Here is a 576,716-nt window from a genome sequence, read left to right as displayed (position 1 = left end):
TAACCAGCAGGTGGAAGGGACAATTTGGTCTGTGTAAACGTAGCATCATAATGAAGTCGCAGTGTCTGGCACCTCTGTGAGCTCCAGACTTATGATTTCTCTGTGGAGAGAATATTCACAACTGAACTTTGTAGCTGTTTTGAAAATTGTGGTTTTCTGTTCTTGCCTTTTGGCATAATGGCCTACAGCTCTGTCCAGGTTTCTGGTAAGGGCATGGATTTGTTTTTTATGGCTGTGTAGTGTTTTGTGGTGTGTATGTACCACATTTCCTTTCTCTGATCCACTGCTGATGGGCACCAAGGCTGATTCCATGTCTTCACCATTGTGAGTAGTACTGCCGTGAACATGCGAGTGCATGTGTGTTTTGAATGGAAGGATTTTCCTTTGGGTAGATCCTTAGGAGTGTGATTCCAGTGCTGGATGGTAGTTCTCTCTTAATTTCTTTGAGAAATGTCCACACTGCTCTCCAGGGTGTCTGAACTAGTTTGCATTTCCCCCTACAGTGGACCTGCATTTCTTTGCTCCTCTGCCCCACCAGCCTCTGTTGTTGTGGACTGTGTGTCAAAATTGCCATTCTGACCAATGTGAGATGGTATCTCAGTATGTTTCTGTTTGCATTTCTCTGATAATTAGTGAGATCCAGCATGTTTTCATTCTCATTGGTTACTGGTACACCTTCTTTTAAGTGTGTGTTCATGTCCCTTGCCCATTTATAAGTTGGATTTTTTTTCCTGGTTTTATTTGTTTAAGGTCTTTACAATAAATCCTGGATATTAGACGTTTTTCAGATGCATAGTTGGGGAATATGTTCCCTCATTCTATAGGCTGTGTGTTGGCTCTGTGGTTGTTTCTTGTGCAGCAGCTCTTTTGTGTATTAGGTCCCACTTATCAGTAATTGCTTTTGTTGCCATTGCTTTTCGGGACTTGACATATAAATGCTTTGCCAAAGCCTCTGTCGAGAAGGGTATTTGCTAGATTCTCGTGCAGGATTTTTTTATAGTTTCAGGTCTTGGATTTTTATGTGATTATGTATTTATTTACAGACCAAGTCTCACTGTGTCATACAGGCTGGAATGCAATGGAGCAATCTTGGCTCACTGCACCCTCCACCTTCCAGGTTCAAGTGATTCTTCTGCCTCAGTCTCCCGAGTAGGTGGGAGCACAGGCATGCACCACCATGCCCAGCTAAGTTTTGCTTTTTTAGTAGAGACAGGGTTTCACCATGTCGGCCAGGCTGGTCTCGAACTCCCCGACCTCAAGTCATCTGCTCGCTTTGGCCTCCCAGAGTGCTTGGATTCAAGGCATGAGCCACTGCGCCCAGCCCAGGATTTTGCATTTCAATCTTTGATTCAATTTGAGTTGCTTTCTGTACATGGTGAGACACGGGCCCAGTGTTATTTCTTCTGCATCTAGGTAGCCACTGATCCCAACACCACTTAGTGGTAGGGAGTCCTTTCTCCATTGCTTATTTTTGTTGATGTTTTTTCAAGTATGATGATTTCAGGTGTGCAGGTTTTATCTGGGTCTTCTAATCTGTTCCACTGTTCTGTGGAAGCGGGCGCTCAGCTTTTTAGTGAAAATGCCAACCCATTACATTGTCTGTGGGTGTTTTCTTAAGAGTGCTTCCTTTGTTTCAATTTTTTAAAAACACATTTAGCAGCCTATGTGCATGGATTTCTTTTTAAAAATACATGTGCACCTTATGTTTTCTTGTAGGAGTTTTGTGGTTTCAGAATTTTTAGGCCTTTAACGTATTTTGCATTGATTTTTGTGTTGCATGACACAAGGGTCCTAGTTTAGTGTTTTGTTTGTGAATATTCAGTCTACTCAAAATCATTTATTGAACAAGCTCTCTTTTGCCCATTGTGTCTCTTTGGTGTTCTTTTGAAAAATGTGTTCACTATATGTAAATTGGGGTTTATTTGGTTTACTCATACTGTCCACTTTCTTAGTTTATGCCAATAAATGATTGTTCCGATAATTATAAAAGTTTGTGTTTTTCATTCATTATTTTAGGTTTTAAGTTTGTATTTTTTAACTAATTTCTACATTTATTATAGACTAAAGGGTACAAAAGCAGATTAGTTACTGCCTTTGGTATATTGCATGACACTGAGACTGGGGTCCCAGAGACCTTATCACGCAGGGAGTGGTTGTACCTATCGGGTAGATCTTTAGCCCATACCTCATTCCTTCTTCCTTTTTCATCTGATAGTCATCATTCTTCATGAGTGTCTGTTGTTTTTGCTTTTATGGTAGGGTGTATTCAATGTTAGCTCCACCTTAGAAGTGAGAACATGTGGCATTTGGTGTTCTGTGTGTTCCTTATTTGCCTTCAGATAATGGCCTCCAGCTCCTTTCATGTTGCTGCCAAGGATGTGATTTCTTTTTTTCTTTTTCTTTTTTTTTTTTTTAACGGCTGCCTAGTTTTTCATGGTATATATGTACCAAATTTTCCTTTTCTGATCCACTGTTCATGGGTGCCTGTGTTGATTTCACATATTTACCATTGTTAATAGTACCGCCAAGACCATTTGTGTGCATGTTTGTTTTGGACAAAAGAATTTATTTTCCTTTGTGTATACCCCAGTGGTGGGCTTGCTGTGTCAGATGGTAGTTGTGGTTTAAGTTCTTGGAGCAATCTCCAACGTGCTTTCCGTGGTGTCTGAACTACTTTGCATTTTCACCAAAAGTGGACCTGTGTCCCCCTTCTCTGCTGCCTCGCCAGTGTCATTTTTATTTTCTTAACTGTGTAATCGCTATTCTGACCAGTGTGCGATATATCTCATTGTGCTTTTGATTTGTATTTCTCCGATAATTAGGTTCAACATATTTTCAAATTTTTGGTTGCTTGTATATCATCTTTCAAGAAGTGTGTGCTTATATCCATTGCCTATTAATTATTTGGGGAGTTTTGCTAATTGATTTGTGTGAGGTCTTTAAGGTAGATTCTGGACATTAGAACCTTGGTCAGGTGCATACTTTGGGAACATTTTCTCTCATCCTGTATGTCATCTGTCTACTCTGTTGGTAATTTCTTGTGTTGTGTGGTGGCTCTTTAGTGTATTAGGTCCCACATGTCGATTATTGCTTTTGTTGCAGTGTCATATGGGGTCTTAGGCATATAAATGCCTTGTCAAAGCTGATGTCGAAGGGTATTTCCTAGGGTCTCTTGTAGGCTTTTTGTACTTTGAGGTCTTCCATTTATATCCTTTATTCATCTGAGTGAACTTTGGTACATGGTGAGAAGTAGAGGCTCGCCATATGCAGAAGATATGGGGAGTTCTTTTCCCATTACTTATTGTGTATTTCATCCAGAATCAGGTGGTATGAAGTGTGTGAGTTCATTATGCCAGTTCTCTGTTCTCTTCCACTCATCCATGTGGAAGCAGGTCCCTAGAGTTTGAGTGAAATTTCAAATTAGAGTGTGATGCATCCATTGTAATTTGGATTTCTCAGAATTTGGAAATACAGGGCATTTCCTAGTCTCACATGAACTTCAGCATTGTTTCTTTCTATGTCCTTAAGAACAATTTGTTCTATAGTAAAAGTATACAATTAAAGAGTAGAGTGGGACATTTTGATCTATGCATATATACCTTGTGTAATGATGAAAGCAAGGCATTGACTGTCTCTGTTACCTTGTGTAGTTATTATTTATTAGTTCTCTGTGGTTGCAATATTCAGAGTCCTTCTTTTCAGCCTTTTTTGGAAAATATGGTGGGATACTGTTAAGTCTAGACACCCTGCTGTGGAGTAGAACAGCTGAATTTATTCATCTCAGTGTAACGTTGTATCCACTTCCCAGTTCCTGCTCCGACTCCTCATCCCACAGCCTCCCTTCACCACTGTGGAACTTTCTATATCTAGGAGATAAAGTCGTTTAGAGAGAAAGCTGATCTCATTCTCACATGCGTGAAATCATGCCGTGTTTGGCTTTCTCTGCCTGACTCGTTTCATTGAAGGTCATGTCCTCCAGGTTTCTGCATGTTGCTGCAGATGACATGGTTTCATGAATTTCTGTGGCCGAAGAGGATTCCATTGTGTACTGCAGTTTCTTTATCCCTTCATCTGTGCATGAACAGGTAGGTTGATTGGATACCTTTGCTATTGTGAATAGTGCTTCAGTCGCCATAGGAAGGCCGGTATCTCTTCAACATAACAGATTCCATGTACTTTCTGTGTATAACTGACGGTGGGATTGCTAGGTGAATGGGTAGTTTTAATGTCAAATGTTTAAGGCACCTTCAACTGCTTTGCTTTGTGTGTAAAATAATGTACATTCCCAGAAAAAGTATATGAAAGTGTCTTTTTCTGCATTTCTACGTTGACCTCTGCCTGTGAACGTATGGGTTGTGTTGGTTTGTTTTGTTTTGTTTGGTTTTGGTTTTGGTTTTTTTTGGTAAGTTTCATTCTAATTAAAGTGAGAGGTATTTGAGTGTGGTTTGTACTTAGACATTTGTGTGAGGATTAGTGAAGTTGAGCAGCTTCTCTTTGACCTGTCATTGAATTTCGTGTTTTCCTTTCAGATGTGCCTGTTTAGGTTCTTTGCCCAGTTTTAGCTTGGGTATTAGGTTTTATTCATTTTCCCAGTTAGAGTAGTGTTAGTTTCTCATACGTTAGATTAACAACCACTTTCACAGATGTGATTCTGCTGAACTTTCTTTCAGTCTGTAGGATGCCTTCTTTTTAATAGTTCATTGTTTCTCTTCCCCATGTGGTAGCTCTAAAATGATGTATAGTCTCATGTGTTTGTATTCACATTTGTTAGCAGTGATTTTAGTGTTCCATCCAAAAAGAACAAAAAATAAGAAAAAGTATTGCCAAATCAATTACATGGTCAAAGATTTCTTGCCATAGATAATTTTTGCTTTTGTTTTCTTTCCTTTTTGTAAACTGCGTGCAGATATACAAGTTTTGCTGAGATACAGACTCCCACTTTTCTTATAGGAGCTTTGCGGCTCCAGGATTGGGTTTAGGTGTTTATTTGGTGTTGATTTAGAGGTATGATATTGCAGACCCTGAAATGTTGACTTCTTTGTCTTGTTTTTGTCTAATAGGGCACAATGGGGTTTGTGTTCAAATTAAGCTCTGGGACATCCTTTTGATACTGGGTTCAAATGATTCTCTCCTTCCTTGATGTCCACTTAGGGGAGAAGTGTCAGAAAGTCTGGGAAGATCCATAGTGGAAAAAGTTTATCTGTATTTTGTGGAGACTGATGGCCAGCTCTCTTCAGCCCAGGACTTCTGCAGAACGCCAGCCCTTCTGCTTGCTTAAATACCTCCCATCTCCAGCCCGTCAGTAAATATTTCAGTGATTCATTAAATATTCAAACCTTAAGAAAGCAGAGTAACCCAGTGGAAGTTGAATTTAACTAGAATTTAAGTTTGAGAGTAGCTGGTCAGTAGAACAAGTGTGGTAGATTGGGTGACATATTATGCTTTTTAAGGGTTTTTGGTTTTTTTTGTTTTCCTTAAACAGAGTTAACAATAATCAATTTGAATAAAAAGGGAAAACATGAAATGTTTGGCATGTGTAATGTGAACGCTGTTCTATGACTTGTTCAGCCATAGCCTCAATTTGACATACTAGACTATGAATCCTAAAGACTGTTATACAGTTACTGCACTGGCTGAACTTTTCTCATCCCAACAACTATAGAACATTTTGAATAGTGTTTTAAAATTTTGTTTTAATGAAAGTTAAGAAAAAAACCTTTACTTATACACTAAAGAAAATAAACATAAAATGATCTACCCCCGACTCGCAGAAGTCCCATGGCCTGATCCTGGCCAACAGGAGCAGCTTGTGTTGAGGAGCAGGGGCCAGATGCAGCTGAGCTGCCAGCCACCTAGATATGGTTCCCTGGTGTCACGGTCTGGGTAAAGGATGGTGCAGAGCCGGTGTTCTGGGCAGCACCCTGGTGGGGTCCCAGCCACTGCAGGATGTTGCCGGCCTACTGGGATTCAGGCTCCAGCTGGCAGGACAGCTTGTAGCTGCAGGAGAGAGAGCCAGCTGTGAGGCCACCATGAGCCACGCATCAGGTCCCCACTCAGTGACTGCCCAGCTGGAATTCTGGGTCCCCAGCGGTTCCCATGCAACAGGGCTTGATGCTGGTCATGGAGTCATGGCCATAGGCTCTCTGCAACTGGCCACAGGGGAGTCTCCTCTAGGCCACGTGGGGTGGCTGACACCTGTAATGTCAGTACTTTGGGAGGCTGAGTGGGGTGGAATGTTTGAGGCCAGGAATTTCAGACCAGCCTGGATAACATCGTGAAACCCCATCTGTACCAGAAAAACAGCAGAACAGCAGGACATGGTGTCTGTACATGCTGTACCATGTCCTGGGACATGGTGTACAGCGGTAGTCCCAGCTGCTTGAGAGGCTGAGGAAGGGCTTGAGCCCAGGAGGCAGACATTGCATTGAGCAAAGATGGTGACACTACAGTGCAGCCTGAGCAACAGAGCCAAACCTTGTTAAAATAAAATGGAGAGCCTTCTCCCACCCTCTGCCCGTCTGCTAGGCCCTCACCTCTCCTTGTCACTAAGCTGCTCCATTCTTGGGAAATAGGTGACAAATTTATCCAAAGGCTGAAGCCTGTGATTCATGGCAGCCACTTGGAGCAGCTGCATTTCCTGCAGAACTCGGACCTCCTAGAGACAGAAGGCAGGATGCTGACAGGGCCTGGGGGGAAGATGCTGAGGGGGGGCTTTGGTAGGCAGGGAGAAGGGGCTGGTCCCTAGGGCAGTTTTCTGAAGGGGCCCTATGTAGTCCCCAGCCTGCTCTCAGAGTTGGATATAAACATCCCCTCCTGCAGGAATTGGTCTTTGATCCAGTGCCTTTCCCAATTTCTACATGAGGATAGATCTCTTCCTGCTGTGTGTGTCAAACCCTCCCAGTAACTTTCTAAGATGTAGAGGACGGAGCCAGGGAATGTCCTGCCCAGGGTAGACTGTGAGGTCCACATCCCCACCCTCCTCCAATGTGAATGTCCCAGCTGCTCACCTTCCTCCTCTTGTTGCTGTTGCCCTGGAAGGCAGACAGAGCCCATCAGAAAGGTCCCTGGCCCACAACCAGCCCCACCCCACCCCTTCCCATGCTGTACTACTGCCAAGGCCACCAGGGTCAAGGGATATGCACATGACAGGACTTGGATCTGCCACAGACTCCATGCTCTAGAGCAGGGGGCATGGGAGCTGAGGCTCAGGGACACTCTGCCCCAACCCTGTCTGATGACAGGGAAACTGAGGTCTCTTATAGAAAGAAAGCCCACAGTGACCCTGGAACTGTCTGCCCTTGGAGAGGCTCAATTTCACTCTCCTATTACGGGACTACCCTGGGGAGTCGCTGAGTCCAGTTCAGCCCACACCTCAGCAGCTTTGCAGTCAGGCAGCTCTGCAGCTTCACCACTCAGGAATAGGGACTGGTGGCTGCCATGGAGCCTCCATCACTAAGAAGTGATGAGATGGGCCTGACACCCCCACCCACAGGAGCGGCTGTGAGGCTCTCAGGAGAGGAGGTTTGCCAAGGGCTGAGGTCTAAGGGCTCAGTCCAGGCCCCTCTCCTCCCAAGCCTCAGGATCCTGGTTCCCAGCCAACCTGCCCCAGGCTCACTCACATTCAGATCATCTGGGATGGCCGTATCCAACCTGTGTAATACAGTCAGAAAATCCCCGAGGAAGGCAACCACACCCTGTGCCAAGGAGGGTTGGGGAAGTGGTGATGAGTATTGGCCCTCAGGTGCCTGCCCAATGTCCTGTCCCATGAAATCCCATCAGCCCCTGTCTCCCAGAACCCCCCTCCCTAGGTCTCCCAGATGGAGCAGCCAAAGACCCTCAGCTGCCTTTCCCAATTCTCTGCCTCCTCTATCCCAGCTGACCTCCAAGTCTAGCAAGCACTCCTAGTTATTAGAATTGTTAAAATCCCACTCTATGGTGGGATTTTAACAATTCACAAGGGCCTGTGGTCCCAGCCTTACCCTTCCCCACATCCACTCTGAGTCCAGCTTTCCCAGACCCTTGCTCTGGTCTCTCAAATGGAGGTTTTCCAGGCCCAGTGTCCACAGGAGGACAGGGCTGGGTGGAAGCCCCCACTGTCTTGATATGGAGGCCTCCAGCTGGCGGGGAAGGGAGCCCTGTCCTCTGATCGCCTGCGGCCCCTCCATGAAAAAGGCTCGCTCACCTTCTTCTGCCTCCGCAGCCTCATCTGGGCTCTCTGGGGGTTCCTCTCCTGGGTGGCCACCTTAAAGCTCCCCGCCTGCCAGGTGTCAGTGATGGAGACAGTGAGGCTCTCCTCCCTTCCCCCAGTTACACCCCAGCCACCCCGCACTTGGATCCCCAGGGACTGGCATGAGTCACCTGGCACAGTGCTCATACCACTGGCCCAGCTCCACACTCCTGTGTGTGTCACCCAGTCATGCAGCCGGGCCTCCCTGAGACTGTTTCCTCTTCTGTAAAGAGCGATGAAAACCACAGCTACCTCACAGGGCTTCCTGAGTACTGTTTCCTGTAGCTGTTGCCATTGTTTTCATCCTCATCCCTCTGAGGAAGAACCAGACATGAGCGCCCTCAAATTGCTTTCTTTTCTTGAACCTCATTTCCATCCTGTGAGGGCTGCACTACAGGCTCAGCATCCCTTCATTTTCCAGAAGAGCAAACAGAGGCCCAGAGTGGGGAGTGACTCCCCAGGGCCCCAAAAGAGAGGGCGCCTCCTGCCTGTCCTGGAGGCTGTGTCTCGGCTGCCTTCACCCCATATCCTAGCACCACCACCCATCAGGGTCGTGTTCGCTGGAGTCTCTGAGTGTCTAGGTCTCCAACCAGGCACAGTCGTGATGGGAAAGGGACAGGGCGTTTTAGGAGACCTGGTTAAGTGGCACCTGCCTATCTGAGCCCCACTGGAGTCTGTGACACACAAACTTGATTTGAGCCATGCCAAAGATTTTGCATTGCCATTGATTCCTCAGGGGAGTTCCATGCACAGAACACTCTCTTCCTCTACTCAAGATGTGGCCTCCTGTGGCTCCATCTCTGACTGACATGGCAGAGTTTTCCAGAATCCTGGGTGGGGTGACATGTTGCCTTCTCATTTGCATGGAAGATTCTGAGATCTGGTCAGGGAGGATCCCCTAGGAATGCCTGAATCCCCCAGATACTTGTCATGAGCATGTGTCACTGCTAACTGGTGAGAATCCTGTGACATGACCGTTTTCGGGTGTCTGCAAAGGGCAGAGCAGGGAGTCCCGGCAAACACATATGTCTGTCCCAAGCATGCCCATTGGTACCCATAGCTGGGCGGTCCACTGGACTCCCTGGCACATGATCTTCCTCTGTTTTCGTTCCCCCTCTCCCACAGTGTGGGCAGAGGTCCCCTGCCCATGGAGGTGCACTGCAGACAGAAGCAGCAGCAGAGGCCTGGCTTCCTGAGGAATTGCTGGCCAGTTTGAGGAAGGAAGAAAGTCCCACCTACCATGACCACCCCCCAGCCTGGAGGAAGCTCCATGCCAGCAGCATGGACCAGCATGGGAGCCAGAGCCCTGCTAATGCTGCAACTCATCACCCCCACTCCGCAGCCCAGCAGCCATTGCCACATCCCATTTCCAGGGCCTCCTGCCCCTGTGCCCCCACGTGCCCATGGACCCACACACCTCTCTTCCTGTTGGCCCAAGGTAGGCATGGAGGGAATTTTTCAAGTCCACTTTTAGTAGGTAAGTCAAAACAAAACAAAATAACCACTGCACACCAGGTCCAATGCCCTTCCAAACTCACTCTTTTCTCTGACCCTTACACACTTGTGCTGCATCTCCCAGACTCCACTGTACCTTGATCAGCAGGTCCCTCTTCACTGCAGTGTCTTTTTCGCAGAGTTCTTTTAGATATTTTGTGCTTTTGCTATGGACAGAGGAAAGAAAGAAGGGTAAATTTGGGAATAACTGGGCAGATTTGTGAGTTCCAATCCAATCCGTTTTGTTTGAAAACCCAGAGAATCCGAACTTCCTGAGTGAGTGTTTCCAGTGGGGTCCTCTGATGACAAGGGCTCCAGAGGAACAGGGTGGGAGTTTTCATGCTCCTCGCCTGGGCCCCGTCTCCACTTCACATGAGCCACTGTTTGTTTACAGTTAGCTTTTATTTGGACACAGTTCCACTGCTGGGTGCAAACACCTGACACCCTCCAGTTGGCTCTAGTCTGTTCCTGATGGTTAAAAATCCTTAGTCCCGAGTTGGAAATCCTTGCCTAGAAGTCCAGGGCAGCTTAGTGACCACACCCACCAGTCCATCCCTGCCTTGTGTCCCTGGACTCCAAGAACCTTTCAGAGTCGTTGAGGGCACGTGGGGAGACATACAGGTCCCTAGGTCAACCCTGGTGCTCCCATGGAGAGTCCTCCTCACCTGGACACTGCTGCCCATGTCTTATGTAGCCGATATATTGGTTTGCTGCACAGTGCGGAGACGATGGCATGCACAGTGGAGAAGTTGTTGAGGCTTAGGCACTCCTGAAGAGGGAAGAGTGAGCTATGAGGTCCATGGGTGGAGTCTGGCCCACTTCAGCCTCAGCTCCCTCTGCTGAGATCTCCCCTCCTGGACGAAGCAGAGGCCTGGGAACCCTTCGGAGGGCACACCTGTGGCCGAGTGAATGTCACTCATCTAGGAGGATTTTAGTTCAACCCAAGGAAGAACCCAGGTCAGAAGTGAGCAGCTACCACTGGGCCATGGGAGTCAAGGTCAGTGAACCTCTGGCAACAACCTCCTAGCGGATGTGCAGGGCTCAGACCAGAGATACAGATGCCAATCCTGAAAGCCGATGGAGGAGACAGTTCCCCGTTTTTAAAGAGGGAATCCTCAGGCCCAACCATGGCTTACCCTAGCCACCTTGATCCAGTGCTCCACCACCCTGGCCCTGTCGCAGGCCCTCATGCTGTGGTCCCCGAGGCAGGAGGTGGTGACACAGTTGGTGAGCCTGTTGAAGTGTGCGATGGTGGCACGAACTGTGGATGCCACGTGCTCATTCCCCTTCTTCTGTTGTTGACCCCAGATGGAGCCCAAGCATTCGTAGAGCACCACCTTCTTGAACAGCTCCTTTTGGGGAGGAGGAGAGTGTCATGGATACAGCACACCCCAGCTCAGGGTCACCTATAGTCCCAGGCAGGGACTGAGCTCACAGTCATCCATGGTCTCTGGCAGGAACCGAGCTGGAGCTCAGAAAGCTTTAAAATGGGCTCCAGATGTGTGGGAGTCCCTGGGTTTGATTTTCTGCCCACCGAGGGCCCTGAATGCATCATGGCCCAGAACCCAACAAGAGTGGGAAGAGAGAGTGACATTTTCTCCCAGGCCATCCGCCCTCCAAGGAGTAGAAGGTGGCTCAGGCCTGCCCGTCCTGAGACCTTGTCTTCCTCCCATCCCAATCAGCCCTCTTCTCCTTCTCTCCATACTGGTGCACTTTCCTTGTGGCAGCTGCAACTATGGGCTCTATTTGGGTGTCTGCCATAGAATCTAGTATGCATCAGGTACCTAATAAGTGCTGAGGGTAGTGAGGCTCCTGAGCAGCTGGGTGAGTGACCCATGGCCCTGCCTGCCCCTCAGTGATCACCTGCCCTGTCCTGCTTTCTGTCCATCCCCTGTCATTCAGTCTGCACAGTCACTCTGTGTAGCTGGCATGGGCGATGTCCCATCTCTGCTGTCCACATGCAGACAGGGAAGGCTTGTGGGTGAGGAAACTCATCCAGATCCCATGGTTGGTAAGAAGTGGGGCTGAAATTGGACCCAGGGCATTGGCCGCTTCTCAGAGAGAGGCTGGTCTGAGACAGGTGGTGCCAGAGGCACAGCCTGCAAAGCCCAGCTGCTCACCACATCCATGAGGGTCAGCTGCTCTGCCAGCAGCCTGGGAGGGAAGGTCGTGATGTCAGGCAGCTCCTCACGAGGTGGGTTCTTCACAGCCCCGGAACAGGGGGACTCTGGGGCTGACTGTATCTCCAGCACTGTTCCTGGAGGGGGCCTTTCTTTTGGTGCTGGCCCTGGTGCTGAATGTAGATATCTGGGTGCATTCAGGCTTGCATGTGACTCTGGCTCCAGAGCAGGCCCCAGGTCCGCCAGCAGTGGTGGTGCTGGCTCCAGGGCCAGCATTGTTAATGCGTGTTGCCCAGGAAGTGGAGCAGGATCTGGAAAAGGAGAAAAGGTCACCACACCAGTCACTTTTCACTGGGCTTTCCAAGCACAGAAATGACCGGATGGAATTTAAGGGAATTGTAGCCCCAAAACACCACCCCCGGAAAGTCTTCCAGACTGCAAGCCACCTCACCATCTGGCTTGGCCTCGTTGGGCTCCGGAAGCACCAACTGGCCTAGGACAAGTTCCTGGTGGTCCTCCACGCCCAGTCCAGGCCAGGCGAAGTTCCTGAAGGCCAGCTTTATCCGGAAAGATGACCGTTGCGGGGGCTGATAGCAAACTGAAGTGTTTTCAAGGGGCCAGGTGAACAAAATGGAGGTGATGGTGCTGGTGATGGAGTAGACAACTGAGTCAGAGTCCTGGCCTTCTCCCACACAACCCTCCAGGGCACCCTTGTGTGGTTCTGGGTCCCTGGCCTGTTGCTGCCTGTGTAGAGGACAGCCCCACCCTACCACAAGCCATCAGTGCTGTCCTGGAAGGGGCAGACCTGGCCATGCACCATGGCTGTACAGACCCTTTTGCGCCCCGGCGTCCCACTGACATTCTCTTCCCAAGACCCTGGAGCACAGCACTGTGCACCTGGGCACTCAAGACTGCAGCTCCAGGCTGATTTGTGAGCAGCTTGCTCATCAAGCTCCAGCTCTGGCTCCCCTGTTCCTGGGGTTAGGAGGGTAGGGGCAGGTGTTGGGTGGAGGAGGACAGGGAGATCTGGGAAGCCATGGTGCTGTGGTGGGTCTCTCAGTGGCCAGCTGTGACCCCAGTCTCCCCTCTCCTTTGCAGGGAACCTAAGTCTCCATTTACAGAACTCACTATATGCCTCTTACAGGGGAAGTCCCCAGATGTCAGCCTTCTTGTGGGAATTATAAGAAGTATGAGCCCCAGGGCTCTTTTAGTGTCTCCCCAGCCAGAGTCCACATCTTTTCCCCCATGTTTTGTGGGTGAAAACGCCTTTCAGAATCCTAAATTCACCCAGTTTATACTTGTTGCTGGGCTCCATCATTCTAGTCAGAATCTGGGAGGATGCCACCATCTGTAGAAGAGGCCATGAGGGTTTCACCTCTAACATTGTGTAGATACGACCTGTTTATTCTGTCTCCTGTGAGTGCCTGACTCAGTAGAGTCGATACTGAGGGATTGTCATCGGCTTTGTTTATGAAATTATGCCAAACCACAAGAAGAGCGATGCAAAAAATGAGGTGTTTTGTATGTATGTGTTGAATGAGTGAACCCCAACCGTTGGTGAACCCCATTGAGCCTCTCCGGATGTCTGAGTGGGCCTGTGTCTCTCTTTTCAGCACCAAGTGTCCTTTCTTCCGTCTGTGTCAAGGAGAGAGACCAGCCAGAAAGAATCTCAGACGTCCTTACCAGTTCCATCATAGACTTGCTGTTCTATGTGCTTTTCCAAACATCGAGGGATATGGGCCATTGAGACAGAGTGCTGAGAGCTACTTCAGTGAGGGGGAAGAGAAAAGTAATAAACATGAATCACAGCACCTCCAGCAGATACCCAGAGTTTTAGGCTCTAGGCACCCCTTTTTTTTTGCCGTGTCTTAGATCATGCAGTCCCTACAAGAACCCTGTGAGGTTCATCTTCTCACTGCTCCCTGTTCCAGAGGAGCCAGCCGAGTCTCTGAGAGCTGCATCTTCAAGGCACATGGAGGTGCCAGTAGGGGACAGAGGCACCTCCATGCCTTGGAGGGGATGGGCACTCACCTTCTAACCAGTAGTTCCAAAAAGTGTGGCACGGTGATAAAGTCCCAGGAAGGGCCCAGGCAGGTGGCATAGGAGGAGATGGGTTTAGTTAGCAAGGCTGGAACCAGGGAGTCCAACAGCTTCTCCCTTGTGCTGGGCTGGAAAGTTGGCGTCCTGCAGATCTGATTTTCATACTAGGGGGAAAAGGAGGGACATGGGAGTCAGTGGTAACACTGTGAACCACCAGAGGATCGGGATCTGGAACTCACACCAAGAAGCATCAACCCTTCAGGGACTTGTGCATGTAGAGAACCTGGGTGCCCATAGTGAAAAGGGTTCTAGGCTTTCAAAGTAAAATTGCATGTGAGGATGGAGAGTGATAAATGATTCTTGCTTTCAAGGTGTTGTCACGGTGTTTGTTAGCTGTGGGGCAATGGCACCCTGTGAATCAGCAGCCTGCATGAAGAGCATCATCCCTGCAATCCTCACAAATCACCCTCATGGTAGAGAAGAGACACGGGCTTTTGGATTTCACATGGCTGCTGAACAGCACCTGGGTCAGAAGGGAGCACCTTTCACAGGGAGGACTGCATGAAATTCCCTCTAGGCCACCTGAGGCTCCACCTCTGATATGGAGGGGAAGGGTCTGGAGAGGCCTGGTCCCCTCTTCTTTTTAGCAGCAAGGCACAGGACAAGACGCTGTAGTAGAAGAACCTTTTGACTTAAAGGGATAGGATTGTTTTTGTTCTTTCAACATGAACGTGAGTCTGGAGAAACAGCTATGGCCATCCCAGCCCTGGGCAAGGGGAAAATGCTGGAAAACTCCAGGGTGGGAGGGAGCACATCCCAAGGCCCAGGATCTGCCCGGCGACTCGGGGAAGAGAAAACGCAGGCAGGTATTGAAGCCGTGAAAGGTTACGCAAATGTACGTTTGAAACTGGAAATGAAATAAGGTGATTTTCTCTGCCACACGAACAACAGATTGGCAAAACGTTAAAGCATGTTAGTATTCAGGGGAGGCCGTGTTTAGAGAAGCAGCTACCTTCAGAGGCTGCTGGTGACTGTGTGACCAGCTGGAACTCTTTTGGACAGTCAATTGGCTAGAGATGTTGAAACTTGATGACTGCACATCCTTTCACCCAGATATCCCATTCCCGGGTGTCTGTCTTCCGCAGGGGATTTGTGTATTTTATGGGTTGAATTGTGTCCCCTCCCCCAAATGTAAATGTTTCTATTCTCAACCCCAGAGACTCAGAATGTGACTGTGTCTGGACACAGAGTTCTCCAAGAGGTAATTCAGGTGAAGTGAGTTCATTAGGGTGGCCCCTAATTTAATATGCCTGGGGTTTTTACAAGGAGAGGTGATGAGTGCACAGAGACGTTGAAGAGAAGACCCTGTGCTGACCGAGATAGAAATCAGCCATCTCCAAGGCAAGGAGAGAGGCCCAGAGAAACCACCCCAGACTGACAGCTTGACATTGGAGTTCCAGTCTCCAGAATTGTGAGGAACCAGATTTCTGTGGTTAAGCCCTTCAGTCAGCGTGGCATGTTATGGCAGCCCTGGCAAACTGCTCCAGCCTATTAGGACACACATAGGATTATGCTCCCTGCAGAACAGCTTCCTAGAAAGGGAATTTTATCATGACATGCTCCACCAGCATTGAGAGGCTGACCCGCTGTGGAACATGGCCTCCCTTAAGGAATATTACAGTGAGATGTGAGGGTACAGCTCCTGCCCGATTGGCCTGCAGGGATGAGTTCTGTGAGATGACACTTTAAAGACAAATGCATGGAGTAGCTTCACCTTCTGTTGCTGTGGTCAACGCCCCCCCACCCTTGTTTTTGTAAAAGTTCTGTATTTTAAGTTCTGGAGGAGGTCTGGCAGGGCAGCAGAGCTGCCTGTTGCCCGAGATATACCCTTAGGGTGGGGAGTTAAAATGATAACAGTATGAGTATGTTGCTGTTGTTACCATTATACTCAATTCTTGTGGCAACATGCTGAGATACTTCTGGCATAGCATAAAGTGAAAACAGAAGGATTTTCTCTGATCTTTCTCTGATAGGTGAGAGGGACTTTGCCTGTAACCCAAGTTGTCACTGGGGACTGATGGCAGCTAGATTGCTTTGGGATAGGACAGTGGGTCACTAAAGTGGGAAAGCCCTAGGACAGAGCTTAGGGAGTCCCCATATTTGTATTGGAGTCCTGGGCCCACCCTGGTTTTCTGGAGTCCCTGTGTGTGGAGACCCTTCTGTGCCCTGTCTCACCCCAGACCAGCACTGGCCGTTGTTGGTGGCATGGTGCACCTGTCCTTTAACAAAGTTGGAGAAATGGAATCCATCCAGCAGCTCCTGCTTGATCCACTGTGTGGAGCTCTACAAAGAGAGTGCCCGAGAGCCGGGCCAAGAGGTATCAGTGGCCTGTCTGGTTCACCCCACAATGGGATACCCCCATTAGAACTTCTCCTTGTCCACCCCCCTTCCCCAACAATATTTGCCACATAGGAGCATCTGCATAGACCTCCAGCCGGAGAAGGTTGAGTTCTCTGGCAGATGACAGCTTGAGGTCTTGGGATTCAGATCTGAGTAGACAAAGTGTGTCCTCAACGCTCACCTTCCCATCCTGCCAGGCATGGTCTGGGCTGTGAACCTGACATACCTACCAGGCTCCAAACACCTGACAACCAACCTGCTCCTGTCCAGGGAGGGCCCCTCATCTCCTGTTTCCCCCATACACATGGGGAGGGGCTCGGCGCTGCCCTGACGGGCAGAGCTGAGGCCTGGCCTGGACGTGCCTGCCCTGGGCCCTGTGTTACCTGTGGGTGCCTTCTGGCAAAGGGCCAGAGGCGTCGAGGGTGAGGGTTGAACCAATGTCTATATTCTTCAGAAAGACTCCCATTTTGGCCTCTCCTGCGACGAGGAGATCGGCAGCATGTCGGGACACAGCAGGAGAACATGTTGTTCTCCGGAGTGTCACCCACCAAATGAGCTGGAAATGGGGCTGTGTGTATAATATGGGTGCCTAGTTACCAGAATTCTAAGTTCTATTGGGGATCTGTCAGCAAGGAAGTGAGGTCACATCTTGTAGGTTCCATCCTGTAAGCTCCTCCTTTCCATGAGACCTACTCACAGGTCCCTCTGGGTTTCTGATCGCTCACCCTCCCCCGTCAACTCCTTACCTTTCACCATTAAGCAAAAGTGTGCCTCTTCAGCACCTTGGGAAGAGAAGACCGGAATATAACCATTCTCCCAGGTTTGAGGAGCCAGTGCTGGGTCAAGAGCAGCCTTTTATCATAGCAGTTGTGAGACCCTAGAGAACTCCTTTGGTGTTTTGGGGCCTCCTCAGCTTGAACAATGGGGATTATGCTAGCATCTCCTTCCTAGGGAACTCATGAGGTGTGTTTGAGATAAATCTTAAAAACTCATGGTGTGGTGTTCCCTGTAGATTTTGCACACCCTGCAAGATGGAAGAACTACAAGAAGGGGTGAGAAGTAGCATGGAATACAACTCCAGTGGGCCTGGGGTCCACAGTGTGATCTCAGGAAAAACCAATTATGCTCTGGGCCTCGTCTTTCATTCTCCACCAGTAGAGGTTGAGATTAAATGAAATTCAGACATCCTCCTCTTCTGACATTGCACCTTCCAGTGCGTTCCCATTTTATTTAGAACCAGACCCTGTGCCTCATCTCAGCCTTGGGTGGGTAGTATCCACAAAGACAGCACTGAGGGGTTAGTGGCTCCCTTCTGAATGATGGAATAGGACACAGATGGTGAAATAGCACTTCTGAGCTAGTTCAGGCTGTTACAGCCAAGATCTGTAGCCTGGGGAGCTCATCAAGAAGAGAATTGTGTTTCTCCCAGTTCTGGAGGCTGGAAGTTGGAGATCAGGGTACCAGCCTGGTCAGGCCTTAGTGAGTACACTTCTGTCCCATTCACTGAGCTTTTACAGGTGCTGTCCTTTCCTTGGAGGATGACTCAACTTTAGGAGCATGGGTAGACCTCCATTCAAAGCCCAGCTCCCACTTGTAGCTTGGTGATCGTGAGGAAGTCATAGAACATCCCTGTGCCTGTTTTCTCCTCTGAGAAATGGTGTTAGTGAGAATTGCTTCCCTTTTTAATCACAGAAAATAAAGCATGCAAAGAAGTTAACTCGGTGCCATTGGGCAGAGAGTGAGAGGCCAGCAAACCAGAGAGATCAGCTTGCCCACAGCAGTGGCGAGGAGTGCGGAGAGTGGGTGAGGCTGGGGCAGGAAGCAGGCCAGCCTGCCAGAGCCCAGGAAAAGGTGAAGGGCAAGAGTGAGCTCCTCACCCTGAATTCTCAGGGGACACAGGCATGCAGGGGCTGTGGGGAGCACAATCATCAGGACTGCCCTCATTCCCCTGGTTCCCTCCATATCTGATGTGGTCCCAGGGCCCCTTCTCCCTGTGTTTCCTCTCTGCCCTGTTTTCTTCCTGGCTGCCCTCCCAGGACTCATTTTGGGCCCTGGTCAGGTGGAGTCTTGAGGTAACTATAGGCTCCTCTGAGGTTCAACCTACCGTTTGTTGAGACCTCTGAGCTTAGAAACCACCTCCAGCCTATACCCAAGAGAGGGCTGGAGGGAGCTGACAGTGCAATGGCGGTTTTCCCTGGGGCAGCCACTCCAGGGCCTACTGGCAGGTATCTGCTGAACTCAAGCTTTCTTTTGGGTCTCTGGGGTTCTGAGGTGTGATTTTCCCTCTTAAGATAGGCTGAGCCCCCAGTGGGTGCCTTAGCCTCAGAAATGGGTCCCCCTGAGCTGGGAGCTGTGCTCTACCCTCAGTGTGCTAGGACACCTCACACCTGGCCCTGCCCATTCTGGCTTCTGAAGCCCACAGAGAGGGTCTGTAGAAATTGCTAGATACGAAAGGGCTACAAATAAGTCATCGGAGGTGTATTTACATAACAAATGTTGTTTAGTCATTACTATACATCTACCTCAGCAAAGGCAATATTTAAAAATGTTAATACCCTGAGTCACCCTACAGAGAGTTGTATTTATTTGATGGCGCAGGAGACAGTCATGTTTTGTTTTGTTTTGTTTTTTCTTTTTTGAAATGGGATCTTGTGTTGCCCAGGCTGTAGCAGAGTTGCATGATCATAAGCAGCCTTGACCTCCCAGGCTCAAGGAATCCTCCCTTCTCAGCCTCCCAAGTGGCTGGGACTATGGGCATGTACCACCATGCCATGCTAATTTTTGTGTTTTGTAGAGACAGGGTCTCACTGTTCCACCCAGGCTTGTCTTCAAGTCCTAGCCTCAAGCTGTCCTACTGCCTCGGCCTCCCACTATCCTGAGTTGACAGACATAAGCCACCGTGCCTGGCCATGTTTCTTTTAAGAGCTCCCTTAGTATTTCTTTTTTTTTTTTTGAGACAGAGTCTCGCTCTATGGCCCAGGCTGGAGTGCAGTGGCCGGATCTCAGCTCACTGCAAGCTCCGCCTCCCAGGTTTACGCCATTCTCCTGCCTCAGCCTCCCGAGTAGCTGGGACTACAGGTGTAGTCCCAGTTAGTTTTTTGCCCGGTTAGTTTTTTGTATTTTTTAGTAGAGACGGGGTTTCACCATGTTAGCCAGGATGGTCTTGATCTCCTGACCTCGTGATCCGCCCGTCTCGGCCTCCCAAAGTGCTGGGATTACAGGCTTGAGCCACCGCACCCGGCCACTCTTAGTATTTCTAATGGGCATCCAAGCAAAGAAGGCTTTGCTTGCAGAAGGCTGTGGAACCCTCCTGAGGGTGCATTTTCTTCACAGCCAGCAGATTGTTCCCTGAAGTGTCTGCTTAGCAGTGCACAGGCTATTTATATCCAGGGCTTTGGGGAGCTGTTGGGTTTGGGGACTGGCTGGGGCGTGAGTGTTGGCTCTGGGATCTGTCACAGAGATCACAAGGTGCAAAGAACTGGTCTCACTTCATACTGACTTACCCATTTTGTGATTCTGTTTATATTTTTTCATCTCCCTGGACTGTAAGACTTGCTAGGACAGGGACCATGTCTTCTTACTCCCTGGTGCCTGACTCGCAGGAGCTCTTGAGAAATATTGAGTGCATGAATGACACTTTTGGTTTCTGTGATATGTGCAGGGACGGAGGTGTTAATGGGACATGGAGGAGGCACCCCTGTCCCAGCTTAGGGGATAGGGAGTCCAGGAAGGCTTCCAGGAGGAGGCGATACCTTGGTTGAAGCTTAAAGCCTGAGTTGCAGCTAACCAGCTGGAGCATTTGGGGAGGGGCATCTGGCAGAAGGTGCCACGTGAGCAATAGTATGGAAGTGAGCACTTAGTACCACCTTTGGGGACCAGGGCTGAGGGTCAGTGGTCCAGGCAGGGCTGGAGATGCTGGTTCATGCTTCTTGTCCTGAGAGTCCCAGGTGCCTGTGAGAGTGGCAGAGTGGCACAGCCTGCCCTCCGCTCCCATTGCTCTAGTGGTTGTTGAGGGGCCTTTGAGTTACCCCCTCTTCTCCCCACTTTGCCCACATGCTCAGAATTATATTTATTTTTTATGAAACAGAGTCTGGGTCTGTTTCCCCAGCTGGAGTGCAGTGGCATGATCTCGGCTCACCGCAACCTCCACCTCCCAGGTTCAAGTGATTCTCTTCCCTCAGCCTCCTGAGTAGCTGGGATTACAGGCATGTACCACCATGCCTGGCTAATTTTTGTATTTTTAGTAGAGACAGGGTTTCACCATATTGGTCAGGCTGGTCTCAAACTCCTGACCTCAGGTGATCCACCAGCGTTGTCTTCCCAAAGTGCTGGGATTACAAGCATGAGCCACTGTGCCCGACCAGAGAGTTATTTTTAAAGCCACCCTGCAGGGCCCTCAGGCACCATCTCCAGGATCTCATTCAGGCCTCCCACCTTACGCCTAAGAAGGAGGGGTGCTGGTCACCACTCACCTCCCTTTACAGATATCCACATGAGGCTGGAAACTTGCCCAACATCACACATACAGTGAGTAGCCGAGGATTCGACCCCAAGTCAGTGACTCCACATACTGGGCTCTCAGCCTCACTCAGCTGCCCCCTGACACGCTGTTCTTTATGCTAATTTGCTCATTCCAAAATGAGCTCCCTATCATTGGAGGAGGGCAAGGAAATGTTGGAGCACCCCTTAGAATGGATGCTGCGGAGGGATAAAAGCCTCCTGACCACCTGGACCTTTGTGGACCCGCATCTCCTGAAAGATCCCCTTTAGGTGTGATTGGTGCAGTCTCGTCAGGCACCCCAGGTCTGCTAACTCCCAATGAGGTGTTTCTTTTGGTCCTCAAGTTCAGAGAAGCTGAGTAATCCCTTCTCACGGGTTTCCTAGCACCTTGATTTTCAGATGACCCAGTTCTGGGCGGGACTGGAGGCAGGGCTTTAAGGCCATCAGAGAGGCCTAGTTTGAGTTCCAGCAGTGCCCTTGCCTGGCTGTGTGACCCTGGGAAAAATTGCATAAACTCCTTGAGCCTCAGTTTATACACCTTTAAAATGGAGTAATAATGCTCTTTTGAGGATTAAATAAGAATTCTATAAAAGCACCTGGCATATAAAGTATGTTCAAGTAAGGAACTTAAAGTTGCAAGGGAAAAAACCTCATTAAAAAGGGGGCAAATGACATGAACAGATACTTCTCAAAAGAAGACATACATGCAGCCAACAACCATATGAAAAAAAGCTCAGCATCACTGATCATTAGATAAATGGAAATCAAACCACAGTGAGCTACCATCTCACATCAGTCAGAATGGCCAAGGGTGCAGAGAAAAGGGAATGTTTACACACTTTTGGTGGGAGTGTAAATTAGTTCAGTCATTGTGGAAGACAGCAACAGTTCCTCAAAGACCTAAAGACAGAAATACCATTCAATCCAGCAATCCCATTACTGGGTATATACCCAAAGGAGTAGAAATCATTATGTCATAAAGACACATGCAACTGGGCATGCTGACTCATGTCTGTAATCCCAGCACTTTGGGAGGACGAGGCGGGCGGATCCTGAGGTCAGGAGTTCGAGACCAGCCTGACCAACATGGTGAAACCCCTTCTCTACTAAAAACACAAAAATTAACTGGGCGTGGTGGCATGCACCAGTAATTTCAGCTACTCAGGAGACTGAGGCAGGAGAATCACTTGAACCTGGCAGGCAGAGACGTTCCATTGAGCTGAGATCGCACCATTGCACTCCAGCCTGGGTGACAGAGAGAGACTGTCTCAAAAAAAAAAAAAAAAAAAAAAACATGCACGCCAGTGTTCACTGCAGCACTGTTCACAATAGCAAAGGCATGGAATCAACTTAAAAATGCCCATCAAATGGTAGACTGGATAAAGAAAATGTGGTACATATGCACCATGGAATACTATGCAGCCACAAAAAAGAATGAGATCATATCCTTTCCAGGAACATGAATGGAGATGGAAGCCATTATCCTTAGCAAACTGATGCAAAACAGAAAAACAAATACCACGTGTTTTCACTTACAAGTGGGAGCTAAATAATGAAAACACATGGACACAATGGGGAGCAAGACACTGGGGCCTCTCGGAGGATGGAAGGTGGGAGGAGCAGAAAAAATAGCTTGGCTAATAGGCTTAGTACCTGGATGATGAAATAATCTGTACAACAAACCCACGTGACATGTTTACCTGTATAAAAAACTTGCACATGTACCCTTGAACTTAAATTTTTTTTTTCTTTAAAAGGAACGTGTTCAAATAGTCTCTTACTTTATCATTTGGTTCAAAGTAGCCTCCAGCTTCTGCTGTGAGACAAGGTGTTCATTAGAACAAGGGCCCATTAGAACAAGAGCCACCTTTGAGTAACCTAGGGCAGATTATATGAAAAGAAAAAATCTGTGCCTCGGTTTCCCCATTCTAAAATGGAATAATTTGGGGACTTAATCATCAGGGTTGTTGTGGTTATATACAGTTTCTGGAGCATAGTGAGTGCCCAAAAAAAGTGAATAATGAGCTTCACCACCATAAAGTTCCTGCACACAGGCCACAGTGATCCCAGACCATCACTGCCTCAGGACCACCCCAGACTCCCTGGCATCTATCAGCCTTCAAAGTGGATCAAGCCCAAGCCCACGTCTGAGAGCCTGGAATGGGGAAAGAGTGAGCTGAATTCCAGCTCTTCCTTCCAGGGCTGCCTGGCCCTCTTCCCCTGTCCACAGTCTGGTCTGTGCCCCGGGATGGGTTCGGAGGAGTGTGCAGCCTCTTCTCTTCCTGCATGGAGACAATGCCCTTTTCTGCAGTGTTCAAGGGTAATAACCTTTTGCCCTCCTTGCTAATTACCAGCCTTTTCAACTTCATCTCCTGGCCTTAGGCTGTCAGCCTGTCATTAACTCCTGGGGAGATATTCTAACAGGTAGCTGGGATATCAGACTTCTGGGGCGATATAGCCAGTACTGGGTAGCAAAGGTGGGAGAGGTCCTCACTTGTTGGGGCCCGTCCCTTAGGCTGAGAACTACGTGCACACTTAACATCAGCAGCTCCAGATTCATTCCCAAGGTAAGAGGTTTACAGCCAGCTTCCTGGCTGTGTGACCTCAGGAGAGGAGCTTAACCTCTCTGAGTTTTGAGATCCACAGCTGTAAGTGGACAACCTTCTCCACTCTGCAGCGTTTGGACTTGAGACAGTGTGTGAAAACTGTCATGATGGCAACAGGAAATGGGTCCTGCAAACTGAGTACATTAAGGCAAATTTAATAAATGGGCTATTGACTGGTGGTGGGAGGGAGGGCCTGGTACAGCTCTCAGATGGATGCATGGATGTGCCAGCATGATAGGAAGAGGTGGCAGGAAGGGGATCTGAGGAGGAGAAGGAGGTGGCACCCCGGTGCATCAACATTGCACTGCAGGGTGAGGCCAAGGCTATCTGGGAATGCAGATCCTCTTGGAATTCCCATGCTTTGTCCTCGCCCACAGCAGGGGTGGCTCATCTTCCTCCTACACCTCTAGCACCCAGCATGGATGCACAACAGGAGAGACACAGGTCCTAGTACTGCGTGGGCCCAGTGGCCCTGATAACATCTGCTGCAGGGGCCCCCCTCTATGCCTTTTGTGTCCGGGAGGAAGCACAGCTCACCAGGCTCCCTGTTCTCCTCAGATCCCCTTCCTTCCACTGCTTCCCACTCCCAGGCCTCTGCATCATTCACCTTGCTGACCCCTGCCCCCTCCCCAGCCCCAAGCATGGACTGCACCAGGAGAAGCCCAAGCCCTGCCTCTCCTGCTCCTGCAGCTGCTTCAGCAGCCCCTTCCCCTCTTCACAGTCAACCCCACATGGGGATCCCCTCTGAACGAGGAAGACAGAGGCCCTTCACATTCCTGGGCCTCAACCACAGCTGCAACAAGAGCTGACTTTGCCTTCCCCGTCTTTCTCAGCACCAGCAGGATGGAATCCCCATCCCCAAAGTGCGTGGATTTTCCTGTCTTCTCCAGACAGAGCCCCACATTGCCCCTGACTCTAGTGGTCCTCTCTGCCGTGGTCTGTGGATGGCTGTATCTGGAACCAGTTCCAGCCCTGCAGCCAGCACATCTGCTAAACTGGCTCCCCAGCCAACAACTGACTTGGAAGTCACCCCCATGGATACCAGTCCCCCTTCTCAGCTTTTCCTCCTGGGGCCTCCTGCTGGCTCTGGTGAAAGCGTCTTTCCATCTACCCAGGCCCTTTTGATGTCCCACAGTGACAGCACAGCCCCAGCCAAGGACACCACCAGCCTGGCTGACCTGAGGTTCTCTGGCTTCACTCCAACATTGAAACTTCGTGTTACACCAGCAGCCACAGTCCAGGCCACATCTGGGATCCCAGATATGCAGCAGCATGGAGTCTCCACCTATAGAAGCTCTCTCCGGTTTCTAGGCCTGGCATCTCCAGCTCCAGCCCCGGTCTCAAACTCTGCTTCAGCCAGCCAGGTCAGGGCACCACAGCACACTCAGCCATAGGGGGTTCAATACCCACCACTTCCACCTTGGGCACCCCTGACAGTACCCAGCTGTCTTTTGCTGCTCCCCTGGCTGTATCCTATCCTGACCCATCCACTGCCTCTGCCTGTGAGCTGCTGCTCACAAACCCCTCCCTCAGCCAATATCCTCCCCAGCATTAGGCGGTTCTGCTCAGCATTTGGCAGCAGGAGTCCAGCTCCCTCAAGCTTGGTGGTTTCAGCGGCACTCATGGGCTTTGGGAACAGAGAGGCGGCCCCAGCTCTGGGTTTCAGAAATGAATCCCTCAGCAGCAAAGCGGCAATGAGAAGGGCCCCGAGCACCACAGACAGCAGTGAGACATGGGGGCCTGAACCCCAGGGGCCACCCAGGCAGAGCACCCCCATAATGACTGAGGACCCAGTGTGAGGAGCAACTCTGTGTTGGGAGGCACTGTTTCAATCACATCACCCCTGGGGGATCAGTTAAGTAGACACCCCCAGTTACAAGTTGGGGACCCAGTGCCACTGCAAACAAGGCTGGCTTGAGGTGCAAGTCTGGGCTGGCCTCTGGCCCTAGCAACCCCACTACCCACAGGGGCACAGTGAGTAAGAACCTGGCCTTTTGGGTCCCCTGGTCTCCTGTCCAGGGTTCTGCTGAATGCGGGTCTGCTAGGCCATCCTCCAGTTCATCCTACAGGATAATTTCCCCATGTCAGACTTGAGCTATGAATTTTAACTATAAATTATTTGCCTAGACCAAGGTCCAGAAGAGTTTTCTCCATGTTTCCTTATAGTATTTTTGGAGTTTTTGGGTCTTATGTGCAAATCTTTGGTCTATCCTGAGGTAACTTTTGTATTTGGTGGAGCACAGGGGCCCAGTCTAACTCTTCTGTATGTGGTTATCCAACCTTCCCCCTACTGTTGAACAGGGTGGCCTTTCCCCGATGTGTGTTTCTGTCGGCTCTGTTGAAGATCAGTTGACTGTGCATTTGTGGCTGTCTTTCTGAGTTCTGCCCTTCTTACTTTGCAGAGTTCAGCTTCCTGGACTGTTCTTACAGGTTGTTGAGTGACTGCAGGTTTTCCAGGTGCAAGCTGTCAGTGGCTTACAATTCAAGGGTCTGGAAAACAGTGGCCCCCTTCCCACAGCACCACTAGACAGTGCCCCAGTGGGGACTCTGTGTGGTGATTCCAAGCCCACATTTCCCCTCCACTCTGCCCTAGTAGAGTTTCTTTGTGAAGGCTCTGCCCTTGCAGCAGGCTTCTACCTGGATACTCAGGCTTTCCCGTACATTCCCTGAAATCTAGGTGGAGGCTCTAGCTATACCTGGGACCCTTTGATCAGAGACAGGAGCCAGAGCGGCCAGCATGCGGGGAGCAGTGTGCCAAGGCTGCACAGGCCAGTGGGGCCCTTGGCCTGGTCCAGGAGACATTTCATTATTTCTAGGGCTGCTTCTGAAATATGCCCAGAGTATACTAGTCTCCTTACTCATAAATGAGAGCTAAGCTTTGAGGATGCAAAGGCATAAGAATGACACCATGGGCTTTGGGGACTTAGGGGGAAAGGATGGAAACAGGGTGAGGAATAAAAGACTACAAATTGGTTTCAGTATACTGCTTAGGAGATGGGTGCACCAAAATCTCACAAAAACTTATGTAACCAAATACCACCTGCTCCCCCAAAACCCTTGAAAATAAAAAATGTTTTTTAAAAAAAGATAAAACTGCCCTCAAGGAAAACTAGTTTTGCAGGACACTGCCAGCCTGGAAAAAGGGAAATACCGAACTTCTATCCTTTCAGTCTCACCAAAGGGGAAAACTGAGAGGCACACCTGGAGGTCACAGCACATGGCCTTGGACTCCTAGAAGAGTTATCACAGGACTTGAAAACACTTTCCTCCCTCCACATCACACCACCCCATCCTCGGGACCCCTGTATGTTACAGGGAGTGCAACAGAAGGAACTGCCAGTCTCAGATCTTGTGACAAGTCTCTAGTGAACCCCCCCCCAAACAATAAGGAAGACGAAAACATGGCCGGGTGCAGTGGCTCACGCTTGTAATCCCAGCACTTTGGGAGGCCGAGGTGGACAGATCACCTGAAGTCAGGAGTTCAAGACCAGCCTGGCCAACATGGTGAAACCCCGTCTCTACTAAAAATGCAAACAAATTATGGGCGTGGTGGGGGGTGCCTACAGTCCTAACCACTAGACAGGAGAATCACCTGAACCTGGAAGGCACAGGTTGCAGTGAGCGGAGATCATGCCACTGCACTCCAGCCCGGGCAACAGAGAGAGACTCTGTCTAAGAAAAAGCTAGTGGTTTCACCACCATGTGACCTTGGCCATCCCTTTTCTTTCTACATCAGTTTCCTGCATAAAATGGATAAGATGAGGATAATAACACTGCAGGATTTGGAATGGTGCTTGGTATTAAGCAGAGACTTGGCGTGGGTTTTTTGTTGTTTGTTTTTAAGACAGCCTCACTCTTGTCCCAGGCTGGAGTGCAGTAGTGCGATCTCCGCTTACTACAACCTCTGCCTCCCAGTTTCAAGTGACTCTCCTGCCTCAGCCTCCCAAGTAGCTGGGATTACAGGCATGTGCCACCACACCAAGCTAATTTTTATATTTTTAATATAGCCACTCCTTATTCCCTTGTTTTGAGACAGAGTCTCGCTCTGTCGCCCAGGCTGGAGTGCAGTAGTGCGATCTTGGCTCCCTGCAGCCTCCACCTCTCTGGTTCAAGGAATTCTCATCCCTCAGCCTCCCAAGTAGCTGGGACCACAGGTACATGCCACCACTCCCGGCTAATTTTTTTCTTTCTTTTTTTTTTGAGATGTAGTTTTGCTGCTGTTGTCCAGTCTGGAGTGCAGTGTTGCAATCCTGGCTCACTGAAACGTGTGTCTCCTGGGTTCAAGTGATTCTCCTGCCTCAGCCTCCCAAATAGCTGGGGTTACAGGCGTATGCCACCACACCCAGCTAATTTTGTATTTTTAATAGAGATGGGGTTTCACTGTGTTGGCCAGGCTGGTCTCGAACTCCTGTCCTCAGGTGATCCACCCACCTCAGCCTCGCAAAGTGCTGGGATTACAGGCATGTGCCACCATGTCCAGCCTCCTTATCCTCTTTTGCCTTTTAAAAAAAAATGCTTTTGGGCCAGGCACAGTGGCTCACACCTGTAATCCCAGCACTTTGGGAGACTGAGTTGGGAGGATCACTTGAGTTCAGAAATTGGAGGCCAGACTGGGCAACATAGCAAGATACCATCTCTTTAAAAAAAAAAAAAAAAAAAACTGTAACAAAGGTTGAAGTAAGCACTCCCCAAGCACTCCACACTTGGAAGTGTGTCTGGGGCAACTATTCTCAACCTTGGCCCAAATAAACTGTATTAATTTTGCCTCAATTTCTTTCTTTAGGTCAACAGTCCCTATAACAATACACCAGAGGCATAGGTATAAAAAGATGGCCTTACCTTTTTCATTAGTGTGAAAAATAAATACTGTGTTTGCAAAGTGAAAAAAAAATCTAAACAATGCAGGGAACTAGCCCCAGGCTAGGGGACGTGAAAGCTGTGCTCAGCCTTTTGCTGCTTTAAACACTGTTGTGCTGTGTAAATAAGTTCAGGTTAACTTGGAAGAGAAATTTGCACAGGTGGATCAGCTGGTTAAATGGCACAAGCATTTTCTATCTAGAGTTGTACCAGTTGACGCCGCCACCAACCTACAAGAGAGCCTGGGTCCCCACGCAGTCACTGGCATTCGGAGCCTTCTCCTTTTTTGCTCTTTGCCAGCCACCATGTTGCTGGGTGATGTGACATTTCCCAGAACTCCGTTTCCTGCGTGTTTCTGGTTAGGGTGAGCCACAAGAGATTCCCATGCGAGATTTGGCAGAAGTGAAACGTATGTTATTTTCTTAGCTCCCTCTCCAGTCACGGCCACAGGCAGAGGCCAGGCCTACAACTGTTCTGCCTTTCCTTGGATCTGCCTTCAGCTATGCCGACTCCTGGGCCACATGTGTGACAAAAGGTCCCAGCTTTTCAGGAAACCCTTGTCACCCATGGCAACAAGATAGGACCACTCGGGGTGTCTCATACTTGTAATCCTAGCTATTTGGGGGGCTGAGGTAGGAGGATCACTTGAGGCCAGGAGTTTAAGACCAGCCTGGCCAACATAGTAAGACCCTGTTTCTACTGAAAATACAAAATTAGCTGGGCGTGGTGGCACATGTCTGTAATCCCAGCACTTTGGGAGGCTGAGGCAGGTGGATCATCTGAGGTCATGAGTTCAAGACCAGCATGACCAACATGGTGAAGCCCTGACTCCACTAAAAATACGAAATTAGCTGGGTGTGGTGGCAACACCTGCAGTTCCAGCTACTTGGGAGGCTGAGGCAGGAGAATTGCTTGAACCCAGCAGAAGTTTCAGTGAGTTGAGATTGCGCCAGTGCACTCTGACCTGGGCAATGGAGCGAGACTTCATCTCTAAATGAATAAATAGTCAGGCACACTGGTGGGCACCTGCAGTTCCAGCTACTCTAGGAGGCAGAAGCGGGAGGATTGTTTTAGCCTGGGGTGTCAAGGCTGCAGTGAGCCATGATCCCAACACTGCACTCCAGCCTGGGTGACAGAGTGAGACCCTGTATCTAAAAAAAAAGAAAAAATTACAGTTTTTCCTTTCTTTTTTTTTTTTCTTTTGAGACAGAGTTTTGCTCTTGTTACCCAGGCTGGAGTGCAATGGCATCATCTCGGCTCACTGCAAATTCCGCCTCCCAACTTCAAGCAATTCTCCTGCCTCAGCCTCCCAAGTAGCTGGGATTACAGGCACAAGCCACCACGCCCGGCTAATTTTGTATTTTCAGTAGAGACAGGGTTTCACCATGTTGGTCAGGCTAGTCTCAAACTCCTGACCTCAAGTGATCCACCTGCAAAAGCCTCCCAAAGTGCTGGGATTGCAGGAATGAGACACTGTGCCTGTCCGAAAATGCCAGTTTTTCTTTTTTTTGTATAGAGACAGTTTCGCTCCTCAGCCAGCCTGGAGTGCAATGGTGCGGTCTCGGCTCACTGCAACCTCCGCCTCCTGGGTTCAAGCAATTCTCCCACCTCAGTCTTCCAAATAGCTGGGATTACAGTTATGTGCCACCATGCCCGAGTAATTTTTGTATTTTTAGTAGAGACGGAGTTTGGTCACGTATATATGTGTGTATACACGTATGCGTATATTTGTGTGTATATGTACATATGTGTGTATACGTATACATATGTATGTATATACGTATATGCATATATGTGTGTGTATATATACATATACGTATAAATGTGTGTGTATATATATAGAGGGAGAGAGGGCATGCGAGAAAGAAACAGACACTGAGACTGGGTGTCGCTCTGTCTCCCAGGGTGGAGTACAGTGGCGCAATCATGGCTCACCTCCTGGGCTCAATCGATCCTCATTTCTCAGCCTCCTGAGTAGCAGGGATTGCAGGCATGCACCACCATACCTGGCTAATTTTTGTGTATTTTGTAGAGATGGGGTTTCACAATGTTGCCCAGGCTGGTCTCGACCTCCTGGGCTCAAGCAATCCTCCCAACTCACCCTTCTCTTTTAAATTTTGAAGCCTTCAAAATCACCTTTGGGGAAAGACACAGACCAGAGGCTGCTTCTGTGATTCTTTTTTTTTTTTTTTTTTTTCCTCCTGGGCATTGTCCTTAACCTTGGCAAAGTAAACTCCCAAATTGATTGAGTAAACTCCCAAATTGATTGAGACCTGTCTCAGATGCTTTTTGGTTTACACTACTACAAGCGATTTTACTTCAGAAAAGGTTTTTTTGTTTGTGGCTGGTAACATAGAAATACCATTGATTTTTGCATATATTCCTTGATTCCAGTTGATGCAGCTTTGATGACTGGAGGAACACCAGGGTTTTTGTTTTGTACTGATAGGATTAATGACACCGACACACATGGAGTGGTTTTTTGTTTGTTTTTAGTTTATTTTTTTGAGACAGAGTTTTCACTCTTATTACCCAGGCTGGAGTGCAGTGGCATGATCTCGGCTCACTGCAACCTCCGCCTCCTGGTTGCAAGCAATTATTCTGCCTCAGCCTCCTGAGTAGTTGGGATTACAGGCATGTGCCGCCACACCTGGCTAATATTTGTGTTTTTAGTAGAGATGGAGTTTCACCATGTTGGTCAGGCTGGTGGAGTGGTTTTAAGGAGCAAAAGGTGTAATAGGCAAGAAAGAAAAATAAATACAGGAGACAGAGAGGAGAGAGAGAGAAAAAAAAAGAGAAAGAAAAAAGAAGAGAGAAAAAGACAGCTTCTCTGTACAGGGACAGAGGGAGGGGAATTTGAATAAATAGAATCCCTGTGTGAGTTGGAAAAGTGGTTGCTTTTATTGGGATGCTGGAGGAGAAGGTGTTTGATTTGCATAAGGCCCAGGGGATTGGTTTGATCAGGTGTGTTATTTACCTAGCCAGCAAAAAACCTGGCCCTTTTACTTTAGCCCTTTAATATGCAAATGCAGATTGCCACGTTTTGAACACATGGTGTTATTTGGAGGTGGTCATGACACTTGATACACCTGGTGACAAGGAGATGACAAGGTGACAGGATATTGAGTGAACCCAATTTTTAATGGCTGGTATTTGCATATTAAAGCTTGCTGGCCAGGCCCTTTAAGCTGCCCTTTTTTTAAAATTATTATTAGAAAAGAGATGGTTTGGGGGTTGTTTTTTATTATAGGAAAATTTTTACCAAGAACCTTTACCTTTATTATTTGCCTAAAAGTTATTTTTAATAACTTCTGTATTACAATGACCTTGCTCAGTTCACCTAAGTTTCTCGAGTATCTACAAATAATGACTGTAAGAGTTAAAGAAAGAGGAACAAAACACGAAAAGTGGCTCAACAGTCAAAGACAGATTTATTTTGGAGAATAAACCTGAGAGGGGCTTCTGGCTGATTTCGGTCGGGGCGTGCTCTTTTACAAACTAAGAGTATTTATTGGTTTTTTAGGGTGAGAGGGTTTATCACTAGCTTGGAATGTTTCTGTCTGAGGGAGAAGTTTATGGTGTGGTTGGAATGTCTCTGGTCCCCGGGGAGGTTATCTTGGGGCTAATGTCTCTCTGGCCAGAGGGGAGGTTATCTCGGGGCTGGCATGTCTCCAGTCAGGGAGGGGTTTAGAATGTTTCTGGTCGGAGAGATTATTTGCGGTTTATGGTCATGCTGACCTTAGCCGTTAGGCTGATGCCCTTTGGATTTAGGCAGATTTTGATCAAGGTGAACTTTAAAATGACTGTGCTTGTCCAAGATGGCGATGCTCCTGCTCTGTCAATGAAAGTTTCATGTCCTCCTTTCCAATCTTTATGGCTTTTGTTTTTCTCACCTTATTACATTGGCTAAGACTTCCCCTATACTACTGAAAGGAAATAATGAAATAATTCTTAGCTTGGTTTCCATCTCAAAAGGGAGGCTTTTTATGTTGTGCCTTTAAGCATGACACTTACCGTAGGTTTTTGTAGCCGCAGTTTATCAGATTAAGAAAGTTTCCCTTCATTCCTAGTTGCTGAGAGTTTTTATTGTAACTGAATGTTGGCGAATTTTATCAAATGCTTTTCTGCATCTACTGAGGTGGTGAGTGACTTTTCTTCTTTATTCTGTGAGTGTGGTGAATTGTGTTGCTTGATTTTCTTTTTTCTTTTCTTTGTTTGTTTTGTGACAGGGTCTGGCCCTGTCATCCAGGCTGGGGGGCAGTGGCGTCATCTTGGCTCCCTGCAGCCTCCACCTCCTAGGCTCAAGTGATCCGCCCACCTCAGACTCCTGAATAGCTGGGACTACAGGTGTGTGCCACTATGCCCAGCTAATTTTTGCATTTTCTGGTAGAGACAAAATTTTGCCATGTTGGCCTGGCTCATCTCGAACTCCTGGGTTCAAGTGTTCCACAGGCTTCAGCCTCCAAAAGTGCTGGGATTACAGATGTGAGCCTTGATTTTCTAATATTCAGTCAATCTCGCATTCCTGGAACACACCAAAATTGATGGTGATTAGTTTTTTTTTTTTTTTTTGCTTTCTGTGTCCCTGGATTTGGTTAATTCATGTTTTGTTTAAGAGTTATCCATCTCTAGTCCAGGTGCAGTGGCTCATGCCTGTAATCCCAACACTTTGGGAGGCCTGAGGTCAGGAGTTTGAGACATGGTGAAACCCTGCCTCTACTAAAAATACAAAAATTAGCCAGGGGTGGTGGCAGGCCCCTGTAATCCTAGCTGTTCGGGAGGCTGAAGCACAAGAATCACTTGAACCCAGGAGGCAGAGGTTGCAGTTAGCCGAGATCGAGCCACTGCACTCCAGCCTGGGCGACAGAGTGAGACTTTGTCTCAAAAAAAAAAAAAGTTATGCAACTGTTTATGAATCAAATAGACTTTTCCTTCTTGACATTTTTTTCGCCAGACTTTGCTTTCAAGGTTATGCTTACTTAGAGAACTAGGGAAGAAGTCTCATCCCAGAATCCATGATTGGGGTAAGGCAAGGAGGCTTGAAATGTGCTCAAGGCCATGCTTCTCTCTCCTTTCCCAGGACACTGGAGCTTTGGCAGAGAGCACAGTTCTCCCACTTACATTCATACCCAGACACCCTCCAAGACCCATACACACAAGCCCCCACCACCTAGAGGGAATGCATCTGCTTCCAGAGCCTGCAGAGCATTGTTGATAACCTACAATATCAACTTCTTTAGCCACATTTCCAAGTAAGAGAAGACAAGCAACCTCCTATTGGCAAAATCTGGGTTCTCCTCTTCTGATTTGTCAGTAGAAGACTTCTCCAACAGGCCTTGAGGAGTTAGGAGGACACAGAGTCACTCTCAGGACATTGGTGGTGCTGCTCATGAATTACTCGCAGAGTTTACTTGACTTGGACAGTGGCTGGAGTGAATGGCGGCGTTGGTTGTCAAGCAGGAAGAGAGCTGCTGCTGTTCTATCCTCTGGCAGAAGGGTGACCGAAAAAAAGGAAAGAAAAAGCAGGATATGAATGAGAAACAGAGTTCTTGGCCTTGTAGCTAAAGGCCACCTAATGTAACATGAAATAGTGTACAATATGGCCCTATCTCTATACTGTGATACAATCGTAGCATTCCCTCAGTCCTTCTGCTGTGTTTGAAGTCCAGCTAAATTGACACTATCTTTACATCTTCCAAATCCATGGGTCCACATATGCCGCTGCTGCGTCCATCTGCTGTAGGGGATTCGTGCTTGATGGAAAGCCAACTTTTATTGAGAGGACAGGAATCAGTTCTAGGAAAAGCATTCTATTCTATTTAGTATTCCTATGTCAAAATATAATCATTTATAGAAGATTGGAGAAAAGTTATCCTATCAATGAAAACCACCACTAATCATACGCTGTGTTTCTCCCAGTCCTCATTTTCTGTGCTGTGTGTGTCCACTGGGTTGGTGGCTGTGCAGGCCACACATGCCAGTCAGCAGTGAGACTGTTCATGATGGAGGAGAGGCCAGGTGAGTGCAGAGGGTCTTGAACCAGGTGCACAAGCAAGTTGCAACAGATGAAGGAAACCAGGTTAGTACTCAAGTGATACTTTGAGTTCCTTTTTTTTTAAACAGAGTCTCACTCTGTTGCCCAGGCTGGAGTGCAATGGTGCAATCTCGGCTCACTGCAACCTCAGCCTCCCAGGATCAAGAGATCAAGAGATTCTCCTGCCTCAGTCTCCTGAGTAGCTGGGATTACAAGCGTACACCACCAAGCCCAGATAATTTTTGTATTTTTAGTAGAAAAAGTGTTTCACCATGTTGGTCAGGCTGGTCTGGAACTCCTGACCTCGTGATCCACCCACCTTGGCCTCCCAAAGTGCTGGAACTGGAGGCATGAGCCACCGCGCCCAGCCAAGTTCCTTTTTTTTGGAGGGAGTTTTGCTGTTGTTGGCCAGGCTGGAGTGCAATGGCGTGATCTCTGCTCACTGCAACTTCTGCCTCCTGGGTTCAAGCAATTCTTATCTCAGCCACCCGAGTAGCTGAGATTACAGGTGCCTGCCACCACACCTGGATAATTTTGCTACTTTAGTAGAGAGGTGATTTCACCATGTTGTTCAGGCTGGTCTCTAACTCCTGACCTCAGGTGATCTACCCACCTCGACCTCCCAAAATGCTGGGATTACAGGTGTGAGCCACCGTGCCTGGCCAATACTTTGAGTTCTTATCTGTAACTCCCCCTGGGGGTTTTAGCTCACAGAATTTGAGCATTTCTGGGTTTGTGGTGATGATATTAACAAATATGCCAAAATATGTCAACAATTTTGTATGTTCTGGGCTTCACATGTGGGCCACTATTTTCTGCATGGCCCCTGACAAACTCCTGGAATTTCCAACCTGACCAGGAACATCAGGGTGCATTTGTGATTTTCACACTTATGTCTGTGGCAAAAGTTGTGTAAAAATGAACATATAGCCGGGCACGATGGCTTATGCCTGTAATCCCGGCACTTTGGGAAGCCGAGGCGGGTGTATCACGAGATCAGGAGATAGCGACCATCCTGGCTAACACAGTGAAATCCTGTCTCTACTAAAAAATACAAAAAATTAGCCAGGCGTGGTCACGGGCACCTGTAGTCCCAGCTACTGGGGAGCCTGAGGCAGGGGAATGGAGTGAACCTGGGAGGCGAAGCTTGCAGTGAGCCAAGATCATGCCCCTGCACTCCAGCCTGGGTGACAGGGCAAGACTCTGTCTCAAAAAAAAAGAAAGAAAGCTCATTGTTTTCTGTGTTCTGTTATTTCACCAGGAGAAGCACATCCTCACTTGTCTCTTACAACTTTATTTCAAGGACGCTTTCTCTGATTAGTTCTCAAAGTGTCTGAGTGTTGTCAGAGCCCTGCTGGGGTTTTTTTTTATTATTATTTTATTTTATTTATGTATTTATTTGTTTGTTTTCAGATGGAGTTTTGCTCTCGTTGCCCAGGCTGGAGTACAATGACATAGTCTCAGCTCACTGTAACCTCCAGCTCCTGGGTTCAACCATTCTCCTGCCTCAGCCTCCCTAGTAGCTGGGATTATAGGCATCCGCCACCATGCCCAGCTAATTTTTTTTTTTTTTTTGTATTTAGTAGAGATGGGTTTCCCCATGTATGTCAGGGTGGTCTCGAACTCCTGACCTCAGGTGATCCACCCACTTTGGCCTCCCAAAGTGTTGGGAGCCACCTCACCAGGCCAGAGAGCCCCAATGTTTTGTGTTTTGTTGAGCCCCTAATATTCACAGGATTGTCTATGGAGTGAGAAGTTCTCCCTCTGTTTTGCAAGCCTCTGAAATCACAGAGAGTGCATCCATGTTTGTGAAGTGAAACCTGAGCATACTGCTCACACAGAGACCTGGGGGACTGTGTGTTGAATGATGATGCCAAGTCCTGGGGCATTAAGTACCCGGACCCTGAGTACACTGAAGTTGGACCTGTGACCAGTAAGGAGTGCCATGTCCTGTCCCAGGCCCTGTCTGGGGATTGCTCACAACTGGGTGAGCCCCACTGGCTTCCAGCTGGCAGAGTCAGAGTTGTCCCCTGTGCTCAGAATGTGACCCAATGGCCTGGTGCTCTCAAGGCCTGGCAGGGTCCTGTGTGTGTTCCCAACAGCTGCTCCCTGCACAATGCTGCTGGGCCTGCACTCAGAGCAGCCCCTCCCTCAGCCTCCTCTGTCCTGAGGTCCCCTCTCAGGCTCCTGAATCACTGAACAAGCAGGGTCTGAGGGATCCAGGAGGGGGAGAGTGAATTTGCATGAACAGCCCCTTCTTTTCCCTGGGGGCAGGAGGGAAATTAGACAAGCCTGGGACAGCCCAGCCCCATTGTGAGCGTCAGGGGCTGTGTCCACCACGGCCTGGATTCCTCTCCTCCTCATGTCCCTTTCTCTCTGCACAGGTAGGGACAGGCCTCAGAGACCCAGGGCAGCCCCCAGTCTGTTTTCATCTCTTCTGGATCTGGCCCTGAGAATCTTTACCCTAGTCCTTGACCCAGCCCAGCAACTGTCTGTGTCTGCAGGTTCCCTCTCCAGCCTGTGCTGACTCGGTTGCCCTCCCTCTCTGCAACCCCAGGAGCATCTGCCAGACTCCCCGTACCCTGAGCAGTGGCTTCAGTGTTGGTGACTGTGGGACACGCTGGAGATGGCAGAAGCCAGGGATCCCTCCCCAGCATCTCCTGAGCTACCTCTCACATTCAAATAAACACAAAGGCTCCAGCGTCCCCAGCTGTTTCTTTGGAACCAAAGATGCCCCTGAAAACGCAGGGATTCTTCACATCTCTGGGCCCCAGCTTGAGGACAAGGCTATTACTGTATGCCTGGACCAGTGATGCTTCTCACGCGACACAGGCAGGCGGGGAAGTAGGACAAAACCTGCTGGCTCCCCAGATGCTGGCCCGTCTCTTACTTTGTTGATGTTAGAATGTATCTACACCACTGATACCGCTTTACAAATTCAGAATTTTTTTCCAGTTTATTTTTGTTTGTTTGCCAAGTATGAAGACTCAAATGACCAAAACACTTTTCAAACCAACACAACTACAAACAGACATAATCTTAGAGGAATGTCTGCTGTTAATTACCTGTGGATCTAGAATTCACATCCAGAGGGTAGCCTACAGTAAGGAATTGTGTCCAGTCCGCAAGTGAACAGATCTGTCATCCTCCCCACAGGAGCTCCCTCGTGCCCCGGAGACTCCACGTCAGCCCCAAGGAGACACCCTGCTCTCCCTCCAGGGACTGCAGCAGGGACGGTACCAGGCCTTGTCCAGAACATTCTGGGAAGTGCAGTGCTCAAGATTAGAATTCAGTTGTGAGGAAACTGTCACTGTGGGGGTTAAAATGACAGCTTCTTATCATCCTTTAGTTCACATAGGCAAAAAGAGTCCAGGGGTTTGAGAAGGTCACTCCTTGATTCTGATGCTTGTCCCAGTGGAGTTTTACAAAAGACAATAAGATTTTCACTCTTAGAAATCCTTAAGAACAGACTTCCATCTCTTATCAAAGCAGGATGATGCTTTTTTTTTGAGGCGGAGTCTCCCGCTGTCACCCAGGTTGGAGTGCAGTGGTGTAATCACTGGAACCTCTGCCTCCTGGGTTCAAGTGATTCTCCTGCCTCAACCTCCCTGAGTAGCTGGGACCACAGGTGTGTGCCACCACACCTGGCTAATTTTTTTTGTATTTTTAGTAGAGATGAGGTTTCACCATGTTGGCCAGGCTGATCTTGAACTCTTGACCTCAGCTGATCTGCCTGCCTTGGCCTCCCAAAGTGCTGGGATTGCAGGCGTGAGCCACCGCGCCTGGTGGCATATCTTAAAAATTCAATTTATTATTAAAATATATAAAGGAGAAAAACACTTTTTACATTCATGGTAAAATCAATTATACATTAAAATGAATCACAGTGGAAAATATTGGTAATTCAATAACCTTGCCAGTGATCTCTTGTTCAGTTAAATTAGAGCTCGTCTGAAAACAGTTGGTGGTTCACATTAAAATCAGGAGGAAGGTGATACTGTATGTAGATGATTCTTTTCATGTCATAGATTTCTTCTGTGCTTGCTTAATTAGTAGTTGAAATTATAGTAATTGTACTTTTTGTTATTTCCATTTCAAATCAAATAGAATGTTTTATTTTTTTATTTTTTTGAGACAGAGTCTTGCTCTGTCACCCAGGCTGGAGTGCAGTGGTGCGATCTCGGCTCACTGCAAGCTCCGCCTTCCGGGTTCACGCCATTCTCCTGCCTCAGCCTCCTAAGTAGCTGGGACTACAGGCGCCCACCACCATGCCCAGCTAATTTTTTGTATTTTTAGTCATTGTTGAAGTCCAAGTGAACAAGACATGACAAATGACTACTCATCTGTCAGAGTGGCAGGGCCACTGAAGAGGTGACAGTCATTCATCCACTCTGAAACAACTCTTCAGGGCCCCTAACATAGAATGTCTGGCCTTTACATGCTTTGATAAACAGGATTTATTCCTGTTAAAGCAGAGGCTTCGTTCATCTCCAAAACTCATAGAGGATCCTCAGACTGGGGCCAGAGACCCTCCGGGTGCTGTGGTTTCAGGACCTGGAGGTGATACCTCCCAATCACACAGACATTGCCAGTTCAGAGGGAGGAGCCCCTTTGAAAGAGAGGTGAGCAGAGTCTGGGGCATTTGTGCAGATGTTGATGAAGTCCCCAGACAACTCACAGGCTCCCAGGGAACCCTAACTGGGGAAGAAAAGATGAGGATAAATGGAGCCCCCATGGGTGAGAAGAGAGGAAAGCCAGTGTCTCCCCACCACCCAGGTCCTCAGTGTCCTTCCTCTGTGTGCCCGGCCCTGTCCTGTGTGTGGAGGGTGAGGAGGAGGAGAGAAGGAAGGGCTGGCAGTTTTATAAGAACTGGAGCTCCTCCTATGGGTAGATGAAATAGTTTAATGAGATTGGTTTTGGATTGTCCAGTTTCTCGAGAGGCTGGAATCAGATTCCTAATATAAACTCTTGATTGCTGTGGTGAAAATTTGTGTGTATTCATCCCCTGAGAAGGTTCCCTAACCCTTACTATGTCTTCTGTGTGAAGAGTGCAACTCTAAGCACTCAGGGTACTGTTTCCCAGTGAATCTTAATGAAATGTTTGGAGAATATTTCTTTCCTCCATTTAGCCTAACCAGAAATGTCGGCTTTAGAGGTAGAACAGGTTACTCAGAGTCACCCGAGCAATCACTGCTGCATAAGCTGCTGACTTAAGGTCTAAGTGATGGAAAAGTTTACCTTTCCACCTAGTTGCCTCTAACAAATATATCTTAATATTAAATAAACACATTAGGTTATAGAATGTATATGTGCATTGCTTGTTTATACTTAATCTTTCTAGGTGGCTTCATAAATCAATTAACAGACACATTTTCCATGTGCAGATGGTGTGGAAAGTTCCAGTGTGTTCCGGTTAAACCTGGGGGTCAGACCAAGTCAGGAGGCTGCCCCTGAGGAGATAGGAAAGGTCCCCCGTCCCTTAATGAATTGGCCTTGGCCAGACTTTCAACCGTGGTGAGGGAGGAAGGAGGGGGCATTCATAGTTCCTTCTCCTCCACTCTCAGGAAACCCTAACCCAGGAAATAATTCTAAAGAGATCTAGGGAGGAGGAACTGAGAGGATAAGTTAACTCAGGAAGACTCTAGGACTTTCCATGGGTGACATTAATAACTGAGACGCATCATTGCTGGCCAGGGGACTGGAAAACACATCATCTTACGTCCCTGCATTCCTGCTCCAAATGTCTGAAATCCCAGGAACCCACAGCCTGTCCTCTCTCCGGAGCTCTCAGGGGGCACTGCTGCTCTGTAGGAGATAGAAACTGTCCCTTTATTATCCCATTACATCATTTTTGCTGCACACATAGTCCTTCATAGTGGGTCCTAGTCATTTCTCCCTGTTTGCCTTCATCTCCTTTCTCCCTTTTCTGCAAGTCTGTTTCCATCTAGCACTTCTCTTCCCTGTGAGGCCAGTTGTCCCCAGGTCCAACCTCAGGGCTGCAGTTCAAAGGTTGTCTCCTTCCCCTTCCCCTTCCCCTTCCCCTTCCCCTTTGACAGGGTCTCGCATTCAGGCTGGAGTGCAGTGATACGACCACAGCTCACTGCAGCCTTGATCTGCTGGACTCAAGGACCCTCCCACCTCAGCTCTGCAAGTTGTTGGGCCCACAGGTACATGCAACCCACCTGTTTGTTTTTATTTTTATTTGTGCAAATGGGGTCTCATTTTGTCGCCCAGGCTGGTTTAAGCTCCTGGCCTCAGGCCATCTTCCCACCGTGGCCTCCCCGCTCTACATTTTCCTCTGAGCACTGGCCTCACAGCTTCCTACAAGTTTGGTAAGTTTTGTTTCCATTTTCATTTATCTCAAAGAATTTTCAAACATCACTTGTAATTTCTGCTTTGATTCATTGATTGTTAGGAGTGTGTTTAATTTTTATATATTCCTGAATTCAGATTTCCTTTGTTATTGATTTCTACCTTCACTCTGTTGCAGAGAAGATACTTTGATTTTAGTGCTTTTAAATTAGTGAGATTTGTTTCATGGCCTAATACATGGTATAGTCCAGAGAACATTCCATTTGTGCTTGAGAAGAATGTGTATTCTGTGACTCTGTTGTAAATGTTGTCAGGTCTAGCTGATTTACAGTTTTTCAAGTCCTCTACTTCTTTATTGATCTTCTGTTTCATTGTTCTAGCTAGTATTAACCATATAGTATTGCAGCTATTATTGCGAAGCTTTCTGTTTCTTCAGTTACATAAGTCGTGACTTCCTGTACTTGGGGGCTCTATAGTTAGATGCACATGTACTAACTGTTAAATCTTCTTGATGAAGTAACTTATTTATCAATATATAATGTCCTTCTTTGTCTCTTGTAATAACTTTCATTGACCAACCCATCTCTTCCTTCGTTCCTTGCCTCGTTCCCTCTTTCCTTCTACCCTCTCTCCATCCTTCCCTCATTTAAACTGTTGGCTGGACACAGTGGCTTATATCTATCATTCCAGAATTTGGGAGGCCAAGGCGGGTGAAGTACATGAACCCAGAAGTTTGAGACCAGTCTAGGCAACATGGCGACACCCAGTCTCTACAACACAGCACAACAAAACAAAACCTAAAATTAGCCGGGCACCTATAGGCCCAGTTGTACAGCTACTCAGGGAGCTCAGGCTAGTGGATCTATTGAGCCCTGGAGGTCAAGGCTGCAGTGAGCCATGATCACACCACTGCACTCCAGCCTGGGTGACAGAAGGAGACCCTATCTCAAAAAAAAAAAGAACATAAATAAACAGATAAACTGTTGGTTGGGAGCCGTGTATGCACCAGGCACTAAGCTGGGGATGAGATGGGGTGAAAAGTATGGAGACTTGGCAAAAGGCTGCATCTCTGGGAGGCCACAGCTTTTCCTTAGTCAAAGAGGGTCCTGGGAGGGGTAGGTACGATCCCTTGAAGCTGGGTCCTCCAGAGCTCCAGGACCCAAGGTGGAGCTCAGGGTATGAAAAGGCAGCCAGGGGACAGCATCAGGCCTGGTGGGGGCTGGGGCTGGGAGTGGGTGGGACATAGGGAAAGGGCTGTGCTAGCCTCACCCATGAGCGGCATGAACACCCAGTGCAGCCCCGAAATAGGCTACCCCTCTCCCTGGCCACATCTCTCATTTTTCTCCTGTCCCACATCCCAGGTGGCAGGCTTGGTTGCTTCTTGCTTTATTTTTTTACGTTGCCACCTGAGTTCTGGTTTAGGTCAATGTTAGGATTAATCTTAGCCTGGGGATTCCCGGGGTCAGCCAGCTGCAGGCAGGGCCACCAGAGCTAGGAAGGTGAATCCCCTACTCCCATCCCTTGGCCTGACCCCCACACTACTTTCACCTCAGACCTCACTGCCCCTCCAGGCTTCCCTGACCACCCCCTTCACCCAGGAATCTGCTGGTTTCCTGAATGGCTGGCCCTCAGGATCCCTGACCCAGCTTCTCCTTGACCAGAGGGAAGGCTGGGCCCAGGGAGGGAAAGGCACTTGCCCAGGATCACACAGTGTGTCAGCTGCAGGTCTGGGCAAGAACCCAGGAGATAACAGCAATGACTGGGGTTAGGTGAGGATCCCCATGGGCCTAGTGCTCCCTAGGCATTCTCATTTAATCCCCAAAACCACCTGTGGGGAGAGACTGTTATCACCCCCCTGTACAGATGAGGAAACTGAGGCCCATTGAAGGGAATCAAATTGCCCAAGGTCAAGGGCTGCTGAGGGCTGAGCTTGGGCAGGACACTTTTTCTGTCTGACCCTGGGGTTGGGGCTTCCACAGCAGAGGCTCCACTTGGAAGAACACGCTCTGGGCTCCTGCAGGCCTTTGCCAGCTGCCTTTCCTCCTCCTAGCCATTTAGGGGAGGGGTGGCCATCAGGCTCTGTAGCCCTGACTCTGCCTGATTCTGCTCTGAGGCCTCTTTTCTGCATCCCTGAAATGGGGTCAGAGCTGGGGAATGGTGAAGGGAGGTCACCCCACCTGAGCATATCTGGTGCCTGGCAGAGGGCAGTGCTCCATACAGGCGCCCTCCATACAAGTATGTTCCATACAGGTGTGCGCTATACAGGTGTGCTCCGATGTGAGCTTGGGCAGGCCCCTTCCTCTCCCGATCTCCCCATTTCTCAGATGGGAGACCCAGGGCTGAAAGTCAGGGCACCCCTGGGCTGAAAGTCAGGGCACCCCTGAGCTGGCTCTGCCTGACTCATTGGGATTTAACTGCTCTGGGCCTCAGTTATCCTACCTGTGAAATGGGACCATGATCCTGGCCGTGGTCCCCACAGAATCCCTGAGTGGCTCAGCCAGATAAAACGTGTCCCATATTTTATAAATGTTCAGGGAAAATAAGGCCACTCAATAGCGTTTCAACACAGGACACAGCTGCCTTTAGGAACTGCAGATCTAGCCAGATCTGAGGCGTTCAGGGCCTTCATTCTCAGCCTTGCTCCCTCTGGTCCCTGTTCCTGCCCCTCTGCAGGTCTCTGGGGCTTCGGACACGTCAGCCTGCTGGCCTAGCCCAGTGTGCGTTTTCACAGCCCTTGTCTACCATCCACCCCTGAGAACTGTGCACCCTGCAGGGCCCTGCTCTGGACCTGCCTCCCTGCATCCTCTGCTCATTCAGTCTTCTCTACTCGGGGTCACTGCCTGTGTCCCATTCAGGGCCCAGATCCCCTCCCTCCCTTGTCCCCTGTCCCAATGAAGACCTGGCCCAGTGCAGGGCCCAGCCATGTGGCAGAACAGAAGGAATTTCTGGCTGGTGACCAGGGTGGCAGGGCGGGTGGCATGGCAGACAGGTTCTAGGGTCTCTGAGATGATCCTTCAGGGTGCTTTTGTGGGGGCCTGTGTGCACCTGCCATGTCCCTGTTGAGAGAAGGAGCGCTAAGGTCACTCCTGTGCCTTTGCTCACACCCATCTTCCAGCATGACTTCCTCCCTCTGCCCTCCAGCCCTGGTTCCAGCTCCCAGGCCTGTTTGAGGTTGCCACTGCCACCAGGCCACCTTTGCTGATGTGGAATCCCCAGTATCCCCTGCCCCTCATTTTCTTCACAGAGGGTCTCACCTGGAGCCTGAGCTCTGGGCTGGGCAGGGACAAGTACTCCCAAGAGACCCCAGTGCCACAGCCCCCTTCTCCCATGGTGCACGAGCAGGCACACTTCAGGTCTCGCCGGGGCTTTGCGAGGCTGATCCTACCTTGCCTGGGACATCAGGAGCTGAGGGTCTATATAGGTCAGGCCCCAGGAGGCCTCAGGGGGCTTGTGGAAGGATGGGAGGGGGTGTGCATGGACAGATACATGGATGGACAGACTGATGGAAAAACGGATGAGTAACTATCCAGTCTGAAGTCCTGTCCATGGAGGAGGGACCCAGGAAGGCCTCTTGGGGACAACTGTGCTTCCAGGTTCCTTGTCACTACCCAAGGGTCCCAGGGCAGCAATCAGAAGGGTCCCCATTTCCCTTTCACTCCCTGTAACTGGCCCAGCACCCCTGAAATGTCCAAGGTCTGGAGGCAGCAGGTGGGATGTGTTCTATAGGGACCCACTTCCAGCTTTTGCCAATCCTGCCTACCCCTGGGTCCCTCTGAGCTCCAAGTGTCTGGTGGTGCCCTACAGTTGGCCGTAGCTCTACACCCAGCATCTTGAAAAGTTCCTGGTGATCCCTGAGGAGGCGTCAGGGGCTGCATGAACAGAAGGTTCTGGAGCAGAAGATGTCACTTCTGATCCTTGACTGACTGTGATCTTGAGACCCTGTCTAGCTTAGGTCTGGGCACAGGGCTTGGGCACCTCAGTGCTGGGATACAGGCCCATTTTCCAGCTGTGCTGGGGTAGGCTTCATTAACCGAACCCTCCCCTACCCCTATGTCCCCACCGCAACCAACTTCCCCTCTAAAAACCATTTGTCAATTTTGTTTTGGGTTTGTTTTTTTTTTTTTTTTTTTGAGACGGAGTCTCGCTCTGTGGCCCAGGCTGGAGTGCAGTGGCATGATCTCAGCTCACTGCAAGCTCTGCCTCCTGGGTTCATGCCATTCTGCTGTTTCAACCTCCCGAGTAGCTGGGACTACAAGTGCCCGCCACCACTACCGGGTAATTTTTTGTATTTTTAGTAGAGACGGGAATTTCATCATTAGCCAGGATGGTCTCGATCTCCTGACCATGTGATTCACCCGCCTTGGCCTCCCAATGTTCTGGGATTACAGGCGTGAGCCACTGAGCCCGGCCAGCAATTTCTAATAAACATATGCTTATGCATATCAAGCAAACCCTAGTCCTAGGTTTTTACCCAAGTGGAATGAGAACTTACGTTTAAACAAAAATTTGTTTGAAAATATTTATACTGGTTTTATTCACCATTGACAAGAAGCAGAAACATTTGGTTTGACCCATGACACACATACACACACACCACACACACACAGACCACACACACCACACACCACACATATACCACACACACCACACACACCACACACACCCACACATACCACACACCACACCACACACACACCACACACACCCACACCACACACCCCACATACACGCCACACACACCACATGCCACACACCACTAACAACCACACACCCACCACACACCACACACACACCACACCCACACCACACATACCACACACACCATGTCACACACACCACACAACCACACACACCACACACACCACCACAAACCACACACACCACAGCCACACCACACACATCACACACCACACAACCACACACACCACACAACCACACACCACACACACACCACACACACCACTTACACCACATACACACCACACACACCACACACACACCACACACAAACCACACACACACCACACCACACACTACACCCCCCCACACACACCACACACACTACACTCTCTACGCCACCTTACATGCACTAGCTAATAATTCATACATACCATATTAATGCATCAATACACACCACACACACCACTTACACCACAGACACACACACACCCACCACACACACCCCACATACCACACACCACACACACGCCACATATCACACACGCCACACACCACACACACACCCCACACAACCACGCACCACACACACACTACACCCCCCACACACCACACATGCACCACACACACACCACACACACCACATACACCACTTACACCACATACACCACAGACACCACACCACAGACACCACACACACCACACACCACACACACACCACACACCACACACACGCCACACATCACACACTACTAATAACTACAATACCACACCCCAATAATAACCACACACCACACCTAATTCCATTACCGCTCACACCACACCCCACACACACCACACATGCACCACACACCACACACGCACCTCACACACACCACACACACCACACACGCACCACATACCCCCCACCGCACACACCGCACACCTCACACACACACCACACACCACACACACATACACATCACACACCACACAGACCACACACACACCACAGACACCACACACACCACACACACCCCACATACCACACACACGCCACACATCATTAATAATAATTCCCCAATAACCTCACACACCACACACGCACCACACACACACTACACCCCACACACACCACACATGCACCACACACCACACACGCACCACACACGCACCTCACACACACACACCACACACACTCCACATACCCCCACCCACACACCGAGACACCACACAATACACCACACACATACACATCACACACCACACAGACCACACACACCCACACACACCACCAGACACCACACACCACACACACCCCACATACCACACACACGCCACACATCACACACACCCCACACAACCACACACCACACACGACCACACACACACTACACCCCACACACACACCACACATGCACCACACACCACACACGCACCACACGCACCACACACACCACACACGCACCACATACCCCCCACCGCACACACCGCACACCACACACACACCACACACATACACATCACACACCACACAGACCACACACACCCACACACCACAGACACCACACACACCACACACCACACCCCACATACACACCACACACAGACACCACACTCACCACACACACCACACACCCCACATACACACCACACACACGCACCACACACCACATACGCACCGCACCACACACCACCACACAACCACACAACACACACCACACAACCACACACACACCACAGACACACCACACACCCCATATACACACCACACACACGCCACACACCACACAACCATACACACACCACACACCACACACACACTACACCCACACACCACACACAGACACCACACTCAGCACACACAATACACACCACACACACACACCACACGCACCACACACACCACACGCACCACACACACTACACACAACCACACACCACACACACCCCACACACCACACCACATGCACCACACACACCACACACGCACCACACACCCCACACACACCACACAGACCCCACACACCCACACCACACACACACAGACACACCACACCCACCCACACACCACACCCCACATGCACACCACACACCACACGCATGCCACACACCCCACACCACACACGCACCACACACCACACACACTACACACCACACACCACAGCACATGCACACCACACACGCACCACACACCACACACCACACATGCCACACACACACCACACACCGCATACACATCACACCACACACCATACACATCACACACCACACCACACACGCCACACATGCGCCACACACACCACACACACACAAATATACACACCACACAATAATTCACACAATAATAAACAATTCACACACAATAATCAAGTATATCACCATACACAATAACACACACTGCACCATACACCACACACCACCCACACCAATACACCACACACACACCACACACAATACCACACACACACACCACCCACACCACACACACACCAAACATAATAATAATAACACACGTGGACAACCCAATTATCATTCAACTGGTGAATGGCTAAACACATTATGAGACCTTCATAAATAGAATCAGAATCAACAATAATAGGGAACAAACTATTGATCCATAAGGGAACTGGAATGAATTGCAACATTGTTACACTGAACTCAGGAAGCCAGACTCAGAAGGTTACATACTTAGACTCCTACTCAGCATTAAAAAGGAACAAACAACGTTGCAACTTGTACTTGGAGGAAAACCCAGAAAACTATGCTGAGTGGGAGAAAGCCAGTCCCCAGAAGTCACATATTATATGATTCCATGTGCAGAACATTCTTGAAATGACAAAATTATACAAGTGGAGACCAAATTAGTAGTTGCCAGGGGCTAAAGAGGGGTTTGGGACAGTGGGACGTGGGTGTTTCTGTGAAAGGGCAGCATGAGGGCTGTTTGGGAGGGAACTTTCCATTCTGGCTGTATCAGTGTCAATATCCTGGCTGTGATCGTTACTGTAGCTGCAAGGTGCTACCCTTGCTACCCTTGTGGGAACTGGCCGGAGTACCAAGGATCCCTCTGTATTATTCCTCACAACCGCATGAGAAGCTACAATTATCCCAAAATAAAAAGTTTAATTAAAAAAACGGTCACATCCTTTATGTTTGCACTTCTATGATACTCTGTAAAAAGCAAAAGTATAGGGTCAGAACGAGATCAGTGGTTGCCGTGGTTGGGGTACAGAAAGGCTTTGACTATAAGAGGAACATAAGGGCTGAGAGCAGCGGCTCACCCCTGTAATCCCAGCACTGTGGGAGGCTGAGGCAGGTGGGTCACTTGGGGCCAGGAATTTGAGACCAGCCTGGCCAACGTGGCGAAACCCTGTCTCTACTAAAAATAACAAAAATTATCCGTGTGTGGTGACACACCTGTAATTCTAACTACTCAAGGGTTTGGGGCAAGAGAATCACTTGAACTCAGGAGGCAGAGGTTGCAGTGAGCCGAGATTGCACCTCTGCACACCAGCCTGGGTGACAGAGTGAGACTGTGTCTCTAAAAAAGGGGTGCTTAGAGAAATTTGAGGGTGGTGGTGGAAATATTCTGTATTTCAATCGTGATAGTTACTATGAGTCAATGGTTTTTAAAAAATTATACTAGGTTTTATTAGCTACATCAAAAAGTAAACTTTACTGTAAATTAAAATAGAAATGTTTCAAATATTTAAATGTTTTAAAATGTTTATTATGTCATTACAGTTGTCAAAAACATACTTATCTTCAATGTTTACTGTCCCCTCCCATGGATGTAACAGTTTATTTTACCTCCCCCTAATGTTCGACATTTAGGCTGTTTCCACTTTTCCCTCCATGAACATATTTACTTTTTTTTTTTTTTTTTTGGAGACAGTCTCTGTCGCTCAGGCTGTAGTGCAGTGGCACAATCTTGGCTCACTGCAACTTCTGCCTCCCAGGTTCAAGTAATTCTCTTACCTCAGCCTCCCACACATTAAGAATTTTTAGCTGAAGTTTTATCTCCCCAAGACTTTCTAGAAGTGGAGTGACTTGATTAAAAGGAATGTACATTTTTATGATTTTTCATACATGTTTTTGAAATCCAGTCTCCCTCGGGCAGCCCCCGAGAATGCCCACTACTCCCCATCAGCCTCTGGTGCCCCCAATTCAGCTTCACCCACCCATTTCACAGCAATCTAGGCGCCTGGGTGGCTTAAACCTGTGCCTCCTCCAGGCTGCTCACCTCCCCCGGACCTGGCTACCCCCACTCTCTGCCCTGGGCCTCCCTCCTCTAATCTGGTCTACACCAGCCTCTCACCAGAAGCACACAAATCTGATGATCAGTCTTCTACCCAAATCTCTCCACAGACTCCTCCTGGATCTGAGGATAAAGGCAGGCCACAAGGACCATGTGGTCTGTCAGCCTCTCCCTTCGTGTCCTCCAGGAGCTCCCCTCCACAGCCCTTGGTCTCCTCTCCACTGGCACTGCTGCCTTTGAGGGGGTGCCCATCACAAGCCAGTGCTCCTTGATCAGTGAGACCAGTATTGGCATCCCCCCACTGCAGAGGGGGGACCCCCCTCCCCCTCCCCCTTTATTGCTCCAAAACTGGGCCATGATCTGTCCTCCTGACTGAACAGTCCCCCTCTGTTTGGTCCACCCTCCCTGTGTCCCCCAGCCTGGCCCCCAGTAAGCCTTTATGAGCAAGTCAGTGAGTGGATGGCCTTGGGGGAGACCAAGCCAAGCCCTTGCTGCCGCCTTGGGATGCTTTGCAGACCACCACTTCCCTTGGGCATTTTGTTTAAAACACGGGATGCACTGACATGCCCACAGTGTTCTCTTCACTGTTTATCAAAAAAACCCATGGTTGTCCTTGCTCCTCCCTCTCCTGTTCCTCCTTCAACTGAATCTGTCCTCATATCAGTCAAACTGCCTGGGTCACCATAACACCCGCCCTGGGGTGTCCCTAGTTCTGGATTCGCACCCCTGCCCACCCATCCAAGTGTTTGGTCTCGTTGATTCCCTGTAAACAGCCTCCAGGACTCCCCAGATGAGTCCCCCAGGAATGAGTTCTCTGGGTCTGGGCCTGGTACCTGTCTAGCCTGCTCTTAGACCACCTTAGCCCCAGGACTCATTTGCTCCAGCCCTGTGGGCCACCTGGAGCTTCTTGAGACTCTGTGCCTGGGAGTCCCCTGCCAGGTGTCCCCTACACCTGTCACTCATCCCCTGTGTAGACCCTTTGGGCTTTCCCTGTCCCAGTCTCTGTCCTGCAAGCATCACACTGCATGTGGCTGTCACCTCACATGACACCCTCCCTTTGTGGACTTGAGTTGGGGTAAGTCTGGTTCCTCCAGGACCTCAGCCCTGGCACAAAGCCTGACCCTGATGGGGACTCCTTGCCTGGAAGTACCTGCAGGACACTGAGACCCCGGTCCCAGCCTGGCACCCACTGGTCTTAACCCTCCCCCGATGGGGGCACTGCTGGAGTTGCACAGGGTCAGCTTTCCTCATGGAAGCCCTCACCACGGCCACTGCAGGGGTGGGCATCAGGCTGCAAGGCCCTCACCAATCAGGAACCCTCACTTTGCAGAAGGGGAAACTGAGGCCACAGAGGTGCACACGCCAGCTCCATCAGCTCAGGGGACAGGGACAGGGAAGAGCTGGAGTTGAACTAACTAAAGCCCTGTGACTTTCTCAATCACTAGTGCTGCTGAGCTGACACTATCTTTATTATCCGGTTCCTTTCAGAGTTGATATTTGGAATAAAGTACAAGGCCTTCCCTTTATTTCTGTGAAATTACATCTTGATCTAGTTATCCCAATCCATTGCATTTGGTGCGATTGTCCACAGTACTCATGAACTCTGCCAGCTCTGTGATATGAGCTGAGTGACTTGGGCGGGTGGCCTCACCTCTCTGGCCTCTATCCCCATTTGTACAATGGGGATCACAGCAGGACCTGCCTATGAGGCCACTGAGATGGAGGTGCTGTCCCTGAAGTGATTATCACCTGGGGGTATAAAGTTCACCAGTAATGAACAGGCCATTGTGACCTAGAAGGTTGTAAATGAACCCGGATGCTCAGTGCTTTATCTGCGGACTTCCCCCCACACACAGAGAGAAGGGACTGGGGTCACACAGGGAGAGGGACTGCACTGTGTCCCCCCACAAGCCCTCCCCAGGGCCTTTCCCTCAGAGGCACCTGCACCCTGTGTGGGCTTAGGTTTCCTAGGGATCAGTCCTAGGAGGTGACCCTGGTTGAGGTCTAGTGACCCAGGGATCCCAGGGAAGGCCCCCACATCATCATCTGGAGCCCACTACCTGGTGCTTGGGGAGGTGGCCCCTGCCCAGTGGGGGAAAGGGCGTGGAGGCGGCACATATGCGGAGGGAGGAGGAGAGGGAGAAAGAAGAAGCCTGGGCGCCCTGTGGTGACAGCGGCCGCCATCCTCTGTGGCCCATCTCCATTCCTGCCCTACCTAGAGGACTGGGGAGAGGTCAGTGAGATGCTGGCCTTGGTGCCAAATTTAAGAGGGGCCAGAAATCTCAGGAATCAAGATAAATGAGATTTTAATATGACATTTAAAAATAAAAATTAGGCCAGGCACAGGCTAATTATGCACTCATGCCTGTAATCCCAGCACTTTGGGAGGCCGGGGCAGGCGGATCACTTGAGGTCAGAAGTTCAAGATCAACCTGGCCAACATGGCGAAATGCCATCTCTACAAATAAGAAAATTAGCCGGGCTTTGTGATGTGCACCTGTAATCCCAGCTACTTGGGAGGCTGAGGTAGGAGAATCGCTTGAACTTGGGAGGTGGAGGTTGCAGTGAGCTGAGTTCATGGCAGTACACTCCAGCCTGGGTGACAAGAGTGAGACCCCACGTCAAAAAAAAAAAAAAAAATTCAAGTTCATGATGGGCAAAACAGTAACTGTTTAGTGAAAACTAGTGTCTGCCCAGGCCCCTCTAGGGATTGATGTTCCTCCTCACCCCTCTGGCTTGTCTCCTCCACAGGCCTCCACATCCCATAAAATCTCTCGCCCCTTACCTGCCCCACAGGCTCTCGAGGCCTCAAGGGAGAGACCACTTCCCTCCCAGGCTTCCAGCTCCAGCTGGGAGGAGCCAGGTGGGGCCTGTTTATGGGGGAGGCTTGCCTCATTTTACTTCTCCCAGTACCTGCACCCCAGCTGTGCCATGTGGAGACCCCCTTCCCACAGAGCCTGAGGTCCCTTCAAGACCCCTTGGCCAGAGCCTATGGCTTCCCATCACCTTTAGTTGGGGCACAGCTCTTTTTGGTGTGTGAGACACCGGCCTACACTCTAGGTCTTCCATCTCAGAGTCGAACCCAAGCTCTTCTCAAGGGCTGGTCTGACCAGGCGTGAGCCTCCAACTCTTTTGAAATATTTCGGATGGGAAAGGCGGGGGGGCTTTGTTGGCTCCCCTACTCTGGGGCAGTGGTAGGGAAGAGCGGAGGGTCTCCTGGTATGCCTGGACCCCGCAGCAGTGAGCTGCTGGATCTCCCAGGGGTGGCTGCTGCCTCTCAGGCCACTGTCCCCTGCTATGGCAGATGCTCCCTGAGATGCCAGTGACCAAAGGCTGGCCCTTCCTGGGTCCTCTGCACCTGCCCTCTCAGCCCCTGACATGACTTCACCCACAGCCTCCTGCTGGCTTCTCAGGCCCCTGGTCAGGCAGCTTCGGGGGATGACAGGGAACTTGCAAGTTCTTTTTTCAAACCCACCCAGTTGCTCTGCAAAATCCTTCCTGAGCCCTGAGGCCAACCAGCATGGGAGGGGGTATGGCCGGTCCACCCTCAGTGCCCTTACCTGTCGTGCAGCGGCCCACGGTGTCATCAGCAAGGCTCTGATCCCCTCACTGGTGTAGAAGCTGCAGAGGAGCAGCTCCAGGAACTCGTCTTGGCCTCTGCCTGCAGGAGGATGCAGGAGAGGGTCTGGCATCTCCTCCCCATGAGGAAGGCAAGAACAGGAAAAGCACTGATGATGATCCTGACACCCAGCAGTCACTGAGAGCCTCCTGTGTGCCAGGCATTGTCTCCAAACCTCACATTTAGACAACCCTCCAGCGAGGCGATGTCTGCCTCCACAGGTGAGGAAACGGAGGCGCAGTGTCTTGTCTCTCACCCCAGGTCACACAGGATCACAGTCTACATCCTGGCCTCAAAACTGGGGCAGCACAAAGACTCAGAGCTTGCGGTGGTTGGGGGGTGTTCCCACACTGGGCCCCTCATTGTGAGGATGGGCTGGTCACCGACCCCCAGATTCCCTGCCGTGGCTGTGGTCATGTCCCCTTGCTGGGGGGGCCCTCTTGCTTTCCCTAGGTCCTGAGAGTCTCATTAGAGGCTCGGGTATTTCTCCAAGTGTGGTCCCTGAACCAGACCCCAGGTGGTCTGTGGAAATGCATGTTCCCAGGCCCTGTGCCAGCCCTATCATTCTTAGGTTTGCACAGAGGTCCCTTTCTGTGCGACCAGGAGAGTGGCTTTCCCAGAGAGAGCTTTCTCTGTGAAATTGCGGCCTCCCCAGCCTCCCCCAATCCTCCTGTGTCCACTGTGACCACAATCCTTGCCATCATTTTCTGTGTCATCCCCAAAGGTCACAGCAGGGGAACTTTGGCCCCAAGTTGAGAATTGCCTGGCTCAAAAGAGTGCTGAGGTGGGAAACCCAGCTCTTGCCTCAGTGTCTCGCTGCATGAATGAATCAGGGAATTCCTGCAGCAGGGGGACGGGGTGGCACCTCCCCTGAGACTGCAGGCACAAGGGTCAAAAGAGGGCTAGGGTGTGAGGGGGTGAGAAGAGACCCCTTCAGCTTGTTAGGAATGCCCTGTGTCGGCCTGCTGAGAAGTATGTGTCCCTGGACACACAAGCCATCAGCCTGCTCCTGAAGGTGGTCCACTCACCCATGGGCAGGGTGTGCCTGAAGGCCACCAAGGCCCTCACCACACTGCCAGAGGCCCCTGAGGGCTGGAAGGTCCTGCAGGCCCACACGCATATCTTCCGTGTCCTGGAGAAGGACTCTGACAGCAAGGCTTGCGAGGGTGAGGCCTTACAGCAGGCGACCCAGATCACCATCGATGTCATTGAGTGGAAACCCTGAGCCCCTCCTCGGGTCAGATCTGATCAGCCACCTCCGCACCTGAATCAATGCGCTCAGTCTCTTTATTTCAAGTTGGAATGGCACTTTCCGTTCCTGGAGCACAGTCACGTCTCTTCTCGCTCTCTTGCCAAAGGCAAAATGTCAGGCCCAGAAGCACCAGGTCCTGGATGGTACAGGCCGAACCCAGTGCCGGGGGATGTATGGGAGGTGCACTTGGAGTTTTGCTTGCTGCTGGGGCCGAGTTCCCCTCAGAATGTAGAGAGCAGAATTGAGATCTCCAGGGGCAAAGCTGGAGGCAGGAACTTGGGCTGGCGGAAAGGAAGGAATCCAGCTGTACCAGGCACCACCCAGGTTTCAGAAGCTCCAGTGATTGACCCATGGGGTGTGGCTGGGTGTGGCTCTCCTCAGCCAGGTTTGCCTGCTCCCATCCTGGGTGGCAGGAAGGAAGGTAAAAGGTGAAACCAGATGCAGTTTCTTTTGACTGAGGATGAACTCTATCCTAACAGGCTCCCCCAGGGATGAGAGCTCGGGAGAGGGAGAGGTTCTGGTTTCCTCCTTAAGATCTTCCCAGCAAATAGCTGCATTCTCCAGTCACCCAAGCACGCCCCCAGGCTGGCCTGAAGCCCAGCCACCTCGAAGACACATTCCTGGTGCTGTCCAGGAGGGGAGCCTAGGAATCACAACGAAAGTCTCCATCACTTCTTTACGCCAAGCCTGGGAAAATGCCTGACTGCGGAGTTTGAGCCTCCCTCAGATGTCCCTGCAGCACGTGCTGGCCTTCCCTTTGGGTCAGCACCCTGGTCACCTCCTGGAATGGCTTCACCCTGGATGAAGAAGAGACAATCCCTTTTCAGTGAGAACTGTGACGTCATCCCACTAAGCAGCCTCCACACCAGCATCTCCTGGGCTCCCGCCTCTGCAGTCCAGGCTGAGGAGAAATTAGAGATGCGGGAACTCATAAGCCAGGGACAGAGGTGCCTCTGTTACAAGGGGAGGGCCAGGAACACAGACTATGTTGGGACCTAGAAGTCCTGAGCACCACACCCTTGCCTCCATTCTCCAAGGCCCATTTACCACACCATTATCAGCTTCTGGGATTTAACAAGCTGCTGCTGGGAGAGGTATGGGAGCCAGCCTAGAAGAGGCAACTGGTCGTTCAACTGTAGCCCAAAGGCACAAACTGCCACCCCAGACAACCAAGGCTGGACAAGCGCAGTGGGACAGCCAGTGGCTATAATCTCACACTATGGAGGGAGCCTGCTGTGTTGAGACCCCAGCTCTACACGGACTCTTTACCTATGGAGCCTAGGGCAAGTTGATTAACTGCTCAGTGCCTCAGTTTTCCTAGCTCTAAAGTGAGGATAGTAATTGTGCCTATCATAAATGGGTATGATTTTGACAGTGCCAGGTATATCATACTGAAAACAAGTGCCTCGTATATTGTGAGTACCCAAGAAGCCAGTTTACAGTCCCTCAGAGGAGACACATCAGCAGGCATCTCAGGGGGCCTGGAGCCCTTCATCCTGCAGGTGCCTGGGGCCCTATTCCCAGGAGAAGCTGCTCCCTCACTCCACAGCAGTCTACAGAGCACCCCCTGACCAGAGGTACACCTGTTTGTGCAGGTGTCAGGAGGGAGCCCTGGGCCTCTCTGGGCTTTGATCTTCCCTGGCAGGACTGTAGAGGGCCCAGAACACCGCCTTCTCCTAGCCAGGCCCTTCCCTCCCTTTCCCAAACTCATGGCCTCCCCACCACTCTCTGCCTCAGACTCAGGACTAATCTCACTATGTCCTTCATACCTGTTTGCATCAGGGGCTGCAAGAAGCTCAGCTCACCTCCCCCTCGAGGCCCTGAATACTCCTTTTCTGATCCCGTCTGCTGAAACCTTTTTTCCAAGCCCTCTGGAGGCCCCAGGGCCTCATCCTCTCCCTGGAACATTCTTCCCTTTCTTGCTTAGACTGAAACCTAGCTCTCCAGAGACCTGCTTCCCCACCCTGGGCATCCTCCTATGTGGGACTGCTTTTCTCCCTGCCTGCCCCTCATGCCCTCACTGGAATCGAACAGGTCCTTACAGACTATCTCCTGTGTCCGTTCTGAGGAGGCCTCTGGTTCGGAATCCCTGCACAGGTCTGTGGTCCTGGCCCTCTCCCCTCCCCAGCACCACACCACCAGATTGCTCTTGTAGGGCACAACGTGGTCTCCATGTGACTGAGCCCAACCGCCAGTCCTCAGGCCTCATCTTTCTTTGGCCATGAGCATTTCCCCAGTGGAGCCTCACCACCTCCCCTCCCTGAAACACTTCCAGGAAACGAGGCCACTTCTCTGCAATTCCGGTTCAGTAACGTGCTATTGTGCTCTTTAAGAAACTGATCCACATCATGGTGTGTTTAAGCCTTTAGGGAAGTGGGAGAACTGGGGACTGCTGTGTGAGCCCCTCTATGCCATACCAAGTCAGACCAGTGAGGGAAACTAGACCGCTATGCTGCAGGGCTACCTCCCCCTCCAGAATGCTTTTCACATCTTCCAAGATCCCCTCATTGGAGACCTTCCATGACCCGGACTCATCTTAGGCCTCCCTGTTCTCTCCATGTGCTACTGGGGTGCCTGCAGATCAGATAATGAGCGGTGCTGTCACTGAACTGACTGCCCACGGGGACTCATGGTCTTTGGTGCATTCCAGGCTCCACCACAGTCTCTGCATCCACAGACAACTGTGGTCCTGGCTGCTCTCTGCCATCAGGTTTCCCTTCCGTTTTTACTTATTGCCTAAAGAACTTCATACAAAATTCTATTTAACAGCAGTTTATCTCAGACTCCCATATAGAACACATCAACTATTTTAATTTTTTTCTTCTTTCCAATCACTGTCTAAAAGCACACTTTAGACCAGTGTGGTTGACTGTATCTAATTTTTAACCTATTAGATGGACAATTTTTTTTTGAGACAGAGTCTTGCTCTGGGTGATTCTCTTTGACTCTCTCTGTTCTCATTCCATGAGAACAACCACATGATCTATGGAAGCATAATCCTTCAATTGCACTCATACAACCTGTAACTTTTCACTCCCTGAACCAAGAGCTTCTCCATCCGAGTTTCAGCAAGACCAATTTCTGAGCCATGGAGCCATGGGTAACACCAGCCTCACTAAGCTCACACGCCCAGCTGTGGAAGCACGTTTCATTTTATGGTTAAGTCTACTTTGCCACTACAGGCAGTGTAGCATGTTAGTTTATAGACTAGCTTTTGGTGTTAAAGAGATCCAGCTCTTGGTGTGTCTCATGAGTAATTTACTTAGCTGAGACTCACATTCCTCATCTGTATAATGACTATAACAAAACTAATTCTGTCTCAAAGTGATTGTGACACTTCAAGGAGGCAAGACAGAGAAGTGTCCATATAATATCTGATACGTAATTTATATCTGTTATTATGTTCATTCTTATAACTTAAGCACCTGCTTATTAACTACAGTCATATGTGGCAGAATGACATTTTGGTCAATGACAGACTACATGTATGACAGTGCTCCCATAAGATTATAACAAAGCTGAAAATTTCCCTTTGCCTAGTAAAGTCGTAGCTGTTGGAATGTCGGCGCAGTGTGTTACTTACGTGTGTGTGGTGAGGCGGTGTAAACAAACCTACTGTACTGCATCATTAGAGTCAAACAACATTTCTTTTTGGTAAAGATTTTAAGTAATATGTTATACAAATGAAAGACTAATCAAAGTGATGGTTTTTAGAAAGAGATAAAACAGAGTCGACGAGGATTTGGAGAAATGGCTACTCATGTATGCTATTAGAGGAGCATGAATTGGTGTCATCATTTTGGAAAAAGTTTCACATTATCTATGACAATGAAAGATATGACCCCTTCTAATAGTCTACTCGGCAGACATGAGTGCTTGTGTTATTCCAAAACCACTGACAAAAATACGCAAAGCACCATTACTTGAGACAGCCACAATTATATTAAAAATAACCCTGGCCAGGCACAGTGGTTCATGCCTATAATCTGAGCACTTTGGGAGGCTGAGGCGGGCAGATTGCCTGAGGTCAGGAGTTCATGACCAGCCTGGCCAACATGGTGAAATGCTGTCTCTACCAAAAATACAAAAAATTAGCCAGGCATGTTGGTGGATGCCTGTAGTCCCAACTGCTCAGGAGGCTGAGGCAGGAGAATGGTGTGATCCTGGGAGGCGGAGTTTGCAGTGAGCTGAGATCGCGCCACTGCACTCCAGCCTGGCCGACAGAGCAAGACTCCGGCTCAAAAAAAAAAAAAGGTCTAGAACTTAAGTGATGAATATCATCTTCAAAGCCAAAACCAAAGCCAAAATTTTGAAGACAGGAAATAGTGTGATACTATCTTTTGTGGGAAGGAACTCTTGGCTTCCCCAAAAATTAGAGAACTGGGGAGAAAGAAACCTCATCTCAAAATCTGTGATTAGGTTGGGAAATGGAGGCTGGAAATGTGCTCAAGGTCAAACATTCCTCCTCCCTTCAAAAGAGACTGGAGTTTTACCAGTGAGCCCAGAGTGAATATTCACTCCGCCATCCACCCCGGGAGATCCCTTTAAACCAGGAGTGCACAGCGAGGACAGAAACATGAATGTGCACTAACAAGTCCTGAAAGTTCAGAGGTGATTCTCCATTTCCCCTTGGCACACAGCAGAACTGTTTCTCTAGGTTCCAGGAAATGCCTATGAGAGAGCTGTGTCCCCCAGATTCCCTTCATCACAGATGACACCCAGTGCTTAAGCCTACACCCCTTGTGCACAATCCCTAGGAGTGCTGACTAATCCAAACCAAAGGCTCTCATGTTCCACAGGCAGAAAAGAGCAGGTGGACTGCAAAAAGAATCTCTCATGAACGTGGCACCCCCATAGCCCATAGAGACAGTTCTTACCATGATGCCAAGAAACTCTGAGAACAACAAGCCAGACCTCACACGTATTTCCATTTTCTTTCTGATTTCATACCCCCTCCTTCAGCCCCTCCTCCCAATCAGCAGGGATAACCTGAGGCTCCTGGGAACCTTTTCCCATTGGGTTTTTCCTGGCACGTAGTTCCCTACCTGGATGAGTCTCCTCGTCACTTATACTCTCCAGCGTCAAGTCTTTAGAAAGAAAAACACCAGGATAAGTCATTAGAGTGACTCGCCCGCTCCTCCTACTTTAGCTGAAGCTGATTGATGGGCTATTCTCCCACCCTCCGCTGCTTCATACATGATCCCCTCATCTTTCTTCTGGATTGACAAACCTTCCTACAGCTTCTCGGGCGAGAGTTCTATACTGGCAGAATCACTTTCATGAGAACCCCAAGCCTCTTTCCCAGCAGGAAGCCAGAATCAGGTTTCTATACACTGAAGCTAGCAAGTTTTTCCCTCAGGAAGTGAGTTATTTCATGGTACATACCGTTTTCATTCCAAGCTGTTCCCTGCAATTATATAAAAGAAAACATTATGAGAATCAGATTCTGCTGTGCACTTCACACAGATCTGTTATTCTCTGGACAATGATAAAAAACCAGAAGGTGGTACAGTGATTGAGCCATAGGTCAAAGTCCCCAAAGACTAGCACAGAGGATAGCTATAGAAAAACAATACCTTAATTCACAGAATTTACCTTTAATTTTATATACAAATGCACAATGCTTAATCCAAGGAGGAAAACTGATGTGGAAAATGCCTCAGCATTCCAGTTGATAATGGATGCTGTCATTTAAAAGCACTCTAGTGTACCACATATAAGGTGGGAAGACACTCCTACTGAATTCCAGCCCCACAAAGAGAATAGGGTACATTGTACATAATGTGCATTGCCAGATTTTCATATCAAAATTAACTGAGAAGTGAAGGAATCAGGAAAGCAACATTGCTGTAGAAGACCAAAAAAGGGAATCTTACATGGACATCATCATCATCATCACAGTCATCATCACAATCAGCAGCAGCATCATCTTCTTCATCTTTGTATCGTGGTTTGCATCTTAAAAACAGGCGGTCCTCAGGCCAAGCTGGAAGGACACAGAGGAAAGATCAGTTCATTGGTGGTTGGTGACTGTGAGTCACTCAGGGAGCTTTGCCGGATGTGGTGTATGGAGGTGGTTGATTAACAAGCATGGACTGAGTTGATGCTGGGCTATTCCCCTGAGTGGAACAGGGCAGATAAGGGGAGCAGGAAAGACATGAGACATGGAGATCTTCGCCTTGCACTAGAGGCATCGGGCAGCAACAGAGAAGAGTCAACCCAAAATGAAACTAAAATGCACACTAAGGGTCAATGGAAGAGTGCCTTCTCTCTCAAATGTTTTGAAACTCTTCAAAACAAACAGCATTTTCTTAACATATTCAAGACCCTGTCAGTACACTAGGATCCATTTACACTGGTACTACATTTAGCATCTGTTTAAAAAAATTGTTACTTGATTAAAAGCCTATTGTATTAATGAAATGGACTCAATTTTACCCAAATTACTCTATTCTATTAAGCACACACTCTTTTTCATGAAATAATTTAAAAAATTAACTATTAATATGCTACAATTAAAACTAGTCATATTTCCTCTTTGTAAGTCTTCTTCTGGAACCAGGGGTGGGCACAAAACCTATTGGGCCCCTGTGATCAGGGGCTTCAGCAGCTCTGTGTCACTCTCCCTGAGGAGAGTCCCTAAAGATCAGGCTTCATTCAAACAGGCCAACCTCACACAGCCTGCGAAACCTACATCAGTGAAGCTGAGAGTCGTGACTCTCAATACTTTCTGCCATGAGGATAAGTTTCCAGGTTCAAATATACATTGGTTACTGAAATGAGGAAATGTATACCAATAGAAATGGATAAATTCAGGAAAAAATGTCCATGCATACAGGGGTGATTTTTTTGGTTAACTAGCTTACAAAAAAAAAAAAAAATTATTCGATGCCACTTTGTTCAGATATACAAAATAGTGGTATAAAAAATCACAAATTTGGCCAGGTGCGGTGGCTCCTGCCTGTTTTTCCAGCACTTTGGGAGGCCAAGGTAGGCAGATCACGGGGTCAAGAGATTGAGATCATTCTAGCCAACATGGTAAATCCATGTCTCTACTAAAAAAAATTAGCTGGAGGGCCGGGCGCGGTGGCTCAAGCCTGTAATCCCAGCACTTTGGGAGGCCGAGACGGGCGGATCACGAGGTCAGGAGATCGACACCATCCTGGCGAACACGGTGAAACCCCGTCTCTACTAAAAAATACAAAAAACTAGCCGGGCGAGGTGGCGGGCGCCTGTGGGTCCCAGCTACTCGGGAGGCTGAGGCAGGAGAATGGCGTAAGCCCGGGAGGCGGAGCTTGCAGTGAGCCAAGATCGCGCCACTGCACTCCAGCCTGGGCGACAGAGCGAGACTCCGTCTCAAAAAAAAAAAAAAAATTAGCTGGGGTTGATGGTACATGCCTGTAGTCCCAGCTACTAGGGAGGCTAAGGCAGAAGAATCAGATGAACCTACAAGGCGGAGGTTGCGGTGAGTAGAGATCACGTTACTGCACCCTGTCTAATGACAGAGCAAGACTCCGCCCAAAAAATATTTAAAAATCACAAATTTTTATTAGTCATGTTAAATCTACCTTATGAGCTGTCAACATAAAGATTCTAGAAAGTAAAGAAGGTGCAAAGCAGTTGAAAGGCATCCCCGTATTCATGGATAGGAAGACTAAACCTGACTAACACACAATACTACACAAATGATCTACGGACTCACAACAACTGCTATGAAACTGGTAACAGCCATCTGTGCAGAAATGGAAAAGATAATCCTAAGACTTTAAATAATTTATATATGCCTCAAATAACCATGGTAACTGAAAAAGAATAGTGTTAGAGGATGCACATTCATGAGAGTGAAATCTACAAAAAAAAAAAAAAAAAAAAAAGATCAGATTCTGTGCTCCTAGCTTGGGGGCACCCATAAGTATCACAGATATAGAATAGAGAGCCCAGAATTAAATGCATACATAGAGTCAGCTGATCCTCAACAAAGGTACCAAGAATACACAATGGGGAAAGGAAAGCCTCTTCCACAAATGATGGTAAAACTGCATATTCTCATTCAAATGAAGAAATGGAATGCTGACAGTGTGCTCGAGGTTGTGCTTCTCCCTCCATTTCCAAGACACTGGAGCTTTTATAGTGAGCCCAGAGTGAGTTTTCATTCTGTCCTCTGCTCCCAGGGAGATGTCTTGATACCAGAAGTAAACAGCAAGGACAGACAAATGAATGTGCTGCCATGAAACCCAACAGTTCATAAGGTGAGGCTCCACTTCTCCTATGCATCTGGGCACACCGCAGAAGAATTCTGTCTCCAGGATTAAGTAACTGCCTGTGACAGAACTGTGTTCCAAACCAAAGGCTCTGACATATTGCAGTGGCAGAGGCAGAAAAGAGCAGGTGTTCTCAGAAAAATCACCTTTAAATAATAAGATGTGATCGAAATCACAGGATACTCAAAAACGTAGTACTTCTCACCCTGATGACATTGAACTCTGAAAATAACAAACTCCGCTTATATTTATTTTTTCTCTTTCTACACTCTCCCTCAGCCTCCTAAGCAGCAGGTATAACATGAAGGTTGCTGGAAATGCTGTTTTATTAGATCCCACCTGAAGTCTTGTTGACTACCTGGAAAGGCATCCTCTTCCCTGCTGAGAGTCTCCAGAATCCACTCTTTAGAACCACCAACATCACGATAAGTCAGTGAGAGGTGCACTCACTTCTCCTACTCCAGGTGAAGACACACTGGCTCACACAAAATCTCCTGGTTGGTGCTCTGGGTTCACACACACTTCTACAGCCCCTCTGCTCATAGCTATACACTTGCAAAATCATTTGCTCTCACCACACCCCCAATATTTTTTAACAGGAACCCAGATTAAGGTTTCTACTTATTAAAGCCAGCAAATTTGTTTCTCAGAATGTGACTTAGTTGAAGGTACGTACCCTGGACACGTGATGGTAAAATCTGCAATGAGAAAGAAGAAGATGCTATGAGGATCAGATCAATTCTGCTGCACCCCTTACACAGACCTGTTAGTCTCTTGATGACTTCAGAAAACTAGTTGTGAAACAGTGGTTGAATCAAAGGTCAAAGACCAAACATTCTAGCATAAAGGACACGTGTGGAAAAGACAAGAGCTTTTCCCACAGAATTTATCTTTGAGGTTGATGTAGATTGCTAAATGCACAAGGCCTAATCCAACGAGAAAAACTGGTGTGGAGGAAACTGCCTCTGCATCAGTTGATGATGGATGCGGTCCTTCAAAAACATCCTAGTGTGTCATGTATTAGATGAAAAGAAACTCCCACTGACATCCATCCTCACAAAGAGAATTGTGTATGTTGTACATAATGTGCCTTGTCATATTTCTATATCAAAATTAATTGAGAAGGAAAGAAATAAGGTGAAAAAAATAATGTATACACTGGCCCATTTTTAAGACAAATTGCCTTGAACCAGTTTAGGTCAGCAAAGGACAGAAGAAATACTAGGTTCCTTCTTAGATGAGCAATGCCTGCTTGTTGGGCGCCTCCTCCTCTCCACTTAGTTGCCCTCACTTGAATCAAAGAAAATTAGTCTAAGATGAAAATTTACTAGCCTGCAAAGTACCTTACTTTGTCTGTTCTTATCACCCTACCCAGCTACTTGAAGAGCCCCTGAGCTGACTAGGATGATAATGCATTGTGGGCTGCAAAACAATGCAGTAAGAGAATCCTGGAAAAACACCTAAATCCCCCAACAACAATCAGTAGGCCACACCCAGGAAAACTGTAACCCCACAGTACTCAGCCTATGAGGAACCAGGGGAGGGACCTGCACACTAGGGGATAAATTGCTCCTTGAAACGCTGCTGGGGGTGTCTGCTCCTCAGACACCGGATCTTGCAACACTGTCATTAAAAGTCTCACTTTTGGCCAGGCGCAGTGCACCGGGTCTTGCAACACTGTCACTAAAAGTCTCACTTTTGGCCAGGCGCAGTGCAACGGTCTTTGGCAACACTGTCATTGTGTCTCACTTTTGGCCATGCCAAGGCCGGGCGGCTCATGCTTGTAATCCCAGCACTTCAGGAGGCCGAGGCGGGTAGATTACCTGAGGTCAGGAGTTCGAGATCAGCCTGTCCAACATAGTGAAACCCCGTCTCTACTAAGAATACAAAAATCAAGCTGGGCATGGGGACATGGGGACACATGTTGCGATTCCAGCTACTCGGGAGGCTGAGGCAGGAGAACTGATTGAAACCAGGAGATGGTGGTTGCACTGAGTTGAGATTGCACCACTGCACTCCAGCCTGGCCAGCTGAGCGAGACTCTGTCTCAAAAAAAAAAAAAAAAGGAAAGAAAATCTCACTTTGCTGTTTTTCAGCTCCATGAGTCTGTTCTCAATTTGCACCTCGGTGAGTTTGTTTCTCACATCAGAAAACCAACATTTCCTTAGAAGACAAAGAAAGGTGGTCTTACCTGGACATCATCCTCCTCCTCCTCATCATCACAATCATAATCTTCACTTGGTGGTGGTGTCACTAAACTCAGGTTGTACCCAGAAGAACCTGGAAGGACACAGAGAAAAGATCAGTGCCCTGGTTGTTTATGACTGTGAGTCACTCCGAGCTTTGCTGGATGTGGTGTATGGAGCTAGTTAACAAGCATGGACTGAGTTGATGCTGGGCTATTCCCCTGAGTGGAAGAGGGATGGCAGAGGAGGGGAGCAGCAAAGACATGAGACATGGAGGTGTTGGCCTTGTACTAGAGGCATCATGCAGCAACACAAAACAGTCAACCCAAAATGGAACAAAAACACACACTAAGGGTTAATGGAAGAGTGCCTTCCTCCTTCTGAAATGTCTTGAAACTCTTCTAACAAACAACATTTTCTTAACATATTCAAGACCATATCAGTACACTAGGATCCAACTATGCTGCTACTACATTTAGCATCTCTTTTAAAGGATTTATTACTTAATTAAAAGCTTACTTTATTGGTAAAATGGATTCAATTGTACCCAAATTATTCTATTAGTCACACATTCTTTTCATAAAGATAATTTAAAAGCTAAATTTTAAAATGCTACAATTAAAAATAGTCATGATTGGTCAAGGCCGGGTGGCTCAAGCCTGTGTAATCCCAGCACTTTGGGAGGCCTGGTGCTGGCGGGATCACGAGGTCAGGAGATCGAGACCATCCTGGCTAACACGGTGAAACCCCGCCTCTACTAAAAATACAAAACTAGCCGGGCGAGGTGGTGAGTGCCTGTAGTCCCAGCTACTCTGGAGGCTGAGGCAGGAGAATGGCGAACCCAGGAGGCAGAGCTTGCAGTGAGCTGAGATCCGGCCACTGCACTCCAGCCTGGCGACAGAGCGCAGACCGCCTCCCCAAAAAAAAAATAGTCATGATTGGCCAGGTGCGGTGGCTCACGCCTGTAATCCCAGCACTTTCGGGGGCCAAGGCAGGTGGATCACGAAGTCAGGAGATCGAGACTATCCTGGCTAACATGGTGAAACCCCATCTCTACTGAAAATACAAAAAATTAGCTGGGCATGGTGGCGGGCACTTATAGTCCCAACTACTTGTGAGGCTAAGGCAGGAGAATGGCTTGAACCTGGGAGACAGAGCTTGCAGTGAGCCGAGATCGCACCACTGCACTCCAGCCTGGGCGACAGAGTGAGACTCCGTCTCGAAGAAATAAATAAATAAAACAAAACAATAGTCATGATTTCCTCTTTGTAAGTCTTCTTCTGGAACCACGGTGTGTGCGAAAAGCCTACTGGCTCCTGTAATCAGGGGCTTCAGCAGCTCTGTGTCACTCTCCCTGAGGAGATGCTGGAAGTATCAGGCTTCATTCAAATGGGCCAAGCTCACCGACCCTGTTCTACCTACAATGAAGCTGAGAGACATGACTCTGAACACTTTTCTGCCATGAGGATAAGTTTCCAGGTTTAAATATACATTAATTACTGAAATGAGGAAATGTATACCAATAGAAATGAACACATTCTTGGAAAAGTGTCCGTGAGTACAGGGGTGATTTTTTGGTTAACCAGCTTACATAAATTTTTTTTATTTGATGCCTATTCATTCAGACATACAAAATATTCGTATAACAAATCACAAATTTGGCCAGGCACGGTGGCTCATGCCTGTTATTACAGCACATGGGAGGCCGAGGTAGGAAGATCACGAGGTCAAGAGATTGGACCACCCGGGCCACCATGGTAAAACCACGTTTCTACCAAAAATAAAAATTTTAAAATTAGCTGGGCATGGTGGCACAGGCCTGTACTCTCAGCTACTTGGAAGGCTAAGGCGGGAGAATCACTTGAACCTGGGATGGGGAGGTTGCTGTGAGCGGGAGCCCATCACTGCACCCCAGTGTGGTGACAGAGTGAAACTCCATCTCAAAAAGAAAAAACCACAAATTTATATTAGTCATGTTACATCTAACTTATTAGCTGTCAACGTAAAGATTCCAGAAAGTAAAGAGGGTACAAATAAGTTGAAAGGCATCCTGTATTGATGGATAGGAAGACTAAACATGACTAACATGCAATACCACACAAATGATCTACAGATTAAAAATAACTGCTGTCAAATTGGTAATAGCCATGTGTGCAGCAATGGAAGACATTCCTAAGACTTTAGTGAATTTTTATGTGCCTCAAATAACCATGGTAACATTGAAAAAGAATAGTGTTGCAGGATGCACATTCATGAGATTGAAATCTACAATAAAAAAAAGAGAGAAACTGAGACAGCATGCTTCTAGCGTGGGGGCACCCCTAAGTATCACAGGTATGGAGAGCCCAGAATTAAATGCACACATACAGAGTCAGCTGATCTTCAAGAAAGGTGCCAAGAATACACAATGGGGAAAGGAAAGCCTCTTCCACAAATGATAGTAAAACTGCATATTCTCATTCAAATGAAGAAATGGAATGCTGACAGTGTGCTCAAGGTTGTGCTTCTCTCTCCATTTCCAAGATACTGGAGCTTTTGCAATGAGCCCAGAGTGAATTTACATTCTGTCCTCCGCGCCCACGGAGATGTCTTGCTACCAGAGGTAAACAGCAAGGACAGACAAATGAATGTGCTGCCATGAAACCTAACAGTTCATAAGGTAAGGATCCATTTCTCCTATGCATCTGGGCACACCAGAGAAGAATTCTGTCTCCAGGATTAACTAACTGCCTGTGACAGAACTGTGTCCCAAACCAAAGGCTCTGACATTTTGCAGTGACAGAGGCAGAAAAAAGCAAGCGTTCTCAGAAAAATCATCTTTAAACAATAAAGCAAGAAGAGGTGATTGAAAACACAGGATACTCAAAGGCCCATAAACATAGTACTTCTCACCATGATGACATTAAACTCTGAAAAGAACAAACTCGGCGTATATTTACTTTTTCTCTTTCTAAACCCTCAGTTTCCCAAGCAGCAGGTATAACCGGAAGGTTCCTGGAAATGCTGTTTTATTAGATCCCACCTGAAAGTCTTGTTACCTACCTGGAAAGGCATCCTCTTCCCTGCTGAGATTCTCCAGAATCCACTCTTTAGACCCACCAACATCAGCATAAGTCAGTGAGAGGTGCACTCACTTCTCCTACTCCAGGTGAAGACACACTGGCTCACACAAAATCTCCTGGTTGGTCCTCTGGGTTCACACACACTTCTACAGCCCCTCTGCTCATAGCTATACGCTTACAAAATCATTTGCTCTCACCACACCCCCAATATTTTTTAACAGGAACCCAGATTAAGGTTTCTACATATTAAAGCCAGCAAATTTGTTTGTCAGAAAGTGACTTAGTTGAAGGTACGTACCCTGGACACGTGATGGTAAAATCTGCAACGAGACAAAAGAAGATGCTATGAGGATCAGATCAATTCTGCTGCACCCCTTACACAGACCTGTTAGTCTGTTGTTGACTTCAGAAAACTAGTTGTGAAACAGTGGTTGAATCAAGCGTCAAAGACCAAACATTCTAGCAGAGAGGACACCTGTGAAAAAGACAAGAGCTTTTCCCACAGAATTTATGTTTGATTGATTTAGATTGGTAAATGCACAAGGCCTAATCCAAGGAGAAAAACTGGTGTGGAGGAAAATGCCTCTGCATTACAGCTGATGATGGATGCTGTCATTTAAAAACATCCCAGTATGTCATGTATTAGATGAAAAGAAACTCAGACTGACCTCCATCCTCACAAAGAGAATTGTGTATGTTGTACATAATGTGCCTTGTCATATTTTTATATCAAAATTAATTGAGAATGAAAGAAATCGTGAAGGAAATAATGTATACCATGGTCATTTTTTTTTTTTTTTTTTTTTGAGACGGAGTCTTGCTCTGTCACCCAGGCTGCAGTGTAGTGGCATAATCTCGGCTCACTGCAAGCCTTTTTTTTTTTTTTTTTATTTTAGTAGAGACAGGGTTTTGACGTGTTGCCCAGGGTGGTCTCGAACTCCCGAGCGCAGGCAATCCATCCACCTTGGCCTCCTAAAGTGCTGGGATTACAGGCATGAGCCACTACACCCAGCCTGTTTCTTAACCAATGACCTAGAGGCGCTCTTAGATCCCTACCACTGGCCCTGTTGCTGCCACGTGGGTGCCCAGCCTTTACTCAGTTTCTTTTTTTTTTTTTTGAGATGGACCCTCGCTCTGTCTCCCAGGCTGGAGTGCAGTGGCGCGATCTCGGCTCACTGCAAGCTCCACCTCCTGGGTTCTCACCATTCTCCTGCCTCAGCCTACTGAGTAGCTGGGACTACAGGCGCCCGCCACCACGCCTGGCTAATTTTTGTAGTTTTAGTAGAGATGGGGTTTCACCATGTTAGCCAGGATGGTCTCGATCTCCTGACCTCATGATCTGCCCGCCTCGGCCTCCCAAAGTGCTGGGTTTACAGGCGTGAGCCACCGTGCCTGGCCACAGTGGTCCATTTTTAAGACAAAGTACCTTGAACCGGTTTAGTTCAGCAAAGTACAGAAGAAATAGGATATACTAGGCTCCTGTTTGGAGAGGCAATGCCTGCATGTTCAGGGCCCACCTCCTCCCTACTTAGTTGCCCTCGCTTCAACCAAAGAAGATTAGTCTAAGATGAAAGTTTACTAGCCTACAAATTGCTCACTTTGTCTGTTCTTATCAGCCTGCCCAGCTACTTAGTTCATAAGTCAAATACTTGAAGAACCCTGAGCTTACTAGGATGGCAATGCATTGTGGGCTGCAACACAATGCAGTAAGACAACCCTAGAAAAATGTCTGAAGCCCCTCCACAACAATCAATAGGCAACACCCGGGAAGATTGTGACTCCACAGTACTCAGTCTATGAGGAAGCAGGGGAGGGACCTGCACACTAGGGGATAAATTGCTTATTGAAACTGTGCTGGGCGGGTCTGCCCATCAGACACCGGATCTGGCAACACTGTCACTAAAGGTCTCACTTTCGGCCAGCCATGGAGGCTCATGCCTGTAATTCCAGCACTTCTGGAGGCTAAGGTGGGCTGATTACCTAAGGCTAGGAGTTTGAGACCAGCCTGGCTAACATGGTGAAACACCGTCTCTACTAAGAATGCAAAAATTAGCTGGCATGGGGACACATGTCTGTAATCCCAGCTACTCAGAAGGTTGAGGCAGAAGAATTTATTGAGGCCAGAAGTTTGCACTCAGCCAACATTGCACCACTGCACTCCAGCCTGGCTAACTGAGCGAGATTCTATCTTAAAAAAAAAAAGAAAGAAAAAAAAGAGAGAGAGACGAAAAAGAGAGAGAGAGAGAGAGAGAGAGGAGAAGAAAAGAAAAGAAAGAAAATCTTACTTTTGCTGTTTTTCAGCTCCCTGAGTCTATTCTTTGGGTTTGGACTGGTGAGTTTGTTTCTCACATCAGAAAACCAACATTTCCTTAAAAGACAAAGAAAGATGATCTTACCTGGGCATCATCATCATCATCACAATCACTATCTTCACTTCGTGGAAGGGCTACTAAACTCAGGTTGTCCTCAGGAGAAGCTAGAAGGACACAGAGGAAAGATCAGTGCCCTGGGTGTTTGTGACTGTGAGTCACTCAGGGAGCTTTGCTGGATGTGGTGTATGCAAGTGGTTGATTAACAAGCATGGCCTGAGTTGATGCTGGGCTATTCTGCTGAGTAGAAGAGGGATGGCAGAGGAGGGGAGCAGCAAAAACATGAGACATGGAGGCCTTGGCCTTGTACTAGAGGCATCATGCAGAAATACAAAGAGTCAAGCCAAAATGCAACTAAAATGCACACTAATGGTCAGTGGAAGAGTGCCTTCTTCCCTCTCAAATGTTTTGAAACTCTTCTAAACAAACAGTATTTTCTTAACATATTCAAGACCATGCCAGTACAGTGGGATCCACTTATGATGGTATTATATTTAACATCTGTTTTAAAGGATTTATTACATAATTAAAAGCCTATTTTATTGATAAAATGGATTCAATTTTACCCAAATTATTCTATTAATCACACATTCTTTTTCATAAAGATCATTTTTAAAAATAAATATTAAAATGCTACAATTAAAAATAGTCATGATTTCCTCTTTGTAAGTCTTCTGGAACCAGGGTGTGTGCACAAAACCTATTGGGCCCCTGTGATCAGGGGCTTCAGCAGCTCTGTGTCACTCTCCCTGAGGAGAGTCCCTAAAGATCAGGCTTTATTCAAACAGGCCAAGTTCACAGACCCTGCTCTACCTACACCAGTGAACCTGAGAGATGTGACTGAATACTTTCTGCCATGAGGATAAGTTTCCAGGTTCAAATATACATTAATTAGTGAAATGAGGAAATGTATACCAACAGAAATGAACACATTCATGAAAAAATGTCCATGAGTACGGGGTGATTTTTGGTTAACTAGCTTACATAAATTTTTTTTATTTGATGCTTATTCATTCAGACATACAAAATATTGGTATAACAAATCACAAATTTGGCCAGGTGCGGTGGCTCATGCCTGTTATTGCAGCACCTTGGGAGGCCGAGGTGGGAAGATCATGAGGTCAAGAGATCGAGACCATCCTGGCCAATATGGTAAAACAACACCTCTGCTAAAAAAAAAAAAAAAAAATTAGCTGGGCACAGTGCCACATGCCATTAGTCTCAGCTACTTGGAGGGTAAGGTAGGAGAATCACTTGAACCTGGGAGAGAGAGGTGGCTGTGAGCAGGCAGCACATCACTGCACCCGCAGTATGGTGACAGAGTGAGATTCCATCTCAAAAAAAAAAAAAAAAAAATCACAAACTTATATTAGTCATGCTAAATCTAACTTATTAGCTGTCAACATAAAGATTCTAGAAAGTAAAGAAGATACAAAGAAGTTGAAAGGCATCCCATATTCATGGATAGGAAGACTAAACATGACTAACCACAATACTACACAAATCATCTACAGACTAACAACTGCTATCAAACTTGTAACAGCCATCTGTGCAGATATGGAAAAGATAATCCTAAGACTTTAATGAATTTTTATGTGCCTCAAATAACCATGGTAACGTTGAAAAAGAATACTGTTAGAGGACACACATTCATGAGATTGAAATCTACAGAAAAGGAAAAAACAGAGAAATTCAGACAGCATACTTCTAGCATGGGGGCACCCATAAGTATCATAGATATAGAATCGAGAGCCCAGAATTAAATGCACACACACAGAGTTAGCTGATCTTCAACAGAGGTGCCAAGAATACACAATGGAGAAAGGAAAACCTCTTCTACAAATGATGGTAAGAACCGCATATTCTTATTCAAATGAAGAAATGGAATGCTGACAGTGTGCTCAAGGTTATGCTTCTCCCTCCATTTCCAAGACACTGGAGCTTTTGCAGTGACCCCAGAGTGATTTTCATTCTGTCCTCCATGCCCAGGGAGATGTCTTGATACCAGAGGTAAACAGCAAGGACAGACAAATGAACATGCTGCCATGAAACCTAACAGTTCATAAGGTGAGGATCCATTTCTCTTATGCATCTGGGCACACCGCAGAAGAATTGTCTCCAAGATTAAGTAACTGCCTGTGACAGAACTGCGTCCCAAACCAAAGGTTCTGACATTTTGCAGTGGCAGAGGCAGAAAAGAGCAGGTGTTCTCAGGAAGATCATCTTTAAATAATAAAAAAGAGGTGATTGAAAACACAGGATACTCAAAAGCCCATAAACATAGTACTTCTCACCATGATGACATTAAACTCTGAAAATAACAAACTCAGCTTATATTTACTTTTTCTTTTTCTCTTTCTAAACCCTCCCTCAGCCTCCGAAGCAGCAGGTATAACCTGAAGGTTGTTGGAAATGCTGTTTTATTAGATCCCATCTGAAGTCTTGTTGCCTACGTGGAAAGGCATCCTCTTCCCTGCTGAGATTCTCCAGAATCCACTCTTTTTTTTTTTGAGATGAAGTCTCACTCTGTCACCCAGGCTGGAGTGCAGTGGTGCGATCTCAGCTCACTGCAAGCTCTGCCTCCCATGTTTACGCCATTCTCCTGCCTCAGCCTCCCAAGTGGCTGGGACTATAGGCACCTGCCACCACGCCCGGCTAATTTTTGTATATTTAGTAGAGATGGGGTTTCACCGTGCTAGCCAGGATGGTCTCGATCTCCTGACCTCGTGATCTGCCCACCTCGGCCTCCCAAAGTGCTGGGATTACAGGCGTGAGCCACCACACCAGGCCCAGAATCCACTCTTTAGAACCACCAACATCAGGATAAGTCAGTGAGAGCTGCACTCACTTCTCCGACTCCAGGTGAAGACACACTGGCTCACACAAAATCTCCTGTTGGTCCTCTGGGTTCACACACATTTCTACAGCCCCTCTGCTCATAGCTATACACTTGCAAAATCATTTGCTCTCACCACACCCCCAATTTTTTAAACAGGAACCCAGATTAAGGTTTCTATATACTAAAGCCATCAAATTTGTTTCTCAGAAAGTGAGTTAGTTGAAGGTACGTACCCCGGACACGTGATGGTAAAATCTGCAACAAGACAAAAGAAGATGCCATGAGGATCAGATCAATTCTGCTGCACCCCTTTACACAGACCTGTTAGTCTCTTGATGACTTCACAAAACTAGTTGTGAAACAGTTGTTGAGTCAAAGTCAAAAACAAAACATTCTAGCTGAGAAGATACATGTGGAAAAGACAAGAGCTTTTCCCACAGAATTTATGTTTGATGTTGATTTAGATTGGTAAATGCACAAGGTCTAATCCAAGGAGAAAAACTGGTGTGGAGGAAAATGCCTCTGCATTACAGCTGATGATGGATGCTGTCCTTCAAAAACATCCTAGTGTGTCATGTATTAGATGAAAAGAAACTCAGACTGAACTCTACCCTCACAAAGAGAATTGTGTATGTTGTACATAATGTGCCTTGTCACATTTTTATATCAAAATTAATTGAGAAGGAAAGAAATCAGGTGAAGGAAATATGTATACAGTGATCTATTTTTAACACAAAGTACATTGAACCAGTTGAGGTCAGCAAAGTACAGAAGAAATACGATATGCCAGGCTCCTGCTTGGATGGGCAATGCCTGCTTGTTTGGTGCCCCCCTCTCCTCCCCACTTAGTTACCCTCACTTCAACCAAAGAAGTTTAGTCTAAGATGAAGGTTTACTAGGCTGAAAAATAGCTCATTTTGTCTGTTCTTATCAGCCTGCCCAGCTCCTTAGGTCGTAAGTCAAATACTTGAAGAGACCCTGAGCTGACTAGGTTGGCAGTGCATTGTGGGCTTCAACAAAATGCAGTAAGACAACCCTAGAAAAATACCTAAAGCCCCTCCCCAACTATCAATAGGCAACACCTGGGAAGACTGACCCCACAGTACTCAGCCTATGAGGAACCAGGGGAGCGACCTGCACACTAGGGGATAAATTGCTTGTGGAAACTGTGCTGGGTGTGTCTGCCCATCAGACACCAGCTCTTGCAACACTGTCATTGAAAATCTCACTTTCGGCCAGGCAGGGTGGCTCACGCCTATAATCCCAGCACTTCAGGGGGCCGAGGTGCATGTATTACCTGAGGTCAGGAGTTTGAGACCACCCTGGCCAACATGGTGAAACTTTGTCTCTGCTAAGAATACAAAAATTAGCTGGGCATGGAGACACATGCCTGTAATCCCAGCTACTTGGGAAGCTGAGGCAGGAGAATTGATTGAGGCCAGGAGATGGAGGTTGCAGTGAGCCAAGATCGCACCACTGCACTCCAGCTTGGCTAACTGAGTGAGAAGAAAGAAAAGCAGAAAGCAAGCAAGCAAGAAAGAGAGAGAGAGAGAGAAGAAAGGAAAAGGAAAAGGAAGGGAAAAATCTCACTTTTGCTGTTTTTCAGCTCCCTGAGTCTATTCTTTGGGTTTTGACTGCTGAGTTTATTTCTCACATCAGAAAACCAACATTTCCTTAGATGACAAAGGTGGTCTTACCTGGGCATCATCATCATCATCATCATCATCATCATCATCATCATCATCAATCTTCATTTCGTGATAGGCTCACAAAACTCAGGTTGTCCTCAGGAGAAGCTGGAAGGACACAGAGGAAAGATCCGTGCACTGGTGGTTTGTGACTGAGTTACTCAGGGAGCTTTGCTGGATGTGGTGTATGGAGGTGGTTGATTAACAAGCATGGACTGAGTTGATGCTGGGCTATTCCCCTGAGTGGAAGAGGGATGGTAGAGGAGGGGAGCAGGAAAGACATGAGACATGAAGGCCTTGGCCTTGTACTAGAGGCATCAGGCAGCAACACAAAAGAGTCAACCCGAAATGGAACTAAAGCACACACTAAGGGTCAATGGAAGAATGCCTTCCTCCCTCTCAAATGTTTTGAAACTCTTCGAAACAAACAGCATTTTCTTAATGTATTCAAGACCCTGTCAGTACAGTAGGATCCAATTATGCTGGTACTACATTTAGCATCTGTTTTAAAGGATTTATTACTTGATTAAAAGCCTATTTTATTAGTAAAATGGACTCAATTTCACCCAAATTACTCTATTGTATTAACCACACATTCTTTTTCATAGAGAACATTTTTAAAATTAAGTATTAAAATGTTACAATTAAAAACAGTCATGATTTCCTCTTTGTAAGTCTTCTTCTGGAACCATGGTGTGTGCACACACCCAAAAGGGCCCCTGTGATCGGGGCTTCAGCAGCTCCTGTGTCACTCTCCCTGAGGAGATTCCTTAAGGATCAGGCTTCATTCAAACAGGATAAACTCACAGACCCTGCTGTACGTACACCAGTGAAACTGAGAAACGTGACTCTGAACACTTTCTGGCATGAGGATAAGCTTCCAGGTTCAAATATACATGATCTACTGAAATGAGGAAAATGTATAACAATAGAAATGTACACATTCATGAAAAAATGTCCATGAGTACAGGTGTGATTTTTCCATTAACTCGCTTACATAAAATTTTTTTATTTGATCCCTATTCAGACTTACAAAATATTGGTATAAAAAAATCACAAATTTGGCCAGGTGTGGACGCTCATGCCTATAATGCCAGCACTTTGGGAGGCCGAGGTGGGCAGATCACTAGGTCAGGAGATCGAGACAACCCTGGCCAACGTTATAAAACCATGTCTCTAATAAAAATTTAAAAATTAGCTGGGCATGGTGCCTCATCCCTATAGTCCCAGCTACTGAGCAGGCTAAGGCAAGAGAATCACTTGAACCCGGGGCCACAGGTTGCAGTGAGCGGACAGCATGTTACTGCACCCCAATGTGGTGACAGAGTGAGACTCTGTCTCAAAAAAATAATAATGAACAATAAATCACAAATTTATGTCAGTCATGTTAAACCTAACTTATCAGCTGTCAACATAAAGATTCTAGAAAGTAAATAAGGTACAAATAAGTTGAAAGGCATCTCATATTCATGGATAGGAAGACCAAACCTGACTAACACACAATACTACACAAATCATCTACAGACTCAAAACAATTACTATCAAACTGGTAACAGCCATCTGTGCAGAAATGGAAAAGATAATCCTAAGACTTTAATGGATTTTTATGTGCCTCAAATAACCATGGTAACATTGAAAAAGAATAGTGTTGGAGGAAGCACATTCATGAGATTGAAATCTACAAAAAACAGAGAAATTTAGACAGCCTGCTTCTAGCATGTGGGCACCCATAAGTATCACAGATATAGAATAGAGAGCTCAGAATTACATGCACACACAGAGTCAGCTGATCTTCAACAGAAGTGCCAAGAATACACAACGGGGAAAGGAAAGCCTCTTCCACAACTGATGGTAAAACTGCACATTCTCATTCAAATGAAGAAATGGAATGCCTACAGTGTGCTCAAGGTTGTGCTTTTCCCTTCATTTCCAAGACACTGGAGCTTTTATAGTGAGCCCAGAGTGAGTTTACATTCTGTCCTCTGTGCCTAGGGAGATGTCTATCAAGACATACCAGAGGTAAACAGCAAGGACAGACAAATGAATGTGCTGCCATGAAACCTAACAGTTCATAAGGTGAGGATCCATTTCTCCTATGCATCTGGGCAGACCGTGAAAGAATACTGTCTCCAGGATTAAGTAACTGCCTGTGACAGAACTGTGTCCCAAACCAAAAGCTCTGACATTTTGCAGTGGCTGGGGCAGAAAAGAGCAGGTGTTCTCAGAAAGATCATCTTTAAATAATAAAGAAGAGGTGATCGAAAACATGGGATACTCAATAGTCCATAAACATAGTACTTCTAACCATGTTGACGTTAAACTCTGAAAAGAATAAACTCTGCTTATATTTGCTTTTTCATTTTCTCTTTCTACACCCTCCTCAGCCTCCCAAGCAACAGGTATAACCTAAAGTTCCTGGAAATGCTGTTTTGTCAGATCCCACCTGAAGTCTTGTTGCCTGCCTGGAAAGGCATCCTCTTCCCTGCTGACATTCTCCAGAATCCACTCTTTAGAACCACCAACATCAGGATAAGTCAGTGAGAGCTGCACTCACTTCTCCTACTCCAGGTGAAGACACACTGGCTCACACAAAATCTCCTGGTTGGTCCTCTGGGTTCACACACATTTCTACAGCCCCTCTGCTCACAGCTATACACTTGCAAAATCATTTGCTCTCACCAAACCCCCAATATTAAGGTCTGGTGAGAGCAAATATAGAAACCCAGACTAAGGTTTCTATATGTTAAAGCCAGGAAGTTTGTTTCTCAGAAAGTGACTTAGTTGAAGGTACGTACCCTGGACACGTGATGGTAAAATCTGCAACAAGACAAAAGAAGATGCTATGAGGATCAGATCAATTCTGCTGTACCCCTTACACAGATCTGTTAGTCTCTTAATGACTTCAGAAAACTAGTTGTGAAACAGTGGTTGAGTCAAGGGTCAAAGACCAAACATTCTAGCGCAGAGGACACCTGTGGAAAAAACAAGAGCTTTTCCCACAGAATTTATGTTTGATTGATTTAGATTGGTAAATGCACAAGGCCTAATCCAAGGAGAAAAACTACTGTGGAGGAAAATGCCTCTGCATTACAGCTGATGATGGATGTTGCCCTTCAAAAACACCCTAGCATGTCATGTATTACATGAGAAGACACTCCCACTGAACTCCATCCCAACAAGGACTATTGTGTATGTTGTACTTTATGTTCATCATCATATTCTTATATCAAAGTTAATTGAGAATGAAAGAAATCAGGTGAAGGAAATAAAGTATACAGTGGTCCATATTTAAAACAAAGTGCCTTGAACCTGTTTAGGTCAGCAAAGCACAGAAGAAATAGGATACGCCAGGCTCTGGCTTGGATAGGCAAGGCCTGCTTGTTGGGCCCCACTCCTCCCCACTTAGTTCCCATCACTTGAACAAAGTTTAGTCAAAGTTGAAATTTTACTAGCCTGCAAAATAGCTCGCTTTGTCTGTTCTTATCAGCCTGCCCAGCTACTTAGGTCATAAGTCAAACACTTGAAGAGCCCCTGAGCTGACTAGGATGGCAATACATTGTGGGCTGCAACAAAATGCAGTAAGACAACCCTAAATAAAAAATACCTAAAGCTCCTAACCAATAATCAATATGCAACATCTGGGAAGATTATGACCCCATGGTACTCAGCCTATGAGGAACAAGGAGACAGTCCTGCACACTAGGGGATAAATTGCTTGTTGAAATTGTTCTGGGTGTGTCTGCCCATCAGACACCCGATCTTGCAAGGCCGTCATTAAAATTCTCACTTTCTCTGTTCTGCAGGCCTCTGAGTTCATTTTTCGGGTGTGAATGGGTGAGTTTGTTTCTCACATCAGGAAAGCAACATTTCCTTAGAAGACAAGGAAAGACGGTCTTACCTGGGCATCATCATTGTCTTCCTCACTTGGTGGTAGAGATTTTAAACTCAGGCTGTCCTCAGGGGAACCTAAAAGGACACAGAGTTAATGTCAGTGCCCTGGTGGTTGGAGACTGTGAGTCCCTCAGGGAGCTTTGCTGGATGCGGCATATGGAGTGTGGGACTGAAGATTCTGAGACCATCTCAGAGAAACAACTATGTTCAAGTAGTGAGCATGAGGGAGTCTCACCAGATACCTCGCATCTTCGTCAGTGCCTGGACCTAATAAGACTCTTGCATTCCCAAGTCCCAGAAGATATTAACCAATCAAAAATCAAGGCTTCGATGTTTGCTGTGACATAGACAAGACAAACTGGTCTTCTGGAAAGTAACCATTAAACACCAGAGCAAAAAAAAAAAAAGGTTACAAACACAGCACACAAAGCCCATGGACACAAATCGTCTCACCTCTATCTTATTAAAATACAAAAGGAGCAAATCAGACTTCTACACATATTTCCTTTGATTCTGACTTCCTCACCCTTTTCCTAGGTTCCAAAATAACAGGTGTCACCCAACTGCTCCCAGAGATCCTCCTAGAGTATCATTCTCCACCTGCAGGTCTGCCTCACTGTGCTGCCCTCATGGACGGTGTCCATTGGCCAATCTTTAGAGACAAAAACTCCACAAGAAGTTATTCCAGAGAGCAACTCGCCCACCCTCCTACTCCAGGTGAGGCCACACTGGGTTACACGAGATCACTCTGCCCTTCCCTCGGTGTTGTCAGACTCTCCCTGGGCTCTGGGGAGTCAGAGGTCTCTAGAAAGGCATTGCTCACACTTGCCAGCCTTCAAGTGAGAAACAGGAACTGAAGGAACCACATTTCAGCTTTTTCCTTCGACTGGCCCATTATAGGTCTCACCTCCAATCTCACAGCCCTGAGATTCCCACTCTGATGTGCACGCTTTGAGTTAGAGGAGTTCAACAATCGGTCCCTCAGCCAGGCTCACAGCAGATGTGAAAGAGCATTCTGCGGGGAAGGAAATCTCTCCGCTGCATGAACAGAAAGCTGCTGGGCCATTGCACGGTGGCTGTTGTGATGAGGTTCTGATTTTTTTTTTTTTTTTTTTCCAAGATGGAGTTTCACTTTTGCTGCCCAGGCCGGAGTAAAATGGCATGACCTTGGTTCACTGCAACCTCTGCCTCCTGGATTCAGGCAATTCTCCTGCCTCAGTCTCCTAGTAGCTGGGATTACAAGCGTGCGCCACCACACCTGGCTAATTTTTGCATTTTTAGTAGAAACGGGGTTTCACCATGTTGGCCAGGCTGGTCTCGAACTCCTAACCTCAGGTGATCCACCCTCCCTGGCCTCCCAAAGTGCTGAAATTACAGGTGTGAGCCACCACGTCTGGCCCTGAACTTTTAATTGTAAATATTTAAATGTATTTATGAGGAGGCACATGTATGACTGAGAACATTAGACGGCACAGGAGATCCAGACATGAGGAAGACATGACTCCCCTCCCCTAGTGTTTTCTAGCGAAACAGTTTGCAGCTCTGCTCCTACCATACATTTATGGTTACTTTCTGGGCATCTACACAAGGGCCAATCACTGTGTGGGGCTGGGGATATGACAACAATGAGGACAACATCTAGGTCCAGAGGGATTCCAGCAGGGGGTGCGCATGGACACAGGGGAAGAGCGTGGCCCTGCACACCCTGTCTAGACAGGATCAGAGCAGCAGGAGCCAAGGGGCCGGGGCACGTCACTGTCCTCAGGAGCTCAACCTCATCTCCAGGGACCCTGACTCAGAAGCTGGGGCAGGCTCCAGGATTGGTGTAGGGCTCAACAGGCTGGACAGGCTGAGAAGGGAACAGTTCCACACGTGCGCTAGATCCCAGCCCAGGGCTGACCTAGAACTCATCCCGGGGATGTGTTCACTACAGTGCCCATGGGGCCTAACATGTTCTCCCCAGGACTGAGCTCTGGGGTAAGGACTAATGAGGAAGACACAGTCACTGCCCTGGCAGGAAACACCCATAGCCAGGGTTCCTCTATCCACCCTGTGGGAAGACACAACACAGATAGAGTTTGACACTGAGATTCCAAACCTTCTATAAAATAAGTGGAAACTGATGTGTTCTGGATTCCACAGAAGAGCTGCAAGGATGAGCTGGACTCTGGAATCAGTCCCCATCCCTTTGCTGAGCTCCTGGTGCACTGGAACTCATGTCCTTCCCCACCTCCCCTGCTACTCAGGAGTGCTGCAGCTACAGGCCCAGTGCTAGGGGGTCTGTCTAGTTGAAACACATGTCAGCCAGGCATGGTGGCTCATGCCTGTAATCCCGGCACTTTGGGAGGCTGAGGTGTGTGGGTCATCTGATGTCAGGAATTTGAGACCATCCTGGCCAACATGGAGAAACCCCGACTATACTACAAATATAAAAACTAGCTGGGTGTGGTGGTGCATGCCTCTAATTCCAGCTACTCAGCAGGCTGAGGCGGGAGAATCACCTGAACCTGGGAGGTGGAAGTTGCAGAGAGCTGAGATCGTGCCACTGCACTCCAGCCGGGGTGACAGACTCCATCTCAAAACAAACAAACAAACAAAACAAAACAAAACAACACACACACATTTCTGGGCCAGACAACCCTTGGTCAACAGTGTCTCCTCAAGGGCCATTCCTCAAGTGACTCCCAGAAGAGGTGAAAAAGAAAAACTCATCTGTCCCAGCCCCAGGAAGATCAGGCCTGGGGCCTGTCTGTGTCTGTCCTGACCCTGAAGTCCATCCCTGCTGACTTGTGTCCTGTCTGCTCTGTGTCATAGAAGTGGGGACCTGATTCCTGTTCTGCTCCCTCACCAATTTCTGCTGGTGTCACTGCCATCATCACACAAAGAGATGGAGAAGACAAGAGAAAGCAATGAAACTCCATTCTTGAGGCATTTAGGATGATGTCCACACCATGCTCTCGGCAGACAGGAGGCCAGGTCCTGCTCACTCCTACTCAGAAGGGGGCTCAGAGATATGAGTACTAATCCTGTGATATTTCTCCTCTGCTCTTCCCTTTCTTTTTTCCTTTTTTCTTTTTTTTTTTCTTTTTTTTTTTTTTTTTTTTTTTTGAGATGGAGTCTCGCTCAGTCACCCAGGCTGGAGTGCAGTGGGTCGATCTCGGCTCATTTAAACTCATGACCTCAGGCGATCTGCTGCCTCAGCCTCCCAAAGTGCTGGGATTACAGGCATGAGCCACCATGCCCAGCCATGGATTGGAGCATTTCTAAGGCCTGAGGCAGTCCTGTTACTAAATACAATGCAATATCTTCCTGATCCTTCCCTGCTTTGACCAAGTGTTGAGGAATGAGCCCAGCACTGACAGATGTTGACCTGCACTGTTCTATGTGAACCCTTACACTTCTCAGAATCTGTGAGCTGATCAGAAGCCTGTGGGCTTTCTATGTGTATTTCACAGTAATGTCCATGCAAACGTCTGTTGTTCCGTGTACCTTTTGCTACCCAGGGTTTTGTGACCACTGGGGCCCCATTTGATGATGGGCAAAGTTTGGCGGCTTATAGGCCACACAGTTCCAGGGGCACACATAGGTGCTGGAGCTCCCTGGTGTGAGGTCCTGTCACCAAGCCTGAGTGATGACACAGTTGAGTAATACAGACCATCAACACTGGGGACCCATTTCTAAATCACTACCTCCTCCATTCAGGAGGTCAGAATCTAATTCACCTTTCTGCACTCTCTCTCTCCATCTAAGGAGTAGGGATATTAAACTGACCTTCTGCAGTACAGCTGTGGTGGGAGGGAGGAAAGAGGTCATTTATGTAAAGTGTATGGTGGTGCTGAAGTTTTGCTTCCTTTTTATTAGAAGACATGACTCGGGAGGCTGAGGTGAAAGGACCACCACAGGCCAGGAATTCAAGAAAAGTGACACTTGTACTGTGCTGGGCATGGGGGCCACATTTTGGGGGGAAAACACACATTTACAAACACACTCACACTCACTACGCATGGATTCACCCCTAGCTACCTCCCAACCCTCCTGCACACAAACCCACACCATCTAGATGATACGGCTGTTTCCAGGGTCTCCAGTGGATGATCACAGTTCTTCACTGAGCCATCTGTTCCTCACACTGCACTCCAGGTCCTCACTCTTACCAGGAGCCGGAAGCCAGGCAGGCTCTCCAGACAAAAACAGGCAAGAGAGTCCCCCGCGACCCATCACTCAGATTTGTCATCAGCAAGGGAGTGGTCTTAGAATACGAATAGTGTTAGAGAGGAGAACAACACACACTAGGGTCTGTCGGGATGGGGAAGGGAGAGCATCTGCATACACAGATAATGCATGCAGGGGGTGCGCATGGACACAGGGGAAGAGCGTGGCCCCAGGGGAAGAGTGCAGCAAACCACCATGGCACACTTTTACCCATGTAATAAACCTGTACATCTGGCACATGTATCTCAGAACTTATAAAAAAAGAAGCTAAAAAAAAAAGAAAGAAAGAAAGAAAGAAAGACAGAAATAGCCAGAGTAGGCAAATCTACTGCAATAGAAAGTAGACGAGTGGCTTCCTAGGGCCAGAGGTGTAGGGAGGTTGGGGAAAAGAGAGGAGTAACTACTAAGGGATATGAGGTTTATTTGAGGGGGAATGAAAAGGTTCTAAAATGAGATTGTAACAATGGTTGCACAACCCTGGAAATATAGTAAAAACACTGAATCACCCACTTGAAATGAGTGAATTGTTTTGCATGTTAACTATGTCTCAATAAAGCTTTTTTTAATTATAAAAAATAATACTTACAGTAGGAATTTTGGGCTGTATAGTTCATCTGCAATATAAGAAAAGAAAACGCCATGAGGATCCAATCATGCTGGGTCCCGTTTGCACAGGTCTTTTATTCACTTGGTGACATTAGGAAACCACATGTCAAACAGTAATCAAGTCACTGGCCCCCAAGTAAAGCATAGAGAATGTTTGTGGAAAAGGCAATGGATTTCTCCAAGTTGGCTGGCAAAGACAAAATTATTTTTCAAGAAGAAAAAGTTGCTACTAAGAAATATGCTCACTACCAGACAGTTTGTAGGTGATGCTGTCATTTTTCACTGTCATCGTCAATCAGGCCTCAATTGGTCATAAACTCAAATGGCTGGTCGCTACAGTCCATGATCAACTGAGGCTTGACTGACCATGGCAATCAAAAATGATATTCGCTTGATATTCCCCCCAACCTAGAATATTATCTTACTCATCTGTTATGTACATGGTGAGATTTTTATATCTTCATTTCATTAATAAGGGAAGAAGCCCCAGAAAAAAACAAACAAAAACAAAAGAACATTTTTCTTCCAGGTGAAGAAGTGCATCTTACCATTTCAGGTAACATCTCCTCCACAACATCAAGGTCACATTTCGCCAGGTCTGGAACAGGAGCTAGCAGAACATAGAGTGACAGTCAGTGCATTGGTGCTGGTGAGATATCCCACAAGAAGCCTTGGGGGATGTGGGGACTGGGGCTGGAGTGTATACAGGTGGGTGGTGGACAAGCATGAACTGAGTTGCTGCTGGACCATTCTCCTTGGTGTGGAAGGAAGGCAGAGGAGAGGAGCAGAAAGAAAGAGCCTGGCTTTCTAGCTAGGGCAACCTAACCAATGTGAAATATTCGTGTTTAAAAAAATGATGAATACAGAAAGGCACTGTATGGTTCAGTGAGACCGTGTCATCACACCTCCTGCCCATTTGAAGGTCCAGGCCAATCCCCTCATTTTTCAAAATGTTACAAGACCATTTAATTCTCTGGGTTTACATATCCTGCTACTACATTTATCATCTATCCTGTTTTACTTTTTAAATTGGGTGAAACATACATATTGTTTTAGTTATTTAGTGTACATTTCAGTGAAATTGAATTCAGTGAGCTACATTCATGATGCGGTGTCAATAATGAGAAAAATCTAGATTCATAATCTAAACTTAAAAAACAATGATTGAGGCCAGGCGCGGTGGCTCAAGCCTGTAATCCCAGTACTTTGGGAGCCCGAGGCAGGCGGATCATGAGGTCAGGAGATCGAGACCATCCTGGCTAACATGATGAAACCCTGTCTCTACTGAAAAAATACAAAAAACTAGCCGGGCGAGGTGACGGGCGCCTGTAGTCCCAGCTACTCCGGAGGGTGAGGCAGGAGAATGGCGTAAACCCAGGAGGCGGAGCTTGCAGTGAGCTGAGATCCGGCCACTGCACTCCAACCTGGGCAGCAGAGCGAGACTCCATCTCAAAAAAAAAAAAAAAAAACAATGATTGCAGAAATCAATGGAATAGAAAACAGGAAATCATCTGAGAAAATCAACAAAACAAAAAGCCAGTTCTTTGGAAACATCAGTAACATTGATAAACCTCTACCTTGGCTACCCACAGATGAAAGAAAGATGTTACAATGTACTAATAGTATCAATTGAAGAGGAGTTAAATCAAACAATAATAAAGGAATATTCTGAACACATCTATGCCCACAATTGTGATCCATTAGATGAAATGAGCTAACTCCTTTTTATCTGTTTTAGAAGACCAAAAGTCTTCTCGGGAAAAATAGATCATCTGAATAGGCCTATATTTATTTTAAAAATTGAATCAATAATTAATAATCTTTTGAAAAAAGGAAACAAAAAAGTATATTCATATGGTTTCATTGGAAAAAAAATTCTACCAAAATCCTTTTTTTTTTTTTTTTTTTTTCCAACACAGTCTTGCTCTGTCACCAACCTGGAGTGTCAGTGGTGATCTTGGCTCACACTGCAACCTCTGACTCCCTGTCTGCTGCATTCTCCTGTCTCAGCCTCCCAAGTAGCTGGGATTACACGCCCCGTTGTTTTTGCATTTTTTTTTTTTTTTTTTTTTTTTTGAGACGAGTTCGCTTGTCACCCAGGCTGGAGTGCAGTGGCTGCATTATCTCGCTCACTGCAAGTCTCCTTCCCCGGGTTCACGCCATTCTCCTGCCTCAGCCTCCTGAGTAGCTGGGACTACAGGCGCCACTGCCTGCTAATTTTTTTTTTTAGGCTTTTAGTAGAGACGGGTTTCACTGGTCTCATCTCTCTGACCTTGTGATCCTCAGCCTCCCAAAGTGCTGGGATTACAGGCGCAGCCACCGGCCAGTTTTTGCATTTTTAGTAGAGCCGGGTCTCACCATGTTGCCAGAATGGTCTTGATCTCCTGACCTCATGATCTGCCTGTCTCAGCTTCCCAAAGTGCTGATTACAGGCATGAGCCACCGTGCCCAGCCTCCTCCCCAAAAATTTTACAAAGAAAAACTCATCTTTATCATATAAGCAAGTAATCACAACTTAAGTATTCTTTAGTTACATTTTTTAAAATTATGTTTCCACACTTCTTTACACTGTTGTGGACTGTAAACTAGTTCAACCATTGTGGAAAACAGTGTAGCGATTCCCTCAAGGATCTAGAACTAGAAATACCATTTGACCCAGCCATCCCATTACTGGGTATATACCCAAAGATTATAAATCATGCCAAGCATAAAGATATTACGCACACGATAAGTTTACTGCTAATTCATTCAATACAATAGCAAAGACTTGAATCAACCCAAATGTCCATCAGTGACAGACTAGGATTAAGAAAAAATGTAGCACATATACACCTACAAATACTATGCAGCCAAAAAGATGAATGTGTGTCCTTTGTAGGAACATGGATACAGCTGGAAACCATTATTCTCAGCAAACTATCACAAGAACAGAAAACCAATCAATCGCATGTTCTCACCATAGGTGGGAATTGAACAATGAGATCACTTGGACACAGGAAGGGGAACATCACACACTGGGGCCTATTGTGGGGAGGGGACAAAGGGGAGGGATAGCGTTAGGAGATATACCTAATGTAAATGATGAGTTAATGGGTACAGCACACCAACATGGCACATGTAAATATATGTAACAAACCTGAACGTTGTGCACATGTACCCTAGAACTTAAAGTATAATAATAAAAATAAATAAATAAAAATTATGTTTCCAAACAAGACACAGCAAGGTTTTTAACAGCTATATTCATAATTGCCCAAACTGAAGGCAAATACCTAAACATTTGAGGTGTCCTTTACTATTAAAAGTGAACCGAGCCTGGGCAACATGGTGAAACCCCATCTCAACAACAACAAAAAAAAATAGAAAAACTAGCTTGACATGATGCCTTAGTGCCAGTTACTTGGGAGCCTGAGGTGGGGGGAACACCTGAACCTGAGGAGGTCAGGGTTGCAGTGAGCTGTGATTGCACCAATGCACTCTTGGATGATAAAGTGAGGCCTTGTCTCAAAAAAAAATAAAACAATCATTTTGAATTTTGAATTTAAGAAATCTCTGGCCGGGCATGGTGGCTCATGCGTGTAATCGCAGCACTTTGGATGGCTGAGGCAGGAGGATCACGAGGTCTGGAAGTAGAGACCATCCTGGCTAACATGGTGAAACCCGCCAGTACTAAAAATACAAAAAATTAGCCAGGTGAGGTGACACACACCTGTAGTCCTAGCTACTCAGGAGGCTGAGGCAGGAGAATCGCTTGAACCCAGGAGGCAGAGGTGGCAGTGAGCCAAGATCACGCCACTGCACTCCAGCCTGGGCAACAGAGTGAGACTCCATCTAAAACAAACAAACAAATCCAAATATTTGGGACTGAATTAGCCCAATTATGAGCTACCTAAAAGGATGGGAGAAAAGAAACAATCTGGTCCTTACCTGTTCCTTCATTTAGGTACCAAACCAGCTGGATAAGCAAGGCTGGAGAATGGGATGGGGACTCCAAAACTGGGGTATTTGAATTTTCATTGAGAAAAGGAAGAGACTAGACCAAAAAAGCCTCAGTGTCTAAGACAAGAGGCAGAGCCAACCTTTGTTCCCCATGCCCAGACCTGGGAAAGCTGGCTATGGGCAGGAGGGAGCTGGCAGCTGAGGATGTCTCTGGGGATGAGGGTATGGGAAGGGGGTTAGGGTGCCCACAGGTGTGCCAGAGAGTAAACGACACCCATGGCTTTTTTACCTGTGGGCATCTTTTGGTTGCTGATGTGCTGCAGGTCGTGGCCCCCCGTGGCTCCCACATCCAGCTTGCCAGGCTCTACAGTAGTGGATTCTGATTTTGTAGCAGCCACAACCTCATAAAAATCAGATTCATAACTGGATGCTACCTTCCCGCTGTGCCAGCCACAGTTGGAACTGACTTTGGGGCACACACAAGAGGTCAATATATTCCCCATGGGATATCTACACGCCTCTCCACTCCTGCCTGAGCCTTTGATGAAACTGAAACGGTGCTGCCCGAGCAGCCACACTACTGAGGCTGGCACAGCACTTGTAGAAGCAGCCTGACTCCAGGTAGATTTGGGGCCTCAGCCCTTACTTTGTCACTACCTCCCAAAGTAGCTGTTCTATGAGGTCGGGGATCTGCTGTTTTACTTCAAAAAGAAACACACGACAAGTGCTGAGAGGCACAAAAACTGCTGGGACACAGCACAGTCGGAGCTCCTCCTCCTCCTACTCCTAGCTACCGACTGAGGGCTGCTGGCCCTGGCTGATGCCTATAACCCACAAAGCTTCCTATGTCACCTGTTACAAAGAAACAGCCAGGCCAGGCTAGTGACTCACAACGTCCAGCCCCACAGCCCCACCCAAGGCCTCACAATGCCCATCCCTGCTGCTGCCCACCTTGTGGCCACCCTGCCCCTCTGTGCTGACTGCACTACTCAGGCTTTTATTCACCCTGGGCTGCCTGAGCTTTCTGGTCCTGAGAAAAGTGCAGGGGGGTTGTTATTGGAAGTCACACTTGGCAAGAAACTCAATGTAAAACCCTGGTACAGCCGGGAGCGGTGGCTCACGCCTGTAATCCTAGTACTTTGGGAGGCTGTGGGGGGGAGTGGATCACTGAGGTCAGGAGTTCGAGAACAGCCTGGCCAACATGGTGAAACCCCATCTCTACTAAAAATATAAAACATTAGCTCTATGTGGAACCCCATCTCTACTAAAAATACAAAATGTTAGCTCTGCGTGGTGGCAGGCATCTGTACTCCCAGGTACTCGGGAAGCTGAGGCAGGAGAATTGCTTGAATCCAGGAAGCAGAGGTTGCACAGTGAGCCAAGATCACGCCCTTGCACTCCAGCCTGGGTGGCAAGGGTGAAACTGAGAAAGGAAAGAAAGAAGAAAGAAAGAAAGAGAGAAACAGAGAGAGAGAGAGAGAGAGAGAGAAAAGAAAGAAAGAAAGAAAAGAAAAGAAAAGAAAAGAAAGAAAGAAAGAAAGAAAGAAAAAGAAAGAAAGAAAAGAAAGAAAAGAAAGAAAGAAAAAAGAAAGAAAGAAAGAAAGAGAGGAGAAGAAAGAAAGAGAGAGAAAGGAGGGAGTGGGAGGAAAAAAGAAAGAAAGAAAGACAGAAAGAAAGAAAGAAAGAAAGAAAGAAAGGAGAGAGAGGGAGGAGGGAGGGAGGGAGGAAGGGAGGGAAGGAGGGAGGAAGGAAGGAAGGAAGGAAGGAAGGAAACCCCAGTTACTAAAGTCATTTCCACCAGCATTTCTGTTTTTCTGAGTCTGACAGCTTTCATTTGCTCACCAAATGTAGTTATATACAAATTTTTGACTGCTTTTCTAACTATATGCTTCTCTCCTGTCTTATAAGTGTTAGTTCTTGTCTGCAACTTGATCATAGCTACCCCCAGGGCCCTGGTCCCACTCTCAATAGAGAGTCATGGCTGTGTATCCTGAATGAAAGCCTGGGACACATCACACTTTCCCCTCCTGGTCTATAAAATAGGGACTGAACACATCCTTCTCAGCTCTGTAATGCTACGACCTACCAACTCCCTTTTCTCCCTCTGTTTCTTCTTTCCATGGCAAGGGTATTCAGATATTTCTTTTATTTACTTATTTATTTATTCTTTGAGATGGAATGTCACTCTGTTGACCAGGTTTGAGTGCAGTGGAACGATCTCGGCTCACTGCAACCTCCACCTCCCAGGTTCAAGCGATTCTCCAGCCTCAGCCTCCCGAGTAGCTGGGACTACAGGCACACACCACCACATCTGGCTAATATTTGTATTTTTAGTAGAGATGAGGGTTTCACCATGTTGGTCAGGCTGGTCTTGAACTCCTTACCTGAGGTGATCCACCCGCCTCGGCCTCCCAAAGTGCTGGGATTACAGGCGTGAGCCATCACACCTGGCCTCAGATATTTCTTTCACTAACAAATCATAAAGCATTATCTTCTTATACAAAATTGAGAACCCCACAGTGGGGTACCATTGTCCTCATAGGATAAAGATGAACAGTCAACATCTGGCAAGCATTATGTGCCTGACAGTGTTCCAACTGTGGCATACTCATTTAACCCTCAGAAACAGTCCCATTGTACACATTTTACAGCATAAATCTAGATAGAAAAATCAAGTAACTTCCCCAAGGTCCCACAACTGCTCAATGTGGGGCCAAAATGTAATCCTGGAGAATCTTGATCCCCACAAGATGATCGCGATTATCAGAAGGTAAAGGTAGAAGTCAAGCATGGAGGGGGAGTGACATTGTAGATTAGTATATTTTAAGAAAAATGGCCAGGCATGGTGGCTCACAGCTGTAATCTTAGCACATTGGGAGGCCCAGGCAGGTGGATCACCTGAGGTCAGGAGTTTGAGACCAGCCGGGGCAAATTGGCAAAATTCCATCTCTACTAAAAAATACAAAATTAGCTGGGCATGGTGGCACATGCCTGTAATCCCAGCTACTCAGGAGGCTGAGGCAGGAGAATCACTTGAACCCAGGAGGCAGAGGTTGCAGTGAGCTCAGCTCACATCACTGCACTCCAGCCTGGGCAACAGAGTGAGACTCCATCTCAAAAAAAAAAAAAACAAAAAAACAACAAAAAACACACACAATGTTTTTTATGTGGATTTTAAAATTCCTCCCCTTCATTCAACATTAAGTCCCTGTTAAGGGTAAGGCACTGCATGGGCCTGAAACTGTCCCAGCACTCAGTGACTTCAGGCAGATGAGCAAACAAAGGCTTAGAGAGTTCAGTTGTCTAAGGCCACATCTGGCACCCCATGTTGGATACCCACCCCCGATAATTTAACGTGGGTCCTTTTCTATTTTCTGTAAGTGTCAGCCAGTCTGAAAAATAAAGAAAAAGAGTACAAAAGAGAGAAATTTTAAAGCTAGGTGTCGGGAGGAGACATCACATGTGGGCAGGTTCTGTGATGACTCCCAAGTTGCAAAACCAGCAAGTTTTTCTTAGTGATTTTCAAAAGGGGAGGGAGTGTATGAGTAGGGTGTGGGTCACAGAGATCACATGCTTCACAAGGTAATAAAATATTACAAGGCAAATGGAGGCAGGGCGAGATCACAGGATGGGGGGCGGGAACTAAAATTGCTAATGAAGTTTTGGGCACGCATTCTCATTGATAACATCTTATCAGGAAACAAAGGGTTTGAGAGCAGACAACCTGTCTGACCAAAATTTGTTAGGTGGGAATTTCCTCGTCCTAATAGGCCTGGAAGTGCTACGGGAGACGGGGTCTTATTTCATCCCTTACCTGCAACCATAACAGACAGACATCCCCAGAGCGGCCATTTCAGAGGCCTCCCCTTAGGAACACATTCTTTCTCAGGAATGTTGGTTACTGAGAAAAAGAATTCAGCGATATTTCTCCCATTTGCTTTTGAAAGAACAGAAATTTGGCTCTGTTCCACCTGGCTCTCAGGCAGCCAGACCTAATGGTTATCTCCCTTGTTCCCTGAACATCGCTGTTATCCTGTTCTTTTTTCAAGGTGCCCAGATTTCATATTGTTTAAACAATTTGTGCGGTTAACACAATCATCACAGGATCCTGAGGCGACATACATCCTCCCATTACGAAGATGACAGGATTAAGATATTAAAGACAGGCATAGGAAATCACAAGAGTATTGACTGGGGAAGTGATAAACGTCCATGAAATCTTCACAATTTATGTTCAGAGATAGCAGTAAAGACAGGCGTAAGAAATTATAAAAGTATTAACTTGGGGAACTAATAAATGTCCATGAAATCTTCGCAATTTATGTTCTTCTGCCGCGGCTTCAGCCCGTCCCTCTGTTTGGGGTCCCTGACTTCCCGCAACAACCAACCTCTCTGCATTCCTTTCTTATACCCGGAGGAGAGAGGAAGGAGGGAAAGGAGCTGTGGGTGGCTGAATTAGGCCCAGGGATGGCTGTGTCCCAGTCCCGGGACCTGTCCATGTGCTGTGTTGTGTGGCCACAGGGACTTTACAGATGTGAGGATGTGAAGGTGCCTGAGGTGGAAGATGATCCTGGGTTATCTGGGTGGGTCCAAGGTGGGGTCTTTTCTTTCTTTTCTTTTTTTTTTTTGAGACAGAGTCTCGCTCTGTCACCCAGGCTGGAGTGCAGTGGCACAATCTTGGTTCACTGCAAGCTCTGTCTCCTGGGTTCATGCCATTGTCCTGCCTCAGCCTCCCAAGTAGCTGTGACTACAGGTATCTACCACCATGCCTGGCTGATTTTTTGTAGTTTTAGTAGAGACAGGGTTTCACCGTGTTAGCCAGAATGGTCTCGATCTCCTGACCTTGTGATCCACCCGCCTCGGCCTCCCAAAGTGCTGGGATTACAGGCGTGAGCCACCAGGCCTGGCCAAGGTGGGGTCTTTATAAGGGAAAGAAGGAGGCAGGGGGGTCAGAGTGAGAGCAGGAGTGGTGGGGGGAGGGAGAGAAAGGGAGAGAAGGACAGAGGGTGAGAGAAGGTGGTGGGGAGAGAGAGAGAGAGAAGAGTGGGAGAGAGATTTGAAGATGCTGGCTCTGGCTCTGGCCAGGAGCCCAGGGCATCCTCTAGAAGATGCAAAAGTCCTGGAAACGGATTCTCCTCAGAGTCCCCAGAAGGAGCCTGGCCCAGCTGGCACCTTGATTTTAGCACTCTACAATTCATTTTGGACGTCTGACTCCAGACCAGGGAATCAATGTGTGATGTTTTAAGCCTCTAAATTAGGGGTCATTTGTGACAGCAGCCACAGGAAAGTCAAACAGGAGCCATGGGAGAGACTCCCTAGGATGCCCCGAGGGTCCCTCCCTGGCCCCACCCACAGAAACACAGGCCTGACCACTGCTGGTGCCCCCACCCCTCTAACACCCTGCTCAGCAGGAACCATGCAGGAGGGGCTGGGTGTGACTGGGCCATGTTCTCTCCCCTCACACCTTCTTCTCAGAGAGCAGCTGGAGCCCCAGACCCAGGGAGCCTCCCAGAGAAATTCCCAACACAGGACCTGGTTTTCCACCTGAGGCTCAGGATCCAATGGAGAAGTGTTTCCCAAAAATGATGCTTCCTCCAAAGATGGCCAGTGACTTTCTGTGCCAAGCATCTGAGAAAATCTCCATGTCCTAGGACTGCCAGGCAGTCACCTGTGCGTATGTCAGAGCCCAAATCCCATCAACAGTGAGGCCTTGGGTAAAACACATCCCCACTTTTAATTATGCAGAGATGCCTGGCCTCAGCACTGAAAACACCAACTTCCCTCGAGAAAAGACTTGTTTAATCTCTTAGAAATGATGGAGCACACCAGCCTGAACAACATAGTGAAACCCCATCTCTAATAAAAATACAAAAATTAGCCAGGCATTGTGGCACATACCTGTAATCCCAGCTACTCAGGAGGCTGAAGCAGGAGAATTGGTTGAACGTGGGAGGCAGAGGTTATGGTGAGCCAAGATACTGCCACTGCACTCCAGCCTGGGAGACAGAGCGACACTCCATCTAAAAAAAAAAAAACAAGAAAGATAGAAATGATGGAGCACCTATTAACCCTTCTTGCACTGGTTCCTGGGGAGCTCTGAGCCTATCTTTGCAAGTATCCTGATCCTCTTGCAGGCCTTTTATGTGTGTTTCCTTCCTGGCTTCCTCCTATTTTTCTCACACATCTGAACCTGCTGTCAGGTGAAAAATCAAAGTGGGCCCAAAGTTTAAGAGCTCACGAATTTGATGGTGTTGGATTGTACTGGACAGTCCAACTCTCAGGGGTGGGGAGTTGGGCAGAGAAGAAGGAGAGCATTCCAGGGGCCAGGGCCAGAAGCAGAGGGGCTCCAGCTCCAGAGTAGGATTTGCAGGCTGAGGAAAGAGAGGCCATGGATGGGTAGAGGGTCCAGACCAGGATGGGGACAGAGGGCATATCTGGAGGCTCAGCCAGAAATACCTCCCTCCAGAAAGTAGGCAGTAAGTTGGGGGTTGAGCTGCAAGAAGGAAGGGGAGGAGGGAGAGAATGGAGGGACCGGTGTTCAGTGAGCCGACTGCTCCTATCCTGGCCTATTTCCCCAGGGGACACGCCTAGGAGATTGTGATCCTCCCCTCCAGGCTACTTTCCCACTGGTGCCAGGATTCCCCCAACGCCACACTGAGAACCCAGGAGAAGCATCAAATTATATGAGAGATAAGAAAAGAAGAGAGGGAGCAGGATTTCTGGTTGACGAAGGATATTTATTGAGGGTTTACTGGGTACAGGGAGAAGGGCTGGATGGCTTGGGATACAGAGAGATCCCTCCCCTGGGATTCTGCAGCTCCAGGCCCCTGTGGGTGGGGTGAGGGTTGGGAACCTACGAACATTGTGCAGGGGCCACTGTCGTCTCCACGGTGCTCCCTTCACGCGTGACCTGGCAGCTGTAGCTTCTGCGGGACCTCCACTGCTCGGGAGTCAGGCTCAGGTAGCTGCTGGCCGCGTACTTGTTGTTGCTTTGTTTGGAGGGCGTGGTCATCTCCATGCCCTGGGTGATGGGGGTACCATCTGCCTTCCAGGTCACCGTCAAGATTCCCGGATAGAAGTCACTCATGAGACACACCAGCGTGGCCTTGTTGGCTTGGAGCTCCTCAGAGGACGGCGGGAACAGAGTGACCGAGGGGGTGGCCTTAGGCTGACCTGCGTGGACAGAGGAGGGAGAGAGAGACGGCAGAGGGAGAGTGGGGTGTTGTGGAGCGCCTCTCTCTGTCTAAAGTCTCTGGGAGGGTTCATGGTGTGGCCGTCTGGTCCACCCAGGGCCTCTGCTTCCCTCTAAAGTAGAGCGTTTCTACCTTAGAAGCTGGTCTAGCAGTTTGTGATTAGTTTTATGATGTAAATATAAGATTTTTTGTTTGTTTGTTTGTTTGTTTGTTTGTTGAGACAGGGTCTCGCTCCGACACCCAGACTGGAGTGAAGTGGTGCCATCACAGCTCACTGCAGCCTTGATCTCCTGGGCTCAAGTGATCCTCACACTTCAGCCTCCTGAGTAGCTGGGACCACAGGCATGTGCTACCATGCCCAGGTAATTTTCGTTTGGTATTTTTTTTGTAGAAATGGGGTCTCACCATGTTGCCCAACTTGGTCTCGAGCTCCTGGACCTCCTAAAGTGCTGGGATTACAGGCATGAGCTACCATGCCCAGCAAGACTATTTTAATTTTCTTTTCTTTTCTTTTTTTGAGATCAAGTCTTGCTCTGTCGCCAGGCTGGAGTGCAGAGGTGCAATCTCGGCTCACTGCAACCTCTGCAAAAACCTCTGCCTCCCGGGTTCAAGCGATAGTCCTGCCTCAGCCTCCAAGTAGCTGGGACTACAGGCGCACACCACCACACCCAGCTAATTTTTATATTTTTAGTAGAGACATGGTTTCACCAGGTTGGTCATGATGGTCTTGAACTCCTGACCTCGTGATCCACCCGCCTCGGCCTCCCAAAGTGCTGGAATTACAGGCGTATGCCACCACGCCCAGCCCTTATTTTTTATTTAAAAACAACAACAACTTTTTTTTGAGATGGAGTCTTGCTCAGTCACCCAGGCTGGAGTGCAGTGCCACCATCCTGGCTCACTGCAACCTCCACCTCCTGGGTTCAAGCAATTCTCCTGCTTAACCACAAACTTGGTGGCTTAAATCAAGCAGAAATTGACTCTTACAGATCTGCAGGTCAGAGGTCTGAAATGGGCCTCCCTGGGTTGAGGTCAGAGTGTCAGTAGGGCTGCGGTCTTACATGGCGGCCGTAAGAGACAGGCCATTTCCTTGCCTTTTCCAGATTCTACAGGCTGCCCACATTCCTCGGTCCATGGCCCCTTCCTCCTTCCTCAAAAGGCCAGCAGTGGCTGGTTGACTCACTCTCATGTTGCATGGCTGTGACACCAACTCCCCGCCCCACTCGGGGTAACACTAGGGCCCACCTAGATAATCCGGGATCATCTCTCTATCTTAAACTCAGCAACTTAGCTGCTGTGATGCCACCTACACCCCTAACGCCCCCTTGTCGTAGAATAGAACATGTTCATAGGTTCTGGGGATTAAGATGTGGATATTTCAGGGGGGCATCATTCTGCCCACCACAGTGGGTTTGTATCAGCCATATTCTTTTGATGGTCAGGGTATCTCACTTTTAGCCAGTGGGAACCCCTTCTTCTGGCCTCAGAGTTTGTTAGGGATGGTGCCCACCACATTTCTTGGATGGCGCCTTCGCTTTCTGGTACAACAGATAACAGAGGTTCCAGGCTCATCTCGCCCACACCTGGAGTCAGGCGCAGGTGCATGGGGTGCCTACGTGATGGAAATGCAATTGTTTCTTGGATTGTTTTAAAGACTGGGGATGGTAAGTTCACATATTTCAAAAAAAAATCATGAATTTCAAATAATTTTCCAATTTAAAATTGATCTTACAGAATTTTTATTTAACTCTTATCTTGTCCTCATGTATCTCTTCATTTACACTTAAATTCTTGGTTCTGACCAACAATAACATTGTTCTTTTTTGTTTTACCTGACTATATATATACATATATATATATGAAATAATTGTTTATATGAAATACTTTTGAAATAAAAATAATATTAGTCTTAACAGTAAAGCTTCTGAATAAAATTAAAATTTCTTTGCAGCTCTATCCTTAAATGTAGAGGAGAATGTGCCCCTATCTTACTTCTTTCCAGCTATCTACCTCAGAGAAAGGCTCATATATAGACCCAAAGGCACCTGTGTAAGAACATTCACTGCAATTGCACTTGCGCTTCTGAGCACAGGGTTAAGTAGATCTGAGTTCTGACATCTCATGCAGCAATTCCAAACACTGACAAGGTCTACACACTGCTGATGAGGAAAAGCTCCACACGCACCACCAGGTGAAGAAGGCAAAAGCCATAAATGGATTTACTAATGTGTTCCTGACAAATACAACTCTGCCCCAAGCTGAGCTCAACAACCTTTCTGGGTAGGGGTTAGATATGCAACCTGCTCCATTAATTTTCCATCACAATTTAGAATGAACTGCTAACGAGTGCCAAGTTTAACATTAAAAATCCTTTACGGGCCAGGCACGGTGGCTCACGCCTGTAATCCCAACACTTTGGGAGGCTGAGGCAGTTGAATCACTTGAGGCCAGGAGTTCGAGACCAGCCTGGGCAACGTGGCAAGACCCTGTCTCTACAAAAAATACAAAAATATTAGCCAGATGTTGTGGTGCACGTCTGTAGTCCCAGCTACTCAGGAGGCTGAGGCAGGATAATTGGTTGAACGTGGGAGGCGGAGGTTGCAGTGAGCCGAGATCACACCACTGCACTCCAGCCTGGGCAACAGAATGAGACTGTCTCAAAAAAAAAAAAAAAAAAAAAAAAAAATCCTTTGTGTATCGAGAGTAACTGACAAACGTATTCAAGTCAAGGATACTCATTTACCCACTGACAGGGATGGAGATGAATTTTAATTTAGAATGCACCTAAAATCACAAAAAGATGTTTGGGGTAAGAAAATATTGAGAACCCACAACATGTAGCTTTTCTCAAGTTATAACACTGCCATCATTATTAATAACAATCTTATTACTTAACATGGAATCTATGACATCTTTTCTTCTAGAGAATTATTAAGGTATTTATTATTAAGTTAACATGGCCAGTGAAATTATGCTACTGGAGCACTTCCTCAGACCCCTGCAGTTGATAATCTTTACTGAATGAATACAATGCATTTTAAAATTGTTACTAATGTCTGAAATTGACAGTGCTCCTCTACTCAAATTCATGAGCCCCCCCGCCTCATAAAATAAGATTCACCGGGAAAAAGACAGTCTGAAGGCTTTTCTGAAAATATGCTGAATTTGGAATCAGAAAACCTGGGTTTGAAGCTCAACTGTGCCATTTGTTATCAACGCGACCTTGAGCAATTAGCTTCTCCCTGAACCTGAATTTCTTTCTAAAATAAGATGACAAGTATTACGGAGCCATTTCCAAGAATCTCTAAATAAAAAAAAAAAGCTTGCTCTCTGAGAATAAAAACTTTAAATCAATACATAACACAAAGGGCCGAGAAATGCCAAAGGTTTCTGGTCTGGGCAGCTTTGGCAGTGGTTTCATGAACTATATTCTCAAATCCAGCGGAGGTGTGCCCACCAGCTACAACAGGAAACGTGAAAATATGGGAAGATGACTTGTCCCGAGGCCACCCATGGTCAGGGATTTCAAGTACTGGACATCCAGTGTAAGCCGCCCCTGTGAAGCATGACTCGGTCCCAAGTAACCATCTGACTCATCCACGTGGGTCTGTGCTCGCTACACCACCTTCTGATGGTCACTTTGCTTCCCGCAAGGGCGACCCACGAGAGAGAGTTCCAGCCACACAGACGCTGGGCACGGAGGCTCCTACAGGAGCCAGTGTTCAATGCAATGTAGCAAACTGGACATTCTAGCTATGGTGTAGCTTTTCAGGTAAATCTACTGTGTAAGTGAGTTAGCGCACTGTTGGGAGGGGGAGGCTCTCACTTAGTAGCATCCTCAAAAGGGTCTTTAATCTTAAAATAAGAACCAGAGGCCTAGAGGAAGAGAATAATTTAGTCAGGCGGACTTGGCTGATTATGTGAGTTTCACAATAAGAGACAGGTGCTTAGTACAGTGATATAATAAAATCTAGTTTCTGGGTCTGGAAGGCTAAAAGCCACTCCCTGCACCACAGTCAAGATACTAGTATCTAAGGAGAAAACCAGTTGTCCTCAAATACATAAAATACACCTCTCAATATCTCCACATGGATGAAGCTGGAGTAATTTTTTGTCCTTTTTAAAATTTCTACCTATTACCAAGCATAATTATAAAAACTAAAAAGAGTTAATACATATAAAACTATAAAATACTATCTACAAATCTTAGTGGGGTTTTCTTAAACTCTAAGTAAATGACCAGCTACTGTAAAAACATGAAATAAATGACCATCTCCTGTAATAAACACAAAATAAATGACAAATTACAATTTATGTTTTGAATTCGTACCCTAACGAAAAAGAAGAACACTACTGCTGTCTTACACATAGAAATACTCCTATCAATAATGAGGAATACTTTCTTTCTAAAGGCTATTTGTGCTTCCAACGTGGACTTTCAGTTCAAAATTAGGCTATGAGCACAGGAGAATGAAGACACAGAAAACTCTACAAGCTAAATGGAGAGGAATATTTCTTTTTTTTTTTTTTTTTGAGACGGAGTCTCCCTCTGTCACCCAGGCTGGAGTGCAGTGGCACCATCTGGGCTCATTGCAAGCTCCGCCTCCCGTGTTCACACCATTCTCCTGCCTCAACCTCCTGAGTAGCTGGGACTACAGGTGCCCGCCACCACGCCTGGCTAATTTTTTTGCTTTTTTAGTGGAGACGAGGTTTCACCGTGTTAGCCAGGATGGTCTCGATCTCCTGACCTCGTGATCCACCTGCTTCAGCCTCCCAAAGTGCTGGGATTACAGGCGTGAGCCGCTGCGCCCGGTCTGTTTTCTACTTATCTTAGTGGCTTTGGCTTTAGTTGTGTAATGTAGCCACTTACATAGTAATAGTCACTCCTTGGGCTGTGTTAGGATTCTGTTACATTGAGATTATCAGGTAAAAGATCTTGCAAAATTCTTTAGTAGCCCACCTATTTGATTTGGAGGTTGGGGGTTGGGGAATTTCTAGATCCTATAAGAAAGTTAATTGCATGTTAAAATGCCTCAGCATAATGACTTAAATGGCTGATATGACTTCACAGTGTTGGTAAAACGGATTAGAGTCAAAAGGTTTTTGACAGGAGTTTCTATTTCAGCTTCATTATAGAGCAAGCCATGTAACCACCAGTTTTTGGTATTCTTGAAAGAGATGCTCAGATTTGTATTTTTAGTATCTGAATGAGAAGCATACATTTTAATTTGCCTTTAGTCTATCACTAGTGATTTTTTTTTTATTTCCAGCAAATTATTTGCAGTCACTATTCTTTGTGCTTCCTTATTTTAGTTACTTTGCCTTTTCCAGTTTTAAACAGAAGAGCATCAGAACGAAATATCCAGCTAATTTAAATGAAACACTGGGTTTGCAGCTTCCTGCTATTACAGGAGAGTCTCAGAAAATGGAACATTCTGCCCAGGGGAGATTTTGCTTCTCTGAGATGGCAAGAGGCAAATATTTTGTTATGTTGACACATTATTCAGTTAACCAACCAATGAGTGCAAATCCTGGAAAAGCTGACTATTTGTCCAGATGGTATAGCTGCTTTAGTTTACCGAAATGTTGCTGGGCTAATGTAGCTGATAATGGGCCCTATTGGGAGTAGTAGACTGTGACCCACAGACTCCCTGTGCAGGCCCAGTTAAAACAGGAGCATTTAGATGTGCAGGCCAGTTGTTTTATGTCACGTTGGAAAAGAAATGCTTTTATTTAAGTAAGGTCTAATTCATAAGCAAAGGCCCACAAAGGGTCAACATCTTAAGCCCTGGAGTGATTCAGACGACTTTTACTGTAGGCTGTATTACTCTGTTACTCTTTTTTTTTTTTTTTTGAGACAGAGTCTTGCTCTGTCGCCCAGGCTGGGGTGCAGTGGCCGGATCTCAGCTCACTGCAAGCTCCGCCTCCCGGGTTTAGACCATTCTCCTGCCTCAGCCTCCCGAGTAGCTGGGACTACAGGCGCCCGCCACCTCGCCCGGCTAGTTTTTTGTATTTTTTAGTAGAGACGGGGTTTCACCGTGTTAGCCAGGATGGTCTCGATCTCCTGACCTCGTGATCCGCCCGTCTCGGCCTCCCAAAGTGCTGGGATTACAGGCTTGAGCCACCGCGCCCGGCCTGTTACTCTTTTTTTAAAAACAGAATGAAATTCAGATGACTTGAAATCACACATAGTTGAAAGAGGTTGAGTAACGTGAACTTCATCTTTCCCCTGGAGTCTCATTTCTGTTTACTGGACATTGCGAATGTTGGATCACCTATTGCAAAGCTTGTCCTTTCAAAGTATTCATACAATATGATAGGAAGGGCTGAAATGACATTTTAAAGATTCTTTATAATTTTCTAGGAGGACTGACAGTCCTTAAAGGACATTTATGATACCGTTTATGACATTAACTCAGTACATAGTTGTAGAGCCATTTCTATGAGCCAGGCACGGGGATACTATGACAAACCAAGCCACAGCCCCTTCCTTCATGGAGCTTATAGACTAGTGTGAAATGCACAGAGTCGAGCCAAGAAGCATGTTTGCTTTAAAGTGTAATTGCTCGAAGTTTTTATTTAACTACAAACAAATAGCGTATAGATGACTCTTAATTATTCTATATGCATAGAATATAGAATAATAAAGAATGAATATAGAATATAGGATAATGCATAGAACACATGATGTTTGGTAAGTGTTACAATAATTTGTTAGTGATTACCTTTGAAGATCTAGCTAAACATAGTCTCCATAGTGATATCGTAGTTTGCATCTTTCTGTTTGTGTAGCCACCGCAAGTGGCCTAGTTTTCTTCTTTAGTGGACACGGAATTTATTCAGTAATTTTCTAGCTTCAATCACTAAGTGATTGGTGCATAACTTGAAATATTCCTCTCCAGGCCGGGCGCGGTGGCTCATGCCTGTAATCCCAGCACTTTGGGAGGCCAAGGCGGGCGGATCACAAGGTAATTTCTCAATTTTAAAATGTCATGAGAAATATGCTGGCTGTCGCTCTGCCTTAAAAGAAAGCATTACCAAAGAATACCACTGAAAAACAAAGGCATTCATACAAGGAAGTGAACACATAAGTACGTTCTTAAGAGGGACACTAAAAAAGCAAAAGTCACATTACGTTCCAAATACCAAAGAAAAAAAAAACTGAACAGAAGTTCCTAACTTTAGTAATATTATATTCTACTCCCCCCCAAAAAAACTGCCCATGAGTTGAGATTTATCAATTGTATATATAGAAACCCTACATATTTAGGACTCCCTGCCTTTGGGTGGGTCGGGGGAGGGCGGGCACTAGGAAAGGCAAGAGAAAAAGGAATTAAGCCTTTTTCTACCACATTTATAGAAATGGACAGTTTTTTTCGGTGAAATTTAGGTTTGATATAGGAGTTCTTGTTCTCTAAATAAGTTTCCCACTTGCCGGAAATTTTAAGCAACACTGATTTTTTCAATTAGCTTCAGATCTGCTGCACTCTGGAATAGGGGTGTTAAACTCACGACATCGCAGACAGGTTTGCACTTTTCCCTGATTTTCACTACTTGGCATTGCCTATCAAAGAGTAGCACGCCCTGCAAGACCAACAAGAGGCCTGGGCTAAGGAGGAAAAGGAGGCCAAAAATATCCAGCAAGCAAGTCTTCATTTGCACAATTTAGCTTTTCACAACAAATAACAAGGGGACTGGTATTCTCTGTATCATAGGGCTCATAGATGGACTTGTAAAAAAATCATATGATGATCACTTAGCATTAGGTAACATTTAAGCAATCTTGGGCGCCTAACGCTTGAAGGACTGATGATTTCAAATGGACAGTAACTTTGGTTTAGATTCCAGTATTTTACAGAATTGCATGGTTTCAAATTCATCATAAAGAAAATGCCTCATTTGAGCATCAATTCCAAGAGCTATTTAGCATCAAGGAACCGCATTAGCTGCACAACTCATGACGGTGTTAATTAGGAAAAAGGAGCTAGAGAAAAAAAAAAATCCATCGCTGAAGCCTTGATACACTATTTAAAACTCACCATTAACCTGACGAACTACTTTTTCTGGGGAAGTGCTAATGATATGAACCAGCAAAAAAATTTACTAGTTCCTTAATAATAAATCATTTGAGAGAAAACTGCAACTTGGTATGGACCTCACCAAGCCCCTCGCCAATTCAATGGGGCCCTCCTTTGATAATTTAACAACAAATTCCTGTCCGGAATCACCCATTCAAGTGTCTTTTTAAGTGACTCCCGTTTCAATTTTTTAATAAAGTGCCACCAGTAGATCTGCAAGTTGAGGAAAGCAGCTCAGGGGACACACTTGACACCAAAAAGAATATTGAGTGGGTCAAAATCCTGCCTGGGCACAAAATAGAAGAGCCTCAAAAGGTGAGTAGACTTAGTGACTTCAAGAAGAGCAAGCGCTGAAAACAGCAGTTTACCTCGGACAATAACCAGCAAGCCTGCAGTCCCCAGGTAAGCGGCCCAGAGGGAGCTGAGAGATGGAGTTGGAAAGGGGGACCGCAGAGCCCGGGAAGAAGGAGCCACCAGAATGGAGCCCAAAGGAGTGACAGGCAAGGAGTCGACGGGGACCACACCAACGCAACAGGTAGAACCACGGGATGGAAGAGCACAGGACAGGGCAGGCCGGGAGGGAGCCACAGGGATGGAGCCACAGGGATGGAGCTGGTTCAGCCAAGTCATAACCAGCCCCTGGCAGGGGCGCTGGCTGCGCGCAGGGTGCCGCGCTGGGCACTTTGGAGTGCTCTCTCCCGGAGTCCCCCCACCGGCTCTCCGATGCCCCATTTCAGAGACTGGAACGACAAGGCTGGCCCCGCATCGCCCGCCCCGCAGTGCCACCCTCACCAGGACAGCGACGGCTCAGCGCCCGAACCTCGCAGACTCAGGGGGTCGCTGGCAGCCGCGTGGGGGCAGCGGCGTGGGGGTCGGCGCGGGCCAGAGCAGCTGGTGCCTGGGCTCGGGCAGGACGGTCCTCTTGCTGGCGCGGGCGCCGGGGTCGCCTTGCTCTTCTCCATGGCTATCAGGTAACTGGCATCGGCCAGCACAGCCTCCAGGTCCGCCATGTTGGCGAGCTTTGGCGGCGGCGGCGGTTACTCCGGACCCGGACCCGGATGGGATGCGCGCCCGCCGCCGCCGCCGCCCCCCGCCGCGCCCCAACCTGGGGGAGCCGCCCCAGGGCAGCCCCCACTCCGCGCGCCCCACCAGCGCCCTGCAAGCTCCGCAGGCAGTAGCCCGCAGGGCTCGCCGCACGCCTCCCGGCTCCGCCCCGTGGCGCATGGTCCGCTGCTCTTTCCGCAAGGATCTACTCGGAGCGCGTCCCTGACTGTCCCTGCCCCTCAGTGCACAGTCCTAGCGGCCAGTCTCGTCCCGCGCCTCCCGAAAAAATCTCTACTGTCGCCCTCCCCTCGGGGTGGCCAGGAGGGACCCCTCTTCCTCCCCCACCTCCCCGTTGACCTCCGCCACGTTCGGTGCCCCGACTTCCCTACCCCAGCTCCATGTGCTCATATGCCCGTCCTCTCATCCAGAAAAGCCCTGGGCCCGATACTACCCAAGGGGCATTGGGGAGGCCTCTGCTCCCTGGACATAGTAGTTCTCAAACTGGACAGTGTCAATCAGCATCCTCTGGGAGGTCTGGGGTGGCCCCGGAAACGCATGTCCCCGCAGGTGATGATGAAGCCCCTGCTCTGTCTGGTCCCAGCTACCCATGAACAGCGCCCAGCGGGCCGGGCCCTCAACGTCGCTCCTGACCCTGAACATACCCCCAACCCCACCGTGAGAATTCAGTGAAGAGTAAAAGCTGGAGAAAGTTGCCTGTCTCAGGCTAAGGAGAGCCAAGTGGGTTGAGGGCTTCCCCACTAGGAACAGAGATGACCTTAGGGAGCCCCGTGATGGAAGAGCTCTCAACTTCAGAAGGTCACCACTCCCGGCGAGGTGGTGGCTCACGCCTGTAATCCCAGCACTTTGGGAGGCCGAAGCGGTCGGATCATTAGGTCAGGAGATCCAGACCATCCTGGCTAACACGGTGAAACCCTGTCTCTACTAAAAATACAAAAAATTAGCCAGGCGCGGTGGCGGGCGCCTACAGTCCCAGCTACTCTGGAAGCTGAGGCAGGAGAATGGCGTGAACCCGGGAGCCGGAGCTTGTAGTGAGCCGCGATCACACCACTGCACTCTAGCCTGGACGACAGAGCAAGACTCCGACTCAAAAAAAAAAAAAAAAATGCTATATTTCCAAAAATATATATATTTTTTCTGCACCAGTACCCTTGTATAATAAAAGTATCTACTTTTCGTTCATTTGTTTCAATGCACTACACTTCATCTACAATTTCATTAGGTGTATACAGCAAATAGGCAAGCATGGCTTTTACATCTTTAATGATTTTTTTCTATACAGGGAGGTTTAAAAAAAATACTTGAACAGTTTGCTCAGTAATGTGACATGTGACACATAATGCATGTACCTTGTTCTCATTTTTTTTTTTGAGACAGAGTCTGGCTCTGTGGCCCAGTCTGGAGTGCACTGGTGTGATCTCGGCTCACTGCAAGCTCCATCTCCCCAGTTCTCGCCATTCTCCTGCCTCAGCCTCCCAAGTAGCTGGGACTACAGGCACCCGCCATCACGCCTGGCTAATTTTTTGTATTTTTAGTAGAGACAGGGTTTCATCATGTTAGCCAGGATGGTCTTGATCTCCTGACCTCGTGATCCGCCCGCCTTGGCTTCCCAAAGTGCTGGGATTACAGGCGTGAGCCATTGCGCCCGGCCTCTCATATTTTTTTAGAAGGTATAAAATAAAGATTCAGTAATTTTAACTCAGATATTTATCTTTTTAAAAATAGTATGTTGGCCGGGCGCAGTGGCTCAAGCCTGTAATCCCAGCACTTTGGGAGGCCGAGACGGGCGGATCACGAGGTCAGGAGATCGAGACCATGCTGGCTAACACGGTGAAACCCCGTCTCTACTAAAAAAATACAAAAAAGTAGCCGGGCGTGGTGGCGGGCGCCTGTAGTCCCAGCTACTCGGGAGGCAGAGGCAGGAGAATGGCGTGAACCTGAGAGGCGGAGCTTGCAGTGAGCCGAGATCGGGCCACTGCACTCCAGCCTGGGTGACACAGCGCGAGACTGTCTCAAAAAAAAAAAAAAAAAAAAAATAGTATTACAGTTTTGTTACTTGCACTACTTTTCAAAACTCCTTAAGTTTTTCTCTCATAGCACACTTTCTTCTAATACTTCAAATTTTGCCAGGCAATATAAAAAAGGCTGCAATTTCTACCCTTTGAGGGCACTGTAGTGACTAAACAGCCTATCGAATTTGAATACTTTTTGAAATCACTTCACCAGTGATATCTCTCACGGAAGGTTCATACATGATGCAACACCACACAGTACATTCAGAGACAGCTTTGACTTCGCTATGAGAAGAAAAAGATTCCTAGAAGTCTCTCACAGTAACTGCCTGTCATTTAGCCAAGGGCCATCTGTCTCCCCTTCTTAAGAGAGGCCTTCCTACCATTCGCTTATGGTGGGATCTTAAAAGATGATTGGTGCTGTGGGATGAATTGGGGTTTATTCCTTTACTACTATTCAGTGCGGGTTCATCCAAACAAGAAAAAAAAAAGCTGAGTTGGAGGACAATTCCTTTGTCTTTTGTTTGGTTAGACGGTAAGACACACGGACAAGTGCCTCAGCTCGCTGCACCAAGGACAGGCAAGCAAAGGCGATGACCAGTTAACTGATCAGCAGGCAGGCATGGTCAGGTCATCATTGGGTGAAGAGTTCAGAGGTCAGAAGGTCATAGGTTACTTGCCAGTGGCAGCTCGGACTGCAGTCACAATCCTTTGGTAAGGACGGACACACATATCGTGCCTTCGAACTTTAGTAGCCACTGTACTTAATACATCACTAGGTTCAATAGGATACTCAAGGATTAATGTAGCTGCTACCAATGTGTAGGGGTACTCATAGGGTGTATAGATTAAACCAGCTTCGGGCCCTCGAGGAACTATTGCAGTTGGGTGAGGAATTCCGTTTGGCATGACAGTGGTCTGTATTTGTCTGATCAAAGGCATTAGGGTAGGGTCAGCTGGTGTAGGAGTAGGCAGAGCAGCTGGTGGGAGAACCGGAGCAGGCCCAGTAATGATCCTTGGAGCAGCCTGGGCTGTTGCTGCAAGAGAAAAGGCAAGGGCTGGTGATTTAATGTTGGCATCTCTGTAGGTGCCATTCAGAATCACAAGCTCCATCAGCTGCATCTTCTTTAGACTGTCTTCTCTTTCAGCTGCAGGTACCAATAATTTCTTCACTTCTTCAACTGCTCTCTTCAATTTGATTTCTGCTCTGTTCTGAGCATTTTCCACAGTGATTAGTACATGTAAATCTTTATTTAGGTGCTCCCAATTGGGCTTGCCTCTATTTTGCTCCTCCTTTGTTTGTTTGTTTGTTTGTTTGTTTCAGATGGAGTCTCCCTCTGTCGCCCAGGCTGGAATGCAGTGGCACAATCTCGGCTCACTGCAACCTCCAACTCCCGGGTTCGAGCAGTTCTCTGCCTCAGCCTCCCGAGTAGCTGGGATTACAGACGCCCGCCACCATGCCCAGCTAATTTTCGTATTTTTAGTAGAGACGGGGTTTCACCATCTGGGCCAGGCTGGTCTTGAACTCCTGACCTCGTGATCCACCCGCCTTGACCTCCCAAAGTGCTGGGATTATAGGCGTGAGCCACCGCGCCCAGCCGCTCCTCGTTTTTTATATCCCCCATTGAACCTTTGCCTCAGACTATGATTTTACATCCGGTTTCTGCTTCAAGCTATTTGACCGTAAGTCCTCTAGGTCCAAGGATTCTTCCAACAAAATTAAAATCTGCGTATTCTTCTACAGGCACATAGTTTCTCTTGTAACTGCACAATAGGTCCCACAGCATCAGGCAATTCTACACTCCTTTTCTCTGTACTGCCATTCAATGTGTCATTGTCCATGTCTTTCCGTACTCTGCTCATTTCTTCACAACTTGAGGCAACAGCAGCAGCTTTTTAGCATATGGAAATATTCCAGGTTTTTCCCTCCAATTCCCCTTGTGGAGACACGCCACAAAATGGAACAGAGGGGAGAAGCAAGTGTCTTGCTCCAGCTCTGCTGCCAACTTGTCTCCAGACATAGGCAAGTCACAAACGCTCCAGATCTCAGTCTCTGCTCAAGGTAGTTGAAGACCCCACAGAAGGTGGGCAGGTTGCTCATAAGCTTCTTGTCGTTCTTCAGCTGCATCAGGTAATCTGAGGTGGGCTGCGGCCTCTCCATGGTTTCCATTTCCACGGCCACATTCCAGGCTCTGCAGGTCACTCCGTCCCCCGCCGCCGGAGAGGAGGGAGGGGCGGGGGCAAGCCCCTGCCGCATCCCACTCCGCCCCTGCTCCCGCGCCGAGTCCCCGGGGGCTGCTGGCACCGCGCGCTCGCCCTCCTCACTTTCCGCCCGGGCCCGACGCGCTCCCGGCCGCCACCGCGCTAGGCCGCCCAGCTCTGCGCCTCCCTCACGAGGCCTGCAGGCGGGCGCGAGGCGGGTCTCGGCTGACTCAGTGCATGCGCAGGCCGCGGGCCGCTGGCTCAGGACGAGAAGGAGCTGGGGCCGCCTCTCGCTCGGTTGGTCGCGCCAGCTCAGCACCGCCGCCGCCTGTGCTGGGGGATCTCTCTGGGCTGGTCCCGCCGCGGCGCCGCTGCAGCTGCTGCCGCGCTCTGACTGCGCTCCTCTTCTTCCTCACTCACTTGGCGACGGAGTTGGCGGCGGCAGGGGCTTCCACTTTTAATTTTTTGTGGATACACGGTACATGTATACATTTATGGGGCATATGAGCTATTTTGATAGAGGTATGCAATGCATAATAATCACATTGGGGTAAATTGGGTATCCATTCCCTCCAGCAATTATCCTTTGTGTTTCAAACAATCCAATGATAATATTTTAGTTATTTTTAAATGTACAATTAAATTATTATTGACTATAGCCACCTTGTTGTGCTACCAAATACTACATTTTACTCATTCTATTTTTTTGTATCCTTAACCATCATGTCTTTCTCTCCTAACCTCACCCTGCCACCTACCCTTCCTAGTCGCTGGTAACCATCCTTCTACTCTCTATCTCCATAAATTCAATTGTTTTAATTTTTAGCTCCCACAAATAAGTGAGAACAGCCCCATGCTCAAGTTTTAGCCGCATAATAATTATGTTAAACACCTTATAGTACCAAGCGCTTCACAGACGCTAACAGGTTAATCTTCACAACAACCTCTAAAGGAAGTACTGCTAGTATCTCCACTTTTCTGGATGAAAACACAGCGTCCTTAAGTTACTTGCTCAGTTGCCCAGCCCATAAATTACAGATTTGGGATCCGAACCCAGTCAGCCCAGTTGCAGAGTTCTTGCTCTCCGCAGGGTCACAGCTCCCTCAAGGAGAGGTGAAATAACATAGCTCCGGACGCATGTGGGCTATTCACGGCAGCATGGTGCACAGCAGCAGTGACTGGAAGCAACGCAAGTGTCCATCAAACCGGAACTGGGAGGTGGGTGGATCACAAGGTCAGGAGTTCGAGACCAGCCTGGCCAAGATGGTGAAACCCGTCTCTGCTAAAAATACAAAAATTACCCAGGTGTGGTGGCAGGCGCCTGTAATCCCAGCTACTTGGGAAGCTGAAGCAGGAGAATCACTTGAACCTGGGGGTCGAAAGTTGCAGTGAGCCAAGATCACGCCACTAGAACCAAGATCAGAACAAGACTCCGTCTCAAAACAACAACAACAACAAAATGAGACCGGATTAATAACTTGCATTATACCTATGCGTGAGACACTGCACACCAGCTAAGATGAATGATCTAAATCTACTATATGTGGCAATATACAGCTGACCCTTCAAACATGGGTTTGAACTGTGTGGGTCCACTTATTCCTGGATTTTCTTCCATCTCTGCCTCCCCTGAGACAGCAACACCAAAGCCTCCTCTTTTCCTCCTCCTCTGCCTCCTCAATATAGAGATGACCAGAAGGAAGAGCTTGATGATGATCCACGTCCACTTAACGAATAGTAAATACATATTCTCCTCCTTCAGATTTTCTTAATAACGTTTGCTTTTCTCCAGCTTACTTTATTGCAAGAATACAATATAGAATACCTACAACATACAAAATACGTGTTGTTCCACTGTTCATGGTGTTGGCAAGTCTTCCGTTCCATGGAAGTGAAGTTTTGGGGGGAGTCAAAAGTTACAGGGGGATTTTTGACTGCATGAAGGAGTCAGTGCCCCTCCCTCCCTCTTTGTTCAAGAGTCAACTGTAAGTCTTGGAAACATAATGTTTTTGTTTTTGAGACAGTCTCACTCTGTTGCCCAGGCTGGGGTGCAGTGGCATGATCTCAGCTCACTGCAACCTCCACCTCCTGGGTTCAAGGAACTCTCCTGCCTCAGCCTCCTGAGTAGCTGGGATTACAGGCGCCTACCACCACGCCTGGCTAATTTTTGTATTTTTAGTACAGACAGGGTTCCACCAAGTTGGGCAGGCTGGTCTCAAACTCCTGACCTCAAGTGATCCACCTGCCTCAGCCTCCCAAAGTGCTGGGATTACATGTGTGAGTCACCTGGCCCGGCCTTGGAAACATAATGTTGAAGAGAAAATTGCAATTTACTAAATGATACATAGAATTTAACATTTATGGAAGGTGTGGAAACAATACTATATATTGTTTGTGGTTAGGCACATGTACTTAAAGTAAAAAAAAAAAAAGGTACAAAAATTAAAGTAGGAGGAGAAAAGGGAATGGTGTCAGGGAAGTACCCAGCAGGCTTCCACTGTATATGCAACATTTTGTTTCTAATCAAAAGATGTCTGAAATAAGAAATTTACAAATGTGCTTTGAAAAGTACAGGCTGGGCCCTATGACTTACACCTGTGATCCCAGCACTTTGGGAGGCCGAGGTGGGCAGACTGCTTGAGGCCAGGAGTTCCAGACCAGCCATTAATAACATGGTGAAACCCCTTCTCTACTAAAAATACAAAAAATTAGCCAGGCAGGGTGGCGCACACCTATAAAGCCAGCTACACAGGAGGCTGAGGCACGAGAATTGCTTGAATCCAGGAGGTAGAGGCTGCAGTGAGCTGAGATCACACCACTGCACTCTGGCCTGGGTAACAGAGCACGACTCTGTGTCAAAAGAAAGGAAAGTTGCAAAAGACGGGACCACATTGCACACTGAGACTGCTGTGATCCCAGGTCCCCCTTACAAGGAATGGGGGCACCAGGGAAATCCTGCCCCATCCTCAGCATGCCCCCGCCTGGATAGCACAGGTGGTTGGCGTCTCTCACTCACCAAAGGGAGCAGCTTCTAGCCTTCTCCCTCTTTCCCCAACTCCTCATACTAGACAGAGGGAATGTTCCCCAGGGCCAATTGTGCCAGGTGACTCCCTTCCTCAGAATTCTCCCATGGCTCCCCAGTGCCCTCAGAAGCAAGCCCACACTCCTTTCCAGGACCAACATTTACCTCCACAACCTGGGCCCTGCTGCTTTGTCAGCCTCACCTGCTACCATTCTTGTTCCCACACCCTGCAGAAGCCACGTCAGATGCATGCAGAGCCACCTCCACTCCCTCTCGCCCAGTAGTTTTTCTCACCTTGATAATTTTGCATATGTGACCCCCTTTTCTGGAAAAGGCCCTCACTTCCTGCCGGCCTTGTCAGTCAGATGCCTGGAGTCTTCACCACCATGCACAGTGCATCCTAGGAGAAGTCCGACAGGCCATGCCAGGAGATTGGCATCGGCCACCACTCGATGAAAGAAGAGCGGACCATTTCCCAAGGCCCCATCACACTTTCCCGGAGTTCCCAGACTTATTGTGGTTGTTGTTGTTCGCTGACAACTCACATGTACAATCAGTGGTAAAATTCAGCTTCTTTCATTCAATACCAAATGAATGTCACGAAAATAGCTTCGTAAGACAAAAGGACAAAATGACACTTTTCTTCCCACTAAGTCCAAAAATGTCTCCTCTGGCTAACCAAAAGGGTACCTGTTCCATCTGCTCTTTCTGTCCTGCCTCCTCCTCTTTCCACCAGCATGGCCTTGAGCAAATCATCTCCCCCTTTCTGAGCCTCCGGGGCTCCCGTAGAAAATGGGAGTAAGCCACAGGTGGTGATAGGTTGGAGCGTGAGGAAATCAGCCAGCAATCACTTAATAAATGCCTCCTGTCAGCCTGTCATGGTACGCGGTGGCGGTGACGCAATAGCAAACAAGATGTGCTTCACTGAGCTTTCATTCTAACAGGGAAACCAACATTAAAGAAAAATTGAAGGCTGGGTGCCGTGGCTCACACCTATAATCCCAGCGCTTTGGGAGACCGAGATGGAAAGATTGCTTGAGCTGAGCCCAGGAGTTTGAGACCAGCCTGCGCAACAGAGCGAGACCCCACCTCTACAAAAAATAAAAATAAACCATTACCCAGGCATGATGGTGCACACCTGTAGTCCCAGCTACATGGGGGGTTCAACCAGGAGGATCAGTTGAGCTCAGGAGATCAGGACTCAGTGAGCTCTGATGGCACCACTGCACTCCAGCCTGGGCAAGAGTGAAACCCTGTCTCTAGAAAGAAGAATACAGTTTGCCTCCTGAATATATAATAATGATGAATATAAAGTATACCTGGAAGAAAAGGAGGATTTGACCAATATGTGGACCAATCTTTTGGACAGAAACTGCTATCTCAGGAAATGGCAGCGTGAGCCACCTTGTTGATGTTTCCTCATTCCTGGATTAATGGAGAGAAAGAAAATGTATGCCCAATCCACTCAATGTTGCCTTCTTTAGTGAAAAAAAGAATAACTTTATGAAGAAGCAGCATTAACTATAAACTGGTCTTGGTAAATGAACATATCACCCACTTATTTTAATGAAAGAAAGATGCAGAAAGGTGAACAATTTAAATAAATACAAAACCCAAAGGCAATGGTAGCCAGGTGCAATGGCTCACACCTATAATCCCAGCACTTTGGGAGGCTGAGGCAGGAGGATCATGTGAGCCCAGGAGTTCAAGATCAGCCTGGGCAACATAGCAAGACCTATCTTGGCAAAGCAATGGTTCTTAAACTGGGTTTACAGTTGGGAGGGGCTTGTTAAGTGAAGATCGCTGGACACCCCTCCCTCCTAAATTGTGATTCAGTAGGTCTAGGGTAGGACCAAGAACTTGCATTTCTTTTTATTTATTTATTGAGACACGTTCTCACTCTTTTGCCCAGGCTGGAGGTCAATGGCGAGATCATAGTGCACTGTAGCCTTGAACTCCTAGGCTCAAGTTATCCTCCCACCTCTGCCTCTTGAGTAGCTAGGACTACAGGTGTGCACCACCATGCCCAGCTAAGTTTTTATTTTTTATGGAGATGGGGTCTTACCATGTTGTCCAGGTTGGTCTCGAATTCCTGGCCTCAGGCGATCCTCCCACCTCAGTTTCCCAAAGTGTTGGGATTATAGGTCTGAGCCACAGCTCCTGATCAGAACTTACATTTTCAGCAAGATCCCAGGTGATGCCAGTGATGCTGGTTTGTGGCTTACACGCTGAGAACCACAGCTTCAGAGCAGCTGGGAATACCTTTGGGGACTCACTAATATTAACCCTGCTTCGCTGAGTCTCTTTTCTCACAAGAGGAGTCAGGAAGCACTTGACAGCCTCTTAGGGGCAGAAGGGTCTGGTTTTCAGCTTCGTGCTGGGAGGAGCTTCGGGCAGCCTGTGAGCTCCTTCCCATCCACATCCCCAGCCAGCTGCTTCATCACGTGGGAGGTGATGGTCAACCTGCCCAGCACCTCGGTCCCACCTTGATAGAAATCAATTCCGTTGCTGTAGAAGAAGACGGGTGGGGTGGAATCCACGTCCCAGGGGATTCTGAGGCAGGCATCCCATCCTGAGCAGGCATGGTTCTCCCCACTGGATGAGGTCTTATCTGAGAGAGAGAAAGTGCTCCTCTCCATTTTTTTTTTAAACCCTCCCCACCACTCTGCTCACCTGGGTTGTCTCTGCTTTGAAGACTCACCCCTAGTGGTTTTCTTATTTCACCCAGGGGGCACCAAAAAAGCAAGAAAGTTTTGTTCCCCCCATCCCAAGGTCCTGAGACTCACTCCACGGAATGATCCTGCTTGCCAGAAAAACTTGAAACACCCCAGAGGTCAGAGATGGCCAAGGAAGTGCAGAAACCCCCCTCCCGGGGCTGATGACTGCGCTTTCAGCCTCCCGAGAGCAGTGACCACATCTCCACTTCTACTTTCCAAGGCCTCCTCACGGGTGGGGGATTTTTTAGAGTCATTGCCAGTCAGGAGTGAGAGGAACAGAACACAGCACCCTTCCAGGACTCACGATGATGAAAAGAGAAACTTCCTGGAAATTAAAATAAAAAATACAGAAAAGCACAAAGCAAATGGTAACAATTGCCTAAATGACCCATACAACAAACTCACCATTTTTAATAACCTGGCATGTTTTCCAGTCTTTTTTCTACATGCATACTTAAAAAAATTATGTAACTCATATATCAGAATCATTAGCGTTTTGTTTAGAAAAGAAAAATTGGACAGCAGCTGTGTTAGATCTTCCTGAAAAAAGAAACAAACATTATGTTTATTTGTGTCTGTTGCCAGTTAAGCTAAAGGAAAGGTCAGCAAACCATGGCTTATAGGACAAATCTGGCTGAATACTTCATTTTATACAACCCACAAGCTGAAAATAGTTCTCACACTTTTAAATGGGGGGAAAAAAAAATCAAAGGAAGAAACTCACGTGTTCTCACTTATACGTGGGAGCTTAAAAAGTGGATCTCACGGAGGTAGAGAGTAGATTGGTGATTACCAAAGGCTGGGAAGGGAAGGTGGGGAGGGAAGGATGAAAGAGAAGTTGGATAATGGTACAGAAATACAGTTAGATAGAAGAAATAAGTTCTGTATTCAGGCCAGGCATGGTGGCTCATGCCTGTAATCCCAGCACTTTGGGAGGCAGAGGCAGGTGGATTGCTTGAGCTCAGGAGTTTGAGACCAGCCTGGGCAACATGGCAAAACCCTGTCTCTACAAAAAATACAAAAATTAGCCAGGTGTGGTGGCACGTGCCTATAATCCCAGCTACTCAAGAGGCTGAGGTGGGCGGATTGCTTGGGCCCAGGAGGCGGAGGTTGCAGTGAGCTGAGATTACACTACTGCACTCCAGCCTGGGCGACACAGTGAGACCCTGCCTCAAAAAAAAAAAAAAACGGTTCTTGTATTCAATAGTACAGCAAGGAAATTATAGTTAACAATAATGTCTTACAGATTTCAAAATATCCAGAAGAGAAAAATTGCGTTGGGTAATGTCCCCAACACAAAGAAAAGATAAAAGATAAATGTTTGAGGGGATGGGTATCCTGATTACCCTGACTTGATCATTATACATTGCGTATGTGTATCAAAATATCACATCTACCCCCCAAAATATCAATAAATAAATTTTAAAACGTAAAAAGGTAACAAAAATATTTGTGTAATACATGACAATGAAATTCAAATTTCAGTGGACATAAAGTTTTACAGAGGTACAGCCTCACCCATTCATTTACCTACGGCTGCTTCTATGTGATGCCAGCAGGGTTGAGTAGTTGCCAGAGACCATATTGCCCCCCACAATGTGTACTATTTACTACCTAGTTCTTTGCAGAAAAAGTTTGCCAGCACCTACTCAAAGTCTGGTCGGTGGTAATTGTTTGTTATCAATCTGCGATGAGATAAACACAGAAATTGAGAGTAAGACTTTAGAAACTTTTGACTGGGCATGGTGGACTCACCCCTGTAATCGCAGCACTTTGGGAGGGTGAGGCAGGAAGATCTCTTGAGTCCAGGGGTTCAAGACCAGCCTGGGCAACATAGTGAGACCTCTGCCATCTCTTAAAAAAAAAAAAAAAGAAGAAGACTTTTAATAATTTGACAGTCTGTTTTAATTGTTGATTAAAAAATTTAAAATTGGGGATGATTGTTGTATTTTTCATTTTGCATTTCTGGTCTTTCACTTTTATTATATTCTACTAACTTTTCAGTCCATAAGGGATCAAAAAAGGTAAAACACAAAAACTGATCCCTCACTACAGATAATGTGTGTTTTAAAAACATTCTTTTTTTTTTTTTTTTTTTTTGAGATGGAGTCTTGCTCTGTCGCCCAGTCTGGAGTGCAGTGGCGCCATCTAAGCTCACTGCAAGCTCCACCTCCCGGGTTCATGCCTTCTCCTGCCTCAGCCTCCCAAGTAGCTGGGACTACAGGCGCCTGCCACCATGCCCAGCTAATTTTTTGTATTTTTAGTAGAGACAGAGTTTCACCGTATTAGCCAGGATGGTCTTGATCTCCTTGTGATCCGCCCGCCTCGGCCTCCCAAAGTGCTGGGATTACAGGCGTGAGCCACTGCACCCGGCCAGAAACATTCTTATAAATACCAAATATTGTTCTGTAACTTGCCTGTTGTTGTTGTTGTTGTTGTTATTGTTTTGTTTTTTTACCTCCAGCAATATTTCTGAGACGTGCCCATGTTGAATACGTAAGGTCTTGTGTATCCCTTTTGTCTGTTGCATGATAATATTATTGCATGCTGATTATTTACTCATTCTCCTTCTGAGGGACACGTAGGTTATTTCCAGTTTTTTGCTAGTGCAGACGACGCTGCTCTGAGCATCCTGAGCCTATCTCCTGTACAGATGTGGGAGAGATTTTCCAGGGTAAACACCCAGTGAAGAAATAGCTGGGCCTCCAGATTTCTGCATCTTCAACATTATTAGAATCTGTCAAATTCTAATTTTTGCAAAGTGATGGCACCAGTTTACATCACTGCAGAAGCACTTTAGAGTTTTTGTTCCTCAATGCTTGCAAACATTTAGTATTGGCTGATGTCTGAGTTTGGGTTTAAAATTCTTAGCTTTGAGCAAGCTTCAGACCTTTTTAGGCATTGAGGAGGAGGCAAGAAGTTTTACCTTTGCCCCCTCCCTCCCTCCTGCTGTATCTCCAATTTCCTCCAGTTTCACCTGCCTGCCCCCTGTGAACTGACCTGGCCTGGGGCTGCACCTGGACCCTGATTTTCATAAAGCCTCTCTCCCGGTTCTCATGCACACCCCACGGCTCAGCATCTTGGGTTCTCTCAGCTCCATTAACCAGGGGCTGCCCTAGGAGGGAGCAGGAGTTCCTGGCAAGTGACAAGGTAGGCTTGACAGGCAGGCTCCTTTGCTTTGTGTCTCTAGTACATGGAGCAGCGGGCAGTGCAGGAGAGAGTCCCCAATCACTATCCAATGAATGAATGAAGAGCGAAAAGGCAACTAGGCTGTCATTTATTGAGCAACTACTTCGTGTCAGGTCGGTGACCAGGTGTCTGAGAATTACCAATGGGGAAAAAACCCCATGGCCCTTGGTTAGATGAGGAAACAGAGTCTCAGAGAGGTAAGGTCATTTGCCTGCCGTCACAGGGTCAATGAGTAGGAGATCTGGGACTTGACTCTAGCCCTGCCTGACTTCAGGGGCCTCTGGCTCCACTGCCTGGCTTGGGGCTGTTTCCACTGCCTCTGTTAGGGCTGCCCTGTGGCTTCCTCCCCGTTTCTGCCAGGCTCCAGCCCACTTCCCAGGGCCTAGTCTGGCTGCTGAGTCCAGCTCTCCAACACCAGGAACTAGTTCCCCTGAAACCCAAAGCACCTACAGATGGTCAGGCAGGCCCTCCGCAGCTGCTTAGAGACAGTGGTCTGTCCACCTTCATAAGCCCACCTGCTCCAGCTGCCCGTCCCTCCACCCCATCATGCTAGGGGGTGACGCTGGGGCCTGGCTGAGTGGCTGCATCTGGGGACATGAGAGTGAGGAGAGGAAGAAGAGAAGGTGGAGGTTGGAGAAAAGTGGGGGTGCAGAGCAGGAGAAACTAGAGGACCAGAAGAAAGAGCAAGAAAAGGGCAAAGAAGAAGAGGGAAGCAGAGCAAGGGCGGCAGGAGGAAGATGGGAGCGCTCAAGTTTATAGGAGGCCATTGGTTTGGACTGAGGTCCTGCCCTAGGTCCCACCGACCAAACCAAAATGGAGTGACTCGTGCTGACGTGCCACACCAGGAAGCCCAAACCAAGCTGTTTGCCCAGCCTTCCAGTTTCAGCTGGCAGGAGAACGAAGTTCCCTAGGATTTAACCTTTACAAGGAAAGTAACTTTGAAAGGACCATTCTGCTTTTTTGTTCTCTGTATATTCTTCCTTCTGCCTGTTGCTGTCTGTAAAGAAATCTCTTCTGTTCAACTCATCTGGACACATATTCTATTTTACAGAATGAGGTGTTGCCTAATTCTAGAATGGCAAATAGAAGTCAATTAAGGGCTGGGCGCAGTGGTTCACGCCTGTAATCCCAGCACTTTGGGAGGCCGAGTCAGGTGGATCACCTGGGGTCAGGAGTTCGAGACCAGCCTGACCAATATGTTGAAACCCCCTTTCTACTAAAAATACAAAAATAAAAATAGCCAGGAGGTGGAGGAGGTTTCAGTGAGCTGAGATCGTGCCACTGCACTCCAGCTTGGGCGACAGAGCGAAATTTCATCTCAAAAAAACACAAAAAGGTCAATTAAGGTCTTTAAACTAAATGTGTTGTAATTTTGTGACAGGAATGAGTGAGTGAATTGGTGAATGAACATGCAGAAGGGGTTTCCATCCAGGCAATCTGGCAAACTCCTACTCCTTCTACAAAATCCAAGCCTCCTCCTCCAGGGAGCCTTCCCTGCCCCCACCCCGACCCCCACAGGCACCTCTGAGCGCTTCTCACACTGCGCTCATTTACCCAGGGCCTTGCTGTGTGGCTCCGCCCTAAACTTCATAAGCGTCATCTTCTGGACTCTTCACTGCAATCCTCTGAGCGGCACTATTATTGCTCCCATTTTAGAGGAAACTGAAGCACTGAGCGGTTGCTCTGTCACATGTCTGAGTGGCGGGCTTTGCTCCGCGGCTTCTAGTGACATCATGGGTGAGAAAGCGCTTCGGAATCTTGGAATCACCTTCCTAAGACAAAGAATGATTCCTGGATTTAATTTTTTTCTCCCCCTCCCAACAAGTTTTGGAAAGCAAGGCTGCAGAAAGACACGGGGCTCTGGAGGCGGCCCGGGGACAAGACTGTCTGGGCTCCGGGTTCTCTGAGTCTCAGTTTCCCTACCGAGGGTGGCGAAGCTCGAAGGCCTCGCCCACGCCTGTGACTGACGGCGCTTACCTCCAATCAGGGCCTGTGCAGCTAGGGCCGCCCGGCCGCGAACCCCTAGGATGAAGCTTTGCTGACACCTGGTGGCTGCAGGGGAAGTGGAACCTTGAGAACCGATAAAAAGGGTCCGCCCGGTCCTGCGGAGACCGGAGAGGAGGGAACTGTAAACTCAGAGGGGAGGTGAGTAGGGAGGACGCGCAGAGCACTCCCCACGCGAGAGAGAAAGAGAGGGAGGAAGAGGGAGGACGGACAAGGCACTCTCCAGGAAGTCCCCAGGAGGGCTGGAAGTCGGAGGTCAAGGCGTTGGCAGAGTCGGGTTCCCCTGGGGGCTGCAAGTGAGAATCTGCTCCGTGTTTCTCTCCTACCTTCTGCTGGGTGGCCGACAATCTGTGGCACTCCTTGCCTTGCAGAAACATCACCCCAGCATCATCTTCACATGGCATTCTCCCTGTGTGCGTGGCTGTCTCCACGTTTCCCGTTTTCATAGACACCAGTCACATTCCAATAGGGGCCCACGCTACTCCAGTATGATCCACTCTTAATATAACTAATTACATTTGGCCGGGCATGGTAGCTCACACCTACAGTCACAGCACTTTGGGAGGTGGAGACTGGAGAATTGCTTGAGGCCAAGAGTTCGAGACCATCCTGGGCAACACAGTGAGACACCCCGCCCACCCCACCCCCCCCCCCCCCCGCCAAATCTCTACATAAAAAATAAAAAAGTTAGCAGGTGTGGTCATGCACGCCTGTGGTTTCAGCTTCTCCAGAGGCTGAGGCAACAGGATCACTTGAAAACCCAGTAGTTGGAGGCTGCAGTGAGCTATGATTGTGCCATCACACTCCAGCCTGGACAGCAGAGTGAGACCCTATCATTTAAAACAAAACTGCACTTGCAATGACCCAGTTTCCAAATAAGGTCACATTCTCTAAAGTACTAAGGATTAGGATTTCAGCATATGAATTTGGGGGGGTTCTCGTTCAATCCATAATAATCACCATTGCTCTACTCTCAAACTATTACAATCACCCCAGAGTGAGAGCTTCTAAGGACAGGGAATCTGTCTTACTACTTTGTATCCCTACTCTGCCCAGTTCCAGGAGTGAAATAGGCACTCAATAAGTTTTGGATGAAGAATCAATAAAGAAATGGACGAAAGTAACATTTATTTAGCATGTATTAGTTTCCATCTTTATGATAATCATTTTAACCACTTTAACAAGGGTTTCCATGTGCCCCCACATCTCTGCATTCCAGCCACCACCGTGCCTTTGTGGAGTTCCTCAGAGCTACCAGGCTCCTCCCACCACAGGGCCTTTGCACATGCCACTCTCATCTGGGACACTCTTCTTTAGCTTCTTTACCCCTGTAATTTCTACTCTTCCTTGAGATCTCAGCTGGAGTCTTTTCCTCAAGGAAGTAGCTTAGACTTGTGTGGATTCTGTTTTTTTAACTTTTATTTTAGGTTCAGGGGTACTCGTGCAGGTTTGTTATAAACTTGTGTCATGGGGGTTTGTTGTAGATTATTTCATCACCCAGGTACTAAGTCAAGTATCCAAATAGGCACGCAGTAGGTAATGGTTGAAGAATGAATGAAGAAATAGATGATAGTAACATTTATTGAGCACTTACTGGTTTCTTTTTTTTTTCTTTTATTATTTATTTATTTATTTATTTATTTATTTATTTATTTATTTTTGAGATGGAGTCTCACTCTGTTGCCTGGGCTGGAGTGCAGTGGCACAATCTCAACTCACTGCAAGCTCCACCTCCTGGGTTCAAGCAATTCTCCTGCCTCAGCCTCCCTAGTAGCTGGGATTACAGGTGTCCGCCACCACACCCGGCAATTTTTTGTATTTTTAGTAGAGATGAGGTTTCACCGTTTTAGCCAGGATGGCCTCGATCTCCTGACCTCATGATCAGCCCGCCTCAGCCTCTCAAAGTGCTGCAATTACAGGCGTGAGCCACCTTGCCTGACTTTTTTTTTTTTTTTTTTTACTTAAGTTCTGGGATACATGTGCAGAACATGCAAGTTTGTTACATAGGTATACATGTACCACAGTGGTTTGCTGCACTCATCAACCCTTCATCTATGTTTTAAGCCCTGCATGTATTTGGTGTTTGTCCTACTGCTCTCCCTCCCCTTGCTCCACACCCCTGACAAACCCCAATGTGTGATGTTCCCCTCCCTGTGTCCATGTGATCTCATTGTTCGACTCCCACTTATGAGTGAGAACATGCGGTGTTTGTTTTTCTGTTCCTGTGTCAGTTTGCTGAGAATGACGGTTTCCAGCTTCATCCATGTCCCCGCAAAGGACATGAACTCATTCTTTTTTATGGCTGCATAGTATTCCATGATGTATATGGAGCACTTACTGGTTTCTACCTTTATGATAATCACTTTAACCACTTTAGTTCATTCAACAAGGTTTTCCACTTTTCCAAATGTGAGGGGATGCTTCTAAATGGAGTCCTAAAGGGGCGAGAATTTCTAAAACATTCCTGAAGAATCATGTTATAGGGCAGTGGTCCCCAAATGTTTTGGCAGCAGGGATCGATTTTGTGGAAGACACTTTTTCATGGGCTGTGGGCAGCGGACATTAGATTCTCATTAGAGCATGCAACCCAGATCCTTTGCATGTACAGTTCACAATAGGGTTTGCACTCCTGTGAGAATCTAATGCCACCGCTGGTCTGACAGGAGGCGGAGCTCAGGCTGCAATGCCCACCTCCTGCTGTGCAACCCCCATTCCCGGCCACGGGAGGCCCAGGGTTTGAGGGCCCCTGTTTTAGGGACCTCAACACTGACTACAAAGCAGTAGTCATGAACATAAAGTGGCAAGAGTGCAGGGATACACAGACTACAGGAACAGAAAAGACAGCCCATAAAATCACCCCATCTGTGGGGAAGGGGATGGATCAGCAAGGTGACTGCACCACAGTGCAGCAAACGGACTCCTTCCCGAATGATTTTAGGACATCGGATGTCCAAAGTGGAAAAAAAAAGAAAAGGAAACTGAATCTCTACCATACACTACATGCAAGAATCAGCTCCAGAAGGATTAAGAACGCAAATGTGAAGAGCAAAAGTTTTAAAAGTTTAGGGAAAAAAATATATTGGGGAATTTCTTTGTAACCAGGGATTAGAAAGAATTTCTTCAAGGTTGGCCAGGCGTAGTGGCTCACTCCTGTAATCCCAGCACTTTGGGAGGCCAAAACAGGCGGATCACAAGTTCAGGGGTTCAAGACCAGCCTGGCCAACATGGTGAAACCCCTACTAAAAATACAAAATTTAGGCGGGCATGGTGGTTCATGCCTGTAATCCAGCTACTCGGGAGGCTGAAGCAGGAGAACTGCTGAACCCGGGAGGCGGAGGTTGCAGTGAGCCAAGGTTGTACCACTGCACTCCAGCCTGGGCAACAGAGCAAGACTCTGTCTTGGGAAAAAAAAAAGAAAGAAAGAAGAAAGAATTTCTTCAAGGAGATGTGAAAGGCATAAACCCTAAAGGAAAATATTGCTGTTTGACTATATTAAAATTTAAAATGGCATCAAGAGATACCAAAAACAAAGTGGCAAGAGGCTGCACCCAGGAAGCAGATATTTGCACTGCATATTAACCAACAAAAGCTGAGTCTAAAGACAGAAGGCCTGCAGCATCTCGTTTCAGCCTTGTCGCAATCCCATTAGGAAGGTACTGTTTCTCTCCCATCTTCCTGAGTAGAAGCATCAAAGCTCTGAAGGCAAAAGGACTTGCCTGAGCCTCTATCCCTGGCCAATGCCCGAGAACAGCAGTATAAACCCAGCCTTCATTCCCAGATCATTGCATCACCTTGAGCCTGGCTACAGCCAAGATCCTCACAGCTCAGTAGTCTCTTCCTCATTGAAGTAGCTTAGATGTTGTGTAGATTCTTAAATTACTAACAGTTGCCCGCAGCCATATGATGAATGAATGAACATACTCACAAACTTGGCATTCTGACCTCTCCCTGGGCTGGAGTGGGGAATTCAGGGTTCTTGGCTTCTCTTGCAAATCAAAAAAGACTCCCAGACTTAAGTGGATAACGTGATAATGTGAGAATGGCGGGCAGTGAACACGTTTTTAAGGGCTGGGGCACCCATCACATGCCCCTGAGAATGACTGTGCTCAGCAACCAGCATGTAACAGGGGGCTCAGGAGCTCAACCAAGCCAGCCACTCAGAGGCAAGGGAATTTCAAGTCAGATGAAGAAACAAAGGCTCGGAGAGGTTGGGCACTGTGTCCAAGGTCACACAGCTAAGCAGCTGCAGAACAGTACGATTCAGTAAGGGTTCTGTTGCCCTACCCCTAGCCCAGATACATGCTGATTCTCATTTCTGTCTCGCTCACACACACACACACACACACACACACACACACACACCCCAGCTGCTGGGGGGATCAAAGACCCACAGCAGACAAGTTGCAAGTCACACTTTATTCACTCTCTGGTTGGTCTGGAGGGTTCCTGGGCAGCAGGTCTGGGTCCTGGGAAGGAGGCATGGTGTGGAGGGTACTAGTTGGAGGGGTGGAAGGCGCCACGTTGGTGCCACTGCATGTCGCGGATGCGGCGCACAGACTGCACCTGGGGGTGAGGGGCCCCAAAATCGCTGCTGTCCTTGTAGTCTCCCTTCTCCAGCAGGTACTGCAGTCCGCGGTAGCCAGGGTACTGGTAGCCAACCCACCTGCAGGACCAGAGGTGAGGGGAGGGTGAAGCGGGGGAACAGGAAGAGAAACAAGAGAGAAGCGAGGGGAGAGAGCATCCATAAGCCACTAGGAAGGGTGAAGCCTCCCAACCATTGCCACTTCCCAGAAGTAAGCAGGACACCCTTTCCACCCCACCCTTCCAGCACTGAGCCTCTGCTTTCTTCCTTCTCTTCACAGGGAGCTCACTGCCTCCTGAAGCAAATTTTGACTGAAGGCCTGGTACTGGGGTCAGAGCAAGGGGGTGGTATCTTAAGCTCACTGAAGTTTAGGATAAGTCAGACCTTTGAACCATCTCTATCCACTCCTATCCCACCTCCAAGCTCAGCTGAAAGACCAAAGAAGAGTTGGGGGAGGTTCCAGGGGCTACTTAATGAAAGTGCTGGTCTTCTCTCCAGAAAATGGCACACAGGCCTGGCCTGCAAGGACCTGCCTGGCCAGTCTCTATGGACATCTCCAGCTCTACTTCGCATTCTTATGCTCCCACATCTCTGCATTCCAGCCAGTGGCCTTTGTAGAGTTTCTCAGACCTACCAGGCTCCCCCCACATGCACCACAGGGCCTTTGCACATGCTGCTCTCATTGTCTGGGACGCTCTTCCTTGGCCTCTTTACCCCCCACAATTCCTACTGTTTCTTGAGATCTCAGCTTAAGAATCTTTTCTTCAAGGAAGTAGCTTAGACTTACGTGGATTCTTAAATTATTAACAGTTGCCCCTTCTAGACTGTTGGCTACACAGGGCAGAAGCCAGATCTCTTTAATCTCCTTCACCCTGGGCACCTAACACAATGCCTGGCATATGACAGCACTGACAAATTGAATGAATGAATGAATGAAGGGAATGAGGGAATGAAGGGAAACAGGAGCACAGAACTTTGCACACCACTTTAGGAGTTTGACAAACCCCAAGAAGCCAGTATATTTGGCTAAACTGGTTCTGTTGGGGGGAAAGAGCCTTAATTTGTAGCACTTGCTGATTTCTATGCTGTAAATGCACCCACTGTGACTGGTTTCAAGCTACCAGTGATTAGTCAACCAGTTCACACAAATTCTGAAAATGTAAGAGTCGGTTCCAGGCTGGGCGCGGTGGCTCACGCCTGTAATCCCAGCACTTTGGGAGGCCAAGGAGGGCAGATCATGAGGTCAGGAGTTTGAGACTAACCTGGCCAACACAGTGAAACCCCGTCTCTACTAAAAATGCAAAAAATTAGCTGAGCTTGGTAGTGGGCACCTGTAATCCCAGCTATTTGGGAGGTTGAGGCAGGAGAATTGCTTGAACCTGGGAGGCGGAGGCTGCAGTGAGCCGAGATTGTTCCACTGCATTCCAGCCCGGGCAACAGTGCGAGACCCCATCTCAATTTAAAAAAAAAAAAAAAGCTGATATAAGCTATTTCCAACACACCGCTGCCCAAAGCTCATCTGTGGACCCCCCATGGAATCCAAATTTTTTACCATGAGAAATCCCTCATTGCTGATGGCCAGGGTCGATGTGCCCAGGAACTTCAATTCCGTGGAAAATGACACCTCCTGTTCCCAAACTTAGGGACACATGCGGTCAAAGGCAGCACGGGCTGGTCCTCCTGCTTCTCACAGCTTTCAGACTACTCAACTCATTCCTTCCCTCCTGCCTCAACCTAATCCTCCCTCTGCCTCAACTTGCCCCTCTGACATACATGTCTTGCTCACTGGGGCTGAGGTAAAGGCCAAGGTTTCTCCACTCCAAAGGCCGTTTCCCCAAAGGCAGCTCTAGGGAGAAATTCAGGGGCTGTAAGCCACCTGTGGGCAGAGAATTCCCATTTACTTTCCAGTGGGAAGCCAGAGGTCAGCAGAGTACACTGATGTGTGCAAGATCACCAGTGTATACGGGGCAGAGCGGGACTTAGGACCCCAGAGTCTCAGTTCCTGGGGCAGGGTGAGCCAGGGCTGGCAATGCACTTACGTGCCACTCTGCACCCGCACAGATGACACCTTCTCCTGGTAGCCGTGGGCGTGGAAGCTGGGTACGTCGTCATCTATGATTTCCATCTTCTTCCCGGTGAAGTTGGGGTTTTCATAGAGGATGATCTTGTGCTCTTGGCTGTCCTATTGGCAGAGGATGTGGGGAAGTGAGTATGGGTGATGGGGCCCAGGGTTGGCCTTACCACCCCATGCTCATGCCCCAGAGTTGGGATCCGCATGTCCTACACATCACTCTCTGCCCAGTGCACCTACCACGTGTCTATGACAACTGCTGTTGGATCGCAGCCATTTGTTAAGTTTCTACTGGGCCATTTTCATGTAACAGACACTCTGCAACACTTTGGGGAATATTTGATTCTGAAATGTCATTTTTTCCTCCTATGCCTCAAGTTTCTCTTTTATAAATGGCAGCTATGATCTACCACCCACTCACAAGTGCGCACCCACACATGCACACACAGGCACACACACAGTGGCACACTCACAGGCATACACACACAGGCACATACATACACACACACATGCACACCCACACATGTGCGCACACACAGGCACACACACGTGCACACACACGTGCACACACATGCACACATACGCACACACAGGCAGACACAAACACACATGCACAGGCTAATTGTGCCTCTAATAGGCACCTGAGATATTTTGATTTTTCTTCATTTCTACATCTCTTCCCATCCTCCTGTTCCTGTAACATTTTCCTTAATTATCTAATCCTTTAAACATTTTCAGTTTAAGATAAGATTTTCAGATAAGAAAACCCTTATCCCTTAGACATAAAATCCTTTTATGCCATTTGGCAGATGAGAAAAATGAGGCACAGAGAAGTCAAATGACGTGCTCAAGGTCACAGAGCTGGGAGCAGCACAGCCAACATGGGAACCTGGGTCTGTGGGGTGTGAAGTCCAGTGTTCTCCAACCTTCCAGTAGGTCCTGGGAAGAGCTAGACTGGGCTTGGAGGGTTTGGGAGTGTAACTGAGCAGTGATGGCCCTGTCCCCTCCCCGACAGTTTACACACTCACACACTAGTAAGAATCAGGATCTCAGAAGCACTGAAAACTCACACTGGCATGAGTCTTGAAGAAGAGCTAAACCACCTTCTCCTCCAGTCCTGAACTCAGAATTTCTTGTATTTCTGATGGCTATTGATTATTGAGCAACGACTCTGTGATGGGAGTTGCCCAACCCTGCGGGGTGGGGGGCACCAACCACGTAAAATAGAATGTGAATAGTGCCCTCTGGGGCATTTCATAGTCTTGTGATTGGAGACCCCTGGAGTTGCGCAGCGTGACAACCCTCAAGCTAATAAGCACATTGGAATCTCAGGACAGTAGATACCAATATGCCCATTTTACAGATGAAGAAACTGAGGCTCAGGGAAGTAAAATGACTTTTGCAAGGTCACCCAGTGAGGAGGTTCCTCACCAATCAGAAGGGGCACAATGCTAGAGGGGCAGGCTCCTTCCTGGTCTCAGGACCTCCGGCTCCAAGGTGGCAGAGACAGAAGGTAGGATGATGGGCAGAAAGAGGAAACAGAATGATGGCAGGGGGCTCACCACTTTGATGGGCCTCAGGGAGCTGAGGGAGTCCGTCCTCCGGCTGCTGGTCCACGAGTCCCAGCGGGGGTACTCGCCCTTCTCAAACACAAACTGCTCGCCCTTGCAGTTGGCCTGTTCATAGCCCACCCAGCTGCCATGGAGACAGAGAGAAAGGGGGCAGGTCAGTTCCACTCCAAGCTTCCTATGGCAGGATCCTGGCTACTCACGTTGACCCCTGGGGTTCACTCTTGCCCAACCCGGCAAGATGTAGTAGCCCCACCCGAACCTTAGCACGGCAAATCCAAGCGCACAGTCCCCTCAGTTATCCAGAACTCAGTGCTATGCTGCCTTTAACCACCTGGAACACAGTTAAGAAATAAGAAGGCAGTCTAAATAACGGCCCTCAACAAATACCAATATATAGATGCCATGCACTAAAGCCAATAGTATGCTGGTAAGTTAACAGCCAACTCTCAAAAAACAAAACAAAAATTAACACTCTTGATTTGCAGCGTTTGCCAATTTCCATGGTGTAAATGCTCCCACTGTGGCAGATTTCAAGCTATGGCACGGCTGCAAGTGGAGCTAGGGAGAGACATGCACAGTCAGCCTTCACCACTGAGAACTGACCCCAGAACCCCTCGGTTGTGCCCAAACCCCTCTCTTTGGATCTGTTTCTTCTCTTGTCCCTGTTGTTAGACTCTGCCCAAACTCTGTTTTTGTAGATCCACATTAGAAGAAAAATAGTACATTAAGGAGGGAGGGATGGCCTTCAGGTCGGGCATGGGTAATAGAGGAAGGCAAAAAATAGGAGGAAAAAACCCACAAATCTCAAAATGATTAGCATTCTGGGGCCAACCAGTGCAGAGGCAAACATTTCAGCATGTGCAATAATGGCTGTTCAGAGGAATAATCTAAGTTATTAATGGAAGAGGAGATCATGTTTATTATCCTCTTTTGGAAGAGTAGTCTTGATCCAGCAATTCTACTTTAGGCAATGGGTCCTTAGAAAACAGTTGTCAAGGGGCCAGGCGCCATGGCTCATGCCTGTAATCCCAGCACTTTGGGAGGCCGAGGCGGGCAGATCACCTGAGGTCAGGAACTCGAGACCAGCCTGGCCAACATGGTGAAACTCTGTCTCTACTAAAAATACAAAAAATTAGCTAGGCACGGTGGTGCATGCTTGTAATCCCAGTTACTCGGTTGTCTGAGGCAGGAGAATTGCTTGAACCAGGGAGGTAGAGGTTGCAGTGACTTGAAATCGTGCCATTGAATTCCAGCCTGGGTGACAAGAGCTACAACTCCATCTCAACAAAACAAAACAAACAAACAAACAAAAACAGTTGTCAAGGGATCACAGATATCTGAATAAGGATGTTCATTGTGGCATTGTTTATAATATCCAGTAACTGAAAAACTTAAACATCCTACAATCAGGGCCTGGATATGGCATATTCAATCATGGACTGTTACAAAGCCATGGTAAGTAAGGACATAAGATGTGGGTTATCAAATGTAATTGGTGTAACTATCACCAGGTAAGCTTGTTAAATGCAGATTCCAGGCTCCAGAGCTAAGTTTGATTTAGTGGGACTGAAGTGGGGCCCGAGAACCTCCATTTTAAAGCATCTCCCTTCTGTGAATCTGATGTGAATTTTCCTCAAACGACTTTGAAAAGCACCAACATAAAATGCTATTTAATGACATGGAGAGAGTTCATGCTACCTTGTAAAGTTTCCAAAGTGAGTAATAAAACATCATGTTTAGTATGATCCAAGTTTGATTTGATTATACACACACACACAGAGAGAGAGAGAGAGAGCGAGAGAGAGAGACAGAGAGAGAGAGAGAGAAACAGAGAGAGAAAGAGAGAAGGAAATCTAAATTCATACCAAAATCTTAATAATGGTTACTTCTGAGTAGTGAACAGAAGTCATACGGTTTTTTGCCTTAAACCATCTCTTCTTAGTTTTAAACAATAAATGATAGTTAATAAAAATATTAAATGTTATATTTTTTAAAAAAGAAAGCAGAAGAGTGTAAAATCTCTTTGGGAAATTTTTTTTCATCAAAATATTTGAAAAGGCAGCTGAAAATCAGATGTGATGCTTAAACAGTCAAATCTCAGTTATCCAGAAAGGGATTCTCTTGGATACAACAGATTCCCTGAGCATGTCAGATGACCAAGGCTTGGCATAGCCACTGCTTTAGCTGTGTTCTGCACATCTTCAGGTTCTGACCCATGTAGGGCCGTGGAACTCTGCAGAATTCCCTGAGAACCTTGAGGTGTGGTATGGCTCACCTTAGGATCTCCAGCCGTATCTGACTTACTGACCACCAATGGACATTTCTACATCCTGAGGCTTTGACAGAGAAGGAGTGATGAGAGAAGCTGTGGTTTGTGTCCCAGACACTCTGCAGGCTCACATAGGACTATGCTCAGCTACATGACATAAGGTGAGTCAACCATTCAGCTCCCCTTCTCTCTTGGATACAGACCTGGCCCCCAAGTGTGCCAAAAAATCTGTAAAGACCCAGTATTATCAGGATTTGGGAAGGGAGGAGTGGATGCAGAGCTGGGACATCCAGCCTTAAACCTCCCAGGATTGAGGACACTCCTGGAGCCAGAGATTGGCAGTTCTAAAAGCTTCATGAGTCACTATGTCCATCTTCCTGCCTTGACCTCTGTATCAGGCTTTCTACATGACCCTTTCCCTTCATCCCCAGAGCACATGGTCATCCTTATCCTACAGAGGAGGAAACTGAGGCTCAGAGGGGGAAAGTCCTGGTCCAACACCACACAGCCTAGAAGTGGTGGAGCCTGGATTTGAACCCAGCTCTACCTGACTGCAAAGCATGAATTATCTCCATACGCTGCCAGACCCCAAAACTTGGTCCCCAGATTGTAGACAGGAGAACAGCAAGGGTAGATTCCCCCAGTCCACAACCTGATCACCTCACCCAAAGTCCCTGACCAGGAGAGGCCACCAGGTACTTACGGTCCAGCCTGCACTAGGACAGAGCCTGCCTTCTCCACGCCAGTCTCCTTCAGGTTGGGGCAGGGCCCATTGAGCTCATGCGAGTGGCCTTGAAAGTTTTCCTGCTCAAAGATGATGATCTGCAACGGGAAGCAAGACTCAGACCCTCATCATGATGAAGAGGAGTGACAGTTGGCTGGCAGACGTGGGGAGGGAGCTCAGAGAACCCAAAGGATGCTGAAGGGTTCACCTCCAGAGTGACAAATCAAACATAAAAATCAAACAGCCCTGGCTCTGGCTATAAGCAGCTGTGGGACCTTGAGCCTGCATTTGTCCTCTCTAAGCATCAGTCTCCCCATCTGTAAAATGGGAAATAAAGACAGAACCCAGGCCGGGGGTGCCAGTAGCTCCACCTGTAATCCCAACATTTTAGGAGGCTGGTGGAGATTGCTTGGGCCCAGAATTCCAGACCAATATGGCAGATGGCAAGACCCCACTTCTAATTTTTGGAGGCAGGTCATCTGCTCGCCCAGGCTGGGTGCCCGTGGCGGATCTCAGCTCACTGCCATCCGCCTCCAGGTTCACGCCATTCTCGCCTCAGCCCCACTTCTAATTTTTTTAAAAAGAAAAAGAAACAAAGACAGAAACTGCCTTGTGATATTGTTTGTTAGAAGGATTCAGGGGAGCATAATTTGCACACCATATTTGCTGTGCTTGTGGGAGACATAATTATGTTAATTAAGAGATATGGTACAGATTCCAATAAGTGGCAGAGCTGAAATTGGAGCCCAGGCTTGTCTGATGCAGCTGAAATGGAAGCAACACTTTGCGAACCCTAACAGGTGCATGTAGCACCTGGGATCTGGATAAGTGCAGTTTCTGAGGGAACAGGTCTGGGGTGCAGCCCTGGATTCTGCATTTCCAATCATCTCCCAGGTGATGCTGGTGCCACTGGCTTATGGACCAAATTAGGAGTACTGACGTGCTAGACCATGCGTTTGAGCTTCTCCTCCTCCCATTAGAGCTGCACCGGTACCTTCATATACACCCCTTACCTCCATTTCACCCATAAAACTACACACACCTGGGCCCTTTCTCCAAGCCTCCACAGAATTTCCAGGTGTCCCTATGAGCTCCCCCTTGAAATACTTCTTAAGAGGACTTCACTCCCCTTGTCTCACCTGGTATTATCAGCCCAAGGGAGGGGGCTCACGAGATCCCCATCAGGGAAACTGAAGCTCTGCAAAGTGAAGAGACCCACCCAACATCTCCCACATCCAAATTAACTATGAGGCTAGCTGCCACCTTTCATGGTTCCAGTGAGAATTTTGGAGGCAGAGCTTTTTCAGCCACATTTCCCCAGCAAACTGCCCCTGGATGAAAAGATGGGCTCAGGTCAGCACACTCCCAGTCGGGGAAGCTACAGAATCGACATGGTCAGCACAGGCTGGATAAACATAGCCCTGACTCCCAGGCCTGGGATTAGCCACACAAAGAAAGGAAAAGGGGTGCCCCACAGGGCTTAGAGGTGAATTCCATGGGCTCAATCCAGCCTTTACAATCAGTGACCCAGCCCTTTACGGTCATTGACTCGGCCAGAGATAGGGTCAGGAGACAAGGGCTCCATTGTGTCCTCTGTTACATCCAGTTGTGCAAACCTAAAAAGCAATTCAATACTCTGGGCCTCAGTTCTCTCATCTGTAAAATGGGGAATTAAGAATATGGAAGTTCGGGGCTAGTTTATTATTACCCCGGCCTGGGAGACAAGGGCTTGTGGGCGGTTACCACATAGTATTTGTGCTGCTTGTGGGAGACATAATTACGTTAATTAAAAGACATGCTACAGAGCCCACGTGAATAAGTGGAAGAGCTGAAACTGAAGCCCAGGCTTGTCTGATGCAGCTGAAATTGAAGCAGCACTTTGCGGACTCTAACCTGTGCACGTAACACTGGGATCTTGATCAAATGCAGTTTCTGAGGGAGCAGGCCTGGGGTGCCCACCTGAATAGGGTTAGGCAGGTGAGGAAGGGTAGTTTCTCCATGCATCTGAAAGCCCAGAAGCTCAGAGGACCCAGGAGCTCACTAGCATTGTTATTATTAATCGATAGAGTGGAGGGCAACATTTTACAAATTGTCTAATCCTTTAAAACTGCACTGTCCCACACAGCAGCCATTAGTAACATATGGCTACTGAGCACGCATAATTAGTCCATACTATTACTTATACTGTGCTCTAAGTGTAAAATACACATCATATGTTGAAAATTCAGAATGGAAAAAATAATGTAAAATATCTGCCTAATAATTCTTATATTGATTATACATTAACATGCTCATCTTTTGTATATATTGGGTTTCATAAAATATAATATGAAAATTAATTTCACCTGTTTCTTTTTACTTTTAATGATGTGGCTACTAGAAAATTTTGCATTACCTATATGGTTCACATCATAGGTCTAGTGGACAGTGCTGCTTGCTTTTTTCCAAACTCACCCAGCTCATTCCCACCTTGGAGTCTTTGTGCCTGATGTTCCTTTTGTCTGGATGATCTCATCAACCCTCACCCCCATTTTTAATTTTTCTGTGGAGATGGGATCTCACTATGTTGCCCAGGCTGGCCTCAAACTTTTTGGCTCAAGCAATCCTCCCGTCTCGGCCTCGCAAAGGCACCCCCAATTTTTACATAGCCGCTTCCTCACTCGATTCAGGTGTGTGCTCAAAGTCACCTCCTCAGAGAGGCCCTCCTGGAACACCTGAGCTAACACAACCACTGCGACTCTCAGGAGCCCCTTCCCCTAGTTTACTTTTATTTGTAGCACTTCTCACTACTGGAAATCATATATTCATTTATTTATTGTCTGTCCTTCTTCTGGAAAGTAAGCCCCATAAGGGACAGATCGGGGTGAGCAAGTGAAGGGCTGCATCTGGTCAGGCTTCCCTGACCCAGGAGGCACCGAGTCAGACCAACGGGCCATTCCTGAAGGAACCTGTGCCTGGGGTTACCAAAGCAGAGAGGCACAGGAGGGCAGCTAGGTGGGTGCTCCTCGATAGAGGTTTGAGGGCAGACTCGGTGTGACAAGCCTCTGACATTGTGATAAGATCCTGCTGCCCTTGGTCGGGCAGGTGGATGAGAAATCAAAGAAGGGATTATTTGGTGGTGTTAGGTGGATGCGCACCCCGGGCCGGGTGTTAGGTTGAGCCTGGTTTCTTTGGCTCTCACGACTTCCCTATGCAATAAATCTGACTCCTCCTTTTACAGAAATGGAACGGAGGCTCAGAGGTATCAAATAATTGGCCCGGGTCACACAGCAGGTGCAGAGCCAGGACTCACACCCACCTTCCATCTACTAATCCCACCTCTGACTGAGAATGAGGGTCTACTCCAGTTTCAGGGAGCCCTGTGGACAGTAGGGTGTGGGAAAACAAGTAAGGGAGAGAAACTGAAGTCTCCAAAGCTGGAGGCTGGTACTGGGAATCCCAGCATGCCAGCTATGGGCTGGGGAGGGACTCTCAGAATCAGCCCCAAGTGTGTGGGTAGGGGAGACTGAGTCCCAGAGAGGGGCAGGGCTGGAGAGGGGGTACCTGTGAAGAAAGATGCCAAGCCCATTTTACAGAAGGGCAACTAAGTCTGGGAGAGGAGCATTGCATGCCCCCTCCTCCGAGAGGTACCTACCTTGGGGTTGAGGGACTGTGGCTTGCCCGCCTGGGTCTGGTGGTCTGAGGCCATGGTGGACTGTCCCGTGCAGGAATGACCTGGAAGACATGGGAAGCAGCAGTGAGGACCTGGAGGGGCCACTGACTTTTTCACTCTGTGGGGACTTGGGACCACTCCTCTCTGGCCCCAAATATTCTTCTTTTCCCCCTGGTTTCAGGCTGTCCCAGAGCTGTGCGGTCCATAAGCAGCTACTTGAACTTCTGTCCTTAGCTTCATTTATATCTATCCAGGCCAGCGCCAGGAGGAGGGAAAAATGAATTCTACTCAAAAAAAGAGTGGGGCAGTGATAAACTGAGCTTAAATGAGGTCCCAAGTGGGTCCCCAACACTCAACCCCAGACAATGGATACCATGCAGAATATAGAACAGTCAATCCCAGAACTTCTGCCTTTATGCAGAAATTTCCTAAATAAAATTGTGTGGAACAAACAAAGCCTATGCATTGGCTGTATTTTGTGGTGTGGTGGTACCCAGTTTAGGAACCCACAAAGTTCCCTGTCCCCCTGCTCTTTCTCCCACCCTCTCTCTGGGACTCCTCTCCCCATCCCGGTACCTAGACTTCTCTTCTCTGCCACTGGTTTTACGCCCCCATTAGTGAAATCATCTGATACAGAACCCATGTTACAAGAAAGGGAAGAAATGGGTGCAATGGTAGAAACCCAGGCACTGTGGCAGGCAGCAGGATAGACCTGCCTTAGCTATTGAGAACATCAGAAAAGTCTGGAAAATTGTCAGCCTCTTCCCGCTTCCTGCAGGAGGGGTGGTCAAAGCAGCCTGTGTCTCCTCAGGGGTAAGAGAGGAAGCCTGGCCTTCCTCTTCAGAGATAACGCCCAGCTTCCAGAAGCCGCCTCCACACGAAAGGCCAAGACTGGATGTTTCCCAGGAGGAAGAAATTAAGTTAAGCACCTTGGGAGCCAAACCTACTGCTCTCCGGCAAGAAACCAGCCCACTCGGCTTGTCAGAGTGCCTGAGGTCCCGCCCTATTGCTTCCGGGTCCTGAGTGTTCACAGACTGAGGAAGCTCAGTTGGTCCAGTTCAGGAGCAGTCTCTGCTGCCTACCAGAATTGAGACTCTGGGCAGGTCACATCCTCTCCCTATGCCTCAACTTCCTGTTCTATAAAATGGGGGCAGTAATGATGTCTAATAATACCTGTGAACAGGTTGTGAGGATTCAATTATGTAATGTATAAAACCGGAAGCACTTGGCCGTGGTCCCAGAACACACTCAGCATGCAGCGAATGGCAGTATTGTGGCATTATTAGAGTCATTTCTACCATGCTTTAGTGGCATTGAAATAACCTGTTGCTGGGAGCTGTCACATACCTGAGGCTGCATCCTACCCCTAGCACTCTCAGAGACTGGGCACAGAGTGGGTGGCCCAGAATTGCAGATGTAGAGGAAAACTGACTCACCCACCTAGAAACAAGGCTGAACTGTCACTGGTTTGATTCTTGCAAAACCCTGAGTTACATTCTCCTCCTCAGCGACTGACAAAACAAGGATGCTGATAGTCTGTTTTATATTAATAATAAAGAACATTGCTGCAATACCCACTGTGTGCCAGGCACTGTGCTGGATGACCCACCTACCTTCTCTTGAATCCTCACAATAAAGAAGCCTTTTGGACCCCCTTCCCGTTTACCAGAAAAGAAAACTGAGGTTAACAGCATTGAAGTCTCTGCCCAAAGTCACTTGTCAGAATCCAGGTGCTCCCATGCTTTCCGGCAGGGGTGAGGATGACAGAAAGAAGGGAAGACAAGCAAAGGAGGCAATCTTACCAGTGACACCAGCCCCTGCGAGTGCTGTGAAGCTCAGCCAGCGGGAGGTGGCATTTATACCTTCCCCAGAAGTGCCGGTGCCAAGATGAGTGACTGCTGTGTTCCTGCGAAAAGCAGGGTGAGAATGCTGGATTAAGCTCTCACCAAAGCCCGGGTCAGCAAATGCCCACAGACATTGTGTCTCTGCACAATAATGTCATTAGCTTTCAGATTCGCTTCAGGCTGTCAGGGCTGGGCTAGGCAAGGAGATGCCCGCTTTGCATGCATCAGTCAGCCCCGCTGCCCAGCTTGGGGCACACTGGGTTCACTGGTGCGCTCAGTCAGGCCCTGAGGCATGGCAGACACAGAGGAACATCTCCGTGGACCTGGGGAAGAACAAGTAAAGAAGGGTGGTTTGGCAGAGCCTGGGCTTCATTCATCTTCCCATTTATTCATTCAACAAATATTTGCGTCATGCACAAGCTTGTAATCCCAGCATCTTTGGGAGGCCGACGGGCGGATCACGAGGTCAGGAGATCGAGACCATCCTGGCTAACACGATGAAACCCCGCCTCTACTAAAAAAAAGATACAAAAACTAGCCGGGCGTGGTGGCGGCGCCTGTAGTCCCAGCTACTCCGAGGCTGAGGCAGGAGAATGGCTGCGGAACCCAGGAGAGTGAGCTTGCAGTGAGCCTGTAGATCGGCCACTGCAATCCAGCCTGGCGATGAGCCAGACCGGCCTCGCTAAAAAAAAAAAAAAAAAAAAAAAAAAAAAAAACAAATATTTGCCGGCATCCATTTGGTGACAAGCTCTGTTCTAGGGAGAGGTCAGGAAGAGGATTCCACCCATTCAGGTATTTCAGAAAAGCTCCTGGGGGGTGGCGCATCCCTCAGGGATGGAGAAGAGGAAGAATAGGGTGAGGGGACAGGTCCAAGTAGAAAGGGTCCATATACAAGGAACCAGCATAGTGTATTTCAAGAAGACCTGAAAACAGGTTAACAAAGCTAAAGCATATGCCGTGTGACAAATAGAGCCTGTGCCAGGTGGACAAGGTGGGCAGAGCCTGATGTTGCAGGGTCAGGGAGGACAATTATGGAGAGTGCATTTTATTCTCAAGGCCCCTGGCTGTTTCTCTTTCTCTCTTTCTTTCTTTTTGAGACGGAATCTCTCTCTGTCACCCAGGCTGGGGTGCAGTGGTGAGATCTTGGCTCACTGCAACCTCTGCCTCCCAGGTTCAAGTGATTATCCTGTCTCACCCTCCCTAGTAACTGGGAGTACAGGTGTGTGCAACCAGGTCCATTGATTTTTCTTTTTTTTTTTTTTGTATTTTAGTAGAGACAGGGTTTTGGCTTGTTGCCCAGGGTGGTCTCGAACTCCTGAGCTCAGGCAATCCATCCACCTTGGCCTCCTAAAGTGCTGGGATTACAGGCATGAGCCACTACACCCAGCCTCCTGTTTCTAACCACTGACCTAGAGGAGGCTTTAGATCCCTACCACTGGCCCTGTTGCTGCCATTAATGGGTGCCCATTTTACTGTTTTTTTTGAGATGGACTCTCGCTTCAGCCGCGATAGGTGTTAGTGCAGGATGATTCGGTTCACTGTAGCTCCTCGCCTGAAACCAGGTTATTTCTCCTGCCCGCTTCTCTTCTCGGTGCAGCTGGGACTACAGGCACCCGCCACCACGCCGTACTAATTTTGTATTTTAGCAGAGACGGGTTTCACTGTGTTAGCCAGATGGTCTCATCTCCTGACCTCATGATCCTCACCGCCTCCCCAAAGTGCTGGAATTATAGGCGCGAGCCAGGCGCCTGGCCTTTACTCATGTTTCTTTAGTGCACACACCTTACTTGCAGCCCAGGCTGTGTCTTGATCCAATCTGAGACTTGGAGACTGGGCTGGCATACCTGTTTCCCCTGTTTCTCGCTTCCACGCATTACGTGCATGCACACATGCACACACACTACGCACACATGCCCTAGCCCCCTAACTGAGCTGTTCCTTTTGCAGCACTCATCACCACCCAACATTCTGTTACTCATTTATTTTCTGCCTTTCCAATGAGGAGATAAACACCACAAAAGCAAAGAAGTTGTCCCCCTGGTTTACCATGGTATCGCCAGAGCCCAGTGCCTGACACATAGTAGATACTTGTTTTAAAATCCCAGGGCTGGCCAGGCACAGTGGCTCACGCGTGTAATCCCAGCACTTTGGGAGGCCGAGTCGGATGGATCACCTGAGGTCGGGAGTTCGAGACCAGCCTGAGCAGTGTGGAGAAACCCCGTCTCTACTAAACATACAAAATTAGCAGGCCATGGTGGTACATGCCTGTAATTCCAGCTAGTTGGGAGGCTGAGGCAGGAGAATCACTTGAACCTAGGAGGCAGAGGTTGCGGTAAGCTGAGATCACGCCGTTGCACTCCAACCTGAGCAACAAGAGCGAAACTCTGTCTCAAAAAATATAAATAACTAAAAATAAAAATAAAAATAAAAAATCCCAGGGCTGCTATAATAAAGTGTCACAAACTGAGTGGCTTAAAAACAACAGAAATTGGGAATATAAAATGGTGTTGCCACTATGGAAAACAGTGTGGCTGTCTCAAAAAAAAAAAAAAATCCAACATAGAATTACCATATGAGCCAGCCATTGCAGTTCTGCGCATGTGCCCAAAAGAATTGAAAGCGGGGAATTAAAGAGATATTTACGCACCCATGTTCATAGCAGCATTATTCACAATAGCCGAAAGATGGAAGCCACCCAAATGTCCATCAACGGATGAATGGATAAACACTATGTGGTCTATCCATACAATGGAATATTATTCAGCCTTAAAAAGAAAGGAAATTCTGACTCCAACATGATGAGGCTTGAAAATGTTATGCAAAGTGAAATAAACCAGACACAAAAGGACAAATATTATATGATTCCACTTATATAAGTTACCTAGGGTAGGCAAATTCATGGAGACTGGAAGCAGAATAGAGGTTACCAGGGGCTCAGAGGATGGGGGAATGGGGAGTTGTTGTTTAATGGGTACAGGGTTTCTGTTTAGGATGATGAAAAAGCTGGGGATGGATAGTGGTGATGGTCCCATAACAATGCTACTGAACTGTACTCTTAAAAATGGCTGAAATGGCCGGGCGCGGTGGCTCAAGCCTGTAATCCCAGCACTTTGGGAGGCCGAGGCGGGCGGATCACGAGGTCAGGAGATCGAGACCATCCTACACATGGTGAAACCCCGGCTCCTACTAAAATACAAAAACTGAAGCCGGGCGCGGGTGGGCGGGCCAGTCCTTGTGCTACTCGGAGGCTGAGGCAGGGCAAATGGCCTGAACCTGGGAGGCGGAGGCTTGCAGTGAGCCGCAGACGCGCCACCGCACTCCAGCCTGGGTGACACAGCCGGTGACTGGGCCTCCCCAAAAAAAAATGGCTGAAATGGTTAATTTTATGTTATGCAACATTTTACCATAAAAATGTCCAAAACCCCCCCAGAAGTTTATTGTGTAATTCTGGAGGCTGGAAGTCTGACATCAAGGTGTCAGCAGGGTCATGCCTGCTCCAGGGGTCCTCGGTGAGGGTCCTTCCTTGTCTCTCCCAGTCTTTTGTGTTTGCTGGTAATCGTTGGTGTTCCTTGGATGAGAGTTGTATCACTTTAATTACGTGGCCATCTTCTCCCTGTATCTTCACGTCATCTTCCCTTAGTGCGTGGCTGATTCTGTGTCTGAATTTATGCTTTTATAAGGATACCAGTCATGTTGGTTTAGGTGACTTCATTAGGTAACTTCACCCTGATGACTTCGTTTTAAATTGATTCCTTCTGCAAAGACCCTATTTCCACATAGAAGGTCACATTCTGAGGTACTGGGGGTTAGGACTGTGGAATATCTTTTATGGACACAGTTCAGCCCATAATAGACCTCAGTCAACATTTGTTGAATAAATGCATGAATTCAAGACCTGGCTGTGTCCTTATAAATAAGAAAGAATTCCTAACATTTAGATAGTATGAGAGCTTGACACGAGTCAGGTACTGTCCATACTCATCCTTTTTTAATCCTCCCAACATATTCAAGAGGGAAGTATTGTATTTATTGATCATTCCATTTTATAAAAGAGAAAATTGAGGCTCAGAGAGACTAAGCCACTTGCCCAAATTCGCACAGCCAGTGAGTAGCAGGACTAGGCTTTATGGATTGAGCCCTGAAACTGTCTGGTTTCATTAATTCAGTCCTCACAATCATCTTTGCAGTAGGTATTATTAATGTCCACTAATACAGATTAGGAAGCCAAGGCTCATAGAGCTTAAGTAACTTGTCCGAGGTCACACAGCCAGGAAGTGGTAGGACCAGCGCTTGATCTTAGATCAGTCTGATTTCAAGATAAACGCTCTTAACTTTTAAACTATAAAGCTTCCTACTGAACTCTGGGAACTTAGTGAAGTTTTTCTCCTCCAGGCCTCAATTTCCCCATCAGAAATAAGGTCCTTGGTGCCGAGACCAGCTTGGTCGGGGCGCTGGAGGAATTGAAGACACACACACAGAGAAATATAGAGGTGTGAAGTGGGAAATCAGGGGTCTCACAGCCTTCAGAGCTGAGAGCCTCAAACAGAGATTTACCCACGTATTTATTAACAGCAAGCCAGAGATAAGCATTGTTTCTATAGATTAACTAAAAGTATTCCTTATGGGAAACAAAGGAATGGGCCGAAATAAAGGGCTGGGTTGGGCTAGTTATATGCAGCAGGAGCGTGTCCTTAAGGCACAGATTGCTCATGCTATTGTTTGTGGTTTAAGAACCACTTTAAGTGGTTTTCTGCCCTGGGTGGGCCAGGTGTTCCTTGCCCTCATTCCAGTAAACCCACAACCTTCCAGTGTGGGCACCATGGCCATCACGAACATGTCACAGTGCTACAGAGCTTTTGTTTATGGCAAGTTTTGGGACCAGTTTATGGCCAGATTTTGGGGGGCCTGTCCCCAACACTTGGTCCCTGCACCATGTATTAGGTTAGTACAGAAGTAATCGCGGGTTTTTGGCATTACTTTTGATGGCAAAAACCGCGATTACTTTTGCACCAATCTATTATTCTCATCGAGAAAGCCATTGGGGTTCCCGTTGGCTGATAGAAGTGGTAAAACGTGCTAGGGAGATGTTTGATTATTATTCCTATTTCTACAGATAGGCAAAGTGAGGCTCAGAGAGGAGACTTTCTTGCCCAAAGGCTCACAGCCACACAGTGGTAGAGCTGGGAGTTGAACTGAGATTTGAATTCAGAGATTTGTAGACTCCAAAACCCTCAGCCTATCCTACTTCTCTTACTTCAGTTTCCTTCTCCTTCACACTTGCAAAGAATTAAATATTTTGACCCATGGACATTACAGTATTTGTAATTATACCCTTTATAAAATAAGCCAATCATATGAAGCCCTCAGTAGCGGCTCGTACAAATATTATAGAAAGCGCTCAGTAACTATAGCTTTTATGCTATTCATTATTACTACATCTGTGCGGATGGCAATGCTTTAAAAGACTTTTAAATTTCTTTTCACTCCCTCACTCAAAGTAGGTGCCAAAAGACTGTCAGCATCGTGCCTGTTTCTTTCTACCCATTCAATATTCATTTCTACTTCCGGCAAATGTGTCACCTATGAACTCAGTGGGGAGTGATACAGATAGGGTCCCCACCATGGTGCAACTTACAGCCCATAGGTTCTTGCGATCTCAAAATGCTTTGTCTTTTTAAAAATTTGAGATAGGTTTGGCCAGGCGCGGTGGCTCACGCCTGTAATCCCAGTACTTTGGAAGGCCGAGGTGGGTGGATCACAAGGTCAGGAGATCGAGATCATCCTGGCTAACACAGTGAAACCCTGTCTCTGTTAAAAATACAAAAAATTAGCCAGGCATGGTGGTGGCGCCTGTAGTCCCAGCTGCTGGGGAGGCTGAGGGAGGAGAATGGCATGAACCCGGGAGGCAGAGCTTGCAGTGAGCCGAGATCGCGCCACTGCTCTCCAGCCTGGGCGACACAGTGAGACTCTGTCTCAAAAAAAAAAAATTTTTTTTGAGATAGGGTCTTGCTCTGCTGCCCAGCCTGGAGCACAGTGGTGCTATCACAGGTCATTGCAGCCTCCAACTGCTGGGCTCAAGTGATCCTCCTGTCTCAGCCTCCTGAGTAGCTCAGACTACAGGCATACACATCTGTGCCCAGCCAATTAAAAAAAAATTAGGGATAGGGTCTTGCTGTGTTGTCCAGGTAGGTTGTGAACTCCAAGCCTCAAGCAATTTTTCTGCCTTGGCCTTCCAAAGTACTAGAGTTTCAGTCATAGGCCACTGCCCCTGGCCAATCTTTGCTTTTGATGTGAGACCTGGGCAATTTGCTCACCTAGCCAATGAGCTAGGTCGTGGAGAGCTGAGCCAAGGCTCAGTCATCTTTGTGCCCCCAGTGCCTACATAGGATCTAGCACATAGTAGGTGTTCAGGAAATATGTATTGACTGGTTGAATTAATTAATGATAAAGAGCGGGGGTGTCTTCATTTGGGCTCTACCAGAAGCAGACTCTAAGACAACAACAAGTTCAGGTGTATATAATTTATTTGGAAAGTGATCCCAGAGAGCATCAGGAAGTAGGGAGTGGGGAAGTGAGCCAGAGAAAGGAAGGCAGGCAATTCAGGGTGTATTAGTGAGCAGGTTACCACTGGGTCTTCTTAAAATTAGGAGGTGTCATGTGACTCATTCTGGTCAGTGGATTCTGAACAAAGATGACTGGTGTAATTTCCAGGTGAAATCATCTTATTACAGAAGCCACACTTTGCAGTGCTCTCTTCTCTTCTGCTGTCCTGAGATGGCAACATGGCAAAATGGCAGAGCTTACACCAGCGTGGGTCTCTGAGTGACTCTGTAGAGAAAAGCCCCCTGCTGACCAGCACTAGACTTCTTTCATGAGTGAGAAATAAGTTTCATTGTTTTCAACCACCAAGAATTGGGGGCTGTTTGTTACTGCAGCATAGCCTGACAGACACATAGAGAGAAAGGACTGAAACCTTCCTCTCCACTTCATCTTCTTGCTCCCATGAGGAGAATAGGTCTTGGTGTTCCCCTTGGACAAACAATATTTAACTTTTAGATACAAAAGAGTCAGACCTGGAAGGAGGCTCTGAGATCATCAAAAGGTGTTCTCATAGCCTATCAGAAACAACACTCCCTTCTTACGACCATTTTTTGTAACAGCCCTTTTACTCTCTTGAAATAAAATTGATAATGTAACCCATCTACATGCATGCTTTAAATAAATGAATAATAAAATGTCCTAACTCTAACTGTATTATAAAATAATAAGGCTAGAATGTGTAACAATATGTATTTCAGTATGTAAAGGCTTCAAACAGAGGATATAAGAAAGCAGTTAGGCAATTACTCCTATTTATAATGCATACATTTGGACAGGAAGTTAATATTAAACTTAATATGTGTTAGACATTTTCATACACTTATGTAGCATTGTCATGGGTGACATTAATTTCCAAAATGGTGAAGAATGCTTGGTAAAGTTCTCACCTGAGCCCTGGGGAGTTGGGGAATTGATACCCCAGCTACTGTCAGTCATTGGAAGAAGGTTGCTCCTAGTAGATATTCATTCCCCCAAGATTATAGCTGCCTCCCACCTCTCCAGGCACAGGAGAGAGTTTCCAGGCACACAGACACGTGGATACTGGCTGGTGGAAGTGGTCCTCACACAGCAACATTGTAAGGTCTACAGGGTAGGAAAAGCACAGCCAGCATCTGCTACAATCCAGGCAGCAGATCAAAGATGTCCGGGGGAAAGGCAAGGGAAAGAGGAAGCTGGCAACAGGGAATGGCGAGAAGGTCCCCCCAAGAGAGTCAAGACTTGGGAATGCATTTGCTGAGGTCCCCTAATGGTGGATCCCTAGGGGGGTGACCACAGAGCCAGCTGCCCAGCTCCCGAGAGCTCTCAGGCTCCAGTTCCTCTCTCCATGATCCCTGTTCCCTGTCTGGGTCCTGGCTCCCTGCCCCCACCATGAAGCCTCTTTGTAGGGCTTTCGCTTGGATTCTGAGTGTGGCCATGTAGCCTAGTTTTCTAATTTCCCTGTTTCCACAGGTGTCTTTAGAATAAACCTCCATTATTGAGTAACTGCAAAGTCTCTCTGCTCCATACAACTATAGAGCCTGTCTCCAGCATCTTCTGTCTGGAACGGAGCTCTGGAAGCCTGTCTGTTGCCCTACTTATCATCGAAAAAATGATCATGAGAAGAGGATAGTGAACATGTACAGAGCACGTCATTGGTTTTACCCATCGTTCTAAGCCCTTTCTGCAAAGTAAACTCAGGTTACTATCTGCTACAACCTTATGAGATAGGTAGCATTATTATCTCCATGTTACAGATGAGGCAAAGGAAGCACAGACAGGTTAGGTGACTTGCCCAAAGGCACACAGTGAGTGGTGGAACCTGGAGAGGAAACCAGGTGGTGTAAATCAAGGGCCTAACTCAGTCACTCTTCCTCTGATCACTTGACTCTACTGCCTGCAATCACTGAGCAACACTGCCTCTCAATTAAGCTGGTAAAGTGATCTCTTGGCACTAAACCTCATTCTCTTGTAATTGAGGGATATTCTTGCTTCACTGTCACTCTAAGGTTCTGCCCTGCAGAAGACAAAATATGAGGGCCAGGCGGGGTGGCTAACGCCTGTAATCCCAGCACTTTGGAAGGCCGAGGTGGGTGGATCACGAGGTCAGGAGTTCGAGACCAGCCTGGCCAACATGGTGAAAGCCCATCTCTACTGAAAATACCAAAAAAATTAGCTGGGCATGGTGGAGTGCACCTGTAGTCCCAGCTACTTGGAAGGCTGAGGCAGGAGAATCACTTGAACCCAGGAGGCGGAGGTTGCAGTGAGCTGAGATCGCACCACTGCACTCCAGCCTGGGCGAGAAATCAAGACTCTGTCTCAAAAAAAAAAAAAAAAAGGCCATTTTGTCTAGGTTGGGGCTAAGAGCAGGGTCTTGGAGTTAGACAGGCCTGGGGTCAAATCTCAGTTCTGCCCCTCCCTGGCTGTGTGACCTCAGCAGTTGGCTTCCCCACTGAGCCTCTTGGAGCTGACGACTGCATAGGACAATGTATGGGAGTACGTGTGAAGAACAAGAGCTTCCTGGCACAGATGGTTATTATGGGTGTGAGGCTTTGGATAGAGTCACTTGGACATCAGTGACTGCCTGGGGCTGCCATGAATCTGGCAGTGCAGCTGAACCCCACCTCTGGAATCAACCCTACTCCAGACCCCGGGGCTGCATTTGGCCTGGCAGTGGGCATGGTGAGTGAGGTCACTGACTCACACTTGAGGCAGCCTCCCTGTAAGCCTTCCTGTTACCCAAGAGCCAGTCATGGGTCCTGTTGGTGTTAACTGAGATCAGGCATGGACAGCTTGTGGCCTGGTGCCTAGACTATAGTAGATGCTCAATAAACGAAGTCACCAGCAGTGGCATTAGGTCGGCCGACCACAGCATCAACAGCTGATGAATACAGAGAAACAGGCTTTGGAGACGGACCTGAATGTGAGTCCTGGTCCCATCACTTAAGAGCTGTGGCACTTGGGGCAATTTGCTTCAGCTCTCTGGGCCTCAGTTTCTCTCGCTGCATATGAGGATCACTATTGCCTGTCTGTAGAGTCAAGATGAAACTCTAAAGCACTTAATAATGTGCTTGGAGTTTGGCCACAGCTCTATAGTGGCAGCTATTACTACCGTTGTTTCTGCTGTAACTGCTGATGTTATTTTCAACTCTATCTCCCTGGTAACTTCCTGTGCTTTATGGATACATCAGAGTGTATGGCACTCAGGAATGGATTTTCTGGGGTCAATACTCAGGATTCAGGTCTCAGTTCTACCACTTCTTATCTGTGCGGCTCTAGGAAGGTGATGTTGCCTTCCTGAGCCCATTTCTTCATCTGTGAAATAGAATTAATAACCACACCTCCCTCCCAATGACATTCTTAGGGTTTAATGAGATGATGTAAGCATTGATTTATAAAGCATGACAGGCTGGGTGCAGTGGCTCATCACGCCTGTAATCCCAGCACTTTGGGAGGCCGAGATGGGTGGATCATGAGGTCAGGAGTTGAGACCAGCCTGGCCAACACGGTGAAACTCCATCTCTACTAAAAATACAAAAATTAGCCTGATGTGGTGGCACACACCTGTAATCCTAGTTACTCAGGAGACTGAGGCAGGAGAATCACTTTAACCTGGGAGGTAGAGGTTGCCATGAGCCGAGACAGAGCCATTGCACTCCAGCCTGGGTGACAGGGTGAGTCTCTGCTTTAAAAAAAAAAAAAAAAAAAAAAAAAAAAAGCATAACAGACTGGATGGCACCTGGTTCATACCTGTAATCCCAACACTTTGGGAGGCTGAGGCAGGAAGAGTGCTTGAGGCCAAGAGTTTGAGACAAGCCTGGGCAATACAGCAAGACCCTCACCTCTACAAAAAATAGATTTTAAAAATTAGCTGGGCATGGTGGTGTAAGGCCTGTAATCCCAGTGCTTTAGGAGGCTGAGGTAGGAGGATTGCTTGAGACCAGGAATTGGAGGCTGCAGTGAGCTATGATCACACCCCTGCACTCCAGCCTGGGCAACAGAGCAAGACCCCATCTCAAAAGATAAAAAAAGAATAAAGCATGACAAGACCTCTCCTTGCAGAAGGGAGGAAGGGGTAGGTCCAGAGGGGAGGAAGGGGTAGGCAATAGGGGTGCTGCATCTCCACACTGGGGATGCCAAGCCCCTGCCTTCCATCTGTCTCATTGCTGGGCACCCCTGCTCCATCTGATCCTGATGCCCAGCCCAGGTCTCCCATACACTCGGAAAAAGCCAAGATGATTTCTCACCTTGTTTGTAAAATATGCAGGTTAAAGTAATTGAAAATTACTCTATCCTTTTCGACGCCTTCCTGAGGCCCCCATAGGCCTCCCACACACCAGCTGCATCACCCACTGGGAGGCTGCAGGTGGCTGAGACAGGCTCCGGGCACAGCAGGGGAACAAAGTCAGGGAAATGATGCAGAGTTGGCTCGTGGAGGTTGGATGGGTGAGGGGTGGTCCCGGGGCCTGCCTGCAGGAAGTCTGCTGTCAGTTGGCTATCAGACAGAAGGCCCCTCCTCTTCCTACCTGGGGGCAGAAGAGACTCCATTATGACCGAGCATGGTGGCTCACGCCTGTAATTCCAGCACTCTGGGGGGCCGAGGTGGGTGGGTCACCGGAGGTCAGGAGTTTGAGACCAGCCTGACAAATACGGTGAAACCCCGTCTCTACTAAAAATACAAAAATTAGCCAGGCGTGGTGGTGTGCACCTGTAGTCCCAGCTAGTTGGGACGCTGAGACAGGAGAATTGCTTGAGCCCAGGAGATGGAGGTTGCAGTAAGCTGAGACTGTGCCACTGCCTGGGTGACAGAGTGAGGCTCTGTCTCTAAATAAATAAATACATACATAATGACTTCATTTATGCCTGGCACTGCCCCAGTGTCTGTTCAGCTCTCCAGCAACTCCCACTGCCCAGATGAATCCACAGGGGCCCAGAGCAGTGGTCAGTGGGGGGAGGTGGGATGGGCACTCAGTACCCTAGGCACGGCTGCACAAGGCCTCTGGGCAAGGGGACAGAGATACTGAGGCATGAGAGAGAGAGGCTCAGGTGGACCACACCAGCACAGCTCACCGGGCTCTCTGCAGTAGCCTCCCAACCGGTCTCTCTGCATCCCTCCTTGGCCACTAAGTGTATTATTTGCACCCTAGCCAGAGTGATCCTATTAAATCCCAATGCAGAGCATGGCTCACTTTGCTCAAATGCTCCGTGGCTCCCACCTCCCTCAGAGAACAAGCAAAGTCCACTATGGTCTGCAAAGCCCTAAATGACCTAATCCTGTTCTCTCTCACCCCTACCCCCAGTCTTTTACTCCATTCCAGACCTGCTGTTTCCTGTTAGGCCAGCACACTCCTGCCTAGGGCCTTTGCACCTGTTATTTCCCTGCCTGGAATGTTCTGGTGGTTCACTGAGGTCTCGGTTCCTCTGCAGAGTTCTCTGGCCATCACCCCCATCATTTCCACATTTTTATCCAACTTTATTGTTCTTGGTATTTACCACCTCCCAACAATATAGCCCTAATCGACCTGTTTATTTACTTTCTGTCTCTCCCATAGAAGGTGAAAACCTGGAGGGTAGGACATTGTGCTGTGTCCTTAGGCCTTGAACAGGGCATGGCATTTGCTGAATACACTGAACAGGGCATGGCATTTGCTGAATACATTAGTGACAACAGAAACTGACCCACAGAGAGGTGGAAGGGGAAATAATGGATAGATGAATGGAAGGAAGGAGAGAAGGAAGGAAGGAGGGAAGGAAGGAAGGAAGGAAGGAAGGAGAGAGGGAGGGAGGGAGGGAGGGAGGGAAGGAAAGGGAAGGGAAGGGAAGGAGGGAGGAAGGAGGGAGGGAGGAAGGAAGGAGGATCAGATGGACAGATTGATGGACAAGTAGATTGAAAGAAAAATTGATGGATATGTGAATAAAAGGATAGAAAGATGGGTGAGTGGAAGGATGGATGGATGGATGGATGGATGGAATGGTGGATGGATGGATGGAATGGAATGGGTGGATGGATAGCCAGTGGTGGATGGATGGATGGATGGATGGATGGATGGTGGATGGACGGATGACGGACAGGCTGAGCAAGTGGGGCGGGCGGACGGACGGACGGGAGCAGATGAATGGATGGGCACACGGGTGGGTGGGGTGGATGGATGGATGGGCGGGTGGATGGATGGATGGATGGGTGGATGGATGGATGGATGGGTGAGTAGATGAATGGATGGCACACGGGTGGGTGGGTGGATGGGTGGATGGCATGGATGGATAGACGAGTGGATGGATGGATGGATGGATGGATGGATGGATGGATGGATGGATGGAATGGATGGGTGGAATGGGTGGTGGTGGATGGATGGAATGGATGGATAGTGGATGGGTGGATGGATGGATGGATGGATGGATGGATGGATGGATGGTGGATGAATGGATGGAATGGTGGTGGATGGTGGATGGATGGAGTGGCAGACCGGACAGCCCAGGTGGAAACACCAGCAGACAAACACAAGATCAGGGCAGTAGGGGCACATGGTTCTGCCTGAAAGGATTAGAGCCTAGGATATGGGCAAAGTTCACAGCCCCTTCCTGGGAGTCTCAGAACTCTCAAGCCCCAGCCTCCTTCAGCAGGCCTCTCCCACAGGTCCTGCCCCAGGCCTGGCTCTCTCAGGAAGTGATGCCGAGGAACATGGCAGGCGGGGGACCAACCCCAGGCTTTATTGAGCAGATTCCAGGGAAGGGTGGACAGGTCGGCCCTCGCCCCAGCCCTGGAGCCTCCTCTTCTTGCCCTTGCAGCCCCCGCAGCGTGGGTCTGGGTCTTTGAGGTCTGGGTGCCTTTCAGCTGCTGAGGAAGCAGCCCCGCTTGTGCCACTTCTGGTCGCGGATGCGGCGCACAGACTGCAGCTGCGGCTGGCTGGCGTTCCACTCATTCCAGTGGCGGTACTCGCCCCGCTCAAACACGTACTGGCGCCCACGGTAGCCGGGAAACTCATAGCCAACCCACCTGCCGGGAGACCAAGGTTGAGATGTGGACGGTCTGCTTCCAGTCACCCTGCCTCCAGCCAGCATCTGACCGTGCACTGCCTGCCTACATTCCCCCTAAGCTCCCCAGAGCCCTTGGGACGAATCCAAACTCCTTACCCTGCTCACAGGACCCTTCCCAAGGCATCTCGAGTCTTATCTCTCAACATCCCATTCACCACTCGACACGGCAGCCTCTCTTATTCTACTTTCCCAGAACCTGCTGTGTGTGGGGGGGGGGGGGGGGAGGGGGGGCTTTGTATGCATGATTCCTTCTGCCTGGAACGTTCTTCCTCACCTCATCCTTCTCCTTCCCCCTTTTTTCCACTTGCATCCCTTACAGCTCAATTTAGATGTCTCCAGACTCCTGCAGGCTGAATCGAGTACCTCACTGGGACTCCCAGAGCCCCTTGTGCATCCCAATCACAATCCTGATCACAATACATTGCGAATACCTGTTACTTTGTCTGTCTATCAGACTATGTAATCTTTTTTTTTTTTTTTTTAGCTGGAGTTTCGCTCTTGTTGCCCAGGCTGGAGTACAGTGGCGTGATCTCAGCTCACCACAACCTCCACCTCCCGGGTTCAAGCGATGCTCCTGCCTCAGCCTCTTGAGTAGCTGGGATTACAGGCATGCACCACCATGCCCGGCTATTTTTGTATTTTTAGTAGAGACAGGGTCTCTCCATGTTGGTCAGGCTGCTCATGAACTCCCGACCTGAGGTGATCCTGGCCCCAGACTATGTAATTTTCTTGAGGGCAGAGGATATGTGTCATTCTTGCTGTTCTCTGTATCTGCATACCAGCATATAGTACATGTTCAGTAAAAATTATTGAATAAATTATTATCAGGGATGGGTGGTGTCCCTCAAGGTCCAACCCCAGATTCCAAGCCCACAAGTGAGATGTAACCACCTACAAAAAGCAGGTGATCCTAAGACTGCATTAATGGTGATATTAAGCCTAGAAAGAGGGAGGTGACAAGCCTGCTCTCCTCTGTACAACTTGTGTCACACCTCAATAGCTGCACACATCCTGGGCCCCTTGGTAAGAAGCGCAAGAGTTATGAGGGGGAAGAATATTTCAAGAATCAGTTCAAGGGCATGGGGGTGTTTAGAAAAGGAGGAAGGGGCCAGACACAGTGGCTCACGCCTGTAATCCCAGCACTTTGGGAGGCTGAGGCGGGCGGATCACGAGGTCAGGAGATCGAGACCATCCTGGCTAACACGGTGAAACCCCGTCTCTACTAAAACTACAAAAAATTAGCCAGGCCTGGTGGCGGGCGCCTGTAATCCCAGCTACTGGGGAGGCTGAGGCAGGAGAATGGCGTGAACCCGTGAGGCGGAGCTTGCAGTGAGCTGAGATTGCGCCACTGCACTCCAGCCTGGGAGACAGTGAGAATCCATCTCAAAAAAAAAAAAAAAAAAAAAAAAAAAGGAGGACTCAGATGGGAACAGGTGGAGAGAACAGATTTCACTTGATTTAAGTCAAGGCTGCCTAGAAATCTCAATGGGTCAGGAGTGCAGGGAACATCAATCATGCAAGAAAGTATGGGCACTGATTCTGTTTGGAGCCAGAGGCGTGGCTGACCAGAAGATGGGGCAAGGGTGAGGGCTGGGTCCCTTACGTCCCATTGATGGCGCGGACACTCGCCACACGGTCCTGGAAGCCATGAGCCCAAAGGCTGGGCACGTCATCATCCACTATCTCCATCTTGCGGCCACTGAAAGCTGGGTTCTCAAACAGATGAAGCTTGTGATCTGGGCTATCCTGAGGGCAATATCGTGGGGTGAGCGGCTGCTCCCGTATCCAGAACAGAGGTCAAGGAGGCTCCAGATGCCGGAAAGAATCAACAAGTCACCACAAAATAACACCCACCCCCAAACCCGCTGCAGCAGGGAAGGGACTCAGGAGATGCCTCCACCCCCAAATTCACTATAGGAGGGACAGGGAGAATCCTCCAAAGCTGGTTGATTTAGGAATCTAGAGCCATAGATTATAAAACTGAAAAGGAATTTTCAGATCTTGCTCAATCCCATCATTCAAATGATAGAGAAACTGAGGCCTGGAGAGGGTGGACGGAGATCAAAAGTATCAACATATGAGCTTTCTCTCTTTCCTAACCAGATGCCAGTTTCATCTTCCCGGTTTGCCCTCTTCCATTGCCCTCTAAGGAGGACTCAGTTACGTGACAAAGAGAAAGGGTTGGTGCAGCTACTGGATGTGAGTGAAGCAGGGGAGGAAGAAGGGCGGTGTTTAAAGTGTCACTGTGGGCCAGGCATGGTGGCTCATGCCTGTAATCCCAGTACTTTGGGAGGCCAAGGCGGGCAGATCACTTGAAGCCAGGAGTTCAAGACCAGCTTGGCCAACATGGCGAAATGCCATCTCTACTAAAAATGCAAAAATTAGCCCAGCATGGTGGCAGGAGCCTTCAGTCCCAGCTACTCAGGAGGCTGAGGCAGGAAAATCACTTGAACTCAATCACTTGAGGCAGAGGTTGCAGTGAGCAGAGATCATGCCACTGCACTCCAGCCTGGGTGACGGAGCAAGACTGCAACTCAAAATGAAATAAAAATACATAAATAAAAAATGTTTAGAGAGAGAGAGAGAGAGATTGCACTCCAGCCTGGACGACAGAGCAGGAGTCTGTCTCAATAAATAAATAAATAAATAAATAAATAAATAAATAGTGTCACTGTGACTGTGTCCCTTTCAGGTGCTAGAGAAACACAAGTAGAGAACTTAAAGTATTTTGAAGCTACTTTCTGAAGTTATTTCCTGGACTGCATTTCTTTGATAACAATACTGATTTGCGACTGGACCACGTGGCTCATCGTTTTAATAGGGTTACAAAGAAAAGTCCCAGTGCTATGCTGGTTTAATTCAAGATGTGAGTCCTGGTGTCTCAACTCCCAACCCAATGTCCATTCAATATCCCACTTCTTGTCCCACACAATTGTTCAGATCAGAAATATGAGGGCCCTTCCCAGGCCAGGTCCATCTGGGCCAAGCCCTCAGCCCAGCTCGTGCAATGAGCTTGCCTGAAAAGCTCTCGGTGCACCCTGCTTCCAGGAACACCCAGAAGTGGGCAGGAACCATACTCACAATGTTCAGAGGCCGGAGGGACAGGAGGCTGTCACTATTACGGCTGTTGGACCAGGCATCCCAGCGAGGATAATCCCCCTTCTCCAGAACAAACTGCTCCCCGCGGAAGGCCCTAGACTCAAATCCCAGCCACCTGAGGGAGGAAGAGGCCTGCCTGGGTCACCTTTGCTGCAGCTGAGGAAGCATTCGAGTTTAGTGAGAGAAGGATCCAAGAGCTGCTGACCTTGAACCTTGCACCCTCCCTCCAACCCTACTGCTAATTCCTGGATCTGTAATTAAAGGAGCTGCTAGGACATACCAGGAACTGTCTGAGACTCTGGGCCGGAAAACCATCCTAGCGAATGTTACTGAGAATCTAGCCTCCGTGCAAGGTACTCAGAAAAGTCTTTAGCACAATGCCTGGCACACAATAAGTACCCATAGGTGACAGCGACTTCTTCCTCTTCCTTTTCTTCTTCTTTGTATTATATTGTTTTTAATATGTATTTATTTGCATCATTCCATTCATTTTCGTAAAAACTCTCTCTGAGGTATGTACCATTGTTATCCCCATTCCACAGATGAGCAAACGGAGGCCTGGTGTGTGAAGCAACTTGCCGAAGATCACCCAGGTGGTTAGTGCCAGAGCCTGGACTTGCAATCCAAAGGCGGGAATTCAGGGCCCAGGTGGGATACCTGCCTGCCTTGTGGACATGGATGGGACACTTACCCACTTTGGCCTCAGTTTCCCCATCTATAAAGTGGGAATAAGAATGACACCTCTCTCACGGGGTCATGAGGATTCAATGACATAATGCATGTTAAATTTTAGGCGTTACAATGATTATTAGAATGATAAATATTAAATCCCACGTTCCAGTCACGGAGCTAGGTGCTAGGTCGTCCTTGCTGTTTTTCTTCCAACCTCAGGTATCCTGGGATTTGCTGCGGATATCTAGGATTCTACAGAATTCTTCAACTCTCATTTTACAGATGGGGAAAATGAGGCCAGAGAAGGCAGGGGAGTTGTCAAAAGCCCCACAACAGATCTAGAGCTCAGACTGGGGCCTCTACACTCCCAGAAGGCTCAGGGTTGTGGCGAGGGACTGGGGGTCTAGGTACTCACGGCCCGGACTCCACTTGGATGGAGCCCACCTTCTCCAGCAGGCTGTCGGTCAGGCTGGGGCACTCGGCCGAAAGCTCGCAGCGTTTGCCTTGGAAGTTCTCTAGTTCGTACACGATCACCTAGAAGAGCAGCGTCCTAAGCATCCCACCTCTGCTGGGCTCCAGGCTCCAGCCTCTGCCCCTCCTTGGGGCATTAGAGGGAGGTACCATCTGCTTTATCCTCTTTGCATCTCTCCAGCCTGGAGCCAGCACCGAAGCGGGCCTGCACTGCCCTCTAATGGCCATGGAGGGAAACGCGTTCAGGAACTTAAGTGAGATCAATTAAACTAGAGATTGTAACTCTGATGTCCAGCAGGAGCCAGGTAGGGAGCCCAGCGGACTGAAATAACCCGAGAGGTTGGTGGGGAAATGAAGCTGCTTCTGGTAATGAGGGAATGAGGTCCCAGTTCCAATTTTTTCAAGAGAAAAAATCAGAAATCTGTATTTTCCTTAACGTGAAATTTCCCCCTTTAAAAAATGAAACACCTGTTTGCAATCTCTGGGAAGACCTCTGCCCGCCCCAAGCCTAGGCGGAGAGGGGCTGCAAAGGCAGACCAAGGTTTTGCCTCTCTCACCCGCCTGGAAACACAAGCTGACTTTGTAGAAGATCCCCAGGGAACATCTGTTCTAGTCATTTTACAGAAGGGATCAAAGAAGCTCAGAAAGGGTAAGATACTTGCCTCGGGCTGCACAGCAAGTTAAGAGGAGGCACTGGGATTCGACCCATCCTTAGACTGTGTCTGGAATAGTTTCCCAAAAAGCCCCCGGAGATGGTTTGGAAAGGGCAGAGCCAACACATTCAAACCTTCTCTCAGATTTCTAGGGCGCCTCCCTCTGCTAGCTGGCTTCACTCATTTCTTTTAGCCTTTACACCAACTCTGGCTATGATGTCTGGGCACCATCCACATTTCAAAGATGGGGCTGTTGAGGTCCAGAGAACCTCCAAAACCTGTGCCCTTTTCCCCAGAGAGGGCAAGACACCAGGCTGAGGTCACACAGGCGAGTCAGAGCTCAGAGCCGTGTTTCCAGAAACTCCCGAGCCTCTCTGATCCATTGACACAGGCAGGATGTGGGTGACCATTTCCGTTTTGCGGATGAGGGAGGATGCAGCAAAGTCATGAAGCAAGTTTCTAACAGGAGGGTGGCAGTCAGAGGACCCACCCGGGTCGTTTTGTCTTGGCCTGGGTGGTTCGAAGGATGGCTCTTCCTTTCTGCAGAGGTGCTGCTTGGCTGGGAAGATGACCCTGAGGCCCAGGAGCAGCCCTCTCACCCGCTCCCTGCCCAGTACCTTGTAGCTGCCCCCAAGGCCTCCATGGCTCTTGCCAGCTGCAGCCTGCTCGGGTGCTCCATGCTGTTCCTCCATCTCCCCAGGAATACCTCTGGCTTCAAATCAAAGGAAAATGGGTCATTGGATCTACCTGGGAGAAGCCAGGTGTTGCTGTGACTGGAGTCCAGGATGAGCTACAGAGCCTTGCTGCCCACAGGGCATGGCCATAACTTAGGATCGACATTCAGTCATTCATTCAGCAAACGTCCATTGAGCACCTACCATGGGCCACGTGGACTGAGACAGTGGGATCAGGAACTCCATTGTACAGAGGGGAACTCTGAGGCTCAGCAAAGTGAGGCCACTTCCTCAAGCACACAGAGGAAGTGGCGTGGGTCGGGCCTGGCTCCAAAGCCCGTGCCCTTTTCCCCTGATCCAGATGCTCCCCGAAACCCAGGTTTCCCAGAGCTCTCTGCAGATGTCCCATCCCCAGACCCTGGCTGAAGGGTGGGCTTCAGGGGGTTTCCTCTACAGGGGTCTCTCCCATCTCCATACTCCAGGAACTCTTTTGTTCACTGGTTACTTTGTTCACCAAAGATTCCATGAGCACCTACACAGTGCCAGGCTCTGGGCTGGGTGACCAGGAGGCACAGGAGACCCCAAATGTCGGGAGATGGACAGACAGACCTCTAGAGAAAGCGCTTGTAAGACCAGCTCCTTGGATACTTGATCTGGGTCAGTCTCCCTGCGTTCGGTTACTCATTCCTTAAGCATTTATTGAATACGACTGTGTACCAGCCACTTCAAGACCCAGACACCGACAGTTCTCCTTCATTGCTATAGGGATGGTGACACGCAATACAGGCCCCTGCTGCAGTCACATGGAAGCATGCTTATCATTGTTGCACCCATGGACACACACAGGACTGTTCTGTTTGTCAGCACACACACACATACGTGCACACACTCACAAAAGTTTCTAGGGTCACTATCAGTCGTATTTCACCCGTGGGCTCACAGGACAGTTTCTCTCTCTCTCTCTCTCTCTCTCACACACACACACACACACACACACACACACCCCTGCCCATTTCAGACATCCACAGTGGTACACAAGGCACCTACATCTACACCCCACATCCAACTGTTACCCACCCACGGCCACCCCAGCACGGCCACCCCAGCATGTCCAGCTGCACAGCCCATATACTCTGGACACGGGCCTAACCATGCACAGCCTGCGGGCTGTCTGTTCTGTCTGTCCCAGCCTCAGCAGGAAACAGGGCTTGGTCCAACTCACAGGGGACTCTCGGGGGACTTGGCAGGTACCACGTGTGCCCACTCCCCTCCCTCGGAGGGGCTGTTTTGGAAGGTCCCCTGCCCTAAGCACATGTCCAGGGGCTTGGACCCTGGCTACTGCAGACAAGGGTCCCCTGTTCCACCCCCAGCTGCGCTGTCAGGGTCCTCTCACTGGGACCTGACCCTTAAGGGAGACCCTGGTTTTTTTTGCAGGCGGTCAGCCATGCACGTCCCACAGAGACCACCAAAGGTCCAGGCCTGCCAGGGTGGCTTTTCTCTCCCCACCCCCAGCCCATCCCAGAATGAACCTGTTGCTGTAGCCTCGGGAAGTACAGAGGATCCACGGCCGTCTGCAGACTCGCCTGCTTTTGCAAGGGGGCATGCTATTTATGAGTACTTTCTGACAGCCCAGCACATCCCAGCCTGCTGAGGCAGCACCCTGTCCACCCAATTTCATCCAGGCCATTTCACTCCAATAGCGGGTCCACGGAGGCCCCCAGTGCCTGTCTCCTCAGCCACAGCCTCTGATGACTTCCTGGGGGCAGACGGACCTCACTGGCTTTGTGGGAAGTCCAGCAGCACTGGGCGAGGGGCAGGGTGTGCAGCTCTCCAGTGTCTCCCCACAACCATCAGCTCCCTTTCTTTGGTTTCTTGGGGTCACCATTTCCTATTGGGGTACATGAAACCTTTGGAAAGATTCTAGTTCTCAAAGTGAGGGACCTGAGACACTCTCCATTTTCCATGTGCCATGTGGCCTAAATTTTAAGTCAGATCACCCTAAACATACTCTCCAACTTGGGCACAGATCCACCCACCCGTTTCCATAGGATACTGTCACAGAACTGACAGACTGACTTTCTTCCTGCAGAAGACATTCAGGAGTAATAGCTACCATTTACTGAACACCTACTACATGCAAGGCATTGTGTCAGCTTCATAAGCAATGTGTGGAACTCTCACCCAGCCAACTTTAGGGGAGGAATTGTGATTCCATTTTATCCATGGAGAAAGGTTCAGAGAGGTGAACTCATTTACTCAGAATCACACAGCAGAGAGAAGGGGCTGGCCTGCTCCACGGCCTGGGCGCTTAGCCTCAATAGAAATAAAAGTGACCATCACAGTCAACTTCTTTATCACCAAAGAAAAGGTAGATCCAGGCATTTAAAATTTTTTTTAAGAGATAGGATCTTGCTACATTGCCCAGGCTGGACTCAAACTCCTGGGCTCAAGCAATCCTTTCTCCTCAGTGTCCTGAGTAACTGGAACTACAGGCACGTGCCACTGCACCCAGCTTCCAGGAATTTTCTTTTTTTTTTTTTTTCGAGACAGAGTCTCGCTCTGTCACCCTGGCTGGAGTGCAGTGGCGCAATCGCGGCTCACTGCAAGCTCTACCTCCCAGGTTCACACCATTCTCTTGCCTCAGCCTCCTGAGTAGCTGGGACTACAGGTGCCCACCACCACGCCCGGCTAATTTTTTGTATTTTTAGTAGAGATGGGGTTTCACCGTATTAGCCAGGATGGTCTCGATCTCCTGACCTTGTGATCCACCCACCTCAGCCTCCCAAAGTGCTGGGATTACAGGCATGAGCCACCATGCCCAGCTGCTTCCAGGAATTTAAGTGTCTAACAAAGTATAATTTTGCCTGTAATCAATATCTAATAAGTGATTATTTTATGAATAAAATTATACTGGAGCAAAGGAGTGAGTTAACAAGGTTTTCTTTTGTTGTTGTTGGTATTTGTTTTTGGCTAAAATCCTCAAGTCAGCATAAAACCCAGTTATAGGCCGGGCGCGGTGGCTCACACAAGTAATCCCAGAACTTTGGGAGGCCGAGGCAGGCGGATCGCGAAGTCAGGAGATCGAGACCATCCTGGCTAACACAGTAAAACCCGTCTCTGCCAAAAATACAAAAAATGAGCCGGGCGTGGTGGGGTGGCGCCTGTAGTCCCAGCTACACGGGGGGCTGAGGCAGGAGAATGGCGTGAATTCGGGAGGCGGAGCTTGCAGTGAGCTGAGATCACACCATTGCGCTCCAGCCTGGGTGACAGAGAAAGACTGTATCTCAAAAACAAAAACAAAAACAAAACAAAACCCAGTTACCCTGTACCTTCTAGAGGGAGATGGTGGTGAGATGCTGTGGATGACAGCCGGACTCTGAGTCACACAGATCCGTGTGACCTTGAACGAGTTCCTGAAGGTCTCAGAGCTACTGTCTCCTCACCCATAAATGGAGAACCTTCTCTCTACTTGGGCCATTTTGGGAGGTCATATAAGCAAAGCACTGCGCACAGTATCTGTTATTTTTGACTTTTATTCCCAGCATCCTGCCTACTCTGGACAGTCCAAGCCAAGGGGCTACTTCCTGCTGAAGGTGACAGAAAGCAGTTGGTTTGGACCCTGAGTTGGGATGTAGTTGCCACCAGCTGGGATAGAAGGAGGAAGGCAGAGGTGGGGATGGTGTGGCTCCCCCTCCCATCACATCTTTCAGGATCTTGCGGACCTACTGCACGCTCATCACTTTGATGTACCACATCTCCCCAATCCAGACTTTTCAACCTTGACACTACTGCCATTTGGGGTTGGGTCATTCTTTGTGGTGGGGTTGGGGTGGGAGCTGTCCTGTGCATTGTAGGTTGCTGAGCAGCACCCCTGGCCTCTACTCACTTCCTGGAGCATCTTCTCTCCTCCTCGTGATAACCAATAATGCCTCCTGTCATTGCCAGACGTGCTCTGGAGGGCACAACCCACCCAGTTGAGAACCACCGCCTTAAACTCTTACCTGCAAATGTCCCAATCACCACTCCCATTGTATAGCTAAGGAGAACCAATGCTTAAAAGCAAATCCCACAGCCAGGAGGTGGCAGAAGGAGGACTCAATCCCTGTCAGTCTGAATGGAAATTTTGCCTTGTTTCCATGGCCTCCAATTCTGCATGGACACCCTCTCCCAGGACCCCAGCTCTGTCCTCTTGCTGGCCGGCCCACAGCTCAGCACAGGACAGACTGACTCAGCCAGCCCCAGTCAGGGCCTGCATGCATGGGAGACTCTATTCATTCACACATGGACGCACCGACTTCTCCAATGCAGCTTGCACCAAAGCTTTATTTGCTATTTTCATAGTCTGAATGCAACATCTTTGTACATGCAAAGGTCATCTTGTTTTATTGCAGTTGACCAGATTTCCAACTGCTCTTCTGTGCATATGAAACCTCTTTACAGTTACAAAATATAAAAGCACTTGTAGACATCCAATACTCTGTGAGGTCTGGTAAGCCCCATTTTTTTTTTTTTTTACATTAAAAATATAAGGTTTTCTAGATGAATTCTCAGTCCCATGGGTAGAGATTCTTTCTGGGATTGGATAAAGTGCCTCTTGTCTGCCTTCCGTTCAGAACTCCTAGAGCTTGTGAATTCGTAAGGCAATTGCAAGAACACCGCAGGCGGGAAGCTTAACTTTCCTACACAAAGAACTCAAGTTCCTTTTCTATCGCGACTCAAAGATCTGAGGAAGGACCCAGAAGAAAGGTTAGGAAAATATATACTATACTTATGTGTGTGTGTGTTTGTGTGTATATATATGTATTTCCACGCCCTACCCCATCTTACAAAGCGTTTTGAGGATCACGATCATCTGGGAAGTGCATGACTTTAGGATATTGTTGTGATTTAGGAAACAGCACAGTACAAAATTATCTTCCATAACACAATATATTACTTTTGTGACCCCCCTATTTACAGGATCTATAAGGCTATGTGGAATGAGATTATTAAAAATCTCAAATTCAGCTGGGCATGGTGGCTCATGCCTGTAATCCCAGGACTTTGGGAGGCTGAGGTGGGAGGATCGCTTGAGACCAAGTTAGAGACCAGCTTGGGCAATATAGCAAGATCCTGTTTCTACAAAAAGAAGATTTAAAAAATCAGCTGGGCGTGGTGGTGTGCGCCTGTCATCTGGGCTACTCTGGAGGCAGAGGTGGGAGGATTGCTTGAGCCCAGGAGTTGGAGGCTGCAGTGAGCTATGATTGTGCTACTGTATTCCAGCCTGGCCAACAGAGCAAGACCCTGTCTCAAGAAAAGAAGAAAAAAAGTTCAAATTCTTTAGAAAACAGCATAATTTGTAGCCGGTGTGATGCCAACAGGGATTGTCAAGGAAGTGCTAGTCCAAGTCATGGAAGTTGATGTTATGGCACAGGTGGGAGAGCAACCACTGAAGGAGATTCTGGGAAGGCCAAAGGGGAGGGCGGGCTGAGAGGTGTCGATTTTAAGGGTTAACTTGCCAGAAACCTCAGGCCGACTTCCCAGAGCAGAGGGCCTAGCTTTCTGCCCTTCCCCCTGCGGGAGCCAATTTAGTCAAAAGAAAGAAAACTCTGGATTGGGGGGTGCAAAAGGAGACACAGGCTGGCAAATACCTGGCACATTCATGCCTACCAGCTTTTTACGTGGCTTTAGACTTCTTGAGCCTGCCCAGAATTCCAACTGGGTGAGTCCTAGCAGCCTCTCAGCACACAGCAAGGGTCCCCTACTCGCTAAGGGGACCGAGCCCAAAGCAGATCCCCTTCTAGATGTGCAGGGGGTCCTACCCTCCAGGCCCTTGGAATCATGATGCCATGGAACTTCGGATTTGTGTTTTAACACATGGTGAGGGGGAAGGCACATTCAGAGACCACAGAATGTCTCCCCATCACTTACTCTGGTTTAAATGTCTACACTGGGGAGGGGGGATTTTTACAGTTTGTAATTATGACTAGTTCCAGGAGCCATCTGAGGACATATTATAAAGAAAAATATTAAAGCATAGATCGACAAAGCAGCTATCAGCACCAGGTCGGAGCAGCTAAGGTCTTTTTTAGGAAAATCACGCTAAGGGTCTTTCTAAATCCCTTGCCCAGCCTGTAAAGTTGACAACCACAGGCTCATGCCTATTTCAATTCTGGCTTCTTGGCGATACCCTTAAGTTGGCCTCCCTTCCAGGGAGGCACAAAGGAAAACACAAGTGTCTGAAACCACGTGATTTGGCTCGTCCCCCTGGAAAACACCACCATCCGATTGTCCTTTCCCTGAATCCTGAGGCTACCACTCAAAATCCCAACATCCTAAAGACCACGAGGTTTCTCTTTCACCAGAGTGTCTCTGGTGGCATGGAGTAATCCTCCACAATACTGATTTCTGAGGCCTCATCATGGATTTTCAAAGGCCAAAGGCCTCTGTTTCATTAGGCAAAAGGCCATGAAGAAGGGTATCTACTGAAGAGGAAAAAGACACGGGCTTCTCAAAAGACCAGCTGTCAAAATGCTGATGTGCAAAGGGGTGGTGGAGGTGAGGAGGAAGAGAAATGAGGAGGGGTGAGAGATTGTACATATGGAGGATTTTCCATTCTGCATGAGACTCTCATTGAGGACAGCCAAAGTCCCCGGGGAGGAGGGTTGGATGAGGAGTGGATGACTCCATTGCACACGGATTATTAAGGCATGTTAAGTGAGATTAAAAAGAAGACGGATTTCCAAAGGGGTCTCCAAGCAAAGTCTAGAAACTAGCGTACAACACCCCCTTGCTTAGCCTCAAAGGCAGTGCACTCCATTTAGAATAGGGAGAAGTAAATTACCCACTTGCCAGCTATCTGCAAAGGCTGCCAATCATCAGTTACTTCTAACTTCATTGCACTGCTCATAAGCAGGGTTCAGAGGTCATGGCGGAGCCCGCACGAAAGAGAGTCATTCTTGACTCACTGTGATTGTCTATCCTGCGGTGCTGGAGGAGACAAGGTTACAGAAAAATAAAAGGAGGTGAGGAAGATCTTCAGGGCTTGCCCTAGTCACTTTCAAGGAGGGTGAACTTTGTATATCCTAATTAATACACAATTAAATAGATTATTTTCCCAATTAAGGTGTGAGAGATTAGGGAAAAAAATCTCCAGTCAATCTCATTTTCAAGTGTGTTTCCTTCCTGTCTGATATCCTTGAGCTGAGACATGACTAATTAAGAATTGAGAGTTTTGCATGAGGAGCATCAATATATGTAAGAGCAGTTCCTTTCCTACTGCTTGAGATGGTATAAAGGGGTTCTTTCCACCTGAAGGAAACACAGACATCAGCCAAGACAAGAAGTCAGCATCAAAAGACTAGGAATGTGTTTTAGGCCAGATGCAGTAGTTCATGTCTGTAATCCCAGCACTTTGGGAGGCTGAGGGGGGAGAATTGCTTGAGCCCAGAAGTTTGATTTTGAGACCAGCCTGGGCAACATGGTGAGATCCTTGTCTCTACAGAAAAATTAAAAAATTAGCTGGTCATGGTAGCATATACCTGTAGCCCCAGCTACCTGAGAGGTTGAGGCAGAAGAATCACTTGAGCCCAGGTGTTAGAGGCTTCAGTGAGCGATGATCGTGCCACTCCACTCCAACTTGAGCAACACAGCAAGACCGTGTATCAGAAAAACAAAACAAAACACAACAGTAGGTATTTTTTAAAGGGGATCCTATTGACTTAGAAAGCCATAAGATCCAAATTATTATAACACAGAAACTGGATCTTTAAAAAAGAATTCAAATGAAGCAGTTGCAGGAATTAATCCCCAAATGGCCACAGATGACTAGATGACTAATTCAGGGAATGATGAGAAAACAAACTATCATCAAGCAGGGCCAAACGCCCAAACCCAGATGCATGAGGCTCCCAGGTGTAAAAGGCTGGGTGGTGGCATGGTCCAGCAATTGCTCATCAGTAACCAAAGCTCATCGAACAGGACACAAGGTGGGCTCCTGCCTCACAGCCCTGCAGTTGCTGTCCCTGGTGCTGAACGACAACCGCCTCACTAGGGCCTAGGTGTTTGTCCTGACCTAGAGAAACAGAGGATTTCTATCCATGCCCATCCACCCATTAAGAGAGAGAAGAGGGGTAAAGGGAGATGAAGGAGGAAGCTGAGATGGAGACACAAATGAACTCCTGAGAGGTAGCCAGGGAAAAGGGAAGCATGTTTTGATAGCATTTGCAAATAATGGATTCATCGAGAAAGACTTTAACCTCTTAGGAAACTGTGGGGAGGGAGTAGAGGGCACACATGCCCCCCACTTCCGTATCTAGCCAGAGTGCTGTGCATGGATCTACTAGGAAACGCCACCCCATGCCACAGGCTCTCTATGAATTGCCCAAGCATCTCATGATGGGGATCTCCCAGGCAAGGTTGGCACGTAGACTATGGCAAGTCCAGGCATGGCAGGTGGCCAGCCAAGCACATCTGGGGTATCTGCTAGAGCCTTAGGACTCAGAAGTGGAAGAGTCTGGTGTTGGGCATTTCCAAAAACAAAGACAAGGTAGAGAGTGTCTGGAGCCCCCAGAGGTCTTGGGGATTCCCCGGAATGAGCTGATCGCTAGCAAGAAAAAAAGGAGGCAGGGCCAGCTTTATGATTTGTCACCTAGCACCCAGCATTTCTGTCCAGAGTCCTTGGCTGGGGAGCTCCCCTCCAGAGAAGGGCTTTCAGCAAGACCCACATTTGGACCGAAACAAGCACTTGGTCAGGTGGAGTTCGATGAGGGAAAGTGAGGTGAGCAAAAGAAAAAGTACCCTTCATTCATGCATCTGCTCTGAGGCCAGTTTGGAACAACTCCTCCATGCCAGCAACCCAGGTCATGTTCAAAGAAGACTCTGGAGAAAAAGATTCCTAGGGCGGGTCTGATGATTCAGTGGCAAAGGCACCACCACTTGGGCTGCAGTTTATGAACCCTTAAGGCCAAGGGGCAAAGGTCACCCTACAGAAACCAGAGCTCAGATGAAAAGAAGCCAGGGAAATATATACAAGAGTGACAATTATAACTTCTAAACAGCTTGGATAGGGATAAGATAACCTGAGGTGACTGGATACTTCAGAACAAATTATTCACACATCTTTCCTCCTGTCCTTTAACGTAAACACATACATACATATCAAGTTTCAAAGAAAATTAGCTGAATTATTGCTTTATCGCCTTCTAAAGCCAACAAAAATGACATACAGTAACACAGGCCAGTGATGCACACAGCCCCACTAGAAAGAGAAATACACACAATCAGGGAGGATACGTTTAAAAATTGGAACTGCTGATTCCTCGAGGGGAAGAAGGAACTCACCAAAAAAAAAGAATAAAACCCCTCAACTCGGCGGTAATGCCTTGCATCGAGACTACAGCAGGAAATGAACAGTGTGATCTTCCTTGGAAATGTCCTTCCCAAAAAAGACCTGCCCTGGGTCGGCTGAGGAGGTGCTTTCACAAACTCAGGTGTTTTTCAGAACCTGGGGAGGCAATTCCAGCCTCGTGCTGATGTTCTTGGGGCTGATGAAGGTGTCTAAAGTAGGTAGAAATGCACATTTTTACATAAAAAGCAAAACCACCCACGTAGACATTTCTGGGCAGCCTGGCTCCTCTCCCGGCCTGAAGTGCTGCCTGGGGAGATGAGCGAGTGCTCCTGGAGGTTGGGTCTTCCCGTCTGGATCCAGGGAGAGCCTGGCGAGGACGGGGGCACTGGATAGCATTCTCAATCCAACGGGAAGGGCCCAGGCACGTAAGCATTGTGCAGGAAGAAACGGCAGCAGCTCGGCCCCGTCTGCGGGTTCTGACGGTTAAGGCTTCTGTTCAGTAGACGTAGCAGGGTTCCCTGCCTGGAGAGGAAGGGACAGTCCTGGTGTCAGCGGTGGGAACGTTGGGCTCTATTTCTCTCTACCATCAGGCCTTAAAACCTCGCCTGATATTCTCCAATAAAGAGACCCCTAGAAGCCTAAGGTCCGAAAATAGATTTTTTTGTGTGTCAGGGGGAAAGGGGAGGTGAGGAGGGTGGCAGTCACGGAATACCATGAAACCAACATGAAATTTAGGGTCAGATCAGGGTTCCAGTCTCAATTCTGAGCCTCAGTTTCCTCGAAGGGGTTGTTGCTGGAGGCTTAAATGAGATATTACATGTACTGCACCAAACACAAAATAAACACAAGTCCCGATCCCTTATCCAAATCCCTTGAGCATAGTTTTATTTGGGAATTTATAATTTTTAGACTTTCTTATACACACACATGTGCATCATACATATATAATCATGTAACATATACACATATATGTATATATACACACATGTAACACCAGCATAATCAAGCAGATAATATGCCTGCAGTGTATTATGAACATTCATATAAAGTGGGGAAAAGAGAGTCGAAGTAGAATTATATTCACTCAGGTCACGTTTCACCACTGCGTTAGGAAAAGCTTTGTTTGCAGAGCTTTCTGGAATTTTGTGGATAAGGGATGGTGCGTCTCTTGTGCTCATCACATCAATGCTGACTTCGATGGTGCATGTACCATCAGGCAGCGCTTGGTCAAGCACCACAGGTGCATTCTCAGTGGGCCCTGAGGACAGCCTGGCGGTGTGGACACTGCTAACCCATTTTACAGATGAGGAAACTGAAGTTCATGATGTTCAGTCATTTGCAACTTACACCAGGGCCTATCTAATCGTGATTTTTTAAATGTATATTTTTTCAAATTGATTTTTAACTACATAGGCTGTACATGAAACATTCCCCTCATAAAAACTGTAACCATTTCTGGCCAGGCGTGGTGGCTCACGCCTATAATCCCAGCACTTTGGGAGGCCGAGGCGAACGGATCACCTGAGGTCAGGAGTTCGAGACCAGCCTGTCCAACATGGTGAAACTCCATCTCTACAAAAAATATAAAAATTAGCTGGGCATGGTGGCAGGCGCCTGTAATGCCAGCTAATTGGGAAGCTGAGGCAGGAGAATCGCTTGAACCCGGGAGGCGGAGGTTGCAGTGAGCTGAGATCCGAGATTGCATCACTGCACTCCAGCCTGGGCGACAAGGGTGGAACTCCATCTCAAAAAAAAAAAAAAAGGCCGGGCGCGGTGGCTCAAGCCTATAATCCCAGAACTTTGGGAGGCCGAGACGGGCGGATCATGAGGTCAGGAGATCGAGACCATCCTGGCTAACACGGTGAAACCCCGTCTCTACTAAAAAATACAAAAACTAGCCAGGCGAGGTGGCAGGCACCTGTAGTCCCAGCTACTCGGGAGGCTGAGGCAGGAGAACGGCATAAACCCAGGAGGCGGAGCTTGCAGTGAGCTGAGATCCGACCACTGCACTCCAGCCTGGGCGAACGAGCGAGACTCCGTCTCAAAAAAAAAAAAAGTAACCATTTCTAATTAAGCTAACCTCTGATGTCCCGCCCTTTTGTTTTATTAACAAAAGGTGATGCAACTAGAAGGGCCAGCCAAACACATGAGCCCAGAGCCCCGGTCACCTGCCTCTTGGCCTGGTGCCTTTCACCCACTCCAGGCAGCTCAGCTTTGTTTCCTCCCTAAATGGAAACAGACATCACCATCCTCTTTACAGGAACTCTGAACACTCCCCACCCCTCACTTCTCCCCTTGCACAGCCTCTTTCCTTGGGTACAACAGTCCCGGTCTCTAAGGCTTGGCCACCCTGAGTTCCCCATTCCTGTGACTGCAGGGTTCTTCCCAGGTTCCCTGGCAGAGCCCCTTCATACCTGGTCAAACTTGGTTCTCATGAAGACTTTGCCTCTTCTTGGATTTCAATTCCTTTAGCCACTGGGGAGAGGGTTCATCCGACCTGAAACCACAAAGCCAGTAAGAGACTACCTGAAACCAGACTGTGGGCTCCTCGCGGACAGGACTGAGTGGTACCCGACTGTCTATCCCTGGGCCCAGGTGGGGCTGTGGCAAGCACTCGGAGGTGGCAAAGATGCCCATATTAACGGGACTGATAAGCGAGCAGTAGAAATTAACCAGTGACCAACAATAGGGAATATTAAATAAATCAGGGGTCCCCAACCCCCTGGGCCACAGACCGATACTGGTCCACAGCCTGTTAGGAACGGGGGCCACACAGCAGGAGATGAGTGGTGGGAGAGTGAGTGAAGCGTCATCTGTATTCACAGCCTCTCCCCATCACTCACGTTCCACCTGATCTCCACCTCCTGTCAGATCAGCGGCAGCATTAGATTCTCATAGGAGCATGAAGCCTATTGTGAACTGCACATGCGCGGGATCTAGGTTGCGGGCTCCTTATGAGAATCTAATGCCTGATGATCTGTCACTGTCTCCTGTCACCCCCGGATGGTACCGTCTAGTTGCAGGAAAACAAGCTCAGGGTTCTCACTGATTCTACATTACTGCGAACTGTAGAATTACTTCATTATAATAACAATGTAGTAATAATAGAAATAAAGTACACAGTGAATGTAATGTGTTTGAATCATTACAAAACCACCCCCTGTACCCCGGTCTGTGGAGAAATTGTCTTCCACAAAACTGGTCCATGGTGCCAGAAAGGTTGGGGACCGCTGAAATAAATCACAGTATATCCGTTCTATGAGATAATCTGCAGGTATAAAAATGTATCTTGGTTGGGCACAGTGGCTCACGCCTGTAACTCCAACACTTAGGGAGGCAGAGGCAGGAGGATAGCTTGAGCCCAGGAGTTTGAGATCAGCCTGGGCAACACAGTGAGACCCCATTCTCCACAAAATGCAAACAAACAAACAAAAAATTCATCTTATATAAAATTATTTCCATCCATCCATTTGTCATGCAAAGAGCTATTCATCTTTCCATCTCTCTATCCAGGTAAGTGTCTCTGATGGTTAGTTTTATGCATCAATTTAAACCTAATGTGTACCCAGATATTTGGTCAGACGTTATTCTAGATGTTTATGCAAAGACATTTTTTCTTAGATGAGGTTAACATTTAAATCAGTAGGCACTGAGTAGCGCAGACCACCCTCCGTGATATGAAAGGGCCTCATCTATTCAGTTAAAGGCCTGAATAGAAAAAGACTGGCCTCACCAGGTGCGGTGGCTCACGTCTGTAATCCCAGCACTTTGGGAGGCCGAGGTGGGCAGATCACGAGGTCAGAAGATCGAGACCATCCTGGCTAACAGGGTGAAACCCTGTCTCTACTAAAAATACAAAAAAAAAATTAGCCGGGCATGGTGGCAGGTGCCTGTAGCCCCAGCTACTTGGGAGGCAGAGGCAGGAGAATGGCGGGAACCTGGGAGGTGGAGCTTGTAGTAAGCCCAGATAGCACCACTGTACTCCAGCCTGAGCAACAGAGTGAGACTCCGTCTCAAAAGAAAAGAAAAGAAAAAGACTGGCCTTCCAGGAAGAAGAGGGAAGCCTTCTGGACTTGGACTCTTCCTTGCACCCCCAGCCTGCTGGTCTACTCTGCAGATTTTGGACTTGCCTTCCTCCACAATCACATGAGCCAATTCCTTAAAACCAATCTCTATACATACATACAAGCATCTACACATGTATGCATATATACGTACATGTATATACAGCTGACCCTTGAACAACACAGTTTGAACTGTGTGGGTCCACTTGGATTTTCTTCTGCCTCTGCCACCGCTGAGGCAGCAAGACCAATCCCTCTTCCTCCGCCTCCCCCTCAGCCTGCTCAATGGGAAAACAATGAGGAGGAAGGATGAAGACCTTTATGATGATCCACTTCCACTTAATGAACAGGAAATACATTTTCTCTTCCTTATATGTTCTTAATAACATCTTTTCTCTAGCTTACTTTATTGTAAGAATATATAAAATATAACATACAAAATATATGTGGTTATGGGTGAGGCTTCTGGTCAACACTAGGTTATTAGTAGTTAGGTTTTAGAAAGTTAAAAGCTACATGCAGATTTTTGACTAGGTAGGAGGTCAGTACCCCTAATCTCTGCCTTGTTCAGGGGTCAACTGTATTATTTACACACACACACACAAACACATACACACGCACACGACTGGCTCTGTTTCTCTAGAGAACTCTGGACAATACAATGCCCATAAGACAAACAGAGATGCCTTTTGTTTATCGAATGTCAATTGTTTTGGGGAGGTGAGATTTGTTTAAGCTTTTTTTTTTTTTTTGATGGAGTCTTGCTCTGTCACCCAGGCTGGAGTGCAGTGGCGCGATCTCGGCTCACTGCAAGCTCTGCCTCCCGGGTTCACGCCATTCTCCTGCCTCAGCCTCCCGAGTAGCTGGGACTACAGGCACCTGCCACCACGCCCGGCCAATTTTTTGTATTTTTAGTAGAGATGGGGTTTCACTGTGTTAGGCAGGATGGTCTCGATCTCCTGACATTGTGATCTGCCTGACTCGGCCTCCCAAAGTGCTGGGATTACAGGTGTGAGCCACCGCGCCCAGCCTGTTTAAACATTTTAAAATGGAAGAACACATACAGAAAGGTACTCAAATCAAAATGTGCATAGCTCAATGAATTTTCTCAAAGTGAATACATTTGAGTAGCCACCATCTACATGGTACTATTTTTGAGTTTTATTTATTTATTTTTTTACCTTCTTCTTAGCAGTTTTCTGTTTTCTCAGAATTTCTTATAATTAGAACACATCATTTTAATAAAAAACAATAAAGTCAGGCCAGGCACGGTAGCTCATGCCTGTAATCCTAGCACTTTGGGAGGCAGAGGATCGCCCAGGAATTCGAGACCGGCCTGGGCAACATGGCGAAATCCTGTCTCTACAAAAAAATACAAAAATTAGCCAGGCGTGGTGGCACACAACTATGGTCCCAGCCACTCATGGAGGCTGAGGCAGGGGATTCACCTGAGGCTGGAGAGGTGGAGGCTATAATCACGCCACTGCACTCCAGCCTGGGCAACAGAGTGAGACCCTCTCTCAAAAACAAAAAATAAAACAAAATAAAAAACAATAAAGTCATCATTGTTTAAAACTTTATTCAAGAAAAAAAAATCACGTTTATGAAGATTGTAAGCAGGCTCGGGAAAATATTCATATAGAACACGGAGCAGGGGAATCAAACTCTAAAAACGTTGTGCTCTCAGCTATGTTACAAAGAAAAAGAAAATGGAAGGATAGATGCCCAGGTATCAACAGTAGTGGTCTTTGCACGGTGGGATCGTGGATGATTTTCTTTTCCCCTTTGTATTATTTTCATATTTTCTACAGTGAAGATCTACTGCTTTTATAATCAAACACACATGCACACAGGACGTGACTGATTCTGTTCTCAGAGAAAGCTCCTGAGACCCATGGCCCTAGAAGGGTCAGAAAAGATGCTGGCCTGGTTGGCGGTACGGTCGGGGTCTGCACCTAAGGGGACGAGAGATGAGGTGACTCTGGAGTCTAGGGGCAGGCCTTCAACTGCTATGCCTGCCAGTCTAGGAATGAGGAATAAGAGGGCCCCCTGGGCAGATGAGGGTCTAGGGTACTCTAGACCTCAGCCAAGCTTTGCCTAATAGTGGAGACACAAGCCCAGGCCTCCAGAGATGCCTCTGAGACCCTGGTCTGGGGGTTCCTCCAGCCACAGAGAAATGCTAGAGCCCTCCACAGACTTTGGAGCCAGAATTCTGGCATTACCAGAGCAGGGAGGCACTGTCTCAGCTATGGCCCTGTCTCTCTCTAATGTCTCGCCTTCAGGTTCCCACAGCCCACTCCATGCTACGTATCGTGCACTGCCTGAGGGTCCCAGGTCCATCTGGCCTCCAGGCCTTTGCATGTGCAGCGGCTCTAGCCTGGGATCCCCTCTCACTGCCCATGGTCCAGCTAAGACCCAATTGTCCACCATGATTCAGTTCAAGTATCTCCTTCTCTTGGAAGCTTCTTTTTTTTTATTAGAGAGGCAGGGATTCACTGCATTGCCCAGACTGGAGTGCAGTGGCACGATCATAGCCTCCATCTCCTGGGCTCAAGGGATCCTCCCACTTCAGCCTCTGGAGTAGTTGGGACCACAGGCATGTGCCACCACAGCCAGCTAATTGTTTTTCTTTTCTTTATTTCTTTTTTTATTTTTCGAGACAAGGTCTCATTCTGTGGTCCAGGCTGGAGTGCAATGGTGCAATCATAGCTCACTACCGCCTCCCACTCCTGGCCTCAAGAGATACTCTCACCTCTGTCTTCCAAAGTGCTGGGATTATAGACGTGAGCCACTGCACCGAGCTGGAAGTCTTTTTGCCGCCCATCCTCAAGTGTGCATGACGAGCCCTTCCTCAGCCTCCCTCCATCACAGGGGTCAGAGAAAGGGCCAGAGAGTAAATATTCCTGACTCTGTGGGCCGTGGGGTGTCTGCGCTACTTCTTAACTCTGCAGCGGTAGCACTAAAGCAGTTATAGACAGTACATAAATGAATGCATGTGGCTGTGTTCCAACAAAGCTTACTTACAAAAACAGATGGGGGTTGGATTTGGCCTGTGGGCCATAGCTTACCCACCCTCGTTCTGATCCAGCCAGCACTTACTATCATTACAACTCAGCATCAGGAACGATCTCTAACTTTCATGGGTTACCAGTGCTCATAAGATTTCCACTCTGCCTCACTGAGTACTTCTACATCCCAGGGCTCAGGCAAAGGGCTTTAGACACACTCTTGTTTCATCCTCATGACCACCTCGGAAGGTTAGGAGGTTAGAAAACCCATTTTACAGATGAAGAAACTGAGGTTCAGGAGGTCAAGTGCCTTTTCCCAGGTCACGCAGCTCTTAAGCAGCAAAGCTGGAGTTAAACCCTGGCTGTGTGACCTTCGATCCCCTGTTCTTAACTTGCACCTCCAGATGCTGAAACACCCCAGTCTGAGAGCCTCTTGGGGGGCAGAAGCTGCTTCGTGCTCATTTCTACACAGAGCAGGCCGAGCCCAGGATCGGGACAGCTGTTTCACGAAGGGAGTGAAACTGATCTCATTCAACCTGGCCGTGCCCTTTGATCCACCTTCCCAGGTCCCCCAGATCACTGAAGATAAAGATACTTCCCCGAAGGGTAAGAGGAGGGAGAATGCCTCAGTTTCCCCGTCGGTCTGGAGAGGGCTAAACGAGAGCAGTAGTTCTCCAACAATGGTGCCCTGGCGTTCAGTGCAGGAGTTGGCAGGGGCGGGGGAAGAGGAGAGGCCAGCTGGCCTCATTCCTGGCCTCCTTCCCCGGCCTCTGATGTCCTTTTGAGGTATGAGAATGTTGAGAGTTCACATGAACAAAGCTTCTGCTGCTAGAGAAAATGAAAAAGTGGAAACTCCCTTCTCTTCAGCTCTAAAACCTAGGCGAGCACCTCTCCAGAAGTACAGTCTGAGCTTGGGAAGAGAGGGACCCCCATGCCCCAAGACCCCTCACCTCTCGTCCTTGTCCATGCTGGAAGGCAGCACGCGACTGCCCAGCACCCCAGGCTGGAAGGGGGACTTGGGGCTCTTGGGCTGGGGTGCCCAGCTGGGGGACTCGCCGGGACTGTCCACCTCTGGCCTCTTGTGCAGCTGAGCCTGGGGAGAGAAGAGAGCTGAGTCTGTAAACCGCCCTTTGTCTGGGGAAGGGCCCCCTCCCATGGCAACCTCAGGTACGATGAGCCTTCTGCAAACACTCGGGGCCCCCTGAGTTGGAATAAAGCCAGACAGGAAACGTGGGGGCTGAGAAAAGTCAGATGTCAATCTGGCATTCCAAGCAGCCACCCTCGACCCCCAAGGTGGAATCACCACCCAAACCCACAGAATCACATTCTCTTTTGCTGAAAAGCCACCATCTGTAGTGTGCTCAGCGCACGGCATGCCACCCTGACAACCCTACATGGAGAGAGCAGCTCCCTCCATCCAACAGCTGCAGCTTAACTTGAAAATGAAGTTGTTGACAGTCCATTAGAGTCCCATAAGAAAACCATAGGGCAAATATCCACCCATTGTTGGAGGGCATGTTGGGGATGGAATACAATGGTATGCGTAAAATTCCCTTGCAGGACCGAGGTGTGAGTGGTGGCAGGTGGCTTCTCCCTCAGGCAGTGCTGGGTCAGCCCCCGGCAACAGCAGTCATCACCCTTGTCCACTGATGGCTTCTGTGCACTGATCACCCAACATTTGGGCTCTACCAGGCTCAAGTAATATGACAAATGTGAGTTCGCTCCATGTATGTAAGATTCTTTCACGCTTTCCTCCATTTTACAGGGCGAGAGAGCCCAAAGGTCAATCCCAAAGTCACCCAGCTTTTATGAACTGGGATTCACACCAGGTCTGCCTGCAGCCCAACTCCAGGGTTCTTTTCAGAACAAGCCCTGCAGCCTCCCCTGGTTGTTTCTTTTTTTTTTGAAACAGAGTCTCTCCCTGTCACCCAGGCTGGTGTGCAGTGGCGCAATCTCAGCTCACTGCAAGCTCCGCCTCCCGGGTTCACACCATTCTCCTGCCTCAGCCTCCTGAGTAGTTGGGACTACAGGTGCCCGCCACCACGCCCAGCTAACTTTTTGTATTTTTAGTAGAGACGGTGGTTTCACCGTGTTAGCCAGGATGATCTTGATCTCCTGACCTCGTGATCCGCCCGCCTCGGCCTCCCAAAGTGCTGGGATTACAGGCTTGAGCCACCACGCCCAGCTGCCCTGGTTGTTAATGATCGCCTAGCACTGCTATGGTAGAGATTAGTTAACGCAGCTGCCTCCAGGCTCAAGAAGTTTAAGCTAATACTGATGAATGAATGGCCAAAGCCCCGTTTTCACAGAGCACAGTGGACTCCAGCTGTGTTCTGGAATCCCACGATCTGCCTCAACACTTACTCGGTGCATCCACATGGGAGCCCCAGGGCCTCCGTCTCACCTACACCCAGGGCCTGTGGCTGTCTGTCTCCTACAGCAGGACCATCACTTGAACCCAGGAGGCAGAGGTTGCAGCGAGCTGAGATTGCACCACTGCACTCCAGCCTGGGTGACGGATGAGATCCTTGAAGAAAGAGGAGAGGGAGGGGAGGGGAGAGGAGGGAGGGGAGAGGAGGAAGGGAGGGAAGGAGGAGGAGAGGGAGGGAGGGAAGAAGAAAGGGAGGGGAGGGAGGGGAGGGAAGGAGGGAGGGGAAGGGAGGGGAGGGGAGGGAAAGAAGAGAAAGGAAAGAGAGAAAGAGAAAGAAGGGAGGGAAGGAAGGAAGGAAGGAGGGGAAGGGAAGGAAGGAAGGAAGGAAGGAAGGAAGGAAGGAAGGAAGGAAGGAAGGAAGGAAACCTCCAACCTAGTTCTAGTGGCTGACAGATGTTCACACTTCAAGGGCCTGTAAAATCAATTATAGGGACACGCGCACATCCACTACTGACTGACTTTCTATTCTTCGAAGAAATGACAGAAAAGCAAAACTTCCGTCTACTACAGGAGCAACAGTCACGGCGCTCCCACACGGGGATTGTGTGGCCCGCGTGGGATACACAGAGTTGAGAAATTCTACCAACAAGTCAGGCTTTTTTGTTTTCATTTCTTCTTCAATAAAAGGGGAGAGAAGAGCTACCTTTTGCAAGGCTGCTGGAGCATAAAGTGAGTTTGCAGACGCATGATGTCTGGCACAGAACAGGGGCAAAAGGGCCTCTTTTCTCACCCAAATTAAGTGCCATTTGGTCCCAGGACTACGAGACACACTTGTGAGAGTTGGATGTGGGCAGGAGAGAGGAAACTCAGCCTTTCCCTCAGCATTGCATAATACAGTTGGCATTCTGGTGCAATTTGGGAGACTGGGACGTGGTTCCAGCACTGGCTTCCTGTGTCATGTGGAATTGAAATGATCATTTTCTGTGCCTGCCTTCCCCAGCCTTGATTCCTCAAGGGCTTCAGCAGCCTGGGTTTGTTCACTCCTGCTTCCGACACTCAGCACCGGTGAGTGCCACCAATTGGATTATCAGCCCACTTGGCTTAGCTATGACACCAAACACAGCAGCAGGTTTGGGGGTGGAGGAGAGTCAGAAAGCAGAGATTGGCTGGGTGCGGTGGCTCACGCCCGTAATCCCAGCACTTTGGGAGGCCGAGGCGGGCAAATCACGAGGTCAGGAGATCGAGACCATCCTGGCTAACACGGTGAAATCCCGTCTCTACTAAAAATACAAAAAATTAGCCGGGCGAGGTGGCGGGCGCCTGTATTCCCAGCTACTCGGGAGGCTGAGGCAGGAGAATGGCATAAACCCAAGAGGCGGAGCTTGCACTGAGCTGGGATCCGGCCACTGCACTCCAGCCTGGGTGACAGAGTGAGACTCCGTCTCAAAAAAAAAAAAAAAAAAGAAAAGAAAGAAAGCAGAGATTAAGCAACACAGGGCCACTGGTGAAATCCAAATGAATTAGTAGTATTGTTAATGGTATTGTACCAAGACCAATTTCCTAATTTTGCCAATGTGCTATGGTCATGTGAGATACCACCATGTGGGTGAAGCTGGGTGAAGGGTACGGAGAAACTCCCTGGGTTATTTTTGTAACTTCCTTTGAATCTTACACTATTTCAAAAATGGAAGGAATGAAGGAAGGAGGAAGGAAGGAAGGAAAAAAGGAAGGATAAAAAAGGAAGGAAGCAAGAAAAGAGAAGAGGGAGGAAAGAACAAAAAGGAAGGAGGAACGGAGGGAGGAAAGAGAGAAGGAGGAAGGAGGAAGGAGGAAGGAGGAAGGAAGGAAGGAAGGAAGGAAGGAAGGAAGGAAGGAATCTGTTCTTTATGCTGCTAAGGTTGAGGAGCATGCCCACCAGGTAACTCTTGGTGAGAGGTTTGGTACCTTTAGCACTGCCGGATCCATGCCTGGAAACGCGGGCATCCTCTGAGGATGGCTGATGGGGGTCCTCTCAGCTTTGGGTGGCTTCTCCTCCTCATCTGACTCTTCCTTCCTGGGTGACTTCTCTTCTGTTGCAAAGAAAAGGGCACTGAAGTCATCGGCAGCTGCCTTGTATTGAGGTCCTAAGTGCCAGATTATCTGCACACAGTATCTCAAGCAATGCTCACATCAGACCTGCACAGAAGATGCTCTGGCCCATTTTACACATGAGGACCACCCAGGTGCCTGCTTTCATGCTCTCTTCTCACAACTCTGCTTCTTGCCAGGAGACACTGACAACAGGCAGAGTAGGTTTTCTTTTGCGGGAGGGCACAGGCAAACCCATCTCCTGAGCCCCTGGCTCACTCCAAGTCCGGGAAATAGAAGGAAATCTTTGGCAGAGGCGGGAAAGTAGACAGGAATGCTTTCAGCCAACAATGCACTGAGGTTATGCTCTCAGAGGAAAATGTGGAGAGCTTCGTGTGTCTTGTGGAAAGGCGGCCCCAAGGTGGACCAGGAAGCCACTTTCCTCGACCCTGGCTCCCCTTTCCGGGACTTAACCCCAGCCCCGTGCTTGAGGCTGAGCTGATCACTCAAGCTTTTGGGTGATGGGCTGCCTGTACCCTCTTCCAGGAGTGATATGCGAGGAGTTTCTACTTCCCCGAAACCGGGATGTGGCATGGGCACAGTGAGGATTGGAGGAGGGGGCGGGGATGAACGAGGCAAGACCCGGTGCTCTGGAGCCCTTGGGCTATCCAGGGAACTGAGGTACACTAAGAAAGCACAGATCCCGCCTTCCCCATCCAGCCCTTGGCCAGCTCCTCAAGGCTGACGGGAGCCAGAGGTGCTTCGCCACATTCCAGCTGGGGGTATTTGTGTGTTTTTGTCCCTACTATGGTCTTCATTTGCTCCAGGTGGATTAATAAAGCTTGGCTCAGAAAACAAAGGAAGTGTGCAGAGAGGTCTCACCTGAGGCATTTACACATTTCCTTTAATAACAGAAATGGGATAGGAGCAGGAGAGAGAACTCTCCAAGCATTTCTTCAAGGTATCTGGTCAGAAGCAATGCCCCTCATCACTTAGCTCAGAGCCTGGTCTGACATCCTAATGTTTGCCATGGGCAAACCCCAAATGAACAAAGGCACCTACAAGACGTTTTTGAGGACTAAAGGCTGTGTGTGTCTGGAGAGAGTGGGCAGGTCAGCTGCTCTAGTTTCCATTGCAAGAAGATATTTTGTTTCTCTCTTTTCTTTTTTTTTTTTTTTTTTGAGACGGAGCCTAGCTTTGTTGTCAGGTTGGAGTGCAGTGGTGTGATCTCAGCTCACCGCAACCTCCGCCTCCTGGGTTCAAGCGATTCTCCTGCCTCAGCCTCCCAAGAATAGCTGGGATTACAGGCATGCGCTGCCATGCCCAGCTAATTTTTGTATTTTTAGTAGAGATGGGGTTTCACCATGCTGGCCAGAATGGTCTCAATCTCCTAACCTTGTGATCTGCCCACCTCAGCCTCCCAAAGTGCTGGGATTACAGGCGTGAGCCACCGCGCCCAGCCTGTTTCTTCTTAAAAGTCTTTCATGGCTCTCCATCTACAGATGAAATCTAACTCCTTAGTAAAGCATCAGGGATATCCATGATCTGGCCTCTGCCTACCTTTCCAGCATATCCTGCTATTCCCAGCTTGAGCAACATGAAACTGCTTAGAGATGCTCCTGCCACACACACAGAATGTTCTTTCTACATCTCTGTCCCTTTGATCCTGTTGATACTTCTGCCTGGAATAACTTTCCCTAACTCATTATTACCCATTCTTCAAGATTCAGCTCAGGTTTTGATACGGTAAGCAGCCAAAGCAGTCCTTAGAAGAAAATGTGTAGCCTTAAATGATGCATTAGAAAACAGAAAAAAAGATTGATAATATATGAACAGATCTTTCAACTCAGGAATATAGAAAAAAGACCAGCGAGCAAACCTAAAGCGAATACAGGGGTGAATTTAATCAAAATAAAAGCAGAAAATAGTAAAACCTTATTAAGCTATGTCTCTGTCTCTTGTAACTCAAAGACCCTCAATTAATATGCTAACCTTCAAAACACCGTTTTACCTAGTTTCTGATAAGTTCTGCACAACAAGAAATCAGTTTCCTATGTAATTGTGTTCTAATGATCTACAGCCTTCCAAGTCAGGAATTTTTTCGTAGGGCTTAGTCTAAATCCTTCCTGCTGTTCAACGTGCTGTCTGAGGAGGAGAGAAGGCATGGCGTACCCGTTGAGTCTTTGAACATCCACGTGTTGTCAGTCTCATCCTCCAAAGGCGATCTGCTCTCGGACTCACTGAATCGGCTGCGCCGGAGGGAGTGGGAGATGGGGGCCCGGCGGCGGCTTCTCTTGCTGAGCTGCACCCGGGTCTTCAGGGCACTTGAGTCGAGGACTGAGGTTTGCTTTGGGAGCAGCAGGGAGGAAGAGGAAAAAAAGCAAGGGAATCATCAATGGAGGGTACCACAACGAAGTCGGTGGTACACAGCTTCGTTGACAGATGAAAGGCTATTTAGGTGGTACCCAGGCCAGTGCTAGGAGATAAACAGTGTCTCCTTCCCACAGTGGCTTCCATATTTAATAGTAACCTAACATCCAAAGCCTAAATTTCCCTATAAAACATACCCCATAGGCTGATGACAAGAGCCAGGTGGAACAACGAACCTTGAGCGCCCTAGTACAGTGCCAGGCTGCCTGGCACCCAGTAGGCACATAATACTAATGCCTTTTCTCTCCCAGTGACATCCACCACACAAGTATGTAATCTACAGCAATGATCAGTACACAGCAGGAGCTCAATAAATGTTTGTTTGTTGAATGAATAATGGATTCAACATCTAACTAAATCCTTCTGTCAACCGTATTCACACAGAGTCCCCGGGTTGAGAGGTTCTCTGTGGAATTCCTACTTTACTCACATAATCTAAGGTGCAGGTGGGAAGGGAGGACGCAACATCAGACGTCCATTTTCAGGCATCCCTGAAGACTCACTCTGAGCTGTGACAGGTGGGGGCTGCCAAGTCACTACTATCCCCAGTGAAAGGGTGGGGAGTGCAGACCATCTGGGTGGGCCCCGGTAAGGAGATGGGAAGTGCCTGGCTCAGAAGTCTCCCGGGAGACAGCAGTGAAGTGCTCAGAGCTTGGGTTCAAACCCAGCTGGGTTCGAATCCTGGCTGTGTGACCTTGGGCAATGAGCTTCACTTCTCTGAGCCTGGGTGTCCCTATTTATAAAAAGGAGATAAACAGTGTCTCCTTCCTACAGTGGCTGAGAGAACTCCCTGCACTCAGGTGTGGAAAGCTCTTGTTTCAGACAGAGCCTGACGAAGGCTCACAGCCAAGAGCTCTTTCCGGCAAGCTCATGTTCTTACATGAAATGTTGATTTCTTCCGCCTAGGTCCACTTTGGAGAAATTCCATCACCCAAGGCCTTCTAAGTCAGTGATGACAGGCTAATTTCAATGAATCATTTCCCAATGATGGTAAGTAACAAACGCCCCACTAGGGGTGGTGGAAGGAGGTGGTATTCGCATAGCTACTTCCCAAACCAGCCACAGTGCTGTCTTGTGAGGAGACTTGCATGGTACCAGTGAAAGGGGGGAAAGACGGAAATCAGAGAGTGCCTGCTGCACCTAGAGGCAGGCTCGCTTCTTCGGCCACTTAATAGAGCCAGGTTTTCAGACTCCAAGAGAGTAGGACAGAATCACACTGACAGAGGGGCTGGCTTGGAGGGGAAGATGGTGCCACCCTTGCATCCTCACCCTGGTACAGACACTAGATTCCTTAGTGCCCTGCCTCCGCCTCCCCATTCAGCCTCCAAACCGTCCCTACAGGAGACCTAAATCGTGGTTGGCACCATACATAAACCTCAGTATCCCCACAGGAGACCCAAATCGTGGTGGGCATCACACATAAACCTCAGTATAATTTCAGTAAGCGTTAGACCTATGCTTAGGGACACCAGCATTTAGTCACTCCATGGCCACTTCAATTTGCTAATTTGCAAAATGGGCAGGCCAGTTTTGCTTCTGGGGTTATTAACATGTGCCTGGGCCAGTGGTCAATACTCAGTGACTGTTGTTTATCATGGACGTCAAGAAGGAACCACTTAGTGTTCTAGCAGGAAAGCTCATGATGCAGTGACATGGTGCTGGCATGTAACGCACATAGCAAGATTTCAGTTCACGTCTGTTGAGTGAATAACTGAATATATCACCCAACCAAATCCTGATGACACCCAGGGAGGTGGGCATGGCCACGGTCATGGTTATATAATGGGGTTCCCCAGTCAAGACTGAACTTGTGTCTTTCTTTGTCTCTGCCCTGATCTAGAGGTGCCAGCGAGAGACCTTGGCCATACATTGAAGGTGAATCCCCTTTGAAGCCCTAAAGGAAGCCCTTTTTCTAAAGCAGTGGTGCTCCTCCTCTGGGGAAATGTGGGTAGTCATGGCCAAGTGTGTAGGTGGGAGGCTTTACTGCCAGGAGAGAGGGCCCCTTTCAGATTTCGCGGACGTTCCATCCAACGAGTGGGCAGGTAGCCCTATTGTCACGGGAGGAGAATAATGACATCACCCCTGGGTTTCAAGGGTTGACAAGAAGACCTGCCTGACCCCTGGAGGTGGGGCTCCCAGGGGAAACGAGGACAAGTTCTGGTCTGGAAGGTGCTAGAGCAGCAGACCGTTTAACCTGCTACGCTGGGGCAGCTGACATCCTGGCTGTGCTTGGGACCTGAAAGAGCTGAGTGCTGGGGGCTGTCCCCTGGGACCTCCATGAAAGGTGCCCATGCCTGAGGGGGACTTTCTGTCCTGGAAGAGCCACTACAGAGAGAGTTGGATCCCCTGGTACCAGGGACACTGTTCTACCAGCAAGACCTCAGTGAAAATGTTCAGCAGAATCATTCTGAGCAAACTCCACGCTCTTCATGCTTGGAACCATAAACCTCAGGGTGTCTTCCAGGGTTAAGTGGTCAGACTCCCTGCTTACCTGGCAGGTGAGGGCTTAGATCAGTTTTAATTTGAATATATGCAATTGTATTTGAGGCTGTGGAGCTGATGGTACTGGTTACAAGTGGATAAGGAAATTGAGGCTCAGAGAGGTAAAGACATTTGCCCCAAGACACACAGCAGGCATAGGGCAGGTCCAAGATACATGCATCAGTGAGTCCCATTTCAAAGACGGTGCCTTCTCTACCCACTCCAAGGGTCCTTGGCACACAGATCCTACACCTGAAGTGGCAATTCACAGAGAGAGGCTGGAATTTCCATTTAAGAAGAAATGCTCCTGGCTACAGACTTACATCGATGAAGGAGAAGTCATCCACTCTCTTTGCAGGGCAGGTGTCCGGTGGGGGCGGCCCCTCCATCCCGTCGGTGGATTCCAGGTCAGTGCTGGAGCGGTCCACGCTGGTGCTCCGCTGGTCCCTGGAGCAGTCATACTGGTCCCCGGCCGAGGTGGGCTCCGTTTGGGAGGACAGAGAAGACAAACGGCTACTGGGGGGCTGTTTCCTTGTCGATGTGGCACTGCTGTCTGGGGACTCAGTGGCCAAGCTGCAAAAAAAAGGGAATGAAGGGAGACAAGGTTATGGAGAACATTTCAGAGAACGGGATTTCAAGTGAAGGATGCTGCAAGCAGCATAGCTTGGGGTATGTTTTATAGGCCAGGTAACCACAGACAGAACATCCCAGCAGAAGACCCTCTTTGGAAACAGCACAAGATGTGCCACAGTGAGGTGCCGTTTAAGCCATTGCCTAGAACACCTGGCCGGGTGCAGAATGGGAGGAGTCAGTCCTGTGCCACTCAAGACCCTCTAGCCCTGCACTGTCCTGGATGGAAGCTGCTTATCACAGGTGACTGTTGGATCCTTGCAAGGGAGCAAGTGACAGAGCTGAGATATGCCCTGAGTATCTTACACACTGGATTTCCTATATCTCACACACTGGATTTCCAATACTTTGAATGGAAAAAAAGAATGCAAACTGCCTCGTTAATAACTTTTCATGTTAACTGCATGTGGAAATGACAGTATTTTGGATCCCTTGGTTCTGATAAAATACATCCTTAAATTTAATTTCACTTGTTTCTTTTTATTCTTTTGTTATAGCTACCAGGACATTTTAAATTACATATGTGTCTTGCATTTGCAGCTCACATTATAATTCTTTTTTATTTATAATTGGTACATAGTAATTACACATGTTTCTGGGGTACAGAGGGGTGTTTCAATACATGTATATATTGCATAAGGATCAAATCATCTATTTCTGCTGGGCAGGGCTGATGCAGATCAAATTGTTATCAGCAGTTACCCATGGAAGAGCAGGTGGTGGGATCTGCATTATTTCATTCACTCATTCATTCAGTCATTTAACAAAAATATACTGAGCATTTACTATGTGCCAGGAATTGGGCTAAAAAAATGTGTCATCCAATCCTCTCCAAAAATCCTATGAGGATTATCCTATAACTGCCACAATCCTACAAGTTAGGGTTGGTGACATGGTTTGGATTTGTGTCCCCATATAAATCTCGTGTTGAATTGGAGGAGGGGCCTGGTGGGGAGAAGTGATTGGATCATGGGGGCGGATGTCCTCCTTGCTGTTCTCATGGTAGTGAGTGAGCTCTCACAAGATCTGATGGTTTAAAAGTGTGTGGCACCTTCCCCTTCTCTCTCTCCTGCTGCCATGTAGGACGTGCCTTGCTTCCCCTTCACCTTCCACCATGATTGTAAGTTTCCTGAGGCTTCCCCAGCCCTGCAGAACTGTGAGTCAATTAAACCTCTTTCCTTTATAAATTACCCAGTCTCAGGTAGTTCTGTATAGCAGTGTGAAAACAGACTAATATAATTGGCCTCGTGAACTTAAATATTCTTATTCACCTTGTTAAAGGTGAGGAAACTGAGGCACAGAGATGTAAATTAGCTTGCCCCAAGCAGCAGAACTGAGCCCAGGCAGTCTGACTCCAGCGTCCATGTCCTTGGCTCTCTCCTACTTCTGAAATCTCTTCCTATGACAATATAGTCAGATATCGCTTGGGTCATTGGAACCATGTAAGATAGAAAATTTACAGATAATTCAAGTCATTAACAACCTCCTGCCCTGCCTCCACCCACATATTAAAAATGACATCTAAGCCAATAGCCTAGCAAAGCCTCCAGGTCATGGGAAACCCTTGCCTTGAGAAAGGACAGGTGGGCACACCTGACAAGTGGGCCTACTCTCAAGACCACCAGGCTGCTCCCTTGAGCAGAACTTTCCACAGGTGTGCTGGCATTTCACCGTGCTTTCTGTCAGCTCTGGGATGATTTTATTACTTGTCATATGGAGGATGTTAGGGTTGTAGGGTGGATTGAGACAAATCCACACAGGATGAAGGTAATACCATCGAGAGACAGCAGGTGGCACCACTGTTCAAAGCTGGGAGCGCCATGCTCCTGGGGTGGCCAGAGGAGGGGAAGCTGCAGTGTCTCTGCGGGACAGCAGGGAGCGCCCACCCAGGGGTGCACCCAAGTCCACACTCCAGCTCCCACTGGCCCGAGGTCAGAGCTGGGGAATGGAGACCGGAGGACGTGGGCTTCCAGACTCTCAGTCCGGTGCTCTTGCAGTGGTATTCTAGAGAAATTTAAGTAAGCTCATAACTAAACACATATTTCATGGGTCAGTGGGAAAAACAGCTTTCTCGGGCACTGTAAAAAACCTTTGGTTTCCGGCTGTGCGTGGTGGCTCACACCTGTAATCCCAGCACTTTGGGAGGCCGAGATGGGTGGACACAAGGTCAGGAGATGAAGACCATCCTGGCTAACATGGTGAAACTCCATCTCTACTAAAAATACAAAAAAAATTAGCCAGGCGTGGTGGTGGGCACCTGTAGTCCCAGCTACTCGTAAGGCTGAGGCAGGAGAATGGCGTGAACCCAGGAGGTGGAGCTTGCAGTGAGCTGACATTGCGCCACTGCACTCCAACCTGGGTGACACAGCGAGACTCCTCTCAAAAACAAAACAAAACAAAACAAACAAACCAACAAAAACCTTTGCTTTCCTTTTACTTTTTCTTATCATTTTCAATTCTATCAACCCCCTCCCAACTTTAATATCGGTGATTTATCATTTTTATCACTGTGGTAAAATACAATTTGCCATTGGTCACTGTCATCGTAGAAATTTCCATCATCCCAAAAAGAAACCAGGTACCCATGAAGCAGTCAATCCCCATTCCCTTTCCACCCCCAGAGCCTCATCTGCTTTCTGTCTCTATGGGATTTGCCTATCTTGGATATTTCATATATCATTACCTTTTTTTTTTTAGACAAGGTGTCTCTCTTTGTCACTCAGGCTGGAGTGAGTGCATTGGCGCGATCTTGGCTCACTGCAGCCTCCATCTCCTGGGCTCAAGTGATTCTCATGCTTCAGCCTCCTGAGCAGCTGGGATCACAGGTGCCCACCACCATACCCAGCTAATTTTTTTTTGTATTTTTAGTAGAGACGGGGTTTCACCATGTTGGCCAGGCTGGTCTTAAACTCCTGGCCTCAAGTGATCTGCCCGCCTGGGCTTCCCAAAGTGCTGGGATTACAGGCATGAGCCACTGTGGCTGGCCCATACTCTTTTTTTTGTTTGTTTTGTTGAGACGGAGTCTTGCTCTGTCCCCCAGGCTGGAGTGCGATGGCACAATCTCGGCTCACTGCAACCTCTGCCTCCCAGGTTCAAGTGATTCTCCTGCCCTAGCCTCCCGAGTAGCTGGGATTACAGTTGTATGCCACCACACCAAGCTAATTTTTTGTATTTTAGTAGAGACGGGATTTCACCATGTTGCCCAGTCTGGTCTCGAACTCCTGAGCTCAGGCAATCCACCCGCCTCGGCCTCCCAAAGTGCTGGGATTACAGACGTGAGCCACCACACCTGGCCCATAATCTTTATTTTTTTTTTGTACTTCCTAATTTCTTTTTTAAAACAAGAATGGGTTCCTCTTATAATTACAGATCGGAGGTTTTAGCAATATAGAAATCAGGAGGTGGGTGGGCTGCAGCAACTCCAGCCCAGATGCCCCCCTGCAGCCAGAATCCTGCTGCACGCGTCCTACCTCTCCCCGCTCTGGCGCTGCTCTGTCCACGTCCCATACTGGCTGTCGGCTTCATGCACGAGGGTGTCAGTGTCCTTGGGTTCAGTGGGCCGCCGGGAGAAACATTGCTTCAGCTGGTCCTGCAAAGACAAGCCAGATGTGAGATTTCTACCGGGAAATGTACTTAGAACCCCCGTCCCAGCTGACACGCAAGTCAGATCGCATGGCCCCTGCTTAAACCCATCCCAGGTCCCCACTGCCCTCCTAAGTGGAGCCAGACATCTTGGCTGGGCACTAGGGTGATCAATCGTCCTGGTTTGCCCAAGATGTCACAGGATACAGGACTTTCAGTGCTAAAAGTGGGCAAACTGGGATGAAGTGGTCACCCTACCTGGCATGTGGGGCCCTGCAGGGCATCGCCTGGCCCTCACCTCAATGGCCGTCTCTCCTCCTCACAGTACAGCCTGGGCACACTTCTCTCATCTTCAGTGTTACCCAGAGTCATGAATCTGGCTAGGGGAACCTCTATGCACCCACCTGCCCAGGTTCCTACCACCACCGTGTTTCCCATCCGCATCACCAGACACAAGATCCGTGCAGCACCAAACTCGGGACAGGCACTGGGCTGAGCTCTTGACATGAGATCACCTGGTTGAACTACAGCCCCTCGACAATCCCATGGGGTGGATCTTATTACAATCCCCACTTTATAGATGATAAAATTGAGGCTTAAAAACATGAAATTACATGCCCCAAGTCAAATAGCCAGTAAACAGTCGGCGAAGTGGACTTCAACCCCCAGGTCCAAACCACTGCACATCAGGCAACATCAGTCCCTTGGGCTGTTGCAACCTGGTCTGTTGCTGGTCTCGGCCCTCAGCCTGGGCCCTCAGAGGGGGCAGGCAGGGAGCAAGGGTGCCGATTAGCACAGAACTGACCACAGGGCCAAGCCTGGCACACGGTGGAAAGGCCATAAATCCCCATTGAACGACTGAACTGTTATCTTCCCCCATTTGTCTGCTTCACAAATTAAAAGCCCATTCCCTGTTATGTGGCCATTGAAATGGCTTCCACTTAGGCTTGTGCTTTGTTGAGTGGGGAGACGCTGGTGCACTCAAGACAAAACCAAAAGTAGAATCCTTGGATGGGCCGTTGGCACGCTGATGACTCAGATGGCCTTGGCTGCCTGAGCTTTGAATGACGCTCTCAATCACCATCTTTTTGTTTTGTTTTGTTTTGGTTTTTTGAGACAGGGTCTTACTCTGTCACCCAGGCTGCAGCACAGTGGTACAATCACAGCCCACTCCAGCCTCGGCCTCTGGGGCTCAAGTGATCCTCCTGCCTGAGACTCCCAAGTAGCTGGGAGCACAGGTGTACATACACTACCACACCCACCTTTTTTTAAAAAAAAATTTGTAGAGATGGGGTCTTGCCATGTTGCCCAGGCTGGTCTTAATCTCCTGGGCTCAAGAAATCCTCCTGCCTCAGCCTCTGAAAGCATTGCAATTACTGGCGTGAGCCACCACGCCCGGCCCCAGTCACTGTCTTTTGATGAGGAATTTGGAGATGGGGGTTAGGGCGTAAGACTGGTCCAGAAAGACAAACACGGCTCATCTTTACTCCTTACGTTCTATTCCATTTGAGGGCAGGAGGCACATTCTGCTGGAATATGCTTCAGATCATCTCCTGTTCAAATACCTTCCAGGGCTCCCTATTGTCCTCATGCTGAAATCCAAGGCCCCTTGCAAGCGAGCCCCCAAATTTCCTGTCTGATCCCATCCCCTACCCTTGCTCCAAACAAACTCTCTATCCCACACGCTTTGGCTTACTATATACTGTCTCCCACACAAGCCTCACACACTCCTGGCCTCTGCGCCTTGTTTGTGCCATTCCACCTCCCTATCAATCCTTCTTACCCAAAGCTACTGCAACCCATGGTGATATCTCCTCCCTAAACTTCTCTTTTTTTTTTTTTTTTTTTTGAGATGGAGTCCCGCTCTGTCTTCCAGACTGGAGTGCAGTGGCGCAATCTCAGCTCACTGCAACCTCCACATCCCGGGTTCAAGTGATTTTCTTGCCTCAGCCTCCTGAGTAGCTGGGATTAGAGTCACACACCACCATGCCTGGCTAATTTGTTTGTATTTTTAGTGGAGACAGGATTTCACCACATTGGCCAGGCTGGTCACGAACTCCTGACCTCAGGTGATCTGCCCGCCTCGGCCTCCCAAAGTGCTGGGATTCCAGGCGTGAGTCACCACTGTATACCCTGGATGACTTATCAATTCTACCAGACAGAATGTGACACATAAGTTATTTACACGACAGATATTTACTGAGCACCTACTATATGCTAGGCACCGGTGAACTGGGCGTGGGAGGTCACAGCACAGATGCAGGCTCCAGAATCCTGCAACTTATCAGATGTGCCCTTTAAGCCTGGGATGCGCCAATGTTTCTGTTCCCCTCTTGGAGCCTGCCTGGCATGCAGTAGGTGCTTAATTAATGGAGGTGGGCTGATTGTTCCTCAGCAGTTTATCTTCCTCCCAGGCAGGGGAGCCAGCCTCTTCTCAGGTTATCTGGAACCACACTGAAGTGAGAAAACATGTGTGTGTGGTCCGTGTGGTCCTGCAGAATGAGTGGGCGCCTGGGGAAAAGTCTGCTGTGTGGCCTCAGGGCTCTGGCTTCCCTCTCTGAGTTGCAGAGAAGTTACAAGAATTCAGTGAGAAAATAACAGTCACTCCCAGGGCACAGACACAAATGTGACAGCTCCCAGAAAAGGGCGCAGCACTCAGGAAACATCCCATAAATGGTCACCTCCTTCCCATTCTCTTTCTCTTGCCTTTTGGAGATACTCATGTACCCCATGATGTTCATGTGAATACTGAGAATGAGGGGTATACAAGGACGGGAATTCAGAATAAATCCCTCAGTCACCCCTGCTAAATGGCTATACTCATAGACCCGAATCACAGCTGCTGTCCACTCTTAATTCTACTGTCTGTGGAAGCTTTTCTGTCTCTAGTTACAACATAACACCTTACTAATTGTAAAACATTTAGGAGTAACGGAAAATCACAAAGAACACATTTTAAAAGAACTCATCACCCAAAGACAATATCCTGTCATAGTCCTGCCCAGAATTCTCTCAGGATCCATTCACCTACATCACCATTTTACTGGCTGAAGAATATTTCACTTTTCAGATGCAGCATCTTCCAATTAACCAGTCCCCGAGTGCTGGCATTTTTGCTTGCTGAGGATTTTCTTCGCCACTACGATCAATAAGATGACGAACATCCCTGAGGCTAAATCAACACATCTCTGAGATTATTCCCGTAAGAGAAATTTCTAGGTATCGTGTCACCAGGTCAAAGGGCTTTGGGATCCGGATGAGCAAGCCAGCTTTGGAAGAGGCTGCCTGACCTCCAAGCCCACGGGCAGCACATGGGGATAGCTGTTAGCGCGCCGTTAAGGATGCAGTCAGGCCCTGCTGGGGAGTGTTACGTTTCTGCTTTGCAAGGTCACCTGATATACTGAGAGGCACAGCACCGTCAACAGAATACCTCCCTGGGACGCGGGGCTGGGAGCAGTCATCTGAGCCCGCTCCCAGCTCCTTACTGTTTTCGAAGATGTGATGGAACTGGCCTTTCCTTAACTTAATGCCCTTCGGAGGTCAGATTCAGAGGCCAGATGCTGGGGAATTAGGGGTTGTTTCTGGTGGAGGACAAGACATCGTTGTCCCAAGCAGCTTGTTGTCCTGAGGCTACAAAGTGGATGCTGGGCTTGTGCCTGGGTGTGCAGGTGTGCTAAGCTCAATGGGGGGCAGAGGAGTGACAGTTTGGGGACAGCTTATAGCTAGGGCGGGGGGGATGCAGGGCTGGGCTTGCTGTCTCTGCTCTGCCCAGCTGTGCAGCCTGGCAAGTGACTGCACCCATCCAAGCCTCAGTTTTCACACTGGAAAAACAAGGACTGTTTTGAGGTATCAAGAGATAATCTCTGGAAAGTGTTAAGTTCACTGCCTGGCACAAATGAGTGCCCAGGAGATGGGAACCGTCATGATTGGAGCAATATTCAGGCCCTCTTTGGAGTCAGGCAGGGTAATGGAGCCTTGGCAAAGGGTTCTTAAAATCCCTGAGAGAGGGGGATCCCCTTCAGTGCTGAGTGACGGAAGACGGAGTCTGCGGGCGCCCCCCAGAAACCAAAAGGTCAAGTCCATTGCTGAGGGTGAAATTAGGGCAGGCGGCAGGGGGGCAGTTTCCAGACCTCTTGTGGATGGCCCTGGGGATAAATGGTGTCCAATCAAAACATGGTGGCTTCCCTTTATACAACCATCTGCGTGCCCTCTCCACAGAGGTTTCGGATTCAGACTCGGGGATCTGAACTCTCCAAGAGTCAGGGATGGATGGGTTTCCTCCCTCCACTGCCTAATGCCAGATTGAGGGTCCTGAGGCCAGCGCCCCGCCTCCTCTCTCGCCTTCACTGCCACACTGCATCGATCCTCAGTCCTTCGAAGTCTCTTTCTGGAACATTCCTTCCAGCTATGACCAGCTATCTGTTCACACACTGCGGCAGCTTCCGAGAGGGCTCCCCTGGCATCCTTCGCCCTGTATGTTCTTCTCATTCTACTTTCCAAAACTGAATAGGTCCCTGCTCAAAGCCCTTCCACAGCCCCCCACATCCCTCCGGGTAAAGGTTGGGGTTAGGGTTAGGGTCACGGCCTGCGGGGCCTGCATGGTTGCGGGGCCTGGTGGGCTCGAAGCTCCTTCAGTGTTGCTTCCCTCCTCCCTACCCTTCCTCTCACTCCCCTGTCCCTCCCACTGGCTCCTCCAGCCCCATTTCCCTCCCCTCACATTCCTCCCTTTCACCTCCAGACCTGGCGGAGCAGCCACCACCTCCAAGCTATCATTCAGATTTCATCTTTGATGGCTCTTCCTCCAGGAAGCCTTCCCTGAACTTTCCCACCATCCTACCCTGAGGGCTGGCTCAGAAGGCCCCAGGCTCCCATCATCCCCTAGACCTCAGGTCTCTACATCTGTGCCATCTGATACAGTAGCCACTAGAAACTTATGACTATTTAAATTTAATTTATATTAACTGACATTAAATAATACTAAGAATTCAGTTCCCCTGTGGCATTGCCATACTTCAAGGGCTTCACAGCCACCCACCATACTGAACAGCGTGGAGAACACTTTTCTATCTCTGTAGAAATTTCCAGTGTACAGCACTGCTGTAGAATTTTCCACAATATAATAATTGTCATTTACCACTTTCTCCGAAGTCTTCCCTGAACAAGCACTGTTTGCAGAACCAGAACATCTGGACTTGAATCCAGAGACCACCACATAGTAGCTATATGACCTCGGGCGAGCTACTTCTTCTGTGTCTCAATACTCAGTCAAAGCAGTTACGGTAAATATAACTGTGTTCTCTGCTCTTTAACACACACAGACCCTCAAATTTGGAGTCATGCAGGGGCTAGGGTTACCTAAGGGAATTCATCTTGTAAAGGCAGTTTAAGAAAGCAAGCTGTTAATCAGCACTTTCTCTAGTTAGTATCCTGGTAACCCTGTGTGCATTGCAAGTTATTCATGCCTCATCATTCTACCAGAACTTGGCGGAACTTCAAATCACAACACTTGAGCTTAGCCCCAGAGCTATGAGGCCTCAAAATCAACCACACACACATACACACACACACACACACACACACACACACGCCTGCAACTTTTTTTTTTCTCGAAACGGAGTCTCGCTCTGTTGCCCAGGCTGGAGTGCAGTAACACGGTCTCGGCTCACTGCAACCTCCGCCTCCTGGGTTCAAGCGATTCTCTTGCCTCAGCCTCCCGAGTAGCTGGGACTACAGGTGCGTGCCACAGGCCCAGCTAATTTTTGTATTTTTAGTAGAGACGAGGTTTCACCATGTTGCCCAGGCTGGTCTCGAACTCCGACCTCGTGATCCGGCCGCCTTGGCCTCCCAAAGTGCTGGGTTTACAGGCGTGAGCCACCGCACCCGGCCCCTGCAACTCACTTTCTAAAAGTCAGGTTGTTTTATTAACTTTAAGGCAGGATGTTTTATTAACTTGAAGAGAGCCCTGCCTGAATTGGTCTCCATCTATCCAAGTCTCCAATTCCTACCTCGGTTTGGTCATATGTCAAATGAGGTTGACTGAATCCTATAATGTAGACCTGGACGGACCCTCTGAGTCCATTCAGTCGGCCCTTCGTTTTCAGATAAGAAAACGGAGGCCCAGAAACAGGAACAGCTATGGGGCTCTTAGTTCTCCTGGTGAGTGGGAAGCGGAGCTGGGGAGACTGGAACCCAGGCTCTGGGCTCCCTTCCCAGTGCTCCTTCCTGCCACCAACATTCTACCTGCCCCACCTTTTCTATGATGCGTCAGGAGACTCTCAGAAGGAGATGTAGGTTACAATGCTCTGAAAAACCTCAAGACTTGGCAGGTTTAAAAACCACTTGCCTGGACTGGCTTGCCAAGCCCCAAAGCCACTGGAAGGTGAGAACTCTGGGCCCTTGTCTTGCAGGCAAAGACAAGTGCCTCAGTGGACAGCTTTGGGGAGACAGGCTAACACGTACCCCCTAAAAGCTATATTAAAACAAACCCTAACATATGTCCTCAAATTTAAAATCTGCATACTCTTAACTCAGTAATTTTTGGTCCAGAAATTTATCTCAAGGAAACCATCAAAGACACCTGCCAAGATCTAGGAACATGGACATCGCCCTGCAGGATTAGTTATTATTGCAGAATACTAGAGAAACCCTGAATGTCCAATAAGGCAAGGAATGGTGAAATACAATATCCATGCAATGGATAAATACAGTCAAGGAATGGCTGGACGCGGTGGCTCACGCCTGTAATCCCAGCACTTTGGGAGGCCGAGGCAGGCAGATCACGAGGTCAAGAGATCGAGACCATCCTGGCTAACACGGTGAAACCCCATCTCTACTAAAAATATAAAAATTAGCTGGGCATGGTGGTGGGCACCTGCAGTCCCAGCTACTCGGGAGGCTGAGGCAGGAGAATCGCTTGAACCCGGGAGGCAGAGGTCACAATGAGCCGAGATTGCGCCACTGCACTCCAGCCTGGGTGACAGTGCGAGACTCCATCTCAAAAAAAAAAAAAAAAAAAGTACAGCCAAATAAAGTCCAGAAATAATATTTACTGTCACAGAAAGATGTTTGCCATAAACTAGAAAACGTAAAAAAGAAAAAAAAAATTTTTTTTTTTTTTTTGAGACAATGTCTTACTCTATCGCCCAGGCTGGAGTGCAGTGACACTGTCACGGCTCACTGCAGTCTCAACTTCCTAGGCTCACGTGATCCTAGCTGGGACTACAGGCATGTGCCACCATGCCTGGCTAATTTTTGTATTTTTTGTAGAGACAAGGTTTCAACCATGTTGCCCAGGCTGGTCTTGAATTCCTGGGCTCAAGCGATCCACCTGCCTCTGCCTCTGAAAGTGCTGGGATTATAGGCCTGAGCCACCACGCCAGGCCAGAAAAAAATTTTTTAATGTAAAAAAAGAATGTGTGTTGTGACACCAGTTTTGTGAAAACACACACATAAATGGGAGTATATGTACATATCATGAATTAAGTACCAATCAGAGAGAGGCTCTTAGTCAATCTACACCGGAGTTTAGTAAACTTTTTCTACAAAGGGCCAGAGAGTAAATATTCGGACTTTGTGGGTCATCATGATGGTCTCTGTTCCAGTTACTCAATTCTGCTGTTGTTAATGCAAAAGCAGCACAGGCTAATACCCAAATGAGTGTGCATGGCTGTGTCCCAATAAAACTTTATTTACAAAAGAAGCAGCTGGCTAGATTTTGCTTTCAGGCAGTAGTTTGCTGATCCCTGATCTATAGGAGCTGAGTTCACTCATCACAGTACCTCAGCACTTAGAACAATACTTCACCTCCAGTAGTCCTGGAATAAAGATTTGTTGGAGAAATACATTTCTGAGAATAATGTTTTTGCAGTGAGTAGCCATGAGCATCTTAAATAGAAAAGGCGATATAGTTACACAGGGGATGGGAAAAAGAAAATATTACACCTGCATGTATTTTGGGGTGTTTGACACATCTGCCTAAGAAAGAACCCTGAGTCAGGGCAGTGCTCAGTGGCACACAGCTGACAGAGCAATTCTGAGAGATTCCAGAAGTGTGTCTCAATCTCCTCTGCAATTCTATACCCCCAGCTGTGCAGGGAGCGCTGCGGTCATGGGGCCCAGGCCAGCGTGGGGGACACGCGCTCTGTCCCAGTGCCCCTGTGGGCCCAGGCAGCTTCTCATCGTGTGTCCAGGCCAGACTAGTACCATGGCCAAGCAATAACAACAACAATAATGGCAGGGGCTGACACTCCTGAGCGCTGACAATGTGCCAATCATTATGCCATGGCAAGTACCTAAGAAGCCTATGAAGTAGGAACCATGAGGAACCCATTTCACAAAGGAAGAGACTGAGGCCCAGGGAGTCGATCTGGCATGCCCAAGGTCACATGGTTTGGAAGGGGTGGAGCTGGGATTTGAACCTGAGTTTGCCTGGCACCCAAACTCGTGCTCTCCAAAGACAGCACATTCTCCTGGCTCTGGCTTGACACTGAGGGCTTTCCTGGGTCCTCACTGACCATTTTACAGAGGGGAAAACTGAGGACCAGGCAGTGGGAGGCATGCCCAGCCAGGCCTGAAACCCAGCGTCCTGACTCCCTGGCCAGTGCTCTGGTCACCACAGGCCATCCCGAAGTACATCCACAGGTGGAGTCTCAGTTGGGCCTGGGAAGAGAAGGGGAGGGGCTGGAGGCCAAGGATGGGTCAAGTCCCGCAGTCTGTCTCACACCCACCCTGCACCCCCAGCTGTCAGGACCGTCTTTTCAGAAGGTCCAGAATGGCCTTGGCATACATGCTGTCATTCCTCCAGTGGCTCCCTTCCCAGCACTCTGAAGATAAAGCCGGGGTCCTCACTGGGCCATGTGGGTCCCACTTGACCAGCACTCACTCCTGGTGCCCTCATCTCACCCTCTTTCCTCACCCGCTCTGATCTGGCCACGAGATCGTCACACACACAAAGCACCATCGTGCCACAGTCCCCTGTCTGAGCTGTTGGGTCCGTCTAGGATGCTGCCTTCACTGGCCCAGGCCCACTCATCCTTCAGATGGCACGCTGATGTCAGCTTCTCTTAGGGGCTTCCCCGACCCCCCGCGGTCTACGTGGGCATCCTCCCCTTCAGAGCCCTGGCCTCAGTTGGTCGTCCTGAAACCATTTGTATGACTCATTGAATGTGTGTCCCTCAGAGCACATGCAGTCTCCGAGGGAATCGCTGTGTTTTGTCGTAATTCTCAGTGCTTAGTTATACTACCTGGCACATAGTAAGTGCTCAATAAATAGGAAGGAGGGAAGGAGAGAAGAAGGAAAAGGGATGTTAGGAAAGGAGGAATAGAAGAAAGGGATGGGAGAGGAAGGGAGAGGAGAGGAGAGGAGGGAAGGGGAGGGGAAGGAAGGGGGTCAGACTGGAAGGAACTAGATGGGACATGAGGCTGGGCAGACCCCTCAGGACCCTCTCTCAAAGCTGCCAGCAAAAAACTGCACAACATCCCCTCCCATGGACTTGGGTCCCAGCTGGGAGAGAAGTCAGGATGTATGATGGGCTTCTGGGCAGACCACTGTGTCGCCTCTGCTTACAGCACAAGCCAAGTCTTGCCCCATCCCCAGTTCTATGTCAGGGGAGGAATGGTGCTTCTCAGGGAAAACTATGGGACAGCAGCCACTGACTACCCCTCAGTGGGCTCCAAGAACAACAATGTAGGTGTGGCCGGGCTGGGCCAGGTGTAGTCAGGTGTGGCTGGATGTGGCTGGGTGTGGTGGCCCAGGCAGGGTCATGGTCCAGGGTCTGGGCTGATCTCCTGGCTGCAGGCTACTCAGGACATGCTGTGGACACTACTCAGTGGTGCAGGAAGGCCTCGAGGTCATCTCTGGGGTTGGTGCAAGTCTGGTGTGGAGGAGACAGAGCAGAAGAGGAGAGGGAGACAGAGACAGGCAGGCAGAGGCAGAGAGAGAAGCAGCAAGGACAGAGATGGGAGCAAGACCGAACCAGAAGAGCAAGCCCATGACTGAGAAGCACGGAGATGGGCGCAGAGAGAGACACGGGGCAAGAGTGACAGGGAGGTGGAGGGGACATGTGTGCCCAAGCCTCTGAATGAGGGGGCTGGATGGGCCCACCTGGGCTGCGGCTCTAACCTTTGTGCACCTGTGTGCACGTGGCTGAGCTGTACCTCCTGACCCGTTGTCATGAGCACAGGTGCCATCCTCAGCTCTGGCTCCATTCCCTAGATGACCTCAAGCAAGGCCCTGCCCTTCTCTGTGCCTCAGTTCACTCTCTTGGTGATCAATGGTCTGGGACTGGAGGTCTCAGTGGCTCTCTGCAGCTTGATGGCTAACCTCTGACTGCTGGCTAACATCCAATGCTTACAAAACCTTCTGTGTGAACTGTCGGTGTAAAGGGTTTGGCTCATTCCCCTTTAAATGAGCATGTATTCAGAATCTTCACACTGTTGGTGGTGCACCCACCTAATGATGAAATAATGGGGCTCACTCCTCGGGGCTTCACTAAAACCAGTTTTTATAAACATTCCACAGATATGCTAACAGCCCTTACTGATTAGCAACCTAAACCACAAACTTTTAGTTTGCAGATACGAAATTAACCTATCCTGATGCTCTGACACGTTGCAGGTGGGACAGGTTAGCAGTTCTGAGCTAGGGCTCCATGACCGAGCAGACCGGAGCAAATCCAGCTCTGCCACTTGCTGGCTACAACTCAAACTCTCTATCCTCAACTTCCCCATCTGTGAAATGGGAAGCTTAGGGTTGTTGGCAGGATTCTGTCAATGTCTGGGGACAACTTGCACATGCCTGGCACGTGGTCAATGCTAGGCAGATGCCAGTCCACATGATGTTGGTGTCCACTGTTCAGTTCCCAAACATAGCATTTTAACAAACATCATGACAAGGTGCTAACAGGTTCTGATGAGGCCTGACAGTTCTGTCTTTCAGCTAAGAACCAGAGTGGCTACCTAAACCACATCCCCCAGTATCTCCCTGGACCTGACGTCCAGGGAGACGAGGACTCCTTCCAAGGGCACGCTGGGGAAGGTCCCACACATCACATAATGGTCTGCAGCCCCAGCTCTGCAGGGCCGCTGAGTCATCTACCGTGGTGTGCAGGCTGCAAAATGATGCCTGTGGCAGAGACAGGCTGTCTCCATGGGACAAGCGCTACCCAAAGTGACAGGAACACAAGTTTGCAGCTGGTCTGCAAGAGGCGTATTTGGTTTCCCGGCAGGGAGTGCCTGACAAGGCTCTGAGTGGGGGCTTCCTTGGAGGCTATAAACAGAAACAACAGCTGGGCTGGGAGGCCCAGGCTCCTGTCGGCCTCAGAGGCAGGGTTCCCCTAGACCCAAGAAGCCCAGTGGGTACCCTAGAGCCTGCGCTGTGGGTGTCAGAGGTGGGCAAGGAGGCAATAAGAATAGTAACAATCACAAACACCTAAGAAGCGCCAACTGCACGCCTGGCACCATGTCAAATTCCTTATGTAGACCATCAAGTTTAATTCCCATAATAGATACTATTAATATCCCCATTTCACAGATAAGGGAGCTGAGGCTGAGAGACATTAAATAGTAACAACAACAGACAGTTGGATGGCGCTTACTGGATGCTAGGCTGCCACATTTAGTCCTCCCAACAAACCGAGGAAATCGGGTACTGTTACCATCCCCACTTTCTGGATGAGAAGACTGAGGCACAGAGAGGAAGGAGCTCCATTCAAACCCAGGTGGCTGGGTTTCAAGTCAGTGGCCTGTGATTCCCCACTCTATCAACGCCCACTACAGTTTCACCCAGGAAGTGCTCCTCGGTCCAGTGTGTCGGCTGCTGGCAGTGTGGCCCGGGGTCTTTTTGGAATGTGTCCCCAAAATGCGGTCCAGGCATCCACTCCCCCAGGAAGACTCTCCTGGCTGACCCCGTCCCCAGGTGGGTTCTTAGGACTCCCACAGAACCCCCTGTGCTCACGCCATCATAGAAATTATTGGGTTGGACTGTGGTTATCGTTTGTTTGACTGTCTTCTCCAAACTGTAAGCTCCCTGAGGGCAGGAACTGTGGTCTGTTCACCCTCAAATGCCAGTGCCAAGTTCAGAGACAGCCACAGAGGACAGGAAGTAAGTGAAGATGGATGGATGGATGGATGGATGGATGGATGGATGGATGGAGTGGATTAACCCATAAGTGACTCCCTGCCCCCTCTCTAATGTCTGAGAATGACACTGCTATTTACCCAGACCCTCTTGATATATCACAGGACCATTTGCTTTTATATATGCCCTTAAAGTTTAATTCTTGTTGCTTTTTAAAACAAATTGTTTTTAATAAAACACTATGTGCAGCATGCTGACAGTGAAACTGGGGTGGCCGGTGTGATACATTTAAGGTGCAAAACAGGAGAGACTGATCCTGAGGGAGAAGAAAAATCCCCAAAATAATCAGGGGAGAGGGGAGGAGCACAGAACATTCCAGAAGTACTGTGGCACTCTTGCATGGAGATAGACAAATTTGATTTTCCTTTTAACTCAGACTCTCTGTTAATATAAGCTCTGCAGTTCTAAGGTTATGATGAGTCAAGGGAAAAGAGAATTTGGAGTTTTAAAAATATATTTAATCTAAATTATAGAACAATTATAATGTAGAATGCTACTTAATTGTTAGAAAGAATAGTTAAACAGAATGAGGCAGACATAAGTTTACTGACATGGAACGACCTCCAAGATTCACTGTCTAAGTGAGTAAAGCAAGGTGCAAAGTAACAGGTGGTGGATTCTGCCATTTGTGAGGGGGAAGAAAGTAAAGATCAAAACGCACAGAATATCTAAGGACACAAGAAAACTGCAATCATACTCGTCTCTAGGAGAGGAATTGCGTGACTAGAGGATGGGGAGAGAGGACATTTTTGTATTCTACCTCTTTTTGTATTTTGTAACATTTGCGGCTAGTGATATAAAAAGTACATTTTGAAAATGTATAATTATATGTAAGTATATAATTCTTTTACGTTTCCCAGCATCTCCTTTTAATGGAATCTGCTCCCACTGATCCCAACTTGGCTCCTCTTGGAGGGATTCTTAAAACAGCCTAAGCCCAATTTGACTTCTTTTTTTGAAACATCACATGTCAAAACATCTTTCTCATAGTTTATTTCAGGCTAGGGCTCAACTTGTCAGGTGACAGAATTGCAGCCTTGCAGCGTATGTGTAAACCTGTTGAGGAGGTAGGGAGCTGGGTGTGTCTCCCCATTGACTGAGGACCCCAAATCCTCCAGCCCGAGGCCTGGTCTCTCTCTCCCTGACAGGACACTGCCACCAGCTCAGCTGTGTTCTATGGGAATGATGACATGCCAATGTCACAAAGTGGCCTGACCAGCCCTGCTACTGGGAGTCCATCAAGCAGAGAGATATGCGCACACACAGATCCATGCATACATGTATATACACACAAATGTACATACACAAAACACACCCACATAGATGCATACATACATGTATATATACACAAACACATATCCACAAAACACACACAAACACACGCAGATGCACACATATATGTATATACACACACATACAAAGACACAAAAACACAGATGCACACATACACATATATACACACAAACATGTAAACACAACACATGCACACAAACATGCACAAATGCACACAAACGTACACAAAAACACAAACACATATGCACACATATACACAGAAACATATATACACACAAAAATATAAACACACACAGATGCATACACACAAATACACACATATATGCACACAATTACATATACATAAAAAGCACATCAGGCCGGGCGCGGTGGCTCACACCTGCAATCCCAGCACTTTGGGAGGCTGAGGTGGGCAGATCACGAGGTCAGGAGATCGAGAACATCCTGGCTAACATGGTGAAACCCCATCTCTACCAAAAATACAAAAAATTATCCGGGCGTGGTGGCAGGCGCCTGTAGTCCCAGCTACTTGGGAGGCTCAGGCAGGAGAATGGCGTGAACCCGGGAGGCGGAACTTGCAGTGAACCGAGATCACGCCACTGCACTCCAGCCCGGGCGCCACAGCGAGACTCCCTCAAAAAAAAAAAAAAAAAAAAAAAGCACATACACACATACATGCATACAAACAGATACACACAAATATACACATACATATAGATATATATATACAAAAAACTATATACATACACATACACAAATACAAGCACAGATGCATACATACAAATACACACATATACAGGCAAATGCATATACACAGAAAAAATACATGCATAGGCCGGGCACAGTGGCTCACACCTGTAATCTCAGCACTTTGGGAGGCCAAGGCAGGCGGATCACAAGGTCAGGAGATTGAGACCATCCTGGCTAACATGGTGAAACCCTGTCTCTACCAAAAATACAAAAAATTATTAGTCGGGCGTGGTGGCAAGTGCCTGTAGTCACAGCTACTCGGGAGGCTGAGGCAGGAGAATGGCGTGAACCCAGGAGGCGGAAATTGCAGTGAGAAGATATCGCGCCACTGCACTCCAGCCTGGGCGACAGAGACTCTGTCTTAAAAAAAAAAAAAAGCATAAAAACATACATATACAAATACACACAAGCACAGGTACATAAATACAAATACACACATAGGTATATACACATGCAAATGCATATACACAAAAATATACACATAACCACATATACAAACACACAGATATGCATACACACAAATACAAGATATATATGTACACACAAATGCATATACACAAAAAACACTTTCACACAAACACAAATATACATAAGCACATACACGTAATATGCACAAATATGCACACACAAACATCTACACCAATGCATGCACATACACAAAAAATACAAACACAAAAACACACATAAATATATGCGCCCAATACACACACAAACACAGCTGCATACACACAAATATACACAAATGCATACCTGCAAAAAACCCCGCGTGAACACACACATACACAAATACATAGAAACAGACACAAATACACATACACACAAAACATATATAATACACACACAAATGCACACACAAAGGAATGGTCCCAGTAGCACTGTTTTTGGCAACAGCAAACACACAACCCAACTGCCCTTCCACAAGAGCAACTGATACCCAAACTATAGCTTATCAGTGCAAGGTAATAACACTGTGTCGCCATTAACAACAATGACTACCTCTTTAGAAGGTAGAAATTGAAGGGCTGATGTGGAAAGATGCTAAAATTATTATGAATAGGTTTAAAAAGAGCAAGGGGCAGAAAATGCCATCTTGAATCACCTCCTTGGTCATCCTGAGCTCCGCTGATTAATCAGTTTCCTATCCCAAGTATCTAAGGTCCCCTGGGCCTCAGACAGAGCGGGGAAGAGGGCGCAGAAGGCCCTGAGTGGCAGGTGACAGAGGGCTCTGAGGAGGGTGTGACATGACAGGTGGGGACATCAGAGAAGGCAAAGCAGCCAGAGGGAACAGCCTGGGGAAGGTAAGCGTCATATCTATTAAGAGCCTACTATTTTGTGGGACTGAAGAGCCCCCTCCCGTCTGCCACGCAGAGCAGCCTTGCGTGGCTGGCCTGGCAGAGCTGGGGCCTATAGGAAGCTCAGCATGAATGGAGTCTCTCTCCCTCTGGAGTTGGGGACCTCGCAGCAGGGGTGAGGGGGTGCCTGGAACCTCAGAACTGTCAACCAGCAAGGAGATTCCTTTGCTGATTAACACCCCACCCCAGGGAAAGGAGGAAAACCAGTCGGGCTGACATTCCATTGCCTGAGACAGAGCCAAGGGCTCTGTTTCCTTCTGGTGCTCAGCCCAGCCTGTGGCTTTGTTCAAAGACTCTGCCCAGGCCTAGAGTGCTGTCTGTTCTAACTCACAGTTAGCTCCACCCACCCCATTTCTCAATCCACCCCATGGTAAGCCAGAGGCCCTGGAAAACACCCAAGTGGATGGTATGTCTTTGGCCAACTCTTTTTTTTGTTTTTGAGACGGAGTCTCGCTCTGTCGCCCAGGCTGGAGTGCAGTGGCCGGATCTCAGCTCACTGCAAGCTCCGCCTCCCGGGTTCACGCCATTCTCCTGCCTCAGCCTCCCGAGTAGCTGGGACTACAGGCGCCCGCCACCTCGCCCGGCTAGTTTTTTGTATTTTTTAGTAGAGACGGGGTTTCACCGTGTTAGCCAGGATGGTCTCGACCTCCTGACCTCGTGATCCGCCCGTCTCGGCCTCCCAAAGTGCTGGGATTACAGGCTTGAGACACCGCGCCCGGCCGGCCAACTCTTAACAATACCCAAGTCAGGACAGAACGACCTCCTGCAGTGGTTCCTGTCTGTCCTGAGGAGGAATGAGCAAGTGATGATCTAACACCTTAGCCTTAGATTAGGCTTAGGTGTTAGGTCCTAAGTTGATCAGAGCAATCTGGTGAGCTCTCTGGAAGCCACAACTGTGAGCCCTGAGACACAGGGACTAGGCCCATCAAAGCCAGCTTATCAGCTGGCTGCAAAGCTGGCGCATCCGGAGAACCCAGAGGCCAGTTCAGGCAGACACAGTGCCTGGATCAAAGTCCACAAATAAAACAACAAGCCCATTGCAGAGGCAGGCTTTCAGGCACGTAGGGAAGCCCTGGATATCCTTGGAGCCAGACTTTACTTGGCTAACTAAGAAGTCGCACCTAGACTGTCCTCCTCCCTGATACCTCTCTGTACCTCCCAAGAATGCCTGAAGCAGTGAAGAAAAGAAGTAGTCTCTTGCCCCTGAGGTGCTAGGATGTCAGCTGCAGACCTTGAAGGTCACAGAATTCATGAAAGAGACACCAGGTTAGCAGGCGCCTTGGGTTCCAATCCTGGCTCCCCGGCACTTAGAAGCTTGTGCAGCCTTGGGCAAGGACTGCCCTTCTCTGATTCTTCAAGGCTCCCAAAGGCCTCTGGGATGCTGCAGCCAGGATGCTCTGTGGCAGAAGGGCCCATTTCTCAACGTAGGGCAACATCCGAGTGCCCAGGACGCTAGGCGTTTGAGTTCTTCTTGGGTGAGCACACACTGTGGGGCAGGTGCCCAGCAATGCACTTGACTATACCAGCCCCCAAAGGGGCCTCTCACCAACACCATGAGGTGGGTTCTACTGTCACAGCTCCACCAGCCCCAGTCGCAAACCCAGGGGCTAGGTGTGTCTCCAACTCAGGACTTTTCAGGTTTTAGAAAGGCAATGCATATATTGCATATTGAGATTCCCCCAGTGAGGTCTAGGGTGGGGTTTCTCAACCATGGCACTATGGATATGTGGTGGGGGCTGTCCTGTGCAATGTGGGACCCCTGGTCTCCAGCCACCACTGTCAACAGCACCTCATTCCATCATGACAACCAAAAATGTCTCCAGGCAAGGCCAAATGTTCTGGGGGCAAAGTCACCCCAGGTTGAGAACTACTGGTCTAGTTGGTGCAATCTCAACAGGAGTGGTATTATCCCCAAGGGGGGAAAATTGTTTTTTGGGGGATGTGTGTGAAAAATATCTTTCAATGTATAATGCACAGATATGCATATGGTACGTATACAGATATACAATATATCTGTGGCAGTACAAATACACTACCGATATACTACACTGTGTGGTAGTACAGATATACTGGGAAGGCAACTAGGGAAAACATGTTTAGAAAGGCCCATTGGGGGATGATAAACGAAAAGAACAAGGTTCATAAACATGTGAGTAGGACAACACTCCACAAGCAAACATGTTAACATTTCATGACACATAGGAAGAGTCTCACCAAATGGCATAAAAAAATCAGGAGTAAAACTACAAAAATTAGGTGAGCCGTGGTGGCTCACACCTATAATCCCAGCACTTTGGGAGGCCGAGGTGGGTGGATCACCTGAGGTCAGGAGTTCAAGACCAGCCTGGCCAACACGGTGAAACCCCCCGTCTCTACTAAAAATGCAAAAATTAGCTGGGCGTGGTGGCGTGCGCCTGTAATCCCAGCTATTCAGGAGGCTGAGGCAGAAGAATCGCTTGAACTCGGGAAGTGGAAGTTGCAGTGAGCCAAGATCACGCCACTGCATTCCAGTCTGGGTGACAGAGCGACTCACCCGGGTGCATTGGTATAGGGGCAAGTTTTGCTCAAATGAGAGCTTTTTGGATTTCAGAAGGGTGGATTGGGGACTGCAAACCTGGCGTGGCATTTATATAGGAGAAAACTAAGGCTCAGATAAATTAGGCAACTAGTCAGTATATGTTCCTCTGTACAAGCATGTGTCTGTGTGCCTGCACGTATGTGTTTGAGTGTACACATGTGTGCTCACAGCAGGGTTTAGCTGACTTGGGAGTGATTTAATCACCTCACACACATGTAAATGACTGTGACAATGGATGTTTAAACCCACTCAGCAATGTGCAGCACAGCCTTAAAACTGCATATGGGCTTGGCCTGGGTCCCAGTCACACTACTGCTAAAAGTTATTCTGATTACGCAGGTGTGTGAGAACGACTACTCAGTAACGTTCACTGCAGCATTATTTATAAGACAGAAAAACTGGAAGCAATCTAAGTATCCAAAAATCATTCAGGGCCTGACGAAATAAAGTGGGCATAACCTGAAAAACAGAATACAGCGCAGCTACTGAAAATGAGGCTGCTGGTCTATATTCACTGACACGGGAAGTCAGTCAAAGCAGAGAAAATGAACGAACACTAGTTACAAAAGAGTTCATGTTGCTGGGAGGCTGAGGCAGGTGGATCACGTAAGGCCAGGAGTTCAGGAGCAGCCTGGTCAACATAACAAAACCCAGTCTCTAATACAAATACAAAAATGAGCCAGGTGTGGTGGCTCACACCTGTAGTCCCAGCTACTTGGGAGGCTGAGGCACCAGAATTGCTTGAACCTGAAAGGCGGAGGCTATAGTAAGTCAAGATCACGCCACGGCACTCCTGCCCGGGCAACAGAGCAAGACCTGTCTCAAAAAGAAAAAAAGAACAAAGAGTTGGCCACATGAGGTGGCTCACAACTGTAATCCCAGCACTTTGGGAGGCCGGGGAGGCCAAGGCGGGAAGATCCCTTGAGGCCAGGAGTTCGAGGGTAGCCTGGCCAACATGGCGAAACCCATCTCTACTAAAAATACAAAAATTAGCCAAGTGTGGTGGTGCATGCCTATAATCCCAGCTACTCGGGAGGCTGAGGGATGAGAATTGCTTGAACCCAGGAGGCGGAAGTTGCAGTGAGCCGAGATTGCGCCACTGCGCTCCACCAGCCTGGGTGACAGGGTGAGATTCCATCTCAAAAATAAAAGAATTCATATTGATGCTGTATAACTGGACTTTGTTGATCTATCTATATATACATATGTGTATATATACACAAAAATATATGTATACATATATTTATTTATATGTTATATATGCATATATGTATGTATGTTGCATATATACATGAAAAAATTCTTAAAGGATACGGATATGTTTTAAGGATTGTTTCCAGGGGATGGGACGCTAAATAACCTTGCTCTTGCTTCTCTCTATAATCTTATTTTTCTACAGTGGGCTTGGTTTGCTTGAGTAATTCTTTTAAAATAAGCAAAGGGGCTGGGCGTGGTGGCTCACGCCTGTAATCCCAGCACTTTGGGAGGCCAAGGTGGGCAGATCACGAGGTCAGGAGATTGAGACCATCCTGGCTAACACGGTGAAACCCCGTCTCTACCAAAAATACAAAAAATCAGCCACGCATGGTGACGGACACCTGTAGTCCCAGCTACTCGGGAGGCTGAGGCAGGAGAATGGTGTGAACTCGGGAGGTGGAGCTTGCAGTGAGCAGAGATCACGCCACTGCACTCCAGCCTAGGCACAGAGAGAGACTCCGTTTAAACAAACAAACAAACAAACAAACAAACAAAACCTGTTAGGCACACATTATGATTTTCCCGCCTATGGACTTGGGAAGTGGGGTGCTGTTCAGCCCCCAATGTGCATATTCTCCCCACTGCCGTGAGAGCTGGCACTGCATCTCTTACAGACCAGCTCACTCTGCCTGGCATCCAGCTACGGCCCGAGTTCTATTTCCCGAGTCTTAGTATTTTTATGAGACCATACCAGGGAAGAGCGAGAGGTAGAGTCCAGGTGAGAAGCAGGCAGATTAGACTTTAGAGAACGGTGGTGGGGTGTCGGGGGAGGCAGGGGCAGCCCAAAGGAGTGCAGGCAGCACCTTCCTGAGAATTCCACCACCCTGGACTGCCACCCGCCGCCATGGCTTAGCACAGGGAAGGGGCTCAGAGGGCCGACAGAGCGTGGTTCCGTGGTTTATGGCCTCAGTAAGTCACTTTCTCAGGACCTCAGTTTCCCCCTCTGTAAAATGGGGGTCCATCACTAGAATCCAGGGGTTCTGCTGCCAGGCAGAAAGCAGCCACCCTCTTGGGCCAACTGCGGCTGCTCCCATCAGCTAGCCTCCTCTGCAACATCATCACACAGTGATGAGAGCAGCAGAGGAAAACAATGCCCGTCAGCCACACAAACAACGGGATCGAGGACTCAGAATAGAGAGGGAGCTCAGAGGTTGTCTGGTGCTCGTTCAGGACAATGAGCACTTTGTCAGCACCTACTGCATGCCAGAACTATGCTAAGGATCTGACATGCCTCAGACAGCTGCCCTGGGGAAGCTTAAAATCAAGTTGGGGAGATGGATATTAAAGCGAACCATTTCAACTGGGCACAGGAAGGGCAAAGGCTGAGGCTGAGACAGGCTCCAATCCTGGCTCCCAGGCATCTAGCAGCTGTGCAGCCTTGGGCAAGTCACCACACCTCTCTGAGCCTCATCTCCAACGTCCAGAGTCGAGGCGAGCACTGGATGAGCTCATGACCTATGAGAAGTGCTGAGTGCTGTGCCTGGCAAGTAGTAGGTGCTCAGGAAATGATTGTGATTGTTATGGTGCTTGTAAGAGTCAGAATCATAGTTCTGTGGCTTTGAAACCAGCAGGAGACACCAAGCCCAAGAGGCAGGATGATACAAGGAGCTTTTTGGAATTCACTCTTTTCAGAATTCTTGGTATAGATCAGCCCAGTCAGAGGAGCTGGTGAAATTTATAGGAACTGTGAGAATCATTGCAGCAGTGACTACCCTCCACTTCTGAAAAATAAAGCCCTTGCAGTAAACACTGTTCATTCTCTGAAGGGTAGACCAGAACACTTACGGGAGCAAGATGCAAATAAGACTCAAGGTCAGGGCAGGAGAATTCTGGGCTGAGAAACCTCAATCTGAGCCTTTCTAACATCCCAAGCCTTTGCAAGGCTCCAAAGGGCAAAAATTCCAGGTGAGCTGGAAGCCCCCGGGCTGACGTTCCTCATGGTGCCAGTTGGATAAAGTTCAAACTCCTTGGCTCTGCACAGGCCCATCACGGGATGCTCCTCCCTACTCATGTCCTGCTTCAGCAAGAAAGGACAGAGTGCTGTTCCCCGATAAGCCCCGCAGTTGCCCACTGCTGTGAACTTCCTGCATGGAATGCCCTTCCTTGCCGCCAACTGCTGGGGGACGCCTACTCTCTACAGCCCAGGGAGCACACTCTCCTTACTCATAACTCTCTGAGAGCACTTAGCACCCTGGACAGCAGGAAGGTCTGTGCCAGCTTAGAGAGGGCTGGGACTGAGGGAGGCCTGGGACTGAGGAAGGGCTGGGGCTGAGGGAGGGCTGGGGCTGAGGGAGGGCTGGGGCTGAGGGAGGGCTGGGGCTGAGGAAGGACTGGGGCTGTGGAAGGTCTGGGACTGTGGGAGGGCTGTGACTGTGGGAGGGCTGGGGCTGAGGGAGGGCTGGGGCTGAGGGAGGGCTGGGACTGTGGGAGGGCTGTGACTGAGGGAGGGCTGGGGCTGAGGGAGGGCTGGGGTTGAGGAAGGGCTGTGACTGAGGGAGGGCTGTGACTGAGCGAGGGCTGGGGCTGTGGAAGGTCTGGGACTGTGGGAGGGCTGGGACTGAGGGAGGGCTGGGGCTGAGGGAGGGCTGGGGCTGAGGGAGGGCTGGGGCTGAGGGAGGCCTGGGACTGAGGGAAGGCTGGGGCTGAGGGAGGGCTGGGTTGAGGGAGAGCTGGGGCTGATGAAGGGCTGGGGCTGAGGAAGGGCTGAGACTGAGGGAGGGCTGGACTGAGGAAGGGTTGAGACAGGGAGGGCTGGGACTGAGGGAGGGCTGGGACCACACTAGGTTTACCTACTTCCTCCCAGGGCCAAAACTGGCACAATGTAAGTGTTCAATGAATGTATAAAGAATGAGAGGGAAAAAGAGAGAGAGGAGAGAGGGAGGGAGAGAAGTACTAAGGGAAAGAAAGGGAGAGAGAGAGGTGGAGAGGAGGGAGGAAGTAAACGAGGAAGGACAAATCCTTGAATCCAGATAATATAAAGGTACCAAGATACCAAGTGTCAATGTCCTCATCTATAAAAATGGAAAAACAGCGCTCACCTCTTCGAGTTGTTACAGACTAAATGCAATACTGAGTGAGAGCTCCTAGCACACAGGAAGCCCACCTGCCCGCCCTCCCTTCTTCCCCTCCTTCACAGAATAGAGCAGATCACAAATGGCACTGCAAGGTGACACCTGCTGTGGAGAAAAATAAGGCAGAGGAAGAGGAGCTGAAGAGTAGGAGAGGAGGGAATGCTAGGATTTTCAACAGGGCTGACTGTCAGGAAGTCCCTGTGAAAAGGTAACATTTGAGCAAAGAGATGAGGGCCTCAGCCAAGAGGACCTCCAGGAGGAGGGTATCCCAGCAGGAGGGCATGGCCAGGGCAAAGGACTGGAGGTGGGGGTATTGTTATAAAATGCTGCATGGGGCCAGGCACGGTGGCTCACACCTGTAATCCCAACATTGTGGGAGGACGAGGCAGGTGGATCACCTGAGGTTGGGAGTTCGACACCAGCCTGGCCAACATGGTGAAACTCTGTCTCTACTAAAAACACAAAAATGAGCCAGGCACACATCTGCAATCCCAGCTACTCAGGAGGCTGAGGCAGGAGAATCGCTTGAACCTGGGAGGCGGAGATTGCAGTGAGCCAAGATTGCACCACTGCACTCCAGCCGAGGTGACAGAATAAGACTCTGTCATAAAATACAATACAATACAATACAAAATAAAATATAATATAAAATAAAATAAAATAGTAAATAAAATAAAATAAAATAAAATGCTGTATGGCACAGACAGCATGTTTGACATTTGGATCAAGGAACAAGGAAGGTGGTGGAGCATCCCTCACCCTCCCTCCCTCTCTCATTTCCCTAAATCACATCGCTCTCATCTGCTCTTAAACCTGGAGCTTCCCAAACACACACATGGATTAGGCACACAAAGTGTTAGGTTTTCTCCAACCCTGCAGGGTGGAAGATAAGTCAAAGCTCCAGGGGAGACGAAGGGGGCAGGAGACCAGGGCTGAGGTCTGCCCAGCTCAACTAGCTCCTGGGTTCCCACACAGTCCCCACTGTACTCTGCTCTCCTTTATTTTGTTTTTAAACACTGATTGCGCACTGACTGTCTACATGCAAGATCCTTCGGTGAGTGCATTAATAAATATGATCTCCAAAGGTGAATACTAAGGACTTCAAATATTTTGCTCCCATTGGAGGAGTGGGGGGAACATTATCCACTGCCAGTATCCCATTTTTCAGATGGGGAAACTGAGGTTCAAAGGGAAGTGACCCTGGGGCACAAAGCCAGCAGTGCTGGGAGTCAAACCCAGCCAGTCCAGACTCAATGTCACTTCCTAGGTTCCCTTTCTCACCCCCACATATTCTACATATCTCCCATGGTAACAACTTGGCGGCAAGTTTGGCTCTGGGAACTGCTATTGTTCAGATGTTTTCATGATAAATAACATGTCAGTACTCTGTTGGTGAGGCCTGGGGGTAAGGCTAGGAAAAGCAGGGTGCTGCTTTTCAAAACAAAAACCAAAGACATGCAGGTAAGGGATTTGTTTGAGCAACTCATCCTGCAAAGCCTGCTTGATATGGAAGTCCAGGTGTTAAGACCGACTTGGGTTGAGGTCAGACGGACTTGGGTTGGGTCTTGGTTCTGCTGCCCACCAGCTGTGTGACTTTGGGTAACTCGATAAACCTCTCTGAGCCCATACATGATAGCCGCGGCTAGAATTTATGTCATTATTATTGTATAGTGTTACTATGAGATTCTATCAAACTCTGCCCTCAAAGGGCCTTCTAACTAGTAATAAGTTGACTCTCTGCACAGGTAATTTCCTGAGCGCGTCACTGAGTTTTAAAGAGAACTGCATTCGTACAGGCACATGTGCACACTCATGCATACTACCACTGACGAAAGATGGTATTCAAGATTAATCCAGCTTGGGTTTTTTTTTTTTTTCCTTTTTTCTTTTTTTTTTAGAGCTAGGGCCGTGCTCTGTCACCCAGGCTGGAGTATAGCGGCGTGGTCACAGCTCACTGCAGTCTTGAACTTCTGGGCTCAAGTCATCCCCCCATCTCAGCCTCCTGAGTAGCTGAGACTGCAGGTGCCTGCCACCATATGCAGCTAGTTTTTAATTTTTTTTTTTTTGTAGATATGGGATCTCATTATGTTGCCCAGGCTGGTCTCAAACTCCTGACCTCAAGTGATCTGCCCGCCTCAGCCTCCCAAAATGCTGGGATCACAGGCGTGAGCTACCGTGCCCAGCCTCTAGCTTGGGTTTTCCATTGGGTGCCTTGGAGCCAGCAAGGACCTTGTTTTAGGGACACCGAATCTAAGGCCCAGAGAAGGGGAAGTAACCTGCACAGGTGACAAAGTCAGAGGTGGCCATGTTCAAAGGAAACCTGGAGGAAGCACACGTTGGGGATCACCAGGCCCTGTCTTCCCCAATCCCAAATGTTCCTACACCATGTCCCTAGGGCAATAGCAGTCAGACAGGGCCACGCTGTGGGCTTGGGGAAGCCACCATCATCCTCACGGCCCACAGGCAGGTCCTCTGAGGGATGAAAACAGTCCCAGGTGACCTCTCAGCTCTCCCAACTCCCTCCAACTTTCCTACACCGTTGATGCTGCTATTTCAGAGGCTTTTTAACTCAACCCACCCCCACTGGGGAAAAGAGCCGGTGGTATTTTTTGTTCTTCCTCCAGCTCCCTATTTATAGAATGTTGACAGGCGAGAGATGGTTTTCAGCAATAATTAGGGAACCCACGCTGGGCCCCAGGCCTCAGGTGGGCTGGCCCTGTGGCTGTCAGGTAGCTCTGGGGACCTCAGGGATCCACCATCCCCAAACGGAAAGGACTCCGAACAGCACCTGGACCAAGATGTGCATGGCCCAGGGGAATTAAAAGCAGCTTAGTAAAGGACTCTAAGAGCAAAAGGGCATTTCCTCCTGAATTTAGAAGTCACAGACCTCCGATGGCGGACACACCCCTTACTTCTTTGTTCTCGCTTGGAAACATCATATAACATCCAGTCACACCAGACCCCTGAAAAGGGATGGGTTAATTAACAGTGAATGGGGCTTGTCTGGGGATTCCCAAGAGAAGGAGCTTCAGAGCGGGAACCCCTGGTATAGACAGGCTTGAATCCTAAGTGCCTCCTTTTCTATGGCTGGGAGTGGGGCCCTGGGCAAGTCCCTTTGTCTCACCGGGCCTCAGTTTCTTCACCTATACAATGGGGACAAGAAAGAAACACTTCACTCAGTTGTAAAGCCTGCACAAATATTTATCCAGGGTTTGTTGAGTCTGATTCGCCTCCCATGTGAGGCCATGAGACTCTGAAGGGTATTCCAGCCCAAAGTCCACATTCTGTTTTGTTAAATCATACAGCTACCTCATGAGTTTGTTCTGTGGCCTCAGTGAGAAAATGTCACTTACTGAACTGGGCCCTATGGAAAGGCAGTGAGGTCCTGAACCCCCAGAGCGCTGGAGCCAGGAGGTCACATTCCCCATCACAGGAGCATCAGGGGAGCCAGGTCTATCTGCAGACCACTGGAGTCTGTTACCCAGAGTCAGTGGGGATTAGTCCAGCGGGTGGGTGAAGCACAGTGGGCTACTTGGAGGAGGAGGCATGTGAACTGGACCTCAGAAGATAGGGACAGTGCCAAGAGGTAAAGATGAGGGACAAAGACCATTCAGCACACGGTGAAGGTAGAAAAACTTGAAGCATTTTAAAAACTAGGCAATACCAGTTAAAAAAGGGAAGGGGTAGGAGAAAGAGAGAGAAAGACTGTGAGAACACATGTGTTTCTTACACACAAATCAAACACTTTCACAACAAAGCCCCTGAACAATCCTATGATATTGGTACTATTATCATTCTCATTTTTTTTTTAGTTAATTTTTGTGGTAGAGATGGGGTCTTGCTATGTTGCCCAGGCTGGTCTCGAACTCCTGTACTCCAGGGATCCTCCCACCTCAGCTTCCCAAAGTGCTTGGATTACAGACATGAGCCACCACACCCGGTCTATCATTCTCATTTTATAGACAAGGAAACAAAGGTTCAGAGAGGTTACTTCACTTGCCCAAGGTCACACAGCACATAAATGGCAGAAAAAGGATCAACTTGGTCCAGTCTAATCTTAAGCCCAGGTTTCTAGACTCCTAGGCTATCCAGGGCCCTCAGGGCTTGTGGTGAGGGGTGGGGAGCCTCATTCACCTGCCTTGACATCATGTGCAGGGAAAATGGGGCAGAGGACAGTTAGGGGCATGTGATGGTGGCTAAGGTCTACTTGGCCACTGGGCTCAGGAACCACATCTTTCAGATGAGAAGCTGGAACCAGATGAGTGGAGACCAGTGTTTCACATTTCACAGCCCATGACAATTTATAGAAAGGAAGGAAGGGAGGAGAGAAGGAAGGAAAGACAGACCCTGCACTGTGAGCTTTTCGCAGCAATGTTTTCATTTTATATGAATTCATTTCAAAAAGGACATTTGGACATGTTAACACCCTTAAATAATGATAAACACCATTTCAGAACAAAAGGCAGTTGCTTTCTGACACATCTGCCATGTGCTCAGCCTGCTCAACCCTGTGCTGCCGCAGACTCCTCTCCAGACCCCTGAGAGTGGGGGCCCACACATTCCATCTGTTTCCTTCCTAACCCTTTGGGAGTTCTCGTGTGTCTGCTGGTTTTCTGGTTTCAAGGCCTTCTTCCCCTGGCCAACTGGCAACTCCCTGAAGGGAAGGTGAATGTCACTCACCACTGTCTCCTTGGCACCTTGGCCAGTGCCCGGGACAGGGGAGAGCCTGAAAAATACCTTAGGAAATAGATGTGGGAAAAGGGTGAAGGGCTCGTGAAAAGATCACAGCCCTTCACCATCTTGCGTTTAGAAGCCCAGGTGTCTCTACCAAGGAGTCCTCCCACTGGAGAGTTCTGAGTTTGAGAACGGAAGCGCAGCTAGGGCCTGCCTTTGAAGGGCCAGTCCCCACTTATTTCCCAGGTAAGGCACAGGAGCACCTTGGGGTTCATCCACCTGGTTTATTTTATTTTTTTATTATTATTATTTTTTTGAGATGGAGTCTTGCTCTGTTGCCCAGGCAGTGGCGCGATCTCAGCTCACTGCAACCTCCGCCTCCTGGGTTCAAGTAATTCTCCTGTCTCAGCCTCCTGAGTAGCTGAGACTACAGGAGCCTGCCACCACACCTGGCCAATTTTTGTATTTTTAGTAGAGATGGGGTTTCACCATATCAGTCAGGCTGGTCTCAAACTCCTGACCTCAGGCGACCCACCCGCCTCGGCCTCCCAAAGTGCTGGGATTCCAGGCGTGAGCCACCACACCTGGTCCATCCATCTGGTTTAAGGGAAGCACACATGGACAATATCCCACTCGCCTCAGCCCCTGTGGACCCAAAAAAAACATTTCAAACCAGACCCTCTGGCCAAGATGGCAGCTGGAACCAGTTCAGGGGGATGGTGCCAAGAAATCCTGGTGACCACGGAATTGTTGGGGAAGAGCAAGTGCTGTGACTCTACTGTGGCCTCCAGCATCTTATTTATGGCTGAGAGGACTCTGAGAAGAGATCGGATTCTGCAACTTCTGGGCAAGTTGTGCACACTGCTGATTTTCCCTTTCTCATGTAACTCAGTATCGGCGCCATCTCAGTGAGCAGAACATTCCTATGAATTAAGAGTATCAACCGCGATGGATTTCCTGTTGCTAGGCAACCAGAGGCTGCCGCTAAAGTAAACAGTTCCCCCGACCCCTAGGATGCTAGTGTGGAATTGCAGGGATTGCAGAGGTTAAGGGTCTGCTGCAGAAGTGCCTGATGAGGAATTGGCAGCTCATGAATTCTTAATCTCTGAATAAGCAACCATTTTGGCTTACAAGGTGCTTCCCAGGGATTCACCCCATCCCATCTCTCCTCATTTTCCCTGTCAGGTAAAGGTTATATAGCATTATCCTTAAAGACTGGGAAACTTGAGGCATGGACAGACATAGAAGCTTGACCAAGGTCACGGAGCTCACACATCACCGAGCCAGGGTTCCAAACCACATCTACTGAATGCCACACTTTGGAAGATGCCAGACAGGCTCATGAACTTGTGGTCTAAGTCAGAACCTCTGGACCTTGGCTTCAGGAGGCTGGGAAAGGAAAATCCCGTGATGCATCACCTCTAAATAAAAGGTGGGGACATGTGTAGGCCTGGATTGGCTGTTCCCAGAAGGTAGGGGAGGGTAGTTAGAAAAGAGATATATCACCCCCAAACCCTGGTGATTAGGGGTTTTTCCCCTGATTATAGAAGTTATACATTTTTCACTACAAAATGTAAATATAGATCTAGATATAAAGATACATATATTAACAATAAAAAATTATAACGAACAAATGAAAATCACTCACAATATCACCACTGAAGAGAATCACTGTTAGAATGTGGGTGAATTTACTTCCTGCCCATTCTTTGATCCTTGTTTTATAAAGCTAGGATAAAAACACAGGGGTAATTTGGCAGGGTGATTACACGCTTAACGTCTGGTTCTCCCAGTAGGCTGAGGAGCTCCTCTGAGCCCAGTCTTATCTGTTTTACGGTCTTATGAGGGCCAGAGGTTCTGAGACGTGAGGGCCTTGTAGGAAGTTCCACAGCAAGTCCCAGGAAAAGCCTGAAAGAGAACTCTACTCTTTCAACTCCCCCTCACTTCTCCTTCCCATATATTTTTGACCAATGACCTGACCAGGAGCTGGAATAACTGTTCATGATGACAGTGACCACATATGAAATGCACTCTTTGAGGTAGGGACAAGTTCTCATACCATGCCTCTGCTCAAGAACCACCTACGGATGCCTGTTATAAACAGAATAAGTTCCAATGCCCTTACTGCGTCCTATGGGGCCCTCACCCACTGCTCCCTGTTCCCCACTTCTCCAGTATCGACCCTCATGGATCACTGCATGTGGCTGACAGACTCCGAGGTACCCTTCCCAGGATCCCCGCCTCCTGGTGTTCATACCCTTGTGTGAGGCCCTCCCCTTGGGTGCAGGCAGAGACTTGCTTTCATCCAACAGAATGTGGCAAAGGGGATGGGATGTTATTCCCCTGCTGCATCACATTATAGAAGACCCTGCCTTGCTAGCAGGCTCACTCTGGAGATGCTCCTTTCTGGCTTAATGAAGCAAATGGCCACGAGAAAGCCCATGTGGCAAGAAACTGCAGACAGCCTCTAGGCTGGACTCCAGCTGACAGCCAGCAAGCAGCCAGGGCCCTCAGTCCTCCACCCCAAGGAACTGAATTCTGCCAACAACCCCAGTGAGGTTGGAAGCAGATTCTCCCGTCGAGCCTCCAGTTGAGAATGCGGCCCACCCAATACCTGGATTGCAGCCTTGGGAGACTCTATGCAGAGGACCCCCCTCAACTGGGCCTGGATTCCTGACTGATAAAAACTGTCAGAGATTTATATTATTTTAAACCACTAAGTTTGTGATCATTTGTTATGCAGCAGGACTAATCAATGCACTGCCACCACACCATTTCTCAGCCTCACTCACTGCCACCCGGCCACAAAGACCTCCATGTGCTTTCTGAAGTAAGCCGAGCACAGCACACTCCGTCCTTAGGCCTTCACACTTGTTGTTCCCACTTCTGGCATGTTTTTCCTTCCCCCAGATATCTACACAGCTCTGGGCTTCATTTCATTCTTCTGCTTCTATGTTCTCTCCTCAAAGAGGGCTTCCCTAAACTCTCGCATAAAGTATACATGTCCCCCCAAACCCATGCCTATCTCCCCAGCTTCACTTTACTTTTCTTCACAGCACTCACCACCCCTGATATTAGACTGCTTTTGCTGTTGATTATAACTTTCCTTCCCAACTCCAACTAGAAAGTAAATGGTCTGTTCTCTGATGAATCCCCAGCACATAGTAGGCATGCAACAAGCATCTGCTGAGGAGATAGATGGTGTCATTAAATCCTTACCACATCTTTAACAACTGGATGGAAGGGGAAACTAAAGCTTAGAGAGGCCACGTGATTTACTCAAGGTCACACAGCAAGTAGGTGGCAAAGTCCAGATTCAAGGTCAAGTCTGCTGGACCCCACCTTTGCACCATACAGCCTCCCTCCACTTCCTAAGGCCTCCTCTGTAACCAGGGAGGCCTGCTTCTGATTCGGGACTCCTCGCAAGAGAAGGCAGCCTGCCAAGCCTGCATCTTCCTGCAGCCTTCCCAGGGTGAGCCCCATCGGGGGGCCTCGGCTCCCCCTTCCTACTATGTAATTGCCTCTCTGAGAACCCCAGGCAACGAACATTTCTTCTATAAATAGCTTCCAAGCAGCATCCCCAGAATTCCCAACTGAGAAAAGATGAGCACAGATGCCCAGGAGGCCCATTACATTGCCTAAAACCCATATTAATTGTTCCTCCACTGCTTCTCAGTTGGGGTCTGGGGGTGGTGTGCAATGGTTGGTGCTTCTCTCTGCTTAAGCGCTGAAGTTGCTTTTTTCCCTTTCCCTCAGAGGGAAGACAAGGAAGGGGGTGGGATTCCCAAGCACCCAAAGACAAAACATCTCCCTGAGATCTCTGGAAGCCTCCTAGGTCATGGAAGTACCTGGCACATGGCAGACACTCAATAAACGTTGCCCACCTGGAGAAGCGCAGGCACCAAGAGCTGCTCAGCAACACTTTGGTGGGTTGAAGAGATATAGGCCTGGATGTCTTTAAAGAACTCTGAATTTTTTTGAAGAACTCTAGTATTTGAAGGTTGGTATTTGTGTTTTACCATTGCAGGTTCCAGTCCATCTCTAGGATGAACCAACAGATGAATAAATAAGTGAACATATCAAAATCAGAGATGGTGCTGTACATGAGAACAGGTGAGTGTTCAACTCGGGGATCCTTAATCAATCTAAACAAAAGGAGCAGAGTGAATCCAAAAGGGTGGCTCATGCTTCAGAGAAGGAGAAAATGGACTTGGGCAGACTTATTTCTACAAATGAATTGATAAGTATCATGTTAAGACTGTGTCAGGCAGACCACACTGCAAGGCACACACATCCAAAGTCACTCCCTACAGAAGGATTATATACCCCTCTCGGATTCAGGTACGGTCATGTGACTTGCCCTAGCCAATGAAATGCAAGCAAAAAGTGATGTCACTCATTTCCAGGCAGAAACTTTAAAAGCCATGATTAGCCATGATCTCTTTCCATCAGCCATGCAGCTGGCTGTTCCCCCAGGCAACCTATTCCATGAACCTAGGCCACCAGAGTAAAGATGACATGGAACACAGACACAGCCAATGACAGTGGGCATTTAGAATGCTCAAAAAATAAAAAACAAGACCTATTTTTCTGTTTTAAGCCACTGAAGCTTTGAGAGCCATTTGTCACTGCAGCACAACCTAGCTGATTCCGACAGATACAGAGGCAAACAATTTTTAGACAAGTACAAGAAAAATGAGTCATTGTACATTGAATATCTACTGCAGGACAGCCATTCACTTGGCATATTTAAGTGGAGGAACTTTTGAGATAAACAGGCCTCTAATTCCAGCTCTGCCACTCTTTGGCTGTGTGACATGTTAGACATGTTAGGCCTAAGTCACTTAACCTCTCTGGGCCTCAATCTCCTCCACTGTAAACTGTTTACTTACTGGAAACTTTCCCAGCTGCAGGCAGGTACTGGCAGGAAGACAAACTCTCCCAGAAAGGGTTGGGCAACTTTTATTTTGCTTTGAAGGAAAATTACTTGATGAGGACACAATGGTAAATAACAGTGATTGAGCAAAAAGTGAAAAATACACTTATAGAAGTTGGTAAACTGTGCCTCACTCGATTCCTCAGCACATGTCCAGTTACCTAATGATCAGGGACAGCTTTGAAAATTAGGCAGGTATACAAAAGTGCCTCTTTAAGAAACGAGATTAATCTCAAATGTTCTTGTTTACCACCTGTTTTTTAACCTCAATTACTGGCCATTATGTAATTCTCCCAAACTGAGGGAAACAAAGGACAGTTTTCATGAATAATAACCATTCCATGATTCCATGACACTTTCCTAAATTTAGTCTCTGACCTTTACAGAGAGGTGTTACCACAGGCCTGGTAACATAGGACAGATCATTCAGACTGGGATTTGGTGACTGTTATTCCTATTCTTGCTGACATCATGTCCTTCTGTTCCCTGACTGAAAAAAAGAAGTAATAATTTCATGTTGGAAACACAAAGGGTTACCCTTTGGAAAAGAGCAAAGATGAAAGTAAAAAGTAACACTCCCTTGCTCATGGCAGACATCAATAATTAATTACAGAACTGAGCTTAGATAATCTCAGAGAATCCCTAACACTGCACCCCAGGCAGCCACTCCCAGTCATTTAGAGTTAGCAGATGTAAGGAAAGCTACTTTGGTACCCTGCTATAGGCTCACCAGCTGGTTATCTTTGATCAGAATAATAGGATTACGGAGCTGAAAGGTATTTGCTTCTAGAGCGCCCAGCCTCTGCTTGCTTAACCTCACTGTTTCACATTCCCTAACATCTGAAGTATCCGTATCACTCTGAATGCCTCAAAAATGTACCCTTTTAATGGGACACTTACTACTTGTCTAACCCCAACTAATGAAAAGTTTCTCTTAGGTTTTTTTTTTGTTTTGTTGTTGTTGTTGTTGTTGTTGTTGTTGTTGTTTTTGAGACGGAGTCTCAATCTGTCGCCCAGGCTGGAGTGCAGTGGCGCGATCTCGGCTCACTGCAAGCTCCGCCTCCCGGCTTCCCGCCATTCTCCTGCCTCAGCCTCCCGAGTAGCTGGGACTACAGGCGCCCACAACCGCGCCCGGCTAATTTTTTGTAATTATTAGTAGAGACGGGGTTTCACCGTGGTCTCGATCTCCTGACCTTGTGATCCGCCCGCCTCGGCCTCCCAAAGTGCTGGGATTACAGGCGTGAGCCACTGCGCCCGGCTTCTCTTAGGTTTTTAAAGGAAAAACCATTATTGGTTTAAGTTCTGCCTTGAGAGGCATGATACGCTACATTCACCTACCCCAGGGATCCTCTCAAAAGTCTACAGCTCTGCCCCAAGCTCCATCTCTGCCAGGATACACAGACAAGCATTTTTGGCTATAATCAGAATACACACGAAATGCTGACATGCAAAAGAGGCTCAGAAACCTGGGAGTCCATGTCCCTGTGGTACAAATGGGACAATGGAGGCAAAAACAGGGGCAGGATTTTCTGGGTACTGCCACAGAAATCCCAGCAGGGTACTGCCCAGAAATCCCAGGCTTCCTGACTCATGGTTTAGGGCTGTTTGCATGATGCCAAGCTCTGAATTCACATTATCCCTTCTCCCCTTTGAGAACATAATCAGGAATGCCAGAGTCTGGTTCAGTGCAGAAAAAATCATGAGCTCAGAATCAGACAGACCTGGGTGCAAACTCTGATGCTTACTGGCTGTGTGATCTGGGTGAAGCCCCTTGATGTCTCTGAGCCTTGATTTCTTCATCTGAAAAGCAAGGATCCTAATGCTGATTGTGTGTGTGTCTGTATGACAGAGAAAGAGGGGGGGACATTTAAAACCAAGAATGAAATGAAAGATATATAAAAGGCACATGAAGTAGGGTAGATACCTAAGGAACATGAGCTCCCTCCCTGTCTTCCTCCTCTAAATAGGGCCAGGGAAGTTTCCTACTCAGAGCTCAAGTTAGCTGCAGAGTACACAACTCTGGGATAGGTTGTGCTCCTGGTCTCAAGTGCAAGCCCTAGTTCAAATTCTGATTCTGTAGCCTGCCAGCTGTGTGACCTTAGGCAAGCCATTTCATCTTCCTGAGCCTCAGTTCCCACAATTGTAAAGCAGGATGATAATACCTACCTCACAGGGTGGCTGCAAAGATGAAAAGCATCAGCATCAAAGGACTTGAAGCATTTAGCACAGTGCCCTGGGCACATAGTAAATGCTCAATGCACGTCAGCCATCACTACTGTGGTGATGCTGTCATGACGCGGCTGCTGTCTGACTTTGCAGTGAACTGGAAATGCGGTACCAAAGAGGACAGCCCAGGAGGATGCGCTCTCCCTGTCCTTTTCCGGAGCTGACACCCACCAGACGGCCACGTGAGGAGCAGAATCACCTTGTTTTTGTAGCTGCCATTTTATTATAATAACATCTAAAAGGCCATATTTCCCCAATTAAGAGGCGTTAATTAGTCACACGTCTGACTTCAATTCTTTAGACTTTGAGAGTGGGAAGGAAATTTCGGAAGTGTGAATGCAGAGGGAAGAACAAACAGCCAATGCTACACAAAGAAACACATAAAAATCCCAAAATCACAGGTGCAGTGGCTCACACCTGTAATCCCAGCACTTTGGGAGGCCGAGGCGGGCAGATCACGAGGTCAGGAGATTGAGACCATCCTGGCTAACACGGTGAAACCCCTGTCTCTACTAAAAATACAAAAAATTAGCCGGGCGTGGTGGTGGGCGCCTGTAGTTCCAGGTACTCAGGAGGCTGAGGCAGGAGAATGGTGTGAACCCAGGAGGCGGAGCTTGCAGTGAGCCGAGATCACACCAATGCACTCCAGCCTGGGCGACAGAGTAAGACTCAGTCTCAAAAAAAAAAAAAAAAAAAAAAAAAAAAACTCCCCAAATCCATGCAGGGAAAGCCACTGGCACTAACAGCCCAAAGTACAGGCTAGCCCTCAAATCCTTGTGAATATAAATGAAATGAGATGGGGCAGGGATAGGGACTGTCACAAACAAATGCCTGATTGTAATGTTACGTCAACCCTTTGGCAACTCAATGAATCTACCCAGAGCTCAGTGGTCACCCCTAGAAAATGGAATGCATGTGTGATGTTTAGGATAACTGCTAACATGTATAGAGTATTTGTTACGTGACACGGTGCTAAGTGCTTTGCCTGTATTATCTCACTTAATCTTTATATCAGGTCTGCCCATATATTATTATCCCCAATTTACCTAAGAAGAAACTGAGGTTCAGAGAAGTTAAGGAGGTTACCCCAGGTTACAGAGCTGGCAAGTGGTGGGTCTGGGATTTAAATTCTGGTCTGTCTCAATCCGAGCCTTGAAACCACTAGGCCTCCCAGCTTTGCAAAGCTGCAGAGTGGCAGCATGGCTAGGCTCCCGCTCTCCTGAGCCGCCTCCGCTCTCTGGGCTGGAGGCAGCAGGGTTATCTGAGCTTTATTGCTCATTTCACAACCCCAACCTGGATGACAGAACAGACAACACGACTTCTACTTCGGTCTGTGCAAGTCAGAGACATTTAACTACTATTTCCAAGGTCACTGTGGGGATGCTTTTGTTTGACAAATTGATAAATGCAAAAAATAAAATGCCAGTACTTTTAAAAACAATAATGAAAAAAACCTTATGCATCATATGCCTATAAAAGGTTTGGGAGAATCAGATTTTGGGTACACACACACACACACACACACACACACACACACAGAGAGAAATACCAGGAGAGCAAGCACGGCTAGGGAGATGGACTCCACCCTCCTTAAAGTTCTTCCTGAATCGCCTGCCAGCCAAGCCCATGGTAAACACAAGAATCCAGCTGCCAAGCCCTCTGGCACATTCATTAATTAAACTCTATGGATTTGCTGTGTTCCCGGAAACATCTATTCATTTCAATAATAACTGGAGGCCAACCAGGCTCAGGCTGAAAAAACAGCATGCAAGGTACTCAGTCACAGGGGAGGGCAGCAAAAGGAAATCCAGCTCTGGGGCAAAGTTCTGCCTTCAGGCCTGCTCCAAAAAGGCGTTGTCACCTTGGCCAAGTTGTTTCTTCGTCTGGGCTGAGGCTCTCTTCTCTAAATAAAGGGGGTCCTGGACCAGATGGAAGGTTACCCTTGTGGAATCTCAGGGCCCTCTCGGGCCTATATTTTTGCATCTGGAAGGGACACCAATGTCCAGACTGAGGGTGATGTACACATCTATGCATGTACCTTCCTCTCCGCCCAATAAAAATGGAGGAGGGGCAGGATGTGGTGGCTCACACCTGTAATCCCAGCACTTAGGGAGGCCGTGGTGGGAGGATCGCTTGAGTCCAGGAGTTCATGATCAGCTTGGGCAATATGGCAAGACCCCATCTCGGCCAGGCGTGGTGGCTCATGCCTGTAATACCAGCATTTGGGAGGCCGAGGCGGGCGGATCAAAAGGTCAGGAGATCGAGACCATCCTGGCTAACACAGTGAAACCCTGTCTCTACTAAAAATACAAAAAATTAGCCGGGTGGGGCGGCGGGCGCCTGTAGTCTCAGCTACTTGGGAGGCTGAGGCAGGAGAATGGCGTGAACCCGGGAGGTGGAGCTTGCAGTGAGCTGAGATCGCACCACTGCACTCTAGCCAGGGCAACAGAGTGAGACTCTGTCTCAAAAACACAAAACAAAACAAAACAAAACAAAAACCCATCTCTACATGAAAAAAATTTTAAAAATTAGCCAGGCACCATGGTGGATGCCTATAGTCCCAGCTACTCGGGAGGCTGAGGCAGGAGGGTTGCCCCAGCCCAGGAGTTCGAGGCTGCAGTGAACCATGATTGCGCCGCTGCACTCCAGCCTCCACAACACAGCAAGACCCTGTCTCTAAAAACAAACAACAAAATAAAAATAGAGGAAGAAGGAACTAACATTGACTATATAAAGACAATTCGAAGAATAGTCTTTTGATGGAAGCTAATCTATCTACTTCTAAAAGGAAAACAGAATGACCAGGCCCATTTAAAGTGTGTTACGCAAGACATGACCTAGCTTAATGCTTCGAGAATTCTGCGGTCAACACACGCTACTGAAACCTTCCATTAGCGGCACGTTTCTCCCCAAGACTTAGCATTTCTGAAAGTGGACATCTTACCATTGGTGTGTATGTTCAGTGTAGTGAGATTTCCCCACTCAAGCCAGTGAGCAAATCTGCAACAATTCTCTCATCTGAGATCTCAGAAATACAGCAGGGAGCCAAGGACCATGTCTGGAGGTTCCTAATATATATTTGCATAATAAAAGGCTCTGAAAAGTCCTGCATTAAAAATACTGTTTAACCAAGTGATTCTTAAATGTATAGTCTCTGGTATTCTTTTTTTTTTTTTTTTTTTTTTTTTTGAGACGGAGTCTCACTCTGTCACCCAGGCTGGAGTGCAATGGTGCAATCTCAGCTCACTGCAACCTTCGCCTCCTGGGTTCAAGCGATTCTCCTCCCTCAGCCTCCCAAGTAGATGGGATTACAGGCATGTGCCAACATGCCCAGCTAATTTTTGTATTTTTAGTAGAGATGGGGTTTCGCCGCATTGGCCAGGCTGGTCTCGAACTCCTAACCTCAGGTGATCTGCCTGCCTTGGCCTCCTAAAGTGCCGGGATTACAGGCGTTGGTATTCTTTATTCATGGAGCACTCATCAACACGCCAGGTGTTGCCATGAAGAACTCTGGGAAATGTCCAGGCTGTGAAAGTGAGGGTAACCTGTAACAGGGACCTTCAGTAGAGAGACAAGGTGGGACCAGCCGGCGGGGTCTAAGGTCACTTCCAAGCCCTGATACTCAGGAGATGTATCTATGAAACGTCTACTTGGACTCACCAGCCCCACAACAGATGCCATTCACATGATTCTCACGTGCTTCCCAACAGACTCCTGAACACCTTACAGATAAAGAAACTGAGGCTCCGAGAGGGGCAGAAACTTGCTCCCGGGTCGCTCAGGAGGTAACTGGCAGATCTGGGATTTGATCTGGGCTTTGTCTTACTCCACAGCCTGTGTTCCTTCTGCTATGCCACCTGATCCCAGTGGGTCTCAGCCCTGGCTGCACCTTAGAATCACCTAGGAGCTTTTAAAACTCCAGCCGCCTGGACTGCATCTCAGACCAATTATGTCAGATGTCTAGGAGGTGGGGCCTGGGTACTTGCATTGTTCGAGAACCTCTGTTCTCTAACAATAGTTTGCAAACTGGAAGGGTGAGAGCTTTAGTAAAGGTTTTGGAAACAATGCAAGTCCCTGCTTAGAGATTACATGTGTCTTGGTAAGTTGCACTGATTTAAAACAAGTGGGGATCCAAGAAGGGACAAATGTGTCTGTTTTCTTTGAAAAGCGTGACTTCAGTCAATTCTGGGAATCATATAACAGCACTTATAAACATCTCCCAGACAATTATCACAGCCATCACCACCAGCATAATCACAACAACAATGGCTAACGGGTGTTCCTAATGGCCAATGCTGCACTAAAGAGTTTCACACGCATCACCTCCTGTCATCCTTACAACAACCCTATGCAGTTATGCCCCGGCCATCCCCTTCAGAGAGGAAGACAGTGAGGCACCCAGGGGCAAAGTAACCTGCCCACAGCCACCCGGCCGGCAGATGGCAGAGCTGGGATCTGAACAGGAACCAGGCGGCTCCCGACCTGAGATCCTTCTGTGAGGAGAAGGATGGCATCACCCTGTTCTCAGACAGCAGAGAAAACTGTCTCCACCACAGGGCTCCTCCCTGCCCCTGCCCCACACGACAAACAAAACAGCACACACGCAACAGGCAGGCGGGCAGCCAGGGCTGAAGGTGGCTGCCAGCACTGAATGGCTTCCTAGGGTGACATCAGCCTGGGCCCATGCAAATGGCCTGTGCACCTGACCAGGCCAGGGACCTGGAGAGTGACTTCATCCCTAACTCTCCCTCAGGGATGAGCAGCCCCGTGCCACCTGCCAGGCCCCAGAGGGAGAAAACCTGAGCCAAAGACCCTAGTCCCCTTAGAAGCAGCAGGGACCTTGCTAGGCCCATGGGTGTGGGCACTACCTGTCAGCTGAAGAGGTACCAGGCATGCGCCGGGCACCTTATGCATCCTAAGCCCCAAACCTGTGCAAAACTCCAGTTCTGCAGAGGGTGCCATGGAGGCAGGGAGGGAAAAGGGACCTCCCCAGGCTGCGGGTGTGTCCCCTGAGCATGGCCTCAGCTCTCCAGGGCTGGAAAACACCCAGGTGGCACCCTCCTCAACACGCAGGGAAATCACCATAGGAAATGCTAACAACTCTGAGTTGGAAGCCCAGTCTCTTCCAGAGCAGTCCCGGTATGTCACTGGGCAAGGCCCCCACCCTGTTTGAAAGTCTCCTCATCTCTGACTGGGAGTGGTGGCCAGCACCACATCACCGGTTTTCCACTTCCTTTTTCATTTTTGAGCTTTACCAAAAACAAACAAACAAACAAACAAACAAAAAAAACTCTTTAAGCAAAATCACATTAGTCCAATATATTAAAAACTTCAAGGAGCAACCTTGGTTTGGGGTGTGGTGGGTAAGTTATGGGAGCTGGGGCCCTGGAATCTTACCTCTGTCTTCCTGGTCACCCATGCCTTGCCCCCGACATTCAGGCCTGGGACTCTAAGCCTCTAAGCTGTGCTATTTCCCCAGGAGGGACAGGCTTAGACGGCAGCTGGGAGAGGAGCTCTCCACCCAGAGGCTGGGTCGCCTGTGCTGCAGGTACTGGGGAAGGCACAGAGCAGTGCCTGAGCTCCGAGTGGAGGCCCAGACACCAGGGAAGCAGGGAGTATAGAACTCATGTAGATGTTTACGATTCCTCACCCTTGTCTTTGACAGTGTGCCCCGCCCCTCATAGGATGGGACTTCTTTTTTTAGCAATTTGCCTGTATGGAATCTTTTCAAAGTGTTTAATTAAGTTTTCAGAGTATGACAACTCTCTTTCTCTTTGCAACTGTATCTCATACATTTATATAACAGCTAATCAGGTTATGTAATGACGATTACAAGTAGTACAATTGGCATAAAGAGGTTTGGGATCAAATACGATGGATTCTCAGTACACATTCTTTAACCCACTCATTCATTCAAGAAATGTTCATTGAGTGCCAGGTAAGAGGGGACTAAGTGGAAAGGGGCTAAGGGAACTTTATCGGGGAGATGAGAATGCCCTAGATCTTAACAGGGTGTGGCCTACACGGGTGTGTGCATTTGTCAAAACTCAAGCTATACCTTCACGATATCTGCCTTTTGCTGTATGCAAATCATACCTCCAAAATATTTATGTATAACAGTTTATTTATTTATAATATTCTTATAAGATAGCAGTGAATATAATCATATTGATAATAATCGCTTATTTATTTAAAAAAAAATTTTATAGAGATCACATCTCACTCTGTTGCCCAGGCTGGTCTCAAACTCCTGGGCTCAGGCGACCCTCCTGCCTCAGCCTTCCAAAGTGCTGGGATGACAGGCATGGGCCACTGCACCCTGCCTGGTAATAAGCACTTTCAGAGCAAACTATGTGCCAGGCACTGTTCTAGGAGCGTTGTATACATCAACAGATGTATCCTTCACAACATCTCCATGACATATTGTTATTTTCTGTATCTTAGAACTAGGAAAATCATTGGGCATGGTAACTTGCACCTATAATCATAGCTACTCGGGAGGCTGAGGCAGGAAGAGTGCTTGAACCCAGGAGTTCTAGCCTGAAGTGAGCCATGATCGTGTCACTGCACTCCAGCCTGGGGAACAGGGCAAGAACCTGTCTCAAAAAAAAAAAAAAAAAAAAAAGGAAAAGAAAAAGAAAAGAAAGAAGGAAACTGAAGCACAAATGCCATCAAGCAAGTTGCTTAAGTCACATGCTGGTAGGTTGCAAAGCTGGGAAAAGCTGTGATTCAAACCCAGGCCTTCTGGCTCCGGAATCTGTGGTTGGTTTTTTTCTTCTTCTTTTTTTTTTGAGATGGAGTCTTGCTCTTGTCACCCAGGCTGGAGTGCCATGGCCTGAGTCGATCTCGACTCACTGCAACCTCTGCCTCCCGGGTTCAAGCGATTGTCCTGCCTCAGCCTCCCGAGTAGCTGGTATTACAGGCATGTGCCACCATGCCCAGCTAATTTTTGTGTTTTCAGTAGAGATGGGGTTTCGCCATGTTGGCCAGGCTGGTCTCAAACTCTCAACCTGTGATCCCCTGCCTCTGCCTCCCAAATTGCTGGGAGTACAGGTGTGAGCCACCGCACCCGGGCCAGAATCTGTGCTTTTAGCACTAACTAGTTTTTTTTTTGACTCTGCAAAATAGGGAGCCCGCCCCCCACCCCCGTACTGTCCTCATGGCACTCCATGCTTGGGGTAGAAACATAACAGAGGACCTCTGACTTGGCTCAGAGGACTGACAGAACACAGATAGCAGGGAGAACAGAACCCCCAGCCTCTGCATCCAGGGCCCTGGAGCTAAGTGCGGCTGCCTCCCTTGGTCTCCATCCTCAGGAGGATTGTGAGGGTTAAGTGACTTCCAACGTCAGGTATGTGAATGCACCCGGTACTGCAGCTGGCACACAGCAGGTGCTTGACGGGGGTAGGTTAGCTGCATAAATGAGCCGAGGACAGAATCCAAACCAGCTAATCAGAAGCCTTGTGTTCTATTACTTCAGAAAGGATTCCAGATTCGCTCTGGGGAAGATTGCCTCACTCCAATTCCACACAGCCACATAAACGGAGATCTGTGAGTCTGGCATTGCTGTGAGAATATTCAGGTCTAAAGTAATGGCTTATGGGGGTGCACAGAGATGGGGCTGGGGCTGGGGCACCCACAGAAGAGCCCCAACAGCCTGGGGGGTACCAATTAGGGGAGTGAGAACAAAACCAGATTTTCTCTGGTTGGTCATGACAAGGACTGACCATTGAGTTCTTGAGACTGGACCATAATAGACCCACAGTCTCCTGCAGTCCTCAGAGAAGGGAGACTTGCTCTCATGGACACAAGTTGCTGCTGAACAGGAAATTCAGATTTATAATCTTGAGCCTCTCCAAATCATGTTCCTGACAAGACAGCACAGCTCTGAGCCCTCATCATCCACCCAACACCTGGCTTGCAGCCAGCTAAGAGCTTGGCATCTGTTCATGCACTGGTTCATGCATTCATTCATTCATCCATCAGATACGTATTTATTTATTTATTTTTATGAGCATGAAGAAACATTAAGGGATTGGTCTTTAAAGGGCGGTGTCCACATAGCCATCTCTACATGGGGCTCACCTAGAGCTCTTGCCGCACAAGCAGATTCTGGGGCCCTCCTCAGGCCCCCAAGACACCTGCCTGGTACTCTCCTCATGGCACCAGGACCCAAGACATATCTGATGCCCATCCAAGTTTGAGTTCAATCTTCACATCTTTAGCCCTCTGTGCCTGCAAGGATATCACAACTCAAAGAAGTCAAGGCCCTTGGCCAAGGTATTAGATGTCAGAAGTGTGGTGCTAGGATTTGAACTCAGGCCCATCTGTACCCATTGTCTCCTCCTCCACCCCCATCCCAGTAATCGGACGCCACTGAACCACAGCAGCCGCTTCACCACAATTCAGCTCAGAAACCATTTTCAACCAATGGCACTCAGTTATTGAAAATCCATGGGGCTCCACGACCCATGAAAACATTAGGAAACTCACTAAGCAGATCTCTAATGACCTCCATTCTTTTTTCATCTCCCCCACAAAAGGACTTGTATTTACGCACAAGAAGAGAAAAAAAAAATCCAACATAGGATATGAAAAATCTCCAACTGTTCAGCCCCCAGGCGTGTATAGGAATGCCTCCTACTTAACCCTTCCTTCCTAATTAGCCGTGGCTGTTAATGACACACAAATATGCTTTGATCAAGTAGCAACCTGGGGTGGGGTAGGGTAGGATGGGATGGGAAGAATCTTGCAAGGGGGTCAGGGAAGCCAAGTGGACACAAAGGAGGCCCGGAAGAAGACAATGGGGCTGCTGGCTCTATGCCAGGCCCACGTGTCCACCTCAATCCCTTCTAACAACTAAAACACTGGAGGATGGGGGTCACTCTGGAGAGAAAAATGGCACAGTTTGAAGAAGAGGCTTAACCCGCTTAAAACACACCAGCGGAACCTGTGCCACAGGTCTATCATTCCAGGCAGAGGGAACAGCCTGTGAAAAGCTGGGAGGAGGAAATGTTGCCAAGCCGTGAGCAGCCCCGGTGGTCCAAAAGGGGAGGCCAGGCAGAGTGAAGTTACTGAGCCCCTACCATGTGCCCAGCACGCTCGTTACCGTATGGAATTCTCACCACCATGAACAGTATTATGATTCCCTTTTTACAGATGGGGAAACTGAGGCTTGCTCAAAGTCTTGCTCAAAGTCACACGGCTAGTAGACAGGGGAGCATGGATTTGAATCTGAGCTGATTTTACTGTGAAGATCTTAACAGGTCATACCACAACCTCTAAAAACATGGGGAAACTGAGGCCCATAGCCAGTGTAATGGAGAGGACACTGGTTCAAAGCTGCACAACTGGGATACACATATGCTCACTTTTCTAAAAACCCAAAGGCAGGGATGGAGTCTCGTTATTTTTAACACATCACACAGCTGACTACAGGGCTTTCTGCAAATGAGAGGAGCTCAATAAATGTCTGTGGCTCAACTCCAAAGGATGTCAAAGTTGAGAATCATCTAGCCTCCAATGCCTCAACAATGAATTTATGAACCCAAGCTCCAGTGTCTGTCATCAACTTGCTGTGTGACCTTGCATAGGTCTCTCTCCCTCTCTGGGCCTTGGCTTCCTCAGCTGTAACAACAACAACAACAACAACAAAAAGAGTGAACCAGAAGGATCTAGAAGTTCTGACAACCAAGGCTCAGGAACTCCTCCTTGAAGAACAATTCCGCACCAACCTCGTGTCCCTCAGTTTACATGGGTGCCTAGGGCTCATTTAAAAACATTTATGGATAATGAAACTCTACACATCATCTGCCAGCGTGGCTACCTTTGTATGCTCTTCAAATGCAGCACCAGAGGCTCCAGAACATCCCAAGCTTTTCCTGCCAAGATGTCTGCAACGTGGCTGCCACATCCAACCCTCATCCTTCCCAAAGCCGAAGGCAATTACCAAGAAGAAAAGAACAGGCTCCTAGCTACGAATTAAGGAATTACCGGTGTTAAATCATAGGTGTGCCCAGGGAAGGGCTGTTTCTAGAAATCAGGCTGGCGATGCTGGGAACGTGAGGTACTGGATAACTTCTGGCTTTAGCAGAAAGCAAATATTTGGACGTGGAGCCAGGAGATGAGGGACTGGGAATTAATAGACCGTGAAGAGTATTTCCAAACACCAGAAAATCTGTCCCGCTCTGAACCTCCCCTTTGACAGGTGATAACTAGAATGACAATAAAAGCCACTGTTTATAAAGAACTATGTGCCCTCCACCAGCATCTCCTGTCATTCTCGTAACAACTCTGTGAACTGATATTGTTTGTGCCACTTTGTAGCAACAGAAAAACGCTTTATCAGAGCAGAGAGACTTGCCCAAAATTACACCAGGAATCAAAGGTTCTATTACCTAAAAGTTAGTGGCCTACTACTAATGCTTTGGCCTTGTTCAGAATCTGTTGGGTAAGGCCACATGGTTACTTAAGGCCTGGCAGGGGTTTGAACTCACATGCCAGGTTGAGCTCTTACGATCCACATCAGTGGTTCTCAACCAGGGGTGACTTTGCCCCCTACATTCGGCAATGGCTGGAAACATTTTCAGGCATCACAACTGGGGATGGGAAGGATGGTGCTGGCATCTAGTGGGCAGAGGCCAGGGAGGCTGCTCAGCATCCTATGGTGCCCAGGACAGCTCCCAATGACAGAGAATTATCCAGCCTCGAATGTCAATGTCACCATGGTGTGAAACCCAGGTCTACACCATGGTACCTCTCAGGAAACACACCCCAGATCTCTCAATCCACTTCCTCAAATGGGAGGCACAAGAAACGAGACATCAGCAGACCTGGGCTGGAGTCCATGCTTGGCCGACTATGAACTAGGTGATTCTGGGCAAGTCACCTCTCCCCAAGTCTCAATTTTTATCATTTGCAAAACAGACATGACACAGATAACACCTACTGGATGGGGTTTCTATAACGATTTAAAACAGTCTGCTTAGCTTAATGGCTGGCACATGGTCAATGCTTAAAATATGTTACTCTTTAAGCCTTAATTTCCCCATCTGTAAAATGGGACAATAGCCTCTGCGCCTTGATGTGGCCCTCCAGTTTTGTCCTCTGAAATTTTTACAAAGAAATCATATCTTCCCAGACGGCCTAGCTGCTAGATGCGAACAACCTGGAGAGGCGGCTGCTACAGATGGCCCCTGGACCAGCAGCTAACTTTGCATGAATACAAAATCGATGGTCAGGCGCAGTGGCTTACGCCTGTAATCCCAGCACTTTGGGAGGCTGATGCAGGAGGCCTGCTTGAGCCCAGGAGTTCGAGACCACCCTGGGTAACATAGTGAGACCTCCATCTCTACAAAAGCTGCAAAAAATTAGCCAGGCATGATGACACATGCCTGTAATCCCAGCTACTGGGGAGGCTGAGGTGGGAGGATTGTTTGAGCCAGGGAGGTTGAGGCTACAGTGAGCTATGATCACAATGCTGCACTCCAGCCTGGGTGACAGAGTGAGACCCTGTCTCAAAACAAACAAACACTTGGTGTTAAGTGTCTGAGAGCTGGCAGTTTGTTACTGCAGCATAACATACTCTCATCTGACTAATGTGTCAAGGTTATAAGGATAGCAACTGTGCCTGGCATTTATTATGCACCTCCTAGATTCCAGGCATCGTGCCGGGTACTTCACAAGGCATCTGAGGCTCGCAGAATTAAAGTCACCTGTCTGAGGTCCCATAGCTAGCTAGTGGCAAAGCTGGGATTCAAACTAAGAACTGTCTGAAGGGAGAGCCAAGCTCTGAACTGTATTCAGCTAATTCTACCTGCACCCCTCTTTTCTTGCCATCAGGAAAGGGCAGCAGAAGATACCAAATCTATGCTTAGAAAACAAAACTCTGCAATTTTTAATTCTTAGTAATAAGGTATGCTTCAGACCCTCCTTCCAAGGGAGCAGGACAATCTGACAGGACTTCTCTGGACTAGAAATTGATGCTGGAGAAAAGCCACCATGCTCTCGTATCTCTGCATACAGGTTGCCGCTGTTTATGGCCCAGCTCTTACAATGAATGTCTGATGAGTTAAGTCGGGTAATGAGCACTTAGAATCCAAGAAACAAATTCCATCCCAAGCCGGGAGATTCATGCCAAATCCTAAAACGGTGATCTGCTCAGAAGCCCCGGGCACCCTGACCCCAGCCTCCTTTATGGGCAAGAACACATGAGACAAGAAAGGCATCCACTGGGAATACCAACACCTACCACATTACAGACCATGGGCAGGTCTTCCTACCTCAATTTACTCATCTGCAAGACAAGGGATTAAATAATACTCCCTGGCCATCCTCGGACTATTTCCACAAGCATAAGTGAGAAGAAATGTGTACTAGTTATCTCTAGCTGTGTAATAAATAGCCCTACAACTCAGTGGGCTGAAACAACAAACAAACATTTATTATCTCACAGAGTTTCTGGAAGCCAGGGATCTAGGAAGGATTTCAGTGAATGGTCCTGGCTCAGGGTATCTCATGAGTTTGGAGTCAAGCTGTTGCCCAGAGGTGCCGTTTCACCTGCAGGCTGGAAGATCTGCTTCTAAGCTCACCCGTGTGCCTGTTGGCAGATTTCAGTTCCTTGCTGGTGGTGGACTGCAGGCTTCAGTTCCTCACCATATGGGTCTCTCTACAGGGCTGCTTGAGGGTCCTCAAGACACAGCAGCTTTTCCCAGAGTGAATGCTCCAAGAAAGGGAGGGAGTGACCAAGAGGGAAGCTGCAGTGTCTTTTGAAACCTCATCTCAGCTGGGTGCGGTGGCTCACGCCTGTAATCCCAGCAACTTTGGGAGGCTGAGGCAGGCGGATCACAAGGTCAGGAGATCGAGACCATCCTGATTAACATGGTTAAACTCCATTTCTACTAAAAATACAAAAAATTAGCTGGGCATGGTGGCGGGTGCCTGTAATCCCAGCTACTCGGGAGGCTGAGGCAGCAGAATCACTTGAACCTGGGAGGCGGAGGTTGCAGTGAGCCAAGATCACGCCACTGCACTCCAGCCTAGGTGACAGAGTGAGACTCTATCTCAAAAAAAAAAAAAAAAAATCCCTCATCTCAGAAGTAACACCATATATTCTGTGGGTCACACTGACCAACCCAGTACAGCATGGAAGGGGACTTCACAACAGTGTGAATAACTGAAGGCAAGAGACACTGGGGGGGCCACCTTAGAGGCTGTCTATCATGTTTGACTGCAACTTGCCAACTATTCAGTTCTGATCAAATTACCATGGTGATGATAATGACTGTTCACTGAGATCCTACTGATACAGGACAGGCAAAGTGGGGCTCAGCCCAAGAGGGTTCTTGGCTTTGCCCAAGAAAGAATTCAAGGGCAAGCTGGAGATGGAAGAAAACAGCTTTACTGACGTGGCGGTGCTACGGTTCCATGGCGGTGCTACGGTTCCATAGGCAGCTGAGGGCAGTTTTGGAGTCACATTTATACCCACTTCTAATAACATGTAGACTAAGGGACAGTTTATGCAGAAATCTCCAGGAAAGGGGTAGTCACTTTTGGGTCACTCGGTCATTGTCATGGAAAGGGACAGTAACTCCCAGGTGTTACCATGGCAATGGTAAGCTGACATGTCACACTGGTGAGCATGACTGATTGGAAAGCTGCTTCTGCCCTGGTTCTGTTTTAGCTAGTCCTCAATTTGGTCCGGCGCCTGAGCCCCACCTCTGGAGTCAAGTCCCGCTTCCTACCTCATTATTATGCACCAAGCCTTGCGCTGCAGCTCCACACACTGCGATTGTGGAGGGAATAACATTATTGGCCCCATTTTACAGAAGAGGAAACTGAGGCTTTAAAAAGGTACGAAAACTCCCCAAAGCCACATAGCAAGGAAGACGTAGAACCAGGATTCAAACTCACAGCTCTCAGATCCCACAATTCACTCTCTTAACCAGCGGCGTATACTGGAGCTGGCTTGTCCTGGCCCCCCAGGGACAACTGCAATTTTCAGGAGCCAGGTATTAAACAGCCATTACTGAAGATTAAATGATCTAAACTTACAATTAAAGAAATCACATTAAAAGCAAAGGTAATAAATATTCACATCTCATCACTTCCTAATTACTTTGCCACATTTTATTATTTTCCATGGGCTTGCGGTCACTTATGTCTATTATATCTGTGTGGTAAAAATACTAAAGAGCAGTAATCTACTGCCCATCTTTCCCCAACTTTGTGTTTAGTGACAACTAGTTAGAAGCTTACAATTGGCTATGGTGGGAGTATTTATACCACCAAACTGGGCAAATGCTACCAATCAAAGCTTTTTCCCCAAGAAGATGGGGTTGTTAAACATTTTACCAGCACACCATTATAACTAATCTAATACACGATTTCTCTTGTAAGGGCTTCTCTTGCTAAGAAAGAGAAGCCATTCCTTTTTTTTTTTTTTGAGACGGAGTCTTGCTCTGTCGCCCAGGCTGGAGTGCAGTGGCGTGATCTCGGCTCTCCTGCCTCAGCCTCAGGAGTAGCTGGGACTACAGGCGGCCGCCACCATGCCTGGCTAATTTTTTGTATTTTTTTTTTTATTATACTTTAAGTTCTGGGGTACATGTGCATAACGTGCAGGTTTGTTACATATGTATACTTGTGCCATGTTGCTGTGCTGCACCCATCAACTCGTCAGCACCCATCAACTTGTCATTTACATCAGGTATAACTCTAGAGACAGGGTTTCACCATGTTAGCCAGGATGGTCTCGATCTACTGACCTCGTGATCCACCCGCCTCGGCCTCCCAAAGTGCTGGGACTACAGGCGTGAGCCACCGCGCCCGGCCAACTACAGACTCCATTCTTCATGAAATCTGAAAACATAACACTCCCTGTGATGTGTATCAATCCAGATTTCCTTCCTGATTTTCTGACTTCCTGATGAGGAAGCAAAGAAGCATGTGTCTGAACAAAACATCTGAGATTAGAAAACAGGGAGAGGGAGAGAAAAGTGAGAGTACCAACGGGGTCTTCTGATCACAGAAAGGAACGTGAGCTTACTTAAACCTCGGGGACCTCTCAGAAATCCAGACGAAGAAGTACACACGCAGGCCCCGCCCCTGCAGGGTCGCTCCTGATAGCCCAGAACGGGAAATGACCCAAATGTCCAGCCAGACAGGTTAATAAATTATGGACCATACAAATGTTGCAAGGGCATTAAAAGTGTCACAAAGACATACAAAATTTTCATGTCTTTTAAAGGATATAAAGAGACAGAGGGTTGGCAATTTTGTTTGGAAGAGGGGGGAAAAAAGACAAGAAGGAAATGCATTCCAATGCTAGGAGTGGTTTTCATCAATGTGATGTTAGGAGAATGGGTGGGTTTTGTTTTCTTTACGTTTTTCTGTATGTTCCAAGTATATATTGAACACATCCTATTTTTTTGGTTGGGGAGAGAGGAAAGGAGATTAACATTATTTAAACAAAAGCAGATCCCTGTGGAGCACCCGAGCCCTCTGTTCTGCCCCTCCGTTCACTCCAGGTCTCTCCCAGAGGCACCTACTCTGAGACCCAGCCTTTGGCCCGGGCTAGATCTATAAAGGAACCATTGTTCTCTGGGTGACATCATTCTGCTGCCAGGAGGGCGAAAGGAGACCTGAAATTGGGTGAGGCCAGCCCAAAAGAAAGCAGTCTGTCCTGCCCGTCTGGCGACACTGTAGCAGAGAATGAAGTGACATCATGCTGGCCTTTGGGGCTGGGTTTAAGTCTAACCCCTCGAATCCACACCCCAAGGTGCAGCCCGAGACCAGGGCACCTGGCAGGGCTCTGGACATGAGGTAGCAGGTGGCAATCGGCAGTCAGCAAAGGCAGCTGGAGATGGAGGAAGGGTGCACAGCAGCTGGACCCCAGTCCTTTGAAGCCCAGATCTCCAGGAGAAATGTATTAATAACAACCTGTGCCTGGCACACAGCAGGCACTCAGTAAGTGGTAGCTAGAGTTGTTATTCTGCTCTTCTCTTCCAACACTCCACACAGAGGCACAGATCTGATCATAGCTCTCCCTTGCGCAGTACCCTCCAATGCTAAAATCTAACATCCTATCAGAGCTCCCCTCCCTGGCCCTACCTGCTCTGGCCCCTGGCCCACCTCTCTGAGCTCACTTCTACCCTCTCCCACTGACTTGTGCTGCTCCAGCCACTCTGGGCTCCTTGCTGCACCTCAAACACACCGGGCACGAACCTGCCTCAGGGCCTTTGCACTGCTTTTCCTGCTGTCCCCATGTCCCTCCAAACTTTCTGGGGCTCATCCCCTCATTCATGCAGGTCTCTGCTCCAATGTCACCTCTTGAGAAGACTTTCCTGACCACTCTTCCTAAAATCCACTCCCACGGGTCCCCATGCCCTGTTACATTTTCTTCAGAGCCCTCACCATTATCTGAGAGTACTTTCTTTGTTCATTCATTGGTTTACTTAGTTGTTTAATGTGTCTCCCGGCTCCTATGAGTCCCGTGAGGGCAAAGACCCTGCCTGTTTCTTCCTCTACTGAGCACCGTATCTGATACAAAAGAGGTACTCAATTAAAAGTTCCTAATGAATGAGTGACTGGTTTTTATTATCATTATACTTCAGATTTTCCATCCTGCCCTCTACAGGGAAAGAACTCCAGACCTCCCTGGACTAGAATCCTGGCATCAACTCTGAGATCATTCAGGATGGTGTGGCCATACACTTGTCATCTCTTAGGAGGTGTACACCGGGGCTGTGTCACTTATCCTCTCCAGGCCTCAGTTTACCCATATATAATATGGAGATGGTGTCCCAGGGTGGACATAAGAATGAACAACAGTGGATTTCTGGAAGGCAGATACTCTGTGAGCTCCTAGCCACTGTTCCGGGTACTGACAATATCAAGGTGAACCAGGACAGCCAAAGCCCTGGCCCTCGTGGACCTTACCTCCTAGTGGAGGAGTCAGAGAATAAACCAGGGAACAAGTGAAATGAAATAAGTACAGACTGAGATAGGTCCCAGGAAGAAATGAAGAAGGATGGGTGCAGAGAAATGCAGAGGGTTCACCATAGCCTGGAACATTGGGAAGCCTCTCTGCAGAGGTGAAGAGAGGGCAAGGGCATTTCAGGCAGAGGGAATGGTGATGGCAAAGTCCTGAGGTCTGGAAGGAGCAGGGGGTAACTGGCAAAGAGCAGGAGGTCAGAGTGGCAAGGGCAGAGTGAACATAAAGGACAAAGGGAGAGCTGATGTCAGCAGAGAGGCGGGGCCAGGTCGCACAGGAAAACTGGGCATCTAAGTCTGGAGTGAGGCAGGGGAATGACTTGATCTCTTGGGTTGTTGGGGAGAGAATATTCGGACTGGATGGGAGAGGCCACAGCGTAAGCTGTGGGGAGTGTGTGGGGAGCTGAACAGTGGCCCCTAAAAGGATATGTTGCCTGGGCGCAGTGGCTCACGTCTGTAATCCCAGCACTTTGGGAGGCTGAAGTAGGTGGATCCCTTGAGACTAGCTTGGGCAACAAGGTAAAACTCTGTCTCTATTAAAAATACAAAAAAATTAGCTAGGTATGGTGGTGTACACCTGTAGTCCCAGCTACTTGGGAGGTTGAGGTGGGAGGGTCACCTAAGCCTGGGAAGTTGAGGCTGCAGTGAGCCGTGATTGCACCAGTACACTCCAGCCTGAGTGACAGGAGGCCCTGTCTCAAACAAAAAATAAAAAACAAAAGTTATGTTTGCTTCCTAGCCCCACGAAACTGCAAATGTGACCTCACTTGGAAAAAGGGCCTTTGCAGATGAAATGAAGTTGCAGGTCTCCAGGTGAGATCATCCTAGATAATCCAGGAGGCTCCTATGTTCAGGCACAAGTGTCCTCATCAGAGACAGGAGAGGAGGCGACAGAGGAGACAGTGACATGAAGACAGAGGCAGAGATTGGGGTGACATGGCCACAAGTCAAAGAATGCCTGGAGCCACCAGAAGCTGGAAGAGGTTAAAAAAAAAAAAAAAAAAAAAAAAAGAGATGCTCCCCTAAAGCCTCTGGAGGGAGGTGTCAACTGCTGATATTTTTTTTTTTTTTTTTTTTTGAGACAAAGTTTCACTCTTGTTGCCCAGGCTGGAGTGCAATGGCGCCATCTCGGCTCACCGCAACCTCCGCCTCCTGGGTTCAAGCAATTCTCCTGCCTCAGCCTCCCGAGTAGCTGGGATTACAGGCATGTGCCACCACACCCAACTAGTTTTGTATTTTTAGTAGAGACGGGGTTTCTCCATGCTGGCCAGGCTGGTCTCAAACTCCTGACCTCAGGTGATCCGCCCGCCTTGGCCTCCCAAAGTGCTGGGATTACAGGCGTGAGCCACCACGCCCGGCTGACTGCTGACATTTTGATTTTGGACTTCTGGACTCCAGAACTGTGAGAGATGAAGTTATGTTACTTTAACCACGTTTGTGGTAATTTGTTACAGAGCCAGAGGACCCCAGTACAGAGACAGTACTGATGGAGATGGGGCTGAAATGGGGCTTCCAAAGGCAAGAGTCCTATACATCCTTTCCTTTCAATTCTCCTCCACTTGCTAAAGCTGTGTGTGTGTGTGTGTGTGTGTGTGTGTGTGTGTGTGTGTGTTTGGTGGGGGGAGATGCTGAGCCCTGCTGAATATTTTAAGCCTCCATTCCAGTCCATAATTAACACAGAAGCAAATACTCCCACTCAGCCTTGGGCTGGAGGACTGAATGCTCAGCTCTGGGGCCGACGTTTAATAGTGAATCCCCAGTGCAGGGCGTGGTCATGCTCCCAGCAAGGCCGACACATGCTGGATGGAGTCCCCACTTCACAGATCCCCAGCTGTGTGGCCCCAGGCCTGTGACTTCCCCTCTCTGTACTTCAGATTTCTCCATTCGCAAAGTATGGTGCTATACCCATAGGGGCAGCTGTGTGGTTCCCGGCAAGTAGGAGAGGCTCAGTGGATGTGGGATCCCTGCCCTCCTCCCCATATTTAAGTCATTGGGAGAATACCCCAGCTACAATTGTTGTGCCCCACACCACATTATATACAGCAGTGTTCTCAAACCTGGATGGGGGCTGGGAGGGGCATTGTGATTCTGCCCCGAAGGGACTTGGCAATGCCTGGAGATATTTTTGGTTGTCACAAATGTGGGATGCTACTGGCTTCTAGTGGGTAGGAACCAGGGAAAAGTTTACAATGCACAGACTCTACCCCTTACCCCCACAGCCATAAAGAATTATGTAGCCCAATATATCATTAGAGCTGAGGCTGAGAAACTCTGATATACAGCAATAGTTTGAGGTTACAGACAGACCCTTGATATTTTAAGGTAGTTCCCTCATTTGCAGCACATATATGACACATTTACATTCTGATGTGTTTTGTTATCAGCCTCACTAGAAGACAGCTCTGTGAAGGCAGGAGTTTTGTCTCTTTCGCTCACAGCTATTTCTCCTGCACCAGGGTTGTGGTAGGTACTCAGTAAATACTGGTGGAGGGGGCCAGGTGTGGTGGCTCACACCTGTAATCCCAGCAGTTTGGGAGGCCGAGGTGGGTGGATCACCTGAGGCGGGAGTTTGAGACCAGCCTGGGCAACACGGTGAAACTCTGTCTCTACTGAAAACACAAAAATTAGCCGGGCGTGGTGGTGGGTGCCTGTAGTCCCAGCTACTCAGAAGGCTGAGGCAGAAGAATTGCTTGAACCGGGGAGGCGGAGGTTGCGGTGAGCCAAAACTACACCACTGCACTCCGGCCCAGGCAACAGAGTACATACATACATGCATACATATATACATACATACATACTGGTGGAGGGGGCAGGGTACAGTGGCTCATGCTTGCAATCCCTGCACTTTGGGAGGCTGAGGTGGGAGGATCACTTGAGGCCAGGAGCTCAAGACCAGCCTGGGTGACAGAGCAGGATCCTGTTGCTACACAGAAGAAAAAAAAATGGCTGGGTGTGGTGGCACAAACCTGTAGTCCCAGCTACTCCAGAGACAAAAGGATGGCTTGAACCCAGGGGATAGAGGCTGTGGTGAGCTAGGATCATGCCACTGCACTCCAGCCCCAGTGACAGGGCAAGACCTTGTCTTCAAAATAAATAAATAAAAATAGGCTGGGCGCAGGGGCTCGCGCCTGTAATCCTAGCACTTTAGGAGGCTGAAGCAGGCAGATCACTTGAGGTCAGGAGTTGGAGACCAGCCTGGTCATCATGGTGAAACCCTGTCTCTACCAAAAATACAAAAATTAGCCGGTGTGGTGGTGGGCGCCTGTAATCCCAGCTACTGGGGAGGCTGAGGCAGGAGAATCACTTGAACCTGGGAGGCAGAGGTTGCAGTGAGCCGAGATTCCAGCCTGGGTGACAAACTGAGGTTCTGTCTCTAAATAAATAAATAAATAAATAAAAATACTGGTTGAAAGAAAAAAAAGAGTGAATTAATGAAGACACACAAATTATATATGCACCTGATGCTTAGCATGGAGCCCTGCACACAGTAAATACAAATACAGGTCAATTAGGTTCTTACTCTGCTTCCCTAAGGCACCAGTCTAGCCTTCTAGGAAGGTAGGACTCACGTTACAGTCTGAGCCCCCCAAAAGGCAACGTGGAAAGAACATTTATTCAGCACCTCCTGCATGCCAGGACTGTGCTGGCTCTTAGTCTACTCTGTCCCATTGAACCACCCACCAGACAAGTCCCGGCTGAATCTCCATGTTTCAGATGAGGGCACTGAGGCTGAAAGAAGTGATTTAAGTTGCCCAGGGTCACTCAGTTTGCACGTGGTGGTGAGTTGAGACTCAGGCCCAAGTCTGTCTGACTCCAAAGCCCTCTTGGGGCGGCACCCCGTGGCCTCAGACACCCCCCCACCTCCCACTTTTATTGCAGTCTTGGCCCCTGTGCCATTGCCATTGTTCCTGGGTTCTGGAATTTTCTGTCTGGCCTCTAACTGGAGTCCACCTTGTCTCCTCGGCTAAACCTGGCGTACCAGGCATGTTTCTCAGGCTCACACGGGACTGCAGCACAAACGTGCCTCTTCCTGCCTTTGTGGCTCAGAGACAAAGCATTTGTTTTCCCTCTTTCCCCCTTTTATCCCTTGGACACAGAAGCAGGCAGGCCATTAGCAAATTACTTCAAGGCTGGCTTTAGAAAACATTTCAGGGCACGCCTTTGAGGGTTGTTTTATGCCCGCAATAGATTCTTCTACACTGCTCTGAGTAAATACAAGCCGGAGGCAGGAACCAGGATGAAATGAATGGATTATTTAGATAAATCACGTACAAGGTCGGAAAGACTAAAATCCTGCCCCCTCCCAGCCCCAGCCACGGATACTGCTGTTGTCCCAAACTCTTAAGTCATTGTCTGTGGCTTTAAAAAGTTTCTTCCCATAAAATGAATATTTAAGTGAAGTCCCTGAGTAAAAAGGGCGTATGTGGGTTTTCCACCTCATTGAAAATCTTTGAAGGGACGGTTTGAGAGGAAAGGTTTGGTTGCTGCAAGAACTAATTTTTAAGCACCACAAGCTAAGAACAGCCACGCCCACCACGCATTTACCAGCACATCAATGCACGATCATCCCCATTTCACAGAGGAGGAAATCAAGGCACAGAGAGGGAAGGAGTCTGCCCAAGGTCACACAGCTGGGACGCGGCACAGCCAGGACTCAACCCCAGGCAGGGGGTCCCTGGCCTTGCGTTTCGTTGACTTCTCTTCAAGACTGCACGTGTTCCTATCCCAACTCTGCCTTTATCCTGCTCAGGCAGAGTGTCTAGGCAAGCAACAGAGAGAGGGCACTCACAAGTGTGCAGCTACTGTGTGCCTGGCACTGTGCCGGGGGCTTGCTTCAATCTCATACCTAGCACTTGGTTCTCCTCATTGGACACAGGAAGAAACTGAGGCTTAAGAATGGGGCAGGGCTCCTCAGCCAGGAGTCTGATTCAAGCTGTCAAGGCCAAGGCCAGCTGGTGCCTGCCACACAGTAGTGTGTCTACATGGGAAGGAGCCTGAGGCTTGAATGTATTTAGCATGTATTTACACTCTTGGTGGCATCCCAATGCAACAGAGAATGGCTCTGCACCACCCAACTTCATTTATTCAACCACCTGGAGAGGCAGCTGCTCCGGTGGCACCAACCTGTAACACAGGAAGAGGCCTAGGGGATTCAGGCCAATGCCCATGGTCACACCACTCCCCAGGGTGGGGAAAGAGGGATACCAACAGAGCCTGCCTGTCACCAACCCCCTACCCTGAGAGAGAACAGGACTTACAGAGAAACCAACAGAGACAGAGCAAGGCAGAGAGACACATCACAGAGACAGAGATACACACAGAGGGAGACAGAATGAATGAGGGGCCTTCTTTCCCTGTGCCAAGTCACACCTTTCAGAGGTTGGGGAATCTGTCTCGTAAATTTAAGCCCCACTAATTTGTCCAAGGCCACAAAGGAGCCCAGATCCACTGTGAAGGAGACGTCCTGTGAACGAGACACATGTCATGCCCAAGTGCTCGGCTCCTGCCTTGCATTTGCACTTGCCTGCTCCAGCTGCTGTATGGCCTGGGGTGAGTCACCACACCTCTGGGCCAGCAGAGGGGATACTGAGCCCCTGTACCTGGCAGGGCAGCTGTGAGCCCTGCCACCTCGAGTGAAAGGAGGGCCAGCTCAGGGCTCCTCCCTAAATGCTGAGTCCCTTAATGACTACAGCACTCCTGGCTAGGAGGAACCCAGAAAAAGGGGCTGGCTTAGCCCTTCGCCTGTCCTCAGGTGCTCCCACAAACTGGGCCAACACAGTCAGGTGGTAGAAGTCTCCTATGTGAAAATGGCAGGCCCTCTCTTTAGGCTCACGCTTGGTCAGTGATGTGGGCAGCCCTGAAGTAATCGGGAGGGTCTGGGGAGAACATCTGCCGGGAGCTGGACTGGGAAGAGCCGTGAATGGGGAGGTCAGAGCCTGGGGTTCCAGACCTGGCTCTGCCACTTGCTCACTGTGCTTCCCCATGGTAGGCACTTTCGCTCTCTGGGCCCAATCCCACCTCTCCAAATCACCACAAGGACCTTATGATTGTTTCTGCACTGTCCCCCAGCAGGACACAGGCCGAGGTTTTCATCATTAGCTGTCATTCCACCCTGCTGTCCCAATCCAAGCCCTCCTGAGTCTGCCTGAGTAAGAAATAAAGGCCTGCCGCCCTGGCCCACTCACACCAAGCCCCAGGTTCACGGCCAGCGGGCAAATTCGCCCACCATCTCGGTCTCCTAAGGCCCTTTCCTCGGCAATTCAACGAAAGCTCGGTAGAACGACAAAAACTACAACTCAGCGTGCACATGACATGGCCACTTGTGCTTCCTAGGAGGGTGAGAGGAGATGAGGCAGGTGCCACTAATCCACCCTAAAAATAGGGGGAAGGATGAGCTTTCGTGTCGGGAGCTGGGGTGTTCACACTTAAACATAAATCAACCGGCAAATTCAGCCAAACTCATGCGCTGGCCCTGTCCACACAGACGTCGAATCCAGCAAAAATTTCCTGACCGACTTCGGGAGAGAGAGGAATTATTGCTACGTGCCTCTTTCCCAGGTACAGGGGACAGGAAGTGCCTGGGCTTTGACTGACAACTATTCTGGGAGCAGTAACTTCCCGGGTTTGATGTCTGAGACCCCCTCCCTGGGAGGACTGGAGGGGAGGAGCTTTCAGTGTTGTTTTAATATTTTTTAAAACATAATAAGCTTACAATATCTGGCGGCTCCGAATCTGTGTGCCTTTTCCTCAGTGAAGAAAATCTCTGTTGGCTGCGAGCAGAGAAGCGGCGGAAGGATTCCCGACTCCGGGAAGCCAGGTGTCGGAAGGAAGAGGTACGCTTGAAGGGGGTCCGGCTGCCCGACTCTGCACTCGTCCGTTCATGGCCCACCGTGGTGGTCACCAAATTGAGGGCTTCCTGGAAGGACCTCCTCACGGTGCCCATCCACTGGGTCATGTGGGTCTGAGCCACTGTGAGTTTATCTCCCAGGTAATCCATGGGGCCAGCCAGGAGGAGAGGGAAGGAGGAGGTTAGGGAGGGCGAGAGCAATTAAAACGCCAGTGTCCTCTCCCCTCTTCTGACTCTTTTGCTCATGGAAGTTCTGGGCTTGCTTGGAGGAAAAAAATTTAAAAACAGCAGCTCTCTTCAGGCAAACCAAGGGTAAGTAAACATCCCCGAGCCAGCAGCCGGCTGCATCCACGGGTGCCGCTCAGAATTAAGAGGCAGCTAAGTGCCAGGCTGCGAGTCCACCCCAGCGGAGTTGTAAAGTCAACACACTGGGCAGTCCAGGTTCCAGTTCCAGGGCTCACCCAGCTGATCGGCGGAGACAAGGAGCTTTGAGGAACAAGCCGGCTGCACTCACTCCAGGGCGTGACGGTCCCCGAAAGGCGGGGGGTGGGGGTGGGTGGAGGGGGCGGCCTTGGGCACCCTTGTCCTCACTTCCCTTCAGGTAGGCAGCCCCCCTGAGGTGCACCCTGGAAGGTTCCGGTGGGCAAGCTGCCGCGCCCTGCTGCCCCCTGCCCGGCTGCCCTCGGCCAGACCCCGCTCACCTGACCCATGCAGTTTTTCTGTCCTTTGGCTGGAGATTCCAAACCTGTCGGCCGGCAGGCGGCTAGCTCACTTCCGGAGGCAGCCACCAGGGCCCCCGGGTCCCCTGGCTGAGCAGCCCGGGATGACATCAGCCCCCGTCTTAACGAGGGGCTTCGCTGCCCAGGAATGCAGGAGGGGCCTCGGGGAGGCGGAGGCGGTGGCGGTGGCCGCCCAGGGAGCTGACGTCCGCCCCCATTTTTTTCTCCCCCAAGTCCCAACTCGCTCACGGTCCCTCGGGGCTGATGGCAACTTCACGTGCTTGCCAGCCTACCCACCCCTGTGCCCTCACCGCAAAAGCGCACCAGGAAATGCGGCTGCACGTGTGTGCATGTGTGTGCACGTGTGTGTGTGTGCCTGTATGTCGGAGATCTGGCAGCCCCGGGGAAGGTTAGCACTGCTGGGAAACGGCTTCTGCCTCTACGGTTACAGGCAGTGTCTTGGGACCTCTGGTCGGCTGTCAGTCTGTCTCCCTCTCGTGGTGTGTTTCTGTTGATTTCCCAACCTCGCTCTCCTCCCTCTCCCTGTGTCTCAACTTCCACTTGCTTGTCTCTAAGCTTCTCTCCTCTCTCTCCTTTTCAGCTGTCTCTCCCTCCCTCTCTGTAAGGCAACACTGGGCCAGGTGAGACAGCCCCTGAGGTCGCCCCAGGAAGGACTGAGGCGGGCTGTATTTCAGTACAGGTGGAGTTGCCATGGCAACCCGGGGCACAGCATCTGCCCGGTCCTGGGCAGCAGGCTCAGCACTAGGAGCAATGGGAATGATTCATGGTTTACATCAGGTCACATGAGCTAGCTGGGTTTTAACCCTTACAGGGCTGGAGTACTAGGCGTAGGGGGTACCACTAGACCCTAACACCCACTGCCCTCGGCCAGGCCCTGCTCATCTGACCCATGCAGGTTTTCTGTCCTCTGCCTGGAGATTCCAAACATGTCAGGGGTTGTAAGAAGGGGGTGGGCAGCAGCTGGATCCTGGAGTCAGGCATACCTGTTAAAGGAGGTTTCTCTTTCCAGCAGGGATCCATGTCCCCCCAACCCCACTACTTTTACAGACAAAGAAATGCAGATTCAGAGACATAGATTCGCTTGCCCAAGGTCACACAGCAAGGATGCTGCCAGGGCATGCACCAGAGCTGCTCCCCACCCCAGGTTTTCCCAGGTCTGACATGGTATCTGGCCCAGAGTCAGGACTCTGTAAATATTTATTCTTCGGACACCAAGTACACGACTGAAACCCAGGTCGCTCAGAATGCATCCTATGTCCTTTCCACCACCACCTCAGTTCAGTTTTGAACAAATATTTGTTTTCTAGACACTGGTCAAAGGGCCTCACTTGAGAAAGTTTATCACAAAGGATTCTCTGGCAATGTGGTCAACAGATCTCTTTCTTCTCCATGTATTCCTAGTCTTTACAGCTATTCATTCTCTTTCTCTCCCTCTCTTCTCTCTTTCTTCTTCTTCTTCTTTTTTTTTTTTTTTTTTTTTTTTGGATACAGGATCTCACTCTATTGCCCAGGCTGGACTGCAGTGGCGTGATCATAGCTCACTGCAGCCTTGGCCTCCCAGGCTCAAGTGATCCTCCCACCTCAGCCTCCTGAGTAGCTGAGACTACAGGTGTGTGTAGTCCCAGCTACATTAGCCCAGCTAATTTTTTTGTGTGTTATTTTTGTAGAGACAGGGTTTCACCATGTTGTCCAGGCTGGTCTCGAACTCCTAGACTCAAGTGATCCACCTGCCTCAGTCTCCCAAAGCATGAGCCACCATATCCAGCCTCATTCATTCTTTCACTCACTGATTTAATAAAGATTCAGAGGGTGCCTACTCTGAGCCAGGCACTGCATAGAGATTAACAACAGAGGGCTCAGAGCCCAGCAGGGGATGACAGTGGTGGCTAATATTTATTAAGAGGAAACTAAATGTCCAACACCATTCTAAGCATTCACAGGAATCAACTAATGAATTTTTTTGCATGAACCCATTTGACAGAGGAGACTGAGCTCCACAGAGGTGAAATCATGTACCAAGGTTATGCCTGATAGGTGTCCTCCAAGATGACCATCAATAATCCTTCCCCCCTTTTATCCATACCCTGGTGTGGTCCCTTCCCACAACGAATCAAGGTTGATCCGTGTGGTTAGCAGAGTAAAGAAGAAGTGATGGGCCGGGCTTGGTGGCTCATGTCTGTAATCCCAGCACTTTGGGAGGCCAAGGCGGGTGGATCACGAGGTCAGGAGTTCAAGACCAGCCTGGCCAACATGGTGAAACCCCATCTCTACTGAAACTACAAAAATTAGCTGGGCATGGTGGCAGGCACCTGTAATCCCAGTTACCCAGGAGGCTGAGGCAGGAGACTCACTTGAACCCGGGAGGCGGAGTTTGCAGTGAGCTGAGATTGCGCTAATGTACTCCAGCCTGGGTGACAGAGTGATGCTTCGTCTCAAAAAAAAGAAGAAGAAGAAGTGACAGTGTAGGACTTCTAAAGCTTGGTCATAAAAAGCATCATGGTTTCCACCTTGTTCTCTGAGGTCAAAGCCAGTCGCCATGTTGTGAGGCTGCTCAAGCAGTCACACACAGAAACCCACATGGAGAGAATCTGAGGCCGCCAGCCAATAGCTAGCACCACATGCCGGCCGTGTGAGTAAGCCACTATGGAAACAGATGCTCCATCTCTAGTCAAACTCTTAGCTGACTGTAGACTGGCCAATATCTTGGGTACAACCTCATAAGAAACTCTAAGTCACAGTCACTCAGCCACACTGCTCCCAAATTCCTGGCCCATAGAAATCACAGAGATACAAGTGCCCAGAGGCAAGTAGGTACATGGTCCATGAGAAAACTGAAGGTTGAAGGCGAAGGTGGGGTGGGGGGCTCTTGCAGCAGCCTATATACCTCATGTTGATCTATCCAGAAGCATTACCCCACCGTGCAGGTGAGGAAACACAAAGGGCCAGGTCACACTGCCATGAGTGCCTGGCTCTACCCTCCACCACATGCAGCCTCCTAGGTCCCAGGACCTCTGGCATCCAAAGTGGGCCTCCAAAGTTTGCCCATTTTCCCCACACAGATTGCCCATAGTGAGCTCCTACACCAGGAAGTCCTCTTCATGGTCCTGCTCCCTCACCACGCAGGCCCGGGACATCCAGGGTGGAAACAGGAACAGACGAGGGTGGAAACAGGAACAGACCTGAGAAAGAGCTGAGTCCTCCCCCAGGTCCCAGGAAAGTCACATCAGAAATACCTAGAGAGCTGAAATGGCACACAGCTTTTTAACAGACCATCTGGACATCGGGGTGGGAAATCCACTGGGGTCCTCAGGAGGAAAAATGTTAAATCAAAGTAGAAAGTAAAACACCTTTAAAAAGATCATACCCAGTGTTGTCAAGGTTGTGGTGAAACAGACACATATACCCACAGCAGATGGACATTAAAACTGGTATATATTTCCTGTAAGAAATTTAATACTCTAAATCAAAAGTCTTAAAAAATAATGGCTTGTCAGTAAATGACATGCATATTGAAATGTACAGCTGAAATGTACTGATGTCTATACTTTTTTTTTTTGAGATAAAGTCTCGCTCTATCACCCAGCCTGGCATGCAAGTGGCGCAATCTTGGCTCACCGCAACCTCTGCCTCCTGGGTTCAAACAATGCTCCTGCCTCAGCCTCCTGAGTAGCTTGGGATTACAGGCGCCCGCCACCACGCCTGGCTAATTTTTGAATTTTTAGTATTTTTAGTAGAGACAGGGTTTCACCATGTTGCCCAGGCTGGTCTTGAACTCCTAACCTCGTGATCTGCCCACCTCAGCCTCCCAAAGTGCTGGGATTACAGGCATGAGCCACCATGCCCAGCCAATAATTTATTTTGAAATACACACACACAAATGGAGTGCTGGGTGCTGTGGCTCACACCTGTAATCCCAGCTCTTTGGGAGCCTGAGGTGGGAGGATTGTTTGAACCCTGTAGTCCCAGCTACTCTGGAGGCTAATGTAGAAGGATTGCTTCAGCCTGGGTAGTTAAGGTTGCAGGGAGCTGTGATCACACCACTGCAATCCAGTCCGGGCAGCAGAGTGAGATCCTGTCTCAAAAACAAAACAAAACAAAAAAAAGTGCCATGGATGGATGGCTACATTTTAATAAAGCACACATAGCAAAAAAAAAAAATTTTTTTTTTGAGATGCAGTCTCGCTCTGTCATCCAGGCTGGAGTGCAGTGGTGCGATCTCGGCTCGCTGCAAGCTCCGCCTCCTGGGTTCATGCCATTCTCCTGCCTCAGTCTCCCGAGTAGCTGGGACTACAGGCGCCCACCACCACACTCGGCTAATTTTTTTGTATTTTTAAGTTTCCTGTGAGACACCTGGTCAGGGGGGTGGCGGTTTCACCGTGTTAGCCAGGATGGTCTCAATCTCCCCACCTTGTGATCTGCCCCCGTCGGCCTCCCAAAGTGCTGGGATTACAGGCGTGAGCCACTGTGCCTGGCCACATAGCAAACTTCATAGAATCTAGCTGATGGGTGTTTTCCTATGTAATTTTTCTATATGTTTGAACATTTTCATAATAAAAAGGGGAGGGGGGCGCTGTGTCTAACTTTTGACCCTATAGTTAGTGATCCAGTTCCACAAACAGGAATTCCTTTGGAAATAACAATAATAATATACAAACATTTTGCTCTAAGAATGTTTATCACAGTCACATAGATAATGATGAAAAGGTGTAAGAACCTAATTGTTCAAAAAGGGACTTGCTCAGTGTGGGGCAAGCCATGCTGGGCCAGAGTCAAAAGGAAAAAAATAAGTAACACTAATCCTGTTTTTATTTATAGTTCTGGTTCCTTTCTCATCGTAAATTTTTGCATTAATTTTAATTTTTTTAACACAATTAAAATATTATTTATAGTGATCAGTGACTTTTCTTGATGTCCCCCAATTTTGTGACCTCACTTCCCTTATTCTAGACCCACCCCGTCCTTGCTAAATAAGTATAGTGTCATGATTAAGGGTTTGGAGACCTAGCTATAGCTCTTACTAGCTGTATGACGGTGAGAAAGTGACTTGACTTCTCTGGTTTTCAGAGATGAAGTCATTGAACTCATCATTTTCATCGATGCAGCGAGTACCGCCCCTGATTAAGATCCCCTTTTCTAGAAGGTGCACACACACCCTTCAGCTGCCGTGAATGCTGGTTACAAAAGGTTCAGAGCTCCACCCTCCTCTGGAAACTGCCCTTACTGAAGACTATGCCGAGATGCCCACGGCCAATGACTGACCAATACAGAACACAACACCCAGGTCTCCTTGCCTCAAGGCACCACCAACTCAGTGATGCAATTCACACTCTGGGGGTGCCCATGGGACTGGGCTGAGGCTGGGGCTCAGCTGAAACCACATCTGTACTTAGCTTTGTCCCCTGTCCCAGTTGTTGCCCTTTCTTCCTTATGGGTTTCGCTTGAGAGCTTTCCCTCAATGAATCACTGCACCAGAATCCTCATGTCAGTCTCTGCTTCTAGGGAACCTGACCGAAGACCACCACCACCATCACCACCATCACCACTGCTAACTGAGCACTTACTATGTGCCAGGCATTACACTGCATCACCATCAGCTCCTGCCGACAATGAAAGGAGGCTGATACCATTAATATGATTATCACTGCCATTTTACAGATGGAAAAACTGCAGCAGAGAGAAGTGAAATGACCAACCCAAGGTCACACAGCTATTAAGTGGTGGAGTTTGGCACCCCCGACCCCGCCCCGCCTCACACCTGTGACAAGCTATACATCCTGGCCCTCACCAAATCAGTCTGGATGGCGACAACCGCCCAGAAAAGCAGAGACCAAATGGCAGGTGGGATCATCCAGTTCTGCCTCCTTCCAGAAAGGGGAGAGGGGTGCAGAAGTAAGCTACAAAGCCAGATGCCTGCTTGTTCCCTCCTGGCTTCCTTTAGGTACAGAGCGGTCTGCAAGTGTGACTATAAAAAGCTTCGCTTCCTGAAAACTGGGGCAGCGCAAGCATTCTCCCCCAGAGGACTTTTTCTGCAAAGTCTTCTGTTCTCTCCAGGAAACTCTTGGGATGTTTTGGGCATCAAAAAAGAAAGAAAACCATCTCTTTCTTACATAATTAATCCAAAAAATGCTGGAGAAGCTGCTGAGATCCAGGAAGTAAATGGGAATTTCATCTACAATATGAGGCGAGGCACAGAGATCGCCATTTCTAGACAAGCACGTGTGATTTCAGAAATCAGAAAATGGGCTAGGTGTGGTGGCTCATGCCCGTAATCCCAACACTTTGGGAGGCTGAGGCGGGTAGATTCCCTGAGGTCAGGAGTTTGAGACCAGCATGGCTGACAGGGTGAAACCCCATATCTACTAAAAATGTAAAAATTAGCTGGGAGTGGTGGTGGGCACCTGAAATCCTAGCTATTTGGGAGGCTGAGGCAGGAGAATTGCTTGAACCCGGGAGGTGGAGGTTGCAATGAGCTGAGAACACGCCATTGTATTCCAGCCTGGGCAGCAGAGAGAGAGGAAGGGAGGGAAGGAGGGAGGGAAGAAGGGAGGGGGGGAGGGGGAGGGGGAGAAAGAGAGACACACAGAGAGAGAGAGAGAGAGAGAGAGAGAGAGAGAGAGAGAGGAAGAAGAAATCAGAATATGTCGTCCATTCATTCATTCATTCATTCAACAAACATTCCCCAGACAGTTACTTTCTGCAAGCTCAGTGTTGGGTTTGAGGGGACCTACAGTCTCTGAAGAGCTCAGTATATCTGATTCTTAGCCATTAAGGGTGGAAGGTGTCCCCAAAGTTCAACTCAAATCTGAGGCTATCCCATTTTCTCCCCAAAGTCTAATACAAACATGTGTAATTTCAAGAATCCTTGGTCTGGTGGAAGAAAGAAATAGGAAAAGAAATGAACAATTGCCAAGGGTTCTGATGAACAAGTGAATAACATGCTATGGGAACATAACAGGGAGGGGTGAGCCCCAACCAAGAAATTCAAAGGTTGAGGAAAGAACAGGGAAATGATCACTTATTAAAGACTTAAAATTAAAAGAAGGGTATCTGGGTGGGGTTTTGAAGGATAAATAGGAGTATTCCAAGAGGGCTGAAAGCGAGAATACCACGTGCAAAGGCCAGAAAGTAGGGGCACGTTCAGTCTTGCCCTCAGAGTTCTGGACATGTGGCATCCCTGCCTACCACTGCCTTCCCCTCCTCTTCCGCCTCCAAGACAACCTTCAGCTTTTTCCAGATCTCCCGCAGGAGGTCCCATTTATATGACCCTCCTCACATCCTGCTTCCTAAAAGATTGGACATTCCAGGACTATGCATCCTAGACTAAGAGGTACACTAATATTATATTAATAAAGAAGGTGGGGCTGGGAGCGGTGGCTCACGCCTGTAATCCCAACACTTTGGGGGTGTGAAGTGGGCGGATCGCCTGAGGTCAGGAGTTCAAGACCAGCCTGGCCAACATGGCAAAACCCCATCTCTACTGTGGTGGCAGGTTCCTATAATCCCAGCTACTCAGGAGGCTGAGGCAGGAGAATCGCTTGAACCCAGGAGGCGGAGGTTGCAGTGAGCCAAGATTGCACCACTGCACTCCAGCCTGTGCAACAGAGCGAGACTCCATCTCAAAACAAAACAAACAAAAAAGAAGGTGGTACAGTGGAAATAATAACAACCACTAATGGAGGATTTACTGTATACTAGGAAATAGTTACTCGCACATCTCACCTCATTTAACCCTCAAAACAACCCTTAAGGGTAAGTCCTGTTAGTGATGTTCCCCATTTTGCAGAGAACAATGAGGTTTAAAGAGCCAAAGGACTTGCCCTGGGCTAGGTGCAGCGGCTCACACCTGTAATCCCAGTACTTTGGGAGGCCGGGGCGGGCGGATCACAAGGTCGGAGTTTGAGACCATCCTGGCTAATATGGTGAAACCCTGTCTCTACTAAAAATACAAAAAATTAGCTGGGCGCAGTGGCACATGCCTGTAGTCTCAGCTACCTGGGAGGATGAGGTGGGAGAATCCCCTGAACCTGGGAGGCAGAGGTTGCAGTGAGCCGAGATCGCGCCACTGCACTCCAGCCAGGGTGACAGAGCGAGACGCCTTCTCAAAACAAAAAAAAAGGGGGGGGGGGACTTGCCCAAGGTCACTGAGCTGGCAAGAGGGCTCTGGGACTTGAATCCAGATCTGTCTGATCCCAAAGCACTTCACCACCTCATTTCTCTACAGTTATCTGGGTGGTTCCCCATGGCCTCTTGTGAGGGTCAGGAAAAGCCTTCAGAAGGGCTTGCCCAGTTGCCAACTGCATTAGTTTCCCTTTCTTGTCAACTGGCCTGGTGACAAATTCCCAGGACTACATGTGGGAAGGGCTGGCTCATGAACTCAGCTTCAACCTACTTTTTTCTCTCTTTCAGATGGAGCAACACCGTCAGTCAGAAGGTAGCAGACGGCACAGGGCTTCCGCGTAAGGCCTGCATCACCTGAGTCATGGTTTTCTCATCTTGTATGAGGCCCACCCGCTTCAAAAGGTTGCGACAAAAAAACAACTGAGATAATTTGTGCCCCTGGCACGTAGTAAACACTCAATAAGGCCGGGCGCAGTGGCTCACACCTGTAATCCCAGCACTTTCAGAGGCTGAGGCGGGTGGATCACTTGAGGCCAGGAGTTCGATACCAGCCTGACCAACACGGCAAAACCTCGTCTCTACTAAAAATACAATAATTAACCAGACATAGTGGTGTGCACCTGTAGTTCCAGCTACTCAGGAGCCTGAGGCAGGAGCATCTCTTGAACCCAGGAGGTGGAGGTTGCAGTGAGCGGAGATCGTACCACTGCACTCCAGCCTGGGTGACAGAACAAGACTCTGTCTCAAAACAACAACAACAACAACAATACTCAATAAATGGTGACCACAAGGGATAACCGTTTTTCTATTATAATTCCTATCATCTTACTGTTCCAATGAATCACAGGACCCTAGACAGTCAGAACCAGGACACCAGCAGGGACCAACCCAGGCCAACCTTCCCACTTAACTAAAGAAACAGGCCCAGACCGAGGGCTGCCCTAAGGCCTCATGGTCCATCTGCAGCAGGCGCCCTCTCTGATATCTCCCAGGAATTGTGCATGATCTGAACTTTGACAGCGTCTGCAACCTCACATATTACCTGTTTCCCCAGCTGCTTTCGACCCTGGATAAACTGGACAGATGTTCACTCTGGAATGTGCCATGCCATCTCTTGTTCAGCCTTTTGCATATGCTGTTCCCTCTGGCTAAGACACCTTTCCACCCCGTCCTCACCTGGCCAGCATCTAGTCCACCACAGCTCACCTTAGATACTCCTGCCTCTGAGACACCTCCCCCGTTTCCTTATGTCCATGGGGGCAGGGGGCACCTCTGGGCTCCCACCCTGCCTATGTAACCCCCACTGAATCACACAGTTTACCTGGCTGTAATTTGGTTTACCCATCAGTCTTCCCCTCTGGGTCCCGAGCCTATGGGTGGCAGGGACGTGTCCTGTCCACCCTTGATACTCAACATCCTCAAGAGGCTCTCATCACACCCACCATGTGAAATGAAGGAATCACTGAGGCTTGAACCCAAGTCACAGGACTCCAAACATCCCCCTTGGGAGACTTGTTTCCAAGGCAACAGAGAAAGGAATTCAGATAAAAGAAAAAAAAAATAGAAATGACTTGATTTTATAAGTCAATCCCAGATTATTTATAAACCAAGCCCAAGATTATTTCCTTGTGTTAATTTATCACATTCTTCTTCAAATAGTCATTTTAGTGACCTAAGATGTCTTTAATTAACCTTGGGATGAGAAAAAAAAAAAAATCATCTGGCAAGGAAATATTTCTAGAAACAGACAGAAACTCATCACCTTTCTTTATCAGTCCCCACCCTCAGCTCAAGTAGAAAGCGGCATTTTCCACGCCGTGGAGAGTCTGCCATGTGGCCCTGCCCGGCATGGCAAAGCCAATCAGTAATTACAGCCCCTCTTCCAAGAGCCAGGCCTCTCATAAGGCTGCAAACCCTGGCCTTCTCTAAAATGGAAAAAGGCAGGCGGCAGGCCCCCACCTAATTCCCCTGCCTGACTTATCTCGCTGGGCCACCCAGTGGTTCTGGGGGCAATCAGCCCCTGGGAAGGAGGAGGGGAGCTCTGCTGGTGTCTTTGGCCACACTGCCTGGGGCTGGACAACACGCTTCTTTCCACCTCAGTAGCTGAAGTTCCACATGGTTGGCTCAGTTAGCAAAACAAAGCAAGATGTTCTTGGGAAACAGCAAATGAGAACAGGGATGAGGAACACGTGACCTCCCCTAAGAAATGTATTTCTGACCAGTGAGTTTGCTTTACTTGGCTGACCTGTCCCCTAAGCAACACTCTGAGATTTTGAAGGTCTCCATGAGCATCATAAAAGATTGAAAATAAGCAACACTCTGAGATTTTGAAGGTCTCCATGAGCATCATAAAAGATTGAAAAAATGAGAAGGCCTTTCTGGCCTTTCTTTCCTTGCTCCCTCCCTCCTGTCCTGACTTCAACAAGCACTTAATCTTGAGTGCCTCCCATGAACCAGTTACTATAGCAGGGAAGCAAGAGACCCACTCCTGATTCTACGCGACTGTTTTACTTGGGGTTTGTAGTAAGCGTGGTCGCAACTCACAGTAGCTGTCGTTCACCAAGGGACTACTGTGCGCCCTACTGCCTCGCTGACAGGTATAACCCAGGAAGGCTGTAATCTTCAGTGTATGATGGGACAACAAAGGCTCTGGACAATGACATCGCCAGTCCAAGTCATGCATCTGCTATATGCAGAGCGGTGACACAACCCACGGCTGGGTGGAACTCAAAGCCTGTGCCCTTAACTACCGGGCTACCCTGACCCTGTGAATATCCCCATTTGTGTCAGCTGAATTATGGGGTACAGAAGATGTGGTCACAGGAAGGAAGACCTTGACGTGTGTTCCTCCGTCCCTCCACTCCATTTGGCTTTCTCCTACTCACACGTAGATTGGCCGCGAACCCGAGCTGAAGCCTGATGGTGAAAAGCACAAAGTTTGCCAACATGGCTTTGGGGACCCCCTCCCGTACTCTGTTCTGATAAAAACTCAACCACGCTAACAGCTCCAGTGACCAGCAGGTCTGGGTGGCCTCAGAGGGCATCTTCCATGCCCTCCTGCCCAGGCTGAATGGAGAGGAAGAGCCAGGCTCTGCCCCACACCACTGTGGGGCCCCAGGCAATGCTTCCCTTCTCTCCGGGATGTGACTCCCCAAGGGGGCTACCCAGGAAGACCACAGGAAAGACCAACTCAAAACCCTCGGCCTTCCTCTGCAAAGCCGCCAGACCCACTTACAAATACTGTGTGGCCCGGGGCCCTTACACAGCCTTCTCCTGCCGCAGCTGCCTCCTTTTGCAGATGGAAATCATGACACCTACCTCCCAGGTATTAGTGCAAGCCAAGAGCACACAGCAGGCCCCCAGCAACAGGCACAGATATTCCAATGGGGATTGCCCCATTGGAATCCACCATTGGAATGAGTGTGGCTTAACTACCCACATTTGGCCAGATGCGGTGACTCACACCTGTAATACCAGCACTTCAGGAGGCCAAGGTGGGTGGACCACGAGGTCAGGAGTTCGAGACCAGCCTGACCAACATGGTGAAACCCCATCTCTACCAAAAATACAAAAATTAGCCGGGTATGGTGGCACACACCTATAATCCCAGCTACTTGGGAGGCTGAAGCAGGAGAATCGCTTGAACCTGGGAGGCAGAGGTTGCAGTGAGCCGAGATTGCACTACTGCACTCCAGCCTGGGCGACAGAGCAAGACTCTGTCTCAAAAAAAAAAAAAAAGTACCTACGTTTTGAAAAACAAACTTATAAAGAGAAATGCCCTCTTCCCCAGGCTAAATCAACACTCGTCCAAAGGCTGCTCTGATGCTCTGACAGGGTACATGTTTCCTAAGAGCTGACGGGACATACTGTGTGTGCCAGGCCCCACATCATCTCACGTCATCCTCGCAAGCATGGTTTAGGTTAAGGCTCCAAAGTCTGACTGCCTGGCCCTCCAGCTCCTTGCTGTGTGATCCTGGGCAAGTAGCTTACCTTCTCTGAGCCTCACCTTCTTTGCCTTTAAAAGGGGAGAAAAACAGTACCCTTCTTACCAAGTGGTGGTAACATTATATGCTCTGACCAACTCATGGGAACACAAAATAAGTATCCCCATTGTACAGAGGAGAAAATTGAGGCAGAGAGTGAAGGCTGGAGGTTGTGCAGTGGCTTAGTGGCAGAGTCGGACTTGGAGGCCTGTGCTCAGCAGCTTTGGCTCTCTGGGCAAGGGAACAGGGGTACCACGCCCCACCCCCATCATTTCCATCACTCAGCTGGGCAGCCCCCGCCCCTCTCGCATCTCATCGTGCTGTGAGGAACGGTCTCCACTTGCAGAGCACGCCTCCACGCAGGAGTGCTTTCTCCCGACCCGGCTGGAGGTCTGTTCTCACGTGACTCGCTTCTCTGCACGCGGAGAGCCTCTCTTTTGCGCCACCCACGCTGTTCCAGGAGCCATGCTGGGGTGGGCGGGGAGGGCAGGGAATGGGGCAGCCAGGCAGCCCTGGCATCTTGACAAAGGGGTATCACTCCACAGGTCCCCATGGCAGCCCACCTTTTGGGTACAATGCACATTCCACAGCCTCAGAGTCCTAGACCTTGGGCTAGCCTGGATTTAATCTCTTCCAGAGACCCCGGCATCAGGGCAATTAAAGCAAACCCCCCAGCTCCCTCTACCCAGTTTTTTCTAACCTAGAGCTGCCTGCAGATCCTACGCAGCCTTGATGCTTCTTGCTTCTGAGTCACAGCTATAAGGTTACTCTCCAGACCCTATCACAGCACCCTTTCACTTACACTTTAATAATTACAATTACTTGGTATTTCTCTAATTGTTTATTTATTACTGTCTCTCTAAGGAAGGCTTATGAGAACAGAAATCTTCTATGTCTTAGTCTCCGCTATTGCCCCCTGTGCCTGGCACACTGGAGGCATTTGGTGTTTGTTGAATGGATAAATGAATGAATGAAATAAAGAAGGGAAGGAAAGGGGAGAGAGGGGAGGGGATGGAAGAACTACTATTCTATTTGCAACGCAATGCCTTCTCTTCCCCACCCCTTTCTCTGGCCAATTTCTATTTTGTGCTGATGCCACCACCTCCAGGAAGCCTTCTTTGCTGCTCTCTCCTCCAAGTAAAGTGCCTTCTCTGTGTTCCTCAACTCCTGGGCTTCTCCCATCACAGTATTCTCTTTGCCATTCTGTATGTGTCCATTTTTCACAACCCTCTGCCTACCAAATCCTGGCCAACGGGACCTGGGGGCAAGTCTGCTGAGTGGACTATGGGGAGAAGTCTTCCTCGTGATGCACCCTCTTCGTTGGTGGGATGTTGTCCGGGCTCCTGAGGATGGCTGGAACTGTGGCAGCCATTTGGGGACCATGAGGGAATAAGATGCTCAGAAAAGTGTAGGAAGATGCGAAGAACCTGGGTGGATCTCTGCATCCAGGACTTGGAAAACTTCCCATAAAGGGCCATATAGTAAGTATTTCAGGCTTTGCAAGTCACATGCAGTCTCTGTCACACCTTCTTCGTGTTCTGGGTGGTTTTTGGTTTCTTTTACAACCTTTTAAAAGTGCAAAACTCATTCTTGGTTCACAGGCCATACTTTGCCGAACCCCATACTAATACCAGCTGGTGAACTCATCACAGAGAGGACAGGAAGAACTCCCAGCTTAGCTCCCCAACGACCATCTGCGGCAGGCAGGGAACACGTCTGGCTCTGCAGCTCCAAATCCTCCCTCCCCATCTGATCCCAGGGACAGTGCTATTGCTGGCAAGCCCAGCAGAAAACCTAGGCTTCCTCCAATGGGTGCTGCACCTTCAAAGAAATTTTTTGTCTTGGCTAGAGAAGACCAGGACCAGAGACAAGGGAGGAGAAAGCTGAAGGCTAACCAGAACGGTGAGGTCATGCTAAGTCAAAAAGGATCAGGAAACAGAACCATGAAAAGGAACAAAGATGAGGCTGCAATTTGAGCATAAGGGGATGAGTCTAGGGGGTGTTTAGCAGTCATCAGTATTCCTACAGTTTATCATTTATACGTCTGATTTTTTTTTTTTTTTTTTTTTTTTAGACGTAGTCTCATATTGTCGCCCAGGCTGGAGTGCAGTGACGTGATCTGGGCTCACTGAAAGTTTCGCTTCCCAGGTTCACATCATTTTCCTGCCTCAGCCTCCCGAGTAGCTGGGACTACAGGCGCCCGCCACCACACCTGGCTAATTTTTTGTATTTTTAGTAGAGACGGGGTTTCACCATGTTAGCCAGGATGGTCTTGATCTCCTGACCCGTGATCCACCCGCCTCGACCTCCCAAAGTGCTGGGGTTACAGGTGTGAGCCACTGCGCCTGGCCTCTTGCTGTTCTTTTAGAGATGCATAGCATTTGTAATTTTTATTGTTTTTTGCTCCCAGTTGCTGGAATGTGATTCTGTGCAGAGACTGGACCGCATGGCACCCCGCCTTTCATAAGAACCACACCTACCTTTCCCCATAGAATCTCCAGAATCACAGAGTGAACTGGATGGTAACTCTGCCATTTTACAGAGGAGGAAACTGAGGCTCAGAGATGTTCGGTGTTGTGCTCAAGGTCACTCAGCTAGGAAATGACTGCATGAGGCCTGGACCTGGGTTTGTCTGGTCTGCAGGCTGGGGAACTTTTGTACATACACTCTGGAGGCAGCCTTCCTCATGTCTCAAGAAACACCACCTTAGACTCAGCGCACTCGTATCTGTCTGTCTGTTGATTACAGTATCCCCACCCCTTAAAACACTCAATAAAGAGCTGGGGAACGAACAAGCGGACATAGCATAGAACCATGCACAGAGCCGGGGCTCGGCGAGAATCAGAGGGAGGGAAGAGGGAGAGACAGGAAGGAAGGGCTGGCTTCCTGGTGCTCCCAGATCCACCCAGGACACAGGCTGTGCTCATGAAAACACAAAGTCGTGAGAATGCGGATGTGTACCTCCTGGGGCCAGGCTCAGACAGCAATGGTGACGCATCTTCCTAAGTGTTCATTTTCACAATCACCTTTCTCAAGGTACATGACATATTTTCTTACAACACTGCCCAGAGCTTTAATCCTACCTCCCTACCTTTTCTTTTCAGAAAGAAAAGGAGGCCTGGAGAGGCCACTGGAGGAAGGCCCGGGGGTTCTGCTGCCTCAGCCTTCACTAAAATGAACTAGCTGGTCCTGCTCTGCTCCTTCTTCGAGTTCTCTTTAAAGGTATTCTCATTCTCACCTTTTACTTCCCACCCCGGGACCTGCTCACCTCCCACCTGCTGCGGGGCCTTGGATAGATCCAGGTGCTGCCTGGGCCTGCGTCCTCTCAGCCAATGAGGAGGGGTTGCCATGACGATCTATAAGTGCCCTTCAGGTCTCCACTCCCGATTCATTCACTCCACAAAGCCACCCTGGGGGTCTGCACGTGCCACCTGCGGCACAACATGCTGGTCCTTCTGGAGGACTCCGAGCTCTGGGCAAATGACCCACACCTGCGTTTAAACTGGGCAGCCCTGCTCCCGTTTCACCACCCTTCATCCCAAGTCTCAAGAAAATGCCCTGTTTGGAGCTTTGACAGAACATTCCCTCTCTCAAGAAGGTCTGAGTTGATGGTTTGCTTTCTTCAAAAACAAGAGCGATGCTTTAAGTTGGGAGCAGACTTCGTGTTTGGATGTGGACACCTGCACAGTCCTCGGGGTGCCCCCAGGTATCTCTCTCTCCTCCCTCCTTTTTTTTTTTTTTTTTGAGACGGAGTCTCGCTCTGTCGCCCAGGCTGGAGTGCAGTGGCCGGATCTCAGCTCACTGCAAGCTCCGCCTCCCGGGTTTACGCCATTCTCCTGCCTCAGCCTCCCAAGTAGCTGGGACTACAGGCGCCCGCCACCTCGCCCGGCTAGTTTTTTGTATTTTTTAGTAGAGACGGGGTTTCACCGTGTTAGCCAGGATGGTCTCGATCTCCTGACCTCATGAGCCAGGATGGTCTCGATCTCCTGACCTCGTGATCCGCCTGTCTCAGCCTCCCAAAGTGCTGGGATTACAGGCTTGAGCCACCGCGCCCGGCCTCTCCCTCCCTTCTTTAATCCAAAGTGAAAAGTCCTGGGAGGCAAGTAGGGGGCTGGCAAAGTGCCTGCAAACCAGCATCACTGCCAGGAGCAGAAGCAGAAGGAGCGGGGACAGCGACTATGCGTGTGTGTGTGTGTGTGTGTGTGTGTGTGTGTGTGTGTGTCGGGGGCAGGGAAGAGCCCGATACCTCTCCATTCTTACTCTAACAAGTTATTTTCAGGGTATAATAATAACTGCCTGCCCGCTCCCCACCAAGTGTTCTCATTTCAAAACGGACTTAATGAGATCCCTTGGAGGAAGGACTTCTCCAAGCAATTGAACACACTGTGCAGTAATGAGCTGCCAACAGCGAGTGTCACTTAATGGAAACCAAGCAAACAGAAACAGGTCAGGGGAGGGAGTAGCTGTCCCTTAGGCACCTATTGTGCCTAAGCACAGCGCTAGGCACTCTACAGGGGTTGACATCCATTATTTCACGGCATTCCACTAACAGCCCTGCAAGGTCTTGTCTCTCCTCTTGAAAGATGAGAAATCTGAGCCTCTGATCTGGTTCCTAAGTTGTGAAGCACAGCTAGGCTGCTTGCTCAAAACTGGACCCTCCACCAATGCGCTGTGTGACTTCAGACAAGTTACTGCACCTCTCTGAGTCTCTGTCTCCTCATCTGTAAATGGGGATAACGATAGCAATTGCTTCATAGGGCTTGTGTGAGGGTTGTGTGAGACACTGCCTAGAAATTACCTAGCACTTACTAAGTGCTCAATGAACATAGTCACTTGCCGGCTGGATTTAAACTCAGAAACCTGTCTGCTTCCAAAACTCAGTAAATTCTCTCTTTCCACTAATCTGCAACTTCCCCATCCACACTCAGCTGGTGACCTTGAGCTCACCCTCCCTGTTCCCTGCATCTGGGAGGCCACCCTGCCTCCCTCCAGTGCAGGGGGCGGAGGGGCCACACTCACAGTCCAGGCCAGTCTCTCCTCTTGTGCTGTGATGCCATCTCTTCCCACCAACTCGCAACAGCTCCCCTGCATCTAAAGCTGCTCCCTCCACACTCTTCCCTGTTGCAGTAAAATTTGGCACCACCCGCCTGTTATTCGGGCCAGACACTGGGACCCTCCGTAGTTTCTCTTCTCCCCAGATCTTCCACATCCATTCCCATTGGCTTGAACTTGAAACTAGAGCCTGAACCCAACCACTTCTCCTTGCTTCCTATCCCACCCTAGCACTGGATCCAAGTCCCCACTGCCGCTGGCCTCCCTGCTTTACTTCCTGCCCCTCCAGTCCACTCCCCACACATCAGCCTGGCTGGGCTTGACAATTCTCCCTCCTATGATCTTAGCCTCCACCAAAAATGCTCCCTCATCTCTCCACTACAGCCAGAATAAACTACACATTCTGCCCCGGCCCACAAGGCCCCCACTTGCTTCCCCCACATGCCCAATGGGAGGCTGGCAATATTGGCCTTACTATGCCTCAACCTCTCTCAGCTTGTTCCCACCACAGGGCCTTTGCACATGCTGTTCCCTCTGCTTGCAGCCTCCTTCCCCAGATCCCTGCGTGGCTGACTCCTTCCCTCAGAGCTCCACCCAAATGTTATTCCAGTCACGCTTCCTCCCAGTCTCATCACCTGTGTCCTTGTCTTCATGCATTTATCTGTATTTAGAATTATGTATCTTTCATATGTAACAGCTGTCTCTTCCACTAGAACACGCACTCAGCCAGGGCAGGAACTGCATTTTTCTTATTCCCCTCTGATGCTTAGTGACTATAACAGTGTCGGGCACAGAGAAAAGACTCAACAAATATTTGTTGAGAGGATAAACAAAGGAGTAAATGAATGAACAAGTACACTAAAGAATGAATGAATTAACACACAAACAAACATACAAGCCAAACTCTATGGGGCTGCACTTGTCCATCTCTAAAATGGAGGTGGTAACCCCAATACCCACAGGACGGTGATGAAGATGCACCCTGATGAACCAGAGCCTAGGAGACGCTCAACAAATCCTTGCTGGTTGAAGGATTTCAGTCAGCGGGGACTCAGCAGCGGGCATCTCCTCTCAACCCCTGACTGAATAAAATGCATTTAATAGTCAAAATCCTGTAACGGAGATATAGCAGTTGAAGGTCCAAGGAAGAACGCATGTGAGAACACGATTCAACTGTATTACCCGTAGCCATGGCAACTGAAATCTTCAAGTGCAGTTCTGCCTCGATTTAGTTTTCTACGCAGAAATTTTTAAAGGAAATGTTCAGATTTCTATCTCTGCTGACATTCTTATAGAATAGGCATCCTCATTTGGCTTGGGGAGGAAAAATGCAAAATGCCAGATTCCCACAAGGTAAACTGGTTTATGAAGAAAGAAGACTCTTGTTTTTCGCAGCATGAGTTCAATTCTGAGAGGTGGAACAACATCATCGCCATCATCAACACCATCATCAACAACAAACAACATCTTTGCTTGAAACAGAATGGACCAGGCCAGGCACGGTGGCTCACGCCTATAATCCCAGCATTTTGGGAGGCCAAGCTGGGCGGATCACCTGAGGTTAGGAGTTCGAGACCAGTCTGGCCAAAATGGCAAAACCCTGTCTCTACTAAAAATCCAAAAATTGGCCGGGCGTGGTGGCTCACACCTGTAATCCCAGCACTTTGGGAGGCCAAGACGGGTGGATCACGAGGTCAGGAGTTCAAGACCATCCTGACTAACACAGTGAAACCCCGTCTCTACTAAAAATACAAAAAATTAGCTGGACATGCTGGTGGGTGCCTGTAGTCCCAGCTACTCGGGAGGCTGAGGCAGGAGAATGGCGTGAACCTGGGAGGCGGAGCTTGCAGTGAGCCGAGATCACGCCACTGCACTCCAGCCTGGGGAATAGAGAGAGACTCCATCTCCAAAAAGAAAAAAAAAGAATGGACCAGTACTTTATCTAATCTTCACTCATTCACGCAGTCATTTAACAAGAGTGCACTGATTGCCTACTGTGTGCCAGGCCCCGTGCTAGACTCCAGGGATACAGTAGTGAACCAAGACAGATGAGGATCCCTGCCCTTATGAAGCCTGCAGTCCAATAGGACAGACATCCAATGGAAGAACATTCACAGGATGGAATTCTCAACAAGGAATCGTGGAGAGAAACATGGTAGAAGAGAAAGGACAGCCCTGTGGGATAACAGAGCCACCACTCATTGGTTTTGTGACCCTGGGCAAGTCACTACACCTCTCTGAGCCTGTGATAAAATGCTGATAACAATATTGCTTGATGAAGGTGTTACGTGTTCCCAATGAGATGACAGAAAAAGTGCCTTGTGTGGTGTCTGATATACAGCAAGTACCCAGTAACTAGTCATTCTTTTTGCCTTACAGAGGCAGAGGAGGGCCAGTGGCTGTTTCTCCCGACAAGGCCTCGGTAAAGTCCTCTGGGTGCGGGGTTTTCCCAAAGGAATGCCTATGTTCTAAAGAACTGAGAGAGTCTGGGAGACATTTGAGATTTCAGCTTTCAAACTAAATGTGCAGGAGGGCTGGGCACGGTGGCTCAAGCCTGTAATCCCAGCACTTTGGGAGGCTGAGACGGGTGGATCACGAGGTCAGGAGATCGAGACCATCCTGGCTAACACAGTGAAACCCCGTCTCTACTAAAAAATACAAAAAACTAGCCAGGCAAGGTGGCAGGCGTCTGTAGTCCCAACTATTCGGGAGGCTGAGGCAGGAGAATGGTGTAAACCCGAGAGGCGGAGCTCGCAGTGAGCTGAGATCCGGCCACTGCACTCCAGCCTGGGCAACACAGCGAGACTCTGTCTCAAAAAAATAAACAAACAAACAAACAAACAAATAAATGTGCAGGAAACGCCAGGCAAGAGGAAACAGATTGACCTAACAGCTACCCAGATAACAAATGAGGCTAGAGTCCTGAACATGCTTAGGGTGGGATCCCGGCTAAACTGCCCAAAATATGAGGATGGAGGATGCTGAGAACAGCCTGCCACTGTGGGCTTCTCAGCACACCAGCCACGTGCAGGGTGAGACCAGAACCTCAGAGACTGACGAGAGAAATCACAGTCTCTCGACCGGCACAGCAGTAGAGCTAAGGGCTCCAGAGCTCAGCACACTTCAGTGCAAACCCTGAGGCCTGACAGCAGGAAAAGCCTGGTGGGCCAGACTCCTTCCAAGGAGCGGCCTGCACTCCCTGGATCCTCACAGGTGGAGTGAAACGCTGGCAGAGGTGGGGGCATGTGAGCATCAGACTGGAGCCCAGGAACGAGGAAGCAGACAGCAGACCTGGTCTATGTTTGAGAGCGCGCCACCCTCTTCTCTGCTTCCAGCCTCTACACCTACACATGCTGTTCTTTATGCCTGAGCGTTGCTCCATCACCCCTGCCAGTCCCAGCCCACCTGGAAAACCCCTGTTCAATCTTTAGACGACCCAGAAAGGCCACGGCCAGCCATTTCTCCTGCAGCAAAACACACGAGAGTGCAAAGGTGTCTGCACAAGGATGTTCACTGCAGCATTGTTTATAGTGCACACAACTGGAAACGACCGACATGTCTGTCTAGAGGCGACTGGTTCAAAAAACTACAGTGCAAGGAATATAAAGCCATTAACAAAGAATGGCATAGAGCTATTGTGCTGATATGGAAAAATCTCATCATTACGAGAAAAACAAGAATCAGGACATTGATAACTATGCATAGCAAGATCCGATTATGTTAAAAATTAAACACACACGGCCGGGCGCGGTGGCTCTTTCCTGTAATCCCAGCACTCTGGGAGGCCGAGGCGGGTGGATCACCTGAGATCGGGAGTTCGAGACCAACCTGACCAACATGGATAAACCCCATCTCTACTAAAAATACAAAATTAGCTGGGCACGGAGGCACATGCCTGTAATCCCAGCTACTCGAGAGGCTGAGGCAGGAGAATTGCTTGAACCTGGGAGGCAGATGTTGCAGTGAGCCAAGATCATGCCACTGCACTCCAGCCTGGGCATGAAGAGCAAAAAAAAAAAAAAAAAAAAAAAAAAATTACACACACAGTCAGGCCTTGGTATCTGTGGAGTATTGGTTCCAGGACCCCCACAGATACATAAATCCACAGAGGCTTAAGTCTCTTACATAAAATTGGGTAGTATTTGCATGCAACCTATACACATCCTCCTATATACATTAAATCATCTCTAGGTTTCTTATACCTAATGCAATGTAAACACTAAATAAATAGCTGTTATGCTGTATTGTTTAGGGAGTAATGCCAAGAAAACAAAAGTCAGGACATGTTCAGTACAGATGCAACCATACATTCTTCTTTGAATGTTTTTGATCTGTGGTTGGTGGAATCCACAGATACAGAACCCATGGATACAAAGGGCTAGTTGTGCATGTGTGCCTGCACGTGTATGTGTGTATACATATGTACATATGGGAGGATACAGACACAGATGCAGGCACAGACATTGTCTTATGTACGCAGAGAATATTTTCAAAAGGAGACACATGAACCTGTCACCAGTTTCCGCAGGAGGGGACTGCAGCTTGGAGGTGGCAGGAAGACCAATTTCTCTTTAGAACACTGTTTTGAACTGTTGGAAACGTTAAACATGTCTGTGTATTACTTTTCCAATTTAAAAAAAAGTTATTTATTTTTAATGTTTGGTCATCACTTGTATTAAATATTCTGTCCTTAAAAGGTGACCTAAATTCCCTCCAGTGTGTAAAGACAGTCCAGTTACTGCATCATCACACATGTATCCATTTATGTGTCTGTCACCCCTTCCTTAGTGGTGGGGAATGTGGTGGCCGCACCTCTGTACCCTTCTGCAGAGCCTGGCACCTGGTGGGTACTCAGTAAGTGCTTGAGGAATTAAAGACATCATTGGCCGGGTGTGGTGGCTCACGCCTGTAATCCCAGCACTTTGGGAGGCCAAGGCCGGTGGATTACCTAAGGTTAGGAGTTCAAGACCAGCCTGGCCAACACGGTGAAACCTATCTCTACTAAGAATACAAAAATTAGCTGGGTGTGGTGGTGCACGCCTGTAATCCCAGTTACTTGGGAGGCTGAGGCACAAGGATCGCTTGAACCTCAGAGGCAGAGGTTGCAGTGAGCCGAGACCGTGCCACTGCACTCCAGCCTGGGTGACAGAGTGAGACTCTGTTGAAAAGAAAAGAAAGGAAAAGAAAAGAAAAGAAAAGAAAAGAAAAGAAAAGAAAAGAGAGAAAAGAGAAAAGAGAAAAGGAAAGGAAACGAAAGAAAGACATCATTAACACCAGTAAAGCCACTTCCGTCTTCTTAAGAGCTTTCATTTTACCAAATGACCACTCTCGGAGCACCAACTGCTAGCTGGCCAATTTACACCCAGCATCTTGTTTAATTGAGTCAATACCCTGAAGCCTGGCTAAAGGTGATGGATGCTGTTGGTTCCCTGCCAGATCTCCTTTATTGGCTGGGGCACCCATCCCCTAGGCGCTGGGGGCTCTGGCTGTTATGGCTCACAGTCCCTCTCCTCCAGACCGGGCAGTGGAGGAAAAGCTACCCTAATGCTCTGAAGTAGGACTTATTTTGTGATGCTGTTCACCCTCCAAAGCTCCTGAATGGACCACGCTGACTCAAGCTCTCATCGCTAAATCACATCCACACAAATCCCCACCTCAGAGTCTGCTTCTGGGAACCCGGCCTGAGACACTACTCTGCAAAATCAACAAGGGGATGCAGTTGTTTCTTGTCGTCGTCGTTGTTGTTGTTTGGTTGGTTTTTGAGATGGAGGAGTGTCACTCTCCCAGGCTGGCGTGCAGTGGCGCGATCTCGGCTCACTGCAACCTCTGCCTCCCAGGTTCAAGCGATTCTCCTGCCTCAGCCTCCTGAGTAGCTGGGATTATAGGTGCCCGCCACCATGCCTGGCTAATTTTTGTATTTTCAGTAGAGACGGGATTTCGTCATATTGGCCAGACTGGTCTCGAACCCCTGAGCTCAGGCAATCCACCGCCTTGGCCTCCCAAAGTGTTGGGATTACAGGCGTGAACCACCGTGCCCAGTGGGGACACAGTTTTTAAAGCAGTTGCTGGGTATCTACTGATTCCAAACTAAATCTCTGAGAGTGGGCAGATTCAGCATGAGAAGTTTGAAAAAGCAAGACATGTAGCTGAGGTTGGTAAACAAGATCCCGGAGGCAGCGGCGGGGTGGTGGGGTGGGAGGGGCAGAAGTTTATTATACCCATTTTACAGATGAGAAAAACTGAGGCTCACATAAGTGATTTTGTTGTCATGGATTGTAAATCTGAAGTCAAAGAGGCAGATTTGAACCCTGCTCTGTTGCACCCCAAAGTCTTAACTCTTCTCTCCATGCCTACTGCTCAGCTGTTCTGGGGTTAACAGGCCTGGCCAGTGCTGAACACGGTAATTTTAGCGGCTGGCTGTGAGTAGAACATTCCCCGGCTTTACTTGCCTGGTGCAAGCTGCTAAGCCGGCTCTAAATTTAGAACTGCTAACATGGTCAGGAAGAGGGGTCCCTGGGGGGTACTGTTCCACAGCCAGACGGCGCTGGGGCTCGGACTGGCGCCTTGGTCACACTCAGAGCCAGCTTGGTGTGGAGAAAATATGGGAAACAGCTCTCCGGCCGGCCTTTGGGGGATTTCCTGTCCACCTGTACAGACCGGAACAACAGGAAAAGTCTGCAGTGGGGTTGGGTGGACGGGACAGGGGGCAGATCGAGATGGGCGAGGTTCACCCAGCCGGGCTTCCCTTCTCAATTCATTCACAGATGGAGGTCCTACAAAGGCCAGGGCAGTGCAGGAAGCATTTGCTAAGCACCTGCTCTATGCCTACCCTGCATTAGGATCTGAGGGAAAAGATGAACGAGATACATTCCTCTCCTCAAGAGGTTTATTTATGCACTCACTTATTCATGCGCTCAGCTCAACACATATTTAATTTATTCAGCATCTACTGCATGCCAAGCCCTGTTCCAGGAACTGGGGAAACGGATGAACAAGACATGTCCCTACCCACAAGAGCCATTTTTTCACTCACCCACTCACTCATTCATTCAGGTTAACATTTAATGAGCACCTACTGTATGCAAGACCCTAAGCCAGGAAGTGGAGAGACAGAGATGAATGAGACATGCTCCCTGAGGATGAAAAGTTTCATTTTCACATTCATTGTTTTCCTTCACTCTTTCATTCAGTTCTATAAATGATTAATGAGCCTTTGTTGTGTACTCAGTCCTCTGCTAAGCACTGTGCATATAGATATGAAACAAGACACAGCCACTACTGATAAAGAGTTGACTTTAGTGGTTCATTCATTCATTCAGCATAACATTCATTGATGGGAACTCCTGGGCGTCAGGCGCTGTGTTATGTGACAGGGATACAAAGATGGGGCTGTTTTTGCTCGCAAACAGTCTCACTCATCCATTCATTCTTTCATTCATCCAGTGCAGTGAGCATTTATTGAGTGCCTACTATGTGTCAGGGACCCAGACGTGCGTACGAGAGAATCTCTGCTCCTTCCCTCCCTCCCTTCACCATTTATCAGTTTGCTTCACTCAACATATATTGGGCACCTACTGTATATCAAGCTGTGGGGAGGCAGAGGAGCGAACCCCAGGCCTGGATCTGAAGGAAGTCATAGAAACACCAGCTCACACCCAGGGTGAGCAATCACTTGGTTCCTGTCAGGGCCATGAGGCCCCACCCAGTGGTTCCTCAAAAGCTCCCAGCAGCAGGCCACAGGACGGGCAGGGGGTTATGGGGGAAAGGTGGGGGCCGCTCAGCACACTGGGAGAGAGAAACCGCTGGAAATACACACCAGAGGGAGGGTTTGGCGAGTGAGATGATTCAGACATCTCAGTGAGGATTTTCAAGAACTCAAGGAATATTCTAAGCTCAGAGGAGGAAGAGAAAAAGATCAGCCCACATCTTCCGACTGTGGCATACTCAACATCAAACTGCCAGCAGCAGTGTTGGTTCCCCTTGGCTCCTCTGCCCTCCCAGGCCAAACGCCTGCCAGGAAAACAACGGCTTTGAATCTACCACCAGCTGGGGCTGCTGAGAGACGCATCCGCAAGAAGCCCTTGGCACAGTGCGCAGCACAGAGTAGGTGCTCAGTGAATGTCACCTGGGCACATTTGATTTACTGCAAGGTGCGGTGGTTTGGAATGCGGCTACACATTCTTTGCCACTCCTGCCATTGAGACGGGGGTCCATGTCCCCTCCCCTTGTCACTGCATGGCTCAGTAGAGAACAGAAGTGACGCTGTATGAGTCCTGTGGCTGCAGCCTCATAAAGGGAAGTGTGGCGTTTGCCTTCTTTGCCACAACACTCACTTCCAGAGCCCTGAGCTGCCATGTTGAGAGGAAGCCCAGACCACTAGGGGTGGCTGTGTTTCGGTGCTCTGGCTGACAGTCCCAGGGAAGCCTGGCTTTCAAACCATCACATGCACCAGACACGTGGGTGAAGAAGACTCTAGATGGTTCTACCTCTCAACTGTCTGAGGCTCCCAGCTGACACTCCAGACAGGCAGCAGCCACTCTCACTGAGCCCTGCCTAATTTCTGACCCACAAGATCCATGGACATACTGAACAGTGTTTGGTTTGCACTGCTGTGTTTTGGAGTCATTGTTATGGCAACTGATAACTGGCCTAGAGGCAGTTCTTTGACAGGTCCCTGCCCGGCACACCCTGCAGAATCTGGGAGGATCAGATAAACCACAAAGCATAAAACACCTTTATACATTGTCAAGTTTTTGTTTTTGTTTTTGTTTGAAAAAGAGTCTTGCTCTGTCACCCAGGCTGGAGTACAGTGGCGCAATCTCAGCTCACTGCAATCTCCACCTCCCGGTTCAAGTGATTCTCCTGCCTCAGCCTCCTGAGTAGTTGGGATTACAGGTGGGTGCAACCACACCTGGCTCATTTTTGTATTTTTAGTAGAGATGAGGTTTCACCATGTTGGCCATGCTGGTCTTGAACTCCTAACCTCAGGTGATCTGGCCGCCTCGGCCTCCCAAAGTGCTGGGATGATAGGCGTGAGCCACCGCACCCGGCCCATTGTCAAGTTCTATACACACAGGAGCCACTGGCATTATCTCTCAGGACACAAAGGGGGCTCTGCAGCCTTCCTGACCCCACTAAACTTGGCAAAGCATAACTAAGACCGCCACCCCCCTCAGTCAGCCTGGGAGACTCTGCAGACTACTGGGGCTGACCTGAACTCACGTGGCAGGCCACTGCTTTGTCCCCAAGACAAGACTTAGGTCATCCCTCGAGGAGGAATGAACTGGAGGACAAAGGCGGCTTTCACTGGGCTCAGGCTGCACTCCGCAAACAGGAGCAGTCAGGGCAGAGCTGGAAGCGGGCGGCCCCAGGCACGCCCCCCTGGGCAGGTGGCCAAACAGGCCAGGTGGGGCCCAGGCAAGCTGGAGCAGCAGTGGGGTCTGGCAACGGGCTTTCCTGTCTGCTCTCTGGGTCTTTTCCAATCTAGGCCTTAACAGGGAGAGGGCAGGGTACAACAAGGCATGAGGACGGCTTGGTAAATTCAATAGAATGTGGAAAAGGTATCCCTAGGATTAAGGCCAAATTAAAAGCAAAACTAACACAGTGCAGGCTCCAGAGTAAGACAGCCTGGGATCAAATCTTGGTTCCACTGTTGACCAGCTGTGTGATCTTCTGCAAGTGAGTTAACCTCTCTGAGCCTTGTTTTCCTTATTTTTATTTTTATTTTTTTGAGACGGAGTCTCACTCTGTTGTCCAGGCTGGAGTGCAGTGGTGCAATCTCAGCTAACTGCAAGCTCCGCCTCCCGGGTTCAGGCCATTCTCCTGCCTCAGCCTCCCAAGTAGCTGGGACTACAGGCGCCCACCACCACACACGGCTAATTTTTTGTATTTTTTTAGTAGAGACGGGGTTTCACTGTGTTAGCCAGGATGGTCTCCATCTCCTGCCCTCGTGATCCGCCCACCTCGGCCTCCCAAAGTGCTGGGATTACGGGCGTGAGCCACCGCGCCCGGCCTGTTTTCCTTATCTGTAAAATGCACATAGTAACAGTGCCTCCCTTCTAGGACTGTTGTGAGGATAAAAAGAAACATTCTAAAGTGCTTTTCCTATATACTCAAATATACTCCACCCAAATTCATGTACTGAAGCCCTAACCCCCTAGTACATCAAAAGGGGACTATCATTTGAAAACAGGGCCTGTAAAGTTGTGAGTAGGTTTAAAATAAGGGTGCTAGGTTGGGCTCTAATCCAATCTGACTGCGAACCTCATTACAGGAAATTTGGAAATACAGACAGGAGCGCACATACGCAGAGGGAAGACGGTGTGAGGACACAGAGAGAAAGTGGTTATCCCCAAGCCAAGGAGAAGACCTCAGAAGAAACCACACCTGCCAACACCGTGACCTTGGACTTGTAGCCTCCAGAACTGTGAGAAAATACATTTCCTCTGTTCAAGCCATTCAGAAGTCTCTGGTTTTTCAATATGGCAGCCCTAGAAAACTAATACACCAGCACATAGGAGGAGCAAAATAAAAATCTCTGATTACTATATTATTACATTTATATTATAGCTAGAAAATATTAGGTCAACATGAATATGCTTTTACATTAATATAAATATGTTTGATACAAAATATTAATACAACATGAAACACCTGCAGTTGTGAGTCCCTGCCTCAGAATTTCTATATAAAATATCAGGTATTTTTGTTTTTTTGTTTTTTAGAGAGACAGAGTCTTGCTCTGTCACCCAGGCTGGAGTGCAGTGGCACAACCATAGCTCACTATAGCCTCCAACTCCTGGGTTCAAGTGATCCTCCTGCCTAGCCTCTTGAGTAACTGAGACTTGCAAGCATGCACCGCCACGCCCAGGTAATTTTTTCATTTTCTGTAGAGACAGGGTCTTGCGATGTTGCCCAGGCTGGTCTCCAACTCCTGGGTTCAAGTGATCCTCCCACCTGGGCCTCCCAAGGTGTTGAGATTACAGGCGTGAGCCACTAGGCCTGGCCAACATCAGGTTTTCTTAAACCGTAATAATTCAGACCAAATTCCTTGACAACCACCTCATCCATGCATTACTGAACCATTGAAATGGTTACATTGTGTCCTCTGGGCTCCAATCACAGTGATAGAATCAATGACACCCTCAAATCTCCCACCTCTTCCAGAGGTGCCTGGCCTCTGCACATTGTGGTTCAGTCTCCTGGATGCCCATCTGCTCTTGTCCTACTCAGGTGTTAAGACCCAGCTCAGGCCTAGTTCTGGGTAGGCACTCAATACACCTGCACGGCAAGCCAACTATGAGACAAGTTCATGCATTTCAACAAAGAAGATGCTGGGCCCAGAGGGGTCGGTGGCTGGCACAAGGTCACAGTATCCTAGCTCCACACTCATCATCTCTGTCTCAAATACAGAAACCACATGTCCACTCAACTTGAAACCCCCAAATCTGAGTCCTTTTTCAGCTCTGGAAAATCCATTTGCCTACCAGCAGTACACATTGTGGGTAGGAGGCACAGAGAGGGCATCGACCTGCATCAAGCCTTCCACAGCTCACTGTAGCTTCCAACTCCTGGGGTTAGGTGATCCTCCCGCCCCAGCCTCCCCAGTAGCTGGAACTATAGACATGCACTACCCAGCTGGCTAATTTTTACATGTGTTGTAGAAATGGGGTCTTGCGATGTTGCCCAGGCTGTTCCGGAACTCCAAGGCCTCAAGCGATCCTCCCACCACCTTCCTTCTTTTACACTCCACACTATTCTCTCCTGATGTTGGACTTTCCAGAGGCTCTGCGCAACCTTTGGACAAGTCAGGTTTTGTTCAGTGTCCTCATTTGTAACATTTGGACAGTCAGAGCCCCTGCCTCACTGGCGGTTGAGACAGCCACACACACTGAGGTGTGAAAGCGTGTAGCTCTGCACATGCTCAAAAAAAAAAAAAAGCAGCTGCCCATCAAGGTGATTTGTTAGAACAGGGGTGCCCTCTAGTGCCTCAATTGGGAAATCATTCTACCCTCGAGGCAGCCAGCAATTTCTACCCTGTGGGTTCAATTCCTCCCTTGGAAATGTGGAAATACAGCACCTACTGTGTGGTAAGTGCTCTCCCCACTGGTCTCCACAATGAAATGCTTACATAATCCTCATTTGAGAAAGGGAGTTTCTCACCTTCAGGTGAGACACAAGATCAGAGACATGAAGTCATCTGTTCAACGTCACAGAGCAGCCAGAGCTGGATTAGAACCCACACGTGTCTCACTCGGAAGCTCCACTCTTTACTGGACTCTTAGAATTGGGAGACTGTGCACAGGAAGAAACTTTAAGGAGACTAGCCCAATCTTTCATTATACCTACAGAGAAACTGAGTCCCAGAGAGGGCAAACAGCTGCTCAGGGTCACATGGCATCTGCATCCTGGAATCCTGGCTCCCGGAAGTATTCTGCCCACATGCCCAGCCCTCCCAAGCTTCTGCCTTGCATTTATGGTTCCTTTCAGCAGTCCCAACACTGGCATGTCCCTTTGAACTGCTCTAGGCCCTGGAATGTCTGGTACCCAGCAATGACTGCTTTGGAACAGTTAGAGCTGGGGCCTCAAAGACCTCCATCTGAGAGCGGGGTTCACTTTGGCCTCTCAGGGCGAAGCTCCCAACAGCACGGGAGGGTGACTGAGGCCCATCAAGAACCAAAAAGTGGAAGTCTAGGCTTGGGGAGCCATTGTTACCACATGGTTCTCTTTTTATTACCGTAAAAAGCAATCTATTTTCCATATGGCAAGGACCCTGTGGACTAACAGGCAGGGCAGTGGTCCTGCTTGGAGGGGTATAACAGGCAGACAGAGTCTGGAATTGGCCAGGTGTGATGGTTCATGCCTGTAATCACAGCGCTTTGGGAAGTCGAGGTGGGAGGATGACTTGAGCCCAGCTGTTTGAGGCTTGAGTGAGCTATGATTGCACCATAGCACTCCAACCTGGGTGACAGAGCCAGGCCCTGTCTCTGAACAAATAAAAATAAAAATAAATAAAAAACAAAGAGTCTGAAATTGTCACAGTGAGGAAGGTGCTGAGGGGAGCTGGCCTGGGCCCAGCAGAATTCTCAGACCCTCTAGTGGATGTGAACAGGGCCTGCTCCAAAGGCTCTGGGTACCTCTTCCTGGAGCTCAGAAATGGTGAGGATTTTCCAAGAGGCTGAGGGATCTCACAACAGGGCTTGGTGTTTTAATCCCTGTGTTTTAATCCTTTACAATTCCCCTCCCACCTGAGCATCCCAACAGCTCTTAGGCATGGGCAGGGCACGGATGACCCTTCCCGTTGTACAGCTGGGGAAGGCGAGCAATGGGAAGAGGTGGAGAACGTGTGCTGACACCAGGGTCTAATCAACTTTTAAACTCAACCAACAAGTGCAAACCCGGGTCCCGATCCATCCCCCAGACTTTCTACCCTGCAGTTTTCCTAATGCAAGCTGATGACAGCTCCATCTTTTAGCAGATGGCAAACTCTCAGGGCCATCCATGACTCATGTCTTTCCCATCCTGTGTCCAATCCATCAGCATATCCTGGGGCTCAACCTTCCAACTAGATCCAGAATCTGCCCACTTCTCTCCTCCTGTCCCTGGTCTGAGGGGCCATCATCTCCCACCTGGACCACTGCAGTGGTTCCTTACTGGCCCCCTTACTTGAGTCTGTTCCCCACACGACAGCCAGAGGGGCCCACCCAAAGGCCAAGGTGGGTCCTGTTCAAAGGGACACTCCCCCATGGCTCTGGTGCCCCCAAGCATGAGGCACAGTCCTTAGAGTGACTGCAAGGCCTGGCATGCTCAGGCCGCGTCACCTCCCTGCCCTCACTGCCCACCCTCTCCTCTCACCTAGTCTGCTGCAGTCACCCTGGCACCCCTCCTGTTCTGCAAATGTGCCTGCGCATGCTTGGGCCTTAACACCTTTGCACTGACTATTCCTGTTTCCCCCCAAGCTCCCCTGGCCTATTCTCTCCCTGCTTCTAAAATCTCTGTTCAAATGTCACCTTCTTAGAGAGGCAGAGGCCCCGCACACCCAAGCCCTCCAGAACTTTCTTACCTGGTTCCTTCTGTCTTTCCCCAGCACAGCCCACCTCCTGACACACTATACAACGTTCTTACGTATCATGCCTATTGTTGATTGTCTGAACACCCCACTAGAATGTTAGTTCCTGGCCAGGTGCCTATAATCCCAACTACTCAGGAGGCTGAGGCAGGAGAATTATTTGAACCCAGGAGGCAGAGGCTGCAGTGAGCCGAGATCATGCCATTGCACTCCAGCCTGGGTGACAGAACTAGACTCCATCTCAAAAAAAAAAAAAAAAAAAAAGGAGTGTTAGTCCCTAGGGGCAGGGATCACGGCTGTCTTATGCACTGATGTATCCCAAACCTTTAGAACAGGGCCTGGTGCATGTGACTGAACTGAACTGAGGACACATCAGGTGTCTAGCACCAGCATCGGCTGCCACCACTTACTCAGCACCTACTGTATGACCGGCTTTGTTTGCATCGCCTCACTGAGTCCTCAGGCCATCCCACGAGGAAGTTGCTATCAATATTTCCACTCTATAGACGGCAAAACTGAGTTTCTGGGAGGGCTGAGATTTGCTCGAGGCCCCATGCTCTATTAGTAAGTGGCCCAGTAGGGATTAGAAGCCAGGAAAGACTGACTCCAAGCCCATTTTTGCCTCCACGTCTGGGCCTAAAAAAGGCATCCATGGCTCAAGTCAGATGAAATTCTCTCATGATGCAAACTGTCCCATGGCCCAAACCTCAGGCCCAACTCAAACAGCACAAAAATAGTCAGCTCTTCTATTTCAGCCACAGACATTGCCGAGACAAATCCAAACCAGACCCTTGGCACAAACTGAAGCCACCATGATCTGAGATTCAGAAGCTGGCAACAGTAATTGATTACGGGGTGCATGTGCAGTGCCAGGCACCACGGTAAGGCCATTTGTCCCCACAATGGCCTTCAACATGTCAGGTCAACAGGGTGGTCCATCAGCCCACATCTGTTTTTATTTTTTACTTTTTTTGAGACAGGGTCTTGCTCTGTCTCCCAGGCTGGAGAGCAGTGGTACAATCATTGCTTACTGCAGCCTCGAACTCTCGGGCTCAGATGATCCTTCTCCCTCAGCCTGCTGAGTATCTGAGATTACAGGCATACACCACTGCACTTGGCTATTCAAAAATATTTTCTTTTGTAGAGACTGAGTATCGCTATGCTGCCCAGGCTGGTCTCAAACTCCTGGGCTCAAGCAATCCTCCCACTTTGATCTCACAAAGTCTTGGGATTACAGGCGTGAGCTACTGCACCTGACCAGCCCACATCTATTAAGCACCTACTATGTGCCAGGCACTGGGCCAAGGGCTGGGAGTTCAGTGGTAAACACACAAGCAACCTTCCTGCCTGACGGAGGTTGTGTGTAGTCATCAAATTAGCTTTGGAGTCAGACTTTGCAGGTTCAAATCCCGGCTCTGCCCCTGACCAGCTGTTGCATATCCGGTGGTTACTCAGCCTCTCAGAATCTCAGTTTTCTCATTGGTAAAATAATAATAAAATCCACCCCTCAGGGCTATTTGTGAGGATTAATCAAGATCCCACACACTGAGGCACTTAGCATGAAAGAAAACAGTATCTCTTGCTGTTTCATGACTATTATTATTACTATTATCACCTAGAGGTGACTGCAGGCTGAGTGAGGGCCACAGTGAAATGAACAAGTAGCAAGAGGGTCTGGGGAGAAAACAGTGGAACTAACCACATTCAGATATTTTTCCATTCAAAACTCTGGTCACAGAGTCAAACGTGGGGACATGAAGCTTAGAAACACAGTGAAAACCAAAGTGATTTCCCATCATTCCAGGGAGACTGAGGCACGGAACATGGATCCTGCCGGAGGGATGTAAAAGGGCAGGTGAGGGACCTGCATCTTCCCCAAGAAGTTGTCAGAAGCCCCAGCCAGGGTGTCATGCCCCACGGGCCACTCAGCGGTTCCTTACTACACTCAAAGCAGCCCCTCTGCCATGGGGGGCTGGAGTAGAGGAAGCCTCACAGGCCCTGGGGGGGCCTGGAGAGGCCACTGGGAAGAGCATGGGACAGGAGGTGGGGGTCCCTGCCATTATATCAGAACCCTCACCAGTCCCCAACAAAGACCTTCCAGATATTAAACGCCCACTCTAAGTCCAGCCCTGTGCCAAGGATACTAATGCCCTTTATCTTAGCTAATCCGCAGCACAGTTCCTGCAAGACGGGGCTGACCACTGCCACTTACAGAGAGGGAAACTGAGGCCCACAGCCATGATGTGATTTGCCAAAAGCCACACACCCAGTAGAGACAGGGCTGGGATTCCAGGCCAGGGCTCTCCCTCCAGAGCCCCACCTGACCTACTGCCACATTCTTCTGTCATCCTCCACCTTGCAAAGCTTGATATGCATAGCAAGCTTTCCTGTAGGCTGGGAAGTCACTTCAACACCATGGGCCTCAGTTTCCCCATCCGAGAAACCAGAATATCAGACTCCATGAAGTAGTAAAAATGATATAGAGGGAGAGCTGGGTTCAAATACAGGCTCCAGCACGTCCTAGCTGGGGGACCTTGGATGAGCTGCCTAGCCTTTCTAGGCCTCAGTTTCCCTAATTGCAAAATGGGGGTAATAATGAGATCAACACATTGGGGTTCTTATAAGGATATAATGAGACCCCTCTGAAAGGTGCTTAGTCCAGGCCCAGGATTTTGTGAGCACTCAGTAAGAGTGGTGGTGGTGATGATGACTTTTATCATTTTATTACTATTGCTTATATCACTAATTACTATTGACAATCCAAGAGACCAGCTTGATGGCGATGCCCCAGCAAGGCCACAGGCCTTGGGACCATCTGGCAAGGTTATCTCAGCAACAAAGGAGATGAAGTAACTCACAACAGCCACACGCCAGAGGCTGTAGCCCTCAGCTACTCTTACTAATGGTTTGAAAGAGAAACTTAATCTCTCTCCCCATGCCCCAGCTGTTGCTGGGCCGGCACCAAGCCTGACGGTGATAGTGGTTTCTCCCCACAGAAGAGAAGTGCAGCTATGAGAAGGACTCAGGCCACTAACAGGAAGCTAAAAACATCCCACCAACAGGTGACAACTTCGCAGAAAACCTGTTGCAGCCCACGCTTGGCCCCACTTCTAAGAAGCTGACATAGGAGAGAGCCTGAAATGTGAATCAAGATTCAAGGCTGAGAACAATTATGCACACCGTCAACACCTCGGAATAACCTAAATGTCCAGCCACAAAGAACTGGCTAATAGATCCACCAATTCCTCTTCTGGGTATGTATCCAAAGTAAATGAAACCAGTACCCCATAAACCAAGGCTGACAACAGGTAGGAATAGTAAGCAGCTATCAAATATCATGGTTACAAACTGTTTTTAAATAACATGGCGGATTTTTTTATGCTGTCAGTGGATATACAAAAAGATAAGCACACCGCGCCAGGAGCGATGGTTCACACCTGGAATCCCAGCACTTTGGGAGGTTGAGGCAGGTGGATCACCTGAGGTCAGGAGTTCGAGACCAGCCTGGCCAACATAGTGAAACACCACCTCTACTAAAAATACAAAAATTATCCGGGCGTGGTGGCGGGCACCTGTAATCCCAGCTACTCGGGAGGCTGAGGCAGGATAATCGCTTGAACCTGGGAGGCAGAGGTTGCAATGAGCCAAGATCGCGCCACTGCACTCCAGCCTGGGGACAAAAGCAAGACTCCATCTCAAAAAAAAAAAAAAGCATATAATATAGGATATTAGATTATCCTATATTATTCTGGGGAAAAGCCAGGCTATTTTCTCTTTCTAGCTTGTTTAGGTATATATTGCCCCAAGTAATGGTATTCTGTTGTCTTAAATTGTAAGTACAAAGCCAGGCGCGGTGGCTCAAGCCTGTAATCGCAGCACTTTGGGAGGCCGAGACGGGTGGATCACGAGGTCAGGAGATCGAGACCATCCTGCCTAACACGGTGAAACCCCATTTCTACTAAAAAATACAAAAAACTAGCCAGGCGAGGTGGCGGGCGCCTGTAGTCCCAGCTACTCGGAAGGCTGAGGCAGGAGAATGGCGTGAACCCGGGAGGTGGAGCTTGCAGTGAGCTGAGATCCGGCCACTGCACTCTAGCCTGGGCGATAGAGGGAGACTCCGTCTCAAAAAAAAAAAAAAAAAAAACACTGATGACTGGGTGCAGTGTTCACGCCTGTAATCCCGGCACTTTGGGAGATCAAGACCATCCTGGCTAACACAGCAAAACCCCGTCTCTACTAAAAATACAAAAAATTAGCCAGGTGTGGTAGCACGTGTCTGTAATCCCAGCTACTCGGGAGGCTGAGGGAGGAGAATCGCTTGAACCCGAAGGTGGAGGTTGCAGTGAGCTGAGATCGCGCCACTGCACTCCAGCCTGGGTAACAGAGCGAGACTCCATCTCAAAAAAAAAAAAAAGATAAGCACTGATTCACTCATTCAGCTGGTAGTGATGAGGTCCTACTAGGGATAAAACTGAAAGTGAAAAAATACAATGCAGGACTCTGAACTAGATCCTGGAATAAAAAAAGAGTACTTGTGAAAAAACTGGTAAAAGTGGAGTAGGACAAGGTTTCTCAGCCTTGTGACAACTGACATTTTGGCCAGGATCATTCTTGGTGCTGTCGAGGGGAGGGCAGCAGAGGACCTGTCCTGTGCGTTATAGGATGTAAAGCAGCATCCTTGGTGTCTACCCACCATATGCCAGTAGCACCCGTCCTCAGCTTTGACAATCAAACATGTCTCCACACATTGCCAAATGTCCCTTGCAGGGGAAAATCGCCCCCATGCAAACCACTGGAATTTAGTCTGGAGTTTAGTTCACAGTAACGCACCAATGTTAACTTCTTTCTTTTGGTAACTGAACCATGGTTATAGTAACATGCTAACGTTACGGGAACCGGGTGAAGGGTATACAGGAACTCCCGCTACTATCTTTGTAACTTTTCTCAAGTATTCTAAAATAAGTTATGTAAAACAGTATGATAGTTCCTCAAAAAACTGAGAATAGATCCACCAATCCCTCTTCTGGGCACATACCCAAAGGAAATGAAACCAGTATCCCATAAAGATCTGCACTCCCATGTTCCAATGTAGCATCTTCACAATAGGCAAGATGTGGACACACCCAAAGTGTCCAGTGGCAGATGAATGGGTAAAGAAATGGTGGCATGTATAGTTAGACAGACAGACAGACAGACAGATAGATGATAGATAAACTTGTGAACCGCAGAATTCAAAAATACAGATTATCAGAAACTTTCTTCTTTGTACTCATCTGAATTTTCCATGTTTCATGGAAACATATTTCCATATATATATAAAGACACACACATACATACATATATATATGCCTCAGTTTCTTTTTTTTTTTTTCTTTTTCTGTTTTTGAGACAGAGCCGCCTTGCTTAGGCTGGAGTACAGAAGTGCGAGCTTAGCTCACTGCAACCTCCAGCTCCCAAGTTCACGCGATTCTCCTGCCTCAGCCTCCCAAGTAGCTGGGACTACAGGCACAATGTCACCATGCCCAGCTAATTTTTGTATTTTTAGTATAGATGTGGTTTTGCCATATTGACCAGGCTCGTCTCAAACTTCTGACTTCAAGTGATCCACCCTCCTTGGCGTCCGAAAGTGCTGGCATTACAGGCAAGAGCCACCACGCCCAGCCCTCAATTTCTTTATATATTCAATAACACATATATCCTCGCTCTATAGATCTACACACACACACACAACAGATTATACAGCCTTTAAAAAGTAGAAGAGCCTGTTATTTGCAACAACATGATTGAACCTGGAAGACATTATGCTAAGTGAAATAAGCCGGGCACAGAAAGACAAAATACTACATGCTCTCACTTATATGTGGAATCTAAAATAGTCAAATACATAAAAACAGAATGGGGCAGGGCCGGGCGCGGTGGCTCATGCCTGTAATCCCTGCACTTTGGGAGGCCGAGGCGGGCGGATCACCTGAGGTCAGGAGTTCGAGACCAGCCTGACCAATATGGTGAAACCCCATCTCTACTAAAAATATAAAAATTAGCCAGGTGTGGTGGCATGCGCCTGTAGTCCCAGCTACTCGGGAGGCTGAGACAGAATTGCTTGAACCCAGGAGGCAGAGGTTGCAGTGAGCCAAGATCATGCTACTGCACTCTAGCCTGGGCGACAGAGCAAGACTCCATCCACCTAAAAAACAAACAAACAAACAAACAAACCCAGAAGGGGGCAGAGGGGTGCAGGGGAAGGAATGGAAAGACGTTAAATGGTACAAAGTTGCAATTCTAAAGGATGAATATGTCTAGAGACCTAAAGCATGGTGACTATAGTTAATGGTATTGTATTATATACTGGGAATTTGTTGAGAGAGTAGATTTCTCTTGGTAGGTGCTCTTACCAGTTTTTAAATAAAAGGTGACTATGAAAGGAGACAGGTATGTTAATTTGCTTGACTGCAGTACTAATTTCACTAGGTATATGTATATATACCAAAACATCTGGTTGCATACTTTAAATGTATACAACGTTTTAAAATTTATTTAAAACTTTAAAAATCTGCAGGCTGGGTATGGTGGCTCATGCCTAAAGTCCCAGCACTTTGGGAGGCTGAGGTGGGAGCTCCAGAGTTTAAGACAAGCCTGGGCAACATAGTGAGGCCACATCTTTACAAAAAAGTTAAAAAATTAGCTGGGCATGGTGGCATGCACCTGTAGTCCCAGCTACTCTGGAGGCTGAGGTGGGAGGATCACTTAAGCCCAGGAGGACAAGGCTGCAGTGAGCTATGATCATTCACTGCACTGCAGCCTGGGTGACAGAGTGAGACCCTATCTCTAAAAACAGACAAACAAAAAGGTAGAGTAACAGGACAAAGAATGTTGAAGGGAAGTGGGTCATTCACTAGGGAAGACCCTAGTGAAGAGGTGACATTACCAGGGCCCAGGGGCAGTGAGGAGGGGCCCATGCTGAAGAAATGATGGATGAATGCATATTCTCAACTACGCCAAGCTACAAGAGTGGCAGGGGAGCGAGCACCTCCACCCGGGTCTCTGCAATTATTCCTGGTTAGCCGGTCACCGAATCTGACGGTGGCCTCCCGGGAAGCAGGAGGAGCTGACATTCTCGGAGCAGCTTCTAGGTTTCAGAATGAGCTAGAGAGTTCAGAGGAATTCCCAGCAAGCAAATGAGGAAGGCAGCGGGGCCTCACTCTGCAGATGGGGAAGCCGAAGTTTGGGAAGCTGAAATGGACTTCCCAAGGCCACGAGGCTTCCTCAGAATTCAGGTCCACATTCCCAAGCTTCCCTGAGAGGTGAAGCAAGAGTTTCCAGCTTAGGAGTGCAGACACCAGAGCTAATCCAAGACCCCAGTCTTGTTAACACATGTGCCAGGCTGTCTTCAGTGACTCAGAGGGACAGAGAAATTGGGTAATTTGCAAAACCAGCAGTGGGCCTGCGTGGCTTCTCACTCCCAAAGGACCTGGTCACCCACAGAAAGCAGTGGCCAAATGGAAATCTCTCTCATTATCACATCTAGGAAAGACTTTCTAAACCGCCTCTCCCTACCTCTTCATGGTTCAGATGGGGAAACCGAGGCCCAGAGAGGAGAAGTCTTGCCCAAGGTCACTAGAGAGGTGGGACACAGCCAGGTGAGGAGCTGTGACTCTGTCACTCTACAGAGCTGCCCCTAGGAGGCTGAGGGCATCCCCGCCCAGCCCCTACTGGCCAGGCTGAGCCTGTACTTGGAATGTGCCATGGGCATGCCACGGGCTCTTGCTCTTTCTGACACCCACCCCAGCCCTTTGCACACGCTGTTCCCTCTGCCTGGCACACACTTCCCTGGATCCCTACCCTAGCATCAACTGCCAGCTCCTAGGCATCCTCCAGTGCTCAGCTTCCTTGGGGAGAACCTCCTGGCCCCCGCACCCCAATGAGGCCATGTCCTCTTAGGCACTGTGCACCACCCCATCCTAATACACACATGGTCTTTGTTTCAGTTCCTTGAGCAAAGTCCAAATTCTCACCAGACTAAGTTCCATGCAGTCAGGGGACCATGCTGTCTTGCTCCTATATTCCAAGTATCTGGCACTAGCTCCAAACTACTTCTGGTGTGTGTGCTGAATGAACATAAGATCGTAGCCATTTGTTGATGAGTTCAACACCTATGCCAAGCTCTAAGTTCTGGGGATGGTGGACTATATCTTGGTCATCTCTGCATCTCCAGCACCGAGCCCAGAGCCCAATAAGCAGCCAGGCACATCAAGGTTATCCAGACCTTGCAAACCACACAATTCAACAATATGATTATCAGAGACTTCTTTTCTTTGTGCTTGTCTGAATTTTCCATGTCTTTTTACCATGCACGTGCATTATTTTTGTAATTAAAACATCAATCAATCAATCAATGTTGCCTTACATTTATTACACAAGAATGTTCATATGCCAATGATTGAACAATATGGACTGGGGGGATCTCCTGTTTCTCAACTGCTCTAGGGGGCTCAGGAGGGAGGTGAGATACTCTGGGACTGGCAGCTGAAAGGCAATCTTTCCTAAAGTTGTATTTTTAGGAGCACTGGAAAATTTTCTGGCCAAGAAGGCATCTGAAGTATTTGCAAACACTCAGCAATGGGAAAGATAATATTTCCTAAGACTTTCCCTTTTGGGTGTGCTGAAACCAGTGGCAAATATTCTGGAAAACTCTGAGACCAGCCCGTGACAATTCTTCGAGAAGTCCCTCTATTCCCAGAGCCCTGATGGATGTCCCACAACCCAGAATCACCTACACCTACTCCTTAGTTTCACAGAGGAGGAAACGGAAACCCAGAGAGGAGTAACTTGCCCAGGCACAGAGAGCAGACCAGCCGCAAAGTCAAAGCGAGATCTGAAGGCATTTTATACTCCACAAAGCACTTCTGCACAGCTTCCCTGACTTTGATGTTTCATCAGAAAATGTTCTGGTTTTTTTTTCCTCTGCTATCCAGAGGAGAGAGCACGGTGTGTGTGTTGGTGGAAGGGGTCCCAACTTCTTCTATCACTGTGTAGGTTCAGGAAAAGGAAAACAAAATCTATCATTTTCATCTCATAGAACGGGGACATTCTTACACACACACAAAGGCAAGAGGGATGTAATTTCAGAATAAACAACAGTCCTTTAAGTCAAATAAATGGTGCTTTCTGAAAAACTCACTGACGTGGTTCTCGTTTTTCCTGTTTTCTTGAGGACCGGAGGAAAGCCCACATTGGACCCGGGATCTTCATTCCTGGTCAGGAGTCTCAGCTCTTCCTACAAACCTGCTCTACCTCCCAAACCAAGCTTGTTTCCTCTTTCCCCAACATTCTCTCTTCCTTGTAACCTTTAACATTTCTTAAAGAAAACAGAGACACTGCTAACCAGACACAGCCAAAAAGCAAAGTTGGCAGGAAGCAGGAGGAGAGGGAAGGGAGGTGACCCCGTCCTGGAGCCTGCACTCCCCCCCGCCACTCACCCAGAGGTAGCGCAAGAGCTTCAGCAGGCTGGGGCAGTAGTAATACTCCATTTCCAGCACCCAGAGGTTATGTGGTGAGCACAGTACGGTTTCCAGCTTTCCTCTAGCGGGAGCGGCTCTTCTCACTCCTGTCACACTGGAGTCAAGTTCAAGGCAGCATAAATCATTCAGAAGCCGGCTCACAGCCAGGGGACCAGCCAGACGGCTCCACTAATGGCCACGGCTGCCTGGGGCACTGAGAAGCCACCACTCGGTCCTATGAGCCCCGCCTGGGGCATCTCTGGCCTCTCGTCCAGTGGGGCGGGTCCACGGGCGGCTCCTTCTGAACCCAGCTGCCTGGACCCTCACCCTCCCGGAAGTCGTAAGCATGGAGGGTTTTCAGTTGCACGGCAGAAGGCAAGAAGAGAGAAGGGGATGCCCGGGAACTGAACGTGTGTGTGTGCGCGCGCGCGCATGAAAAAGTATGAGTGTATGTGCTTTTACGTGAGTCAAGTGTGTGTGCATGTGTGCGTATGAGTGTGTTTTGTGCATGTGTGGACTGTGTGCTGCGCGTGTGAGCCCAAGTGTTTGTGGTTCCTCCTCCCCAAGCCACATCAGGAGAAGGAGGCCCCACCACTCGTTACAGGGAAGGATCAACTCAGGATCCCATTGGTTCACGGGGCTCCTTTGATGGCAGTCATGTTCCTTTTAAACTCAGCTAAGCTTCTGATCCCCCCTAGAAGGAGGATGTGGCCATCCCCACTTTACAGAGAGGAAAACTGAGGCCCAGAGAAGTCAAGGGACTTGGCCGAGGTCACGTGGTGAGTTGGTAACTAAAGCAAGGCTGGAACCCAGGCCTCGCAGCCACGAGTCCTCGGCCCGTCCACTCCTGTGGGCACCCAGCCCAGCATGGGGAGTGGGGTGCTGGGGAAAGGAGGGATCAGCTCCTGAAGGCACTAGCTGCCTGCTGTACCAGTTGGAGAGTGAGGAGAACATCAATTTTCAGAGATTAAAATACAAATAAAGCACACCTCGGGCAAACCCAAGGAAAACTTTCCCAGATGTTTCCTTCAAAACAGCACAATTTTATCAAGTCACCTCATCTTCCTGAGGCTCAGTTACCCCTTCTGTAAAATGAGATGAATTATCCCTGCATTCAGGGCTTTGAGGATTCAACAAGGTAGAATCCTGCCAAACCATCTAGTCTAGTTTTCATGGTCATATCATGAGGGCAGTATCATCACTTCTATTGTCCAGATGAGGAAACCAAAGCTCACAGGGTCAAAAAGGTTCGTGACGTGAGCGGCTGCTAAACAGTGAGACAGGGATTCAAATCCAAGCCGGACGCACCTGGATCCCCTACTCAGCAGCAGCTCCCGGTAAGCCGAGGCCATAACCCAGAGACTGGGGCCAGTGAGCGCCGGATGCAAGACAGCTGTGCTTTTGAGGCAAAGTCCTTCCCACTGCTGAGAGGGGAAAACTGAGGCAGAGGAGGGGTTCACGGAGGCACCGGGCAGAGGCCCTGGGTTCTGCACCAGGCTCCCGCCCCAGCCTGGAGCTCAGCACACTGACTGCCCCAGCAACATCCTGGGCCCATCTGTGCTGCATCCTTCAGCCCCACCACCCGACATCAGGCAGAGCAACCAACAGGAAACTCACTTAAACAAGGAGAGGGTGGGCGGAGCGCGGTGGCTCACGCCTGTACTCCCAACACTTTGGTTGGCCAAGGCGGGCAGATCATGAGGTCAGGAGATCGAGACCATCCTGGCTAACACAGTGAAACCCCGTCTCTACTAAAAATACAAAAGTCAGCAGGGCATGGTGGCGGGCGGTGTAGTCCCGGAGGCTGAGGCAGGGGAATGGCGTGAACCTGGGAGGCGGAGCTTGCAGTGAGCCAAGATTGCGCCACTGCACTCTAGCCTGGGCAACAGAGCAAGACTCCATCTCAAAAAAAAAAAAAAAAAAAAAAAAAAACACAAGAAGAGGGTGCTGGGTGCAGCAGCTGAGAAAACCACAGGGTAGCTTCAAAGCTCTTCAGAGGCAGGCCTGTGGTTTCACTGATTCTCAGCACCCCACTCCCAGCAAGCACTGGGTCTCAGCTGCTCCCTGCCTGACAGTCAGGGGTTGGCCCCAGTGATGGCAGAGCCAGGGACTGGCAGCAAGTCAGAAGGCCAGCCCTGCTCCCTGACAGCACAGTTGGAAGGCCGGCCCTGCTCCCTGACAGCACAGTCAAAGGCCAGCCCTGCGCTGCCCCGTGACAGCACAGTCTGAAGGCCGGCCCTGCTCCCTGACGGCACAGTCGGAAGTCTGGCCCTGCTCCCTGACGGCACAGTCGGAAGGCCAGTCCTGCTTGGTAACTAGCGGACGGTACAGCTGAAAAGCCAGCCCTGCTCTCCAGCTGACAGTACCAGTCAGAGGACAGCCCCAGCTGACAGTATAGCCAGAGCACTGGGTCCCGCTGACGAAAGTGCAGAGAAAGGGCTGGTCCCTCTGCACTGGCAGCGCCACTGGAGGGATGATGCCAGCTGCCTGGCTGTACCCCTGGCGCTGTGGGTCCTGGCTGGCTGGCTGATGAGTGTCAAGTCTGAGGTTAGGCCCTGCTAACTGAGGGACTAACAGAACAGTGGGACATGCGACGCTTGTGGTTGCCCTATTGAATGACTGTTGCCATAAATACACGGGCCCGCCAAGGCCTTCCTGACACCCCTTGGCTGACAGGGGCCACAGTCAGCATGCAGGCTGCTAAGGGTTGACTGCCTGGTCTCCCATCAGCCTAGGACAAAGAAGCGCCTGGAGAGAAAGGGGCTGGAAGGAGGCAGATGGGATGCCAGAGACAGGCGGGATGGAGAGAGGAAAAGAGGATGGCAGGCCAGGCGCATGGCAGAGGGAGGAAGGTGGGAGGAAGGAGAAGGAACTCACAGGTAGGAAAGGCATGAGACAGGGAGGGAAGGGCGAGACAGGGAACACAGAGAGAGAAAGAAGAAAAAGAGAAAGACGAGAGACATGGAGGGAGAGGAGAGGGAGATGGGTGGGGTAGGGGCTCTGATGGGAGAGTGACAGGCAGGGCAAGGGATGAACCCCAAAGGAAGTCAGAGAAAGCAAGTGAGACTGATGGCCAGGGAGGCGGGCAGGGACAAAGAGCACCGGGAACAGTCGGGGAGAAAGCTGGAGGTGGCCGTGACAATGGTGACAGGGCAGGGGGCTAAGAATAAAATGAGACATTCAAAGGTCCAAGACCTGTTGAGTCCAAGGTGGAGACAGAGCCAATCTAGGACCAGGTGGGAGGCGTGGGGTGGGGAGCACCGTTAGGCAGGTGCCAAAAATGGAGACCCCCAAGTCCCCATCTCCCAACCAGAGCTGGTCAAAGGCACCAGGGCACATCCCCAGGAGAAACTGCCCCCAGTGCCCAGTCCTGGTTATCCTGCTCTGGCCACCCTGGCCACGACCCTGCCCCGTGGGCCCAGGCAGCCCAGGGAGTGTGGCTGCATCAGAAGTCGGAGGTTGACGAAGGGGAACAATGTCCTCACTTCCCACCCCCAGGGGCCCTTCTTGATGGCAGGGGGCCACCTGCAAGCACGGATGTGACCGAGGCAACCCACACACATCTTAGATGCTTTCCCTGGTTCCCCATCACTCTTGGGAGAAAATTCAACCTGCTCCCTCCCACCCCAGGCCCCTGTGCACCTCCCACCACTTGACCCCACCCTGTGAGCCAGGCACCCACAAAGGCTTTGCCCATGCTGTCGAAAGCAGGCTTCCTCCCCAAAGTACGTCGCATGGAGACCCCTAAAACATATGTCCACCTGGAACCTGCAAATGTGACCATATTTGGAAATGGTCTTTGCAGATGTAACAAGGTTAAGGGTCATGAGGTGAGATCAGCCTGGATTCCCCAGGGCTATGGTTTGAATGTATGTATCTGTCCAAACTTCATCAGCTGGAACTTAATTCCCAAGATGAGGCAGTTAAGAAGCGGAACCCTTGAGAGGTGATTAGGCCATGACAGCTCCACCCTCATGAGTGGAACTGATGCCCACACAAAAGGGCTTGAGGTCAGGTGCGGTGGCTCATACCTGTAATTCCAACATTTGGGGAGGCTGAGGTGGGAGGATTGCTTGAGGTGAGAAGTTCAAGACCAGCTTGGGCAACATCATAGGACCCCGTGTCTATAAAAAATGGAAAACTTAGCCTGGTGTGGTGATGTGTGCCTGTAGTCTCAGCTCAGGAGGCTGAGGCAGGAGGATTGCTCAAGCCTGGGAGTTCGAGGCTGTAGTGAACTATGATTGCAATACTGCACTCCAGCCTGGATGACAGAGCCAGACCCTGTCTCTAAAAACAATAATAAAAATAATTTAAAAACAAAAATAAAAGGGCTTGAAGGGGTGAGCTCACCCCTTCCGTCCCCTCACTCACTTCTGCATGAGAAAACCTAGACAACACCATCTACAAGCAAGCAGGTCCTTGCTAGAAACCAAATCTGCTGGCACCTTGATCCTGGACTTCCCAGCCTCCAGAACTGTGAGCAATACATTTTTCTTTCTTTAAATAACCCATCTCGACCAGGCGCAGTGGCTCACGCCTGTAATCCCAGCACTTTAGGAGGTGCCGAGGCAGGCCGATCACAAGGTCAAGAGTTCGAGACCAACCTGGCCAACATGTTGAAACCCCGTCTCCACTAAGAAGTACAAAAACTAGCCAGGTGTGGTGGCGGGCCCCTGTAATTCCAGCTACTCGGGAGGCCGGTGGCCCTGCACACGTCTGAATTTGCACTGGCCCATGAGCGTTGCACGCAGCCCTGGTTGCCACTCGCACTTCTCCCTCCACACCCGCCGGCAAGCAGAGGGAGGCCGCTCCGGCCTCGGCCACCCCAGAGAGGGGCTCCCACAGTGCCGTGGTGGGCTGAAGGGCTCCTCAAGCACCACCAGAGTGAATGCTGAGGCCGAGGAGGCACCGAGAGCGAGGGCTGCTAGCATGTTGTCACCTCTCAAAATCATCTTTTGATCTAGGCATGAAGATGGCAGACCTACTGTGTGCACTGCACTGTCGGCCACCAAAGGGGACCCAGGGAAGCCAGATATGTGCCCATCTTCAAGCAGTTTATGATTCCCTGAGAGGTCAGGGCGCAGACAGAATAGAACAGGTTCCCAAAGGGGAAACTGAGGCCTAGGGAGAGGATGGGGTGTCTTACAGAGGCATCCCTGGGCCCAGGGGAAGGGTGTGGATGGAGTTAGATTGCCACTAGCTAGCTGGTTAATCTCTCCCGGCCCCTGCTCCTTCACCTAAAATAAGGATGATGACAGTGCCTGCCCCACAGGGTCACTGGGAGGCATGAATGAGGTAGTAGGTACAAAGTGTTCAGAGTCCAGTACACAGTAACGGCTCAACACATCTTATGCTGGGTGCAGTGGCTCATGCCTGTAATCCCAGCACTTTAGGAGGCCAATGGGGGTGGATCACTTGAGGTCAGAAGTTTGAGACCAGCCTGACCAACAGAGTGAAACCCCATCTCTGCTATAACAAAAATTAGCCAGGCATGGTCGCGCATGCCTGTAATCCTAGCTACTCGGGAGGCTGAGGCTGGAGAATCACTTGAACCCAGGAGGCAGAGGCTGCAGTAAGCTGAGATTACGCCTCTGCACTCCAGCTTGGGTGACAGAGCAAGACTCCATCTCAAAAAAAAACAAACAAAACATCTTAGCTGTAAGTGACTGGTGGTGTTAGGGAAGCGGGCGCCTGGGAGAGCCAGAGTAAGGCCATGTTCAATTTGACTCCATCTTAAGACTAAAAAGCCATATTCCTTGCTGGTCACAAGATAGTCACGGGATGTTTACAGTTGAGGAAACAGCCTAAAGATACCTACAAGGATGCACTCCTACATCAGCACAGAGTCCAGGTGTCCCAATACCCACAACAGTATGTGCTTTCAAGATCATTATAGTTACGCTTCAGTATAGTCACACACTAAAATGTCAAGGATGGTTTTTGTTTTGCTTTTCAAGATTGTTTTATATTTCAATAGTTTTGGGAAGTACAGGTGCTTTTTGGTTACATGGGTGAATTCTATAGTGATGATTTCTGAGATTTTCGTGCAACCGTCACCCAAGCAGTGTGCAGTATACCCAATATGTAGTCTTTCAACCCTCACCCACCTCCCGACCTTCCCCCAAACCCCCAAATTCCATTATATCATTCTTATGCCTTTTCATGCTCATAGCTTAGCTCCCACTTTAAGTGAGAACATATAATATTTGGTTTTCCATTCCTGAGTTACTTCGCTCAGAATAACGGTCTCCAGCTCCATCTGAGTTGCTGCAGAAGATATTATTTCCTTCCTTTTTTGTGGCTGAGTAGTATTCCATGGTGTATATGTGCCACGTTTTCTTTAAATCAATAAAGTAATCGATTTTGTCATGCCATGAGCTCACCTGCAGGTAGACACAGCTTAGCTTAGCTTTTACATAGACAACACTCCTCTATAAGAAAAACTTACAAACCAACCGGGGCAGGGGGTCCAGGATAGCTTTCACTGAACTATCCCTTCTCACTGCACTCCGGAACTTGCTTTGAATTCCTTCCTGTACGAAATCCGAGAACCCTCTCTTGGGGTCCGTTTCAAGACCCTCTTTTTCTGGTAACAATGGCATATCCAGTTCAGCCCCCATGGCTAGCAGAGCAACAAGAGGGAGCCCAAACTGCGGCCAGCCCATCAGAAAAGGGGGTTACTGCCCAAACAAGGCATCTCTGAGCCAATCCCAGGGCAGAGCCAACCCACAGAGCCCTGAAGAGTGCTTTCAGCTGCAGCACGTTTGAAATCACTTAAAGCACACAACTAGGGAGTGGGGGGGGGGGGGGGCGGAAAACAACAAACACATTTTCCATCCTCACCGTTCCCAGCCTGACCCAACAACTGCCCTCCTGACCCCACCATGTGGAGGGCCAGATGGGATAGGCGGGGTCAGTGAAGACGGGACCAGCAAGAAGGACCCAGCCCAGTGCAAAAGCCTGAAGTCCTGATATGACCAACACGGATGCATGAAAAAAAAAAAAAAAAAAATGCCATGCTGCGTGAAAGCAGCCAGACACAACAAAACCAGGCTGTGTGAGCCCACTGACAGGAAATGTGCAGAAAAGGCAAGACTGCAGAGACAGACCGCAGACGAGTGGTTGCCAGGGGCTTATGCTGGATGGGGTTGTGGTGGCAGGGAGTGCCTGCTAATAGGTACAGCACTTCCTTCTGGGGTGAGGACAACGTTCTGGGCTAGAGTGATCCCTGGGCAACTTGGTACATTTACTAAAAATTACTGTACACTTCAAACAAGTGGATTTTATAGTCTGTAAATTATACCTCAATAAGCTATTGGAGGAGGAGGAGAAAAGAGAGGAAGGGGTAAAGGTGGAAGAGGAAGAGGAGGAGGAAGAGGAGAGGGGCCCAGTCCAGTGGCTCAGGCCTGTAATCCCAGCACTTCAAGAGGCTGAGGTGGGAGAAACATTTGAGCCCAGGAGTTCAAGACCAGCCTTGGCAACATGGCCAGATCCTGTCTTGATTTAAAAAAAAAAAAAAAAAAAGTGCAGAAGGAGGAGAAAAGGGAGGAAAAGATAAAAATGGAAGAGGAGAAGGAGGAGAAAAAAATACAGGAGGAAGAGAAGAGGGAGGAAGAGAAAAGGGAGGAGGAAAAGAAGGAGGTGGAGAAGGGGCCAACCATGCCAAGGGATGAGAAAAGAGGGAGAAGCAAGACAGAAGGTCTCGCCTGGGCATGGGCATGGCCAGCAGCGCCTAGAACTTTGCTGGAGCGCTCCCTCCCCACTCAGTCAGTGAACATGATTGAACCCTACCAGGAGCTGGGAGCGAAGCTGCTGGGAGCAGGGATCTGCACTCAGGTAGGCCTGGGGTTCAAATCCCAACTCCGGCCCTGCCAAATAGTGTCATCCAGGCCAACCTGCTTCTCTTCTCTGTGCCTCGGTTTCTTCAGACATAAAATGAGGCTGAGAATAACGATAACAATCACGATAATTTCCTCCCTCACAGGGCGGCAGTTAGAGAGGGGTCAGGTGATGTCAGAAAAGCACTCAGCAGGCTGATTGCAAGTGTTCAATCAATGAAGGCCTTGAGGATTAAGTGTGGAGCATTAGGGACATGGGTGAGGCAGGATTCTTGCCCTCAGCGGGGCTCATGGTCTGTAAGAGAAGCACTTGCGAATAAATTACACCACTAGAGGCCAGAGGCTCTGGAATGGAGGAGTTCACAGGATAGGGTGCAACCCAGGAGGGCTTCTTGGAGAAGGTGGCACAGAACCCAGGCTTGAAATATGACAAAAATGTCCCTATTCTCAAGAGACCTCAAGTTCGAGTAGAAGATTCAGCATCTCTGGAAATACATCTGCTGTTAGACAGAATGCTGTTTCTATATCCATAAGGTTCTCACTATGGACTCGGCTATCCATACCCCACACTCTTTTTAGAAATAAAACAAAAACAAAAAATTTTTCCCAAAAAATACTTTCTCCAGAAGAGAAAATACCATCCATGAAAATAAATGGGGCAGCCAGGGCTGTGAAGGCTGCAGAGGAACATCCTAAGCTCAGCTGGGCAGCTCTGATGTCAGGTTCACAAAATAGAAACTGACACAGGGCCCGACGGGGACAGAGCACAGTGACACATCTACCGAAATTAGTGGGCTGCATGAAATGATGAAAATCTAAGTGGTCATGGAAAATTTGGATGTTTCAGGTTTAGAATGGAGGCCCCAATGTAAAACCGCTTAAAAGCAAATTAAAAACAAAATGTGGAAAATAGACCGCCTCCATCCTGCCCTCTTGTGGTCATTTCTGAATGCTGCACAAGGAAATGAGTGCCTTGTTTTCATCTGGGAGGAGAATGAGGCCGGTAAAACAGAGAAACTGGGCCTGGATTGAGCCCTGACCTGTGCCATCTGCCCAGTGTCGGAGCCCAGGCCAAGTCAGTTCGCTCCGCCAAGCCTCAGTTTCCCATGGGTCTCCCAGAGTTATGGGAAGGATCCAGTGAGATAATGAGTGTGAATAACAAGACCTCTGATACCCCGGGTGTGAATTGAAGGCAGCTGGATGTGGCCTGAGCACGTGGTGAGATGTCACATTAAAATCAAGATCAGGCCGGGTGCAGTGGCTCACACCTGTAATCCAAGCACTTTGGGAGGCCGAGGTGGACGGATCACCTGAGGTCAGGAGTTGGAGACCAGCCTGGCCAACATGGTGAAACCCCATTTCTACTAAAAATATAAATATTAGCCAGGCGTGATGGTGCATGCCTGTAATCCCAGCTACTCAGGAGGCTGAGGCAGGAGAATCACTTGAACCCAGGCAGCAGAGGTTGTGGTGAGCCGTGACCGCACCACTGCACTCCAGCCTTGGCAACAGAGCAAGATTTCATCTCAAAAAAAATAAATAAATACACAAAATCAGGATCGTCAGTTCTGCTTGAAAAACTGGATGATCCAACCAACCATTCTGGAAAAGGAAGAGCTGGCTGGGATGCAGGGGAAGCTCCTTCCTCGCCACCATTTGTCACAAAATCCCCATCCCTGCCTGGCCTGGCTTCTGGGCACAGCTCCCGATGCAGAATCCCTAGGGAAAGGGCCTGCAAATCCAGGTTCAAAACCCCAAGGTGCCCCAGGTACCTTGTAGGAGGCCTGGCATTTAGGAATCCCCGGATCAGGGATTTCTGAGGCAGTTTGGAAGGGACTTTGCCCTCAGAACTCTGCCCCCAACTAAATTCTCCACTTTCCCTCTGAACCCTCCTCTCTGTTCAGTGATGAGTGGGCACCCTGTGAGTGCAGGAGTCCCCTGCCAGGAACTACATGGGAGGGGCAGCAAGGCACTGTGGCCACACAAGCTGTCCAGCCTCCCGGCCAGGAAGCAGGCTGCTCCCTGGGTTACCCTTCCTGCCCCTCCACCTGGTCAAACTCTACTCCCCTGTCAGGATCCAGGGCAAGATGAGTCTTTCTAGTTCCCCTGCCACTAGGCCGCGGAAAAGCCAATTACTCCCTCCTCTGTCAGGTTAGTTAGTTGTGCATCTGTCTGTTGTGTGTGTGTCTGCTTTCCTTGGCTTCCACTCATTCATTCAGCAATTTTTTTTGAGGCGGAGTCTCGCTCTGTCGCCCAGGCTGGAGTGCAGTGGCACGATCTCGGCTCCGTGCAAGCTCCACCTCCCGGATTCACGCCATTCTCCTGCCTCAGCCTCCCAAGTAGCTGGGACTACAGGCACCTGCCACCACGCCCGGCTAATTTTTTGTACTTTTAGTAGAGATGAGGTTTCACCATGTTAGCCAGGATGGTCTCCATGTCCTGACCTTGTGATCCGCCCACCTCGGCCTCCCAAAGTGCTAGGATTACAGGCATGAGCCACCGCACCCGGCCTTTTTTTTTTTTTTGAGATGGAGTCTCACTCTCGCCCGAGCTGGAGTGCGGTGGCGTGATCTCGGCTCACTGCAACCTCTGCCTCCTGGGTTCAAGTGATTCTCCTGCCTCAACCTCCCAAATAGCTGGGATTACAGTAGCTGGGATTACAGGCACCCACCACTACACCCAGCTAATTTTTGTATTTTTAGTAGAGACAGGGTTTCACCATGTTGGCCAGGCTGATCTTGAACTCCTGACCTCAAGCGATCCTCCCACCTCGGCCTCCCAAAGTGCTGGGATTACAGACGTGAGCCACCGTGCCTGGTCCCTCATTCAACAAATATTTACCTAGCTTCAACTCTGCACTGAAAACACAAAAGTGAACAAGAGCGTCAAGAGCCCTACAGTCCTGCAATTCTCATTTGGTGGGGGAGGAATAAGAAGTCAGCAAACAGCCTCCACCCTGATGAGGGAGGCAGATATCGGGAAAACACTGCATGTGATAATGGGGGTGCTGTGAGGGAATAATGGGGGCCTGGGCCCTTCTGCAGATGTGGTGTCAGGGAAGGCCCTGCCCAGGGTGACATCTGAGTTTAGAGAGGTCCTGAGAAGAAGCCTCACTCAGGTGCTCTAGTCGTCAGTCCCAGGAGCCCAGCCTTCAAGTCATCCCAGCCTGGACACCAGACGTAAGTGATGAGGCTTCCAAATGATTCCTGCCCCACCTGTTCAGGGCTCCCAGCAGAGAAAAGCTGTACCCACAGAGCCCTGCTTGGTTTCTTGGCCTGCAGAAGCCAATGCTTGACCGTGTTACACCCCTAAGTTCTGGGGTGTTTCATTGTAACAACAGATCACCGGACCACAGAAATCACTTCTTCTCTTCTACTCTTCAGGGTGCTAACTCGTTTTTATATAAACAACTCATCCCCACCCAGACACACACACAAGGCCCTAGAGCAGCAGTTCCCAAACTGTGCCGTATCCCCTGGGGATCTCTAAAAATACTGACACCCAGACAATAGGGAGGCGTCCTAAAAATACCTGACCAAGACTATTCAAGATTGTCAAGCTCATCAAAAACAAAGAAAAGTCCGCTACTACATCCTAGATGGGACATAACATTAAAACTGAGAAAATCATAATGAACTATGAACTTTATTTAATAGGAACATATCAATATTGGCTCATTGATGGTAATGAACATACTATGCTAAGGCAAGATGGTGATGAAAGCTGGAAACTGGGTGTGGGTGTATGGGAACTCTCTGTACCATCATTCCAATTTTCCTGCAAATCTAAAACTGTTGTAAAAAGTAAAGCCTATTTAAAAAATACTGATGCCCAGGCCCTGCCCCCAGGCATTTAGATTTAATTTCTGGGATGTGACCTGGGCATCCAGGTTTTGAAAAGCTCCCTGAGTGATCCTAATGTGCGACAAAGTTTGGAAACCACAACCCTGGAAGAAAAACCTGGCCTCAAGAAGCTAGGAAGGCTCGTTATAAACAGCCAGGAAGAGGTTTAGAAATAGAGAAAAAGGATTTTGTTGGTTGAACCATATATGTAATGAATTCTGGGGCTGTTGGTATATTTCCGAGATTTGGAGAGTCCTAAGTAAAATCGTCCAAAGCATCTTCTGGTGTGTGGGTGTGTGTGTTTACCAGTACAGTTACTAAGCTGCCAGGGTTAACAAATATTTGACACTCGTATCTCCCCCTTCCCTGACCCATGCTGTTGGCAGACATCACTAATCGATTATAGCACCATCTCCCTCTGGGCCTGGATGTGGTCTCCAAGTCCTTTTCAACATATTGCACCACTTGGGCATTATCCATTAGCTGGAGTTGGCACCTGAGATAAAGCCTATTTCCCACTCTTGCTAAGCAGGTAGTAGGCAGGACCATCTGGGCAAATCTGATTGGGTGTTCAGTTCCTGGGGCTCCTGTAGTCATGAAGAAAGCAGTCAATGGCAGTGCAGCTGTTGGATTCCCAGGCATGGAGGGGCCCAGGCCCAGAAACTGAGTCCTCTCGCCTCTTCCCCACCAAGTCATGACCATTCCCGCAGATTCCTAGCTATCTAGCTAACTATTCATTCATTCATTTAAGACAGGATCTTGCTCTTTGTCCAGGCTGGAGTGCAGTGGCATAATCATAGCTCACTGTAGCCTCAAACTCCTGGGCTAAAGCGATCCTCCTGCCTCAGCCTCCTGAGTAGCTGAGACCACAGGGGTACAACACCACAACTGGTTAATTTTTAAAAACTTTTTCAGAGATGAGGTCTCACTACATCACCAAGACTGATCTCAAACTCCAGGTTCAAGCATTCTTCCCACCTCCGCCTCTGCCTCTGAGTAGCTGGGAGTACAGGCGAGAGCCAACACTCAGCATAGTTTCCTTTCTTTATGCCTGCAGCAATCCATCCCTCAGAATCTACCTCCTCCCCATGGGCCCAGCTCCTCACAATCTCCTCCTCTGGCCTGCAATATGCTCACCCAACACAGACTTGTCACCCAACAGTGTCACCCCACACCAATTCCATGCCTCTCTCTGCCCCTTCATCAGAGCGCTCACCCAGACAGCTCCTCAGAACTGACCAAGTGTCTTCCCTCGAAGTACAGCACTCCCACTTTCTGACTATGTGGGCTAGCCTTGGGCATATAGACATGAGGGTTCTTTCCATTTCCAGAAGAAGAAATCTAGGCTCCAACTAGTGGGGTTGCACCTGGAATCTGGATCCGTCCTCACACCCTGAAGTCTTAAACTCACTTTCTCCATAACTCATGTCTGCCACAGGACAGATTCCACTCAAAGGAGGGATGAGGCTGGGTGTGGTACCTCATGCCTGTAATACCAGCACTTTGGGAGACCCAGGCAGGTGGATAGCTCAAGCCCAGGAGTTCAAGACCAGCCTGGGCAACATGGCGAAACCCTGTCTCTACAAAAAATACAAAAATTAGCCAGCATGCTGGCGCATGCCTGTGGTCCTAGGTACTTGGGAGGCCGAGGCAGGAGAATCGCTTGAGCCCAGGTTGAAGCTGCTGTGAGCCATGACTGTGCCATTGCACTTCTCCCTGGGCAACAGAGTGAGAACCTGTCTCAAAAAAAAAAAAAAAAAAAACAAAGCCCGGCAGAGCGTACTGGACATGTGACGTTACCCTTCTGGGCCTCCGTTTTCCTCATCTACGAGATGGCGGCAGTGAGTTGTGGGATAAGGGGTTAACAGGTGGAAAAGGTTAACACTCTCTGGGTCTCCTTCCAACAGCGAGGGGGACTCTAGCGCCCGCAATCTCACGCTGTTCCACCAGGGGGCGCGCGCGCGTTAGGATGCTGGCCTAGCCCCACGAGGGAGGCTTTGCAAGGAGAACACTGTCTCTGTCATTCACTCATCTCTCTCCTGCGGATCGGTTGGCATCCAGCTGGGGGCCCTGCGTGGCCTTGGTCCCTGGGAGCCCACAGAGCCCCAGAGCTCCAGGTGGCACTGCTGAAACCGAAGCCAGTGGTTCTTCCTCCACCTGGGGATCCTGCCCCACTAGAGACACCCTTTCTCCTCCTAAGTTGCAAGGGATAAGTCCACAGGTCTGGATTCAGTCCAGCCACCACTGTTTCTTCACTGCATGTTGCTGGGCCAGTCACCTACCCTCTCTGAGCCTCAGGTTCAGAATCTCTTAAATGGGCATCTTCTTGGCACTTCAATGAATATAGTGAAGTCGCTTAGGGGAAAAGTGCCAAGAAATGGAACTTCATGTAGTACGTGGGGAGTATGAAGACGGATAATAGGATAGGGTTTGCGCAGTGCTTAGCACAGCGTCTGCCACATAGAAACTCAGTATCTAACATAGTCACAGCAACAACAGCCAACACTTACAAAGCGCCTACTAGGTGTCAGGCACTGCTCATCGCGCCTTGTGCATAGGAGCTCAGCCCACTTCACTGCATTTCTTTTTTTTTTTTTTTTTAAGACAGTCTCTGGTGACCAGGCTGGAGTGCAGTGGCACGATCTCAGGTCACTGCAACTCCACCTCCTGGGTTCAAGCGATTCTGCTGACTCATCGTCCCGAGTAGCTGGGATTACAGGCACCTGCCACCATGCCCAGCTAATTTTTGTATTTTTAGTACAGACAGCGTTTCACCATGTTGGTCAGGGCTCAATCTCCTGACCTCGTGATCCGCCCGCCTCGGCCTCCCAAAGTGCTGGGATTACAGGAGTGAGCCACTGCGCCCAGCCACTTCACCGCAATTCTAACAAGTAGGCCCTGTTATGACCCCAGTCTCAGAGATGGGGAAACTGAGGCACAGAGATGTCAGTCCACTCAAAGTCACATAGCTGATAAGTAGCAGAGTTGGGATTTAAATCCAGGCCATCTGTCTTAGGATATGAGCTCTTTTCTGTATTCATCTCACGCTTCAATTTTAAAAATCCTTTTCCAGGCAACAAAAGAAAAAGTTGGGTGTCATCAAACTTCATCAAAGTTATAAATTTTGTGTATCAAAGAACATTATCAAGAGAGTGAAAACACAGCCCACAGAATGGGAAAAAGTATTTGTAAATATCTGATATGGGATTAATAGCCAGAATATATAAAAAAAATATTCCACTGGGTGTGATGGCTCATGCCTATAATCCCAGCACTTTGGGAGACCGAGGTAGGAGGAATACTTGAGCTCAGGAGTTCCAGACCAGCCTGGGCAATATGGCAAAAGCCCATCTCTACCAAAAATACAAAAAAAAAAAAAAAAAATTAGCTGGCATGGTGGCACGTGCCTGTAGTCCCAGCTACTTGGGAAGCTGAGGTGGGAGGATGGCTTGAGCTGAGGAGGTGTTGCAGCGAGCCAAGATCATGCGACTGCACTCCAGCCTGGGCAACAGAGCCAGATCCTGTCTGTCTGCCTGTCTGTCTGTCCCCCCCTCTCTCTCTATATATATATATGTATGTATGTATTCCTACAACTCAACAACAACAAAGAAAAAACAATCTGATTCAAAAATGGGCAAAGGACTTGAATGGACATTTCTGCCAAAAAGATATACAACTGGTCATTTGGCACATGAAAAGACACTCAAAATCATTCGTCATTAGGATAATGAAAATAAGTATCTCAGTGGGCTACCATGGCTAGTTTTAAAATTTTTATTTATCCATTGTTTTGGAGTCAGCCCAGGCTGGTCTGGAACTCCTGGCCTCAAGCAATCCTCCTATCTCAGCCTCCTGAGTGACTGGACGACAGGCATGAGCCACTGCGCCTGGCCCACAACTTGTTTCTTCAGTCACGATCTTTGATGAGTTACTTTCAGCAGGCCTTGTGGAGTCTTTCATTTTGATTGTTTCCTTCTCATTTGGACTCCCTGTCAACCTACTGAAATCTAGAGGGAATCTCTAACTAGCATCCAGGATATGTTCTTGGTGGGGTCCACCTCACAAGCTCCCATTTATTTCAAGTTGATTACACTCACAAGGACTACCACTGCTGTCAGCAGAATCCTGACAAAGCCATCAGGTCCAAATGCACTCCAACCTCCCAACCTTTGCCCTGGCAGATCCTGCGTACAAAGATGCCAGCGTGATGATGACGCAGCACCAGCCTCAGAAGCAAAGGGCCACAGTTTCACCAGTGAGAGATGTGGGAAAGTCTGAGTTCAGCATTAAACCAAACCCTGTGGGTGTCCAGGAAGGTCACGCGGAAGTGAAGTTTAAAGGACCCCAGATGATGTCCATTGTAAAGAGCACAATTTCATGCCTCTAAACCTCTGCCCACGCTGTCCCCTCGATCAGGGGCAAACCACTCTTCCCTAGACCATAGTTACCTGGCAAACACCTGCTCAGCCTTCAAGACTCAGAACTCAGACTCCTCAGTCTCGAACTCCTGCTTCTCTGCTAGCCCTCCCCAAGTGGAGACACCCCCTCCTCCCTCCTCCAGGGAGACTTTATACAAACTTAAATTAAATTAAAGCACATGACATGATGCCTGACATATAGTAAACGTTCAATAAACAGCAGCTATTACGGAGCTTCTGGATACCTGAACACGGGGAGGTTCCCGGAGGGTGGCGTGCCCAGGAAGGGCATGGAAGCTCTGCGCTCCCTCCCCCATACCTCGCCCTACGCATCTCTGCTTCTACAGCTTATCTTTTATAATAAACTGGCAAACGAAGAGGAAGAGAGACCAGAGACATCTACCTATCCCCCACCTTCCACACTGCATACACGGAAGAGGCTATGTGAAGACAAAGGAAGGACACAGCTGTCAGTCACGGAGAGGAGCCTCATCAGAAGCCAGCCTTGCCAGCTCCTTCATCTTGGACTTCTAGCCTCTGTAACTATGAGAAAGTAAATTTCTGCTGTTTAAGAAAAAAAAAAAGTAGCTATTAGAACCCACTGCAATTATTTACCTACCTTCTTTTTTTTTTTTTTTTTGAGATGGCGTCCCACTCTGTTGCCCAGGCTGGAGTGCAGTGGCTCGATCTCAGCTCACTGCAAGCTCCGCCTCCTGGGTTCACAACATTCTCCTGCCTCAGCCTCCCGAGCAGCTGAGACTACAGGCGCCCGCCACCACGCCCGGCTAATTTTTTGTATTTTTAGTAGAGACGAGGTTTCACCGTGTTAGCCAGGATGGTCTCAATCTCCTGACCTTGTGATCCGCCCACCTCGGCCTCCCAAAGTGCTGGGATTACAGGCATGAGCCACTGCGCCTGGCCCCTATCTTCTTTTTTTGAGATGGAGTCTCACTCTCTTACCCAGGCTGGAGTGCAGTGGTGCGAACTCAGCTCACTACAACCTCCGCCTCCCAGGTTAAAGCAATTTTCCCGCCTCAGACTCCTGAGTAGCTGGGATCAAGTGATTCTCCTGCCTCAGCCTCCTGAGTAGCTGGGATTACAGGCAGGCGCCACCATGCCCATCTAATTTTTTTTTTTTTTTTTGTATTTTAGTAGAAACAGGGTTCCACCATGTTGCCCAGGCTGGTCTCGAACTCCTGAGCTCAGGCGAATCGCCTGCCTCGGCCTCCCCAACTGCTGGGATTATAGGCGTGAGCCACTGCAATTGGCCTATTTACCTACCTTCTTAATTGTCTATGCCTTGGTCGTAACTGTAGCCCACTGCCCAGCATAGCACTTACCACATGCAGACAAATACTTGTCAAAAAAAAGGACCAAAATCCCTAAACACTACCTCAGCCCAACTGGCCTCTTCAGTGTCCCCCAAGCACCCCCCTTTGCCTGTGTGAGTTCTCAGTCCCAAATGTCTCTCCTCCTACTTCCTGCACCTGACTGGACCCTCCCAGGTCATCTTCAGACCCCCGGGCTGTGAACTCCAGGAGGCTGACAGAGAAAATCTCCAGGCCCCGTCATGCAGGGCCTGGCGCATAGTAGGTCCAAAAAGAAATAAACTCAAGACTAAATGAGCCAGTATATGCTGACCAATAGGTTTGGGGGATTGGGAGAAAATTCTAGAGACTGCCAGAGGCCCTCCCCCTGGTCCATTGCAGGGAAGCCTCCCAGCTGGTGAATCTATGACTTCATCGTCACAAGATGGGCCTCCATGGTTAACTGTGACTCAAGGTCACGGTCCACAACTGAGTCACTGTGTTTTATGGTTCCTGCGAAAATGCAGACCAAAGCTCACTTCCTGGGGAAAAGAGCAGGGAGGAGGCCTGACACAGGACTTGGATTCACCACGTGGACTCGAGGTCCTGAAGGGAACCCTGAAAGGAACAAGGGAGATGGGGAGAAACGGTGAGCACTGGCCAAGGAGTCACAAAGACTGAACTCCAGCCCCAGCTCTGCCTCTGGAGGCCACAGGACCATACACAAGACACTTCCCTGCACTGGGCCTGTTTCCTCAACTGCAGAAAAACTTCTAAGGCTATGGATGTGTGTCTTTCCCATCAGCTCTTCGGGAGAGCACAGAAAAAAAAAAAACAAAAACTGGCAGCAAATAGTAATAAAATAATAATAGGCCGGGTGTGCTGGCTCACGTCTGTAATCTCAGCACTTTGGGAAACCAAGGCTGGTGGAAAACTTGAGATCAGGTGTTTCAGACCAGCCTGGCCAACATGGCAAACCCTATCTCTACTAAAAATACAAAAATTAGCCGGGCGTGGTGGTGCACACCTGTAGTCCCAGTTACTCAGGAGGCTGAGGCACAAGAATCACTTGAACCCAGGAGGCAGAGGCTGCAGTGAATCAAGATTGTGCCACTGCACTCCAGCCTGGGTGGCAGAGCGAGACTCCATCTCAAATAATAATAATATTAATAATAATAATAGCCGCTATGATTTATTAAGCCATTTCTCGTTGTCAGGCACTGTGCTAAGAGCTTTGTAAGCATCATCGCATTTGGGCTCTGTCCTCCCACCGGGGCTACCATGCAAGAGGAGTGGAAAGTTCAGCAGACACTTAAGAGCAGGGACTGCAGACCCAGAACTTGGAAGAGACACTTAATGGGTCTGAGACTCAGTTTGCCCATCTGTGAAGCGGAAATAATAGTAGTATCTACACTACATGTAAGGATAGTAAGTGTTACGCTTTGTTATTGCTATCATTATCCACTTTATAGAGGAGGAAAAGTGAGGCCCCGAGTGGTAAACTCACTTGCTCAAGGCCTCTAGCAAGTGGCAGGGTCTGTAGTTCAGCAACCGTGGGCAGGGCTATGCAAATCAGCAGGGTATCGGCCTGGCAGGTCCCAGGCACCCTCTGGAAGACAGCAGCAACAGAGCAGCTGATGGCTAACCCCAGGCTGAGCAAATATCACATTCTCAGCTCCAGGAGGAGTCCCAGGGCTCAGGGTGTCTTGTTTCCTCATGCAGCTAATGCACGGAGTACTGCAGGCCCAGGGGAGAGAGGAGCTGGCAGGGGCTGGCAGGGGTTGGCCACAGGCCAAAACCACAGGCCCATGGCGGGAAGGGCCTGGGGCCAAGGCTGGAGCAAGATAGGCCCCGTTTCCATTCCAGCTCCCCCAGCTGCTAACTGTGTGGCCTTGGGCAAGGGGCTGAACCCCTCTGAGCCTCACTTTCCTGCTCTGCAAAATAGGATTCATGGTCTCTAATATGAGGCTGAAGTAGGAATTGACAAGGCCTGAGAGGCTAAAAAATGAAGATGAACGTGAACTTAAACGGAAAAATAACAGCACAAAGGCATTCATCAAAGCAGTGATGGGAATCATAGCAGACACAGTGAATCTCTTCAAACACCTCATGAGACACAAAATGCATGTATGACCAATTTCCAGAGGAGCAGAGACAGCCACCAGGGGCTCAGGACCCCAGCCCTCCTCTGCTGGGTCACCCTGGTTAAGTCAGGTCCTCTCTCCTGGCCTCACTTTCCCCTTTTATAAAAAGAATTGGACAGGTGAGAAAAAAAAGGAAGAGGAGAAGAAGGGGAGGAGGAGGAAGAGAAAAGGAAGGGAAAGTAGAAGAGATGGAAAGGATCAGGAAAGGAGGAAGGAAAGAGGGAGAAAGAAGGAAAAGCTACCACTGCAGCTGAGACATTAAGAATTTACTATGTGCTGAGTGATCTCATTTACTACTCACAAAAATACTCTTGAGGTCATAGAGAACTATCCTTATCTTTTTTTTTTTTTTTTTGAGACGGAGTCTGGCTCTGTCGCCCGGGCTGGAATGCAGTGGCCAGATCTCAGATCACTGCAAGCTCCGCCTCCCGGGTTTATGCCATTCTCCTGCCTCAGCCTCCCGAGTAGCTGGGACTACAGGCGCCCGCCACCTCGCCCGGCTAGTTTTTTGTATTTTTTAGTAGAGACGGGGTTTCACCGTGTTAGCCAGGATGGTCTCGATCTCCTGACCTTGTGATCCGCCCGTCTCGGCCTCCCAAAGTGCTGGGATTACAGGCTTGAGCCACCGCGCCCGGCCAGAACTACCCTTATCTTACAGAAGAAAAAACTGATATTTAGTGAGGTCCATGAAGTCACCTGCCCAAGGTCACAGTGGCAGAGTTGGAACTTAAAGCCGCTTCTTTCAGCCTCCAGAGCCCATTACTAAAAGGTCCCTCTGGGATGGGCTGTTGGAGCCATCAGGGTAGGAGCTGAACACCACCTCCTCCTTGTGGCCACTCCCCAGAATTGCAGGTATGAGTCCCAGAAGCAGCGAAATGAGGTCTGAGGCCCCAGCACTCTCTGGTTCAGGCTAAGTGCCTCCACCCACCTACCTCTGGAGGAGAGGAAATCAAGCAGGCAAGAGTGGGGCAGGGGCCTCAGAGACCAGAAGGAAAGAGCCAAGGCAAGCTGCCTGAGGACTCCAAGGACAAAAGCTCTTCAATGACAGAGAGTGAAAAAGGAGGAGCCAGACGACCAAGGAGGATGCCAGCAAGCAGAGACTCTAAAAAGACAGGTTTAAAATGCTTCTTTCCCCATCACCTTTGTCTGCGCGCGCACACACACACACACACACACACACACACACACAAGTTCAAGTACAATCAGATAAGCTAAGTCAGAGCTATCTGAGAGGGACTGGAGAAATGGCTGAGAAAGAAGACAATGGAAGGGAATGTTTATCAGAAAATCCAGGCAGGTTTCAAATGTGTGTGAATCTTTGGCTAGGATCTGGATCCTCAAGGAAAATTCCCAGGCTGCTCAGTAAACACCTAGCTGGGATCCGAGTTCCTCCCCAGTCCGTCTCCCCCAGCCCCATGGTTGGGCACACATTGTGGCTGTTCTGCATCGCTCCTAGCACGAACTATGCCAGGGTACCTTCTTCACCCCCATTTTACAGAAATGGAAACTGAGGTTCAGAGAAGCAAAGTTTCTTGCCCATGGCCATAAAACTGGAAGGGATGGACTCTCAATGGAGCTTCAGTGCAAAATCGTATGTCTCCAAAACGTGAGACCAGGCCCAGGTCTCCCTGAAGCTTATGGAGCTGAGCAACCAAAGAGGCCCTTGTGAGCAGAAGCATCGCTGCCTTAGGAGCCCTGTCTTTGATGCCCCTGTATAGGACCTGGGCTGGGAAGGGGCTTCATGAGCAAGTGCAAAACTCCAAACAGCATGGAACTCAAGTCAGAAAAGAAACTCAATGAAGGTGGTGAAGTCCTGGAACCCACGTGGGTACACTGAGGCTCTGGAGGGGGCAGCTGCCCCTGGGGCCTGCTCAGTGTGTACTCATCTCCTTTCACAAGTAAGGAAACAGGATGAGGGGGAAGAGGGCACAAGGACACAGAGATAAGCAAAAGCCAGAGGGAGACTTGAAAACAAGGACAGTCATACCAGTAACAGCAACAGTAATAATTATGTGACGATGACACTTATTGTTTGCTATGTATCCAGAAGCATGCTAAGCACTTCATGTGTTCTCTCTTCTGAGCCCCACATCCGCCCTGTAAAGTAGATACTATCATTATCCCCATTCTACAGATGAGGAAACTGAAGCCAGAGGTCAGCCCAAGGTCACACATGGATGTATGCAGATCCAGGACTTGAACCCAGGCAATCTGGCTCTGGAACCAACTTTCTGTTACCTCCTGTTACCACCATGACTGTCAGTTCCTAAGTACCTTATGACGTGCTGGGCCCCACACACGCTTTTATTCCATCCTCGCAACACAGTTAGAGAGAAGGAGGAATCAAGATTCTGTTTTCCAGGTAAAGAAACTGAAGTGCAGTGAAATTAAGTAAATTGCTCGAAATCTCAAAGAGGTTGACAGGAGACAGTGCTGGGATTTGAACCCAGGACTTTCCAACACCAGTGTGTGTTCCCTTAACCACTCCATGCCAGGTATTGCTGGGCTGGAAACTCAAGAGGAAGAAGGTTTCCCCAGCAGAGCCACCAGACACCCTCCACATCAAGAACCACGACACAGCTAGTCAAGTGACACCAGATTCCTGGACATTTGCCTGCTACCCTCAACCCTGTCAGGGCCCTGGGCTGTCTGGATGCTCCAAAACCCACATTCTCAGCAGTGTCCAGCAACCAGCGCCCCCTGTGCAATCCTCTCCAGCCGTGTGGTATCACTCACCACAAAGGGACCGCTCCTCCTGTCCTTACAGAAGCTGTGGCTTCTCCGGGGAACTGAGGCCACAGGCGACACCTGCTGGAGCGGTCGCTCCTTCTCCTGGGGGGCATCCTCCTTCTCCAGGTCCCGTGGCAGCACCTGAGACACAGAGCACAAGAAAAGGACTTTACTGGGAGCCTTCTCATTTACAGGAAAAAATATATTATGCCAGGAGTCCACTGTGTACCAAAAAGGGCAAAGAAGAAAATTAAACCCCCAGAAATCCCCCACCTTAATGATCACAGGTAACATGTAGGGCAGTAGCTCTGGGTTCAAATGGCCCAGCCTCAGCCATTTAATAACTGTGTGACCTCAGGTGGGTGCCTTAACCTCTCTCTGAGCCTCAACTATCTGGGAAAGGAACCATGATAACAGCACCCAGTTTCTAGGGGCTAAGGAACAGCATTTGGAATGTACATGACGCAGTATAGCCACCAGGGGGCAGACGTGCACAAGTCCTGGGCACCTGGCTTGGCTTACCCTAGCTAGCCTCCTCCATACCTGGCATCTGGGGAGCCCTCCATAAATGGTGGCCGGCCTCATTACTGCCAGTGGTCGTTCTTGGTGACCTTATTTTAATCATCTCTTTATGCACCCAAACACACATGCACAGACACAGAGAAACGGTGCATGCACAGCACAGCACCTCCAGTACATCTACTTGGAATCCTGCTGTTTTTTTCCACTTAGTTATATATAGGGGAAACATTCACAGGCCAGGACTCCAGGATGCATATTTTATACGCTTCACACTCTCCCTGCGTGGACAAGGAAAGAAAGACCCAGAGATGGGAGGGACCTGCTTAAGAACACACAGCACCAGGAAGAGCAAGACTGAATTTCTAATCCCTTCCCTCACAGCCTCTTTTCTGGATGCCTTCAGAGACCCTCTGGCTTTCCTCCTAACCCCCTGGCTGTTTTTGATCAGTATCCCCACATGTCTCAGGCCAGCCGCAGAGCCTTTTCTCCTTTTGCTACATCATTCCCTCTGGGATCTCTCTTCACGCCCCCCATGGCTTTAAATAAATCCCATCTACACCCAGATGCCTGCCAATTCTGCTTCTCGGTGTTGGAACTCGACTTGGAGATCCCACTGCTCACTCAACATCTCTTGGAAGCTCACACTCACCTCAGATCCACGTGCTCAAAACACGCCTCTTGATTCCATCTCTCCACAGTTGCTCTTCCCCACTTTGCCCATCCATCCCCCAGCTGGGGAGGCCAAGACCCTCGGGTTGCCCTCCATTCTCCTCCCCATTCTCTCCCACTTTTCTTCACCCCATCAGCAAAGCTGAGACTCTACCTGCAAAACATGCTGCAGATCTGACATCCTATGTACCAAAATCAACTTGAAATAGATCAAAGGCCTAAAGGTAGGAGCTAAAGCTAGAAAATTCTTAGAAGAAAATATAGTTGTAAATCTTCAAGACCTAGGTTTAGGCAGCGATTTCTTAAATATGACACCAAAGGCATAAACAACAAAAGTAGAATAGATAAAATAGACTTCTTCCAAATTAAAAACTTTTGTGCTTTAAAGGGTGCCATTAAGAAAGGGAAGGCCAGGCGCAGTGGCTCATGCCTGTAATCCCAGCACTTTGGGAGGCCGAGGCAGGTGGATCACCTGAGGTCAGGAGTTTGAGACCAGCCTGACCAACATGGCGAAACCCCATCTTTACCAAAAACACAAAAATTAGCCAGGCATGGTGGCAGACGCCTATAATCCCAGCTACTTGGAAGGCTGAGGCAGGAGAATAGCTTGAACCCGGGAGGTGGAGGTTGCAGTGAGCTGAGATCATGCCACTGCACTCCAGCCTGGGCAATACAGTAATACTCCATCTCAAAAAAAAAAAAACAAAAAAAAAAAAAAAAAAAAAAAAACGGAAAAGAGGCCAGGCATGGTGGTGGTGGCTCACGCCTGTAATCCCTGCACTTTGGGGGGCCAAGGCAGGTGGATCACTTGAGGTCAGGAGTTCAAGACCAGCCTGGGCAACATGATGAAACCTCATTTCTACTAAAAATACAAAAATCAGCTGGGCGAGGTGGCACAAGCCTGTAATCCTTGCAACTCGGGAGGCTGAGGCAGGTGAATTGCTTGAATCCACGAGGTGGAGGTTGCTGTGAGCCAAGATCACGCCACTGCACTCCAGCCTGGGCAACAGAACGAGACTCTGTCTCAAAAAAAAAAAAAGAAAGAAAGAAAGGGAAAAGAAAACCCACAAAATGGGAGAAAACTTCTGCAAATCGTATGTCTGATAAAGCACTCGTATCCAGAATATATAAAGAACAATAACAACTCAAAAAGAATCTGAATAGGCATCATTCCAAAGAATGTATACAAATGGCCAACGAGCATAAGAAAAGATATTCAACATTATTAACTACCAGGGAAATGGAAATCAAAACCACAATGAGATACCACTTTGGGTCCAACCTACTAGGATGGCTATCATAAAAAATACAGACAATAGACTGGACACGGTGGCTCACACCTATAATCCCAGCATGTCAGGAGGCCAAGGCGGGCAGATCACGAGGTCGGGAGATTGAGACCATCCTGGCTAACACGGCGAAACCCCGTCTCTACTAAAAATACAAAAAATTAGCTGGTGAAACCCCATCTCTACTAAACATACAAAAAATTAGCTGGGCGTGGTGGTGGGCACCTGTAGTCCCAGCTACTTGGGAGGCTGAGGCAGGAGAATGGCGTGAACCCAGGAGGCAGAGCTTGCAGTGAGCTGAGATCGCGCCACTGCACTCCAGCCTGGGCAACAGAGCAAGACTCTGTCTCAAAAAAAATAAGAAGAAGAAGAACTGTTGGTGAAGATCCAGAGAAACTAGAACCCTCACGCACTGCTGGTGGGAATGTAAAATGGTGCAGCTGCTTTGGAACACAGTCTAGCAGTTCCTCAAAAGTGAAAACTAAAGTTACCATATGACCTAGCAATTCCACTCCTAGGTATATATTCAAAGAAATGAAAACATACCTTTGCACAAAAACTTGTATATGAATGTTCATAGCAGCACTATTCTTAAGGGTCAAAAGTAGAAGCAACCAAAATGCCCATCAACAGGCAAATGGAGAGATAAAATAAGGTCTACCCAAACAATGGAACGTTATTCAGGCAGAAAAAAGGAGTAAAGTCCTGATCCAGTTTATGATATGGTTGAGTCTTGAAAACATCACACTAAATGGAAGAAGTCAGTCACAAGACAACATACTGTATGATTCCATTTATATGAAATATCCAGAATAGGCAAATCTCTCAGAGTCAGAGAGTAGATGAGTGATTGCCCAGGCCTGGAGGGTAAGGCGGGGAATCTGGAGTGACTGCTCACTGGGTACAGGGTTTTCTGGAGGGCAGTGATAAAGATATTCTAAAATTGCACTTTGGGAGGCCGAGGCAGGTGGATCATTTCAAGTCAGGAGTTCAAGACCAGCCTGGCCAACATGGTGAAACCCTGTCTTTACCAAAAATACAAAAAAATTAGCCAGGCACCGTGCACAGTGTCTCACGCCTGTAATCCCAGCACTTTGGGAGGCTGAGGCGGGTGGATCACAAGGTCAAGAGATCAAGACCATCCTGGCCAACAACATGGTGAAACCCTGTCTCTACCAAAAATACAAAAATTGGTTGAGTCTGATGGCGCATGCCCGTAGTCCCAGCTACTCAGGAGGCTGAGGCAGGAGGATTGCTTGAACCCAGGAGGCAGAGGTTGCAGTGAGCCGAGATCACACCACTGCACTCCAGCCTGGTGACGGAGAAAGACTCTGTCTCAAAAAAAAAAAAAAAAAATAGCCAGGCATGGTGGCGTGCACCTGTAATCCCAGCTACTTAGGAGGCTGAGGCAGGAGAATTGCTTGAGCCCAGGAGGCAGAGGTTGCAGTGAGCCAAGATCTTGCCACTGCACTCCAGCCTGGGCGACAGAGCAAGACTCTGTCTCAACAATGAAACAGATATTCTAAAATTGAGAGTCGTATCATGCCACTGCCCTCCAGCCTGGGTGACAGAGTGAGACCCTTTCTCAAAAAAAAATAAAATAAAATTGAGAGTCATGATAGTTGCATTACTCTGTAAATACACTAAAAACCACTGAATTGTGTATTTTAAATGGGCAAATTGTATAGGGCATGAATTATATCTCAATAAATCTGTTGCCAAAAAAACCCAAAAAATGCCACCAACCTCTCTACTTCTCTCCACCTCCACAGTCACCTGGTGCAAGCCCTGTTAAGCCTGTGAGGACCATAGCAGCCTCCTCACTGGATTCCCTGCCTCCACCCTAGGTCTCCACATAAGGAGCAACTGATGGGGTGATGGGTTCTCTAAGATGCAATCAGGACAGCAGAGTTCAGAACCCTTCTATGGCTCCCCGGGTCCTTGGCCGCCCATCTCTCAACTTCAGCTGGGGCCCACACCCCTGTGTGCCTGGAGTCCCTTGAGTATCCCAGGATAAGCTCATCCCCACGCTGGGGCATCTTCACTTACTGCTCCTTCCTCCTACCCCTAGACGTTTGCCTGGCTGGGTCACTTCCACCACTCAGATAGCATCTCTCAGGTCCCTTCCCACAAGAGCCCGTTCCTGACCTCCTGTCGCCCGCTTTTTCTCTCACTCCCAGGACTCACCACTGTCTCCATGAATAACCTCACTCATTCACTGGCTGGAGGCCTGCCTGCCTCTCCAGAACACTGCTGTGCACCAGAATGTTCTGTAGTAAATGGAGATGTCCTGCCAGTCATATACAGTGGCCAGGACCCATGTGTGGCTTTGGAATATCTAAATGGGGACAGAGTGACTAAGGAACTGAATTTTTCATCATATTTAACTAAATTTAAATCACCACCAAGTAGCTATCACACAGCCGGAGATGGTGGGCTTGGCCCCATCTAGGTCCTGCCTAGAGGCCCTGGCACCCAGAACAGGGCCTGCCTGGCATGGGCTGAATGGAGGGCTGGAAGTTAACCCCAAAGTGCTTCCCTCTGATTTCTTCAAGCTCTTCATACCAGCTCCTGGGTGAAGGGTCGACCACACATTATCTCATGATAAATCTCTGACAAGTCCATGAAGCAGGCAGGAGTCCCATCCTACAGACGAGGAAACTAAGGCTCAGAGAGGTCTGGGAGGTGCCTAGAGTCCTGCAAGGTAGGGTTTAATCCTAGGTCTGCCCAGTATGCAGTCTGGGGCTGTTTCCAGAAAGAAATCAAATGATACAAGTACAAAGATTCATCTCCTAATAAAGAGCTCTAAGAAATCAATGATAAAAGGACCAACGTCTTCAACGAAAAGCAGGTGGAACATAAGCATGTGGGTTACAAGAAAGAAATACAAATGGCCTCACATACCTCACAAGATGCCATCCTCGCTCACAACAGGAGAAAGCAAACCAAACCACAGTCAAAGGTAAGGGGCACTCATGGGGTCAGAGGGTGACCTCCAGAAGTCTAATACACCAGGGAAGGATGAAATGAAAGAGGCCAGTAAGGAAGTCACAGGTATAGCTCCACTGCAGGGCACACGAACGCAATTCTGCAAAACCACACCCATATTCCCCCGTAGAAGGGCAGTCGGCATTCTCAGCCTGTGGATATACCTGCAGGTGTGCACCATGATATGCATACATGGTTTGAAATACAAAGGATTGGAAATAGCATCCACAAGAAAGGGTTAAAGAAACTGGGGTACATCCACAAGCAACCAAAAAATAAAAATAAAAATGAGGATGCTGTCTGTAAGCTGAATCCAAAAACTCTCAGATCAGGTGAAGTGGCTCCCGCCTGTAGTCCCAGGACTTTGGGAGGCGAAAGCAGGAGCATCGCTTGAGCCCAGGAGTTTGATACCAGCCTGGGTAACATAGGGAGACTTCTAGCTCTACAAAAAAAGAAAAAAAATTGGCCGGGCATGGTGGCTCAAGCCTGTAATCCCAGTACTTTGGGAGGCCGAGGCGGGCGGATCACAAAGTCAGGAGATCGAGTCCATCCTGGCTAACACGGTGAAACCCCGTCTCTACTAACAATACAAAAAAATCAGCTGGGCGGTGGTGGGCACCTATAGTCCCAGCTACTTGGGAAGCTGAGGCAAAAGAATGGCTGCGAGAACCCCGGGACGCAGAGCTGGCAGTGAGCCAAGATCTAATTAGGCAAGCACCCAGCACCTGTCTGGGCTTAATGGGTGACAAGACCCATCTAAAAAAAAAAAAAAAAAAGAAAGAAAGAGAGGAGAGAAAGAAAGAAAGAAAGAAAGGAAAGAAAGGAAAGAAAGGAAAGAAAGGAAAGAAAGGAAAGAAAGGAAAGAAAGGAAAGAAAGGAAAGAAAGGAAAGAAAGGAAAGAAAGGAAAGAAAGGAAGAAAGGAAGAAAGAAAGAAAGAAAAGAAAGAAAGAAAGAAAAGAAAGAAAGAAAGAAATTAGCCAGGAGTGGTGGCATATGATTGTAGTCCCAGCTGCTTGGGAGGCTGAGGTGGGAGGATTGCTGGAGCCCAGGAGGCTGAGGCCATGACCACTCCAGCAGTGAGCCGTGATCTCGCTACTACACTCCAGTCTGAGTGACAGAGCGAAACCTTAGCTCAAAAAAAAAAAAAACTCTCAAGACACATTATATGAAAAACAGAAAGGTGGAAAATCTGTAGGTTCAGCAGAGATCCTCAACCCAAGATTCCCCTGGGGAGCTTTCATAACTAACAAAGACAGGTCCTCCCCCAGAGATTCTGACCTAACTGGCCTAGAGAGAGGCCCAGTCATTGATATCTTTTAGGATTCCCTGTGTTGCCCATAGGCAACCAAAGTTTCAACCACTTAGACAAAATGCTCTCTATTATGGAAAAGTGAAGCAAAAATAAAAATATGTATTTCTATGTGCTTGTATATTCATAAAGGAGCCTCAAAAGAATGTGGACCAAAAAAAAGGAATAAAAGTGATTACCGGGTGAGGGAAATGTAAGCACGGCAGGTATCAGGGGAATTTTTATTGTATGTTTTTAAGTAGTTTTAGAGTGGAGCGACTTGAAATCCTCTCTCTCTTAGAACTAAAATAAATAATTTAAATAAATGAAATACTACAGTTGGGTCTGGGAAACAGTTTCTATAAATGTTTGTTAAGTAAAGAACAGAGAAAAAGAGAGGAAGGGATTACTTGAATTACAATCACACCCTTTTGGGCTGTAAATCAAGAAACCCTCACCCAAGGAAGCAACCTTGTTTCTTTTTCTTCTTATTATTTTTTTCTTGAGACAGGGTCTTGCTCTGTCGCCCAAGCTGGAGTGCAGTGGCCGGATCTCGGCTCACTACAATCTCCACTTCCTGGGTTCAAGCAATTCTCCTGCCTCAGCCTCCTGAGTACCTGGGATTACAGGCATGTGCCACCACACCCAGCTAATTTTTGTATTTTTAGTAGAGATGGGGTTTCACCATGTTCGCCAGACTGGTCTCGAACTCGTGACCTCAAGTGATCCTCCAGCCTCGGCCTCCCAAAGTGTTGGGATTACAGATATGAGCCACTGCACCCAGCGCAACCCTGTTTCTAACACACAGAAAAATTCAAATCCACCCAAATACCCATCAGTGAGGGTCTAGGTGAAAACAGATTAGGCTCAGTCACATAATGCAATAATTACCAACCATTAAAAAGAGGAAGGGGAGAGGCCGGGTGCAGTGGCTCACGCCTGTAATCCTAGCAGTTTGGGAAGCCAAGACGGGTAGATTGCTTGAGGCCAGGAGTTCAAAACCAGCCTGGTCAACATGGTGAAACCTCATCTCTACTAAAGATACAAAAAATTAGCCAGGCATGGTGGTGTGCACCTGTAGTCCCAGCTACTCAGGAGGCTGAGGCAGGAGAATCACTTGAACCCGGGAGGCGGGGATTGCAGTGAGCCGAGATCGTGCCACTGTACTCCAGCCTTGGCAACAAGAGCCAAACTCTGTCTCAAAAAAAAAAAAAAAACCTAAGCCACAAGATTTTCTGTAGACTGTTGTCGTGTTTCCATAGAAAGCTTATGTATTTACCTGTATCTAAGTCTATGCATTTACCTATAGCTATGTCTGTGTCTAGACCAGGGTTCCTCAACCTACAAACTGCAAACACTTGGGGCTGGAGCATTCTTTGCAGTGGGGGCCGTGTTGTGCCTTGTAGGATATTGGGCAGCACGCTTGGCTTCTGCCCACAAGACGCTAATAGCAACCTCTTCCCAGGGTGTGACAACAACAAAATATGTCTCCAGACACTGCCAAATATGTCCCGGGGGCAAAATTGTCCACGGTTAAAAACCACTAATGGGCCTGGAGGGTGTTCCCCAGTTTATGCACCACACTCAGTATTTAAAGGAGATTTTCTCTCTACACCATTTTTCTACAGTATTTCAAATTTTACGCAAGCATTCGCTACTATTGCAATATGAAAAGTATGACAATTATGCATATATATATGATTGATAAGTGACTGTCAATATAGAAAAGTCAGAACGTAAACAACTGCAATGGTGGCTGCCTCTGGGGAACACTCACCTTTTATTTTCTATACCCCTGTAAGGTTTGAAATTTTAACAACCAACATTTTTTCTTTCTGTATTGGTGTGTTTTATGTATTTATTATTATATTTTTTTTAAGATCGAGAACCAAAGATCTTTGGGCAGGAGACAAGAGAGAAACGGGAAGCTGGTCCAAGGCTTCCCAATCTCTTGGTGAGAAAACAGATCCCCTGACAACCAGCACTGCTGGTGCCTGCGTGCTCCGGGCAGGCATCCAAGGCTGGGCTGCGGGACAGAGCTGAGCCCAGGATCCCCCCTCCACAACATCCCAACTCCCTCACCACCGGCAAGCCCTGAGCAAGGTGCTGGCAAACAGATAAAGTGTCGCATTTCCACGGCCTCTTCCTTCTGCCACTGTTGCCACGATATTAGCCTGCGGGTAGGCACAGGTGAAAGCCTTCTCAGGAAGCACATGGGGGTGGCCCAAGCTGGGTGCTTTATTTCAATTCAGTCTAGTAACAGTGCTTTGGGGCAGGAATCCCTGTTAACTCTGGTGGGGAAACTCAGGCTAGGAGAGGCCAAGAGGCTGCTTTACACACAGCAGGCAAGTAGCAGCGTGGAGACTGAGACGCCAAGTCTGCATGATCCTGAGCGTGGTTAAGAGAGCTTGGCCTCTTGGGAACACACATGGGTTCAAAGCCTAACTCCACCACTTACCCACTCTAAACTGGAGACAAATCCTCACTGCATGATCGCTACTGACAGTATCCCAGTGTTTCCTTTCTGCAGCATCCACGTCCAGACTGGCCACCTAGTCCCTTTTACACACAAGAAAACTCAGGTGCAGGGAGGTGAAAGGTTTTACCCTGCATCACTCAGTCTGCAAGTGGCAAAGGTGGAATCTGGGGCCTGATTTGCTGCTGCCACATCGCACAGGGCGGTGCTAAGTCAGTTTCCACATGTCCCCCACAACATCCTATGCTTTTCCCACCTCCAAACCTTTGTCCATGCTGTGTCCTGCTGAGAATACCCTCACCTCCTCTCATCAGCCCACCCAAACGCATGGCCATCCCTCAAGCTTGGGCTGAGACCAGTACCTCCCTCCAGGACACCTTGGGCCTCCTCTCCAGTGCCTCCCTCTGCACCCCATCACTCCCCAGTCTTAGATCACAGTGCCCCATCTCCCCACAGAGAGCAGAAGCTTCCAAAGGGTGGTCCCTGTGCCTCAGATTTCTTCCCCACCTTCATGGTTCTTCACCAGAATGGTCTCGTAGAACATGGCCCACTACCTGTTGAGTAATAGGCCAGATTTTGGTTCAAATACCAGTTTTGCCACTTACTGCTGTGTGACCTGAGACAAGTTACTTCACCTCTCTGAGCCTCTGTTTTTTTGTTTTGTTTTTTTCTCCATCTATACAGGAAGATGATCACACCAGCAGTAGGTAGTGTCAGCACTCTGCCCAACACTCAAGTATATGCCAAAGATCAAGAGAAGGGGCCCCCTGCCAACACCCTAGAGCCTCACTGATCGATATTTGGGTAGATTTGAATTTGTGTGTGTGTTAGAAACAAAGTGGCTTATTTGGGTGAGGGTTTCTTCACAGCTGTTCTGCTTATGTACCCCAAAAAGGGTGTACTTGCAATTAAAGTGATCCCTTCCTCCTTTCCTCCCCACCCCCCACTCTGCCATCCATCCTTCTCTCTCCTTCTGTTCCTCACTGAACAAAGGAAGCCGGATTTTCTTTCTTCTGCTGAGCACGGTGCTAGCCAGGATGGAAAGGTCTGAATGTTCATGACCCCACAAACAGCCTCAGGCAAGGACAGAGGGATTGGAAAATACATACTGCAGGTCCCTTGACCCCTGGACACCACAACTTCAGAGGTGTTCCAGGCTGCCTCCCAGGGGTCCCCAGTGAGACTGATCCTCAGTGGCCCACCATGGCCCCTGTAGCACCTGCCTCACTTCTTCTCTCCCCTGATGGTTCTTCCTGGGATCACCCCCTTAAAACGTGCTTACAGGCTGGGCGCGGAGGCTCACGCCTGTAATCTCAGCACTTTGGGAGGCCAAGGCAGGCAGATCACGAGGTCAGGAGTTCAAGACCAGCCTGGCCAAAATAATGAAATCCCATCTCTACTTAAAAAAAACAAAAAAACAAAAACAAAAAACTAGCCGGGTGTGGTGGCGGGCTCCTGTAATCCCAGCTACTTGGAAGGCTGAGGCAGGAGAATCACTTGAAGCCGGGAGGCGGAGGTTGCAGTGAGCTGAGATCGCACCATTGTATTCCAGCCAGGTGACAGTGTGAGACTGCATCTCAAAAAAAAAAGAAAAAAAAAAAAAATACAAGGGTCTGCTTCTGTTGGAACCCAAAACCTCACTACGATCAGTTGTTCACTCATTCAACAAATATTTCTTGGACATTCACAGTATGTCAAGCATGATGCTGGATTCTGGGGATACGATAATGAACAGGAGGCCGGGCGCGGTAGCTCACGCCTGTAATCCCAGCACTTTGGGAGGCCGAGGTGGGCGGATCACAAGGTCAGGATATTGAGACCATCCTGGCTAACACGGTGAAACCCTGTCTCTACTAAAAACACAAAAAATTAGCCGGGCGTGGTGGTGGGCACCTGTAGTCCCAGCTACTCAGGAGCCTGAGGCGGGAGAATGGCGTGAACCCGGGAGGCGGAGCTTGCAGTGAGCTGAGATCACACCACTGCACTCCAGCCTGGGCAACAGAGCGAGACTCTATCTCAAAAGAAATAAACAAATAACAATAATGATAATAATGAACAGGATACAACAGGCTACTATACAGCAGAAGCACAATAAAGCTACCATTAATATCTATCATTATTGTCATTGTAGGACAGAAGTGTAAAACAGGTGGCCCGTGGGCTGTATGGGGCTAGCAGACAAGTCTTGTTTGGGCTGAAGAGCATTTTTAAAAATAAGTCCTCCTCGGCCGGGCGCAGCAGCTCGTGCCTGTAATCCCAGCACTTTGGGAGGCCGAGGCGGGTGGATCACGAGGTCAAGAGATTGAGACCATTCTGGCTAACACGGTGAAACCCTGTCTCTACTAAAAATACAAAAAAAAAAAAAAAATCAGCCGGGCGTGAGGCTGAGGCAGGAGAACGGTGTGAACCCGGGAGGCAGAGCTTGCAGTGAGCCAAGATTGCGCCACCACACTCCAGCCTGGGCGACAGAGCGAGACTCCGTCTCAAAAGAAAAAAAGGCCGCCTCATTTCCTAATGGGATTACACATAAAACTCTATATTTTCAGATTCTCTTGATAAATGAGGTTTGCCATCTCAAGGCCAACAGTCCTGCCTGTGAAGAACCAGCTGGGCTAGGCGTGGTGGCACACGCCTGTAATCCCAGCACTTTGGAAGGCCAAGGCAAGAGGATCACTTGAGCCCAGGAGTTTGAGACCAGCCTGGGCAACGTGGCAAAACCCTGTCTCTACAAAAAATAAAAAATTAGCCAAGCATGGTGGCGCATGCCTGTCATCCCAGCTATTTGGGAAGCTGAGGCAGAAGGATGGCTTCAGCCCAGGAGATTATGGCTGCAGTGAGCCATGATCGTGCCACTGCACTCCAGCCTGGGCAACTGAGCAAGACTCTTTGTTTCAAACAAACAAACAAACAAGAGATCCAGGTAGGACCAAGCAGCAGTTCCCAGTTCAGAGAGGGCAAGAGCTCTCCATCTGCCGCAATCCACACCCCTCCTTGGCGCCTCACACCCAGCCTGACTCCACTCATTTATGTACCCGTGTGGGCCACACAAAATCTGAATTTCAGCCCCCTAGGCTAGATGTTTAATCCACGTTTGACAAAATTAAAAAGAGCCTTGGTACTTACCTTGTAGCTATCTCCAGTCCCTGACTCCCACCAACAGGGTCCCATTTTGGCCTCCAAATTCTCTCCAGTAAGGCTGGGCCTCCCTTTGGGCTGCTCTCGCCTCCTCTCTCTGGCTTCATGCATGATGGACAGGCCCTCTCGGATGTTGGCAGGGGGCCCCTTCTCTGAGTAGGTCCTCTTGATATCCAGCGGCGCCCGTCCACAGTCACGTGGGTGGTCAACCCACTGGGCCACACTGCCCTCTCCCCGCCCAGAGGATTTCCTTGGGGTCCCTTTCTTCTGGTCAGTGGGGGGCGATTTGGGTGACACTCTGACCCCACTGCCTGGATCCTCCCGAGCAGCGGGCTTTGATTCAGCCAGGTAATTCTGACACTTTGCAACGTGATATTTACTGGCAAAGGCCTTTCTGTCATCCTCAGCGAACCCCAAGGTTTTTTTCCTGGGATCCACAAAGATAGGAGAGCCCCTCCCTGGATACTTTTCAGAAGGAGCCGAGGGTGGCAGAGCCCAGAAGGGAGGACTAGATTTGGTGCCCATGGCTGTCTCTGAGGTCTCTGCTGGCTGCTTGCCTAAGCCAGGAGTGAAACTGTGGTTTATTTCGGCAGAGCTGGCCGGTTTCCAGAGACCCCCGGTATCGGGCACCTCCTTCAGGCTCCTCCTTCTCTGCTCCACCCCACCTGGCTGAACAGGCCTCTCCCGAGGCAATGTACTGGCCTCTGCTGTGGGACTCCTCCTCCTCTCCTGAGCCTCCCCAGGGACTTTGAGCGACAGCTCCTGGTACTCCGCCATCAGGGCATCAATGTCAAGAACGCTGGATCTGTACCCGTCTCTGATTTTACCTGGGAACGTCTCACTGATCACATCAGTCTTCCTTCTCACAGGGAGATCTTTTGGGCGACTCCTCAGAGTCGGGGTGGTTTGGGGAGCTTCACCGCTGGGGGAAATCTTGTTCGCACTTTCCTTCCAGTCGTTTTGAGGACGAGGGCCATCTTCTGATCCCCGATGACTCCATAAGGCATCCACATCAATGATTCTTCCAGTGAAAGGCTCCAGACTCCTGGCCCCAAGAGATGATAGACGGTCTGTTGGCTTCAGAGTTTTTAAAATGCTTGCATTTTCATGCTCTCGTCCCTTCGTCCAGTTTTTACTGCCTGCCATCTCCAATGCCTCTTCATGACCAAGAGAAACCAAAGTAGATGTTAAAGAATGAGGAGATGGGGGTGGAGTGATTTTTCTAGAATGTTCCAGCAAGTTTTCAGCCCCTGACAGAACCACACCCTTTGCCTTTTGAGTACTGGGAATCTGATAGGTGACTGCAAAAAATGTCGCCTTGGGTTCCACAGGTGACCCTTGCTTCACTGCTGGGGAGGTCTGATCCCGTGAAGCGCCTGGGGTAACCTCCTGGGTCTCCACCATGTAGTGGGATAGTTGAGGTTTTCTTAAGGCACTGGCTGTGGGGCTCACATAATCTGTTCGTCTGTGCCCCACATGTGGAGAGTCCTCTGGGACGAGAGAACTGAATGTATCAAACTTCACGTTAGGGGGTAAAGTCCGCCGCCGCCATCTGTCCATTCTCTGGTCCGTGGGGCTGGCTTTCCGCATTTTGACTGCAAGCTGTGGCACCTGGGCCGGCCTTGGATCACCCTCCCTGGCAGCTACAATGAAGGGCCCTTTCTGCACAGCAAATGCATCTGGATGTGTTCGTGCTTGGGAGTCAGAAGGCTCATTCGCAGGTCTGGAAGGAGGATCTAGGGGGCATCCCTGGGGTGGGCCCCTTGCTCCTTCTCCTGGCTTGCTTCTGGCCCCTTCTGGCCCCTCATGCTGGCTTTCCCAGACGGCAGCCTTGACAGCCCGGACAGAGGTGGCCCCGGGAGCACAGTGCTCTTCACTGACCCCCATGGTGGCTTTGTGCGAGCTCACCACCGCCCCGCCTGTCCATTTGGGCGACAGGCAATTGCCCCCAGACTTCGGCCCACTAGCCTCAGGCATGCCTCGAGCTTCCCAAATCAAACTGGCCCTTTGGACGGACCCTGCCTGACCTTCCAAACTACACTCCAGGTCAGCAGTGGTGACCTCCTGGGACAGCTGCCTGTCTTTCAGTGAGAGCCAAGACCTGCGGCTGCGGAGTGTGACCGCTTTCTCCTCCGGTGCCGGTGAGACGGCCTCGCTGTGCACACGCTCCCCCACTGCATGCACAATGTCATACCTGGGCTCAATCCTCTGCGATGGGGGAGGATTTTCGCAGTGTTTGAGGAAGGTGTTATTATTGCGGTTCTCAGCCAAAGGATATTTTTCCCGGAGAGGCGTGTGAAACGGTCTCAGTTCACCACTCAAAAGGGCAGCTCGTCCCAATTTCTCCATCTCGGGATTGTCAAACCCTTTGGCATTCTCTTTCTTGAGTTTTGTCATGTCTGGTGGGTCCCTGCCCAGCCAAGAGCCCATCTCAGGCCTTGGCGGGTCCCTGCCCAGCCAAGAGCCCATCTCAGGCCTCGGCCTGGGTTCTGAGACACGGGCATTGGCCGTGTCACCAGGGGGTGTGGTGGAGAGACAATGTCCAGACTGGTCAGCCACTGTGTGTCTCTCCACATGGTGCTCAAACACTGTGGCCCACACAGTCTGGAAGCTCCGATCATCTTCTGGAGTGACGTCAGAAGGGCACGGCGCCTCCACTGAGCTTCCACCGCGGCAGCTGTCCGGGTCTTGGTTAGAGCTAACCTTCCGCTCCGTCTGCCTGGACTTCTCCCGGAGTGTCCCAGGCTTCCAGGGGCTTCCATCCAAACCATGCCCCTCCTTTTGCTGGAAAGAAACAAAAAGAGAAAGAAACACCTCAATGTTAAAGGATTCGAGATGGAAAGGAAAAAGTGGAGTGACTGAAAGGGCTACTTGTATAATTAAAACAATGAAATACCATAAAATCGAAAAGAATAAACACACCCAGTGTGGGCGAGGATGTGGGGAAATGGACACTCAGACACTGTTGGAGAGAATATAAATGAACCCGACTTTGGGCAATGCAGTGTATCTATCCTGATGTTAAAATACTCATTTCCTTTCATCCGGCCAAGTTCCTCCCAGGACTCTTTGCCCACATGCACAAGTCTACACGAACAAGAAAGCTGGGACAGTACCATTGGTGTAAGCAAAAGAACACAGAAACAACCTGAATGCGCATTGGAAGGGCATTGGCTAAATTTCAATTATCTCCAAACGACGGACTAGTGCACAGGCATTGGTTACCATAGAAAGAGGCAGATCCCGCCAGGTGTGGTGGCTCATGCCTGTAATCCCAGTACTTCGGGAAGCTGAGATGGGAGGATCGCTTAAGTCCAGGAGTCCCAGACCAGCCTGGGCAAAATAGTGAGACCTCATCTATACAAAAAAAAAAAAAACACAAAATCTTTTAAAAGGAATTAAAGGCCGGGTGCGGTGGCTCAAACCTGTGATCCTAGCAGTTTGGGAGGCCGAGGCGGGCGGATCACCTAAGCTCAGGAATTCGAGACCAGCCTGGTCAGCATGGTGAAACCCCGTCTCTACTAAAAATACTAGCCAGGTGTGGTGGCACACGCCTGTAGTCCCAGCAACTTGGGAGGCTGAGGCAAGAGAATTGCTTGAACCTGGAGGGCGGAGATTGCAGTGAGCCGAGGTTGTGGCACTGCACTCCAGCCTGGGCAACAGAGCGAGCCTCCGTCTAAAAAAATAAATAAAAAGAATTAAATACTGATTCATGCTACATCGTGGATGAATTTTGAAAATATTATGCTAAGCAAAAGAAGCCAGTCAAAAAGCTACATGTTACAAGACTCCATTTATATACAGCACATATAAATATAAAAGTATATATATATATAAAAATATATATATATACACACACACACATCATAGGTTAATCCATAGAGACAGAAAGTAGATTAGTGGATGCCTGGGAATGGGTGATGAGGACACAAGGTTTCCACTTGAGGTGACAGAAGATTCTGGAACTAGATAGTGGTGATGCTTACACAACACTGAAAACATCTTTAATGCCAGTCAGTTGTGCACTTTAAAATAGTTATAATAAGGGCAGGGGCACAGTTTGCTAACCCCTACTGTAGACGATGGAATGCCAGTGAAGTGCTCTAAAAACACTGACTGTAAACCTTTGTTTAAATATATACGTATATATATATACACACACACACACATATATATATACACACACACACATATATACACATTTTTTTTTTTGAGATGGAGTCTCGCTCTTTCACCCAGGCTGGAGTGCAATGGCACGATCGTGGCTCACTGCAACCTCCACCTCCCAGGTTCAAGCGATTCTTCTGCCTCAGCCTCCCGAGTAACTGAGAGTGCAGGCATGCACCACCACACCCAGCCAATTTTTGTGTGTTTTTAGTAGTGATGGCGTTTCACCATGTTGGCCAGACTGGTCTTGAACTCCTGGCTTCGAGTGATCCACCCGCTTCAGCCTCCGAAAGTGCTGGGATTACAAACACGAGCCACCGCACCCAGCCTGTTTATATTTTAATATGTACATTTTACATAAACAATATATGAATCAATTCTGATTGTAAAGGAATCCAAACAATACAAAGTTCAATTCTTTTTTTTTTTTTTGAGATGGAGTTTTGCTCTTGTCACTCAGGTTGGAGTGCAAGAGTGCAATGGCGCGATCTTGGTTCACCACAATCTCTGCCTCCCAGGTTCAAGTGATTCTCCTGCCTCAGCCTCCCGAGTAGCTAGGATTACAGGCATGCGCCACCACACCTGGCTAATTTTTTTTGTATTTTTAGTAGAGACGGCATTTCTCCATGTTGGTCAGGCTGGTCTCGAACTCCCAACCTCAGGTAAACCACCCCGCCTTGGCCTCCCAAAGTGCTGGGATTACAGGTGTGAGCCACCACGCCCAGCCAAAGTTCAAAATATTTTTGTTCCCTTGTTCAAATACCAGTCCCCGTTCCTGGATAACAGCTATTACCAATGGGTTATGATCCTTTAAGAGCCTTTCAGAACTCTTTGTATTATTTATATATATATTAGAAAGACTGTGAATTTTTGAAACTTTGTAAATTTTGTAAATTTCACAAATTCATTATTTTTCTTTAAAAATAGTTAAAATAGCCGGGCGCGGTGGCTCATGCCTGTAATCCCAGCACTTTGGGAGGCCGAGGCGGGCAGATCACAAGGTCAGGAGATCGAGACCATCCTGGCTAACACAGTGAAACCCCGTCTCTACTGAAAAATACAAAAAATTAGCCGGGCGTGGTGGCGGGCGCCTGTAGTCCCAGCTACTCGAAAGGCTGAGGCAGGAGAATGGCGTGAACCTGGGAGGCGGAGCTTGCAGTGAGCCGAGATCGCACCACTGCACTCCAGCCTGGGCGACAGAGCGAGACTCCGTCTCAAAAAAAAACAAAAACAAAAAAACAAAAAAACAAAACGTTAAAATAGTATATTTTGTGCTATGTGTACTTTTTTTCTTTTTAAAGACAGGATTTCAACCAGGCACGGTGGCTCATGCCTGTAATCCTAGCACTTTTGGAGGCCAAGGCGGGCAGATCACCTGAGGTCAGGAGTTCAAGACCAGCCTGACCAACATGGAGAAACCCCGTCTCTACTAAAAATACAAAATTATCTGGGGGTGGTGGTACATGCCTGCAATCCCAGCTACTCAGGAGGCTGAGGCAGGAGAATTGCTTGAAGCCAGGACGCAGAGGTTGCAGTGAGCCGAGATCGTGCCATTACACTCCAGCCTGGGCAACAAGAGCAAAACTCTATCTCAAAATAAATAAATAAATAAATACAATAAAGATAGCATCTCGCTCTGTTGCCCAGGTTGGAGTGCAGTGGCGTAATCAGAGCTCACTGCAGCCTCAAACTCCTGGCCTCAAGCAATCTTCCCACCTTGGCCTCCTAACGTTCTGGGATTATAGGCATGAGCCACCGCGTCCAGTTTGTTATGTGTATTTTACTACAATAAACACACCCACATACACACACATACAAAGTCTACTTACAGAGATAAAATCTCATCACATGTAAAGCAAGTGTTTCTTTCTTAACTATTCCCTTCTTTAAAGTTTCAAACATACACAAAATTACAGAGAAAATAATGAACTTGCCCAACCCACCCCTCCCAATTTAATGACAATCAGCATTTTGCCACTCTCACTACACACAGCCTTTTTGCCCTTGCCGCTACTGTCACTACAGCATTTTAATACAAATATAAGGAGCTTTAATTACTTAAATTGGATCCCCCCCTAATCATTTTCAAAGAAATGATTCAGAAAATGCAACAATAGAAGTTGCAGGGCAAACCGCCATTCAAAGCCAGCCCACTTTTGTTGGTGATTTACTGAGATGGGTACAAGCTCGAAATCAAGCACTGGTATTATTTTTAAAACTCCACAGAGGTGTCTTAAAACATAAAACATGCATCTACCATATGATCCAGCCATTCTACTCCTAAATGTTTAACCAAGAGAAAAGAAAACAGAAGTCCTGGCCGGATGCCGTGGCTCACGCCTATAATCCCAGCACTTTGGGAGGTCAAGGCAGGCAGATCATCTGAGGTCAGGAGTTCAAGACTGGCCTGGCCAACATGGTGAAACCCCATCTCTACTAAAAATACAAAAAATTAAATGGGCATAGAGGCACGTGCCTGTAGTCCCAGCTACTCAGGAGGCTGAGGCATGAGAATTACTTGAACCCAGGAGGCAGAGGTTGCAGTGGGCCGAGATCATGTGACTGTACCATCTCAGGCAACAGAGTGAGACTCTGTCTCAAAAATTTTTAAAAAAAGGCCAGGCACGGTGGCTCATGCCTGTAATCCCAGCACTTTGGGAGGCCGAGGCAGGCGCATCACGAGGTCAGGAGATTAAGACCATCCTGGCTAACACAGTGAAACCCTGTCTCTATTAAAAATACAAAAAATTAGCTGGGCGTGGTGGCGGGCGCCTGTAGTCCCAGTTACTCAGGAAGCTGAGGCAGGAGAATCACTTGAACCTGGGAGGCGGATGTTGCTGTGAGCCGAGATTGCACCAGTGCACTCCAGCCTGGGCAACGGAGCGAGACTCCGTCTCAAAAATAAAAAAATAAATAAATGAAAAAGAAAAAAAGAAAAGAAATAGAAGTTCTTACGAAGCCTTGTCCACAAATGTTCACAGCAGCTTCACTGGTAATTGCCCCAAACTGGTAACAACCTAATTGTCCATCAAAAGATGAATAGATAAACAAATTGTGGTCTACTCACACAATAGAATACCAGTCAGCAACAGAAAGGAATGAACTACTGATACATGCTACACCATGAATGATCTCAACATAACTACCCTGAGTGAAGAAGCAAGGGCAAAATAAAAGAGGACTGATTCCATTTATATTCAAGTCTAGAAAATGCAAACTAATCTACACGGACAGGAAGCAGACCTGTGATGGGCTGGGAAGACCAGGGGATGGGAGAGATTACAAAGTTGCAGCCGGGCATGGTGGTTCACACTTGTAATCCCAGCACTTTGGGAGGCCAAGGTGGGTGGACAACTTGAGGTCAGGAGTTCGAAACCAGCCTGGCCAACATAGTGAAACCCCATCTCTACTAAAAATACAAAAATTCGCCAGGCGTGGTAGTGGATGCCTGTAATCCCAGCTACTAGGGAGGCTGAGGCAGGAGAATCACTTGAACTTGGGAGGCGGACGTTGCTGTGAGCCAAGATCGTGCCACTGCACTCTAGCCTGGGTGACAAGGGCAAAACTCCATTTCCAAAAAAAAAAAAAACCAAACAAAGTGGCATGAGGAACCTTTTGCATGTGATGGAGATGTTTGCTATTTTGACTGTGACGGTGGTTTCACAGGTGTACACACATACGGAAACTCACCAAGCTGAATGTTTTAAATCTGTGCTCTTTCCTGTATGTCAACTGTATCTCAATTAAAGCTGTTTTTTCAAAAAAACTAAGACTCTGCAGAAAGCATCAACCATTATAGCTAGCAGTTAATTTTATGAGTTTTCTCTTATTAAAATGAAATAAAAATACTTTTTAAGCAATTTAATTGCTGGTAACCTACTTCTTTCTTTTTGTCTTAATTTATATTTATATTTTTTTTATTTTTTATTTTTTATTTTATTTTATTTTTTATGAGACAGAGTCTCGCTCTGCCGCCCAGGCTGGAGTTCAGTGGCACAATCTCGGCTCACTGCAAGCTCCGCCTCCTGGGTTCACGCCATTCTCCTGCCTCAGCCTCCCAAGTAGCTGGGACTACAGGTGCCCACCACCATGCCCAGCTAATTTTTTTGTGTTTTTAGTAGAGACGGGGTTTCACTGTGTTAGCCAGGATGGTCTTGATCTCCTGACCTTGTGATCCACCCACCTTGGCCTCCCAAAGTGCTGGGATTACAGGTGTGAGCCACCGCGCCCGGCCTATATTTTTATTTTTTTAGAGACAGGTCTCACTCTGTCGCCCAGGCTGGAGTGCAGTGGTGTGATCATGGCTCACTGCAGCCTCAAAGTCCTGGACTCAAGCCATCCTCCTGCCTCAGCCTCTGGAGTAACTAGAACTATAAGGTATACACAACCACATCTGGCTAATTTCAAAATAAAATTTTTTTCTTTTAGAGATAAGAGTCTCACTATGTTGCCCAGGCTGGTCTCAAACTTGTGGGCTCAAGCAATCCTCCCACCACACCTCAGCCTCCCAAAGTGCTGGGATTACAGATGTGAGCCAATGTGCCCAGCCACCTACTTCTTCCTTCTATGGCTAGGTGGGAAGTAGGGGGAAGGCAGGAAGAACCATTATGAAGGACCTTGAAGGAGTTTCTATTAACATCTTAAACCTAAATTTTAGTATTTTAATAAGGCAGGCACTCCTATATAAGAAAGACGTGCCCCTCTGCCTATTTGCAAAGAAAAAAACGCCTGATACATTTGTAAACAGCATTTAACACCTGGGAGTAGGGAGTCACCACTCTTCATGCCAGAAGGGACTTCATAGTCCCAACATTAGAAGAAAAAATGTTTTATCGTGTGCATGACACGTTTCTGAGTCTTCCCGGGGTCTAGAAGATCATGGAGGCTCCCCCGCAGCTATAACTGCCTGCTGGTTAATGAGAGATGTGCCACATAGCCACTCCTTACCTTTTCTCTCGGTTCCTTAGGAAACTCGCCGCTCAGCTCGGCACTCTTCTCATATTTCACTTCGTTGCTTGAAGCTGAACTTGAAAACCTGGTGCAGAGATCTGAGTTACCTTTACGGAGCTGGAAGCTGTTACTCCCCCCAGCCCACACACCAGCTCAGGAGCCCAGGCCAAGTAACCTTAAGAAAGGACATTTCCTTTCCCCTTACCAAAAGGAGAACTGCCCAGTGGGGAGAGCCTACCTTAAACACAGCATTACCAGGGTGGAAGGAGCCCTAGGCTGGGGGAAGACACCCAGGTGCCAGTCCCAGCTCTACTGCCTCTTCACTGGGGGAGCCCGGGTTAGGCTTGTGTGACCTCACCTAAGCCTCTGTTTCTTCATCTATAAAACGGTGATAATTAACACCTCCCCATCCCTTTTATGGGGCAGATAAGAGGCTGCTCAAGGCCCTAATAGCTATGTGAGGGCGTTTAGGGAAGAGCGGAGATGCCCCAGGAGGGATAATGAATGGCTGTTGTTAGCAATGCCAGGTAAAAGAGCAGCCCCGCCTCAGAGCAGCCCCCAGACTGAAGGGTAGTGGGATGTCAAGGAATGTGTGGGGGCCGAGGTCTGTCTCTGCCTCTCTGGATCACCAGGGCCCTCTCTGGGCCTCGTTTTCCCCACCTTAAAAAGGGAAGAGGGGGTGGAGCTAGAAGCTTTCCATCCCGGGAGAGCTCTCTGGTGTAAATACCTGAAGATGTAGCACGTGTTTAGTTCAGAGCTGGGGACTTTGAAGAAAAGGAAAGGGAGAGAAACGAAACCACTTAAACCTAACCTACTCTCAGCAACCCAGGGTCTGCCTCCTAGGATATGTGAGGCTGAGAAGAGTTGTGTCTAAACTCAAAGCCTCAGTTTCCCCATCTGACAGATAACCACACAGCCTCTCCAAGGCTCTTCGATGACACAGTGAGAGGAAGCATATTAGGACCCTGGCATAGGTGTCCTTCTCTGATATCTTAACTCAGGGGTTGTCAGGCCTGGCTGCACATAAGATCGACTTGGAAGCTTTTAAAAACTACCAAAGTGTGGGCCGGGTGCGGTGGCTCACCCCTGTAATCGCAGCACTTTGGGAGGCCAAGGCGGGTGGATCACAAGGTCAGGAGTTCGAGAACAGCCTAACATGGTGAAACCCCGTTTCTACTAAAAATACAAAAATTAGCTGGGTGTGGTGGCCTGCCCCTGTAATCCCAGCTACTCGGGAGGCTGAGGCAGGAGAATTGCTTGAACCCGGGAGGCAGAGGTTGCAGTGAGCTGAGATCGTGACATTGGACTCCAGCCTGGGCGACAGAGCAACTCCATCTCAAAAATAAATAAATAAATAAAAATAAAAAATAAAATAAAAACTACCAAAATATGAGACCCTCCCCAAATCAAGTGAATCGGAATCTCTAGGGGTGGGGCCCAGGCACTGGTATTTTTTCTGGGTTATTCTAAAGCACTGAGAGCCAGTGCTCTAGCTTTGGCTTGGCTGGCTGTCCTGGTTCCCAGGGCAGGGAGGGCAGTCTGCCCAGAGATCCTGCCTTTGCAAGCTCCACCCTGGACACAGTATGTCAGTGGCATGCATGCCATTAAGAGCCAGTCGATCATGCCCAGTGGCATCTCTCTGTTGTGGCCACTTGTGGGAAGTGGGCCAAGTTTAGAATGTCATTATTAACCAACTGACTTAGAATATCTTTCTTTTTTTGTGAGTGTGATGGTGTCTTGCTCTGTTGTCCAGGCTGGAGTGGTGTGATCTCGGCTCACTGCATCCTCTGCCTCCCAGGTTAAAGTGATTCTCCTGCCTTAGCCTCCTGAGTAGCTGGGATTACAGATGTGTGCCACCATGCCCAGCTAATTTTTGTATTTTTAGTAGAGATGGAGTTTCACCATGTTGGCCAGGCTGGTCTCGAACTCCTGACCTCATGACCCACCCACCTCGGCCTCCTAAAGTGCTGGGATTACAGGCATGAGCCACCGCACCCAGCCTAGAATATCATTATTAACCAACTGACTTAGAATATAATTATTAACCAACTGACTTAGAATATCGATATTAACCAACTGATGTAGAATATCGGTATTAACCAACCAACTTAGAATATCATTATTAACCAACTGATGTAGAATATCATTATTAGCCAACTGACTTAGTATATTGGTATTAACCAACTGACTTAGAATATCATTATTAACCAAATGACTCGGAAGATCAGCATTAACCAACTGACTTAGAATATCAGTATTAGGCCGGGCACAGTGGCTCACGCCTGTAATCCCAGCACTTTGGGAGGCCGAGGTGGGCGGATCACCTCAGGTCAGGAGTTTGAGACCAGCCTGGCCTACCTGGTAAAACCCCATCTCTACTAGAAATACAAAAATTAGCTGGGCGTGGTGGCGGGCACCTATAATACCAGCTACTTGGGAGTCTGAGGCAGAAGAACTGCTTGAACCCGGGAGGCAGAGGCTGCAGCGAGTGGAGGTCGCACCACTGCACTCCAACCTGGGCAACAGAGCGAGACTCCATCTCAAAAAAAAAGAATATCAGTATTAACCAACTGACTTGCCCAAGTTACCTTGACTCCTCTGAGTTTATTTTCTGGGCCACTCATAGAGGCTTAGGCCCAGTCTGAAGTGTTCTCTCTCTGCCTTCAGGGAAGAAAGGCTTAGCTATGGAGACAGGCTGAGCCGGAATGCCATCCAGCTCCCACCTCCTCACAGTATTTCACCCTTCTGCCCTGCCTCCGTGAAATGGGCACACACCAGCCAGTTCAATCACACAGCACATCTGAAGCTGAGAAAAGCCATGAAAACAGCTCCAGGCCCACCAGCTGGCCATACCCAGAAGGAAGCTGCACTGCCTCTCCGTGCCACACCTTCCTCATCTGAGAAATGGACCCTGCCACGACCTCCTCTTGGGCTATGGGTAAACTGAGGGGGGCAACAGGTGCCCAGCACGGAGCCTGGTTCCCTTCTCCTCAGGGCCTGTGGGTGGGCGGCTGAGGGAGGGGCGTAGGATGTGCCTACTTACAATTTGGTCAAATCCGCCGACAGTGGCCGAGCCTGGAACGTCCTCCTCCTGACCTCGGGCTTGGCCTCGGAGCTCTCGGCAGTCCAGCCTCTGATCCGCTCCTGGACGCTGACAACCCCTTTCTCCGGCTCTGGTGCCACCAGTGGGGACGCGGGGGTGGCCAGGCGGGGTTCAGACCCCACTGCCAAGGCCAAGGTGCTGTCCTCCCGAAACAGGTTGATGCACTTCCTGACGCTCCTCCTAGAGGCCCACTCTCCCCCTGCCGGGGCCTCCCCATCCGCCACTCTGCTCTTAACCTCAGCAAGTTCTAGGCCCCTTCCCAGCCTGGGCGAGGGGGACTCAGCAGCCTTCTCTGGCTCTGGGTCCAGCTTGGCCCTTTCTTCCCGGGAACTCTGGTCATTGCTGGGGGTGACCCTGGCTGAGCCCCCCAGGGCTCTGGGGCCGCCCGTCTCTGGCTTCGAAAGCATCTTCTCCTTCTGTTCATGGATTTTCTTGGCCACCTCTAGGAAGTCCGAATCAGGATCATGAAGAGGAGCCTCCGCCTTGACCAAACACTCCCTGTCCAGCTTGGACGCTGCTGTGGGCCCCTCTAGCCCAGCCATGTCCCCTGCTGGGGCTCCACTTCCTTCATCGGCCACCTTCCTCAGCAAGGCCTCTTTGTTCTCAAACCGGGCCGTGAGGTCCATGGACAAGGGCCTGGGCTTCCTCACCCACGTCTTCTCGGGAGGGGTGGGGGGCACTTTGCCCACGGTGGCTGCTGCGCCAGGGCCTGGCTTCTGAGACTGAATGGACTCCGTGAAAATGGCAGACACGGGCCTCCTCTTCAGGCGAGGCCTGGGCTCCACAACGGGGCGTGCCGTGTCCTCCACACTGCTGGCCTTTAAGGGAGGCTGGTCTTGGCCTGCCTCCTCCTGGGGTACAGGTGACTTTGTGTCCTGAGACAGGGGGCCTGACCGGGGAAGGGTCCCCGCAGGCTTTCGGGTGAGCAAGGCGGGCTTGGCGGCCACCTCAGGCCGGGAGCCAGACACACCCGGCTTGGCCTCCTCGGCCCCCTCACGGACCGCCTTCCCCACAGTGGGGCCGCTTTTGGTGGTTTCGAAGAGAATCATGGTGTTGGGGCTGGGCCGCGGGAACACAGCCTTGTTGAAGAGGGGCGAGCCCGTCCTCGGGCCCTCCCCACTGCCCACCTCCTGCCCCACCAAGCCAGGCATCCTCTTGTCCAGATCCTTTGCTGCTGGCTCCTCAGAGAGCCCCCCAGAGGAAGAAGGTCCAGTTGAAATGGGCCGCAGAGATGGGACAGGAGATTTCACGTCCTGCTCCTTCGAGAAGGGTTTGGGGGCGAGCCTTGGCAGAGGGAGTAAGCGGGCCGGGCTCCGCAGGGGGCTCTTTGCTTCCAAGATCCGGGCTGGAGGAGCCCCAGAGGCTTCGCCGGCCTGGAGGAAGTAGGTCCTCGTCAGGGTCTCCTCCTTGCCAATCTCACCCAGGCCTGGCACGGCCGTCAAGGGCGTTATGGAGCCCACCTCGACCCGCGTGGCCATGGTTATGGTTGTGGACCCATGGGGGTTAGGAACATCGAGAATGGAGAAGCAATTGCTAAACAAAACAAACAAAAAAGTAAGTTTGGAAAACAGTCAGCGTCTGGGTTGAAGCAGAATGGTTTAGAGAAATGGGACAGAGTCCTGAGCCCCAGATTCTGTTACGACAGCCCTCCGCTGACCTCATCAGGCAGGCTTGGACCTGCCTCTCCCAGTCTCTGAGCTCTGGACAAGGGGAGTGGACTAAACGTCCATCCCTGAAGTTTGTTCCAGCTCTAAGGGTGTGGAAAAAGCATCAACACTCGCTGGAGGGCTTTCCCGACTCAGCTCATCTAGAGGCCAGCACTTACGGCAAACAGCAGTGACCTCTGCTATTCAGATAAGGAAACCAGCTCAGAGAGGCCAACTAACTGGTCTGGAGTCACCCAGGAAGCAAGACGCGAAGCCAGGATTTAAAACCAGGTTTGACACCAAACTCACACCACACATGCTCCTCCCTGAATAGGCCTCAGTGGGAGCGTCCTCACATTCCCTCACTCCTGTTACCCTGTTTTCCCACTGCAGAGCCTGCCCACATCCCAGGTGATCCTAATCACAAGTATATGCTAAGCACCTAGCACAGAGAAGGCAAGTGACCTGCTGCAGGTCACACAGCAACGCAGCTCGTAGCTCGGGAGTGCCTGGGAGCATAAAGCTGGTTAGTGACCTTAGAACCCATGCCCTAGGCACCAACCCCACCCAATCGTCCCTTAGTTCCTTTTCTTTCCCCTCTCCCACCCTTCCAGATGCCATAAAAAGAAGCCATTCTCATTTTTCTCACTCAACCTGCTTTTGTTATTTGTTTGCTTGTGGTTCTTTTCTGTTGAACACACATTTTATGCTGACTGCCTTCATATTCTTAATAAAAAGAGAAACGTCCAACTGTGAGGGCTTCCTGTGAGTGAGATCTCGAGCTATGTGACATGCTTCTTGTGTTTTATAAATCTCATCCTCCTCACAACCCTATTTAGTGGGTACAATTAGGAGACCCCATTTTGCAGCAGCTTGGGGCATAAGCCTCTTGTTCACGCTGCTATGAGATCTGTTTTCTCAAAGCAGCGGCCTTCCTCTCTCATTAATCCTCCAGCAACCCCGAAAGGCAGGAATGAAGGCATCATCGTTATCTCCCTCATGGAGATGAAGGGAAAGGGCCCAGAGAGGTCACCAGACTTGCCTACAGTCACCCGGCTGAAACCTAACCTCAAGTCCACTACCCACTTAGCTCTGTATTTTTTTTTTTTTTTTTTTTTTTGGAGACCGAGTTGCACTCTTGTTGCCTAGGCTGGAGTGCAATGGTGCGATCTCAGCTCACAGCAACCTCCTCTTCCCAGGTTCCAGCCATTCTCCTGCCTCAGCCTCCTAAGTAGCTGGGATTACAGGCATGCGCCACCACCCCCAGTTAATTTTGTACTTTTAGTAGAGATAGGGTTTCTCCATGTTGGTCAGGTTGGTCTCAAACTCCTGACCTCAGGTGATCTGCCCACCTCGGCCTCCCAAAGTGCTGGGATTACAGGTGTGAGCCACCAGGCCCGGCCTCAGCTCTGTCTTTTTAAAAATTATTTTTTATTCCTTTCTGGTCTTAAAAAGTGCCAGGTAAGTTGCTGCTCTCGATCCCTCAGGCTCTCTTCATGCCAGTGTTTTCTTCCCTGTGAAACTGCCCCCAGCCAGCCCCCACCTAGATGGACTAAAAAAGTAGAAGGTATTTTAGTTAAATACAAGCCTCTCCACTTCCCTTCCTTGGGGCCCCACACTGCTCCCCCGGCTCTGACTCACTCAGCAGCCTCCAGGAAAGAAAGGCAGACAGATTTTGATATTTTCTCTTCCTTACACGCTCGATGGTGCTAACAGATTCCATCTCCCCAAACTGGAGAACACTGTCTAGACACGGTTAGAGGTAGAACGGAGGGCCAGATATGAAGGATCTGAGAATTGGAAAATTTCCATCCACAAAGATCCCCACCAGAGTTCTAAGGCTCCAGAATCCCACCCAGAATCAGGGCCATTGGCCTTTAGGGCCAGCCCTTGTGACCTCTGGAAACCCTGATCGGGGATACATACGTAAGAGCCAGCACATGAGACACGGAACAATGACAGGATTCAAAGGACAGAGAGAAAATTTTCTGGCAGAACCCACAGGCGCTCTCCACGTCCCTGGACACTCCAGCCCTCAAGCTTCGGTCAAGCATGGGCCCCACTTACCGAAGCTGGCAGGCCCTGGGTCAGGGGGTGTGACTGCCGGGGAAAGCCAGTGGTGTCACATGTCATCGTGAATGGGGCTGTCCACACACTTCCATGGTAGAAACAGGAGGGGGGAAAGCAGACTCGTCCCAGCAGGCTGAGTTTCAGCAGGTCTACGGAGACACAGGATGACAGCCTCAGTTCCGGATTTCTGGCAGTATGGGAACAGACGGCACAAAAGCTTTCAAAAGCTCCAAATGCATCCGCTGGCATCTACTCCAGCTTGTAAAACGTATGCTCCTTTTGGCTTTTCGATTTTGTAGCCTTATATGTACGTGTGCATAAATAGTGCTGAGCCCACAGTACGTGCTCAATAACAATCTTCCCTGTCCTCTGATACGTTTATTGAGCACCTACGGTGTGTACAAAGATGAGCATGAACTATCCCCAGCAACCATGCAACTCACAGTCTTCTGTAAGAAACACACACACACACACAGCAATTACAACTGGGTAACAAATGTCACTTTTTAAATGCGGGATGTGGGGGCAAATAGGAGGACTGATTGCCTAGAATTGGAACTGGTGGTTCTGGACAACTCGCTTGACTTAAAGGAGGTAGCTGCTGAGCATTCAAGGTGCTGAGTCACTTGGTACCTGCTTCTGCTCATCAGCAGTGTTTGGACATTGTACCTCTTTGAAGCCCTCCAAATGCCTCCTCGGGGCCTTTGCACATGCTATGCCTGTTCTCTGGGACAACTGTCTTGCTCATACATAGACACAAGTCCACCCCTCAGACCACAGTTCACACATCTCTGTCTCCCTTCAAGCCGGTGCAACCCCCTGCTACCTGTTCACAGAGCACCACATATACTCAGAGGCTTGGCAGGACTCAGCATAGCTGCACTGTTGCATTCAATAGGACATCATCCTTCACATCAGCTTCTCCCATTCAATGGTAAGTCCCCCAGAGGACACCCCAAATCCCTAGTGGCTAGCACAGCAGCCTGGCACATAAAAGTACCAGGTACCTGATTATTGAATAGAGAAATAAATCATTGTTGAGTTACTAAGTAAATGAATGAAGAATTATTCTTCTGCCCCTGCTGCCCACTCTCTAAGATGCTAAATAAGTCCGTCCAGGTACCATGATTCCCATGCCAAATGACTCTAAGCAATCTGGGACATAAGATGAGTTACTCTAGCTGTGGCTGTGGCTACTGAATGACAGAACCAAAGAGCTGTGAAGCGTTCAGCCAGAGGCTCAGTCCACCAACCCTCACCCAGAGACCCCTATCAGTTTCACAAGCCAGAGGCTCAGTCCACCAACCCTCACCCAGAGACCTCTATCAGTTTCACTGAGTCACACAGAGGAGCTCCACCCTGAGGGCAGGCACCTGCTGCATCCACATTAACCTCACACTGTCACGCCAGCTCACCTGCCCAAATGTGGAATGAATGAATGCTTCTCTGCATGGATTTTCCTGGGAAAAGAGTCACCAAGAGCAACCATTTGCTGAATTAGGATCAATGGTACACAAATGTCACCCCACTTTGGGAACCTTGAACCCACCTCAGTGACTATACTGCATGGAAACAAAAGGGGAAGGATAAGATAAAGTAAGTCCCTTGGTCCACACTCCTCTACACCAAACAGTGCCTCTGTGACCCGTCATCTGCTTTGTGTCTTGAACTGCCTCTCAAGTTACCATTGCAAATGCCTAGCAGATGCCTGGTATGTAAATACAGTTGCACAAATGAGTCAGTGAATGAAGTAATAAATCAATGAACAAAGAAAAGTAAAAGGAGTTGTTTGGGGTTTGCTTTTTGTTTGTTTGGTTGGGTTTTTATTTTTGCTTTTTTTTTGAGACGGAGTCTTGCTCTGTTGCCCAGGCTGGAGAGCAATGGCGTGATCTCAGCTCACTGTAAGCTCTGCCGCCCGGGTTCATGCCATTCTCCTGCCTCAGCCTCCCGAATAGCTGGGACTACAGGCGCCCGCCACCTCGCCCAGCTAATTTTTTGTATATTTAGTAGAGACGGGGTTTCACCGTGTTAGCCAGGATGGTCTCGATCTCCTGACCTTGTGATCCACCCACCTCGGCCTCCCAAAGTGCTGGGATTACAGGTGTGAGCCACTGGGCCCAGCCTGTTTTTCTTTTTGAAATGGAGTCTCACTCTGCCACCCAGGCTGGAGTGCAATGGCGTGGTCTCAGCCTTACTGCAACCTCTGGCTCCCAGGTTCAAGCAATTCTCTCCCCTCAGCCTCCTGAGTAGCTGGGACTACAGGCGCATGCCACCAGACCTGGCTAATTTTTGTATTTTTAGTACAGACAGGGTTTCACTATGTTGGCCAGGCTGGTCTTGAAATCCTGACTTCATGATCCTCCTGCCTCGGCCTTCCAAAGTGCTGGGATTGAGCCACCATGCCCAGCCTAGTAAAAGGAGTTTTTAAACCACCATAGTAGATGGCTCCGTAATATTTTAAAGTCCTAGCCAAACCTAGAAACCCATGATTCTCAGGTTTTCATTAACCTGCTGTAAAATACAAGGAAACCAATTTAACTGTATGCTTTAAAGCTTTCTTTTAAATCGCATATGTTACACTTGATTTAAGAGATGTTAGCCTCTTCGAAAACATTTGTGAAGCCCACTCACAAAGAGGCTAGATGCTATTTATTCTTGGGGTGGACATGTTCACTATTATTTATTATTTATTTATTTATTTTTTTTTTAAGACAGAGTCTCACTTTGTAGCCCAGGCTGGAGTCCAGTGGTACAATCTTAGCTCACTGCAAAGTCCGCCTTCCAGGTTCAAGTGATTCTCGTGCCTTAGCCTCTGAGAAGCTGGGATTACAGGCATCCACCACCACACCTGGCTATTTATTTATTTACAGACAGAGTCTCGGTGTGTCACCCAGGCTAGAGGGCAATGGCGCGATCTCGGCTCACTGCAACCTCTGCCTCCCAGGTTCAAACGATTCTCCTGCCTCAGCTTCCCCAGCAGCTGGGATTACAGGTGCACACCACCACACCTGGCTAATTTTTTGTATTTTTAGTAGAGACAGGGTTTCACTATGTTAGCCAAGATGGTCTTGATCTCCTGACCTCGTGATCCACCTGCCTCGGCCTCCTAAGTGCTGGGATTAGAGACGTGAGCCACCACACCCGGCCACCCTGCCTCTTTTTTTAAACAGTGTATTAGCTGAGCATTATGACCAAAGCCAAGTCAACAAGACCTCCCCAGAGAAAGAAGGGAAACCAAGTCTGAGCCACCTCTAGTTTCATATGTATGTAAATTATCATGGAGGGCAGCACGTTGAACAGATGGAAAACAAGGCATCCATCTGGGGAGGTCAGGACGCTGTGGTAGGACTGTGAGAGAGGGGACATCAGTCTGACCCCAGGAAGTGGACTAGCAATGAGTGTTTCTCTACTGTTGCTGAACCTGCCAACTCCACAAGCTTGATCTCCCCAAGCTTAATTTGCAAAGTGCAAAATCCCCATCTTCTGCCATTTCGTGCAGGAAAAAAATCATTTGTTTGAGAAGGGAGCCACCCAAGAGCAACAGGTGCTGAAATTCAACAGGAGTCATTCGAAAGCATTCATTTGTCCAGCCTTCTGACCCTACTTCCGCCAACTCTCACTGCCTGCCTCCCAAGCGCCAGGTTCTGTGCTTGGTGCTGAGGACGCAGCCATGGAGCTTGAAGCCTCCTGGGGAAATCTGAGCGATTCACAAGAGAGAAGGGAAGAAAAGCACTTCCATTCAAAACCAAACAGTTTGGCAGCTTTTCTCCCAGATTCAGAGGCGTTGATTCATTCTAACAGCTGTTGAAGATCTTTCATAATTACGCCCTAAAATTCGATCAGAGAGCTTATCAGTCATTTATTCAGTCTCTGGCTGCCACTTCCTGGGAATGCCACCATGTGGCGAGGGGCGTGGGCTGGTCCTGACACCTTCCAGCATCTTCCAGAATGTGACCTTAGCCCCCAAATCTGCAAATCCATCCTGTGCAGTGAGCCAAGAAAAGAGCCAGGAACGCATTGGCAAAGTGCACGCTGATGTCCTCCCAGAGAAGGGCTGCTGTGCACAGGAGGTCTGTCCTCCAGAAAGGGCCCGGTCAAAATGTCAAGTATCACTGGAGTATGTACATCCTCTTGTCTCTGTCCCCATGACTGTGGCCTTTCCTTCCTTCCTTCCTTCCTTCCAATACACAGTTATCAAGCATCTATGTACCAGGCTCTGGGCCAGGCGCTGGGCCAGGCGCTGGGGACACAGCAGTGAACAAAACAAATTAAAAACCCTGCTCCCATGGAATGGTGATTTACGAAGATGAAAAAAAGGACAAAAACAAAAAACAAAAAACAAAAAAAAAAACAAGGTAAGGACAAGCTCCAGAATGTTACATAAGTGACAAAAAAAGAGGGAATGTGAGAAGGTCTAGCCAGGGAAGATTTCACAGAGAAGGGATATTTAAAATCAGCCTCTGGCCAGGCGCAATGGCTCATGCCTATAATCCCAGCACTTTGGGAGGCCGAGGTGGGAGGATCACTTGAGCCAAGGAGACCAGCCTGGGCAACATGGCAAAAACCCATCTCTACTGAAAAATACAAAAATTAGCCAGGTGTGGTGGTGCGTGCCTGTAGTCCCAGCTACTCAGGAGGCTAAGGATTCTCTGAGCCTGGGAGGCTGAGGTTACAGTGAGCCAAGATCACATCACAGCACTCCGGCCTGGGTAACAAAGCCAGACCTTGTCTTAAAAATAAAAGAGTTGGCCGGGCGCGGTGGCTCAAGCCTGTAATCCCAGCACTTTGGGAGGCCGAGACAGGCGGATCACGAGGTCAGGAGATCAAGACTATCCTGGCTAACACGGTGAAACCCCGTCTCTACTAAAAAAATACAAAAAAACTAGCCGGGCGAGGTGGCGGGCGCCTGTAGTCCCAGCTACTCGGGAAGCTGAGGCAGGAGAATGGCGTAAACCCCGGAGGCGGAGCTTGCAGTGAGCTGAGATCCGGCCACTGCACTCCAGCCTGGGTGACAGAGCGAGACTCCGTCTCAAAACAAAACAAAAAAATAAAATAAAATAAAATAAAATAAAATAAAATAAAATAAAATAAAATCAGCCTCCTCACTGACAATCCTGCCTCAGCTGTGGCCTCCTCCGATCCATTCACCTAGTAGTAGCCAGGGGTGTCTCCAACGTGCAAGCGCCAGAATGTCGTTCCCCTGCTCAACACCCCCGTGTCTCCTTGCTGCCCTCTGAATAAAGGCCAGACAGGATCCAGATCCTCTTCGTCTCCCCAGTTTCATTCTAATGACTGACACCACCCCATCTGTCTGTCTGTCACATACACCCACATACTTCAGCACAATGAACCCCAGACAGGCCACAAAACACAGTGTACACTTTCTCGCCTTCATGCCTCTGCACTGCCCTTACCTCACTACCTAGCTTAATCTCAATGCCACCTCCTCCAGGAAGCCTTCTCTAACGCTCCATGAGTGGGTCTCATTCAGGTGCTCCTCTGTGCTGCAATATCTCACTTCCTGCTTCCCCCTCGCCCAGCACTGAGGAATACCTGGTGACTACCTCTGTTTCCTCCACTAAATGGTGAGCTCCTAGCAAGAAGGGTCCTGGGTCCTGTTCATGGCTGTATCTGGAGTCTGAACCATAGGAGGCATTAAGCCAGTGTGCAAAAAAACACCTAAGAGAAGAAAACAGTAATACTCAATGTAGACGTGAGTGTGGGAAAATGGATTTCCTTATCTGGTCCTGCGATAATGTAAATTGTAAAAGCAATTCGGCAATATTCACTTTCAACTAACATTTTTGAGACCCACGTCAAGAGTCAGGCACCATGCTAAGTGACTCTGTGCATCTTGTGCCTTCTCTCATTCATCTTCTCAACAAGTTGTGCTGTTCAAATTATTAATTACCACCATTCTTACAGATGAGAAAAAAAATATGGTCCAGAAACAGCCAGTTCAAATTCCCACTGCTAGTGAGGGGTAGAGGTGGGGTTGGAATTCAGGCCTTCTGACTCCAAATCAAATATTTTCCCCTCACCCCGGCAAAACACTTACTTCTTTTCAACTCAGTAATCAGACTTCTAAAAATGTATTCTCTGGAAGTAATCCAAAAGAAAAGTTATATGCACAAAGATGTCCTTTGCAGTGTTATCTAACCAAACACAGCAAGAATATACCCCTGGCAATTACACCTAGTTGAAACAACCCAGGACTCATAAACATTTGAAATGTTACAAAAGCTGCAACGTGTCAGCAGGAAGAGCAGACCTCCAATTCCCAGCCTGCGCAAAAATCCCATCACACAACAAGTCTTGAGTTTGGAATCAGAAAAGATGGTTGCCTTAGCTATAATAGGGCAACTTTGAAAGAACATATCTCAGCCAAAGGTAAGGGGGTATGCACAGGGAAGTGGAAGCACTTAGGATAATTGGTAGGGGAAGCAAAAAGGATATATTGTTTTGTATTCAAGGCCATGACAATAGCAAAGGTTGTTTATACAAATGACGGATGTCTGGAAGAGAACAGGCACAAATGGAAAAAAAAAAAAAAAACATGCTGGAGACCTGGGTTGGACTTGTTGGTAAATTTTTAAATTCCTTTTTATGCCCGTGAATGTTGTTTGTGCAAACAGCTGCTTTTTTTACATCTCAATACCAGAGGTTTTCCTCTGAGCTGTCTTTCCATCATCGATTTGAAAGGTAGAGGTGCTAAGACTATCTCCTGCCCACTTTCAGAAGCAAAGCATAAAAATAACTATCGTGTATTAAGCTCACACCATGCGCCAGACACTACACTAAATGCTTTACAAGGATTATTTCATTTCATCCCTTTACCAACCCAGAGGCAGGTCCTATTACAACTTCCATTCTACAGATGAGTAAACTGAGGTTGGAGGAGTGCTGTGACTTGCCCGTGGGTGGCTGGAATTGTGGATCCCACCCTGCCTTCCTATCAGATTTCTACCAAAATCCACATGGGCTTAACTAAAACAACTGCTTGTTATGGTGTTCAAATGTAAAAGGCACTTCCCACCCATGAGAGTGGCTATTAATTAAACATACAACACACACACACACACACACACACACACACACACACACACAAAACAACTACTGGAGAGGATGTGAAGACACTGGAACCTTATACCTTATGAGAGTGGCTATTATTAATTAAAAACACACACACACACACACAACTACTATTGGAGAGGATGTGAAGACATTGGAACCTTATATCTTGCTGGTGTTGTGAATATAAAATGGCACATCCACTGTGGAAATCAGTATGGGAGTTCCTCAAAAAATTAAACACAGAATCTTGAAATTCTACTCCTAAGAGTATACCCCCTAAAATTGAAAGCAGACATTTGTACACCAATGTTTGAAGCAGCATTATTCATAATAACCAAAAGGTGTAAACAATTAAATGTCCATCAATGGATGGATAAACAAAATGTAGTCTATCCATACAATGGAATATTATTCAGTCTTCAAAAGGAAGGAAATGCTACAATATGCTACAATGTGGATGATCCTTAATATGCTAAGTGAAATAAGCACACATGTAAGGACAAATACTGTATGTATAATTTCATTTATATGAGGTGTTTAGAATAGGCAAATTCATAAAGACAGAAAGTACAATGGTGGTTGCCAGGGGCTGGGGAATGGGGAGTTATTGTTTAATGGATGCAGTTTTTCAAAATGAGAAGATAAAAAAGTTCTAGAGATGGATGGTGATGATGGTCACACAACAATGTGAATGTACTTAATACCACCAAACTGTACACTTACAGATGGTTAAAATGGTAAACTTCATGTGATGTATATTTTACTGCAATTAAAAAAAAAAAAAAAAAGCAAAAACCTACAAACAACTAAAAAACAAATATAATGGGAAACAAATGCTGAAGCTCTAATTACCACGTGACCCAGCTCACGGGGGCCCATGTCCTTCAGGCGAATCTCTATTAAAAGCTCTCATGGTCTACTTGTCTGGGCAGGGAATGCGGTGGGAACGTTCCTAATCACAATGGTGACACACTCTAGTAGGGGAGGAGGACAGGAAACACTGAAATTTGGGAGGTATCCTGATGGGACAGACATGGGGGTTATACAAGCCCAAACAGTGGTCAGGGAAGCTTTGCTAGAAGAGAAGGTATCCCAACTGAGACTGAGAGAAGTCAGCCAAGCAAAAGAAGAGGCTGGTGTCAGCAGAGGAAACGCATATTCAAAGGCCCAAAAGCATGGGATAAACATGGTCGTTGGAGCCTGAGCGCTATTCCTTTACCCTCTGTGGGGGAAAGCAGGACTGTGGAGAGGTTCAACTTTCTAAAAATGGGAGGTGCCCGGATGGGGCAGAATGTAACACTTTAGTTACACTGAAGACACTTCTGTTAACTTGAGTCCAGGTTGCATCCAGGAGTAAGAAGCCCTGGCTTATGAGCCAGAACAAGACGGTTTTAGTCAGGGCGATCCCACCTTCTGGTTTACCTGGGATAGGCCCCTTTTACTCTCTAAGATGTCCAGGTTGGCCAGGCGCGGTGGCTCACGCCTGTAATCTCAGCACTTTGGGAGGACGAGGCAGGCGGTTCACAAGGTCAGGAGATCGAGACCATCCTGGCGAACACGGTGAAACCGCGACTCTACTAAAAAATACAAAAAACTAGCCGGGCAAGGTGGCGGGTGCCTGTAGTCCCAGCTATTCGGGAGGCTGAGGCAGGAGAATGGCGTGAACCCGGGAGGTGGAGCTTGCGGTGAGCCGAGATCGCGCCACTGCACTCCAGCCTGGACAACAGAGCGAGACTCCATCTCAAAAAAAAAAAAAAAAAAAAAAAAGATGTCTAGGTTTGGGCAAAAAATTATTCAATCATCCTACTTTTTGAAAAATTGGGGTAAAACTCACATAACATAAAATTTACTATTGCAACCATTTTAAGTTCACAGTGCAGCATCGTTTAGTACATTTATATCATGCAACTGAGGTAGGAGGTGGGACTCAACTCTGCAAGCGGGGCTCAGACACCAGACCAAATTGAGGACTAGCTAAAACAGGTCAGGGCAGAAGTACCTCCCTGTAAGACCTGCCCACCAGTGTGCCATTGTCAGTCTACCAGTGCCATGGCAACATCCAGAAGTTACCACCCCACTTTTCTTTTTGAGACAGAGTCTTGCTCTGTGGCCCAGGCTGGACTGCAGTGGCGCAATCTCGGCTCACTGCAGCCTCTGCCTCCTGGGTTCCAGTGATTCTTCTGCCTCAGCCTCCTGGATAGTTGGGACTGCAGGTGCACACCACAACACCCAGCTAATTTTTGTATTTTTAGTAGAGACAGGGTTTCACCATGTTGGCCAGGCTGGTCTTGAACTCTTGACCTCAGGTGATCCACCGCCTCGGCCTCCCAAAGTGCTGGGATTACAAGCATGAGCCATCGCACCATGACCAGTTGTTACCACCCCTTTCTAGGGCAACAACCTGACAACCCAGAAGTTACCAACCTTTTCTATAAAGTTCTGCATAGGCCGGGCGCGGTGGCTCAAGCCTGTAATCCCAGCACTTTGGGAGGCCGAGGCGGGCGGATCACGAGGTCAGGAGATCGAGACCATCCTGGCTAACATGGTGAAACCCCGTCTCTACTAAAAATACAAAAAACTAGCCGGGCGTGGTGGCGGGCGCCGGTAGTCCCAGCTACTCGGAGGCTGAGGCAGGAGAATGGCCTGAACCTGGGAGGCGGAGCTTGCAGTGAGCCGAGATCGCGCCACTGCACTCCAGCCTGGGTGACACAGCGCGAGACTCCGTCTCAAAAAAAAAATAAAAATAAAAAAATAAAGTTCTGCATAAACCATCCCTTAATTTGCATATAACTAAAAGTGGGTATCAGTGTGACTGCAGAACTGCCTGTGAGCTGCTACTCTGGGCACACGGCCTACAGGCCAATTCTGCTCTGCAAGGGGCAACACCTCTGTGGCTGCTGTACACTGCTGCTTCAATAACAGTTGCTGTTTATGCTGTTTAACACCATTGGCTCACCTGAATTCCTTCCTGGATGAATCTAAGAACCCTCCCCAGGATAAGTCCCTATTCTGGGGCTGGCCTATAGTGAGTGCATCACAACCATCACCCCTCTGCAGTTCCAAAACATCTTCATCACCCCAAGGAAATCCCATACTCACTTAGCAGTCACTCCCCATTCCCCTCTCCCCCAGCCCCTGGCAACCACTCATCTACTTTCTGTCTCCACAGATTTGCCATTTCTGGATATTTTGTAAAAATGGAATCCGGCCAGGCGCGGTGGCTCACACCTGTAATCCCAGCACTCCGGGAGGACGAGGCGGGAGGATCACGAGGTCAGGAGATCAAGACCATCCTGGCTAACATGGTGAAACCCAGTCTCTACTAAACAAAATACAAAATACTAGCCAGGTGTGGTGGTGGGCGCCTGCAGTCCCAGATACTCGGGAGGCTGAGGCAGGAGAATGGCGTGAACCCGGGAGGCGGAGCTTGCAGTGAGCCAAGATCATGCCACTGCACTCCAGCCTGGGTGACAGAGAGAGACTCCGTCTCAAAAAAAAAAAAAAAGGAATCTGTGTCCTTCACCCTAGTTTTTGTCCCACCTCCTCTATGAACCTGCAGTGACGACTTTGGGCAAGCCGCTGCCTTAGTCTGGGCCTCAGATACAAGAGGTTGAAGAAGGCTTGCTAAATTTCCTGCCTCTTTTTTTTTTTGAGACGTAGTCTCGCTCTGTCACCCAGGCTGGAGTGCAGTGGCGCGATCTCGGCTCACTGCAAGCTCTGCCTCCTGGGTTCACACCATTCTCTTACTTCAGCCTCCCGAGTAGCTGGGACTACAGGCGCCTGCTGCCACGCCCGGCTAATTTTTTTGTAGTTTTAGTAGAGATGGGGGTTTCACTATGTTAGCCAGGATGATCTCTATCTCCTGACCTGGTGATCCGCCCGCCTGGGCCTCCCAAAGTGCTGGGATTACAGGCATGAGCCACCATACCCGGCCAATTTCCTATCCGTTTTAAGATTCTGTGATTCTGATTTGGCTCAACCCCAAGACTCATCAGTTCTGTGTTTTCCACTTCTCTCTGCAACTGATACATTCCCCTGACAGAGAACAACCTTCTGGATTGTGAGATGTGTGTTCTTAGTCTCTTTTAAGGAAGCCCCTGTGATTCTTGGCTGGGCACAGTGGCTCACGCCTGTAATCCCAGCACTCTGATCATGAGGTAAGGAGATCGAGACCATCCTGGCCAATATGATAAAACCACATCTGTACTAAAACTGCAAAAATTATCCGGGCTTGGTGGCGCACGCCTGTAATCCCAGCTACTTGGGAGGCTGAGGCAGGAGAATCGCTTGAGCCCGGGAGGTGGTGGTTGCAGTGAGCTGAGATCGCGCCACTGCACTCCAGCCTGGGCAACAAGGGCAAGATTCCGTCTCAAAAAAAAAAAAGGATCCCTGTGATTCCTTAAAAAGTCAGTGCTCAATAAAAAATTTTTGAGGGGGTGAAATCAAATTCTTCCTTTGCAATGACAGGAGTAGCAGAGCTCATTTTCGTACGGAGTGTGTACTGTTTCTGTAAGAATTGCCATAATTAGACAAGTCTTGACTCCTGTGTAAATTCCATCATTAGAGTTCGGCGCATCTGGCGTTTCTGACTGTGGGATCCAGGGGAACAGCTTGAGATGGCTTTCCCCAAACTTCCCCTGGACCATGGGATGTAGGTAGGGCACACTCACACCCACAAAAGCATTCTGTGGTATATTAAAAGACTGTGGGAAACGCTGGGTTCAACAATGGTAAACAGGTGTCTGTCCAGCAGGACTTTTCAGAGCCTCTAATATGTTGATTTGCCTTTTAGACCCTCTAAAGCATAATCCAAACTGCCTCACCCCAGGCCTCTTGTCTTGTCCAAGTGCAGCTGCTGATGTGGAGAAAGAATGTTACAACTTATCTTTACCCCTCTGCTTAAACATCCGCCTTTTCAATTTTCTTGACCTGTTCCTTCCTGTGCCGTTTCAGTTTTCATTGGCTTGTTCCTTCCTACAATTGGTGCTATTTTTGGCCTGGCTGACCACTCACTGAAACCATTAATTAAGCTGCTGTTCCTTCCCCCACCCCCCCCCACCCCGTTGTTTTTCTCTGGATCCAAAATTGGCAAACTAGAGTCCACAGGCCAAACTAGAGTCCACAGGCCAAACTAGCCCACTGCCTGCTTTTGCAAATAAAGTTTTATTGGAACACAGCCACAGTCATTTATTTACATATTATCTATGTATCTATGGCTGCTGCCATAGATACAATTTTTTTATTTTTATTTTTTTTAAGAGACAAGGTCTTACTCTGTGTCCCAGGCACAATCTCAGCTCACTGCAGCCTCAATCTCCTGGGCTCAAGCAATCTTCCTACCTCAGCATCCTAACTAGTTGGGACTACAGGCATGCACCACCATGATCTGCTAATTTTTTAAATTTTTTGTAGAGAAGGGCTTTCGCCATGTTGCCCAGACTATCTGTGGCTTCCTTCAAGAGCCTTTATCTATGGCTCTGTCTTAGTGACAGACTTGACTAGTTGTCACAGAGGCCATATGGTCCACAAAACCTAAAATACTTACTATAGCTCTTTACAGACAAAATTTGCTGACCCCTGCTTTAGACTGGGGAGATCTTAGTCTCCTGAGAGACTGGACTTCCCCCAAGGGTGAGATGTCCTCTTTCAAATACCCAAAGCTCTTACGGTATTCTGGCTGAGCCTCACTTGAGCCCTCCACTAGACGTCTTTAGGAGTTCCACATGATAACGACAGAAAAATTTAATACACACAAGCAAAAGTGCTTTTAATAACCGTAAATCCAGCCAGGCATGGTGGCTCACACCTGTGATCCCAACACTTTGGGAGGCTAAGGCGGGAGGATAGCTTGAGGCCAGGAGTTAGAAACCAGCCTGGTCAACATAGCAAGATTCGTTATGAAAGAAAGATAAAATAATTTACTGGGTATGGTGGTGTATGCTTATAGTCCCAGCACTTTGGGAGGCTGAGGTGGAGAATTGCTTGAGCCCATGAATTTGAAGCTGCACCACTGCACTCCAGCCTGGGTGACAGAGTAAGACCCTGTCTCAAAAAATAAAAATAAAAAATTCCTAAATCCCATCATTCTGATGTACAACAACGTTGACATTTCCAATAAAAACAAGAACTCATGGTCAAAATTAAAATGGAATCAGATCATGCATCCTATTTAGAAGCTTGTTTTTTGTTGTTACTGTTTCATTTCAAACTATGGTCATGACCATCTTTCAGGACAATAGCTATACACCCTATACAAAAGTTTCTACAGCTTTCATCGTATTCCATTATATGAATATTAGATAACCCATTCCCCACTATTGGATCTTTAATGGTCAACATGCCAATCAGTGAACCTTACAACCAACATTGCAATGAACACCCATATACAATTAATTTCCCAAGTGAAATTTTGCCTAGAATTGGACTATTTGGTTCAAAGGGTGCATGTTTCTGGATATATGCAGAATCACACGTCAGGAAAACACCTCCCATGGTGACTCAATTCAAAGCTTTGGAGGTCAGGGTTCTTAATCCCTCCCCTGGGGCAGACCCAATAAAGATGTCTAATGAGCAATAAACCAGGGCCTTGCCCTCACTCGGAGCTTTACTGGCTCTGCTTTATGGCAGGATCATCGTAAGCTTGACTACAAGGTTTCCAAGGGCAATTGGAACAGTTCACAGAGACAAGTGAGTCTGGGACCAGCCCAGCGGCTGTGTGTGTCCAGCCTGGTGTAGGAAGAGGGAGCAGGAAGGAAGACCCAGCCCTGGAACTGGTGTTCACAGCAGAGGAAACTCAACCCCAAAGCTCAATTCAACATAAAACACAGCAGCACAATGCTTGACTCAGAAAAATCTAAGCCTAACACGCTCTCTCCTTAGGGAGACTGAGATGTGCATATTGCATTGCAGGAAATATAAAGAGATAGTTCCCTTCAAGTACAAATAGATTTCTTTTTTTTTTTTTGAGACGGAGTCTCGCTCTGTAGCCCAGGCTGGAGTGCAGTGGCCGGTTCTCAGCTCACTGCAAGCTCCGCCTCCCGGGTTTACGCCATTCTCCTGCCTCAGCCTTCCCGAGTAGCTGGGACTACAAGCGCCCGCCACCTCGCCCGGCTAGTTTTTTTTGTATTTTTTAGTAGAGACGGGGTTTCACCGTGTTCGCCAGGATGGTCTCGATCTCCTGACCTCGTGATCCGCCCGTCTCGGCCTCCCAAAGTGCTGGGATTACAGGCTTGAGCCACCCCGCCCGGCCTACAAATAGATTTCTGAAAGAATAAGTTTACACTGGTCCAAGTGCTGCCTATGTGCAAAGCTCCAAATCCTGGGAAGGTCTGATCACTCCCCAGCTCTAAAATCATCAGTGGCTCCCAGTGTCCATTGCCTTGGGCAAGGTATTCAATTCTCCCCGAACTCCCCAAAAAAAACAATCAACCTAGTCAATACGGCAGACCCCGACCAGTCTCACATTCTCAAATAAATACAACGACTTGAGTATCTTTTTTCATGCTATTCCTTCTTCACAGACAGCCCTTTACTCCCAACACAATGTCCATTTGCCTGATTCCCACCCATCCTTTTACAGCAGCTTAAATGAGGCCTCTTCCAGGAAGCCTATGCTGATTTCCTGGGCCAACATGACTTCCAACCCTCCAGGGCAATTGACTTGATTAAATGCCTTGCACAGGAAAAAAGCTTGAGACTCTCTCCCTAACACAATTTACATCAACCATCCAACCCCATCCCACTCTACCCAGAGGATACACCCCTCCACTCTCAGTTCCCCTTCCCAGAACCTACTCAGTGCCTGGCACGGGATAGACCCAGTGGGGCAGGACTGAGATCCTGAGAGGTGGGAGGTAGCCACCTGGGACACAAGATGACTTTAGGAGGCTCTGATATCCAGGCACAGCACTAAAGCCCCTGGTTTCCTTTCTAATCCTCATGGGAGCTTTCTGAAGTTGCTAGACAGTCTGCTGGGTGCCACTATGACTTTTAACACCTACATCTCCATCATCTGCTCCTCTCCCAATTTAACGGAGAAATAACAGCCTCATGCTCAGACCATTAGCTGCTGTAGTAGCAGCTGATTGTTTTTATTGTATTTAATTTTTACTGTTATTTTTCTAGTTAAAGCAAGCAACACTGGTTTTGTTTACAATAGAGTTTTTGAAAGGTTCTTTTAAAAACAAATATGTTTAACTTTTGAGAAAGGGAAAAGTGGCCCTGCACGGAATCCCAGCACTTCGGGAGGCTGAGGCGGGTGGATCACCTGAGGTCAGGGGTTCGAGACCAGCCTGGCCAACATGGTGAATCCCTGTCTCTATTAAAAATACAAAAATTAGCTGGGCGTGGTGACGCATGCCTGTAGTCTCAACTACTCGGAAGGGTGAAGCAGGAGAATCGCTTGAACCCAGAAGGCGGAGGTTGCAGTGAGCCAAGATCGTGCCATAGCACTCCAGCCTTGGCGACAGAGAGACTCCGTCTCCAAAAAAAAAAGAAGAAAAGAAAGGGGAAATTAAAAAAAATAAAATAACAGTACAGGGGTTAAGTGGCTACAGTAATAACTCATGGGGTTTAATCTGAACAGGGAAAATCACCAGTCAAGTGGAAAGAACATGATATTGGCGTCAACAGTGCAGATGCAAGCTCTCTGGCAGCTTCCCTCCTTAAAACTAACAAGCCAGAGACTTGCTTTCTCAGCTTCCTTTGCAGCTAAAAGTGGCCATGTGACCCAATTCTGATTAAAAAAAATTTAAGAACTTAAGGGGAAATGGGAAAGACTTCTATGGAAGCTTTTGCTTTGCTAATAAAACAGACGTGATGAACCAGGCGCAGTGGCTCACGCCTGTAATCCCAGCACTTTGCGAGGCCAAGGTGGACAGATCATTTGAAGTCAGCAGTTCAAGAACAGCCTGGCCAACGTGGTGAAACCCTGTCTCTACTAAAAATACAAAATTAGCCAGGTGGGGTGGCAGGCGCCTGTAATCCCAGCTACTCAGGAGGCTGAGGCAGGAGAATTGCTCAAACCCAGGAGGCGGAGGTTGCAGTGATCCGAGATCACACCACTGCACGCCACCCTGGGCAACAGAGCAAAACTCTATCTCCAAAAAAAGAAAGAAAGAAAGAAAAAGAAATAACCACCACAACAACAAACCAGGCAGGCCAGGCACAGTGGCTCACACCTATAATCCCAGCACTTTGGGAGGCTGAAGCGGGCGGATCACCTGAGGTCAGGGGTTCAAGACCAACCCAGTCAACATGGTGAAACCCCATCTTTGCTAAAATTACAACGATTAGGCCGGGCATGGTGGCTCACACCTGTAATCCCAGCACTTTGGGAGGCTGAGGTGGGCGGATCACCTGAGGTCAGGAGTTCGAAACCAGCCTGGCCAACATGGTGAAACCCCATCTCTACAAAAAACACAAAAATTAGCTGGGCATGGTGAGGCTTGCCTGTAATCCCAGCTACTTGGGAGGCTGAGGCAGAAAAATCACTTGAACTCAGGAGGTGGAGGTTGCAGTGAGCCAAGATCACGCCATTGCACTCCAGTCTAGGCGACAGAGTGAGACTTCGTCTCAAAAAAAAAAAAAAAGATTAGCAAGGCATGGTGGCAGGTGCCTGTAATCCCAACTACTCAGGAAGCTGAAGCATGAGAATTACTTGAACCCAGGAGGTGAAGTTTGCAGTGGGCCGAGATCACGCCACTGCACTCCAGTCTGGGCAATAGAGTGAAACTCTCTCAAAAAAAATCCAGGCAGATACAGCTTGTGGTGCTGCCTCTCCTTCCTACCTGGATCAAGAATATGATGTCTGGAGTCATGGCAACTGTCTTGGGACCAAGGAACCACAAGCCTAAATTTAAGGATAGTGACATGAAAAGTAACTTGACATATATATAGTTAAGCCACTGCCCTAACTCTGAGCTGCTCTCCTCTCCATTTTTTATGTGAAAAATATTAAAAAATACCCATTTAAGCCAGTGTTGGTTTGGGTTTCTGTGACATGCAGGCAAAAATATTCCTAATGAACACAGGGAGTTTGGCACAAATGGATTCAGTGGACAAATGTCTTCTAAGTGCACACAGTGGCTGTGGTTCCTTTAACGGAGCCGCTTCACCTCTCAAAGATCCATTTCTTTATGAGTAAGGTCAGTGATACTTACCTCAAATCTGAGGATTAAAGGAGATAGTGCATGTAAAACACCTACCAGCAGACTGCGCACGTAGTAGGTCTCTACGAATGCACAATAAATGTGCAAATAGAGGCCGGGCGCGGTGGCTCACACCCGTAATCCCAGCACTTTGGGAGGCCAAGGTGGGCAGATCACAAGGTCAGGAGTTCATGACCAGACTGGCCAACATAGTGAAACCCCGTTTCTACTAAAAATACAAAAAATTAGCCGGGCGTGGTGGCGGGCACCTGTAATCCCAGCTACTCGGGAGTCTGAGGCAGGAGAATCGCTTGAATCCGGGAGGCAGAAGGTGCAGTAAGCCAAGATCGCACTATTGCACTCCAGCCCAAGCGACAGTGCAAGACTCTGTCTCCAAAAAAAAAAAAAAAAAAGGACAAACAGAATATAAAGACTCGCATATGTATTTGTAAGTTGATGGGGTTGCAGGGGGGCAGGGAGAGGGGAACTGCCTAAATGTTTAAGATCCAAAGCAATAGCTCCCTAACAGAACAATCTGGGAGAGGCAGTAATTCAAGGGAGTCTACCTTTATCCACTGTCGAATCATGTCCTGTTTCACAGCTGGGGAGAGGGGGATGAGGGCACTGGTAAGCAGATAATTGCTCAGTCTGCCTTGTGATCCATACCAGTCTGTCACTCTGTACAGGTCTCTGGATTGGGTGCAGGGAAGGCACTGGGAGCAGGCCCATGCCTGCAATCTCAGCACTTTGGGAGGTCCCAAGGGTAGATTACAAGGTCAGGAGGATCGAGACCATCCTGGCTAACAGTCAGTGAAAATGCCTTCTTTACTAAAAATACAAAAAAATTAGCTGGGCGTGGTGGCGGGCCGTGAAACCGGCCACTGGGAGGTTGAGGCAGGAGGAGTCACTGGAACCCGGGGAGGAGGCCGCAGTAAGCCAAGATCACGCTTACTCACCAGCCCGGCAACAAAGCACTCACCCCAAAAAAAAAAAAAAAAAAAAAGAAAAAAAGTGGGAGTGGCTGGAAGGCAGGAAGAGCAGTCACATCCCAGCACTTTGGGAGGGGTGTGAGACCTGAGGTCAGAGTTTGAGGACTAGCCTGGGCCAAGCATAAAAACCCCATCTCTAACAAAACAGCAAACAGCCCTGGTGTGGTGGATATTAGGTACCCTGTAATCCCAGACAGCTACCTGGGAGGCTGAGGCGGGAGAATCACTTGAACCTGGGAGGCAGAGGTTGCAGTGAGCCAAGATTGCCCCACTGCACTCCAGCCGGGCGACAAAGCAAGACTCTTTCTCAAAAAAAAAAAAAAAAAAAAAAAGTGGGTAAGGGAAGTGCCAAGAAATATAAACACCAAACGACATCCCCTTAAGCCAGGAGACAAGAAAAGCCTGAAAGGGTGGTTGAGGCTGAACCCATGTCTTGGTGCTGTGAAGTATCGGGTCCATCTCTGTCTGCGGCACAGCCCTCTCCTCTCCACTCCACATTCCCGTTTCCATGCCATCTATACCAATAAACCCAAAGTGATAAAATGACAGCTGACAGGTCCTCTCCTGGTTTTCCCAGGAGTATCTCTGTGCCTCCCATGCCCTTCAGGCAACCACTGGCTCCTCCTCCTCCCATACCTGAGTCCAAGGCCCCATGAATGCATCAGGGCCTGGCACTGCCAGCCTCAGGGCATGACAACAGAACCATTTCTGGGCCTCTGTATAGCTGAAGAGACACACTTGCCCTAACCACAAAAAGGGAACTCAGGCCAGAGCGGTGGCTCACACCTGTAATCCCAGCACTTTGGGAGACTGAGGCAGGCAGATCATGAGGTCAGGAGATCAAGACCATCCTGGCTAACACGGTGAAACCCCATCTCTACTAAAAATGCAAAAAATTAGCCGGGCGTGGTGGTGGGCGCCTGTAGTCCCAGCTACTCGGGAGGCTGAGGCAGGAGAATGGAGTGAACCCGGGAGGCGGAGCTTGCAATGAGCCAAGACCGCGCCACTGCATTCCAGCCTGGGTGACAGAGCAAGACTCCGTCTCAAAAAAAAAAAGGGAACTCAGCAAACCATTGCAAGTTTTTGGGCTCCACTGTCCTTAGATCTGTAAGTGCTGGGCCCTGGGAAAATCTGGTTATTAGTCATTATCATCCTCAAATCACTAACAATGATTTTGTGCCAGACAGCACATTAAACGAATCTCCCCCATTCAACCCACTCTCTGAGGTTGGGTTTCACAACAAGGCCCATTTCTTGGATGAAGACAAGGAAGGTTTAGCAACTGGCACATGTGGTGGAGCCAGGATTTGAACTCAGGTGGTCTCAATCTAAATCCCACCCTATTTATCCTCGAAGCATCAATAGTTGCTGTGTTATTAAGTGCTACCTAAGTGCTCGGTGATATGCCAAAGGCTCTACATGCATGTCTGTTAATACCCTCAACGACCCTCCTGGGGTTGCTACTATTATTAACCCCATTTTACAGGGTGGTAAATTGAGGTCTGGAAAGGCAAAGTGATTTATAGAGGTCAACCATGTAGTGAGCTGATGAGGGAGGGCAGACAAGCACCAAAATTGGGGCTTGGCCTGGGAGGGCTCTTGGCTTTGCCCAGGAAGAACTGGTGAGCCAATGGTGTTAGACAGCAACTTTTCTTTTCTTTTTTTTGAGACAGAGTGATCTCACTCTGTCTCTCAGGCTGGAGTGCAGTGGCGTGATCCCGGTCACTGCAAGCTCCGCCTCCCAGGTTCAACAGATTCTCCTGCCTCAGCCTTCCAAGTAGCTGGGACTATAGGCACCTGCCACCACACCCAGCTAATTTTTGTATTTTTAGTAGAGACGGGGTTTCATCATGTTGGCCAGGCTGATCTCGAACTCCTGACGTCAGATGATTCGCCTGCCTTGGCCTCCCAAAGTGCTGGGATAACAGACGTGAGTCACCATGCCCAGTCAACAGCAACTTTTCTTGAAGTGGCAGTGTACAGCAGCAGCAGAGGTACCGCTCCTTGCAGAGCAGGGCTCCCCCATAGGCAGTGCACCCAGAATGGCAGCTCAGAGGCAGTCCTGCAGTCATATTTATACCCACGTTTAATTACATGCAAGTCAAGGGGAAGATTATGCAGAAATTTCTAGAAAAGGGGTAGTAACTTCCAGGTCATCAGGTGGTTACCATGGAAAGGGGACATAACATTTGTGTGTTGCCATGGCAATGATAAACTGACATGGCACAGGTGGACATGTCTTATGGAGAGGGGCTGTCACTTCTTCTCTGTTGCAGCTAATCTTCAGTGTGGTCCAGAGTGTGAGCCCCACCTCTAGAATCAAGTCCTGCCTCCTACCTCAACACTAGCCGACCTTTTTTTTTTTTTTTTAGACCACGTCTCGCTCTGTCGCCAGGCTGGAGTGCAATGGTGTGATATCGGCTCACTACAACCTCCACCTCCCGGGTTCAAGTGATTCTCCTGCCTCAGCTTCCCGAGTAGCTGGCACTACAGGCACACACCACCATGCCCAGCTAATTTTTATATTTTTAGTAGAGAAGGGGTTTCGCCATGTTAGCCAGGATGGTCTCGATCTCTTGACTTTGTGATCTGCCCGCCTTGGCCTCCCAAAGTGCTGGGATTACAGGCGCGAGCCACCGCGCCCGGCCAGCACTAGCAGACCGTGTAACTCCAGGGTATCACAAGTCCTACCCAGCTTAGAGCAGGTATTCTGGCAAGTTTTGGGGGCAGAACATCCTTGTCCCTGAGGCATGGTCTGGTGCAGGAGGCAGGCATGGCCACAGATGGTGACCACAGCAGTGAGAGGCTCAGAGGCACGACTGAAACCCACAGAAGAAGAGCTTGCAGTAGACAGAATAATGCCTCCCAAAAATGTCTGGGTCCTAATCCCCAAAACCTGCAGATATATTGCCTTCCACAGCAAAAGGGACTTTGCGGATGTGATTAAATTAAGGCTCTTGAGACAGGAAGATTATCCTGGATCCTCTGAGCCCAATGTCATCACAAGGGTCCTTATAAGAGAAAGGCAGGAAAGTCAGAGTCAAAGACAGAGAATGTGAGAACAGAAACAGAGGGATGTGGGGCCGAAAGCCAAGGAATGAAGCAGCCTCTGGAAAACAGAAAAGGCAAAGAAATGGATTCTCCCCAAGAACCTCAGAAAGGACACACTCTTGCTGATCGTCAGAACTGTAAAGTAAGAAATCTGCTTAAACCACTGAATTGTGAGAATCTATTACAGCACAATAGGAAACGCATACAGAGCTTAACTTGGCTGGGGAGACAAGGGGAGGGCTTCCCGAAGGAGGCAGCACTGAGCTGAATGGCTGCCTGAAAAACCCCAGGGCCCACAGCTCTATGAAGTTCTTTGTCTGGGTCGCCCCCCAGGGCCACCAGACACCTTAATTCCCCCATTCCCAGTGGTTAAGCATTTCGCAACATCAAATGCCGCCGGGAGGTAGGTCCTAGTATTGTACTTCCCATGCAGTTACTAAAATTTAATATCGGTTCATTTAAAATGACATTAAGGCCGGGTACAGTGGCTCACGTCTGTAATCCCAACACTTTGGGAATCGAGGTGGGTGGATCACCTGAGGTGGAGTTCGAGACCAGCCTGGCCAACATGGTGAAATCCCCTCTCTACTAAAAATACAAAAAAACTAGCCAAGGCATGGTGGTGGGCGCCTGTAATCCCAGCTACTCGGGAGGCTGAGGCAGGAGAATCTCTTGAACTTGGGAGGTAGAGGTTGCAGTGAACCAAGATCATGCCATTGCACTCTAGCCTGGGCAACAGAGTAAGACTGCATCTCAAAAAAAAAAAAAAAAAGGACATAAAAGTGGCTATTCAGTGCTCTAGTTGCACAGGTGTCATTTCAAGCACTCCACAGGCACACAATCCTAGGTATGCTGTGGGAGAGCATGCAAAGTTCTCCTGGAGAGCACTGTAGAATCCCATTATACAGATGGGAAACTGAGGCTGAGAGAGAGGAAGTCACCTGGGTAGGAAAACGCAGAGCTGACACTCAAAACTTACATCTTCTAGCTTCATTCTCTGCCTTCTCAACACAGGAAGACACAGGGCTGATGATCTGACCCCGGGTCCAACCTTATTTAAGTTAACCACAAATTACTCCCCCACTGGAAGGAGCTATGTATGACCTTTGGCATCACTGAGAAGAGTTTATTTTGGCGTCTCTGTCCCTCTGCCTTAAATGCAGGGGACACTACCACGAGGCAGGTAAAGTGGAGGTCTTGGGTTAATGAAGGGTTCTGCTTAGCGGAGGAGCCAAGGAATGAAGTGAGTTATTACTACAGGCACAGAACACTTGGGGTTTAGACTGGGGACTGCAACAAGTTTGCATGATCCACCACTGCCCGTCAACCCCCAAATCCATCATCTTTATTAACCAGCATACAAGCACTAGGAAAATCTCCATCTCCGAGGCCGGAATTATACCAAAACACCTTGGAGTAACCTTTCAATTTCTTTTTTTTTTTTTTTTTTGAGACGGAGTCTCGCTCTGCCGCCCAGGCTGGAGTGCAGTGGCCGGATCTCAGCTCACTGCAAGCTCCGCCTCCCGGGTTCACGCCGTTCTCCTGCCTCAGCCTCCCGAGTAGCTGGGACTACAGGCGCCCGCCACTGCGCCCGGCTAGTTTTTTGTATTTTTTAGTAGAGACGGGGTTTCACCGTGTTAGCCAGGATGGTCTCGATCTCCTGACCTTGTGATCCGCCTGTCTCGGCCTCCCAAAGTGCTGGGATTACAGGCTTGAGCCACCGCGCCCGGCCTTTTTTTTTTTTTTTTTTTTTAATGGAGTCTCGCTCTGTCGCCCAGGCTGAAATGCAGCGGCGCGATCTCGGCTCACTGCAACCTCCGCCTCCCGGATTCAAGCGATTCTGCTGCCTCAGCCTCCTGAGTAGCTGGGAATACAGCGCCACCACGCCCAGTTAATTGTTGTAGTTTTAGTAGAGATGGGGTTTCACCATGTTGGGCAGGATGGTCTCGATCTCTTGATTTCGTGACCCACCCGCCTTGGCTTCCCAAAGTTCTGGGATTATAGACTTGAGCCACCGCACCCAGCCAACCTTTCCATTTCTAAGATAACCTTTGCCACCTACAAGGAATTCATTCAGGATTCACTGATTGAGAGTTAATGAGGTATAATTAGTACAATCAAATCTTCTACACTTTTAGCTAAAAGCAGTTACAAAGAGTTTCAGAGGAAAAATAAAATACAATTAAGAGTAAGTTTTAAATTTGTTCCCTGGAGGGCAGGGAAATGGGCAGATGGTAGGAACAGGGATGGGAGAGAGACGTTTCACTGTCTATCCTTTGGTAACTTTTCACTTTGAATCTTGTCAATGTATTAGCTAGCCAAATAAATAAAAGTTAAATTTTAAAACATTTAGGTACAATATGGACATGAAGATCCCATTTCAGTTGGGCATGGTGGCTCACACCTGTAATCCCAGTACTTCAGGAGGCCAAGGCCTCACTTGAGTCCAGGAGTTCAAGATCAGCTTGGGCAACATAGTGAGACCCCATCTCTACAAAAATTACAAAAATTAGCCAGGCGTGGTGGTGTGCACCTGTAGACCCAACTACTCAGAACGCTCAGGTCGGAGGATCACTGGAGCCCAGGAGTTCAAGGCTGCAGTGAGCTACGATAAAACCATTGCACAACAGCTTGAACAGCAAAGTGAAACTCTGTCTCAAAAAAAAAAAAAAAAAAAAATCGGCCGGGCACAGTGGCTCACACCTGTAATCCCAGCACTTTGGGAGGCTGAGGCAGGCGGATCACAAGGTCAGAAGTCCAAGACCACCCTGGCCAACATGGTGAAACCCCATCTCTACTAAAGATACAAAAAATTGGCTGGGCAGGTGCCGTGGCTCACGCCTGTAGTCCCAGCACTTTGGGAGGCTGAGGCGTGTGGATCACGAGGTCAGGAGATTGAGACCATCCTGGCTAACACGGTGAAACCCTGTCTCTACTAACAATATAAAAAATTAGCCAGGCGTGGTGACAGGCGCCTGTAGTCCCAGCTACCTCGGGAGGCTGAGGCAGGAAAATGGCATGAACCCAGGAGACAGAGCTTGCAGTGTGCCGAGATCGCACCACTGCACTTCAGCCTGGGTGACAGAGTGAGACTCCGTCTCAAGAAAAAAAAAAAAAAGATACAACAAATTAGCTGCGTGTGGTGGCACATGCCTGTAATCCCAGCTACTCAGGAGGCTGAGTTAGAACTGCTTGAACCTAGGAGGCAGAGGCTGCAGTGAACCAAGATCTCGCCATTGCACTCCAGCCTGGGTGACAGGGCTCAAAAAAAAAAAAAATTCTTTTACATTTGATACAGATGCACATGGATGGGTATATAAATTTGAATATATGGGTATTGAGAGAAAGTATTGGAGGAACATGTGTGAAAATGTTTACAAAAATTATCTCCAGTGGCCGGGCGTGGTGACTCATGCCTGTAATCCCAGCACTTTGGGAGGCCGAGGCGGGTGGATCACTTTGAGCTCAGGAGTTCGAGACCAGCCTGGGCAACATGGTAACACCCCATCTCTACAAAAATTAGCTAGACATTGGTGGCTTGTGCCTGTAGTCCCAACTACTTGGGAGGCTGAGGCTGGAGAATCACTTGATCCCCGGAAGGGGCAGTTGCAGCCAGCTGAGATTGCGTCACTGCACTCCAGCCTGGGTAACAGAGTGAGACCCTGTCTTAAAAAAAAAAAAAAAACCCATGAAGTTAAAACACAAAGTTAAATGGACTGATTTTCCAAATATACAAATGTCACAGCATTCAAATGTTTCTCAAGGAGGGTTCAGCAGCCACCATTGGTGCCCAGCCCTGTGCCCTCAGCATTCACCTCTAGATGCAGAAGGTGGCCTGAGGACATCTGCAGTTTTTCTGGCTAAAGGTTTGGTTTTTGGCTGTGGGAGCAACTCAGGTCAGAAATGCAGCCAATTAATGCCCCAGAGCAGCCCTCCACCAAAGACTAACGGAAGTTGGTGTATCAACACCCCAACCTCCCTCCCTCCTCTGGGGAAGAAGCCTGAGGTGTGTGGTTTGGATAACACACTGTATATAGCTTCTTGCCTTCCCTATCTCACTTTCCACTCTCATCCAACAGTGCTGCTGGGGTCAACTTACCAAAAAGCCATTCATGTTCCCATCCTTGTCTCTGGGCCTGCTTCTGGGGGAGCCTAACCTAAAACAGCTGAACATGCTCAGCTTCCCCTACTCACTGGTTACCAATGGTTACCAGGAGCAAAAACTCCAAAGTGGTTTTCTTCCTGGATCATTAAACCACAGCACCTCCATGACAAATGCTAAATCCAAAAATAAGGCAAGCCTGCTTGTTTTTTAGGGCAGGACAATGGGAAAGAGGAGAGAGAAGTGTTTTTCCTAACCAGAGGTGGGACACTTGCCAGTCGGAATTACCGCTAAAGCTTGGAGTTCCTGATTCATGATGCAGTATGTGTGTGTGTATATGTATGTCTGTATATGTATATAAATGTATATACTCATTTTATATTTTTTATATCACATATTTATATAACATAAAAATATATACTTATTTACATAATGTAAAAATTGCTTTAGCCCAAGGATGCTATAAATGCAGGTTCTCCCAGCTACAGGAATCCTGTGTTATGGGCCAACAGGACCACACAGCAGGTATCATCTGAAAACCAACAGCCACTCAGGCCTGCCCAGTGTGGGAGAAAGGCTAGATGGGCCTGGCAAGATGGTCTGGTCCAGGGACTCATGAGTTAGCATTTTTTTAAATAGAAAGTGCCCTAAAGGATTCTAAGAGATCATGCCCCACTCTAATCCTATTCCATCTGCCTCTGAATCTCTCTCCACATCCCCCACTTCCCTCCATCTACCCGCTAGGGCTGATCTCCCCCCAGTCCAGACCACCACCTTCTCCTGCCTGGAGGAATCTATCAGCCGCCCCCATGACCTGGTCCACATTGGGGCAGGCATCAACTTTCCAAAATGCCACTGTAAACATTTCATCCCCTACACAAACATCTTTCAGTGAAAATTTTTCATCAAGTTTCTAGAGGAAAACATGGAATAGATTGATCTTAAGTAAAATTTCTGTTCATTAGAAGACACCATTAAGAATGATGTAAGCAAATCAAAGACTGGGATTAAAAATATGTATATTTACACATGCACAGACATAGATACACATGCATATATATACACACACATACATATATACACATACATGTATACACACATATATACACACATACACACATACATATATACACACCTGTATATATACACATACATACACATACATGCATGTATTTTACAAAGCACTCTATTCAGAATATATAAAGAACTGTAAGTCAATAAGAAAAAAGACAATTCAGTTTTGTTTTTCGTTTTCTTCTAAGCACAAAAGACTCATATGGACACTTTACACACATACACAGAAAAAAATCTTCATATGGGCCGGGCACAGTGGCTCACATCTGTAACCCTAGCACTTTGGGAGGCTGAGGCAGGTGGATCACGAGATCAAGAGATCAAGACCATCCTGGCTAACATGGTGAAACCCCATCTCTACTAAAAATACAAAAAAAAATAGCCAGGCGTCGTGGCAGGTGCCTGTAGTCCCAGCTACTTGGGAGGCTGAGGCAGGAGAATGGGGAGAATCCGGGAGGTGGAGCTTGCATGAGCGGAGATTGTGCCACTGCACTCCAGCCTGGGCGACAGAGACTCCGTCTCAAAAAAAAAAAAAAAAAAAAAATCTCCATATGAACATTTTTTTTTTTTTTTTTAAGTTCAACTTCACTGGTCATTGGGAAAACACAAAAATACAATGAGGGTCAGGAGCAGTGGCTTATGCCTATAATCCCAGCACTTTGGTATGCCGAGGCAGGAGAATTGCTTGAGGCCAGTTCATGACCAGCCCGGAAAACATGGCAAGAATCTGTTTCTATTCAAAAAAAAAATCAGGTGCAGTGGCTCATGCCTGTAATTCTTGCACTTTGGGAGATCAAGGCAGGCGGATCACTTGAGGCCAGGAATTCAAGACCAGCCTGGCTAACGTGATGAAACCCCAACTCCACTAAACATATAAAAATTATCCAGGCATGGTGGCATGCACCTGTAATCTCAGCTACTTGGGAGGCTGAGACATGAGAGTCACTTGAACCAGGGAGGCAGAAGTTGTAGTGAGCCAATATTGCGTACTGCACTCTAGCCTGGGCCAGACCTGTCTCAAAAAAACAAAAGCAACAACAACAACAAAAGCTACATTAAAAAAACAAAAACAAACAAACAAACAAAAAACAGGCCAGGCGCAGTGGCTCACGCCTGTAATCCCAGCACTTTGGGAGGCCAAGGCAGGCAGATCACGAGGGTCAGGAGATGGAGACCATCCTGGCTAACATGGTGAGACCCCGTCTCTAGTAAAATACAAAAAATTAGCTGGGTGTGGTGGCAGGCGCCTGTAGTCCCAGCTACTCGGGAGGCTGAGGCAGGAGAATGGCGTGAACCCGGGAGGCGGAGGTTACAGTGAGCTGAGATCGCGCCACTGTACTCCAGCCTGGGGCAACAGAGTGATGAGACCCCTCTCTAAACAAACAAACAAACAAACAAACGAACAAAGCACAATGAGATACCATACTACTCAAGGCCAGGCGTAATGGCTCACCCCTATAATCCCAACACTTTGGGAGGCCGAGGAGAGAGGATCTCTTGAGCCCAGAAGTTTGAGATCAGTCTGAGCAGTATGGTGAGACCCTGTCTTCCCAAAAAATTGAAAAGTTAGCCAGGCATAGTGGTGCATGCCTGTAGTCCCAGCTACCCAGAGGCTGAGGTGGGTGAATTGAACCCAGGAGGTTGAGGCTGCAGTGAACCATGATTGCACCAGCGCACTCCATCCTAGGTGACAGAGCAAGACCCTATTGGCTCTCTCTGTCTCTCTCTCTGTGTGTACACTATACACTATATAGATTATAAAATACTATACTACTCCACATCTACCGCAATGGCTAAAATTACAGAGACTGGTATTACCAAGTGGTGATAAGGATGTGGAACTAAAGCTGCTTTTAAATTGGCACGAACATTTTGGAAGACTGGCAGGACCTATAAAAGCTGAATCTCGAGCGCACTCCTGTGTCCTGGCAATTCTACTCCTAGGTATCTACTCAATGGAAATGAATGCTTGGGTCCATGAAAGACTTATGTATGAATGTTCATAACAGCTTCCTCCATCATAGTCAAAACCTGGAAACCAAATGTCCGTCAGCACTACACTTGATACATAAATTGTGGCATATTCACAATATGGCATATAATACAGCAATAAACAAAACAACCTGCAGATACTCCCCGACATAGGATGGTTTCATTTGTGATGGTTGCATTTACAGCGTTTAAACTTTACAATAGGTGATATGTTTAAGAGAGTATTAAATGCAATTTCTTTTTTTTTTTTTTCTTTTTTGAGACGGACTCTTACTCTGTCGCCGAGGCTGGAGCATAGTGGCTCAATCTCGGCTCACTGCAACCTCCGCCTCCAGGGTTCAACCCATTCTCCTGCCTCAGCCTCCTGAGTAGCTGGGACTACAGGCGCATGCCACCACGCCTGGATAATTCTTTTTTTTTTTTTTTTTTTAGACAGAGTCTTGCTCTGTCGCCCAGGCTGGAGTGCAGTGGCGCGATCTCGGCGCATTGCAAGCTCCAACCCTCGGGTTCACACTATTCTCCTGCCTCAGCCTCCCGAGTAGCTGGGACTACAGGCGCCCACCACCATGCCTGGCTAATTTTTGTATTTTTAGTAGAGACGGGGTTTCACCGTGTTAGCCAGGATGGTCTGGATCTCCTGACCTCGTGATCCGCCTGCCTCAGCCTCCCAAAGTGCTGGGATTGCAGGCATGAGCCACCGTGCCCGGCCCAAATGCAATGTAGTTTGTTTTTTGAGACAGGGTCTTAATTTGTCACCCAGGCTGGAGTGCAGTGGTGCTATCACGGCTCACTGCACCCTTGCCCTCCTGGCTCAAGTGATCCTCCCACCTCAGCCCCCCAAGTAGCTGGATCTACAGGCCCACACTGCCATGACCGTCTAATTTTTTGTTGTTGTTTTATTTTTTTTGTAGAGATGGGGTTTCACCATGTTGCTTAGGCTAGTCTCAAACTCCTGGGCTCAAGCCATCCTTCGGCCTCAGTCCCACAAAGTGCTGAGATCACCAGTGTGTGCCGCCACACCTGGCCTAAATGCAACTTTGACTGACAATACTTTTGACTTCTGATGAGTTTATCAGGACGTATCCCCATCGTAAGTCAAGAATATTTGTACTGCCACAAGAAAAAAACACGGATAAATATGACAGGCATTAAGGTTTGCAAAACAAGCAGCATTCTAAAGTGTTCTGTAAAATGGCATGTATATGAAATTCAGGCAAAAGTTCTATGAGGTAGTCTCTAGGGTGGCAGAATGTAGAGCAGCAATTACCTTTGGGGACTGTGACTAGGAAGGGGTATAAAGATGCTCTGGGGACCTGAGAATGTTCTGTATCTTGATATTCGTGATTACATCTTTGTATACCTATGTAAACGTGTGTCTAGTTGACACCTAAGACATGTGTACTTTCCTGTATGTATGTTTTGCTTAAGGAGGCAAACCCAAAACTTCCAGTGGCCTCCAGGCGCTCACAAAATGAAGTCCACACCGCTCACCACGGCTTTGCATTATCTGCTCTTGTCTACAACTAAGATCTCATCTCCTGCCCCTCACCCAGGGCACCAGCCCCACCAGCCTCAAGCTCTGCCTCCCACAAGCCATACATTCTCAACGCCGACAACCCCCACCAGCACCCTTTCTCTCCCAGCACCTAACTCACTCATCCGGGACATCAACATCGCTGTCAGCTTTGCCGTGATTGTTTTTCATACGGGCAATTTCCCCTCTCAAGCAAGACGTGGGAGAAGTCAAAATCTGGAAGAATTCCATCCTGGGATGCGAAAGAGACCCGCAGAAAGCTGCCAGTCACCTTCTCTTTTTCCTGAGTGACATCGGTACCCATGAGTGCCGATGCGCATGGGTCCCTAATTAGATACCTCTTCTTCCAGGAAGCCTTCCCAGACCCCTGCCGCCAGCCCAGGTAGCCTTTGGTTCCCAGAACTCTCCGTTTCTTTGTGATACCAACCCCACTGTTTTATGCCTGGTTACTTGTCTGCCTTGCTTCCTGAAGGCAGAGATCCTTTTTGTTGTAGAGATCCTTGCCTTGCAAGGTGCCTGGCATGTGATAGGTACACAGTAAACATTTGCTGAAGCAAATCAGTGTTTACATGAGAAAATAAGTCACTGCATGGAGGGTGAGAATGGGATGGAGACCACAGTGGCTCCATGCAGGCCCCTGGTGCACAGAAGGTAAAATTCGGGCCCCGAGAGGCTTGCCTAAGGTCACACAGTCAATTAGGGATGAATCTAGCACTGCAGCCTATGGGAGATGCTGCTGGATCTGCTCCTCCCCCAAATCCCCTTTCCTGCTGCTGCTCCCATCCCCCAGCTGCTATGACAGTTGTCTGCTCACAGTTCACAGTTACACCCTTTTCTGTTGGGCTGTCCTCCAACATGCTGGCCCACAGTCTCCACCCCTCCTGGTAAATCCCTCACTCCCACAGCCAGTGACTGGCTTCCAAGGGACACAAGGGGCTACTTACCCTTGCCCCAAGGCAGGACTTACTCTGTGGCTTCAGAGTGCCCCAGGGGATCGGACTGAGGCCAAAGGTCCCCTCCCCTGCCCTATTACCCTGTCTCCCTCTCTCGGGGACTCACGAGTCACAATCACTTTCACAGAATTCCTGTCTCAAGCTCTCCTTCTAAGGAACCCAACATAAGACAGAACTTAAAGCTTTCAAGTACTCGCCCGCACTCCAGGCTGACACACTGCCTCCCAAATCTAAGTCTAAAAAGGAATGGCAATTCCCGTGACCAACTCAGGGGCCATGCTGTAAGTGGACGTGTAATCCATAAGGCTTGCGTGTGTGCACATGTGGGGGAGGGTCTACCTGCTGCTTCCCAATGCCCTTTACTTTCATCTCTGTAAGATACCCAGAAGGACCTAAGCTGTGCTTTTCAGCTACCAGCAATGAAGCTCTAAAATGTACCTCTGAGTCCGAGAGGGAGCCCTCCACTGAGACACCCTGCTCTATCACCAGCTCTCAGCATAGCCACCTGCATAAACAGTGTTCGGCTCCCTAATGAGTCCTTGTAAGTCCCTCGCCTGAAGATGACTTACCTAGCCTTGTTAGAGAAAACACTCCACAATCTCCTACATTCAGATAAGCACCACCTGCCCTCACTTCTCCCAGATGCCAATTTTACCCAGCATAATCACCAGTTAGGACTTCAGAGGACACTGTGGTCAGGGGATGACACGCAGGAGTGGCAGCTGGGTGCCCCCAGTCTCCTCCCGTTGTCTGTATCCCTCTGTACGACCTTTCAGAACAGGGACTTCCAGAGCCAGCCATCTCCATCTGTACTAGCTGTGTGACCTTGGGCAACTCACTCTACCTCTCTGAGCCTCATCTTTCTCATCTATAAAATGGAAGCAAGGGTAGGTACTTCACATGCTTTTGTGAGGATTAAATGAGATCACATACATGAAGTGCTTAGCATAATGCCAATGGTCAACACCTACATCAGTAACTGTCCTCATAACAGTATTATTATTAATCATTTAAAGAGACTAGGGGTGGGCGTGGTGGCTCACGCCTATAATCCCAGCACTTTGGGAGGCCAAGGCAGTGGACTGCTTGAGCTCAGGAGTTGGAGACCAGCCTGGGCAACATGGCGAAACCCAGTCTCTACAGAGAATACAAAAACCATTAGCCAGGTGTGGTAGCTCCTGCCTGTAGTCCCAACTACTTGGGAGGCTGAGGTAGGAGGATTGCTTGAGCCAGGGAGGTTGAGGCTGCAGTGAGTTATGATTGTACCACTGTACTCCAGCCTGGGTAACAGAGTGAGACCCTGTCCCCTGCCAAAAAAACAAACAAACAAACAAAAAACTAACACACAAACAGAGACTGGGATGAGGCAGGAGCTTGGAGTTAGCCTGCACAGCTTCTGCACAAATGCAGGAACGTGGCTGGAAAGCAGGAGGAGGAACAGGCCTTGTCTCCCATCCCAAGGGGACAGAGTGGTCCGCCCCCAACCCCGACTCCATCCCAAAAGACACAAGGAAGCAAGGAGGCCTGGAAAGTGTATACAGCAGGTCCTCGGTATACAACAGCTCTTATGATGATACAGTTCATTCTTAAAAGGGGACCCCAAGAAAATGACCTCTCTGGGCTCAGAGATCCTCATATGCCTAAAGAGGCACCTTCCTGCAAACAGCCCTGGATCTCAGGCAGAAGCAGGAACAGGGAAGCCACTCCTTTGTCAGAGCCTCTAACCTCATGCACTGGTTCATCTGAGCCACGGTCGCCCTCTGCCTGCTGGAGCCAGCCAGGTCCTCACCAGAGGTGTGCCACCCCAGGCACCACGGGGTGCCTGGGAAGAGCCTGCTCTGTCATACCCAACACTGTTGGACTCCACCCAAATCCTCTCAGCACTGGTGGATAACTTTCTGTTGCTGGGGGATAAATACCCCAGCTATCTAGCACTCAAGTCGGATAATTTAATGCCATATTCTACAGGCTCCCAGAGGTCCCCAGCACAGCTAAGCCCCAGTTTCCCCCCAAGATAACCTGCTCCTTATCTCATCCTAATGGTACACTGCCACCCAAATAAACTGCTTGCCCTTGCACTCTTGACTTAGGCTCTGCTTCTGGGGGAACCCAACCTATGACACCACTCTTTCCTAGAATCACTGACTCACAATGAAAGGACTGGCTCGGAAAACAAGTTCTCTCCTAAGGTGTCGTGACACAGTGGGGAGACACACCCCATTTTGAAATGTGTCAGCAAACCACTGACTACCAAGATGATGAGGTTCTAACACTTGCGCTTGCTGCATTTTATTTATTTACTTATTTATTTATTTTGAGATGGAGTTTTGTTCTTCTTGCCTAGGCTGGAGTGCAATGGCATGATCTTGGCTCACTGCAACCTCCACCTCCTGGGTTCAAGAGATTCTCCTGCCTCAGCCTCCTGAGTAGCTGGGATTGGGATTACAGGCACCCTCTACCATGCCCAGTTAATCTTTTTGTATTTTTAGCAGAGATGGGGTTTCACCATGTTGGCCAGGCTGGTCTCGAACTCCCGACCTCAAGTGATCCAACTGCCTCGGCCGCCCAAAGTGCTGGAATTACAGGCGAGAGCCACCGCACCCGACTCTACTTGCTGAATTTTTAAAAGTTGCTCTTTTTCCAATTTTTCCAAAAGATGTATTGACCTATTATGTGCCATACCCCATGTTTGCTGATAGAGCAATATGGATAAACTCACAATTTCCTGTTTACATGGAGTTTAGAGCAGGTGGAAGGTGGAAAAGGCAGGCAATGGATAAGCCATGCACCAAGACAAAGATGGTAATGTGACAAGGGAGGTGAAGGGAATGAGGTTTGTGATGTGAATCGCAGCTGGGCTGCACAAATTGGGCGATCAGGAAGGCTTCCTGGAGGAGGTGACATTATCAGCTGAATGACCTACAGTCAGAGGGAGCCGGCCAAGGGAAAGTCATGAAGTCTAGAGTCAGAAAAGAGCTTGGGGCATGGAAGGAATAGAAATTTCTGCTTGCACAGCTGGAGTAGAGTGAAGGGAAGTATCACAGGCTGAGTTTGGAGAGAAGACAAAGGACAGGGTCTTGCAGGACTCTGAGGCCATCTGTGAGAGTGTGTTTGGGGCTCTCGCAGAATCACCTCCCTCACCCTGCCTCCCTAGCACTCCAATCTGCTTTCCTGAGCAGGAGAGGGTGGAGTTACCGCCTGCTTGCCAGGAGCCTCACTGACTCTCCCACTCCTGGTGGGGGGACACCATCTCACATGTCAGCATCCTCCATCCTGTGCATCCAGGTGAGAACTGCTGGCTTCAAGGGAGATTAGAGGGAAAGGCAGACAGGGCGGCTTCAAGATAAGCACCTGGCAACTAGGAGTCTGAGTTGGGAGAGAGCTTTGGTTGGCAGTCCACAGTGCGCAGACTCAAATTCAAATCCTACCTCTATGAGCATGGGTAAGTTAACTTCCCAAACCTCAGTTTTCCCACCTCTCAGATGGGTTAAACTGTCCTATCTGCTTTTAATAGTAGCTGAGAGATTTGCTAAGAATATACATCGGCCGGGCGCGGTGGCTCAAGCCTGTAATCCCAGCACTTTGGGAGGCCGAGGTGGGCGGATCACGAGGTCAGGAGATCGAGACCATCCTGGCTAACACGGTGAAACCCCATCTCTACTAAAAAAAATACAAAAAACTAGCTGGGCAAGGTGGCGGGCACCTGCAGTCCCAGCTACTCGGGAGGCTGAGGCAGGAGAATGGCATAAACCTGGGAGGCGGAACTTGCAGTGAGCTGAGATCCGGCCACTGCACTCCAGCCTGGGTGACAGAGTAAGACTCCGTCTCAAAAAAAAAAAAGAATATACATCAAAAAGTACTTGGCATTGTTCATTTTCTTTTTTTTTTCTTTTTTTCTTTTTTTGAGATGGAGTCTCGCTCTGTCACCCAGGCTGGAGTGCAGTGGCATGATCTTGGCTCACTGCAACCTCCGCTGCCCGGGTTCAAGCGATTCTCCTGCCTCAGCCTCCCGAGTAGCTGGGACTACAGGCACACACCACCATACGTGGCTAATTTTTGTATTTTTAGTAGAGAGGGGAGTTTCACCAGGTTGGCCAAGCTGGCCTCGAACCCCTGACCTCAAGTGATCCGCCCACCTTGGCCTCCCAAAGTGCTGGGATTACAGGAGTGAGCCACCACGCCCGGCCATTGTTCATTTACTGATCAAACTTTTACCAGTCTCCTACTATGTGCCAGGCACTGTAGTAGGAGCCAGAGATACAGGTATGAACAAGACAGAGCCAGTGTTTGGTCAGGCAGGGGAAGAAATCCAATGTTCACAGAAGTCAGGAATGGCAAACAGAGACAAAATTTTACAGGCACACGGTAGGTACATTCCCTCCATCTGAGACCCTGTCCCCCAGTAAAAGCCCAGAGCCTACCAGTTGTCATGTGAACCCTGAAAGTTAAGACTCCTGTCTCCTGGCAGAGCCCCAGGCATGGACATCCTTAAGGAATCCAGCTCATTAGGGTAACTCAGCTCCTACAGGGTCCAAACTCCATCCTCCATCCCAATTACCTGAAGGCGAAATCCCTAAGCCCCAGAGACAATCTCTTAGGACATTAGCTTCAGGTGCAGCCAGTTATGCCAAGGGCGGTGTCTGCCAGTGTAGGCATGAGTCATGTCCTGCCTGCTCTGTAAATGGGAGGAGGGGTGCCCCAGGCCCAAAATGCTGATGGGGCTGTGCCAAGGAGGGGATGGGAAGGGCCGGGAGGAGACAGAGCAAAGCCCAGTCCCCAACCTTCCCACACCAGAGGAAATCACAACCCCAACAAGAAAACAGGCACACACACCACACTTATTTACACTCATCCCTGGCTCTAAAATAAACTCTGAATGGAGATTACGGCCACGATCCCTCGCAGTTACTCAGTGACTATGGGGATTATTATGCTCCCCACGTCAGAAAGGAGGAAACTGGGCCAGGCACGGTGGCTCACACCTGTAATCCCATCACTTTGGGAGGCTGAGGCAAGTGGATCACAAGGTCAGGAGATCGAGACCATCCTGGCTAACATGGTGAAACCCTGTCTCTACTAAAATCTCTACTATAATAATAATAATAATAATAATAATAATAATAATAATAATACAAAAATTAGCCGGGCGTGGTGGCACGTGCCTGTAGTCCCAGCTACTCAGGAGGCCGAGGCAGGAGAATCGCTTGAACCCCGGAGGCAGAGCTCGCAGTGAGCCGAGATCCTGCCACTCCAGCCTGGGCAACAGAGCAAGACTCCGTCTCAAACAAACAAACAAACAAGAAAGGAGGAAACTGAGGCTTAAAGAGATGAACTGTCTGTCTAAGGTCACTCATCTTGTCAATTCCAGAGCCACAAAGCTGATCTGCCCTGCTAGACTGGGAGAAAGAAAGAGAGGGGACATTCCTAAAAATAAGGAAGGGGCTGGGCATGGTGGCTCACGCCTGTAATCCCAGCACTTTGGGAGGCCGAAGTGGGTGGATCACCTGAGGTCAGGAGTTCATGACCAGCCTGACCAGCATGGTGAAACCCCGTCTCTACTAAAAATACAAAAAAAATTAGCTGGGCATGGTGGTGTGCACCTGTAGTCCCAGCTACTCAGGAGGTTGAGGCAGGAGAATCGCTTGAACCCAGGAGGCGGAGGTCGCAGTGAGTGGAGATCGAGCCACTGCACTCCAGCCTGGACAATGGAGCGAGACTCCTTCTCAAAAAAATAAGAATTAAATTAAGGAAGGAAGGGTCCCCAGAGGAGGCCTGGGTGATGGGAGCTGCCTGGCCAGCCCTGGGCCGGGGGTGGGGGGGGCAGTGTGGTCAAGCAGAAACCTTTGGTCCTGGCTTGTGACCTCGGCTGTGGCACCTGAGCCTCAGTTTCCCCAGCTGGGCAAGAAGGACCTAGCTCAGTGTCTGGCTTACCCACCAAGCCCTGGGCCCTTCCTACAGATGAGGAGGGAAGACTAGGCCTCCAGCCTCTGGCAGGAATCCAAGACCAGCATGAAGCTACCCACCCGCAAGGTACGGTCACCAGAAGGCTACGGTTGCTCCACCCTTCAACAAAGGGCAAGGCCAGGGCGTGAGCAGGTCCCTGCTGTGTCCCACATGTTGACGCTCCAGAGGTGGCCTGTCCACGCCAGGCTGGGTGGTGGTTCTGCAGCCCCAACCTCATACCACCACCCAGGGCTGCTGCTGGCATGGGCGCACATTGGGCAGGCACGTGCGTGTGCATGGTGTGGTGTGTGTGTGGTGTGTGTGGGGCCAGGGAACATGCTTCCAGGAGGTGGTGTGGGTGTGAGATGTGTATGTATGTTTAGAGGTACTGAGTCATGTGTGGGAGGTGCCTAGGGAGGAACACACATATGACAGTAAACAGGCCACGCAAAGTGGCTCATATCTGTAATCCTAGCACTTTTGGAGGCTGAGGCAGGCGGAGTTCGAGACCAGCATGGCCAACATAGTGAAACCCTGTCTCTCCTAAAAATACAAAAATTAGCCAGGGATGGTGACGGGTGCCTGTAATCCCAGCTACTTAGGAGGCTGAGGCAGGAGAATCACTTGAACTCGGGAGGCAGAGGTTGCAGTGAGCCAAGATCGCACCATCTCACTCCAGCCTGGGTGACAGAGCAAGACTCTGTCTTTAAAAAAAAAAAAAAAAAAATCACCCTGCCAAAATTTCACAGTGCTTGCCTAGTGATGATGGGCTTCTGAATATGTTCTATCAAAAGAATATGTTTTTAATGTTTAACAAAGAGCTAGAAAAAGCTCCCTGCCATCTTCCGCCTTGATCCCAAAACCCCAACAAGGTTTCCGGAGCTGTGGTTTTAAGAGGACAGCCTTTTTTTGTTCAAATCGCAAACAAACAAGAGTCCCTCTGGCAGAAGTCCCTTTGCCGGGCAGACATTATTCACCCCGCACGCCCTCCCAGCACCAAAACTGCAGCTAAGACAATACTGCGTGTTTTCTCCGGGAGTGGTGGGGAAAGGGGCTCTTGAGCTCTTGCTAAGCTTTGGGAACTCGTCCCAAATAGTTTCTTCCCCACCCAGGGACTCTCCCTTTCCTGTGGCTCAGGGTCAGCCCTCCTCCCACACTCTTGCCTTGGGCCATTGCATCCCTCCAGAGCCCTGACCAGCCCTGAATTCCTAGGGCTTATGAGTTCAGAATTTTCGTCTTAGAGACCATGCAGCCCTAGCTCCCTTGTTACAGCAGCGAAGAGACTGAGCTCAGAGTTGACCAGGGCTATGAAGACAACAGAGCAAGGGTTATAAGAAGTCAGGGCGGAGGGGCAGCAACTCTAGATGAGGGGATGGGGAGGGCTCTCTGAGGAGACGCCATGTGAGCTGAGACCTCAATGAAGACCAGATCCGCCATGCACACAGCCAGGGAAAGAGCCTTCCAGAAAGCAGGCCAGGGAGACAGGGCCAGGTGGGGAAAGGGAAGGTAGGAAGGGAGAAGGCTAGATGGCTGAAGCAATCCAGTGTCAGTGTCAACCTGGACTTGTGCAGAAGCAGCATGGACCTGCCCTTACGTGGAACAGGAAGCCACGGACGCTGTCAGCAGGGCTGTGACCCGCCTGCAAGCATACCAGGCACCCAGTGGGGAATAAACTAAACGGCAAGGGTAGAAGCCCGGAGCTGCGGCGGGAGACTCCTGCCACCCTCCCGGTGGGATAGGGGGTGGCCAAGATGAATTCAGTGACGGTGGGGACCAAGAGAAGGGACAATGTGGCTTTGAACACCAGGGTGAGAGGAAGACAATGAACACCCCTTCCTACCCACCCTCGATATAAAACCAGGAGAAACCAGAACTGAATGGACCTGGAAAAAAGATTTATTCAAAACTCCCTCCACGAAGAAGCGGTGAGTGCACTGGGCCTGGGAGTTCAACACCAGCACAAAATGCAGGGAGTCAGAGACCTGGGTTCTAATCCCAGCTCCCTAATCACTGGTTGCATGACCTTGGACAAGTCAGTGCTCCTCTCTGAGCCTCAGTTTTTTCAACCGTGAGATGGGTAAGATACCAAAACCAGATGGGCACTGAAAACCCCAGCACAGGACCCGCTGTTCAGTAGCTCCCTGCCCTGTTCCCTCCCCATCTTTGGGTCTGACACCGGACCATAGTTCTCAGATGAAGTAAACCATCCAAACCCATTTTTTTTTTTTTTTTTTTTTTGAGATGGAGTCTCACTCTTTCACCCAGGCTGGAGTACAGTGGTGTCATCTTGGCCCACAGCAACCTCCACCTCCCAGGTTCAAGTGATTCTCCTGCCTCAGCCTCAGCAGCTGGGATTACAGGCACTAGCCACCATGCCCGGCTAGTTTTTGTATTTTTCAGTAGAGATGGGGTTTCACCATGTGGCTGGTCTTGAACTCCTGACCTCAAGTGATCCATCCACCTCAGTCTCCCAAAGTGTTAGGATTACAGGCATGAGCCACCGCACCAGGTCCCAAACCCGTTTTTGAAGAACTAACACAAATAGTGATTTTCTACCCAAAGGATCATATGAAGCAAAAATGGGAATCCTTCCCACTGAGTGGGGTTCACAACAGAGATACCCTAAAATAACAAGTGCTCCCAGTTTGGGGGCCTGAGATCCACGCAGGAGTCTTGACAGTCCTGTGATGCTGCAGATAGACCTCCCGCAGGGCAGAGCGCTCTGGAGACGTGTGGAGAGAAGGCAGGCATGACAGGGGTCAGAGGCTACAAGGCTGGGCTCAAATCCAGGTTCTACTTCAGAAAGTCATTCTCCATCCCCATGTTTCAGTATCCTCAATTGCAAAGCAGACATAGTATGCCCAATGTAGCAGAAGTCTATCAAATTAGCTGTCATTTAGCCAGGAGCAGTGGGGCACACCTGTAATCCCGGGTACTCTGGAGGGTGAGGTGGGAGCATTGCTTGGGGCCAGCCTGGGCATCACAGCAAGACCCCACCTCTACAAAAAAATAAAATAATTAGCCAGGTGTGGTGGCGTATGCCTGTAGTCTCAGTTACTCAGGAGGCTGAGGCAGGAAAGAGGGTCACTTGAGCGCAAGAGTCTGAGGCTGCAGTGAGCTATGATCACACCATGGCACTCCAGCCTGGGCGACAAAAAATACTAATAGGCCTGGCATGGTGGCCCACATCTATAATCCCAGCACTTTGGAAGGCCGAGAAGGGTGGATCACGAGGTCAGGAGATCGAGACCATCCTGGCTAACACAGTGAAACTCCGTCTACTAAAAATACAAAAAATTAGCAGGCTTGGTGGCAGGCGCCTGTAGTCCAACTACTCAGGAGGCTGAGGCAGGAGAATGGCATGAACCCGGGAGGCGGAGCTTGCAGTGAGCCAAGATCTTGCCACTGCACTCCAGCCTGGGCAACAAAGCAAGACTCCGTCTCAAAAAAAAAAAAGAAAAAATCAATACGCAGTCAGCTTTCTGTATCCATGGGTTCTACATCTATGGATTGAATTAATCACTGATTGAAAATATTCAGGAAAAAAAAAGGATGGTTGCATCTATATTGAACAGGTACAGAGTTTCTTTTTTTCTTGTCATATTCCATAAACAATGTAGCACAGTAACTACTTACGTGGTATCTACATTGTATTAACTATCATAATTAATCTTGAGATGATTTAAAGCATCTGGGAGGATATGTATAGGTTACATGCAAATACTACACCATTTTACACCAGGGATTTGAGCTTCTGAGGATTTTGGTATCTGAGAAGGGTCCTGGAACCCAGTCTCCCACAGATACCCAGGGAAGATTGACTACATAGGGAAGATGTTCTGGTTGAAGCCACAAGTCTCATCCCTTAGGGTGGCCCAAGGTCCCTCCAGAGTCCCAAGCCAGAGTCTGACATCCCTTGGGCAGGCACCCCTCCAACAGCGCCAGACTGGCCTTGACATTCTGTGGGCCCAGAACTCTAAAGAGAGGACGTGATTCATCTGAGATAGGGCCTTTCACCAGGAGAGGAAGGAAACCCATGTTCAGATCCGGGACCAAATTTAACTCCTGTCTTTCACACGTCCCCACCCCCCATAACACACACGCACACACGGCATCTCTCCACCTTGCTGGGGAAGGAGTCCGTCCCAGCAGTCAGGAGACCGCGTCGGCACTTACTGACTCAGCTTTCTCCCGAAGGGCCACGCCACAGCGCTCCCAAAACACAGTTGGAGAAAAATCCTCAATGGGAATGGGGCTATTCCAGCGGGAGAGGTTTCTCCTGGTGTTGGAGAACACAGTAGTTCCTCCCTCTCTCTTTCTCTCTCTCTGCCCTCCCCATACACACACACAAACTCTCTCTCTCTCTCTCCCCCTCTCCCTCCCTCTCTTCCTCCTTCAAAAGGCATAGAGACAAAGAGGGAACTAAAGAAACAAGAGACAGCAGGAAACAAGGGCCTTTCACTCCACAGGGAATTTCAGATCCAGCCAACAAGCCCATCTCTTAGGAGGATGTTAGCATCCTCAATACCTCAGAGACAGCACCTAATTTATGTTTTAAATCCCAGTGTGGGAAAAATTGTTATGTTCCCACTTTGGAATGTGAATAGAGATGTTTTATCTGAATGGAGACGTATTTTTACTTCCCAATAAGAAGAAAGTTCTTTTCCACATGAATATATATCCAAAACACCAGAGAGACAGCAGCTCCGTGCATCTGGAACAGTTGGAATTATCCTGCTATTTCCTTTGGGCCCAGGGCCTAGGATTCTACAACAACCCTCTAACATGCTCCTTGGTGGACACAGGTCAGCGTTTATTGCTCTTTGCCTGCTTTTTTTTCTTCTTTTTCTTTTCTTTTCTTTTTTTTTTTTTGAGACGGAGTCTCGCTCAGTCGCCCAGGCTGGAGTGCAGTGGCCGGATCTCAGCTCACTGCAAGCTCCGCCTCCCGGGTTTACGCCATTCTCCTGCCTCAGCCTCCCGAGTAGCTGGGACTACAGGCGCCCGCCACCTCGCCCGGCTAGTTTTTTGTATTTTTTAGTAGAGACGGGGTTTCCCGTGTTCGCCAGGATGGTCTTGATCTCCTGACCTCCTGATCCGCCCGTCTCGGCCTCCCAAAGTGCTGGGATTACAGGCTTGAGCCACCGCGCCCGGCCTTTTTTTTTTTTTTTTTGAGACAGAGTCTAGCTCTGTCGCCAGGCTGGGGTGTAGTGGCATGACCTCGGCCCACTGCAACCTCCACCTCCAGGGTTCCCGCAATTCTCCTGCCTCAGCCTCCCGAGTAGCTGGGATTGCAGGCACGTATCACCACGCCCACCTAATTTTTTTTGTATTTTTAGTAGAGATGGGGTTTCACCATGTTGACCAGGATGGTCTCAATCTCCTGACCTCATGATCCACCCACCTTGGACTCCCAAGGTTTTGCCTGTTTTTTCTCCTTGGCTCTTGAGCTTTGTTCTGAATGGAAAGACTCACAGCAGTTCACAGATGTAAGGGAATTAATTCCGCACTTATTAAGTTGCTGAAGCTGCCTTATCGCTTGCCCAGTAGCTACATCGTCTCTTGACTGGGCGGATGATGCATTACCTTCACCAACAGGTGTAAAATCAGCGCTCCCTATCCTGGGCTATTTCCATGCCCTGGACACCCAGCTATATTTGAGGATGGTCCTTTGCCTCCAGGCGTGTTGAGAACTTACAAGACTGAAGATGTTAGCTGGGGCCTTGAGCTTTCTTTCCCCTAGCTGTGTGACCCTAAGAAAACTGCTTAACCTCTCTGGGCCTGCATTTCCTCAAGAGATACTGCCCTACCTATCTGCAAAAGATTTGAGGCTTAGAACACCGGAGGGATGTAAGTGTGCTTGGGGGTAACCCTTAAGGCATGTACCCTCAGTCACTGTCATGCCCCTTCCTAGTTAAGTGATCTTCTTCCAAAAGGGAATGCAACCCATAATGTCCCTGCATAAGCCCCTGAGAGGCATTTAGAGTTAAATCCAAACAGCGGCCGGACGTGGTGGCTCACGCCTGTCATCCCAGCACTGTGGGAGGCCAAGGTGGGCAGATCATCTAAGGTCAGGAGTTCGAGATCAGCCTGGCCAACATGGAGAAACCCCATCTCTACTAAAAATACAAAATTAGTGGGGCACGGTGGTGCGTGCCTGTAATCCCAGCTACCTGGGAGGCTGAGGCAGGAGAATCGTTTGAACCCGGGAGGCGGAGGTTGTGATGAGCCAAGATCGCATCATTGCACTCCAGCCTGGGCAACAAGAGCAAAACTCTGTCTCAAAAAAAAAAAAAGAAAAAAAAAAAAAATCCAAACACCTTTCCATGGCCCCTACCCCAGGCCCCCAGACGCCCCGCTTCAGCCCCCACCGCACAGTCACACAGGCCTCTGTGCCACACTCCTGCCAGAAAGCCCTAGCACCAGCTATTCCCTCTGCTTGACACAACTGCACCTTGAACCACCCCCGCCCCCCCACCATACACACATCCTTTAAGTCTGAGCTTTAATGGCCCTTCTTCAGTGTAATGGGAGAAATACTGTCTCCCCAAAATTCAGATCCACCTGGAATCTCAGAATGTGACCTTCTTTGGAAATAGGGTCCTTGTAGATGTAATTAGTTAGGTCTGAATGAGGTCGCTCTGCATTAGAGTGGACCCTGATCCAATGACTAGTGAAAACACAGATACACAGCTAGAAGCCAAGAAACGCCAACAATTGCCAGAAGCCACGGGAAGCTGGAAGAAGAAAGGAGGGATCCTCCTTTACAGCCTTCAAAACAGTGTGGCTCTGAGGACACTATTAGCCTCAAGAAAGTCGGAGAATACAGTGCTGTTGTTTGAAACCACCCAGACTGTGATAATTTGTTAAGGTGCACTCAGAAAAGCACAAGCCGACCCCTCAGCTAAAGTTCATTGCCCATTTTCTTCAAAGCATCCTGGTCTTCTTTCTCCCTCCTGCAAGGTCTGCTTCTCCCTCCAGCCCATAGATTCCAAGAGAGAAGGGATCTCAGCTGCAGGATTCCCTGCAGCCCCCAGCACAGAGCCTGGCCCACAGCAGGTGTCAGAGGAGTACTTTCCAAATGAATTCGACAGATGCCTGGAAGGAAGCTCAGAGAGGCCAAGGGACTCATCCAAGGTCACACAGCAGGTTGAAGCAGGCCAGAGAAACCAGCACCCAGACCACTGACCTCTCTATGAGTGATTCAAGGAGCCAGGACACTGGCACTCATCCTGCAAGGACTTGGGTCCTGCAGGAGAAGCTCCCTCTCCCTCCCAATTCCCAACTTCCAGGCCTGTGCCCTCTGGGCTTTGTGCCCAGCCAATACCACGACCTTGGCAGAGACCATCCCAGCTCAGTGACCTTGGAGATAAAAGCTTCTTGGATCCTCCTGAGGTTCGGGGGCTGCTGTGGGGCAAGCGCTGCCCTGGACTTAGGTTACCCCAACATCCACAGAGCAAATGCCAGTGACAGCAAAGACCACTTAAGAAACAGGCCCTCACCCATGCAGACCCACAACCCTGCACCCACCTGGCTCCTGCCTCACACACCCTCATTCCCTAGCTCTTCATTGATGAGTGTGGGAGGCACACAGTCTAGGGAATGGACATTAAATAGCGCTGACTCATGGAAGAAAAGTGATTCCAGCCAGGAGAAGGTCTCCATGAGGTGCCAGCCTGTCTTTAACACTTCTGCAACACTTGCTAATCACGCTTTTCAGCGAAGAGAGAGTAAGACCACTTCTGGCTTCCATCTCACACCAGTTAGAATGGCGATCATTAAAAAGTCAGGAAACAACAGGTGCTGCAGAGGAGGTGGAGAAATAGGAACACTTTTACACTGTTGGTGGGATTGTAAACTGGTTCAACCATTGTGGAAGACAGTGTGGCGATTCCTCAAGGATCTAGAACTAGAAATACCATTTGACCCAGCCATCCCATTACTGGGTATATACCCAAAGGATTATAGATCATGCTGCTATAAAGACACATGCACACGTATGTTTATTGCGGCACTATTCACAATAGCAAGGTCTTGGAACCAACCCAAATGTCCATCAATGATAGACTGGATTAAGAAAATGTGGCACATATACACCATGGAATACTATGCAGCCATAAAAAAGGATGAGTTCATGTCTTTTGTAGGGACATGGATGAAGCTGGAAACCATCATTCTCAGCAAACTATTGCAGGGACAAAAAACCAAACATGGCATGTTCTCACTCATAGGTGGGAACTGAACAATGAGAACACTTGGACACAGAAAGGGGAACATCACACACCAGGGCCTGTTGTGGGATGGGGGGAGGGGGGAGGGATAGCATTAGGAGATATACCTAATGTAAATGACAAGTTAATGGGTGTAGCACACCAACATGGCACATGAATACATATGTAACAAACCTGCACGTTGTGTACATGTACACTAGAACTTAAAGTATAATAATAATTTAAAAAAAAGAAGGTGAATTTGCAGTACAGAATCTGCAAATACAGAACCTGTGAATACTGAGGATGGACTATATAAATGGACCCTGAAATCCCCCTGCCTGAGCATTCAGTGCCTTGCCATTGCGCCCAGGAAGCTGGGCATCATTTGCCCCACTTTGATCATAGGACCAATTATGCATATTTAACTTGTGAGTTTACATGCTGGTCTCCTTTGTATCTTAAGGGGAGGAACTGTTGGTTGGTTTGTATCTCTACCACATAGTACAGTGACTGGCACATAGTAGATGCTTAATAAATAATAAATTAAAAATTAAAAAAAAAAAGACCACTTCTGGTTCAAAAACCTGCAGTGAAAGCGGCATTTGTTTAGTGGGAACTACATGACACTGTTTGGTTTCCTTTGTCTGTATTTCTTTTTTTTTTTTTTTTTTTTTGAGACAGAGTCTTGCTCTGTCGCCCAGGCTGGGGTGCAGTGGCTGGATCTCAGCTCACTGCAAGCTCCGCCTCCCGGGTTTATGCTATTCTCCTGCCTCAGCCTCCCGAGTAGCTGGGACTACAGGCACCCGCCACCTCGCCTGGCTAGTTTTTTGTATTTTTTAGTAGAGATGGGGTTTCACCGTGTTAGCCAGGATGGTCTCGATCTCCTGACCTCGTGATCCGCCCGTCTCGGCCTCCCAAAGTGCTGGGATTACAGGCTTGAGCCACCGCGCCCGGCCCTTGTCTGTATTTCTTAAGTAATCTTCTATTTAGGGCCAGCATCACTGGTGTTATTAATTGACAGTAATAATACATAGAATTATTTGAGTACAATGAGGTGGGGGTGGTTTTAAATAATTAAGAGGAATAATAACCTGGGAAGTACAAAGATGTGGAAAAATCACTCAAGTGGTGCGTGGATGACAGAGCCTGGGGGACTCTACACCCATTCGTTCGTTCATTCGCTTATTTTATCCATGATGTACACATATACGCACGTCTCTCCTCAGCTAATTCAGGCAGAGTCCAGTAATATATGGTTATGCCTCCCAGGCCAGGTGCCATAAGAATCACCTGGGGAGTTTTCCTTTTATGTTAGACAGGGTTTTTGCTCTGTCACCCACGCTGGAGTACAGTGGAGAAATCACAGCTCACTGCAGCTTCAACCTCACAGGCTCAAGCAGTCCTCCACCTTGGTCTCCCAAGTAGCTGGAACTAGAGGCGCATGCCACCACACCCAGCTAATTTTCCTATTGTTTGTAGAGATGGGGGTCTTGTCATGTCGCCCAGGCTGATCTTGAACTCCTGGCTCAAGCAATCCTCCCGCCCTGGCCTCCCAAAGTGTTGGGATTACAGGTGTGAGCCGGGGCACCTGGCCTAGTTTTCCTTTTGAATACAAATACCCAGGTCCTGCCCCAGACCAGCTGAGCCTGAGTCTCTAGATGCTGGCCCAGCATCTGTATTTTTATGAAGCTCCCCAGGGAGTTTCTCCTGAGCATCCAGGGCTAAGAGTCATGTCTCAGGCACTCAGGGGCTTCTTCTTCCCTAGTTAAGTGTAGTAAGTGTAGAGCACCCTAGAAGAATGAGACGCAGGGCTCCAGCCTTTCTCCCACCAAAGACACACAATAGGGTATGCCCCAGGTCAGTGAGAAGTGGGTTCTTAAGTATTTCTTTAGCACCTCACCCAGGCCAGCTCTCCATGGGGGCACCAGGGTACATCCTCAGAAAGTTCACAGTCCAGTGAGGGAGAACAAAGTATTTCCAGAAAACACAGCATGATGTGACGGACATTCTAACAGGAACCAGCCCCTGCCCGGCACCTCACCTCACATACACACAGAGGCCCAATAAATACAGAGCCTACAAATCCCCCACAAATTAAATGACGTGCCAGCCACACCCATAAGAATGGCCACAGTAAAAAAAAAAAACACACATACAGAAAACAATAAGTGTTGGCCGGGCGCAGTGGCTCACGCCTGTAATCTCAGCACTTTGGGAGGCCGAGGCGGGCAGATCACCTGAGGTCAGGAGTTCGAGACCAGCCTGGCCAACATGGTGAAAACCTGTCTCTACTAAAAATACAAAAATTAGCCATGCATGATGGCGCATGCCTGTAATCGCAGCTACTCAGGAGGCTGAGGCGGGAGAATCACTTGAACTCCGGAGGCAGAGGTTGCAGTGAGCTGAGATCACACCACTGCACTCCAGCCTGGGTGACAAGAGCAAGATTCCATCTCAAAAAAAAAAAAAGAAAATAACAAGTGTTGGCAAGGATGTGAAGAAATTGGAACCCTTGTGCACAGCTGGTGGGAATATAAAATGGTGCAGCCGCTGTGGAAGACGATATGGTTGCTTCTTAAAACACTAAAAACAGGATTAGCATATCATCCAGCAATTCTACTTCTGGGTATAAAATCAAAGAAACTGGGCTCGGTGCGGTGGCTCACGCCTGTAATCCTAGCACTTTGGGAGGCCAAGGCGGGTGGATCACGAGGTTTGAAATTCGAGACCAGCCTGGCCAAGATGGAGAAATCCCGTCTCTACTAAAAATACAAAAATTAGCCAGACGTGGTGGCGGACGCCTGTAATCCCAGTTACCTAGGAGGCTAAGGCAGGAGAACTGCTTGAACCCGGAAGGTGGAAGTTGCAGTGAGCCAAGATCGCGCCATTGTACTGTAGCCTCAGCGACAGAGCTAGATGCCGTCTCACAAAAAAAAAAATTAAAGAAACTGAACGTAGGGACTTGAACTGATATTTGTACACTTACGTTTGTAGCAGCATTTTATTCATACTAGCTAAAGAGTGGAAACAAGGCAAGCATCCACTGATGAATGAATTAATAAACAATGTGGCCTAGCCATACAATGGAATATTATCCAGCCTTTAAAAAGGGAATTCTGGCCGGGCGTGGTGGCTCACATCTGTAATCCCAGCACTTTGGGAGGCCAAGGCGAGCGGATCATGAGGTTAGGAGATCAAGATCACCCTGGCTAACATAGTGAAACCCTGTCTCTACTAAAAATACAAAAACAAAATTAGCCAGGCGTGGTGGTGGGTGCCCGTAGTCCCAGCTACTCAGGAGGCTGAGGCGAGAGAATGGCGTGAACCAGGGAGACGGCACTTGCAGTGAGCCAAGACTGCGCCACTGCACTCCAGCCTGGGCGACAGAGCAAGACTCTGTCTCAAAAATAAATAAATAAATAAATAAATAAGGAATTCTTCAGCTACGCAGGCAGGAGAATCGCTTGAATCCGGGAGGCAGAGCTTGCAGTGAGCCGAGACCACACCACTGCACTCCAGCCTGGCGACAGAGCAAGACTCAGTCTCAAGAAAAAAAAAAAAAAGAAGAAGGGAATTCTTACATGCTACGACACAGGTAAAACTTGAAGACATTTTGCTAAGCAAAATACACCAATCACAAAAGGCCAAATGCTGTATGGTTCACTTATATCAGATGCCTAAAATAGTCAAATTTATAGAGAAAGAAAATAGAACAGTGGCTGCCAGGGGTTGTGGGGAGGGGGTATGGGATGGGGCGTTGCTCATGGGTAGTAGAGTTTCAGTCTGGGAAGACGAAGAGAGTTCTAGAGATGGATGGTGGTAACGGCTGCACAACAATGTGAATGTACTTATGCCACCAAACGGTAAACTTAAAAATTATTAAGATGGTTGGCCGGGTGTAGTGGCTCACACCTGTAATCCCAGCACTTTGGGAGACCAAGGCGGGCAGATCACCTGAAGTCAGGAGTTCAAGACCAGCCTGGCCAAACATGGCAAAACCCCATCTCTACTTTAAAAACAAAACAAAACAAAAAAACATTAGCCAGGTGCAGTGGCACATGCCTGTAAGCCCAGCTACTCGGGAGGCTGAGGAAGGAGAATCGCTTGAACCCGGGAGGCAGAGGTTGCAGTGAGGCAAGATCGCACCACTGCACTCCAGCCTGGGCAACAGAGCAAGACTCTGTCTCAATAAATAAATAAATAAATAAATAAATAAATGATTAAGATGGTTGGCTGGGTGTGGTGGCTCATGCCTATAATCCCAGCACTGTGGGAGGCCAAGGCAGGAGCATCACCTAAGGTCAGGAGTTCCAGACCAGCCTGGCCAACATGGTGAAAAACCCATCTCTGCAAAAGACAAAAATTAGCTGGGCATGGTGGCACTGTAGTCCCAGCTATTCGGGAGGGAACTGAAGCAGGAGAATCGCTTGAACCCAGGAGGCAGGAGTTGTAGTGAGCCAGATTGCCACTGCACTCCAGCCTGGATGACAGAGTGAGACTCCAAAAAAAAAAAAAGTGGAGATGGTAAACTGAGGCCGGGCAGCAGTGGCTCCGCCTGTAATCCCAGCACTTTGGGAGGCCAGAGGTGGGGATCACAAGGTCAGGAGATCCCGAGACCACGGTGAAACCCGTCTACTAAAATACAAAAAGTTAGCCAGGCGGTGGCAGAGCCTGTAGTCCAGCTACTCAGGGAGGCTGAGGCAGGAGAATGAAGCGTGAACCGGGAGCCAGAGCTTGCAGTGAGGCGAGATAGCGCCACTGCCTCAGCCCACGGGGACAAGCGAGCTCATCTCAAAAAAAAAAAAAAAAAAAAAAAGTGGTAAACTGGATCCATATTTCTGAATTTTTAAAAGTGGGATTTTTTAAACGAGTCAGGCACCAGGGCACAGGCATGACATCCAGCTGCCTGGGTTCAAAACCTAGTTCTATGACATGCTAGATAGGTAGCCCTGAAGTTACTTTGCTTCTGTGCCTCAGTTTCCTCATCTGTAAAATGGGTATAAAAGTAATAATGCCTGCTGTACTAGTCCATTTTCATGCTGCTGATAAAAACATACCTGAGACTGGGAAGAAAAAGAGGTTTAATTGGACTTAATAGTTCTATATGGCCGGGGAGGCCTCAGAATCGTGGCAGGAGGCAAAAGGCACTTCTTACATGGTGGCGGCAAGAGAAAAATGAGGAGGAGCCAAAAGCAGAAACCCCTGATAAAACCATCAGATCTCGTAAGACTTAATCACTACCACAAGAACAGCATGGGGAAAACAGCCCCCATGATTCCAATTATCTCCCACCTGGTCCCTCTCACAACACATGGGAATTATGGGAGTACAGTTCAAGATGAGATTTTGGTGGGGACACAGAGCCAAACCATGTCACCTGCCTTCCGGGGCCGTTGAGGGGATGAAAGGAGTTAATCAGTACAAAGTGACTAGCAGAGTACCCAGTTTGCAGCATGTGTTCAGTAGGTTAACTGCTATGATTACGGTGGTGGTGGCCATGATCACTTCCTGTTCCACACCCTGCTGGAGCCCTAAGGTTCTGAAAGACACTCACAAGAAGCGATGCAGGTCCAGGGAGATTTTTGGCCTTTTGGTTTGGTTTGTTTAGGACAAGAAGCCACTTAAGAGTATAGAATAAGGACTACGGTGCCGAATGTGGGGAAGCTGAGAAATTAAACTCTGTGAGGACAGAGGCCAACTCAGCAATAAATAAAATGTCCCTGCCCAGAGCCCAGAGCCAAGAATCCTCTGTCTCCACTTGCAGGGTGATGCAGGCTAAGGCCCTGCCCTTTCTAGGCTTCAGCGGGCCCCACCCCTCAACCCCCCACCCTGGGAATCTAAGGGCGAGAAGCCAGTCCAAAGTCCTGGCGTGTCAGCACATCAGAACCTTGGGGCCCTCCGGAGCCCCAGGGTGGGCCAGGGGAGGTGGATTCCCCAGGAGATCAGAGTTAGAGGGTCTCAGACACATTCAGGCCTTTCTGTTTGGACTCACAGGCTCTATGAGGCCAGACCTGGCCGCTGCTCCCAGGAGGCAGCTGGGGGATAAGACGCCTCCTACCATCCCCACTGAGCCTCACCCAGGTCTCCAGCCCTGTTTATCAAGGCTCTGGCAGGGCAGACAACAGCGCATGGTCCCAGGCGTGGACCAAACATTTTATCCAAAAGTCTTGGACACAAAGGGTCTTTAAAGGGTCACATTATCCATCTCCTGCCTCCATTGAGCTGTCAGTTTCCCTTTTCTCAAAGACACACAATTCCGATGTTGCAAGGTCACCAGGAAACACCATGGATATGTTTGATGCTGATCATGGAAACGTGAGTATAATTACATTCACAGTAATAGTAATAACAGCTGCCAACAACATGCCCGGCACTGGGCGCAGAACTTCACAGGCAGCCTCTCGGTCAATCCTCATGACAGTTCTCTGAGGTGGTTCTATGATTAGTATCATTCCCATTGTACAGACAGGGAAACTGAGGCCAGGGATTGAACTTTCCCAGAGTCTCACAGGCAGCAAGTGGTGAAGCACAGGACTTGAACCCAGGATTCTGGGACAGGGGAACCTACCTGCATTGCTGTATCCTCCCCTGACCAATAACATGGTCCAAATCCTGACTGGCAGGTCCCACTCATGACTGGCAGGTCCCCGGGAAGCCAGAGTCTCCATCCTTGCATTTCCCACCCCAGGTACCCCAGCCTGGCAGTGTGTCTCTTGTGCGAGGCCCCTGCAGTCTCAGGCCCAGCCAGACGCAGGTCCCCCATAGGCTGACCTAGGGGTGAGCCCCAGCATGTGGGAAGCAGGCGGGCAAAGGGCCCAAACCTGTTCCTCCACCCACTGGGGTGCTGGGTGCTGAAAGCATCCTCATGTCGCGACCAGCCCGGTGGGCTCTCTGCCTCACAGGTGGGAGCGTCCAAGACTGGCAGGCGGCCAGTGGGGTGTTCGAGCCTCACCCAGACAGCTCCTGGGCTTCCGTACCCCTGAGCAGTTCATACCCACTGGAGTGTTGGGGGCAGCATGGACAGACCCCCACACACAACAACAGGGGGGCCCAGGAAGGGTTGGGGGAGGCAGAGAGGGATGTCGGATGGAAAGAAACAGGAACTGGGAAGCAAATTCCTAGCATCTTGTCCCTGCTCAGCTCCCGGCTGGCTGAATGACCCTGAGCAAAATACTCATCCTCTCTAAGCCTTTTGTTCCCTCTCTAAGAAGGAAAGCTTCCAAAAGAAAGGCATGAAAATCCAGACAGCCTTGTTAGGGCTGCGTTCCAATGCCCACCCCTGGGGGTTCTGCTGTCTTTGCTCCATAAACAGGGAACTGCCGAATGTGGAGCAGTCCTTCCCAGGGGGATGTGCCCGGCTCAGTGTTCCCAGCTGCAGCAGGGCCAAGCGTCTGCAGTCGCTGGCTCCGGGTGGGGAGTGGGAGGACCAGGCTGTCTGAGGCCCTAGAGACCAGAAATCCACAAACTCACTCAGTTCCCAGTCCCATCCCAATGCCCGCCTCTTCCCACAAGGCATACAGTAGCCACACAGGAAGCCCACGCTGAATAGTGGCGGGGAGTGTGGATGGTGCAGGGAAACCCATCCCTGCTGCTGGACAAATTAACCAAAGCTCTCATCCCTTGCTGGTGAGTCAGCAGCAGCATCCCCAAGTGCAAAGGGAGGCCAGGGGTACAGAATGCAATCGGCAGGGAATTTGGATCTCAGCTCTGCACCATCCTTGGCTGTGTTTCCTTGGTGGAGTCAATTCCCTCTCTGAGCCTCAGTTTTCTCATCTGGAAAAAGAGATCGATACTGCCTATCTGATGGGGTCATCCTGAGGTTGAAGCCTATGAAATTTTGATATCTGCCATTCTTGAGCTACGAAAATGGCCATTTCATATATTTCAATATGTGCAAGGGTACAGCACATATATGAGAGCAATAAGCACTGGTCACAGTCAGGTACAGTGGCTCACAGCTGTAATCCCAGCACTTGAACTCAGAAGTTCAAAACAAGCCTGAGTAACAGAGCGGAACTCCATCTCTACTGAAAATAAAAAAAAAAAATTAGCCAAGCATGGTGGCACACAACTGTACCCCAGCTACTTAGGAGGCTGAAGCAGGAGGATTGTTTCAGCCCAGGAGGTCGAAGGTGCAGTGAGCTATGATTGCACCACAGCACTCAAGCCTGGGTGACACAGTGAGATCCTGCCTCAAAAAAAATTTTTTTTTAAATGAATCACTGGCTGGGTGCAGGGGCTCACACCTGTAATCCCAGCACTTTGGGAGGCCGAGGCGGGCAGATCACAAGGTCAGGAGATCGAGACCATCCTGGCTAACACGGTGAAACCCCGTCTCTACTAAAAATACAAAAAATTAGCTGGGCGTGGTGGCGGGTGCCTGTAGTCCCAGCTACTCGGGAGGCTGAAGCAGGAGAATGGCCTGAGCCCCGGAGGCGGAGCTCGCAGTGAGCCAAGATCGCGCCACTGCACTCCAGCCTGAGCGACAGAGCGAGACTCTGCCTCAAAGAAAAAAAAAAAAAAGAATCACTGATACTTGTTATGACATGAATGACCTCAAAAACATTCTGCTAAGTTAAATACATCAGTCACAAAAGGTCACATATTGTATGATCCCATCTATATGAAATATCCAGAATGGGCAAATCCATAGAGAAAGTAGATTAGTGGCTGTGTAAGGCCAGGGAGGAAACTGGTGAAGGGGTACCACTAATGGGTATGGGGTTTCCTTTTGTGGGTGATGAAAATATTCCATAATCAGTCATGGTGAGAACCGCACATATCTATGAATATACTAAAAACCACTGAACTGTGCGCTTTAAAGAGATAGGCTGGGCTAGGCTGGATGTGGTGGCTCATGCCTGTAATCGTAGCACTTTGGGAGGCTGAGGTGGGTGGATCACCTGAAGTCAGGAGTTCGAGACCAGCCTGACCAGTATGGTGAAACTCCATCTCTACTAAAAATAGAAAACTTAGCCAGGCGAGGATGGAGTGCGTTTGTAGTCCCAGCTACTCGGGAGGCTGAGACAGGAGAACTGCTTGAACCTGGGAAGTGGAGGATGCAGTGAGCCAAGATCATGCCATTACACTCCAGCCTGGGCGACACAGCAAGACACCCGTCTCAAAAAAAAAAAAAAAAAAAAAAAAGATGAGCTGGATGTTAAGTGAATTATATCTCAATATGGCTATACTGGAAAAGAGACAAGTTCAAGAAAAATGTTAACTGGAAAGCAGCCCGGGTGGTATACACATATCCAGAAAATCCCAAAGTGATACAAGAATGACTGGAGTTTGGAGTTTAAACACGGAGCTCATGCATTAGCTTTACCTGGGTTTAAATCCCAGCTCCACCACCTCCTAGCCGACTGACCACGGGCTAATGACTTAAGCTCTCTTCACCTCACTTTCCTCTGGAAAATGGGAATAAGAATAGTTCCTGCCTCATGGTGTCACCATGAGAACTAAAGGACCTAACATAGTACCTGGCACATCCTAGGGGGTTAACAAATGGTAGCACTGATACCTGTCATCACCATCCATCACATCACACACTAAAGCTCATGGACGGGGTGGGACCTGCCCAAGGTCACAAGGCTGGGAAAAGTCAGCCTGGAAAGCTGAACTTCAGTCCTCAGCTTACACAGAAGTTCTACCTCCCACACAGCTGAGAGGCCTCACCCAACCTGCCCCACCCAGACCCAAGTCCGGCTGATAAATCCTTTCCTGAAAGGGAGCACAGCATGCAAATAAGCCAGTCATTTGCTGAGGGCCTGCCAGGTGATAGGGCCTCCCAGAGCTGGTGAAAGTCCCATCGTGCAAACCACCAAAAGAGGTGCAGCTGGGCAGAGGATGGGCAGGGCCAGGCCCAAGTCTACACAGCACATTCAGCACCGGCTTGCTACTATCGTTATTAATATATAGTCATCACTATTATTCAGTATCATTATTATTTTCACCCAGATTTTTAGGAGGACCTCACTAGTCATTCAGTTGACAAATATTTATTAAGTGTCCCTACTATGTGACAGAAACTGTACTTGGGACATGGCAGGGAGCAAAGTCCCTGCCCTCCTGGACCTTCATCGTTCCATAGGAGAGACAGACATTATTAGAGAAACAAATATATAAATAATCATATGCAATAGCCAGGCATGGTGGCTCACGCCTGTAATCCTAGCACTTTGGGAGGCCGAGGCAGGCAGGTCACTTGAGGTCAGGACTTAAGAGACCAGCCTGGCCATCATGGTGAAATCCCATCTCTACTAAAAATACAAAAAAAAAAAAAAATTAGCCGGGCATGGTGGCGCACATCTCTAACCCCAGCTACTTGGAAGGCTGAGGCAGGAGAATTGCTTGAATGGGGAGGTGGAGGTTGCAGTGAGCCGAGATCACGCTACTGCACTCCAGGCTGGGTGACAGGGCGAGACTCCGTCTCAAAAAAAAAAAAAAAAAAAAAACAAAAAAAAACACCTCATATGCAGTTTGGGGTCTGTACTGAGAGGAGCAAGAACACGGAATGGGAGGGTCATGAGGAGGACTGTCCTTTCTTGTGTGCCACCACCCTCCCCCCTGCACAGATGCAGCCTCCTCATTGCCCTCCGGGCCTCCACTTCGGCCCCTGAGCACAAGTCCATTCCCTTTTCAGCAGTCAGGGTTTTTTAAAAGCCCGAACCAAGTCCTGTCATGAAGGGCAACTGCAGTTACAATGAACCCCACATTGCCCTGCACCAGCCCGGCCTCCTGAACCTCCCCACCTTGCTCCCTGTGCCTTCGGGGCTTCCAGCACGATGCCCAGCTTGCTCCTGCCTGGGGGCCTTTACACTTGTCGGTCCTGCTACCTACAACACTTTCCCCCAGGCTCTTCGGATGGCCCCTTTGTCTCCTTCAGGTCTCAGTACATAGGTCACTTCCTCCCAGAGCCCTTCCCTAGCCACCCCATCGAAAGCAGACACCGTCTTCCACATTACCTTCTTTTATTTTCACCATCGCTCTTAATCATTATCTAGAGTACTGGTTTATGCACAGACTTTTGTACCTGCTTCTCCCCACTAGAATGTCAGGACTACAAAGGCACTGAACCCTGCTGCATCCTTGGTGTCCAGGATAGTGCCTGGCACAGAGTAGGTGCTTAATAAATATTGTTAGATGAGATGGATGGATGGATGAAAGAAAGAGCAGGCAGGCAGGCAGGCAGGCAGGCAAGAAGGAAGGAAGGTAGGAAGGAAGGAAGGAAGGAAGGAAGGAAGGATAGACGCATGGATGCACGGATTATGGATGGATGGATGGATGGATGGATGGATGGATGGATGGATGGATGGATGGATGCATGAGTGGATGAATGGGTAGGTGGATGGATGAATGCAAAATGGAGGAATGGATGGAAGAATGCATGGAAAGCAGCTAGATGGTAGACAGAAGACTGAATGGGTGGTTCTGACCATATGCTTATAAGCACAGGGTCCTGAATGCAGATCTCTCATGAGCACTGTTTTCTGAGCAGTGAAATAAGGTAAACCATGTAAAACATGTAGCAAGTGTTCAGTAATCATTAACCATGTTTATGATGATTATTTTAGTTGTTGTTAACCACTGTAATATCTGTCTGGGTGATAACATTTTGCATGTTTGCCTGCCTGCCTACTACCTATTTTTCCTCCACGTTCTACAATGATCCTATATTGTTTTAGGAATAAACACCACAGAAAGGGTTATATTTACAGGTTCCCATCTCTCTCAAGCATGATCTTGGACTTCAAAGCCCTGACCAGGTAGAAGGGAAACTGAGTCACCAGCTGGGACCCTAGCCTGTTCCAGGCACCTACCCTCCCTCAGTCCCCTCCCACGAGACACACCCTGGAATATGAAATCCCCCAGGTTCATGCTTCCTTTGGGAGCACTGCTAAAGAAACCTCTCTGGAAACAGTGGCACGTTAAGAATTCCAGCCTTTTTGAGGAGGCACTCAGGCCACAACCCAGGCCAGCAGCACAGGGGAAGCCCAGGTACCCCCCCAACCCTCTACCTAAAAGCCACCAAACTCTTTCCTTCATGATCCACAAAAAATACCAATACCCACCCCCCAAAAATACCAATTTCTGGCTGCAAATTCAGGACCACATCCCACAGCAGCCAGATGGATCACCCTCAAATTTGAGAGACACTGGGAATGTACCATGTTGTGGGTACAACATTCACACTGGGGAACCCAGGGGATAACCCCAAGATTCAGCAGCCATCCTTCAGGGAAACTGAAACAGACAAACCGGGCTCAGAGGTTCACAAACTAAAGGCAACCTGGCATGGCATTGAGGCGTCACGAACAAGAAAAACAAGGAGTTTTTCTCAAGAACAGCCCCAGTAGAAGACTCCCTTCCACAAAAGGGGTAGATGCCCCAATTTGTGGATATTGGGTTGGCAAGGGAGCTCACACAGACAGCTCCGGGTGGCACCAGCAAAAACAGGAATAACCACTATGGCTGTCCTTCATTGATCACTTCCCATGGGGAATCTGACAGCTAGATAGTAGTATTAATGACAGCGGCTGGCTGGGCGTGGTGGCTCACGCCAGCACTAAGGGAGGCCAAGGCGGGTGGATCACTTGAGGTCAGGAGTTTGAGGCCAGCCTGACCAACATGGTGAAACCCTGTCTCTACTAAAAATACAAAATTAGCTAGGCGTGGTGGCACGTGCCTGTAGTCCCAGCTACTCGGGAAGCTGAAGCAGGAGAATCACTTGAATCCCGGAGGCAGAGAATGCAGTGAGCCAAGATCCCACCACTGCACTCCAGCCTGGGCAACAAGAGTGAGACTCCGTCTCAAAATAAATAAATAAATAACAGCGGCTACAGTTAATTACGATGATTGAGTGAGACAGTGCATAGCAAATGGTTAGCACAGGGTCTGGCTCAGTCTGTATGGTTCATGTTGTTGTAAATATACTAGATCAAGCTTGTCTAAACCATGGCCCTCGGGCTGCAGGACGGCTTTAAATGCAGCCCAATACAAATTCATAAACTTTCTTAAAATGTTAAGAGATTTTTTCAGTTTTGTTTTTTTTTTAAGTCTATCATCAACTATTGATAGTGTTAGTGTACTTTATGTGTGGCCCAAGACAATTTTTCTTCTTCCAATGTGGCCCAGGGAAGCCAAAAGATTGGACCCCTGTACTAGATGATGATGACGATGAGAAGGAGGAAGAGGCACCAACCGTGTGCCTGGCTGTGCTAGGAGCCTTTACATGATAAAGGCACATCTACTCTATTAGGTAAACCCTACCATTAGCCTCATTTCATAGAGATGGAAACCAAAGATGGCCCAGGTTGTATCATGTATTGATTCAAATTCACAGAGCTAGAACAGCGCAGCTTCACTTCCCTACAGACGTCTCCAACCCCAAACTCCCCTCTGAAAACCAGGCTCCATGACCTGCCCTGCCCTATGGCCCCCCCAGCCCTTTCCTCTCTGTGGCCTTCTGGGATCCTGCAGTGTCCAGGTGACATCACGGCTTTCAGGCCTTCTTGGAGGTAGCGGGCCAACCTTCTCCTTCTCCCCCGGTGTCTCGAGCCTGTCCTCCAGAAGCCGCTGCTGGAGTCAGCTGGGGAGGCGGAAGGGTTCTTGGTGAGCTCATTTTACAGGGGCCACCTCCCGGCCTGCTGGGACCATCCGGTGGCTTTAACTTGGACAATGCCCAGGCCTCGGCAGGGACAGGAAGCATCCCGAAGTGATAAAGATCAGGACTGGTTTGAGAGTTTGCCCAGAGTGCTTTGTGTGAGTCAAACTCCCTGGCCCAAGCCCCCGTTCTGAGCAGCTCCCACCTCGGGAGCTAAAGAAAGCACCCCTGGGCCATGCCTGGGGGAGGGGGTCTTCTCTGAAGCCTGTTCTGTAAATCCACCAGTTATCAATTACAGTATCCATAGAAGGGGCCCCTCTCTGAAGAGTGCACAGACCTTAACTCATGTAATCCTCACAGCAACCGAGTTTTACAGAGCAGAAACCGAAGTTCATATTAGGTAGTGATCTCCCTTCTGTCACACAGCCAAGCGGTTACAGAGCCAGGGCTGGAATATAAGCCACCTCAGTATAAAGCCCACATTCTACATGTGCCCCAAGACAAAGAGCTGAAATCTCAATCAATATGTATGTATGCAGGGTGTGATGAACGCGTCTAAATCAGAGCCCAGAATATTAGCGCCAGTTATCTTTAGAATGTGGGATTATGAGTTTTATCTCCTTTTTGTTTATCTGTACAGCCAGCCCTCGGTATCTGTGCATTTCACATCCATGGATTCAACCAAGCTTGGATGAAAAATATTGTTTTTAAAAAATGGATGGCTGCGTCTGTAATGAACATGTACAGAGGTTTTTATTGTCATTATTCCATAAATAATACAGTATAATATTTCTTACATTGGATGAGGTATCATAAGTAATCTAGAGATGATTTAAAGTAGTTGGGAAGATATGTGTAGGTTATATGCAAATACTACACCATTTTATAGAAAGGACTTGAGCATGCTCAGATTTGGGTATCCGAGGGAGATCTGGAACCAATCCCCTGAGTATACCAAGGGACAATTACATTTTGAAATGTTCAACAATAAAAATGAGGCCGGGCACCGTGGCTCACACTTGCAGTGCCAGCACTTTGGGAGGCTGAGGTGGGCAGATCTCTTGAGTCCAGGAGTTCAAGACCAACCTGGGCAACAATAGGAGAGTCTGTCTCTGCAAAAAAAATTTTAAAAATTAGCCAGCATGGTGGCACACACCTGTAGTCCCAGCTACTCGGGAGGCTGAGGTGGGAGTATCGTCTGAGTCTGGGAGGTCAAGGCTGCAGTGAGCCATGATTGCACCACTGCACTCCTGCCTGGGTGACAGGGCAAGGCCCTGTCTCAACAAAACAAAACAAAACAACACAAAGCAAAACAATAAAACAATAAAAATGTATTGCTGCATAATAAGGATAAAAAGAGCATAAAAATTATCAATTTGGAAAATAAGAAGAGAGTCATCTCATGCCAATACATGCATGGTGTGGAGGGGAGGCCAAGTAAACAGACGGGTCCCCCAAATGATAAGACTATGTAATCAATAAAAGTCTGGGAATGTCTCAGTACTCCAGACAGCTCCATGCACACAGTAGGGGCTTTACTTAACATCACCACCTACCCAAATAGAATTGCATGGACACTCCATTTGTCCCAGTGTTCACCATGTGACCCTGCTAAGAGCTCCCAGCCAGGCTAAAAAACAGACATCAGCACCCCCATTCCATGGGTGCGGATGCTGGGGCGGACACAGGAAACCATTCCCATGGCTGGGGAGAAAACAGAGCCAGGACAAGACTGCAGGCTGCATGGCTCCGGACCCAGGCGGCATCTTCTACTATAGGCTGCAGCTGGAGTCACAGGAGAGCCACCTTCCCGGGGTGACTCGGGCCTCAAGGACAGGAACTGGATGGCACCCAGAGAGCCTCCAGGCATGCCCAACAGACTCTAACCAAAGCCAGGGGAGATGGCTCACACCTGCTCTGCTAGGTCAGCCAGCATTCTGGGCATTCCAAAAATTCCTCCATGCTTTTTGCTGCCTTCTCCGCTGCCCCGCCACCCCTTTTCCCTACCTTTTAATGAACTAAAGGAAAGGAAGCCAGAGGGGCTGTGATTAGGACATCTGCATCAAGACAGGACTTGGAAGCATTGCCACTGCCTTTCTCGAGTTAAATCTGACAGTAACCAGGCACCTCGCCGCTCCAAGAAGAAGGTGGTCTGCTGGTTGCCAAAGCGTCCTGTCTCATCCAAGTCTTAAGTGTGTCAAGGAAAACGGTTTTGCTTCAAGCCTGGGGGACAATGGGGCCAAGGCTGGGATCAGAGCCCTAGGCCTGCTGCTCTCTGCCTCCTCTTCTCTGTCCTCCTTGAGGGAGGAGGCCAGGCCCCAGGCAGCTCTGAGGCCCAAGGCCCAGCCCAGGCCTTGGTAAACAGTAGGTGCTCAACAAATAACAAAGAAGAAAATGATCAACTATCCCAAGAAAGGACACCTGGCAGTAGAACTTCTGATGGGAGAAAAGGTATTGCTGATGGAGTCAGAGCTTTGCAGGAGGAAGACCTGAGTTCCAACACAGGCTCTGCCACCTCTTACCCCAAGCTTATGACATTGACGAGGCCTTTACCTCTCTGAGCCTCCATTTCCTCAACTGTAAAGGGGGCTGGTGATACCAAACTGCCTGAGTCATTCCAAGGATTTGACAAGAAGGCACCTAACATAGTATATCTCCCTAACAAGGGACTTGGCACACAGTAGGCCCTGTCAGCAAATTGTGGTTTTTCTAGGTCCTGTCTTTCAAAAGGCTGGTTTTAATTCTTCCCAGAATGTATGGCAGAAATAAGAGGCTCTAGAATCTACCTATCCAGTTCCTTGTCCTCCAGAGAGGGGAAGGGGTATACCCAGGAACACACAGCAGAGAAGCTGGACTAAAACTCAGAAGGCCTGACTTCAGGCCTAGAACCCATTCATTCATTCATTCATTCATTCATTCATTCATTTGCAACAGGCTTTTGCTCTGTCACCCAGGCTGCAGTGCAGTGGCACCGTCACAGCACACTGCAGCCTCAACCTCCCTGGCTCAAGCTATCCTCATGCCTCAGCCTCCTGAGCAGTTGAGACTACAGGTGTGCACCACCACACCTGGTTAATTAATTTTTTGTAGAGACAGGGTCTCACTCTGTTGCCCAGGCTGGTCTCAAACTCCTGGGCTCAAACAATCCTCCCACCTCGGCCTCCCAAAGCACTAAGATTACAGGCATGAGCCACCATACCCAGTCTAGGACTCATTTTAATACACTCTGTATTCTCTCTCACGGCCTAGAACCTCTTCACGTGGTAAGCACAGTCCCAGGTAGGCAGGTAAGCAATCATTCGAAAAACAAAGACAAGCGCTTTCCAGTGCTGGGGCCTAAAATGAAAGGGAAAGACAAACTTGGGCAGCTTCCCAGGCCAAAGGGCACTGGGAGTTCCCTAACCAAGTTACTCCCCAGCCCTGCCCAGGGCACTGGGCAAGGCCAAGACCCAGGCTTCAAGTCCCGACAGGCCGGGCGGTGTGAGTGCACAGTGACCTCGGTGCACCCAATGCACCCGCTGGGCTCCCCTTCTGCAGGGAGGCCCTGCAGACCCAAAATCTCCTTCCCTCGGCAGTGCTCGCTAAGCCATCAGTAAACAGGACTCCCCAGAAAAGGCTTTCCCCGCTGAGGAAGCAAAACAAAAAGAAAAGAAATATCAACACAAAGTCAGCTGGGAGCCTCAGCCCTGACCTGGTGCCTGTGAAAATACAGCTGTTTCTCCAACAGGCAGGGGTATTGCACTGGAATGAGATTCTCATGTATTAATAACAAGGCTCTAGTCCTCCCTGCCTGCCACTAGCTGGAAAGCAAGGCATTTCACCTCTTGGAGCCTCAGTTTCCTCATCTGTAAAATGGGAATAACACTACCATCTTTCTTCACAGGTTATTATGAGGATCCTATAAAATAACACACAGAGTCTATGTCAGAGCAACTGGCTTATAAGAAGCAGTGAATCAATGTTAGTTTTTACTTTTATTACTGCCATTGTTGCTACTTCTGCTACTACAACAAACAAGGAAGATTTACATTATGATTTATAAAATAATTCTTTGGGACAACTTACACACATTTTTTAAAACCTTAAGTTCATCCTTTTTTTTTTTTTTTTTTGAGATGGGGTTTCACTCTTGTTGCCCAAGCCGGAGAGCAACGGCATGATCTTGGCTCACTGCAACCTCCACCTCGCGGGTTCAAGCGATTCTCCTGCCTCAGTCTCCCGAGTAGCTGGGATTACAGGCACCTGCCACGACGCCCGGCTAACTTTTTGTATTTTTAGCAGAGACAGGGTTTCACCATGTTGGCCATGCTGGTCTCAAACTCCTGATCTAGTGATCCGCCTGCCTTGGCCTCCCAAAGTGCTGGGATTACAAGTGTGAGCTAATGTGTCTGGCCTAAGCTCATCTTTTTATGGGGGAGGTCTCCCTTTTTTTTTTTTTTTTGAAACGGAGTTTCACTCTCGTCACCCAGGCTGGTGTGCATTGGTGTGATCTCAGTTCACTGCAACCTCGGCCTCCCGGATTGAAGCAATTCTCCTGCTTCAACCTCCTGAGTAGCTGGTATTACAAGTGTGTGCCACCGTGCCTGGCTAATTTTTGTATTTTTAGTAGATACAGGATTTCACCACATTGGCCAGGCTAGTCTCAAACTCCTGACCTTAGGTGATCTGTCTGCCTCAGCCTCCCAAAGTGCTGGGATTACAGGTGTGAGCCACCGTGCCCAGCCGAGGTCTCCCTTTTTTTTTTTTTAAAGAGCCTACTATGTGCCAGAGACTTTATAAATGGTTGCTGTATCTAATCTTACAGTGACCTCACGGAAGAAATTTTGTCATCTTCTTTCTGCAGAAGAACTGAGGCTCAGGGAGGTGAAATCACAAGTGCAAAGCCACACTGCATCAACATGTGGGAACAGGATCTAACACTAGGATTTTTCGGCTCTGCCCATCCTGCTTCACCACCAGAGGGGCAACAGCAGGAGGGATTCAGAGCATGGCGGCTGGAGTCAGGCTACATGTATCCATATTCCCCATTCCCAGTAGTACGGCCCTGGGCAAATGACTCCCTCTCCGAGCCTCAGTTTCCTCACTGTAAAATGGAGTCACAAGAATCAAATACAACAGTGTATAGGGGTAGGGCATGGTGGCTCACACCTGTAATCCCAGCACTTTGGGAGGCTGAGGTAGAAGAATCACTTGAGACTAGGAGTTCAAGACTAGCCCAGGCAACATAGCAAGATCCTGTCTCTACAAAAAAAAATTTTAATTAGTTTGACATGGTGGCACATTCCTGTGGTCCCGGCTACTCAGAAGACTGAGGAGAGAGAATCACTTGAGCCTGGGAAATGGAAGCTGCAGTGAGCTGTGATAGCGCCACTGGACTCCAGCCTGGGTGACAGAATACCCTGTCTCAAGAAAAATAAATAAAAAAAAGAAAAGTACATAGGAAAATGATGAGCACAGAGCCTAGGACAGAGTTATTATTCACTTGTTATTTTTGGGTTTTGTGGGTTTTTTTTTTTTTTTTTTTTTTTTTTGCTGTTTTTTGTTTTTTGTTGAGACAGAGTCTCCCTCTGTCTCCCAGGCTGGAGTGCAGTGGCACAATCTCAGCTCACTGCAATCTCTGTCTCCCAGGTTCAAGCAATTCTCCTGCTTCAGCCTCCCAAGTAGCTAGGACTATAGGCATGCACCACTATGCCTAGCTAATTTTTGTATTTTTAGTAGAGACAGAGTTTTACCATGTTGGCCAGGCTGGTCTCAAAATCCTGACCTCAAGTGATCCACCTGCCTAGGCCTCCCAAAGTGCTGGGATTACAGGTGTGAGTCACCGTGTCCAGTCCTATTTTTGTTTTACTACAGATAACATTATTATTACCAAAAGCAGGATCTGCATAAAGATGAGAGACAGCCTCAGTTATCTCCTGCAAACTTCTTTTTTCTTTTTTTTTTTGAGACGGAGTCTCGCTCTATCACCCAGGCTGGAGCGCAGTGGCGTGATCTCGGCTCATGCAAGCTCCGCCTCCCGGGTTCACACCATTCTCCTGCCTCAGCCTCCCGAGTAGCTGGGACCACAGGCGCCTGCCCGACTAATTTTTTGTATTTTTAGTAGAGACAGTGTTTCACCGTGTTGTTAGCCAGGATGGTCTCGATCTCCTGACCTCGTGATCCACCCGCCTCGGCCTCCCAAAGTGCTGGGATTACAGGCGTGAGCCACCGCGCCCGCCCTTTTTTTTTTTTTTTTTTTTTTCTTATTTTTTTATTTTTGAGATGGAGTTTCACTCCTGTTGCCCAGGCTGGAGTGCAGTGGCATGATCTTGGCTCACAGCAAGCTTCGCCTCCCAGGTTAAAGTGATTCTCCTCCTGCCTCAGCTTCCCAAGTAGCTGGGATTACAGGTGCCCGCCACCAAGCCCGGCTAATTTTTTGTATGTTTAATAGAGATCAGGTTTCGCCATGTTGGGCAGGCTGGTCTCAAACTCCTGACCTCAGGTGATCCGCCTGCCTTGGCCTCCCAATACATGATACATTTTTATGGAGTGAACAACTGAAGGAGAGGGTGAGTGGCCTGTAACCCTGCAGCTATCTCAGTGAGCCCTGCGGATACTCATAAATCTGGGCTCCCAGAAGCCTGCTGTGTGCGTCCATAGTGGCGCCATGTGAGTAGTTCTTAGATCAGAGCACCCCGTGACTCTTCCCTGGCTGGATCAGGGCTGCTTCAGGACTCAGGAGGGCTGCGTGGTTGGTAAAGGCACCCTGGCCATCCTCAAGGGGTGACCCATATTAGCTACAGGGGGAAACCCCACCGCCTCAGAAGCAGGGCCCCAAAACGCATCCGCTTCTGGTGGCTCCCAGGAAGGGAGGCAACCTCTCTGGGCCTCCACAGACTAATAATAATACTAGTAATCCTAACAATACTAGCTAAGGCGCGTGTGAATTCATTCGCAGGTGCTATGTGTTAACACATTTAATGCTTGTCAACCTCATGAGTCAGGCTCTATTATTACTCCCAGCTTACAGATGAGAAAACTGAGGCCCAGAGTGGTTAACTGCCTTGCATAAGGCCACACAGCTGGTAAGTGGTGGGGCTAGAATTTGAATCCAAGCAGTCTGGCTCCAGGTTCCCTGCAATATTCCCAAGGGAATGGGTGGCAGAATTCCTCATTCTGCCCCTATCAGGACCCCCACAGCTCCATGCCAATGCTCACAGCCACCATCTGGTTATCATCTACCTCATGCCAAGCATTTCACAGTCCTTATTAATGGGTACAAGCACACTGTGTCCCTTTTACAGACAGGCAAACTGAGGCTGAGGAATGTGAGGAGGCTGATCAAAGGTCACGTGGCCCATAATGGGCAGAGCTGGGATTCAAACCCAGACCTATCCCTCCCAGTCTCACCTTGGCGTCGCTGCGTTCTCTCACTCTACTGGCTACAGGTATCATGGCTCAGGGAATTGTAAGCCAGCTCCAGCACAAAAATCATCATCAAGACAATCATCCCTCATTTCCCACGTCACCTCATAGGTATAAAGCACCTCCTTATGCAGTAATATCTCTGAGCTTCCCAGCAGCTCGCCAGAGAAGACAATATTCCCATTTTCCAGATAAGGAATCTGAGACTCAGTTGGTGAACTGCCTGTCTCTAGTTATAAACTCAAACCAGGTCTCCTTGCCCAGAGCCTCTGCTCTGTGACCACTTGTCCACAAATCATGAGCCATGATTCTTACCCATGCCCTCCAGGCAGACTCTCTACTCCTGCAAGGACCGGTCCTATCCCATCAGAAACATAATTGTGGCGGGTTCTATTATTGTTCAGCAAATATTTATTCAGCCTCCATGAGAGGAGTAGACTTCAACTCATTGATGTCAGGCTTGCCATGTGAGTTGCTTCAGCCTATAGCATGAGAGCAGAAGTGCAGCTTCTCAGTTCAGAACGGAGGCTTCTGTTGTCCACCACAGAAGAGCATGCCCTGGCTGGCTGCCACCCTTCAGCCTGTGAATCTGGATGAAGATTCACGAGGCAGACCTGAACCCAATCCAAAGCCTAGGGCCAGCCCTGCTGGCAAAGCCTAGCTAACGTCAGCCAAGCTACCTGCTGACTTGTGAGCATGAAACAAATGTTTGCTGTTAAAGGCCACTGTGATGTAGGAGATGTTTGTTACACTGTATGATCACAGAAAAGCCTGACTAATACAGGGACCACGTATGTCCAGAAAGACTTGTGTGTACATGGGCAAATATCTTCCAAGACACAGTCAACCAGCAGTTTGTATTAAAACCCAAGGGCCAGGCTGGGTGTGTTGGCTCCCAGGTGGGAGGATCGCTTGAGGAGTTTGAAACCAGCCTGGGTAACATGGCAAAATCTCGTCTCTACAAAAATACAAAAAATTAGCCAGGCATGGTGGTGCATGCCTGTAATCCCAGCTACTTGGCAGGCTGAGGTGGGAGGACCACCTGAGCCCAGGAGGTCGAGGCTGCAGTGAACTGAGATCGCACCACTGCATTCCAGCCTGGATGAAAGAGCAAGACCCTGTCTCAAAACAAAAACAACAACAACAAAAAGAACCCCAAGGGCCATAAAATATTGTGTCACTTACAAGAACTCTCACCTTCCCTCAGGCCAGAGGCCATGTCCTATGGCCACAGACAAGAGAGAGCCAAACACTGTTCCTTCTCTCTGAAATATACAAAGAGGCTGTCTCTCGCACAGCTGTGGTAAGAGTGTGAAAGGTATAGCCACTCTGCTGGGAAAATGGGCAGGTCAGGTCAATGTTCTAAACACCCTTCATCCCCCAAATTTCACATCCTGGAATCTGTCCTCCAGCCTACTGCGACAAGTATGCAAAGACACATCAACAGGGATGTTTACTGCGGCACTGTGTCATAACAAAAAAAAAAAAAAGAACCTGAAAAAACAACTCAATGTCCATCAAGAGGGGATCGGTTAAATAAGTTCATAGCACCTTCATGCACTGGAAATTATTCAGCTTTTTTTTACTTTTTTTTTTTGAGACGGAGTCTTGCCCTGTCACCCTGGCTGGAGTACAGTTGTGCGATCTCAGCTCACTGCAACATCCGCCTCCCAGGTTCAAGCAATTCTCCTGCCTCACGCCTCCCGAGTAGCTGGGATTAGAGGTGCGTGCCACCATGCCCAGCTAATTTTTGTATTTTTAGTAGAGATGGGGTTTCACCATGTTGGCCAGGCTGGTCTTGAACCCCTGACCTCAAGTAATCCGCCTGGCCTCCCAAAGTGATGGGATTACAGGCAGGAGCCACCACAGCTGGCCTTATTCAGCTTTTAAAAAGAATGAGGTAAATCAACACATTCTGAAATGGGAAAGTACCCAAATATATTTTTAATTCACATGTGAAATTATTTGTTTTATTTTATTTTTATTTATGTATTTTTTTTTGAGACGGAGTCTCACTCTGTCGCCAGGCTGGAATGCAGTGGTGTGATCTTGGCTCACTGCAACCTCTGCCTGCCAGGTTCAAGTGGTCCTCCTGCCTCAGCCCCCCAAGTAGCTGGGACTACATGCGCGCACCACCACACCCAGCTAATTTTTGTATTTTTAGTAGAGACGGGGTTTCATCATGTTGGGCAGGATGGTCTCCATCTCTTGACCTTGTGATCTGCCCATCTTGGCCTCCCAAAGTGCTGGGATTACAGGTGTGAGCAACCGCACCCGGTCTCTTTATTTTATTATTGTTACTGTTGTTGCTGTTGTTGTTCAAAGAATATGTTTACATATATGGATTCGTTGGTTTACTCCAAGGCTACGTCCTGAGCACCAACTCTGTGTCTGGCAGTACCAGTTAGGAACAATACAGACAGCAATGAAGGTTAAGTAGGGTTTCTGCCTTCTAGGAGCTGAGAGTAGAGGGGAAAGTCATTAATAATACTAACTCCACAATGACCACTACTAGTAATAATGAGGATAATCATAACAGCATCTACACATATTGAGCACATACCATCTGCCTCCCCACTTACAAGAAAATGGGCTCAGAGAAGTTAAGTCACCTGCCCAAGGTCACACAGCCAGTAAGTGGCAGAGCTAGGATTCAACTCCTTCCATCTGGCTCCAAAGTGGTTGTAAAGATAACTTTGATCATTTGCACAGTGTGATAGGAGTGTGGAAGGAAGTAAACAGAGCATGTGTGTGTGCAAAGTTTCTAGATTGTCAGGAGAAGCTGCTGGCTCTCTCAGAAGTAGGATTGGGAGTCTGGCATAGGAGACTCACTTTTTACTTTCTAGAATATTATTTTGCCATTTGGAAGTGTTTGGTGTATTATACATTATTTTTATAATACAAAATAATTTTGATGTGTTTATCATTTCTGACTCAGTGATGTAAACATCCAAAGATCATGCTTTGGAAATGTATTTCATATTCTTTTTTTTATTTTGAGACAGGGTCGCACTCTGTCACCCGGACTGTAGTGCAGTGGCGCAATCTCGGCTCACTGCAACCTCCCCCTCCCAGGTTCAAGCTATTCTCCTGCCCCAGCCCCCTGAGTAGCTGGGATTACGGACGCCCACCACCATGCCCAGCTAATTTTTGTATTTTTAGTAGAGACGGGGTTTCACCATGTTGGTCAGGCTGGTTTCGAACTCCTGACCTCAAATGATCCACCTGCCTCAGGGCCCCATAGTGCTGGGATTACAGGCGTGAGCCACCGCACCCAGCCGTATTTCATATTCTTAATGGAGACAAAGCTATAGAACATTTCAAAGGTCACTTAACTGAGCAATTAACAAATGTAGCTGTGATAGCTTCTGCTCAGAAGTCAAGTCCATAATTATTTGCTTATTTGTCTCATCTTGCCTTGCCCCCTTCCTTCTTCTCGTACAGTTGACCAGAGGATTCCTAAGGGCAGGTGATCTTTTGAATTTTTCACAAGTAAAGTGCCTTACCCACATAAGATGGTCATTAAATATTCATTGCATTGAAGGAAAAAAAATATGTGTGTGTGTGTGTGTGTGTGTGTATATATATATATATATGCCTCGACTGTTTGTTAGCTTCCTTTTATTTTTACTTTTTGAGACACAGTCTCACTCTGTTGCCCAGGCTGGAGTGCAGTGTCACGATCTAGCTCACTGCAACCTCCGCCTCCCAGGTTCAAGCGATTCTCATGCCTCAGCCTCCCAAATAGCTGGGATTACAGGCACCCGCCATTACGCCTGGCTGATTTTTATTTCTTTTATTTTTTTATTTTATTTTATTTTTCCAGTAGAGATGGGGTTTCACCATGTTGGCCATGCTGGTCTCAAACTCCTGACCTCAAGTGATCCTCCCACCTCAGCCTCCCAAAGTGCTGAGATTACAGGTGTGAGTCACTGTGCTTGACCAGTTTCCTTTTATTTTTAATTTCTATTTTTAAAATTTTTATATATTTATGTATTTATTTATTTGAGACAAGATCTCACTCTGTCTCAGGCTAAAGTGCAGTGGCGCAATCAAAGCTCACTGCAGCATCGAACTCCCGAGCTCAAGCAATCCTCCTGTCTCAGCCTCTGAATTAGCTGGGACCACAGCCTGATACACTGACAGGCTAATTTGTTTTTCTTTTTTTTTTTTTTTTTGAGACAGAGTCTCACTCTGTCGCCCAGGCTGGAGAGTGCAGTGGCGCAATCTTGGCTCACTGCAAGCTCCACCTCCCAGGTTCACGCCCATTCTCCTGCCTCACCTCCCAAGTAGCTGGGACTACAGGCACCTCACACCAAGTGCTCTTGGCTAATTCTTTTTTTTTTTTTTTTTTTTTTTGTATTTTTAGTAGAGACGGGGTTTCACCGCTGGTCTCGATCTCCGACTTCCCTGATCCACCCACCTAGGCCTCCTCCCAAAGTTTTGTTGTTGTTTTTTTTTTTTTTTTTTTTTTGAGACTGCTTTTGTTCTATCAGCCCAGGCTGGAGTGTGCAGTGGCACAATCTCGGCTCACTCTGTGCAACCTCTGCCTCCCAGGTTCAAGCACTCTGTTGCCCCTAGCCTCCCAAGTAGCTGGGATTGCTGCAGTGCTACCATACCTGGCTTTTTTTTTTTTTTGTATTTTTAGTAGAGACAGGGTTTTTCCATGTTGATCAGGCTAGTCTCGAACTCCTGACCTTAGGTGGTTCGCCTGCCTCACTCCCAAGTGCTGCTGGGATTACAGGTATGAGCCACCAGCCTGACCGCCAGGCTAATTTTTAAAATTTGTTTTTTTTTTGAGACAGCGTCTTTCTGTGTCACCCAGGCTGGATTGCAATGGCATGATCTCAGGTCACCACAACCTCCAACTCCCAGGTTCAAGCGATTCTCCTGCCTCAGGCTTCCGAGTAGCTGGGATTACAGGCGCCTGCTACCACGCCTGGCTGATTTTTGTATTTTTAGTAGAGAGGGGGTTTCACCATGTTGGCCAGGCTGGTCTCAAACTCCTGACCTCAGGTGATCCACCCACCTCGGCCTCCCAAAGTGCTGAGATTACAGGCGTAAGCCACCGCACCTGGCCTTAAATGGTTTTTTCAGAGACAGAGTCTCGCTATGTTGCCCAGGCTGGTCTCAAACTCCTGGGCTCAAGCAATCCTCCCATCTCTGCCTCCCAAAGCGCTGGGCTTACAGACGGGAGCCACTGCACTTGGCCTTAGGTTTTTTTTAAATGGCAGCAGTTTGAGTAGTGAGAATAGGCAGAAGCACCCCTCCTTGTGTCGGGAGCCACGGACGCGGGAAGGGCATGGCTTTGATGCAGACAGCTTTGGGTTCAAATCCCAGCTCTTCCACTTTCCAGCTGCGTGACCTCGCAGCAAATCAATAACCTCTTGAAGCCTCAGTTTCATGAACTGCAAAGTCCAGGGTCTCGAAAACAAGCACCACCTGGGTTTGTTGTAAAACATATATTAAAAAAAAAAAAAAAAAAAAAAAGCCAGGTGCCTATAATCCCAGCACTTTGGGAGGCCGAGTCGGGTGGATCACATTAGGTCGGGAGTTCGAGACCAGCCTGACCAACATGGAGAAACCCCATCTCTACTAAAAATAACAAAATTAGCCGGGCGTGGTGGTACATGCCTGTAATCCCAGCTACTTGGGAGGCTGAGACAGGAGAATCACTTGAACCCAGGAGGCAGACGCTGCAGTGAGCCGAGATCGTGCCATTGCACTTCAGCCTGGGCAGTAAGAGCAAAACTCCGTCTCAAAAAAAAAAAAAAAAAAGGGAACAAAAGAGCTTAGCCCAGATTCTGGCTTAACGGCGCTGCTCTGATGCACTATGTGTTTACCTGCATTCTCCCTAGTCCTCCCATTTTACAGAGGAAGAAACTGAGGTCCCAGGGGGACATGGCTTGTGTAGGTTCACACTACTATAATCTGGATAGGTGAGTGGAAGGAGGAGTGTGAACTCCTGGACAGGGATGCTCCTGCCCTCCTCTCTGCCCCAAACCTGCCAAAGCCTTCAGGTTTAGAAATTCAGGGAGTGTCTGGGGTAAAAAAGGAATTTTTGCTGCCTATCGTCTTTTATTCATTCAGCACACCCTGAATTCTAGGTATATCAATTAGCTTGCAGTTCTCCAGGCGATCTATGCCTTTGCCAGTGCTGTTGCTTCTGCCTGGAATGTCCCCAGCCCTCCCTCCTACTCATCCTTTAAGACTCAAGTGTCACCTGTGGGTCACTCCCTCTCTCCCCCCAACACACACATGCACACACCAGGTTGAGCCAAGCACCACACACCTGGAACTTATCCTGGTGACAGGCTATAGTGATAATAATCACACCACCCCTTACAGAGCATAGATACCGGGCGTAGCCCTGTCCATGCACTGCTTCGTCAAACTCACGTAACAGCCCTTTGAGAATGGGAGTATCCTATCATCAGCCCTTTTTACAGATAGGGAAGTCGAGTCTCAAAACCACAACCATGCCCAAGGCCATGGCCAGGAGAGAGCAGGGCCAGGGTTTGCCTGGAGTATCTCTGGATGACTCACTCCCTCCCTTCTTTTTTTATTTTTATTTTTATTTATTTATTGATTTATTTTGAGACGGAGTCTCGCTCTGTCGCCCAGGCTAGAGTGCAGTGGCGCGATCTTGGCTTACTGCAAGCTCCGCCTCCCGGGTTCACGCCATTCTCCTGCCTCAGCCTCCCAAATAGCTGGGACTACAGGCGCCCAACACCACACCCGGCTAATTTTTTGTTTTCATATTTTTAGTAGAGACAGGGTTTCACCTTGTTAGCCAGGATGGTCTCTATTTCTTGATCTTGTGATCTGCCCGCCTCAGCCTCCCAAAGTGCTGGAATTACAGGCATGAGCTACTGCGCCCGGCCAGCTGGCTCCCTCCCTTCCATCCCTGCCTCCTCCTGGAAGGCTCCTTCGATTTACCCCTTCTACACCCAACTCAAACCCACCTTCCTCTGTTGCTTCCCTACTGCTTAACCTGAACCCAAACATCCACTAGTTGCAAGTTGGAAGTGAGTTCAAATTCCTGCTTTGCCACTGCTGCCTGGCAAAGACCTCACTATGCCACAGAGGCCAGGATCAGTGAAATGGGAATAATATGTCCCACGTCTCCCCACAGGAAGTCCTTGAGGACTGGCATGGTTTATGGCTCCCCCTGAACAGGGAGACAGAGGGTGCTAAAGAAGGTTTGCTAAACTGAATTCAGTACTGATACCACCTCCTCTGAGGGGTTTCCTTCCCCCAGGTAGATTGTTACACCCACCTTGAGGAAGGGATCTTCAAAGTGAGTGGCTCTCTAAATGTAACACTGATCAATGTCAAAGTTGTCAGTGAGCACCCTTCCACACCATTGGTCTTTACGTCCAGTCCACCATAGTCTCTCGCCTGGATTTTTTTTTGTGTTTTTTTTTTTTTGAGATGGAGTTTCGCTCTTGTGGCCCAGGCTGGAGTGCAGTGGCGCGATCTCGGCTCACTGCAAGCTCCGCCTCCCAGGTTCACGCCATTCTCCTGCCTCAGCCTCCCGAGTAGCTGGAACTACAGGCGCCCGCCACCATGCCTGGCTAATTTTTTGTTTCTGTCTTTTTAGTGGAGATGGGGTTTCACTGTGTTAGCCAGGATGGTCTTGATCTTCTGACCTCGTGATCTGCCCGCCTTGGCCTCCCAAAGTGTTGGGATTACAGGCGTGAGTCACCGCGCCTGGCCTCTCACCTGGATTTGTTTTGCAGCCTGCTTACTGGCCCCCAGCCTCCTGGCATGACCCTCCGATCATCCAGCCTCCCCACACCAGCCAGGGCAAGCTTCCCAAAACACACATCTGACCCTGCCTCTCGCCTGCAGAGACCCTTTCACGGTGATCCACAGCACCCCACGCCCCAGGAATAAAGTCCAAACCACTAAGCATGGCTGGCCTGGCTCCAGTCAACACCCTAGGCACTCCCCTACCTCCAGGCTTCTGCACAAGCTGTTCCACTTCTGCAGTCCATAACACCAACCTCTTCCCACTGGCTATAGAGAAAACTAAACTCTCTGACTCCCATCCCTCCTCACAGCCAAAGGCATCAGCCCCTCCTCCTATGATCATGGTTCTCCCCTTCCAGACAAGTGCCTATGTTCACAAAGACTTTCAGGGCATAAAATATCCCCTTAAGGATGTGGCTGCTAGCCTCATCTTTGATACAGTGTCTTGAAATATTTGTTGAAGGAACAAATGATAAATAAATGAATGAATGCACATATAAAATATCCCTGTGAGGCCGGGCGCAGTGGCTCACGCCTGTAATCCCAGCACTTTGGGAGGCCGAGGCGGGAGGATCACCTGAGGTCAGGAGTTTGAGACCAGCCTGGCCAACATGGTGAAACCCTGTCTCTACTAAAAATACAAAAATTAGCCAGGCAAAATGGCAGGCCTCTGTAATCCCAGCTGCTCCAGAGGCTGAGGCAGGAGAATAGCTTGAACCCAGGAGGCGGAGGTTGCAGTGAGCCGAGATAACGCCATTGCACTCTAGCCTGGGCTACAGAGGGAGACTCCATCTCAAAGAACAAAAGAAAACAAAACAAACAAATAAACAAAAAACAGCCCGCAGGACCTCCATGGGGGTAGGGGCAGCTTCCAGCCTCTGAACCTAGGGTGAGAACTGTATCCCCAACATCCAGAATCAGTACTAGACTGCAGGGCAAGCTGACTGCTCCATAGCTGGAAAATAACTCTAAGAGGACAGATCCTGAGTTGCGCTAGGCCACACCATTTCCACAGTGCTCCTGACATAGGTGCTCAGTACATGCTGGTTGATGGAGCCAGCCAGTTCATATGCCCAGCTGAAATATATGCCCAGACACTGCATTGAAACTCTGCACTTCTCTTGGTTAATTGCACCCTTGACAAGCATGCAAATCCTTTAAAAGGATCCCCCTGCCAGAACCACCAAGATCTGGGCTTGTGTCTGTACAAATTCCTCAGGAACTGTCCCTGGCTGCAACAGGAAGGAAGGAGGCGCCAGAGTCTGGGGGTACACACGCATGTTTGTCCAGAAACCTTGATGGATTAGCAGAGGGAAAGCCAGGCCAAGGGAGAAGCCTTGTCCAAATGTCCTGGTTACTCATTAGCCAAACCTCAGAACTTCTCTCTGCAAGGGGGGATCAGAGGGGCAATTAACCCATTTGGAAGAAAGGTTAAGCTAAATAGCTCTCTAATCCTGCAGTTTCAAAGACAGCAAGTAGGGTTTCTGGAATCTTTAGATACTGTAAGGCAAGCACAGGGGATGGGGCATGGGAAAGGAGAGGCCATAGACTGAGGGAGGCACTGATACTTATAGAGCCCCTACCTGTTTCATACCCTTCATTCCGATCCATCCTGCCAGTCTCCTAGAAGAGGGAGGATGCAGACCCTCCTAGGCCAAGCTCATTTTGCCCAGAAGGTCCCTATCTGGACTCTGATAAGTGTTTTGCCCAAGGTCACAAAGCAGGTGCAAAGAAAGTGTTTTTCTTTGTGCAACAGGTACAGTCTTTTCCCTTCCAAAAAATAATGGCTGCTCCTGGCTACAGAAAGTTCAGTGCCGGCGGGCAGGAAGCCCTGGCCACCTAGGCATCGCGCGGCGGAGGTCACACGCCTGCTTCGGGACTGGACGAAGAGCAGGGTTTTAAGGCGCGGCGCCCCCACTCCCAGGCAAGTGTGTGCCAGGAGGGCGTGAAAAGGTCTGGCTCTGGTGGGGGTCAACGAGCCGCTTCCCATCCCGGGAGCCCCACCCGTGAGACCGGGTGGGCCGCGCCGCCATCGGGGCGGGGATCACGCGGGCCTGCCTGGGAACAGGGGGACTGAGGCTTAATCTCTTCAGGGCGCCTCCGCCCTGGAAAGACGAGCGGAGCGGGGCGCAGGCCAGGCCGGGAGGACGCGTCCAGAGCCTCCGCGTCCGAGGGGCCCTGCGCGCTGCCCTTCTCACGCCCCCCGAACCACCCCGCCGTCCTCCGGGCTCCCCTCGACCCGGACTCCATCTCGCTCGCCGCCCTAGCTTCCCACTGTCCACCTCCGGGGCCTCCAACCCGCACAGATGTCCAGACCCTAACAGCTTCAGGCTGAGTAACCCAGATCTCCAGCGATCCCTCAGCTCCCGGCCACCGGATCTCTCTGAATCCATTCGCAAGGCTCAGGCTAGCGTGGGAGGAGATTGATCCTCTCGCTCCCAGTTCTGAATCACCCTCTGCCGTCACCCCTGACTGGGGATCCAGTGGGACCCCAGGCCTCCAGCGCCTGACCCCCTGCAGGGATCGACTCCCAAGTCGCCAACCGGGTGGCACGTGATCCATTGGCTGCCCTATGCGGGATCTTCCCGCGGGATCCACTCTCAAGTCTCGGGAGACGGATTCCCCGGCTCCCAAACCGGGATCCTCCCTCCCCGCAGACCCGGAGTCTGGGGAAATCCTCCCGGTCCCCGCCTCTTCCCCAGCCAACTTTGCCAACTTTTCTCCCGGGGCCTTGGCCGGGCAGAAACTTGGCGGCCCTCGCCCGCCGCCGTCACCCCCAGCTACCTCGCCGGCCGGGGACAGGAGGCGACCAGCCGGCCCCCATTCCCCACAGCCGCTGCGCAACCTACCGTGGAGCCACCGCCAGCCCGCGCCGCGCCGCCACCTGCCCGCAGCCCGCGGCACCTGCCCGCTGAGCCCGCAGCCCCGCGCAGCCTAGCCTGCTGGGGGCGGGGCCTCGGGCGGGGACGCGCCCCCGTCACCATGGGAACTGCGGCCGGCCGCGCCTGCGCAGAGGGGAACAGAGCCTGCAGGACCCGAGGGGGCAGTGGCGCCTGGGCCTGGGACCTCTCCGGCGGGTCAGAGGTCACGACTCGCTTGGACACCCCTGCCGGAAGCGCTCCCGCCCCTCGAGGCCCGACCCGGCTCTGTCCAACTGGGAACTTTGCTCCCGGTCCCCTCCTGCGTCCCCTGGATGTTCCCCAGTCACCAGCCAGGATTCCCCGCCACCGGCACCGACCCGCTGCCCAGCCGGCGACCCCGAAAGCCTAATGCAACCCAGAAATTAAGGAGGTGCTCCATAAATGTGGGCCCATTGACTTGCCTGGGCTGCTGGTGCCGGCCCGGGGGCGGGCAAGGTCTGTGCGCGGTGCTGGCGCCTCCTCGCGCCAAGCAAGGGGACTGCACCCGAGAGTTCCCTGGGGCGCCTACTGTGTGCGAATCCTCCTGCCATTGTGTTGTGGGTTTGGGTTGTGGGGTAATGGGTATAGGAACTTGTGACAAGTTGAGAGAATCGTAGGAAGTCGCCTCTGAAAGAAAATACCTGTTCTGTTATCCTTTACTCATTTCATTCAGCAGATCTTTATTAAGCACCTATTGTATACCGGGTCCTGGAGACCCAGTGGTGGGCAGCTGGCAAAATCCAGGCTGTTGTGCCGCTTACAGATATTGAAACAAATAATTTCGCGAGTATATCGAATTGATTCTGTGACATGTGCTCCTATGGGAAATGTACAGAGCATAAATAACTGGAGGACCTAAAATCAATGTGCCTTTATTATAAGCAAGATAGACCTCAATAAAGCTGAAAAAGAAAAGGATATCACAGGCTGTGCGCGGTGGCTTGTAATCCCAGCATTCTGGGAGACCGAGGCGGGTGGATCACCTGAGGTCATGAGTTTGAGACCAGCATGGCCAAAATGATGAAACCCCATCACTACTAAAAATTACAAAAATTAGCTGGGCGTGGTGGCGGATGCCTGTGATCCCAGCTACTCGGGAGGCTGAGGCAGGAGAATGGCTTGAACCCGGGACGTGGAGATTGCAGTGAGCCAAGATCGCACCACTGCACTCCAGCCTGGGCGACAGAGCAAGACTCCGTCTCAAAAAAAAAGAAAAAGAAAGAAAGAAAAAGAGAAAAGAAAAGGACATCACGTTGTGTGGCTTCAGGAGGATTGGTGGGGAGACTTCTTGCCTCATTTTGCTTTTAAGTTGTTGGGTGTATGTAAGAAACAAGGGCAGCTCCTGTTCCACACCATTTGCACTACAAGCCTTTTGAAGGTCTGATCATCACCCTCAGACCCAGACAGGGTAAACCCTGTTTACCAAACAGCAGCCTGAGAACCCCCAACGGACTTGTGTACAGTGCTGGAACCCAGGAATTGGGGGGCAGAGGTCCCATGAGGTCTCATGTCTCAGGACATTCTCCTTATCATCTGTGTATCTTGAGTACAGTCATCAAAAGGATCAAACCCAGTCGCTTTTACAGACGACTACCACTTCCAGAGAGAAGTCTGTGAGTAGGAGACCAGGAACGGCTGGATTGAAACTTAAAATCCTTCAGAATCCACTTAAGTCAGGCTTTTACATGACGTGTATGTTACACCAGCAAAGGCAAATCATTGTTGATTGTCTGCTCTTCTCTCTAGACCTCCTGGGGGAAGGGACTTCTCTCTCTCTTTCACCTCCGATTCCCAGTGCCTAGAACAGGGCTTGGCACACAGCAGGTGCTCAAAGAATATATGCTAAGTGCATGAATGACCAAGAGCTAATGACATGCATCTGCTGCCCCTCCTCCCTAACCTTATGGGAACTTCCTGTCTCTCCTGGGCAAATCTCCATGAACCAGAATGTGTAGGCTGGGGGTTCTGTTTAACGGAATGTTCCATGTTTCTCAGCTCCCCAGCCAATGCAGGCTTCCACCTTGGCATCTCCTCTCCATTCCAGAACATAAAGATGGGAGGGGACAAGACAGTCATCCTCCTCCCACACCCCATGGAGACTCAAACCCAGACACGTCCCCAGCCCTGACCATCAACCCTACTCTCCGCCTCAAGAGCTGCCCAGCCCAGGCCGGGTGTCAGCTCTTCCATCCCTGTCAAGCTTTAAGGGGATTCCAGAAGTGCTGAACTACAACTCCCAGAGTCCTCCTGAACCTGGACCCAAAAGGGGCAGGACTTCCTGGTTCAGCCCCCGCCTTAGCTGGTTCCCCCTGCATTCCTGTGTCTTCCCGCCTAGGTAAGAGATGCCAGCTCGCACATACCCAGAAGTGGACCCTGACCAAAGAGGTGTCAGGTTGTACACTGTTTCCAGAGGCAACACCCCTCCCTCCCCCCACGTCACCACTCCCAGCCCTGGCTTTTCTTTTTCTAAGAATAGAGCACAGTGCTTCCCAGGGATTTTCCCAGAACCCTTTCTTTGCATTCTTCTGTCCCCTCCTCCAGGAAGTCTGTCCTGATTAGCCTCTGTCAGCTCTGCCAGCAGAACTTGCTGCAACGGTGGAGATGGTCTATATCTGCACTGTCCAACATTAGCCACAGATAACTACTGATTACTTAAAATGAGGTCAGGGAGACTGAGGAACTAAGTCTTACATTTTATTTAATTTTAATTAGTATAAATTTTAAAATCCACATGTGGCCCTGGCTACCATATTGAACAGTATAGCTCTACACACCACACACTCCTTGCAAAGACCATGTTCATGCATTTTCGTTGGTGCATATTTATCCATTTTGTTTTTCCTCAAATTTATCCGCATCTTCAGTGTGAGAGCCAATATGTTCTTTGAAATGTTTTCCCTCAACACTAGTCCTATGCCCATGCCATTACCCCCACCAGGAAGTCTTTGCCTTCTGCCTCCCCATCATCTGGTTAACAATGTCCCTCAGATCTTAGCTTCTACATCGGTTCCTCCAAAAAGCCATCCCTAACCACCAAAACTGATTAGATGTTGCAGAATCTGGGGCTGGTGCCCTCACCCATTAAAGTTCTGATCACACTGTCGTATCATTGCCCAATTACTTTTCACTCACTTTCTAGGCTGTGAGGTCCTTGTGGGAAGAGACTAGCATAGTACCTGAAACAGAGCTGACACCCAATAAATATTCATGAAGTTCAACGTTGCATAAATGTTTTCACATGCTGGAATCCAGCGTTTGGTTCATGGTGATGATACTAATGAAGGTTATCATTTTTTCAGCCAAATATTTTGCCTGTGCTATCTCATTAAACTCCACAACAACCTATAAGATATGCTCTATTATTATTATTATTATTTTTTTTTTTTTTTTTTTTGAGTCGGAGTCTCGCTCTGTTGCCCACGCTGGAGTGCAGTGGCGCAATCTCGGCTCACTGCAAGCTCCGCCTCCCGGGTTCACGCCATTCTCCTGCCTCAGCCTCCTGAGTAGCTGGGACTACAGGCGCCCGCCACCGCGCCCGGCTAATTTTTTGTATTTTTAGTAGAAACGGGGTTTCACCGTGGTCTCGATCTCCTGCCCTTGTGATCCGCCCGCCTCGGCCTCCCAAAGTGCTGGGATTACAGGCGTGAGCCACCGCGCCCGGCTATTATTATTATTATTACTTAATTTTTTTCAAGACAGAGTCCCGCTCTGTCGTCCAGGCTGGAGTGCAGTAGCACAATCTTGGCTCACTACACAGCCTCGCCCTCCTGGGCTCAAGCCATACCCCCGCCTCAGGCTCCCGAGCAGCTGGGACTACAGGTGTGCACTACCATGCTTGGCTAATTTTTGTATTTTTGTAGAGATGGGATTTTGCCGTGTTGCCCAGGCTGGTTTTGAACTCCTGGTTCAAGCTATTCACCCGCCTCAATCCCCCAAAGTGCTGGGGTTACAAGTATGAGCCACTGTGCCCTGCTGAGATGCTCTATTATTATCTACCTTTTGCAGATGAAGGATCTGAAGCTCAGAGAGGTTAAGTAAGTTGCCCAAGGTCACACAGCTAGTATTTCAGCCTGGCTCCCTGGAAAACAGAGCCCAAGGCAAATTTTATGCACTAATGCTTTATTAGGGATAAAATCCAACTCAGTAAGGGTGAAGGGAAGGGGATTTCAAGGCAGGGGAGGAGGGAGAGCAAATATAAGACATGCCTTACTAGGCTGGCTACAGAAGCCGCATGAAACAGACCATGGAAGGGATGAAGGAAGGGCAAAGACTTTGTTGGCCGGCACCTCCCGTCCCCTGTCCATGATTAGTCACCATTGGGCCCAATTGTGTTATCTGTGCCTGCAGACAGCCCCAAGGGAAGCTAATTCCATACACAGGGCTTCACCTGAGCCTAGAAGAGGGTCCAGGGCTCCCTCCCTTAAAGCGGGTCAGGTCTGCTTGAATGAGAACAGGAGATGCCGGCCTAGGTGGCCCAGTAGTTGCAGCAACTGACCCAAGCCACCTGCAGGCGGAAGTGAGAGGAGGCTTGATCTTGTCCAGAGCTGCTGGCTGGCCGGGAAGGACACAGCTGAGCACACCTGAGAAGGTGCATCAGTCAAGCCTGATACAGCAAGTAAACATCAGAACTGAAATCCAAATCCAGTTTAGGCTAACTCCGGTGCCCTTCAACACATACCGATTGAAAGGGGAAAAATGAATACATGAATACTTGAATGAGTGACTGGGGGAAAAACGCTGGCAACCACCACTCCAGACGCCCTCATTTTACAGGTAGAGAAACTGAGGCCAAGGAGGCAGAGATGACCCAACACAGGTCACACTGACTGAGGTGGCAGAGCTGGGATTTGAGTAAAGCCTGAGCCACAGGCTTCACTGAGATTTTCTGCCTCTAACTGGCTGGGAATCTCCTGCTTCCGACAGTACCAACTGCCATGTGCTCATTTGTTAAGCTACAGGGAAAAGCTAGCATTTCCTGCGCACTGACGCGATGTCTCTTCTTCTCATCTTCCTAGCAGCCATCTCCCCTCTGCCAGCAGCATCTCCGTTTCCCTCCAGAGAAGAACCCCATCCTCTACACTCAGTCCATGGAGTTTCAAGGGGGGGTGAGGCCTCGCCACACCCTTACTTGATCCTCACTTTCCAAACCTCAACCCCCAACCCCAGGACACAGGGTGTAGGTCTGGCTAATCAGAGCATCCCATTTGCCTGGCCACAATGATTGACTGGTGGTGGGCATGGGATTCACGTTTGTCCGTTGAGTGTTGAGCACAACACTAGCTACAATAGTGTGCAAAGAGAAGCTTTCTTTTCTGTGGGGTTGCTGAGTCTGGGAATGTCAGCCTGGAGCCACCAAAGGACAATATTGTTAGAGAGAATCTGCCTAGAGAGTGAAGCCAACTGAGCAGAAAGCAGAACTGAGAGATGGAGAGAGAGAGAGGTTCTGAAGACATTGCTTATTTACCTGGATCCCGCTGTGCCTGAAGCCCATCCCAGAGAATTTTCAGTTGTGTGAACCAACACATTTCTCACGTCTATTTGAGTGGTGCTTCTATCACTTATAGCAAAAGAATACCAGCACCTACTCTGTGCCAAGTCTTGTGCTAAGGATAAAGATATTTAAGACACAGTGCCTGACTTTGAGAAGTTCACAGCTCACAGGGAAGGTCCTATGAGAAATACAGACAAATATGCATATCAGTTGCCTGGGCTAGAATTATGAGGGCAGAAAGGTAGAGAACACAGTGGCAGCCACATCTAAACTCCCAATCCCATTTCTCCTCCTGAGATTCTATCTGTGGTTTCCTACACCTGGCGTTTAATCATAGATCAGTTAATCCCTGTTGGTGCCTTGTCCTACCCAGAAAACACTATACCCTCCCCTTGTCCCCACTTGGGGCTGGCTTTCCCCTCTTTGCTCAGCCTACCCAGCAGCCTGGAGTGAAGACTATTGATTTAAGGAAGTGGGAAGGAAAAACCACACACACACACACACACAAACACACACACCCTCAGACCAGTTTATCAAGCGTGCCCGGGCATTGTTCTACAAGCTAAATTCTTCCTCCAAAGGAAAGGAGAATTTTACAAGGTCACAGACGTGGATCCAAAGCCGGAGCCTGAGCAGAGCTGGCCACGTTGGAAGGTCTTGACCTAAAGTGTGGTGAGTCTGGAGGGAAAAGTGACCTGAGGTGAGTAGTGGGGAGGCAAGGAAACTGGGATAGCATGAAGCACACTGCTCAGGGGCTGTTAGGGGCTTCAGGGAGACCATGAACCTCTGAAATGACATACAACTCTATGTGTGTGTGTGTGTGTGTGTGTGCATGTGTGTTATTGTGCATGCTTGCTCGTGTGAGAGTGCATGTGGAAACATACATAGTTTTGTTTTTTGGGGTTTCGGGTTTTTTTCAGTTTTTTTTTTGAGACAATCTTGCTCTGTCGCCCAGGCTGGAGTGCAATGGTATGATCTTGGCTCACTACAACCTCGCCTCCCAGGTTCAAGTGATTCTCTTGCCTCAGCCTCCTGAATAGCTGAGATTACAGGCGCCTGCCACCATGCCCAGCTAATTTTTGTATTTTTAGTAGAGACAGGGTTTTGCCATATTGACCAGGCTGGTCTCGAACTCCTGACCTCAGGTGATCTGCCTGCCTTGGCCTCCCAAAGTGCTGGGATTATAGGCATGAGCCACCGCACCTGGGCAACATCCATAGTTTTTTGGGTTTTTTGTTTGTTTGTTTGTTTGTTTGTTTTTGAGACGGAGTCTCGCTCTGTCATCCGGGCTGGAGTGCAGTGGCCGGATCTCAGCTCACTGCAAGCTCCGCCTCCCGGGTTTACGCCATTCTCCTGCCTCAGCCTCCCGAGTAGCTGGGACTACAGGTGCCTGCCACCTCGCCCGGCTAGTTTTTTGTATTTTTTAGTAGAGACGGGGTTTCACCGTGTTAGCCGGGATGGTCTCGATCTGCTGACCTCGTGATCCGCCCATCTTGGCCTCCCAAAGTGCTGAGATTACAGGCCTGAGCCACCGCGCCTGGCCCATCCATAGTTTTAAATCATATCTTCAAAGGAACGCATCACCCTCCAAAGGGTTAAGTCCCACTGACCTTCCTTTTGTAGATGGGGAACCTGAGGCTCAGAGCCAGTACATAATTTCTCCTAGGTGGCACAATTTGTAACAGATGCTGAAATAGACCCAGAAATTGGACTTACTTGGCTGCATAGCCGGGAGAATGTGATAAAGGATAAAAGTTCTCCCTAGACCCATTTTGCCCATCTGTGCATCTTAGCCTGGACATGGCCTGCACCCCCCAGGCTAGACTGGGTGCCCTTCCTCTGTGCTCATCCCCAATGTCACCCCAGTCTTTTTCATGGTGTGGAGCTGTGTCTGTACTCATGCCTGTATATACCAATTGACTGATGGGTTGGAGAAGATACACATCTCAAGCTTTGCTTACACAACCTCACACTCAGACACCTCCACCTGCCCTAGTAAACCTGTTGCTTCTGCAGGTTCTCTGTCCGAGGTCAAAAGCCCTAGAGGCATTCTTGCCTCTTCACTTTGCCTCACACCCCAGGCCTACTCTATTAGCAAATCTGATCAGCTTGACCTTTGCCCTTCAAAATCGATCCAGAATCTGACCACTCTTTGTCCTCCTCCCCTGCTCCTACCTTAACGTCCATCCACATCCACCTTTGTCTCTTGTCTGACTGACGAGTCACATTCTGAAGGCTTCTCCCTCTGCTTCCCTTCTGCCTATTCTCCACCCAGGAGCCAGAGTGGTCTTTTGAAAACCTAGGATTGTTCAGCCGGGTGCGGTGGCTCACGCCTGTAATCCCAGCATTTTGGGAGGCCGAGGCGGGCAGATCAAGAGGTCAGGAGATCGAAACCATCCTGGCTAACACAGTGAAACCCCATCTCTACTAAAAATACAAAAAATTAGCCGGGCGTGGTGGCAGGCGCCTGTAGTCCCAGCTACTCGGGAGACTGAGGCAGGAGAATGGCATGAACCTGGGAGGCGGAGCTTGTAGTGAGCCGAGATTGTGCCACTGCACTCCAGCCTGGTGCACTCCAGCCTGGGCGACAGAGTGAGACTCTGTCTCGAAAAAAAAGAGATCAACACCAGCCTGGCCAACATGGAGAAACCCGTCTCCACTAAAAATACAAAATTAGCCGGGCGTGGTGGCACATGCCTGTAGTCCCAGGTACTCAGGAGGCTGAGGCAGGAGAATCACTTGAACCCAAGAGGCAGAGGTTGGAGTGAGCCAAGATCACGCCACTGTACTCCAGCCTGGCGACAGATCTCTAAAAATATATATATATATATATTAGCCAGGCATGGTGGTGCATACCTGTAGCCCCAGCTACTTGGGAGGCTGAGGTGGGAGGATTGCTTGAGCCCCAGGAGGTTGAGACTGCAGTGAGCTGTGATTGTGCCACTGCACTCCAGCCTGGGCAACAGAATAAGACCTTATCTCTACTACAAGTTCCACCGCTCTTTCCTATCCTCATTTCTTCTAGTCACATGGGCCTCTTTGCATCCTCAAATGTGCCAAGAGCACACTCACCTCAGGGCCTTTGCACCTGCTCCCCACTCTGCTTGTAATATTCCTCTGACACCTCTCCACGTGGCTCCCTCCGTCACCTTCTTCAGGCCCAGCTCAAAGGTCACCTTCTCATGGGGCTTTCCATGACCATCCCCCAATTACCCAGTCACTTGCTATCTCCCTCCAACGCTTCATTTTTCTCTAGGGCACTTATTGACATCTAGCGTATTACATATTGACTTGCTTATTTCCTCCCTGTCTCTCTCCCTCCACAGTCTATGTTCCATAAGGAGGGGCTTTGTCTGTTTTCCTCACTGCTGAATCCCCAGGACCCAGAACAGTTCCTGCAACATTGTAGACACGCAATAAATATTTGTTGAATGGATGAGCACAGGGACATATGGCTATATATTGTGGGTCTGTCTTGCCCACAAAACTCTAAGCTCCTTGAAGGTGGGGACTACGTTCTGTTCACCACTGTATCCTGGGGGTAGGGGGTTAAGGAGTCACACTGAGCTGGGCACATTAAAGTTGAATGAATGATTGATCAACCCCTCCAGTTTACAGAGAAAGACATAGAAGCCAGAAGAAGAAGGAAACTTGGCTTGACATATCAAGTCCCTAGCAACCACCTCTAAACTCCCAATCCCATTTCTCCTCCTGAGATTCTGCCTTCGTGTGGCTTCTCTGGAATCATCCGTGCCCCTTGGGCAGGGCTGTCAGGAGAGTTGACCATGCCCTAACCCTGGGCAGCTCTAGTAAGCCACTGGGTTCGTTGGCCTTTAAATTAAATCCTTAATATCACTTTGGGCCCAGAACCCGAGCCTGATTCCCTAAGTCTGAGTCTCAGTTCTATGGCTTGCTTCCTGAGCCTCAGTTTTGCCATCTGTAAAATGGGAACAGTGATAATAGTATCTACCTCATCAGGTGGCCACAAAGTTTATAGGTAATGAGTGCTTACCTATGCAATTGCTTAGACTGAAGCCTAGTGAGCGCCCGGAAACTGTTAACTGCTATTAAAAGTTAAGCACTGAACCAGAGGAGAAAATATTCAGTCCCTTTCAAGCTTCCCTTAGGTGGATTCCAGCTAATTGCAGCCTGGTCGGATGTGGTTTCGGGTTATAATGCCTCATTTAGGTTTCTGGGCACCTGGACGGTTGGCGTGATTTTCCCAGGTGACATTGAGCATTATCTGGAGAACAAAACTCCTTTCAAGGTGAGAAACGCCTGGACAGTCACTAGCGCAGCCAGAGAGAGGCACAATCATAGGCCTCAGTGGATTCAGCTCTCCCAGGCTTCCTGGCTGGAATTACACCCCTCAGGATCTTGCCAACCCAAAGGAGAGGCTGATTTTGGTGTAGGGAAAACAGCAACACCAAAAACAAACAAACAAAAAACCCACAAAAATACCATCTCCTCTCCCTCAAGCGAGCACGTTTCACTTGCTGGGGAGCAGCCACAAGGTTTTCCTCATCTCAGGGTAAAAAACCCATGCAACTTGACCCAGACATACTTGCCCAGGTTTATCTCTGCCTTTCCCCCTGCAACACACACACACACACACACACACACACACACACACACACACTGTATCCCCTTGAAGCTTCACAACAACCCTCACTCCCATTTTCCAGAGAAGTGAGGCCATCTCCCCAAACTCCGATAGATGGGAAGGGGAGGATCTGGGCTTCTCTGCCTTTTTCCATCATATCACCCTGCCCACTGACTGATCCCAACACTATCTTCCCCTAGTCCAGATTAAGGGATTCATAATCTTCTTGTACAGATGGAGAAACTGAGGCCCAGAGCAATGGGGCCACTTGCCCCAGGTACTGCACCAGGGATATGGTAGAGTGGTTGGTTGGCCTCCAACCCCAGAATTCCCGCCATGTTGAGTGGGTGGCTGGGCTTAGTTGGCCAAGGTGAAACCCAAGGTTGTACGGCAGGGGCCTGGCAAAGCTGCCCAGGTGCCCTTGGCCTGGTTGGCAGCTCAGCTGCTTTTGACCCTGAGTGCCCTTGGGCAGGCTCACCCTTTCAGTCTTCCTTTCTGGCCATCAAGGGCGGGATTGGCTGTTTGTTAGCAAATCACCTTCCAGCCTCAACTATGCCATGAAACCATGTCTATTCTTATTTAAGTAAGACTTGACTTTACACTGACTTGCTTTTTTATTAAAATACATTTGAGGCCGGGCACGGTGGCTCAAGCCTGTAATCCCAGCACTTTGGGAGGCCGAGATGGGCAGATCACAAGGTCAGGAGATCAAGACCATCCTGGCTAACACGGTGAAACCTCGCCTCTAATACTAAAAATACAAAAATCTAGCCGGGCTGCAGGTATGGCCTGTAGTCCCAGCTACTCGGGAGGCTGGGAGGCAGGAGAATGGCCCAACCTGGGAGGCGGGAGCTTGCAAGCGAGTTGGGAGATCCGCCACTGCACTCCAGCCTGGGTGGTGACAGAGGGAGACTCCGCCTCAAAAAAAAAAAAAAAAAAAAAAAAAAAACATTTGAATTTTGGCCAGGCACGGTGGCTCACGCCCGTAATCCCAGCACTTTGGGAGGCCGAGGCAGGCATATCGCGAGGTCGGGAGATTGAGACCATCCTGGCCAACATGGTGAACCCCCATCTCTGCTGAAAATACAAAAATTAGCTGGGCGTGGTGGCTTGTGCCTGTAATCCCAGTTACTCAGGAGGCTGAGGCAGGAGAATCACTTGAACCAGGGAGTCGGAGGTTGCAGTGAGCCGAGATCGTGCCACTGCACTCCAGCCTGGAGACAGAGCAAGACTCCGTCTCAAAACAAAACAAAACAAACAGAAAACCAACATTTGAATTTCCATTGGAAAAGCAGTATCATGCCAAAAAAAAAAAAAAAAAAAGAACAACAAATATATGCAAAATCAAACCACATCCACAGATTCTCACTAGAGTCTTGCTATGGATTGAATATTTGTGTCCGCTCAGAATTTATATTTTGAAACCCTAACCTCCAAGGTTGATATTAGGAGGTGAGGCCCTTGGGATCTGCTTCAAGGGAACCCAAACCAAGACAGGCAGAACAGGTGTACACATGACAACATGAATGCATCCTAAACCCATGTTGTTTCAGCCCAAAAGTAAGACACAGAACATGAGATAATACCACCTGGCAGCCTGGCCAACATGGTGAAACCCCGTCTCTACTAAAAATACAAAAATAAGCCAGGTGTGGTAGCACGTGCCTTTAGTCCCAGCTACTCAGGAGGCTGAGGCAGGAGAATCGCTTGAAACTGGGAGGCAGAGGTTGCAATGAGCTGACATGGCACCACTGCATTTCAGCCTGGGTGACAGAGCAAGAATCTATCTCAAAAAAAAGCAAAGGTAGGTCATGTGGTGGCTCACGCCTGTAATCCCAGCACTTTGGGGAGGCCGAGGTGGGCGGATCATGAGGTTAGAGCTCGAGACCATCCTGGCTAACACGGGGTGAAAACCCCATCTCTACTAAAAATACAAAAATTATCTGGGCGTGGTGGCGGCTTGTAGTCCCAGCTACTCAGGAAGCTGAGGCAGGAGAATGGCGAACTCCAGGTGGCGGAGCTTGCAGTGAGCGGAGATCGCGCCACCGCACTCCAGCCTGGGCGACAGAGTGAGGCTCCGTCTCAAAAAAAAAAAAGATAATACCATCTGCAGCAATGAGAAATGCATGCATACAGCACCACACCAATTTTGCAAACCTTACTCCACACAAAATGACACACATTAAATGATTAAAATAAAAAAACAAAGTGGCTGCTATAAACAGCATCTGTGCTGCTTGAAACCAGCTTGACCAATATAGGGAGACCCTGTTTCCACAAAAAAAGAAAAAAAGGTTTCTAATTAGCCACATGTGACGGAATGTCTCTGCAAAAAATTAAAATAAATACAAATTAGCTGGACATGGTGGTGTGCCCCAGTACTCCCAGCTATTTAGCAGGCTGCGGTGGGAGGATTGCTTCAGCCCAGGAGTTTGAGGTGGTGGTGAGCTATGATCATGCCACTGCACTCCAGCTTTTTTTCACTGAAAGAAAGAAAGAGAAAGAAAAGAAAGAAGAAAGAAAGAAAGGGGGGGGAGGGAGAGAGAGAGGACAGAGAGAGAGAGCAAGCAAGCAAGCATATGTGTCTGAATTTTTTTTTTTTTTTTTTTTGAGACGGAGTCTCGCTCTGTTGCCCAGGCTGGAGTGCAGTGGCACAATCTCGGCTCCCTGCAAGCTCCGCCTCCCGGGTTTACGCCAGTCTCTTGCCTAAGCCTCCCGAGTAGCTGGGACTACAGGCACCCACCACCACGCCCAGCTAATTTTTTGTATTTTTAGTAGAGATGGGGTTTCACTGTGTTAGCCAGGATGGTCTCGATCTCCTGACCTCGTGATCCGCCCACCTCAGCCTCCCAAAGTGCTGGGATTACAGGCGTGAGCCACCGCGCCCGGCCTATGTGTGTGTGAATTTTTAAAAGGTGCCCCGTCTGGGTAGAAGCAGCCCTTTTGAACAGGGGAGGCTTGATGGGCTGAAAGAATGGCTAAATGAATGAATGAACAAACACATGAATAAATGAAAGTATGGACAGAATATGAGAAGATCCCTGCATGGACCAGTGAGGATGATGCACCATGCAGAAGGTGGAGGGGCACATGTTCAAAGGTCTTTAAGGGCTAACATTTATTCTAGGACTTGGGGATTGTACTTCTAGAATTTGTTAGGACAAAGTAACCCCCACTACCAGACCACAGTTATTAGCACCTCCCATTTGCATCTCCAGGCTCAAGGGGGGCTGATGATGTGGGGTCTGATCATAACACCAGGTCCTTGGCTAGGGAGCACCTCTGCCAGTCCGTTTCTCTCCTTGTCCCTGCAGTCTCCATCAGTAATCTTCCCTGTTGACCCCTAGGTCAGCGATACTTCCTAATGTTCAGCAGCGTGTGGGTAGCTCTGGGGCTCTCTCTGACCTGCACCTCAGCCCTCAGCCTCATCTCGCCTGCCTGGTTCCAGACCCCAACCTTCTCCTTTGGCATCCTCACCTACTGCTCCTGGCCTCAGGGCAACAGCTGGAACCAGAGCTGCAGGACCTTCAGTTCCCTGGAGGATATTCCTGACTTTGCCTGGAAGGTGAGAGCTGGTTCACCAAGTCACTGGGTCTTCAGGGGCTCGGTTAAACTCATCAGGGTAGGAAAGCTGGCTGAGTGGAATTCGAGGAGGCTTTCCTCGCTGCCTAGGTGTCCCAGTGGCTACGAATTTGCCATTACTCTCCTTAGAACTGAGCACAGAGGTTCTTCAACCTGACAGCCCTTCAGAAACACCTGTGCAACTTTGCAAAAATGCCAAGTTCTGTGCTCCACCCGGAGCCCCTGTCTCCATAGGCATGGAGTGGGGTCTGGCTACTGATAATTTAGCAAACGTGCAGGATGATTCCAAAGGCAGCTGCCAGCCAATATAGCACCTTCGTGCAAATTAGGAAAAGGTGTCTCTTCTTTAGGATGCTCTACTGCCATCTGCTGGAAAGTCACTGTAATCAGTTTGCAAATCTATGATGGCCCGCAATGCGCCTCTGAGAGTTGTGCAGTGTACAACCTGCACACTCCTACCTGGCCACCCTCTAAACACTGCTAGGTTTAAAAGTGAAAGCTAAGGTGTTAAAGTCCCTGTTATGACGCACGTTGCCAAAATCAACACTGGGGAGAATGGGAAAGGACTCCTAGTCCAGCACGTCTAAGGAAGAATATACAGTCTTCAAAATTGATTGTTATAAGGGTGATGTAACGGCAGCTACCAGGTGCCTCTCCTGATGATCCTGACACGTAGCAAGTGCTTAATAAAGGTACTATATGCTGCTCAGTCAGTGTGGATCTTAATTATGGCTCTACCACTTAATTACCCATGTGTTCTGAGGCAAATGACTTCAATTTCTTGGACTTTTATTGGACAGTTTGTTTTCTTGGACAGTTTCCTTCTATGTAAAATGGAAATTGTAATAGCACAGACCACATGCTGCAAGGACTCAGAAGCTGGTCAATGAGCAGAGGGAGCACCTGCCCCTGTCCCAGCCAACACCCTTCCTTCTGTCTCTTCCCTGCAGGTCTCAGCTGTGATGCTCCTCGGAGGCTGGCTCCTGCTGGCCTTCAATGCAATTTTCCTCCTGTCCTGGGCTGTGGCCCCCAAAGGGCTGTGCCCAAGAAGAAACAGTGTTCCAATGCCGGGGGTGCAGGCAGTGGCAGGTAAATCCAATGCACTGGCACATAGTCAGTGCTCTAGACATATTTATGGAATGAATGAATGAATGAATGAATGAATGAATGAATGAATGAGTCTGTGAGCAGAGCCTGGCCTCTTGGGTCAGATCTCAGAGATAAACCCTAAGATTGTTGACTATTCCTGGTCCTTTGGCAAGCCAGAAATCAGGGGGAGGGAGAGATGGCATCCTTAGTGTCACCCATTCCTGCTGTTAGCTGACCCAGTCTTAATAATCTGTCCCCCTTTGTTTCTCTCTCATCCATCCACTTCATGTCATCCTTACCAGGGCCCCCATACACAGTTGGGGATGTTGTGCACTGTGCAAGCATGCCCAGCTGAGAACTGAGGAGATGCTGAAATCTAGACCATACTTCACTTGCTAAACTGTGAACCTGCAAGACTGCATCTCTCAAGAAGAGTCACTTTTCTGTAATTTATACATAGCTTTTGAATGTACTAGCCAGGTCTTCATTGCAATCCTCATTCAATTAATGCTCCACCATCTCTTGCCTGGATTATAGCAATAAGCACCTCACAGGTCTCACTGCTCTCACTCCTCCCCCTTAGTGTCTATTTGGCCACACACTGGACAAACGCGTCCTGTTCAGTTGACATCAGATCGTGCCACTCAGACGGGCTTATCCACCCTCCAATCACTTCCCATCATACTCCGATTAAAATCCGAACTTCTTACCGTAGCCTATGAGGCTCCACCTAACCCAGTCCCCAGTCTCTCACCAACCTCATCTCTTCCTTCCTCCGCCAGGCTCAGTGTGCTCTGGCTATTCTGATTTGCAGTCTGTTGCGCATATATACCATGCTTTCTCCCTCCACTGGACTCCTCTTTCCCCAGATTTTTGCAGGTCTTGCTACTCACTTCATTACGGGCTCTGCTCAGACATCACTGCCTCCATGAGGTCTTCCATGACTTCTAGCTAAGGGAGCTTCCCTCTTCTTAGATTCTCCATCTTCTTACTTTGCTTTATACCTTTCATAGCATATACTTACATGAAATATCAAATCTGCCTAGTTGATTATTGTCCCTTTCTCCAAAGAACATCAGTTCCATGAGGACAAGGACATGTCTGTCTGCCTTGTTATCACCAGCCCCTAGCACAGTGCTTCATACATAATAGGTGCCCAATAAACATTTGCTGAGTCAATTGATGGAGACATGATCCTTGTCCTAGGCTTGCTTGCAGTGTCTAGTTGGTTGGGGGGTTGGAGGGCATCAGTCAATGGATATTTCACATGATGGGGATGAGCAAAGGATGCTAGAAAAAACTCCAGGAAGCACCTGGCCCAGTGTATGGATGGGCCCAGTGTATGGATGGGTTAAGGCAAGCTTCTTGGAGGAGGTCCCACCTGAGCCAAGTCTGGAAGGATGAGTAGAAGTTAGCCAAGAGTACAAGCAAGGGCGTTTCTGGTAATGGGAACACGAAGAACAAAGGCACGGAGACAAGGGAGCAAGGCATGTTCAGGGAACTGAAAGTAGACAAGGGTGGCTGGAGAGCAGCAAGGGAGGCCAGGGATCTTCTGATTTCTGTTATGAGTGCCTTGTAAGCAAGAAGGTGTCCAGTCATTTCATTAGTATCATTAATGTCCACTGCAACACCTCCAACAGTTTTGATGAATGAACACGTGGTTGGATGGGTAAGCTGGTGAATGGATGAATGAGTGTATTGACAAGTGGATGGATGAACTGATGGACAGATAGATGGATACATTAGTGGATGGATGGATGGATGGATGGATGGATGGATGGATGGATGGACTGGTGGATGGATGGATTGGTGGATGGATGAATGGACAGATGGAAGGATAGGAAAAATGGATAGAATAGAATATAGTTGGATGGATGTAGGATGAGGGATGGGTGGATGGGTGGATGGATGGATGGGTGGGAGGCAGGTGGCTAAGCAGGCAGATGGACAGATGAGTGGATGAGTGAATAAATAGGTGGATAGAGGGATGGAGAGAATAAGTGGAGTTGAACATGGTTGAGTGGATGGATGAGCAGATGGACAGAAGGGTGGGAGTGTAGTTGAGAGAGTGGGTAGATAAAAGGAGAGATGAGCCAATAAATAAGTGAATAGATGGATGGGTGGGCTAGGGAATTGCATAAATGAGTAGGTTGATAAGTGGATGGATGAACAATGAATGAATGGGCGGATATCTTAGTGGATAAGGAAAATGGGCAGACTGGATGGATGAATGGAAGATGAGGGTGGATGATGGGTGGGCAGATGGATGGGTGGGAGGCAGGTGGTTAAGTAGGAATATGGATAGAAGGATGGATGTGTGAATGGATATGTAGATAGAAGGATAGAGAAAATAAGTGGGTAAGAGTATGTTTGAATGGATGGGTTAGTGAATGGACAGATAGTTGGAAGCATGGTTGAATGAGTGGGTGGATAAAAGGAGAGATGAGCCAATAAATAAGCAAATGAATGAATGGGTGGGTGGATAGATGGATGGGTGGATATAGGGTGGATGAGTTGTGGGATGGAAAGTTACTGAGGTGCCCCTTGGCCAACACACTGGCTTTCCTTCCTGCTATCTCCAGCTACCGCCATGATTATGGGTCTGCTGGTTTTCCCAATCGGCCTTGCCTCCCCATTCGTCAAGGAAGGCTGTGAAGCCTCCTCCATGTATCACGGTGGGAAGTGCCGTCTGGGTTGGGGTTACACGACCGCTATCCTCAATGCAGTCCTGGCCAGCCTCCTGCCCATCATCAGCTGGCCCCACAGGACCAAGGTCCAAGGGAGGACCATCATCTTCTCCAGGGCCACCGAGAGAATCATCCTTGTGCCAGAAATGAACAAATAAAAATCTCCTGGGAGAGGCACAGAGAACACACTCCAGAGGTTTATGAAATCATCATGTGGCCAATTTCAAATCCCACCTCTGCTCCTTCTTGCTGTGTGACTTCAGGCAAGCCACTTTACCTCTCTGGCATGGTTTTTTCTTCTGGAAAATGAAAGTTGAAATCATACCTACCTCATAAGGTTGTTCTGAGAATTCACTGGAGATACTCTGTGTAAATAAAGCACTTTGCACCATGTCTGGCACATAGTGTTTCATAAACATTGGCTACTATTATTATAATCCTTACCTCAAGGACTGTGCTGAGAATTCAACATCTTTATGAAAACTGCCCAGGCTAATTCTGAGCTCATGGCTATCACTCAAAAACTAAATTGTTTAATTGGCATGCGCATATTCTCTGTTCCTTCTGTTTTTATAATTCTTCCTTGTTTTAGAGAATTTGAAAATTATTTATTTTCTCATCAAATATTTAGTGAGTGTCTGTTAAGTACAAGATTTTGAGCCAATGGGCTGGGCGTGGTGGCTCACGCCTGTAATCCCAGCACTTTGGGAGCCTGAGGCGGGTAGATCACAAGGTCAGGAGTTCGAGACCAGTCTGGCCAATGCAGTGAAACACAATCTCTACTAAAAATACAAATATTAGCTGGGTGTGGTGGTGCATGCCTGTAGTCCCAGCTACTCAGGAGGCTCAGGCAGGAGAATTGCTTGAACCTGGGAGGCGGAGGTTGCAGTGAGCTGAGATCATACCACTGCTCTCCAACCTGGGCGATGCAGCGAGACTCCATCTCAAAAAAAAAATTTTTTTTTTCAAGCCAATGTTGGGTTGGGGAGAAGGAGTTAAGGACCTGACTCACCCCTTATGCAAATAATCCCATTGATGTGGAAACTACACTGTTACTTGGGGCCCTTTAGAATCTATTTCCAACCTCTCTCTTCAGGCTCTTTCTTGTCACCCACTCAACACCTGTGCCTCTCCTTCTGTCTCACAGTGAACTTCTAAAGCCCACAGAAGTCCTCTTCCTGTGGCAGGCCAGGTCTCACCAAATACAGGCCTCCATAACAACTATTTCAGTACTGAGTGAGTGGTTAAGTTTAATATTAAAAGCCAGTGCCCTCATACAAAGGCTGGAATAGAACAAAAGCCCACCAAGAATTTTGCCTAGACCTTTCCTGGGCCTCAAAGCATGACAAAATAACTAAGGAATTCTTAACAGGACCCATTTTAGGATTAAACAAGTTTTACTGGGGGTCTGAAGAAACTCCCCAGGCCTCCACAAACAAGTTTATTGGAGGTCTGAAGGAACTCCCCCAAATCCCCGTGATTTAGCAGGAGACAAGATAAGGGTAATCGCCCCATTACTTGGACCCATTTAGATTAAGTAAATTTACTGAGGCTCCAGAAGAAGGTCTTCAAGACTCAGACCTTAGTTATAGATTAAAAGAAATTAATCACTTATTTATTTATTTATTTATTTATTTATTTATTTATTTATTTTTGAGATGGAGTTTTGTTCTTGTTGCCCAGGCTGGAGTCTAATGGCATGATCTCAGCTCACTGCAACCTCTGTCTCCTGGGTTCAAGCGATTCTCCTCCCTCAACCTCCCGATTAGCTGAGATTACAGGCATGCGCCACTGCAGCCACCTAACTTTTTTGTATTTTTAGTAGAGATGGGGTTTCACCACGTTGGCCAGGCTGGTCTTGAGCCTCTGACCTCAGGTGATCTGCTCACCACAGACTCCCAAAATGCTGGGATTACAGGCATGAGTCACCGTGCCCGGCTCACTTATGTCTTTAGATGAATGCACGCTTACACGTAGACATATAACTTAGAAGTTGTATAAGCTCTAGAAAACTTTGTAATTTTGAGTTGGTCTGGCAATAATTTCCAGGCCTTCTCCCTGTAACAGTTACAGAAACAGAAACTCTCTTTCTTCCCAGTTCATCTGCATCTCATTATTGGGCCATGAGAAATAGCAGCCTGAACCTCAGTTTGGTCCGGGAACATTCCCACCTCTACAGCTTGGCACGTGCTGCTTTCTCTGCCGGGACTCAATCTGTTGATTTCTCCTATGTTGATGCATTGCTCTTCTTTGGGAGCAGTACCCTAATCTTCCTATAAAAAATGACCCACAGTTGGCAAGGCACCATGGCTCACGCCTGTAATCCTAGCACTTTGGGAGGCCAAGGCTGGTGGATCACGAGGTCAGGAGATCGAGACCATCCTGACCAACACGGTGAAACCCCATCTCTACTAAAAATACAAAAATTAGCTGGGTGCCGGGCGCGGTGGCTCACGCCTGTAATCCCAGCACTTTGGGAGGCCGAGGCGGGCGGATCACAAGGTCAGGAGATCGAGACCACAGTGAAACCCCGTCTCTACTAAAAATGCAAAAAATTAGCCGGGCGAGGCGGCGGGCGCCTGTAGTCCCAGCTACTCAGGAGGCTGAGGCAGGAGAATGGCGTGAACCCGGGAGGCGGAGCTTGCAGTGAGCCGAGATCGCGCCACTGCACTCCAGCCTGGGCCACAGCGCGAGACTCCGTCTCAAAAAAAAAAAAAAAAAAAAAAAAAAAATTAGCTGGGCATGGTGGCGTACACCTGTAGTCGCAACTACTTGGGAGGCTGAGGCAGTAGAATCGCTTGAACCTTGGAGGCAGAGGTTGTAGTAAGCTGAGATCATGCCGCTGTACTCCAGCCTGGCGACAGAGTGAGCCACTGTCTCCAAAAAAAAAAAAAAAAAAAAAAAAAAAGACCCGCAGCCACTCTTGTCACTCTGTGGCCACCTTGGGCTTTAAGATGGATAAATGAGCCCTTCTGGCAAATCAAGCCTGGTCAGAATGATTGATTCAGAGTTGGGCATGGGCTCTGTGGAAGCCAGCATGGAGGAGAACAGAAGCATGAGATGGAGAGAGGTGGAACTCTAAGAACTTCATTTGAACATCTGGACCCAGCCATACCTGACTCCTATCTGCAGGAGACAAGGTCATAGGCAGTTCTAGGCTGGCATCCCCTAGCACAGTTGCTCCAGAGGAAACAGTGAACTTCTCTTTCCTCTCTTGGTATATATAAATCCCAGGGAAGGAGTCTGATCGGCCTGCAGTGGGTCATGTGCTTACCCCCGGGCAGGGAGGGCCATGTCAGGAGTCTCATTAGAAGGTCACTGTTACAGTTCCCCAAAGTTGAGGGGGTGCTGGTACCAGAAGGAGGGAAGGATGCTGAGCAGACAGAAACACTCAATGGTCAGTTCTCTCTTTAAGGGAGTCTTTCTTATCCCAGTTTCACAGAAGTGAAAATCGAGGCTCAGAGAGGTAAAATTACTTGCCCAAGGCCACACAGCTGATCAGCGGCAGAGCTGGGATTTGAATCCAGGTCTGTTGGACTCTGTGGTAGATGCAAAATAATACCTGGATTTGTTCCCTCTGCTCCCCCATCCATCCAGCTCATCATAATCAAACTCTTCTGGCTTCAAACACCCCCCCCCAAGTATATACACGAACAACCCCCAAGAGTGATTCCACTGTTCTGAAGACACATAGATCACACAGAACGCAGCTTGTTATTTATCTTCCAGTACGAACCATAAGAACAACTTGACAGCTTTTTAAAACAGAATAGAACAATAGAAAAAAATTAATAGAAAATCTAGGAAGATACCACAAGGGGTTCAAATGGACTGAAGGACAGTGATTCATTTCAAGTGGTTCATTTCAAAAGTGCCACTTTTCAAGCACTTCAATGCAAATCAGTCTCATGTGGGAAGATTCCTTAAGCCTCGGGCAGATCCCAGTATAAGGAGGGGCAAGTGGAAGCCAGCAAGTAGAAACTCAAACTCAGTCTGCACATCACCTACTGGTGCTTGGAACATGTTGCCTCTTCTCTGTAATAACCCCACTATGGTCCCCAAGTTTCTTAATTTTCTCTTTGAACTGTTTCAGCAATGCCAAAGGTAATGATTCTCCAGCCGGTAAAGCAAAATCAGTTAGAAAGAGACTCTGTCTTTATTTGGCAATAGAGAGAGTGCTGTAATTTTCTCTTCATCAAAACAAGAGGCATCTATCGTTTGCAAGGAGCCCTGCACCTACAAAGCCTGGAAATGACTGTGCCTACAAATCTGAAAAAAGAAAGCCAGGAAGACACTGGAGGGTCCCTGTCCCACATCCTCATGTAATGGAAAGTCTCCACAATCCCGTTGGTTATTTGAATTCTGCTGGAGTTGACCTAGAAATGGATTGGTAAGCTGGTACTTCAAAAAGTGTCAAACTGTGCTCCTCTAGAGTTTATACCTGTCCTGGGCTCAAGCTCTCAATATGCACAGTGACTTGGAAGCCAAGAAGATGGGGAGCTGGGAGCCCTTTCCTGACAGCAGAATCAGATGCAGACTGCAGTGTCAGTGTAGATGCTGCTCCTGCCAAGAACTGATGGCCTCATCATACCTAATTTTGGGGTTTCTCCAAGACACAGTCCAGGAGGGTCCCAGGCTCACCCTTTCTAGAGTTCTCCTCCTACAGCCGCATTCTCTTAAGTTTCAAAGTCTCACTTGAGAACCTAAGAAAGGTAGATGATGGGAACTGAGGACAAATGGGTTCTCAGCCCCATCCTCAGTGATGCTGGGGGCAGAGAGTTCCAGTAAATGAGGGTGGAGGGGCCAAGACTGAGTCCAGAACCAAAGGAGGCATTACTATCTCCATTTTGCAGAAGTGGAAACTGAGGCTAAGAGGTGTGAAAGGAAACTACCCCAAATCACTAAGGAAAACTCAAGCTGGAAACTGCTTAGGGCAAACATGCTTCTCATTCCATTCAAAGTTAGCCCTCTGATCACTGAGATAGATGTATATCTGATTGCCACCTTTGGAAAGACTAATCAGAAACTAAAAAGAATGCAACCGTTTGTGTCTCACCCATCTGTGACCTGCAAGCTCCTTCCCCACTTCAAGTCTTCCTGTCTTTGCTTCAAGTTGTTCCACCTTTCCAGACTGAAGCAATGTACTTCTTACATATATTGATAGATGTCTCATTTCTCCCTAAGATATATAAAACCAAGCTGTGTCCCGACCACCTTGGGCACATGTTGTCAGGATTTCCTGAGTCTGTGTCACATGCATGTCCTCAACCTTGGCAAAACAAACTTTCTAAATTAACTGAGACCTGCCTCAGATTTTCTGGGTTCACAGAGGTAAAGGCACTCGCCCAAAGCCACATGGCCATAGTACCAGATCTGGGATCCTACATTATTGTTCCCTGAATATGTGGACAGAGCTATATGACATGATTTTAGTTGGTATGGTGAGAAAATCATTTTTGTTTTTTTCCAGACAGAGTCTCGCTCTGTCACCAGGCTGGGGTGCAGTGGCACGATCTCCGCTCACTGCAACCTCCGCCCAAGCGATTCTCCTGCCTCAGCCTCCCGAGTAGCTGGGACTACAGGTGGGCGCCACTGAGCTCAGCTAATTTTTTGTATTTTTAGTAGAGACGGGGTTTCACCATGTTAGCCAGGATGGTCTGGATCTCCTGACCTCGTGATCCGCCCACCTTGGCCTCCCAAAGTGCTGGGATTACAGGCGTGAGCCACTGCACTCGGCTTTTTTTTTTTTTTCGACGGAGTTTCGCTCTTGTCGCTCAGGCTGGAGTGCAGATGTTGGCTCATTGCAACCTCCACCTCCTGGGTTCAAGTGATTCTCCTGACTCAGCTTCACAAGTAACTGGGATTACAGGCGCTCGCCACCATGCCTAGCTAATTTTTGTATTTTTAGTAGAGACAGAGTTTCACCATGTTGGCCAGGATGGTCTCAAACTCCCGACCTCAGGTGATCCACTTGCCTTGGTCTCCCAAAGTGGTGGGATTACAGGCGTGAGCCACCACAGCCAGCCAAGACAGCGAAATTCTATTCTAAGAGCATCTGATGAAAAGAAAAAAAATGAGAGAGAAGAGAGAAATCTCAATTGCGTCCCATCACAGTCCCTGATTATACCCTTACCTCCCTTCCCCTGGGCTACTGAGATCTCAGGCCTTGGAGAGAAGGACAGAGGGGAAGAAGGAATATAAAATAAAATGGCATAACGTGACTGCCAGCTGTTCTGAAATGGGAAGGCGAGGGTCTCCCAAATTCTTGGCATGAAAGGTGCTTCTCAACTGCCCCAAGTTCTCTCCTGTAAGCCAAAAGGAAATTCTAGGAGAAAAGGAAATGGCAGATGGTTTAAGAAGAAATTGGAGCATCCAGAAAGGCCTTCACACTGCAGTCTTGCTCTGTATAAGACCAACATCATTCAAGTAGAAAATGTGAGCACAGACACTATCCAAGTGCTCTTTGCTATAAGGAGAGGAGGCAAAAGAAGGGGAGAGAGAAGGGGGAGGAGGAGAGAGATATGCTGAAGGGGAAGGAAAAGAGAAAGAGGTGGAGGAAAGGGGGATGAAGAGGAGAAGAGCAGGGGCCACAATGCCAACTACAGGTGCCCGTGGAAACCAAGACCACTTCTTCAGCCCCACCGAGTCGTGAAAATGTGCCTCATGATCCAAGACCTATCTTTTCGTGTCTATGCAAAGTTCAAGTGCATTTATTTATTTATTTATTTATTTATTTATTTAGATGGAGTTTTGCTTGTTGTCCAGGCTGGAGTGCAGTGGCGCGATCTCCACTCACTGCAACCTCCGCCTCCCGGGTTCAAGTGGTTCTCCTGCCTCAGCCCCCTGAGCAGCTGCGATTATAGGTGCCCGCGGCCACGCCCAGCTAATTTTTTTGCAGTTTTAGTAGAGATGGGGTTTCACTATATTAGCCAGGATGGTCTTGAACTCCTGACCTTCCTTGGGTGATCTGCCCACTTTGGCCTCCTAAAGTGCTGGGATTACAGGTGTGAGCCACTGCGCGTGGGTCAAGTGCATGTGTTTAGAAAAGCCTTTACAAAAGCAAAAATGCTATCTTAGGATTTTTTTTCCCTGTGAAATATATTGCCAATGATCAAAGGCCAATAGTGCATACGACCAGGCATCTATGCACACACAACAGGTGCCCAGCACTCCCCAGGTCTGGCCATGCCAGGCAGCTGCAAACGACAGTGGCGCCCTCCAGGAGGAGAGCCCATGGACAGAGTTCAGGTTGAAGTCAGAGAAAGGAGACTGGAGGCTTCAAGGGACAGTGGCAACATCAGGACCATTATTTGCTCTGAGATGTTTCCCCCAGGAGGAAGCATATGTTCCAACTAAAAGAGCCCCCACCTGCCGGCTGCTGTGGGTTTCATTCCTGCCTCTGCTGGGAATATTCCAAGGAAGTGGTGATGTGGCACACCCAGGCAGCCAATGCCACCTGCAAACTCCTCCTCTACTTTGCTGGCTTAGTTGGAAATCTTTTTCTATTCAAAACCTGAAGTTTTGGCCAGGCGCGGTGGCTCACGCCTGTAATCCCAGCACTTTGGGAGGCCGAGGCAGGCGGATCACGAGGTCAGGAGATCGAGACCATCCTGGCTAACACAGTGAAACCCCGTCTCTACTAAAAAAATACAAAAAATAAGCCGGGCGTGGTGGCGGGCGCCTGTAGTCCCAGCTCCTCGGGAGGCTGAGGCAGGAGAATGGCGTGAGCCCGGGAGGCGGAGCTTGCAATGAGCGGAGATCACGCCACTGCACTCCAGCCTGGGTGACAGAGTGAGACTCCGTCTCAAAACAAATAAACAAACAAACAAACAAACAAACAAAAAAACCCTGAGGTTTTGATGCTGCTCATTATATTAAATCAGGCTGTGCTTCCATAGCTGAAAACTAGTTTTCCTCAGTCATGTTTAGAGACTGATGGAGGTGGAGATCTGTGCACAGTGCTCACTGCCTGATGACTATCGTTCTGAACGGCAGCCATGAGTGAGAACCAGCGATGTTGGGGGAATGAACTCGTTGTCTTTGGGAGCATCGGAGGTGAGAAATGAGCTAGCTCAGCAGTTGGGATTCAGGGAAGTGTTAATTTAGAGCTATGCTCTCAGGTCAAATGGCTGACTGGGAACCCCTCTTGTGCACTGGGCCTTTGGGAACGTGGCAGACTCTTTGCAAAAATGGCCTCAATTATCTCTCAGCCTGGATCCATGCTCCTTTTCTTTTTTTGAGACAGGATTTTACATTGTCACCCAGGCTGAAGCACAGTGGCATGACCATGTCTCACTGCAGCCTCTATCTTCTGGGCTCAAGTGATCCTCCCACTTCAGCCTCCTGAGTAGCTGGGACCAGAGACACATGCTACCACATCCAGCTAATTTTAATTTTTTATTTTTGGAGAGATGGAGTCTCATTATGTTGCCCAGGCTGATCTTGAACTTTTGGCTTCAAGTGATCCTCTTGCGTTGGCCTCCCAAAGTGCTGGGATTACAGGGGTGAGCCACTGTGCCTGGCCCATGTTCCTTTTCAGTATCACTTTCCAAAGACTCTCATCAGGAAGTACAATCTATTTGCCTACCCTTTGAAGCTGGGCTTAGTCATGTGACTTTCTCTGACCAACAGAATGTGTCAGAAATGACTATGCCAGAGAAGTTGAGACCAAGAGGCAGCGCATGTTTCTGCTTACCTTCTGGGATCTGCCATCATAGCCATGTAAACAAGCCTAAGCTAGCCTGTTGGAGGATAGGAGATGGAGAACCCAGTTTCCCCCACTGCCCTAGTCAACAGCCAGACAACCATCAGAAGCAGAGTTGCTTATCTGGACATTAGCTGACCACAGACACATGAAGAAGTCTAAGAACAGAAGAACCTCCCAGCTGAACCTAGCCTGGACTGCTGACCCACAGAATTATGAGCTAAATACATGGCTGTTTTAAACCACTACGTTTTGGGTCATTTGTAATGCAGCATTAATTGTGGTAAGAGCCAACTCATACAAGAGGTCAGAAGTGATTCACCTTTTTGGGGAAAAGGCCAGGTAGATATTACAAAAATCTGACCCCGTATAGGGTTACTGGGGTGTGAGTGGGAAGACACAGTATTCAGAAGCAAGCATTTCTTTCTTTCAAAGTAAAAAAAAAAAAAGGACAAAAAAACCCAGATTCACATATTTCTGTTTATATATATTTTCTCTATATATAGACACAACTCTTCAGCAAACATTTACAAGATATGTGGGCCACATTGAAAAAAAGAGTGCACTCCGTGGACAGAACAACTCCCACGCATCCAATTCCAGGACACAGAAACACACACAACATACAGAGATCTGAATAGGCACAGTAAACCAAATAAATATGACTTATTCCAAATCACAACCACAGATGCTCTCTGGAACATCACGAGAGAAGGCAGAGAAGAGATTTTGTGCTGTACTTCGAGACTAGTCTGTTAAAAAAATAAATAGGAACCAGAAGGTCTGGGACCTGGGTCTCACCAAAATAACACCCTGTGTAAAGAACAGCTGAATGGCAAAATACAGTTTTCTCCGGAGGGGCCTTTTGCACATTTCTTCCTGTCTTGGAAGCTGGGGTACATAGGGCAGGGAGACGCAAGTCTAATGGCGGCCAGAACGTTGCCGTCTCCCGTTTCTGCTTTGGTGGGGTGGGGTAGGAGCTGGGAGCCATGAAGGCTACCGTAGCCTCAAGTCTCCCACAGAGCTCTCTTCAGAAAGTAAGGGTTGACTAGACCTCTATCCACCCTGCACCAGAGGCTGGGCAGAGGTTGGAGGTTCAGGTGCAGTTGAAGTTGCTGTACCGAGCAAAAGAAGCCTTCACAAGCACACAAGGCAAGGATGCATCCCAATCCCGGTGTGCTCAGGATGGGAGGACTAATACGCCCCTTCGCCAATGCTTCAATACGCTGCTTTACCTATCCTCTCCCCTCTCCAAAATCCCAGCTGCCATTCTTTGACCACCCTAGAGGTGGCAGGTCTCCCGAGAAGAGCCTTTCTCTCTGATGCTTGCTGGGTTTCCCCCATTCTGGGTGCATTCTCAGAACAGAAGAGCGGGCAAGACTGCTCTATCAAAAGGACAGGTAGGCAGAGTACACTAGCTCACTTCGGGTCTGTTTGTGGATTGGTGACACTCTGTGTGAAGACCTCGGGGGGACTGTTCCCAGACCTAGCATGGTCCTGGACCCAGCTCATCAGCTGATGTTCCCCAAGGAAAACACACACCATGCTCTACCCTGGCCAACCTCTGCCTTCCCTTTCCTCCTTTGTCCTGAGTGAGTAACTGCGCTTAGAGAAAAGCTGCACCCCACCACCATTAAGCAGCTTTCACCAAACACACACATTTCTAAGACCCAATACTTGGAAGGAAAGGCGGTTTTCCCTTGCAAGATGGCAGCAGGATACAGACTCTGCCCGGCCTGGGGGGGCTCTGAGCAGGACCCCAAAGAGCTCTGACCGTCTCATGCCTACAGACACTTTTTGGGTCCACTCCCTATGTGGGGAGATGCATTTCTTGAAAAGAAGAAAACGAGTATCTTCTGGCATCACACAGAGGAGAAAAAAAGGAGAAAATACAACAGATGGAATCCCAGACTCCAAGAGAGATGTGTGAGGGACTCCTGTGTGCCTTTTCTTTTTTTATTTTTTTTTGAGACAGAGTCTCGCACTGTCACCCGGGCTGGAGTGCAGTGGTGTGATCTCAGATCATTGCAACCTCCACCTCCCAGGTTCAAGCGATTCTCCTGCCTCAGCCTCCCAAGTAGCTGGGATTACAGGCGCCCACCACCACGCCCAGCTAATTTTTTGTATTTTTAGAAGAGACAGGGTTTCACTATGTTGGCCAGGCTGGTCTCAGAACTCCTGACCTTGTGATCCGCCTGCCTCGGCCTCCCAAAGCACTGGGATCACAGGCGTGAGCCACCGCGCCGGGCCTCCTGTGTGCCTTTTCTAAGTGGGGGGAGGCCTCAGGACCAGGGTCGTTTAGCATCAAAAGAATGGGGGAGCAAGTCATTTGTAGTCCCTCCTCCAAGCCAGTGGTTCTCAAATGGGGGCAACTTTGCCCTGCAGGGAACATTTGGCAATGTCTAGAGACATTTTTGGGGGTTGTCACAACTGGGGTGTGAGTGGGGGATGGTGCAACTGGCATCTGGTGAGGCCAGGGACGCTGCTCAGCATCCTACAATGCAGAAGACAGTCCCCTCAAAAAGAATCACCTGGCTGCAAATGTCAGTAATGTCGACGTGGAGGGTCAATCTCTAGCCATGTCCAGAATATCGCCAAAGGCCCCTTGCTGAGGAGCACAGAGGTAGCCCCACACACCTCTTCTACACCAATTTCCAAAAAGAAATTCCCTTCCCAGGTCTCATCTTACAAGACAGTTTGGAGGGATAGGGAAAGAAGAAGAGGAGACCATTCTGGACACCAGCAAACAACGATGGCTCCTCGTCCACCAACATCCCCTACCTCCTGCAAGGGAGGAACGCCAGACTTGGGCAATCTTTGGTCAAACAGGAAAACGTAAGGCTAAATTGAAGGGGTACTCCCTCCACCCCATCTGCCCAGAAGTGAAAGTCACGGTAGTTTCTTTTTGCACTGAACTCCATGCTTGTGAACAGACACCAGGACCCCGCTCCTGGGGTGACCGTCCAGCCAGGAGGAAAAATAAGCAGAGGAACAGGTGGGGCAGCTTGGCTGAGGCTGCCTGGGTGAGGTGCCCCTCACTTGTTCTCAATCAGAGTCTGCACCTTGTACACGAGGTCCCGCGCCAGCTTCAGGACTTGCTTGGTGTTGTGTCGCTCAGCCATTTCTGAAAGAGCAGAAAAAAATCTCATGAGCCTCCTTCTGCGTCCAGTCTTAGGGCACACTTCCAGCCCCTGGAGGCTTCTCTGGGGGCATCTCCATCACAGATTGGCTCAGGAAGCAGAGGCCCTGGAGAAGCCCTCTAACTCTGGACCTCAGTTTCCTCATCTGTAAAATGGGGATTGGAACAGCAGCCGCCTCACCAAGTTGCTGTGGGGATTGAATGGGATAATGCTGGTTCACAGGATGTGCTATAAAAAGGTGAGGTCAGTCGGGCGCGGTGGCTCACACCTGTAATCCCAGCATTTTGGGAGGCTGAGGCGGGCAGATCACCTGAAGTCGGGAGTTTGAGACCAGCCTGACCAACATGGAGAAACCCTGTGTCTACTAAAGATACAAATTAGTCGGGCGTGGTGGTGCACGCCTATAATCCCAGCTACTCAGGAGGCTGAGGCAGAAGAATCGCTTGAACCTGGGAGGCAGAGCTTGTGATGAGCCAAGATTGCACCATTGCACTCCAGCCTGGGCAACAAGAGCGAAACTCCATCTCAAAATAATAATAATAATAATAAAAAAAATGAAAAGGTGAAGTCCTTCCACTCCTTTCCTATAAACAGAATGACTGAAAGCAGTGCTGGGCACACAGTAGATGCTGAAAGATATGAAAAGGAGGAAGCAACAGAGGGAGGAAAGATGGAAAAGGAAGAAGAGAAAGGGACAAAAAAAGCAAAGAAAAGAATAATTTTATCAAGAGCCATACAATGTGGTCAGACTTCCAAACCAAATAATCCTAAACTTAGACATTTATCATAAATAAACCATTTAGTAGAAAGAAAAGAAAAAACAAAACAAAACAACACTAAATCTAAGACATGGTTCCTGAACTGGGTACCAACGTACCCCAGCATGTCACAGTGAACTTACAGGGACACTGTGGAGTATTTGGATATTTTGAGGGAAGCGCGGCAATGCTTCATCTAAGTTGAGTGCCACGTCAACTGTTAGCTGGAGTGAGTTCATGAATTTCACTACGCTCTCATCAATAACTTTCTTTTTTTCTTTTGAGACAAGGTCTCACTCTGTTGCCCAGGGTAGAGTGCAGTGTGGTGTGATCTCGGCTCACTATAACCTCCGCCTCCCAACCTCAAGCGATTCTCATGCCTCCTGTAATCCCAGCCTCCTGAGTAGCTGGGATTACAGGTGTGCACCACCATGCTGGGCTAATTTTTGTATTTTTATTAGAGACAGGGTTTTGCCACATTGGCCAGGCTGATCTGGAACTCCTAGCCTCAAGTAATCCACCCACCTTGGCCTCCCAAAGTGCTTACAGGCATAAGCCACTGTACCCAGAGTCCCATCAATGACTGTCTTTGCAAAGTTGGATTTTCAGCAGCTGCTGAAATAGAAAGTAAGTGCCATGGGCCGGGGCGCGGTGACTCACGCCTGTAATCCCAGTACTTTGGGAGGGCAAGGTGGGCGGATCATGAGGCCATGAGATCGAGACCGTCCTGGCTAACACGGTGAAACCCCGTCTCTACTAAAATATACAAAAAACTAGCCAGGCGAGGTGGCGGGCGCCTGTAGTCCCAGCTACTCCGGAGGCTGAGGCAGGAGAATGGTGTAAACCCGGGAGGCGGAGCTTGCAGTGAGCTGAGATCCGGCCACTGCACTCCAGCCTGGGCGACAGAGCGAGATTTCGTCTCAAAAAAAAAAAAAGATATAATGCATGTGTTATTTTTTTAACAGCTTCTAAGTTGCTATGATATAAATATTTATGAAGTGGTTTGGACCTAACTATTTACTAAATGAAACTTTTGGTCTGAGGTGCTGTTATAATTTTACAGAGACACTAGCAGTGCATGAATTGAGAAAATTTAGGAATCTTTATGCTAACAGATGAATTTCTTTGGACTCTCAATCACACCTTCAAACTGAAAATAACCTACATGCTAATGATAAGAAATGGTTCAGTAAGTTATGGAACAGTCACTTGAGATATAGTTTGTAGTTTAAAAAAATGACTGGCTGGGCACAGTGGCTCACACCTATAATCCCAGCACGTTGGGAGGCCAAGACAGGCGGATCGCCTGAGGTCAGGAGTTCTAGACCACCCTGGCCAACATGGCAAAACCCTATCTCTACTAAAAATACAAAAATTAGCCGGGTGTGATGGCACACATTTGTAGTCCCAGCTACTCAGGAGGCTGAGGTGGGAGAATCGCTTGAACCTGGGAGGCGGAGGTTGCAGTGAGCTGAGGTCGAACCACTTCACTCCAGCGTTGGTAACAGAGCGAGAGACTCTATCTCAAAAAAAAAAAAAAAAAAAAGATTATATGAAAGACAATGTTTGAAATATTAAGTGAAAAAAGGTATATACAACTGGATTCTGAAATTGTAAAAACATAAAAATGAACATGACTGTGGTTTCCTGGATTAGACCCTAGAACAGAAAAAGGATATTGGTGAAAAAACAGGTGAAATCCAAATAAAGCCTGTAGTTTAGTAGATGGTAATGTGCCAATGATAATTTCTTAGTTTTGGCATATGTACCAGGGTCATGTAAATGCTAACAGTAGGCAAAGCTAGGCCAAGGTATCATGCATTTTTTGTGCATCTAAATCTAAAACAGTTCTCAATCTACAATTTTAGTAGACAACTAAAATGCAAAACTATTCCCCCCAAAAGTTTACTTAAGAACCCTAATAATGTTTCAAAAGTGAGGTCACAGTGGCTTTTTTCTTCTTTTGTTTTTTCCAGAACTTTTTCATTAAAAAAATGTTTAATAGTGATAACAGTGGCGATAGCTTTCGTTTATTGGGTTCCCTCCAGGTACCAGGTGCTGGGATTTAACCATGTTGTCTCCTGTAATCCTCTGGACCTCCCTGTGAGGGAGGGAATGTTAGTACCATTTTATCCCTGAAGAATCTGAGGCCTAGAGACGTGAAGTCACTTGGACAAGGTCACACAGTTCCCAGGAGCCTGGATCAGAATTCACATCTGTCTGATTTCAAGGGCTGTGTCTTTTTCGTGTTACTTAAATTGCTGCCCTGGGCCTGCTTTTCCCACACACATCAACCAAAGCAGACCACTGCTAGCCCATTTCACAGATGAGGAAGTGGATGTTTAGAGACAGGGGAAGTGACTTGACCATGGGCACAGCTGGTCAGCGGTAGAACCAGGCTTTGCCCCTGAGCTGATTTCAACACCCGTAGTCCCTCTGCCAGATCCCTGAGAAAAATGCAACCTCAGCATTACGAGATGTGAACTTGTCCTTTTGGAAATAGCCATAAGAAGTGTGCAGAGCCCTCTTTATCCCCTTCACCATGCATCCATCTCAGCCCATCTTCATTCCTCCTGAGATCCCCAGAAGGGGCCTCCAGCAGCCTGCACCCCTCTCATGAGGCCCCAATCATGTGGGTACCATTAAAGAATTTGATGATGTCTGTGAAATCCATGTTGTTCTCCAAAATGATGTCGCGGTAGACTTCCACCAGAGCCAGCGCAATGAACAAGACGTAGTGCGCCGAGGAGACATGTTTGGCTGCCCAGATGGTCTCCCAGACCAAGAAGACGTCATCATAAACGAGTTCTGCCAAGACACCAACACACATGGGGAGAGAATTGGTGACAGGGCTCACAATGTTGCCTTCCCTTGGGAAATCCCCAAAGCTGGGAAAATCCCAGGCAAGTTTTGCCTTATGCCTCTGCCCTGGTGCAGTGGATAGAACTCAGGTGAGAAGACAGGACAGGACTCTGTCATTTGACCACCAGAAACCTCAGTTTCCCCATCTGTAGGATGGGCTGTGTAAACCAGGTGAGTTCTAAGTTCCTTCCAGCTCTGACATTCTGTAAGTGGAGGGACCAGGCATGTGCGGGTGTGAATTACACGGATCTGTCCTTGCCCTGCCCCTCGACCAGCAACACCTGCTATCCCTGCACCCACATCTCCATCAGCACCCATGGAGGCCTTTCTCCTTCCCCCCCACACACGAGCACCCTGAGTCTAGTGAAGAGGCAGAGTAGAGCAATGGTTAAAAGTAAGCCTTTGGCTGGGCACGGTGGCTTATGACTGTAATCCCAGCACTCTGGGAGGCCGAGGCGGGTGGATCACGAGCTCAGGAATTCAAGACCAGCCTAGCCAACATGGTGAAACTCCCATCTCTACAAAAAGTACAAAAAAATCAGCTGTGGGCGGCATGGGCTCTGTAATCCCAGCTACTCAGAAGGCTGAGGCAGAGAACTGTTTTGAACCCAGGAGGTGGAGGTTGCAGTGCCGGAGATCGCACCACTGCACTCCAGCCTGGGCTTACAGAGCCACTCTAGTCTTTAAAAAAAAAAAAAAAAACAATCCCAGCCTGGGAGACAGACGTAGACTCCATCTCAAAAGTCTCAGGGCGGCCTGCTCTCGTAATCCCTAACACTTGGGAGACTGAGGCAGGACCACCTGGAGGTCAGGAGTGCCTGAGACCAGCTTGGCCAAACATGGTGAAACTCCGTGCCTCTGATTGTGGGTCAAGGCACCAGCCAGGTGTGGAGGCTGGGTGCCTGTAATTGCCACAATTAGGATGCAGGCAGGGAGAATCGCTTGAAGCTGGGAGGCGGAGGTTTCAGTGAGCAGAGATCGCACCATTGCACTCCAGCCTGGGCAAAAAGAGTAAGACTCCGTCTCAAAAAAAAAAAAAAAAAAAAGCAAGCCTTCCTATGTCTGATAAACTTGGTGTGAATCCTTCCTCCATCACTTGCTGGCAAGGGGAGCCTGGGGTAGTTACTTCTCCATGAGCCTGTCTCTTTCCTCATCTGTAAGTGGGGTGAAGCTGATAATAGAAAAAGGCTAAAGAGAGAATACACATAAATGACTCAGCACAGTGCGTGGCACTGAAACACTCCATACATGTCAGATTTTTTTTTTTTTTTTTTTTTTTGAGATGGAGTCTTGCTCTGTCACCCAGGCTAGAGGGCAGTGGTGTGATCTCAGCTCACTGCAACCTCCGCCTCCCAGGATCAAGTAATTCTCCTGCCTTAGCCTCCTGAGTAGCTGGGACTACAGGCGTGCACCATCACGTCCAGCTAATTTTTTGTATTTTTAGTAGAGATGAGGTTTCACCATGTTAGGTCTTGATCTCCTGACCACGTGATCTGACCTCCTTGGCCTCCTTGGGATTACAGGCGTGAGCCACCGCACCCGGCCCATGTCTGATATTATTATAATTATTAACATCATCCCAAATCTGTACAATAGCAACAAAGTACTGTGTTATACGACACTTTTATGTCATGTTGGAATGTGCATGAAATAGCCCCTGCCTCATGGGCTTTAGAGTTCTTGGGCTCTGAAAAGCAGCACAGCAGAATGAAAGAGGTGGGTTCAAATCCTGGCTGTACTCACCCCAGCCCTGAAGTTATCTCTCCCTAGCTCTGAATTTAACCCTTCTCAGCCTCGGTTTCCTCATTGATTGGTAAGATGAAGATCTTAACAGCACCTACTGCGGACTGTCAATGCAAGATAAGGCAGGTGAAACGATAGTCTCAACTCCATAAACATGTGCTTCTCTCCCCTGCTGCCTCTGCTGCCAACCCTTCAACCTCACCTCCACAGGATCTTTTCCCCTGAAAGTTCTGCTACAAAGAGTCTGGACACAGGTCCCCAGTTTAAAGTCTGTACCTCGCTTGAAATCCAGCAGGAACCAGCGGTAGCAGAAGTAGAAGTGAGTATAGTCCCCATTCTGATGCATCAGCTCAAACAGCTCCGAGTCCAGGATCTGTCAAGGAAGGAAAGGCAGCATCAGCCTCTTGGGAAAAGGCTGGAACAGAGGAGACAGCTGAATAAATGGTGGTACATCCACACACCAGACACCATGTAGCCCTTAACAGCCAGGTATAGTTTAAAAAATGGGAAAGGGGCCGGGCTACGGTGGCTCAAGCCTGTAATTCCAGCACTTTGGGAGGCCGAGACAGGCGGATCACGAGGTCAGATCGAGACCATCCTGGCTAACACGGTGAAACCCCGTCTCTACTAAAAAATACAAAAAACTAGCTGGGCGAGGTGACGGGCGCCTGTAGTCCCAGCTACTGGGGAGGCTGAGGCAGGAGAATGGTGTAAACCCAGGAGGCGGAGTTTGCAGTGAGCTGAGATCCGGCCACTGCACTCCAGCCTGGGCGACAGAGCAAGACTCCATTTCAAAAAAAAAAAAAAAAAAGGGGAAAGGATCTGAATAGACATTTCTCCAAAGGAGATTCACAAATAGTCAAGAGGCACATGAAAGATGCTCAACATCCTTAATCCTTAGGAAAATGCAATTCAAAACCACAAGAAGATACCAATTCACACTCACTAGGATAGTGAAAAATGACAATAACGAGTGTTGGCAAGGATGCAAAGAAACTGGAACCCCTGTACACTGCTCCTGAGAATGTAAAATGGTGTGTCTGCTGTGGAAAACAGTTTGGTAGTTCCTCAAAAACCTAAACACAGAATTTCCATATGATGCAGCAATTTCACTCTTAGGTTCATCCCCAAGAAGAATGAAAACATCTATCGGTCAGGTGTGGTGGCTCAGCACTTTGGGAGGCCAAGGCAAGAGCATCACTTGAAGCCAGGAGTTTGAGACCAGCCTGGGCAACATAACAAGACCCTGTCTCTCTTAAAAAAAAAAAAAAAAGAAAGAAAGAAAAGAATTTATTATTAGCCTGGCATGGTGTCCTGGGCATGTAGTCCCAGCTACTCAGGATGCTAAAGTGGGAGGATCACTTGAGCCCAGTTCAAGGCTGCAATGAACTATGATTACACCACTGGACTCCAGCCTGGGTGACAGAGTGAGACCCTGTCTAAAATAACAAAATGAAAACAAAAACATATCCACATAAAAATCTGTACATGAATGAATGTGTGTAATAGTGTTACTCATAATAGCCAACAACTGGGAAAAAACTCAAATGTCTATCAAGACATGAATGGATAAATATAGGTAGCATATCCATACCACCTATTTTAATATTATCTGGTAATAAAAACAAACTAAGTTTTATTTTTATTTTTTTGAGACTGAGTCTCGCTCTATTGCCCAGGCTGGAGTGCAGTGGCATGATTTCAGCTCACTGCAACCTCCACCTCCCAGGTTCAAGTGATTCTCGTGCCTCAGCCTCCCAAGTAGCTGGGATTACAGGCACCTGCCACCACGCCTGGCTAATTTCTGTTATTTTTAGTAGAGATGGGAGTTTCACTATGTTGGTCAGGCTGGTCTTGAACTCCTGACCTCAGGTGATCCACCTGCCTTGGCCTCCCAAAGTGCTGGGATTACAGGCATGAGCCACTGTGCCTGGCCTCAAACTAAGTTTTGATACATGCTACAATGCATCATACACACACGATAAACCTTGACATCATTATGCTAGGTAAAAGAAGCCAGTCACAAAAGGCCACATATTGTATGATTCCATTTATATGAAATGTTTAGAAAAGGCAAATCCACGGAAACAGAAAGCAGCTCCTTGGTTTTCAGGGGCTGGGGAGACGGAGGGGATGGGGAGTGGCTGTTAATGAAGAGTTTCTTTCTAGGGTAATGAAAATGTTCTGAAATTGGTGATGATCGCATAACTCTGTGAATAAATGAAAAGCCACTGACTGAATCATACACTTCAAAAGGGTAAATTTTATGTATCTAAATTATATTTTAACAAAATGTTATAAAAAAACAGGTGGTGGAAGAATACCTCCACCTATTGGATATGCTAGTCAGTGGGGGAAAAAAACCTTGTTTGAAAAATAATGTACAGAAAGAAAAGTATGTACAAAATGACTCTAATTATGGAAAAAATGTACATAGAAAATGGGCAAAGTTGGCCGGGTGCGGTGGCTCACGCCTGTAATCCCAGCACTTTGGGAGGCCGACGTGGGTGGATCACGAGGTCAGGAGATTGAGACCATCCTGGCCAACATGGTGAAACACTGTCTCTACTAAAATAAAAAAAATACAAAAAATTAGCCAGGCATGGTGGCGGGAGCTTGTAGTCCCAGCTACTCAGAAGGCTGAGGCAGGAGAATGGCGTGAACCCAGGAGGCGGAGCTTGCAGTGAGCCAAGATCACATCACTGCACTCCAGCCTGGACCATAGAGTGAGACTCTGTCTCTAAAAAAAACAAAACAAAGAAAAAGAAAATGGGCAAAGCATATGAATAGGTACTTCACAATCCAAATGAACTTAAAAAAAAAAAAAAAGAAGAAGATATTTAATTTCACTGTCAATCAAGACAATGCAAATAAAATCACAATGAAAAAACTGAATGAAAAAGACATACTATTTGATCACACAGCAGGGTAACTATGGTCAACAATAATTTCACTGTACATTTAAAAATAACCAAAAGCATATAATTGGATTGTTTGGAACACAAAGGATGTCAATGCTTGAGGGACTGGATACTCTATTTTCCATGATGTGCTTATTTCACATTGCATTCCGGTCTCAAAACAACTCATGTACTCCATATATATATATACCTATTATGTACCCACAAAAATTAAAAATAAAAATGTAATTATAAATCACAATGGGATGCTCGAATCATATCCAAGAGATTGACAAAAATATGTAAGTGTGACAATATCAAGTGAGGATGGTGTGTGTTGAAACCCTTACCATACTGCCCTGGAGCATTAAGAAACTGGCACAATCACTTTGAGAGTGATTCTGTCGTGCCTGATAAAACTGAGGACGTGCATTCTCTCTGCCCCAGCAATTCCATTCCGAGTAGATGACTAAGCAAAGTTGTTGCATGCATGCAGCAGGGATGCACACAAGAATTTCAGTGCAGCGCTGTTTATAAAGGCCAAAAGCAAAACCCCAAGTTCCCCAAGCAAAAGCAAAACCAAACCAAATAAAAACAACCTAAATGACCACCAACAGGAAAATGGATCCAAATCAAACGTGATAGAATGCACTGTGCTCCTAACGCAGAAGACTGTACTTCCGGGAAAGAGGAATCAACTGCCCCCTTGTTGATGAGCCTCTCAAACTTGTTACTGAGTATAAAGACAAGCCGCACAAGAGTTCATACCATTTAAAACTATGTAAAGTGGGGAGTAAAGAAACAGAGTTATATGCTGTTTAGGAATATATGCATATATTGTAAAAGAATTTTTAAAAGTACATTATAATGGTGAACACAGGAATCTGCAAAGTGCTTATCACTGGGAGGACAGGAGTGGTGGGGAAATGCCATCAAGAAGGGGTACACGAATAATGAAAAATCTAAAGTTAACTTTTTTTCGGGACAGAGTCTTGCTCTGTCACCCAGGCTGGAGTGCAATGGTGCGATCTCAGCTCACTGCAATCGCCACCTACCGGGTTTAAGAGATTCTCCTGCCTCAGCCTCCTGAGTAGCTGGGATTACAGGTGTGCGCCACCACGCCTGACTAATTTTTGTATTTTTAGTTAGAGATGGGGTTTCACCATGTTGGCCAGGCTGGTCTCAAACTCCTGGCCTCAAGTGATCCGCCTGCCTTGGCCTCCCAAAGTGCTGGGATTACAGGCGTGAGCCACCACGCCCAGCCTGTGGTTAATATTTTATTTCTTGGGGAGGTGGGGGTGGAAACATGGGTGTTCGTTATATTACTCTTTTACCTTCCTTATGTCCAAAATATTTTGTAGTATTTTAAAGTTCCACTAAAGAAGAAATCAGAGCTAACTGTAGCTCCACTGCTAGTGTGTAGATAACAAAGCATCCCCACCATTTACTCAAGTTAACACATTTGCATTCCTTCTACTCAAAGGGTTGAGTGTCTTAACTCCTCTGGGGAGTAGATATACTAATCGCTATGAATGCTGAAGAGCTAGCATTTATTACAATACTTCTCAAATTTGAGCTTGCACCAGAATTACCTGGAGAGCTTCATATGGCACAGACTCCTGGGCCCAACTCAGAGATTTTTATTCGGTGGAGGAAAGGTGCCCAGTAATTTGCACTTCTAACAAGTTGCCAGTGAGGCTGATGTTGCCAGTCCATGGACTATGCTCTGAGAGGCACTCAGGCACTGTGCTGAGCACTATAACATCATTAGTTTATTTCATTTCCATGATAATTCTAATAACTTATTGAGACTCATAAAAATGAGGAAACCTATTTCACAGATGAGAAAACTGAGGCCCAGAAAGATAAGAGCATATGCCGAGTTTGTACAGCAGAAATAGGATTCCAATCCAGGTGGGCTCTAAATAGCTCAGTTTGGAGCCACTAAGCTTTACTTACTGTTTCCCAAAAAAGTCCAAAGCAGGACTGGATGCGGAGTCATACCTGGATCAACGACCTCATGTTTGCAAAGTGCGTGTCCATGGCGCCTCCGTGGGGGAAGTTCTGGTTCATCCTCTTCATGAGCTCCGTGAAGCAGCTGAAGGCAAGCGCCTCTGAGAAAGCAGCACAGAACAGTCAGCTGCCCCGCTGCCCAAGTGATGTGGTTTGGATGTTCGTCCTCTCCAACTCTCATGTTGAAATATGACCTTCAATGTTAGGGGTGGACCTTTCGTGTATTTTTAGTAGAGATGGGGTTTCACATGTTATCCAGGGGGGTTTCACCATGGTCTCGATCTCCTGACCTCGTGATCCGCCCACCTCAGCCTCCCAAAGCACTGGGATTACAGGCGTGAGCCAACGTGCCCGGCCTAAAAGGCTTTATTTTTATTTTATTTTATTTTTGAGACGGAGTCTTGCTCTGTCGCCCAGGCTGGAGTGCAGTGGCGCAATCTCGGCTCACTGCAAGCTCCGCCTCCTGGGTTCATGCCATTCTCCTGCCTCAGCCTCCGGAGTAGCTGGACTACAGGGGCTCCCCACCACGCCCAGCTAGTTTTTTGTATTTTTTAGTAGAGATGGGGTTTCACCGTGTTAGCCAGGATGGTCTCGATCTCCTGACCTCGTGATCCGCCCGCCTTGGCCTCCCAAAGTGCTGGGATTACAGGCGTGAGCCAACACGCCCAGACAAAAGGCTTTATATTTTAGAAAAGTTTAGATTTACAGAAAAACTGCAAAGACAGTAAAAACTTGTCATACACCCCACACGCGGTTTCCTCTATTATTAGTATCTGGACATTAGCATGATACATTTGTTGAACCGATATGGACACATTATGAACTAAAGTCCATACTGTATTCAGATTTTCTTAGTGTGTACTGAATGTCATTTTTCTGTTCCAAGCTGTCATCCAGAACAGCACATTACGTCGACTGGTCATGTTCCCTTAAGCGCCTCTTGGTTGTGGCAGTGTCTCAGGCTTTTCTTGTTTTTGATGACCTTGACAGTTTTTTGTTTTTTGGTTTTTTTTTTTGAAACAGAGTCTCGCTCTGTCGCCCAGGTTGGAGTGCAGTGGCGCAATCTTGGCTCACTGCAAGCTCTACCTCCCGGGTTCACTCCATTCCCCTGCCTCAGCCTCCCGGGACTACAGGTGCCCACCACCACACCCGGCTAATTTTTTTGTATTTTTAGTAGAGACAGGGTTTCACTGTGTTAGCCAGGATGGTCTCAATCTCCTGACCTTGTGATCCGCCCACCTAGGCCTCCCAAAGTGCTGGGATTACAGGCGTGAGGCACTACGTCCGGCAACCTTGACAGTTTTGAGGTGTAGTGGTCAGGTATTTTTTGTAGGATGCTGCACTATTAGCAATGGAATTTATCTGATGCCTTTCTCATGGTAAGACTGGGTTATGGGTTATCGAGAGGAAAACCACAGAGGTAAAGGGCCATTTTAATCATATCATAAGGGTATATACTATCAGCATGATTTATAACTGCTGATGTTGGCCATGGTCACCTGGCTGAAGTCGTGTTTGTCAGGTTTCTCTGCTGTAGTTTCTTTCTCATCCCGTCACTGCCTTCCATACTGTACTTTTTGCAAACAAGTCACTATGTGCAGTCTGTGTCGACAGAGTAGGTAGTTGGCTGGGCGTGGTGGCTCACGCCTGTAATCCCAGCACTTTGGGAGGCCAAGGCAGGTGGATCACCTGAAGTCAGGAGTTCAAGACTAGCCTGAACAACATGGTGTAACCCTGTCTCTACTAAAAATACAAAAATTAGCCAGGCATGATGGTGGGTGCCTGTAATCTCAGCTACTTGGGAGCCTGAGGCAGGAGAACTGCCTTAACTTGGGAGGCGGAAGTTGCAGTGAGCTGAGATTGTACCATTGCACTCCAGCCTGGGCAACAAGAGTGAAACGTGTCAAAATAAAAAAAAAGAGTACGGAAATTTGCTCCCCATTTATTATTTATTATAATGAGATAGGGTCTCATTCTGTCACCCAGGTTGGAGTGCAGTGGCACAATCACGGCTCATTGCACTTCGACCTTGGCAGCCTCAAGTGATCCTCCTGCCTCAGCCTCCCAAATAGCAGGGACCACAGGTGTGTGCCAACACACCTGGCTAATTTTTCTATTTTTTATAGAGACAAGGTTTCACCATGTTGCCCAGGCTAGTCACAATCTGCCTACCTTGGCCTCCCAAAGTGCTGAGGTTACAGGCATGAGCTACCATGCCTGGCCTACTTTTTAATTTTATTTTGTTTTATTTATTTTATTTTATTTATTTTGAGATGGAGTCTCGCTCTGTCACCAAGGCTGGAGTGCAGTGGCATGATCTCGGCTCACTGCAACCTCTGTCTCCCAAGTTCAAGTGCTTCTTCTGCTGCAGCCTCCTGTGTAGCTGGAATTACAAGTGCCCGCCACAATGCCTGGCTAACTTTTGTATTTTTAGTAGAAATTTTTCACCATGTTGGCCAGGCTGGTTTTGAACTCCTAACTTCAAGCGATCCACCCGCCTCAGCCTCCCAAAGTGTTGCAATTACAGGCGTGAGCCACTGGGCCTGGACCTAGTTGTTGTATTTTAGACATAAATGTTTATATATTTAGCCCAGGGGCTTGGAATACAGTAGCACGATCATAGCTCACTGCAACCTCCAACTCCTTGGCTCAAGCAATCCTCTTGTCTTAGCCTCCTGAGTAGCTGGAACTACAGGTGTGCACCACCACGCCCAGCAAATTTTTAAATTTTTGTGTAGAGATAGAGTCTCACTATGTTGCTCAGGCTGGTCTCGAACTCCTGATCTCAAGCAATCCTCCTGCTTTAGCCTCCTGAGTAGCTGGGACTACAGGTGTGCACCACCATGCCCGGCTTATTTTTAATTATTTTTGTAGAGATGGAGTCTCACTATGTTGCTCAGGCTCGTCTTGAACTCCTGATCTCAAGCAATCCTCCTGCCTCGGCCTCCCAAAGTGGTAGGATTACAAGTGTGAGCCATTGGACCCAATCCCATTTTTTAACAGGTTTATTGAGATTCTCACATAAAATTCACCTTTTAAATGTACCATTTAGTGGTTTTAGTACATTCACAATGTTGTGCAATCACCACTATTAGTTCCAGAACATTTCTTCACCCTTGCAACCCCGAAATCCCTGTATCAATGAAGCAGCAACTTCATATTTCTCTCTCCCCCAAGTCCCTGTCAACGACTAGTCTTTCTGTCTCTATGGATTTGTCTACTCTGGACATTTCATATAAATGGAATCACACCATTTGTGATATTTTGTGTCTGGCTTCTTTCACTTAGCATAATGTTTTCAAGGTTCATCCACATTGTAATTTGGATCAGAACATCATTCTTTTTTTTGTCAAATAATATTCCATTGTATGGATATACCACATTTTGTTTATGCATTCATCATTTGATGGACATTGCGACTATTTCCACTTTTTTGAGTATTATGAATAATGCTATCATGAACATTTGCATGAACATATATTTTCAATTCTCTTAGGCATATATCTATGGATGAAATTGCTGGGTCATATGATAACTCTATGTTCATTACTATGAGAAACTGCCAGACTGTTTTTTAAAGTGGCCAAACTGGCCGGGCATGGTGGCTCATGCCTGTAATCCCAGCACTTTGGGAGGCCAAGGTGGGCGGATCACCTGAGGTCTGGAGTTCGAGATCTGCATAGCCAGCATGGGGAAATCCCATCTCTACTAAAAATACAAAAATTAGCCAGATGTGGTGGTGGGTACCTGTAATCCCAGCTACTTGGGAGGCTGAGGCAGGAGAATCACTTGAACCCGGGAGGCAGAGGTTCCAGTGAGCTGAGATTGCGCCACTGCACTCCAGCCTGGGCGACAGGATGAAATTCCATCTCAAAATAATAAATAAATAAATAAATAAATAAATAAATAAATAAAGTGGCCAAACCATTTTACAATTCCACCAGCAATGTATGAAGCTTCCAATTTCTTCATATTCTTATCAACACATGATTTTCTATTGTTTTGATTCCAGCCATCCCAGTGTATATGAAGTGGTATCTCACTGTGGTTTTGATTTCCATTTTCCTTTTTTTTTTTTTTTTTTAGACGGTTTCTCCGGAGTCTCGCTCTGTCGCCCAGGCTGGAGTGCAGTGGCACAATCTCGGCTCACTGCAAGCTCTGCTCCGCCTCCCGGGTTCACGCCATTCTCCTGCCTCAGCTTCCCAAGTAGCTGGGACTACAGGCGCACGCCACCACGCCCGGCTAATTTTTTTGTAATTACTTAGTAGAGATGGGGTTTCACCATGTTAGCCAGGATGGTCTCGAACTCCTGACCTCGTGATCCACCCACCTCGGCCTCCCAAAGTGCTGGGATTACAGACGTGAGCCACCGCGCCCGGCTGATTTCCATTTTCCTAATGACTAATGATGTAGAACAGCAGTGCTCAACCTTTTTGTCACCAGACACCAGTTTCCTGGAAGACAATTTTTCCATGGACAGGGAGTGGAGTGGGGGGTATAGTTTCTGGATGAAACTGTTCCACCTCAGATCATCAGGCATTAGATTCTCAGAAGGAGTGCACAACCTAGACCCCTCATATGCACAATTTACAATAGGGTTCGCACTCCTAGGAGAATCTAACGCCACTGCTGATCTGACAGAGGTGGGAGGTGGAGCTCAGGTTGTAACGCTCACTAGATTACTGCTCACCTCCTGCTGTGTGGCAAGGTTCCTGTCTGTGGTATAGGGCTTGGGGACCCCTGATGCAGGGCATCCTTTAACTTGCTTATTGGCATTTGCATATCTTCAATTCTATTGAGAAATGTCTATTCAAATCCTTCAGCCACTTTAATCAGGTTGTCTTTTTATTGTTGAATTATAAAAGTTTTTTATATATTTTGACTACGAGTCCCTTATCACACATACGACTTGCAAATATTTTCTTCTAGTCTTTGGGTTCTTTTCACTTTCTTGATGGTGTTCTTTGAAGTACAAAAGTTTTTAATTTCGATGAAGTCTAATTTGCCTAATTTTTCTTTATGTTTTTGGTGTCATATCTAAAAAAATTCCCTAGCCTAAGGTGACAAAGATTTACTCCTGTTTTTAAGTTTTACACTTTTAGTTCTTGCATTTAGGTCTATGATCCATTTTGAGTTAGTTTGTTGTATGTGGTGTGAGGTAAGGGTTCAACTTCAATTTTTTGCATATGCATGTCCAGTAGTTCTTGCACCATATGTTGAGAAGACTGTTTTTCCTCACTGAGTTGAATTTTCTTAGTACCTCTGTCAAAATCAATTGACTATCAATGTAAGGGCTTACTTCTGGACTCTCAATTCTATTCCATTGATCTACATGTTGATCCTTATAGAAATACCACTATTTTAAGACCTTTGTAGTAGATTTTGAAATCAGGTACTGTGAGTCCTGCAACATCTCCTTTTAAAAATTGTTCTGGCTATTCTAAATCCCTTAAATTTCCAATTTTAGGGTCAGCTTGTCAATTTTTGGAAAAAAAACAAAAAAACAAAAAAACAAAGGCAGCTGGGATTTTTGACAGAAACTGACTTTACAGATCATTGGAGAGCACTGTTACCTTAACAACACTAAGTCTTCCAATCCATGAACATGAGATATCTTTCCATTTATTTTGTTTTTTAAAATTTACTTCAACAATGCCTTGTAGTTTTCAATGTACAAATCTTGCATTTCTGTTAAGTTTATTCATAAGTATTGTATTTTATTTATGTATTTATTTATTTGAGATGGAGTTTCGCTCTTGTCACCCAGGCTGGAGAATAATGGCGCAATCTCAACTCACTGCAACCTCCGCCTCCTGAGTTCAAGCGATTCTCCTGCCCAAGCCTCCCAAGTAGCTGGGATTACAGGCGCCTGCCACCATGCCTGGCTAATTTTTGTATTTTTAGTAGAGACGGGGTTTCACCATGTTGGCCAGGCTGGTCTCAAACTCCTGACCTCAGATGATCCAGCCACTTCAGGCTCCCAAAGTGTTGGGATTACAGGCGTGAGCCAACATGCCTGGACTATTTATTTTTTATTTATTTATTTTTTAGATGGAGTCTCACTCTATTACCCAGGCTGGAGTGCAATGGTGCAATCTCAGCCCAATGCAACCTCTGCCTCCCAGGTTCAAGCGATTCTCTTGCCTCAGCCTCCCAAGAAACTGGAATTAGAGGCATGCACCACCACGCCTGGCTATTTTTTTTTTTTTTTTGTATTTTTAGTAGAGACTGGGTTTCACCATGTTGGCCAGGATGGTCTCAAACTCCTGACCTCAGGTGATCTGCCCACCTCGGCCTCCCAAAGTGCTGGGATTACAGGCATGAGCCACTGCACCCACTCAGTATTGTATTCTTCTAGATGCTATTGCAAATAAAATTGTTTTCCTAATTTCATTTTGGGATTGTTCATTTCAAGTGTATAGAAATACAAGACACTTTTTTTTATCGATCTTGTATCCTGCAAACTTGATAACCTTGTTTATCAGTTCTAATTTTTTTTTTATTCCTTAAGATCTTCTATATGCAAAATCACATCTGTGAACAAAGATAGTTTTACTTTCTTTCCAATCTGAATTATTTTTATTTCTTTGTCTTTCTTAATTGCCCTGGCTAGAACCTATGGTAGCAAAAGTAGACATACCTGTCCTGTTCCTGCTTTTAGGGAGGAAGTGTTCAGATTTTCACCACTGAGTATGATGATATTTGTGAGGTTTTCACAGATGCCCTCTATCGTGTTTAGTTCCCTTCTAGTCCTAGTTTGTTGAATGTTTTTTATTATGAAAGGATGTTGGATTTTCTTGTGTTTTTCTGTGTCAATTGATATGATTGTGTGGGTTTTTTCCTTTATTTTAGTAATGTGGTGAATTAAATTGATTGATTTTTGCATGTCAAACCACCCTTGCATTCTGGAGATAAGCCCAAGTTGGTCATGGTGTATCATCTTTTATATCTTGGTGAATTAAGTTTATTGGTATTTTGTTGAGGATTTCTGCATTTGTATTCATAAAGGATATTGGTCTGTAGTTTTCTTGTTATGTCTTTGTCTGTTACTGGTATCTGGGTGCCAATGAGACACCCAGTCCTCAGACGAGGTCTGGCTTTATTGAATGAGTTAAGAAGCATTCCTTCCTTTTCTATGTTTTTGAAGAGCTTGAAAGAATTGGCATTAATTCTTCTTTAAATGTTTCATAGAACTCACTGGTGAAACTGTCTGGGTTTGTTGTTCGTTTTTATTTGTTTGTTTGTTCTCATTCATATTCATACAATGAGTGGCTGGCGAAGGCCTATCTGGGTGTTGAGTATTGGGCACCATGGAATATAAGGACTTTTTATTTCACTAGGATATTGATGTGTTCACCAGACAGGCCTTCGGAGCACCTGGCTGGAGCCACATTCCGTAGAGTCACAAAGTGAGATCAACCCCTCTGCCATGCAGTGGAAAGGAAATGCGCCCCCAGCCCTGGGGCAGTAAAGACACACTCACCATCATCCAGAATGACCAGCAGTGGAGCCAGAAGATCACACATGCCCTGGACATAGCCAATCTCAATGTGCTGCCAGATGTAGCTAAAAGAGACACAAGGGGCCAATCATGGCAGCCACGGCCTGCCTCTCCAACCCACTCCAACTTCCGCTCCTCCCGCTTCGGTCCCCAATCCCTCACCTGGACCTCTCCCTCAGCCTCCTGCCTGCATCCCTGTTCCCAGTGTCTCTCTTTAAACATCCTATGTGCAGCTACCAGGATGACCTCCCTAAAGGCCAACTCAGGAGGCCTCTTCAGGCTCAAAACTTGCACAAGCACCCTGCTGTCTGATGGGATGTTATCCAAACTCCTTTACTGGGGGTACAAGGAGTAATGGCCTCCTCCCAATTCATCTTCACAGCCTCAAACATCGCTTCCACATTGTCCTCCTCTCCAGCTACATTGATGTATTCACTTTGCACAAAAAGATCACAAATGTATGTTTCTGTATCTTCGCCCTACAGCTCCCTTTGTCAGGAATTCCAATCTGTCCCTTACTAGTAACAGCTTGTATTTACTGAGCACTTACTGTATACTCAATCCATTATTTTCTTTTCTTTTTTTCTTTGGGACGGAGTCTCGCTCTGTCGCCCAGCCTGGAGTGCAGTGGCACGATCTCCACTTGCTGCAAGCTCCACCTCCTGGGTTCACGCCATTGTTCTGCCTCAGCCTCCGGAGTAGCTGGGACTATAGGCACCCGCCACCACACCCGGCTAATTTTTGTGTGTGTATGTTTTTAGTAGAGATGGGGTTTCACTGTGTTAGCCAGGATGGTCTCGATCTCCTGACCTCGTGATCTGCCCGTCTCGGCCTCCCAAAGTGCTGGGATTACAGGCGTGAGCCACTGCTCCTGGCCCCTCAACCCACTATTTTCACAATAGTCATGTGAAACATGGACCATTATCCCATTTCACAGATGAGGGGACTGAAGCATAGACAGGTAAATGACATGCCCCAAATCATACACCTCAATAGGTGGCAGAGGCAGTACTTGAACCTAGGAGGCCTTACTCAAGGATATATGCTCTTAGCCTCTATGTGAAATGGTTTCTTTAGCTTTCCTTTTTTTTTTTAAGACAGAGTTTCACTCTTGTTGCCCACACTGGAGTGCAATGGCACAATCTCAGCTCACTGCAACCTCCACTTCCCTGGTTCAAGCGATTCCCCTGCCTCAGCCTCCCAAGTAGCTGGGATTACAGGCACGTGCCGCCACGCCTGGCTAATTTTTGTATTTTTAGTAGAGACAGGGTTTCGTCATGTTGGCCAGGCTGGTCTTGAACTCCTGACCTCAGGTGATCCGCCCGCCTCGACCTCCCAAAGTGCTGGGATTACACGTGTGAGCTGCCATGTCCGGCCTATGGTTTCTTTAGTTTTCTTAACTTTGTCAAAATCCATCTCAAAAGGTCACCACCTCTGTGAAGTCTTCCATAATTTCTCCCTATGCCTTAACCAGGGAGAAGTCAGTTCATTTTTACTTCTTCCCAGCATTTTTTTCATTTTAATGTAACACTTATCAGATTATATCATAGTTTAAAACATTTTAAAAAATGTACATTCAGGCTGGGTGCGATGGCTCATGCCTGTAATCCTAGCACTTGAAAGGCCAAGGCAGGTGGACTGCCTGAGCTCAGGGAGTTCAAGACCTGAGTTGACGTATTCACTTTGCACAAAAAGATCACAAATGTATGTTTCTGTATCTTCGCCCTACAGCTCCCTTTGTCAGGAATTCCAATCTGTCCCTTACTAGTAACAGCTTGTATTTACTGAGCACTTACTGTATACTCAACCCACTATTTTCTTTTCTCTTTTTTTGGGACGGAGTCTCGCTCTGTCGCCCAGGCTGGAGTGAAACCCCATCTCTATTCCAATGCAAAAAATTAGCTGGGTCTGGCAGCCTGCGCCTATAGTCCCAGCTACTCGGGAGGGTGAGGTAGGAGAATAGCCTGAACCCAGGAGGCGGAGGTTGCAGTGAGCTGAGATCTCACCACCGCACTCCATCCTGGGCCACAGAGCGAGATTCCATCTCCACAAAAAAAGTACATTCATATTATGTTATACAATATATAATCAATTAGATATTACTAAATTGTTAGTAGTCATTAATTCTGGGAGAGTGGCACTGAGGGGCAGAGATGAAGGGAGAAGTTTCTCTTTCTATCTTACGACCTTCTAATTTCTTTGATTTAGGTTTTTGTTTTGTTTCGAGACAGGGTGTCATTCTGTTGCCCAGGCTGGAGTGCAGTGGTGTGATCACAGTTCATTGCTGCCTCAACCTCCCAGGTTCAAGCCATCCTGCTGCCTCAGCTTCCCAAAGTAGCTATGACTATAGGAGCACACCATCATGCCTGGCAAATTTATTAAAACTCTTGTAGAGATGGGGTCTTGTTATGTTGCCCAGAGTGGTCTCAAACTCTTGGCCTCAAGCGATCCTCCCGCCTTGGCCTCCCAAAGTGCTGGGATTAGAGTTGTCAGTGATTTAGATTTTTAACAAGCATGTGTTACTTTCATATTTTAAGAAATACCAATAGTGATTTTTTATTATTTTTATTACTTTTTAAGAGATGGGGTCTCACTCTGTCACCCAGGCTGGAGTACAATGATGCAATCATAGCTCACTGCAACCCTCTAACCTCTGGGCTCAAGCTACCCTCCTGCCTCCACCTCCCAAGTATCTAGGACTACAAGTGCATACCACTATGTCCAGCTAAATGTTAAGTTAAAAAAAGTTATTTTGTAGTGACAGGGTCTCACTATGTTGCCAGGCCAGTCTCTACTTTTTTGAAGTCTGTGAGGAACTCAAGTGGTCTCAAGTGATCTTCCCACGTCAGCTCCCCAAAGCGCTGGGATTACAGGAATAATATCTTTTTAGTGAACAGTGATAAACAGTCTTAGATCTTGGCTTCAAGAAAAACAGAAGAAGAACAGATTCTACAGCCAGAGAGGTGTGGCTATGAGTTCCCGCTTAGCCACTGCCCGGTGCCCACTCAGCAACGAGGCTCTTCGTGGAGCCTCCACATCGTCACCTATAAAAGGGGTTAATACCTCGTAGGGTTGAGGAATAAGTGAGCGATGATAGTATAGGCCTCAGGACAGTGGCTGGTATACAGTAAGTGCTTAATAAATGTTCTATATTATTGTTGTTAAATTGTCACTGTGGGCTAAGTAAGATTCCAGGTGAGTACGATGCCAGCTTCAGAAGCTGAAATAACTTCTAGGTGGGCCCCCTATGTCCCCCATTTCACCCATCCCCCCTCCCCATCCCCTAGATCCCCTCGCTGCCCCCAGCCACCTGCACATGATGTTACGCAGCTTCTCCAAGTTGGCGGGAGTGAAGTACCAGTAGTTGCGGTCACACCTCTGCACATCCTTCTCGATGCGGTGCAGGTTCACCGTGTACAGGTCCAGCAGCTCTGGCTATAGGCCACCGGGGCGGGGGTAGGGGGAAGAGATGAAAAATTACATCTGAGTCCCCACTGGGAGGCAGCAATCCTATCTCCTCCTCCTAAACCTCTCCTGTTGTCACTGAAAATACATTTCCTACCTGGACCAGCCAGGTGTTTGATTTTGTTTTTGTTTTTTGGGAGGGTGTCTTTAATTTGCAGGATGGACATTCTCCCTCAGAGAGTTACAACTATAGCTGGAAGTGAACCTCTCCCTGCTGAAAACTGGACAAGGAGAATGAAGAACTGAACAGAGGTCAAATTCTGGTAACAAACCAGCCTGGCTGCTTGAACAATTATCTTAATTTCAAAATGGCTCAATGATATGGCAAGAGAGTAAGAAACATTTAAGGACCAAAAACTAACCCAGAAATGTGAGAAAACACTAAAGCTGGCCTCTGCCTTAAGGAAAGCTAGTCAAGTGGGAAAATTAAAGCTTAGATTTAATTGTTTTATGCTCCTCCACCCACGTTGAAGATCTAATAAGAGACCTTCCTACAGGAAGGTAGGACCCCAAAGAGTCACACTCTCAGAAAGGAAAAACTAGAAAAACCCACTAATATTTTGGGATCTCAAAACAATTGCCTGTCCACGGTGACAGCAATATTTTTCATCCACAGTAGTTCACCTTATGAATGTCGACACTTTGGGTCTGAGTGAAACAGCAACGATACCTGACTGCTTGTACCCTGAACATAGTTATTAAATTAAATGTAAATGTTATCTCCCTGGATAATTAAGAGCCACAAATCAGGTTTGTAACTCATGCGGTTTATAACCCAAACTCCCATTACCTGGGTGGTCTGAAAGATCAGAGAACGTAGTTGTCATCTCAAATTTGTTATTTCCCTAGTACTAGAAAGAAGCAAAAGAATACCCCTCTCTTGAGGAATCTACCTTCCACCTGGGTCTTAAATAGTGCAGCAGATAATATCCCAAGAAATATGAGCCCGTGTTCAAAAAATCACAAAACACTCGGAGAAAGAAGGTGCCCAGAGTGACGGTCAGCACAAATACAAGACAACAGAATCAGAGCCATCAGGGCCTCAGTTGTTAGAGGTATCAGAAACAGATCATAAAATAAGTATGTTTACTGTATTTAAAGAAATAAGGCAGGGCGCCAAGGCTCACGCCTGTAATCCCAGCACTTCGGGAGGCTGAGGTGGGCAGATCACTTGAGGTTGAGAGTTCGAGACCAGCCTGACCAACATGGTGAAAACCCATCTCTACTAAAAACACAAAATTAGCCGGGCATGGGTGTGTGCTTGTAATCCCAGCTACTCGGCAGGAGAATCGCTTGAACCCGGGAGGCGGAGGTTGCGGTGAGCCGAGATCATGCCATTGCACTCCAGCTTGGGCAACAAGAGAGAAACTCTGTCTCAAAAATAAATAAATAAATATATAAATAAATAAATAATAAAAGAAAAGGTTAACAGTAAGAACAAAAGCTGGTGTGCACTGGTTCACGCCTGTCATCCCAACACTCTGGGAGGTCACAGCGGGTAGATCACTTGAGGCCAGTTCAAGACCAGCCTGAGCAACATAGCAAAACCCCGTCTCTATAAAAAATACAAAAAATGGTCGAGTGCCGCGGCTCACGCCTGTAATCCCAGCACTTCGGTAGGCCGAGATGGGCGGATCACGAGGTCAGATCGAGACCATGTAGCTAACGCGGTGAAACCCCGTCTCTACTAAAAGTACAAAAAACTAGCCAGGCGTGGTGGCGGGCACCTGTAGTCCCAGCTGCTCGGGAGGCTGAGGCAGGAGAATGGCGTGAACCCGGGAGGCGGAGCTTGCAGTGAGCCGAGACCGCGCCACTGCACTCCAGCCTGGGCGACAGAGCGAGACTCTGTCTCAGAAAAAAAATAAAAATAAAAAAATTAGCCAGGCGTGCTGGTATGGTACATCGCTGTAGTCCCAGCTACTTGTGGGGCTGAGGTGGGAGGAAGGATCGCTTGAGTCCAGGAGGTGAAGGCTGCAGTGAGCCATGATTGCGCCACTGCCCTCCAACCGACAGGACAGAAGCAGACTGTCTAAAAAAAAAAAAACAGAGCAAGAGACTATATGAAATAATCAAGTAGGTCATTTTATAGCATATTTGAAGAAAGGCCAAATAAAATGTTTAAAAAAATATTAAACACTAGAGACAGATGCCAGAAAATAAAATATTCTGGAAGAGAGAATTACTCAATTGAAAGGAGATCTGAAGAAACGATCCAGAATTCAGCACAGAGGGACAAAGAAATGATAAAAAAGAGAAGCAAGCCAAGCGCAGTGGCTCATGCCTGTAATCCCAGCACTTTGGGAGGCCGAGACAGGCAGATCACGAGGTCAGGAGATCGAGACCATCCTTTACTAAAAAGGATGAAACCCCCATCTTTACTAAAAATACAAAAAAATTAGCCGGGTGTAGTGGCGGGTGCCTGTAGTCCCAGCTACTTGGGAGGCTGAGGCAAGAGAATGGCGTGAACTCGGTGGGCGTAGGTTGCAGTGAGCCGAGATCACGCCACTGCACTCCAGCCTGGGAGACAGAGCGAGATTCTGTCTCAATCTAAAAAAAAAAAAAAAAAAAAAAAGCGAAAAATGTGGAAGTCACTGAGGTATGTGCTTCATCTAAGTAAGAGAGTAGACTAAGGAAGAGAAAACATGAGTGACACAAAAGAAAGCTCAAGATCAGGACGGAGGAAGATCGTGAATGATAACAACACATCAGATGCAGTGGAGTGGAGGGCATCAGTATGCTTTTGGGGAGAAGTCCTTGGACACACAGAATAAATGAAAAATCTGATATGTTTGAATGTCTGAAAATAGATTTAGGAAAGTAGCAAAGACTTCTGGGGGTGAACTGACTAAATATGCAGCAAACTAAGAAAAAGAAAACAGGAAAATGAAAACATCTAGGAAAAACAAATTTTTTACAGGAAAGACAAAAATTAGGACAGTTTACTACACGGCTTACATATTACTCTGTTAAAATAATGCAAGCACTGACATTTACAGTAGATGCATAAAATATTATAACACTGTACACTTTTTTTTTTTTTCCTGAGACAGAGTCTCACTCTGCCGCCCAGGCTGGAGTGCAGTGGCCCGATCTCGGCTCACTGCAAGCTCTGCCTCCCGGGGTCATGCCATTCTCCTGCTTCAGCCTCCCGAGTAGCTGGGACTACAGGCGCCCACCACCATCCCCAGTTAATTTTTTGTATTTTTAGTAGAGACAGGGTTTCACCGTGTTAGCCAGGATGGTCTCGATCTCCTGACCTCGTGATCCGCCTGCCTCGGCCTCCCAAAGTGCTGGGATTATAGGCGTGAGCCACTGCGCCCGGCCAACACTGTACACATTTAACTAAATCATTACATAACTATATTAGAAGGACAGGGATGAGATGGTGTCACGTGTGGTGAGAGCTGGAAGTTGGGAGGAAATGGGAACTGAACCATCCTCTTTCATAGTGGGAAGTCACTAGAAAATGTCTGAAACTGAAAGAAAAAGAGATCAAGAAGCAGCAAGGCCAGTGTGTTAGAGACCTGGGGGCAAACAACACATAATTTGGGCAGAAGAAGTAAAATGATTGCCTCTGTGGAGGGTTAAATAGGGTGAGATGGGGCAGGCACCTTCCGGGTTTTATAGCCAGTCTTTTCTGTGTTTCACTCTTCGTGGGCTTGCCTATCTTTGAAAGAAATAACAAGTTCTTTAAAAAATAATCATAAATATGATCCTCCCTTTCAGTGGATGGCCTTTGGCTTGGGCTTTCTAGTAAGAAACCAAACTTGAATATTTACAAGGTATTGGACCTAACTCTAAATCACGATGCTCATGACCAAGGCTGCTGTTGACTGACTGCTTACTATGTGCCAGGCACACAGGACTTTAACTCATTCATTCTGAAAACAACTCGGGAAGAGAAGTAAGACACACACAGAAAAACTCAGGCTCAGAAGAATAAAATGACTTGCTGAAGCTGGGATTTGAACCCAGGGCTGTTGACGACAAAGCCTGCCTTTTTTTTTCTTTTTTTCTTTCTTTCTTTATTTTTTTTGAGACAGAGTCTCACTCTGTCACCCAGGCTGGAGTGCAGTGGCTGGATCTCAGCTCACTGAGATCTCCTGCCTCAGCCTCCCGAATAGCTGGGACTACAGGCGCCCACCACCACGCCCAGCTAGTTTTGTATTTTTTTAGTAGAGACGGGGTTTCACCGTGTTAGCCAGGATGGTCTCGATCTCCTGCCTTCGTGATCCGCCCGTCTCGGCCTCTCAAAGTGCTGGGATTACAGGCTTGAGCCACCGCACCCGGCCTTTTCTTTTTGTCTTTTTTTTTTGGGAGACAGAGACTCACTCTGTCGCCCAGGCTGGAGTGCAGTCGCATGATCTCGGCTCACTGCAAGCTCTGCTTCCCGGGTTCACCCCATTCTCCTGCCTCAGCCTCCCGAGTAGCTGGGACTACAGGTGCCCACCACCACGCCCAGTTAATTTTTTGTATTTTTAGTGGAGATGGGGTTTCACTGTGTTAGTCAGGATGGTCTCAATCTCCTGACCTCGTGATCCGCCCATCTCAGCCTCCCAAAGTGCTGGGATTACAGGCGTGAGCCACTGTGCCCAGCTCCCGTTTTAAAATACTGTATTATCTTCTCTCCCAAATGGGTTTCTACAGTGAATCCTCCATGATGGAAAAAATGCAACGAACCAGAGGTCTGACTCTGGGGTCATTCTGGATAACGGGCTTGTAGAACATCTCACCCTCCTGTAGCTGGAAAAAAGGAAATGGAATGGAGGGTCCTGGTGACTTACAGAGTAGGTGACGCCGCTTGAAGACACAGGGGACACCTCGTTGGCAGAAGTAGTCACAGCCAGAGAAGCCAGGGCAGGGAAGAGACTTTCCATCTCAGGCTCCTCCGAAAGGTTGTCCTCGCTGTCTGCCTGGCCACGTTTCTCTGCCTCGCTGCTCCTCCAGCCCTCCATCACGACATCGTCCTTTTCAGGCAGGGCCACGTCCAGGCTGCCCGTGATGGACATGAACTCATCCATGCTCTCGTTGGCCAGGAGGTCGCTCTCCAGGCTGTCCTGCACGGCCAGCTCCTCCCGGGGAGCCTCATCCTGGGATGTGGTGGCCTCGCTGCTCTGCCTGTCATCCACGCTGCCATCCCGAGGTCGCAGCACCGGTGGAGTGTTCCGATGGGCATCCAAGACACTGTCTTCTGTGCTCAGACTGGGCTCCGAGTGCTCTGAGAGGCCCGAGGAGAAGTTATGGGAGGAAGGATGACCCGAGTCTGGCGAACAAGTGCCATTCACTAGGTTCCCATTGGGGATCTTGGGCTGTTTCTCCTCCAATCTGCCTTCAGCCTCCACCTGCTCCACCTCATCCACAGACTCAAACACCTGAGGACAAGGTGCACAAAAACAGATGGACCAGCATGTCCACTGCAGCACTACTTACAGCAGCAGCCTAAATATCCAACTACAGGTGATCGGCTTAAATATGGATCAAGCATGCACTGGAATACCATACAGTCAGTGAAAAGAGTGAGGCAAAGTAAAGTGTAATGTATGCTCCTATTTGTGACGAATAAGAAAGTGGTCTAGGCTGGGCGTGGTGGCTCACGCCTGCAATCCCAGCACTTTGGGAGGCCGAGGCAGGCAGACTGCTTGAACCCAGGAGTTCGACACCAGCCTGGGCAACATGGTGAAACCCGGTCTCTGCAAAAAATACAAAAAATTAGCCTGGTATGGTGGTGCACACCTGTGGTCTCAGCTACTTGGGGGGCTGAGGTGGGAGAATCACCCGAGCCCGGTGAGTCCAGGCTTCAGTGAGCTGTGATCATGCCACTGCACTCCAGCCTGGGTGATGGGAGTGAGGCCCTGTCTCAAACAACAATAAAAACATATTCTATGCATAGAATAACCCAGAAAGAAACAAGAAAGTAATGCAGTTGAGTCTGTTTGGTTTTGTTTTTTGAGATGGAGTTTCTCTCTTGTCGCCCAGGCTAGAGCGCAGTGGCACAATCTCGACTCACTGCAACCTTCGCCTCCCCGGTTCAAGTGATTCGCCTGCCTCAGCCTCCCAAGTAGCTGGGATTACAGGCGCCCACCACCACACCTGGCTGATTTTTGTATTTTTAGTAGAGACGAGCTTTCACCATGTTGGCCAGGCTGGGCTCGAACTCCTGACCTCAGATGATCCGCCCACCTTGGCCTCCCAAAGTGTTGGCATTACAGGTGTGAGCCACCGTGCCCCGCCTGCAGTTGACTCTGAGAAGGGGATACTGGGGAATCAAAATAAGGTGAGACAATAGCTTTTCGTCATATAGACTTTTACCATGTGTACATAATTTTATTTTTATGTATGTATGTATTTATTTAAGATGGGAGTCTCGCTCTGTTGCCCAGGCTGGATGGAGTGAAGTGGCATGATCTTGGCTCACTGCAACCTCTGCCTCCTGGGTTCAAGTGATTCTCCTGCTCAGCCTCCCAAGTAGCCGGGATTACAGGCAAGTGCCACCATGCCCAGCTAGTTTTTGTATTTTTAGTAGAGTCAGGGTTTCACGATGTTGGCCAGGCTGGTCTCGAACTGCTGATCTCAGGTTATTCACCTGCCTCAGCCTCCCAAAGTGCTGGGATTACAGGTGTGAGCCACCACGCCCAGCCTCATGTACACATAATTCTTCTCATTCAAAAAATTAGTTAACACACGGAAAGGCAAAACAAAACAAAACAAAACAAAAACAAAAAAAGAAACAAAAAAAAAACCCTATTACTTTTACACCATGCGGTTGACTACTATGAATCAATTTTTAAAGTTAGATAATACATGAAATACTATGAAAAAAACCTCCAGAATACATTTTAGAGATTTTTTTGTGATTCTTTGTGTCCTTAGGTCATATCAAGGGTACGCAGTTAAGGATCACGTTCCAAAGTCACTTGAAATATTTCTTCCCCGCGTGTTTATGTCACCAACTTGATCTATGGTTAGCTTCATGTGTTTCTGTGTTTTCAAAAACCTCTTTTTGATTCAATTGATTTAAATTATGTAAAATATTTACCTAGCTTCAGAGCCAGAACCAGAGGGTTTTTTTTACTCCAAAATCAGAATTAAGAAACAAGGCATATTCAAGGAAATGTAGCTTCTGTCTCTGCCCCTCCTCTCTTGGTAACCATTCTGATTCGTTTCTGGTTTCTCCTTACACTGTTCTCCAAAATGGAGGCAAATATATACAGACATTAATATTGCCTCTTCTTACATAAAAGGTGACAACACATTATGCATGTTTTAGCACTTGGCTTTGTGTGTGCATGTGTGTGAGACAGGATCTCACTCTGTCGCGCAGGCTGGGGTGCAGTGGCGTGATCATGGCTCACTGCAGCCTCAACCTCCTAGGCCCTGGTGATTCTCCCAGCTTAGCCTCCAGAGTAGCTGGGACTACAGGCATGCACCACCATGCCCAACTAATGTTTTTTTGTATTTTTTGTATTTTTTGCAGAGACAGGGTTTGCCATGTTGCCCAGACTGGTCTTGAGCTCCTGGGCTTAAGCTATCTGCCTATTCTGGCCTCCCAAAGTGCTGGGATTGCAAGTGTGAACTACCGTGCCAAGCCAGCATTTTTCTTTAAAAACGGAGTGAGATTGAGTCATCTCTTTTCACTGATTGAAATGGAAAGTTGTTGAACAACATATATGATGGCACTTAAGTACACTTTTTTAAAACTATCAAACATTGCTATAGATTATCTACATATTTCTGTGTATGTACAGGCGTGCAGAAGGTTTTGAAAGGAACACAGCAAACTGATGATAGCGGTGTTATTTCAAAGGAGGGCAGGTAGAGATTAAGGATGATCAAAGCAGACTTTGACTTTCTCTGCAATGTTTTAGTTTTTTGCAGGGGTGATAGATCCATATATTTCTTGCATTACTAAAACAAAAAACAAAAAAACCCCAATGTTTAATGCTAATATAAAAAGCTAAAACAAATAAAGCAAAAAGTGATCTACAGATGACGGACACCCAATCCCCATGACCCCAGGCGGAAGGGAGAGGCGGGTGGGAAGGGGCGGGGCCTCCACAAGGTCACCTGTGTGCTGCTGCTGGAGTCGCTGTGCAGGCGGATGTTCTGGTGGCCCGAACTGCAGCTCTGGGAGGACTGAGAGAAGAAAGAGCGGGAGGGAGGGAGGGTGAGGCTGCACCCTTGCCCAGAGTAGGAAGGACTGCTGGGTTGGGAGCCCAGGAAGTCTTGTCTCATCTCTATTCCTAACTTGCACAAGTCCTCCCTCAGAGCATCAGTTTCCTAGCTGTGAAATGAAAGGAGGGGACCACTCCCTGCTTCCTGGAGCCTCTTCAGAGACCCCTTTGACCTCTAGGTTCCCACCTCTCACCTCTGCAACTACAGCACCCCGCCTTTAACTGCTCTGTAACTGAGACTTCTTGCTAATATTTCAGTTCAACTCACAGAGTAACTGGTTCTATTAATGGTTCCACTTTTTTTTTTTTTAACCTGATCCCTGTATACATGCTTCTGCCCTATAAACTCATAGTCCTTGCCTACGCTAACACTAGACGTGGCCGTGTTGCTTGCTTTTGTCAATGGGATGTTAACACACTTGTTTCAGCAGAGGCTTAGAACACCCTTGTGCATTTCTGCTTTCTCTCTGCGGCATCTGCCTCCACCGTGAGAGCATGTCCAGGTTCATTTGCTGGGCAGTGGGGCACGTGGAGCACAGCTGAGTCACCCCAGACAAATAAGAGAGCCCAACTAAGATAAACAAATGTTTTAGTTGACCAGCTACAGACAGCCAGTGCCAGAATAAGCCTCACCCAGCCCAGTGAAGAACAGACCTTCCCAGCTGACCCACAGAGTTGTGAGCAAAAATAAATGCTGACTGTTGGAAGTCACTGATTTTTGGTGGTTGTTTGTTACATACAGTTATTATGGCAATTGATGACTGATACAATCACTGGTGAAGAGAATTAACTTTTTTTTTTGAGAGGGAGTTTCACTCTTGTTGCCCAGGCTGGAGTGCAGTGACGCAATCTCGGCTCACTGCAACCTCCGCCTCCCGGGTTTAAGTGATTCTCCTGCCTTGGCCTCCCAAGTAGCTGGGATTACAGACGGCTGGCTAATTTTTTTGTATTTTTAGCAGAGATGGGGTTTCACCATGTTGACCAAGGCTGGTCTTGAACTCCTGACCTCAGGTGATCCACCTGCCTTGGCCTCCCAAAGTACTAGGATTACAGGAGTGAGCCACCACCCCTAGCCAGGAATTAACTTTTTTTCTGAGCTCCTACTTTGGGCTATTAAACTGGAGGTTCTGGGAGGACAGACCAGTCTGTCTGGGTCACTGGAACATTCCTGATATCCCAGGATATTCCTGATAGTACCTGTACATAGTAGATACTCAATAAGCATTTGTTGAATCAATGAAAGTCAGGCAGTGTACCAGGCACTTTATATACATCATCTTGTTTGGACTCTACACAAACCTCCTCTACACCTGATTATTCCCATTTTACAGATACAGAAAACTGAGGCCCAGAAGAAAAGGTACTGGTAGGGAACCCCAGAACTACTAAATGGTGGGACTAGAGTTTGAACTCAGGTTTGATTCCAAAGTCACCCCACACTCTTAAAGAAAAAGCCAGGGGTGAGACTGTCACCAGGCCCCAGATACCCAGTCTTCACCACTCTTAGAACAGCCCAGTGAAGCAGACCCTGACCTTCCCCAGCCCCCACGCTCCCTGAGGCCAGCCGTCCATCACCTCGTTACTGATGGTTGAGTCCCTGTGCAACATCCGGTGCAGGTGGCTGTCCAGGCTGGCCCCAGATGAGCATTTGGCCAGGGCGGCCGCATGGGACTCCCGCTCCCTCTGCCGCACGATCGCCTCGCAGCCCAGCCACTCGGCCATGGTCTGTGCGTAGCAGGCATGAATCTGCTCGTCCACCTGCCAGGGCAGATGCAATGTCACCCGAGGTGTCAACAAAGGGGCCCATGGGGAGGGCCAGAGCAACCTGGAAGAGAGTGGCTCTGACCCATCCAACATTCACGCAGTTAACATCCAGCACATATTAACTGAGCACCTACTATGCTACTCCTAGCACTGGTTAGGCTCTGAAGACACAGAGGGAGCAAGGCTACTTCTTTCTTTATTTCCCTCCTTCCTTTATTCATTCATGCACACATATAGACATTTCAACTACTGAGTCCCTACTATGTGCTAGACAGTACACAGGCCCTGGGGATATAAAAGTGAGAAGACTGTTGCCTTTTTTCTTTCTTTTTTTTTTGAGAAAGAGTATTGCTCTGTCACCAGGCTGGAGCGCAGTGGCGCGATCTCGACTCACTGCAGCCTCCCAGATTCAAGGGATTTTCCTGCCTCAGCCTCCCACGTAGCTGGGACTACAGGCATGTGCCACCACGCCCAGCTAACTTTTGTATTTTTTTTTTTAGTAGAGACGGGGTTTCACCATGTTGGCCAGGATGGTCTTGACCTCTTGACCTTGTGATTCGCCCCCTCAGCCTCCCAAAGTGCTGGGATTACAGGTGTGAGCCACCGCGCCTGGCCAAAAGTGACAAGACTGTTTCATTCTTTTTTACTACCTTCCCTCTCTCTTTCCTCATTCATTCACTCATTCATTTAATTTGATAAGGACCTATTACATGCCGGGCACCACTAGCCATATGGAATACAAGATGAGCAAGATGCTGACCTTCCTCCACCCATCCACTCAATCAACACATGACCTGAGGGGCTTCCACGTGCCTCACATGGGCTACAGGTGCTGAGGATACAATACGAATAAAACCAACCCTCTTCTTTTCCTTACAGCAATGGCCTTACAGAACGGCCACAGATTTCCAGCTTTTTCCTTGTGGGATTCAACCAAGACGTGGGGAGCTTCCACTGTCCCTGAGTGACACAGCCCAGGTAACAGGCTCTGCGTCTGCCAGACCTCTGGGCACCATGGGGACAGACAGGCTGATCTTGGTAAGGAGAGGCAGGAGGGGAAAAGAGAGGGTGGGGAGCTCGACCCTCTCCTATGGTTACTCAGGACTTCGGGAGGCGGACTCAGGGGCCATCCTGCCCATGGGCCTCGCCTAAGCCGCTCCCTCCTGCCCACCTCCCTGAGACTCCTCCAAGCCCTACGCACCTCCCAATTCCCACTGCCATCCTAGGCCAGGGTTACACCACTTTCACCTAGATGCATGGCCCCAGCAGCCTCCACCCAGGTCTCTGTTGCAGCCGGGCCCCTCCGATCCATGCACCACTTAGCAGTCGTGATCCTTGTTTCCTCTCCAGCCTCCTCTCTCACTGCTGCCTCCACCATCCTAGTCCTGGATGTCTCAGCAACTCACGCCCACCATGCCCTTCCTGCCCCTCTCTAAACCCATGTGGACACACACCACGTCACGCTGGTCTCCCCTCCAGACCTCTGCCTGTGCTGTCTTCTCTTCCCTTCTTCACCCTCTTGGCCTGAAAAGTAATTCCTTCCGATAATATAGGAACAACCAGCTCCTCCAGGAGTCTCCTCTGACCGTCTTCCCACCTGCCCGGCTTAGGTGCTTCCCATGTGCTCCTGCAGTCCTTGGGGCTGCCTCAATCCCACCAGGGACCACCACAACCCCCACAAAACTGGGATGGACCTCACCTAATGTGCTTCTGTGTCCTCCAGCTCTGAGCATGGGGCTCTGCACATCAGAGTTGTCAGTTACTGACTGCCCAGGAAGCCATCAGGCATGGGTGAAGTGTGGAGGGGCCTCACACCAGTACTGAGATGAACAGACATTTCACTGGCATGGGTCCTTATAATACAGAACTACAGAAACTTTCTGCTTTCAACTCTCCTTCAACTTTTCTGATTACTCCAGGGAGAAAGGGCCAGTCTGGTGCTCCTGTGCTTCCCATACTTCTCGATACTTTAAAATCTCCCCTCCATCCTTTATTTATTTATTTTTTTAAGATAGGTCTTACTTTGTCACCCAGGCTGAAGTGCAGTGGTGCAATCATAGCTCACTGCAGCCTCCAACTCTTGGGCTCAAGCAATCCTCCCATCTCAGCCTCCTGAGTAGCTAGGACTATAAGCACATGCTACCACGCCCAGCTAGTTTTTAAATTTTTTGTAGAGATGGGGGTCACGCTATTGTGCTCAGGCTGGTCTTGAACTCCTGGCCTCAAGCAATCCTCTTGCCTTGGCCTCCCAAACATAATCTCCCTTTTTAACAAAGAGAGGACAAGCCTTAGGCAGGCTATAACATCTACTTAGAACAGAATTGCACCATTTAGTCTTACTCTATTTTTATAGTTTCCTTCTATTCACGGCCAGTTATACTGGCTTCCTGTTTATGGCAGGGATATAAAATATCTTTTAAAGTAAGTTGTATAAATCTTAAGTGAGTCAATTTAAAGACAAATTTAAGTAAATAATAGTACAAGTGATACAAGAATATAGAGTGTAAAATACCACCAGATTTTAGGCTGGGTGCGGTTGGCTCACGCCTGTAATCCCAGCACTTTGGGAGTCCAAGGTGGGTGGATCACAAGGTCAGGAGTTCAAGACCAGCCTGGCCAACCTAGGGAAACCCCACCTCTACTAAAAATACAAAAAAAAAAAAAAAAAAAAACTAGCCGGGCGTGGTGGCAGGCGCCTGTAGTACCAGCTACTTGGGAGGCTGAGGCAGGAGAATCGCTTGAACCCAGGAGACGGAGGTTGCAGTGAGCTGAGATTGCACCACTGCACTCCAACCTGGGCAACAGAGCGAGACTCCGTCTCAAAAAAAAAAAATACACAAGCAAATACAAAACCTGGTGAAATTCTAGTAAGGCCTGCAGTCTAGCTACTTGTATTGTGTCAGCGTTAACGCTCTGCTTTTGACAGTATACTTTAGTTACATAAACTGTTACCACTGGGGAAAGCTGGGTGATGGGTATCTGGGACCTCTGTTACTATTTTTGCAGCTTCTTGTGAACTTATAATTACAGATGCTTCTCGACTTATGATGGAGTTATGTCCCAGTAAATGCATCATAAGTTGAAAATATCTTAAGTCAAAAATCCATTTAAGGCCAGGCGCGGTGGCTCATGCCTGTAATTCCAGCATTTTGGGAGGCCGAGGCAGGCAGATAACGAGGTCAGCAGTTCGGGGCCAGCCTGGCCAACATGGTGAAACCCCGTCTCTACTAAAAATACAAAAATTAGCTGGGCGTGGTGGTGGGCACCTGTAATCCCAGCTACTTGGTAGGCTGAGGCAGGACAATCACTTGAACCCGGGAGGCGGAGGTTGCAGTGAACCAAGATTGCGCCACTGCACTCCAGCCTGGGCGACAGAGCAAGACTCCGACAGACAGAGACTCTACCTCAAAAAAAAAAAAACCAAAAAACAGAATATGAAAACATTTAAAATTACACATGTGTTATAATAATCAAGACAGAGTGGTACTGGCAGAAGGATAGATTCACAGATCACCAGAACAGAAGGGATAACCCAGAAACAGACCTACAAGTATGTTCCCAACTGTTTTTTTGTCGTTTTGCTTTTTTGAGACGGGGTCTTGCTCTATTGCTCAGGCTGGAGTGCAGTGGCGTGACTTCGGCTCACTGCAACTTCCACCTACCAGGTTCAAGCAATTCTCCTGCCTCAGCCTCCTGAGTAGCTGGGACTACAGGCGCCTGCCAACCTGCCCAGTTGATTTTTTTTTTTTTTTTTTTTTGTATTTTTAGTAGAGACAGGGTTTTGCTATGTTGGTCAGGCTGGTTTTGAATTCCTGACCTCAGGTGATTCACCCGCCTCAGCCTCCCAAAGTGCTGGGATTACAGGCGTGAGCCACCACAGCCAGCCCCAACTGTTTTTGAACAGTGCAAGAGCAATTCAATGGAGGAAGGACATCTTTTCAACAAATGATGCTGGAGCAATTGAAGACCCAAAAGCAAAAAATGAACTTTGACCTAAATGACAGACTGTATATATATATAAAAAAAAACCTCAAAAGATTTTATGTCAAATGTAAAATAGAAAATTTTTAGGATAAATCATAAGAGAAGATCTTCAGGACCTAGGGCTAGGCAAAATTTTCTTAGACTTGACACCAAACGCATAATTCACAAAAGGAAAAATTGATAAACTGAGTTTCATTAAAAATTTAAAGATTTGTTTTGCAGAAGACCCTGCTTACAAGATGAAAAGTTACAGACTGGGAGGAAATATTTCGCAATCACCTATCTGAACAAAGGACTGTTATCAGAGTATATAAAGGACTCTCCAACTCCACAGGAAAAAAAACCAAACAATCCAATTAGACGGTGGGCAAAAGACATTAGCAGATATTTCACCAGAGAAGATACACAATGGCAAATAAACACATGAAAACATCTTCAACTTCACTAGCCGTTTGGGAAGTGCAAATTAAAACAATGAACTATCAATTATCCATGTCAGGTGGCTGAAATAAAAAATAGTGACAAGACAAAACTCTGGTCAAAATGCAAGTGTGGATCATTCCTATTTTGCTGGTGGACACAGAAAACAGTATAGCCACTGCAGAGGTGTGAAAGTTTATTTTCTCCCCTTAGAGACAGGGTCTCCCCATGTTGCCCAGGCTGCACTAGAACTCCTGAGCTCAAGCGAACCTCTTGCTGGGACTAAAGGCATGTGCTACAGTGAAAGTTTGTCAGTTTCATATAAACACGAAACTGAACACGCAACTACTATATGACCCAGCAATTACATTCTTACTCATTTATCCCAGAGAAATGACAATTTATGCTCATATAAAAACTGTACACAAATGTTCATTACAGCTTGATCTGTAACAGCCAAAAAACTAGAAACAACTCAGCTGTCTAGCAACAGGTGCTACAGCCTATCATGGAATACTACTCAGCCATCAAAAGGAATTCACTCTCGATACTCTCAACAACTTGGATGAGGTTTTATGCTGAGTGAAAAAAAGTCAATCCCAAAACGTTACACACTGTATCATTCCATTTATATAACATTCTTGAAATGATAAAATTATAGAAATGAAGAATATATTATTAGTGGTTGCCAGGGATTGGGGCCAGGGTGTGGGTATGGGGGAGGTGAGTCTGGCTATAAAAAGACAACGTGGAGTTCCTTATAGCATCAAAAATGTTCTGCATGTGGGCTGTGGTGATGGACACAGATCTACACATGTGAGAAAACTGTAGGGAAACACACACACACACACACACACACACAAATGAGTACAAGTAAAACTGGGAAAGTCTGACTGAGTATATTATACCATGTCAATACTCTGGTTCCGATATTTTACTACCTTACAGTTTTGCAAGATGTTACCATCAGAAAAAAAATTGGGTAAAAGACGCATGATATTTCTCTGCATTAATTTCTTACAACTACGTGTGAATCTACACTTAGTCCAAAATTTAAAAGTCTAAAAATTGCATATGTGGCTTGTGTTGTGTTTCTATCGGACAGCGCTGCCTTCAGGTTCCCATCTTTCCCGTATCTCCCTCCCCTTCCTTCGTCCAGCATGAAACCAGAGCTCCCCAGCCCCACAGTATCTGGCTCCTTTTGTTGTGAAAGACCCCAGTGCCCATGGTGGGTAACCGACCTCTTTCCTTTCCGTTTCCGTCATCCCGAACTGGTAGTGGCCCAGGAGGAAGGGCCACACGGCCTTGCGGATCTCAGGCTGGATGCCCCCATAGTAGATGAGGCGCAGCAGCTCCCGCTCCTCGTAACTCTGTGGTGGGTGGGGAGGAGCAAAGAGTTTGGTCAACAGAAAAACAGGAGGTGGCTTTAGTAGAGACGGAGTTTCATCATGTTGGCCAGATTGGTCTTGAACTCCTGACCTCCAGTGATCTGCCTGCCTCAGCCTCCCAAAGTGCTGGGATTACAGGTGTGAGCCACTGCACCCAGCCACCCTGAGCTATCTTCTTTTTTTGAGACAGAGTCGCTCTGTCACCCAGGCTGGAGTGCAGTGGTGTGATCTTGGCTCACTGCAACCTCCGCCTCCCAGGTTCAAGTGATTCTCCTGCCTCAGCCTCCCGAGTAGCTGGGATTACCAGTACTTGCCACCACATCCAGCTAATTTTTGTATTTTTAGTAGAGATGGGGTTTCACCATGTTGGCCAGGCTGGTCTCGAACTCCTGACCTCACGTGATCCGCCCTCCTTGGCCTCCCAAAGTGCTGGGATTACAGGTGTAAGCCACCACACCTGGCCACCCTGAGCTATCTTCTCACCAATATTCCTCAACTCCTGTGCACTTATCCTTCTAGAATACTAATTGGCAACGCCCTAACTGTATCATTATGATCTACTTCCATGATCTACCTGGGGGTATGATCTACTTCTATGATCTACTTCCGTGGTCCAGCAGTCCTGCTTCTTTGACCTAGTCCTCAGATATCCTGGCGTGAATAAGCAAAGTCATAGGCACTTGGGTATTTGTCATGGCATCGTATGAAAAAATCAAACCCAGGCAACTCTCCAGCTGCGCATCGATGGGTGAACATGTGTCCCTACACGGGTATGCAACAGAGATGTAAAAGAGTGTGGGATACATCTATGGGAACCCACATAAAAAGGTGTTCAGATGGGTGCGGTGGCTCACGCCTGTAATCCCAGCACTTTTGGGAGACCGAGGCGGGCGGATCATGAGGTTAGGAGTTCCAGACCAGCCTGGCCAATATGGTGAAACCCCGTCTCTAAAAATACAAAAATTAGCTGGGCGCAGTGGTACCCAACTACTTAGGCGACTTAGGCAGAAGAATCGCTTGAACCTGGGAAGTGGAGCTTGCAGTGAGCCGAGATTGCACCACTGCACTCCAGCCTGGGCAACAGAGTGAGACTCTGTCTCAAAAAAAAAAAAAAAAAAAGATGTTCAATGTGTATCGTTAAGTGAAAAAAAAAAAAGTTGTAAAACATGTAGTATGTAGGATGAGCCCATTTTTATAAAAAGAGAAAGGGCAGGCTATCATGAATTAATATTTTAATTAATTTTCAGCCCATTTTTGCCGTGTGCTTATTTGAAAATATTATCTTGCAATTATTAGTCTTGACTCAGCTCTAGGAAAATTTCTTGGCTGGGCGCAGTGGCTCACACCTGTAATCCCAGCACTTGGGGAGGCTGAGGTGGGCAGACCACCTGAGGTCGGGAGTTTGAGACCAGTCTGACCAACATGGAGAAACCCCGTCTCTACTTAAAATACCGGGCATGATGGCGCATGCCTGTAATCCCAGCTACTTGGGAGGCTGAGGCAGGAGAATTGCTTGAACCCAGGAGGCAGAGGTTGCGGTGAGCCAAGATTGTGCCATTGCACTCCAGCCTGGGCAACAAGAGCAAAACTCCATCTCAAAAAAAAAAAAAATTATCTAAAGCAAATTAATCCAAAGTGAATAATTCTAGCTGCTACATCATACACTAATATCTTTTGTGCACACTAGGATGACTTTAACAGGTATGTGATGCATTGTGGGGTTGAGTTTGTCTGTTTTCTTTCTAAAATTTCATTTTCAGGCAAAGGTTTTGCAGCTACAATTAGTCAAGCTGCGGGGCCAGCAGGTCCTAACTGCACATGCACGGTGGGAAGGCTGCCCTGAAGGGCCCCGGGGCCTGTTCCCTCTCACCTATTCACATTCCAATATTAAAAGCCTATTTCACTTTAGTCTTAGGTGTACTCAACCATAATGGCAAGCTCATTTTTGTATTTTTAGTAGAGATGGGGTTTTACCATGTTGGCCAGGCTGGTCTCGAACTCCTGACCTCAAGTGATCCACCTGCCTGGGCCTCCCAAAGTGCTGGGATTACAGGCGTGAGCCACCGTGCCCGGCCCAGCTGATGCTTAATAATAAATGCTTATAGACCGATTTGTTCTTTACTCCTTCCAGGTGAGCATATGTTTTACTCCCATTCAATCTCCCTACTCATGGGCAGAAGTGAGCTGTAGGTCTTGGAACTCTCAAGAAGAGAAGGGGAACTCCAATTTGCATATGCACAATCCAAGCACATCAGCTCAAGTCCTGGGCTTATTTCTCAGATAATAAGATGACCCCCCTGGAGCCTCTGCATCACTGCAGACCAAGCCCGGCTAAGCCTTACTGTGCTGTCCTGAAGGTACTGCTCCCAGATCCCGGCTGTCAGCCCCTGTCCAGCATCGCAGGGCAAGTCCGGAGACACGATCATGTGATTGACCAGGGCTGACAGGTGTGTCCTCACGGTGGACAGGTGTCTACAGTAGGCCAGCCCTGTTGAGGGAGGGAGGGCAAGTGTCATCATCCACCACCTGAAGCCCCTCACCTTGTCTCATGGGGCCTCCCAAATGCTGTCCCACCCCCCATTTTTAAAAATTTTTGTTTCGAGACAGGGTCTTGCTCTATTATTTATTATTATCATGGCTCACCGCAGCCTCTACCTCCCAGGCTGATGCGATCCTCTCACCACAGCCCCCTGAGTAGCTGGGACTGGAGGCACGAGCCAGCATGTCTGGCTAATTTTTTATTTTTTGTAGAGACGAGGTTTCACCATCTTGCCCAGGCTGGCCTCGAACTCCTGGACTCAGGTGATCCTCCTGCTTCAGCCTCCCGAAGTGCTGGGATTACAAGCACAAACCACTGCACCTGGCCCACTCCTGTTCTTACTAAACGCCATGACTCAGTGAATTCTCGTCAACTTCCCCTTTTCCAGACAAGGAAGATGGAGCTTGATGCACTTGCTGGCTGGACTGCTAAATAGCTCTATAACCACAGGGAAGTCTTATCACCTTCCTCAGCCTCAGTCAGGATGATGGCACCCTTCTCTGCTCTAAGCCAAAGCATTTAACTCATAGGCTAGAGGCAGAGAAGGGACAGAAAGGAAGGTGGCCAGTGACTCTGTGGGCTTGCTGTGCCTCTGTCTGCCTCTAATCCATACAGCAAGAAAGAGAATGTGAAATGTGGACAACTCCTGTTCAAATTGCAGCTGAATGAGTATTTATCCAAAAGAAAGGAAATCAAAGAGATATCTGCACCCTCATGTTTACCACAGCACCCTTCACAATAGCCGAGATACAGAATGAACCTAAGTGTCCATCAATGAATGATCTGGATAAAGAAACCATGGTATACAAATGCAATGGAATATTCAGCCATAAAAAGAATGAAATCCTGTCATGTGCAGCAACGTGGATGGAACTGGAGGTTATGTTAAGCAAAAAATGCGAGGCACAGAAAGACAAATATCATATGTTCTTTCTTACAAAGGAATCTAAAAAAGTAGTTTTCATGGAGGTAGAGAGTGGACTGGTGGTTACCAGGGGCTGGGAATGGAAGGAGGTAGGAGGAGGATGCAGAGACGTTGGTTAATGGTACAAAAATACAGTTAGATGGAACACATTCTTGTATTGGATGGTATAGTAAGGAAATTATAGTTAATAATTTATTGTATATTTCAAAATAACTATAAAAGAAGAACCATAATGTTCCCCAAATGAAGATAAATGTTTGAAGTGATGAATTTCACAATGACCTGGACTTGATCAATACACAATGGATACATCTATCAAAATATCCTATGTACCCCTAAAATATGTACAACCACAATATATGTGTCAAAAAACAAATTAAAAACAGGGCAGTCCAGTGGCTCAAGCCTGTAGTCCCTGCACTTTGGGAAGCCTAGGTGGGCAGATTTGTTGAGCCCAGCAGTTCAAGACCAGCCTAGGCAACAAGGTGAGACCATATCTCTACAAAAAAAATACAAAAAATTAGCCAGACATGGTGCCACGTGCCTGTAGTTCCAGCAACTCACGTCTGTAGTTCCAGCTACTTGGGAGGCTAAGGTGAGAGGATCGCTTGAGCCAGGGAGGTAGAGGCTGCAGTGAACCGTAATTGTGCCACTGCACTCTAGCTGGGATGACAAGGCGAGACCCTGTCTCAAAAAACCTAAAATAAAAATAGAAATTTTAAATTTTAAAAAAAGAAAACAAAAATTGCAGCCGAATTAAAAAGACCCCCCCTAAGTCAGTAACCAGGGAGATGCTGAAGGGGCACCAAGTTTGCTTTCAAAGATAGCCCTGCCTTCTTAAAGCATGCCTACCAACGTGCCACCCCTTATCTGGCCCACACTAGCACCTGGAGGGTGTTAGGTAAAGTGCCTGAGCAAATGCCAGCCTCTGCTGTTTGCTCTGGCTGTGCCCCTTCCTTCTGGCTCTCCAAGACTATTTCATCCTCAATTCTCAGAGAGAACCCTGGACCTTCTGGAGAATGCAGACTAAACCTTAACAAAAGAGACAATCATAGTGATGATGATGATGAGGAGGATGATGACGATGATATAATAGCTATCACACAACACACACTGCATGGCAAGGAGCTATTCCCAGAGTTACGTAACTTAACTCATCCCATTCTCCCCACAACCCTAGAAATTAGTTACTACTATTATCTCCATCTTTTTTTTTCTTTTTGAGATGGAGTCTCGCTCTGTCGCCCAGGCTGGAGTGCAATGGTGTGATCTTGGCTCACTGCAACCTCCGCCTCCTGGGTTGAAGTGATTCTCCTGCCTCAGCCTCCCGAGTAGCAGAGACTGCAGGCGTGCGCCACCACACCCGGCTAATTTTTTTTGTATGTTTAGTAGAGATGGGGTTTCACCATGTTAGCCCAGCTGATCTCGAAATCTTGACCTCAGGTGATCCGCCCGCCTCGGCCTTCGGAAGTGCTGGGATTACAGGCATGAGCCACCATGCCTGACCATTATCTCCATATTATAGATGGAGTAAACTGAGGTACAAACTGGTTATGTCACATGCCCAAGTCACATCGCTGGGATCTGAAACCAGGCCACCTCGCTCCAGAACTCGGGGTCTCAGTCACCGTCACAGATGAGCCACATCGACCAACAACATTGTTCCAGACCCATCTCAACCCCCCACCCCTTCCTGCAGGAAGAGCTTCCATTTGGGTCTAATAAATACTTGCCCAAAGCCTGCTTCGTGCCAGGTCCTGCATTAGGCACTGCGGATGGATGGTAACAGAACAGATAAAACCCCTGCCCTAGTGGAGTCACACTCTCCCCGCCTCTCCAGGCACTCAGGGTGTGAGCGCCACTGCTGTTTCACAGGCCCATGCAGGTTGTATTAAGATATTTCTAGAATCCCTGAATATACACACACATTTCATCTTCCCCATATAGGCTGTGAGGCTGGGGAAATAAAACCGAAAAATCAAGACAGCGGGGACGGGCATGAAGGCGCATGCCTGTAATCCCAGCACTTTGTGAGGCTGAGGTGGGTGGATCACCTGAGGTCAGGAGTTTTGAGACCAGCCTGGCCAACATGGTGAAACCCCGTCTCTACTAAAACAGAAAAATTAGCTGGGTGTGGTGGCAGGTGCCTGTAATCCCAGCTACTTGGGAGGCTAAGGCAGGAGAACGGCATGAACCTGGGAGGTGGACCTTGCAGTGAGCTGAGATCACGCCACTGCATTCCAGCCTAGGCAACAGAGTGAGACTCTCCCTCAAAAAAAAAAAAAAAAAAAAAAAAAAAAAAGAAAGGAAGGGGGGACACGCCTATAATCCCAGCACTTCGGGAGGACGAGGTGAGTGGATCACAAGGTCAGGAGATCAAGACCATCCTGGCTAACACAGTGAAACCCCGTCTCTACTAAAAATACATAAAATTAGCCGGGTGTGGTGGTGGGCACCTGTAATCCCAGCTACTCGGGAGGCTGAGGCGGGAGAATGGCGTGAACCCGGGAGGCGGAGGCTGTAGTGAGCGGAGATCACGCCACTGCACTCCAGCCTAGGTGACAGAGCGAGACTCTGTCTCAAAAAAAAAAAAAAAGAAAAGAAAAGAAAAGACAGCAGAGAGGAAAACACAAAGCTTTTGGAGTCAGACAGGCCAGGATCTGAGTCCCAGCTCTGCTGCTTGTTAGCTGTGTGACCTTAGACAAGTCATTTTGCCTCTCTGTGCCTTAGTGTCTTCATCTGTTAAATGGAAAAATCAGAACATAAGTATTACGAATTTAATATTTAAGTTTTGGGGGAGGGATAAGGTCACCTTACTCGTGCTGCAGCTTCTGCTCATGAGAGAAGGAAACTGACATTCACTGAGCATCTACAGCATGCAATACTAGGCGCTAGGGGCTTTCTACATGGTCCTCATTCAATCCTGAAAACAAGTCCTCCGCTGCAGCACCTGGGGATGCAGTGGTGATTAAACCAAATCTCTGCCCCCAGGGGACCCCACTGTCAAGACCCAGGGATAAAATTTCTCCCGTCAGTAGACAAGGAAACTGAGGCTCAGAGAGGTTCATGTAATGTCACTAAAACCAGACATTTAGGGAATAGAGAAGGAGAGGTCCAAATTCCAGAGCCAGTATCTCTTGATGTTGCTGGCATACAGCAGGCACCAATAGCTGCTCCACGGAGACACACTGGCAATGAAGCCCTATACGTACATCCATAGAAGGCTCTGGAGAGGATCTGGTACTTCATATTGTCACAGAGAAGTTTCAGGGGAGCCCTGCAGGTGGAGAAAGAGGGAGATGCTTAGAATAGATCCAAACACAGCCCAGATTTTCTGGAGAGGGTAACCATGTGTTATCTCTAGAGGGCAGATTAAAATCAACCAATCAGGGGGACTGTAGGGAGGGCACCTATTATCTCTACTTGTACAGCATTATCGCCTCTTCTGCTACCAGCCCCAATATTCCCCTGAGAAATCACGCTGTCCACAACTCTCTGTCTGTGTGGTTTGCATGGGGATGACTCTGCCCACTACAGAACTCAGGTTGGAGTCATAGTGATTGGGGCAGAGATGGTCATGTGACCCAACCTGAGCCAGTGAGAATTAGCCCTGGGACTTTTGTTGGAATTACTAGGTAACAGACACTTCTCTGCTTGGGTTTCTAAGCCAGTGGGATATCGGGCAGTGGCTGCTGGGAGCCATCTTTGCCACTGCATAGGAAGCGCCTGTCTGAGGATGGAACCATCATAGAGGCAAGCAGAGCCAAGAGCTGAAGAAACAGAGATTCCTATTTCGATCATCTGTATCCAGCCATGCCTGAAGCCACTGTGTCTCTGAACTTCTCAGTTATGCCAACACATTTCCTTTCTCATTTGAACCAGTTTGAAGTGGGTTTCTATCCCTTGCAGAAAGCATTCTGATTTCTAAAGTGATCCAGTTGAATCAAGCCAAACCAAATTGGGATTCGGAATCTGGCTGATTGCTAAGTAGGTGACGTCTCAAAGCTTCTCTTTGGGAATTTTTGGGAATTTTTTCGGCTAAAAGAGGTGAGAGGAGTCAGATTCTAGCATTGTTGGAGAAATCCAGGACACTGAAGGGAGTGTTGTACACTCTCGTAGAGGATAGAATGGAAGAATATCTGCGTATTTATTCTCAGGACATCCCAGGAGACATCCAGAAAAACAGGTAGACTGGGGCAGGGCAGGAGGAGCATAGCTGACGTCCTCCACTTAGGCATACGGAGGCAGGTAGGAACATTAAGCAGGAAAGAGTCCCCCTTTGTGCCCTCAGGTTGGTGAGGCTCAGACTTGCTCAGGTTACATGAGAACAGGATCGCATCAACAGCTTTCCCACTGTAGACTTCGCTTTCTGCAAGGTAGTGAGTTCTCCATCACTCAAGGTGTGTAAGCAGATGCTACAACAGGAGAGGGGGCAATGGGTTATAGCAGCCTTTCTCACTGGTCCATGGACCATCAGCCCAAGAGTTACTCGGAGTTTCTCCAACACGTGGATTCCTGGGTCCCGCACATACCTACTCAGTCAAGACCTCTAGGAAGTAGTCCAGGAACTGGTATGTCTTGCCACCTAGGCCAGGTGATTCTGATGCACAATAAGAGAATCTCCAGGCCGGGTGCAGTGGCTCACGCCTGTAATCCCAGCACTTTGGGAGGCCGAGGCAGGCAGATCACTTGAGGTCAGAAGTTCGAGACCAGCCTGGACAACATAGTGAAACCCCATCTCCACTAAAAACACAAAAATTAGCCAGGAATGGTGGTGCGTGCCTGTAGTCCCAGCTACTCGGGAGGCTGAGTCAGGAGAATTGCTTAAACATGGGAGGTGAGCCGAGATCACCCCATTGCACTCCAGCCTGGGCGACAGAGAGAGACTCTGTCTCAAAAAAAAAAAAAAAAAAGAATCTCCAGTAATATTAGCACTTCTCAAACTTCGAAGTATACACATGGTCTTGAAACCATGTTAAATACAGGTTCTGAATTTGCCCAGGTGCTGATGTGGGTTCACAGACCACACCCTGAGGAACCAGGGGGTTGGATGACTTCAAAAATTTGATGCCGACTCCCACCTCTTACATCCTATGGCTGATGACTGGACCATCCACTGGGACAGAAGCCCCGCAAGGACAAAAGGGTTCCATTCTCTCAGGCCAGGCCAGGTTGGACCAGGGGAAAACAAAACTAACTAGTCTCATGAACTGGCTGAATAGCTTCAAAGAGACAAAAGATCTATGGGCAAACAGGAGATGAGCTTGAGATTTAACTTTATACAACAAAACAGGAAGTGACATTTACTGAACAGTACCATGTGCAGGTGCCACATTCTGGCCACTTTAAACCATTACCTGAGCTGGTCCTTACCACAGCCATATAAAGTAAGAACTGGAATTTCCACCGTGTGGAGGCGCAAACTGAGATGTGGTTGTCATTAAATTATAGTTCTGGGATTATTCTGCCTTCTAGGTGTATGGTAGGGCTGCACTTGCTGTCCCCTTGTGGATGGGGCCAATGGGCTGTGAGTGGATATGACATGTGCTGCTTTTGGGCAGAGCCTTTTTATTGTGGGTTCCAATCTCTGCAGAGTTACCTTTCCCTATCACTGTGACTGGCAACATTCAAGATGGTAGCTGCTCCATCACCCAGGCCCTTTAGTGTGGAAAAAATAGCACCAGATGACCCAAGATAGAAACACAGCATGCATGATAAATAAACTTTTGTTATAAAAAAGCCACTGAGATGTTAGGACTGTTTGTTACTGCACCATAACCTTGTTTATCCTGACTAATACATGTGACCCTTTAACAGCTAGGATTTCATGGCCAGGATTTAACCTATATCTGCCTGAGTCCACAGGTTATGTCATTCTGAATTCAGGCCAGGGTAAGATATGGGCATTTACAGATCTCTGGTACATCCTTCAGCTTCCTCCATCAGCAGCTCAGGCTCCTCATACCTCTCGTGGTTGCAGCCATTGGTTGAGCCACCATCAGCCGAGCCACTCTGTGAACAGGAGGAACAGGAGGACTTCCGGGGACTGGGTTGCCATAGGGATGGGAGGTTGCTCACGGAGACATCCATCAGATCCTGGGGCACTGTGGTGGATAGAAGGAGGGGCAGAAGAATCACCCTGGTTAAGCCTATGTGGGTCACAGAAATCTCACCCCAGAGCAAGCAGTTCACCCGCCCCAGCCAGCACAGAGATAGGAAAAGACCCTGAAGGTGACAGTAGGAAACAGCAGCCCCGAACATCCTTGAGTCTGCCTGATCCAATGAAAGCCACCACCAAAATCTGGTGGCCCTGAGAGATGGGCAGAGCTGATGACAGCCAAAGAGAAAAGAAGAGGACACAGAGAGCCAAGAGCCAAGAAAACAGGCCCAATCCCAGAGCAGGAAGCCAAACCTCACCATGTTGTCACTTAGTCATACTAACAGGATGCTGCAGGAGGGAAGGGGAGCCTGCTGGGTGATTCTGGAGAAGAGGCAGGCCTCACGGGTGAGATGGAAGGGAGCCTGACTCAACAGATGAGGCAGGGCACCCAAGTGCCAGAGACCCAGTGAAGCCCCTGCTGATGAAGAGGGCACCTGCGCTGTCCATGGTTCTGAGGCTAAAGCTGCTCCACCAAGTGGGTCTCAAACATATTAGCGACTCCCTAAAATCATGTGGGAGGCTTGTTAAAAAGCAATATGACTGCCTCACACTCTGGCCTACTCAACTAAATCCTGGAGACAGAGCTCTCATATCTGTATTTCTAAAGCAATTTTGATACAGCAAGTACATTCGACAGACTCTGATTTCCCAACTTGTGGACACTGGTGATTCCTGACCAGCCATTCTCAGGATACAGCACTCATAGCTTCCTTTATTTTTCTTTCTCAGCTTCATAAAAACTGCAGTGTCTACAAAGCCACGTAACAAACATACTGGGGACATACGCATTACAATTTCTATAGTCAATTTCCTGGCCTCTTGGTAGTCCTAGACAGGCACAAAAGCTTTATTTTCTTTAAAACAGGGATCCATAAACTTTTCCTGCAAAGGGACAGCTAGTAAATATTTTAGCGTTTGCAAGCCGTTTGGTCTCTGTCATAAGCACTTGACTCTGTTGTTGTAGTGCAAAAGTAGCCATAAACAAAATGTTAAAAAGGAAGCGTGCGCACATTCTAGTAAAATAAATAAAACTTTATTTATAAATACTGAAATATGAATGTTGTATCATTTTCATGTCACAAAGTATTACTCTCCTTTTGGCTTTTTTGGATCATTTAAAAATTGAAAAACCATTCTTAGCTCATAGGCTGGTACAGAATGGGGCTGAATTTAGCTCATGACTCTTAGTTTTCTTTTTCTTTTTCTTTTTTTTTTTTTTTTTTTTGAGACGAAGTCTCGCTCTGTCGCCCAGGCTGGAGTGCGGTGGCCACGTCTCAGCTCACTGCAAGCTCTGCCTCCTGGGTTCATGCCATTCTCCTGCCTCAGCCTCCCGAGTAGCTGGGACTACAGGCACCGCCACCTCGCCCGGCTAGTTTTTTTTTTGTATTTTTTAGTGGAGACGGGGTTTCACTGTGTTAGCCAGGATGGTCTCCATCTCCTGACCTCGTGATCCGCCCGTCTCGGCCTCCCAAAGTGCTGGGATTACAGGCTTGAGCCACCGCGCCAGGCCGAGTCTTAGTTTTGTAATCCCTGTTGTAGGAAGTGAAGAGAGTGGCACACTTTTTCTCCCATGTGTCATGGTCCCCACAGGACAGCTGGTAATACCCTGACTCTTCCCTTGGGCCCCAAGGTAAGGGAGAGTTGTGGCACTGGTCCTCTGGCTGTCGGAGCTCCGTAGCTGACAAGGTCAGCCCCTACCCACTGACAGAAGAGGAAGCTGCTATATGATGTAGTTCTCGCAGCCACCAAATGTGGCTTGTTACACTATTCTTCCCCATGTAACTCACCCATGAGCTAGCCAAGGAAGACCAGTAAGCCCCTGTAAAATGTTCTAGAAAAATAGCCCCAGTTCTTAGCCAATCTCAGGGGTGCACTGACCAGTTTAGCCCAAGCGTGGTAACCGTGCCTTCCTCCATCTCAGCCTCTCACACTCGCATCCACACAGATAACACCAATTGATCCCTTTGCTACTGAACCTACAACACTGCAAGCTGCCTTCCATAGGGTGGAGGCTAGACAGCAGGAGGGCATCAATCTCTCTGTCTCCATCTCCCTTCCTGCCTCCATCTCCCTTGGGACTAGGACTCAAATGACAACATGGCAGAGGTGGCTGGCACCCAGCCCCCAGGGAAGGGGAGATCCCAGACATTACTGGGGGGCTGCTCCTTCAGGCTCGGCGTGGGGAGAGTAGTGTCCCATCTGGCTCGCTCCCACTGACTCCCTCTGGCCACCACCAGCATGGACTGGCCTGCAGGAACCATCATCCAGGCAGGGCCCACAGAGATGGAGGAAGAGCTGCCCAAGAGGTCGGGGGCAACTTGAGATACAAAACAGAAAGAACCAGTGAGGTGGGGGTTCGGAGCCACCTCAGGACACTGAGATAGCTGGAAGAGTCCGTTTCTGGGGGCTCCAAACCTCCCCCTCCCTGGCTCCACACAGATTCCACATATACTGTGTTCAATTAGAAGAAAGAATGCCGATTTTTATAACGTGCCCACTATGTGCTGAGTGTCAGGCTAGGCAGTTTGCGACCTGAGCAAACCTAAGGAAACCAGTTATTGTCCTTCACGACCCTGTGAGGGATGCATCCTCCCTCTTCCACTTTGCAGAAGAAGAAACTGAGGCTCAGAATGATGGCACAACTTAATCACCCAAAGCCCTGCCAGGCAGTAGGCCATTTGCAAGTCATCCCTCCTTGCAAAATGGGGGATGGTGATGACAACCTGGGAGGGCTATGGTGAGGACGGAATGAATTAAGATAAGGACATATCTAGTCTTTTTTGACTGAAGTCCCTCTCCTCTTTCCCCTAACAACAGCTGTCCCTACTGAGTACAGTACTATCATTATCCCCTTTTACAGATTGGAAAACTGAGGCATGGAGAGTTTAAGCAACACGCCCAAGACCACCCAACTAATAAGCAGAGGAGCCAAGATCCCAACTCAGGGGATTTGACTTTCTTTTTTTTTTTTTTTTTTTTTTTTTGAGGTAGGGTCTTCTTTTGTCATCCAGGCTGATGTACAGTGGCACAGACATGGCTCACTGCAGCCTTGATCTCCCAGGCTCAAGTGATCCTCCATCCTCAGTCTCCTGAGTAGCTGGGACTACAGGCACATGCCAGCATGGCCAGCTCATGTTTTTAAAATTTTTTGTAGAGATGGAGTTTCGCCATGTTGCCCAGGCTGGTCTCGAATTCCTGGGCTCAAGCCATCCTCCCACTTCAGCCTCCCAAAGTGCTGGGATTACAGGCATGAGCCACTGTGCCTGGCCTGAGGACTTGACTGTCATCCTACTCTTTCTACCTCAGCTGGTTTCTCATAGGCACTTCTCTCCACACCATCTGTTCTCAACCTGGGCAATCCTGTCGATGTTTGGAGACACTTTGGGTTTTCACGCCTTGGGGATTAATTAGGTGCTACTGTTGTCTAGTAGCTGGAGGTCAGGGATGCTGCTCAACATCGTACACAAGGCAACCCCCACACAAGGAATTATTCAGCCCTAAATGTCAACAGTGCTGAGGCTGAGAAATCCCACGCTAGACCAGCACTATCCAATAGAAACACAATCAGGGGGCTGGGAGGTGGCTCACTCCTGCAATCCCAGGACTTTGGGAGCCCGAGGTGAATGAGTTGCTTGAGCCCAGAAGTTCTAAGCCCAGCCTGGGCAACATGGCAAAACCCCATCTCTACAAAAAATCAAAAAAAAAAAGTAGGCAGGTATGGTGGCTTGTGCCTGTGATTCCAGCTCCCCAGGAGGCTGAGGTGGGAGGATCAATTGAGCCCAGGAGGTCGAGGCTGCAGTGAGCCACGATTGCACCACTGTACTACAGCCTGGGCAACAGAGCGAGATTATATATAATCTTTATTTACAAAAACAGGTGAATGGGCCGAATTTGGCCCATGAAAAGGGGTTTGTTGACTTCTGATTTAGGCCCTCTTTCAGAAAGAACTTCATACCTCTCACAGATAGAAACCTGTCACAGATGGAAACCGTAAGATGACTGTTTTTGTTAAGCCTGTGAGGCTCAAGCCCCAGAAAATCAACCAAGGATGCGGTTGCCATTTCCATGTGGGTTGAAGCTGACCTTGAGAATGAAGGCAGTGAAAGCACAATGCCTGCTCCCTGCCAGTCAAAACGATGTGCATGGAGTGGTGGTTACAGGCACAGGCTCTGGAGCGAGACCTCCTACGTTCAAATCCCAGCCATGACAAGAATTAGTTATGTGATCCTGGACTGGTCGCTTAACCCTTCTGTGAATCAGTTTCCTCCTTGCAAAATGGGGGATGGTGATGACAACCTGGGAGGGCTATGGTGAGGATGGAATGAATTAAGATAGGGACAGCGGGACAATGGACAGAAGTGGGCCTGGCACACAGTGGCACTCAAGACACGATATCTGCTATTGCTTACTAAGCATCTGCCAAGCGCCAGGCCCCATGTCAGGTCACCAGGTGTTTTAGGAATGATCTTGCTGATTCCTCAGAATATGATGCTGGTGGGGAGTGCTGTTACCCCATTCTACAGAGAAGGAAGTGAGGTCTGTGGAGGACAGGTCACTTAACCACATCGCAGTGGCAGAGCTCAATACAGTGATGCATTCTTTTCTCTAAACCAATGGCTCTCAACCAGGGGCAATTTTGCCACCCTTCAGAGGACACCTGGCCATGCCTAGAGACATATCTGGTTGTCACAACTTAGAGCAAAGTAAGTTTGCTACTTGGCATCTAGCGGGTGTTCAACATCCCACAATGCACAGGACCACCTCCTACAACAAAGAATTATTCCATCCCAAATGACAGTAACACTAAGGTTCAGATGTTCAATTCTAGATAAACTGAATTAGTTGGGTGTTTCCTCAAGGGCAGACGAGGATCCAAGTGCAAGTTCCAAAGGCACATCAGTAAGGGAGGGGCAAACTGAGACAAAAGAAGAAAAGGGGAGGGAGTAAAGGGTTAGTGGCCAAGCAAGTTACCAATAGAGGTAACTATGCTTAATCTCCCAAGGAAGCTCTAGGAGTCTGTGCAGAACATGTATGTCAGAGTTTGCCTCACAAAGGGAGAGGGAGCTGGGACATTGATACACTAACTCCTATCAGCCATGAGCTGAGGGCTGCTCCAGAGAGGCAATGGTTCCCTGATGCTTCCAATATGCCCCATCCCTGGCCAGAAGGGACTCTTGCGGCCAGAGAAAACCCTCAGGCAAAGAGATACTGAGACAGAGAGCTGCAGTTGGTAGCTGAACAGCATGCACAGAATGAGAAATGCTGAGGTTGTGGGTGAGCACAGCCAGTGTCTGTTCCACTGGCCTTCATCAAGCCACAGGAGGATGACATGGAGAATCTCCAAATAAACTAAACACCCAGCACTCTGCCTAGCTCCCAGCGGGAGTGTGCACATTGCCTGTTGGATGAGAAGCTGTGGAGTTTCCTGGGAAGGCAACTACAGGGGATCTAGCCGTCTCTGATAACAGGCTCTCGAGTGGAACTCTTAATGAATGTTGGTCTTCACAGGGGTGGGAAGCCCAAGTTCTCGGGCAACAGGACAGAAGCTGGCTCAGCATCCCACGGGATTTCACCCTCATACATGGAGCCTTTTCAGCCTTGGGGCCCACAAGAGCCTTGGTGTCTGGCCAGGATTTTGAGCACCTGGTTCCATGGAGTGGCTGGGAGGCCCTGATCCAGGGCAGGAACAGACATAGTCATGTACACTTCAGGACACTCTGTAGTGCTTAAGGGATTCCAGCCTTGTCCAGGAGGACATCTGCTCTCAAAAGAGCCTCTCACTGCCCAGCACGTGGCTCCTTCAGCAAAGGGAGGCTCAGAGCCATTATCCTTGGATGGGAACATCAGGGCCGCTGCATGTTAAATAAAATGAAGTGAACAGAAAGAGCCTACCACTCAATACTGATTTGTTTAACAGACACCCATACCATGCTTCATAAATGCCAGGCCCTCTTCTAAGTACTTTTCAAATCTTAATTCACTGAATCCTCACAATAGCCCCACAATGATGACGCTCTTAGCAGTAAGAACTTCCATTTGCTACGCGTCTGTGTCACGAAGGCACCGTGCAACCTGCTTCCCATTCACCATCATCTCATGTGCTTCGCCTCTATTGGTGTCAAGTTTGACTACAACTTACTGAGGGCCAACTGTGTGCAAGGCCTTACTCCATGAGCTCTACGATGAATACTTCATCATCTCATTGACTCTTTATAATAACGAGAAGTAGAATATTAACAACAACAACATTTGAGTGTGTTGTATGTGTGTGAAATGCCTGATCTCATTTTAAAAATATTTTAATTTGCATTTATTTTGAGAAAGGGCCTCACTTTGTTGTCCAGGCTGGAGTGCAATGACACCATCACGGCTTATTGCAGCCTCGACCTCCCCAGGCTCAGGTGATTCTCCCACCTCAGCCTCCCAAATAGCTGGGACCACAGATGCATGCCACCACACCTAATTTTTGTATTTTTTGTAGAGACAGGGTTTCGCCATGTTGCCCAGGCTGGTGGTCTTAAACTCCTGGGCTCGGGCAATCCAAAGTGCTCCCTCCCAAATTTCGGCCTCCCAAAGTGCCAGGATTATGGGTGTGAGCCACCATGCCCGGCCGCCTTACCTCGTTTGATCCCCAGAATGACTTATGTAACTGGTGCTATGAACATGCCCATTTTACAGATGAGGAAACTGAGGCACAGAGGGCTGAGATGACTTGCCCAAGTTCAGCCAGGATTCCAGAACCTATGCCATTGCCACTACCCCAGGCCACCTCTCCTAGTGTCTTTATTAGACAAGTAGAGGGTGGTTATTGTTCTTATTTTGGGGGGGAACTGAGGCTACCAAGAAACCAACCTTGTTTCCAGATCCTCCTGTTAGCCCCAGAATCCAGACCTGTCATCTTCTAGTTTCAAACACCTGGAATCATTTTCAGCATCAGTTAGCAGGTGACTCCCTGGGGCCCGGGACAGAGCAGCTCACCGAATTCCGACTGCATGCCAGGGTAGATGATCCTGAACACGTAATCCGTGGCCTCGTCGTCGTCTTTGTCTGAAGATGTGGACTCGGCAGAACCCTGAGGGCTTCGCTTGCGCAGTTTAGGAAACACTTTGCCCTGCAAGAACATGTCCCAAAGCAAGATCCTTGGGACACACCTGTCCCCACAACTTGCTTAGGCTGAGGGTATCAGTGGGGAGCACATGAGGCCACACAGCCACATAAGGGCACACAGGCAAAAGCAACCACCCTCTGTGACCAGCCTCCACAGGTCCCCATGATCACTCACCTTACCCCGCTGGGACCACAGTGGCGGGTCCAACTGCCCATGCGGGAGCAGCCCATTCTCCAGGCACGAGAGGAACTGCAGGAGGTGCCCACCCTTGGGGAAGCGGAAGGGCGGCCTCTGGATCCCGTCCTGGCTGACCAATACCACTGTCCCGCCGCTGTCCACTGCCGCCACCAGCAGCCAGAGAAGACCCAGTGGGAAGTCACTATGAGGCACGGTGACAGCCCCTTCCTGCAAACACATCCCCCAGGGGTGCCAAGCCAGACCCAGGGATCCTGCTCTGAGGCTCTGGGAAAGGCCTGGGCAAAGGTCAGGAGCAGTTTTTACCTCCCCTGAGTCTCTCTCATCTCACCCACCATCCACCTCTGACTGGGGACTACAGGACAAAGTCAAGAAGAACCAAGTTGACCTTCCTGACATTAACCACCAAAAGAAAAAGATGCCCCCTAGCACCCTACGCTCCTCAGGAATCCTTTACAAATCTATCCAACCTATTTTTGTATGGAAGCCTTCAACTTCCCCTGTCTCGGGGCAGTAGCTGACTCTGGCTAGCATGTATTGAGCACTTACTGAGTACAAGCACAGCATGTTAGAGGCACTGTCTTATTGAAATGCAATATCCCTAAGAGTCCTATCTACTATTGCCTATTTTACAAATGATGAAACCAAAGCTCAGAGAGGTTAAGTTAACTTCCCCCAAGGTCACACAGCTGATCGATGGCAGAGTCATCTAAGCATTATCAGTGCTTAGTAAGTGTCAGCAACTAATGCCATAGCCATAGGTGGATTTCATGCTGAGCCCTTAACATCCATCCTTTCATCTTCACAACTACCCCATGAGAGGGTCCTGTTGTAATTCCCATGTTACAGATGGGGAAACTGAAGCACAGAGAGGTGAGGTCCCTTGCCCAAGGTTGCACAGCTAATATGGGGTGTCCACCATATCACTGTCATACAACGCTAATGAATAGGCAGGGGTGGAGACAGGCAGGGGATCCAAGAGGATCAGAGGATCACAGCCCCCTTCCTGTCCCCACAGTCCCTACCTTGCTGGTGGCAGTGCAGGTAGACAATCTCCTCCAGGCGGATGGTCATGGCATAGTCCCAGTAGACGCTGGAAGTGGAGGGACGGTCAGGCTTGCAAGACTTCTACCTACCCCACTGTGCAAAGGGGCTCAGACGCCAGCAGACCACACCCAGGAGCTCCTCCACCCTTCCCACTAGGTCCCCAGCATCTGTGTCCCATCCTGCCCAGACTTTATCTCCCCTTCTTCCGGTCTCAGAACCCCAATTTTCCGAGGTTACCATCCTCCCTACCTCCAGTCCATATGGGGTGAGGTGAGGTGGACCCCACCCACTCTCCACCCTGGGACTCCAGGAATGGCCACCTGACCCAGGCCTGGTCAATCAACCTGTCCCACTGTTCCAGCCACAGTGTTCAGTGCAGGACTGACTCCTGACTCTGGCAGAACCAATGAGACTCAATTATTAGGTTTCCACTTGAATGACTGGGAAAGAGATGCCTCATTCTGTCTGGAGAGCAGTGGTAAGGGCAGAAGTCTGAAGATGGAAGCGACTATGCCTAAGAATGGCGTCAAAAGACAGGAAGACAGAGCAAAGAGATGGAAAGAGTGGAGGTCCCCGTCATTCAAGTCCCTGGATCCATCCATGCCTGAAGCTACTGCCCCTGGAGTTTTCAGTTCATGTGGGCCAGTGCTTAAGTCAGCTTGAATTTGGTTTTCTCTAACTGGCGTCTAGGAGTCTTGACTAAAACACATCCTAACTCCAGGCCACTATGTGTCCATGTGCAGCAGTTAGAATAGCCACTCAGTAGCTTCACAGGTCCCCAGCAGTGCAACTTGAGGGTTTCTCTGAGCCTCAGTTTCCTCATCTATAAAATGGGGACTAGAATAACACCCACCCCATTGTGTTGCTGTGAGGATTAAATAGAATCACGTATTTGAAGGGCTCAGCACAGAGATGATACATTAACAAGTGCGTACCTGGGAAGTGGTCCCTATGATTATGTCTTTAAGCGTTTCCATTTCCAGCTCAAAACCTTGCTGCTGTCCTGTCCTGAAACAAATAGCTTTTCTCATCAGAACACACCAGGAGGTGGAGGCCACAGGAACTTGGGCTTTGTGGTGGCCATGGAAATGCACCACTCATATCTCCTTCAGAAGACCTTGCTGAGGGGAGCAGAGCGGATTAACTACAGACGGCACCCCTTGGATCTATCACCACATTTGCACTGAAGCCATGCTTCCCTTAGGCTGCTCCCAGCCAGGACCTAGCATGCCGGAGTACTAGTGCCACTCATTCCTGCGAGACAAGGAACTCCTCCAACAGTCAATGGTCCACTGGAGACTTCCAACTGACCTGGCCAAACGGTCTTAGAGCCGTGCTGTGTCTCAGTCTCCTTCTGCCCGACCTTCCTTCCTTCCTCCTCTTCCTCCCTGCATGGCGGTCTGAAGGCTCTCCCTGTCTGCTCCTGCCCCTCCCTTAACCTGCACAGGTGTGTCCCCAGTAAATCTCTGCTGGTCCAATACTGTCTTGGCGCCTGCTTCTTGGAGGACCCAAACTAACACAGGCTTCAAAGTCAGCAGCGTTCAAATCCCACTTCCACCAGAGACCTTAGCCAGCTCCTACCTCAGTTTCTGGCCCTCAGTTTCCCCAGCTGTGAAATGAAAAAAATGGAATAGGCTCAGAAAAACCTTCAAGTCACGCTGCTGGGGACCTTTTCTCTTGGAAAGCCCTTCCTGCCCTGGCCTGTACCAGAATCAGCCTCACCAGAGTTCACGGAGGTAAATGTCCTTCGAAGACAGTCGAGGACACAAGGGCAACAGCCTCTGTTGAGCCCCTCCCATACCCAGTCTAGTCAGGGTGTCCTCCCTGGGCTCCCACAGCCCCGTGTGCCCGTCACACTGGGTTGCAACCACCTGTCCTCTCCTCTGATTCCCCAAAGGGTGCTGAACACCTGCAGAAGGGCTCTGTTTTGTTTGCTTCTCTGTGATGCTCAGAGAATGTTCACAGTGCCTAGTGAATGCTGAGCACTGGAAATGCCCAGTGAACAAAGCCGCCACCACCAGCCATCAGCAAGGAGGAGCTCTGTGGCCATAGTCTCTTTGGATCCATGAATATGACACCAACAGCCCCCATGACTGAGAGCCCTGTCCAGGTGCCAGGCTCCCAGCTAAGGGTTTTCCATGCACTTCTGTTACATAAATTCTCCCTATATGCTTATTCAGAGGTTCCCTTACTACATTCCCATCTTACAGATAAATAATCTGAGGCTCAAGGAAGTGGAGCTGATTGTCCCAAGCCGCATAGCTAGGAAGGAGCAAGGGCTGTTTCTGGTTTTCTTTTGCATGTTTTAGCAGCTTTACTGAGGTATAATTTACACACCATAGAATTTACTCACTGTAAGTGTACAGTTTGATGAGTAAATATACAGATTTGGGCAACCATCATCACAAGCCAGTTTTAGAACATTTTTACCACCCCCAAAAGGTTCCTGTTGCCTGTTTGTGGTCAATCTTCCTTCCCACCCACAGCCCTAGGCAACCAAGAGTCTGCTTTCTGACTCCACAGATGTGCCTTTTTCTGGACATTCCATCTAAATGGAATCCTACAACATGTGCCCTTCATGGCTGGCTCCTTTCATGTGATATAAGGCTTTTGAGGTTTGTCCATGTTGTAATGTCCACTGGTGATTTATCCCTTTTTATAGACAAGTAATATTCTGTTGCATGGATGGACCACAGATGTCTACATCCATTCTTCAGTTGATGGGCATTTGGCTTGCTTCTAGTCTGGGGCTATTATGAATAATGCTGTTATAAGCATTTGTGTGTAAGTTTTTGTGTGGGCCTAAGTTTTCATTTCTCTTGGGTAGATCCCTATGAGCAGAATTGCTGGGTCACATGATAAGGGGATGTTACAAGAAACTGCCAAACTGGTCTGCAAATTGGTTGTCCTACCAGCAGCACAGGAGGGTTCCACTGCTGCTCCACACAGTAGAGTTGAGATCGGAGGCAAGTCCAGCCTGACTCCAGAACCCCAACATCCAGCTTTTTAGAGACATTTTCTCTGTAACACTGGGATACCCAGCTAGTGAGTGAGGATCGTGGCTGTGCAGGAGTGAGGCTGGCCGTGAAAAGAAAAAAGAGCTCCGGCTAGGCACGGTGGCTCACGCCTGTAATCCCAACACTTTGGGAGGCCGAGGTGGATGGATTACCTAAGGTCAGGAGTTCGAGACCAGCTTGACCAATATGGAGAAACTCCGTCTCTACTAAAAATACAAAATTAGCCAGGCATGGTGGCACATGCCTGTAATCCCAGTTACTCGGGAGGCTGAGGCAGGAGAATTGCTTGAACCTGGGAGGCAGAGGTTGCAGTGAGTCGAGATCACGCCGTTGCACTCCAGCCTGGGCCACAAGAGCAAAACTCCGTCTCAAAAAAAAAAAAAAAAAAAAAAAAAGAGGCTCCTGCACAAGCTCAGACTTCATTGCTTCTTGGTCCCCCAAGGGATGCTGGAGCTCCTGGGGCAAACCCCTTCCCCACACACCAACCTCCATATTTCTGACTCCTGCCATTTATCTTCCATTGAGCCTCAGGTTCTGGTGAGAATAACAAGGATAGACAGGAGTTCATAGCCCAGGGCTAGAGGCACCCCAGCTCCTAGGCAGTGACCGTAGAAGTTCTGATTCAGCCAGAACTCAGTATCAAAGTACCTGTGCGGTACCTGTTCACCAACAGGGAAAGATGATGCAGAAACACGGGTCCCCGATGATCTGCGCTGGGGTGGGGCCTGGCAATCATCGGAGCCAATGCTTTTCCCAAAACACTAGCATCAGGTTTCTGGCCCACACAACCCTGGGCTCAAGTCCAAGCAACAAACAGGGTCCTCGTGCAGTTAAAGCTTTGACACTGGGTGCAAGATGCTTCAAGGTTTGAGAAGCCCCTGAAGATCCCCTGGGAATGCCTTCAATTCTAAGGAGACTGTCTCATCCTACTTCTCCACTTGATAAAAAGGGAACCCTGAGGCTTATTGAGGTGAAGTGACGTACCCCAGGTCATCCAGCAAGGTGAGAGTGGAGCAAAGGCTTGGTACCATAGCATATGTCCATCCATCTCCTTGCCCATTCATTGTCTTCCAGTAGAATGTAAGCTCTGAGAAGGTAAAGATTTTCCCCTCCTTTTCTACAACTGCTGCCTCCCTTGCATCTAGCACAGTGGCTGGCACAGAGTAGGTGCTCAGTAAACATCCACTGAATGAATCCAGGTCCCCTGACTTCCCTGGTTCATTTCACAAGGCTGATGTGAGCACCTACTATGTGCTACAAGCTGTGGTAGGTGCTGGGGATAATATGCGAACAAGACAGGACTCTTGCCTTTAAGGCACTGAACTCTTGAGGGCAGGATGGTAGGTATACAGGCACAGATCAACTGTGTAGTCACGCAGTCTTCTAAATGCTACAAAGGAGATTCAGGGCTTGTGTGATCTGGACTCAGCAGGGAAGTCAAAGAAGGCTTTAGACCAAGGCTTAAGATAAAGAGGCTAAGACGAGGTTCCAAGCCCAGAGCACCCCGGGACCCCTCCCCTATTCTTCCATGATGGTCTTCTGATTAGAAACTCTAGAGTCTGGGAGGCCAAGGTGGGAGGCTTGCTTGAAGCCAGAAGTTCAAGACCAGCCTGGGCGACAAAATGAGACACCATCTCTATATAAAATAAAACAGAAATTAAAAAAATAAATAAAAATAACCCTGTGAAGCGGCCGAGACGGGCAGATCACTTAAGATAAGATTGAGACCAGCCTGGCCGACATGATGAAAACCCGTCTCTACTGAAAATACAAAAATTAGCTGAGTGTGGTGGCAAGTCCCTGTAATCTCAGCTACTCGGGAGGCTGAGGTGGGAGAATCGCTTGAATCCAGGAGGCGGAGGTTGCAGTGAGCCGAGATCGCATCACTGCATTCCAGCCTGGGCAACAGAGCGAGACAGTGTCTCAAAAAAACGAATAAATAAATAAAATATGAATAAATAAAATTAAAGTGTTTAAAAAGAGAGAGTAAGAGACTGCAGGGTCTGGCTGGAGCTGAATTATTGTGCCTAGCACAGGACCAATTGTCCTGTCCACTGACCAGCTCTGAGGACAGATGGTGACTCCTGCACAAGAAATGACCAGCTTAGAAAACATTTTTTTTTTTTTTTTTTTGAGACAGAGTCTCGCTTTGTCATCCAGGCTGGAGTGCAGTGGCACGATCTCAGCTCATTGCAACCTCCGCCTCCCGGGTTCAAGCAATTTTCTGCCTCAGCCCCCTGAGTAGCTGGGATTACAGGTGCCCGCCACCATGCCCAGCTAAGTTTTGTATTTTTAGTAGAGACGGGGTTTCACCATGTTGGTCAGGCTGGTCTTGAACTCCTGACCTCATGATACCCACCTCAGCCTCCCAAAATGCTGGGATTACAGGCATGAGCCACCACGCCCAGTCTAGAGAACACTTTTCATCAGTACAAGGCCGGATGTTTCTTGAAAAGAGTCTATATTTTTTGAGATACACATTAAAATATTTACAGATGAAATCATATCATGTCTGCATGTCGCTTCAGAATTTTATATATATATATATATATATATGTTATTTATTTATTTTTCAGATGGAGTCTTGCTCTGTCACCCAGGCTGGAGTGCAGTGGCACGATCTCGGCTCACTGCAAGCTCTGCCTCCCAGGTTCATGCCATTCTCCTGCCTCAGCCTCCGGAGTAGCTGGGACTACAGGCATCTGTCACCACGCCTGGCTAATTTTTTGTATTTTTGGTAGAGACCAGGTTTTACTGTGTTAGCCAGGATGGTCTCGATCTCCTGACCGCATGATCCGTCCGCCTCCACTTCCCAAAGTGCTGGGATTATAGGTGTGAGCCACCATGCCAGGCATATATATATATATATATATATTTTTTTTTTTTTTTTTTAAGACAGTCTCACTCTGTTGCACAGGCTGGAGTGCAATGATATGATCTCAGCTCACTGCAACCTCTGCCTCCTGGGTTCAAGCAATTCTCCTGCCTCACCCTCCTCTGAGTAGCTGGGACTACAGGCATGCGCCACCATGCCCAGCTAATTTTTGTCTTTTTAGTAGAGATGGGGGTTTCACCATGTTGGCCAGGCTGGTCTTGAACTCTTGACCTCATGATCCACCTGCCTCAGCCTCCCGAAGTGTTGGGATTACAGGTGTGAGCCACCGCACCTGGCCCAGAATAATAATATTCTGGAAGGAGGAAATGGGTTCATGGCCATGAGGGCAGGGTGATGGGTACCTGAGTTCTGTCTATCTTTAGGTTAAAAATCCTTTTTTTTTTTTTTTGAGACGGAGTCTCGCCCAGGCTGGAGTGCAGTGGCGCGATCTCAGCTCACTGCAAGCTCCGCCTCCCGGGTTCACGCCATTCTCCTGCCTCAGCCTCCGAGTAGCTGGGACTATAGGCGCCCGCCACCACGCCCGGCTAGTTTTTTGTATTTTTAGTAGAGACGGGGTTTCACTGTGTTAGCCAGGATGGTCTCGATCTCCTGACCTCGTGATCTACCCGCCTCGGCCTCCCAAAGTGCTGGGATTACAGGCTTGAGCCACCGTGCCCGGCCAAAAATTCTTAATTGTAAAATAATTTTTTAGGAAAGCAATAAAATGTAACATAAAAATAAGATTCGATGTGGACTTGGAGCAGGAAAAACCACTGCTTCTCCTCCCCACCAGCAGCCAAGCCTCCTCAAGCTGAAATATTTGAAGCAGCCACACCTCTGCACCACGGCTTTATTTGTTCCTCCTAAAGTCTCCCCTAATTGGGCTGAAATCCAGGCACTGCAGCAGGAAATCCCCTGTCCCTGCATTCCTTTCAAGTGTGACTCGAAAGCCTTTCCTGGGTCTCATAAATCACAGGATTTCATGGCAGATGCAGCCCTGGACCAGACGCCTGCTAATACCTCCTGCCTTCCCTTTTTATTGAGTGATCGAGAAGGAGGACAGAGACTGAAGAATATTTGCCATTTGTAGGCTTAGGAGATCTCTGTAAAGATTTCTCCCTCTGGATGGTTTTGTCCAGGGCATTGCCAACTCCCATGCCTTAAGACTCTTCCAGCTGATTTCCAGATCCTCTCGAGCCTTTGAGTTTCCCAGGAGGCCACAGCTGCAGGGAGGCTGAGCCAAGTGACCCTAACAAGAAGGCAGAAGAGCGGGCAGAAGCAGGGGCTGGATACAAGCCTCCCCTCTCCCGGGGAGGAACTTCCTTGTGCCGAGGGGAGTGGAGGGACCCACGGGACACACAGTAGACGCAGTGCCCTACCTCTTCTCATAGTCCAGGTCCCCCACAGACCCGTTCATCAGCTGGTTGGGGGTCCACTTCAAGGTCATGACGTCAGCCGTCTGGTGCAGGGACAGGTACCCTGGCACAGCCTCCATGTCGTCCCTCTGCAGAGAGAGGAGGACTCAGGTCTGGCCATGGTGCTGGAGTCGCTGTGGACATAGATCCTGGCTCATTTGACTCAAGAACACATCATCGGAACTAAGAGGTTGGGTTCATCCCTTCAAGGCCCTGGCCACGTGGAAGACTCTAAAGCCTCCTTCCAGGTGGCCTTGCTAAGCAAAGCCATTTGCAGCCAACCTCCCAGGATGGGTTCTACATCATCCAGCTGTAAAAACCTCCCACTCCCATCACTTTCTTTTTTTTTTTTTTTTTGAGACGGAGTCTTGCTCTGTCGCCCGGGCTGGAGTGCAGTGGCCGGATCTCAGCTCACTGCAAGCTCCGCCTCCCGGGTTCACGCCATTCTCCGGCCTCAGCCTCCCGAGTAGCTGGGACTACAGGCGCCCGCCACCTCGCCCGGCTAGTTTTTTGTATTTCTTAGTAGAGATGGGGTTTCACTGTGTTAGCCAGGATGGTCTCGATCTCCTGACCTCGTGATCCACTCATCTTGGCCTCCCAAAGTGCTGGGATTATAGGCTTGAGCCACCGCGCCCGGCCTCCCATCACTTTCACACCCTGACTTCCTTCTGATCTCGAGGGTCCCTGACCCCAGGTTCCTTCAGAGCCAGGAAGGAGGCCCTGCCCCACTGAAAATCATGCTTTTCAAAACAGAAGGCATTTATCTTGGCCAGGCTTAAGGGAGAAACAGATGGCATCTGGGCTCTAGGGCCCTTCCCAGAGACAATACTCAGAAACCTCCTCCCAAAGACCCCCGCCACACTCCCCGCCCAGTAGCCGGTCCCTTTTCTCCCCTAGATTTACCTACAGGGATTCTCACCGGCTCTGTTTTATCCCAGGTGGGTGTGTGGGGAGGGCGATGTCACCATCCCCCCACCAAATTCACCCCAACATTTACTGAGCACCAAATGTGTCCCGAGCACGGCTCAGCCTTCACACGCACTGTCTTGATTTAACCCACGCGCTTACAACCCCAAGGGAGGAGCAGTGTAGTATTTTATCGATCCAAAGACACACATCTTGATTGTTCACTTTTTCATGTACCTGAAATGGGGGTGGGTCTTCTAATCACAACTGTGACGTGGCTGTCCTGCCTGACTGAACAGCCGTTCAAAGCATCATCATTTCAATTAAGTTTTGGACACGGTTGTTATTTCACATGTGGAATGTAGGTGCTATTTTAAATGTCTTCAAAAAGATTTGACCGCGATTCATCTTTGAATGGAAAACCTACTGTGCACATATGAAGTCTGGGAACGGAGCGGTAGAGTGCCTGCGTGACGCTGGCAAGGCAGGCACGTATTCATCCCTGCAGGGAAGCCCACAAGTCCAGATTGTCTTTCTTCTTCTTCTTTTTTTTTTTTTTTTTGAGATAGAGTCTTGCTCTGTTGCCAAGACTGGAGGGCAGTGGTGCGATTTCGGCTCACTGCAACGTCTGCTTCCCAGGTTCAAGTGATTCTTCTGCCTCAACCTCCCAAGTAGCTGGGATTACAGGCACCTGCCACCACGCCCGGCCAATTTTTGTATTATTTATTTATTTATTTTAGTAGAGATGGGGTTTCGCCATGTTGGCCAGGCTGATCTCAATCTCCTGATCTCAGGTGATCCACCTGCCTTGGCCTCCCAAAGTCCTAGGATTACAGGCATGAGCCACTGTGCCCAGCCAAGATTTTCTTGTAAAGCAACAAACAAATACTTTATAGGACTTAAGAACCATCACAGCCTGGGTGCAGTGGCTCACACCTGCAATCCCAGACGTTTGGGAGGCTGAGGTGGGATAATTACCTGAGCCCAGGAGTTTTACATTAGCCTGGACAATGTAGCAAGACCCCATCTCTACAAAAAATAACTTAAAAATTAGCCAGGCATGGTGGTACACACCTGTAGTCCCAGCTGCTCAGGAGGCTGAGGTGGGAGGCTTGCTTGAGCCCAGGAGTTTGAGGCTGCAGTGAGCCATGATCACACCACTGCACTCCAGCCTGGGTGACAGTGAGACCTTGTCTCAAAAAAAAAAAAAAAAAAAAAAAAAACCAAAAAAGACAAAAAACAAAAAACATCCCGGAGATGAGAGTGGACATTCTTGCAAGAAATGCTGCGCTTCCTGTGCTCCTGGATCAGGGACCACCAAACTTTTTGTGTAAAGGGACAAATAGGAAATATTTTTTGGATTTGTAAGGTATACAAGCTCAGCTGCAACCACTCAACTCTGCCAGCAAGGCCTGAAAGCAGTCATAGGCTGTAGCTGTATCCCAATAAAACTTTATTTGCAAAAACAAGTAGAGGCACAGATGATTGTTAACTCCTTCTCTTGATGGAACAGGAAACAATGTGTGGAAAAATGAGGGCACTGATGACTCTAAGTCGAAAAGTGATACAGAGGATGGAACTCTGAACTGGAAGAAGTTTGAAGAATATCTTAATGAATGTATTTCAATGACATTTTCCCTGTGTGTTACTTATAAAAGTGATATAGATTAAAAAACAAAACTACATCCATGTAAGTTTCAAAGACCTCTTTCAAAAAGCATAAGCTAAATTTTCTAAGTAGCAAAACAAAACAAAACAAAAACACTGTATATAATCTAAATAGCTTTTTTTCCTTTTTTTTTTTTTTTTTTTGAGACAGAGTCTCGCTCTGTTTCCCAGTCTGGAGTGCAATGGTGTGATCTCGGCTCACTGCAACCTCCACCTCCTGGGTTCAAGCAATTCTGCCTCAATCTCCCAAGTAGCTGGGACTACAGGCATGTGCCACCATACCCGGCTATTTTTTTCTATTTTTAGTACAGACAGAGTTTCACCACATTGGCCAGGCTGGTCTTGGACTCCTGACCTTGTGATCCTCCTGCCTCAGCCTTCTAGAGTGCTGGGATTACTGGCATGAGCCACCACACTCGGCCCTCTAAATAGCATTTTTAATTTGTTTAGATTACGTTAAGAAACGGTGTTATCTTAGGTTGGGCCCAGTGGCTCACACCTGTAATCCCAGCACTTTGGGAGGCGGAGGTGGGCGGATCACAAGGTCAGGAGATGGATACCATCCCGGCTAACACGGTGAAACCCCGTCTCTACTAAAAATATAACAAATTAGCCAGGCGTGGTGGTGGGCGCCTGTAGTCCCAGTTACTTGGGAGGCTGAGGCAGAAGAAAGGCGTGAACCTGGGAGGCGGAGCTTGCAGTCAGCCAAGATCGTGCCACTGCACTCCAGCCTGGGCGACAGAGTGAGACTCTGTCTGAAAACAGTAAAAAAGAAAATGGTGTATCTTAAATTAGTGGCTTCTTAGATTTGCAGCAATCGGATTTTATACCCATTGTGATGCAGATATGGAGGCTCAGAGGGAAAAGTGACTTGCTCACGGTCACTCAGTGATTAAAACTGACTACAGAGATGGAATGGCTGATAGTTTTCCCTTTGCTTCCTCCCGCTGAGAGCCCAAACACCACAATGACCATGCAACCAAATGGCCCTAGGGAGGATACAGCCAAAGGGGACACTGCATGAAGGCAGGAACTATATATGCCTCACCTACCACCCATCCCTGCAGCCTAGCCGTGTGATGGGGCAGAGAAGGTGATTGAGTGATGGCACTGACTCTGGCACCAGCTGGCCTGAATTCAAATCATAACTATCTGCACCTTACTTCACGTGTATAGCCCTCAGTATTACCATTTGATAACACTGAGGCCTGAAAAAATGGTACCTGCCTCAAAGGGTTGTTGGGAGGTTTAAGAGTTAATACAGTTGAAAACACCTTGCACAGTGCCTGACACATAGGGAAGCATCAAGAAATATTGGTCATGAGAATGAAGATCTTGACACCATATGCACCTAGCACATAGCAGGTCCATGGAAATGTTTGCTGAATCAATGAGGGAGAACAAGAGTGAACAGATGGATAGAAGCCTGAGTATGCAGGTGAGTGAAGAGATGGACGGGAAAATAAATGGACAAATGGATGAATGGATGGATGGATGGATGTAAAGATGGGTAGATAAATGAATGTAAAGATGGGTGGATTGGCTGGGCGCGGTGGCTCATGCCTGTAATCCCAGCACTTTGGGAGGCCGAGGTGGGCGGATCACGAGGTCAGGAGATCGAGACCATCCTGGCTAACATGGTGAAACCCCGTCTCCACTAAATATACAAAAACTTAGCTGAGCGAGGTGGCAGGCACGTGTAGTCCCAACTACTCGGGAGGCTGAGGCAGGAAAATGGTGTGAACCTGGGAGGCAGAGCTTGCAGTGAGCTGAGATCGCACCACTGCACTCCAGACTGGACGACAGAGCGAGACTCCGTCTCAAAAAAAAAAAAAAAAAGATGGGTGGATGGATGGATGTGACAATGGGTGGATGGATGGATGTAACAATGGGTGGATGGATGGATGGATGTAAGGATGGGGGGATGTACATATAGACTGACAGATGAATGAATGTTGGGCGGATGGATGTGTGCATGGGTGAGTGGATAAATGGATGAATGGATTGGCAACCTGGAGCCAGAGAGGCCTCTTCCTCCATAACCTGCAGTGAGACCCTCAGTGCAAGATCTGGGCCCAAGATAACCTCTCACCGGCTGAACCAGAACGTTGTTTTTGCCATAGAGCAGGGTGGCACGGGAGTTCTGATGCAGGGACTCCACATAATCGCGGGCAGAGAGGGATGGTCGGTCGTCCATGCTGCCACTGGAATGCCTCTTCTGGATCTGGTAGAGCGTGAGGGGAGACAGAGGGATGAGACCTGAGGTGACCTTGAGGACTCCTACCCTGTTTCCTGCCCCCATGCAAGGTCCCTCCCACAGCCCCACTGTCCACCCCACTCACACAGAGCGCGGGACGCTTGGTGGGCGAGTCCTGCCGCACGTGGGAGCTGTGGATGCGGTGCCTCTGGACAAGTTCGTCAGCTGAGGGATCGGTCCAGAAGTGATCTGCAGTCTTCATCTTGGTGTACTCTAGGGCACAGGGCCCCACTGAGGGGCACGTGGGAGCTGGGAACCCACTGCCCCGGAAAGTCCTCCCGCTCATCTACCACCAGATGGCCGCCCACCTCACTACCCTCTCTTCCAGCCTGCCAGGACAGCGTGCATTTTGATGGGCGAGGCTGGACAGGGGTGAGAGTGTCCCAGAGGAGTTGCCCCTGAGACTCAAGAGCAGGGGTCTAGATGAAGCTCAGCTCCATCTAGAAGTGGTCACAGGACCACTTACCCAACAAAGACGCAAGGATGGGGCCGTCCACAGGGTCCATCAGGAGAGCTTCCTTCTCATAGTATTTACTAGCAAGAGGAGAGAATATGCAGGTTTGGATGGAGACCAGCAGAGGACGCACAATCCACAGACGAGAGTTCAATCCCCAGTGTCACTTGGTTACCACCCAGAGCCTCAGCTGCCCCATCTGTAAAATGGGGATAATAATAATATAGCTCATAGGGCTGACCGAAGAACTTTTTTTTTTTTTTTAAAGATAAGGTCTTTCTCTGTCACCCAGGCTGGAATGCAGTGGCACAATCAAAGTGCACTGTAACCTCGAACTCCTGGGCTCAAGCGATCCTTCCACTTCAGCCTCCTGATTAGCTGGGGCTAGAGGCATGTGCCACCAGACCTGGCTAATTTTTTAATTTTTTGTAGAGACAGGGTCTTATTATGTTGCCCAGGCTGGTCTTGAATTCCTGGCCTCAAGTGATCCCACCACCTTGGCCTCCAAAGCACTGAGATTACAGGCATAAGCCACCATGACCAGCCTATTGGAAGGACTTTGGAGAGAAACAAAAAATTAAAGGCATGTAGCGGAGTGCTCAACATGTACATCCTTAACACATGGTCATGATAGAGCCTTTATAACAGTAACAGGAATAATAATTAATAGGTTGCAGAGGCCTGGCTGACTCTATCTGCCTCTACCACATCTTCCATTTGAGACAGGAAGTGACTTAGAGGCTCAGATGATGTCTGCCCTTCTATTACTGGGGCAACCAAATGCTGTTTAGCAGCAGTGGGTACTGAAAGGCTGTATAACAAGCTTTCCTGCCTTGATAACTAATATGGAGAGCACTGGCCTGAGATGCTCAAAAATGCCCCCTGGGATTTGGCTGTGAAGAATAACAAGTGATGCCATCTGATATGGTTTGGCCGTGTCCCCACCCAAATCCCAAATTGAATTGTATCTCCCAGACTTCCCACGTATTGTGGGAGCGACCCAGAGGAAGGTAATTGAATCATGGGGGCCGGTCTTTCCCATGCTATTCTTGTGATTGTGAATAAGTCTCACGACATATGATGGGTTTATCAGAGGTTTCTGCTTTTGCTTCTTCCTCATTTTTCTCTTGCCACCACCATGTAAGAAGTGCCTTTTGCCTCCTACCATGATTCTGAGGCTTCCCCAGCCATGTGGAACTTTAAATCCAATTAAACCTCTTTTGGTTCCCAGTTTCAGGCATATCTTTATCAGCAGCATCAAAATGAACTAATACACCATCAATGCAATGTTTGTGCTGAATGTTTCCACAACTGAGTTATTGTGTAGTGGTTTCTAATTCCTTGAAAACTCATACGGTCTAGAAACAAACAATTTTAGGATGGAAAAGGACCTTGTTCTGACCTCCCAAGGGATCTCAGGCCCAGAGAGGGTGTTGCGGGAAGTCAGGGACCCCAAACGGAGGGACTGGCTGAAGCCGCAGCAGAAGAACATAAATTGTGAAGATTTCATGGACATTTATTAGTTTCCCAAATTAATACTTTTATAATTTCTTACACCTGTCTTTACTGTAATCTCTGAACATAAATTGTGAAGATTTCATGGACAATTATCACTTCCCCAATCAATACCCTTGTGTTTTCCTATACCTGTCTTTAATCTCTTAATCCCGTCATCTCCTTCGTAAACTGAGGAAGATGACCCTGCGGACCCTGTGATTGTATCAACTGCACAAATTGTTTGTAGAGCATGTGTGTTTGAACAATATGAAATCTGGGCATCTTAAAAAAAGAACAGGATAACAGCAATGTTCAGAGAACAAGAGAGGCAACTTTGAACTGGCTGCCAGTGAGCCAGACGGAACAGAGCTATATTTCTCCTCTTTCATAAGCAAATAGGAGAAATATCGCTGAATTCTTTTCCTCAGCAAGGAACAGCCCTGAGAAGGAGAATGCGCCCTGAAGGTAGGCTTATAGACGGCCCCTTTCAAGGCGTCCCGTCCCATCTTTTATGGTCGAAGCCAAAGGGATGAAATAAGCCCCAGTCTCCTTTAGCGCTCCCAGGCTTATCAGGTGGAGGAAAATTCCCACCTAATAAATTTTGGTCAGACAGGTTGTCTGCTCTCAAACCCTGTTTCCTGATAAGATGTTATCAACGACAATGCCTGCCGAAACTTCATTAGCAATTTTAATTTCACCTCATCCGGTGGTCCTGTGATCTCGCCCTGCCTCCATTTGCTTTGTGATATTTTATTACCTTGTAAAGTATGTGATCTCTATGACCCACACCCTATTCGTGCACTTCCTCCCCTTTTGAAAATAGCTAATAGAAACTTGCTGCTTTTATGGCTCGGGGAACATCACGGATCCTGCCAACATGAGATGCCTGCCCCGGACACCCAGCTTTAAATTTCTCTTTCTTTTTTCTTTTTTTTTTTTTTTTTTGAGGCGGAGTCTCGCTCTGTCGCCCAGGCTGGAGTGCAGTGGCCGGATCTCGGCTCACTGCAAGCTCCGCCTCCCGGATTTACGCCATTCTCCTGCCTCAGCCTCCCGAGTAGCTGGGACTACAGGCGCCCGCCACCTCGCCCGGCTAGTTTTTTGTATTTTTTAGTAGAGACGGGGTTTCACTGTGTTAGCCAGGATGGTCTCGATCTCCTGACCTCGTGATCCACCCGTCTCGGCCTCCCAAAGTGCTGGGATTACAGGTTTGAGCCACCGCGCCCGGCCTAAATTTCTCTTTCTTGTGCTCTTTCCCTTTATTTCTCAACCCAGTCGAGATACTTAGGAAATAGAAAATAACCCATGTTAAACATCGGGAGTGGGTTCTCCCAAAAGAGGGTAAGTGATTTAGTTGCTGGAGGCCATACGGCAGGCAGATACAGGCTTGGGCTGAGCCCACCTGCCTCAACTCTTGCCAGCATACAGCAGAAAGTAAAGGACATGGGATCTGGAGTGCCACAGAATGGGTGGGAGCCCAGCTATGCCACTCCCTGTCTTGCTGTGTGTTGCTGGGCAAGTGAGAGCCCTCTCTGAGCTTTGGTCCTCAGCTGTAAAATGGGAGGAAGTATAGAACTCAAATGCCTGGGTTGTTGGAAGGATTCAATGACAACTTGCTTACATAGCACAGCACAGAGCCCAACATCAGGAAATCCTCACGAAATGGTGGCAACATCACTGTAATCTTACCCTCTGAGAGTCTTCCATCAACTGGAATATTGTATGAGCCAGAATTGACATGCTCTGGACTTATTTAATATCAAGGTTGTACATTTTGGCATCAAATCTGAAGATAACACATTAGGAAACTTTTCACTTTGCCACCACTCAGTTTCTAAAAATCAGCAGAATTACATGATCAAAACCCTCAAACATGCTGCCTCAAAAATGAGTAGGTAGGGCTCTCAAAATAAATAAAAAAAGGCCAGCCACAGTGGCTCATGCCTGTAATCCCAGCACTTTGGGAGGCCAAGGTGGGAGGATCACCTGAGGCCAGGAGTTCGAGACCAGTCTGCCCAATATGGTGAAACCCTGTCTCTACTAAAAATACTAAATTAGTCTGGCGTGGTGGTGCATACCTGTAAAACCAGCTACTTGGGAGGCTGAGGCATGAGAATCACTTGAACATGGGAGACAGAGGTTGCAGTGAGTCAAGACTGCGCCATTGTACTCCAACCTGGGCGACAGCATGAGACTCCATCTCAAAAAATAAAAATAAATTTTAAAATTAGCAGGTAGCGTTGGAACCGAGGTGTGACTGTAAAAAGTAGCTGAAGGGGCTGGGCGCAGTGGCTCAAACCTGTAATCTCAGCACTTTGGGAGGCTGAGGTGGGCGGATCACGAGGTCAGGAGATCAAGACCATCCTGACTAATATGGTGAAACCCCGTCTCTACTAAAAATACAAAAAAAAATTAGCCGGGTGTGGTGGTGGGCACCTGTAGTCCCAGCTACTCGGGAGGCTGAGGCAGGAGAATGGCATGAACCCGGGAGGTAGAGCTTGCAGTGAGCCGAGATCGCGTCACTGCACTCCAGCCTGGGCGACAGAGCAAGACTCCATCTTAAAAAAAAAAAAAAAAAAAAAGAAGCTGAAAGGAGTTTCTTTGGGGTGATGAGGTTTATTTTGGAATAATTCTGTATCCTGATGGTGGTGTGGGTTATATGAAACTATACATGTGTTAAAGTGTCATAGAACTGTATTAAAAAAATTGAGTACCTATAAAAATTGATGAAATCCAAAAAAGTTTTGCGGTTAGTTAATAGTATTGTACCAATGTCAATTTCCTGGTTTTGATCATGGCACTATGGGTATGTAAAATGTTATCATTGAGGTTAGGCAATTAGTACTCTCTGTACTAATTTTGCAACTTCTATGTAAATCTAAATTAAAAATAAAAAGTTGAAATGAAAAGAAAGCAGGTTGACATTGCTTCTCAAATAAATTACTAATTCCCTTTGACCAACTGAATCAGCAGGTCATATGCTCAAGGTCATATGCCAAAGGCAATAATTAAAGAGGCCCAGAAACCTTCATGGGGCAGGAGGCAGAGACATGTTATTACTACAAGGTAAATAGTGAACTGGAGATCCAGAGCTTGGATTTCTTGCATTTTCTCTCCTGTCTCTAGGCCTCTGCACCTGCTACTCCCTCCACCAGAAACACTTCGTTCCCCATCCCATCACCTGGCTAATGCCTCCGTGCTCTTCAAATGGAGGCTTAACTGTTGCGCCATCCAGGACACTTTCCCTGACCACCAGGAGAAAATAATCAACACCACCACGCCCCCTTGGAACATCCATCACGTATTATCACCATGACTGTTTGCTGGTTTTCCTTGCAAGCACATGAACTTCATGAGAAGAGGGATTTTTCTCGCCACTTTCATGCATATTTTCCTTGCAAAGGGGCAAAGAATGATAACAAAACATCCACTGTGTGAAGATGTGGTTAAGCCAGCACTTTTATATTCTGAAAGATGGGGAGATTCTGAGATATTACACACTCTCTCTCTCTCTCTCCCCGCCCCATCCCACTGTTCCTGCCACCTCTTGGGGGCTGGAGAGGCATGCTGGCCACGAGGAGTGTCAGGTGATAAATTCTTCCATGGCTCTTGAGATGATGTACAAGCTCTGTAACATGACAGGCATCACCACTGTATCCCTGATGTCTAGGTTAGTGCCAGTACACAGCAGGTCCTCATTAAATATTTGCTGGATGAATGAATGCATGGATGAATGGTTACCCAAGAGGGTTCATACTATAAAACTTTCACATCAGATTAATCTAAGCTAGTGGAGAAAATGTAGAAAGGCTCACCATGCATTTTCAAAATGCTGTATATTTACCAAATTCCCTTCTCACTTCTCTGAGTATCGGGAATCGCCATGCCATTTACCAAAGGAGATTAACAGGCACACAGAGGCTAAGCAACTCTCTAGGGCCACACAGTGATTGAGTGGAGTAATCCACAGGAGAAGGAAGAAACTCAGGATTCCTATACTCCACCCTAAATCCGAAGACCTTGCACTGCCATTAAGCTCTTGAATCTACCCAACGTTCAGGCATTTAATCCCTTTCAAACTTAGTGGCTGTCAAAGAGAAAAAGAAAGCAGCTTTGTGTGAGGGGATGCAATTCCCAAGACGGCCAGCAGGTGGGGGCAGAGCATGGCCAGGTATTGAGTCTTTCCCTCTCACCTGCTGTTTTCCACAAGGTAATGCACAATTTTGTCCAGGACCTTCTCAAACAAGGCCGTGCGAATCCACAGATGCTTGATGGCAAGTGGGGACAAGCTGGGCAGCTTCGGCAGCTTCCGCACATTCTCCTGGAGGCCCTGGATCTGGTTTCTCCTTCAAAACCAATGAGAGAGAGGAATAAATACTCACAAGAGCAAATCCACACAGGACTAATTGGCAAATGGGAGAATGTTCAATCTCTCGGGAAAATGAAGGAATGGCAGCTAAACCACAAGAGCCCATATTGCTGCTAGCAAGCTGGTCAGGAGTTAAAAAAATAATAATACCCAATGAGTGTGCAGATGTGGTTAAACAGACACTTTCCTACACTGCCAAAGGGCAAGCCAGATTCTCATACGGATATCCCCCCGCCTCTCTCTCCTGGAAAGGAGTGCTGGCCAAGAAGAGTCCTGGAGTGTAGATCCTTCATTGGGTCTCCAGTGCACTTGGGAAGCAAGCTCTTCAACATGACTGGCAGAGAGCTACAAGACCTTGCCCCACTCATCTCTCCAACAATCTCCTTACCACTAACCCTTATCACTCCATGATCCAGCCAGACAGAGGTATGTGCAGATGCCTGAGGGCACCAGAGTCTCATCTGAAGCCTTTCCCTGGGCTGCCGCTTCTTCCGGGTTCCCTCCCCACCCATTCCCAGGCTGATCCCTCTCACTGTTTAGGTCTCAGCGAGGGCTTCGCCTCCTACATACAGGAAGCTCTCCTGGACCAATCAAAGCTGGTCTGTGCTCTGTCAGCCTCTGGAGCTGAGCTCCCTGCTCACTTTTCTGTCTTCCCCTCCATGCTGTGATCTTGAGGATATGAAATTGGCAACTTATTTTGTTGTTGTTGTTTTGAGATGGAGTTTCACTCTTATTGTCCAGGCTGGAGTGCAACGGCACAATTTCGGCTCACTGCAACCTCTGCCTCCCGGGTTCAAGCGATTCTCCTGCCTCAGCCTCCTGAGTAGCTGGGATTAGAGGCATGCACCACCACGCCCAGCTAATTTTGTACTTTTAGTAGAGATGGGGTTTCTCCATGTTGGTCAGGCTGGTCTCCAACTCCCGACCTCAGGTGCTCTGCCTGCCTTGGCCTCCCAAAGTGCTGACTACAGGCGTGAGCCACCGCACCCGGCCGCAACTCATTTTTTTTTTTTAAAATAAAATACTTACTGAGAGTCTACCATGTGGCAAGCACGGGCCCTCTTCGTGTTTATATCTCCAGGGCCCAGCACAGTGGCTGACATATAGAGGAGGCTTAGTAAATGTTTATGAATGAGGCCGGGCGCGGTGGCTTAAGCCTGTAATCCCAGCATTCCGGGAGGCTGAGGCGGGCAGATCACGAGGTCAGGAGATCGAGACCATCCTGGCTAACATGGTGAAACCCCGTCTCTACTAAAAAATACAAAAAACTAGCTGGGCGAGGTGGCGGGCGCCTGTGGTCCTGGCTACTCGGGAGGCTGAGGCAGGAGAATGCGTAAACCCGGGAGGCGGAGCTTGCAGTGAGCTGAGATCTGGCCACTGCACTCCAGCCTGGGCGACAGAGCGAGACTCCATCTCAAAAAAAAAAAAAAAAAAGTTTATGAATGAGTGATTGCATATATGAATAAATGCTTCTCCCTTACCACTTGCACAGGCATCTCTAATTCCTCCATTAGGAGGGTGACAAATCTAATCCTTTAAGAAGTTATCTGCAAACACCTGGGAACTTAGCAGATGGACTGGAAGGTACTCAAAGACCAGTTGGCTGAGAAGTCATTCCAAATGGGAGTTGACAGAGCCAAATCCTTAGCTCTGACCACCATACCGTTCTGGCCAGCAGCCCTGGGCAGGCAGGGCCTGAAACGCAAGGAAAGGGCCATTCTCATCCAGTGAAGTGGAGTGACCACCCACAACAGAGACTGCAAACATAGGACATGCTTGTATGCTTGTCTCTTCCCTGCCTTTGCCCTTGACAGACATGACCAATCAATCCATGTGCTTTTCCCCAGAACACCCAATCATAGGTTCAGAACCACAGTACATTCCTCTGGGAAGCCACTAGACCAAATTTGTTGCCAGGAGTTGAAACCAAATTTGTCATCCCTGACCAGGCTGTAGTATAGACTGGGGGTTTGGCTGTGCAGACAGGACCTCCCAGGGAGTGGCTCTGGCTGAAAGTGCTCACATGCACACATTCTGTCCTTGAGCCTCCCCCTAACACATACCACCAGCCACCAAGACGAAGGAGGGAAGCCACCTCTCCCCTTCAAAGGTTACTTCAATATAAGGGTTTTTTTTTTAAACTTTTTTTTTGGGAAGGAGTCTTGTCTGTTGCCCAGGCTGGAGTGCCATGGCACGATCTCAGCTCACTGCAACCTCCATCTCCCAGGTTCAAGCAATTCTCCTGCCTCAGCCTCCCGAGTAGATGGGATTACAGGCGCCTGCCACCATGCCCGGCTAACTTGTATATTTTTAGTAGAGACGGGGTTTCACCATGTTGGCCAGGCTGGTCTCGAACTCCTGACCTCAGGTGATCCACCAGCCTCGGCCTCCCAAAGTGCTGGGATTACAGGCGTGAGCCACCACACCCAGCCGGGGTTTTTTTTTTTAACTTCTAATCAGTGTATTTGAATGTGTTACAATATGCCTATTGATATGTGGCCCTCGTGTCTGGTCCACACAGACAGAGACCATATTGGTTCTATCAAACTTTGGTTGCCTTGCATTTAGAATGGGCCGTGGCTCCCAGTAGGCTCTCACTCAACAGTTGTTTCTTGGGCATCTACCAGGTGCTAGACACTGGCCCAGATGCTTGAGACATAATGGGAGAAAACAGATCTAGTTTTCTCTCATGGAGTTCAGCATCAAGTGAGATAGACAACAATCAAACAAACCTGACATGAATAACTACAGATGTCCAATCAACAACTGGGAGGAAAATAAACAGGGCGATATCGAAGAGAACATGCAGGGGTGGAATTTTCTGAGCTAACGGAAGGTCTGAATGATGGCAAGAAAGCAGCTACGGATGATCAGATGGGTGAGTCTGGTGGAGGGTGAGGCACATGCAAAGACCCTGGGGTGAGAAAGAGTCTGGTGGGTTTGAGGAGCAGGATAGGGAGTGAAGAGAGTGCCCGGGGATGCAGGCTCTCTCGGGGCCCAGGGAGGACTGTGGACTATTCTCTGGGGAGCTGCTCCCACCTGTGCCCCACATTTTGCACTCACGCGCTCTCAATCAGCTGCTCCAGGTCTTGCACCTTGCGGCTCAGATCCTCAGCCGGCGGGAAGCTCTTGCCCACTTTCATAAAGAGGGCTGCGATCTTGTTGCTGCGTAGAAAGCCGGCCGCCCGCCGCCGAAGCCCGTGTAGGACGCAGGCCTCCACAGCCGCTGCGGGGACATGGCAGTCAGCAGGCCCTGCCCTGCCCTGCCCATGCTCCCCAGCACCCAGCATGTCCCAGAGCTTCTGTCAGACACAGGAACCTTGGAGAGCCCTCTCAATCTTCTTACCCTCTGTCTTAGCCAAGAGACGGGAAGCTCACACTTGGATAGGTGCATAATCAACGTTTATTGAAAAAGTGATTACATAAGAAGTACTCTTTATTAGGCATCTGCTGGGTGTCAGATAATTGTTAAAATTTACCTTTCCTAATTCTTGTGACAAAACCCATGAAGTAAGAGCTCTAAAGAGCAAACCAGTGCTCTCAGGGGGCAGAGCTTGACCAAGGTTATGCTATGTGCAAGGAGAAATATTGACAAGTTTTGGTCTCATCATTTTGGGGTTTTTTTTGTTTTTGTTTTGTTTTTTTTTGCATTAGAAAACAGTTTGTTTTGAATGAATGATCAAATATTGCCTAATCTGCCCACAGATTTAAAATATTCCTGGAGATGATCTCTTAGATATCTTACTTTTAACTTATATATGCAGTACTTTTCATTTGCTTATGGTGATGTAAGTGAGCTGTCTATTCAGACTTTGTAGACATTGTTTAATCCTTCCTGACAACGGCTTATAAGAAACAACGGACAAAAGAAACCTCAAGGAGGTTCTTCAGGTTTCATTTAGTGCCATCAAATTTCTCCCACCCAAATACTTTTGAGTAGAGCTACCGAATTATTATACTATTTTTATCACTTTTATTCCTCTAAGTTAATTGGTAAGTATGCTAGCAAGTCTTAAGATGGACATGCATGCAATTTTATTTGGAAATAAAAATATTCGGGAACACACAAAAAGCTGGGAATACAAATATATATATATATACACACACACATACATATATGTATCTAATTATGTGTGTGTGTATGCGTGTACAGCTATATGTTTACATAAAGACATCCCACTTAAAAAAATAAGGTCTTCATTTTGGGAGGCCAAGGAGAGAGGAATGTTTGAACCTAGGAATTCAAGACCAGCCCTGACAACACGGCAAGACTCTGCCTTTACAGAAAATTTAAACATTTGCCAGGTGTGGTGGCACATACTTGCGGTCCCAGCTACTCGGGAAGCTGAGGTGGGAGGAACGCTTGAGCCTAGGAGGTTGAAGCTGCAGTGAGCTGTGATTGCGCCACTGCGCTCCAGCCTAGGTGACAGAGTGAGATCCTGTCTCAAAAAAAGAAAAAATAGAAAGATCTTGCCCAAAGTCAATTCAAGAAAGTGGCAGAGGTGGATCCAGGTCTGCCTGGCTGAAAAGGGGGTGAACTGAGGTCCGTGGCCTCCCAGGACACGGTGTGTGCTCAGCATGTTGTGGGCCCCGTGGGGTGGTGCCCCCAGCCATTTGGACGGCAGCTGATGGGCTGGCCAGCTGTCCTAGCTCAGGCCTCTCCACAGGACCAAGATCACGGGAGGGGAATTCGAACACGTCCTTCATTATGAGACACTCCAATTATTAAATTAAGACATTTTCAGGGAGATAGAAAGACAGACTACCACTTCTATGTACACACTGATAATCCTGACCTCAGAGACACTCAGAACCCATCTCTACCATTCTTAAAGTACAGCAAGAGCCTGGCCATGGGGTTATTTCTGGAAGCTTGTGAGCAGAGCTGGTTCAAGGAGACATGTCTGAGTCACGCTCTGAGCCCTGGGCCTGCCTGCTTTGCTGAGCCAGATGGACATGACCCTTCAGGCTATGTCACGGGCTCTTAGTTCCCTTTTTTAAAAAGTCCCCATCTACCCTCTCCCTTTACCTAGCAATAGCCACAGGCAGAATGATGGACAGGGAGCCCATTCCTCAGACGCAAGACCGTGTGTCACTTGAGGCACGGTCAGTGTGAACGGTGCCCACGGGGAGGGGAAGACGATCAACTCCTCCAGTGTTAACCACACTGACCTCTTCATGGGGTACAGAAGTCATTTTTAATTGTTTATCTACACTGTTCTGTATTTTCAAATTCTCCAGTGGAGTCCCCCTTTGGAATCCAAAACTAACTTCAGAGTCATAAAGCAAAACAGTGGCTCAAAGACGCCACTTCCCCGAGGCTGCCCACAGAGAAAGAAGCCACTTTCCCAGGCTACAGACTCACCACAGAAGGAGATGATGTGGCTGCTGTCTTCGTGGACAAACTTGCGTGTCACAGCCTCCTCCATGATCTGCTTCACCTGGAAGGCAGAGGTGACCGGAGGGGAAGAGGTCCAAGGTGACCAAGGTGACCTGGGTGTAGGTGCCCCAAAAGGGCTGCACTGCTCCCCACAAGGCCTTTCGGGCTGTTTAGGATGTTTTGATACCTGCTTTCCTTCCCCCTCCTCATCTTGTCTTTTGGAGGTCTGAGGCCTGCTTCCCATTTTATCTGAGCTCCATGCTTCCCATTTTATCAATTATTTGTTCAGGTCCTTTGCATAGTGGGCTGCTGCTTCTCTTAGGGTTCACATAAGATGTCATCTCCTTTCCTGACCACACTGACTAAGGCAGACCCCTCCCCAATCCCATCCCCTATCTTAGTTCCTGTAGGGCACGCACCACTATTCCCATTCTTTTTTTTTTTTTTTCAGATAGTGTTTTGCTCTGGTGGCCCCGGTTGGAGTGCAATGGCGCGATCTTGGCTCACTACAACCTCCGCCTCCCGGGTTCAAGCCATTCTCCTGCCTCTGCCTTCCAAGTAGCTGGGATTACAGGCGCCCGCCACCACGTCTGGTTAATTTTTCTATTTTTAGTAGAGAAGGGGTTTCACTATGTTGTCTTGAACTTCTGACCTCAAGTGATCCGCCTGCCTCGGCCTCCAAAAGTGCTGGGATTACAGGGGTGAGCCGCGGCACCCAGTCTACCACTATTCCCATTCTCTTTGTTGATTTGTTGGCCATCTGTTTCTCTCTTCTAGAATTTAAGTTCCACAAGGGCGGAAACTTCATCTGCCTCATTCACTGCTGAATTTGCACAGCCTAGAACAGTGCCTGGCACAGGGCAGATGCTCAATCAACATTTTCTAAATGACTGGATGAATGAATGAACCAGTGTATGAATGAAAGAATAAGATATATAAAGGAATCGAGAAAGTGCAGGGTAAAAAACTGCCCTGGAATCAGGTAGACCTGAATTCAAATCCCAGCTTGGAGACCTCCCAAACGGGTTTCTGATCTTATTTTGGGAAACGGACGCTCAGCGAGATAAAGGCACTTACCCAGGTAGGCAGAGCTGGCTGTCAGAGACAGGTTCCACCTCGAGACAGACACCCAGGCCGTGTGCTCTTCCCAGCGCACTCGCTCCCTCAAGAATTCTCACCTGGGTGCCTGTAATGTGCCAGGCACGGGGACACAGTGCCGAAGGGCAGCTGTGCCTCTGCTCGTGGTGCCGATCCTCTGGCAGCCTGAACACCCTTCTGCTCCACTGGATTCTGGGCCCGATTCTGCCCAGAGTCACCGTGGGATTTAAGCAAGGTCCGTCTCCTCTCTGGGCCTCAGTTACCCCACTTTGAGGTTGAGGAGGTTGGAAAACACAATCCCAAAGGCCTGTTTCAGCTCTACATCACCCTGAGGGTTCTGATGTTGGGGTAAATAAAGCAAAGTTCTGAGTTACCCCCACCCAGTGGGTTCCCATGCCCTTTCCCACTGTCCTGTGGCCCATTCAGACTCCACCAGACCAGCACATCCATGCATCCATCTGAGAGCTGTCCTAGGCCCTCCCTGCCCACTCTCCCTGCCTTCTGGTTACATCCTGGAGTTGAACACAGAGTTCGGTGCATCCCTGTCCATCTTCTCTGCAGAAACACATGGCAGTGTCCCCCCAGAACTGGCTCACCACCCCCACCCCACACAACCAAGTCAGCACCAGCCCTGTGAACAGCTCCCGATCTCAGCACTCCACCAACTCCAAGCTGGGCATTGCCTGCAGCATTTCTAACCCTGAAAACTATCTAAGGAGGCCCATGAAGTTGGCTTCATTTTGCAGATGTGGAAACTGAGTCTCATGGAGGCAAACTGACCCACCCAAGGTCACAGAGTAGGAAGGAGCACAGTAGAAATTCAAACTTATCACTTTTTTTTTCTCCCTGTACAGGCTCCTGCTGCTGTATCTTGGCTCTTCTCACTATTAGCTGTGTTTCCTCAGGCAAATCCTGTCACTTCTCTGAACCTTAGTTTTCTCCTTGGTTTAAAAGGTTATAGAAATAGCACCAGCTTCAAGGCACTTGGGAAGGCTGAACAAGATAATGATCATCATATACTGAGCATAGAGCCTGGCACGCAATGAATGTCTGCAAAGTGTGCTGCAAATAAATTTCAGCTGCATGCAGGTCATCAGCTCCACCTGAAACCTTACCTGGCCTCCCATCACCATTATTTTGGACCTGGCTGGAATGTCACCGGTTCAGGACATCAAATTCCCCTGCTTGGGTTACTAGAGAAGCTCCTTTTGAAACACCCATCAGGCTGGGCGCGGTGGCTCACACTTGTAATCCCAGCACTTTGGGAGGCAGAGGCGGGTGGATCACGAGATCAGGAGATCGAGACCATCCTGGCTAACACGGTGAAACCCCGTCTCTACTAAAAATAGAAAAAAAATTTAGCTGGGCTTGGTGGCGGGCCTGTAATCCCAGCACTTTGGGAGGCCGAGATGGGCAGATCACGAGGTCAGGAGATCGAGACCATCCTGGCTAACATGGTGAAATCCCGTCTCTACTAAAAAATACAAAAAAATTTAGCTGGGCGTGGTGGCGGGCGCCCGTAGTCCCAGCTACTCAGGAGGCTGAGGCAAGAGAATGGCGTGAACCCGGGAGGCAGAGCTTGCAGTGAGCCAAGATAACACCACTGCACTCCAGCCTGGGTGACAGGGCGAGACTCTGTCTCGGAAAAAAAAAAAAAAAGAAAAGAAAAGAAACACCCATCAGACGTGTAACATTTGGTCAGCACTTGTTTTCCCTGCCAGTCTCTGATCTCCATGAGGGCAAGCACTCTGTGTCTCCTTGCTTTATGGCTATGGTGCCAACAACTACCTTGAGTTCCAGCACATGGTATGTGCTCAATAAAGTTCTCTTTGCAAATGAATGGCTCAAAGAATCATGATTGAACTCAGGCTTTGGTAGAGTATTTCATTTGGAAAAAAAAAATATTTTCTTGTGAACATAATTGTGGGTAATAGAGCAGTAACATTATTATCCCTATTTGTCAGGGGAGGAAAGAGAGGCCCAGAGAGGTGGCGTAATCTGTTTGGGGTCACACAGCAGATGAGGACTGGATTTGGCGTTTGAACCCAGGTTTGTCCGACTCCAGGGGCTGAGCTCCTTCTGTAATATGTCACGAAGCCCACGTGGTCTCAGGGCATTTGCACACCTCTCTCCTCTCTGCAGGAATCTGCCTCCTTCTTTCCTTTGCTCCTCTACGGCAGGACACGGTGATGCTGAGAAACTGCCAGAAGGCAGTTGCCAAGCACCCAAACCCTGATGACATTTGGGAATATGGCAGCAGAGGGAGTGAGTTCAGGCTCAGTCATAGATGGTAGAGGACTTCCAGGGAGGCACTGGGGGTGGGAATTCCAGGCAGCTGGGTCAGGTGCACTTTCATGAATGCACATGGTTAATTAAGAACTGAGAATTTGGGGACAGACAGACCTGGGTTCAAATCCTGGGATGAGCCACTTATCACAACTTGGGCAAATTCCTTTACCCCCTTAGGATAACAGTACTCGGGAGGCAGAGGGTGCAGTGAGCCGAGATCGCGCCACTGCACTCCAGCCTGGTGACAGAGCAAGACTCCATCTCAGGAAAAATAAATAAATAAATAAATAAATAAATAAATAATAAAAAAATAAAAAAATAAAGCACCAACTTCTAAAGATTCAGTCAAATACGTTGGCTGTACCTTCAAAATGTCTTCAGATTCCAACCGCTTCTCAGCCCCTCCACCACCACCTCCCAGTCTAAGTCACCATCACCTCTCCGCTGAATCAATGCTGTAGACTCTTACCGGTCTCCCTGCATCCACTTCTAAGAAGCTCATTTTAATGCAGCCAGAAGGATCTCGTTAAAAGGTAAGTCAATAGAACAACCAGACAGAATATCAATAAGGAAACAAAGGCCTTTAGCAACACTATAAACCAACAATTGGACTTAACAGACATGTACAGGACACTCCACCCAACGATGGCAGGACGCCCACTTTTCTCAAGTGCACATGGAACACTCTCCAGGAGAGAGAATATCTTTCATAAACTTTTTTAAAAAAATGACATTATACAAAGCATCTTTCTCATTCACAATGAAACGAAACAAGAAATCAACAGCAGGAGGAAAACTACCAAATCCACAAATAAGAGTCATAAACAGCATACTCTTAATTAACAAATGGGTCAAAGAAGAAATCTCAAAGGAAATTAGAAAATATATTGAGATAAACACAAAAACACAACATGCCCAAACCTATGGGCTGCTATAAAAGCAGTGCTAAGAAGGAACTTACAGCTGGAAATGCTTACATTAAAATAAAGAAGATCTCAAAGAAACAAGTTACCTGCACACCTTAAGGAACAAGAAAAAGAAGAACAAACTAAAACCAAAGCTGGCAGAAAGAAGGAAATAATAAAGATTAGGCTGGGCATGGTGGCTCACACCTGTAATCCCAGCACTTTGGGAGGTTGACGTGGGCGGATTTCCTGAGGTCAGGAGTTCAAGACCAGCCTGGTCAACATGGTGAAACCCCGTCTCTACTAAAATACAAAAATTAGCCAGGCATGATGGTGGATGTCTGTAACCCCAGCTACTTGGGAGACTGAGGCGGGACAATCACTTGAACCCGGGAGGTGGAGGTTGCAGTGAGCCGAGATCGCACCATTGCACTTCAGCCTGGGTGACAGAGTGAGACTCCATCTCAAAATATATACATAAAAATTAAAAATTTAAAAATTTAAAAATAAAGATTAGGTCAGCTATAAATGAAAGAGAATTTAACAACAGAGAAAACTAACAAAGTCAAGAGATGGTTTGTCCAAAAGATCCAACAAAATTGACAAACCGTTAACTGGATTGACTAAGAATAAAAAAGAATTCTCAAAATTAAAATCAGAAATGAAAATGAGGACATTACAACTGATGCCATAGAAAAAAGCATTATAAGAGAATACTACAAACCAATAAATGTATGTCAACAAATTGGATAACTTAGATAAGATGAATAAATTCTTAGAAATACACAATATACAAACTAAATCATGAAGAAATAGAAAATCTTAACAGACCTATCATAGCAGGGAGATGCTGTCAGTAAGCTAAAACCTTCCAATAATGAAAAGCCCAGGACCACATGGCTTCACTGCTGAATTCTACCAAACACTGAAAGAATTAAACTAATTCTCAAATTCTTCCAAAAATATTAAAGAGGCAGGAACACTTCCAAACTCATGTTATAAGGTCAGGATTACCTTGAAACCAAAGCCAGTCACAAAAAAACTACAGACCGATATCTATGATAAATATGCATGCAAGAATCCTCAACAAAATACTAAAAACAGAATTCAACAGCATATTAAAAGAATATGGTCAGGCACTGTGCAGTGGCTCATGCCTACAGTCCCAGCACTTTGGGAGGCTGAGGCAAAAGGATCACTTGGGCCCAGGAGTTTGAAACCAGCCTGGGCAACATAGTGAAACCTCGCTTCTACAGAAAAATACAAAAATACAAAAACTAGCCAGGCATGGTGGCATGTGCCTGCAATCCAGCTACTTGAGAGACTGAGGTGGGAGGATAGCTTGAGCCCAGGAGGCTGAGGCTGCAGTGAGCCATGATCACACCACTGCACTCCAGCTTGGGCAAATGAATAAGACTCTATCTCAAAATAAAAACAAGACAAATAAATGGAAAGGCATCTTCTGTTTATGGTTTACAAGACTTAATATTGCTAAAATGTTGATATTACCAAAGTAATAGACAGATATAATGAAATTTCTATCAAAGTCCCAATGGTGCTTTTCTTTTTTGCAGAAACATAAATATTTACCCTAAAATTAATATCAAGGAATGTCTCATGGAACCCTGACTACCAAACAGTTTTGAAAAACAATCTTGAAAAATCTTCAGCAAGAATGAAGTTCAAGGTCTCATACTTCCTGATTTAAAAACTTTTAACAAAACTACAGAAATCAAAACAGTATGGTACTAGCATTACACACACACACACACACACACACACACACACACACATTTAGACAAATGGAATAGAGAGCCCAGAACTAAAACCTCACATATATAATCAAATGATTTTTGTCAAGGGTGCCATGCCCATTCAAAGAAGAAAGTGAAACTGACCCAATTGCCCCATAAACTGTTCTTTTTGATAAACATAGAAATTGACCCTTGTGGTCTTAAAAAGCTTGAAACTTGTATTTATCTGAGTTCCTTCCTCAGAGAAGGTCCTTCAGGCTCTCAAAAAAAGTATCAAAGAACTGAAACTCACCAGATCACAGATGGTGGGGGACCCCCTCATTCACCATGATTGCTTCCTTGTCACTCCCTAGTTCTCGTTTTCTTACACATTGTGGCATTTCTTCCTGGCTATATAAACACCTAGTTTTAGTCAGTCAGGGAGATGGATTTGAGGCTGAGCTCCCATCTCTTCAGCTGCAACACCCAATTAAAGCCTTCTTCCTTGGCAATACTTATCATCTCAGTGATTGACTTTCTGTGCAAAGAGCGGCAGGACCTAGACCAAACCCCTGGTGTTTCGGTAACAAAAGGATAGTCTTTTCAATAAATAGTGTTGGGAAAACCGGATAGCTACATACAAAAGAATAAAATTGGACCCTCACCTTATACCACATACAGAAATTAAAGTAAAACAGACCAAAGACTTTAATACAAGCTAAAACTATAAAAATCCTATAAGAAAACAAAGGAAAAGCTTCATGACATTGGATTTGACAATGATTTCTTGGATATGACACCAAATGCATGAGCAACAAAATTAAAAATAGATAAACTGGACAGCAAAGTTAAAACCTTTTGTGGATCAAAGGACACAACAAACAGAGTGAAAAAGGCAACCCATGAAATAGAAGAAAATATTTGCAAATCATATATGTGATAAAGGGTTAATGTCTAGTATATATGAAGAACTGCAACTCAACAACAACGAACAACCGAATTCAAAAATGGACAAAGGACTTGAATAGGCATTTCTCTGAAGAAGATATGCAAATGGCGAACAAGCACATGGAAAGATGCTCAACGTCATTAATCATTAGGGAAATGCAAATCAAAACCACAATGAGATACCACTCACACCTATTAGGATGGCTGCTATGAAAACACAGAAAGTAAGTATTGGTGGGGATGTGGAGAAACTGGAGCCCTTGTGCAATGATCAGGTGAAATGGTGCAGCTGCTATGGTGGACAGTATGGTCGTTCTTCAAAAGATTAACCATACAATTAGCATATGATCCAGTCATTCCACTTATGGGCATACACCCAAAGGAACTGAAGGCAAAGTCTCAAAGTCATATTTGTATACCCATGTTCACAGCAGTATTATTCACAGTAGCCAAAAGGTGGAAGCAACCCAAGGGTCCATCAATGGCTGAATGGATAGACAAAATGTGGTCCACACACACGATGGAATATTATCCAGCCTTAAAAAGGAAGGAAATTCTGACACATGCCAAAATATGAATGAACCTTGAGGACACTGTGCTAAGTGAAATAATCTAGACGCAAAAGAATAAATGCTGCAGGATTCCACTTATAAGAGGTACTTAGTCAAATTTAAAGAGAAAGAAAGGAGAATGACAGTTGCCAGGGGCTGGGGAGAGGAGAAATGGGGAGATATTATTTAATGGGTATAGAGTTTATCTTTCGAAAAGAGACCTGGAGGTTGGCACACAAGAATGTAAATGTACGTAAGACTCAACAGTACACTTAAACATGGTTAAGAAGGCAAATTTTATATTATGTATATTTTACCATTTTAAAATGTACATATGGTATGTGTTCACATAGTATAAATAAACGAATATTTTTCAGTTAAAGAAAAGTTCTATCAAACCACGTCCCTCCTCTACCCAGAACTCTTCCGTGACTCCCATCTCACTCAGCGTGACAACTCAGGTCCTCACCACCTCACACAAGGAGGCCCCTCTGCTAACCTCCAAAGTCCCTTTCCCCCATCCCAACACCTGCTCTACACACACAGGCTTCCTTGCTGCTTGCCCATCTCTGCAGGCAGAGCCCATCTCATGTCCTTTGCAATTCCTGTTCCCTCTGACTGGAATGCTCTTTCTCCAGCAATCTCAACTCTTTCTTCAAATGTCACCTTCCCTGATCATCCTAGTTAGAACCGCAACTCCCCCACCTGCACCCCACTTGAAACCCAACATACCCCTTTTTCCACCTTTTTTCTCTCCATAGTCCTTCACGTGTCCACCACGCTACATGATTTTGCTGATTTACCTTATTCCATAGAGTGTAGTGGCCTCTACGCTCTATGAGGTCAGGAATTCATCTCTGCCATCTGGTGGTGCTCTACTCCCAAGACCCAGCTGAGTGCCTGGCACAGAGCAGGCACTCAATATCTATCTGTTGAATGAATGGGGAGTTTAAACGAGGCGACGCGGGTAAAGCGTTTAGCAGAGGGCTTGATACACGGTGTGTGCTCAACACTCAGTAGCATGTGAATAATGATAACAGACACCCCTGCTGCCCTGGAACAAGTTACATCTGGTCTGTGCATCCCACCTCCCTGCATCAGGCATGTTTATGCAGGTAAAAATCAAGTTAAGAAGAAACAGCAAAATTAACTTTGCAGGGGGAAACACTGCCACTATTGGCAGTATGGAGCCGGTATGAAAAGAGCTTTGCCTACGAGGAAAGGACGGGGAGGAGGCGATAGGCAGGTTGAACGCAGAGAACAACTAGTATATCTTGAGTGAGTCGCAGTTTGCAAAGCTCTCTCCTGCCTACCTTGCCTCACAACATCAGGCGAATACAACCCCCGCTGGCAGAGGAGGCAACCGAGACTCAAGAGGGCCAGGGACATTCCTCTAAATCAGCATAACCAGGAAGATCCAGGGCCAGGCCTGACATCCAAGACTTTAGACTCTAAAACAGAGGACCAGCCAGGGCAACAAGAGTGAAACTCCATCTCAAAAAAAAAAAAGAGGAAATTTGATGTAGATACAAAGGGAAGATCATGTGAAGATCAGGGAGAAGATGGCCACCTATGAGCCAAGGAGGGAGGCTTGGATCAGATCCTTCCCTCACGGAGCTCAGAAGGAACCGGTCCTGCAGACACCTTGATCTTGAATTCCCATCTACAGAGCTGTGAGAAAATCGGTTTATGGCATTCAGGTTGCCCATTCCATGTACCCAGCAAACTTTTTCTGTAAAGGTCTACAGAGCAAATAATTTCTGCTCTGTGGTTAATATGACCTCTATGTCAACTATTAAACTCTACCCTTGTAGCATGAAAGCAGCCATAGATGATACATAATGGGCATGGCTGTGTCCCAATAAAACTATTCACAAAGCCAGTGGAGGGCTGGATTTGGCTCCAGCAGGCCGGTCTACTTCGCAGCTCCAGCCAAGGAAACTGCTCCTCTATCCTGAGTCAAGGCCCAGACGGCCTACTTAGGGGGTCCGCAGTCTGGGACAGCTCTTGGGATCAGTGCTGACGTGACTGACAACTCCCGTACACAGTGGCCGGCCCTCTCTGAAGGTTGTAGCCATCCTGCCAACGTCCTCCTGTTCCTTGGAGTCCACCATCTGCTGTCACCTCCAGAGAGGCTCTGATGCAGGCACGCAGTCACCTGCCTGTGTCTTCCCTCGTGGTGAGCACAGAGGCTACTGGGCCCCATCTGTTCCCTCCACAAAAGGAAGCTATGAGCTTGCTCAGGACATGTGGCAAACCCCTAGCTTTCTCCAGAGCACATGGTGGGAGGGTGGGAGGGGGAGGTGCCAGCCTTGGAAAGTTCTAGCTCTGTCACCAACTAGCAGACACCCTCAAGTGAGCACCACCACTCAGGGTCTCCCCACTTATTCCTCTGGCCTCAAAGACGTGCCCATCTCCCACTGTCTGGGATGCCTTCATTCTCCATTCCTTTCCTTTGTCGTGCCTCTTCCACCCTCGGGAACCTGATCATGCAAAATGTCACCTCCCCCACTGCTATGGGCTTAACTGTGTTCCCTTCACCTCCATTCCATATGTGGAAATCTTTCTTTTTTTTTTGAGATGGAGTCTTGCTCTGTTGCCACGTTGGAGTGCAGTGGCGCGATCTTGGCTCACTGCAAGCTCCGCTTCCTGGGTGCAAGTGATTCTCCTGCCTCAGCCTCCCAAATAGCTGGGACTACAGGCACCCACCACCATGCCCGACTAATTTTTGTATTTTTAGCAGAGATGGGGATTTCATCATGTTGGCCAGGATGGTCTCGATCTCTTGACCTCATGATCCACCCGCCTCAGCCTCCCAAAGTGCTGGGATTATAGGCGTGAGTCACTGCGCCTGGCCCACATATGGAAATCTTAACGGTACTATCTCAGAATGTGCTGTCTTTGAAGATTAGATCTTGACAGAGGTGACTAAGTTAAAATGAGGTCATTAGGGTGGGTCCTAATCCAATATGATTATAAGTATCCTTATGAGAAGACGAAATTGGCCAGGCACGGTGGCTCACGTCTGTAATCCCAGCACTTTGGGAGGCCGAGGCAGGTAGATCACACGAGGTCAGGAGTTCCAGACCAGCCTGGCCAACATGGTGAAACCCCATCTCTACTAAAAATACAAAAATTAGCCCGACGTGGTGGTGGATGCCTGTAATCCCAGCTACTTGGGAGGTTGAGGCAGGAGAATTGCTTGAACCCAGGAGTCGGAGGTTGCCATGAGCCGAGATCACGCCACTGCACTCCAGCCTGGGCAACAAGAGTGAAACTCCACCTAAGAAAAAAAAGCAGAAGAAGAAGAGGATATTTAGACACAGACACAAAGGGAAGATCATCTGAAGATCAGGGAGAAGATGGCCACCTAGGAGCCAAAGAGTGGGGCTTGGATCAGATCCTTCCCTCACGGAGCTCAGAAGGAACCAGTCCTGCAGACACCTTGATCTTGGACTTCCATCTCCAGAACTGTGAGAAAATCAGTTTATGTCATTCAAGCTGCCCATTCCGTGTACTGTTAGGGCAGCCTTAGTGAAGTAACAGATCTGAGAGTACCACCATTACCATCATCTTCGTCCTTCTCATCATCTTCATCACCTCTCCCTCTGACCAAGCCCTTCTCGTGTGCCAGACTCAGCTAACAGATGGTGTCTAGGTTTGATCTGTATTATTCGCTCATTATGCCCTCTCCACGGTGCTGTCAGGACAGATTCTATTTCATACACAGTTCTCAGATGATGAGACCGAGGGGCAGAAAGACTAAGGAAAGATGAAGTAACATGCCCAAGGTCATATAGTGAATAGTGGGCAGAAACGGAAGCTAAGCCCACACTCTTGACTGCACCTCTAGAAGCTTCACCCAATGACTATCTCTGAAAATAACACTAACCCTCTTATTTATATGTGCCCGGCACTTGCCACACATACCCTGTGAGTGCACAGAAACCTGATAACATATGCCCCAGGGAGTCAGTATCACTAAAGCTCAGGGACGTTGGTTACTACGTGCCCAAAATCATCAACAGATCTGAGGTTTAAACCCTGGTCAATCTGACTCTAAGGGAAGCCTCTTTCCACCACACACTGCCCCACATCTAGGAGTCAGATGAACTAATTCATCAAATCTCCAAACCCCATGACTGTGTTGGACAGCTACAGGAGTGCCTGCCCTAACACAGCCACAGGCTGAGTCAGGGAGCCAGGAATCCGGGAGGCCTCCCCGCAGACGGCTGCTGCCCTGACTCTCTGCGCGGGATGAACGATGCACCCAGACCACCTGGGCCTCCTTGTCAGGACTCAGTGATACAACACAGAACAAACAGTCTCTTCCCCTTCCTCTTTCTAACCACTGCACCTGGAGGTTAACAACACTGATGTGTTTATTCTTCGTTTCAGTGCACGCTAGGCTGGGGCATTGGGGACTTTTGCTTCTCTGTATTACAGGATGGCCTGGTTGAGAAAAATTGAGATGCAGAGGCTAGCTGTTGGCAAAGCCATAGGCAGGTGTCTCCGCTGGGGGCCTGTGTGCTCAAAGGATATCAAGAGGGCTTTTTGGTTTGGAGTTGAGGGAAGAAGGAGTTTGGGGTACAGGGGCCATGGGAACCAAGGATGGGAAGAGAGGGCAGTGGAGGGGGCATGAGAAGGCCCTGACTGCCTCCCAGGTCCTTGGCCAAGTTTGGCTGATGAGATAGTTGCTGCCTTGCACCACCCAGATCCCATCAGAACTGTCAAAGACCCTCAGCTGTCAGCCCCACGGGAGACAGGACATTGCCAGCCCCACGGGGGACAGGACACCTCTCTGGAGGTGTCCAGAGAGCCTCTTCCAAGGTCTCGCTTCTTCCCACGAGGCACACATCCAATGACTGCTGCATGTGGGGAATAAACCTCCAGCCACTTTGCCCCAACTCAGGATGACTCGGAAGGGCCATCCCAGCTCCCCTTGGAACTCCCTGCAGGGCTGGCCAAGGCTTCCCCTGAGGCTGCATCATGGCCTGACTTCTCCCTCTGCCTCTCCTGCTTGCTTCGCTCCACCTCCTGGTGTTGATCCTAAGAGCACCTCCTCCTAACCCGCCCACACGCTGACCTCCATCTCCACCAAGGACCACTAACCTACAGTGTGAACCCATCTGGGCCAAGTCAATAGAGACAAGCTGCAAATGGTGCAATGCCCGCAAATTCAGCCACACAGGATGCAGAAGCCTAGCCCCTCTAATCAGGGCTGTGATACTGGGTGCAAGGTGTGGAAAGCCTCAGGGGAGGAATCACAGCCCTGTTCAGGAGGGGCTTTTAGTGCAGTGAGCCCGAGGGTCAGATGAGATAAGAGGTTCAGGGAAAGTGTTATGCAGTAGTAGCACAGCTGCTCACTCCTCAGCCAGCAGCATCAGCATCACCTAGGAACTGGCTGGTAATGCAAATGCTAACCCTAACGCCCTTCCCCAACTGCTGGAGGCGTTTCCCAAGCCCGCCCAGGGATTCTCATGTGCGCTCAAATTTCATTAGAGTTCAAGCGAAAGGAAGAGGAGAGAGGGAGAGCGAAACAACACTGAGAAAAGGAGGGCGGGAGTGGATAGAAAACCAGCTACCTCAAGCTTCCTTAAGGAAGGGACTTGGCAGCCACAGCTCTTGTTTGGGGACCCTCTCCATACACCTAGCCCCCTTCTGGTAACCTCTCCCTCCCGCCCCTTCAGACCCAGGAGTGGTGATGGTTCCTGGTTCCTACTGTTAACAGCCACCGGGCGCTACATCCTTCCTTGTGGACTCCCAGCATCCTTCCTCCCACCGCCTTAGTCAATAGCCTCTTTATTAAATTTGCCTTAATGTACTCGGTTTGGGGGAGGCATCTGTTTCCTGTTGCCACCATGACAGTTTTCACACACTGTCTCAAGTCCAAACGCTGTAGAGTGGAGAAGGCTGTCCACTTACAGCTGTGGATCTTGAAATTCAGAGAGTTGTTAAGCTCCTCTCCTGAGGTCACACAGCCAGGAAGCTGGCTGCAAACCTCTTACCTTGGGAATGGATCTGGAGCTGCTGATGCTAAGGGTGCATGTAGTGCTCAGCCTGAGACACAGGCTGGGATAAGTGAGGACCTCTTCCACCTTTGCTACCCAGTACTGGTTATATCTCCCCAGAAGTCTGATATCCCAGGTACCTGCTAGAATATCTCCCCAGGAGTTAATGACAGGCTGACAACCTGAGGCCAGGAGATGAAATTGAAAAGGTTGTTAATTAGCAAGGAGGGTAACAGGTTATTACCCTTGAACACTGCAGAAAAGGGCATTGTCTCCATGCAGGAAGAGAGGAGGCTGCACACTCCTCCGAACCCATCCCGGGGCACAGACCAGACTGTGGACAGGGGAAGAGGGCCAGGCAGCTCTGGAAGGAAGAGCTGGAATTCAGCTCACTCTTTCCCCATTCCAGGCTCTCAGACGTGGGCTTGGGCTTGATCCACTTTGAAGGCTGACAGATGCCAGGGAGTCTGGGGTGGTCCTGAGGCAGTGATGGTCTGGGATCACTGTGGCCTGTGTGCAGGAACTTTATGGTGGGGAAGCTCATTATTCACTTTTTTTGGGCACTCACTATGCTCCAGGAACTGTGTATAACCACAACAACTCTGATGATTAAGTCCCCAAATTATTCCATTTTAGAATGGGGAAACCGAGGCACAGATTTTTTCTTTTCATATAATCTGCCCTAGGTTACTCAAAGGTGGCAGGAGTCAGACCCAGGGCCCTTGTTCTGATGAACACCTTGTCTCACAGCAGAAGCTGGAGGATGCTATTTTGAACCAAATGATAGAGAGAATATTTACTTGAACACATTCCTTTAAAAAAAAAAATTTAAGTTCAAGGGTACATGTGCAGGTTCATTATACAGGTAAACATGTCACGTGGGTTTGTTGCACAGATTATTTCATCACCCAGGTACTAAGCCTATTAGCCAAGTTATTTTTTCTGCTCTTCCCACCTTTCACCCTCTGATAGGCCCCAGTGTCTGTTGTTCCCCTCTTTGCATCCATGTGTTCTCATCATTTAGCTCCCATTTATAAGTGAAAACGTCGTATTTATTTTTCTGTTTTGCATTAGTTAGATAAGGATAATGGCCTCCATCTCCATTCACGTTCCTGAGAAGGATGTGATCTCTTTTTTTTTTTTTTTTTTTGAGACGGAGTCTCGCTCTGTTCCCCAGGCTGGAGTGCAGTGGCGCGATCTCAGTTCACTGCAAGCTCCACTTCCCAGGTTCACGCCATTTTCCTGCCTCAACTTCCTGAGTAGCTGGGACTACAGGCGCCCGCCGCCACCACTCCCGGCTACTTTTTTTGTATTTTTAGTAGAGACGGGGTTTCATCGTGTTAGCCAGCATGGTCTCAATCTCCTGACCTCGTGATCTGCCCGCCTCGGCCTCCTAAAGTGCTGGGATTAGAGGCGTGAGCCACTGCGCCCGACTGATCTCATTCTTTTTTGTGGCTGCATAGTATTCCATGGTGTATATGCACCATGTTTTCTTTATCCGGTCTACCATTGATGGGCATTTAAGTTGATTCCATGCCTTTGCTATTGTGAATAGTGCTGCAGTGAACATTGGTGTGCATGTGTCTTTATGACAGAATGATTTCTACTCCTTTGGGTATATACCCAGTAATGGGATTGCTGAATCGAATGGTATTTCTGTCTTTAGATTTTTGAGGAACTGTTGCTGTCTTCCACAATGACTGAACTAATTTACACTCTCACCAAAAGTGTATAAACATTCCCTTTTCTCTGTAACCTTGGCCATTCTGACTGATGTGAGATGGTAGCTCACTGTGGTTTGATTTCCATTTCTCTAATGATCAGTGATGCTGAGCTTTTTTTCATATGGTTTTTGGCTGCATGTATGTCTTCTTTTGAGAAGTATCTGTTCATGTCATTTGCCCCCTTTTTAATGAGGTTTTTTCCCTTGCAAATTTAAGTTCCTTACTTGAACATACTTTACGTGCCAGGTGCTTTTATAGAATTCTTATTTAATCCTCAAAAGAGCATTATTACTCCATTTTAAAGGCGTATAAACTGAGGCTCAAGGAGTTTATGCAATTTTTCCCAGGGTCACACAGCCAGGAAAGGGCACTGCTGGAACTCAAACTAGGCCTCTCTGATGGCCTTAAAGCCCTGCCTCCAGTCCCGCCCAGAACTGGGTCATCTGAAAATCAAGGTGCTAGGAAACCCGTGAGAAGGGACTACTCAGCTTCTCTGAACTTGAGGACCAAAAGAAACACCTCATTGGGAGTTAGGAGACCTGGGGTGCCTGACGAGACTGTACCAATCACACCTAAAGGGGGTCTTTCAGGAGATGCGGGTCCACAAAGGTCCAGGTGGTCAGGAGGCTTTTATCCCTCCGCAGCATCCATTCTAAGGGGTGCTCCAACATTTCCTTGCATTCCTCCAATGATGGGGAGCTCATTCCTTTTGGAACCAGCAAATTAGCATAAAGAACAGGGTGTCAGGGGGCAGCTGAGAGAGGCTGAGAGCCCAGTATGTGGAGTCACTGACTTGGGGTCGAATCCTCGGCTACGCACTGTATGTGTGATGTTGGGCAAGTTTCCAACCTCATGTGGATATCTGTAAAGTGAGGTGGGTGGTACCCAGCACCCCTCCCTCTTAGGGGTAAGGTGGGAGGCCTGAATGAGATCCTGGAGATGGTGCCTGACACACAGCAGGGATTCTACAAATGATAGAGGAGCCTGAAATGACACGGACTACCCAGGAGATGCTCATGGGCGTCAGGTGAACGGCCGGCTGCTGAGGCATCCTTCAGCTCAGTGCCGCCATCCCTGGGCTTCCCACCTCCTGGCTAGTCGGGACCTAGCTGGCCTCTGAGGCTGCAGCCCAGCTCTGTCCCTCCACATCATGCCTCTGAGCACCTGCCCAACCACCTCCAGCCCCACCCCGCAACCATTCAGAAACCAGCCCCGCCCTCTCTCCCTCTCTCCACCTGCAAATATTTAAACAGCATAAAAACAGGATTAATCTCAGGAGGGACTCAGGGCAAGTGAGCACTAATTCCAGGCAGGGAAACCCAGGGCAATCTGTGAGGCAGGAAGGGGGACTTCTGGGTCTCCTGGGCCTGCCCTGTCTTCTCCAGTCCTCTCACCTGCCACCTGCCCACACCCAGGTACCCTCTGCTGCCCACCTTGAGTCCTGCCAGGTTCCACATTAACTTTGCTACTCGTCCCTGCCTCCCCACACTGGGCTGACTTTACTCCTCTGAACCCCAGATGAGACTCACATGCCCCCAGGGTGCAGAGCTGTCATAAAGATTGCAGAAAATAGAGGCAGAGCCTCAAACAGGACCCAGCACACAGCCGGTGCCAGATCAAGGGAGGCACTCTAGGCGGGGGGAGGAAGGCAGTGGGTGGGGAGGGGGACAGGGAGGTAAAAACAAAAACAGGTCAGTCTCCAGCTCTGCCATTTGCTAGGTGACCTCGGGCCTCAGTTTCCTCATCTGTGAAACGGGGATGGTGCCTGCATCACCTCATAGGACTGCTATGCGAGGATGCCATGAGCAAAACATACACAGCACTTGAACAGGGCCGGGCACACCATGAGGGCTGGAGACGGGGTAGCCCCCAGAAAGCTACATCCTCACTCCATTCTGTAGTCGGCTCCAATATCTCCCCCTTGGAGAGCCTCCCTGATCACCTTGTCTAAAACAGGGCCTCACACCTGCCATCGCTACCCTTTTCCTCTGCTGCGTACTCTTACTCAGGACTCAGGCACTTGACTTCTCTTTATACATCTCTGGGCTCATTCATTTAGCCTCCATCTCTCCCAAGAAGAGCTTCAGCCCCTAGGACAGTGCCCGGCCACACAGCAGATCAGTAAATGCTGACGATCAATCGGACTACGTTAGTAACACTAACACCAGCAGCTAATGCTTACTGAGCTAGGATCCAGGCAGTGTCCTAAGCCCCCTTGGCTCTAGATCCCATTGATACGTGTTTAAAGCTGGGATCAATAAACTTTTCCTGTAAAGGGTTGGGTAGCAAATGTTTTAAGGTTTGGGGTAGGACTGCCTGATACATTACAGGATGCCCAGTTAAATGTCAATTTCAGATAAACAAGCAATAATCTTTTGAGTATAGGTATGCGCCAAATATTATATGGATTATTGATTGATTCTCTGAAATTCAAATTTAAACAAGGCATTCTGAATTTTTATTTGCCACATCTGGCAAATTATTTTTATTTGTTAAATTTCTATTTGCCAAAACTGGCAAACCTATTTTCAGGCCACATACAATCTATCCCATGGTATCTTTTGTTTCTACAACCTTTAAAAATGTAAAGGGTGGGTACAAACAGGTGGGATTTGGCCCACAGACACCCCTGGTTTAAAGCACCCAGCACAGTGCTTGAGGCACACAGTAGGTCTAAATAAAAATCACCCAGGCCAGCTGTCCCATGCTCCTCCCAGGCCTGCTGACTCAGAGCGTCCCACCTTTACTCCCCACCTGGGGTCTCTGGTGGTTGAGGTGGGGTAAGTACCATGCAGGTGGGGTGAGGACCACTGAGCTAGCACCCACTTATGACATGGGCTTCCTGACGCTTACCTCCGGAGGAAACTGGCAGTGGGGAGGATGGTTAAATTGGGATGCCTGGAGGGCCCTGCAGGGAGGCTTTGAAAACAACTCTCAGGCCGGCCACAGTGCCTCACGCCTGTAATCCCAGCACTTTGGGAGGCTGAGGTGGGTGGATCACGTGAACTCAGGAGTTCAAGACCAGCCTGGCCAATATGGTAAAACCCCGTCTCTACTAAAAATACAAAAATTAGCCAGGTGTGATGGCACGTACCTGTAATCCCAGCTACTAGGCAGACTGAGACAGGAGAATCGCTTGAACCCAGGAGGCAGAGGTTGTGGTGAGCTGAGATCACGCTACTGCACTCCGGCCTGGGTGACAGAGCGAGATTCTGTCATCAAAAAAAAAAAAAAAAACATAAATAATAAAAATAACTCAGTATGTGGGCAAAGTGGGGAGAAGAGGGGGTGACTCACAGGTCCCTCAATAACCACTGGAGCAATGGAGCGAGCGGAGGACAGGCTGTGCCACTCTGCCGCTCTCACAGGCACCTGGGACTCTCAGGACAAGAAGCATGAACCAGCATCTCCAGCCCTGCCTGGACCACTGACCCTCAGCCCTGGTCCCCAAAGGTGGCACTAAGTGCTCACTTCCATACCATTGCTCACGTGCTGCCTTCTGCCAGATGCCCCACCCCGAATGCTCCAGCTGGCTAGCTGCAACTCAGGCTTCAAGCTTCCGCCAAGGTGTCGCCTCCTCCTGGAAGCCTTCCTGGACTCCCCATCCCCTAAGCTGGGGGGTGTGCCTCCTCCATGTCCCATTAACATCTCCTTCCCTGCAAATATCGCAGGAACCAAAACTGTCGTTCATGCACTCAATTTCTCGAGTGCTCCTGTGAGTCAGGCTCCAGGGAGCAAGCAGACGTGGTCCCTGTCCTCGCAAGCCTTACAGCCCAGGGAGATGGAAAGATATAAACAGAATCACAAAATGGGTAAATCGTTACAAAGTGAGACCAGTTCTTTGCACCTTGGTTCTAGGAGAATAACAAAGCAACCAGACCTGACAGGGTGGCAGGGAAGGTCAGGGAGGGCTTCCTGAAGGTGGTGATGGCTCAAGATGTGAAGAACAAATATAAATTAACTCTCTGGGTCTCAGTTTCTCCCACTGTAAATGAGCGAAAAAAATCGCCTGTGACTGCCCCCACATAGCCACCGTGGAGCTCAAAGGAAGGAACAGATGTTGTAAGGACATTGTATCAGGGAGAAACAGTCTACGGAAAGAGCTGGTGGCTTTTAATTTTTAAATCTATCAGGGTGAGGCACACAGAAGGTGACAGTTGGGAGGGGCTGGAATGGGGCTGGTGATGGTGATGGGGGGGGACAGGAGTATTTTGGGAAGCTCCAAAGCACAGACACAAACAGACTTGGGGTGTGGGGAGGGGGAGAGACGGTGCCGCAGCCCTGCAAGCTGTGCCTGGTTCTATGCTGTGGCCAAACCTTCCTTCCCTGCTGAATCCTGTCTCTTTCCCTCCCCACACCCTGGGCTCCGGTCACACATGCCATTCCTCCTGCGTGACCCAGATGACTCCCACCTCCTGGTCCTGGCCCATGCAGTCCCCTCCACTTGATATCCTCACCCATTCCTAGCTCCGTCTCCAGCTCTGGAAAAATCCCCCAATCCTCCAGGGCCAAGTCACGTGCCCCTCTCCGCATCCCTTTCTGAGCCCAGCAGTCCATGCAGGTTGCCCTCTGCTGAGCTCCTAGAGTAACACCTGCTGCATCAGGCTCTGGAATCAGACTCCCAGAATTCCAATCCCAGCTTATCCATGCGTGATCTTGGGTAAATCCTGTCCCTTCTCTGAGCCTCAGCTTTCCCATCTGTGAAATGGGTGATATCTGCCTCACTGGCGTTAAGATAATACATTTATTTATTTAGGTATATTTTTAGGAATAGTGTGTTGCCCAGGCTAGAGTACAGTTATGCGATCACGGCTCACAGTAGCCTCGAACTCCTGGGCTCAATCAATCCTCCTGTGTCAGCCTGAGTAGCTGGGACTACAGGTACACACCACCATGCCCAGCTAATTTTTTTTTTAATGTTGCCCAGGCTGGTTTTGAACTCCTGACCTCAAGTGATCCACCCGCCTCGGCCTCCCAAAGTGCTGGGATTACAGGCATGAGCCACTGTGTCCAGCCAAGACAATACATTTAAAACATTTGGCACAATAGCTGCTGCATGCTCAGTGTTTTATGCATTTGTTTTAAGTCATCACGGCCAGCATTTATCTATAAAATGTTGTTTACTGATTGCCTGGCGCCATGCCTTGGGGTATGATCTCATCTAATCTCCATAGTATTTCTGTGAAATGGGTACGATAACGCTCTTTACTTTACAGATGAGGAAACTGAGTTCTGGTCAGATGAAATGACTTGCCCGAGAGCACAAGGCTTGGAAATGGCAGGGCAAGATTCAAATCCAGGACTGTCCTTCCTGCACTGAGCCTGGCACACAGTAGGTTTGTTCATTCATTCGAGAGACACCTATGGGTGTTTTTCACAACTGGGTGCTTTACACACTTGAGCCCACAGATTCACAACTACCATGCATTGTAGGTGTCATTGTTATCATTCCCATTTTCCCAATGACACAGCCGTCCTGGGAGAGGCAAACGCCATCAGACCTGTGAGGAGGCTGGGACTGAAATCAAAGTCTCGTGTTCTGGAGCCCCACATTGCAGTGAAGACCCCAGTACCAGGGCGACCAATGCACCTGCTCCCTTAGCCCTCTGAAGTCGAACATCACAGTCACAGTCAACTTGCTGCTCCCAGAGCCAGGGGACAGCAGCACCTGCCAGCTCCACCTCTGCCTTTGGCTATCATTTTTCACAGCACACCTCTCCCTGCATGCCCAGCACCACCTGGCACCCTTTCTGTTCCACATCGGCTCCCCAAGAGGAATCATGGTGACAAAAAGAAATGTCCTATCTTAAATGCCTTTCACTAAGTGAAAGAAGCCAATCTGAAAAGGCTATGTAGTATGCAATTCCAACAATATGACATTCTGGAAGAGGTAAAACTATGGAGATGTGAAAAGATCGGGGGCTGCCAGGGGTTGGGAAGAAAAGAGAGATGAACAGGTAGAGCATGGGAGGTTTGCAGGGCAGTGGAAACATTCTCCGCATGATACTGTGATGGCGGATGCATGCCATCAGACATTTGTCCAAACCCACAGAACGCACAGCACCAAGAGTGAACCCCGATGTCAACTGCAGACTCTGGAGAATAAGCGTCCATGTGGGTTCATTAACCCTAACGAAAGTACCACTCTGGCTGAGGACGTTGACAGTAGGGGAGGCTACACGTTTGGAAGGGTTGAGGATATATGGGAAATCTCTGCACCTTCTGCTCAACTTTTCTGAGAACCTAAAACTGGTCTAATAAGACTTTAATAAGTCTTGGCCGGGCGCGGTGGCTCAAGCCTGTAATCCCAGCACTTTGGGAGGCCGAGACGGGTGGATCACGAGGTCAGGAGATCGAGACCATCCTGGCTAACACAATGAAACCCCGTCTCTACTAAAAAATACAAAAAAATTAGCCGGGCGTGGTGGCGGCGCCTGTAGTCCCAGCTACTTGGGAGGCTGAGGCAGGAGAATGGCGGGAACCCGGGAGGCGGAGCTTGCAGCGAGCCGAGATCGCGCCACTGCACTCCAGCCTGGGCGACAGAGCGAGACTCCGCCTCAAAAAAAAAAAAAAAAAAAAAAAAAAGACTTTAATAAGTCTTAAATACAGACTTCGTGGAGGGGGAAATAAGAAAGCAACGTCCTTTCCTCACACTGTCAAGTCATGGAAGATGTTAGCAGGGATCCCGACTTTCAGCAGACAGGCTAAGCACCTCCTTCTGAAAGGGATCCCCTGTGCCTGCAGTCCACCATGACCTGCAATGGGCTTTGGAGCTTTTGTAGAGAAGGTGTCTGGTGGTGTCAGCTCAGAAATCTTCCCTGCCACCTCCCCAGGGGGACATTCAGGGGAACACTCTGTCTCTGGCCTGTCTCCCATCTCTCTCCTCCTCACTTCCTGCTCCCTTGCCTTCCTCCAAAGCTGCACGTTCCTCCCTGCCTCAGTGCCCCTGCTCCTGCCATTCCCTCTGCCATTCCTAGTTCTCTACACAGCCTCTTCTTTTCATCATCAAGATATTAACTCAGGCTGGGCGTGGTGGCTCACGCCTGTAATCCCAGCACTTCGGGAGGCCGAGGAGGGTGGATCACCTGAGGTCAGGAGTTCGAGACCAGCCTGACTAACAAGGTCAAACCCCATCTCTACTAAAAATACAAAAATTAGCTGGGCATGATGGCAGGTACCTGTAATCCCGGCTACTCGGGAGGCCGAGGCAGGAGAATCGCTTGAACCCAGGAGGTGGAGATTGCAGTGAGTCGAGATTGCGCCATTGCACTCCAGTCTGGGTGACAAAGTGAAACTCCATCAAGAAAGGAAAAAGGAAAGGAAAGAAAAGAAAGAAAAAGATATGAGATCAAATGCCATCTTCTCAGAGAGGCCTACCATGACTGCCCAGGTAAGCTGCCGCCTACCCAACTCACCCCAGCCTCTCTCCCCACTGCATTGCTGTTTTCTCATCCATTTCTGAATTCATCGCATTTCTTCATCTGTTTGCATGGTCATTATCCACCTCTGCCCTCTTGGTTGAAGGTAGGGATCTCACCTGTTGTGCTCACTGCTGTCTCCCCCGTGCCCAGCAGACAGCCTGGCATACAGTAGGTGCTTAGCAAATGCTGGTGAATGCATCAGAGTTTCCTGTCCTGGATCCCTCTCACAGGCAGTCTCAGGACAGACGTGCCCCCGCCATTCCTGCCCACACCCTTCCATCTTTCCTGTCACTTCCACACAGCATAGATAACAAAAACAAAACCACACAGGGGTGGCCCACAGCCCTGGTCATGGGAGAGGTGGGAGTGGGGAGGGCGGAATGAAAAACGATAGAGCCTGTGGACCTTTAGAGTATTAGAAAAATTCTTCCTCCAATTCCTCGCCACATAACCTGCCCTAAATGTGGTTACTGAGGCTTAGGCAAGAAGCAAACACCACTAACTTGGCTGCTGCCAGCCTGGCCCCAGTTAATCGTTTACTGGCTTGCTATAAATAGGCACCAGCACTGTTCTGTGACAGTGTGAGGGCCGGCCAACCTGGCTGGGCTTCCTACAAATGAGCCTCCCCTTATCACCCTGCCCAGGTTCCTCAGACTCTCCTTGACCAGAAGGCTCCCCCTGGGCCTGATTCCAAGGCATTCTCCTGAGGACATCCTCGTGTAAAGGTCCTTCAGGCTGCCACGCCCATGCACAGGAGAGGATGGAGCTGTGAAGATGCTCTCCAGCCTCCTTCCATCCCCAGAGAAGCCTGCCTGCACGTTTTCCATTCCCAGCCCACACCCTGGAGACTGGCCAGCCTCCTCCTGGGTGCCTGCCCACTGCTTGCGTCTGGCTTCCCTGGCAGCACCCCCATCTCCACAGACCCAGGGGCCTCACGGATGAGGAAGATACACGCAGACTCGAAGCCCACCCAAGATCCCTGGAAGACGGCCAAACTCGGGGGCGTGGTGGGGAAGGTGGTTTGGGCAGCTGCAGAAAACGGAAAAGGAAATTCCCAAATGGTTGCTTAAAACACACACAGGTACATCAGACAGTACTTATTACCTTTCTGGAGAAGGACTAACCACCTCCACCTGAACTTAGAAGGAGGAGCAATCCAATAAGTGTGTCTAACACTGGTTTCAAATCCTGTCTCCACCTCTTACCAGCTGTGTGACCTTGGGCAAGTCACTTCACTTCTCTGTGCTGCAATTTACAGTATTTATCTGTAAAATGGGATAATAAATACAGGCAGAGGGCCTCAAACAGGACCCAGCACACAGCCGATGCCAGATCAAGGAAGGCACTCTGGGTAAGTAAAACCATGAACAGGTCAATCTCTGCTATTTCCTGGATGACCTCGGGCCTCAGTTCCCTCTGATGGTTTTTGGGTTTGCTTTCTTTATTTTTATTTAATTTTTTTGAGACGGAGTCTCGCTCTATCACCTAGGCTGGGGTGCAGTGGTGTGATCTCGGCTCACTGCAACCTCCGTCTCCCGGGTTCACGCCATTCTCCTGCCTCAGCCTCCCGAGTAGCTGGGATTACAGGTGCCCGCCACCACGCCCGGCTAACTTTTTGTATTTTTAGTAGAGACAGGGTTTCACCATGTTAGCCAGGACGGTCTCGATCTCCTGACCTCGTGATCTGCCCACCTCGGCCTCCTAAAGTGCTGGGATTACAGACGTGAGCCACGGCGCCCGGCCTGGTTTGCTTTCTTTTAACATTACATACAATAATGCATACGAAGTGCATAGCATACTGTCTGGAACAGGACAGGCTTTTTGGGAAACCCTCTATACCTGTGCTGTCCCACATGTTATCATTAGCTATACGTGGCTATTGAGTACTTGAAATGTGGCTAGTGTGACTGAGGAATTGCATTTTGAATTAAATTTAAATTTCACTTGATAGAAATGTAGATAAGCACTTATGACTCATGGCTAACATACTGGGACAAGGCAGGCCTGGACAAAGTAGGTGCCCAATAAATGCTAATTATAATTATTACTGGGGTTGTGATTATTACTTTATTTTATTTTATTTTTGAGATGGAGTCTCACTGTCTCCCATGCTGGAGTGCAGTGGCAAGATCTCGGCTCACTGTAAGCTCCACCTCTCGGGTTCACGCCATTCTCCTGCCTCAGCCTCCTGAGTAGCTGGGCCTACAGGCACCCACCACCACACCCAGCTAAGTTTTTGCATTTTTTAATAGAGACAGGGTTTCACCGTGTTAGCCAGGATGGTCTCGATCTCTTGACCTCATGATCCTCCCGCCTCAGCCTCCCAAAATACTTGGATTACGGGCGTGTGCCACTGCGCCAGGCCGATTATTGTCATTTTTATCAGAAAGCTATTATTATTGGAACTGGTTTAGAAACTAAGAGGTACAAGTTCATTTCTAGGCACACTAAGGACAGGAAACTGTATTGCAATCATCTCTGTATCACACTAGGACAGTTCCTGCAGGGGGTTACAGATGTTTTGGCATATCCCTCTAAAATTTGTATTTCAAAATCCTAATCCCCAGGCCCGGCGTGGTGGCTCACACCTGTAATCCCAGCACTCCGGGAGGCCGAGGCAGGTGGATCACCTGAGGTCAGAAGTTCGAGACCAGCCTGACCAACAAAGTGAAACCCCATCTCCACTAAAAATACAAAAATTAGCTGGGCGTGGTGGCAGGCACCTGTAGTCCCAGCTACTCACAAGGCTAAGGCAGGAGAATTGCTCGAACCCAGGAGGCGGAGGTTGCCGTGAGCCAAGATCGCACCATTGCACTCCAGCCTCAGGCTGAGACTCCATCTCATATAAATAAACAAATAAATCCTAATCCCAAAGAGTGAGTGATAGGAGGAGAGCTTTGGGAGGTAATTAAGTGTGGTGACTCTTAGATGAGATTAGTGCTATTTTGTTTTTCTTTTCTTTTTTTTTTTTTTTTTTTTTGAGGCGAGTCTCACGCTGTCATCACCCAGGCTGGGTGGTGGCTGATCTCGGCTCACTGCAAGCTCCGCCTCCCAGGTTCGCCATTCTCCTGCCTCAGCCTCCCGAGTAGCTGGAGCTACAGGCGCCGCCACCCGCAGCCCGGCTAGTTTTTGTATTATTTTTAGTAGAGAGCCCGAGGGGTTTCACCATGTTAGCCAGGATGGTCTCGATCTCTCCTGACCTGCGTGATCCCACCGCCTCGGCCTCTCCCAAAGTGCTGGGATTACAGGCTTGAGCCACCGGCGCCCGGCCTTTTTTTTTGAGACAGTCTTGCTCTGTGGCCCAAGCTGAGTCTGCAATGGCACGATCTCGGCTCACTGCTACCTCTGCCTCCCGGGTTCAAGCCGTTCTCCTGCCTCCTTTTCGAGATAGCTGGGATTAAAGCCCGCCACCACACCTGGCTAATTTTTGTATTTTTAGTAGAGACAGGGTTTCACCATGTTGGCCAGGCTGGTCTCCAACTCCTGACCTCGGATGATCCACCTACCTCAGCCTCCCAAAGTGCTGGGATTATAGGCGTGAGCCATTGCGCCCGGCCGGGATTTGTGCTCTTATAAAAGAGAGCCCAAAGACTTCTCTCACTCCTTTCTGCCATGAGGACATGATGAGAAGTCTGCAGTGGAAGAGGGCCCTCACCAGATACCAACCACGCTGCCACCCTGATCTCAGACTTCTAGCCACTAGAACTGTGAGAATTCCTGTTGTTTAGAAGCTACCCAGTCACGGTACTTCGTTATACCAGCACCAACCAAGACACAGGGTGATGCTGAACTGTATTTGGGTATTTGGGTTGTGGATTCCTTAGAGGTCCTGACAAAAGCTGAGGATACTCGTGGCCAGGCGCGGTGGCTCACGCCTGTAATCCCAGCACTTTGGGAGGCTGAGGCGGGCAGATCATGACGTCAGTAGTTCAAGACAATCCTGAACAACATGGTGAAACCCCGTCTCTACTAAAAACACAAAAATTAACCGGGTGTGGTGGCACGCGCCTGTAACTCCAGCTACTCAGGAGGTTGAGGCAGGAGAATCGCTTGAACCTGGGAGGCAGAGGTTGCAGTGAGCTGAGATTGTGCCACTGCACTCCAGCCTGGGCAACAGAGCGAGACTCCATCTCAAAAATAAAAATAAAAAAGAAATCAATTTTTTATCTTCACTTTCTCTTTTTGTTTTATTTTTATATGTTTATTATCATTCTAGCTAGTTTTATCAGGGTTTATCCGACCTGAAATGCATGGAGGATGGAGCTGGCTAACAAACCCTACCCTGCTGTTTCTCAGCTCTGTAGTCCTGGTTCAGTTTCTTAGCCTCTCTGAGCATCAATTTCCTTGTCAGTAAAGAGCAGTTGCTACTTGTACTTCTCTGTAGGAAGGTTGTTTTGTGGATTAAATGAGAGACAGCAAAGTACCTACAGCAATATTTGGTAAATGGTAGTTGCTACAATTCTAATTTACCAAGTAAGCACAATTTACCAAATAATAATAATTAAAAAGGAATTCATTCAATGCCCCAAGTATCACTGAAACTGGCCCAACTATCCCATAGAACTAATGTTTATGGTTTCTTTTGAATAAACACAGAAACTGATCCTCCCAGTTTTAAAACTTCAGAAAGTTACATTTGTCTTATCTGAGTTCCTTTCTCAGGAAACCAAACATCAGGCCTTCCCCAGGGAATTGAAACTTACCAGATCATTGCATCTGGACAAACAGATGAACACCCCTCACCCACCATGACTGCCTAAGCCACCACCTGCTTCCTGTTGACCAACTCCTTTTCCTTACCCCTCTCTAATTCCAGTTTTCTTGCATGCACTTACATTTCCTCCCTACTATATAAACCTCTGAGTTTAGTTGGTCAGGAAGATAGATGTGAGCCTGACCTCCCATCTCCTCTGCTGCAGCATCCTATTAAAAGACTTCTTTTTGGGCAATACTTATCTCAGTGATTGGCCTTCTGTGTGGCCAGCAGCACGACCTAGGCCAAAACCCTGGCATTTTGGTAACATCACCAAGTCTCGAATTCTCAGGGCTTCAGCTATCCATTTTCTCAATAAGGCCTTACTGCAAAAGGAACAATGTTACTGTTCTTTGTAAATACCCACAATCTGAGTTCCTGCAAAATTGTGCAAAGAAATAACATAGAAATATATTCTTCTCATCTTCTATATCACTAAGTGAAAGAAAAATACACTGCCCCACATCTGAGTTTAGCATTCTTAGCCCCCTTGCCCAGGGGTGCACAGCAACCAAGTGCAGGGCCAGGAAAGTCACCAGGGACACTGAGCTCCTTAGGCTGAGGGACTCTCTCCAGGAGCTGATGGGCAGCCAGCCCCAGAGGGAAGCCCCAGCTGCCCTCCCCAGGATGGTGATGCAGCCAGCCAAGACTCCGCCCACTAGAGGTCTTGTCCTTTTGGATCGCAAGAGAGATCTCTTCTGACTCATTCCACAGCACTGCCCTGGGGGGCTGCAGCACCCCCACGTCCGGGCTTACCTAGAGACAGCAAGATCCTGCGCTGAGGGCATCTGTAAGTTTAGATGCGACCAAAAGGGCAGCCAAGTGTCCTTCTGGGACTGAGTCCAGCTTACTCCCAAAAGGGTGAGCCGTGCAGTGTGCCTGGCCCCTCCATAAATACTGCCAACTGCCTGACAGTGACAGCATAGTGGTAGCTGAGGCCCTTGCTGTTTGACACACGAGGAAATGAACGTCAAAGAGGTTCATGCAGCTACTAAATGGCAGGGCCACAATCTGAACGCAGGACTGTCTGGTTCCAAAATGCGGCCTTTTCCCTGATCCCCCGCTCTCAGTGGAGCTTGGAACCCTGTGTGGGTTTTGCTGGTTTTAGCTTCAGAGTGGTAACAGAGGAGGACTGTGCAGCCAGACCCCTTGCTGTACCAATGACAATCTCTGTGACCTTAGGGCGAATTCCTTGCCATCTCTGTGCCTCGAGTTCCTCATCCATAAAAGAGGGGGTGTTATCTATTTCATAGGGGATCAATAATTAAATGAAGTCATTGATATAAAATGCTCAGTATAAGCTAGTTTTGTGTGTGTGTTTTTTGTTGTTGTTGTTTTTTAAATATTTATCCCATTAGAATGGTGTTAGTTAAGCCCTGGTTTTCCTTGAGTGAACTAAAGGCACTCCAAAAGTCTTACCAGCTACTTAGTTTTAATTAGTCTTAAATAAATACTTGGCAAATTCAGAATGGAAAAAACAAAGAGTTGGCTCTCAGAGAGTGACGCTGGCCAAATTAGATGAGCTGAGGTTTTTGGAATCCTGGAGCTGTCCAACCTCGTCCACTTAGAAAGCAGGAAAATGAGATCTTGAGAAGGGACCTGTGAGAAGCCACACCCATTGCTGGGGTCAGAACTGGAACAAGGGCAGGTCTCCTCACTTCCCATCCTGGGCTCTGCAGACAGCAACTGGGGGCCCTTAAGGGTGACCAAAATGCCCTTTCCTGCCAGCCAGCCAGCAACAAATGCTACCACCAGCTCCTGCAGCACCTCATGAGGTGGCTGGGGGAGGCCCAGCCATATGGTACAAGAGACACGGCCAAGCAAGCCAGGGGCCTTCCTGCCAGCCTCGCCACATCGAACCAGGGTGCCTAAGCTGCCGCAGATGCTCATCACTAGCAAAAGCTCCCAGAAGCCAGGTTGCCAGACCTGAAAAAGCATCAAAACGCTTCAGGTGGATATGGCTGAATTATTCATGAAGAGCGTTTCAAAGATCTCTTAAGCCGGCAAACGCGACATACGCAAGCTGATGTGAGTCAATCCTGCCAGCATCAGAGAGCCCCAAAATAGCCCACCTGGCATTCCTGCATTCATTCAAGCACATGCATTTTTGGAGTCTCTCCTTGGCACAGTGGGGCGAGTAGTGGGTGGGGGGCTGTGATTCCAGCCCAAGAATGGAAAGCTCAGCAAAGGCAGACATTTCCTGTCTTATCTGATGATCTGGTGTCTTTGCTTCCTCTCGACTTGTCCCCAAAACTTGCCCGTTCCTTTCCTGCTCAAAATACTCCCATGGCTCCTATCTCACCCAGAGTCCAAGCCAAAGCCTTCGACGGACAAGGTCTTGAACAATCAGCCTCCCGCTCTCTCAAACCTCATCTCTACTCTTGTTTTCTTCACTCCAAGCCTCACTGGCCTCCCAGCTGGTCTGTTCCCAACTCACAGCCTCTGCATAAGCTGTTCCCTCTGCCAGGCACACACTTCCTGCAGATGTCGACACTGCTCCCCTTCCTTCCTTCAGGTCTCGCTCAAACGCCATCCCATCAGTGAGGCCATCCCTGACCACCTCCTCTGGCAAGCCTTTCCCATCCCTCTCCAGCTGTTATTTTCCTTGGAGCCCTTGTTACCTTTAATATATATTTATTGTTTTCTCTATATGCCCTTCTGCCACTATACTGTACACTGAATGAGGGCATATGAGCAACGACTTTGCTTTACTCACTTCTCAGTCTGCAAGAACAGGGCCTGGCACATAGCGGATGCTCGACTAATATTTGTGTAAGGAAGAAAGAAGGAAGGAAGGAGGGAGGCAGGGAGGGAGGAAAGGAAGTGGGGGAGAAAGAAAATAACAGAAGGAGGGAGAAAGTTTTCTTCTAAGAGCTGGCAGAAACTGTCTATCCTGGTCCCTGCTATTAGATGAAACTTCCTGAAGTACAGTCCTAATCAAAACCCTCCCTTGCTCATAAATCTTCTATAGCTCCCCATTATCCACTGTGGGAAGTTCAAACGTCACAGCCTGGCACGTACAGCCCTGCACAAGCTGGAACTAATGGATCTTTCCTGTCCCATTTCCTTCCCCAGCATTTGTCTGAAGCCAAGCTGTGTTTTCAGGGACTTTTCTGAAGCTCACAGCTCCCCACCACTGCTCACTGTAAGCCAAGGTCATGAGGCCACCCCTCCAGATCTCGGCAATGTGAGGTTTGAATCCTGACTTCCCCACGGACTGACTGTGGGACCTCAAAGCGAGCTGCGTAACATCTCTCTGCCACCAGTTCATCGATCATGGAAAGAGATGATGATTCTCTCCTTCATAAGGAGTGAAGGGGATAATGCTCAGAAAGTTAACGGCACAGTGCCCGGCACAGAGGACGCCGGAAGTCCCCAGCAAACAGCTAGGAAATTAGGAACGCCTATTTTTTTTTTTTGAGACGGAGTCTCGCTCTGTTGCCCAGGCTGGAGTGCATTTACGCCATCTCAGCTCCCTGCAACCGCACTCCATCTCCTGGGTTCAAGCGATTCTCCTGCCTCAGCATCCTGAGTAGCTGGGATTACAGGCGCATGCTACCACACCCGGCTAATTTTTGTATTTTTAGTAGAGATGAGGTTTCACCATGTTGGCCAGGCTGGTCTTAAACTCCTGATCTCAAGTGATCCACTTCGCTTGGCCTCCCAAAGTGCTGTTAACAGGCGTGAGCCACCACACCCAGTCATAATATCTTTTTTTCTCTTTTTTTTTTTTTTGAGACAGGGTCTTGCTGTTGCCTTGGCTGGAGTGCAGTGATGTGATCACAGCTCACTGCAGCCTCAACTTCCTGGGCTCAAGGGATCCTCCTGCCTCAGCCTCTCAAATAGCTGCGACTACAGGCATGCACTACGATGTTCGGCTATTTTTATTTTGTTTTCTGTAGAGATGGGGATCTTGCTGTGTTGCCCAGGCTGGTCCCAAACTCCAGGCCCAAAGTGATCATCCCATCTTGGCCTCTCAAAGTGCTGGGATTGCAGGCATGAGCCACCGTGCCTGGCCAGGAATTACTAGTGTTATTACATAGTCCATTCTCTCTCCTATGGCCTAAGTCCATTTTACACGTGAGAAACTGAGGCATTCTGAGGAAGTTTTCCCAAAATGACATGGCTAGGGAGCCAAGACTTCGTTCACTGCCCCTGCCCACCCCTGCTCCGGCTTTGGACTCCAAGTATGCATCCAAGACAATCTAAAAGCAGTGAGAATGAGTTGTTCAAGAATAGGACATTCGTATCAGAGCAGCCTAGAGAAGGGAAGGGCGCGGTGGGTGCAGGATGGGTAGGGTCAGCAGGGAGCAAGTTTTCTTGCCCTAACAGCGTTGTCATTCTGGGCTGGCCACTTCTTTGTGCTGCTAGTGGTGGTGGGCTGAGGGGGTGTCTTGTGTACTGCAGGAATGTGAGTAGCATCCCTGGCCTCTTCCCACTAGATGCCGGTAGCACCCCCAACTGTGACAACCAAAAATGTTTCCAGACATTGCCAAATGTCCCCTGGAGTAGGGTTGCCAGATTTAGCAATACACACTCATACTGAAAACTTACTCACTGTTTATCTGAAAGTCAGATTTAACTGGGCGACCTGGTTGTTATCTGGCAACCCAATCTAGGGACGGGAGAGAAAACTGCTCCCCTTCATTAAGAACCACTGGGTCCCAGTAAAACTGCGGAGTCCCCATGGTAACATCAATTGCTTCTCTCGCTTTCCTCCAACCTTCTTAGCAAGTCCTGCCTTCCTCTCCCACCTCATCGCCCCTAACCCAGAGGCTGGAAGGCTCAGTTCTCCAAACAGGCTCTGTTCAGCAGCTGTGACGAGGGCTCCACAATTACAGCCCTTCCACCAGCTCCAGTCTGCAGAGCTAAATGTAGCTTCCCCTCCAGGACCTGCCTCATCTCCCTGTCTCCTTCCTGGGGTCTCATCTGCCTGCCACCAGCCCCTGCATTCTCCCTTCCAATTAAGAGGCTTTCTAGCCCCAGCCCAGAGGCAGCAAAACAAGGCAGTTAGTCACTTTGCTTCCATTATCAACTGGCATCACATGGCTGGCTCCTTTAATGGCAGTTGTCATGGCAACGGGAAGCCAGTCCCTGCTCGCTCCGGGAACCAAAACAAAATTAAGGGTTGGCAGGGAGGGTAAAGGAAGTCAGGAAGGAGCCAAGCTAGAGCTGGTGAGATTTAACTGGAGGAAATCATGCTGAGGCCACGCTGTTTGCAGCCGAGGCCACCTTGTTTCCAGCTTTCTCTTGGTGGCACTGAGGACAGAGGAAAAAAAAAGGATGCTTACCCTGGAGGAGCTCAGGCTAAGGTGATGGGTGTTCTCGCAGGGTTTATCCTGCCAGCTGAATCATTTTCATCACCATTATGAATAAACGGAAACCCACACACTGATAAAGGTAAAGACAGATCTTGTCCAAGATCGTGCAGTGAGCAGGCCATCAATTTCAGCTCCATCACCTTCTTTCCCTGTTCTCCATGTCCTCCCCATTCCTTTCCCCTTGCTTTTGGGATAAGACCATACGTTCTGCCTTCTCTGCATCTGCACCCTTCTCCTTTCTCTCTGCTCTGGTCACTTCGGTTTCTTCAAATTCAGTCTTCCCTGAAGCACAAAGCTTCTGCATGTACAAAACCCTCTGCCAGGAATGGTTTTTCTTAGTGTCTCTCAGCCTCCCCCTATCTTCACCTGAAAGTCCTACTCATCTTGCACCTGTCTTCTGAAACATCACATCCTGGGCCCCTGCACATGGTCAGTTGTCCGTTTTGGATTCTTGCAGCCCCGGGTGCCTCTCCTTCACATCTCTGTGCACAGCCTGTAATTATCCTTGTAATTGTGATAAAGTATCTGTTGGGAGTGTGTTTCCTCCATTGCAAGCAAGGTCAGCCCCAGGAGGACAGGGACAGGGCCTGTCTACAAGGGGCCTGTCCCTGCTATATCCACAGAACCTAGCCCAGGGTCTGACACACAGCCCTTAGTAAATAAACACATCTGGAATTGGAATCCAGCTCTAGTTGAGCCCGAAGTTCCTTCTTGACCTGCCTAATGGGTGCTGGGTCCTACTGGTTCCCCAGGCCAGCATTGGACAGTTTCCAGCTCCCAGCCTCTGCCGGCCCCTTGGTGGCTGTACTGGCTCTGGCAAACCTTGCAGAGCTGCCCAGAGATGTCAATTATTAAGGCACCCCTTCTAGAAAGAAGGCTGGAAAAACAGACATACACACAGAAGACAGATATACACACAAGACACATGTAGATATGTGTACACACAATGCAGTCTCTGGGTGAGGCTGTGACAGGCAGAGATGTGGCTCCTCTGAACCCAGAGAGTGGGGAGGAGGACCTGATTTGACTCTCAGATTTCTAGGCAAAGAGCTTTCCCTTCTATTCCACTGGAGACTGGTTCTCTGACACTGAGAGAGATGCCCCCTCAAAGAGGTAAGCAAAGGAAGGAAAGGACAGGAGAGACATGCTTTGGGGGGAACCGAGTTGTTGCCATGTTCTTAGGGTACCTATGCTAAATAGGAACTCAAAGACAGAAGACCGGAACCTGTTCCCCCACACTGGTTCTGTGTCCTTGAAATGCCATTTATTGTCTCTGGGCCACAGTGTTCTCATCTGTACAGTAGAAACTGTACTACCCACACATTCTGTCCAAGGTGTGTTACTGTGTAGATTTGGATGAGCATGTTTGTGGGATGGGAGGGCCAAAGTGGCTCTGACATCAAAAAGACCTGGGGGGTAAGTCCCAACTCAGTCTCATCTTGGCTGGGCGCTCTTGGGCAAGTTATTCCCCCTCTCTGAGCCCAAGACCCAAACTAGACTGACACAGATTGGACCTTGAAGGACACTGGTACCAATGCATCCTTCTGCAGATGGAGAAACTGAGTCCTAGAGAGGAGAAGGGACCTACGCAGGAAACTGGGGAACATGGTAGCTGAGCTTGGACCTGGGCCTCAGCCACAGCCTTCCCCAGATGTCTTACTGGTGTTCTCTTCTGCCTGCAGCCCCCTCCCCAATTCAACCAAATATTGCCTTAAAAACAAAGCTGCCTCAGGCAAAAACATCTACATATTACATGTAGGTCTGGTTAAACCATGAACAAAAAGACAGCAGGTGCTTTGTAAGGTACATGCCCCTCCCCTGAAATAGTCACAAGAATGTTGTTAGTCTGAGTTCTGTGGAAAAGAGGTTCTAAGCCAGACACAGTGGCTCACGCCTGTAATCCCAGCACTTTGGGAGGCCAAGGTGGGCGGATCATGAGGTCAGGAGATCGAGACCATCCTGGCTAACACAGTGAAACCCAGTCTCCACTAAAAAAAAAAAAAAAAAAAAAAATAGTAAAATTAGCCGGGTGTGGTGGTGGGCACCTGTAGCCCCAGCTACTTGGGAGGCAGAGTTTGCAGTGAGCGGAGACTGTGCACTGCACTCCATCCTGGGCCCCAGAGCGAGATGCCGTCTCAGGAAAAAAAAAAAAAGAGAGGTTCTAGACAGACCTCCCTTGGAGTACCCACAGGAGCCTATACAAAGGCTGAGCTGAACACTTCTGGACCTTTCTGAGGGATCTAATGTATTTTGCATGTCTCATTCGAAACTGCTAGAATGTGCCAAGCAGCCCTGGAGCTCATTCTTTAAACAAAATAGGACATGCCACACACAGACACATATACACACAGACACATATTCATGCTCCCCGAGGAGGGAGGGGCAGCAACAGGTCCAAGCCTCCAGGCTGCCCTTGGTGGCTGTCTGCCACTGTGCAGGGAAGGAGGGGTCATCAGTGATGCTTGATGCTGCCACCTCAGCCGACACCCACAACACACATACACATGCACACGCGCGCGCACACACACACACACACGCACTGAAAGCCAGGCCCACAAACCAGGCCAGCCCACAAGGTCTGCTGCCATGCAAGGCCTTGGGCTAAGTGCTCATAAGGTTAAAAAGTGACAAAGACACAGCAGCAATGGGGTCTGAGGCTGAAGAATGGGGAGGGCAACACACAGACACACGCACACACACGGCGTCACAGCCCTAGTTATTCACACAGACTCATGCATCACATGCCACACACCCACTCAAGATACACACGCACAGTCACAGCATCACTCATTCACACAGACTCATGCACCACACAATACACACACATAGACCCACTCTCACAAAAACAGATACACAGAAACACATAGATATGTGTACACACAATGCAAAGAGATACACTTAGGTATCTCCAGACACACAGACATTCTCATATGCACATACTCACAGCCACAGGTCCTCACCCACGCAGGCGTACACACCAGAGCACACAGTCCAGGCATGGAAATGCTACCCCAGGCCCCAAGGACTACAAATTATCCCTGTCTATGGGGTTCTGGGAGGTCTTTGGTCATGAACCCTAAAGATTAGACTGGGCCCCCGCGCTGACCCCAGGGAGAGTGGAGGGGCAGAGAAATGGCAGAACCTTTCTGATTCTCACCTCTGAGTGCGTGGGGTGGGGGGTGAAGGGACCCCTACTGCCAGGTGAGCAGCTCACTGACCCGGGACTCTCCGGGAGGGAGTCCCCTGGCTCCTGGAGGTGGCTCCAAGGACTGAGAATTTGGGGGCTGGGGAGGGAGGCTTTATTTTCCCTCTCCCTTTTCCCGAAGGGTGCCCCACCTTCGGCAGCCCTATCAGGGCCCCCTCCCCCAGCACACCCTGTGGGGGGTCCCCCCAGCAGCTAGTCTCTCTTGGAAGATTCCCTTCCTGAACCGCACCCACCTGCTTGCTCCTCCACAACAGGAGGTTCTACTGGGACATAGCCAGGTGGGTCCCACACCTGGAGGGGCCTCACGCTGCATCCGCCCCCGCACAAAGCCTCAAATGGGCCAAAGCCTCCCCACGCCTATACCGACCCCCAAACTCCCTTGCCGCTGCGCCTCCTGCCCTGCGGGAGGTCAATGCCTACCCAGGTGAGTCCCACACCTGGTCTGGCCGCCCCCTCCAACCGCCAGAGGCCACCCTTCCACGGAGGCTCTTTTCCCGTTTGGCTGGGCTGCCCCCTGCCCGGGGGAATCCTGCCCAGCGCCCCCACCCCGGCACCCACCTCCTTCTTGACGGTGCGTAGAAGCCTCTGTCGGGTCTCCGCCTCTGTGGGACAAGACGCGAGAGCCGCGGGTTAGCCAAGGGTGGGTGCGGGGGCCGGGCGCTGCCCTCCCGCCGCCCCCGTGTCCCGCAGCCCCTTACCCGCGGGGGCCGAGGCCATGGCTCCGAGCGCTGGGTTCCCAGTCCCGGGAGGCGGTGGCGGTGGCGGCGGTGGTGGCGGCGGTGGCTCCTCCGGCCTCGGCGCTGCTGCTGCAGCCGCGGCGGGGCGGGGCCGAGCGCTGAGTGACGGCCGAGGGCGCCCGACGTCAGGACCCGAGGCGGCCGCCCCACCCCTCAGGCAAGCCACCGCGCGGCTGGGCGGTCGGGTTGCCTGCGCCAGGAGCCTTCGCGCCAAGCACGCACGCTCGCTCCCGCGCACCCAGCGCCCGGGCCTTTCAGGCTCCCCCACCCTCCACGCCAGCGCTCAGGTCCCTCCCTGTTCCCTAGGGCGAGGAAGGAAAGCGTCCTTCCTGAGCCCTCCTCTGTGGGCCAGGCTCCAGGAAGTCGCAGGAAATGGTGGGACTACTACGGACATTCTCCAAGCCTGTTTTCTCATCTTTAAAATGGGTATAATGTGGTATAAAATGGGTATCATGGGTCTCAGAACGATCTGAGACTTAAGTGAGATATTGGATGTGAAGCCCTTAATACAGACCCAGGGGGAAAGGCCAGCAAGCATAAATGCTTGCCACTGTTACTGTTATTACTATTATTTATTATTATTGAGAGTCTTCCAGCCGGGCGCGGTGGCTCACACCTGTAATCTCAACACTTTGGGAGGCCGAGGCGGGCGTATCACTTGAGGTCAGGAGTTCGAGACCAGCCTGGCCAACATAGTGAAACCCCATCTCTACCAAAAATACAAAAATTAGGCTGGGCATGTGGCTCATCCCTGTAATCCCAGTACTTTGGGAGGCCGAGGTGGGCGGATCACCTGAGGTCAGGAGTTGGAGACCAACCTGGCCAACATGGTGAAACGCCGTTTCTACAAAAATACAAAAATTAGCCGGACATGATGGTGGGGTGCCTGTAAACCCAGCTACTCGGAAGGCTAAGGCAGGAGAATCACTTGAACCTGGCAAGCAGAGGTTACAGTGATCCAACATGACGCCATTGCACTCCAGCCTGAGCGACAGAGTGAGACTCCATCTCAAAAAATAAAAAATACAAATACAAAAATTAGCCAGGCATGGTGGCATGCTCCTGTAATCCCAGCTACTCAGGAGGCTGAGGCACGAGAATTGCTTGAACCCTGGGGGCGGAGGTGGCAGTGAGCCAAAATTGTGCCACGGCACTCCAGCCTGGGCAACAAGAGTGAAACTCCATCTCCAAAAAAAAAAAAAAAAAAAAATCTTCCAAGATACACTGGTTCTCCATCCAGGAGAGGCCAGGACTTAAGTGGCTCCCTCCTGGACATGCAGTTCGCTGGAAGAGTGGGGTTTTCTCAGGAGTCTGGCCCCAACAGGAGGCACTTGTCAGCCAGGATCTCCGAGGCTGAGCAGGCAGTGGGCTCTGTGAGAAAAGGCTTATTCCATCGAGAGCCGCTGGTCACCCCAAGTCCCTAACTGTATGCACCCAGAATGCAAGTCAGGTCAATATTTATTGAGCACCTACTCTGTGCCAAGTGACTGTGCTAGAGATTTCTAAGTGAGCAAGACAGACAAAGAGCTCTACCCTCATGGAGTTTAAGAGACAGACAACAAAATGCATAAGCAAAGGACAGACCATGCTGGAAAGTTCTGGAGAAAAATTAAGTAGGCAAAGGGGATAGGGAGGGCCCAGACCCCTGGGGATCATATTCTGAAGTAGGGTGGTTGAGGGAGGCCCCACTGAGCAGGTGACATTTGAGCAAAGAGGAAAAGGAGCAGGCCATGGGGATTTCTGGAGGAAGAGCAGTTGAGTCAAGGGAATGCAAATACAAAGGCCCTGAGGAGGGAGTGTGTCCAGTTAAACAGTAACAAATGGCAGAGATGCCTGTGGGGCTGGAGTGGTGTGAACAACGGGGACAGTGGTGGGATGTTGGCCCGAGAGGTGCAGGGCCAAGATCCTGTATGACTTTGATGGTGACGTTAAGGATTTGCAATGCCTTTTAGGGTCCCCCAGTATTCAGGCCTTCCTTCAGAAGGACTAGGGGACAGCTTAGAGTGCCTCTCCCTGCAGGAGTGGATCCAGAGCCCCCTTTTTCCCATTGGTCAGTGTCAGGGGTCTCTGATCGCAAGCCGCAGAAGCTGACTTTGGCTTCCTTAGGCAAAAGGAAATAAACTGGAAAGATAATGTGTGATCCCAGAGCCCATGGGAGCCTGGAGAACTGGGAAATGGGATGAAATCAAGGCAGCTCTGGAAGGCCAGAAAGGGGATCTCTTGGGAAGATTTGCCCGGCAAGGACAATGTGGGCCCGGTTAGGGCACTGCTGCTTTGGTAAAGAGAATGCCATTCGTTTAAGGTTTTCATCCTATGGAGGGAGCGCCTGATTGTTCTGACCTGGGACACGAGCCTGCCCCTTGGCGCAGGGAGAGGTGTCTCAATCACAAACCCCTGCTCCACAATCTCCAGCAAGTCCCCCAGGAGAATGGGAAATGGCTGCTTGGCAGCAAAAATAATCATATATTGCGCACCTACTATGTGCCAGGCACTGCACTAAGGGCTTTGGGTTTTGCTCACATGATCTTATTGACCCTCTTTCCACCCCACCCTAACCCTATGATCCTTATGTCATCGACAAAGCCAAGCCCGGAGGAGGTTTCATCCCAGTTCGTTTAAGAAGTGAGTGACAGCCAGGATTCTGACCTGGGGGCCAAAGTGATTGATCCATTTGTTCTTCTCCTTGGCTTCACCCCTCAGTTAACTGGGGTACTTTAGGAAGGTGGTAGGGTGCCTAAGCCTCACTCTAGGGAATCATTTTTCAAAACCCACATTTTTCCTTTTTCTGCTAAGCACGAAGCCTGGGAAGTTGACCTGTGCTGGTCCTTAAAAACCTGGAGCTTTTCCTCCAAGATAAAGGACTCCATGGTGTTCGGTGCAATCGCAACGGGCAGGTGCAGTCGCAACGGGCAGGAAGGCATGGTTGACCTGCATGCAACTCAGGTCAACAGATATTTATTGAACACCTACTGTGGGCCAGGTAACTGTGCTAGACACTTCTAAGTGAACAAGACAGGCAAAAAGCTTTGCCCTCGTGGAGCTTAGGAGGCAGGCAATAAAATAAGCAAATAATAAATAGAGTATGTTGGAAAGTTCTGGAGGAAAACAAAGTAGGCAGGGGAGACAGGGAGGGCCCAGACAGGTGGGGATTTTATTATGAAACAGAGTGGTTGAGGGAGGCCCCCCTGAGCAGGTGACAATGGAGCCCTCAATTCCACGGGACGAGGGATTGCTGCCTGCGGCAGTTGGAACAGTCACCACTAGGGGCACCATCACCTAAGATCGGCTTGGGAAGAATTGCACTCTCCCTGTGGCCAGAATGGGAAAACTTACCTGGGTTCCAAAGCCTCCCCCAGCGTCTGAGAATCCCATTACGTGGCCCATGACACCTCACACCCTTAGCGCTGACCAGTGGTGCAGCAGCTGGAACCAGTAAGAGAAGCCTCTTTCTCCTGCACTGTTTCTTCAGCGCTCTCAACTGGGAAAGCTCAACTCTGTGATCAGCGTAAATGAGAAAGGATAAAATCCCAGCGCTTTGGGAGGCCGAGGTGGTTGGATCGCCTGAAGTCAGGAGTTTGAGACCAGCCTGGCCAACATGGTGAAACCCCATCTCTACTAAAAATACAAAAATTGGCTGGGCGTGGTGGCAGGCACCTGTAGTCCCACCTACTCAGGAGACTGAGGCAGGAGAATCGCTTGAACTCAGGAAGGGGAGGTTGCAGTGAGCTAAGATCACACCATTGCACTCCAGCCTGGGTGACAAGAGCAAGACTTCATCTAAAAAAAAAAAAAATGTCCAGGCTATTGAGGAGCAAACATCTAAGAATGAATTTGGAGCCGAGAAGCAATAAACACATTGATAGCTGGCACAATGCATAACGTCACAGTTCATAATAAAATGATCATGATAATAATAGCTACAATGTGTTGAGCACTTAATGTGTCTGACACTGTGCGGTGAACTTTACTCACTAAATTCACCCTCAATTCATGAAGTAGGTTCCTCCCATTATCTGCATTTTGTGTTTTGTTTGTTTTTTGAGACAGAATCTCGCTCTGTTGCCCAGGCTGGAATGCAGTGGCACAATCTCAGCTCACTGCAACCTCCGCCTCCTGGGTTCAAGCGATTCCTCACCTCAGCCTCCCGGGTAGCTGGGATTACAGGCACCCACCCAACTACGACTGACTAATTTTTGTATTTTTAGTAGAGACAGGGTTTCACCATGTTGGCCAGGCTGGTCTCGAACTCCTGACCTCTGGTGATCTGTTCACCTCGGCCTCCCAAAGTGCTGGGATTACAGGCGTGCATTATCGCGCCTGGCCCATTTTCTGCATTTTATAGTGGAGGCTTAGAGAAGTTAAACAGCTTAACCAAGACATGCAACTGGAAAGTAAGAGAGGCTAGATTCAGGCCGAGGCACTCTTGACCCTCTTATTGTAGAGAGAAATCCTGATTAATGTTGTGTCACATGCCCCATGCAACAGATACTCCTTGTTGCTGCGATGGTTAATTTTATCCGTCAACTTGCTTGGACCAGGGGGTGCTCAGACATTTGCTCAAAGGTTATTCTGGGGGTGACTGTGAGGGAGTTTGTAGATAAGATTAATGTTTGGAGATTGCCGTCTCTGATGTGGGCAAGCCTCATTCAGTCAATTGAAGATCTGAATGGAACAAAAAGGCAGAGCAAGAGGAAACTCCTCCTGCCTGACTTCTTGAGCTAGGACATCTTTTCCCACCTTCTGACTCAAATTGAAATCTCAGCTCTTCCTGGGCCTCAGGCCTTCGGACTCAGACTAAAAGTGCACCATCAGCTCTCCTGAGCCTCCAGCTTGCTGATTGCAAATCTTGGGACTTCTCAGCTTGCATAATTGTATAAGCCAAGTTCTTATAATAAATCTCCTTATGTATGTATGTATACATATATATACACACGTACATCTTGTTGGTTCTGTTTCTCTGGAGAATACTGACTAATACAGTTCTTACCTCAATATTCATTTACCTCTCCCTCTTTTTAATGAAACTGAATTTGCCCAGGTATCCACCTCTACATATTGGCCACTGCCTTGGAAGACTTCGTTCCTCTTCCCATCTAGGTAGGTCCTGATTGGACTAGGTCAATCATGGTGCTCCTGCAATTCACAATTGCAAAAATGTGTAACCAGCCCAAATGTCCATCAATCAATGAGTGGATAAAGAAAATAATATATATATACCATAGAATACTACTCAGCCATAAAAAGGAATGAAATAATGGCATTGCAGCAACCTGGATGGGGTTGGAGACCATTATTCTAAGAGAAGTAACTCAGGAATAGGACAGTAAACTTTTTTTTTTTTTTTTTGAGATGGAATCTTGCTTTGTCACCCAGGCTGGAGTGCAGTGGCACAATCTCGGCTCACCGCAACCTCCACCTCCTGGGTTCAAGTGATTCTCCTATCTCAGCTTCCCAAGTACCTACTTTTTTTTTTTTTTTTTTTGGTATTTTTAGTAGAGACGGGGTTTCACCATGTTGACCAGGCTGGTCTCGAACTCCTGACCTCAGGTGATCCACCCGCCCTGGCCTCCCAAAATACTGGGATTACAGACGTGAGCCACCATACCCAGCCCTTTTTTTTTTTTTTTTTGAGATGGAGTCTCACTCTGTCACCAGGCTGGAGTGCAGTGGTGCAGTCTCGGCTCATTGCAACTTCTGGCTCCCGGGTTCAAGCAATTCTCCTGCCTCAGCCTCCCAAGTATCTGGGAATGCAGGTGTGCGCCATCACACTCAGCTAATTTTTGTATTTTTAGTAGAGATGGTGTTTCACCATTTAGGCCAGGATGGTGTCGATCTCTTGACCTCGTGATCCGCCTGCCTCATCCTCCCAAAGTGCCAGGATTACAGGTGTGAGCCACCACACCCAGTCAGGAAACTAAACATTCTATGTTCTCACTCGTGAAACTAAACATTCTATGTTCTCACTTGTAAGTGGGAGCTAAGCTATAAGGACACAAAGGCATAAAAATGATACAATGGGCTGGGTGTGGTGGCTCATGTCTGTAATCCCAGCACTTTGAGAAGTCGAGGCGGATGGATCACCTGAGGTTGGAAGTTTGAGACCAGCCTGACCAACATGGAGAAACCCCTTCTCTACTAAAAATACAACATTAACTGGGTGTTGTGGTGCACGCCTGTAATCCCAGCTACTCGGGAGGCTGAGGCAGGAGAATCACTTGAACCCATGAGGCAGAGGTTGCGGTTAGCCGAGATCCTGCCATTACACTCCAGCCGGGGCCACAAGAGCAAAACTCCATCTCACAAAAAAGAAAAATAATAAGTAAATAAATAAAAGATACAATGGACGTTGGGGACTCTGGGGGAAGCATGGAGTGGGGAGGGATAAAAGACTACACGTTGGGTACAGTGTACACTGCTCAGGTAGTGAGTGCACTGAAATCTCAGAAATCACCACTGAAGAACTTATTGATGTAACCAAACACCACCTGTTCCCCCAAAAACTATTGAAATAAAAAAAAATAAGTAAATAAATAAAAATCATGATGCTTCTGTTTCCTTTTTCAGTAGTTGGTTTAGACGTGAGTAAGTGACACAGTTCTGGCCAATGAAACACAGGCGAAGTCAGGTGCCTTCTGGGAATGATCTCCTCACTCTTGAGAGCTCCACATCTGGGCATTAGCACTTTATGTGCTGCCATTGCCTGATAGCCTGAGGGCACAGCCAATACAAGGAGGTGGGCAGAGCCAGGAGGATTACAGAGAGGTGGAGCCAGAGTACCCCCAACCATTCGGAATTTCTTGTTATTTTGGAAAATACCTTTCCTCATTGTGAAGTCATTGAGTTAGGGTTTTCTTTTACTTGCAGTTGAAATCATCTTACTGATAAAATTATTCTGTGTAATGTATTTGTCTATGTTCATGCATGTGAACAAGAAAAACAGGCCAGGTGTGGTGACTCACTCCTGTAACTCCAGCACTTTGGGAGACTGAAGCGGGCGGATCACGAGGTCGAGGTCAAGACCAGCCTGGCCAACATGGTGAAACCCCGACTCTACTAAAAATACAAAAAAATAGTTGGGCATGGTGGTGCGTGCCTGTAGTCCCAGCTACTCAGGAGGTTGAGGCAGGAGAATCTCTTGAACCTCGTAGGCGGAGGTTGTGGTGAGCCAAGATCGCACCACTGCACTACAGCCTGGGCGACAGAGACTTCATCTCAAAAAATAAGAAAAAAAAAAAGAAAGAAAAATATTGACCTAGTTTTTCACTTAAAAATGAACATTTGGCCGGGTGTTGTGTCTCACGCCTGTAATCCGAGAACTTCGGGAGGGCGAGGAGGGTGGATCACGAGGTCAGGAGATCGAGACCATCCTGGCTAACACGGTGAAATCCCGTCTCTATTAAAAATACAAAAAACAAATTAGCCGGTCGTGGTGGCGGGCGCCTGTACTCCCAGCTACCGGGGAGGCTGAGGCAGGAGAATGGCGTGAACCCGGGAGGCGGAGCTTGCAGTGAGCTGAGATCAGGCCACTGCACTCCAGTCTGGGCGACAGATCGAGACTCTGTCTCAAAAAAAAAAAAAAAAAAATTAAATAAATAAAATTTTTTTAAAAAGCAGAGCTTGGTGGCTAACACCTATAATTCCAGCACTTTGGGAGGTCGAGGCAGGTGAATCACGAGGTCAGGAGATCAAGACCATCCTGGCTAACACGGTGAAATCCCGTCTCTACTAAAAATACAAAAAAAATTAGCCAGGCATGGTGGCGGGTGCCTGTAGACCCAGCTACTCGGGAGGCTGAGGCGGTAGGAGAATTGCTTGAACCCGAGAGGCAGAGCTTGCAGTAAGCCGAGATCGCACCACTGCACTGCAGCCTGGGCAACAAAGTGAAACTCCGTCTCAAAAAAAAAAAAAAAAAAAAAGAACATTTATGTTGTCCAGGTGCGGTGGCTCACACCTGTAATCCCAGCACTTTGGGAGGCTGAGGCAGGTGGATCACCTAAGGTCAGGAGTTTGAGACCAGCCTGGCCAACATGGTGAAATCTCGTCTCTACTAAAAATACAAAAATTACCCGGGCGTGGTGGCAGGCACCTGTATCCCAGCTACTCAAGAGGCTGAGGCAGGAGAATCACTTGAACCTGGGAGGCGGAGGTTGCAGTGAGCTGAGATCGCCCCACTGCATCCCAGCCTGGGTGACAGAGTGAAGCTTTGTCCCAAAAAAAAAAAAAAATTTATATCAATAAATATAGATCTAAAGCATTCATTTTCACATCTGAAAAAGGATTTCATAAGTATGGATGCTTCACAATTATATTTCTATAATTGAGCATTTTAATTGATTCTACTTTTGCTATCATGAACACTTTTGTAATTGAAGAGAACCCTTAATTACTTCCATAGGATATAATTTCAAAGGTTGAAACTGTTTAAAACTGTAACAGTTAGAGTAAATGGTGATACAGTGAAGTATGTTATTGGTTCCTTTGGGGGCTCAGATATCACTACAAATGTGAACAGAGATGCCTTGTTTTGAAATTGCACACCACTATCCACTAACATCCATGGACATGGCTGGGAGAGAATGGAGGGGCATGGGTGGTGAGGGCCTGAAGAAGGGCAGGTGTTGGCCGGGCGCGGTGGCTCAAGCCTGTAATCCCAGCACTTTGGGAGGCCGAGACGGGCGGATCACCAGGTCAGGAGATCGAGACCATCCTGGCGAACCCGGTGAAACCCCGTCTCTACTAAAAAATACAAAAAAAAAAACTAGCCGGGCGAGGTGGCAGGCGCCTGTAGTCCCAGCTACTCGGGAGGCTGAGGCAGGAGAATGGCGTGAACCCGGGAGGCGGAGCTTGCAGTGAGCTGAGATCCGGCCACTGCACTCCAGCCTGGGTGACAGAGCGAGACCCCGTCTCAAAAAAAAAAAAAAAGAAGGGCAGGTATGCCCACCTCCCTGTATTGGTTGTGCCCTCAGGCTGTTTATCCTTCTGATTTCCAAAGATATTAAAACATTTTCATGGGCCCTTGAAATTATTGTGGGCCCCAGGCATACTGTGTCTAATGACTAAGTCACCCCATGAATTGTTCGCTGGCTGATTGAGAGCATCACCGACCCAGGCTCTTTGTGTTTTACTCCATCATTCTTGGTTTGTGGCTTGATGCCATATGGCCTCAAAATGGCTGCCGCAAGTTCAGATCTCAAACCCAGTATCAGTGCAGAAGGAAAAGAATGGTATTAGTTGCATCTGTTTCTTTTACCAGAAAGCAAAAGCACTCCCAGAGCCCACTCACAGATTTCCTTTTCAGTCTCATTGGCCTTGATCACTTTTATTGCAAAAGATGCTGGATAATTGAGCATCTGCTAAAGAAACAAGATGACCCTTAGCCAGGCGCGGTGGCTCAAGCCTGTAATCCCAGCACTTTGGGAGCCGAGGCAGGCGGATCACGAGGTCAGGAGATTGAGATCATGCTGGCTAACATGCTGAAACCCCGTCTTTACTAAAAATACAAAAAATTAGCCGAGCGTGGTGGTGAGTGTCTGTAGTCCTAGCTACTCGGGAGGCTGAGGCTGAGGCAGGAGAATGGCCTGAACTCGAGAGGTGGAGCTTGCAGTGAGCCGAGATCGCGCCACTGCACTCCAACCTGGGCTACAGAGCCAGACTCCCTCTCAAAACAACAACAACAACAACAACAAGATGACCCTGACTAGATTTAACCAGTGATGGTTGAGCAGGTGGGGTGAGTCATCTCTGCATAAAACACAGAAATGGAAGTTTAGAGAGTATGCCAGGCCCAGAACTTCATCCATTAGCATTGGCTCTCGTGGGGCTCTTGCTGGTGATGTAAGAGCATAAGACATCGCCTGGTGGGAGCCAGGACAGAAAAAAGTCAACATTGCAGATGCTGAGTGGTGACTGACACCAAAGTAGGTTTATGAATTTCTTTTTCAGGGCCTCCTAGGTATGGAGCAAGGCCCATTTTGCAGGATGGGATGGTGATGCTGTGTGAGCATGTGAAGGAAATAACTCAGTGGCAGGTGAATGATGTGAATATGATTTCACCGATTGCCAAGACCTGGTCATATGCAGTCATGGTAAGTAGAATCTGTGGGTCCTAAGAGTGTGGGAACCCTGGAGCCAAGGAATGAAGGTGGGAGGCTCCAGGGGAATTTTGAGAGAAAGACTGGTAGTTCCTTTTGATGAGCAGCCCTGGTGGGCAGCAGGCTGATGAATGAAGTGATTTCACTATGACCCGTTTCCAAGTCTAAAATCAAGGATAAAAAGGAACCCTGCTTCTCTCCGTAAATAGACAATCTCAACTTTTCTCTGTTTGATTTTCACTTAAGTCTAGAGTTTTTTTCTGCTTTCTCCCAGATGAGCTTCATTCATTCATTCATTCATTCATTTTTTCAGTGTTTTGTTCGAGAGCCTACAACATGCCCAGCATGGGGGACAGAGTGTGGATAAGTCACATGATATTGTCTCTTGCATGGAGCTCACATTTGAGCCACGGGGAAGAGACAGGCGATAATCAAGCGATCACATCAGCAAAATAACAGATCGTAGTCAATGTGATAAATAAAGCATGTGAGCTGGGTGATGTGATAGTGAGTGTCCACAGGGTGAGGATACTGAGAAGGTAATGTTAGGCCCGAGATGTGACAGATGGGAAGAAGCCAGTCAGGCTTGTGGAACTATTTGGGGAGGTGAGAGCATGAATGAGTCATGAAAGGAGAGGGCAGCAGTGAGGCTGAGAGTTGCAGGAAGATCATTTTAGGTGCATGCAAGGGAGAACAGGTACGAAGTCCCCACGGTGAGGATGAGCATGCCTAGACAAAGAAGAGAAAGGGTGCAGTTATGACCGAAGTGAAGTGAGCACTTAAGGCCCTTTCAGCCCTTAACTCCCTAAAGGTAGCCAGGAGAGTCTTGATTTCCTTCCTGCACTCTTAGCCCGCATCTATCCATCAGCAACCCTTTTTAATTTATTACAGCAATATTCATATAAAATTCACCGTTTTAATCATTTTAAAGTGGACAAATCAGTGACATTCAGTACATTCAAGTGTTGTGCAACTATCACCACTACATAGTTCCAGAACACTTTCACTACCCCAGAAGGAAACCTCGTACCCATTAAACAGTCACTCTTGTTTCCCTGACTGCCATTAATCTGCTTTCCGTCTCTATGAGTTTACCTAGTCTGGACTTTCCATATAAGGGGAGCCATACAATACAATCTTTTGGATCTGGCTTCTTTCACTTAGCATTATGTCTTTGAGGTTCATATGTGTTGTACCATGTATCCGTACTTCACTCCTTTTTATGGCTGAATAATATTCCATTGTATGGCTAGGTCACTTTTTTTTCTTTTTTTTTTTTTTTGAGACGGAGTCTTTCTCTGTCACCCAGGCTGGAGTGCAGTGGTATGATCTTGTCTCACTGAAAGCTCCACCTCTTGGGTTCAAATCATTCTCCTGCGACAGCCTCCCAAGTAGCTGGGACTACAGGCGCCCGCCACCACGCCTGGTTAATTTTTTGTATTTTTAGTAGAGACGGGGCTTCACCGTGTTAGCCAGGATGGTCTCAATCTCCTGACCTCGTGATCTGCCCACCTTGGCCTCCCAAAGTGCTGGAATTACAGGCATGAGCCACCGCGCCCGGCCTAGATCACATTTTCTTTATCCATTCCTTAGCTCATGGACATTTGGATAGTTTCCACGTTTTTGGCTGATGTGAATGGTGTAGCTGTGAATATTTGTGTACCAGTTTTTGTGTCTACAAATATTTTCATTTTCATTCTCATGGGTATAGACCCAGAAGTGGAATTGCTGGGTAATATAGTAAATTGATTGATTGATTGATTGATTGATTGAGATGGAGTCTCGCTGTCACCCAGGCTGCAGTGCAGTGGTGTGATCTCAGCTCACTGCAACTTTCACTTCCTAGCTTCAAGTGATATTCCTGCCTCAGCCTCCTGAGTAGCTGGGATTACAGGTGCCGCTACCACACCCAGCTAATTTTTGTATTTTTAGTGGAGACAGGGTTTCACCATGTTGACCAGGCTGGTCTCAAACTCCTGACCTCAGGTGATCCACCCACCTTGCCCTCCCAAAGTGCTGGGATTATAGGCGTGAGTCATTGTGCCCGGCCTGTAATTTTATGTTTAACATTTTAGGAACTTCGAACTCCCATAGTGACTACACCATTTTGCACTCCTAGCAGCAATGTACGAGGATTTCAATTTTTCCACATCTTTGCCAAAACTTTTAAAATTTATTATTATTACAGTCATCCTAGTGGGTGTGAAGTGATATCTCATTGTCGTTTTGGTTTGCATTTCCCTATGAGTAATCTGTTGAACATCTTTTCATATGCTGCAAGCCATTTGTGTATCTTCTTTTTTTTTTTTTTTTTTGAGACGGAGTCTCGCTCTGTCGCCCAGGCTGGAGTGCAGTGGCCGGATCTCAGCTCACTGCAAGCTCCGCCTCCCGGGTTCACGCCATTCTCCTGCCTCAGCCTCCAGAGTAGCTGGGACTACAGGCGCCCGCCACCTCGCCCGGCTAGTTTTTTGTATTTTTTAGTAGAGACGGGGTTTCACCGGGTTAGCCAGGATGGTCTCGATCTCCTGACCTTGTGATCCGCCCGTCTCGGCCTCCCAAAGTGCTGGGATTACAGGCTTGAGCCACCGCGCCCGGCCGTGTATCTTCTTTAGAGAAACATCTATGGAAGTCCTTTACCCATTTTTTAATTGGATTGTTTGTCTTTTTGCCATTGAGTTATACAAATTCCTTATGTGTTCTGGATACTAAACCCTTATTACATATGTGATTCATAAATATTATTTCTTTCATTCTGTGAATTGCTTTTTTCTCTTTCTTGAAAAAGAAAGTGACCTGTTAAGATGGTACACAAATGTTTTAAATTTTCCTGAAGTCCAATCTATCTATTTTTTCTTTTTTTGGGGAGGGGGGGACGGAGTCTTGCTCTGTTGCCCAGGCTGGAGTGTGGTGGCGCAATCTCGGCTCACTACAAGCTCTGCCTCTCGGGTTCACGCCGTTCTCCTGCCTCAGCCTCCCGAGTAGCTGGAACTACAGGCGCCTGCCACCATGCTTGGCTAATTTTTTGTATTTTTAGTAGAGACAGGGTTTTGCCATGTTGGCCAGGATGGTGTCAATCTCCTGACTTCATGATCCATCCGCCTCGGCCTCCCAAAGTGCTGGGATTACAGGCGTGAGCCACCGTGCCCAGCCCAATTTATCTATTTTTTCTTTTGTTGCTTTTGGCATTGATGTCATAGCTAAAGAAACATTGCCAAGCCCAAGGTCATGAATATTTGCCTCTACATTTTATTATAAGAGTTTTATAGTGATAGCTCTTGTATTTAGGCCTCCAATACATTTTAAGTTCATTTTTGTATATGCTATGAGGAAGGGTTTGACTTTATTTGCATATGGATATCCAGTTGTCCCAGCACAATTTGTTAAAGAGATTATTGTTTCCTCATTGAATGGTCTTGGCAACCTCTGGAAAATCAATTAATTATATATGTGTGGGGTTATTTCTGGATGCTCAGTTCTGTTTAGTTTGCTATGTAGATCTCCTTCAGCCAGTACCACACTGTTCTAATTATTGCAGGGGACTGAATAATCCTATTTTGATCTCCTTTTTCAAGGTTGGTTGGCTATTTGGCCTCTCTTGATATTCTATATAAATTTTAGGATCAGCTTTTCTATTTCTGCAAAAATGGCTATTGGAATTTTGGTAGGGAGTCCGCTGAATCTGGAGATAGTTTTGGGGAGTATTTGCCATGTTAATATTAAAGCTTTCAATCCATGAATACAGGATATCTTTCCATTTATTTGTGTCTTTAATTTCTTCCAGCAGCACCTTGTAGTTTTCAATGTACAAGCCTTCTACCTCCTTGGTTGGATTTATATTCCTAATCATTTTATTCTTTTTGATGCTTTTGTAAATGGAGTTTTTTTTTTTTTTTTTTTTTTTGCAGATTGCCCATTGCTACTGTGTAACAATACTACTGATTTTTTTATGTTGATCCTGTAGCCTGTAACTTTGCTAAATGTGATTATTAAGAAATTAATAAATTGTTACAATTAATAAATTAATAAAACTATTAGCTTTAATAGTTTTATTTTGAGCTGTGGATTAGTTAAGATTTTTTATATTTAAGGTTATATTTCAGTCCGGGTGCAGTGGCTCATGCCTGTAATCCCAGCACTTTGGGAGGCTGAGGCGGGTCGATCACCTGAGGTCAGGAGTTCAAGACCAGCCTGGCCGACATGGTCTCTGCTAAAAATACAAAAATTAGCCGGGCGTGGTGGCAGGTGCCTGTAATCCCAGCTACTCTGGAGGCTGAGATGGAGAATTGCTTGGTTGGTTCCTGCTCTTAGGAGAGATCACTGAATTTTCCACCATTGAGTATGAGCGAGAATCCATCTCAAAACAAAACAAAACCAAAAAAAAAAAAGAAAAAAAAAAAAAAAAACCAACAGCAACAACAACAAAAAAATAAGGTCGTATTTCTTTTTTCTTTCTTTTTTTTTTTTTTTTGAGACGGAGTCTCACACTGTCGCCCAGGCTGGAGTACAGCGGTGCAATCTCAGCTCACTGCAAGCTCCGCCTCCCGGGTTCATGCCATTCTCCTGCCTCAGCCTCTCGAGTAGCTGGGACTACAGGCGCCTGCCACCATGTCTGGCTAATTTTTTGTATATTTAGTAGAGACGGGGTTTCACTGTGTTGGCCAGGATGGTCTCGATCTCCTGACCTCGTGATCCGCCTGCTTCAGCCTCCCAAAGTGCTGGGATTACAGGCGTGAGCCACCTTGCCCAGCTGGTCATACTTCTATATATGTATATCTATATCGTTTTACTTCTTTCTTTCCAACTTGGATACCTTTTGCTTCTTTTTAATGTAATATGATGTTGCCTGATTGGCATGCCTAAAACTTCCAGGACAATGTTGAATGGAAGCGGTGAAAGTGAGCATTCTTGTTTGGTTCCTGCTCTTAGGGGAGAGCATTGTATTTTCCACCGTTGACTATGATTCAGCAAGCCTTTGGGCCTTGAACCTCTCTACTTTCCTCTATTCCCACTCCCACTCGCCAGCCGCGTACCTGAACGACTGCCACAGCCTTGTAAAGTGGATCTCCACTCTTCCCCCTGTTCTGAACCCCTCCTGTCAGTTCTCACACACGTCAATCTCTTTCTTCCCTCTGGGGTTCAGAGGATCCAGCTCCCTGCAGGCTCCCCCTTCTCATTTTGCTTCTTTTATAGCCCTTATCATGATTTTATTCTTTTTTTTTTTTTTTTTTTTTGAGACGGAGTCTCGCTCTGTCGCCCAGGATGGAGTGCAGTGGCACGATCTCGACTCACTGCAAGCTCCGCCTCCCAGGTTCAGGCCATTCTCCTGCCTCAGCCTCCTGAGTCACTGGGACTACAGGCGCTCGCCACCATGCCCCAGCTAATTTTTTTGTATTTTTAGTAGAGACAGGGGTTTCACCGTGTTAGCCAGCATGGTCTCGATCTCCTGACCAGCCCGCCTGGGCCTCCCAAAGTATTGGGATTACAGGTGTGAGCCACCACGCCCGGCCTTAATTTTTGTATTTTTAGTAGAGATGGGGTTTCACCATTTTGGCCAGGATGGTCTTGATCTCTTGACCTCATGATCCACCCGTCTAGGCCTCCCAGAGTGCTGGGATTACAGGGGTGAGCCACCGCACCTGGCCGTGATAAAAAAATGTTAACAGGCTGCTGAAGCAGATCTTAGTGAACGTTCTTGCAATAGAAAAGACACCTGCTCCGAGTCACTTAATGAGTATCTACTTGCTCAATTTAAGTTGATAAAAAGACATAGGGGGAAGTTTGGGCTGGGACGGTGGCTCACACCTGTAATCCCAGCAGTTTGGGAGGCTGAGGAGGGCGGACTGCCTGAGGTCAGGAGTTCGAGACCAACCTGGCTAACACGGTGAAACCCTGTCTCTGTTAAAAATATAAAAATTAGCTGGGCATGGTGGCAGGCGCCTGTAATCCCAGCTATTTGGGAGCTACTCGGGAGGCTGAAGCAGGAGAATCACTTGAAGACTGTACTGAAAAAACAGAAAAGATACAAAGGAAATTTGCTAGAAAAAAAAGAGGCAGGCCAGACAGCATTCTGCAGCTTCTCCCTCTGGGCTGTGTAACGGTGTAATGGGTATCAATTTCCTTTACTAACATATGGGAGGGAGAATTACCTTCAGCTGGGCACCGTCTTCAACAGTTGCTTGCTTTCTTATTTATTTATTTATTTTTAGACAGAGTCTCACTCTATCGCCCAGGCTGGAGTGCAATGGCGTGATCTTGGCTCACTGCAAGCTCTGCCTCCCGGGTTCAAGCCATTCTCCTGCCTCAGCCTCCCGAGTAGCTGGGATTACAGGCGCCTGCCACCACACCCGGCTCATTTTTTGTATTTTTAGTAGAGACAGGGTTTCACTGTTGGCCTATTCTCAAACTCCTGACCTCATGATTCACCCGCCTCCGCCTCCTAAAGTTCTGGGATTACAGACGTGAGCCACCGTGCCCGTCCTTTCATTTTTATTATTAAAAACGTGTTACCGGCCGGGCGCGGTGGCTCAAGCCTGTAATCCCAGCACTTTGGGAGGCCGAGACGGGCGGATCACGAGGTCAGGAGATCGAGACCATCCTGGCTAACACGGTGAAACCCCGTCTCTACTAAAAAAATAAAAAAAAATTAGCCGGGCGAGGTGGCGGGCGCCTGTAGTCCCAGCTACTCGGGAGGCTGAGGCAGGAATGAATGGCGGGAACCCGGGAGGCGGAGCTTGCAGTGAGCTGAGATCCGGCCACTGCACTCCAGCCCGGGCGACAGAGCGAGACTCCGTCTCAAAAAAAACCAAAAAAACAAAAAAACGTGTTACCTTTTCACAAACTATAAAATAATAAATAATAAGAACTATGGGGCAGAGTCTCAGCAGGAGTTGGAAGTGCTGGCCTGTTTTATGAATCTTCCTCCCAGTTGCCCCCTGATCAGCCAGACATTATCAGACAAGGAGCTGGGGTTGTTGTCTTCTGTGGAGCCTCATGCCCCTTCCATATCATTTTTGTCTATATCTGTAGAATTTTTATTTATTTATTTATTTATATATTTATTTGTTTGTTTATTTATTTATTTGAGACGGAGTCTCACTCTGTCACCCAGGCTGGAGTGCAGAGGCGCAATCTTGGCTCACTGTAAGCTCTGCCTCCCGGGTTCACTGCCTCATTCTCCTGCCTCAGCCTCCCGAGTAGCTGGGACTACAGGCGCCTACCACCACACCCAGCTAATTTTTTTGTATTTTTAGTAGAGACAGGATTTCACCGTGTTAGCCAGGATGGTCTCGATCTCCTAACCTCGTGATCTGCCCACCTTGGCCTCCCAAAGTGCTGGGATTACAGGCGTGAGCCACCACGCCTGGCCAGAATTTTTATTTCAATAGTGTGTGATAAAGGATCAACCTTACTCAAAGGGAAGTCTGAACTTTGTCCTGGGCTCATGGGGTGTGATCTCTAAGCTCTTAGAATGTTCTGTCTGATAAGAGTGTCTTTGTGTACCTGGGGGCTTTGGGTCACAACAGGGAGTTCACGCTAACAGTGGATGCATGGTAGGGGCTTTGAGCCGCATGGTATCATTCACCCTCTCCAGGCACTAAGGTCAGCCATGTAGATGGTCAATGACATCTATGTGAATGAGCCTCAGATAAAGTCTCAACAGCACAGCTCAGGTGATCTTCTCTGATTGGCAATACTCAGTGTGTACTGTCACACACTATTGCTGGGAAGATTGGCTCCGTCCAGTACTCCAGGGAGTGGACAACTGGAAGCTCCATCCTTGGAACAATCCTGAATTCTGCCCCATGCACCTCCTGTCGGGTTTTGTTGTCATTTGTATCCTTTCACTGCTGTAGAGGTAACTGGGCACATAACAGCTTTCGGTGAGTTTAGTGGGTCCTCACACTGAAATGTGAAACCTGAGGGTGGTCTTGGGAACCTCCAGATTCTGTAAATAGCAAGAAGTTGAGCTTTTGACAATCCACACAACACAATACATCTTGTGGGGTGAAAAGTTATCCTAACAGAATATATATGTGAATAGTAATTGACTAGATCACAGTGGGAGGAAGATCACAGAGTAAGCGCCATTTGTTCGTATCATGTCAAGGGTACACGCATGGTTTTTATTTATTTATTTTTTTTTAAATTTTTTATTTTTTTTTGTTGAGATGGAGTCTTGCTCTGTCGCCCAGGCTGGAGTGGAGTGGCATGATCTCAGCTCACTGCAAGCTCCGCTTCCAGGGTTCACTCCATTCTCCTGCCTCAGCCTCCCGAGTAGCTGTGATTACAGGCGCCTGCCACCATGCCTGGCTAATTTTTTTTGTATTTTTAGTAGAGACGGGGTTTCACCGTGTTAGCCAGGATGGTCTTGATCTCCTGACCTCGTGATCCGCCTGCCGCGGCCTCCCAAAGTGCTGGGATTACAGGCGTGAGCCACCGTGCCCAGCCACAGTTGAACAATTTTTCAAGTCTTTTTTTCTTTTTTTTTTGAGACGGAGTCTCGCTCTGTCGCCCAGGCTGGAGTGCAGTGGCCGGATCTCAGCTCACTGCAAGCTCTGCCTCCTGGGTTCACGCCATTCTCCTGCCTCAGCCTCCCGAGTGGCTGGGACTACAGGCGCCTGCCACATCGCCCGGCTAGTTTTTTGTATTTTTAGTAGAGACGGGGTTTCACCGTGTTAGCCAGGATGGTCTTGATCTCCTGACCTCGTGATCCGCCTGCCGCGGCCTCCCAAAGTGCTGGGATTACAGGCGTGAGCCACCATGCCCAGCCACAGTTGAACAATTTTTCAAGTCAAAAATTGTTACAAGACAAAGAAGGACATTACATATTGTTACAAGGGTCAACTTCTTGAGAATATATAACGATCATAAACAAATATATACCCAACAACAAATACGTGAAGAAAATAACAGAATTGCAGAGAGGAGCACAGCATTAAACAATTAGAGTTGTCAATGCCACATTTTCCATAATACATATCATAACCAGAAAAATAAACATCAATTTAAAAAAAAGAGAATGTGAACAACACTACAAGCCAACTAGACCTAAGGGACATCCAAAGAAGACACCACACCAGAACAACAAAACATACATGCTTCTCAATTGCACATGAAATATTCTCCAGGATGGACCATACATTAGGCAACATAACAAGTCTCGGTACATCCGAAAGACTGAAATCATACAAACTATCTTCTATGCCCAGAATGGAATGAAACCTAGAAATTAAGAACAGAAGGAAAACTGAACATTTCAGAAATACGTGGAAATTAAACACCATACCTTAAACCACCAATAGATCAAACAATAAATCACAGGAAAAACCAGAAAATACTTTGTGATAAATAACAGCAAAAACATGACTTCCCTAAATTTCAGGGAGTCATGAAAGTTGTGCTTAGAGTGAAAGTTATAGTTATAAATGTCCCCCCTTGAAAAAGAAGAAAAATCTTATTAAAAAATCTAAAAACAATAATTTTACGTTAGACCTTAAGGAACTAGGAAAGGTAGAGCAAACTAAGCCTAATCCTAGCAGAAGGAAGGAATTAATAACAATTAGAGTGAAGACAAAGAAAATTTCAAAATAGAAAATCAATAAAGAAACAACAAGACCAGGTGTGGTGGCTCACACCTGTAATCCCAGCACTTTGGGAGGCCGAGATGGGCGGATCACGAGGTCAGGAGATCGAGGTCATCCTGACTAACATAGTGAAACCCCATCTCTACTAAAAACACAAAAAATTAGCCGGGAGTGGTGGGGGGCACCTGTAGTCCCAGCTATTGGGGAGGCTGAGGCAGGTGTGAACCTGGGAGGCAGAGCTTGCAGTGAGCTGAGATCGAGCCACTGCACTCCAGCCTGGGCAACAGAGCGACACTCTGTCTCAAAAAAAAAAAAAAAGAAAAAGAAAACAAGAAAACCAAAAGTTGATACTTTGAAAACATCAACAATGGTAAAAGACTGAAAGCTTTCCCCTAAATCAGAACCAAGACGCGGGTGCTCACTTTCTTCTTTTTTCTTTTTTTTTTTCTGAGACAGAGTTTCACTCTTGTTGCCCAGGCTGGAGTGCAATGGTGGGATCTCAGTTCACCGCAACCTCCGCCTCCCAGGTTCAAGCAATTCTCCTGCCTCAGCCTCCTGAGTAGCTGGCATTACAGGCATGTGCCACTATGCCCAGCTAATTTTTGTATTTTTAGTAGAGACAGGG

The 576,716-nt window shown here is 48.5% G+C and overlaps 8 protein-coding genes, 3 long non-coding RNA genes, 1 other non-coding gene and 1 pseudogene across 30 annotated transcripts in view; 5 read left to right on the top strand and 8 right to left on the bottom strand.

Moving 5' to 3' along the window:
• The window catches only part of LOC103888275, a 118,599-nt gene extending 113,456 nt beyond the window's left edge, over nucleotides 1–5,143 (top strand). Inside the window, exon 6 of the long non-coding RNA XR_004178944.1 lies at nucleotides 3,980–5,143. This is a non-coding gene — a long non-coding RNA (uncharacterized LOC103888275). The remainder of the gene's footprint in view (nucleotides 1–3,979) is intronic.
• The window catches only part of LOC101000755 (aspartate-rich protein 1-like), a 181,716-nt gene extending 78,146 nt beyond the window's left edge, over nucleotides 1–103,570 (bottom strand). For 2 of the 14 annotated variants that reach the window (XR_004178941.1, XR_004178937.1), the window contains exons 1-11: nucleotides 87,718–88,585; nucleotides 84,038–84,099; nucleotides 83,470–83,497; nucleotides 78,679–78,746; nucleotides 77,576–77,597; nucleotides 70,281–70,360; nucleotides 68,183–68,204; nucleotides 64,828–64,916; nucleotides 63,313–63,334; nucleotides 60,252–60,361; nucleotides 59,421–59,782 (exon numbers count right to left, since the gene is read on the bottom strand). Coding sequence is in view for 8 of the 14 variants with exons in the window: in XM_031656412.1 (XP_031512272.1) it covers nucleotides 59,320–59,462; nucleotides 59,761–59,782; nucleotides 60,252–60,361; nucleotides 63,313–63,334; nucleotides 64,828–64,916; nucleotides 68,183–68,204; nucleotides 70,281–70,360; nucleotides 77,576–77,597; nucleotides 78,679–78,746; nucleotides 83,470–83,497; nucleotides 84,038–84,099; nucleotides 87,718–87,931 (882 nt within the window). In the remaining 6 variants the exon portion in view is untranslated. Of the gene's footprint in view, nucleotides 1–33,056; nucleotides 33,731–38,048; nucleotides 38,977–53,064; nucleotides 55,173–58,629; nucleotides 59,783–60,251; nucleotides 60,362–63,312; nucleotides 63,335–64,827; nucleotides 64,917–68,182; nucleotides 68,205–70,280; nucleotides 70,361–71,658; nucleotides 72,477–73,325; nucleotides 73,348–77,575; nucleotides 77,598–78,678; nucleotides 78,747–83,469; nucleotides 83,498–84,037; nucleotides 84,100–87,717; nucleotides 88,598–93,326; nucleotides 93,369–103,491 lie in introns of those variants that run through there. The other 12 variants (XR_004178940.1, XR_004178942.1, XR_004178938.1 and 9 more) reach the window with 12 other exon arrangements.
• LOC100997587 (ral-GDS-related protein-like) lies at nucleotides 5,729–16,281 on the bottom strand (the record flags this gene model as incomplete). Its single annotated transcript, XM_031656419.1, is given in 11 exon segments — nucleotides 5,729–5,997; nucleotides 6,534–6,655; nucleotides 7,620–7,694; nucleotides 8,183–8,257; nucleotides 9,819–9,888; nucleotides 10,387–10,490; nucleotides 10,858–11,073; nucleotides 11,842–12,152; nucleotides 12,293–12,486; nucleotides 13,873–14,045; nucleotides 16,117–16,281. Coding segments are annotated over 11 exon segments (1,545 nt in total), but the record flags the coding sequence as incomplete, so codon positions are not given.
• Nucleotides 94,145–103,709, bottom strand: LOC110744234. The gene is made up of 3 exons (XM_031656014.1): nucleotides 103,492–103,709; nucleotides 102,134–102,230; nucleotides 94,145–94,671 (listed from the first exon to the last, which is right to left on the bottom strand). Exons 1-3 carry the CDS (start codon nucleotides 103,707–103,709, stop codon nucleotides 94,282–94,284), a joined length of 705 nt encoding a protein of 234 aa, XP_031511874.1. The 3' UTR covers nucleotides 94,145–94,281.
• A 2,121-nt stretch (nucleotides 103,710–105,830) lies between these two features.
• Nucleotides 105,831–108,045, bottom strand: LOC101001459 (annotated as a pseudogene).
• Nucleotides 108,046–123,304: 15,259 nt separating this feature from the next.
• Nucleotides 123,305–135,787, bottom strand: LOC100999123 (beta-crystallin B2). Its single transcript, XM_003905336.4, has 6 exons — nucleotides 135,579–135,787; nucleotides 133,759–133,838; nucleotides 130,104–130,222; nucleotides 127,123–127,255; nucleotides 125,529–125,671; nucleotides 123,305–123,570 (listed from the first exon to the last, which is right to left on the bottom strand). Exons 2-6 carry the CDS (start codon nucleotides 133,810–133,812, stop codon nucleotides 123,402–123,404), a joined length of 618 nt encoding a protein of 205 aa, XP_003905385.1. The 5' UTR covers nucleotides 133,813–133,838; nucleotides 135,579–135,787; the 3' UTR covers nucleotides 123,305–123,401.
• Nucleotides 135,788–148,727: 12,940 nt separating this feature from the next.
• On the bottom strand, nucleotides 148,728–157,234 carry CRYBB3 (crystallin beta B3). Its single transcript, XM_021921410.2, has 5 exons — nucleotides 154,744–157,234; nucleotides 153,418–153,536; nucleotides 152,313–152,445; nucleotides 150,835–150,977; nucleotides 148,728–149,190 (listed from the first exon to the last, which is right to left on the bottom strand). Exons 1-5 carry the CDS (start codon nucleotides 154,816–154,818, stop codon nucleotides 149,025–149,027), a joined length of 636 nt encoding a protein of 211 aa, XP_021777102.1. The 5' UTR covers nucleotides 154,819–157,234; the 3' UTR covers nucleotides 148,728–149,024.
• Nucleotides 157,235–159,098: 1,864 nt separating this feature from the next.
• On the bottom strand, nucleotides 159,099–411,651 carry KIAA1671 (KIAA1671 ortholog). Of its 2 annotated transcripts, XM_009216959.3 has the most exons (13): nucleotides 411,596–411,651; nucleotides 334,909–335,060; nucleotides 331,136–332,728; nucleotides 328,090–328,177; nucleotides 318,964–321,759; nucleotides 306,614–306,748; nucleotides 184,650–184,768; nucleotides 180,873–181,122; nucleotides 177,811–177,985; nucleotides 175,516–175,640; nucleotides 172,151–172,293; nucleotides 166,543–166,625; nucleotides 159,099–164,650 (listed from the first exon to the last, which is right to left on the bottom strand). In XM_009216959.3, exons 3-12 carry the CDS (start codon nucleotides 332,671–332,673, stop codon nucleotides 166,547–166,549), a joined length of 5,448 nt encoding a protein of 1,815 aa, XP_009215223.2. In that variant the 5' UTR covers nucleotides 332,674–332,728; nucleotides 334,909–335,060; nucleotides 411,596–411,651; the 3' UTR covers nucleotides 159,099–164,650; nucleotides 166,543–166,546. The 2 variants fall into 2 exon arrangements, with proteins under 2 accessions (XP_009215223.2, XP_017800668.2); XM_017945179.3 differs by lacking the exon at nucleotides 411,596–411,651 and having other exon boundaries at nucleotides 334,909–336,742.
• On the top strand, nucleotides 242,504–252,492 carry LOC110740559. Its single transcript, XR_002515336.2, has 5 exons — nucleotides 242,504–242,581; nucleotides 242,775–243,011; nucleotides 244,191–244,230; nucleotides 245,102–245,219; nucleotides 252,017–252,492. It is a non-coding gene; the product is annotated as an uncharacterized LOC110740559 (long non-coding RNA).
• On the top strand, nucleotides 333,041–333,489 carry LOC116270751. Its single transcript, XR_004178936.1, has 3 exons — nucleotides 333,041–333,132; nucleotides 333,235–333,367; nucleotides 333,456–333,489. It is a non-coding gene; the product is annotated as an uncharacterized LOC116270751 (long non-coding RNA).
• A 1,147-nt stretch (nucleotides 411,652–412,798) lies between the features above and the next one.
• Nucleotides 412,799–429,858, top strand: TMEM211 (transmembrane protein 211). 2 transcript variants are annotated; one of them, XR_004178935.1, is made up of 3 exons: nucleotides 412,799–413,981; nucleotides 417,719–417,809; nucleotides 425,088–427,340. XR_004178935.1 is itself a non-coding variant. In XM_031656411.1 (3 exons), the coding sequence occupies exons 2-3, from the start codon at nucleotides 426,285–426,287 to the stop codon at nucleotides 429,254–429,256; spliced, it is 390 nt and encodes a 129-aa protein (XP_031512271.1). In that variant the 5' UTR covers nucleotides 415,542–417,809; nucleotides 425,088–426,284; the 3' UTR covers nucleotides 429,257–429,858. The 2 variants fall into 2 exon arrangements, 1 of the variants encoding a protein (XP_031512271.1); XM_031656411.1 differs by lacking the exon at nucleotides 412,799–413,981 and adding an exon at nucleotides 428,994–429,858 and having other exon boundaries at nucleotides 415,542–417,809; nucleotides 425,088–426,411.
• An 8,410-nt stretch (nucleotides 429,859–438,268) lies between these two features.
• On the bottom strand, nucleotides 438,269–556,514 carry SGSM1 (small G protein signaling modulator 1). Of its 4 annotated transcripts, XM_031656408.1 has the most exons (26): nucleotides 556,378–556,514; nucleotides 556,238–556,281; nucleotides 519,706–519,781; nucleotides 517,404–517,566; nucleotides 514,165–514,317; nucleotides 508,490–508,557; nucleotides 508,109–508,254; nucleotides 507,859–507,990; nucleotides 503,157–503,281; nucleotides 495,864–495,931; nucleotides 494,818–494,981; nucleotides 494,514–494,646; nucleotides 489,688–489,852; nucleotides 487,341–487,479; nucleotides 484,588–484,652; nucleotides 480,254–480,399; nucleotides 477,765–477,893; nucleotides 471,931–472,113; nucleotides 470,249–470,317; nucleotides 466,969–467,556; nucleotides 462,030–462,154; nucleotides 458,702–458,784; nucleotides 451,210–451,319; nucleotides 446,582–446,678; nucleotides 444,341–444,508; nucleotides 438,269–440,926 (listed from the first exon to the last, which is right to left on the bottom strand). In XM_031656408.1, the coding sequence occupies exons 1-26, from the start codon at nucleotides 556,394–556,396 to the stop codon at nucleotides 440,838–440,840; spliced, it is 3,447 nt and encodes a 1,148-aa protein (XP_031512268.1). In that variant the 5' UTR covers nucleotides 556,397–556,514; the 3' UTR covers nucleotides 438,269–440,837. The 4 variants fall into 4 exon arrangements, with proteins under 4 accessions (XP_031512268.1, XP_031512270.1, XP_031512267.1 ...); XM_031656410.1 differs by lacking the exon at nucleotides 489,688–489,852; XM_031656407.1 differs by lacking the exons at nucleotides 556,238–556,281; nucleotides 556,378–556,514 and having other exon boundaries at nucleotides 519,706–520,288.
• Nucleotides 462,770–462,840, top strand: LOC116270881. Its single transcript, XR_004179186.1, has one exon. It is a non-coding gene; the product is annotated as a small nucleolar RNA SNORD56 (small nucleolar RNA).
• Nucleotides 556,515–576,716: the final 20,202 nt, after the last annotated feature.

Source organism: Papio anubis, chromosome 16 (genome assembly GCF_008728515.1).
Source record: "Papio anubis isolate 15944 chromosome 16, Panubis1.0, whole genome shotgun sequence".
NCBI classification, from domain to species: domain Eukaryota; kingdom Metazoa; phylum Chordata; class Mammalia; order Primates; family Cercopithecidae; genus Papio; species Papio anubis.
This window is presented reverse-complemented; position numbering and strand designations above follow the sequence as displayed.

Excerpts from the sequence above, each read along its gene's own strand:
- KIAA1671 (XM_009216959.3), bottom strand. The coding sequence starts at position 332,673 with ATGGCCACGCGGGTCGAGGTGGGCTCCATAACGCCCTTGACGGCCGTG. Across the intron at positions 328,178-331,135 it reads TCGGCGGATTTGACCAAATT|GTTTTCAAGTTCAGCTTCAA; the intron begins GTAAGTAGGCAC and ends TCTCTGCACCAG. Across the intron at positions 166,626-172,150 it reads AGCATGGACAAGGACGAGAG|GTCGGATGAACCCTCTCCCC; the intron begins GTGAGGGGTCTT and ends TTGTGGTTTCAG.
- TMEM211 (XM_031656411.1), top strand. The coding sequence starts at position 426,285 with ATGCTCCTCGGAGGCTGGCTCCTGCTGGCCTTCAATGCAATTTTCCTC. Across the intron at positions 426,412-428,993 it reads GGGGGTGCAGGCAGTGGCAG|CTACCGCCATGATTATGGGT; the intron begins GTAAATCCAATG and ends TGCTATCTCCAG.
- SGSM1 (XM_031656407.1), bottom strand. The coding sequence starts at position 519,964 with ATGGGAAGCAGGCCTCAGACCTCCAAAAGACAAGATGAGGAGGGGGAA. Across the intron at positions 514,318-517,403 it reads GAGCAGCTGATTGAGAGCGC|GAGAAACCAGATCCAGGGCC; the intron begins GTGAGTGCAAAA and ends TTGGTTTTGAAG. Across the intron at positions 467,557-470,248 it reads ACTCCAGCAGCAGCACACAG|GTGTTTGAGTCTGTGGATGA; the intron begins GTGACCTTGTGG and ends CCTTGTCCTCAG.
- LOC100999123 (XM_003905336.4), bottom strand. The coding sequence starts at position 133,812 with ATGGCCTCAGACCACCAGACCCAGGCGGGCAAGCCACAGTCCCTCAAC. Across the intron at positions 125,672-127,122 it reads CCCTGAGGCCCATCAAAGTG|GACAGCCAAGAGCACAAGAT; the intron begins GTGAGCCCCCTG and ends CTCTGCCAATAG. Across the intron at positions 123,571-125,528 it reads GTGCGGGTGCAGAGTGGCAC|GTGGGTTGGCTACCAGTACC; the intron begins GTAAGTGCATTG and ends CTGGTCCTGCAG.
- CRYBB3 (XM_021921410.2), bottom strand. The coding sequence starts at position 154,818 with ATGGAGGAACAGCATGGAGCACCCGAGCAGGCTGCAGCTGGCAAGAGC. Across the intron at positions 153,537-154,743 it reads GCCTTGGGGGCAGCTACAAG|GTGATCGTGTACGAACTAGA; the intron begins GTACTGGGCAGG and ends CTGCTCTTCTAG. Across the intron at positions 149,191-150,834 it reads GTCCGCGCCATCAATGGGAC|GTGGGTTGGCTATGAGTTTC; the intron begins GTAAGGGACCCA and ends GTCTCCCGGCAG.
- LOC110744234 (XM_031656014.1), bottom strand. The coding sequence starts at position 103,709 with ATGGCGGACCTGGAGGCTGTGCTGGCCGATGCCAGTTACCTGATAGCC. Across the intron at positions 102,231-103,491 it reads GCTGAGCCGTCGCTGTCCTG|CCCAGGCCTCTTGTTGGTCT; the intron begins GTGAGGGTGGCA and ends TTTCCTCCTTAG. Across the intron at positions 94,672-102,133 it reads GCAAACCTGTCTGCGATGTC|ACAGAGAGAGGCGCTCCACA; the intron begins GTGAGTTTAACA and ends CAGAGACTTTAG.